Genomic DNA, 455,012 nt, shown 5'->3' on the forward strand with positions numbered 1-455,012 from the left:
TAACAAGTTACTGTTAAGTATTTGGATCTGCTGTAGTAAGTGCTGAGAGGTAACAATAGATACAATGGCAGATTTTGCAGTCCGGGTAGCCTCTGATGACTCACTTTGATAGTATAACTAAATATTATAAGGATTTCTCTCTATTACTTCATTAATGTCTTCTCCTGAACTTCACCTGCATCTTAGGAATTTCCCACTTACAATGTTGTCAGGGAGAGAGGAGATAAAACAGTGTTCTTACTCCAAAGGTAGGAAATGAAGTTCTGTAGAAAAGAAATGTCAGGTATCTTTTGTAGTATAAAATAGCTTCAACACAACTGGCTGTGAGGTCCAGCTGACTTGCTACCAAAGTGCTGCAAGTAATACATATGCTGTTCCTGTAGTTACTGACTATGCAGTTAATTTCCAGGGGTTAACCAGGAATATATCATAGAATCGTCTATATTGAGGGACCCCAAATCTTCTTAGAGAAGGTAAAACTGATGTAGCAGAAGCAAAGCTGGGAAGAGGGTGTCGGGTCTGGTGTTTCTGCCAGGTGGATTGAGAGGTGAAGATGCTTCTGGGGCAGGGTACAGACTGATCTGAGTGCATATAAGCTCTCCTAGGCTTCTGTCTTTTCCCTTCGGAGATGATAGTAGTCTGCAAGTCCTTCCGAGGCTCTGTCGTATTGGAAGTATGCAGTGAAGACATTGGGGCTTTTTCTGCCCTAGACAATTACTTGCTTTGTGCCTTACAGTCCTCAGCTGTGACTAATACTAAGTGGTGGGATATCATGAACAACTTGAAGTTTGCACAATAGGGTTATTCAAACTAATGTGTTATTGCCAATATAAACTCAAATGTATTTAATGCTATCGTAATTCCCTAGCAACCCTCCAAATTGGCTGGTAGAATCTGAAAGCCCTCTTTATTGTGCTTTTTATAAGAAACCTGGCATATTAGATTAAATAAATGGGTGTTGTGATTGTAAGCCTTTTCTAATGGAGATTAAAATCTTTATCAACTTTGCTTTCCACAGCGGACCCTTGTATAGGTCCCCATGTTGTACTCCAGTGTGTTAATGAAAATCTCTCAGATCAAAGGAAAGCCCCTGAGATGTTCACATCCTCAGGGGATTGTCAGTTTCTCCAATCTCAGACTTGTGCTTTTTCTTCATTCATTGAATTAGCTACTGTTTTTTTCTGAGGTTTTTCACTTTGGCATGCAGGATACTTAAACAGACCTCCGCTCAGAGCTTTGCATTCCAGACCTGTTGAAATCTGGCTGCTATGTGGTTGGTTTACTTTGAGGCTGTGCGCTATAGATGATTTACAGAAACACTGATTTTAGTAGTAGGGTGCTAGTCCAATAGCTATTTAATTTTTTAATGGTAGGTACTATGACAATAAGTGTGAATTCTTTTATAAGAGCATGCCATTTAAGAACTTCACAACTCAGCGTTTAGTTGCCTAAGGGTATAGAAGAACAAACTTCACTGAGTTTGCAAGAGAATACAGCAGAGAAAGGAGACAGCTAGTTCTCTACTGCTAATGTGGTGCAGATAAACCTGTCAATGCTTTCTTGAAGCCCAGCTGTCTCTTTCCCACCTAGTTCTGGTAGTGCCCCAGGTCTGCAAACAGGTTTAGTTCCTATTCAGAACTGAGCCTGGCAAAGGACTGTGGCTCTGAATGGAGGCACCCAGTTACTGCCACTAACTTTTTACTTGTTAACAAACTAACTGGAATTTCTCAAGTCTTCTTTAAATAGTGTATAATGTTTTTAAAGGAAAAGAGTAGAGGAAAAAAGTAGTTAGTGGGATGGGGAAATGACCTCACTTTTACTGTTAAATAGTTGTAATATTTACCTGATCAATACTTGTTTCAACCCAGCAACTTGTTAACTTGTAATGAATCTTGCTTTAATTGGAAGCAGTTTGTCTTTAAGAGCCAAAGCGCTCTTCTCAAAGAAACTCATGGTTTTTGACAGTCTTGGTTTCTTGTCTTAACAAGAAGTTTCTAGTTGTATGGCTATACTGAAAGCACGAACCAAAGAGCACTATAAAGATGGTGCACAAAATTTCAATTTTATTGCCCCCCAGCTGTTAAACTGACCTGTTTGACAAAGTAAAGTAGCTGATCTCTTTCCTTAATGTTGAGATTTTAATTTAATAACACAAGTTAACTTAATAGTGGAGCTTAGTCTTCCTTATTTCTGCTGGGCATTTCCTGTGACTTGAGACACGTTTCCTATGTGCTTCCAGAATGTGTTATGTTTATAGGTTCTCCATATCATGCTGTTCTCCAAGCTGTAACACGTGCGGAATAATACAGAAACAGTGGTAGCATTGGGTAATTGCAAAGATTAAATGGCCTTTTGTGGGACTCATTATATTCCTTTTGTACAAGGCAGGTTTAAGATACTGTTCTTGTTTAAGTGAACTTTGTGAGAACGACTGGTGGTGTATGTCAGAACTCACTTATGAATAAATATAAATAATTGTACACTTGTAATCTGTCATGCCTAGAAAATACCTGTGCCAAAGTTTCTAACCTGTGAAACTGCTTTAAAACCATCTTCAACTAGACTAATGGAAAGTAGCGGTGTACTAAGATGGACATACTATCTCTTTCTGTGTTAAAGCTTACGATAGGGCTTTTGTAGATAAAGGCCTACTTTTGTTTTGATGTTTGAAATACCTTTTGATCTATCTAATGAAACTGAGTCTGGTGTTCCCTTCCCATTCTATAGATGCTGGTGTTATGTGAGGTATGCATTTTAATTTCACTTGAAGACCTTGCTTTGTCTTTGTGTTTTATCACTGGGGAAAGATTCTACTTCATATTCTGCACTGCAACTTTCTCTACTGAATAGAAAAGAAAGTACATATAATCTACCAAAACAGATTTAGCATGCTAATTCTAATCCCCTTTCCCTCTGAGTGCTGATTTAATTTAGTCTGATTAGTGAATTGTACTGCTATTAAACTTCAGTTCAGTTACTTTTAATCCTGCTGGAAGGTTAGAATATGCCTAGCTGTTGTCAGTGCCCTGCAGCTGGGACAATGTAGTCAAAGTTTTAGATAAGCGATGGTTGACATAAATTCACAAGGAAAACTTCAATTATGTAGATTTCTTTAAATAGTTGAATATAACTAGTAGTTGAGCAAAAGTGCTTTGCTTGATCTTAAAAAGGCGAGTGAATAAACAAATCCATCCCTCATGACTGGTTTCCAGTACAGCAAATTTAGTAAAGATGTCAAAATTATTTGTAAATTGTACATTAAAAGTAGGTGTTGGGTAACTTACTTTCATAAATTGAGATGTTTGGAAATTTCAGAGACCCTCAGTCTCACTTCCAAAACTGATGTGTATGAGCTGGGGTCTTTAGACATTAAGTGCTCCCACTGGCTTAACTTGTCTATGTATCTTTCACCTTGATGTTGGAAATCCTTGAAAGTCATTACCAAGCTGGTTGCAAAACAGGATTTATTTGTGTAGGCATCTAAATTCAGAAAAGTGATTCTGGGAGCCAGAGCTCAGCTGTCACTTGGTCTTCAGTTAACCTTGGTAACTGGGACTTGTTAGTCTGGGGATTATAGAGGAAGGAAGGGTTAAAAAAGGTTATAATTCTGCTTTTGCACATACTGAGAAAGGATTGTAGCTTTGGAAAGGCTCGGCACATTATCACCAACTTGCATCAAAAAAAAAAACAAAGAGGATTTATAAATTGTTTCTCTGACTGGAACATGGTTCTGCCACCTCTGCTTTGAAAGCATGTTTAACACTACCCAATGCTACCACTAAATGTTTGAGTTTTCACTTCAACAAACATTTTGTTGTGTTTGGATGGAAAGGTGCAGAAAGTTGCATAAAGATGCCTCTGCAATATTGCTATGGGCTAAGAATTTATCTAGTGCATGTGGTTTCATGTATTACTCTAATCTGAGGAGGATCTTAAGTCTGTTTCCCACTTCCTTTGGGATTTCATACTCTAGCAGGCTATAAGCCGTTTTGGCTGCTTCCTGGGAACCCTTGGCTGAGCTGGAAAATGTTTCACAGTCAGGAAGCAGAGCATTAGTACACAAGAGGAGACTTGAGTCCAGGTTCCTACTCTGGTTGTTGCATATCTCAATGTTTATCAGCAAAACACATAGCCACTGTGGCAACGATGAAGTTTTAAAGGTGTGTTAGTAAGTGTTGTGTGTATGAAGACAATATTATTAACTTGGTTTTGGATTATATTATGCCAAATAATGATGTGTTGAAAACTTTGAAGCTCTTTGTTTTTGTTTTTTTTTTTTTTTTGGATTTGGTTTAGAGGAACCTCTGAGAACTTTATACCTGAATATGTAAGGCTTTAGAGGCGGGTTCTTCATTCTAAATAGATGCAATATGCTGGTTTATAAACAACAACATGCTGGTTGTTGTTGATAAACAATGTTGGGGAATGTACTGCAAGATCAGAAGGAGAATGATCATATTTATTGTTTAAAGATCCATATGAATATTAATATCAGGAAGCATACTGGTGGTTTCTCTGTCAAAAACAGACTGGTAGAGACACATTACATGCATCTCTTTAATTAAATTGTGTTGGTAATTTTATTTATTTCAGTCCTGTAAAATCTAAAATAGATGCAAGAATGCTATTCTTGTTTAAGTGATGCAATTCATAATACCCTTCTAAGATGGATTAGGTAACCTTATTTAACTCTATCCTCTAGAGGTCTTTAATAACCTTAACATATCTGTCATTCCCATCTGCTTTGATTTAAGGCTGATTATGTTAACATGCCTTAAAACTGGAAACCACCTGACCATTCAATATTGTTTTAAATGGATGCAGCTTATAGTGTTTTCAGAATATAAACACAAAGCTTGCTATTGTGAAGCTAGTTTGTTTTATTGGGCATTCCTTGCTGAGTCTACATGTAAGCTTGGAAAGCTGTTAGCCTTTTTTGAGAAGCTTTTCTTTCTTTTCCCCTCCCCCAGACCAGCTCTTGCTAACATGTCAGTGTTCTTTATAAGTGTCCATGTTCTGAACATGTCCCCTGGGAAGTAAGTGAGCCCCAGTGAAGGGTAGGGTGGGAGCAGTGAGCTCAGCAGCTGCCAAGTCAGACTTGCAAGGAGCTGGAGATCTTATGCTTCCCAACGAGTAACAGATCTGACTATGCTCTATTGTGCATGAATGCAACAAGCACATTGTAAATGCCTGATGAGGCTTCCTTGCATGGTAGTTTGGAAGAGGCAGCGCTGGTGGGGTACAAGCACATGCTGCATTATAACCCTATTGGTATCTGACCAGCACTCTGTAACGTCTATGTGCTGGAGTGTTCTCATTTCAAGGGACTGATTATTTTCACTAAAAATGAACGCTTCACTCAAAGTAGAAGAATTACAGGGATTGCCATAGTACTGATGGATTAGGTTAAACAACATATTTCAAAGAAATGCTTCTATTGTGCAAAATACCACTTTTTAAAGGGCCAATTTGCAAGTACTGGCAACTGTTCACCGTTTACTACCTTATCTCTTGAGAGACTTGAAAAAAGGCTGAAACTGATGGCTAATCACAGGGATCTCCTGTTTCTGTAGCTTCTATAACTTGGTTTTGTGTATTGCTGAGACATGGCACTTATTTCTGCTTATATGTTTAAATAAGAAATTTCTGGTGCTAAATGGCATATCTTATTGTTCATCTACATGAGTATATTTAAGCAATGGTGAAAGAGGAACTGCAGAGTAATGGCTGAGTCATTAAGCATGTCATTCTGCAGTGGATTACAGCAGATGAAAGTTCTGTGGAAATGCTTCAAATGTGACTAGTAGTAACATTGAATATGGGCATGAGGATTGTCCTGGTATTGTTGCTAAAAGTTATAATGGCCAAGCTGGTATTAGCATGTTGAATACTGTTGTTCACTTTCAGGAAACTTCAGAAGACTGATGGACTGTAGGTGAGTTTAGGCAAGGATCTTGAAGCACCTCTTCCCTTACCAATGCAGGAGACACCATAAAATTAGTGACTGCTTCATAGCCCTCCTAGGAATGTGTGTTTCTAGATCCATCTTCTTCAGATTATGCTGTTCCTGTATGGTTTCACAAATTATTTTCCTGAGTCTTGATGAAATTTCTTTAAACCTGCACCTCAGAGTGGGAATGCAGCCTCTTTGTCAGTCTACAATCTTTTTTCCATTCTTAAGTGAGCTTTATTAAGCTGTCTTTCTTTCCTATACTCCTTCAGGCACTTGTTTTCAGACCTGTAAGGAACTAATGGCATATATTTTTACTTTTGTGTTCCTGTGTCAGTTCACAAGGATCACTTTGTTGGGATAGTTTCTTATATTTAGCCTTCCTTTGTTTCCCATAGCAGATGTTTTAAGTGACTATAGCATTTTAAAATAGCTGTCTTCTGAAATGCCAATTTCCAATGCAGACACAAGCAGCTCATCAAATCTTAATTTTACTATATTGTGTGTGGGTGTTTGTTTTTTGTTTTTTTGTTTGTTTGTTTTAAGATGTGTGGCATAGCAAAGCTTTATGTTTCTCTGGATTTAAAATACCTCCTTTCCTCTAAATGCAACGCCTTGGTATCCTCATTTTGGTATATATAAAAGCTGACTATGCATCTATGCCATAAAAGATTCTGTTGCAGAAATCCTTTATTCTGAGACACACACTCAATTCAGAGGTGGAGAAGTCAATTTTCTAAAATTCTGCTTCTGTTCAAAGATGGGTAAAATTAATCCTTTTCTAGGCATAAGATACAACACCTCTGACAGTTGGCTGTTTCTGGGCAGCTTCCTTCTCAGCATGCTAGTTGCTTTGGATTGCTTTTTGAAAGACTTGTGTGCTTTATAGGATTATAAATGCCTTAGATGAGTTCCCAGACTTCACTACTGAAGCTGAACACCCAGAGGCTGGGTGTGCAAATTCTGTGTTGAGGTGTTACGTTCTAATCATCTGATTTCTTCTATCCACAGAAGTATGGGTTAAGCTGTAACGCATTTCAAATGCTCGCTTGCTTGGTAAGCTTAAACCTGGATATTGAAAAAGCTGTTGGCTTAGAGTATCTTTGTTTTGGGTGCAGATGTCCTTGAGAAATCAGTTGATACTTCAGGTGGTCATCCAACTCAGCACTTTGAAAATAAGACTGATTCAGGAGTTTAGCTTCCATCACCAAACCTGTAAATAATATTGGTCTTTATTAAATGTGCTTAAATTAATGCTTAGACTTGAGTTTTAGACTTATCTGAAGTCCTGATCCTGGAGTGTATTTCAGCCCAAGATTACTTTCTTTTGGGTTTTCACATTAAAAGAAATTGCATTTTACAGTTTTAAAAATAAATAAATAAATTGCTTAAGTACCTACAAATGAGAATATCCAGTTCTTGCAGTTTTGATTCAGTCTTTACTTCTCTCTTCTGATTCATATGAAGGCTACTGATTTACTTGCAAGTAACCTCTTACTTTTAAAACAGCTTTTCAATGGAACTAGGCAAATGTATCCATATGTTTTTGGCCAATTGTATTGTATGCCTCTTAAGGCTATCACATAAATACATTATCTCAGTTAAGATGAAGCCAAATTATTGTAAGATTTATTGTAATGTCTTGTGCATATTAGGCTTATAATCAAAACATGATTTTTATACATATTTCATGTAAATTTATTTGGATATTGAGAGCACATCCTGTAGACATGACTGCTTGCAAGTCCAACTGTTGTGGCATAGTGTGCCAAGCTGTTTTTTTGTATGAAGGTAGTGCTTAAAACTGTGCTATAAATACTTGAAAACTAGGCCCTGTGTTTCACAGCAACATACATAGGGAAGCAGAGGTTTATAGCTGTTAGCTTTTGGAAAAATAAAAAATAAATCTGAAACATACCAAGTAGTTCACAGAAGTATGTGAATAGTATTTATATAGACCTCAAGTTCTCATGCTTCAGAGAGTCGTTTCATAAAATCCTGTTTGCATTTGGCACTAGTAACTCCCCACTGGTATAACTGACAAAACAGCATTTAGATATCAAGGAGTTAATCCACAATATTAGCTTATAGAATAACTGTAGGAATACTGCACAAATGTTTGTATAACTTTCATATGTATCATTTCATACATATGAAAACCTAGGTGTATTGTGCTGACTTAGACATAATAGTCTAGGATTTAGAAGAACAAATGTGCTTTACTGTTCCCTGCAAGCATTTTGTCCCACTTGACATAAAACTATGAGGAAGCTTGCCAGTATTGGTCAGAAAATTATCTGTGTCTAGGGATTCTCAAAATATTTCTAAATTGTTGGATCACTTTCCTCAGTTGGACTGGTTAGGTAAAAGTATATTTGAGAGGAGTAGTGAGTGAATGAATGGTGTTCTTGATGAATGGTGTAGCAGTTCTTTCAGTTTTCCCATGTGAAAGTTGATGAGTCTATCCTGAGCCATAAATGATGTGCAGACATAAAATGTTGTAATCTGGTGGGGAAAAATAAAAAATGCTGCAGCTTATACTAGATTTCAAGGACTAGAACAGGGAAGAAAGTGCAATGTGCAGGGAAGAAGTGTTTAGGTTTTTTGTTTTGTTTTTTTTTTTCAATATACACCTCAATTCATTGCAACAAGAAAGGTCTAACCAATCCCCACTGAAATGGGGAGATATCACTTGAATTATTCTACAGTTATTTTAGGCGTCTGAGCTAACCAAGTAATGAGTATTTTACTGATAGTCACAATCCTTATAGTATTGCTAAGAAAAGCTAAAATAGACTAAATCCATACCATGTAATTATAGTACATTTTGTAGTTCATTTGCTCTACACTGACTGTGAATATAATCACATCTTGTAAAATTAATGGTAAATGTTTTTCTGCAGTTTCTTAATATCCAGACATTTAACTTATACATTTCCGAAGAAGACATTTTTCCTTATGCTGTGTGCAAAAATACCCAAATCAGCTTGGCAAGGGCCTTTTACCAATTGCTGTGAAGTACAGGCAGACCAGCTAAGGAGTAATGTCTGGTCTTCTCAGCCACATGGTTAGATACACCAGCGTCAGGATGATTCAGCACGATGTTTGTCCTTGTATGCGTACGTGCATAATGTAAATCCATACGTTTTATGTAGTATGCATTGGCCGTGTGCTGGCAGTGCACAGGCACTGAAGTTCTAAGCTCTTGCTCTTTCCTAATGTTGAATGTATTTCACAATAAAACGTTTATGTATTAAGTGAAGAATTTGGCCAAGAAGTTAAACCAGAACATAAATGCAATGCAATATGCTATGTATATGTACACTGATTTTTTTTACACCTGACATTTATGCAAACTTTTATATTTGGCTAGAATTTGGTAGTTTTTGTTTATAAAAACTGCTTAGATAATTGATTATAAAAAAAAATTGTTTATAAAAACTGCTTAGATAATTGATAACAGGTGCAGGAGTGCAATACTCAGTTCTATTGGTAAAGAAATGGATGTTAATCAGCTACCCTAAACTATATTAGAATCCTGTAAGAGCAAGTTAGATAACAGTTTTGACTGGAATAATGCTGTAGAAGAACATAGAGCTCATTTCTACCTCTGCCACTGACTTTTTTTTTTTTTTTTTATGTAAAACTGTCCGGAATTAAAGTCCCACAAAGGACTTTGTTATTTAAAACTAAATACCCTAATATTTCCTATAAAATCATTACGTTCAGTGCTCCGTGCTTAGTCTGCCTTCACAGTACATAAGGAAGAGTTTGGGGCTTTAATAGTATATCTAAAACTAGACAACACATTAAGCTGTCTCCTGGTGCATTTCTTAAGATGATAGTTGGGTATCTTGACTTGTGAATGAAAGCATGTTTCAAATATGCTGTTTTCCAGTCATAATACTGGAGGGCATGAGGGGAGAAATCCTTTTTGAAGGATTAATAGGAATAGTTTCCATCTAAAAACAATTTTGCAGCATCCTGCCAATATGTTAAACAAGTAATGTAATACTGATTAGTTTTTTGACCACAAATGTAGAACTATACAAAAAGCTGAACCTGTAGTGTATCAGTGGCTATCAGCACAGTGTTCAATAATGTGGTACAAACTGGATTGTGACAGTTAATGCTTTAAGCAGTTCTCATTAGCTCAGTTTAAAAAAAAAAAAAGTGGTTATTTCACTGAAAGAGTGGACAGAAATAATAATTTTTAGTCCTCTGTTAAATGAGAAAGCACATGCTGGAAAGCTGAGGCTGAAAAGAATTTGCTGCTTACAATGTATTGTGAATTGCTGGATTCAGATTACTTGAAGTAGTTATATAATGTTGCAAAGGTGTAGTGCTAATGAATACAGATTCTGGGACAGAAGATACTGTGTGCTGAAGTAAACTGATATTCTAAAGCTTCTGTTAAACTATTCCCCTGGAAAGACCTGAGCTAACTTTAGAAATGGTGGGAACTGGCTTGCTTTCAGAGTTTTGTTCTGGCCTATTCATATTTCATGAAAAGAGATGGACTGAGAGAAACTTTTACATGAAGCATAACGATTTACACAGAAGGTATGAAAATATGAATAAAAATTTGTTGAATTGAGATGACTGAAAATACACGTTTCTGAGACTGATATGCAATAAGCATATTCTAGCCTTATGTTGGCATTTCGATACAACTGGAGGACTGACCTAGTTTCATATAAGCTGACCCTGGAAAAGAAGTATTTCAACAGCATTTATGCTGTTACTAAGTTATAGTGCAGTAATATTCCTTTAAGCACAGTCTCTGTGGAGAACTCTATATCGGTTGCATGTGGAAGTCTTACATGAAGCTAATTCATATGTGAAGCTTATTCAAACAATAAGATAGGTTATAGGCTATTCATGGAGCTGGACGAGCAAGGTGTTTTTGGCCCATGGAAATAATTGCTTTTCAGATTATAATATTAGATGGTATGTAATAGCTCTGTGGTTTGTAAAGATGTTTAAGTACCTAGTGTCTAGTTCTGTCCTGTTGAAGAGTTGTACACAGAAGGTTTGGTTATATACAATAGTTCACATAGTCAGTACAGGCATTCAGACAGATGAGTCAGGAGTTCTGTATGCCACTCAACTATTAAATGAAATCAGACGCACTTCAGAAATGGTAATTTGAATATCACTTCAGTTTGTGTATTTTATTCCTAACATGTAGAAGATAAATGTGTGCAATTACTTTTTTTTTTTTTATCAACCTATTTAATGTGAAATTCTGTACCTAGTATCAAGGACCCAAATGATTTGCTTTAGATGGAGGTCTGTCTGAATAGCAGGAAGGATTTGAAGATTTGTTTCAGGCTGGACAGTATGCTGAAATGTAGTTTATGCACAGAAATGCCCACCAGAAGTCTCCATCTCTGGCTTCTGTTTCACAATGACATTTGCAGATGCTGCCTTTCCTTGCAGATCTAACAACAAATTTGTGTCTCTGTTGATCTCTGTTAGAGTTACAGAAATGGTAACTTTTCTGTCTGAAAATCTGTTCTGTTAGATAAATGCTTGTTTCTAAACTGTAACTGATCTTTTCTCTAAGCTGCCTATCAGCTGACACGTAATATTCAATCTAAAGATAAGAATGGCTGTTCGCACAGCAGACGTCACCTGAGAAGCTAAACCCACTCTGTAATGCATGGACTGACAGCAACTAGTGACGTCACCGTTCTTAAATGGAGTAGTATGAACTGGAGGTAGTAGATGACAAGGTACTTCATATGTGAATGTGATCCTATGAAGGAGTTCCAGCATGTGCTTGTCTTGCCACTATTCTGGCCTGTTGGATTTAGCTGCCTTCCTGGAACTTTAATCTCTCCACTTGAGAGAAAATCCTGTCTGCATGATACACTTAAAATGTGAGAACTGCCAGAGATCTGCAGATAACCTGCCCAACTATGTTAGGTTTCTTTGCTAATGACTCTGGAAGGAACTTGGCAGTCTCCCAAGTGTGTCAGTCTGCTTGACTTTGGCTTTCTTTTTTTTTTCAAAAAGAATATGGGGAAATGGTAAAAGATGGAAGGTACACTCATCTGCTCCAGAAGCATTCCAGACTTCAGGTCAATTTAATATATTGGCTAGGATGTGAATCAGGGAGATTTGACTCAAGCATTTTAAATACTTTTTTTAGAAGTATTTTTAAAACTTCTATTTAGCCAAAGGGCTAAATTTATGTTATTCTCAAAGGAAATTCTATTAATATTTTATATGAAGATAAAGCCAGAAGAGCAGGGAGAATCCCAGCTCTTTCTCTCTCTCCTAATGGACAGTGCAGTATTGCTGTATTTTATAGTTGTATTGGGACTCTCAAGATGGCATAACCAGAAAAGTTAACCTCAGAGCCCTAAAAGCCAGCTCCCAGGTCGCCAGATTCTCAGCTACATGTGGTTAGGAGCCTAAACTAATCTGAAGTTCCTCAATCAGCAGATGGGAGTGAAACAAGCTTTCCTGCTGGATAGAGTGGTCAGAGATTTGTTTCCCAGTTTCTAGCAGAAACTGGGCAAGTTTCTACAGGCTTCCCAGTCTGATTTGGGGGAGTTCATCAAAACCAAACTATTAACCAAACTATTACTGTCAAATACTTAAGAATCAACTTTTTCTGAGTAAGAAGTAAATTGTCTTGGAAAACTTTCAGCCATTATAGTTTCATACAACCTGTATAAACAGATATTTGAGGAAATTCTTGGGTGACACTTACTGATATTTGTATTCCTCTGAATTTGCGTAATCCTTTGTGGTAATTCTCTTTCTGAAAACCTATCCCAAATTAACTCTAGATCGGATTACTTTTAGATAATTGGTAGTTGCTCCTCTTCATGAATTAAGTCATCTTTAGCATTACAGTGGATGCTAAACAAGCATTATTCTGTTGTGTATTGTACAGCACCTGTCATAGCTGTTAAGTGTTTAGAAATTGTCCAGACCTTGGTTTCATGTTCATAACCATGTGTCAACTTCTTATTGTAATTCAGCTTACTTCCTTCAAAAATTTCAAGTCCAAAATTCTTTCAGGTTCTGACTTACTACTGTTGTTTTGATTACATATTAAAATTAGGCTAATTTCAGCACAGCAGGGTGTATCTGAAATTCAACCTTTGCTGCTTTTTGAGAAAAACATTTTCTCCCTGTGTTGTGCTAAGAAATGAATTATATTAATCATTGATGGATTAGTGCAAAATGAAGTCTACTGCAATAGATGTTGCTGCCTGCATTATCCATGAGTTCATGTAATCAAATATCTGTAAATGAAAGTAAAATATATGCTTTCATTGTAAGTTGAAAGCTACCTAACAATTCAGAGTTTATAGCGTAGAAAAGCAAGTCTGGCAATCTAAAATATTCCACTTGCTAGTGCAGGAAGTTTACTTGATCTTTTTATTTTATTTTATTTTTACCAGTGTCCACTGTATGTGTAGATGTAAGTAAATTTCTAAGACACTCAGCTAAAACTGTTTCCTTGGAAACATTCTGGGCTTGCTGTAGTACCTCAGGTTAAAATGTTTTAATTTTGTTTTAATGAAAACTTAAATTTTTAGTTAGGAAAAACTTTGGCATTAATGAGTTCCATAGTTCCGTTACTGCAGAATTGTAACCTGGTATAGAAAGTTCCTGATACAGGAACTTTCAGTACCTGAGGTTTTATGCTACAATTACTTTAAACTGAAGTATGCAGCTGAAAGGAAAAATTTGCCAGCTTCGGTTAATTCTTATATGCATGTGCACTGAACTTAGCAGCTGGTTTTATAAACAGTGGGTCAAAGTATGTTCTTGAATATGTTGACCCAGCTGTAGATTGTTACAGCTTCTGTACAAAATTGAAGAAAACAAACCTTTAACAAACAGATAATAAAAAAGGTTCCCTTAGAGCAAGATGACTAAACTACAAATGCATGCTTCTTTACAGGGTGGATCACAGCTATTAGTGTGGGTAGAAGGAATAGGCCTTGCAAAAAGAAACTGCTGCTAAAGGGCATAGATATCTCCTATGACTACCATTGCTAATTGGCTGGATTTTAATTCTGAGCAGTTAGCCTGTTGTGAAGCATATGTTAAATGTTTTTTGTTTTCAGTATACTTGAAGAATTGTTTTTCTTAATGAATGAAAAAGGCGGTTCTGCTCACTTAAGGGCAGCCATTTGGATAATGAAAGTAACTCCTAAACCAGAACTTGTTGAGGAAGCAGTTACCCCACTCTAGGACCGTTTATATAGTGACTTGTATGAAGAGCCCTTTAGAGTTTGGGGAAAAGGAAGGATGGAAGGATCACTAAGGCTAATTTAAAAATAATAATAATAATAAAAATCAGGGTAGGCACGGACTTTCATGTTGAAGGATGGCTGGTTAAAGAGATTGACTGGTGCATTTGTCCTTCCTGCATTTGAACACTGAATCAAGTGAGGGCAGACACTCATAAAATAGCTTTGTGACATGCTAGGAGGAAAAAAAGGTGATGCTATTGTTCATCCTAGATGTTTGCTGGATTTTTACAGGCATATGGGGCGGAATTTACCTTTCCTATGAAAAGATGAGCAAAATTTAAATTCCTGTTAAGGACATCTGGAGTGCTGTTTCTGTTGGGCACATTTGTAACTTAGAAGAAGTAATGTTAATCTCATGAAGAAATTGTGTGCTACTGTTCGGTAGTCAAAATTCATTTTTCCGTTCTGTAGCTGGAAGCTTCTTTAGGTTGGCTTTAATCCAGTAATGAAACTATCCAGTTACTTTATACTTTGAAATATAATTTCTTTCTAACTGGCTCAGGCTTATCACAGACATACTAATCCTGCAAAGGGATTACTTATAGAGGCATTTCACTTTTTTGAACAGCAAAAAACAGAATAAACTTGTCTTTTTCCTTTAAATCTTTCAGAGCCATTTGTAATGGTATATGTTGTGCTGTATTGTGTTGTTATTCAAGTGTTGGTAGAAAGTGGTGTTAAGAAAGCTTTTGTTTAAATATATATTTGTTCATTATTATGGTAGGAGGAAACATAAGAAATTGGCGGACAAACGGCATTGTCAGGGGTAAAAATAAAATAAATAATGAGGCAGAAACTCACAAAAGATGTTTTAAGTTAAAACAGTCAGTGAATTTGAGAATCAGTGGCACGGGGTACCAGCAATGAGAACCTCACTAATAAGCTTCACTTTTTCCCATGATCAGCTATCTGATCTTTTTTTAATTGCACGTTACATTTTAGTGAAAAATCTGAGATCCTTTAATGGATGCATACTTCAGTGTTCTCTTCTTGCTTTGTCCTTCTGCTTTCCCACTTTTGTTCATGGATCAACCTCTTATTCTATGTCTCTCTGATTTACATGTTGCCTGTCTGTTCTAGATGATGTGAGACTTTCCTAACATCTGTCTAAAGCATCAAGAAACCTTAGTGTTGACATGTTATTTATACGTATAAATTTCTGTTCTTTCTCTTTCTGTAAGAAAGCTTAAATGTGATCCTGCCCACAAGAGAGAGGTGTTGCCCTCCTCAGTGGTGAGGCCAGTACTGGAGTACTGTATCCAGTTGTGGGCTCCACACTATAAGAAAGATATAGACCTACTAGAGTAGTTGATGAAGATAAAGGATCTGGAGCATCTCTTTTATGTGGAGAGGCTGAGAGAGCTTGGACTATTTAGCCTGGGGAAGAGACTGTTGCTGATAGTGGGGAAACCTCATCACTATATAAATAACTACTGGAGGAAGTAGAAGACATTCTTCTTGATAATGCCCACTCACAGGACAAGAGGCAGTAGGTACAAGCTGGTATCTATGAAATTCCATCTGAGCACAAGGCATTCTCTTTTTTTCAATGTGAGGATGATCAAACACTGGAAAAGTTTTCCCAGAGAAGTTGTAGAATCTCCATCTCTGTAGATAGTAGACCCAAGTGGACACAGTCCTGGGCATCCTGCTCTAGCTGACCCTGCTAGAAGCAGGGTGTTGGATTAGATGAGCTCCAGAGGTTCCTTCCAATCTCCGTGATGGTGTGATTCTGTGAATACATGACAAAGATCTTCAGGATTGAAGGAAAAAGGAGGGGAACAAAACCAGAAAAGAATATAATGCATCAGAGGAATGCAAATCTAACCTATGTGATAAGCTTCAAGCTGGAGAGGAGTCTCCTGTAGTTGCTTTTGTTCAAAACCTTAGCAGTGTTAGAATATTAAAGAAAATGAGTATAGCTGATGTGTGAATAAGGGAAATACTGCAGTACCTTAGTTTGGCTGTGAATTATGTAATAACATGTGACACACATATAGCATGTAACCTTCCAGATACTGATTTTTTTTTTCTCTGAGCAGGCAACATTATTAAACATCGAGAATAACAGCTTGAAAATTTGTAACCAGAGAACATCACTACCTAAAATACCCTTAAGCATTACAGGGAAATTTCTGCCCTGACTTTGCATATTCTGTTGGAACTTTACAACATAAATATCAAAGATGATCCTTAAAACCTTACGGGATGTAATGTAATTTTTGAATTGTAATAAGAAAGCATGCTCCAGGATAATTTTTTTTTTCCAGCTCAAACAAGCTGTGGGTTTACTGGATAGAAGGATGGAATATTCAATAGTAAAAGCTCTTGTACAGGGAATGGAATTAAACAGACCTAGTTTTCTATTCCTTTTTATAATGTTACCTTGCTTTTTCTAGCTATTTTGTTACATGCAGATTTCAGGCAGTTACTTTGTGTTGCCTCCAATAAGTTTTTAAAGGCAATCACATAATTTACTTCTTTATGCACCAAAATTTAAAATGTGAGAATATAACGATTTTTTGATAATGCATTTGATACATTATGTCAGTATGTGTCTACCCAGTAGTTCTCTACCACTGTGCTTTTAGAGTAAGTTGTAATCAGTATTTACACTGTCATTCAGGAAACCAAATGCTTTTGTGTGTTTTTAGCTTAGAAAGTGCTGGCACTCATTTCTTCATGACTTAATTCTATAGGTAAGATTCTGGAGATGTATTGCATGCTGATATGACCAGTCTATAGTTTGACTTAAACTGCTAATTATTTTTTGGTTATTGATTATAGTGTGTCTTTACCCAATTAAGTTCCTTCTCCACTGAAGTTGAGCCCCTAGGGACTTGACTTTCACTCATTTTCTAAGAAAGTCTAGATTTCCCATTCTTACCACTGAGTAATTATGCAAAATTTCTCCCAGGCTGTGCTTAAAAGAATAAGCATTTCTCAGTTCCCAGAAGATGAAGTGTAACTGCCTACACACAAGTAACAGTTCCTGACTGCTGCTCCTGTGTGCATTGTGAGGCTTTTTTAACAGCTAGGGGGAAATAATGGTGTATGGAAATAGGGAGGGCCATAAGGACCCTCACGCCTTGCAGTTTGTCATCACTTACCTCTCTTAGGCTGGTATATCCTAACATATGAGATCTGATTATATTGCTTACCTGTGACAGAACTATAAATAAATATATATAAAAATATTAAAAAAGTATAAAAACTAAATCTGGTTTAATTGTGATAAGTCCCACAAGACTTTGTAAGGAAATGGAAGTATACCACATGTGAGTTATATTCCTGCTCATAATGAAATAAGATCAGATCTTCAAAAAAACTAAAAAATAGACGCGTGGATTTTTTACAGTGATCGTCTGAAGAAAGGTAGTTAGACTGAAGAATTCACTAGTACGATGTATGTTCCTGCCAGGAAAGCTGTTTCTAATTCATAAGTCCGAAGTGCTTTAGTCAGTGTGTACCTGCTTTATAAAGCCATTGACAAATATTGTTTCTGTTTGAATACAGTTGAAGCAGTTTTTTATCAAGTGATGCAGCTAGGGTTATTGCATTGATACACATGCTAGTATAGATTCTAATCAGGTTATTTTTATTACAGCAAAAAAAAAAATATAGTTCATAACAACAATCACTACTTGAAGTGCAAGCATTTTCCCATAGATGGAGGAAGTTTAGTTTTTATCGTTGTTTATTATCGGTTTGGTTAAACTGCTGTCTGCCTCTTTAAATATGGGGGCATTTCTTCTTCCCCCACATATCAAAACAGTTGTTATAATACTTGGGCACTAAATAACAGGACAGTGGTATTTGTTTTGGAAAATCAGGATTGTTTCTTGAGTGTTTAGTAGGTCCTCTTTGTTTTTTTTTTTTTCTGCATTGAACTGAGGACATCAGCTTTATTTTTGATGAGCTGGACTTGCTTGGTTGATTGCTTCTAAAAGGAAATAATGAATTGTTTTACTGTCAACAACATTTAGCCACTCATCTTTCTGTCAGGCAGGTTCTGCCCTCCTGCTTGCCTTTGTAGAATGGCTGTCCATGAAGGCTGTGCTGTACGATTACTCTTGGGATACCAGCACTTCAGGGCCTTCCAGTGTATCTGAGATCCCCTACAGCTCGTTCAGTTAGTACAGCAAATGCCAAAGTAACTTCTGTCTGTCTTCTGTCAGTGTTCCAGTAACCTAACCTGAAGAATCACAGAATTGCAAAATAATGTTAGAAAGGATCTCTGCAGGCTATCTAGTACAATACCCTTCAATTCAACAGAGGATTAGCTAAAGCAGGTTGACCAGAACTTTGCCCAGTTGGATTTTGAACATATCCAAGAATGGAGCTTCCACAGCCTCTCTGGACAGTCTCTTACAGTGCTCAATCACAGTAAAAAGTTTTCTTACATTTCAATGGAATTTCATGTGTTTCAATTTGTGCCTATTACTTATTATTCCTTCACTAGATACCACTAAGAAAGCAAGGAGAAGGGGGACTGTGCAAGATGTCTTTCAGCCTCTGTGCTTTGACTAATCATATTATCTGCAACTATATATTTGGTAGACAGTTACAGTGCATTATTTTCTGCTGACTTTCAAGATAGACTGTAAACTTAGTGTTGTAATTTTTTCAGATTATGTACTGTAGGGGAAAAAAACAGCCAAAACCAAAAAGCAAACAAAACTTACATCACCACAGGAAATCTGTGATGGACCTAGTGGACAGTAAAATAATTGTGCTGCTATATTGATGTATTTAGTGCCTGAAATCTAAACTTCTGTGGTTTTGTGCAAGTGAGAGTTTTATGTACCCAGTGACTAAGTAGAGACAATTCATATTTAGTATGTGTGAAAGTGGAAACAGTGCAATGCCTTCTGAAAAGTGCTGTCCATTTTTTGTCATTTGGACTAACAGTACAGTACTATTTCTCACATTCACTGAAGTGATCATACATAAATACACCCAAGTTTTCAAATGTGTGTGGTGGTCTCAGGATCAGGAGTAGAGAACTGGATTTGTTGCTATGCCAGTGTCTACCTGCTGTGAAACCTGGCATGCGTTTGCTTTCATTCTTGGAACTGCTGCTGTGTGAAAGCTGTGCTTCTGAGAATGGCAGGAATGTACTGCTCAGCCAGGAATGCTGATTTGCCCAGCACAGTGATACACTCCCTGGAATAGCTGCCTTTGGGTTGAAGGGATATGGGTTAAAACAGATAAGAATTTTTAGTAAGCCATCTAATATCAGTCATACAACTTGACGTCAGTTACTCACTTAAACATATTCATCGCATGAAAATGCAAAATCTCATTTTGTATAGTCAATGTAAAATTAATGCCAAGTGAAGAGAAACGGATGTGTCAAAAGGTCTGTCATGATTGTTGACTTTTGGGATCTACATAGTTTAATTTATCTGCTACAAAGTTGCTAAATATTTATCTATTTTTGCTGAATTCCCTCAACTCATCATCTTGGTTTAAGTATATTCTTGTCTTACGTAGAACATTCAGATAGCCTGATGCTACATAAGGCAAAATAGACACTAGCTCTGTTCATGAGTCACCGCTTGAGCCTAAACAAATACGGATTTTAGTGCCCTTAATATTTTTGTTGTGAAGTGTGTGTATTGGTTCTTTGAAATATGATTTGAATGGTATGTTGTCACCATGGGCTGATTATTGAAAGCTTTCATGATTACTTCACTTCTATGTGCACATTTTGGCACTGGAAACTTGCTGAGGCTTGTTTTGTAAATGTCCTTCAGAGATGAGATTAGCTCAGAAATAGCAGCAATGGTTGAGTAGAAAATGCTTCATAATTAATAAAGTTCTTGTAATGTTAGCATGATTGGAGGGGAGCCACAATGATCCACCATGACTAAGGAAAGTGCTAAATGCCTTCTATGTCAGTGTTCTGTTTTACCATGCTAACCCCTGTAAAAAGGAGTCTTGGCCATGATTTATGATTGTCACTCATTAGAGCTGCTTCTAAAAACTGTGGTCTCAGTAATCTAATTACATGAGTGGAGATAAAATTCCATGGTCAGGGCAATGTCCAGCTGAGTAAAGGCACTTCTAGTTTTTATGGTGTTTGCTGATAAAATTTATGAATGGAAAATCATAGGTAGATGCCTTTGTGATAGTTTGTACCAATGTGGCTGTATCAGTAATACTGGGAATCGTTTTACCTCAGGTCTGTCGAAGATGGACCTTTCTCATGGGAGGGCCATGCTGTTGCTTTATTTTATATTGGCAATACAGAGTTCCTGACAAGAATGAGTTTAGCTACAGACTTCAAAGTTTTCCTACTGATGTTTTCTGTTTGTTTGTTTTCACTTTGATATTAAACTATTGTAACTCAGATTCAAGACTGGATAGGTTGAAATAATCAGTGAAAGGGGTGTTTCATGTTGAAATTTCTTTGAAGATCTTTTGCTAGGCTTTCCCAAATGCATCCTGTTCCTTAAAGCACAGAAAGGTACAGTACATATAAGGGAAATATTATTTATTGGTGATGCTTGGCCAAAATATTTGGTGTGCTAGACATTGTGAATAGCAGTAGAAGCTTTGTGGTATCTCAGTTTTGAGACTGTTTCTCACCCTTAAGAGCTGCTGTACGATCGGTTGGGGGGGAGTTATGTAATTGTTATTAATTCTCTGTAATATCTTACGGTTAATTTTGTCTTCTGTCAAGATCCTTAAGGGGTGGGTGGGGGTGGGGGGGCAGTGCATAGGAACAAGAAATTAAGATGTTTTTGAGGGAAAAATTACATTCAGAGTAGAACTTCAATATTCACTTCCAAATCATTGAGTGTAGTAGCTCTCCCAAAAATAAGATGGTGACTCCTTATACAGCTGGTAAGTGATGAAAAATATAAATCCAAATTCACTCACTGATATAGTGACAAATTTAATCTGTTTTGTGATGTTTCAATCTGTCGTCTTTGCCTTAGTAATACATTCAATTTGAGTTCTTTCAGATGGACTAATTTATTCATACAGTGCAAAGCACAGTGGCATCCTCTTTCACATCTAAGATTCAGATCCAACCGTTATACAGATTGTTATGCTTGCAGTTGCTGTTGAGCTACAAGTGTTGTGAGAGCAAATTTTTTTCTGCCTCTTAAGTCAATCATTCATATACTTATACTCAGTAATACCTAGGTCAATCCCACTACTTTAAATTGTATTTCTCATTACATACCACTGAAAAAAAAAGGGGGGGGGGGGGGAATGCTTGCACTGGCTAAGGACAATGATTTTATACAGGTAAGAGCTGGGGATCACATTTGTCTTGTAGGATATTTTCTTTGATCATGCACCTGCTTGACTACACTCTAGTTTTGGATGCTGTTACTTTAAGCCATAGCAGTTTAGAAGAGAAATGTACTGGTAAAAAGTATTGAAAGTGTTCCAGAACCTCACAATATTACCTTTACAAGTATTTCTTAACTCCCACCTATGGAACATTCATATTATGAGTGTGGAATATCTAATGAATGCTTTTCAATGTACTAATAATCCAGAATTTGTTATGGAACTATAACTGTTTAAAGTACATATGTAAGGATATTTAAGAGAATTTGATTATCTGTTTGGAAAAAGGCAAACATTTCCAAGTATGTTTTAGGATTGCATCAGCTTTCAGTTATGCCACAGCTTTTTATAGCTTGACTAGTGCTAATGATTTCATTCTCTTAACATGATGATAATAATAATGGAAACCCTTGATTAACTTGAATGGCAGTTCATAATTGATACAGTGGTTAAAATTAACAGCAGTGCAAGAATTTTGCCACCCTGTTCTGTCTTATCTTACATACCAAAAAATAGAACAGGACGATAATCTGGCTTTAAAAAAAAAAAGTCATTGAAAAGTGTGATAATAAGGCTCTATGCAAGTTTTCTAGAACAAATCTGCACTTTTTACTTTACATGACAACATCAAAAAATTGTGTGGCAGATCAATACAGACAGGATGACCAAAAATACCACCGTTACTCTGAGTGCTTTCCACAGAACACATCTATTGTGGGCAAGAAAAGCACTACTGCCTTCAGGTATAGCCAAACTCCCTTCAGAGGGAGAATACTGGACAAATTCATTGGTAAAGGGAAATTTGGGAATATATACACTGAGACCATGATAACTCTTTCAAAGCAGATAAATGGCTTTAGGGATCTGAGTAGTACAATTTTGGCTGCAGCTACCATTAGTTAAGTTTGAGCTGACATAGATGAGGAAAGGTTAGCATGCTCTTACCAGTTCTTCAAGTTGACTGCTGGTCTCTCTGAAGACATCCCCCTCGGTCTGCCTCGCTATCCCTACTCCCTCAATAAAATTAAAAAATAAAAATAAAACAAGACTTTGTCAAACTGGTAAGACATCTGGCTATAATTCTGTATTTGTTGCAAGCTTTGAGATGCTTAGAATGTGAGTGTAGGAGTATAACTTTATAGACAGTTTACTAGGATGGAACCAAATTGTTAAAACAGATGAGGCTCTATGGGAAGATTTTGTTATAGCTAAGCTTCTTTTTAAATAGCTTTTCTATACTTGAATTTATTTTTGACCGTCAATTCACTACAGGAACAACCCATTAAGGAGAGCAGAAACTGTCAGTCACTCTTCAACAGCTTGTAATAACTGGGAGAGAGGATCTTGACTGCATCATCAGCTATTAAACTGTAGTCTGAGCATCCTTGCAGTGATATGCAAATCAGCATGAAATTGTGAAAGTCAGATGTGATGGTACCCTCTTAAACAAAGTGGAAGCGTTAAAGGTGAATGCAAAAAGAGTCACTGATATCTCTTGCTGAAGTGGTGCTGAGAGGAATTTTGGGAGATGCTATTGATGAACATAACAGAATTCTGAAGTAAGTGTGAAACCTGAAGGTACTAAAACTAGTACAGTGCTTTTACAGAAATTCAGAATAGGTCCTTTCGAGTTATCAAGTCAAACTCTGACTTCTCTTTGTACTGTTTTCTATACACTGATCTAGTTAGCTACCCAGTTAGGACTCCTACCTATCACTTAACCAAATGTTAGTGCTAATTCTGGCATCTCCTGTAGGTGGGAGCCCTAGCACTAGAAGAAGCTGAATTGTTTTTCTGTTCGCTTCCAAAGTATGCTCTTAGTAAGCCAGAGTCTTTCAAGAGACTATATATAAATTAAACCGATGAGTTTCATAAACGTACATATCACTTTGTCTATACACCTTCAATGAATTTTAAATCATTGACAAAGTGTGAAACTGTAACTTTTCATCTAAAAACCTGGGAGTCTGCTCATTCATTTGGAATGTACAGTATGTGATTATATAACTTGCTGGTGACATCACTGATAACCAAGCAAAAACTACAGTTCTGACTATGGCTTCTATTTTTAGTGTTCCAAGTATCAAAGATGAGACAATACATTAGGCTTAATGTTTATGGCATACTGTTATGAACATAAAACCCTAGTGTTTGTGAATATAGCACCTACTCTGCCAGACCCAGAAATAAAGTTTTGAATCTTAATTCTGGTGGCAGGAGATGTTCAAGAGAAAGTTAGCAAAGCCCTGTCCTTAAAGTGTCCTTAAAGTAGATATTCGTTAGAGATTGAGTACTTGAGAGTGACAAGTCATTTTTTATCTTCGATGATATAATGGGCACATGTTCCTCAGTATGTGACTAATAACGAATAGGTGCTTTTCTTAAACGATTAGTGTTTTAAAAGAATATTAATTTAGAGCAAGCTATGGCAGGTGATTAGAAAATTAAAAATTCTGTAACACCAGCAGTTGAAAAGCTTGAAATTTTGTTTGCCAGTCTTTAGTTTCCTTGAAAATTCCATGTTTATCACTAAGTATCATGCTACTGTCACTTAAGCTTCTAAACACGTTCCATTTGTTCAAAGACTGCTGTAACAGCTTCAGAGCCCCTTATGAGGAGGGCACACATCATCAGTCAAATTATATTCTCTTGCTGCAGAAAATCACATCTCTTTAAGTGTATGGCACCTTTGATAATTTCCAGGTGTGATATTATTCATCTTTACTGTGTTATGATGGTTAGTGGCTGTAGCACAGAAAGACCAAAAGCCAACAAAAACCTTCATAGTCTTGTAAATTGAAATGTCAGTACTTTTTTTTTTTTTTAAGAAGTTACTTTCATTAGTTTCAGCTCTCTTGAATTAGTGGAACTGAGAAGAGAATACTAGTAAGTGCACCAGCAGGATAACATAGCTTTTGTCCTCCTACAGTTGAAAAATCTTTGCCTGAAATTTGATGTGGCCAAAATACACTGTAAAACTAAAATACTCTCAAACATCTAAGAGTAAACAGCCACTGCATGTATGTAATTTATGGTAATCTTTGCTCAAAGACCTTTTTTCCTTCTACCTTTTAAGCCTTCCTTAAGGAAAAATCAAGTGGTTAATGCCAATATTTACTTCTTTAAAGAACTGAGTTGTTTTAAGCAGTGGCAGGCCATGCTGACCAAAAGAAACAAGACCAATTGAACCTTTATGGGAACTAGTTCTAGCAAATGAAGGATGTACGTGAAGAACTTACCTGTATGGGCTGATCAACTGAGGTTTTTGTTCTGGAATAAGGTGAAAGAAATAGTGCATGACTAATTCAAGTAAGATATTCAAGAACTCTAAATCCTATTAACTGGGATAAGAACCTGGTAAATGGGAACTTGTCTACTTGGGTATCTGAGGCACTGATAATGCTAATGAGTTTTTGCTTGTTTCAGAAAGCGTGTGGTATGCCTACTCTTGACATCAGACTTCTTATACCTGTTGGAGTCCTTAAGTCAATAAACTATCTGTGAATGTTTTCCAGCTATCACTAGAAGTGCTAGAAGGGCAACTAGGAGGCTAGCTGCAGCTGTCATGTTTCTGCTAGTTTCCAATTCAGCAATGCTTTTAAACATATACATTACTACCATGTAAATCTTCAGATTCTTAACACAGACACTAAAAGGCTGGCTTTTTCACTGGGATCCTGCTGCTAGAGCTTAGCGCACAGTTGTATAATTGGAGGAACATGAAGGAGTAGAGGTGGAATGGCTCTATTCACGCTCCACACATCTCATGAAGGGTCTGATGGTAGCTGTTTCTGTTCAGGAAATAAGGGGCAAAGAGCTCATATTAGGAAGTATAGTGATTTCCTTCACCTTCTTATGAGTGTCTCTGAGAGCACAGACTTTAGCTTTTTCCAACAGAATTTATCTGCAACTTAATCTGGTTGCTTGGTTCATGATCTTTTCCTGCCATTCACCTGTTTTGTGCAATAGGATATGGCTGATCTGTAGACAACAAAGCATTTTGATGTGGCTTTATCCTTAACAATTTACATGCTTCAGGGTAGAAGTGAAAAAGGCCTGATAATAGTAGTGCAATTGTGTAGATAATCCTCTGGCAAAATGCTTGCAATGGCCTCAAAGATAGTCAACTCTCTTGTAAACTTATGTTTTCAATTACAGCACAAGAAGAGATAAGTGTAAGTTCTCAGCATTCTGAAAAGAATCTCACATCAGCTTGGAACCCTACGCCAAGTCTTACTTGGAACCTGGAAACAAGCATCCCTTGAAAGGAGTAACCATCAAGAATCAATCACTGAGTAACTGCTCTGTATCAGTAATTTGATGGTAGTTGCTAATTACCCTTAACACATTTATCATGAGCAATGAAAGTTCTCATAGCTTTTCTAGATGAGGAGGGGCCACACTTGCAATACTCTTAGAGAACAAGTAATAATGGCATATGAAAACATCCATAATGCATAAGGTCTTCACCTTTCTTTTAATGCCTACATCAGATGTTATTGGTGTAACTTCTGCCACTGTCACTTTCACCTACTTCATTTAATTAGTGAAAGAATATAAAATGTAAAGCAAAATGAAAAGGGGGAAAAAAAAGAGAAATCCTGAAAATCATGGCCTTTTATTCATCATGAAAATGAGGTAATATAAGGATTGGCTGTTTAAAATTCAGCCATGGGATTACTCAGTTACTCAAGACATTCCCAAGGTTTCTTGGCACTTTGAGAATTGATTTTCTTATTATTCAGGAGATTAAATGACTAGAACTTAAGTGCTTTAGTGAAAAATATTGGAAATCAAAAAAAAAAAAAAAAGCTGTTTATCAAGGTATGTTTAAATACCTGCAGTTCAATTTTTTTTATTTCAGTAGGAGGACTTAAATTAATGATTTGATAGCAGTGCACAACTTTCAAATGATTTTTTTTCCTCAAATTTCTAACTTCTGAATAAATTCTAAAAGTGAAATAGGGAAATTTTCGGCTTAATATAGTGAACATCTATCTCCCACAGGCTCCTGAAAACCTCTTTTCTCAAAGGGGGGAAAAAAGTCATCACCATACTTTCACTGTTAAGATTCTTCTTATGCTGAGAATGATGCTTTTCATACCATTTCCCTTTCAGTGGCTTTCAATAAAAAGAGAGAAATTTTGATTCAGTGATATTTTCTTTGAGTATTTTGGGGACATGTTTACAGTCAGATAACAAACTTTAGAGTATACCTGAAATACTGGTTAAAAATAAACTCTGGTAATAACTAGCTACAAGTGAACAATAGTAAACAGGTGGCTGACATTTGTCTTTATTCAAAGTCCATGAATGATTCCACAGACAATAAATTTTTCATGCTATTTGAATTTCCCCGCATTGAAAAGACTTATACGGTTTAGAGGTGCAAAGAGAGGTCCTATGTTCTCCTTTAGCACCCTTGAATTCAGTCAGACTCTTGTAGTTAAGGATTTGCACATTGGAATGGGAATTGGGAGTGCAGCCTGCAGACAACTGTATAAATCCAAACTGGTTGTGTGTTCCTAACTGTGTTGGAACTGAATTCTATTTCAGTGTGGACTAGTATACTGAAAATGCTAGGGGAGAGAACTAGAGTATATTTTCAGAACTCCAAGTCTTTGTTTCATTTAGAAGCTTCAACATTTTGTTTTTGACCTTGGTCAATGCAAAATAAATAAATAAAAACCAGTACTTGTACAAATGATAGATTTGCCTCATCCCTGTCAATTCCACTTCACGTAAGTGTATTTCAGGGTGAAATTTCCTTTTCTTTAAACGTACAGCACACTTTACAATGGAAATACGTAAAAAATGTTTTTCCTGAAGCACTGAGTATCCCGGTAACAAATCGGTTATCAGACTTGATGCATTGAATCTCAGTTTCTGTTTTTCAGCAATAGTAATAATGTGATATGATGGCTTTCATCATTTAAAGGAGAATTTCCTGAGGCTTTGGCAAGCAAATTCCCATTTTTTCAGGTGCTGTAATTTTTAATACTACACATTCTGTTCTTTGTTTTCCACGTATTTTGACAGAGCCTTTCAGTTCTTTACCGTCTGTATGTAGTTTGTGTGCAAACCAAGGTTTATTATATCTAAATAAATAAATAAAATGCATGTAATTTAAAAAATGAAAGCTTTCTGGTTGAATTCAAAACTGAATTGGAATTTTGTGATTTAGATGCTCTTTTTTAGCTCCTCACATGTAGAGAAGATCATACTACCAAGTCACACATCAAATACTTAAATAGCAGTGTTCACTGAAGCCTTTTCAGCATTACAGATATCTAATGTTACACTATCTACTGCCTTACAATTTACCTATTTTAAAAAGACATCTGCTGTGTTGTGTTGTTGAGTGTTGCCAAGTTTGATTGCTAGCCAAGGCCTGTTTGTCCTTTAGTCACTGACAGTGTCGTGACTGCGCTCCAGAGATGTGACAGATAATCAGCTGCCTCATGCAGTTGGTAAATAGGTAACCCTGACCTTTCCTACAAATAATTATTGTCAATTATACTCCCCACCTACATCCTTTTCCCCACTGTGTGTGTGGGGGGGGGGGGGGGGAGCGGAAAACAAAAATAACCAATTTCATTTCCTTGCTTTCTTCTGGTGACATGAATAAATCTAGCAATACAGTGCAGGAATTTTCTGCCTAATTCCAGCGTGCTGGAAAATCTACTGTGGATTTTTCTTATAGGTATTCTACCATTTGCATGAATGCTAGGGTACTAAGCTCTAAAAGGAAATGGTACTAGAAAATGATTTTAGATGAGTAAAGAAGCAACTGAAGTGGTCTTGGATAGATATATTGAAATATTGAATTTCCATGTAGATTATCAGCACAACATTTAAAACGATCATCACACCAAACCACGTATTTGAAAATAGTATACTGAATTTATTGCACTTCTTAGATACTAACTGGGCAGCTCTGAACATCCCAAGAGTGTTGTTAACAACCTTCTGAAGCTTAGCTTCAGACTGATCTTCAATGAAAATTTCTTTTCAAGATACGCATGAAAATCTTTGCAATCCAGTTCTCGAGGTCTTGAGGCTAAAGGTAGAAATCTGGCATTTATCATTCTACATTCTTTTGGCCACGTCCCTTACCATGTGTGAGGGTGAGACTGGAAGGACACAGCCTTACTAAGTGGCTAAATAACTTGAAAATTGATTTTTGCCTCCAAAGTAACTTTTATACTGTTGAAGATTCTGAAATTGTACTGTGCGCTAGATGTAGCATTGTGCAGTGTAGAAATATACAGTCATTTGTTATAGAAGCCATTTATTGAGTTGGGCAGCAGTCAAATTATAAGCTTATGATGTTTCATTTCTCAGAAATGGTGATAAATGAGTGAATTACCACAGGGGAGTTAAATTTTCAGAGAGAGGGGTTCAACTGGATATTCAAACAGTTGGTGTCATTTGCCAGTCAACAACAGCAATTTGCTGTTGAAGAGACTGATTATGGCTCTGATCCAGCAGAACTAATTCCCATTTTCTCCATTGCAAGCATTTTTCCAATGTTAAATATTCTTTCTAGTATGGGTATTTTCTTCCTTTGTCTTCCCTAAGCTTAATAAGTATAAATTCTCTCCTTTGGCTGCCTGCCTTTTGTAAGAAAAGGCTAGTTATATCAAATCTCTCAGCTAGAGATAGGACAAGGAAGTGATAAAAAAGATAAATACTGTAAAACAGTTGAATTACCTTACTAAGCTTAATGCAATGGACGCTGCTTCTTGGCTACTGCAACCCGTCTTTCCTTGGGTTCACATAAACAATCTCCTTCCTTGGTCAGAATATTGTGTTGGACACCACCTTTGACAGTGAGTGGTGAGTGTGCTAGAACTGCACCAACTGCCAGTTGGTGCAGTTCATCTTGGGTTTAGCTAAAGAATTGGGAAACAGAATGTCACCTACCGGGGCGGGGGGGCACTTATTGTAATTCTTTTACTCTTTCAATCTTATTTTTAATAGGGTAGCCTCATTGGATCATACCTCCTTAACAAGGGAGACTTCTAATGAACTGTGGAAGTTCATCAGTGCAAACCTCAGATCATCCGTTGGTAGACAGTTTCTGCTTTTAATATTTAATGTGTGTGGTGCTGTCCTTTAAAATCCTCACCCTGCTTTGAAGTACTTTAGTTGCTATGGAAACAACATCAGTGATAAGAGCTTCTAAATCTCGAATACATTTGAGTTGTCTTTTCTTTCCTCTTGTGTGTGAATACAGTAGTTCTTTTCCTCCCACGTTACGCTTCATCTGCAGCTTGTTTCAGAAAGTGGTGCTGAGCAAACTCATCACTGCTACCTCAAAGTTAAATGCTAGGTTATTTTCATATCAGAGACTCTCTTACTGCCTTTCAGTTTCTGCTGATCTGAGTTTGATTCTATTTGGAAAGATCAAACATCAGTGGTTTTGTGTCAGAGGAACAAATAATATTCATTTAAAAGCAAAAAACTTCAGCAATTGTTTATTTTTATCACAGAATTGCTGAGATTGGAACTGACCTCTGGAGGTTGCCTTGTCCAAACTCACCGCTCAAGCCAGGACCACCAAGATCCAGTTGCCCAGGACCACGTCCAGGCAGCTTTTGAAGATCTCTGAGGAGGGAGACTCCACAACCCCTCTGGACAGTCTGTGCCAGTGCTCGGTCACACAGTATAAAAGTGTTTCCTGATGTCAAAATGGAACCCTGTGTTTCAGTTTCTTTTATTTCTTGTCCTGTCACTGGGTACCATTGGAAGTAGCCTGGCTCTGTTGTCTTTGCACCTTTCTGTCATGCATTCATAAGATCCGCTCCTGAGCCTTCTCTAGACTAAGCAGTCTCAGCTCTCTCAGCCTTTCCTCACAGGAGGGATGCTCCAGTCCCTTCATCATCTTCGTGGCACTTTGCACACTTTCTAGTATGTCTATGTCCCTCTTGTATCAGGGAGCCCAGAACTGGACCCAGCACTCCAGCTGTAGCCTCACTGGGGCTGAGTGGAAGGATCACCTGCCTCGACCTGCTGCCAGCACTCCTCTTACTGTTAGCCCTCTTTGCTGCACGGGCACATTACTGGCTAATACTGGCGAAGAATAAAGTGGCAATCAAGTTGTTCCTCAGAATATTTCAGGTGCCAAGTCTAATTCTAAGATTCTATGATAAATGACTTCCTCAAATGTAAGGTATTTGCAAAACCGGCAGCAGGCTATAAATAATCTTGTTATAATTTGTTACCTACTGCTTTGTAGCACCGTTAAAGACCAAAAATTAAGATAGCATTGAACATTATTGAAGGAAAAACAGGAAATGAATATTAAGTAAATTTTAAGAAGCCCAGTCCTGGCTACAGCTAGAAGGCAATTGGAATCTGGAAGTCTTGTCACAAGAAGTTGATTCACTTCCTAGGATGAAAGCCTTATTTGGCACGTGATTTGCTCAAGTTCCTTATGTGCTGTGGTACATTCTAAAGAAAATAATTAAGCTAGCAAAAAAATTGCAAACGGTTAACCTCTTAGTGTAGGTAGATGTTGCTATTGTTTGTTTAAGCACTTCTGGAATGCTTTGGCATTGTTTCCCTTCATAGAACAAGAGAAGAAATGACCTCTTCATGAAAAGAATGCTGCAGATAAGCTGATTGGTACCTTATCAACTTGGCTATTGTAGCTATGCCAGCCAGACATGTTAGTGTGACTTAGACATACCCTGCAATGGCATTTATACTTTGTCAGAGGTGTTTCAAGAATGATTTGTGACCTCATCGGGCATACGGAGGGGCTGCTAACTTCTCAGAATTGATAAAATGTAAGCTGACTTAAAAATTAGTTTATTTAAAACTTCCTGGCTTTAAAGAACTTCAGAAAATATTATTTACTAGCTTTATACCTATTTGCCACTGATAATCTTCTGAACTGTACAAGTCTTGCCGCTTTGAACAAATAACTGATCTGAAGCATCATAGATGATGGTATTTCTTTCACGTGCTTTTGAGCTTAGGTTTTGAATAGGTATTTTTCCAGGATCGCTATGTGAGAGAGCAAAATCCTACATGCAAGGTGTATGAATTTTAATCATTTAAGGACAAACTTTTAAATGTCCTCAAGTTAGCACTGAGGAGTGTCAGAGGCAGATAGGGCTAGCCCAACAAGTTTTCTATCTCTTAATAATCCAATCTAATCAGGCAAGAACTTTTTTTTTTTAAAGTTGAGAGCCACAAGTATGATTGTGTGCCTAGGAAAGTGTTTTCTATTTTTAGTCAGCTGGTTATCATCTGGCTCTCAGCATCATGCAATGTTGAAAGTATGGGGCAGGGGGAAGGGGAGTGGAAAGAGATCAGTTTGGGCTGATTTTCTTAATTTCTTCCCTGTTTTTTCTGTCAGATTTGACAAAATTAGGTTGGCTAGAAGCTTATAAAGAAACATTGATAGTTTGGGCAGTAGCACATGGGATAGAAAAACGTAAATAAAAAAAAAAAGGTATCTGAAAGAGGTTGAGGCTCCATGGTAAAAGGGATGTAGATGAGATAATGGATCTTTGTGTGTATATATATGAAATTTTAGCAACAGTTTAAATACCCCTATGTATTTCAAACTGCAAAGTGGATGACGATAACAACACAGCTGGACATTTTACCCAGCATATTTGTCTATATTCTTCCTCTATGAATTGCAATATATAAGGAACTTATTACTGAGAAGTTAATAAAATTTCCACTTTAGAATTCTAATTACCTTACTCCTATAGAAAATTTTCCCTTTATTGTCTAGTTGTCTCACACCTGTGCTTTTATACACAAGTATACTGCCAAGTCTGGTTTTCTAATGAATTGGGAAGAAAAATTCATATTAAAATTCCAAATTTCTTGTTCTAAGCTCTCAAAATTTTGGCCCTCTAAGTGAGGAAAAAAGTAAGTCAATATGCATTTTGCTGCTCAATTTGTATTACTGCTCAGACCGACATTTGGCTTCCAGAGGGAACTCACTGAGGCATGTAGTAATCTGCAGTTCAGGATAGAGACCAAAATCAATTGTGGGTGGTGCTCAAAACTGGGTGGCCTGAAATGTTCTTCAGAATTTAAATTGACTTAATATGAATTCCAGCTTAGGTCTATAAATTAACATAACTATTTAATACAACTGTCTGTACATGACGCTATTAGGACTGGAAACCTTTCAAATACAAATTGACCAGATAAACTATTAAATGTCTTGGCATACTCTAAAAGTCTAGTGCATTTCAGTGCCTACTTCTTATTTTTTGATTCTTTTTAGGTTACAGTTGATGTCTTTGTGGTATTTTGAGATATGAAAGGATAACCTTTAAGATGTTTACTCAACTGTATGGTACTTTGTTTCAAATGTTTGCTACTTTCTGTTAAAACTGGAGGTTTAAGTACTTATTTTTGGGAAAGCCTGTTTTATATCTTCGTGAGCTCAGGCTCGCCTTTTTCTCTGAAGTTGTATCCTAAAGAGCTGGAAGCAGAATGCTCATTTATATTATAGTTCCCATGAACTGATGTCTTCTCAAGATACCATAAAATTTGAGATTTTGGGGGGGATAAGTGACTTAAAGTGATGAGAAAGTAAATAGATGTTGTTATAAATGATACATTAATGAATCCAGTTGGTAACCAAGCAAATAGAGAAGGAAAATAATGAACATCTATTTCAATCTTTCATCTTTAATTTTAGCTGTTTTTTTAAGTAATCTATAACTATGTCTAGAAACAGCTAAAAAGTAGATTTTTTTTGTCAGATTCTATATTTGAGAATAGACAGTGATATCTTAACTACTTCTTTCATATGAAATTATAGCACAAAATAAAATATTGATAATGGGAGAGAAAATACTGTGGAAATTGCTCCAGAACTTCAATAGCTTTAACTGCAGTAAAACATGTAATAATACTGCAGGGATCTAGTCTTATTAGGCTAAAGCACTTTCATCTTTAATTACAAAAGGGCTTGAGGGTTTCCTTTAGAACTTTTAAATATTTGTTTTTAAGAAAATCAGAGTTACTTTTTTTCTTTCCTATCCCATTCTATGCCTGCGCTACTTGCTATGAGCACTGTGGCTCAAATGACAACTGTGTAAAAGGGATATACTTGTGATAAAACCTTCCCCTAAACACCATAAAAAATGTTTCTGAAATGCTTTTGTGATTGTTTCATTTAAATACATTCAATATTTTAAATTTTTAAATCAATTCATTACTCTGTACAGTCTACACATAATTCTGTCAGTATCTTTGCTAAATATCTGATCAAACCCACAATACAAAAATTGATCATAATCATTATTTGTGAGAACCTGAAAACACAAAGCCTACAGCTGGAGATGTGTGCTTCATGTTCAGCTGGCTGGAGGAGCTATCGTAGATATTTTCCCATTTGGATAGTCAAATATATCTAGGAACAATTACAACAATGAAGGAAATAAAGTGTTGGTTTTAATAAAGTAATTAGTTCTTAACTAGGATGTGCTCTTTTGATATTTCCTGTCCATGGATGACAAAATCCTCTATTTGTTACAGTTCATGCTTTCAAAACAATTGTAGAATGCACCAAAGTTGTTGAAGCTAAACTTACTTTTACTTATTACTTTTTTTAAAATGAAAAATATTTGTATAGAATTGATTGAAGGCCATAAGATGTTGCTTTAATGGAGGTATACAGTTATGTATTTTATGAAACTTCAGAGAGCCAGAAACTATTTTGTGAAGAAAAATAACAGGAAGGGCTAAATTACAATGGTGAATGATACATTGATGTGGTTTCTGTAGATAAGGCTGAGAATAATGCTTGTTATTTTTGTCTTAAAACCGAAGGCTATTGGTGACGTTTTGGTGCAGGACCTGTGAGTTCTTTCAGCTATGTTTTTTGATGTAAGCATCTGTCCTTCAGGTACTATAGGGAGATCAGGAAGCTCATTTAAATTGACATTTGAATAGGATTTGAGTCAAGGAGCCAACTATTTTCAGTTGTGTTCTAATGCACAGCAGACAAGTGGCTATCGTTAAGTACTTAAATACCTCACTGTAGGGTCAGTATGATTCTATACATTGCACTTGAATGTTATGGGATTAGTCTAGCAGCCACCACTTTGGCTGCATGATTCTGGACTCTTTCTAGATAGATATATCAGGGTAACCAAGCACTGGGGACCTGTCCAGTTTATCCAGTCCTTGACAGATGCACTGTGGTTCCAGTTCCCATCTGTAATACCATGATTTCAGTGGGTTGTACCAGGAAAAAAAAAAAATTGACTGCTTGTGCAAAGCATGCAACAGAATCTGTTCCTAGGACTTCTGTGGAGCTTCTAAGTAATATCAAATAGGTTGGGTTCTCACACTTTGTGTTTTAATGGCTTGCTGAATCAAAACCATAATCTGCTCTTGGATTAAGCCTCTTCCAACTTCTACTTAATTGCTTATGTCAGTGAAGACAAGGAAGGGTTGCACGTACATACATGTCATAAGTCCTATAGGTGTACCACAGACAAAAGCTCCATCACTCTTAACATGAAGTATGGCTATGTTAGAAACAGATCTAGAGCCCTGAAGATTGAATTATAACTTGCATTCTAGAGGCAGTTTCTCTAAAGTAACTTCAAGAACACTTAGGAAAGTAATGTGCTTCCACTGTGTTAAGAAAACTGTATGTAGATATACAGACACGGACAAGCATCTTCAAATCTTTTCAGGCTCTAACCTTTTGTTTAAAAACTCACTACCTCTGCTTTTCCATAAGCTAAGACTTCAGCCTGCCTGTCAATAATACTATGACTGTAACTACAGTATGTTAGTGCATTAAAGTGACGGAAACCTCACTTGTGTTTTCACTTTCTGAAGAACGTTTAGAGTCAGTGACTGTATCAGCGCATTAAGAAGAAAGGGACTGGATCTGCGGTCTGTTTCATGTTGCTTATTAACAAAAAAAAAAGTTAGTGAGCTAATCATGGTGAAATGGTATTTTTGTAATGCAGATTGGTTCTGTTTTAATACTTACTTTGTGTGTAAATAATTACTTCAGTAGTTTAATGTTTTCTAGCCAAAAGCTTCAGAATCAGGCTGCCAAACCAGCAGACTTCCTTTTCTGATCAGAAAGTACTGCTGGAGAGTAATCACGGCACAGAAAGTATGTGCTTGAGTCATGGCAGCTGAAGGTCCTTTTGTCTCATGCCAGCACAGGGTTCTTAGCACCAACTGCAGTTTGAGACATGGCTAACTTTATTTTATTTTCTTTTTAAGAAGTCTAAGAGAAAGAAATAAGAATAAATTAATATTGAAGCACCGATTTTGAATGTGTTGGAATGTTTCAGCCCTGTCATGTCAGAAATCTAAACAATTTACCTCCTTTTTCCCCAGTGAGACAAATGGTAGTCCCCTGCAGACCATTCTCCTCTTGTAATGCTTTCAGAGAGACCACTGCTCACACAAGGACACCGGTGTAAAGATACTGGGGACAGAAGTGTGTAAACCTGCCACAGCGGCCCTCAGTTCTCAGCTTGGGACTGCACTGAGACACCAGTGGGTGTCTTGGGCCCTGGTGGCAGAGCTTTGGCTTGGAGGGGTGGAGCAGCAGGGCTGGTAAACCTCATGTGGCCCTATAACCCTGTATAAGTACCACACCTCGCAAGGAAGGCCATGGTTTGTTGTGCAAAGAAAGCCCAGCCCTGTCAGCGATTAGGTAGGGGCCGAAAGAAATCTTCCTCCACTTAACACTCAATTTTTTTGCGTGTCAGGTACGGCATGCATGGACGCTGCTCCCCACTATTTCTCAAAACTTCAGGTGGAGGAGCGCTGCCTGCGTGTTGCCTCCTTCGGTGCTCGAGATGGGAGACGAGGACAGCGTATGTCCGCCAGCAGCTCTCCACGGTTCAGACCTTGCCTCCTCTCCCTGCTGGGGGCCCGCACCCGCGGCGGGGTCCCTCGGGGCAGCGGGGCCGGCGCTGCGCGGCCGGGGGCGTGCCGGGGCCGGGCGGGCGGCCGTTGCCATGGCAGCGTAAAGCCGGGGCAGCCCAGCGGGCTCCGTGCCGCCGCGCCGCAGGGCCCAGCCATTTTGCGTGCGGGGAGCGGGGCGCCGCGCAATTAGCGCCGACCTCGGCGAGGGAGGAGGAAGAGGAGGAGGAGGAGGAGAGGAGGAACGCGCGTCGCGGCTGCCATTTTGACAAGCCGGGGAGTGCCGCCGGCCGCTCGGAGGAGGCGGGATGCGGCGCGGCACCGCTGCGGACCTGCTGTCAGGCTGCCCAGCCGCGCTCCGCCCCGTAGAGGCACGGCTGCCCCGCAGCGCTCCCGCAGCCGCTCGCTAGCAGCTCCCGGGGGAGAAGCCGGAGCTCCGGGGGAAGCAGCGGGTGCCTTTCCTTGCCGCACAGCCAGCAGGTGCGTGGTGCCGGCGAGGAGCCTCCCCGCTCTGTGCAGCCGCCCTCCGAGCGAGGCTTCCAGCGGGGACCCGGCTGCTGCAGGTATCTCGGCCCCTAAAGGGCGGCTTCGGACCCGGGGGGGTTTGTGGGGTCGTGGGGGTGTCGGTAAGATTGCTTTATCCGTGCTGGTCGGTGTCTCAACGCGATGCGCCGTGCGGTTGCCGATGCAAAAGGATGCCTCCGATAGGGGATAAAGCCATATGCTCGCGTTTTCTATTAAAACGTGTTTTTTTGTTGTTGTTGTTGTTTGTTTCCCACCGTGCTTTGTGCTGTCAGGATGCCGTGGGGTATAACGCATCGTAAACTCACAAACGTATTCATAAAGCCTTAACTCAATGAGTTCTTTGTTACTAGAATTCGTGCATTGTGCTCAGCCTCAGCGTAACTAGCCTCAAATTGTCCGGCTGCTGCCGTGAGGTATGTAGGTCATAATAAAAAGCAGCTTTTTTCACCAGCCTTCAGTGTGCTGCATGCCCCAGCGCTGTGGTTGACTAGTTCGTGGTACTTGTGCTGCTAAGAGCAGTGGTATCGCAGCCAGCTCACACCTCCCTTCCGAAGATATCGCGCATACCGTGCTGCACGGAGCACAACACGCCCATTGTGTCCCTCCGTTTGGCGTTCAATAAAAGGAAGGAAACCAGCACTCCACATGGAGCACGAGCACGTTAATAGCACAAGACGGTTAAACTTTTATTGAGCAATCTCGGCAGCAGGCTTTCTACCAAAAGCTAGAACAAATAAAAACATCAAGACGAATGTAAGGCGGTGATGGAAACAGGATAAGTCGTCTGATGGGGGCTGTAGGCTAATGCTGTAGATTTTCAATGCAAAATGAGCTCCTTTGAATAGGTATTAATCGCAGCACGTCTGTTTTAGTGATGAAAGCTATAGTTAGAAGCAGGTCAATAAAACTACAATGCATCAATACAAATTTTTATATTAAATGTAGCATTTCTTGAACTTCCAAATGTATTCTGAATTACCTGATACTGAAATGCATTAAATTATTCTGACAACTGAACCAAATATGCTGATTTACTTTGCAGCTACAGAAAATGAAATGATAATTGGTTTAATTCTTAATAATTACGTGGATTTCAGTTACACTGAAATGAGCCATTTGTTTGGACAGCTGAGAAGACATTGGATGAGGAATTTGAGGTCTGGTATCTTTATAGTTAAATTAGTAACCAGTGTTCTGTAATTAGGAGCCAAATTCCAGTGTGTTATTTCTGTGTATATGTCCTGCAAAGGTATTTGGACAAGCATGGTTAGCAACCATCCCCCAAATGAGACACATTTGGAAACAGCAGTTTATAAATGGATTGCTACCATGCATTTTCTCCATTAGAAAAGCTCCATCTTCCTTGAATCATTGCAGGATTTTGTTAATGGGTGAATGCACACCCTGAGTCCTTTCTTATACCCATGTGTAGGGGTCACACAGTAAGTTGTTGAGAGAGCTGCTTTCATCTGCGTTCTATAAAGTGGAATGCGTATTTACAGTGTGGTACTACATGCATATTCATGAATGAGTCTGTAATTATGATGAAAATGATAAACAAGCCAAGCTAGCATTTCCTTTAAGGTGTTTGTAACCCTCTAACAAAGAGAGCTTTTGCTATAACAGTAAGAGCTACAGATATAGCAGTAAGCAGAATGTTGAGGATTTTACAGTTCGAGGTGGACATATCTCACTGTGAACAATTTATGTTGTTAGAAAGCATGTGAGGCAGGATTCACTATGACAAGTCAGTAAACAGTGTACACCCAGTTAGGTGCTGATAGATGCATCTTATTAGACTCTATTATTATTGAGAACAGCGTTATGCATTCTTTCCATTCTGCTGTTCTCCCTTTGTCTTTTTTCTCATATCAATTCCCAGCTTCCCTGTTTCCTTACGGTCTCTTTGGCAACATCTGATCCCTCTGAGCTATTTGTAAATCAAATTGGTGACTCTCAGTAATGGCCATGGAGGTGCTGCAATAGAATATAGTTTGGAGGAAGAATTTTAATGAGGTGGAGGTAAGAAACAGCAGCTAAGTAAAGAGTTTCTCCACTATGGGCTAATTGTACATGATGTAAGGCATGAAGGGGTAGAATCCTGTCACTGGTGTCAAAAGCAAATGGGCATAGAAGGTGGGTGTTTTTCAGCTCATAATCAGCTGAAAAGTGTTAATAAGCAGAAGGTTACCAAGAAGACCTTGAGAATAATATGACAGAAGAAAAATTGGACTATTCAGAAATGGAAAGGATGTGATCAAGTTCTGGCTGAAGTGTAGAAGTTTTTCAGGATTCAGTAGAGCCATGATGATTTCAATCCAAGAAATGATTATACATGATTTGAAAGTGTAGGTTATGCAAAGTCAGACTCTTGGTCTGCAGTGATGTACATATCACCAGCTGTCATGGTTTAACATTAGTCACTTCTTTTTGAGAGAGATGACTTTAGAAGGTGACCTTGGAGCCATGTATTGTGATCATGAACAGGTTACCAACAAAGCAAAAGCAGGCAGATCAATCTTAAAATGTAGTATCATAGTAGCAGGTGCAAATAGCAAGAACAAACAGGGTGACTAAAGAAGGTTTAATCAAGTGCTGTAACAGTTGTTTGGTATGTTTGTTTAAAATCACTAGCTTTGAGTAAACAGTGATAAGCATCAACCAACCATGCGGTTTGTGGAGCACAGTAACCCTGTGAGAGAGCTGGTGTGAGAACATTACCTACCCTCAGCCTATGGACTAGTCTCCAAAATGCAGTATGCCTACATATAAGGTCAACCTGTGAGTAAAAATACAGATAGCACGTGCCCAGAAAACACACTCAGGTACCAGATCAGGGTACATTGTATAACATTAATACCATGGAATGGCCAAATGCCACCTCTGTGTTGAAAGGATCAGGTATTGAGTATAGTACACCAATGACGAGGGTGCATCTGGAGCTGGTAAATTGCATCAGGTGTTACCTTGAAACAGTATTTCTGCTCCACCAAGTCTGTCTGCATAACATGGACATACAAGTTAACAATTCTGGATTGTTTGTAATCTTGAATTTTATAAATGTGTGGCTTGATAGTGTCCTACTACACTGATCTTTTTGTTGTCACTATTTCAGTATTGCATCAAGTGAGTTACTCATTGACAGTTTGTATTTTCTTCATATTCTGTTGGATGTAGGGCATAGCTTCCTATTAGAGATGACTACCATAATATTCAGTCCATCTTCATTTTTCTTCAAATAGTATGGATTCTTCTCATGCAAGCATTTTAACAAAAGTATTCTACTGTAACAATAAGTAAAAAAAAAAAAAAAAAGTCTCTAGGAGATGACAACACTTCTGTAATTATGAAGTTTCTTAATGGTCTTGAGCCCAGTCTAAAAAGCTAAAAAGACTTTCAAAGGCACTGATTCTATGGAAAACCTCATGTATGGGAAGGATTGTGGTGGGATAGTGGACAGAAGTAAATACTTAAAAGGCAGCATGTATCTTTGAGTAAAAGCATGCCGAATGACAACGTTCTAGATTTACTCTTGCTTTCAGTTTCTTTGAAGCATTAACTGTATTTTTGTGTTCAAACTTATTGTTCTATAACAGTGATACAGCATAGCTAATGCTGTTGTAAAGCAGGAAATTCCAAAGGCTGAGCCTTTTCTCCTATTATTGCTAGCTTCTTTCCCTAAACAGACTTAATTTTAATCTTTCTGTACTGAATAAGGATGGTGTTCTGATCCATCCACCCTTAAAAACGTCACCAGCCACCATCAAGGGGTTGAACAGGACAGATGTAGTTCTGTGTTCTTAAATAACTTAGGTAACATAATATATATGTATTTATGTGTGTGTGTGTGTATATATAAGTATATGTGTATATATATATATATATATATATATATAAACAGCTGATGCTGAGAATCCCAAGCCTCAAAGGATTGGTGGGGGAAATAAGACAGCAGGAAAAGCAATCCTTTTTCCTCCCAGTCTTTACTATAATTACATTACACAGTAAACTTTTTCATTAGCCTTTTCAGCAGATAAATAATTTGAAAGCTTTACTTTTTGTAGGGCATTTGTCTTGCATTTTATGTACAAGTATTAAAGCAGTGTACAGCTGAATTGTCTGATGGGTAAGTTAAGTTACCCCTAGTTCAGCAGTGGTTGCTGACTAGCTAGGTTTGTCCACAAGCATAGCAGTTTTTACTCTTTTGCTCCTTCAGAATCCAAAAAGACAGGCAAAGATGCGTGGAGAAAGCCCAAGGGAATCAGTAACTGCAGTTTTCATAGCTGAGAAATCAACCTTTTACAGGATTATAAAAGTGGTAAAATGCATTGTTGTCTAAGGCTGTTTTTAGGATCAACAGTTCTACTAATAGGAAATCAGTAGTTATGACTGAAGGTCAAATTAGCTGGAAAGGTCCTTGTGTTTTGTTTTGGTTTTGTTTTTTTCAAACAATTTAAAAACAGTGGGTCCTGTTCCTTACTGACATTTTTCTTTTAGGAGTGACAAGAGGTGAGTTCCTAGTTCAGCCACAGTAATACTGAACGGTAACTGTAATGCTCTTTAAGAGGCTTAGGGTTGCATGGCGTAGCCCATGATGAGAAGGTGTAGCAACTGCATCAAGAGCAGGATGTAGCAAATGTGTGTTCTTTTGAGTACATTGCAAGTCCTCGGACTTGCACTCTAGCCTGAACGTAAAGCTTTGTCACCACAGAGAACCTTGAGTGTTATGTTTAATAAAGCCATATATTTTTCAGTGGGAAAAGCATGGATAGGCACAAGTTTGCAAACCTTGCAAACCGTGCCACTTTGCAAAAAGGTGCAGATAACTACTTAAACATCGTGTCCATGGTAAGTGATAAGGGTGCAGAAGATGCAGCAGATTTTGTTTTGTCAGCATGGTGTAAATATTTGTACCTGATGTACGAATTTAAAAGATGAATAGGCTCCTATTGACAGAGGTCTGGTCAATGTTTGTCATAACATATAGTGACCTGTCTCTAGATATAGCTGTAAGTAACACCAGTAAAGGAATAGAAATAGGGATTTCTGGAACGTAATTTGTGGAAGAGAGATTAGTTCTTCAGTTTACTATGTACAGAAAAGGTGGAGTTATGGAAACAGGGTGGTCAGATTTATATTTTTACTGTAATTAATGACATGAAGTGTCAAAGTATGGTAGACTACCACAAAACCTGTAAGAGTACAAATTTCTATTCATGGCAGTTAGTGTTAAGACTACTTCTGGTCTCCTGATCGGAATAAAATTAAATATAAATAAAACATTTAATCGCTGTTGGCAGCTAATCTCATAAACTGCTTTGAATCAGACTATAGCAAGGATACACCATAGGACTGACTTCTGAAAGGCCATTGTTTCACCAAAGCTTCATTTTAGGAAATGAGAAGGGGGAGGCTGTCCATGGTGCAGGTGTCTGGATCATTTCTGATGTGTGAAAAATGCATGAACTGGGAATTGCACACATTACTACAGAGGTCTGTGTTTATAAATATAAACAGTATTTTCACTCTTACAAGTGTCCACAAGGGAAACTTAGCAATCCACAGCCACAGAACTAAGCGAACTAAGTGTAGTGTAAACATAAATAAATTGGATGTTTAAATGTTGTCTTTGTTCGTTTTATCTTAATATTAAAAATGATACACGAGTATAAAAACAGAATTATTTCCTTTTTGTAAGCATAAACGTAATCTGAAATCCAAGATGTTGGCACCAAATATTCAAGCAGGTGCAAAATGAGATTTGTAAGGTACTAAATGCCTGTTTGTCCCTGAATCTCATGTTCACTTGAGAACCTCAATTTCTCTACTCTATTATGCAGATAATGAGAACTTTTGTAGTTTGGCTGTGGCAAATAAGGATGGAATCATTGGTATGAGGTGATTAGTAATTGGTGAGAACTACAAAGAAATGGTGTTTTAGGAAGGCCGTTCAGTAAATCTCTAGCACAGAATGTTTTGCTCTCTGCAGTGAAGCAGGTGGGGTAATGGATTAGATGTCCCCAGTTTAGGCTTGATATACTGCTTTTAAACACCATGAGACTTCTGTGGAGGTTTTGAATTTCAAAAAGACTGTAGCTTTTGAGGCAATCCTCAACTGTAGTGACTGGCCTAAATGAAAGCTTCCCTTTTAACATGGAGCTCCCACTACTGACTTTGGTGCATTTTGTGCTTTAACTTTTTTTCAGGTGTTAAGCAGCTATTGTCTGTTTCACGTATCAACTCTCTATTTTCTTTTCTATTTAACATACAGTAAGGATTTTGGAGATGAGCAAGCAGTAGCATCACAAAGGGATGGTGATGGAAAATATTCGGTATGCATCACTTAATTCATATTGATTGTGTATATCACACTGCTCCTTCTAGCCAGTTATGCATTTTACACATTTTAATGAGCAACTTAAGACAGAAGCCAGCAGTTGCCAACACTATTTTTATTTAATTTTATTTCTAGTGAATTTCTAATTAACAGGGATCTCTGAGCAGTGACATTCTCCCAGATAATCAGATTCATGTTAATTGCAGTGTTTTTCTTCTGGACAAATCTGTACTTCTTAGGAATCTCAAGAAAATAATTTCAGTGTGAGCAATGCAATCAAATGGTTTGCTTTGAATAAACAAAATATAAAAGAGGCTAATCAAATGAAGTGCTACTGTGTGAGAGCTAAGCGAGGTGTTGACAGGTCTGACAGTAGAATAAAGACCAAACCAAAGGCTCTGTTTTGACATACATGCAAAACAGAGATATTGAGGCAAATTCAGTTCTCTAACAAACCTCTTTAAGGGTCGCTCTGCAGATATAGATCATGTAATCTGAGCCTTGTAAATTATCCTTCTACTTTTAAACAAATACAGGAGAGGTTTTTAATTCATTACTCGCATAGCTGTAGATTTACACTTTCCTGTGCTTTTGACAGTGGCATTTTATTCACAGATTTATGGTCTTGGGCAAAGGCCAGATTCAGGACACGTTTTATTATCAGAACTGCAAACCCTAGAAAATAGCTTGGAAATCTGCACCTGTTCTACTTAATACATACTATAGTGAAGCATTAGGAGGATGCCTTCCAGTTTAAGGCAATGGTTTTCTTAAAAGCAAAACAAAAGTAATTGTGGAGATGTGTTAAATTAATTCAGGTATGAATTTGTTTACTTCCCGTAGTATTTAGTGGTGTAATTATCTTAAATACAGTTCTTTAAAGTGTAGATCAGTTACTGTTTAGATAAAACCGCGAGTGAAGATAAATACATCAGTATGACTAAGTAACAGCTATGAACTGTACAACAGCAAGTGTTCTACTGTTTCTATGTAGACGTGTTCTACTTCCAGTTCTGGCATGCTCTCTCGGTATCATTAGCTGTCAGAAGAGAAAGGGCAGACAAATTATTTCCTAATGAACGGATAAAAAGACTGTCACCTTAGTTGCTGTCTGAAAGGAAACTACATTTAAGTAATTGTTTCTGTCAATATTAGAACATCACCATGCAAAGACGGGACTGGAGTTGAGTTCTCTTTGCACTAGGTGTTAGGCACACGAGAGGGATCACACGCGATTCCAAAGGTAAACTGAAAAACATTTATTCACAAATGTCTCTGACCACTCAACCATAATACCAGTACTTTCCTCTTTTCCTGTAGGCAGCTTAGCAGAAATTAAAATTTAGAAGGGATTTGAGGAACAAGCAAATAGTATCTTGGTAGATAAACTTGGGAAGTGTTCTTATGCTAGACGGATACTGTCTGTTACAAATGAATGGAAGAGTATGTGGGAGAATCCGAGCAGAAGTTGTACAAAGCTGTGATGAGAGCCTTGGGAGTTGCAAGAGTAGACAAGCAGAGAGAACTGTGACAGCTCTAGAAAGGGAAGAGAGGGGAGATATAGTTGTGGTGGTGGGAAGAGGAGGAGGCAGCTGTATGCCCGCTGGTGGACAATGTGTGCCCACTATTCCAGGGCAAATGAGAGCGGTGGCCTCAAAGCCAAAAGCTAGAGTGGGCTCATGGGGCACATTTTACATTGATCAGACAACATTACTGAAAAGTAGGGGCCCAGATACTGTAGTTAAATTGTGTGATGACAGAGGCCTAAACAACAGCATTCCTGATAGGGGGCAAAAAAAAAATAAATTAAATTTAAAAAAGAAAAGTCAATCTCATCAGGATAAACTATCCCATACTGTTCCAGAGAGTGAAGGGAAGCAGGTGTGAGGAAAAATGAGGTGGCTTCTTGAGAAATTCATATACTCGATTTTGGTGTGTGTTTAAAAAAATGTCATTATTAGCATTCTAGTCAAATTTCTGACTTACACACAGCATACCAGCACATGCCACAGATGTTCATGTATTTAGTGTCTATATGTACACTTTCTTAGAATTTTAATTCTTTTGCAGATTTGGAAGCAAGTTGTGATCCCCTTCTGCAGTTGAGGCCTTTATGTACAATTCAGTTTTATACCCAAATGGTTAAGTTTTGGCTGCTCACAAACACTTCAGAATGAAGCATTAGAAGTTTCAAACAGATACTTATTTGAGCCTCCCTATCGCAATGAGACTGTCTCTAGCTGTCTTCCACCAGCAATGGAATAATGCGATTCTGTGGATAGGGGTCAGGCAGCAGGAGTAACACTTCACGGGAGAAGCTGCCGCAGTGCTCTGTCCATCTGGCCACTATAAAAGAATAATACTTGATTCTCTAATTCTGAAGTCAGTTTCCCAACCCAGATATGAAAAAGCTATTTACGCTTCGAGCTATCCGCTTCTTCTGCTTTATCTGTATATTTGTTTAAGAGTCTCTTTTCTTTCCTATCCATTGTTTTTATACTTTCTGTATGTTTGTCTGTTTTCTTACTACAAAAAATGTTTCCAATACCTGGTAATAGTTTGTTTTTTATGGGAATTGTTTTGGTTGGGACAAAGTGTTTTAGAATGTTAGTGGGATATCTTCTTTGTGTTTTGCATTATATACCCGGGTATCAAGCATACAAAATGTGAATTGTTTGTTTGTTTCAGTGCACATACTTGATTTTTTAAATTACAGCTGACCAGAAGCTTGAAGATGGCCTGAGTTCATACATGACTTAAAAGAACAATTACACTGTAAGCTTTCTTATGTGTAGCCTTTTCAGAAATCTGTATAACTCTATTATCACTTTCAGTGTTATATAAATCTTAATCAGACTTCTATAGGCTTTATTTTCCACTAGGTTTAGGAACAGCTTCTCTTTAGGTTCGTTACAAGCATTTTTCAGAACTAGTAGTTGATAATGCCATGACAAAGTTGCATCTTTCATATGTAAAATCTAATGATACAGTATGAGTGTAAAATTTGTATGCTTCTTTTTTTTTTCCAAAACATTGCAATGTAATTTCTTACCCTTAAATGAGTATCTCCTACTGTAATTGCTGAAATTTTCCCACTGAAAAGGGCTTAGCATCTAACTTTTTTTAATCCCCTAACCTAAAATTCCTAGTAAAATACTGGAAAGATTCAAATAAGCTGAACAAAAATGTAGTACTTATGTCTATTTCTGTCACTTGAAACAATGATTTTTTTTTTTCTAAATGTAGGTAGGCAGTTAAGTCTTATCATTAGTTAAATCCATGCTGAAAAGATCAGCACCATCTGAATGAATCTGCCTACCTCATTTACAGTATTTATTACTGGAAATTGTTTTACACTTATATGCACAATTTTTAAAAAATTTTGGATTTCATGGTAGATGCATAATTCTGCATTCTAAAACTTAATAAACATCAGAAGCTACTCTGAAATTATGCTGTGCACTTCAGGATTGAAGCCCACAAACGCCAATCAGACTTGAAAATTGAAGTCTGTGTGGTTTTGGTGTTTTATCATGCTTTATTTTGTGCTGTCTGTATTGGAAATATGTGAAAGTTTGAAATGTCGCCATCTAAATGAAGCTAAGGGGTCACCTTTTATGAAGAGGCTGAATCAGGAAATAGAGATATCAAGTTGCCATTATCAAGGCTGTAATGTTTTGATATGTTAGCATAAGAAGATTTTGTATGCTTACTTTTTAAAGTATCAATCACATAGGTTTATAGCATAGAGGTTTTTTTACTTACTTAAGTGTTTTTTCTGTTTTTAAAAGTATAAAAATGATTTGAAGTACTTGACTGTGGGACAGTTTAGACTTTGATCGAGATTCACGTTTCTAGTTCATCCCACCAGTCTATCATTAACTGATATTGTTATAAATAACCCAAAGCTGTACAGGTACTATGTAAAACTACTATTAGTGATTTCCTACACCCATTGTACTCTGGTTTCAAAATATAGTCTTTAGGTAACCGTCAGTCGTTTATCATCTCTTTTCACCCTGCTGATCCGAATGCAAAGGCTAATAAATAAATAAAATGCTTTTCTAGTATTTTCCTTATGAGCAATTTTTTTAATTGCCATAGAAATCAAATGTGCATGAGTTTAAATTGCATGTCAAGTGGTCCATAGCAGAAAGCAAAGCAATGCATGGAGCATAACATGTTTGGAACACTACATTTGTTATAACCATACTTCTGCTGAGATGTTAAAAAATGCCTGCTTTTGATGTTTGTATATACAATGCTAATTTAACAATGTCCTTATCTCTACATTCTTTTCCAAGAGGTAAGATAGAAATCTGGAAAAATTAACTATCTTCTGTAAATTTAATAGAAAAAATTTACCTTTAAACCTCTCAAATTTATTTTTCCACATATATAAATTTTTCAAGCCATTCTAGAAGCAGAGGATAGCAAAAGTCACTGTCTTCATCCTTTAAGTACATATTTTTGCTAGTCTATTTTTACTTTTTTACTGATCTTTGTCTAAGGATTAGAATTGAGAGTTTGTTTTGACCAGGACCAAACTAACGAAAAATTAAAAAACCTTGAGGCAAAAACAGGTCTTTCAGTTTTTATAAATAATAGGTGGATGACTTTGAAAAGCAGAGGATGTTGAAGTTCTCAGGAAGTAAACAATTTCTAGGAAGGGAAATCCGCATTTCCATATGTTTGCTGTTCAAAGAGGAAATTACCTAATAAATGTACAACTTTAGGGATACAAAATGGAATAACTAGTTTAAATTATATTAGCTTTGTTTTCCGGTTCTCACATGCCTTAGGATCTGCCCAAATGAGACTGTGATGTTTTCATTTCTGTTCTTCAAGCCTTCTTCCTTATAACTTCATCTGCTGGGGATTTAGGTTTATGGTATGTGCAGAGGTGCTGCTTCCTTTACACAACGTTCAAAATACATGTAGTCATATCATGTGCTGTTTGAAAGTGTTCTCAAGAGCATTTCTCTCTGCCTTCCTCATTATTGCTGGCCTTTGTTCTGTCACCTCGGATCTCTTAAGGCCTGGTTTACATAAGGTGTGTGCACAGCAGCTCTTGAAAAGTACATGTACCCCATCAATGTGTATGAATACTGGCTACCAAAATCTGAGATAGCAAGAAAGTGTTACTTTAAATTTGTGTCTATAGACCATCTTGAATAATTTTTCTATGCAGCAAGGAAGCCTATGGTGAAAAACATGGTTGCAGTTCTGGATTTTTGTATTAATTACTGATGTTCATTACTAATCAGTGGTGAAAGTGTACTGAGGGAGGAAAATTAGGAAATTGCTTAAAAAACCCTTTAAATGTCACCCTCAAAGACTTCTGTCTTGTCATTGCTGTAGGTGCCACTTAAAAAAAGAGTCTAGCTCTGTTAGTGAAAAATTAGTAATGTCCTGCAAAGAAGCCAGCATGGAACAGCTGGCAATGCAGCTGTAACATCCTGTTTCGCCTTATACACAGCAAACATCAGCTTGTCTTTCCCCAGCTAGGAGAAGCATGAATATAGCTCAAACAAATATTTCAAATGACTAGTATGTTTGACAATTAATGGTACTATAGGGAAACCAAATAGCAAACAAAAACCGTGAAAGAGCTCTCATTTTCACTTAGCAAGAGTTGAAGCAATGCATGATAAATGACAATGTACTTAATGTGCTTCTGTTAACAAGAAGGCAAAACAAACAAAACCTCAGCACTGATTTCCAGTCATCCTCTTAATGGGCTAGGGCCAATTTGGTTATAGAGTATCCATATCCACTGGGGGATGTAGGCATTTTGCTAGAACTTCAGCTTTGGGAGCACTGGAAATTGAAGAACTTCCTTGAAGCCAAGTCCTTCTTTCAATCCAAGCTACTAGCATGAAGGACTGTCGCATCTCTGGGGAAGTTACGACCTTCAGAAATAGAGATTTGAACAGGAATGGAGCGCTTTTCTGCTTAGGAGTTCCTGTTAATCATGATATATCTTACAGAAGAGATTAACCAGGGTAGTTACCACCAAAAATAAAAAAGCATCATTTAGAAGCTTCAATCTGTCATTCCCATTCTCTAACATACTTAAATAACTTCTCTCTCACAAAGTTACAACTGTCTCTACTTATTTGGACTGTCTGGAAAGCATCAGTCTGAACAATGTAAACATAGCGTCAAGATAGTTAATCAAAAAATCAGTTGCGAGTTCTCCAGGACATGAGATTTTTTTTTCTTGTATAATTCTGAGCATAATCTATGCAATTAATAATATTAATAAAAAAGGCCACTGTAGTTTTGGTCTTTCAAGGCAGTATGAGCACGCTGCTATGCAACAACATCCAACTGTATATGCCCACTGATGGCATCGGTGTGACCAGTTACAAACAAACTTGTATATTGAGTCCTTACATTTATCTACAGGCGTGTGGGTGGGAAAGAAAACATGGGGAAGCTGCTGTCTGCATCTCTCTGGCACCAACAATTGGGTATATGCTACAGCCTGTTTTGGGGGTCACACTTAACTTCATAAAGCTGTGAGAGCCTGATGTAGAAACAGCTAATGTTTCTACAGCTAAGGTGTACATTGATACAGATGGCACTTGTGCCCTTGGTTTTGCACTCTTGTTCTTGCAGTCCTAGAGCTTTTGAACTTCTCTGCAGGAATCGCAGCTTGTGCTCATGTATATAATTTATTTATTGTCTTTATTTATTATAAATTCTCATAAATTCTGTGCTCACAAATAGCATGAAGCTATAAGGATGACGGGCCAGTTCTAACTTACTAGATGCTGAAGGGAGAGAAGCAGCTTTATTGTGATCAGAGAGCAATGGAACTAAACACTTCAGTGTGATTGCAGAAACAACTTTGTGACCATAAAGGGGGGTGGAGGGGTGCATGCCACCTTTAAAGAGATCAGTGATTCTGCTCTTGACTAAGATTCGTAACTCTGGGACTCTGCTGGAAATCTCTTACAATCTGACACGTCTAACATAGCATTTTCTTCAGGTCCTATTACTTTCGTTATTGTTTTCTGTTGGTTAAGCCTTACTGCTAAGTATGGCTACCCATCAGGCCCTCAAACTTGCCGTGCAGTCTGTCTGCTATGCAATGTGGAGATGCAGGCACCTACCTGAGGGCTGGCAGCTGGGTTGTGCTGGTCCTGCTTTTTCTTCTTTTGCGTGTTTGGAATTTGAGCTTGGTTCTGTATAAGTACATCACCTGAACAGCAGGTCATTTGGGGCTTAAATTACAGTAACGTTTCAGGGTTAAATTACAGTAAAGGACACTTCAATTAGAGCTAGGAAAAAGTAAGCAGTGGAGTGTCTATAAAGTTGGGATATCTTTCTTGCTGGTTGCCTTCTGAAAACAGGCTGATCAAATGTCTGTCAGGAATGATATGCCTGTTAATTTGCTATTATGAAGCAAATGAACAAGATGACCTAAAGCCTTTCTTAAGCCTTTGGCATGAGGGGTAATAGAAGAATTGACTCAAATTCAGCCTGCTGCTTCAGCTATTGCTCCAAGTCAGAATGGTTTGTGACTTCTCACAAGCTGGCATGGCTTAGTTTGTAAACCAGATCTGTTTTCACACCCTTCAGGAATAACCAGTCTGTCACTGCAATTCCATCAGAAAATCATTTCAGAATCAATCTATAGATACAGCTCAAGTAAAGACATACGAATGTGTAGTCTGAGGCAAAAACATATTGTCATAAGGAGAGTTCAAGTTTACTTCAAATTCTGCCAGAAAGTGGTACATAGATTGAGCAAAAACCCGCGTTAGTTCTTGGAGCTGCTGCATTGGCCGGATGGCCTTGGTGCCCTGAGGCACAGCGTGCTGAGCCAGCTCCCTGGTCAGCTGCTCGTGTGCAGTTGACTTCTCCTCCCCAAAAAAGATGGGCAAATGTTCCTTGTAGTGCACCAGATGACTTGTTTTTCCAGTGGTCCATTCAGTAATGTCATTGCCAAAGGAGTTCATGATGTCTGTGGCCTTGATAAAGATACCAATATTGGGGTAGATCTGCTTCAACAACTTGTACTGGTGAAAGCAGTAATTCTTCTACTATTCTTACTGCTTGTACTACTACTCTTCTTCTACTTCTGCTATTCTTACTGCTCCCGAGGACTGCTTGTCCTCAGGAGCAGGAGATGGCTCGGGTGTTTCAGCAGCACCTTTTCTCACCTGTAAGCAACCTGAAGCAAAAGTGAAGGCAGTGTAGCTGCAAATGGCATGAGTCTAGTGGTGGCATGTAGCTGAGCTCTTGAAATAACTACCTGCTTTGCAGTTTTAGGGATCGATAACTGTCACAATTGTGTGAAAACTTATCAACAGACTGAGAGTTGAATCTGAAGCAATTGTATGTCAGTGAGCTTTGGCTGACTTTAGCCATTTTTTTATGTTAATGTGTTGCAATTGGAAGTAGGAAACCCAAATACAAATGTTGGGTTTTGGTGAAAACCAGATACTGCCTTTGAGCAGTGTCTCTTGAAAACACCAATTCAGAAGGATATCAAACCTTACCAGTACTATCTTGTGTTCTAAACATTTAAGTGTTATCTACTTGTAGCTGGAAGCCTTTAAAGCTTTACGCAGTTGCTTATGTCTTTACCTTTTGCACACATGCGTGTTTTCATTTAAGTGGATTGTAGTAGCACAGTGGATAAGCTGACTAAAGGGACATTTATGGAAAGATGGTTCTCACCACTGTTGTTTGATTGACTTCTAATGAGAGGTTTTGTGCTGTGTTGATTTGACAAGCATCTTTCCCTTCTCCCTGGGATTCAGAGCCTGAAAGCTTCAGTTGTGGTAGGTCTGCTTTCCCTTACCCTGTATGCTATGAGTAGTAGAAAATGTTAAAATTGCTTTATTGGTAAAATTAAAGACCATTTGTAATGTAGGTCCCTTATTTTTTCTTTACAAAATTGGCAGCTTAGCAAATTATCTGAACACCATTGTGTTAATTATTGAGAAGCCTAATTCCTTGGTGGATTTAGTCATGGTAATTGGAATAGAAATTCAGTACAGAGTGCGGAGGTGTAAAGCCGGCCTGGCCATTATCTGGCTGTTTAAGAAAGAACACAATGACATTAGGCCATGTGGAGCTCTGTGGCATAACGCTTTGAAGTAAAAGGAGGGAACTGGGACTTGTGTGTCTTCTGTGAATTTCTTTTGCTTTGTGTGGACCAGCTGGCATGAGACTGTGAGGGGCAGCCATGCACAGGAGCATGTGTCACCTCATAACCTAGTGATAGCAATGCTCCGTTGAGAAGGGGTTTTGTTGCTGTCCATGGCCAACTAAGGCTTTTATTGTTCCGGTTTTAATATTGCAGGATGACTGGAGGAGAGGTTGGCATTCGGACTTTCATTTCTCCCAGATAAATTGTCTTTAAGCTAAAGAGAGTCTGGATCTTGTTATGTGAACCACACAAGGTCTCTAATTGCTCTAGGAAAGAAAGAATCATTGAATCATTTAGGTTGGAAAAGACTTTCAAGTTCATCAAGTCCAACCACAACCTGACCTATAAAGTCAATAGACTATGTCCCTTAGTGCAACTGTGCCTTAGTGCCACAGAAGAGAAACCTGGTGTTGGGACAGTGTCCTCAAAAGACTGGACTGTAGCTTGATGCTTAGTATTCTGTGTAAGCAAAGCGGGAGATATGACTGAAATCCTCCTAGAAGTTTAATGCAGATTTTCAGGATCTGTGACGGATGTTTTAATGACTATCAGCAGTATTTTGAAAGAAAGGAAGAAAGAAAGAAGTGGTAGGGTAACACTGTCTTCCACTGTTTTTATGAAAATTGAAAATATCTTGAACGTTTTGTAGATGTCTGTCCTTCAGATGCAAGGTTGATAAAATCCAAGATTGTACATGACAGTTGTGGTTTCATTAAGGTGAAATACTGGTTTGTTGGTCTAGCAGAAGAGTTATAGGGGCATGGGAATTCTACTGTTAAAAGATATATCAGTGCTTTGGCAGTTGTATATTGCTAAATGAGGTTTTTAAAGTTTGTAACGTTGGATTTGGCCTCAAAAAATTCTTTTGAGTACCAAGTTCAACAAACACAGTCATTTGAGTTTATAAGTCATAGTGAGCTTTTCAGGTTTAAGGTTCTTGCTTGTTCACATGTCTGGGGTTTAGGCTTTATAGTTGAACTGCTACCTTCCCCCCAGCAAACACAAACATGTACAGTAGTTGAACTCATTCCAAAGGCAAATGAGTCTGAAAGACGAACGACCTTGTACGAAGTTCTTGAAACAATGTACTAGTGGTGTATATTGAGAGTGAGATAAACAATAGGCTTCTGTTCTCTATTTCCTGAAAAAAAGCCTTTTTGTCTTTATTTCCCCATACATTTTTGACTGTTTACCCTTGGAACAGAGGAAGTTAGTTCTGCTAGTGAAATAATGCTCTTAGCAGGCGTATCGTTCTGCTGGTCTAGTTTGTGATAGCTGCAGTGACTATAGTGTTCTCCACTTCATTGGGAGAACAGTAATATAGTTTGCTGCCAGTTATGTGGAACTGGCATAAGTGTTGAAATTGGTTACAACAGGTGACCAAGAAGAGGCTCTAAATCTTTAGATAATATGGTTTTAATAGTTGTGGTTTTGTTGTTGTTGTTGTTGTTTTTTTTAATACACTTGAGATTTTACTTCACTTGAAGTCTCTCATTATGTTGTAATGTATTTATTTGGTGTGCAGTTAAAGCTATTTTAATTCTTAAGGGATTCTATATTATATGGTGCTGTATTAAACAACAAAAAATTGCAACCTTTTCAGTGATAAACAAAGTTGAGTCCTTAGATATTAAAAGCTAAATCTATGACATCAGTGAAATTCAGTCAGGTTTTGCCAAAGATAACCGGCAGAAGATCTGGTACTAGTCCTCTTTCCAGCTTCTGTTCAGAGAACAGGTTAATTGTCCAGAATATTGTCTTGATAAGTATCTGAGGGTGCTTTTTACTTTAATAAATTGATATATTAAATCTCCAAGAACTGTAAAAAAAAAAATTTCAAATCCATAGATGCTGATTCTATGTAAAAGCCTTTTGCATCTTCAGAAGTATCTAACCATGAAGATAGTAGGTGACACTTTGTAGCCTTGTGGAATTTCTCAGAAATACCAAGATTCCTGAAAAGCAGATTTTAAGATGCAAAGCAAACTCACTTTACTGTGATAACAGAATTGCTTATTTACAAGAGATCTTTCACAAAAATCTCTCTAGGGGTTTTGTTCTTAGATAATCTTTTCAATCATCAGTCAATATTTTTATCGTAATCATGGGGGGCAAGGAGGACAACAAGCTTAACAAATTCCAAAGATGAAAATGAGAACAGAATAAAGCTAAAGAGAGATGGCGCCTTTTAAAGAGAGCACAGATCTTTTGTTCTAGAAAAAACAGAACAGGCAGCTCTTCATGAAACGTCTGCCATTTTGCATAAACTTCAGTTGGTATTAATGAAGTGAGGGCATGATCCTTCATACTTAATCTCTTGATCCATGTCTCTCAAATGTATGAATGTTATCAGTAAAACACTTCTGTAAAAAAATATATTCAGAAGTTCTCTTCGTTTGCTGGTTCAGAGATTAGCTGATAACTCTTGACAGTGTCCTGAGTGCTTTCCAAGGATCATGAGCCAAACAATAAAAATAATAATAAAAATAAAATTCCAGGTTTACTCTTTTTGTTCTTCCTTCCCAATTTCAAAGTTTTTCTAATAAGGTATATGTGGATGAAACACTCCTATAGTAAACCTGGAGAGAAAATATTAGTAACTTCGTTATTACCTAATGATATTAGCAAGGTGGGCCATGTACCATTAATTTTTTGAAGGAGATGATGGCAAAGACTTTGGGTGAGGTGGAACACCATTCTTCTTTCTGAATGTAGAGAGCTATTTTGAGATATGCTGAGATACTGGAGAATAGAATTGTGTATACAGGAAAACTAATGTGCTAATGAAGTAATAGAAAAATAAACAAAAAAAACGTAAATTCCATGTATGGACTTCAACAAACTTTACATTTGAAAGTTTTGTGAAAGATGAACGTTCTCTAACCAGATCTTTAGTACTGGAGTTATGAAGCCATAAGGTATTGATACATGCTGTGAGTGTCACTTCTGTAGGTTGCAATTCATCTTCCATGAGGGATGTAGGTAATTTCCCACTTCTCTAAGTATCTTGAATAAAGATACTATTATCATGTGCACTGCCACAGATAAGTAGATAAGAGCAAGACTGCTTCAGTAAGCCAGTAACTTGAATTCTTTGAAACATGCATTGCTCAAATTGTCGAGTTCTTAATAAACATTAGTCTCACTATTCTTTACAAAATGTCTCTTCATAGAAAAATAGTGATCTGACGGCTGCTTAAGCACCAGACTCAAAATGGTTTATGGAAGGGACATGCATCTTTTCTCGGTGTCTGTTGTTTGTAGCCATGCTGGGAAAAAATGTAGTATTTTAATATTGTCACTATGGATTGTTGATTGAGGCAACTTTTAGTTTCCTTACGGTTAGGAAAAAGTTCCAGGTGTAGCTATGACAGTAACTTGGATGCCTACATTCTTTCTTGAAATACTGAATCCTATGTCCTGAAAAAATCCATATGTCCTGAAAGCTTGCATCAGTTTATTTTTCAATAGGTGGCCTGCCTTTTTCAATGTGTAGAGAACATATCCATACTCTTTGTGTTTCTTCTTGAGGCAGGTAACATGGAATTCACTTAGGCACATTATCATGTTACTAGAAGGTACTCCACTACTATTACAAAATCTGAGTAAGAGCATATATAGAATAATATGATAAAGTAATTAAGACATGTATAGAATAATATAACAAAGTAATTACACCTGGTTGTATGGTGTATAAATTCACCTGCATAGTTTGAAACATACACCATTTGACTTCACAAAAGAAGAATTCTTCAGCCATTGCACGTGAAGTTTCAGTGACTCAGTTGTGTTTAGGTTAGATCTAGGAACCCAGTGAAAGTCAAGATTTCCTGTATTTCTCTACGGTGGAGAAGTTAGGCAGCTTTTCTGTCTATCAGCATGTTGAACAATTTTCCCTCTCTCATCTATTATGATTCTTCTGGTTTGTCAGAACTCTGACCAGTAGTGCGTGGACATGGAGCCTGTGGGGACTTGAACCAAATGTCTACATCAGCAGTGTGTGCTGTACACTTCTTGCTCATGGTTGACTGTTCACCATCAATTAAATTGTACTACAGGGTGACACTAAAGAAATATTGTGCTTGAAATTGGTGTTGCTGATAGCCATGAAATGGGAAATATGATTATTGTCATCCTTTGAAAAGCATGAGGTAATAATCTGGATAATAGCGACAAGTCTGTTTACTAATAATGAACAGATAATTAGATTTCTTTGAGAGCCAGATGATATATATTGTATTTATGGCATCTAGTGTTTCTTGTAGATAATGATTAATTGACTTATATCTAGTATATAAAGCAAATATCAGTATATACTGAAACAGTCTTTTTGTCATGTTAAATAAATGCTAACAGGTAAATCATTCACACAAAACCAGTTGCAGAGAGCGTATGAAGAAACAAGGTGCCAGAATGGGTTACATATTAATAGTAAATCATCCTCCTGAGAAGATGCTTCAGAAAAGAAATACTGCACTCCAAGACATGTATTGCATTACTTTGGTACTGAATTGGTATTGGTAACAATGATTTTAACATTCTTCTATTTTCATATTTGCGTAGTATTAGCATTTGACATAAAAGAGTTTGGTGGCTTGGCCTGTAACCATCAGAAAAAAGCAATGTGGATAGTAAGGTTATGTAGCATCTGACACTAGTGTTTTGGTATGTACAGGTCTTGTATTTATTTAAACTGCACTGCATGTTCAACCTGTTCATTATAGCTCTCTAGCCGGCTATAATTCACACAATCATATGTTGTCTAAAATTGAAGCTGTTGGATTCCTTAAATCTCTTTGTTCATGGAGCTCAAGTTAAATATAAACTGAGCTTTTTAACTTCTGTGAATTAGTTTTGTGGTAAAATAATAGCACTAAACTAGCCATTTGGAAAAAAAAAAAACAGCAACAATGATTAATTTGACAGGTTGGTATTTAGTATTTGTGGGTTGTATTTTTTCATTGTAGCTGCTTTAACTACAACACTAAAAATGGTTGGGATCAAATGGAAGGGATTTTCTTGTGCTAATCCAAAAAGAATTTATGCTTTATTTTCACACTTGGTAGCTTTTTCATTATTCTTATAAGTGCATTATAGTTACTGACTTTTTATATGAGTCTTGAGGTACAAATATACTCAGTTTTCCTTATTTTTAGCAATGAGCATTCCTTTACCACGTGAATAGCTTACTCAGCCTGTGTTTGGCATCCTGTTTCAGGTGTCTGTATAACTTTTAAACAGTTACTGCTCAGAAATAAACTAGACATTAAGGTGACACTTCAAAAGTGTTTTCAAATGAGTCTATTTAGCTAAGTAGAACATGACTGAAAATCCAATATATATTGAAATATAACATTTTTACCACACCAGCTTGCTTTAGGTTTTGAGTAGAGAATAACTTCAAATATTCTAACTTTTCCTTGAATGAAAGTAATGAGCTTTTTGGTGATAGTGCTTTAAAAAGATCTTCCACAATCTTTTCCCATCGTCATTAATTTGTTTTGATACTTTATGTTTTCCTGTTTTGTTTTTGGTTTTTTTTTTTTTGTGATGGGAAGTTAAGCTGGTTGGTTGGGAATGCAGAAGAAGGGGACGGGGAGATCTTTGCCATGTCACTGAATGGCCCATGGTAGAAAAAAATGGAGTGCCAGCAGCTTCATGTCACTAAGTTTCCAAAATAGCACTGATGCTGAAACTGGAAACTTGGGACACAAACTAGAAACAAACCACTGGCTTCAGGCTTAGTAAACTGATTCATCTGCAGGTATATGCCAGCCAGATATGATGCACTTAAATGCAAATAGAAGTCCATCCATCTTGAATGAGCCTCTCTGTAAAGAAGGCAAAGCATCTTTAGAGATGACTACTCTCAAGGTGTATTTTTCACATTAAAAAAAAAAAAATATGCGTGGTCATTCATTTCTTGAGTTACAGGTAATAGCCTTCAAGGCCTCATCTCTGCTTTTAACAGAATTTTCCTTTGTCATCCACAAACTTGTTCCCTACTCTTTCTGTTTCTTTAAATAAAAATTTGGACAATGAACAAAGGGTTGGTGGTATGTTTGTTTGTTTGTTTGTTTTTTCCCCTATGGATTTCCTGATTCTGCTTATGTATTTGTTTATTTTGCTTGGGTTGGTAGACTGGTTCTTCATTTCTTCTGTATTGCATTTTCATTTTGATTGTAGGCAAGCCCATTGCTGCTGAAAATAGCTCAAATGTGCTTTGAACAGAAACATCTGCCAGCAGCTCAGTTTCTTTCTCTTTCTTTTGCAGACTCTTGCACGTGAGTTTGATTTCTTGAGAGAAATCTTCATAGAGGGCTAAATAAACAAGATCTACGTATACAGAAAGTCCTTACTTCCTCTGCACTAGAGACACAGCTAAACTTGCCTGTCTGGTAAGTCATATTTTTCTTAAGGGTTTGTCTTTCTTCCTGCCCTTATGACTTGCATTCTTGAGTTTTAATTAGTGTTCAGAGAAAACAACTTCTGTTTGCTAGTAGTTCTGCTACATACTATATGTATAGAATATAAGTATAGAATTATAACGACATCTACAAAAGCATTACTGTCCTGCTTTTGCAAACTTCAAAACACTGCCTTATGATTCTGTAGGACGCTTTGGGGTAAGTGGGTTTGTAATTCTTTAGCTGGTAGTTTGTTCTCAGTTTGCTATAATGAAATCATTAAATGTTTAAAGCAAAACTGGTAATTGTTCTTTCTTGAAATTACTTACCTGCTTGGATGTTCTGTATTTTGTGAATTAGCTTTGGACTCTTTATTACAATGTATATTCAGCATCAAGTCAGAGTTCAGAAAGAAACTTTGCCAGCAATTCATTCACGTCTTATAGCTTGCAGGTTTCATCTTGTGTAGATAAAATAGCTTCATGTTATTGTTGCAACAGCGTTTTTTTTTGGTAATATGCACCTATGTCATAGGATGGTAAGCATGTTTGTCAGTCATTCATTTGATAATATAATTCTGTAACAGTTCAAGATATTTGAGGCTTAGAGTTTCTTGAGTTTTTGCCTCTACTGCTTGAAATAATTTTTTTTTCCTTGATTATGGAATTTTATCAGAGTACAACCCAAACAAAAGAAAGTTGGTTTTGTAGTCTACCTTCTATTTTTATTCTTTACTGTGATTCAAGTGAAGACAATCTTCGAAGAGCAAAAAATTTTTGCTCAGTGCTGTGGATTTAAGCAGTTGGCTAGCATTAAAGGGCAGCCTGTATATATCTAGTCAATCTAATCGTGCATACTAGCCCTTTGGTTTACCACAATAATTGTGTACTTACTGCACGTCCTAGTTCTGCATAGTTCATTGGTCAGGCTTTGCTATAGCCCTAAAGTTAGTTCATTTCAAAAACATACTGAAAGCCAAGTCTTATATAAAAGCAGTTCTACATTTATTGCCAAGCAGTAGTTCTGCATTATATTTACATGGGGGGGGTGGGGGTGGGGGAGGGATATACGTCAGTGCTTTTACATAAAAATTGTTGGGGGGCGATGTTGTCCAATTGATTTACATTTTAGTAGGGGACTTTCCAGCCTAGTTTTGGACAAAAAGAGAAGAACACTGATAGTGTTACGTAGGTGTTCACCTGAAACCACAGGACTTCTGGTGCCAAGCACACTTTCTGCTTCAAATGAGACACTTCCTCTCCTTTTCCCTCTCGTTTTTAATTAACCCATACTTCTTCTGTTCTAAGATCTTCTCCGGTCCTGTCTTGCTCTCACACATGAAACTGCTTCCTGACCCTGCAGATCAATCACCCTGTCCTTGTGTTTCCTAAGCTCTTTTCACCACACTCTAGTGAACTAGTCTTACATGGATGTTTTTTCTATAAAAATAATTTATCAACCGAGACTTCTTAAGAATAATCTGAATCTTCCAAAGGAACTTAAAACACTTCAGAGGCCATAGTGTAGTTACCAACTGAGTGCATATTTGTATTAGGTGAGCAATGTAGAAATTTGATACACCTTAACAAGTCCAAAAGACATAGTTGGAGGAGAACTTACTAGAAATTAGGCTGCATAATAGACAAAATATTTAACTAATATTTTCAATTAAAAACAGTGCTTAAATTATATTAATTAAGGGCCCAAGGTTGTCTATGAATGGTCATTTTTTAATTCATGTAACTTTAAAGTTACTGTATAAGACTGCGTTTTTGTTTGGCATTTAATTTTTGACTGAGTAACAGAATTGACTTACAAGAGCTTGTAGCAGACATGCTGACACAACCCAAATTTTAGTTGAGGAACTTGGCACTAAATTCCAACTAAAGAGAGGAAGTCTCAAGAGAGTGGTGGAATTTCTTTCTTTGTGCAAGTATACCTCTGCTTTCATGGGGAGCAAACAGTAACATTTTGTGCAAGTTTCTGCTTTGGACAGTGTGTCTTTGTTCACTTCCCAAAGGTGGTGTCAAATACATTAAAAAAAAATGCAAATACAAAAGTTTATTTAATGATATGTTCCCAAGGAACCCTTTAAATCTGGAGTGGCCTAGCACTGTTATTTGTAGTTCTTTCTGTATGAAGAATAAAGGCTCGCTTGGAACAATTTAGGTTACATAAATAAATGTGCTCTCTCCTTATTGTTTTTGTAAGCTTAAATAGAGGGATGGGAGGTAAATGTATGTATAAGTTTTTTATGGTGTACTTATTTGATCAAAGAATGTCTCAGAAAATGTTTTCTTCTTGCCAGTATAAAAGTTTTCCTAACAATGCACAATTTTACTGAGCTGTTACTTTAAGAAACAGTAGATCTTGATAGCTTGTCTGTCTTGTTGATAAAGATCTTAAATTAATATACTGCTTATTCATAATGTGTAAATGTCAGTTCCACTAAGTGGTCTACATTCAGTTCATTTATTAATGACGATAGGGTTTTAGGGTATCTGATCTGCGCAGATTCTGATCCACGAACAGAATTTCAAAGTGATGTAAGTTCAAACTGCATAGATTTAATATGTAACAATGCTGGAGAAGAAGAAGGTGTTTTGAAAACTGGAGAGCAAGATTTGGTGATAGAGGAAACCACTCTGAATGAAAGGGCCATCATGCAAATGCCTCATCCTTGTATTGCCTCTGATTGGAGATACATCGATATGGATGCACTTGAGAGCATGCATGTGCTGGTGTGAAAACCAGGAGTTGTTTCTGCACTGGACTTACGCAGCCTTGTACTGTTCTGAGATGACAATAGATAACTCTGGTAAAGGTTTATGATGTGATTCTGTGTCTAATTAGTTGTTATAGAGGGGTGTGATTTTGGTGGCATCCTGGCACATTGGTTGTTTCCTGTCTGCAGAAAAAAAAAAAAAAAAACACTAATAATAATGTGGCAATTCCTCTTTATTAGCTTAGGCTGTGCTCTGACCTTTTTATAGATCTAAGTGAACTAGGAAGCAGCAGGATTCCGGATTATCACAGTAGCCTTTGCCTTATCATTATTGACCCGTGGATTGGGGAAGATGGTAAAATTAATCATTTCTTAATAATTAAATGTAGCAATAAGCATCTTGTGTCAGGGTTACTAATTTTAACTTTACTAATTTTAACTTTAACAAGCTTAACCTTTCTAAAAAATGGCCTTTTGAGATGAACAATTTTTGGATTCTGCAACCTCAAGTATCCATTTTTAATCTTAAAAAGAAAAGTAGTTGTCAGTGAAAAACAGATTTTTTTTGCATATAAACCACACAGGAGTTGTTTAATTTTCAGTTCTGCCTCAAGCTTTCAGTTTTATTTGACTAATTTGTGTTTGAGTTTGAAAAGTATTGATTTGGTAATAGTGGAGTTGCATGGTACATAGGAGAGAATATCATTGTTTGGCCACCTGTGCACTTGTACTACAAAGAGAAAACCGTGCTTATATATTGTCTGTTCCTAAGTAAGCACTTAACCGTACATCTAATAAATATGCTTTAATCTGTTTTCAGAGTGGCTCACATAAGACATTACCTGCTTATGTTTGTGTGTAAGGCTGCATTTGTCTCTGTGTATTAGTGGCTTAAGAATTAGTACGTTTCATTAGTGGCTTACGTCCCTAAATGTTTAATGCTGTTTAGAAGGCTATGTCGTCTTTATTACTGGAGGCAACTTGAGCACTTAGGCTGCTTCGACATTTGAGATTGCTAATCACTTGTTCCACAGAAAGGTTTCTTCTTCCCCATTAAAAATCATTTAGTAGAAATGCTGCTTCTTAAAAAAATAAAAATTGTACTGGAAAAAAAAATAACTAACCAGTTGTAAAGAAAACTCTTAACAAGTGTGTCTTACCTAATCTGTGCAAATTATAATAATAATTTTTTTAAAAAAGTGACAAAGGTAGTAGTGGCTCCGTCCCTGTGAAGCTGAAAGTGAAATCTGCAAGTTAGCGTACAAGAAGCCTCTGCTTTGGAAGTGCTCCATGAGGAACACATGTATAGGACTCCTGCGCTTGTATGATTCTTCTCAATAGGTCTAAGATAACAGTTCTACTGCATCCTGCAGCACCTCGCCTCTCAGTTATGCGTGGCCCTAAAACTGTGTCATTGGATCTTCTGGAAAGCAGCAGATCTCTTCTCTGCAGGTTGGAGAGTTAAAAATCAAAGGAAGTAGAAGAGAGAACAGCAGAGATAATAGGCTTCCTATCTTATTTGCTCCCTGGGAGAAAAGGAAGCAGAGGAGTCAAGAAAAAGAAGATAAGCCATGTTGCTCTTGTGAGGGGATTTACCTGAAGAACAGCTAATTTGGAGAGCTAGTTCCTCTCTGTAGATAAGTCTTTCAGTGCAGTCAAGGTGAGTTCCTATCAGTAGGAGGACTTTTTTCAATATTTTTTATAGCCTTTGATATATAGAATTAGCTAGTTGATCTTTCCATAGTGGTTGTGGAATATAGGCAGTGCGAACTCACTCTCAGAGCTCCATTGGCTCTCCAAATGGTGTAAAGTCCCATCTTGGTTTCTACTTCCCATTCGGGCCCTGCACAGAATAAAGCTTTCCAGTGTTGAAGAGGAGGCTGATTTTTTAGAATATTACAGCTCTTACCGTTTAACTCTTTAACAGCTCAAATGTGAGAGTAAAGCTTTAAGACTTTTGTTTTAAAACAAGGAGATGAAATGAGTTTGTTTAAAAAAAAAAAAAATCAAACTTAGCAATAATATGTCTGAGAATCTGAGAATCTGGAACATTCTTATGTACTCAAAGACTGCTGCCTCTGTCAGAAACTGTGGTTAAAACTGGCCTTAAATTTCTGGAAGCAGCATTAAGCTAATGTTGAAAGTTTTTGAGAAGCCTTTTTTTTTTTTTTTTTTTTAATATCTGCAGGCAGATTCCTAGAAGCCTACCTGCAGTGTAAGAACTGAATATTTAAAGCTAGATCATCACTTCATACTGATATCTCTTGGAGTAGCTAACAGTAATACGTCCACACAGAGCATTTTACAGCAATCTTTGCATGAAATGAAAGATGCTTTACTAAAATTGAGCAAGTATACCATGTAATCTACTGATCTACTGTTTGAACTGGAATTCAGTTTTTTCCTCTCAAGGATGACACTTTGATGCTTCTGGAAAAGCACTATCAGCAGAGGACCATTTTTTTTAAAAAAAAAAAAAGAAAACCAAATGTTTCCTTTATTTGCTCAAAAATGTGACTAGGTGAACATGTCTGAATTCCTAGGGAGTGTATAAATGTGCTACATATGGGCAGTACTGAATTACTTCAAACTCCAGAACTCGATGCCCTGTGAAGCTTGTGAATGCTAGTGGCAAAGGTTGCTACACACGGCTCTCTCCCCCCCCCCAGACTGGACTTCCCTCCTTTATGTAAATAGGATAAACATAAATCTACTGACTTGGAAATAATTGTGAGGCTTATTGGTCTGTAGCAGCTGACTGCATGGTGGTTTTCTAGCAAAACGGTTAAGTGACAGGCGGCAGGTCAGCATGGTGTTGATCTGTCATCCTGTGATCTTGGAAATCTTGTCCAAATGACTTACAATGCCTAGACCTCTGTAGTGAGCCATGCCAAATATTTGCTTGTAAAACCAAATGATTGATCAAGAAAAACTTGTCTTTGCAGAATGTGGTTATATACTTATATAATATACACATATATATAAGCAATAACAAATGGCTAGAACAGCAGAAATGAAACAAGAACTGACTTCTCATCAGACTTTGAACAAAACTGGTCAACTTGGCAGAAGTGCCAAAATACATTTTTGAACTAATTTTTGAAGTTTACACTTAGCAATAATATGTGCTTGACCAAAAAGTTTAGTAGAGTTGGATGACTGTTTCTAGTGGAAATCTAGGCTCCCTTGAGTAAATCTTTTACAGGCCAGCAAATACAACAGTAAGTTTGAAAGGTGTTTGAGTCAGCTGGTTGAACTGCTTCTTACAAAATGTTTATTCATTGAATAATAACTTGTCTGGCAATTATCTGGAAAACCAGAATGGCCCTGGACAAAGGTTGTTCTCATTTTTAATGCTATTGAACTGTCACAAACAGCTGCTACTATGCATTTGTAGAATACTCTTGAGTAGATGATGTAATAAATTTCTACCTGTCTGGTCAGTTATTTTAAATGTTACTCGCATGTTTTGTATAAACTCAAAATACTATCTTTAAGTTTTTGCATAAATTGCCACATTTAGAGTGAGGGAGTTTAAAAACTGATTAGAGCGTTCTACATTTTGTTTTTCTTTTGAGGTTTCTGGATTTATTTGTTTGTTTGTTTCTGCAGTCAAATATGTCTTCCTTGATCATATGCTTCTCGCCAAGCAGAAATAAGGCAAGTTTTAAAATGAGTATTTCTTTCTGCAAAGAGATAATCTTTTCCATCTTTATATGACCATTGTAATATTGGAATGAACCACTTAGTAACCTTAGAAGCCTGGATCCTCCTTAAGTAATACTTCTGATTCTGGCACAGTAGTCACTGAAAGATGTTGAAAATTTTTCTTGTACTCGTTGAGCTCTTATACTCAGTTTTTAATTTCCTCCCCCTTTCAGTTTCATACTTGCTCTTATACTTCCATTCAAATTGAATAAAGCTGCTATATCCAAGTGAGTTATGCACAGTAACAATAGGCTGTGTTCTACAATGAACAGAAGAGGAAATCTCAACAGAATGAAAACACAGCACCCTGCATTAAGTGCACGCACCTTATCTATACGTTGCTTTTTTGACAGCCTTTCTGTGTGTAAATCTTCTCTTTTCCTTTTGTAACTACAGTATCTCAAGCAGACATGTTTAATATATAGTTCTGTTTGTTGCTGTCACTATGTAATTTCATGATTGTGAATACTTTTCATGTTCCATGGAGTGTTCCACACTAATTCTTAACACGAGTGAAGTCCTTTCTAATTCCTTTCTGAAAACTCACAGCAGTAGCTGCCTTAAGTGAGGGGAAAAAAATGATTGCATGGATTAACATTTCATTAAATTCTGTAATGAGCAACTATGATTGTATCTCCTACATGCACTAAGTCAGTGGAAATGCATTGATTTTGGCATGCTTGCATACATATCCAAGTGATACAGAAATTTCCATATACCAGTATCAGTATGAAAATGGCAGAAATTATTCTTGGAAGTTTGGAATATGTAATTGTCTGTCACTGCTATAAAAGTGATGAACAAAGAAAATTGGTTTGGCACTGTTGGACAGTGCCAAGCATAATGAAGTGGTGGTGGTAGCCCTGGCACTGAGAATGCTCCAAGTCAATATATAGATTCCTAGCATAACCACACAGATCAGTGTCCTGCTTTGGGCAAGTGGACAAAAAAGTGAGCTCAAAGTTCAGTGTAAGACAATGCAGTTTAGACCCTGGTAGCTGGCTTGGCCCTTCATATATAGCTGTGCTATTAACACAAATTGTTACACACCAAACCTTGATTTTTTTCAGTCAGTTCTATGATAGCTTCTTACATTTTACTGCTGTTATTGGCTATGTGTCATTGCCTTTCACACTGATCCAGATAAAAGTCACCATGATTATTTTCTGTATAAAGCGTTTATACTTCATAGAATCATAGAATATCCCGAGTTGGAAGGGACCCATAAGGATCATCAAGTCCAACTCCTGGCACCGCACAGGTCTACCCAAAAATTCAGACCATGTGACTAAGTGCACAGTCCAATCGCTTCTTAAATTCAGACAGGCTTGGTGCAGTGACTACTTCACTGGGGAGCCTGTTCCAGTGTGCAACCACCCTCTCAGTGAAGAACCTCTTCCTGATGTCCAGCCTAAACTTTCCCAGCCTCAGCTTAACACCGTTCCCGTGGGTCCCGTCACTGCTGATAACGGAGAATAGGTCCCCTGCCTCTCCACTCCCTCTCGCGAGGAAGTTGTAGACTGCGATGAGGTCCCCCCTCAGCCTCCTCTTCTCCAGGCTGAACAGGCCCAGTGACCTCAGCCGCTCCTCATATGTCTTCCCCTCTAGGCCCTTCACCATCTTCATCGCCCTCCTCTGGACACTCTCCAACAGTTTAATGTCCTTTTTATACTGTGGTGCCCAGAACTGCACACAGAGAGGTGAGGCCGCACCAGCGCAGAGTAGAGTGGGACAATCACTTCCCTCGACCAACTAGTAATGCCATGCTTGATGCACCCCAGGATACAGTTGGCCCTCCTGGCTGCCAGGGCACACTGCTGGCTCACATTCAACTTGCTGTCAACCACAACCTCAGATCCCTCTCTGTGGGGCTGCTCTCCAGCGTCTCGTCACCCAGTCTGTACATATAGTCTGGGCGACGAGACGTTACGATACTTCAGTTACAGTAGAATAGTTCAATTCAATACAGAAGCAAGAAATGACAAAAACACATTATTTTGAACTAGAAACTAAGGGAATTACTAGCCATAGATTGCATCTTTTTAATTTTTTAAAAATACACATATTTAATTTTGACTGTAAATAATCAGTGGGGAAGCAATCAGGCCAAAATAGCATACGCATGCCTAATTTACTAGTTCCAGTCTAATCCAGGCAAGTCATGATCATAAATCGTTACCACAGCATAGCAGTTCGGTCTATATGAAGTCAGTTAAAGGCTTTAGTCCATCTGACACAAACACTTCTGTGCTGGCACAACAGTGTCTCCTGAGTTGAGACCTCGTGGTATTCGAGTCTGGCCATGGCCTCTTCTGTGTCTGGAACAAGCAAGGAATTTGAACTACTCTGTTTCTTGGTCCCTGCAGGCTAAGCACAAGGTATTTTTATCAAGTGAAGCTGGGATGTTTTTGTTTTCACTATTCATTCCATTATGTTGCATAAATTCAGTACTTTATTTTTTCTAGGCAATGTATGAACCTGAATTACATTTCAAAATCTGAGCGTTCATGTACAAGACACTGGTGTGATTGAGTAAGGCTGTATTTGCACACTGTATTTGCATGATTATGAGAGGTGTAGCTACAGTCAGAATACAGAGAATTAAGCTGATGGATGTCTCATATCTCAAGATCTGCAAGATTTAAAGACCTTTTAAACTAGGTGTCTTTGGATTTTTGTAAATAGGTTTTTGGGTTTTTATGACCATAATGAGTTGCGTGAGAATTGCATCTGATTTCTGAATTAGAGCCTAGATTTAGATATGGGTGTGGATTTAAGGGAAGAGAAAAAGTCAACAAGCTGAAACAACAACAACAAAAGATCAATTTCTCCATAAAAAATGGACTTATCTGGACACTTCAGGCTGCTCATCAAATATGTTTTTAGAATAATGTTGCCTTGACTTCTGCAATGGATATAAAACTGACAGTCAAATACAAAGTTTTTTTTGTTGTTTTTCATGCTTTCTAATGGACTCCAGAGCTTGATAACCTTTGCTGAAAATAACTTTTGACTAGTTGGAGCCATAACAAGACAGAACTATGTGAGGGCATGTGGTGAAGGCTCAGCTGCTTGGACTGTGTTTATCATTCCATGGCTATGATAGCTAGACAAACAGAGGAAATAAAAAATCAGTCATGGAGGTGAAATGTTAAACTAAAAATAATATTCCATAAATTGTGATATTTTTCCAACTGTTAATGAACTTCAGGAAAATTTCCAATAGTAAAATATCATTATTTAAATGCAGACTATATTTTCTCATCAATAGTGATGGTGCCTATTCCAGTATTGTTACTTTGGTTTTTCCCTGTGCTCATGATGAGGGCCATGGGAGGTCAAACTAGGTCTCTAGCTTTTTTCAGTCCAGGGTCAAGTCAGGGCCCTAACTTTTGCACTGATTGAGTTTATTTTTCTGAAAATGTTTGGTTTTTTTTTCTTTTTGTTTATATATGTAACTTTGTGGTGGATGTGGTATCTCATCTCTGAAGGAATTTGTTTGTCAGGTGCTTCAGAGATACTTGGCTGAAGAGAGTCAACTGCAAACTAAACTTTCAGAGCTTTCAAATGCATGATTCTGACAGTTCCAGTTTTCTATCATATTTGTGTATTATGCCATGGGTACCCTGACAGTCTGAAAAAGCTCATTACTTCATCAACAGTATCCCCTTTCATATCCTCAGATAGTTAATACTAGGCATTAAAACAGTCTTTGGGAATTTGTTGTTTTGACTAGGCAGCACACCCAAACTCCTTGCTAACTGCTAATGCTGCAACTTGAAATTAACTTCTACGTTGGACCTTATTTGCTAACTTGCTAGTGTTTCTTGTTTACCAAATTTTAGAGATTGGGAGTAGCTTTGTTGTACCAATGACACATCAAATGAAATGACACAATGATGGAAATGGACTTTAAAACTGGTACCATTTGGGACTTCATATTGCCCTTTTCATATAGAGTATAGTGTTTGTAATAGATGCTTAGACCATTCTTCTTTGGAAGTATTAGGAAGATTTTTCTCCTGTGTATAGCTGAGTAATATAGCTTGTCCCCATTCTTAACACCAGGATTTATTTAAATACCTTCATTATACCTTTGTGCCCATTTCCTAATCTTCTCCTTTTGCTGTTATATAGTACAGGGGATATTATTGAAGTCAGTGAGTAGATCAGCATAAAGGTTGTATAGCTAAGAGCAAAATTAGACCAGATACGTGTTGAACAGCACGCTAATAGCTAAAGACACTGCTAACAAACGATTCCTCCCATTTCTGCATGTTAGTTGATGCAGTTTCTTGATCTTAGCAGAATTCAACATAATCTAGAGAAGGAAAAAAGAGTTAGATTGAGGCCAGCATCTTGACTTTATGATAGGAATGTTATCAATTTAAGTATGTGCATAAATTGCCCACAGTAATTGCAGTTTTGTGATATTTCTTTTCCATGAATCATTATTATATTCAGAAACGCTTGTAGTGAACAGGGCAGATGTCTTCCCAGCTATGTTTTTGTTCCTTTTCCAAAGCGCTTGTTCATTATACATCTGTGATTGTGGTTAAAAGTAACAAAGCTGTAGAAACAATAGGAAAATCTGAGTTTCCTAACACTGGTAGAAAGATAGCATCCATGCATGCTAATTAACTTGATCTTCTTTACGTCTTACCTATACATACACTATATATTCGCATTATAACTTATGAAACAAAACACTGTCCAGTTTTGCCATTTTTATATTGAGAATACTTTTTATTTCAAAAGACTCCCAGTGATTTAGTGGGAAATGTGTAAATCTAAGAGAAGAGTGATAGAAAATAGACTGATATATTTAATCTCATTGCTACATTGTTATACCAAAGTAGGCACTTAGATCTAGCAGTGACTTGAAGGTAGGCTTTAGCTTTCTGGAATCCTTAATTTGAAAATTGGTATAACTTGAAAAAAATATTGCAGCCTAATTTCTGGAACAGTGTGAATCATAATGTTTTTATGGGGTATTGTTCCACTGCATCATTACAGCAGGTGAGCAGAAAATTATTTATCCAGATGACTCAGCTCTGCTTCAGAGGATCTTCAGTTGTAGAACCAGCCTATTACTTTGATAATGTGTAAACACCAGGTGATGGTCACATTTTTTATTATTTATTTAAAGATGTAAGCTACAGTGCACATTAGAATATCTTAAAAAATTATCAGACTATTCAGGCTGGACATGGTATCCATCAGAATATTGAAGAACACCGTCTTTCAGAATTATTCAGTTCTATATCAGTGTGAAGCATCTCATGTAGCTAGCTGGTTGTCCTTCCAAGGCCTCCTTAGCTTGGCAGCTTTTTGGAATGAAGAAGTTCTCCTGACCTAGTCAGAAAGGCGAACACTGATGGCTGACACCAACATCTCAGACAAACACTGATGTCTGAGTAGTTGCTGGCTTCAGCTGTGTCAGCACATCAGGCTAGGGATGTAGTGAACGCTCTCTGCAAATGTTCAGCTTGAATATGAAGTCCATGTGAACTGCAGGCCAACTATCCCTACGTTTTTGTAATCAATTTTAAGTCAGTATAACACTTAACTAAGTGAAAACGTATGTGCAAAAACAGGTGTTAGTTTTTGGTCTTGCTTGCAGGGTTGATTCTCGTCTGGACCAGTAGATAGGTCGAACTCACCCCACATCAAGTGATCGGTAGACCTGACACAAGGGAAGCAGAAGTGACAGAGGAAGCCTTTATCATAGGCTTTTCCTGTGATAAAGGCATGATCCTAGACTGGGTTGGATCAGATTTAGAACTGGATAATTAAAGAAGCAGAAAAAATGACTTTTTTGTTCATTACTTTCAGCATTAATATACCATAGTAGTTTCAAATCAGTAGTCTTAACCATATGTATACTACATGGAGTGTTCACTGTAAAAATCCTCAGAGATGTACAATTTAACAGAGTCTGCATCATCAGGAATGAAAATTATATTCTAGATTCTAGTGTTTTGTTTGTTTTGTTTTTGTTTTTTTGTAAACACTCCTTATCATTAACTTTTATAGCAGAAGTTCAGGGTGTTACTTCCAAATGCTAACTCTAGTCTGCTTGGGTTGTCCCCCTAGGTAGCTAATTTAACATGTGAATGAGCAGCGTTGTCAAAGGGCCAGCTGGGTTCTGATGTTTGCCTGTGGCTGCCCTCTGAAGACAGCTTTGTTGTTTTATTTCCACAGAGAAGGAACAAAGCTGGGGAAACTAGCTCTCCTCACCACAGGCGAGCCTTGAGTTACTTCCCTTTGTGCCACTGCATGGCCCATACAAACCTTCTTCTCCTTTTCCCTCAGAATGAGCAGATGATTTAAGGATTCAAAGGAATCACTGTTATGTGGTATATGTTACCATGGCTGTCGTGCAGAAATTACCATGTTGGCCTGGGCCCAAGCAACCATGTGAAGTTAATGTATGCAATATGAAACTTATTTGCACCTATACAAAATAATCTACCGGTGTGATTTACTGTCTGTTTCTTCACATCACTTAGACATCTTCAATCTGAGATGCTGGGGGCAGGGTACTGCATGAGGTGGCTCGTGGCTGGTTTGTGGATCTGCAGCTTAACGGTGGGACCTGCCTTGTCCTTCCATTCCCATGTTTGGATGACCTGGGGACCAGAGCATGTCGTGGAGGATATGCCCCAAACTTCAATATGTAGTTGCAGACAGTAATTTGGAGGCCAGGCTCTTGACTTTTCTTGAGCTATGGAGTTCCTCAGTTCCTCTCACTTGAAGTCCTTAATGACCTTCAGGTAGTCTCAGAGTGGTTTAAAAAAGAAAAACCAAAAACAAACAAAAGAGCCTGTTAGAGGATTACATTTAATTCTTTCCTGCCAGAGCAGTATCTGAATTTCTCTCTGCCCCTGCCTCGTTTCCTCCAAATTTTTCGCTCTTCAATTTGAAAAGTAAGCATTCTTAACATTAATACAGTGCTTTATCAGTTAAAGCTGGATTTGCTCCATATAACTCTGTGCAGTATTTTGAATGTAGCTTGTTTCAGGAACAAGTTTGTAACCTGATTTCATTGAAAGTTATACTGCGCCAATTAAGGTGATGAATACGGGCACTGGGATTGGAATGAGTGTCTGGGAGGACAGACAGGTGCTTCTTCAGCAGCTCTGCCAAGATGAGTCTTATTTAACTACCTTTTTTTTGTTTTAGTGGCAGATTTTTATTTTTATTTTTTCCTCTGAAGGACTGTTTAAGGAAATACAAGAACAGTTTGTTTCATGTAGGGTGCTTTTATTCCTTTGCTCTCTTCAAGTAGGATCTGTTCAGGTGCTGATGACCTCTACTGCTTGACCTACACAAACAAAATCACCAGCACAACTCCTTTCTCTGCTTCAGCACAGGCAGCACAAGAGCAGTACACAGATAAAAGTAGTCACGCGGTACAGGATTACAGAGTCGATAAAAGCATACTGAAGTAACTAGAGAATTCCCCTGATATAAACCACATCTTCCCACATTGTTAAAGTGCCCTGTTATTTCTGCTGCAACTGTAATTTGAGTGATCAAAGAGATAACTAGTGTTTAATATGAAGTGCCTTCTTTAAGCTGGTCAGGTGAACCGAGTGATCTCATGTGAAGAGGAAGGAAGAAAACCTGGTCTAGACAATAGTCATTTTACATCCCTGCACAGGAGAAATTAGTAGGCATATGGTAAGCCATGGGATATTCAGCACAGTAGATGACTGGGATGATTGTCAGCTTTCCCAACCCCCTGAGCAGAGGTAAGTATCCATTTACTCTTCCATCAAGGCAACTATATACTACCCCATATAGTAGTTAGATACAAGGCTGCTATTTAGTTGTAAATGCACTTGTTCTCATGCTGCTTCTGTAACAACATCGGTTTAGCTGGCTTTTGTATCAAATCATAAAACAGAGCTATGCAAAAGCAATCTTTGGTGCGTAATTTCTTGATAAATAGCTGAGTAATGCAATAGTAGGTTTAATCGGTTTTCTAAAATGAATCACTACTGTGTCTTTCCCTATCTTGAGGGGAAAAAATGGGTGAAATACGAAATTCAAAGGACAGATGTGCAATTGCCAGAAAAAAAAATAATGATAGCAGTATATTTGAAACCTGAATTAAATGTTACTCTCTAGCAAAAACTGGAAAATAAACAGGTTCAAGTTACTGTTCTGATAATTTTGCACTGGAGTTTTAAAAATCTATAGTCCTCCTAGAATGTGATATCCAAAGCTTTTGTGGATTTCTTGGAATCCTTTATACAAATTGGTTACATCAAAAATTACTACTCCAACTTGTTTGATAAACATGAAGGTGGCTTCATAAATGGCTTCACAAATCATCTTTAAAGAAGCATTACATTAAAAAAAATCAATTTTTTTTTTTAGATTTTTAATATGCATACTAGATTTGCTTATTCGTATTGATCACAGTGGAGTTTGCTACTGCAGACTTAAATCCTGGAGAGTTTTGAAATGCATGGTGGAACAGAATCATAGAATAATTTATGTTGGAAAAGACTTTCAAGATCACCAAATCCAATCATTAACCTAGCATTGCCAAGTCAAAACTGTGTCCCTAAGCACTACATCAACATATCTTTTGAACACCTTCAGCGATAGTGACTCAACTATTTCCCTGGGCAGCCTATTCCAATGCCTCACAACCCTTTTGGTGAAGAAATTTTCCCTAATCTCCAACATAAAATAAGTAGGAAATCTAGCATGTTATGCAGTAGGTAGAAGACACAATGAGCAATGACAGAAGAAAATACATACCTATCAGGCAAGAAAGTCAGAGACAAAAGATTCCTCCCTCAAGCTGAGTTGATAGAAGAAAATTAGAATCTAAACCACTTATGTAAAGCAACACTAACAAAAATAGGTACTTAAAATAAGTTTAATCTAACCATTCTAGGTTGTTTCATCAGGCATCTGCAGTAATTTTATTCTAATGCATTCATCTAGCAATTCTAGAAACAGCACATTTCAGCAGGATTGCCAGTATCAGTTATTTAGCAAAAGGAGGTTAAAAACTTCAAAATAAAATGCCTTTAAAAAAAAAATAAAAATGAAATATTTAAATCTTATGTATCTGAAGCTAACTTAACTTCAGATAAGGGAACAACTGGAATGTAATTTCAAGCTTTTCCTAGATATTTGAAATCTAAACACAGCTGAATTTTTCAGGTGGTACCAGGAGAGGACCAAAAAGTCATACCACAAAGGTATGATCGGTTGGAAGAAAAGGTGTCAACTGTACACAATTTGAATGGTATGGCACTGAGTCCCAAAGCTAAAAGTTCTCTCTGGTAACACCAAAGCAGCACCAGAAGTCAGAGTGCATATGATGCTTCTCTCTTGGCACGACACCACTATGGAGTGGGTGTCAGAAGAAACTGTATCTAGGCAAGCGTGAAAATCCCTTCTGTTCTGGGCCCACCAATTAGTGCCAGTTAAGATGCCAGTTCCTTTTTTGAAAGCTAGGAAATAAGCTGTGGTCAGACAAATACTTTCCAGTATTTGAAAAACTGTGAATATTTTTTAAAGCAGAGAAATGTCGGTAATGGTTCAAAATGAAAGATGGTGAACCTATCCGAGGTGCAAAATAACAGCAAACAAAGCAATAACCATGAGGTAAACCTGATGCATGACAAAATATTTTACTTGTTGCAGTATATTTGACTTTAAGGTAGCAGAGCCACCCCCAGGAATTGTACAAAGCAATATATTAACATTTATTTTGATAGAAAAGAGCTTCACACCTTGGAATTTCTTTCCCCATTTCCATCTCTGGCAAGCAGTTCCTATCTACCCAGCTTAGTTGGGCAAATGCTCCAGTGTTAATGGTAATCTTCCTACTGCTAAAGGGAAAACAAACAAACAAAAAAATAGAATCTCTGCAAAACTGGAACAAAGAATATAATTTTTAAACTAGCATGAGATTGTTTTGCTTTTAAGGTAAATGCAACCAACTTATTTGTGCAATTGAAGAAATCTTTAAAATAAAAAACCTTCCTAATTTTCTGATTAAACAGAACATAGAAAATTACAAGTGAATGCTAAAATAAACATGCGAACTCCCAAATTTCCTCATTAAAAATAATAATCTGGCAAAACAACTAACAATAGCAAGCTGTCTCTTCAATTGTAAATGTTTAAATATATAGAATGTGCTGAGGGATTATTTTATGTAGGAATACTTGGATTTCATTTCAAGCATCCCAAGGATGCCGAGGGGCTTTTGATCATCAGTTAGACTATTTTGGTAGCAGGGATGTATCTAACACAGTCTTCCAGAGTACATCATCTGCATAACTAACTTGCCCCTTTTAGAATCTCTTTTACAATCTCTTGATAGCAAATACACATCTTTTCCATGTTCACTTGTCTTTAAACAGAACTCTCAAGTTCTCAGAATTTTGCTTTTAAATCAAGCAATGCACTAAGAAAAGTCAGTGGGGGTTAAAAACCTTCTTGTTAGTCTGCAGTACCATCTCAAAGGCTGAAAAAAATCATTAGGTTCAATTAGGATCAAATATTTATTAAGCACTGGTAGATGAATTGAGTGTATTCAGTGATGAAGAAATTGTTTGTGGGTAATGTGCTGTAGTAGTAACATATGAGGCACGCATGGTTGAATAAACCCGCACAGAGATTTTGTTTTCTTGTGGAATGTTTTTCATCTAAGTAGAAATTTTATTTAATTAGTATGTCATGTTTTTGTCCTTAGATACCTGAATAAAAATTTATTTTCAGGGCTATCCTATTAAAGTGATAGCTTAAGTTGCCTAAGGATATTATATCTCTTCATACATTAAGAATCATTTGTCACCTTTAATAAGTAGAAGTATGGGGAAATTGCTAAGTGAGATGATGTTTTGCACATGGAGATCTCGTGTACTGCATCTTTAGTGTCTGATGTAGTAGTCCATGGTAACGAACAAAACAAGAAGCATCCAAGAACTCAAGCAAGAGAGTTAAATATACATTTTAGCCTACGAATAGTGTAGGCTTTATGAATTATAGTGTATTGGCTAATTTCTGTCCTTTATCATTAAGACATGCTTCTTCTTGCTTTACTGAAAGGAGTTTGCAGCAAAGAGGTTGTTGGTCTCTTCTCAAGTGACAAGCAATAGGACACGAGGAAATGGCCTCAAGTTGCACCAGGGAGGTTTAGATCGAATTTCAGGAAGAATTTCTTTGTGAAATGGATGGTCAAGCATTGAAATGGGCTGCCCAGGGAAGTGATGAAGTCCCCATCCCCAGAGGTATTTAAGAGACACATGGACATGGCACTGGGGAACATCATTTAGTGATTGGACTCAGTAAGTCAGGTTGATAGTTGGACTTGGTGATCTTGGAGGTCTTTTCCAGCCTAAATTATTCTGATTGTACTAGAAATTAGTCACTATTGTGAATAAAACCTTCTTCTATGACTTCAAAATATTACCTTGAATGTTTACAACACTGTTCTCTTCTTACTGAGGACTAGAGTTATCACTCAAGTTCAGAATAGTCTCATTTTCAAGCTACAACACTGTATTGCCTCTTTAGTAGAGACAAATAGTGTGAAGGTACAAGATGGTACAAATAAGGTAAACGGAGAAAACTTCTCAGCCAGCAGTGGACTGGACTGACTTGTCAGCTGTAATGTTCTCTAGATGTATGCTGAGGTTTTATCTTTGTTGCAAGATTTCAGAGGGAGGAATTGCGGTCTTTTTTTGTGTGTGTAGTCTTAATTCTATAAATGTGTCTCTCGATTCATAGCAGTGAACAGTGATCATAGGACAATATGACTTCTTTTAGACAAGTTTCAAAATTAGGGCCAACCTTCACCAAAAAACAAGAAGCACTGCTCAAAGTAACTTGGTTTCTGTGAAAGAATTTATCCCAAAGAAATTATCTTTGCAGACTAATGAAGATAAAATTAAGCATTGCAGCCTGTGGCACCCCTTCAAAGCTCTAATTGTAAATTGAAGGGTTGGAACTGGGTCAGCTATTTGCTAGTTATATTGTAATGGTGCTTAGTATACTACTGAAGTTGTAGAAGACATTTACTTACCCCTCTAAAATTTACGAGCAGTAGAAGGAGAATAGTGTTTGAGAGTGGCCCGATGGCCGTGTGTGCAGCATGTTAATGGCCTTTCAGTTTTAATCTCTTAGTCGTCATTAAAAAGGTAACAGAGTAATTTCATCCCTGCTAGTAAAACAATGAGTTTGAAAATTAGAGCATCCATGCATGAGATACTGAAGTGCTAGTTGTTAAATTCTTCTCTGAGTAACATCTGTGTTTGTCTTTGTCAGCAGCCTACATTGATCAGCGCTTGTGGTGGCAACAGCAGTCCTATTCAGCATGTAGCAAGTGAGAAGAGACTGCAGTTTTTCAGGTTTAATAAAGGCACTGTAATGCAAGCCCTATCTTTAGATGGAACAAATGCATACACGCCCTTAGATATCTTCTCACTGTTTAAATGCTTTGTGTGGTCTGTTTGTGGCTGCAGCCTAGCTGTCTGCATCCATATCTCACAAATGCACACAATCTGGTAACTAATTTAGCACAAGGGCAGGCGTAATATTAGCATGAGGTGATTGTAAGCAAGCCCAGACTAAAAATGTTTGACAGTGTTGTCACTGAGGGTTCTTTATGGCAATGAGGTGGACTCGAGAGAGTCCAGTGCAGGTTTTGGTGTGCTACTTTTCTTCCTGTTGAGCACAATTCCTGAGTGCTTTCCAATTAATTATATTAACTCGCTCCTAGTGCACTAAGCTAGTGACATTAAGACCTGCTCAGAACTAAACCAGGTCAGATAAGGTAACTGCTGTAGGGAAAAAAAGGGTGTGAGGAAGTTTTTGTCTCTTGAAAGAAAGGTGTTTCCAAAAAGTGTTTTGTTACAGGATAGGAATGTTTTTAAGTTTTCTACAAATATTATTCTACTTGACAAACTCTACCTGAGAAGTGCTTTGTAACTTAATAGTTCTGTTTTGAGCATCATCACTTGGGATTTTTTCTAGGAGGCAAATTAAGAAAATGCAGAAGCTGCATGACTGCTAGTCCCAGGTGTTGAGATTTGTACAAGGAAACTTTTGTATCTGGTGACAGTATTAGAATAATACAAAATAGCAGCTACTAAGAAGTTTGGCGCCTCCTCCAAGACTAGACAAGTATTTAATGAAGAAGATACTATGGATTCTTCCTACACAGAAGAGCGAAAAGTAAAGTTTCTGACACTGTAGCCTTAGGACCATAAAAATGTGAGACCTAAGGCTTCTGTAGCGCTGAAAGCAGACTTCTCAATTTTTTTCAACAAGAACGTCTTTTCCTTTAGAAATATGAGCTTTAGTATCATCAGTGCTCAACAGCTGCTGTTTAAAAACTACACACAGAGGACAGCAGCTGAACCACTAGCGCTCTATAACGAAGTGGGAATAAGCATGTCTGATGAGCATCTGAGAATGATAGCTGGAATGCAAAATTCATGATAGCTGAACTAGTGAATATAAAGACACTCATGCATAATGTTTGCAAAAACTACACTTGAGGTCACGATGAGTAGATAGCTAGCACAGAAGCATACAAACTTTTGTCGAGACATGGGATGCGTTTTCAAACATGGCCTACAATTATATGCACCGTTTCATATATATGACACTAGTTGCTTACATAATTTCTGGCATGCTGGCCGAACCATTTACAGCAGCATTTACATGTGGTTTGTCTTTGTGTATATGCAGATTTTATCACCAATTTTCACATACAATCATCCAAAAAACAATAAGGACATATATGTGCAAGGGCTTACTCATCTATGGGCTGAGTCACTGCTGTCCCAAAATTATACATGACTATTACAACCTGGGAAGGAGTTTCAGTTTCAGAAGTTTCAGTTATGAAATAAGTTATTGGACAAAATATTTAGGGTTGATGAACCATAAAGTTTTAATTATTTTTTCCTCAGTTCTTGTGTATTCCTGATAAAGCATATCAGAGGAGTGCATTGATTTAAAGCAGATTCTTCATTAATTAGGTATTGGTGATGCTTTGTACTACTCCATGTGGCTGATGAAGCACTGCATGCTACATTCAGGCCTGTAGCTGTGGCTTGGCATAAAACTATGACCTTGATGTGTTCTGAGCTGCATAGTTAACTAGTCAATAGGAAATCACTACACACTGTAATCCTGTATAATCACAGAGACATTATGTTCCCAAACACAAAGAAATAAAAGCTGAAGAGTAAAATGACTTTTCACTATTAGGATGTTCAAGTAAACTGCATGCTTCCATTTCGTACTGAATAAAATACTCTTTGTTGGGAAGTTGTGCATAAATTGAGATTATCAGCCAGTCTTCTCAGGTGGTCAATGGAGCAGATGCCATGATACACTACATATTTTAATAAGACTTGATTCTGGCAAGGTGTAATGAGGTTGACAGGTCCTTCACCTTTGTGATATAACTTACTGGTCATCTCAAAGGAGATTGCTTCACATCTGTAAAAAGAGTAACTTCTGTGTTAAGAATCAGGCCCCATACCTGTTGCAGTTCTATGCATTACTTATGATAAACAATGAACAACTCTGGAGTATTGCATTAACATTTGTTTTCTGTTTTTCATGTGAAATGGCTGACATTGAAAAGTTTTAAAATAGCTTGAAACAGTCTTTTTTTGCAGACCCGGTTTTGAGATACAAATCCTGCAAATAGTTTTGAAATAGAATATGTTGAGCTTTTTAGTATGCCTCTTGGAATGATAGAGTAATATATTGTAATGGAAATAAGTGATATGCATTAAGTGAAGTTCTTTACACTACAGCATGTTTTATAGGTGAATTAATTTTAAATTTATAGCACTCAAAAGTTACAGTACATAGGTCAAGAAAGTAAAGACAAAGGGCTTTTAAAAATTTTCCCTCTATGTACATGCCCCTATTCAATTTGTGTTGTTAGTATTGATTTGTAATCTCCCTTTCTAACTAGTAGATGACTCAAAATTAAAATCCTGAGATTAAATCTTTCTTCATTTGTTTCTTGTCTCCATCTTCAGAATTTTAGTGTGTATTTTGACCTTAGCAGGGCTGTTAGATGACATTTTGGAGTTTGTTACATAAATAGGTATTATCAGTAGGGTTTTTTTTTTTTTTGATATTGTTTTAAGTGTTGCTCATCATTGCATGCTGTGCAGAAGCTGGTCTGGGCTTTTTCTTAGTAGATGTTGGCTCAAGAGGTTATCGTGAGTTTAATCATCCCATGGCATTTGACTGCTGTCACCTGAATGGGAACCATCAAATGTTAGTGATGATGTGGAAGATGTCACATTCACTTGTTCTGTGCTGTAAAAGTGTTATTTATAACCTCAGTTAGAATTTGTAATTGTATCCAGAGATTTCCCTAATCATTTGGAGAGTCTGTTTCTTTTCTCCAATATTATGCTACATCTGTCTTTGTCTTCTGAACTAAAATATCAAGCACATTCTAATTGGCTATTCATGACCCTGAATCCTAGTCTTTCAGATGATTCTGGTGCTGGTACGCTGTCTATAGATTTATTATACTGCTTATATGCATGTTTCCCTCTGAAAATGTTTATATATATTTTTATATGCTTACAGTTACAGGGTGCATGTACATAGCTATTACTATATAGTTACCTACACTTCATTATTGCACTGAGTTGTTGAACACATACTGGTTTCATTTATGCTTTTTAAGGAGAAATGAAATGAATTCTTGCAGTTACAAATCCATGGAATCATCTGGTAGAATCTGTTTATATTCCTACATAGTGATGTTCGTGCTCTGTGCAGAGTAATACATAATTTTTCCTAGCTTCAGAAAGTCATGCAGTGCAAGAAGGTGGATGTTCTGCAGATTTCTTAGTTAATAACTCATCCAAACTTATTGCTTTGCCTTTTATTCTACAATCTCGTTAAGAATTTCGCTAGATATTAAGCATCTGCATTTTTAAGCTTAGCAAAAAAATGTAAATAAAGAGGAAAGGAGCTCTACAATTTAGCCGTGATGCATTTACATGCTTGCTGACTTCAGCGTAGAAATCCAGCCTCTCCTATATTCTACAGGGATTCCAGATGGGACAGTAAGCTTGAAACTTCTGAAATTCCTTAAGGGCCTCTGTTTAAAAAAAAAAAAAAAGTATGTGTGCAATGGAGGATTCAGATATCTGAGCAAGCAGGAAGGTGTGCTAGTTCTAGAAAAGAAAATGTATACCATCTCCTAATGGACGGTACTGTACCTCTGTTAATATTAGTGAAAGTTTTGACAAATATTTGTCTGTTTGTGTTGGCTACTCTGTTTTGAATTTTTTGTTTGTTTTTTAGCAGAAACCTTTCGGTGGTCTGTGTATTTGTTCTTTGGTTTCTCTCACAAGCATAACATCCGATATTCACAATATTCATCAGTTATAGAAAGCAGTAGCAAAAGAAGTTATAAAAAAAGCTGGGGCCATTTCCCCCCACATAGCTTTAAAAGCTGGCACACAAGGAATTGTCCAGTTCTTAAGTGTACAGACAAGTATTTGTTTTCCTTCTTAAAAATGAACAATCCTCTTGGTTTTTCTCTTACTGGAGCAGCTAGCGAAATACTTGTATTACAGAAGTACTAAATATGCAGAATGAGCTGTGTTTGTACATTGTTCCCACAAATAATTACATGCTGCATATGATGCCATCTTGTTTTCCCAAGGGCTTTGAGTTTTCCATCATCTATATTTTATGGCTTATTACATAACTCACTGGTAAATATGTGCAGGGGGCAGGGTTCTGTTCTTATAGCCATCAGTAATGTTTCCTCATCTCAGGAAAGGGATACTGCTAACATTATTTTAATTTGAAATAGAGTTAAGTGTTTACAGAGTGTGGCATCTAAATGTATAATGAGCAGTTCCTATACATAAGGCAGGAAGGAAAAAATGAGATTCTGGATAAAAGTGAGTGTATCAACAGAGTCTGGCATTTGGAATTTATCAAAGGCAGAGAACATTAAATCTTAGCAAACGATCCGAGCTCAGCCCTGAGCTCTTGTCATCTTTTCACTGATGTTGTGAGCTTCTTGGTATTGCAGGTACTTTGTGCGAAATAAAGGGGAGGGTCTGAGGAATTATTTTTTTTTTCTCAGCTCTTCTAAAGACCCAGGCACCTTCAGCCACATCCGCTGTTGTCTTTTCCTATTACCATAAATACAACCTTTAATGCACTCTATAAAGACAGAGTGAGACAGAACCACGTAAGCCAGTAGCAGAGGGGGTTGTATACAAGAGCCTTTAGGCAAAAATGTACTAATAAGAGTCTAAATAATATTCGGTATGATTTTCCTTTATTTCCTTGCATAGGTTAAATGCTTCATTTCTCAAGCTGGTAGTAGTTTGTCAGCAGAGGAGGCCTATAAACACATAAATAGCCCACAATATGTGTGATGTCTGCTTTTATAAGCCATTTGTTAGGCTGTGCCTTGTGCCAAATATTTAAAGGCATTAAAAGAAGTGATTAACTTTTTAAGACATATCACTTCTATTGCACTGGGAGGAATACTGTCATGCCCTTCTGAATTCAGAGGTGCATTAACCTTTTTTATTTATTTCTAATTGCTTCTATTTTGCAATGAATGCAAACAGGTTTTTGATAAGAACATAATTTAATCTTTACCATAAGGCACAAGCAGCAATGCAGTATCAAATGGTGACTGCCAGCTTCCTGGACTGTTGGTCTTTTTATTGAACTTGACAGCTAATTTACAAGCTTATTCCCTCACCTCATGTAATGCTACAACTTTTAATATTCTGATGGCTGAATTCTCTGACTCCTGCTGAAAATGTAAATTTAAGATAGCATCACCAGGGTTCTTTTGCGTAAGTGTATTGGGGGTCAAAGATATAAATTGACTTGCATTTAGTGCAAATAGGGGGGGAAAAAGAAAAGGAGAAGCAAAGGAAAAATAATCTTGTCATTCCCACTGGGAATTTCTGTAAGTATGACCAATCAGGTATGTAGGGAAATCTGTCTTTATAGGTTCCCACCTAATAGGGCTGCCCCTTTTCAGCCACATACCAGACAAGAAGGCTTTGGATGCCTTTACTATATAAAGATATGTTCACGTCAAGGAGTTTGACATTTTGTAAACTGAAATACTGTTTATTCTTAGAAAAGAAACAACATCTTGTGGCTAGATATGGAAAAAATACTTGGAATAGACATTTTTGGAATGAATTATAGAAAAGAAATAGCGTGTATAAAATGCTTGACAAAGCAGAAAGTATAAAAATAACCGTGAACCCGCTCTGTTGCAAAACTGCAGAGTTAAAGCTGCTTTTCCAGTTACTACACTAGCCAAAAAATTGTTTAGAGTTCTTTTAAGGTAAATGAACTGTGCTCAGTTAACTGGAAGAAGAAAATGTCTGCTTTCTAATATGGAAAATCAGTGCTGGAAATCTGTTGCACAGGAGTTTTTTGAGGCCTAAATCTAGCAGATTTCTACAGCGTATGCTTGTTTTTTTTTTAGCTTGGGAATAATTCCATCCTTATACAGAAAAGCACGTGCTTATATCCCACAGAAGACCACAAAATTTGTAAGCATATATTAAGGACTTCAAATTAGAGCCCTGACATTTTTAAATCAGAAAGGCGAGTGGCAATCTGCTGCAGTTCTGCATTGTGGTAACGCCAGTGTTATCACTTCAGGTAGCTGAATCAGAAAACTCAATTGCTTCACAGTGTGCACAGCATCTCTGTCTACTTGACACACCGTATCAAGGACTGTGACAGGAAATGCATCAACTCGGCTGTTAGAAGAAAAAATATATCAGAAGGCAGTAGTTTATCTTCACTTTGCTTTTCTCAATTTCTGAAATTCCTTGCAGATTGTCTCATGTTAGAACACTTGTGCCATGTGGAACAGTTGTTCTTATTTCACGTTAAGCCTTTTTAATCTGGCTAAGACTGATAAATAGTCAGTTCTTTGGCTGCCAGTTCTTTAGCACTTTGGGAGCAAAGTTCACCCTTTGCGACCTCCTTCTGTGTGCCCGTGCCATGTATTGTGCCCAAACAATTGGCAGCCCCAGGGGACAGCGAGGTGCCCGATGGAGGGTGGCTGAAGCCCGAGACAGTACTCTGTTGCTGTTGCTTCGGGTGCAACCTCTGCACCGCGGTATTACTGTGGTGTTGTAGCATTGTAACTTAACACAGCAGCAGGAGGTCGCATTAGTACAAAGCCTTGAAGGTACAGTGTCTGCAGTTGAGAGCCTTTGGAAATCAAAGCTTATTTTGGGACCTTTGCATCCTTCAGATAAGGCTTATGAGTTGTACAGCAGGCTCACCTGATGAAGAGAAGGAAACTTTTTTCAGGCTTTTCTATAATCCAACTCTCAAGTACGTTGTTTGTTTACCTGTACTGTTAGGGGAAGGTGGATTTCCTGTGAACACAACAGTAGTCAGAGCACCAAGATCAACTGGGGCTCCTTTGAAGGGAGATAATCTGCCCAGGTACTGTGCTGCCTGAGCCACATGCAGTGTGGACAAGGCAGGAGCAGAGTCTTGCTGCATTTCCCCTCAGCTTTCACCTCTCTTTAGCCGGTGTGTCAGAAAGCACTGCACTGCTTGGCTGGTGCTTGCTTATGGAAAATGTCTGAGGAAGTTGATTGCATGTCATGAAACAAGAAATCTGGAAATTGTTAAAATAGTTGTAAATTATTCTGTGGTTTGGTTTTTTTTGGTTTTTTTTTTGAGACAAAATCAGGTGACACTGTAGAGTAGATACTTGAGATGTAATATGTATTTAATATTAATACATATTAATATGTATTTAATATGTATTCTGTAATTCAGTATTTAATTTGTCAAGGAGAGCAAATTATAAAATCAGGATGAACATCTCAGCATGGTTACTGACCTTGCTCCTGGTGCCTTGTGGCCATGCTCAGCATTGACTTAGTTTCTTCTTTCTTTTAAGAGAAAGTAAAAATACAAAATGTCCTCCCTTCTGCATTTTAAGTCTTTATTTCTGAAATTGTGTGGGACTAGAACCTTCTAATACACCTTTCTCAAGTATGACCTGAACACTTCTTCTTAATACATGCAGCATGAAAAGATTTTAATGAAAGGGTTTAATGAATCTCATGAAACAATTGTTTACGTACCAAAAACAATTTGCACATATGCAGGCTGGCGATGTTTTTGAATAGGACCCACAGTCATTTAATTAGACACGCATGGTGTTAGTAGGCATTTGTAGTACTCACAGGACTAGTCCAAGGACAAGGGATCCCTGCTGAAAATTTTCCATTAAAAAGATAATTGCATAGCACAAGACCTTTCTAAAAGCCTGTCGATTTTTTTCTTATTTTTTTTTTTAAAAAGGTGTTGACATCTAGATCTATAAAGACTGAAAATAGGAAAGAAAAAAAGTTTCTTTCCTAGGTAGATGAACTAAGCGTGCTGTCAGTGACTGAGGAATTCTGAAAAATTCACAACAGGGCTGCTTTGCTTATAGTTTTATGACTTCCTTTGTGTTTTGATGATCCTGGTAGAATTGAATGTGTGGTATATACTAGTTGTTTATTTAACACTTTGTATTGCGATCTGACAGCCCTACATCTGGCTAGTTAATCATTACAATACATAGTAGTGTGTTATCTTTGCCAGGAGGTTCCAAATCTTTTTTTCCTTAAGATGAGGTTTCTGGGAATCTTATTTCTCTGCCAGCACCCTATTGGGCTCAGCTGTGTGAAAAATGCAATAAAATGTGAGCACAATCCTCTATGGTATTCCCCTTAACCTGAGCTCATCAGAAAACATGGCTGGTTTGTGTATTAAATGGAGCAAATGGGATCTATTTATGAAAGTAACTTAAAAAAAAAAAAAAAAAGAGAGAGAGAGAAATCATCAGTGATTGTGAAAGAATTTGCTAAGTGGATTAAAAAGTTGTCATCGTTGGGAACATCAGTGTGACTGGTAACATGAGCAAGAGTTACTAAAATTGAATAAAGTGAAGTTTGCACTTCAGGCATGATTGAAGAGCAACCAAATGGGTGATTGCTGGGGTGCTTTTACCGGGAACATTATATGGGACATACAAGAAGTATAGTGAATTTCAGAAAAGTCAGAGGGATAGATTCAGTATAGGGGATACAGGCTGCTTATGAGAAACTTGACTGTTGAAATGTTCTGTTATTCTGTCAGCATTGTGAAGAAAAATGTGCAAAGCTGTAGTTATGGAGGGTACGAGAGAGATAGGGTGCACAGGTGGAGATGTTCTCATTTAAAAGTTTATACTTTAAAATATAAACAGTTAATTTTTTTCATATATAAAACTACATGAAAACTCTTTTAGATCCTTTCTGCTGAGTGGGTAGCATACTTACTGAAATAGTGGCTTTTATTATTTAACGGGGAAAACACCACCAGCCTGAGGAGCAGCAAAGGATGTCAAAGTACATTCAGCAGAACTGTGGGAAGAAGGCTGGACTTGCTTCTCAGTGAAGAAATGAGAGGCCCCCGTGAGAGAGGCAAGGTACAGTCTGTTCCCCACAGTCTGCTGTTCCCCATAACACTGCCTTTAAAGCTGGGGCATCAGAAAGATGGTCTCTGGGCTATCTTCCTGCCACATGCACAGCCTTGCACATATATCAGTGTACGTGTGCAAGTATGAGTTTGTGATTGTTCAGGAGACCAACTCAGAAGACAGCAAAAGAAACGAGTAAAACTTTGGAGGATTGCTAATAGTCTCCTTAGGTATATTTGAGGTTGCACAATTTATTTTTTTTCTGAAATGCTATAAATGCACAGGGGCTACTATTTCAAGATGCTTAATTAGCAAAAGATGCAGATAGCCATATAACTGGATTTTAAAAGGTGCCTATGCTTCTACCTGCCATTCATGTCGATGTTCATGAGCTTTTGAAAATTCTAGACGGTACTTGAATAACTACTGAGTCATAAGAAACAGATTAATATAGGTATGTATCATACTTCTCGGAATATAGTCAACCCTTGCAAGGAACTATTTCACCAATTTCTTAGATAGCCAGACACAGATGTAAAAATTGAGATGTCAGGAAAATTTGGGAAATCTCTTTTCCCTTAGAAGAGAGAACTTCAGTCACAACAAAAGAATGTAAATGTAAAGGCAGAACATATAACAGCAGTAGGTCCTGTAAAACAGAAACAAACAAACAAAAAAATTTAGTCAGACATTGAGCAAAGTGATCACAGCTGGCATTTGGCACTTCTGGTGAGAAAAAGGGAAATAAGAGTTAAACTACCTATTTCTGTCTTCACTCCTTTCAAGTGTATGTGATGACCTGTAATGCACTTATTCTTCCTTTAATATTAAGTGCTTTAGCATATTGAAAAAATGTGATTTTTTCCCATTAAAAGCAAGCTTAATGGTCTTTTTAAAAGCTAGACAAAATTAGTTTCCTAATTAATGAGGGATTTAGATGTGTTTGCTGAAATGAAGAGAGAAGAACTTCAGGCCTGTGGTTTAGTCATATTTTGCCTTGTCTCAGGCCTTGCATCTGTACCAATTTTCTGGGGCATTTTCTTTTGGGAGTGGTGGGGTGTAGAGAGTGTGTGGTGGTTTTTTTTGTTTTTGTTTTGTTGTTGTTTGTTTTGTTTGTTTTGTTGTTGTTGTTTGGTTGGTTTGTTGTGTTTTTTTTTTTTTCTACTTATAAATTAATGAAATAGTCTGTCAAAAATCAAGGAAGCCCCTTTAATTACAAATGCCCAGTGAAAGTGTATAGTGAAAAGCTAGCTTTGACAGTTTTATATCCCTGGCTATCTGCCTTTGCGTGTTATTTGCACTGTGAGCTGTTTACATGATGTGTTAGCTTTGACAGCTAATAAATTAGCTATAGCTGTTGAACATGAGTCTCAAAAGCTATTTGTCAATATGTGAGCATGCCTAATGCATTCGTGTACCTTTATGAGGAGAACAGAAATCTGCCTGAGGTTACTCCTGGTTTGATACGTCTGTATGGCCTTTCTGTCAGAAGGCTGGAATCCTAAAACTCCTGTGATGCTCACATTGGTCACATAGGTTTGTACATGGTGGTAGAGGCAAGTAATTGTTTACTGGAAAAGACAGTCTGTAATTACAGATTTTGATTCTTTTTGCTTCATGATTTTCATCCCTATGCCTGTAGGGATTTCTGTTAGCTGGTTCAAAAACAGCTCTAAAAAATCACCACCTCACAGTAGACTTGGGATTGTGCCAAAAATGAGTTTGCTCATATTAAGATTTTGTGTCAATGTGCTATAAACAGATCCCAATACAGATTCTTGTAAATGAAGCTTGGAAGTTGTATTCTAAAGCTAAGCTACAAAAAAAGGCAATTTTCCCTTCTCTCTGCAATGTTCACTTTCACTGTAGTAATTATATGCAGTGCAGTGGTTTTGGATGCACTCAAGGGAATGTCTAAACCCATTCATCTTCCCAAGCTTGTTTATTTCAGAATGCTATTTTCTTAGTGAGATTGTAAAGGTTATAAAGGTCCAATTTATGCTCCTTACTCTTCTCATGCAGTCCTTGCTTTCTATTAAGACAACAACAACAACAAAACGTTTTTAACACTGCAGTGTTTTCCCTGGCTATGTGAGCTAATGCTATTAAAACCCGAAGCTCTGGAACTTTCTGTGTTCAGATGGGACCATCATCCTGTATTTCCTAAACACAGAGGTTGGATGCATGTTAAGAGTTAAAATATGGCTGCAGGGCCAACCTGGCATCTTTATTAGCATATTTAATTGCTAATCTCTCTAAACATAATGATTTTAAAAGACTACTCAGAGAATGTCATTTAAGTTCACTCAAAGGCTGATGAAAAGAAACTGTTTCAAAAAGTATTTCTCTCCATGTGAAGAAAGCATATTTGTGAAGATTAAAAAAGTATCTGTAAGTATGAGTGTTTGTATGGTCTGTCACCTCTGAAAATTGTAACTGTGCAAATCAATTAAATGGGGGTGGGGGAAGCAAAGAAATACCCGAGAGGAGGTACAACAGACAAGATAGTTAAGGATTATATGACCATATTATCTGACTTTCTTAGGAGAAGTAATGTGGTAGGTTAAATAATAATAAATAAATAAATAAATAATAAAATAATATCACTACAAGCAAACTGTTCTTGTCTGGAACTTCATTTGTCCTTTTATTCCATTTCCCCATTGCTATTTCTGTATTCCTCTGACATAATATTCATTTTGTTTTCATTTTTTTTCTTGGCCAATCGATTTCTTCTCTTGCATTTCCCTGCTTGCTAATTAACCTGCTCATTAGACTTTTTTTTAGCATTGTACACATTAATATTCCTGTAAAAATCAATGTGCCTCTTCATAGTCATCACATAAGTCAGTTGTCTTGCTCCATCAGGGTATCTAAATAAAGTGTATTGCCACTTCTGTTCCACCTTTTATCAATTATCTTAAAATTTTAATGAAGTTGTTAAGATAAATGTGCCGTGCCACAACACAAATGAAGTGGAGAGCTTACTGTCTAGATGGGTGCTGTGCCTATTCTTACACAGTATGAGGAACACGGCATATAACTGGATAACTTCTTCATAGCCGAAAATGAATGCTTTACCTGTTTGATATTATTCTTAGGATGAAAGACCTTTTTGAAGTATAACTGCAATTATACACTTAAAGCAGAAGTCCTTACTGATACTCATGTTGTGCATCTAAAATTTAGATAAGTGGTAAAGGTATTTCACTTTTGTACTTCAACTGGCTTAGTTCTGAAAATTTAATGATCTTAAATTCTGTTTGGACTTCATATCCTAAAAGGTGAAATAACAGTAGTAGCATATTTCACTAGAGCTACAAAGAGAATCACATTAATGAGAATAAATTAGATCATGTGGTGCTTCTGGAGGTCCCATAGTCCAGTCTCCTGCACAGAGGATGGATAATCCTGAAATGAGATAAGGTTGCACAAGACTTGGTGTGGCTGAGCTTTGACCAACCCTAAAGATGGAGGCTCTACAGCTGGGCCCACTCCAACGCTTGACTAATCTTGTGAAGCTCACTTTTCCAGGCATAGAATTCATAATCCCCTCTGTTGCAATCTGTCTGTTGCACCTTGTCCTTTCACTGACATTTCCAAGAAGAAATTTGGCTCTTGTATTCTCTGCAGCTCTGTAAGTGGTTGAAGACAGAATGCCCCGGGCATTCTTTCCCAGGCTGAACATCCACAGCTCCCTCAGCCTTTCTGCGTGTGTGCTGGGCTCCACAACCTGAGTCTGTTAGCTCAATCTCTGATGGGCTCACTTCATTTTTTCAGTATCTGTCTAATACTGGGGTGGTCAAAACTGGATGGAGTACTGCAGGTGTGGCTTCACTGGGACGTGAAATGAGGGAAGAGTGATCACTGCCCTTGACCTGGTGGTGGTGCTCTTGCTAGTTTAGTGTAGCCCCTATGCAGTTAGCCTTCACTGCTCTCAAGGCATGCAGCTTCATGTCCACCACGACTCCTGGATCCTGTTTTTCAGTGCTGCTTCCCAGACTGAACATGCTACATGGAGCTGTTCCATCCCTGGTGCAGGACTTAGTATTTGCTGAACTTCATGAGGCCAATTCCTCCAGTGTTTGGGGGTCCCTTTATTGTAACAGCTATTTCCCCCAGTCTGCTGGCCTCAATGAACCTGAAGTTGTATTTGTTACTATTGCCAAGGTGTCTAATGACCAATAAAAGACAGCTGCCCTTACTTACAATGAATATTTATTTTTGAATGAGAAGCCAAACTTATAAGAACAGTAACCTGGCTTTTTTGGCCAGAATTTAGAAAGTTCAATATAATTTCTGGCAAGCATTTTCTTCTGCTTTCTTGCAGAATATTTTGTTTCATAAATTTTACAAAGCAATAAAGGTCACGATGATTCTTTGTTCTGACTGGGAAATAAGTTCAGGTACTCTGAGGTGCAGTCCAGTACCTAAAACAATATGGTTAATTTACTCTGATATCCTTTATATATGACTTGCTTAAAGACAGCCTTAGCAGTCTAAATTAATACAGTGAAGAGTTCATTAGTATATGCTCCACGTTGTCTCTTATGGCCACTGAGAGTTAGTTCATGTTTTCAAATTACCATTTTTTTTCCCCTGGGAAGAATTTTCCTGGCTCCTCTTGCACACCTTTTAAAAAATCTCTTCAAAAGCAACGCAGAGAAAATGACTCTCATAAAACTACTGCCAGCCTGCCCCTGATATTAAATATCTCCCATGTCTGTCTGCCTGGAAACAGCTCCGGGAGCTATAAGGGTGAATGAAATATGCAGTAGGGTAGCACTGCTCAGTCAGAGGGACTCCGTGGCTGCACTGACCTCTGAACGACTTGGTAACTGCATCCAGTGGAAGCTCAAAACAATGCGTGCCTGTCCAGCTACACCCAGGTTTGTTTCCTGCTGTCATACTTCAAGGAAATCTGCTGCGTGTGTGTGACAGTGGCTTGCAAAACGTTCTACAGCAGCCAAGCAGTAGTGTCTGAAAACAGCTTGACTTATCGGTGTTAATGCCCGTCCTCTTTCTGTATGAGTCATGCAAGCAAAACTGTGAGAAACAAAATAGTTGCTAAACAGTCTCAGCCAAGAGGTGTTTGAGGGTGGCTGTTCACTATAATTTAGCTTTATCGTCACCTACTGTAGTGTTCTTGGCAAACAAAGGAAATGGTTTGATAACCTTCTAGCCAACGTGGGGATGCGTTGCAAACTCAGTCCCGTGGTGCCTAAGTTTTTATAAGGAAAGGTATCATTTTGGCAAAGGTAGGACTGCTTTTATGTGACTTTATATTTCATGCTTCTTAGAGTCCTCTAGTTTTGTAGGTGATGGGAGACTTTTTGAAAAAACATTTGTACATGTTTAGTATCATGTGTAGTATGAAAACTTTCACAGGTAAGAGGTTGAGATCGGTGATACAGGGGATTCTTAATCCTCCTATGCCTTGGGACAAAGCTTGAAAAAAACAGTGCCGTTTACTTGCATATGTGTTGATGATTATGTAATGGGCTACAAGATCAATCTTGATTATGTCGGCAAAATGTTTTTACTAGCAAAGTCCTCAAGACCTGGGTCAGATTTATAGTTATGCTGATAATAGCTAGCTCTTAAAAAGAGAGTGTTTGTATATTAGAAGTTAGAGGTGAAGTTCTTAAAATAAGTGGCTAAACTGAGGTTTTCAGAGCACAGAAGTTTACTGAGAAGAGGAATGTGGGAGTCTTGCCTGTCTGTTCCAAGTACCTACTTTTACAACAGTATTCACTGCATTCAGTTCAAAATGCCATCATTTGCTCTTTTAGAATATAATTCCTTAATTGTAGAATTATATGTTCAGAGGGAAAAAGGAGGAGGGGTAGGTTGCATTGTTTTGAGATAGCGCAAACAAAACTGTGTTTCTTTTGAAGCACGCTCTCTTTGCGTAGTGAAGTCAGGAAGCTGTTACGCACACTTGCCAATATGGAAATAGTACTTCTGGAATGGGAAAAGATTAAACCAGCAATACCAGTCTAAGAAATGTAAATGGATTTGATAATCATTAATAAGTACAATGTATTTCAACCTCATAAGCTATACTAAAAACTGAATTTGAACATGGAGAGAAAAAAAGATGACAAAACTGTGTTGTAATAGGGACTGATAGTTTTTGATACAACATTTTTGACACAGGTCTCTTGAATTTTATAATGAAGTGACACTTTGGATATTTTTGCATGAAAATGAATACTGAAGTTGTATTAAATCATTGAGGATGGTCTGGGTATGAGACTTTAAGACAAATGCCAGTCTATTATGAATGTATTTATCACAAACCAAAATCGTAAAGTATCTGAAACAACAAAACTCAGAAATTATTTTAGAGCCAGCGAACAGCCTTCATCTGCTTCACGTTGCTTCCACAAGCAAGCCTTCAAACACAGCGTTCAAAATGTCACAACGTGTCCCGTGTCTGCTTTCTGTGGACGTTTTTGTCATTGTTGTTCTGTCACCTTCCATTTGCTGTATGGTAATATAACAAAGTATGCTGTCCTCCGTTTTAATGTTGACAGGCCATAACAAATTGTGATTTACCCAAGAACATGACCTGTAGGCATGTACTTCAGTGGGTGCTCATAGATCACTTCTACAGAAGTAGTTTGTATTTGCATAGTTTCTTAAGGCTTAAGTTAGAGAACAAGAAAGCCCACGTTATGTTTTGTGTCATAAGTGGTGAGAGAAGTTCTGTAGCATGTAATTTCTACTTACGGACAGGGCTTTTTTCTCTGAAATGCTTATGAATAAATGTGCAATGGCTAAGGAGGTGGATCCTAAGCTAGGGTAAAGGGACACTGTTGACCTCAATTGAACTTCACTGGCTTATAACAAGGGAGGAAATAGCAGGAAGTATTTGCATTCTTCACTGTTTCTGAGACTGGAAGTTAGAGAAAAGAGGTGTGGCTAGGGGATGGACAGACAAAATTCTGTGAACCTTAAAGAAAATGGTTTATTTGTACGACTTTCTTATTACTAATATTATCCAAATAGGCTTTATTAATACTAATAGGCTTTTGTTAATACTAAGCACTTACTTTTCACTCAACTCATTTAAGCAGTGATTGGTTGTCATATAAATGAGATTGATACACTGCTCTTTTGCAAAACTTTTGAGGCCATCAAGTTTAAGCACTTTTTCCTTACTATTTGAGCAGAAAATGGAGGCCGTGGTGCTACATGCTTACACCAAGTGCAAGTTTTCGCCTTGGAGGAATTTAGTATGCAGCCTTTAGTTCTGTATGCTCATGGAAACAAAGAGTTGTTATACATGACTGACCAGCGTTTGTACAAGTGCAAAAATTTAGGAGAGGTTTGCCTGATAATCGCTAGAAACAGAGTGTGTGATAGCTGGCTTAATTCCATAGTTACGGGTTGTTAGGCATTGGAATAGGTTGTCCAGGGAAGTGGTTGAGTCACCATCCCTTGAGGTCTTTAAAAGACGTTTAGATTTAGAGCTTAGTGATATGGTTTAGTGGAGGACTTGTTAGTGTTAGGTCAGAGGTTGGACTAGGTGATCTTGGAGGTCTCTTCCAACCTAGATGATTCTGTGATTCTGTGTGAATTGTGATGGAGGATATAACTGAGGTACACATTTTTGTCTTTCTTGATGATTAAGAGTAATCAGTATTTGCCAGCCAGCAGTGAGGCCGTAAGAGGCAGTCGGATGCTCAATATATAATCAGAGTGCCAAGGGCAGGAGCAGATACCTGTTCTTGGAATTTGCAGCTCCAGTTCACTCAAAATTCAGAAGCATTTGCTGGTTCAGGGTTTATGCACTTGAGAAAATTCAGTGTGTTTTGGATGATGTGGCCCCAGTCAATAATTCATTGCTGATAAATTTGTAAGGCCTTATCTTCTACTCTACTTCTTGTTTATGCTGATGTCCCTCAGCTGAAATCAGTACGGAGCAATCTTGCAGTAGAGCATAGATCAAGCTTATAGCTTGCCTTAGACATTTACAGAGGGTTTATCAGTATCTAATACTGTGTCTGGTGATGGAGTGTTCTTTAATGTGACTTCTGAGAATTGCAGACTTTCTTATTGCAAGAATGAGTAAGAAATCCAAATGTCTTCAACTGGTGCTAAATAAATGCTATCATAAGCAAGGGGAAGGATTTGCTTGCATAAGGACTGTGTTTCATTAAAACATTTTATTGAACTTCACTTGGTGCCCTTAAAAAGTTTATGGATTAATGGTGACTGGTTCACTTTCTGCAAGTTCAGGATGTACAATAAATTCACTGACCCGATCACTGGAGCATTTCATGAAGCTGTCATTCTTGAGAATGCCTGCTTTTCGTTATTGTAGGTTCTAGGTAGTCTTGGCTGATGTTGCCTTCATTTACTTATTACAAGGCAGAGAACCCCCAAGTTCTTCATATTCTCTGCTGTATCTTTTCAAGGGCAACACATGTATTCTCTAGGCATGATCCGTTTGTTGAAGATATATGAATCAATTCTTCAGTCTACCAAGGGGATCTGTCCTGCAGTTGTATTTCACCTAGGGTCAAGAGAAGTTTAAAATACAAAGGAAGGAGAAGCTTACTTCTCTATCCATCTGCCATACAGATCTTACTGCTTCACGTGAATATTTATGTATTTATAAATGCAAGTAAATTTCAAAAATGCATTTATAGAATTGAATGATTGAGAAATAACAGAATTCTAAATAATGTTGCTACTAAATGCAAAGTCATAAGAAGCAGATATAGAACATATTGAAGTTACCATATTTTCATATACGTAGCCCATAGATTTTTAAAAGGTGTTTAACAATTTACTAATCTTCTCTATAAGACCCCAATTTGCAATATATTGGAAATTTTACCCAAAAGCTTTCCTTGCCCCTGCCTTTTTCCTCAAGTCATCCTCCTTACAGTCATCTCACTTTCACTTGAATTTAATATCCTATTGGATTCAGTCAATTTTTACTCTTAACACTCCTGGGAGTAAATGTGGTCATTCGTCTCTACAGATCTGTGCATTTCTCTTCTGTCTGCAGAAAATCCAACACTGGAAATTCTAAAGATGCTGCACTGTGTTGTGAGGATCACTGGGCTGCTGCTTGAGTGCCTCTGTAATGTCAGTGCTGGGGTGCACTTCAGAAAGCTGCTGCGTGACCCAGCATGCCTTCCTGTCAAAATACTCGTGTTTTTTGTTTTTGTTTTTTTTTTTCTCATGGCTAGCCTGAAAGAAGGAGTCAAACTGCCATTGCAGCGGCAGGCTACAGAATCGTGTTCAAAATTCCCTATTTACATCCAGTTGAGGGATGAAAGCAACAGAAGGGGTCATGGACCCAGCCTACAGATGTGCTGTGCACTTCACGGTTCTCTGTGTGTTGTCTGTTGACTGTTTTGTTTGTGATATGCAACTCTAATGCTGATTTTTTTGCAGATCAGAATTTATGGCTTGTTTTAGGCAACTAAACTGACAAAAAAACAACTAAAATTCATTCACTACTTGTAGTTGTAACCTGGAAAAAGTACAAAAAAAATTATTTATTTTTTGAGTCTAATTTGTTGATAGTTGTCTGATTTGTTTACAGTTAAGTTTCCATTTCTCAAGCTATTTGAAATAGCTCTACAAAGGAAAAAATACTCTAACTCATGATGCCACTTAACAACCAATGTGTTAATTAAAATCATGGAATGTGATTTACTGTAACGACCAGTTGGACACTATGGTAGCTTGTACAGACTTGTGTGAAATATGTGTTAAATTTGAGGCCTGTTTCCTTGTCATGTGGGTGTGGGTTGGCATGCAGTTGAAATCACTGGTGCTCTAAGTAGTAGTGAAATTTAATGAGCAAGTAACAGGGGCTTTTAAAATGACACATTGCAATGCACTGTATGGTAGGCGATTGTAGTTATAAACTATAATTAAGTGTGTGGGAACTGAGAACATCTGCTAAGGGAATGCTGCTTACTGTTGCCAATTTTAAAAAAAATGCTGTAAAAGTAGTGTTAAAACATCATATGCAGCATATTAATTTGAGGACATAATTTTAATAATTGTTAAGTAAACCGAGGTGTAGTTTGTGAAGGAAAACATTCTGTGTTGCTCCCTGACATTATCTATCCTCCTTGTTATTCACACTGCACTCAGCGAGGTTAAATAGCTGGTATAATAGCAAGGGATGTAACTGATCTACACATTTTCCTGAAACAGATACCATCTTGTGTGCTAGCACTCCATGAATTAGTTGAGTGACGCTTACAATGCGGAACAATGTAGCCCTGAATAGCACTTGTGGCAGGGTTAGAGCAACTGCTACTGCTGCAGGTACATCTGATAACCTTGACGTTACATTGAAGACCAGTACTAAACCCAATAAAGAGTCAGTAGAGGATTCCTGTTAGCTTCAGGACTCCTGGGGAAGTAGCCCTGGCAAAGTTTCACTAGCTTGTTTAGAAAGCAAAACAAGCAACAGCATCATGATACAATTGAAAGAAACTTGGTCTTAAGACTCAAAAATATTCAAACTTGTTTGAAACTGCATTATTAAACCTTGTGAACTGGTTGGAGTAGACTGGTAGTACCAATTATTAATGAAGTAATTCAGCGTATCCTGGTCAGAGATGTTTGGCAAGAAGTAGGGGCTGGGTTTCTACAATGTAGTTATTTTGCTCACATTAAAAATTCTGGTGACCTATAATTTAGCAAGTTTAGGATCTCATTGGCTGGAATACAGATGTAAACTTCAAGCCGGCTTTGTTAGGCATGTGACTTTTACCTCCCTTTCCAAAAACTGTGTGCCTCTGAAAGATGTGCTTGCAGATGCTCAGTAGAGATTTAGTGAAGTCAGAATATCTGGAGATCCATTCTCATTGCACATGAACAGAAAATTAGAACTGAGTATTGAATGCTTCTGAGTGCCAAGGGTAGTATAGGGAATGAGTGGGACTGTTCATGTAACTGCAACTGCAATGAATGCTAGAGCTAGCTGAAACTAAGGTGACAGTGTTTGCTGATCCTTCAGACTCCCCTATAGACCAGACTTGAAGGGGAAAAGCTGCCAGGCTTGAAGACCGAGGGAATGAGAGCACTAGACTGAGACAAATTGCTGCTGGCAGAGGAAGGGGGAGTTGGTGAGGGGTGGTGATGGGAAAATTGGCATTTAAGCAAGTTCGACACACAAAGGTAAGATTGGCTAGGAAGGAATGGCTGAGAACTCGAGCTGAAAGTTTATTGTAGTTGCCTAACTTTGTTAGCAAGCAGATGTGAAAAGGTGGAGGTTTGTCTAGTGTTTATAGAGGAGTGATTCAGGTATCTGTGGGGATCAGATAATGCAACTCCCGTGTTTCCTCTTCCTTCTTTCAGGAGGAAAAAAGACACCTAGTAGGTGTTGCAATGATCCTAAGAAAGGCTTGCATTACTGTTCTGAAGTCTTAGGGTATGAAATGCCAGAATTAAAGCTACCTTTGCTGCTTCAGTTTATCCCCTCTCTATGGATGCAGTTACTGCAATAGTTTTATATCCTATTGTTTCTGCAAAGCTGTGGCCTCATCCAGAGCACAAGCTGGATCTCCTCATGGGATGCAATAGTTTTCTGATAAACTGGACCCAAAGTATCTTCAATTCAATTACCCAAAGTTACTGAAATTGTTTTCATCTTCAGTCTGGCTTTTGCTTCAGTGAGAATACAATAGCTTTCTGAGCCAAAATTGCTGTGGTGAAACACATAGCTGTTCCAATGATCAATATTCAAGGCAAGCCTCAAGAAAAATTAACTTATAAATGAGGTTCGGGGCTCTGTGCTGATCTACCATTATTAGGTCAACCATTGCATAGCTTCTTACAAGAAGAACATCATTCTTTTTATACACAGGCAAATTTTTTTTTTTTAAAGCAATCTGAAGTTTTATGTTACACTGTTACAATTCCTAAATTACAGCTTTTTAATTGTTATGTGTATGTATAGATTGAAAGATACGGGTATATGTGTGTATGTGCAAGCATGTTCTGCGTATGTTTTTTCTCACTAGAAAATACTGAGGGTTAGTCTTGGTTCAAAAAAAAAAAGAAAGACTTACAAGTATTCCTTAGAGACAAGTCTTTTTGTTCTGCAGAATGTGTGTGGTCAGTGCAATTAAGTCCTCTTTGAGCTGAATGAAAATTCCATTTAAATATTCTGGAGGTTATTATGTCTTTGTCATGACTGATAGAATGATTTATTATTCAACCTATTGTTATTTTAGAGTCAGAACTGAGAAGAGGCAATCTTGTGTTGATAAGGGATGATCTTGTCTCTGACCTTCACTGTCTGCAATGCTGAACCAATGCACTGAGTGGTTTCTTTCTCATTTAAGAGCAGTAAGAATAGCAAGAGTGAGTGTCACATGATAATGTTTTATTCTCAAACTGGAAAATCAGATACCAGAGTAATACATTCAGATAAGGTACATATAAAAGCATGAACTGGGCAAGGCATAATAAAGTAACATTATTCATGATAAAATATTTAACTAAATAATTTAGTATTTAACCCATTAGTGTGTGTGTGTGTATATTTATATATATAGTCCTGTATTTCAGAGAACTGAGAGGGCAAAATTAATCCTTTGATTAATAAAGCCAAATTTGATAAATATAAATTTGGCACTTACAGAAATGAATGTTACTTGCAGGCAGAAAATATGAACTTTATAAAGTATAATAGATAACAAATATTTGGTTTTGTGGATAACCATTTCTGTGATAGAAACCTTATATTGTATAGTTATTACTTGGAACTGTAATAGTAATAATCTTGGGAAATACTTTCAAAATTTGTTTATACTTAAATTTTATTTCAACAGCGTAGGTAGAGTTTTGTGGTTGTCGAATTTTTGCAGTGAGTTTATTATCAATTATTTAATGCCTTCTCTTAGCAGCTGATTGGTTTTAGCAGCTACTATTTGTCCAGTGATCAAAGGAATGGGTAGGTATGGTTAATGAAACTTCAGATATTTCCTTTGTATTTGATGAACATTTAGGGGAAAAAAAGTCTTTATTTTGCTGGTTTTCTTCTTTATTATTTTCTTGACCATCACTGCAACTATCTGGAATTCATATTTTCTGGTTAAGTAATCTCTTTAGCTGATCTTTTGAAATCTCGTAACAACGTTGTTTCCTATAGGATTTTTACCGTGCCTTATTATATGTGCTATCACAGTACATAAGGACCTCTAATCAAAGACCAGCATCCCATTGTCTATAAGACGCAGAGACGAATATAAATTAGCATCCTTTCCCAAGAATTTATAATCCAAAATGAAAAAGAAACAGATGAAGGTAAAAACAAAAATGGAAAGAATCAATGGTGATTCATATTAGTAGAAGGCAGCCTCTACCCACTTGGGAAAGGCTGCATCTTAGCAGAGACTGAGATCCCATTTAGTATGTCTGTGGAAACAGCCAAGTGGAGACAGTCCCTCTCCTAAAGTGACAAACACAGGGGCAAGAGCAAGCTAAGCTCACAAATGTGAAATGCATGGTAGTGCCTTGTTATAGGGGATAATCTGCTATACCATATGGTACCTGGCCTAAAGGAGCCTTGGACCATGTAAGACTGCTTGATAGAATATCCCAGTTCTGTCCTTGAAATGTCCCTAAAAAGTTAAAATGACAGAAGAATGATTGGAATTCATAAAAATAAACTGGTCCAGTATTGATTTTTTTTATTTTTTAAGTATACAAGTAGATTTCATTGGCATGTGAAATCATATCTAATTTAGAGTGGCTGTAAGTTTAATAGTGCAACCATTTCAAGAAACCTCCTCCATAAACAGATCTCAACTTGCAGCAAATGGGAACATAGACATCCTTTGTTTTCTTGGTCTTTTGCTTAGTGGGTCATTGGACAGTTCTGAGAAGATGGGACCTTTTCCCATGAGTTGTTTTCAGCAGCAGGTTTTGATAACCATCAGTCAAGGGGCTGCCAGTCTCTCTCTTGCTGTACAGGTAGATTCCATTTCCCTTTCAAAGCCTTTTTTTTTTTCCAAGGTGCTCAGGTTTTCCAGGACACCTCAGTAACTCCTGCTTCATGATGAGAACCTGCTGTGATCCCTGAATTTCTCTAAAATGACAGAGCAGTCTACCTTTGGAATTAAAATTGCCAGTAGTGGGAATGTCTCCTAATAAAATGCATTGACAACTTAGTATAATTTCATGGTGCAATTATATGAAAGGCATGTGGAGAAGAAATGTTATATTTTTCCTCCATATTCTTAAGTGTATTCCTAGTTATTTGTAGATTCATATTTGCATGTCAGTCTTTTGTTAGCCTCTCAGATACCAGGCAATATCTCAGTCAGTTTTCTCCTGTGCTTGCTTGTTCTCTTTCCAGATGTTTCTGTCAAATACTGTAGTTTTTTTCCCAATTCAAAAATTATTTTCTTTCCTAGTGAAGACTAAGCATTTTGTATGCCTTTTCTTGTATTTTGTTTGAGCCGTGAATTTTAATGTTATGCTGTTCCTGACTTGCTCTAGGATCAGTAAAGGATGAGTTAAATAGCAGACATCTTAAGTGTGCTGGTGGGCAACAAAGAATTCAGACAGAGAAAGATGTGCATCCAATCTTTAAAAATTAATCAAACCTCTAGAACTTTTGAAATTCAGTTAGCAGCTAATTGGTTAATTACCAATTGTTAATTGGTATTAACAATTCTTAATAATGTGAGTTTAAATAGTTACAATTGCACTTGTTGGTAGTTCTTTCTTTGCTTTCTGTCTATTTATACTAGGAAGAGTTGTAGCTTTTTTGTTATTGTTGTTTTATCCAAGCAAGTTGGACTTCATTAGGTATGAAAGCAGTCAATGGTACAGTGCCTGTACCAGTGTTGCAAACAATAAAATCTTAGAATATCCCAAGTTGGAAAGGACCAATGAGGAGCATCAACTCCTGGCTCCACACAGGACCACCCAAAAAACAGACCATGTGTCTGAGAGTGTTGTCCAAACACTTCTTGAACTCTGGCAGGCTCTGTGCCATGATCACTTCCCTGGGGAGCCTGTCCCAGTGCCCGACCACCCTCTCGGTGAAGAACCTTTCCCTAACACCCAGCCTGACCCTCCCCTGTCCCAGCTCCATGCCGTTCCCTCGGGTCCTGTCGCTGTCCCGAGAGAGCAGAGCTCAGCGCCTGCCCCTCTGCTCCCCTCGTGAGGGAGCTGCAGGCCGCCATGAGGCCTCCCCTCAGCCTCCTCTGCTCTGGGCTGAACAAACCAAGGGACCTCAGCCGCTCCTCAACACGTCTTGCCCTCTAGACCCTTCACCATCTTTGTAGCCCTCCTTTGGACACTGTCTAATAGTTTTATGTCCTTCTTATATTTTGGCACCCAAAACCACACACAGTACTCAAAGTGAGGCCAGCACAGAGTAGAGGACAGTCACTTCCCTTGATCAGCTAGCAAAGCAGTGCATAAACAGTAGTAGGTACATTATTTGGTGTGTATTCTGTGGGGAAAGGAGGCAAAGATATTTTAAATGAAAAATGATGATAGTGCACCCTGGGAAAGTGGAAAATATTAGTATCAGCAAAACATACAAACAGAAGGTTGCAAAGCTGATCTGTTTTTCATGTGTTGTACATGAGTTTTTCTGTGTTTTGAGAGCACACAGTATTACTGCTGTTGAATATTTTTTTTGTGTAAACAGTGAAGTCTCTAATGGGACCACAGTTATGCTAAGGAGAGCTGAGACTCTTCAGAAGCAGCCAAACATATTAAGAGTTAATGAGACAAACAGCAGGGTATAAGGCAGTTGTTACAGCATGGAGGAAAGATAGAAGTTTATAGCATCCAAGGTACTTTGAAGCATCTAAATGCTGAGTCATTTAGTCTGAACATTAACAGAAGCTGAAGAAATCATTGTTCCAAAAGCCAGCTGTGAATCTTGATGGGTCATATTTGTGTTTAAGCTCAGTGCCACTTAACTGTTACTTGATCTTTCTGCCATTAGTCTGATAGATGTCACAGAATCACAGAATCATCTAGGTTGGAAGAGACCTCCAAGATCACCAAGTCCAACCTCTGACTAACACTAACAAGTCCTCCACTAAACCATATCACTAAGCTCAACATCTAAACATCTTTTAAAGACCTCCGGGGATGGTGACTCAACCACTTCCCTGGGCAGCCTATTCCAATGCCTAACAACCCTTTCCATAAAGAAGTTGTTCCTAATATCCAACCTAAACCTCCCCTGGCGCAACTTTAGCCCATTCCCTCTCATCCTGTCACCAGGCATGTGGGAGAATAGACCAATCCCCACCTTGCTACAGCCTCCTTTAAGGTACCTGTAGAGAGCGATAAGGTCACCCCTGAGCCTCCTCTTCTCCAGGCTGAACAAGCCCAGCTCCCTCAGCCGCTCCTCGTAAGACTTGTTCTCCAGACCCCTCACCAGCTTTGATGCCCTTCTCTGGACTCGCTCGAGCACGTCCATGTCCTTCTTGTAGCGAGGGGCCCAAAACTGAACACAGTACTTGAGGTGCGGCCTCACCAGAGCCGAGTACAGGGGGACAATCACTTCCCTAGCCCTGCTGGCCACACTGTTTCTTATACAAGCCAGGATGCTGTTGGCCTTCTTGGCCACCTGAGCACACTGCTGGCTCGTATTCAGCCGACTATCAACCAATACTCCCAGGTCCTTCTCTGCCAGGCAGCTTTCCAACCACTCATCTCCCAGCCTGTAGCTCTGCTTGGGGTTGTTGCGCCCCAGGTGCAGGACCCGGCACTTGGCCTTGCTGAGCTTCATACAGTTGGCCTCAGCCCATCGGTCCAGCCTATCCAGATCCTCCTGCAGAGCCTTCCTACCCTCGAGCAGATCGACACACGCACCTAACTTGGTGTTGTCTGCAAGCTTATTACGGGTGCACTCGATCACCTCATCCAGATCATCGATAAAGATATTAAAGAGGACTGGCCCCTGTCACTGCAGATTGAAAGGCTACCATGTGACAACTAGTTCCCTGAGCAGCAAAACTGAAGAAACCTTATGTCTTTTCAGATCAACAGTGAATATATCTGCTCTAGCTTTTGCTTCACAGCTGTGCTCCTCACCCCAAGCTAAAATATTGTGATCATTTCACATTTTACAGCTCTTTGGTTTACATCAGTGTGGGTTCACAAAGTAGACCTGGATACACACCAACAAACCTAAACTGGAAGATGGGCTCAGGGAGAGTGCCTGGCATGCTTCCAACACTGAAAGACACCCAGTCCCCAGGGCCAGACTACAGCCGATCTGAAGTCAAGCCCCTCTGTGGATGTCACCCTCCAACACCTAACCTGCTCTTTTGCCGTAGATCTTGATGCCTGCTTGCTAATGTAGACATACCCTTTGGCAATGAATCACACCAAAGCTGCTCTGGGCTCATCAGAGAGTCCATGTGGGATATTGACATGAATGTCTTCATGTCTTTGGTTCAAGTCTTCACCTTTTCAGACAACAGAAATCTACTCCTTGGTAATTTCTGAAGATTACCTGGTATTTAACAAGTCTTCCCCCCCCCCCCCCCCCCCGCCTTTTTGTGTCTGGGGTCATAAGGTATGTGCAACTATCCACACACAGCTTATAATTCCACCTTCCAGTATTATTCATTTGTATCTAATAATGCTAGGGTTTACCACTCATATGGCTTTGATAATATCTATATTCTTCATGGGAATTGCTCATAGAACATGTAAGCCTGTGATTTGGTAGAGACTCTTGGCTCTCTCAAACTTTGCCAAAATTGGCCATAAGTTTCAAATACTTAATAGAAGTACTGGTTTTGCAGTGTGATCTATTGAACTTATTCGCTGGAATATTTTCATCCTTCTAATTTTTTAAGATATATCATCTTAGTTAATTTTTCCCATTACATTGTCTTTATGAGCATGTTACAAAAAGATCAGAACTAAATCTTGTTGCTTCAGCATACTTAAGAATATCTTATGGAATCTTATAGCACTCCACACATTGGTCTAGCTCTGTTAAATAGATGTAACATTACCTTACAGCAGTTCAGGGAAGCATATTTTTAACTTTAAAAGGCAAAAACAATGGAAGAAAACAGGAAAGAATTTTTGTTTCATGAATGAACACTATTTCCACCGATTCTAGTGGGAGTGGTGTTGACTCATGGAAAAAATACATATTGGAAGGAATTATACTTAGGTGGAGATTTAGGCATGTTTAGTCATTCTTACATGTCATGTATCTAGTAGAAAGGAGCAGGAACGCATTGTGTATCATACCGTATAAACATAGAAATTAATAATATTTGAAGCATTCAAGTGACCAGTAATTAGCAAAGTCCAGAAAATGAATGATGAAAGTAAAATTTGCTAATGCTTGACATGTCTGTTAATTATGGAAGGCTAATGAATCCACATTTAACCTTCACATGATGTGTTTTAAACAGAAACATAATTCTAATGCTATCTGGAGTTTGTGTGTTTTGAGAAAAACGGAGAATTAGTTGGATAATGCCTGTTTTATTTAGATCTTCTGGGAAATAAAAATTTGAGGTGAAATTCTAAAGAATGTCTAAAAAGATTGACAGTAACGTGAATTCTGGGTACATATGTTAAGTACTGCATTTAGTAAAACTAAGGTATTTGATCATGGTGAAATAATTGGCATGTCCTAATAAGACCTCTCTTCTCTCAGTGTTTTCCATATCACTCCAAAGTGTGATCTAGAAAGTTTGTGTATTGCTAGCACTACCTAGTACCCTCTTCCACTAGGGAGAAAATTGGACAGGTTGCGTATAACAAGGTATTGAGCTAGGGGGCACAGTGAACTCCACTATGTTCTGGTAATCCAGCTGTTGAAATCTTTCCTCTGGGTATCTGTGTGTGAGCAGAACTGCTTTCTACCACCAGTCTCAAAGTACCATGTAAATTTCAGGTTGCAACAGGAATCCGTCTCTTGTATGGGCTCTGGCTCATCTGACAGGCTTGTTTGTGCATCTGCAACATTGAGATTTACCTGACAAGGGAACTGCCAAACTAACTGAGGAAATGAGGATGGGTAATGAGTTCCCGGCACTCTGTACTGAAGGTCTGTTTTGTGATGATGTCTGTGAACCCTAATGTTGAAGTTACTTTGCCTCAGCTTAGGCAAACTTAAGTACTTGACTGTACTCAAATAATCAGCAAGTTGTTCAGAAGTAAGTCATCAGCTAGTTTTGCAGCTTGGAAAATGTGACTCCCTTCAAATACTTTCATACACAGTAACAAAACAAAAAAAAAAACTGAATTAGTGTGCTAAACATTAGGAATTTACTTTGCTGCGCTAAGAGAATGTATCTGTGCTGATAAAATCTAATGAAATTTAAAGTTCTAGCATTTTTAATACATAGTCTGGCAGTCCTGTTATGATACCAGTTCTACATGTATTATTTATCACTGCTTCTTGGTATAACTAAAATCAAATAATTCTGCCAGTTAGATTAACAATTCAGATAACTAGCAGAGCTCTACTGAATTCAGTAGGGCTGCACAAATTTGGCTCAGGTAGGTTAAGGTACAATATGTTTAATGAAATCATGCATAAAGAAATAGCGTCCTTTGAATGATCTTTGGTACTCCGTAATCACCTAAAAAACTCTGATTTCTTCTAGTCAATGAGTCAACTTCCTCCCTCCCAAAATGTTCACTTGCAGATGTGCTGCACAACTACTTCAGTGACATGGTGTCCTACGGTAATCTTAAATCATTTCCAGCCTACAGAATGAATTAATTTGAACAAACACTAAGTTCCTGTAAAACAACAGCAAAGGAGGTAACCAAAGGCTGGAAACAAAAATAACCAGCACTGAAGGCTAGGAATTCACAATTTTAAAAACAGCAGTAGGTGCCTGAAGAAAAATGGAAGTCAGTAAGTAGAAAGAATTTTCTTTTTTGTCTATATATTTAAACCATGAAAATAATGGGAAAAAAATCACACCACCACAAACACAAGACTGGAATTATTAATAAAATATTCTCTAATGGCAGAGCTTTAAGCAGAACATAAGAGCAGCAGTTTGTCACCTTTCTTCCTGTTGCAATTTGAACTCTTTTTGTATTCTCTTATACTTGCAGTTAAATTTTAGAAAAATATTTTGATGTTGAAGTGTCTGAGATGTATTTTGAGATGACAGAAAGTATCAATTTAGAGCTAAGTGCAGAAGTTTTAGTTTGTTTTTAGTACACAGCTAGTCAAAAGAATACACATCTAGTAAAAATCATTCTACAAAAGGAGAAAATGTCTCAACTTCTTTCTCTACAGATCCCAATCTTATGAATATATAGGCGATTGTTCTTCTGTTCTCTGCTGCTTTACACGTGAAGAACATTTTGTGTACATCAGCTCCCTGTAACTTCCATGAGCAAACTGGAACCTAGGGAAAGTAGAAATTCAGATCAATTCAAAACCACTGTCATAGTGGAGTATTTGTAAGGGTTCTTCAGTGTCAAAGATGTTTTCCATGGGTATGTCACTTGCATTAAAAATGTGGGGTTGTCTTAGCTTATTGCATCTCTCAGCAAAAACCAAAATGTCATTGGTTGGATGTTTTTCACTTACATGCTCAAGAAACATAATAGAAAATGTCCAAGTTTATTTTGTAATTACTTTTAACCTGATGGCAATTTAAATACAACTGCTATTTTTTTCTTCCCATGCTGTATATGACCACAAAAATTGCTGTCAAGAACCTTCAGTTTAGAAACATGTAATCTTTCTTTATCTTCTCGTGGCTTTTTCTCTCTCATCAAGTATTTAGTTTATTTTCTTTGCTTTATGGAGAAACAGAGGAAAAGAAGAACACAATAATATTTTCTCCTCATCTTGCACTTATAGCATTCTCAGAGAAAAAATCTGTTAGGAAAACAGTCAAAGGCCTGGAAGGAAGTTCCAGTGTCATCAGATTTATTCCCCTTCCATCAGACAGACACATTTTTCACATATTTTTGCCTAATTCAGGCTCTTAATTTTGACCATAGCACTCCTGATAAATGCTCCAGACCTTAATGGCTGCCACGAATAGAAACTACCTTCTGATTTTCAACTTAGGTTTAAGACAAATAGTTAATAGCAGTTCTTGTGCCAACATTGTTCCTCTACTTCCTCAAGTTATGTCAACTCCCTCGATGTGTTTATAGAGTGTGATCAGCCATAGGCTTCTGTGATGGATTCCCCGGTACATGTTGCTCTTTGAACTCATGGTCATGGGAGCTAGAACCACTTGTGGGTTTCAAGATGAAATCTCATCAGTGCCTTGAATAATGATGATTGCATTTTATTTGCTAGGAGAAGTAGGTTTATGTTGCAAGTTAGATACCTACCTGATTCAGTTTTAGTGATACTGTGGACAGTTGGAATACCTTCAAGTTTTTATCCCCAATTACAACCTAGCAAACTATGAAAAAATCATAAATCCAGCTTCCATTTTCATTCTGCTGTCCTTCCACACTGCTCAGAAATCACCTGTTTTCAACTGGAATGTAACTCATGCCCTGCTAGAGTGCTTGAGAAATTTTGTTTAACTAGCTATCCCTTTCCTACCTCAGAAAGAATCTGTGCCAACACAGATCTTTTCTTCTTCCAGTCAGTTAGACCAGCTTATGATCTCCTAGTCTTTTGTCTCCCCAGATGATTAAACTGAGCTTCTGTAGTTACAGGTTTCCCTGATCCTGTACTGACTACTCCTGAATACCATGCAACCTGCCTGTCACATTCCAGTGGATCTTATTGTTGTAGTTCTCCAACTACAGCTAAAAGTCTGAAACAATTTATTTTAAAATAGAGAGAAATAATATAATCAGCTTCATTATGTTCTAGAGCTTATAGTTATGATTGTTTTAGATACAAACATATATCAGAAAAGTACTATTTAGCACTGTTATATCTTTCAATGCCATTACCAGTGGTTAAATTCTACATCACTGTCAAGTCTCCCATTTATTAGGACTCAGCCTAAGTGAACGAATTGGCATATAAAATACATTGACCTATTACAGGGAAAAAAGCAGTAATGCTGTACAGTCTTTATTATTTGGGTTAAAACCACGTGCGCGGTAGGATATATAATCCTGCTTGGTAATAAATATATGCATGGAAGGTTTGTAGATCACCTACCATGTTTAAACTATGAATAAACAATCCTTGGAGTAAAATCTCTGATTGATTTGGCTCCTTACTTGTGCACATATTTTTTCAAGTAGATTGCTGCCTGTAGCTCAAGTTGTGAAAGAACATTAATGCACATCTGACACTTCTCCTCATGCAAACCTGAAAAGCTTCTGTCCCCTTCAAATATATGGGCACTGCTGGCTACCTAAGACAACAAAAATCGATCATTTTCCAGCCAGATCTCACACAAATCTATCCTGCTGCTGATCCATCTGCACTCTGTTATGTATGCCAATTGCTCCTCTCACTGAAAGTCCTTGGGGTGAAATTCATTACAAGGGATGATAACTGTGAAATGTGCATACTGGAATTTGCTTGAAAATGAATATAAATGTCAGATCAGAAGAGCATATTTTAATCCTGCTTTTTATAGTATCTTAAGGGATAAATAATAGGTAACTTAAAACCTCTTTAAAGTCATTGGTCCATTAACGCTTTCTGGTTGGTCTCTGTCATCTTATAAAGTTACCTTTAATAACTAGGGGAACATGTTTAGTTGGTTCTAGTCAATCAAACTCACAATTTACCACAGTACTCAGCACCAAGGATACTGTAATGTAGCAGTAGGGTCTGCTTTTGTTGGGAAAGAGGGATTGTGCATATAATACATATTTTCTGTTTGAGCCTCCTTCATGCTCTGACTATATTAAGTAGAATAGGTCAAGAATATTTTCAGACACAATCCGTTTGGAAACTGCTAGCTTATTTGGAAGTGAAATGGCAATAGTCTGAATGCTCCAATTCAAAACATACCGAACAAGGTAAATTACCACCTTGCTCCTCAACTGACTTATAAAAACAATTTAAGAAAGAAGACAACCAGCATTCTGGAGTTTGCACGCTGGTTAGCTACACTGCTAGCAAGCCTGGCATTTCGAAATTGTCTACATTCCTGGGCCCAGAGCAGGACCCTGAAAGTAAGGTGCAAGCAGATAATAGCAACTACTGCTCATTTAAGCTTTCATTCCCAGAGCATGTGCTCACATTTGTTTAGTTGATGCTTGGTTGGATGGTCAGGCTCCTGCCTTACAGCCTTAGGTGCTCTAACATCTGATCAATAATTAAACCTCTAGCACTGAAGAGGTGCATCTTGTGTGAATAAACTGAGGGCGGAGAGACTTCTTTTGACTTGTCACTAACCCTTTTTATAGCTCCACATAAATGTAGAACAGAAGGGGTGACAGAACGGCTCCCTGCAGTACCCCACACTTCAGAACTTATCAGGAACAGGAGAAGCAATCACAACTAGCTGCAAGGTCTCTAGGAGAAAGCAAAGCTGGCGGTAGTGAGATTCCCACAAGTGTTTTCAGTAACCACTCACAGTGCAAAATATTGCTGAGCTGAAATAATCCTTGTGGTGTTATCAAGAAATAAGGAGTCTATGAATTTGGTGGAAAACCTACCTGAGCTAGGTGACTGAACCAGCAGTCTCTGGTTTTGCAAATCAATGCATTCCAGTAGCACTTTGTGTCTGCACGATAGTTATAGGCATTCCTTCCATTACAGCTTCTAAGAGCTGAATGCCTTAGCTGATCATTAGGCATCCTTTTGGCTGTGAAGAGTATCTCATACTTTCAGGGGAATATTTATCTCGCCTCTCTCAGGGCTATGTATTAGAGCTATCTAGAAATCCATTCACACAGAGCAATTTTCAGGAAACAAAGTAGGAACAGGAGCACAAAACAAAGCCCTTTGTTCCCTTCCCCTCATTTCTTGAGGTAAGAATCTTAAAAATTAAAAATTGTCTGAAACGATGTTAAGCAAGTTACTTGTAGAGGTATGGCTGTTAAGTTCATTGCATTCATTTGGATCGTACTGCCAGTATCAAGTATTTGAATGCTATTTTAGCTCTTTGCCAGCAGAGAATTGCAGGTAACTCTAGGTGAGCTCTGGCAGCTAGTTAAAATGCAAGGCCTTCTGTTTGCGTGAGTTAAATTTCTATTGCCTTATGTACATGCATGGGTTTCAGGTATACAGGGCTCATTTGTTCCTTAGCAAAATGAGATTAATGTGGAAATGTTAGTGATTTGTGTGCAGTCCTTTGCTGAGTGTCAGCAATGCAGCGTAAGCTGTTCAGATAGGAAAACACTTAGGAGGGCAAAGTCATAGTGCTAAAACCGAGTGTTGTGTTAAAACTTGAGTAAGAGTTGAGCACACTTTATGTAAATATATGGAAGCCACCTGCTAGAAATCATTTTGGCACTGCCGTGTTCCAAGAGATCTGTACTTGTTGGGTCTGAAAATAAATATCATGTTGCATTTCATGGCTTGTTTGCAGTACCATCAGCGGTTCAGTTCCAAGATAAAGGAGCCTTGAAAGTGTGGTGTCTCCTCTAGCAGCCTGAAAGCACTGGAGGAATTTGAGGCTTTAAGAATATTCTGTAGCTGTTACATAAGTCAATGTCAGTCAAATATGATTAATCAAAAGGAAAAAAAAAAAAAAAGAAAAGAAAAGAACAAAATAGAAGTAATTTGCCTTAATTTTTAAAAGGTCTTTCAGAAATTCTCTGGTAATTTACTGATAACTGCAGCATAAAAAGAATGTAATTAAAACTTTATTCATTGCCAGATAGCTATTTCCGTAGCATTTAAGTAGGGTTTTTCATCTTGCATCCTTTTTGTCACAAAACTGACATTGAATAATATCAGCAGAGTCCAGGTATTTTCTTCAAATACTGTAAGATGAGGTATCCCTAAACAGTAAATTTTCCAAGCAGCAGGAAATCCGGCTTCATTATGAATGCAAGGGAATATGGCAATTTATGTGTCACTTCAGAGGTACAGGTAATTCAGGGCACCTGTTGAGCTGAGCTCAAATTCTATTTTGGTATTCTGTGTTTACTTGTATTAAATATTAGTATATTGAGTTTTCCATTACAAAAAGGGTCACTCATGCATACCTTCGTACTTCCAAAGTACCCAGCTCTATTGGACTATTTTTATTTTGTAAAGCTCTATTAAATTAAAAGAATACATGGTTTTCCATTTGCTTTATCCTGAGCTTGACTTGGGAACAGCACTGAGGGAGAATGATTATTTTAGCCCTCATTTTTTCGGCCTTCAACATTTCTGCCCACTCACTGTAGTACATTAGAGTGGGCAGCACGCATGTGCCATACAGCTGGGATTGGCTAGTGCCCAGAGTGCTGTCAGTCTTACATACGGTGTTCTTTGGAAAACCCGTCTGCATCCCTCTTTATTGTTCATCCTTTTATGCTACTGCAGTGTCTTAAAGAGGCTGAATAGAGGAGTTCCTGATCCCAAGGAACATATCCTTGCAGTAGATGGAAATACTGTTTGAGTCGCTGCTGTGACTTAAACTTTGAGTCTGCATGGTGTGGCTAAACTTTAACAGTAGGTCAAAGTAGCCTGTTAATGTAGGATGTCCTGCTTCTTCTACGGTTGTAGTTGTTTTTGTCGTTGTTTTGGTGTTTGTTTGTAAGAACTGTGTAGAGTTGGGATACATAAATAAGTGATTCAGCTTTTGGACGCATTATTTTGATGCAAGTAGCTACCTTTAAAAAGCATGTTGTGCTTGGAAACCAAATATATAATGACTTGATTCACTCTCTGTTGACTCCATTGGGACTTTTGAAATGGACTCCTGGGGATGCAAAAACATGTCCCGATTCTGTGCAGAGCAATGCAGAGAGCAACATTAAGAACATCAGTGTTGTCCGTAGAGACATGTTAAATTACTAGATGAAAACAGCCATGTCTACTTCTTAGAAACCTATGGAAAAGACCTGCTAAATTTGGCTGCTTAAAAAATATTCAGCGAGACCTATGCTTTATATCTGTTTTTGCATAGAAGGCAAATAAGGCTTATAAGTAGCCTTTAAAAACACTTCCACGTTCTTGTACGGGAATCTTTTTTAATTTAAAGTTTCAAGACCAAAAATCAATCACTGTTTTTTGTGTTGTTTTGTTTTTTGTTTTTTATCCCAGAGAAAATGTTTGCAAGAGAGAAACTAAACACTTGGAAATAGAGTAGCTTATAATGGAAGCAACAGCTCATCTTTAACTTTGGAAGGGCAAGTGGTGCCAATTTAATTAAAGCCACATTAAAATAGGTCTGTCATTTGTATCACACTGATTCTCCACTCCTCTGAGAAGTCCTGCTGCCATTTTGTACCACAAATTCTTGTCTTGTGCAAATTAATAGATCATTTTATTTTCTGCAGGAAATCTGAAGACTTTTATAGCAAATCCGCCAGTGTCAAAATGAACACAGGTATGCTGCTTCTGTGAGATTTTTCTTTACTTTTATATGTTGTTTAGAAAGCAGAGAAGGTCCCAGATTTATTTAAATGTTGATGAACAAATTATATCTTAATCGGTGCTGGATTTAAATTAAACAAGGTATTTTAGTAGTATGTCTGCTTATATGCATTTCTGTTCCATATATGAAATTTCATACATCTTTCTGTATGTATGGATATATATATGGATACATAAAATATACATGCATGTTTAGCTTTCTGTGCTTAAGTTACATGTTTCAGTTTTGTATGTGTACGTTTTATGCAAAAAAAATGTTTCAAGGCATAACGGTTCTGGAAAAGTGATGCTAAAACATCACATTTTCCTAACAGCACATGGTTTAAAAATGTTTTGTTTCCATTCTCTACTGTCACTAAATCAAGGGGCGTATAAAAAACTATCCTGTATTATTAGCTGCATTTGTGCAATCAGAGGAGGATGACTACTTTGTACTTACAGGGATTTGTATTTTCTCTTAAGTTCCTTTGGTAGACATACTGACAAAATGAAATACTCCACGCTATGGGAGGTTACCTTAATGATCTGTAACATTCTAATATTTTGCTCCCAAATCATTGAAGTCGATAGATAATGCTACTGTTTTTTCTGGAAGAGGTGACAGGCCTCTAAAAAGCAGACTGGTGAAATCCTGGGCTCCCTCCCTTATATCCCCTCAGGGGGTATAAGTCACCCCCTTATACTCCGCAGGTGAACTGTCTGTTTTGCAGAATAACTGTGACACAAGGGATGTGACACCCATACTCTCCAAACCAGTTGCTTTTATCACTGACCCCAGCACTGCACCATGACAACTGCCATGATATTTCGAAATAAGCAAAATGGACTGGAGGACCTGAGCTACCAGTTTGGGTGTTTCAGCAGTGTGCTCTAAGTCCAAGGAGTTTGTATTTCCGTGCTATCATTTGCTGTTACCCGGACTGCTGTATTAGCCAGGCTCCCTGGTTTCCTATTGTCTCAATCACTGGAACTCTCTAGGACAGGCTTCTCACAAGGATGTTTTTTAGTACAAAGTTAAAACAATTTGGCTGTGGTGAAACCTACTACATTTGGGACTGTTTTAAGCACGAGAAACAAGGTTTCTTAGTTGGGATGGGATTTCTTTTAGCTGTTCTGTGTTGTTTTCCAGACCCTAACTGGGGCAATGGGACAGGAATGGCACAAAGTTTTGATAAGACTTTTAATTTACGGAAATACTATTTGAAATGTGTCCTACCCTCTTGCATTTTTGGAGAAGACTTCTTTCCTAAACGTGTCAGTCTGTATAATGAAGGTAGCACTGATATACCGCTTGCTTCTTAGACCTGTAATTTCAGAAATAACTCAGCCAAGCATCGGATGTTTGACTATGATTGCATTGTAATCATATGGGTTAAAATGATAGATGTCATTTTATAGCTTCTACTTTGAAAAACATGGCTTGTGTCAGAGATGTAAATTACCAGTTTGGGTTACTGCAGCCCTGAAGTAGGACCTTGTTCTGTCATATAAAAATTTCTCATAAGCTTGAAATTCTCAAGAGAAATAGACATGAGATTTAAGTAGCCTGTATGTCTGAATGACTTTTGTTGTGGATTGTGAGTCTTCTGATCACATAGGTGACTTGAAGACCCAAACACAACAGAAATCTTGTACAGTTTCCTAAAGATACCATGACTGTAAAATGATCTTTAAGCTACTGTGCACTTAAACAGTGAAAACATTTTTCACCTTGTGTATGAATGTGCATGTTACAAGCTGTACTAAAAGGAGGTACTGATTTTTTTTAAAGTGCATATCAGTTCTATTGGTGTATATTGCTTACTGACTGTAAAAAAAAAATAATCCAGTGAGTAGGGCGTAAAAGTGAACATCTTATACATGTCTGTTGGTGAAGTGTCACTTTACTAGGGAAGAGTGTGGCTGAGATGGAAGCCATTCTGTGCAGAGGTCTGGTCTAGTTATTTCTCTTTTTTGACTCTATGTTTTCTTGGAATATAAATGAACGCAGAGGTTCTTTTATTTTTTATTTTTTGCTGTTTCATTGCTTTATAACAGGGGTTTGTGCACAACAAAATCAGAAATTATCAGATACTATTAATTTGCCACTGTCTTGTTTTAAAATAGGATTGTGATTAATTCCTTCTACAGATAAATGCTCACTTTAGTTTGATGCCAGTAGCTGTTCAAGTGGCAAAGACTGGTGTATATGCAGCTTTAAAAAGAAAAAGTCAATCTGCTGCTTAGAGCGAGCTCCTCTAATCCAGTGTTCCCTGTGGCTGCAGACTTGGCAGTCTATCTCAGTGAACCCTGCAGAAGATATTTTTGTCTACAGAGAAAATGTTTTGAAGAGCTTTGGTTTCCATTACTCTACCATATATGGGAGGGATTTTTTAGCATTTGATGTTAATTCTGTACCACATGTTAGGAAGGAATACTCAACAGCTAAAGGCAACAAAACATATTTGCCAAAGCAAGAAAACAGGCATTAGATACAGCAGAGGTTTTGAGAAGAACCAAGGGCTCATAGTTGCTCTTGGTGTTCGAGTTCTGTCATAATTTAAAAATAGTAGTCTATTAGAATGTGTGCCTTTTTAAACCCAGACTAAGCAATCATCAACAGAGTAATAATTTAAACTATATATAGGGCTTTTCATCAACAAGTCTTCAAGTACTGCACAGATTTGGTGAGCGTCATTACCTTGGTCGGACATTTTGAGAAACTAGGACAGAAAACCTGAGTTATCGATGAAGTTCAGGTAACAGCACAGGATAAATGTGTTTATTGCTCATACTACATATACGCATGCAAAGCTGATGTTGGGGAGAAGTAATTGCATTGAGGAGTTATGAATGGATAAAAGCTAATACGCTAAAATAGATTCTTAGTGTCTATCCATAAATATTTTGGCTGCGTTTCGCACAGATAATGCTTGGTAAATGCATCTAATTTTAAAAGTTATCTGTTTCCAATAAGCAAGGCACATACAGAGCAGCCAAGAGTGAAAAAGTCTGCGGTTCTGGAAGCTCACAAATATTTTGCAATTGTTAAAATTATTAATGTAAGTCATCACATAGACTAATCTCTTACATCATCTGAAAGACAAGAATAGAAATTCTTGGGTCCCTGCAGAGTTCCTGAATAGGTTGTAAAGCCATTTTTGTAGCACCAAAGTACGTTATACAGCTTGATTGTTCAAATGTTCTCCTACAACAACTTTACTTCTTTAAATCATTATTTGTTGTAATTTAGCAGTATCAAAGAACCAAATAATAGGAGGTTCCCCTGGGTAATCAGTTAGGTTTCTGTGGTAATAGCTCATCTGCACACCCACAAAGGATCTCAGATAGACAACAGCAGGAGGGGAAGCCCAAATAATACCTTGCCAGGCTGCTCACAGCAGCATCCCAGCACTATCAAAGGCCCAGCTCCATAAGCCTAGAAGAGTACAAGGGCAGGCCAGAACCTAAATTAAGGACTTCTGAGGGACAAGCACCTTCTCTGGGCCCTTTTCAAAGCTGTTCCAGGAGAGCCTCAGCCCTGGGGTCCAGGCTTGGAGCCCATCAAGATAACGTATCAGGAGCAGCTCTCCAGATCAGCTTTGAACTAAGAGGAGGTTTGCTGCTTGGGGTTGTAGGAGTCATTATGGAAGTGCAGGGGAAAAAGCAGCTGAGGGTTGCACAAGACTTGCTATAAGATGCTTAGGGGAGAAAGTAAAGGCAGTGGAAGGGAGGAATTTAGGTGACTTGGGGAGGGACAACTCTGGGGGAAAATATAAGTGTAAGGGCTTGGAAAGGGCTGCTCAAGCATAAACAGTTTGCTGGTCAGTACGCTTGTCTGGCCATGGCCTGAGCCTGATCATTGCAGTCTGTCCTGTCTTATTAATTTCCTTCCAAAGTCATTCCAGTTGGGGGGAAGCTACGTGCATGTGTGTGTCTGGAGGTGTGCCTGCCAGCCGCTGGAGCTGGACTGCAGGGCAGAGGACCTGTGTGTCCCTGCAGCAGCCACTGGAGTGAGTGTGCAACTGAGTGTGTGACCACTAGTGTAGGTAGCTCTTGAAAAATACAAATAAAGCATCACTTGGGATAAAAGATGTGATAGTATAAAACAATTATTCGCCTGCTAGCTTGTATTAATCAAATAAAGTATGTTGTCGAAATCTGCCATGATTCAGGTAAGAACAAAACCGCAACATCAAGTCTGGAATTACTTCCGTTTTATGTCAGTGGAGAGAACAATACAAGAATAGAAAATGTGATTTTAATTACCATTGCCATGCTATGTTTATGTAAGCAAATTAAAACAAATGTGGAGATTCAATAACCATTGTCTTTGTTTCCCATGTCCAGTACCAATAATTAATTTCAGGTAATGTATTGCTTTAGACTGTTGCTGCCTGAAATCAGCTTGCCCGTTGCCTTGAGACTTGGAACTGGCAGTGATTCTTTAGAACCACTTACACTTGGGGCAGTGCCTCAGATGTTTGTCAGCATTACCAACTGCTTCATGCATGTCCCTGCTACTTGGGGGGAACACTGGAAAGAGGAAAGAAACACCAGCAGCTCACTTCGCTTGGAGACGTGGGTTAAAGATGTCTCTGTGGCTCGAATTACTGCTGTCATAGGAAATACTTTCCACTAATAGGTTGCAGGCCTCCCTTAAGCATAATTTGATAAAACTCGGTGTCGCAGGACACAGATCTAAAAAGCATTAGGGCCTCTATCATAGTTGTAGTTCATGGCCTACATGAAACTTCAGTAATACCAAATATGAAAATTAAAATATAGACAATATTGAAGAGCAGAAAAATATTCTAGTTAAGTACAATCAGGAAGGATATCTATTACCTTTTATAACTATGATGGAGTTGGAAAAGCTAAGTTGTAGGAAAGCCACCTGCTAAAAACAACAAAATGCAACTAAAAACAGAATGACAGCCCCAAGGGAGAGAGGAGCAAAGACTGAAGAAAGAAAGAAGTCGAGCAAGATCCAAAATGAAGGTTTTTTACACTGCTAGCTGTTCAAAGGGATTTCAGATTTAGATTTCAAGTTGTTCCCTCAGGATATTGTTAGGTTCCAGACATACATGTGTTTATCTTCCATTAAGAGAGAGAGGGAGGGAGGGAGGGAGGGCAGGGAGACCAAGGACGTTGCACCAAAGAAAAAAGAATGCATACCATCCTTAATAATTTTGTTTCTTGAGTTTAAAGGATCTAAAGGGCTGTACACAAGTACTTTGTCAGCTAATGAATATAGGCTTACGTTTTATGAATGGTGTCTTTCTAATGCATACAATGAAATTATTTTACAGTGCAGATTATTGATTATTACTCTGGAATGCTTAATCCTTCACCTTGATTGCTTGTTTGTTTTTTCAGTAATTAAACACAATTAAGCAGTCTTTCAGGCAACAGAACATATGTATTTCCACAGTGGATTAAGTATTAAATATTTACATTCTTTGTTTATATTATTTGAGGTTTATTGTTGTTTAAACCTTGTGAAATTCTATATATTCTGCTAATCTGTGAAACTCACAAATTTACACATACCTGAAGCAGTTCCCTAACTGCATGTTTATTTTCATGTATGTTTGGCCTATCTCACACTGTGATACGTTGCATGTACTTGCTTCTTTTGTCTGGGGCTCGTGTCTGTATTGTTTTGTGCTTCCAGATAGCGGTGGGTGTGCTCGCAAACGTGCTGCAATGTCTGTCACATTAACAGCTGTGAAGAGGGTTCAGAGTTCTCCAAACCTATTGGCCTCAGGTATAACAACTAACCGGAGGGATTCTACTTCTTAATGGCTTTCTATAGCATTACATGTTTCTGCAATATTACTCTGCAAAGAGAAGAAGGGTAACCATATTTTCTATTCCACTCACAGGTCTGTTACTAAGTTCTACAATGCTCAATGCTCTTTAAAAAGTAGTTTTCATTTTTCTTTATCAATGCTCAATAGCCATTAATGAAAAAATAAATAGGAAGACTTAGGAAGAATTAGTTATTTATAAAATTAACTTTGATACATATTTTGGGCCTCATGTCCCCCATTTTATTTGCTTTTTATAAAATAATACAGCATGAAAAGTAGATTTTGTTTATTATAACTTGCTTTAAAAGCGGCTTTCAAAAGAATCTGTATGTTGTTGCAAAATCATCATCAGAAGCCAGATAAACTTAAAAATATTAAGCCAGATAAACTTAAAAATATTTCTGATACTTTTTTTCCTAGAAATGTGTAAAACAATAAAAGCATGCTGAATGTTCAGTAGAGAGACGAGGCTGTTTCTTAGCAGTACTCCTGTCTGGTTTTGCAACATGAAATGGATATCAGCTGCCCAGGTTCACTACTGAATTAATTACTCTTAAGTACAAGTCATTAAAGAATCTTGAGTGGTGTGGACTAAATTACACCAATATGAACATGTGTGTTCACACCAAGTATCATATAGGAAGTTGAATAAAGAATGAGCCAAAAAGTAGTTGCAACATATAGTCTTTGTTTTGTATGTCTTTTATAATATAAGGGTAGTCCCCAGGAATAAGAATTCTGATGGAATTTGTGAAAGAAATCAAAAACTTGGTTGCAACTTCCTGTAGGTAAGGATGGTAGAAGGATCATTGAGATTACTGTGCATACAAAGATTCAAGAAAACATTGCATCCTTATTTCTTAGCAATCCTAATAATTTTTTATTGTTTAAGCATGTAGTACCAGCCCCTTAATGTCTCGTGTCACTGCACTTAAAACTAGTGATGGTTGCTATAATAATAGTACTATAATCCTAGTGGGTTAGGTTATTGCACATTATAAGTTATTTTTAATTTGTTTAGAGTGGTAATAATTCTAGTTTGTTCAGGGGGAGAAAAAAGCACTGATATATCTACAAGTAATCCAAGAAAACACCAGAATTTCATATCTATTGTGTGCTGGCAATATGTATGTGTCAGTTTCAGTGTTTGCTTTGAAGTGATGAAGAAAGCTTCACACATTCTGGTGTGAAGGGGGAGGAAAATCCTGACAATCTGTAGACATCTTTCTTGGTTTTGAATTAAACCTTTCCAGCTGATCTTAAAAGAATGTTATTTCTTTAGATATCTAAATTTTAGATGGTAGCAGATCATAGTATTTACTGGGGTTAAAAAAAAAGAAGGCAAATATTTATTTATTATTGGCTGTCTGAAATAGTAGTGATTAATTAACAGTAACAGCACACTGTAGACTTCTGTAGACCTTGAGCAGTAAACATTAGTATCTATGATATAGTAATATTGAGACATACTTAAGTGAAAGAAGGGAATTGTATCTATTGCAGACAGTAAAGATAAATATGTAGGTATGTAATTCTCAGTAAGTTCCCTAAGATAAAGCCTTGCTTTTTAATTAACCCAGAATTCAAAATGATTAGTTAATCAGTGACTTAAATATCTAAATACATAAATAAACTTGATGAAACAATGTGCACCAGATGTTCTGCTGTTTTTTTTTATTTTTTGGTGTGATCTTAACATGTTCACTAGATCACTGATGAAATTTAATTCAGTAGTCTTATCTGCATAGTCATGGCAACAGAACAATAAATGGAAGCAAACATATCCATCCTGGCATCACTGACTACTGAGTCACTGTCATCTTTTTGCAAACCTACCTTTTGAAATTAACCCTGTGAGCGTAGCTGCATGTTAAGACACCCCGAGTATTTATGAGCAAGGAACATGGAACTAGGTGTAGTTTTGTAACTGGAAATGTTATCATTCTTACAATTGATTATTTTATCTCTAACACACTGATATTGCTTGTTTTTTTTAGGGTCTGATTCTCAGTCTCCAGATTCAGGTAAATAAAAAACTGTTATTTATGCATCAGTGTAATACTGCACAAGTGGATGAAATATAACAATCTTCCATTTATTTGATTTCATCACTCCATACATCTACATTCTTTAAGGAAAGCACCACTGAATTTGTAATAATAACTACAGGTGGTTAAGACCTCAAATTAAGGTCTTACTTGGGAAGCAGTATTTCCTATAACACAGTGTATGTTGTCAGAAAATTAGTTGTGTGGGAGGATACAGACTGCTAATTTGCCACCTTTAGCTTCAGTGGCACTTGCTATTTCATTTTTAGTCTCTTACTCAGTATTACAAGTTCTGCCCACCCCTCTTAGCAGCCTGCTCACATAATGTGTTACTTTTCCCAGCCTCTATCTTCAATATTTTGTCTTCAAATCTGTATCTTCAATATTTTGTCTTCAAATCTGTAACTTGTTGAGATAGGATAATATCTTCCCCTATATTTGAAGAGTGTCTTGAGGGATGTTCAGCTCTGATGATAAAGACAAAACACGGTTGTTTGGAAAATTGAGGTGTTGTTCAGATTTGCAAATAAGATTGGAACAGATAATCAGGTATTGAGGTGAAATTGCCATGATAGAATAACTTCACATGGTCTGGTATGTTTTTCAAAAATCTGACACAGCTGTGAAGATCAAGAACCTAATCTGTAAAAGTATTTCAGTCAGCCTTATACAGGGTCTGAAACAACAGAATCTCAGAAGGACTCCCAGAGCTAAAATCAGTATTTATGAAAGTTGTGGGGAGCTATAAAACTGCTACCAACAGTATTGTCAGTCATGAGTTTTCAAAATTTTAAAGCTATAAAAAGTTTGCAAGTGGCAGCTTTAGCCCTATTCTTGCCACTTCCATGGTGATATCAGCAGCAATGTCAGTTGTGTAGTAGATAAATTTCCACAGTTTGCTTAATAGTTGGGTTGATATGATGATAGCAAAATATAGATCTAGTAACCACAACAAATATATATATAATAATAATTTGATTCTTTTTTTCCTCACAAAAGCCTGGAGATCTTACAATAATGGAAGTAGAGAGACACTGAATGGAGACATTAGCAGTTCATCTCTCACAGCAAAAGGTTTTAGAAGTGTGCGGCCCAACCTACAGGATAAAAAATCACCAACTCAGGTAAAACTGAACACACCATGTTTCATTCTTTGGCATTTGTGTGTGAATTGTTTTTGGGGGGGACACCATATACAGATGGGATGTTCCTATGGGAATGCTATCCTGATATCTTCCAGATAGTGTCAATACATATGGGTGATTACAAACTGTTTTGCTGTGTAGATAAAGTATACTCTGCACAAGATGCATGCCTGCAGGTTAATTACCAGAAATTTCTTTCAATGAACAAGATAGGCAGCTTTAAAAAAAAAAAAAAAAAAGTCAAACACAAATAAAAGCTTTCCAGGAGTGTTCCCAGACTTCAAAGAATACTTATTAATGTTTTACACTCTGAAAAAAATGTCAGTTATCAAGATATTGAAGGATAAAAGTTTATCAATTATAAGATGTTTCTGCCTGTTTTGCAGAACAATCCAATTAGCACTAAAAAAACACAACTTTGAAGAATATTAATCTGCCCAAAAAAGGTCAACATACTGTTGTCAATACTGTTTCTGTTACTATTTTAATTCAGTGGTTTAAGAGGCCTGTCTGTTGTAAATATGTGTGTTACCTGTGAATAATAGCTTGTCATCTAAAATCATGTAGTACATTTTGGAAATGATTTACATATCTGAACAGTTTCACATTAATAATTTTCATTGTGTAATAATTTCATGTTTTTTTTTAAGAAAATAAAGCCTATTTTGGCTCCCTTCTGAACCCAGTTTACTCAGTGAGCAAATGGAACATCTGGTTTTCTAAATACAAGCTGTACAGCTAAAGGTGGTGGGAACCTGAACAATTCAATTTTCCATTGAATTGAACAATGTTGGATGGAACCCATAGTTCTTAGGGTTTTTTTTATTTAAAGATAAAAGTAAAACTGAGTTATATCTCCTGCTAACGTTTACTTTCTTTCTGTTTCTTCTTCAATGTTATTTTGCTGTGTGTGGATGCTTTTGGCAAATAAGGCACCTCTGCCACCCCCTAGAAAAGAAAGTTTTCAAAGAGCAAGAGTGACTAATCACAAGAACGGAATTAATCTCCAGGCAGTAACAACTGAGCCAGATAAACACCTTCCCACAGATACTGGCTATTACACTAATGAGAAGTCTGTCCAGAAGATAATGTCTTCTCAAATATCTAACACAAGTGTGTCCTATGCACAAAAAATCACTAAACCACTGACCTCAATCTCCAGTGCAGGCACAAGCACAGTAGCTGGTATTAGTGCTACTCTCCACCAAGGCCAAAGACAACAGACTCAAAAGCGGAGGGTATCTACCCTTAAATTAACCCGGACACAAGACTCAGCAAGTAGCATTCATTGTAATACACAGCAACAGCTCAAGCCTGTTGAAGTGCCAATATTTTCACAAAGGCCTGTCTCACCTGCCTGTAACCCCATGCCTGAGATACACACAACATCTCTTTCCGTTCAGATAGCTCCCATCCCTGACAATAAAGCAGAGCCTGAAATCCAAGAACATCCACCTAGTATTTCTCCAGACACTTCAAAGATGTCTTCAAAGGATTTGGGACAAAAGTCTACAGTTCTTCCTTCTTCACAGGCTGCAGAATGCCATGTGGTATATTTAATTTTTCCATTTTTTTATTTTAGATCATTCATGAATCGCTTAATAACTCTGTTTAGTTATATTATCAAAGTTAGACCTTTTGTTTTCTGGGTAAAACTACCTGTCATGTGGATCAAAACAGAACTGAACAAAACGAAGTTTTTGGAAGGGTATTGCAAAAAAAAATAAAAAATTTGAACCCAGCTGAGCTGGAAAGTAGACTTCCTTGTTCCTCTGTGAGCATTTTATGGAGTGCAAATGCACAATAGGAAATTAGTGAACTGTGGGTTTAAATGATCCTTCCTAGAGAGAAAAGCATTAAAGCATTGTGCTGCCGTAGGTACTGTGGAAGGATCACATCTGGACGGAGTGTTGTTTTTTTTTTTTTCTGCAAATGCAGCTCTGGCAGTTTCCTAGGCCCACCAAAAATAATTTTCTCAGTTCTTTCAGCAAGGCTGGTCATTGCTGTCTCCTGTGATCTGCGCAATAGCCCTTTTTTTTTTTAAAAAAAAAAAAAAAGAATTGATAAAATATTTTTAAGTCAACTACATGCACATCAAGTATCACAAGGCAAGGCGCTTCTAAGTCCCTCTGTTTCTTGCAAACCCAACGTGTACTGAGATGAAAATTCTTTGTTAGCTGTACAGATCTCATCAGGGAGAAATGGGAATACCAAGTATGTAGTCTAGGAAAGAAGCCAAATGTCTTACAGAAGTGGTTCTATCTCATGTTTAAAGAGATGCTATCAAGTATCATAGTAAATAAGAATACGAACGTCACTTCTATGTGCATGTCAAATAATCTTGGTCTTTTTTAAAAGTCACCTGTGGGAGTGAGCCCAGATTTCTCTGATGCATTTTGCTGTGTACCAGAGATACTAATTATGGCAAAGATTTTGTGTGGTTTTTATCTATTATTGTTTGTTATTTTAAAGATACAAGTTTTTAAAGCATTTCTGAAACCTCCAGTAATCCCAGAGTAGGTTTGAGAAAAAAAGAAAAAAAGGAAAAAAGAAAAAAAAAGCATTAAAAAGCATTCATGAAATCTGAAGCAGAGATAAGCTTCTATGCAAAAACAGATGAACAGAATTTTACTTTATTTCTGGGTTCCTGGTAATATTCCTCTTAGAGTAGCTAGACCAGGTGGAATACTAGGGAGTGAAGGGTTATTAACGTTTTTGAGGAGCAGCTGTTGAACGTGTTCAAGATTGTTGGTTTGGTAGGTAAGAGTCGTATCAGGCTACTGGGGAACTATAGCCTATACTGAAAGACTGCCAGGGAGCAGATAGCTAGGTCTTAGAAGGGATCAGAAAAGCTTCTTAGGGACTAGAGGTGTCTGAGCCGGGTTTATTGCTGTTCTGATAGGTACTGAATCAGATCAAATCAGTCTATGAGCAATAAGACAACAACAAATACATACCTGCCAGAAAGTGAGTTCTGAATAAATTGTTATTTCTGCTCTGCATTACCTAGTTAAGATTGTTCTATTTTAAAAGTTAATTATTCTATTATATCTACTGCTGTACCAGTTTATCTGAGTTTGAAGTGCCTTCAGTTAGATCTAGGAGTTGCTATACGTCTAAGCATATCTGCCTGACACCTTTGTCTCAGTCAGGAGCATATCTGTTTATCTAGTCCTACTGAAATCAGTGGGTCTACTTTGAAGTAAACAGGGCACAACCTTGGAAACCTGAAGTCCACCGACAGCCCTGGAGCTGTCAATAGTAGTAAAACGTCTGGTTCTTTCAGAGCATCACACTCAACCACACTTTGGAAGCCAAAAGTGTCTGCATTAGCTATATTCCCTTCTTCTTCAACTCTGAGTGAAAATTTTGAACTGAACAAAGCTCTGTGAAATTATATGGCTACAGTTTGCAATGCTGCTTTTGAATTCACTCCATTAACCAAGGGAGGCACGTAAGACTTGCAATGAAATTTGTCTGTAAGATTAGAGAGAGAACTAGTGTCAAAACCATTCTATTGGAATACACATAATAATTTAGAGTATTTAGAGAAAAACAAGTTGCTTTACCCTTGAGAAGAACCAGTTCACTACCTACTGTTTTTGTCAGGTAAAGTCAGTTCAAGCAAGAGCCACAGTGAAGTCATGTCAGAAACAGTAACGAAGGCTAAGTAAGAGCTTTTCATGATAGATAGGATAAGTCCAAAAATTACAGGAGGCAGGCTTGCAAGCCTTTTAAATATGGGCATCGACTGATATCAGACAGTAGTACAGGCATAGGTGTAGTCAATACTACTTAAGCATTTGTATGTTTTATTTTCACTTAAAAATGGTTGTTCAGCCTGTTAACAATATGGTGCATTATATATGTGGAGATAAATCAGTGTCTCTCAAACAAAAGTGGTCTTACAACAGCTAACAGATATTAAGGGAAATACCTTTTTTTAACATCCAGACTAAAACTCGTAATTGCCAGAATGATCGTAAATAACTCATCTTCTAGCTACTTCTTTTTTATTTAGAATTTTAAAAGTCAAAACACATTTTGCAGTTTCTTTTTATTTTAGAATCTATTTTAGTTTCATGATGAGCTGACAAAATTCAAAACTAGCTGTAAATTGTTTGACAATTCTACACTTATTTTTCTGTATTCTCCTTGCTTTCTGTGTGTGGGAAGAACAATAAGCAATCTGTCAATTGGAGTTCTTTGAATAAAACAAGAAAATTTGAGCTGATCACAGGGATCATTAAGGAATACATGCCTTTCAGGCTGCATCCGTTTATTGTTCTTTTGCCTGCAAAATTCAGCTGACATCATCCGTGATGCTCAACATCAAAATAAATTCTAAACATTAGTATGAAGAGGTGTATCTAGCATCACGGTCGAGCCGTGGAGCCAGTGGTTTTTGCTAGGTCTGTGTTAAAATACATACAGTGAAACGAGTATAAGTCGTCATATAAGACGTTGCAAAATTCTGCATCAGATTAGGTCCCAAAGCCAAGATGCCATCAGCTACAGTTAGAAACAAAGGCTACCACTCTATGTCTGAAAAGATTTCTGAGAACTCTGATTGAAATCTTGGATCTGTTCTAGTGAATGCCAAAAACTGTGATCCACTTCTGCACTGTATCTCATGGTATTGGTAAAGTTTACAATTTCCCTCACACAGACAAATTAAGTATACTATGCATGATAGTATTTTCATTGTTGAAATAGTTTTAGATTTGCAAGCTCTACACGACTTTGCATAGCAGTTAAGTTACTCTTATATAAGCAGACCATAGTCTGTCAATTCAAAATTTTTCTTTTTTTAGGGATGCTTTTAGGCTATAGATAAGACCTACCATCAATGTTGAAAGCTGCCATAGGAACTCACAAAAGTAAATACATTCAGAAAGGCATTATAAAAACAAACAACTCTCCCTCCCTCTGCAGCTGGGTTTATATATATGGAGGGGAGTGAGGAAGATTGGCTAATCATCACTTCTTAAGAGGTAGTAAATGAGAAATGTTGTGTGTGTGCGGGTACCTATGTGCATATGGCACACGTATGTCTATATGATGTCACAAAGCGTGCAAAGACACAGCCAACTGTAAAAAAAGAGAGCCTGTATGGCCCAACAAGTTCATGCACAACAATTTTGTAATATTGTTCAATTTTTCTCATTATGTCTGTGCTCCTATTTGCACTTCATTTCAGAGCTCATCTGCTGGAACTTGAGGAGCAAGCAGAAGTGTGGTATGACTCACCAAGTGACATTTTGTAAACACTCCTACTCAGAGAAGGGTTAAACCCTTGAAAAGCATACATGAAAAGAGAAGCATTCAAGTTACTCAGTATTGTGTTTTTAGGGTGTTTTTTTTTTTTTTTGGTTTACTTACAGTCTTGAGAGATCCTGCTACTCTGTACCATGCTGCATATCTTAATCTTTTTCAACAAAGAAATTAGTATTTGTTAATATGAGACTGATGGAAGTAAATTTTATTGTCCAAGCTTCTTATAAGTAGAAGTTCTAAAGTGATGGAAGAACTCTGAGCTGCAACTTCTGAAATAAACACTTCATATTTTTATCTTCATTTAGTTCCTGCTTTTATGAGTGCTATCTTGTTCTAGATACCGCTCTCTAAAACTGAGGGTGCAAAACATTTGCCCTGGTTGCTTGAACTCCACAGATGGTGAACACTTGATTTAGTACTGGTGTCATGGATGAATCAAGGCTACTGTCTTAGAAATTTCCTTGGCCAGCCTTATAGCTGTAGACAAGTGAATCTAAGAAAATAACCTATAATTCAAAAAAATGTCTGAACAGCTTTATCTAATACAGGCATTATTGTATGGTAGGTATTGACAATGTAGTGAGTAATGTAGAAGGGAGAGGAGACCAGTTTCAATATTTTGGGGACAGACAGCAAGCAAAGAAAATCCAGCACATAATTTTCCTTTTCACATCTATATCACTAGTGCATTTTTGCACAAGGGCTGAATTGCCTTCGTACGTTGAGTTTTAGAATAATAGAGTTACTTAGTAAAAACGGCCATAGGAATGTAACTTGCAGCATCGGTTTGGACATTTTGACATCAGCTTTTATCAATAAAAATAGAGGTATTTTTACCCATTTGTACAAGCGTATGGGTTTAATTTGAATGTTAACTACTAAACTCTGCTATTTATTAACAAAATGAATTTATTCACTCTGAGTCTCCTTATCTGTGTCTTGACTGTTGAAGCAAGGCCAGTACTTTGGTGTCATGAGTAACCTTGCAGCACTCCACAAATCTTGTGTTAATATGATAGAGGACAAAACCTGTTCTCGGGTCGCCTGTCTACTTCACGTGAATTGGGTGGAAACTGTATGCTTCAGGCATGACATTTTAATATTTGGTGGAAGGTGAACATTTCTGAAGACCAGCTGAAAGCTGTGCTTAAGACTTTGAATTTGTTCCAAGACAGTGTTGATATTTATTTCTCAAGTGTTGCTCCACAGCCCAAGATAATTATGTAGTCTAATGTTTCATCATTCTAATAGATGAAATACTTGTTTGACAGTTAATCCAAATGACTTCTTATAGCATTTCTTGGGCTATGAAAATAACAAAACCTAATTTGAAGCACACTGGATGGAACTGGTATTAAAAGTTGAGGTTTTTTGAATGTATTCAACCTTGTTTTTCTCATATTTTTCGCAGTGGTGAAGAATATGGCTTACCAGTAGCCAAATGTATCTGCTATTTAGTGCTTGCCAGCACTCCATGTTGAAAAAGACCAGTTTTTTCAATGGTTTAAACAGTTTGCTTTTTTAAAAAAAAATATTGTTTTCAGCCACCTTTTCAGCCACTCTTTGCCAGAGTGATGATTACACCTATGACAGAGTTCTGGAACCAGCCAGAATACTAAAGTTTTTCCCTTCAAAGCTGAGAAACTTCATATTGGGAAACAGTACCTAGAATGGCTGCATGCCTTCTACCAATGTTGTAAGAATCATAACATTATATTTTATTTAAGAATTTGGCTTGATGAAATCAGCTATCATTTGCCAAGCACAATGTATTTAATTATTTAAGAATTCCATTTCACTTGCTCTCTGGATGCACCCTGAATATCTTTCCTTGTGTTGTCCATCCTTACTTTTCTCAAGCATGCAGGAAATCATCTCAGTTTGAAGCTAGCAAGCTTACCAGGTTTCTTGAGTCTCCAAAGTTGCCTTTTATTTTAACAATTCAGAGATCAATTTAGTTATGGTAGCTCAGTCATGCAGCTTTTCTTCTGGGGATGCTGAGAGGATATCTGGTCTCAAGAACTTCAGAGCTTCATACACATAATTGCTTTATCTCCTGGTTTGTGTCATTCACTAGAGATATTGAATTGTAACTTGGATGTTGAAATACATCATGAAGGATAGTTATGTTTTACCTTTATGTGTCTAACAGTGAGGTGAAATTACTGTTATATGTGTTGTTAAATGCATAGATCTTTAGCCCCTGATATGTTATGCTCTATGACCAGCTGTTTCACAACATTTTATGATTGCTTTTCATTATATTTTAATTTGAATATTTGAAGTTTAAGTGTTTATTTAATTTGATATTTGATGTTTCCATTGGCAAATTAGCTATCTCTAAAAATGTTATTTCTTTTTACAGTCATCCACTTGATTATTGATTTTTCTAAATAAGTAATTTATTTAAAGTTACTATATAAAAAAAGATTTTTTTTAAGGTTTAGATTTCAAACATTGCTTACTGAAATCAGATTATATCTGATAAATAAGATTTTAATTTTAAGCTGTTTGATTATGTGTGGTTTTGTTTTATTTGTTTGTTTTTACTGTTTTAACTGCAAATTTTAACAGTAGGTTTTGGCTATTTTTGTATATTCGATAGGTCCAGTAATGCCAAACAGTTCTTTCAAACCATTTGGAACAAGTGTTGGGTATCTCTTCGTATGCTGAAAATCCTTTTCTGAAATGCTTATTCATAGGAATGGTCCTGTTGACCTCACCAAGATTATTTGTGTAACTTTTAGTTGATCTCAGCAAGGATTATGGAACTGGACCCCCAGTGATCTCTCACAAGTGGCAAAAGCTGGGTTGTGTTCCAAGTCTTCTATAAGGGCTTTACAAGATATTTTCAGATTGTGGATTAAAATGCCAAAATGGCATTTTAATCTGATGGTTTGAAACATTTTTGAATGATTAGAGTTAAAGATGTCTGCATATTCCAAGCACTGGAAAAAAGCATTATCTTCAGTAACAATGTGATATTTATGAGTAAATACTGTTTGTTTGTTTTTAAGTAGTAATTGCTGCATGTGGTATCCTACTGTCCTCTCTTTTAAATAAATTCTAAATCCCAAATGTTCTTGCCCTGCAGCTATTCCAGAGCTTGTCAGCTCTGTCGAAAGTGAAACTACTAGTGCTGAAGTACTTTGATGTATTTCAGAAATTGATGGAAAGCTTGCAGCTGATGGGCAATATAGAAAAAATTGTGCGTCTGATTAACAAAGGCTGGACACCAAGATGTTTTTCATGTATCTTTAATTCAAAAACAATTTGCAGACGCTAAAAGTCAGTTTCAGGACTAGTTTAAAACTGGTGTATTGTGACCGATTTGAAATATCAAAACATAAAGCTTGTAATGTGTGAATTTTCAGAAGCACTCTTTTGAGGATATTCCTTTATGCTTTTAAGGAATGGTGCTGAAGCCAGCCAAGTAGTGTGTTTTGTTTCAGTGCTAAATCATCCCTGTCCTGTTCTCGTGTTCCCAATCATTGTTCTTCCTCGTATTTATACCAGATAGCTTAGCAATCCTTGTGTCCTCTGATGTTGAAAAGGTTGATATACTTACACCTTATCCAGTAGGCTGACAGGGTGCTTCCAGAGTGCTTGGAAATTCCAAGATCATCCAAACGTTATTATCAGTGAGGCAGTGGAGAAGAAGTATTCAATCACAAGAGGAAAAAAATCCACAATCTATTGCTTGTGGGTCATGTGCACATTCAATACTAGCATTTCCATTTAGCTTGCAGTCCTGCCCATCTGTATGTTACAGTTTCAAAATGGTACCCATCCTTTGATTTAAAAAAGGAGTAACATTTATAGAGATCAGGCTCACAGATGCCTTTTTCCTTCTACAAAAAAAAAAAGAGCATGATATTCTCTAGCCTCATATTTATGTATAAGTATAAAATAGCGTGACCCTATTAATATATGGAATATGTTGTGGAATATTCATTCCATATATTCCAATATATGGAATATTCATCCCCAAAACACTGTGGTTTCTGGCATTGCTTCCACTAGTATTTGATGCATTAATTTCTTTCATGTTTTTCTACTTTAATATAGAGTATGGTTGATTTATTTCCTAATCCATGTGAATGTGAACTTCCTAGGCCTGCTGAAAAACTTACACTTTTGTAATTCTCCTACACACAGCAAGAGGCAAAGGGAAACGTTTTTATTCATTTGGTAATCTGTTTCTTTCTTATTTTTTTTCCCTCAAATCTCAGCTTGGAAACCAGAAAGTAACTGCCCCTGTGATGGAGGTAAATGCTTCACAGACACACAGACAAACAGCAACAGAAGCTTCTCCACTGCCTCTTCCTCCTCCTGTGGTACCAGTTAACAGAGCCTCTTTCTCACCAGACAGTGGCACCTATCTAGTACCATATTCTTTGCCAGCGCTTGATGACTTTTTGCCTTCACGCTTTTATAAAACCCCAGCCCTTTCACAATTTTCATATAAATACCCATTCCTAGCTTCTGAAAGTATTATCCACAGGAACGAAACAGCCTCTGTAAGCACAGATTCTGCCATGAGTGAGTGCTCCTCCCGCACAGTGAGTGAGTCCTCCACAGCCATTCTAGATGAGCTGCAGACTTGTAGCTATGATACTACTGACTGCTCTGAAACACCTTCCCCAACCTTGAGCCAGATGTCTGCTGTGTCAGATGGCACCACCTTAACCAACACTGCTGCCACTTCACATGTAATTATCCTTCCTTTTTTCCTCCTCCATTTTGTTCAAACAGGTTGTCAGAGGGGAAAAACAATTCAGACTTGTCTGTTATCCCATTACATAGACGAGTACTCTGTTAGTTTTCTGGGTTCATAGTCTGAAAGTATGTTTTGTAACAGATGTTTAAACAAATAGTTTGCATAGCTGATTTGGTAATAGACAGGGAAGTGGTACCAAGTTGTTGCACGTATATGTGGTCAGCCAAGGTGTACTGAACATTTTGCTTAAAATAAATGAGAGTAAATTCAATAAATATCCATTCCCAATGCATTAAAAGCAAGTGGTCTGTAGCTTTTCTAGAGATATATTTAAAATACTATTAATGATTTACAGGTTTGTGGAGTTGGAGCCTCTTGGCTACCACCATTTTTTGGTTTATACTGAGGTAGAGATTTCAATAATGTAACTTGTAAATTTGTAGTAAATGTTGGCAATATTTAACACAGGTTTTTTTCCCCCAGCTATAGCCACTGACTGCATGAAACTGATTTTCTGTCCTCTAACTGACCTTTCCCCCTCTCAAGCACTGTTTCTTACAGGAGTGAACTTCATAAATAATCTTCTAGTATCCGAGTGTCCTGTTACTTTCCTCTCAGTTAACTCACGGAAAAAAACAGCATGCAATTACCTGTTTTATATGTATGTTCATTGTTCTGTACCTTAGTACACTCACGTATGGGTAGAGAGAAGGCATAGAATTTGGGTCAAATCCAGATCACTTTTCTTTTGAAATTATCTGCATGACCAAAATGAGTGAGAACAGAGCCTTCATTAGTATTGAGCAATTTATTGCTGAATTACAAAACTGAGAAATGTTCTGAGACCTTTTACTGGGTAACAACAGCATTTCAACATTGTACAAGTACTTCAGCACGCTACCATTTTCCAGCCTAAACAGAGCACTTGGTAGGCTAAAAAGAACAAACAGTGTATGTATTTTTTTCATTTCAGATATATTTTCTAAAATGTAGTTTTAGCCCAAACTTGCACATAGGAGAGTCAACGATCTGTAGTCAGTTCTGTGATTGATGTTTAAAAAACATTAACAGGCATGTAAAAGCTGGCACTCCTAACTCTTGTAACACAGCTGTGAAGCCTAAAATTTTGCAAAGTGTCAGTACTGTTAATCTGCATACTGTCCAGTAGTTGTAATCAAAGATGCCATGATCAATATAGAGTGGTATGTGTAAATAAGGCACAATCACTGCAGGGCCATCTACTAGCTATGCGAAGCATGGAACATCTATATTTTCTTCTAACCTCCTTCTAAAATAGTCAGCTAACTGTATTTGTTTTCTTTGTAAGCTAAAGAGAACAGTCCTTCCTTTCATTCCTTTTTTGGGTAGTCTCCCTGTAAAGGGATCTATTACGGTCAGGTTTGGCCGCCATTTTCTCTCTTAGATATGGCCAGGCAGGGTTGAATGTAACATGGTTCACCACTAATGGACAAGAGAATGGACGAGTCTCCCACCAAAGGACAAAAATTCCTAAACAGTCATAAGAGCCCCACAGAGAGATTAAACTGCTGGCAAGACCCACCTCTACTTTGTGCAAGAGTCTTTGTCTCCATTCCTCTGTACACAAGGGCCAAATGATTGTAAATGTATCTGTGAAATAAGAAAACGAGGGGGAAGCTGGTGGCACACATATACATCTGCTGTTAGTGGCTCTATCCCTGTATTATTTCTGTAATGATCTTCATTCTTAAAGGAGACTCTGGTTCATAGTGTAGATGAAAACCATTGAGAGAGCAATAAAAACAATATAGGATTGTGCCATCCAGCACTGTGCCTACATAAGATGGAGCCACAGTTTCAAAAACCAATTTGAGGATTTTTGTTTATTCTTGACATCCTTAGTCAAGAGAGCTTAGGAAAAAAAGATTTTACAGCTGATTCTCTGAGAAGAAACAGCATCAGTCCCAAAAGCATCTTTAAACTTCTCAAAACTATCTTTTATAGCTAACCCTCCCACCAGTCCAATAAGTATCAGATACATAAATTTAACAGTGACGACAAAATAAAATTTTGCGGGAAAGTAATTAAAAACTAAAAAATTATACTATTTGAGTTGCTGTCCTCTCTAAAACCTTTAGAACCAAACCCAGAAATGTCATATGTGGTCATTCTATGCCTACACTTAACGGTTGATGTCCATCAGCAAATTGTGTGCATCCTGTTTTCATAATACTGTGTACCACTTAGTGTAGGAGCCTTACTGTCTGACTTGGCCATTTGGTAAAGCGCATCACACAAATGTCTTATTTTTTTATTATAGAAGTTCATAGGAGTAGCTTCCTGTTCTACAAAGAACTCACACCGGTTCTTTTTTCTTCAGAGAACCAAATGCCATAGTAAATGAGTAAGAAGGTGTAAGGTTGCAGACATAGCTGCACTCTGTCTTCCCTTGAAACAAGCTCTCCCAAAAAGACAATGTGCAGAAGAGGACAACAGGTGAACCTCTGAACTAGGGTAGAGATGGTTGGCCTCACTGAAGAACCTCAGCTGAAAACATTACTTCATAGCTCTTGAAATGCTGGCCTTGAGCTGATAGAGCGCCAAGTTCTTTTGGAGAATGGTGTGAGAAAAGCCAACTTACTTTTCATTTTGATTTTTGATTTTATTAAGGGAGAAAGTATTTAAACACAAAAGTTTTGATGGAGACATCACCACAACAAAACTTTTGAACTCACTTTTAACAGGCATCCTTAACATGTCAAACCCCTGGAAGCATCTAGGAGTTCACGTGATGCTTGTATAGGAGACAATTCATTTCTCTCTCCTACCTACTGGAGGCTGAAATGTTAAAAAATTACAAATCAAATGAGCAGCCTACCAAACACAAATGTATATAAGAGGTCATGAACTATTTCATTTTCAAATGTAATAATAATATGCTATGGATTTTAATTAGACTTCTGCTATATTAAACTGGGCAGTTTGGAGCGCTCCAGATGTTCAGATTTTAAAAAAGAGTTCTGCATGAAGAGATGTTTTAGAAAGCTTCCCTCCCTTTCACTTCTCTCTCATTTTTTTCAATGTGCTTTCTCACTGTCTCTGTTTTGATCCTTGCACTGCTCCCCATAAATGTGCTACAGCCCAGGCGTGGGGGTTCTAAACCTGGGGCGAGGGAAGCAGATTGTTGTCAGAAGTACCTTTTGTGACTAACGCCCAGCTGGCTTGTGATGCTGTTTTACTGACAGTTTGCTTAGCTCTCCCATTTTATTTATTTGCTATTTGCGGTCATGGCTCGGTTTTGTTTGTAGATTTGTGTGTGTGTGTATCAGTGCCATTTATTTTTGCTGTGATAGATTAGCATAAGCATCCTGTAGTCACTCCAGCTGGCTTCCATTTTCTAAAGCTTTGGCTCCCTCACTTTTGCTACTCCTAAGGAGACTTCTCCCTTCAGTCTGCTCAGTCCCCATTAATATCAATGGGGGTGGAGCATGCGGATCGAGGGAAAGCGTCTGTTGGAGTGAGCGATATATGGCAGGCAGCCTTTGTCACACGAGGAGAGGAACTTTTATTACCATCTGCATTTTATATTGATGTCAGATCTGTGCAGACCTTGTTTGTGCAGCTCATCTTTATTGCCTCAACCCTGCTCCTTCTGTCACCTTCCCATCTTCAGCATGCTTTCACAGGCAGCACATACAAGGAGGGAAGGGGGGAGGTACAAGGCATATATATATATATGCATATATATATATATGTATACAAGGAACACTTTCAGTTCCCCACATGATGAGATTTGTATTTCAGTGAATACAGATGCAATAACGGCTAGATACCTGACAACTGGAAATTGTTGTGTGGATGACAGTCTTACATCACTCTTTGTTTGGGATGGTATTCAGAGGGCTTTGTGTGTGGTTTAATGGGATATTGTTTTGTTTCTCTCAGGCTCAGATCACAGTGAATGGGAACTCTGGCACTGCTGCCAGCCCAGTGAGTCACTTTCAAAGGCCTTTTTCCCCTTCTTCAGCTTACCCTCCACCAGCTTCTCTCAATTCCAACATTGTTATCATGCAGCATGGCAGGATGATGGGTAAGCCTTGCACAGAATGTTTGCTTTATACATTACGCAACGTATTCCAATTCATGTGGCCAAGATTGCAAACAATTGCAAAGTGCTTCACATCCATAATGAAGGTATTGTCTATTCATCTACTTTGGGAAGTAAATGCAAAAAATAATAGCATTTATTGGTAGATATAATTTTGCTCCTGAACTGGATTTACTATTAAGTTTTATTGCTTATCCTTATGTTTGTGAGAGTGACCTCTTGCCACTTTTCCGCTAGCTTTCCTGAGGAAAGAGAGCATGTATTAAAACAACTCAACCTGTACAGCCCATTTCAGGGTTTGCCCTCTTTAAGAAACCAAGGACGAACTTTGTACATTACTTCTCCCCACAAATCCCATTATCTCCAGTCGAAATACTGCCAACAAAGGGAGGGGCTCTGGGCTTTTAAACACCTAAAGCCATGTCAATTTAAAATTTGTTTATGTATTTTGTAGGACATTGTTGTGTTTGGGGGGGTGGGTTTTTGTGTTTGTTTTTGTTTGTTCGTTTAAATACTTACATTAGCCTTATAGCAGAGCTTTGCCAGTGCAATCTCGTTCTGCAAGTACAATCATTTGCTTGCTGCTATTTCTATTAGTGTTTGCATATTCAGATAAGAGTATATACATGGTCCAGGATCCTGGATGTAGTCCAGAAGTTTACTTTTTTTGTTTTGTGTGAAGGGAAATTAAATGACAGTTCTGGCTCTGAGACTTAGGGCTTAGATAGGTGCTGCTGTCCATATCTTATTACTAAGTGCCATAACTGTACATAAGGGTTTTTCCACATCCCCAAATACTAGATTCTTTGACTGCTTCCAGGTTGCTGAGCTAAAGGTGTATCAAGATTTAGAGACACCTGCAACAAGGAAAGTGTTTTCCTATGATTCGTACTCTTGTATGGTGTTGAAGTTCTGTGGTCCACAATAAGTCTGATTTATTCTCCTTGCTAATGTAAAAATCTGACTGATGGCCTCAGTTTGAGGACGACAGAGAATGAAGGATCAGGTCCCAAGTGTTTTCTAAATTTAACGTCATGCATTTTGGGAAGAAGGTCCAAGTATTCAGATGTGCCACACAGAGTTGCCCCTCACCATATATGTGTAGCGCTGGATTATTTGCAGGACTTCAAACTTGAGTAAACAGCTGAAATAGTCCTGCCAAATCCAGCTCTCTGCAGTAGGAGTGAGCAGAAATATTCAAATTAAAATCAGAGCTTTCGGTCACCAGAGCTTCATTCACTGATTTATATTAAAATCCAAATATTTTCTTGAGAATAATCAAGGGATGTTGATGTCACATGAAAGGCAATTGTAATTTTCAACAGTAGTGTTAGAATATTTATTTTTACTCTTTACATTAATTTATCTTGTGGTTGAAATGTCTTGTGGGCACTGTACCTGCTCTTGCAAAAAAAAAAAAAAACCAAAACACGGTTTGTCATAGCAACCCACTAATTTATTGAAACATACTGCTTGATGGAGTAGGGCTTTTCTTCCTGCATGTGAGAAGGAAGTCCATCATCTTCAGCAGTACAAATTGTCACATGATACACAGCAGTGAGGTGGGCTTTTTTGTTAAATAAATGACTTGCTCTAAATTTTAGAGGGAGATAGTAGTATTGGCCTTTTTTTTTTTTTTTTTTTTAAAAAAAAACAAGGATTCAGGGGAGAGGAGTAGAAATATTGCAAACCACCGTGAACCAGCAGCAGTCTGCACAGTTCACAAGTTCTGTAGGTGGATCCTAATGCTGCTCTATAGGTGCCAAGTTTCTGAGGTCCATTTCTTTGGATTATCTAAGAAGCTACTTAAACAACCAATATAACTTCAGCAGGTGAAAATTGTACGTAGGATGTTTTTTTGTGGTTTTGTTTTGTTTTGTTTTTTGTAATTATCATGCATCAAACTTTATGTTTCTAAATACATTTCGCCTAAGTCTTTATGGAGATCTGGCTGAAATGTATTATTGTGCTTACAGAACAATAATTTTCTATATTTTGCTAGATTTGGGGGAGGAGAAGTTCAGAAATTCTGTCATTAGTATAAAGGATCGATAGGAAAGGTGCAAGAGTTTATAGGAGAAAGATTCAGCTCCCACTATTTCGCAATAGATGTCGCTGGGTTTGTGTTTTTTTGCTTTTTTCCTGAGCAAGATGCAGCAAAGAAGTACATCTAGTCTAATAGCCTAATGCATAAATAAGTTTATAATTCAGCCCCAGCTAAGATGATGGTTTTATGAAGTGTTATATATGTATGTGTTTTTTAATATTATTGTCCTTCTTTGTAAAGTATACAGAAATTGGGAAGCGTGTTACAAGTGCCAAGTATGATTATTTTATCATTATACAATATTCTGTCATGTTATCTTTACAGAGTCCACAGAGACATATTCACAGCATGTTCAGAGTGTTGGCAGCAGCAGCACTACCAGTACAATACCAATCTGTAGATCCTCAGAGGAAGAAAAAAAAATTACAGTCATTAAAGCTCCACATTATGCAGGGATTGGCCCGGTAGATGAATCTGGAATCCCTACAGCAATTAGAACGGTAGGAAATTCTGGGGAATCTGTATATGAACTCATACAATGAATTGATTGTTGGTAATGGGTTTTTCACATTCTTCCAGTCTTATATAATGAGGAATACAGCACGCGTAATCAGGCAGCTCGTGAATATAATATTGTGTGCTGACGGAAAAGGAGAATGCTGATGGGAGCATAATTGGGCAACTTCATGTTTCTAGTTTAATTAGAAGTAATCAAAATTTTCTGTTTCTTTCTTCAGTTGTGTTCCTTCCCTTTTGGAGATGTGCAATAATTGTGTTGTTGTTGTTTCTAAAGTCAAGTTCATATGTACTATATTTCTGTGTAAGTGCAAGTACACATGTATATGTGTGTATATATATATATATATATAAATCTCACACTCCTGCATTTTGGGGAGCAGTGGTTGTCATTTGACAGTAGTAGTATAGTGTAGTATAGAAACAGTGTAGTATAGAAACAAATAGTTTCATGCAGATAATAATCTAAGTGACTCGTATTTTTGCAGAAGTGCAATATATGATCATAGTGCCCGTGGGTGACATAAACAAACAGTGTGGAAACCTTTTCATTGTGACTAGCCCACTTTTGATCATCTGCCACTAGTCACTGCTTGAGTGGTCCCGGGATGTCGGACTGAAGAGTTTTGTTTTCATTGTGCTGAAGCATTCTTTCCATTCTGCTGTCAGGGCAGCCTCTTCTGGCTGGTCCAGAGAGCACAGTGGCAGCTGCACTAGGTCTGTAAGGAAGTGCTTACTGGCCTTCCCAGCTGGAGAAGTGCTGTGCTAGACGGAGAAAGAGTAAGAAGAGTGGGAGCCAGGATGAAAGCAGCAGAGCCCTTGCAGGTGAAGTCTTTGTGAGGTGCAAGGATGTAGCAGCTGTTGGATATGTCTTCTCTGCCAGTACTGACTTACGGGGCTGTGGTGTAATTGCCAAGAACCAGTTCAATGGATTGAAAAATTAGGGGGAAAAGCAGGAACTGATGGAGAAAAGCAATAGGAAAAATACAGAATAAGTGGTAAGCTGGGGACAATTTTGGTAAGAACGGGGGGAAACTGGCATTTCTTGCTTTATTTTTGACATAAAAATAAGACAATCATAATCGTTTAAAAATGAATACATTTCTTTGCAGTAATGCTCTAGCTTCCTACCCCTTCTTTAAGTAAATATGTCCCTATGCTTTATACAGGATAAAGTCATTGTTTCTGTTCTTTTTTTTTTTTTTAATAGCAGATTGGTCTAATAGGGTGCATATTAGTTACATACGAATATAACAGAAATCCCCCTCAAGTGCGCTTAACAGAGTTGGCAACTTGCCAACCTATATTTAACTTTCAGATTGTATGGTCTGATACTCTAAGATTTTCTCCTGAAAATGTAATGTAATTTGAATTAGGACATTTTTCATCTGGATTAGCCTTTCATTTTTGGTTATATTTCAATTTCAAAATGTCTTGCAGCTTGTAAACTTAGCGTTACAGAACGGATTCTGATGATGAGGCATAGGATTATGCTAGCATGTCTGTGTCTGTCTGTCTCATATGCTATTTTGTGTCCTTATACAGTGGTTTTTTTTTAAGATTTAGCTGGACTTGAGGTCATTTTCAAGATATTGATTTGAGATTACATTTTAAGTATACACAAGTGTATTTGAGCCTGTTGTTACCCCAGTTATGTGAGAACAAAGGTGATACAGTTGTCAGCAAAAACTCAAATATGCTGCACCTTGACAGCTCTCAGAAGTGCAGTACTATGCAGAAGCATGCAAAAGTGCTATAACTGCACTTCCCATGAACAGGAGAAGGTAGGATATATCACTCACTCTCTGTCCAAGGTCAGGGGGAAATCCGAATAGGAATCTTCTCCCAGAAAGTTCAGACTTACACCATCTGAAGGGAGAAAGTTTTCAAATTAGTTGAGCTTATGGTTGCATGCAAAGTTCATAAATTTCTTATTTTTCCATCTCAATGAAAATGGCAATATTCTATTAAAAAAGCATTAAATGAAGATTCAGAGGTGATAGGTAACATATACATTGTGTTCTCAAATGCTATGCTACTCAAAGGGAAGCTTTTAAATAAGAATTTGAGAGTATCTGTATTCCAGATTTGGAGAGCTTTTCAGGAGTAGTGATTTTTCAAGCTGTAGTGATCTCCTGCGAGTCTCTTTTCCCTCAGAGCATGGTTAGTGACAGCTGTTCAGCCAGGGAAAGCAGTGATGTTCCCTTCGCTTTCCATTCCTGCAAAGCCTTTGCCCAAAGGTGCTGAGAGGGGAAGGGCTGCTATAAAGCTGTCCCTTCTCTCAGAACCTCCATCCCATGTCAGCATGTTACCTCCATACCGCTTTAGCTCCTGCCAGCTCTGGGAAGTGCAAACCCGAAGCCTGAAAATTCAGATCATTGTTAAGTTCTGCCACCGTGCCAAGCCCTGCCCCAAAGATGATGAAATTCCAAGGCTTTAAAAATGAAGTCTTTGAAAAAGAGAGTAAAAAGCTGTTCACTCAGAAAAGCAGTCAAATGGCAACACTAGACTTCACTACTGACAGTGTCCTATGAAAGGAAAAAACAGATTCACAGAAAGCAGTATGACTGCACTGCTTTAGACTATCCAAAATGATTGATTCATGTCTAACTATCAAAATTAATCTGTGCACTATAAAGGCCTCTGTTTAATAAAAATGAAAAAAATCAAGTCCCACCAGATTTCTTTTCTGTAGTTAGTGATGTAACATTTCAGCTAGGAAAAACAAAACACACACACAGAAATACACACAAAAAATACACACAGAAAGTCCACTGAAAATCATAAATACCCACAAATTCCTGCTTTAAATGCATACTTTCTAATGGATTATTAGAATACTGCAATGATTTTGGAGTCTCCTAGGTACCAATTGCAGATACTCGTATGTCCTCCTCATGCTATTTGGCTAATTGTTCATTCACGTATGGTGATAACGTGTTCCAGCCTTTAATTGCAACAACTATAATGTATGCAAAGCAGGATGTAATCTGAATGACTTGGTGCATTGTGAATACAGCTAGTTCCTCAAACAAATGTTAGCATGTGGGGTTAGTGAATATAGATTGAGGACGCGTATTTTAAAATTAATTTATTCTATTCCTGAACTAATCCTATCTGGTTTATAATGTAAAGTCAAATTATTGTCTGAGGCTTTAAACCCAGGGGTGAGGGATGGGGTGGAGGTGACGAGATAACAGTTCAAATGTTCAGAAAGGTGTTGGGAGATTTTCTGCTCTAGTTACATGGCAGCTTCTCTATAGCTACTCTCTGTGTGGAAGCCTCCTGTGGATTAGCAGAGGACCTGACAGATTAGGAGGGTATGGCAAAGATATATCGATGTCCCTTGACAAACAGCAGTGTCAGAGCTGTTGTATTTTTGCACTGTTTCCTATCTATTCACCTACCACTGGTTCAAGCTCTTTTGAAGACCCTTCTTGGCCCAATTCAATCAGAGAGGAATGGGATGATTATAGGTTTGTACTGTTGTGTGAAATGAGGAGCATCATGGAGGTTAACCATATCAGCATGAATTCCTTCAAAGCTGCTGGATTTGCTTGTGAACTTTTGAGCATTTATGATCTTGTAGGAGCAGAGTTCTGCTACTGTAGATGTTTAAGGGAAACAATGTTAAAATGGTCCAGATCTGCTTCTGAGAATCTTCTCATTGGCAGAAGTCAGGAATGTTTGTAGGTACAGAAGGCCTTCGTACAAAACTGTATCTCCTCCATCCCTCTCTTGCAGTCAGGTCTGGGTAAAAATCATAAAGTGCCACTTAAATTTCTTTCTTCCCCAACAGACCTCTGAGTTCCTCAGCCAACTGTTAGCTCTTCCTTTAAACATTTTTTTAAAGTCATTTAGTATCAATTTCATGAGAACTGATGTTAATTCCTCAAAATGGAGAAGATTTTCTGCCTAGTTCACCAAAGTTAACAAAACAGATTATTTATATGCAGTAACTTTAACAAGTATTTAAGGCAAAAGTGTGATTCAGTAAAGATGGCATTGAGCCAGGTGAACATACTCAGATCTGGAGGCTATTTTGTAGAGAATAATAATATGTGGATTTTCACTTTTCATAGTAAAGAGAAGTAGGCAGTGTGACTGCAGATTTGGCATCAACTAATGCAAGATCCCTCCATAAGAAGGGTCCTCATAATTATTCCTGTGCATCATCACATTCTAAGATAATTTTGTACATCTGCATTAAAATTTTTGCTTTTCTGACTACAGTGGAGCAAGTAAAAATTTAGGATCTGAGCAGAATAATACTGCAGATATGTTTGCCTTTGTGTTACCTCTTTTTCAAAAGTACTGTCATCCAAACTCAAACAAAAATACAAAATGCAAAGGAGTAAAAGATAGAACAATTAGAAACATGGTCAAAAGTTGATATCAGGAGAGTTTGGAAACTTTTAGACTGCTTAGTTTAAAATAGTAAAGACAACTACAATTTAGTGAGTGATGTTAAAAGGTATATTGTTTCTCTTTTCTCAAAATAGAATAAATGAAAATTAAGTTGCCTGGAAAGGGAAATTAAATACTGTTTGATTAAATACTGCTGATTAAATACTGCTTGTTTACAATCCAAACATTAATTCTTAAATATAGTATTGCCTTAATTCTTTTCTCATTAGTATTCCACCGTATACGTGCATCATTTAACAATTGTATTTTGAAGGTAATATAAATTGGAAATTGCCAGGAGTTAAAAAGAAGCTCTTCTTGTAGGCTTATAATTGCTGAGGTGTTTGTATTTTCCTGTATAGTGTTCTAGCGTTCATCATTGTCGAATATAGGGCACTAAGAAGATAAACTCTTGATCTGGCACGAATTCCTGTCTTCCTAAGTATTCTCCAAGATCAAAGTACAGAACTTACTCAGTCTTAAGTGCCTCCCAGAACTTGTTGCAGGGATGGGAGAGGAACAAATACACCGTCTGAAATAGATGGAATGAAAATGATTACAATGAATGGGGGACAAAGCATGATAAAACTAAACCTGTGTCCAGAATAACATTAAATATCTGATCAGATCTGTCCACATAGGTGTTCTTATTTCTTCATTATTTGAATTTAATTGTTAATTGTTAAAAACTATATTTTATTTAGACAGTTGACAGGCCAAAGGATTGGTACAAGACAATGTTCAAGCAAATCCATATGGTTCATAAGCCTGGTAAGTATGCTGTTTTCTTGGCTGTGTAGTTCTTGGTGGTATTAAAAAAAATGCACTTTTCTTCATTTTGATTAGCTGCCATATGAAAATGCAAATGTTCGCAAAGTGTGAGACAGTGAATCAAATCAAATGGTTGAATTTGATTACAGAGTTTGCTGCAGACAGAGCAATTTTCCTCTTCTAGAGACTGTATATTTACAATGGATTTATTTTATTACTAAAACTAAAAATTAAAGTGATTAAAATAGGCATGCAACCAGTGTGATTCCATGTCACCATGGAATTCAGTGAAGCAATCCTCATCTCTAGTGTCAGGGATGAGCGATTGGCCACTGTAAGTCTCCCACCACACCATCTTTCTTTTGGAGAGCTCACGTGTTAGAACAGTGCAGGCTGATTTGAGGGTACGTTTTCTGTTTGAATTGCATTTTTTTCCGTATAATTTTTTTTGGTTTGCTTTGCTTTGCTTTTTGCTGAAACGGAGTTTGGCAACATTAGTAACTTTAGAGTTAACTTCCTCTAGTGAGAGGAGCGCAGACAAAAGGTAGAGAGTAGGCTTGGGGAAGGGAGTAGAGCAGATAAACAGCTATAACTTATATGGGGCTAAACAGTAATATATAACTTGGGTGACATTACAAGAAGATACCATTTCACTAGCAAGATGGCAAAATAGCTTATGGTAAGTGTAATAGGAAAAGAGTGAATTCAGAAAACGCCTACATGAGATGAAAAAAAGAAATACAGCACTTGATATGGTACTAATCTTGTTTGAATTTGCAAAAACAAAGCTGTGTTGCTATGATAAACTGGCACATACTACATTACTGTAACATGTATATTTCTTTTTGTAGATGACGACACAGACATGTATAATACTGCCTATGCATACAGTACTGGTAGGAATTATTCCCTCACTTCAAAATAAGTCTTTTGTTAATGTCAGCAAGTAACAGGGGTAGTTAACTATTCACGCTTGCTTTTTTAATGCTTGCATAAACACTTTTTATCATCTTGTTTGATCTCAGTTGGTGTTTTTCATGCCTTTTTTCTCAAATGAAACTGAGTTTAATTTTGGTTTCATTCTTGCCACAGAAAAGTATTACAACTGTGGGCCTCTTACTGCAGATGGGGTGCACTGTAATACTCTAGTTTCTGATTACATTACAGATATTTTCACTAATGAGTATAAGCAACACAGCCTTTCGTAATAAAAAGGAAAAGAGATCTACTGTGTGAAAGTACAAATACTAATTACATATATGGGAATACAAAAAGTCTTAAAAATGCAATAATAGTGCCTTATAAAGATGCTTCTGTTTTATGAACTTGTTCATATTTGTTATAGGCACTGGTGATGATGTCATTTAGCCACAAGAAAAACATATTAATCATATAGATAAATAATTGTTAAATAATAATAAATAAATAATATTACGTATTAATTAATAATATCAATATTAACATATAATATTATTAATTATTAATAATTGAATAATAATTAATAATATTAATATTAACGTATTAATATGTTAAATAATAATAAATAATCAGAATATTATAATCGTGTGGCAAAATTATTTACTAGAACCAAAAATGGAAGTGTGAATACACCATATGTGCAAAAAAAACCATCATGCCTTGTGCAAAAATGCCATTCATAATTCTTCCATTTCAGTGTTAATGTTGCATTCAGCATGCTCTCATACTACCTCTTAGCGTAATATTGAGATCATTTGTGTGTGTGAGTTATTCAAGATCCTATTCAAGATATACAATTGCCTACCCATCCCAAACTAGCAGTAATTATTAAAACAATATAAGAACTGTGCATTTTCTGCCTCTCCTCCTCCGGCTGGACATAGAAAAACCGAGAGACAGGATGAGCCTTAGGGTTAATAACTGGTTGTCATTAACAGCTCTGATAGATACATACAGCTAATAACTCTTCTCTCCCTCCTGCCCCCTCCCCCAATTAATCATTAATTTCTTTGAACTTCACTGCATTTTCCTGTGTGTCCTGTAGCTTTATACATAAATGTATGAAAAGTATTATAATGAATTACATAGCATGTACGTATAATATATATAATATACTTTTAAAAATGCATTTACACATTTTTATAACCTTGCAACTTAATTAACTGTGGATTCTTGTAGCATTCTATGTTTTATTAAAATTCATTCTCATGCTGTGACTATTTCTGTTTTTGTTTTATGTTAGGTAGCTACAGTCCATCCTTCTCTGCTCAGGCACACCCAGCTGCAAAGACACAGACATACAGACCATTGTCTAAAAGCGCTTCTGACAGTAGCTCCGATGCCTTTAAGGTCTCGTCTCCTTTACCACCTCCACATGTGCCACCTCCAGTACCACCACATCGTCTGCGGGAAAGGATTACACCAGAAAAGTAAGTTAACAGATTTTCAAAAAGTGTTCTCGGTATGTATAGTACTCCAATTATAAGATACCATGAAGGAAAAAATAGCAGCTATAGAATGATATGAATGTAAGGGCTTTACTTAAAGGACAGTCAGGTGATGAGGGGTAATCTTCATAAGCAGTGCAGGCATCATGTATAGTGCTGCCATTTCTTCAACCTGCTGAAGAAGTGCATATTCTTACAAGTGATACCGTTTAAAAGTATTTGTCATTCTCATTGGTGGGATTGTCCTGCTTGTTGTGTTTCAGAAGAATCCATGCTCTAGCAGCTGCCTTGAATAGTTAGTCCTGAGTAGGAGAGACTGCTTAGGATATCCAGTAACAAAGCAAAAGAGTCTAAATGTTGTTTTTAATTGAAATTCAAGAAGAAGCAAAGCTTACAGGTATAGCAGTCAACCTCCATTTCTCAACAACTCAGAAGAGCTTTATGTCCCGTTTTTAATCTCTGTCTCCTTTTTGGTAGACCAAGAAGGTGTTTACAGATTAAAGGACATTTGAGATTTCTCACAGTTTTCCAGCTACACAAAAACAGATCCCAGTGTTTAGTGTCCAGTCTGGAAAAAGTTAATAACTCTGGAAATAACCATCTACCCTTCTGATATACGAAGTGCCCTGTGCACCAACTCTAGACTCTTTTGGCGTAACTGTAGATAATATCTCAGACAAAAAGTTTTTTATTTAGTGTTTGCATTCATGAGTGCTGTGCATTAATATAACATTATACTATTCTCCATTTATGTGTGTGAGTATTTATATATTTTAATATGATTTTAAATCACTGTTTGTTCCATTTGTGGCTATAAGCCCATCTTCCCTAATTACCCTCAAGCAACAAAACAGAAGTAGCCCATTTTTTCAGTTTGGACATTGTAAATATTTTTATATGTAGAATTTGAATGATGTTAAATAGTTTCAAATCATTTGCAGTTTACATAAAATACAGTAAGAAAAAAAAAAGGATACTAAGTACTAAAAATTAAGACTTATGATTATGGCTTTTTCTAAAATCTGTAGGTAGTGGCAATTCAAAAAGTAATCCAGCAGGTATGTATACTGCAGATGAAAATGAGATTGCTCGATGATTATTGATTTTGGCTCCTCCTGTTGCTGAAGACAATTTTCAAGTGGAAATGATGGGGGTTAGAGTTGGACTACCTCCCAAAGGCCAAGAGGCTTGAATTTGTTAGCAAGTCATACAGAAGCATGGATCTTGTTAGCAAAAGGCTAAAATGTAGATCTGCTTAGCTTTGATCTCTGAAGTTACATGAGTCATCATCCGGTGCTAGGCCAAATGCCTAGGTCACAAGCTGAGGACTGTTACAATTCCTTTTGTTAAGCTTGAAAATAACTGCTTCAGCACTTAATTTGGATGTTCAGCCTCTCCTTTTTAATCTCCTACTTGATAGGACAGGCAGTGAAAATCTAGGTTCTCCAGGCCAAGGGATGCCAAACATGTTAGTTATGCTTTGCCTGCTGCTGACAGCTATAGCTCATCAATCTTTTCCTGCCATTGGGAGATTCTTTTTTTAATTGCCTATGAAGTATGAGTATTTAAAATCTCACATAAGAGGCTTAGGTCCTCATGTATCGCGTTTTTCTAGCTGGGGGCCAAGATATGATCTGCATTAACAGTTGGGCTCAAAAATATATTCCATAAGGGATTATAGGCTAAACATTGTAAATGAAAGTGAATTCAGTGTGAACCAGAATTTCAGTAGCATCCTTTTTTCTTCAAAGTGATATGCAATATAACGGAACTTGATCAGAACATTTCCATTTTCCAGTTTGTTCTTAAAAAAAAAAAAAAAGTTTTCTCCTCTGAAAGTGTAGTTTTGCCTCAGTGAAAATGCACAATAAAAAGCCATGTGTAAGTTCTTCTCTTGAAAGGTAGGGCATTTTATAAATAGATGCATCTGTTTTCCAGAAATTGCACTGTAAACAAAAGCTAACCCATAGATTTCTTAAGGCATGTGACGTGCCTTATTAGGTCAGGTCACATCAAATTGGGTCACATCAGAAAGCTTGATAGAACTTAACCAGCATGTTATTTCTTATTGTAAATGCAGGAAATAACTGATGAGACTTCCTCTTTCCTTCGCCCATTCTGTGAGTTACTAGTAGATCATTTGCCCCAGAGCTACAGTTATTCCAAATACAATATGTGTAGTGACTACAAAAATGCCATGAGAAGATAGCTCTCACTGTGATAGTAACTACCAAACTACCCACCCAAAATGCGCAGGTAGCTATTAAAACAACATAGTATGTGACTGAAAAAAAATATATATATTCTTTGCATAGAACTATTAACTTGAAAACAAAATTATAATTGTAGAGATACTGGATAAAGTTCTGTCCCAAAGTTGACTCCAAATTCTTGTTCTTGTTTATCTATTCAAAGTTCCAGGGAAACAGAATATCCTATTTACAGGATATTCAAGAGCAATTCTAATACAGATTAGGACAAAGAACACCTATTAAAGTTTCACACTCTTGTAAAATAGTTCCTCATTTTTTGTTTCAGAAAATTTTGTAAGTTTTTCAGTGTGGACTTAATGTCATATTGCGTGATGACAAAAACATCTACCGTTCTTTTATCTATGTTAGTATAGTAAAAATAAATTTTGCGTAAAGGTGTAGTAAATTTGCAATTTGAGAAGGCATGCCATGGTATTTTAACACAAAATGTCAGGAAAGTTTTTAACTGGTTCACCAATTCAAAGAATAAATAATCACATAGGCTGGACATACCTAGTATTTTTCTTGCAGTACTGAATATACCTACTATAATAACTGCTATAATAACTTTACTGCTACAGTAAAGATGGGATGCTAGGCCAGACATTTCACAACTGAAATCTGGAAAAAGAAACTATGCCTAAATTCATTTGGTTTTGTGTGTATATCTCATTTACAGAGCTGTAAAGGCTATGGCTTGACAGTCAATTAACTCAGTTGTTCATAATTGTTATTTAGAAATGACTGGGATCCCCCTGACAGAAAGGTAGATACCCGCAAATTCCGTTCTGAACCAAGAAGCATTTTTGAGTATGAGCCAGGAAAGTCATCAATCCTTGAACATGAAAGACCGGTAAGAGACGTACATGAAATAGTAATATACAGTGAGAGGTTTGGTGAGAGATCATCATTTTATTATTTATCACTGATTATAACTACTCAGATGAATATTGAAAGTCCTTTCTCAAATACAATTTTGCAGCAATTTTTCATGTCTCTTTCCTGATGGGTGTCTTGAAAAAATATGAGTCTGGCTTATTTGCTAAACTTAGATCTTCTGTTTTTTCTAAGTCAAAGAACCACTGTGCAAATGTGATGGATGATGAGTAGAACTGTGAATTAATGGAAGCTGCTTCTTCTAATTGGCATGCATCTCCAGCATTCATTTTCAGTAGTAGCAGTAGCACATATGATTTCTGGTTAATTAATGCATAAGAATAAACAATTTGCATTTTCAGGATGTGACTAATTGTACCCTTAAGCAGATTTTGATCGAATATCAGTAAAGGTAGCCCAGAGAGTCTGTGAAATCTCAATTTCTGAAGGAGTTCAAGACTCACCTAGACCCAGCCCTGAGCAACCTGCTCTGATTAGACCTGCTTTCAGTAGGAGGTTGGACTAGGTGACCTCTGGAGGTTCTTTCCAGTGTTGGTTACTCCATGAGTACCAAGTGTACATGAACATGTAATTCAAAGTCTTTATTACTGCTTTCTGAATAGTGATTGCAGCTGTGGAATTGTTTTACACGCCTCTTTTACAAAGCTAAGCTTAATGCATGCAAAATGACCATTAACAGAAGTTTTCATTTGTTGAAAGACACATTCACCCAGCCTAATTTACCTTTGTGCTATCTCGATACTTTATTATTTTAGGAAAATTGTCACATATCAATGGCAGTATTTTCTTTTCTTGGGATTTTACTTTGAGGCTGTAACAGTTGAGGGAGTTTAGTTTTAAAGAAGGTTTTTAGGTAATTGATATTGGGTTAGTATTTGTGTATGTATTGCTGTATTACATGCTTGTTCACAGAATTTTTTTTTCTAATTTAAAATAAATTATTCAAATAATTCAATTCCAGAATATGTAATATGTCAACAGCATGAAACACCTGTACTAAGAACCTTTTCCACATGTTTTTGTGGTCTCTGCAGAAATATGACTTCTGTAGCGTGTTTCTGTGAAATTAAGTTCTTGCAGAACTGATTCATTTTTGAAGGAGGGAGTTGGCGTTTCTCTGTGGACTGCTAATTAATCAAACTAATTACATGGGATTTAGTATTTGTTGTCAAGCTGCACTTAAGAAATAATTATATTTAAAAAGCAGTGGCATTTGTTCTGAGCACTTTTTTGGATTGCAACAGTTGCATTATACACTGAGGTAATTTACCAGCCTTTCCAGTGCCATAGAATAACAGCAGATTCAAGTTTTTTTTATTAAAAAAAAGAAAGAAAGTACCGTAATTTTTCAAGGATAGCCTCACTTTTCTAATAAACTGTTTTTTACTAACTTTACGTGAAAAATTATATAGGAATTGCATTATTGATTAATGTGGTCATAGATACAGTTTTTCAATTTTAGTGAACTAATGAGATGACAAAAAAGTGAGCTTTGCTGACTGTTCCTGGAGCCTTTTTTTTTTTTTAGTGTGTTTATGCATTTTAATTTTGATGTTCTCAATCAAGAGGTTGGATTTTGAGCTTTGTTTGTTCCTTGTAATATTTTCATGCAGAAAAGCCTTAGTCACATTATACTTGCTGAGTTGCTTCAGTCAAGGGCAAAATCAGACTTCTGTCATCTGAAGCTTAGATCAGTAGCTGATTTAAGAAAATTGAGGAACTTAAGGAAACATCTCTCTATAGAATAAATCTGAAAAGCTGAGGAAATAATATTCAGACAGAATTAAGAGATTCTTTGTTTATGTGTGGTTCAGAGCAAAAGACTGAAAAACAAGAGTCATGGTAGAAGTTATGCTGACATTAGTGTAACTATTAACTAATTCGAAAATATGTGAAATAGAGTAAGTTATCACAGTTCTGGAATTTCTGCTGTTGATAAAGATGATGTTTAGCTTTATGTATTCATGTAATTCCTTTTGACCATGTTACAAAAAGAAAAAGATGTGGTTTCACTGATGTATTTGGTTTCCTCGTGTCCATTGAATCAGATATGGAACGTACGACTCTCAACTTATCAAAGGATGATCAGCAGAATAGGTGCCAAAAGATTTTCTTGTGTGTCTAGAAAAAGCTGATATCTGAAAACATTGTATCAGTTCCAAATTCAGAGGCAAATTCCGAATTCACAACTCTGTTAGTATTGCATGAGTTTCTTTCATTTTGATCATTTCAAAACATTTTGATTTTTGATATCTAAGAAATCTGTTCTGATTATATTAAGATGTTGTACAAAATATGGATGATAAAAATGAATATAGTTCATTAGTGTTGTAAATGTTGGACATTTATAACATCCAAGTTTAAAACTGTTACTGTATCAGTTTTAGAAAAGGGGGGGGGGGGAAGGCAGAGAGGTTCTCCAATGCCCCAGAACTTACTCTTATTTTTTTTTCTGAAATTAAATCATTTCCGTGTCTACTTTGCATTTTTGATGTAAACGATCTGAAAAAAAAAAACACGGGGGGAGATGGGACAATATTTACAACTACCTTATCTGACACTAAGCAGGGCAGATGATGTTGAAAGATCAGATTTCCCATTATTAACATAGCTATTACATTGGAAGCAGTTGTGATTAATGTGGAAGTTAGAAAATAGGAAGTATATAATAAAATGAGATTCAATATAAGATTAATATTTAGTGGGAAATTTAATTCACCAGATACTCATTCATTAGGACAAAAGAACATAAGAAATAATAAACCTAAAATAAATGAGGTAGTAATAAACTTTAAATGAATAGATCAGTTAGGAAGAGTTGGTTATCTTTGTTATAGACATAAAAAGATGAGTGAAATTTCAGGTTGTAACATCATGTTGCAGCCTTCTGTCATGAAGCAGGAAATTTATGTTTTTTCTTCTGTAAGTTGACCTTGTAGGAGTATTAGCCATCTACAAAAAGGAGGGGGCTATGGTTGGCATTTTGAGATTGTAACCAAAAGTAATGGAGTGAAATTTAGAAAATTAAAATTTATACTCAATTACATAAAAAAGTGCTCTGCAAAAATAAAAAAGTGACCTTAGCCTGTTGAATAGTCTTCCAAGCAAAGGCAGTTCCTTTTTCCCCCATTTCAATAAGTTCATAAACCATTATGATTTCTTCTAATAACATAGTACTGGTAAGGTGGTACAAAAGTTGTTCTGATGTGTCTTTCAATCTCCATTGTCTGTGATTCAATAAAATGCTCTGTTTTTTCCTTAACATCATCAGGGCCATTGATTTGTTTCCTAAAATGCATGTTTACTTCCAGTAAATAAGTAAATTGTAGTGTAATAATTTAATCTTACTCATATGAATATAAAGTTAAATATTTATTCTTTACCAGTTTCAACCTCATATATATGAAGTAACAACTTCAGATTCTACAATTTGTACATTTCTCTCTTCCTTCAATGAAGCAAGTAAGGAAAAATTTTGGTGTTGCTGTAAAGAAAGACCGAAAAATTGGGACAATCAATAGATGAATTTATTTTCATTGTGTTCTAATCAAAGCACGAAAATATGTTTGTGCTAGTCAGATAAAACTTTGGGGTTCATTTCTATTCTAGATTTTTTATATGTATGTTCAGTATACAAATTTTCTATTGAGTTTATATACAAGAGGATTTCATAATCAAAGTAAATTTTAAAATATTCCTCTTGTCAAATTGCAAAAATAGGCTGTGCTTGCACATTGATGCATCTCTAATTTTTCAACTGTAGTGGTTAATTTGAAATTTTCTTTAGGTGACAAGTTTGGTCACGTTTGACATCACAGCCTGGTTATCAGAATATGCTACTCAGTATCTGATCTCCGGTAACGCTTTCTGTGAACTAAAATATTTTTTTTTAATTGTGTTTTTAAATTGAATTACAAATTCCACATTTAGGTATGTTATAACATTACAAAATATGTCTTCTGATAAAGATATGGAGAGACTAAGTCAATCTGATAGTGGACTTGGAGCCACAACAGCTTTTTGAAAATAGTCAGAAGAAAAAGAAGAAGCTCTATGGAACTAATAAATAGTCAAAGCCGAATTAATGACAAATGTCTCAGTCCATTGTTCCAAAGAGACTTTGGTGTGGTGTTTGAATTTGCAAATGCTAAATATTAATTTGACTATGCAGACTCTATCATAAGAGCTACTTAACCCACCATTTTAAACTCACACATTTGATTATTACCTGTGAATGCCTAACTATGTATATAAAATGAAGCACAAGCAAAGCCGTATGCCAGACTGTAGATATAATTTTTAATTAACCTCAGTATTCTGTACTTGAGTATGCTGATACAGTGCTGTGTTGACCATTTGATGCACGTGGCGAAATGAAAATACTTATTGGTCTTTAAATGGTAAATTTAAAACAAGCAATGAAAATGCTACTGAAAGCTAGCTTAAGGACAAAGTATGGGAAAGTTACTTGGTTTGACTAATAAGTCATAAAAGGGAATTTACCTTCCTAATGCTTTTATCCTCTGTTCCAGCAGTTTGGGAGATACTTTGTAAGACCAAGCCCAAATCATTTTTTAAAGTCAAAATAATTTGTCATAATTTTAAAGCCAAAATAAGAGAGTTAAAATGAGTCTCTTAGTAGGAGAGAGAATCAAAAGGAGTCCTCCAGCAAAACTGAATCTGGAAGCCAAGTGAAATCAATTGCCAGTGGTAGCACAAGGAATGCAGCGTCCTCCCAGGAACTGCTAGGCAGCAGTGAAGTTATGAACTTCAGCACTCTTTCTTTTTGTTTGCTGCCCTCTGCGGTTCAAACTGTAAATAAAAGTAGGACTTGTGTGCATAGAGTTAACTTCACACACTCCCTTGTGCTCTCATTGCATTGGCACACTACCATAGGAGGAGAACTTGAATACTGAGAAACTGCATTAAAATACACTGTTTCCATTTTTTTCCTTACAAGCAGATTTTTATTTTTTATTTTTTAATTTAGCATTCAACTGCTAGCAAGAGTATTTAAAGATAAAAAGGGAGCCAGTTACCATTTCCATTTTAATCTGTTTGGCTACCAGGGTGGAAGCCCAGTGCATCTGGTGGTGTGTTCTCACTCCCTACAAGGAGGGAGGGACACCAGGCCACCAGTGTGTAGGCATGGGGCTGCTGCTCTCCAGGCAAGCATGAGGCTAATAAAATTGAGGCTGGCTGCCCAAGGAAGTAATGTCAGTAGGCCTGGATTTGTAGTGCCAACAACTCCATGATATCCTTTGCATTTCAAGGGATTTATATCTCAGTAATTTGAAATTAGTCCCATTAAGTGAACACCCATTAGTGGCTGCAGCACATTAACTGGGCTCCCATAGTGTATCTTCTGGTTCAGTTTATGTGAAATAAATTGAATTCGTGTATTCCAGGGCTCCTCTGCAATGAGAAGCATGGTGCAGTAAGACAGACAAGTAAGAGAGATTCCCATCAAAAGGGCATTACTGATATATGAAGTAAAATCCCAAAGTAGATGCACCCAATTGTTGATTTTAACATTTCTGTCCCAAGAAATTAATTCATTGGTATAATATAAAGATTAAAACATGCTATAAATGTTTCAACATACTGTAACTTAGTTAGGAGAAATCATGAAAAGCAGCTGCTTAATACTGTCTTCGCATATTATCCAGATCTAAATTGTGGATTTATATATATTTTTTTAAGGTAAGCAAAAAAATCTGATTATGCCAAGCATTACTGTAATGGGATACTGAGTAAATATAATATGAATCATAGAATCATTTAGGTTGGAAAAGACCCTTAAGATCACCAAGTCCAGCCATCGCCTAACACTACAAGCCCACCATTGCCACATCCTCTCCATCACCTCCCTGGGCATCCTGTTCCAATGCTTAACCACCCTTTCTATGAATAAATTCTTCCCGATATCTGATCTAAACCTCCCCTGTTGCAACCTGAGGCTGTTTCCTCACATTCTGTCACTTGTCACCTGAAAAAAAAAGACCAACATCCTCCTCGCTGCAGCCTCCTTTCATATGAGGTCTCCCCTCAGCCTCCTTTCCTTTAGACTAAACAGCCCCAGTTCCTTCATCCCTCAGATGAAGTATCTTCTGTATTTTTGAATCTGTTGTATTTTCATCTCTCTATAGAAGAGATTGGTGTATTCCTGAAACCATATATAATCTCGAATATGTCCAGATAGTCTCTAATATCTCCAGATATTGCGTGAACAGCTCATAGATATGTGAGCATCAAGGTAGTTCAAAATTGCTGTTGAGCATTCAATACAGCAAAGTTGGCAGCCCATTCTAGTAACGTCAAAGGCAGCAAGAAAAGTGCTGTAAGATTTTTAATTACCTGAAATGGTCAAGCACGCAGTGTTATCTCTTGCAGAAAACAGAAATAGCTGTGTGATTGCTCTAGTATATTGGTGACAGCTTGACTCGGGAGGAAAAAGTGTTACATACTTAATCACCAGAATCATTCTTTATGTAGGACCTTGTCTCCTTCTTTGAGGATTGCTTTCTAGGTCACACCATAATTAGTGTCTAAGTTCTGATAATTACACTTGTGGGGGCCTAAATTTTAAATTCAGAAATATCTTCAACAAGAGGCTTTTTTTATTCAGAGATCCTTAAGACAAGAGTTCACTGTAATTCTGCGCTGCAAGGCAGCTTACATCAGATCTTACAAAGGAACTGAAGCTGTTTAGAAAATAATTAAGGCAGCCAAGTTTGCAGTGGATTAAACATCCCATTGGGAGCTCTACTGTTTTGCACTGTCATGTTTTCATGCTACTTGAATAAATCTGTCAATTATTCTTCTGCTCATTGAAAAGCTTTCTTAATGCTGTCTTCAGTTCCTACTTAATCTCTTTGCTGTGAAAATTTTCAGATGAAAAAAAAAATATTTCACTGTGGAAAAAAAAACACACTTTATGTCAACAAGTCCATGAGAGATAAAGCATTACAAAATGCTGCTAAGGCTAAAATTATGGAATGCATATTTTTTGTTCCCTATTTTTGACCAAAGGGTTTAAAATATCCTAGTTCCATTTGATCCCCTGAAGTGGGTTTTTAATATAGTCATGCCTATCTCTGCTCAGTGCTTGCTTCAGGACTGCAAGACCCAGAATGAACATGCTTTGTGAGAAGACAAAGGAGTGAGTGAAAGCAGTAGTGCCAGAATTATGTTGTTATTGCTGATCACGTTGTCTAGCTGAAGATGACAGTCATTCAAAACATTTTCTAAACAAGGAATCTTTAGTAGCCTTAAATGCACTTAATGCAGTTGTGTTTATAGAAGTGGTCAAAGAGGCCTCTTAGCTTTATAAGAGTAATCTTAAAATGCTTAACATTTTCCAGTCATTGGAAGGAATCGCAACAAAAAGAAAAGTATTGAAGTTGCTGGTCAATGACAATTCTTGAACAAGAATATTTTCTGTCTTAAATACCATCTTCATTCTTTGGTTTTATTCCATTGTTTTCCCTGTATTTGGTTTGTGTTTGTGTGTGTGTCCTTGAAGTGACATGGCATTTCTAGCACTTTGCTCAGTGTGTGCCTTTTCCTTCCCTTTTCCTTCACAACTGCTCCAGCCCGATCACGTAAACCCAGATGACATAGATTTAGAAAACGAACCCTGGTATAAATTCTTTTCAGAACTGGAGTTTGGACGGCCGGTAAGTGAGGGCAGAATATTAATATTTAGATGTTAGGGGAAATATTTTAAAAAGGATTTACAAATTACCAAATTTATATCCCAGTAAAATTAATATGACTTTTTTTAGAAGGGTCAATAAAATCATCAAATGCATATAACTTTTTTTTTTTTTTAAGTGAAGCCTAAACCTGCCAGGGTTGTGACTTTAATAGCTTAAATACAGACTACATATTAGACAAATAGTAGTGTGTAAACGTTTAAGAACAATATAAATTCCACGTTAAACAGAACTGTTTACTAGTCTTTCTAAATCTTTTGCTTTTGGCTGGATTAGGTTTGAACAATTTTTAAAAGCATAAAACAATACTGACATGCCATGCTACATGAGGAGCTTGAGCACTTGGCCCAGGTCCTGGAGAGCGTTCTGGGAACAAGAATCTGTTCATAAGACAAAATCAGAACACACAGCTACTTCAGTGAAAGCAAAAGAGAAAGCAAACTACATACTTCCTTTTAAAATTTGTTGTCCAGTGGTCTGTAGTAATCACTGATTGCCTCTCATCTCCTTTTATCTAGCCTCTGAAGCTGGTTTGTCATTCTTCCATATAGGTAGGCAGAAACAGTCCAGATACGTTCTTCTGAAGAACAATATGTGAACAATGTTTTTGCTAGTGCTGATAACCTGAGAATATAGTGTCTCCTGTAAGATAAAGAACATTGAGAGTTCCCAGCAGAACGTCACTGTGATGCCTTACATTCTTTTGTCTCACAAGTATTAAAAACTGCTAGTATTGATTCAGTCAATCAAGCTGTAAATTTTACCGCCTAAAGTTACTAACGTTTATTAAGATGCTTAATAATTTACAAAATATTGTAACACGGTCTTCCTTCCATTCTACCCATATGTGTCACTCTTGTATCTGATGTTGTCAACACTTAGTTTCTAACTGTGTCACCTTCTCCACGTTTCATTCCTTGCTGCCATTGATTCTCCTCCATTTCATCTCTGCACTTCTGCTTATATGATGCAGCCACCTAAAAAGCTTTTGGAGTATGTTCGAGACAGTTCTTCTGGTGTTTCCAATGAGGTAAATGAATGATTCTTGTTCAGATGATTCTCTTGGAAAGAAGGGTTGGCGTGCTCACCGTTTGTGTCTGTTTGTTAAAATTTAGTTGTTTCCTCCTGATAGTTACGAGATGTTTCTAATTCACAATCATTGTATCTTTGTCTTCATATCTTTCCAGATCACTAGTGCATTTGGATGTTGATCTTATTATCCTAGGAACTGTGAGTCCTTGTCCCCAAAACTTCTCAGAGATTAACACTCAGAATTACACAACAGCCCATATGTCTCTAACTCTTGACAAATTCCCACTTCTTCAGAGTTGGGCAAGTGCGGTGCTTTCAGACATAAATACATCAGCACAATAGTATTTTGTATTAAAATATCTGATTGCAAATTGTATATGTCAAGTCAAAGCCTTTGTGGCTGAGCTATCACTTCTCCATTTAAGTATTTTTTGGTTAAGGTTGCTAATCTGGAAACACACAATTGATAATCCTGTTGTAAATTTGTAACTGAAGAATTGGCAGTCACTGTTATTGCTCTGAATAAAACACATCAAGATCAGGTAGTGGGCTGTCATTGCCCTACTCTGAGTGGGAGAGATGCAGGCTTTCATTCCTCCTCCCCTCCCCGCTGTTCTTAGAGTGGTAGGGCAAAAGTCAGTGAATCCTGTAATGATGACTTTACTTCATATGGTGGCTTTGCTTCATTCATATTCATGATTCACTCTCATCTTCCTTTGGAATCTCCAAAAATGAAATGAAAATTGTAACCTTAAATTGTTAATTGTGTTGCACCTTGCTCTGGTTTGGTGTAAGCTCATAATTTTGGAAAAACTTATGGTTGTGAAATTTAGGTGCAGTTCTCTGAGATAATAAGCTTCTAGCCTTCACCGATACTTGGGAGTACTCTATAGATCAGAGAAGACCACATAAAAGTCCTAGTATATGATTATTTGAAATATAATTTCTTTCCATCATTTATCGGCAGTCCTGGCTATCGGGGGAGGTCCCAGTTGACTGGTGGCTAGCAAATGTGACGCCCATCCATAAGAAGGGCCGCAGGGCAGACCCGGGGAACTATAGGCCTGTCAGTTTGACCTCAGTGCCAGGAAAGCTCATGGAGCAGATTATCTTGAGGGTCATCACGCGGCACTTGCAGGGCAAGCAGGCGATCAGGCCCAGTCAGCATGGGTTTATGAAAGGCAGGTCCTGCTTGACGAACCTGATCTCCTTCTATGACTAAGTGACGCGCTTGGTGGATGAGGGAAAGGCTGTGGATGTGGTTTACCTTGACCTCAGTAAGGCTTTTGACACCGTTCCCCACAACATTCTCCTCAAGAAACTGGCTGCTCGGGGCTTGGACTGGCGTACGCTTCGCTGGGTTAGAAACTGGCTGGATAGCCGGGCCCAGAGAGTTGTGGTGAATGGAGTCAAATCTGGTTGGAGGCCGGTCACTAGTGGTGTCCCCCAGGGCTCGGTACTGGGGCCGGTCCTCTTTAATATCTTTATCGATGATCTGGATGAGGGGATTGAGTGCACCCTCAGTAAGTTTGCAGATGACACCAAGCTAAGTGCGTGTGTCGATCTGCTCGAGGGCAGGAAGGCTCTGCAGGAGGATCTGGATAGGCTGGAGCGATGGGCTGAGGTCAACTGTATGAAGTTCAACAAGGCCAAGTGCCGGGTCCTGCACCTGGGGCGCAACAACCCCAAGCAGAGCTACAGGCTGGGAGATGAGTGGCTGGAAAGCTGCCTGGCCGAGAAGGACCTGGGAGTATTGGTTGATAGTCGGCTGAATATGAGCCAGCAGTGTGCCCAGGTGGCCAAGAAGGCCAACAGCATCCTGGCTTGTGTAAGAAGCAGTGTGGCCAGCAGGTCTAGAGAAGTGATTGTCCCCCTGTACTCGGCTCTGGTGAGGCCACACCTTGAGTACTGTGTTCAGTTTTGGGCCCCTCGCTACAGGAAGGACATGGACGTGCTCGAGCGAGTCCAGAGAAGGGCGACCAAGCTGGTGAGGGGTCTGGAGAACAAGTCTTACGAGGAGCGGCTGAGGGAGCTGGGCTTGTTCAGCCTGGAGAAGAGGAGGCTCAGGGGCGACCTTATCGCTCTCTACAGTTACCTTAAAGGAGGCTGTAAAGAGGTGGGGGTTGGTCTGTTCTCCCACGTGCCTGGTGACAGGACGAGGGGGAATGGGCGAAAGTTGCGACAGGGGAGTTTTAGGTTGGATGTTAGGAAGTACTTCTTTACCGAAAGGGTTATTAAGCATTGGAACGGGCTGCCCAGGGAGGTGGTGGAGTCACCATCCCTGGAGGTCTTTAAAAGACGTTTAGATGTAGAGCTTAGGGATATGGGTTAGTGGAGTACTTAGTGTTAGGTCGGAGGTTGGACTCGATGATCTTGAGGTCTCTTCCAACCTAGAAATCTGTGATACTGTGATACTGTGATAATCATGTTCAGTAAGTCTGTGTAAAATAGCTGTTAAGTAATATTGGTTTTCTCTTTGTTGAATTTATAAGGACACTTGTATTTTAGAACATTAGAACCATCATGCAAACAAAACTGTTTGCTGTTTAAAACTTTGTCTACCTTTTCTAACTTCATTTTCAGTTACCATTAAAGCCTTGATGCATGAGAACAGCTAAAACGTTGGCTTAACTATAAATATATATGATTTTTTTTTTTTTTTGTAGAACTGACTCAAAGTATTCAACAAAGTCTACATTTGGTAGTTTGGGATGTTTCTAACATTTGATTGTTTTTGTCAGGAAGCCTTTATCCACATGGGGCAGTCTTGGACGTCCTGGAAGGTGCCTACCTAGCTTTAGAGATTTGGGGGGGGTCATGAGTCAATACATGCCCAAGAGCTGATAGGGCAGCTGCTAGCAGTGCTACCTGCTCTTGGAAATAAAAAAGCAACCATATCCACTGCTTGCTTTCAACTTTCCCCTCTAAGCCATTTCAATGTGGCTCTTACTGTGGGTAGAAGGCATAAACTCCACACGGCCTATGGATAACAGTGTACATCTGTGGTAAAAATCAGTATCGTACAACAAATGTGCCTCCGTATGTGCCTTTCATAAAGAAAAAACTTCAAAGATAGAATTAGAGAAGGGGTGACAGGGCAAGTTATGTTCCTGGTGATAAGAGTATCAGAAAGGACGGAAAGGAAAAGCTGTGTAGTAGGCCAGCAGTCTATTTTGGCATGGCACACACTTCTCGCTGTCTTAGGCTGATCACTGACACGCTATTTATGGCCTGGGGAATGCTGTGGATAAAGAAGTTCTCAGTGGTTTGGTTTCAGTTGTGGGTTATGTATTGCCTTCCAAAGGAGGCAGTGGGAGCTCTACTTGCTGTGGGATTTACGTCACGGTCTGCGTAGCCGTGGAGTAGCCCTGGAGCCACTGCACATGGTGCACGCTGTCACTGCCTCAGCTGTTTGGCCAGGATCTGTGACAGATGGTATCAGTCTGGTCTCTAATGGCAGGAGTGGCACCAGCACAAGAAGGCCTGCAATGACAACTGCAGTGTTTGTACTGCCTCATGCAAAGGTTCCAGCAGGGACTACCTGTGAGCCTGAGGTCCGTCTGCTGATACCAGTGTGCAGCAGTGACTGGTCAGCAAAGCTGAGATTGATAGTGGTGGCCAGGTTTGAAATAATTCTCTGGAATTTTCCAGGGCATGCTCAAAAGATATTTTGTGGGTATGCCTTCTGCATGGGAAGCACACAGAACTGATGCCGTTGCGTCACCGTTGTGTAGCAGCGTGAGGAGAACTGGGGTTACACTACCTGTCAGTGCGAGCAGCTCTGCTACTGCTGACTTTTATGGTTTTATTGCAGACAGGCCTCATAACATTAGCTATTTTTCTTAAAATTGTTGAGGTTGGATAGTTGGACAATTGTCATAAAGCAGTTTTCAGGTTTCAAAGGACCTCAAGAGAAATCTTGAAAATTTCAAGATTTCAAAAAAATATTGAAAATATGAACTGAATGGTGAAGTCTCAGGAATAAGGACCTCTTTCAGAATTTATTTTAAAAACAAATATCATGATATTTTGTTCAGACAGAATAAGTTAACAGTAATGCACTCATCATTAGCCCCATACATATTCCAAATATAAAACATGGAAATTTCCTAAGTGCTAGGAGCAGGTTTATTGTCTGTTTGAGACTATCTGGTGATATATTCTCTCAGCACACCTCCATAACAGAAGGAGCTCCAAAGCATAGGCTTCTACTTATGCTGCCTGTGGAAAGGTGTTTTAATTCTTCACTCATTTCCTAGAGCAGATGGTATGGGTTTGTCTCACAGTACCCCTTCTCTCTAATATATAGGTCCATAGACTTTATGAGCTAAGTTACAGTACATAAAATACTTTGGAACCCATTTCTGTTCTTCACATTTTTAATCCAATCCACTAATTAGTTTTTATTTTAAGGTGTCATACCTAGGCTGTTTATTACCCAAGAGGAATACAATGGCAGATGATTTAAAAAGTATGCAAATCTTGAAATTCATGTTTTACTACAAAAATGAAACTTATAAGAAATAACTTCATTTATTTGCAGAAAAAGAGGTTGGTTTTAGCAAATTAAGAAAAATAGTATGCTGTGATAAAAGTTGACTGTATTCCACAGTATTGTGTATTCTCCCATCATGGAATAGAGCATGTGGGGAGCAGCACTGCACAGAAAGCCACCTGGGAAAGGGGTATGTCATTGTATAAGTGAGGCAAACCTTCACTGCTGGAATCACTTAACACTGGGAAAAGCTGTGTCCTTGTCAGTAATGTTGGCAGGCTTCTCCCAACCGGCCATTGCTACAAAAGACCTGCCCTGCCGAGACAGCCACTCTCCTGAGACGGCTGATGAGTACTTTCCCTTGCGAAGTATCCTTGAGAACATGGGTTACATCCCACTGCCTCAGCTTGCTCCTCTTAGCAGCAGCTTAATTCCCAGGTGGTGGGGAAGATCTCTCTTACAAAGGCTGCAAATTGCAGCTGGACATTGCTTGATGTCAGGTTAAAGTGTTGAAATGTTAAAGAATAAAAACAATCGGAATTTGTAGCAGATAGATTGCTATATATTACTACCAGCACTTATTAATGCAACTTTCTCCTTCCTGCCGTAGTGTACACACTCTGGGTTGCATGTGTGTCATCCTCTATTGTAAATGAGATGTGGATGAGTAGAGGAAATCACATCTCCTCTAATATACTGTGCCTTAAGGTTGTATTGGATGTGCTGAACATGGCTGCGTGACAAGTAGCCCTTTTCTTTAGGCTAGCACTAAAATAATTCTGGAAGCTTTTATTTCCAGCTCTGCTGGAAATCTGTGTTACAACTAGTTCTGCCACAGTGTCCTACAAGTTGGTTCAAGTATAACTGCTCAGGAGACAGCTGGAAGTATAGGAGCCTAGTGCTTCCATTTCTAGTGATCAGTTTTTGCTGCCATTTCTTTTTTTGCGGTGAGCATATTCTTTTTAGATGACTTATCAGAGGTTTGTAATATCACTTGAGGAGGGATTTTGCCTTTGTGTTTATACAGAAAGTGAATTCTGGTCCTAGCTGGAGTCTATGAACTTAAGAGTAATATAAGTATTTAACAGTGAGAATAATGGTAGTAACAAAGAGTAAGACAGAAGAAATACTAATCCACAAAGCAAAGAAATTTCTGTTTTAGAAAAAATAAACATGTTGAAACCTTATGCAGAGATCAACATGAGTTAGTTCTAGAGAACTTAGTTTCTCTGGAAAGTAGCATTAAAATCTTTGATTTGTTAACATTTTTAACTGTTTATATCTCAGCTGCCATTCTTACTAAGAGTCTGAAAGTTTTTTACCTTTTTTTTTTTAACGTGATTTAAATTAAAGTACAGTTAAAAATTAGTGGGAAAATGGGAAATGATCATAGCTCAAGTTTTAGGTAACACTTGATCCATATTGTGTCTGTTTGTGTGGTTCTCCCTGCCTCAAAGTTTAATAAATTTAATATAATCTGGAAATCAAAACTTCAGTTACTGTCCTGATGGGATCATTTGGTACGTGATACAGGTCTTAAATAACAAAGTCTACTGACAAATACCTTTGAATAACCATATTTCTGGACATTGTCATTTTAGCTCTCTCTCTGTATACGTAGTTTCAACAGTTCCCCTCACACATCATTTAAAGTCTTCAGTGTCACATGAAATCTGTTCCCAAATACTCTCAGGTGATTTCTAAAACTATACATAAGAGTCACTTAACAAATCTGGGAGAAGTCCTATTCATGAGCTTGCAATTCAAACCACCGAAGAAAAAAAAAAAAAGAATATGTAAAAGAATATATATATATATTTAAAAAAAAAAAAAAAGGCCCTAAATGCTGTTATTTACACAGTGCTTCTGTACAAATAAAAGTGTATAAAGATTTTCCTATCCAGAGAAGAAGTCTAGAAGGCTTCCATAGAGAAAAATAGTTCCCACAGCTTAAAAACCTGTATGATAGTTCATTTCCAGTCCATCGGGTTAGCTCTGAAATGACATCCAAAGAATTTAAAAGTTTGACTTTTGGACACTGCTTTGTTCTCAGGAATAAATGGCACAGTTCAGTCTAAATTCCTACCTAGTTACCTACTTAATTGTGGTATTACTGAATTCTGACCGCAGGCTTAAAATCTATGAATGATTGATTTAAAATTAGTGGTCATTAATAACTGACTTTATATTAATAATAAAATTATGGAGCAGTACTCCATTCCTTCATCCGGGATTTGTGCAGTAGCTGCTTCTCTAGCTCCATAAGCAATGACTAATGAATGGTCTGTGTTAAGAACTGTTCTGACCAGGGATACAAGGTGGTCAACAGTCGGCCAGAAAAAAACATGGGTCTTTCAGCTGGTTTTAGAAAAATGTTCTGGCTATAATTGATTGTGGGATTTTGGTGAGTAATTGTGGGGAGAGGGCAAACTCTGCAGACTTCATTTCCACATGCAGGAGTAATTTTCAGATTTTCATGTTTTCACAGCAAAATTTCATTTCAGCTGTTGTATACGTATTTTCAAAAATGGTATAGAGAAACATGAATTTAGATCATTATTTAGTTGTTCTTTAAAAGAAAAACATTACTGAAATAGAATATGAAACAATATAACGATGCTTTTTACAAACTGCCTAACTATCTTCATGAAATACTGCAATATCTGTGTGCTGGAGCACACGGCATGTTAATCATCATGCTATGTTTTTATAAGATGTCACAGAGTAACAAACATAATAAATATCATAAGCAGAAATTGTCACCCTTTTTTCAAATACAGACATATAACAGATTCATATGTTTGTTTTCACAGACTTCTTTATATCATCACTCTTCAACAGACAGAGGCCTGGACAGGCCCTCTAGGTAAGAAATACATTATATGATTTCAGTTGTCACAGATTATACAGCCACGGGTTTTCTTTGTGACCTGAAGCCAGATATTGAAGAGTCAGATTTTAGCATTCAACTTGTGAGCTCCTAACACGGAGAGGATGTTCGTATTTTGATACTGAAGTGCAGTTCTTACTTTTGATTTCCAAGGACTTACTCTTTGCATTCAGTATAAACCATACTATATTTGGGGTCTTTCCAGTGACATCACTGAGCTGTCTTCAGTCAAGTTTCTACTGAATTTCAACAACCTATCATTTAACCTTATTGCCTGCAGCACTTCCAGTGCTGTTCCCCCAGGCATTCTACCTCAGCTGTTCTCTGTCTTTGTCTCACCTTTACGCTGAGCTGCTACTCTAGTACAACAGGCAGCTCACCATTCTTTTTTTTTTTATCTATAGCTGCATTTTTTTTACCATGCCTACTTACACTGTTTTTATCTACTAAAGCAACTCCTATAATAAATTATTGAGCATCTTGGACAACTAGACTGTTTTACCTGTTTAAATCCCGGTTTGGTACAGGTATCTCAATAGCCAGATCTTCTAACCTGTCACAAAGGTTTTCTTTCATGTTTGTGATCTTATTTTACGTTGTGACTACCCTTTCCTGCCTACGTCATACCTCACACCACCTATGTTGCCAGCAAAAGACAAGATTCTCCACGCTGCCCAGGCAAAGCCTGGTGTTTCAGTGCTGAGTGATGGGCTTCTCCTAGCAGGTTGAAGTACCAGGAGGATGGGAGAGTGCCAGCCCATGGTGAACTAGGAAAAGGCAAATACCAAAAAAAAAAAAAAAAAAAAAAAAATCAATAAATGGCCTTTAATGTAAAAACACAATTTCATTTAATTTTTAAATAAAATGTTATTGCCACCAAGACAAATATGGGAACACTTTAAAAAACATTTCATTTGTTGCTGATATTTTTACAGTATTTCAAAAAAAAACTCTAAAAAACTTGGTATGTTTATTTCAAAGCCTTCACTATGAAAACAATACAACAATTTTCTACAAAACTTTAAAACAATCAGGTGAAGAAGAAATTCAGCTTTTCTCTGAAGCATGCTACAAGAGATCTGAGACCAGTGCTTCTCCCCATACATGTTTCTGATGTATTTCTTCCAGTATTGTTTAATCTATAAACAAATAATGTTATTACAAGCTTGCTTTTTAATTCCTGAATTGTGATCTCAGAGATTAGACTGCTACTAATACTGCTTATTTCTGTAGTTCTGCAAGTACTGCAAGTGACTACAGGAAAAGAAGGAAGTCAGAACCTGCTGTAAGTCATCAGAGGGCGCACAGTGACCAGAATGCAAACAGACCTAATGTGGGCCGTACAGATATGCAAGGCCCATACACCACCCTTAGAAAGCCTTTAACTAGCTCGTCTCCTTCTTCTCCGTCGAGAGCAAAAGGTAAGAGGAGAACATATTCGTTAAGAGAAAACTACTGATGATGTGTTGTGCAATACCTTGGTATTAAATGCACCTGTCCACTGTTGCTGGGTGCGCTTTGCTGGAAGATTTACTGGAGGAAGCAACGGCTTTGGGCCTTTTATCAAAGTCTAACTTGTTTATTCTTACACGTGTCATTCTAAGCTGATCAAAAGCTGGATTTGTAACAAGGGTTTTCCAGTTTCAACTGCCCCTTCTAGGAAAATGAAAATTGATTAAATAAAGAATATGATTTGTGCCATAATATATAAATCCATATAATTTTATGAAGTACACTATTCTCTTATTAGATTAATGAAATTTTAAAACTGTTTTCAGTATATAGAGAAAGCAAATCAAGACAAATAGTATTTAAGATTAAAGATGTGCTGCCATAATACTAGAACTTCCAAATCTATAGCAGATGTATTGGACATTGTCAGTTATCAGGACCTAATTTAATCAAGCAAGTATCCATAATCTGATTTTTAATTTCATGAATTCTTGAAGTATTTAGTACAGAATATACAATCTAATTAGTTTCTTTTTTTAAAGTAACTTGTAATTCCGTTGCTGTTCTCCATGTCTCTCCAGAAAAGATACTTGAATTATGTTGTTTGATTTGATTGGGGTTTTGTTAGGTTGGTTTGAGGTTTTAGGTGTTTCCTGCAGCAAGAAAAAAGGTTTCCAGTAAAATATATGCTGGAATTAATATATAGAATAATATCTATTACAAGACCTGTCCTTCTCTTCCAGTTACTATTAGTCATTTATTTGCCGTATTTTCTTAGCTATACTTTCCAATCAGCCGTAGATGTATTAGGGATTGCATAAACCTTTGTAAAAGATAATTATTACTGAAAAGAACATAGCGCTTAGGCTGCAACAGACAAATTTAAACAGTGAGGAATAATGAGTGAAGTGACAGAAAAGCAACTGTATTTTAAACCCGGTGTTATGGTAGTAATTTAAAAAGTGGGTAAACTCATCCATATGGTGCACCAGGCCAGGCAGTGTAAAGGTGGTAAACCCCACTTATCTGCATTTACCTTTTACTACACCACTAATAAGGAGCACTCACCATGACTTAAATGCTTACAGTGTTTGAGAAATCCTTCCCCTAAGAACATCTACCACAGCTACTGAATTTTTGGAAGGTGACTTAGCCGTGTCAGTCCATTCTCTCACACCTTTATGAAACTGAGCAGAATGTTAATTTTTCTTGGAATTAACCATTTTGTTAAAGAAGCAGCACATTATAAGGGGTTTGATCAGCATGGATTTTGAACTTGAGTGTTTCAGTTTCTGATCCAGATTCATATTGTGCTTATAGAAAGCAGACTGAACTGCTTGAAGCATGTCCTGAAGTGAATACTGCCACTTGACACCACCGAGAAAGTTCAGCTCAAATATAAGAGACCAGGGTTCCAAATTTGACTAATGGTGATGCTTAGGTCAGGAATGCTCAAGTAGAGATAAAAATATGTCTTAAAACTTGTTTGACATCTCAGGCTTCACTATGAAAGTCAAGCCAAGGGTTATTGTTTCTGCTACCTGCTGGTTAGGCTCAGTAAGCTGATACATCTTCATTTTCACCTGTGCAATGGTCCCTCAGCTTTCTTCTTCTGCCCTCTGTAAGCTGTATAAAATGCTACTCCCTTCAGTGCTATCATACAGGAAAAATGCTAGCCTGACAGTCTGAAAAATTTTGTCAATATTCTTTACTCATGTAGTTGCCTAATTTTCACTGACTTTCAGATTGTCTCAGGAAAACCGTTTTCAAAAATACATACTTTGAAACTTCTCTTCCCTCCTGTTCAGCACAACAGATGTAAAATTCAGCTGATTTCCTCTAGCAGTCTTGAGAAACCAAGATAAAAAGTAGTCGGAAATATTATATTCATCATCGCAATTGTCATTACATTTTAAAAGATAAAAATAACCCTACCGTTTGTCAGAAGGATTTCTGTCAGAACTAAATGAGTGTCTTTGAGGTAGTTGTCACTCAGTGACAAGTAACTGATACAAACCAAGATTCAAGCTCAGGTTTTTAACTTGTGGGCAAAGCCATGCCCAAAACAAGCACTGTACTAGATGTAGAGTATGACAAGTTTCTGGCAATAACTCATGGCAAGCTTTACAAGAAAGATAACCAGGTTTGTGAGGTGAATAGCTAGGATTTCAGCTTTCTGGAGGAAACTAGAAATGAGCAACTGTATGATCATTCATATTTGTTCAATGTGCATTCCTAGTCCCTTCATTGCTTCTTGGTATATCCCTGCTACATATGAGCAGGGGATGAGAAATTTCCTATCTGATCTTATAAAAAGATTTATCTTTTTCTTATGTTAGAAGAATATGCTGTTGCTGTGAATTCTGAACACTATTCAGCTCAAAAATTCTGAACAGCTTTCAGAATGCACAGGTGTCAAACTATTTGAAATATATTTAAGAACATAAAAGGGAGTAACTTCCTAATGCTCATCGTTCTATTCGATGTAAACTTCTTATCAAGGAAAGTTGTATTAATTTAATTTTGTCCATTTCTGACATTTCCTGTAGTTAGTATATACCTGTACGTCTTAGTTAAATTCCATGGAACAGAATTCTGTTCAAATACAATAAATAATGGTCTTCGTTCCAGAGATGTAAAACTTCAGTCTCTCTCCAAATTCAGTTTATCTCAGTTAAGGTGTACTGAGGTCTAGATTTGTGGATTGGCTTCATCTTTAAGTCCTTTTCAGCTTTTATTAGTTGATTGTTTTTTGACCTGCTTCAAAATCAGTGTTGATGCTTGGTTTCTTACATTGTTTTTTTTGGTATTGTTTGGGGGTGGGCTTAATTATTAGCTCTGCTGACCTAATTTGTAGTAACCTATGTACTTACCTAAGCTAATAGCATAGATGCATTAATTGCTGTCTCTTTTCTAGTCTGTCTAAAACTGATACTAATTTCAACTTTCTGAATCTTTTAATTTCTGGCCATGTCTCTCTTTTACCATGCTGCTCTATGGATTACAAAGGTGGGGATATTAGCAAAGTTTATCCATCCCTCCTCAGTTATTCAGTGCACAACCACAACACCTCAAATGAATTAGATTACTGTAGCACTTACAGACAACATTTAGCTGTTCCAAATGATTCGAGAAGGGCAATCAGCTATAAGAATGGCTGGCAAATGACTCGTCAAAATGCAGAAGTGTGGAGCAGCACAGAAGAAAATAATTCTCCAAAGAGAAAATCTCGTAGCTGCGATGATCTTTTAACAGATGATCGCGATAGCTTTCCTGATGCACAGGCCAAGTCCGAAAGCATGGGCTCTCTTTTATGTGAGGAGGACTCCAAAGATGTTTGCTCAATGAACTGGGCCTCCCCGTATGTTCCTGAGGGCCGTGGTGGTGGTAGGGCAAGAGTTCGTCACAGATCTGCACATGATGCCCCAGGTTTCCTAAAAATGTACAAAAAGATGCACCGCATCAATCGCAAGGACTTAATGAATTCTGAGGTGATTTGTTCTGTAAAGTCCAGAATATTGCAGTATGAAAAAGAACAGCATAAAGGTATTCTTCAAGGCTGGAGAGAGTCTTCTACTGAAGAGGTGCCCAGAGACATGGTGCCAACCAGAATATCAGAGTTTGAAAAACTAATTCAGAAATCGAAATCAATGCCAAATCTAGGTGATGAAATGTTGTCAGCCATTACACTACAGCCTCCTAAAAATGGTTTATGTACAAAGCGGCGATTTTCCATCGAGTCTCTGCTGGAGGAGGAAAATCAAGGCAGACATCCCTCTCAGGTACAACGGAGCTACAAGTCTAAAACCCTGGTGCCAATTCATATTGAAGTGACCAGTGATGAGCCACAACGGTCACATATGGATTTTTCAGACAGTGATCAAGATGGAGTGGTTTCTGACCTCAGTGACTTTATCCAGATAGAAGGTTCCTCCTTTTGTAGTGAAAGTGACTTTGATCACTTTTCGTTCACATCGTCTGAAAGCTTTTATGGATCAGGCCATCACCACCACCACCACCGGCATCTCATCAGCTCCTGCAAAGGCAGATGCCCAGCATCCTACACTCGCTTCACCACCATGCTGAAACATGAAAGGGCTAAACAAGAAACCACGGAGGATCCAAGGAGACAGGAAGCAGAATCTGGTCTCTCCAAGATAGCATTCCTAGTCAGTCCAGTGCCTTTCCGGAGGAAAAAAAGTGCAGCCCCTAAAAAACAAACTGAAAAGAAAAAATGCAAATCATCTGTATTTGAAGCACTAGATTCTGCACTTAAAGACATCTGTGACCAAATTAAAGCTGAAAAAAGGAGGGGAAGCTTGCCTGACAACAGTATATTACACAGACTTATTACTGAGCTGCTTCCAGACATTCCAGAAAGGAATTCATCTCTGACGGCTCTGAAAAAGCGTCCCATGCACCAGCCTTTTCATCCACTGCCTCAAGATGGTGCTGCTCATTGCCCGCTGTACCAGAACGATTGTGGAAGACCACCTCTTAGTGCCTCTTTTCAAGACATGGACACAGCTAACAACAACCACCAAGACAATGATAGTGCACTGTGTTTCCAAGGTGGATTAACTTTCTTCTTCTATCCTTATGCTTTACTCCCTGTGTTTCCCACCTTTTCTCATTCCGTTTTTATTTGTGTAGTCTATAAGAAGTGTTCATCCCACAAAATTCTGAATTAAGGAAGCTTGTCATCTGTACCTATGTGATGAAGATAGATAATTTGTCTATTCACAAAATGCAGTAATCTGGACAACTGGATTAGTAGTGTATTTCAAGTACTAGATTATTATTGCGATAAAACACAATGGTGTTATTAACTTAAGGTTGTTTGTTTGTTTTTTTCCCAGAAAAAAAGGTCTTACAGAAAGTGAGTAGATGCATCATAAGATGCTTGTGAAACAGAAAAACAATATGCCTTTATTATTTTTTTAAAAAATCTGCATCAAAAACATGTTGTACAGTATAATTCTTTTGCGTGTAAGTGGTAAAAATGCTGTTAATTCCACAAGTATCATAGAATGTTGATTTTGTTTTTTTCATGAAAATGCACTCATTCCACTGCTTCATACTACTTTTTGTGAATAGACCCAAAGGTCATTTTAGTAAGTTTCTGTTTCCACTGTTCAAACAATACAATTCCCAACTTCTGTGGCAGCAAAACTAGTTCTTCTCATAGAATGTTAATGTATCTGTGAAGTTTTGAGAAGTACCCTATCATCTTAGAAGGGAAATTCTCAATAATCACATCTCAAATGAAACTTCACACTGAGTATAACTTTTTTTTAAAAGTCTGTCTTTCAGTGATCTGCTTTTAAGCTACTTTCAGTTGTTCATCGCTCTGCTTCTCTTCTCAAAAAAATCATTGATCTTAAAATGTTTTAAACATTTATAGGTACAATTGCTGGTGATGACATCCTTGCAACCAAAATATTAGTAATACGGTTACCTAATTTTTCCCCCACTGTATTTAGCAGCAGCCTAAAGTCTTGGTGGCTTAGCCAACAGCTTCTGGGAGACCAGTTAGATCTCTATTCCCTAGGACTGCAGTGTAATTTATTAGATACTCTCAATTCTTATTTTACACTTGTACTGACTTAGAAATGTATAGGTTTGGTAAGAATAGATCATGTGAATGAAGTCAAAAGCAGGCAAGTATCAGTCAGCCCCCTCCACTAGCAGGCATTAGGAGACTACAATTGCTAGTAAATCTCAGAAGTCAAGAAGCAGTTCAGTTCATCCTCTGGTCTGAAATAATTCCATTTTATTTTCATTCACACTGACAACTTGCAGAGCTCTACAGAGTAGCAGATTTTGATTTTATTTTTTATTAAAATATGAAAAGATGCGTTGACCATTCTATAATACACCATCCTGTAATAAGCATTGGCAAACTGTGCTTTACAGAAAATCTGCCACATAGATTAGTAAGTAACGATCACTTCAAATAGAGTTGTTTTTACAAAATAACTAATAAGTTGGCTTGACAAGGCCAACAGTGCCCCTGGTAAAGTAGAAATGCATCTTAGATCACTTAGTGAAGAAAATTTGTTTTCCTCTTATGTCATTGAAGCATGCTTTAGTCACATTTTGTGCATGTAATTACGTGTTTATATTTTTGGCATTCAGAAAAAGCTTTTCACAACTGCTGTCATGTCTTCCATTTGGTGCAGTAGGAGTGTATCCTTTCATACAGTAAGGCATAATTTTGTTCTTCCAATCATCTGTAATACATTCTTCTGCTGTGGATCAGAGGAAAGCCTTTGCTTCGGAGTCAGTATTTTTGTTTCTTTAAAGGTCCACTTAAATCATCACATTCTTTCTATTAAGGGCGAAATAATAGATTCGGTATGTCTTCATCCCCTTAAATTAAACCAAGCAGCACCATGGTTTTGTTTATTTTACCGTAGTGTCACATAATGATGTTCTGTTTTCAGTAGACCAGGAATCTCCTGGAAACTATTCTTCTGCTTTCACTGATGTGGGACGATGTACTCCAAGGGAAAGAAGAGGAACTACAGACAAAGAGGTAGCAAAACAAGACTAAATAATGCAACAAGGTCGATACAGAAAATCAGTAAAATTTCTGAGACAAGATTTGTGTTAGTTATGACATTGTAATGATACAGACGAAAGGAACAGTTTCTCAACATCATATTATCAGATAGGACAGCATCCAACTTTTCATTAAGGAGATTGGTACTTAGAGAAAAAGAATATCAAACTTTGTAAGATAAACTGCGTCTTCAACTTATGTTTAAATGGATGTGGACATCAGTTTACTAGACAGTGGTAGGCTCTGTTAAAGTTGACTAGAGGGAATATTTGAGACAGAGGGGAATAGTAGGTATGATCAGGGAAAGGCTCTTTAGAAAAATCGGTTACACAAGAAAGTACCTCACTAGTCTCTAGACTGACACAAAAAACATCTGTATTTCACCATTATTTTTGTTTAAAAAAAGAAAAAAACCACTGCTGTTGGTGTATTATGCAAAACCACTTATCATAAGAGTGATCTCTAATTTCTATAACAGTTTTGGGGACTGTATACTGATTGCTTATATTAATGCTTTGGAAGGGGAAGTTGAAGCAGGTACACCTCTAAAGAAAGTAACACAAAGTATTACTTAAAAGTGTACATGAAAAATGAGGTATATCATTCAGTTTCTTAAGAGTATTTCAGATTCTAGAACTTGAAACATTGCCCAAGCAGGCTTCAGGGATTTTATTCAATCACAAAGGAAGTACAGCTTGTTAACATTTTCCATTGATTTTGATACAAATAAATATTGCACAAAATAACAGCAACTTGAGAGTGCTGAATCTTAACTGTTTTTGTAATTTAGCTGCTGAGAAAAAGCTGCAATATTGCTGCAATTCAGAGTGATTTCAAAGATGACTTCTTGTTACGTAATAATGGTTAAAACCAGTTTGGCGAGTGTTTTGTGTGTTCCTTTTAAAGAATTCTGGGTTTTAATATGAAAATATGTAAAGTACTTGCACTACAAGCTTTTCTTAAGATTGCTGTGATTTAAAAAGATGAAAGAAGACTGACCTCTATTTTCAATTGAATTTGTACATTTTGTATTTAATCAGCTCCACTGTTCTTTTAATATTATTCTCTTCTTTTCATTCTTTGCTTTAGTAGTTATAGCACCAGCAGCAAAAGTGAGAAAAAAAAAAAGGTGAAATTATGAAAGAGTAAAACAGGATAGGGCTTAGCTACACTTGATGAAAAGGATATCAGCTCTCATCTGAAAGACTGTTTTTAACAGCAGAGAACAATAAAATGCTTTAAACTTAGGCTATCATATTTGAAGCAGACTTGTAATGGAGAACTGTATTAGTATCAAAAAATGGGATTAGACAGGATCCCTTTAATAACTTTTTTGTTGTTGTTGGTTTATTAAAGCAAAGACCGTGCTCTATGTAGGTGCTAGTTCTGTTTTTAAAACACTGTCCCAAACACCTAATTGTTTCAGAAAAGGAAGTTGTATATTTAATTGCCTATTTTTTTGGTTGGTTGGTTGATCTTGGCCACCTTTTTAAAGATTGAAAAGTTTACCTTACAGTAGTACTACCTGAATGTATTAATCATTTTGCCTACTTTTCAGAAACTGCCAGCCAGAGCTGTATATGACTTTAAAGCTCAGACTTCTAAGTAAGTACTAGACTTTTATTCATTTAAGTATTCATAAGTCAAGAAAAGTCCCTCTAGCACTCAATGCAGCTAACTGCTCTTATAGCCAATTTCAACAGCAAAACACCATGGAAGCAGAAGACCCTGCTTTCCGTCACAGTAGCCTCTGCATTAGCAAGCTGTGTGAGAAGTTATTTTGAAATTAAAATGTCTTTTAATTATTATATTTTTTCCATTGTATTTGCTTGAACATGTGAATGGCTGTGGATCTTCAACTTTCTATAGCCTGAGTCCTGAGGGTCACCCACTGAATGCTCTTTGCTGTGAATCATAGTTAGGTGACATCAGGATACCAGACTAAAAAGTGCTGTTGTAGATAGAGTACTCTTATCAAAATTCTTTATAGTGCTTTAGCATCTTCCAATATGTCTGTCTTAACGTACCCAGTCTCTCTGCAGGATGTGAAATGTCCCGTACCAAAACAAACTACAGTGGTCCGTAAGAAAAACAAAATCAGGGAATGCTCTTCTAGGGTATGAGGGAGTCAGAGGAGAGTGCATGTATGTCATTAGCGCTGTTGCTTTGATGATTCAGGCTGTTTAAAAAACCTTTTGATATGGTGCTACATTGTCACTAGAATTGCAATAGCTGTGTCTGCAATAGCTGTAAAACTAGAATTTGAATTATCAGCACAGCAGGTAACCTCTTTGGGGGAAGGAAAAAAAAAGTACAACAAGTAATAACCAGTTCAGGATCTGAAAATGTTCATAATGATTTGAATACTTCCCTTTTTCAGTATCCAACATTAAGCATATCACACGCCCCGAGTACCTGAAATGGCGAGAACATAATCCTATGTTCATGCTACTGAAGAGTTTGCTCGTAAAAGAAAACTGTGTGGAACAGCAGCACTCCAACCTACGCTGCTGCAAAAAGGCAGTAATAGACAATGGAGACAGGATATATTCAGTAGCTTACCCTACTGATTCATAAAGAATAACAAGAATGTCTCAGATACCTGTCATAAAAGCAGCATCTAAGCAGGGGATACAAACGACATATTTGCCTGCAGACTGTATCCTAACTACTCTGCTAATAACTAATAATACTTCCTTGTATTCATGGTATACGTTAGGCCTATATAACTTACAGATAGTACCTGGTGATGATTCATAAATGTGAATCATTTCATTTTATAGGGTATAATCAACTGGTAAGTGTACCACAGCTATGACATTTTTTTCTCTAAATGTTTATCTGCTACATTCTGTTTCCGTACTGAACTGTAAAGACTGCAGAAGCTATGCAGGTAGAAGAGTTCAAATGTAAAGCTGTAAACATCTTTAAATGAATTTGTTACAGAGAGCTGTCCTTTAAGAAAGGAGATACTGTCTATATCCTCAGGAAAATTGATCAAAACTGGTATGAGGGTGATCACCATGGAAGAGTTGGAATATTCCCAATTTCTTATGTTGAGGTTTGTTCTTTGTTTTAATTCCTTGAATTATTTTGGATAATAGGTCCACAAACTACATGCAAATGCTTAAAATCTGTTGGTATTTTGTTCCTAGAAACTTTCTCCCCCAGAAAAAGCACAGCCTGCCAGGCCACCTCCCCCAGCACAAATTGGAGAGATTGGAGAAGCTATTGCCAAATATAATTTCAGTGCAGACACAAATGTGGAGTTATCACTTAGAAAGGTACAGTTGAAATCTATCTTTATCAAAATATCATTATGGTATCTACTGCTACAGAGAAATAATGTATATGTAATTACAGTGTTTTGGTGATAAATTTGCTATGCACAAAGCAATATAATAGTACAAAGCTACTGACATAATAGCTCATTGGCTTGCATTCTTTCACAGCTACCTGCAAATAGTTTAAATATTTTGTGTCTGTAAAATATAATGTGGTAGATTAGTATATGCAAACATCTAACTGGTGACCCCATTTTCTAGTTTTTATTTCAGTTAACCATTCACTGTTTTAAATAATTATTTGTTACTGTCATAAATACAATGGTAAGGTTTTTCATGCAGAAAAAAATCAAAAATACTGAAAATAGAAAACAGCAAAATTTAGAAAAAAAGGCTTAGAAATTTCTGTGCATGTACCAGTTCTTGAAAATATTTCATATTAATAATAGTCTGCTTTTCGCCTATACATATTTTGCCTCTGCACATCCTGGTGGTTGTCCTTTATTGTACGTTAGCAAAACAAGTGTTTAATTTCTGGGGTTTGTCAGACACTGAGATGATTGCTGCAGAAGAGAACTTTATTATTGGAGGTATAATATATCTAGTTATAAGTATTATATACTTTTTCCCCACTGGAAAATTCTGCCTCATTTAGTGTCTTTTTTATATGGGTTAGAGTTCACAGAAGTTATTCAGTGGTTTGGTTTTCTTTTGAAATAAGACTAAGGATACAGGTTTTTGATGCTGAACTACCACATAATCAAGTGGTAGTATCATGTAGTATCATGTGGTACAATCATAAACTACCACATACCTCACCAAAGATAATGGGTGTTTTTCCACTCCTTTGAGATTGGTAAACCTCAAAGAGATCTAAAAACAAAACAAACAAAAAAAACAATCAATCAAACAAAAGGCAGGAATAAAAACTTAGAGAACTAGGAGGTGTGGAAGGTAGTTTGATGATTTCTAATTTAAATTCACTTTCATGCTTTTTGTATTGGTCACAATCTTGACAGCCAAGCTTGAGCTTCTTTTTAAAAGTTGTAATTCCATCCCACTAAAGATAATTTTAGAGAACTCCACAAATAACTAGAGAAGCAAAATTACAGAAACCCTGAAACGAAAAACTAACGTGGAAGGATTTGTTACAAAAAGTCAGGTGGTTAAAAAGTACGTCATGTAAAATGAAAGAGGGAGTTCATGAAGTTTCTCTGCAGAGAAGAGTTTGAATAGAAAGCTGGTATTTCTCATTTCAATTCTTAGGCTCTCCAAAACTAGTAGGTGAGCCACTGCCCATCTGTCTTTTTGCACAGATACCTGCTAGTCAAGCACATTTTCTGGGAAAAGCACTTCTCTCATCTTTCCCACTAAATCATTTTGAACTTTTCACTTTCATGTGTTACAATTTTACTTGATAACAAAGCACTTGCATGGATTTCATTATTTAACTTTTATTACTTTTAGAGAAAAATGGGTGTTTAAATTAATGCAGTCATTGCTGCATTAGTTACTGTTAGGATATTAGCTAGCAGTTTGGCCAACCATTTAAACAGGTTATGCTCTGAAGAAGGAAAGTTTAAATGTTAATCTCCTGACCAAGAGTAGGAGACTACATGAGATTCCCTTTGGAGAAATGAAGAGTATTTGCAGTCCGTGACCAGCCTCCTTTTGCTGGAGTGGTAGTGGCATATATGATTATTAGAAATGGCAAGACAAATGTGAGAATGGAGAAGATTTTAAAGACTGATAGGAAATAGCACTGCAGGGAAAATAATACTATCTGTTAAAATAATATCATCTATTACAAAATCAATTTACTACTCATCTGCTGATAACTCATTTTTCTAATACGTTCCAGGGAGACAAAGTAATTCTTCTTAAGCGAGTTGATCAAAATTGGTATGAAGGTAAAATACCAGGAACCAACAGACAAGGCATCTTCCCCGTTTCCTATGTAGAAGTCATCAAAAAAAATGCCTCAAAAAGTGTTGATGACTACCCCGACCCTCCTATACCCCAAAGCTATTCTAGTGACAGAATACACCATTTAAGTTCAGCTAAGGTAAGGATTTTTTTTTCTTTGATATCACCCCTAGAGTGGGTTTAGAAGGACTTGTAAATTTTTTGTTAACGTGGTAAGATGATACATAATTTATGCATTCAGTACAATCTGTTTTCTTTCCTACATATGTAGAATTGCATAACTAGCTTGTCATTAAAGTGTTTTTATGGCAGAATGTCAGTCTTATTTCTGCCAGGAATTTTGCCTTCTTCTTTAGCTATTAAATTATTGAGAGTAGGGCCAGTCAAAATCTGGGCAGAAAAAACAAGCTGTCAAAAAAAAATTATTTAGGAGTCTCAGACAAAATTTGAGCATCAAGGAAATGTCTAGCAGACTCCTCACAAGCAAAGTGAAGATACACCCGTCATCCTAAAAGTCCACAGTCTCATAAGCATGCAAAGGGCAAATGAGGGCAGTTTGCACGGGGGACACATCTTGCCAAGAGCTTTCAGTTCTATGCCCTTCAAAGTAAAGGAGAACAGCTAATGATTGTGAACCATAACCTTCCTCCTTTTGCCTTGGAGGCTCTACAAGGAGGCTGTTGGTACAATGGCAGTTCTTTGGAGGGGTGTGACAACAGTGACAGCCTTGTGTCATCCAGGAGTGATGCAAATGTCATCACGTTGTCAATGAGCTTGGATTCAGACCTTTATAGTTGTAATTTTTCCACACCAAATGTCTGTCAGGTTCCAAGTTCTTTTCCTTCCTAGTTTATAACCACCACAAATCACATTACAAAGAAGATCCCTGTATTCCAATTTATCATTCACTTTTGATATTTCACAGACTCCTGTGCCAGGAACAAAACCTCTTTGCAGTGATAGAAACTGAGCAAGTTTCTGTATGCAAACGGTGATTAGTATTAATGTATTATCTATGATGATTCTGAGTACTAAAGATGGAATCCTTTCCAAATTTTCCTCTTTACTGTTTTGTTCATCTCTTTAGTGTGGGAAGTCAGTTTTGTGTGAAATTTATAAAGCTTTCTCGTATCCTGCTATTAACCTCTATTTGTTTCAGTTGGTTTTGCCCCATTTTCTGCTTCCATTTACTTGCATACTGGTGCTTATTTAGATGCCTCAGCTTTGAGATAAGTTACACATTTATTTACAGCTTTGGAGACAGTTACCAAAAGATGTCATTTAACTGTGTCCTCTGAAAATACTGCTCATGGCTAAGCAATATTAGTTGTTTTATGATAGTTGCTAGAACAGTTCTCTTAAGGTTCGGTTTCGTTTTGTTTTTCCCCGAGAATGTATCACAAAGGAGAACTAGCTCCTCTCTCTTCCATTCCAACAAAATTGTTGAATTAAAGTAGCATCAAATTCTGTATCCTCAGACTGAGGTATTCATAAGCTACGGCCCCTTCTCATTACAGGAATCTGAAGGTGATTCAAGAGTATGAGGCAACTTAAGTGCTACATACTACAGAGCTGTCTCTCTGTATTTGGAGATGCCTCTCTCCTCTCATCTTCTATGGAATAGGCTTGTCTCTAAAGCTTCCTGCAGCTAAAGCTGTTTTTTGTGTAACCCCTATAACCTTGTCAGTGATGCCCTTGAGCACAGGTGATGCTTCAGAGTATTTGCATTCAGGTAAAAAGTACATGCATGTTAAAACTACCCTGTAATTTCTTAACTTCATAAGTTGTTTGTATTTTCCTGTAAGCTGATAAAATGCCCAAACCTTGAAGACAAAATAGTAAAGTCAAGAGGAATGTGAAGGCTCCCAACAATTCATATTGAGTATTGTCCATAATTTTTAATTAAATAATGTTATCTCCACTGAGAATAGAAAAAAATAATTAAAGTAACTTAGTACACATACCTGAAGTGCAACACCTTAGTTTGTATAGCCTGTGACAACTCCAGAGCTACTGATGGCTGCTCCTTTTCTAAGGCTGCCGTGATCAAGCATCTTGAGTGTGCAGGTGCAGGGCATCACGTGTGCTACCCTGTATTCCACAAGTATTTGATACAGGGAGTTTACAATGACCAGATTTGACCTAGTCTTTGCAGACAAGTAGAGATACACTCGAATCTTTCATGCTACTGTTACCAGCATCGCAGCAGGAGTTACTAGGCTACTTTTTCCCCATTGTGTATTTTTACAATGGTGATAGTCACATCAGATTACAAAACTGTCCTGCCACTGCTGTTAAGTAACAGATGAGTTCTGTAGGAGAGGAGAGGGGAAATAGTCTTCTTACTAGCACAGGAAATTTTTGTAATCATCTGGTTCTAGCATCAGTCCAGAAAAAAAAAAAAGCCTCTATTGACATTCTTAAACAAACATTTTTTTCAACTGGACTCAGATGTGGCAATACCATATGAGAAGCCATCTTGTTCCTGACTACCTAGAAGGGCTTTAGCAGGCCTGAAGGAGTTCTGGAGTTTACCACAAGTGCTGATACCACTCTTCCTATGCCTTTGTTTTTTTTGGCGTGTAACTCACTTTATCACTCCTGTTGCTAGAGCAATTGCTCTAAATGTCTCTGGCCTAATGACAATAAAAATAAATAATCAATATATATCAAGAGCAAGCTTTGCTCTCCTTAACTTGGCCTAGAGCATCTATATCTTTAGCTCTAGAGCTGCCTGTAGCCACAGGAAGCTAAAAATGGCAATGTCTCCTGGACCATAGTATGATCCCTAAACCACAGGCTGGAAGCTCTTTTTCAAGAGTAAAGATGAAGGAAAGAGCTGGAATGCTGTTCATAACAGCCCAGCTATGTTTTAGCAGACTGCATTGTATCGGTCTGTAGACAGTATACTTTGGTACAGAAGATTCTATAGCAAAGGTTTGCCTAGCTTCAAAATAAAACTATTTGCCTCAAGAAAATTCCAGCAGAAGGTAAGTAAATTAACCTTTCTACTCCGTGATGTTCATTTGGCCATTTGAAATTATTTTCTAGTGTAATATTTAAAATCTAAAGTAGTCCAAATAATCTAATTATTCTGCATAATTAAAACAATGAGATCAAAATATTTTTCATTCAATTTTAACTTTGAGGATTAATAGTTACAAAAATGCATTTTCAGTATTTACTGAAGCAATGGATATCTACTGATGCTGTGTACGTATGACTCACCAGTCTCTCATTCTTACAAAAGGACGTTTCTTTTACCAGAAGGATACTTCAATCAATATTATGTAATGCTACTCAAAATATACTGCTATATACTGTGCTGTCACTATTTTAAAAGCTTTGTTGACTGCCTACATTCAGTTAGAATTGAATGTACCTTCCACAAATGTTGATGTTATTTTAAACCAGTAGGGTTACTTTTAAGGAAAACTGCATTCTGTAGCTGCTTATGCCTTAATAAAAGTATGCAATGTATTTAAGATGTTTCTTAAGCATGCACTGAGAAGTACAAATATTAATATTAGGATAATTAGAAATGACCACTGTTCTTAGAGCTTTAAAGAAATACTTTGTGACACCTGAAGTATACTTCTGACAATACTGTGCTCATTGAGGAAAATCGCATTAATTTTAATTGTATGATTTAATAAGCTGTGACAGGCTCACTAACAGAAAGCCATACATAACTTTAGCAGATCAAATGCAGGTTGCCTTCCTGAATGTAATGATCCAGATCTGTCTTGATGTTTGACATTTAAGTCCCAGGCCAGAACCTGATACAGTTTCATTTTTCAAATGTCTTTTTTGCTGTTCTGATTCATGTACTAATGATTTCAGACACCCGTGCTCACTGAAACCATACCCTATAATCCAGACGACAGCACAGACGTTTTTCTTTTCCAGTCTACTCATATCCTAACTCTCTGTCATGCTTAATTATTTATTTAAATTCCCATGCTTTTCTTATTTTTGAAGTTGCCTTCCCAAGCGCTGTCCCCACCTCCTAGATACTATTCCTCCTCTTGGTCACACAATGATCAAAAGACTCTCCAGGCTGCCACTAGCAACTCATTTGCAAGACCTGATGGCTTTTCACCTACAAGCTCGTGCATCTCACCTCCTCCACCATTTCCAGACAGTTTTCTTTGTGACTTAGAAGAACTCAGTTCTTTGGCATTAACAACAGCCCAATCCATAGCAATCTCCCCAGGTAACAGAATCCACCAAGTTAAGGATGATCATATTATTCCATACACAGAGGTCTCTCTCAGCTCTCCTACAGCTCTTCCTCAGCCCTTTCTCCTGTCTACCTCCACCTCATCTTCTGCCGGTTCCTCTCATGACATAATACATAAGCATACAAGCAACACTACCAAACCAAGAAAAGATAAAGACTTGCAAGGTATACTTGGCTCTTCGGTCATCAAAGCACCTAGAGACTTGTCAAATACTACCAGGGAAGGTGAACATGGTGGTGGTGGTCTCTGTAACATCCCTTTGCCACATAAAGGTGGCTCCGTCTCCACAGCGCTAGTTGAAACTGCTGAAAACGAAGAGATCTGTGCAGCAGATTTGTCAGTTGACCTACGGTTTCAGTCAAAGCCTCAAGAACCGGATTTCTCCAGAGGAGCACAAGACACAACAGAACTGACAAAGCTCTATATAGAGGAGGATCTGAGGCAGGACACCTTAGAATTCCCAGTAGCAAGTACAAGAGATTCCATAGTAAGCTGTGAAGGATGCACCTCACTGAATATCGATAAGGTATCTTAATTTCAGAAAAACATGGCTTCTGTGTTCAGATATCTTAGTACAATTATTCTTTGCCTTCTTTTGTATTTATGTTTTTATTCTATTGTGCACAGGCACAGTTTTATTCTATTGTGCTGAATACAAACTGTCAGTTAGGGCACAATTCCTTCTCAGAAGCAGGTGTAGACACCATCGTCAGTTCTGTGGTGTCTCAGTTCTGCTGATCCTTCCCTTTCTGTCCTTGTTAGCTCCCATCAAGTTTCCGACACAAAAACCCAGTGAGCCATCCTCCTCACTGTCCCATTATGTGCTGCCCCTTCTGAGTACAGGACCCCAGGAATGCTGGCAGCAGTATTGAGGGAAGGACATGTCTCCTGCAGAGACTCAGAGGTTTGGACCTCGCATGTGTCACTTCGCAAGCTGATATATTTATAGTAGACCCTGTTACGAGAATGTGACTAATAACAGATCAGATTATGTTTGGCAGTGAAGCAAATCCTTCTCCCTAATGCCTGCCCTGGTTCCTCTTTGGGACAGTACAACACTGAACTATCCTAAATGTGTGCTAGCCATTGAATGCCATGATTTTGCTACACAGTTTGTGTGGTTTCCAGGCAAAAATTTAGAAAAGATTTTTCTCTGTCCAGCACTTACTTCAACAGTGAGACTGTTCAGGCAGTTGCTTTGGCTAGCTCATACAAAATTGTAAAGCAAATGCTTTGGAAAAAATGTTTTCGGCCAAATGTAATACTAGTTAATTAGAAAGATATTGCAGACATGCGTTGCCCTTACTTGACCTGAACAACATGGGAGGAAACTGCAAGAATAGAGGTGAAATCCACTGCCCCAAATAGCAACCTGTTTTAATTTCTGAGGGAAGAGTTTTCTCCCAGAGTAGTAGACTGACTAATAATAAAATTAGCATCCCATTTCTGACTGTTACATGACTCAGTGGGCATTTTATGTCCTTACCAGCTGGTTGTATAGCACAATTATATTTCATTTTTCTTAAATGTTTAAGCCAGCTCTGCTTTCTATGGGAACATCAGGAGAGTCTGATCCTCCTTCCCACCTTCCTTCTAATCCACCATTTCACTCTGCCAAGGCACCAGCTTCTCATTCAACATCCCCATCTACTGCTTCCCTCTCACCTCCTCTCCTTTCTAAACTCTTACATCGGCAGGAGAAAGACTCTACAAAGTTAAAGGTAATTGCACCTCTCAAGTATGGATTGTTGCAAATCTTCACATATATTAAATAACCGCAAGGCTAACACTGGGTATGATCTTTTCCAATGCATTTTCTCCCTTACTAACATTAAATAACATAGCACGTGGAGGAGTAAGAGGTTTTTTTCAGATGAAAAACAAGATAAAACTATAACCATTATAATACAATGACATAGTGTAAGGAGATACCAGTACAGGAGAAAGCCTTCAATTCAATTTCAAGTCCATACCAGAACTTCAGTAACTCTTAATTAATTGAAAGAAACAGGATCATATCCAAGTACACGGAAACTAAGTAATACTTTGAAATTGAAAACACTTTAATCTAAAACCTAGGAGAATAGTCCCAAGTTTCACAGTAAAGCACTACTGCGTAGGGTAACATTCCAAATATCAGCTCTGTTAGCCAAGGCCTGAACAAAGATTATTCCCTCTTCAAGGCTACACTTTCTGTCAGCATTGCTGCTCTGGGGCAGAAAAATGAGTTCTGGAAAGAGTCTATGGCTAGGCAGATAAGGTCAATTCCCAGTGCAGCTTAGCCCCACAGTCAATTTCCAGTGCTGACTTCCAGAGACTGTCCTTGTGACAAGGAGAAAAAGGACACACAAAATGTTTGAGAAACTGTCCTAGGAAGAGTGACCACAAAATCCATGGCAAAAATTACATCCTTGTTGAAAAAACTACCGCATCATAGACTGCATGACAATGGAATACTCAGATATATCAGACTTCAAGAAGGCTTAAGGTTCACAAGCTGTGCTATATTTTCTGAAGCAGGGAAGAGACACAGGAATTCTTGCCAGCATATGAATTTGTCATGGGCCTTGGACATGACAAATGGTGACATTTGTAATGTCATCTCTAGGAAGGGGTAAAACACAGTACCACAGTTTGTTTCTGCCGCTTTGAATAAAGGAAGCAGAAAGGCTCTGAGGTTCCTTTTTTTTGGTGGCCCTGATACTCCTTGTCCTTGTTTGAACAAGGCACATTAACCCAGCTGAAAATAAATGGAGGGAATCTCTTTTGGGAAGATATAAAATCTGCTCCTGAGAATCTCCAAGACAACGTACTGCTGTTTATTAACTATGGTAGGACGTACACATTTCTGTCAAATATTTAGCTGATTTCCTGTGATGTTAACAAACTCAGGATTTGTCCTTGAAGTACTTTCCATCAAGTGCATAGCTGGTTTCTAAACGCAAACGTAAGGTCTGTTGTCTAATGGCAACAAATAACAACATTTGTCATTGGCATTTCCAAGATAACATTGCTGCTGCGTGCCGCTGCGTTATTCCTGCCATGACTGAGTCACTTCAGTAGGTACACTTCCAGTAACTTGTCTTACTTCAAATGCATACCTAGTGCCTGAATAATCTTTTACCTGTAATGCCTGAATGCACTGAGAGCAGCGAGCCCTTGGAAAAAAGATAAGATGCAACAATGAAAATGCCATCTACTAATAGTACCTTCCTTTGCACCTGTGGCATACGTGCCTTTGTTACCAAGGAAAGCATGTCCAGTTTGCATGTGTGAATGAAGCAGCAAACATCCCATGGTGCTTCATTCTTAAACTCTCAGTTGACACCATTTTTGTGGTTTTTCTAGGCTAATTTAAAGAGAGAGCTCTTTGTTATGGGTAAACCTGCTCGTAGCCCTGTGATGACTAAGAGATCCTGCAGCTCGCCTGTCAGAGGTCCCAGCTATTCACACAGGGTACGGTACTGGCTGCCCAGTGTGCAGTAACAGCGTTTCCATATACCAGGAGCTCAGTGTCTGGTCTTTCAGTACTTCACATTCACCCAAGTGTCTGACCACTATCAGTATGTTGTGTTTTCTCCCTGTTGTGCTTCTGTGCTATGTCTGAGAAAAGCCAACAGGTTTTTGTGTGCCAAAACTTGTAAGTCTGTTAGTGTATTGTATCTCAGCAGTACTGCATAGTATTTCCAGTGCTACAACATATAAGAGATTGAAGTTCTTTATATATAGTTTGTTCTTTTCTGATTTCTCGTTTCCAAGTATTTCTAGTTTATTAAAATTATAGTTTCCAGGAGCTAAAATTATACATCACTGCATGTGATAGAGGCTTTTGTGATGCTGAGTTCTCGTTCTTTTAGTCCATGGGCTTTTCAAGATATTTTGTCACTACTATGTTGAGTTCACTTGAAACCTTCCCTTCGCCTTTCCCTTCCTAACTGTAATATAACAGTAACATAACTGTAACGACTTGACTTTACCTTTTCTTTCTTTTTTTTTTTTTTGGGGGGGGGGGGGGGGGTCCAATTGTTTAGAGTTTGCCTATGTTTGGCACAAAAAATTGATTTGAATTATGAAAAGAACCTAAATTGAATTTGTGGGTTATGTTTTACTTTTTGTTTAGGACTAAATTATTCTCTGCATCAGTTTCTTAATGTTCGGCTCTTGAACTGTTTTCCAAGTAGTAGTCACTCCTGATCTTAGATTATCTTCTTTCCGATGGTTCCCTTTACAAAAATTCAACCTAAGATAAGCAGCTTTGTTTAATTTCTCAAAAAGTCTAGGGAAGGCCCTATTTGCAACAAGGTACAAGAGGACAGTGCTTTCTGAATCATTGAACAGAGACAATTCAATCATAAGAAGATCAGGATTCTTATAACTGGACCAGCACCATCTCAGAGAAAGTCCAACCAGGAATAATAATATCCATGAAAAAGGGATTAAGCCCTATTTTAATTTCGCATGTTACTCCAAATGAATCACGTGCAGACAGTATGTTAAGAGAACTGTATCAGTCAATATTTAGTGCATTTATGAATTTAATTCCAAAACTACAAAAGCACAAATTGTACACCTAAGTTACATGTTCAGGACTATACAGAACTATTATGGGCAAGGATACATCAATCATGAATGAAGGTCAAGTGCACCACTGGGGCCATTAACTTGACTACACACTTCTTAACATTTTTGAGATTAGGCCCTACTATTTTTACCAAGGAAATAGGATAGTGTAGTGAACTCAGGCATAGCTGAAAGACAAGTTCTAAACACGAAGAGCTACCATAGGGGGGTACATTTCACGGTATCTCTTGAACACAATTAGCCAGAATTTCCAACAGTCCCATTCTAGCCAATACCACTGTATATGGACATGAGAAAGAAATTTGGGGAAAAGCTTCCTAAAATAAGCTGAGTTACTACAGAAGAATACATTCAGATAGAGAGCTCCAAGGTCCCCTGTTCAGACATAGCATAGATGACTTCACCTTCATTTTCCAGATCCTAACTCTGCCAAACATTTCTCTGTAGCGACAACATAGACTTGAAAATCCTTACTCACATAAATCTTCTATCATCTGTTTCAAGAGTAGTTAAATATCAGAAAAACATTTTACAGTGCTGAAGCATATGCAGAAAAAGAAGATAATATTGACCTATCAAATTTCTTCTTGGCACAGTATATGTTCAACGCGTTAAGTCATTTGTGGTGTCATGACATTGACTTTTATTGTTTGCAAGAGATATTGTAACCTCACTTTTCTTGCATCTCTTGACTATCTTTGTCATTCAGCTTAGTTTGAGACCTGATGAAAGATGAGCAGAGAATAAACTCAGATTCTGATCCAAACACCAGGCAATCTGCCCAGTGGGATATTCTCTTCATGTTTGAGAATTCAGCTGTTGAAGGGGTTTTAACAGGAACTGAAATGTCTAATTTGGAATCTTTGTTGTTGTATTTTTAAGTAAAAATTATCCATCTTTCTTATATGCGAGGAGAGGTAAATGAGGGAGGAGAGAGAGTCAGAGTTTAGAATAGACTTTTTTGCCCCTTTAGAACCCGTTTCCCTCTCATTGATATGAATAAGAGTTCTGTTATCTGCCTTCCTGCATCTTTAGGCACTTTTTTTATAATTACATTTCACACACTACGAAGATAAAGTGGAAAACATTCACAATATTTTCTACATGTAAATATACAAACATGATGAAAAGAAATTAACTACTTCAATTTCATCTGGAGGTATTGGGAAGAAGAAAAAGAAATTTAATGCATTTTAACATTGAATTTATATCATCAGGCTGTGGGTTAGTTACCACACCCTTCTCCCATGGAAGACTGCATCACCTTTTTGAGCAAACTGAAGCAAGATGGACTGGAATAGTCAAACGTGGGGAAGAGAAAGCATGGAACACTAACACAAACCTCATGGCTTCAAGATCAGGTTGCAGTTTACTCAGTTCATGAAAGAAAGTGTCACAAGCTGTGTTTGATATCCACACTTCCAGAACAGACACAGTTCCTAGACCTGTACAAACTGTCAATCTCCACAGCATGACTATAGGGCATCCTCAGTCAACACTGCTCCCACCAAGTGCTCTTCAAAGCAGCTGCTCCTCTGCTGTTTCTAGCCTGAGCCAGGTTGTGATATGTGTAATTCAATGTCTCCCTAAGCAGGATGTGGTTCCCATAGGGGGTTAATATTTTTCATTTCCATTTTAGATTTATTAGATATAAATGGTGCATCACCCACCTCTAAAGGGGGAAAGATACTCCTTACATAAAGCTTCGCACTGGAAATACATATTACTACTACTACTTAAGTAAAAGTGTTAGTTGTTATTTTCACACAATTACATTTGCATTCATTCAAAAATTCCCTCTGTTCTTTGCCTCCCAACAGCCTGCATGGCTTTGTGCTGCCCCTTGAGCTAGAACAGAATTAATTAAAGTGTAGCATGTTATGCCTGCCAAGTTAGTACTCTGTGTGTGTAATGTAAATTGGAATGTTGTTTGTCTGTGGATAGTCTAAATTCTGCTATTAAATATATGAGATTTTATTTTTGCTTATCTAAAAATATACTTCACCCAAGGAATGTATAATGTTCATCAGTTGCATCTGATTTATCTAATGCTCTTTCTGTTTCACAGTGACGAGGCAGCAAGGTTCCATTCCAACTTTCTACTATACTATAAACAGATTGTTGATAAAGTTCAGTTTTGTTTTAGTTTTTATCTTGTCCTCCAAAAATCAATCTTTAAACCTGCCATGATTCTGTTGCTTGCAACATCTCTTAAGAATTTAAGGCGAGGTTGGGTATGTGGGGGGGTTGTTTTACATAAGGTAGAATATGAACTCTCAAGCAACTAACCATCATGCACCTATCCAACTATTTGGACCTTAGCTTATAAATCTTTATTACATTTCAAATCATTTCATTTCAGCCACAGCGCCCTGTGCTTGCTCATGAAAACATACACACTGGGGGGGAACCGTAAGTATACTTCTTGTCTACTAAACCAAAACCTAACTTTTAAGCAATAGCCAGCACATCTTCAAATAATTTGTTAACCTGCCAAGTACAATTATGAGGAGATTTCAGAAATGTCCAGATAACCACATGATGTAGGAAGGTAGCCAAGATGGTCCCAGAGTTGTATAATTTACATCAAAATAAGACAGACGTGTCATCTTGCAGCTCTCTATCGATTATACTTAAAAGGGATAAGAATTTTGTAGAACTGAAGTTTGACTTATTCTGTTGTTGTTCTCTCCCTTGTTACATCTCAGCAGAATTCCAGTTAAAGACTTAGCATTAATCCAACTCATCTGCTTTACTGACAACACAGATTCTTCAGAAACAGTTCTGAATGTTAATGGAGAGAAAAAATAACTTGATAATGTTATTCACAGGAACGCAGGATCATGCTTTTTGGTAGTATTTACATATGCAACTTAAAAATTAGAAACCTAGAGCTCAGGTTGTATTTTCACAATGTAAGAACCCAAGATAAAGCATGTAAGACTGTTTCAGTGCTGACTATAGAATCCAAGTTCAATGCAAGATTCTTTCGAATTATTATTTTTTTGATCCTGCTCCACTGATCATTGAAAGTAGTAGCCCTTCTTCCTCTAGCATCAGAGAGCTTTGGAAGAAGCCCTATTAGATGAATTCTCCTAAGCGTAATTAAGGCTTAGCATCTAAGAATATTTAATGGTTAAACTGAAGAAATGGCAAGAAAAAAGAGGAGGAAACAGTTATCGAACAACAAGACCACAGATAACATATAATGAAAATTGGACATTTTGCTTGCAGTCTCACTTAACCCATTTTTCTCAAGCTTTTGTTGGAATTCTTGAGCGTACTGAAGCACCTCTCTCTGTTTTGCAAACAATAATTATCTAATTAATTTTGTTCAATATAATTTTAGTAGTTCATGACTAAAGTTACTCAATCCTAAAATAACAAATAGAAATACATTTAAATTGTGAAGCAACTGTTGTCTTGAATACGTATTCTGTCAGTATTTAAATAGTAGTTTTTGTATTTAAGAAAATCCTAGATTAGCAAAGAGAGAATGAAATGACTACAAAAGGAGTTATTGAAATGGATTAGCTAAAAATGACTACAACTAGATTTCTGAAGTATGAAGAGTGCTAATTAGGAAGTTTTTGTTACTGTATTTGATTAAGTAATTGGCTTGAATCCTATTCATGACACAGTACATCTGCAATTCCTGTATCTTTGGGAGCTGTATTTAATCATTTTTGGAATATTATCATAGCTCTGCTTTCCTGGAATAGTGATAACCATGACAGAAAACAGTATTACCATTTAATTTTTGCACAGATTGTTCTTATTTGCTCTAGGCAAATTATCAAAGGTAATTGGTTAAATGACCATCCTGTTTCATTTGGTTAGTATGATTAAAGTACAAGTTCAGACTTTTCAGATACGGAGAGGGAACTGCCAGTCATGAGAAACTAAGTTAAAAATAACTTTCTTGGAACACTGCCTTTTGTTTCTCCAAATCAGCACTGTGAAAAATAAGTATGCTTTATTCAAGAAGACCATCATTACACCAAGCCTAGCACCGTACTGTATATATGATTTTCAAATGGGATTTTCAGGAACAGGATTTTTTTTACTGAATTAAGTCTCATTTAAGCCATGGGGAAAAAAAAAAAAAGAAGACACTTTTTCCATTAGCTCTGTTATCATTCAGGCATTTTCTCTAGGAACACATCAAAGAGGGAGTTACTGTGTTTTTACTGGGGAGAGGAAGAGCAGCGGTGTTCAGTTTCAGCCAGTGAACTGTTGATAAGGGGAAAAAACGGGCATCATGAGGATGTGATGCTTTGTTTCAGCACTGGGAAATAAAAACTATTTCCCTTCTATAATTCCTGCAGTCGTACCCTGCTCCTTTACATGCAGAGCCGTAGCTGTGCACAGATGGTTAGAAAAGCAGGCAGATTACAGCTCTGCGGGGCTCATGGGCTTCTGCTGCAATCTTCCCACAGGCTGTCTGGCTAAGCACCCGCAGCTCCCCCCGCTAGGAGTTTATTGCTGTTCTTTCAGTTCCAAGAAACTCAATTAAAAGCTGACGAGAAATGAAAAATAAGAAACGTCCCAGTCTCGTAGCTCTTCCCAATTATCCACCTCACATCCTTTGAACTACAGCCCCTGGCAGAGGGGAGGGTCTGAACAATGCTTTAATTTCCATCCGTGAGTCTCCCAGTTGGACTCAAGATACCCCCTCACTCTCAGAATTTTTTGTTTATTTTTAAGAACTCAAGAAGTTCCTCCATCTAGCCTTGCCCTCAACCTGTTTTTGGCTGGAGTCTTGGATACTTCACCTTCTTTCACACACGACTGCCCCTACCCATTCTTCTTCCTTTTAGCTGCCTTCTGAAGGGAGGCACTGCTCACAGATATTTTCTCCTCTACCACTTCTCCCATTGTAATCTTTTTTTTTTTTTAATTACCTGTCCAGCTTTGAGGCTGCTGTGACAGTTGGGCATTTTCAAGGCAGGCCCAGAGACCTCTGTACCCATGAGGTATATGGGCATATGCTGAACTTGCAAATGACCAGGTACCTTGGAGGTACCTGTCAGTTTGGAACCTGTTCCTTCTCATTTCACCTGCCCAGCTTGTCTCCTTTTCCATTCACTACCTCTGCGTATCGTTCAGGTGCCCTTCCCAGAATTTTTTTCTCACTTTCACTACCCTACCTCCTCTTCCTTTAGGACAGAAACCTTTTGGAAGACCATCCCCTTCAGCCCTGTAGGTAAACAGGTGACATTTTGACCTGTTCATACATCAGCATGACCAAGGAAAAAACCACAGGCTAGCAAAGGCTGTCCCGCCAGCGAGAGGGCAGCTCTAGGGAAGCCTGCCTGAAGGGAGGCCCAAATGCAGAAGCTGCTCTCAGTACTGGAGGTGTATGCTATTGCCTCAGATAAAGTAGGATATTTGCTGTAATAAGTACCTAGCCCTGATGTCCTCCACCAGGCAAAAGAAACCCTTTTCCCCTATACCCAAAGGGCGTGTTACGAGTTAACGTTTAAACCAGCTTCTTTAACAAAGGTGCAAAGAAGTCTTTCTTCTTTTTAAAATGTATCGTTTGTCCTATTTAAGGTTTCAGGCTCTGTATAACTATACTCCTAGGAACGAAGATGAGTTGGAGCTCAGAGAGGGAGATGTCATTGATGTGATGGAAAAATGTGATGATGGATGGTTTGTGGGTATGTTTTAATTTGTTTCCTTTTTCATTTACTTTTTATTCCTGAACTCTGCTGCCCTGTTTGTTTGGTGTCTCATAAACTGATTAATTTTGGTATGCAACGTAATAAACCTTGACCTGGCTTTACCAGGAGAAATCCCCACCAAAATCCTCTGAAATTAATGGGTGATTTTTCACTTGTGTACTTTGGAACTGGTGACACAAATTGACACGTGCCTCCAGTTTGTTGTACAGCACTGTTGTCACTGCCACATGACACAAAGTGAGGCGTGTATTACTTCTCTCAAATTTACAACTTGCATGAATACCACTACAGAATTGGCTGTTTGTGAGAACCAAGTATTACTGAACGAACAGATTTCATACCTAGGCCTAGACAAGGTGGCTTAATCATTGCATAAACCTTCATGCACACAGTGGCTAACTTCTTTGTCATCTTACTAGTCCTCAGCATTTCAAAAATCCAAATTATTTAATTGCAAACAATTGATGTTGTTTAAATTAAATGATTTCTGTGTATCAAGCCAAAATTTCAGCACATTGGATTTAGCACAGATTTTAATCAGGCTATTCAATCAAATATGCCCCTTTATTTGCTTTTTCCTTCCTGCAGTTATAATTTGTTAAAATTCACAACTCATAAGTGAAATTCAAAACAATGTAATTGGACTATAAAGAACAGTAGATATGTTTGTGAAATGTTAAACAAAAATTTAAAGGCCATGCTTACATAGTGATTTTCCTGTTCTTATTCCCATCTTTCATCTATTGCTTCTAATTTCAGGAACCTCAAGAAGAACTAAATTCTTTGGTACTTTCCCTGGAAACTATGTCAAGAGGCTGTGAATTTTTTTTCCTGCTTATTTATGCTGCATCTCTGCAACACATCTGCATAAAGCTGCTAGAAAACATGCTACACTGGCCTTCTGTTTTCTTGCTTGCAGTCTCAAATAGAGGCCACCCAGTTCATCCTCATCCCATCCCATCCGCCAAACCGTTCCAGCAGTATTACAGCAACGACTGCATTCTGAATAACTAAGCTTTTCTGAAGCAAGAGGAATCGGTTCAACATTTAAGTACTCCCTGCTTTAAAAAGTCTTTTCATTTGAAATGCAATAGGAAAAGCCTGATAACGGGTACACAGACGAATTGCCATGGGAGGGGTGCAGGGAGAGGGAGAAATTCATTTGAGACATTTGTGGTATGAAGCGCCATGGAAAATAAGAATTTTCAGCATGCACGTACAACAGAGGGGAAGTTGCTGTTTACAACTTTAAAAAAAAAGTTTTGAGTTTCAACGTTCTTGTTAGCTTGGCAGCATTTGTTGCTTTCACTTTGCCGTATCACAGGTTTGCCTATTGTACTGGTTTACAATGACAAATTATAATATAGATTTTTTGCCTGCACTTGTATGTTGTAACATATGCACAGTGACTGTAAAATCTCAAGCAAGTGTGGTAAAAAACGGAAGAACTGCAAGTGTTCTGAAGGTGCAATGGTATTGGATAAACCCTTTTTTACCCTATTAAAGCTATAGTGTTTTCTGTTAAAAGGTAAGAAGTGCAAGAGATGTAAAACCTCGGGAAACAGGATTTTATGAAGAGACAGTCAATGATCTAAGCATAGACAATAATAACCTGCTAATGATGTCTGACATTAAATGGTTGTAATCAAAGTGTCGTAATAGTCAGCAACATGAAATCTGAGAGGTTAGTGTTTTTATGTATCACAGGAATTTTTAAGAAGCAGAGAGTAAACAGTGTTAGTGCAAAGGATTTTTTTTTCCTCTAACATAGCCACCTAAAAATATTCACAAGTATCATGTACTGATTTATTTCACTCTATATATATATATATAAATATCTATGTTAACGAAACCTGAGTTACACATTCTTTTTTAGGGATTTAGTACAGAAAAAAAAAATCACAACTATTAAAACTGATACATTTTAGAGTTGTTTTTTTTCCTGAATGAAATAAGTATTTGAAAACACACATTTTCCATAAGCAAAGGTAAGCATAAATAGCATATGAAATTAAGTCACAGGATGATAATGACTATGTCTTTATAAAAAATAATAATAAAATAAATCAGATTTGGTTTCTTCAGCACCTTATAGATGGCAAAAGCTTCTACTGCGTTTCTCATGGGTATAGGATTGAAATTATCAAAATGTATGTAGTCTCTGTAGCATTTTGTACATATGTTTGCCTTTTTGTACAGAGCCATTTGGTTGTTGATTTAAAAGAAAAAATTTAAGTTCCTTATTTGATCTTTGCCCTCTTCACATACAGATTTCAATGCATTTTTCTTTTCTTGCTCTATTTACCATAAGCACATCTGGATAGTGCAATTCTGTAAGATAGCATTTTATGCAAAACTTTACTAATTAAAATATGGTTTACCAGCCAAATCTAAATGTACATATTTCTTTATTACTGAGAAATGTCATTAAGACAAAGGTAAAGAAACATCTTTGTGCAGCATACCTTTATTATTGCAGATTTCATGGCAAAAGCTTTATATTTCAAAGGCTTTCAATTTTAAACTAGATCTGCATGCAGCTTTGCTGTGAGATTAATACCTATCTTTGATGCCATTTATGATTGAAGACTTAAACATCTGTTGCCTGTGATATTTAAAAAGTACTGTTTCTACTCTGTATCTGATTTTAGAAAAATACAGGTTTTTCATGCCTGGCTTTCAGGTAACTGACTTTGAATTCCTACAAGCAAAAGGTCTCTGTGTTTGTTTTTTTTTTTCTTGAACAGACTTCTAATAAATTTTGCTTGGAGTAAAAAACTGTTTCCCCCCATCATTTCTCACAGTGTGTATGACATACTACTGAAGTGTTACAAAGCTCTTCAAGCTTGTGTACAAATAGTCAATTTGCCCTTGTACTGAGATTTTTTTTTCCCCACCACCAAGTGCACACAGGTTATACGTATGGGCAACTAGTATTGTGCACACTGTTCCCTGTCAGTCCACTTTAGCATCATCCCCAAAACTTTTGAACCCAAAAGCAACACTCTGGGCTTTTTGTTTTTTGACAACGTTAATCAGAGATAATTCTTCTGTTGCCAGAGCTGTCCTCCACTCTGAAGCACAAAGGTGAAATACACAACTGAAGTCCTGTGTATCTAGCAAAAGTTCCCACACCCTAAGCCTTTCCTTAAGAGCAAAACAAGAACTCTGTGCTGGTGCAGCCTCACCTCAAGTACTTTGTGCACTTTTGGGCCAGACAGTCAGAAGAACAAACTGTTAGTGTCCACAGGAGGGCTATGAAGATGGTGAAGGGCCTAGAGGGCAAGATGCATGAGGAGTGGCTGAGGTCCCTCAGTTTGTTCAGGGCAGAGCAGGCTGAAGGGAGGCCTCATGGCGGCCTGCAGCTCCCTCACGAGGGGAGCGGAGGGGCAGGCGCTGAGCTCTGTTCTCTGGGGACAGCGACAGGACCCGAGGGAACGGCATGGAGCTGGGAGAGGGGAGAGTCAGGCTGGGGGTTAGGGAAAGGTTCTGCACCCAGAGGATGGTCGGGCACCAGGCAGTGCTCACAGCACCAAGCCTGACAGAGTTCAAGAAGTGTTTGGACAATGATCTCAGACATGGTCTGATTTTTTAGGTGGTTTTATGCGGAGCCAGGAGTTGGACTCGATGACCCTTGTAGATCCCTTCCAACTTGAATATTCAATGATCCCATGAACTCCTCCGTAGTGACAGCATAGCATTAAGATTTAAGGAACATACAGGTTTGGGGGAGCATCTTACGCTTGGGACTCTGCCTGCAACACTGACCTTTCCCAAATTAACACCTCTGTTCAAACAGCAAGTATCTCTTTGCCAAAGACAAAACACACAAAGAAGTAAAGCAAGCAGGCAGCAGCCTTTCTTTCCCTGAGCAGTCACGCAGCTATTAGCGGTGCCTCAGGTAGCGCCTTGGTCCTGGTTCTCCAGCTCACACTGGCCTCCACTGCTGGCTTGTTTCCTCCCAGCTGTGCTGCACTTCTACCTCTGAAGAACGCAGCAGAACAGCAAGCTGCATCCTGACACGAATGACCTATTTCTTCAGGCCTGACATACATGGTTTTGTCTTTCCACTAGCTAGGCTGTTAAAGCACCAGCGCAGGAACTCCTCTGTCAGCACAAACATTGCCTCTGCTGGGAGTGATTTCAACCTGGACAAGGCCTAATTTAGCTAGAACTATTACCTCTGAGGTAAACATGTCCTTCCAGTGCTAGGTTAGCTTAAATCCACTGCATGTGGGGCTTCTTACAGCTCTATAAACTAATAGTGGCTTGATTATACAAGCGAATGTCATGTGGTTTGTCCTCTTCTCACTGTATGAATCACTGTGGGCTGTCACTGAAGCACCGCCTTGCACCATAGACCTGTACAAACTAAGGAGTAGCAAATCCTGTGCTTTAACAAAGTGGTTTTGTTTTTTGTTTGTTTGTTTTCCTGTAAGAGGTAGCCTAATATTAAGTAAAGGCAGGAAGCACAAGAACTGGTTGGTATAGTCACACTAATTCTTACAGACGCCCTATTCTGCACCCCTCCCCCCCCCCCAAAAAAAAAAAAGCAATGCTAAGGATTACTAAACAGTGTAAATTCACAGAAAAATTCTGAATGGTTAAGGGTTTGAGTAGTTAAGGATTGAAGTAGCATCCTCTTTGCTGATTGTAACTTAATAAGAAAGGAAGAAAAAAAGGAATAGACAAATCATTGTAATAAGAATAGCAAGTCATTGACACCAGGAAAAACAGTAGTGTTAATGTTTTAGTCAGAAAGTGTAAACTGACAAAAAATTTAAGGACAACACATGGATTGTTGCACAGCTGTGCTGCCTTACGGATACATAGGTCACGTAACGAGAGCTTCCCCAAGAAGCAACAGATTGCTTTGCCTACCCTTTAGCAAGCAGTCCGCCTGCTGTTCATCACCTCGACAGGAGGCAAAGGCCACTTCAAAACAAAACCAAACGCCGCCACAAGACACCAACAAACCAGGGAGAGCAATGCACGAGCATTTCAAGGTAATGATATACCCCAGCCCAAGCGAAGGGTCACCCCCGCAGTTTTAACATTCTGTTGCCTGTGCCAAGCAGAGCACGTCGTCGTTCTGCAATGCCTGGCATTTACTAGCTGACTTTTAACTGCTGATGAACAGAACCATGACAGGAACACAAGGTACTTCCTGTAGGTTCGAAAAAGCAATGCACGAGCTAACATGAAGCTAGAATTATGAAGTAAGCAGCTCTAGAAGGACCTCAGGTCATTGCTAAGTACATTCATCATGTAACTATAAATGCTGTAAGGGAGACCCTGGCTTTGCTCCAGTTAACAGCAAACTCCATTGAAGTCAATAGATCCTGAATTTTCCTCAAGATTGTATTGGTAATACAATTTCTATGTTAGTTTGGAAAGAAAATTGCACAAGAAAGGAGCACTGAAGCAACTGAATGTCTGGTTTGTGTTGGTTTTGTTATATCAAAAACTAGGAGTACTGGCAGAGATCAGAAACCACTTCTGTAACTGCCCCCACTACAGGGCACAGCAGACAGCAGGAACCCTTCTCTAGTATCTAACTGGCAAGTTAACCTGGAGTCAAATTTTATGTGCCTCCAAAGCTGCAACAGCATGTTTAATAATTGAATTATTGGCCCTTTCAATACATTTATACAGCATAATCCATTGTTACATCCAGTAAGTATCAATCAGATCCAAACCTGAATCCACCCATTTTACAGAGCCAGTAGTTGCCAGACTGATAGGTAGAAATTGGTGCCTCATCCACATACAGTAAACAGGGGAGATATCTAAGAAGGTCTTCTTCAGATCTACAGGTATCAAACACCATGCTATTTATTTGACTGGATGGAAAAAAAAAAAAAATCTTTTTAGTTTCATCAGCCCCAATTAGTGTGATCATTAAGTCTTCAAGTCCTAGCCAAAATTGCTCAGTAGTATTTATCATTCTCGTTATTAGTGTGAAATCACATTCCTTTGAAAATTACTAGTATTTTTTCTATTTATCTACCCAGAATATGATAACATTCACTGAAACGGAAACAGAAAACTGAATGAAATCCTGCTTACACTTCTTTGAATCAGACGCTACTTGGGCCAAAGAAAGCAATGCTGGTGACATATGGTCTCTTATTCATGTATTTTTGTCACTCCAAAACAGAAAAAGAAAAACAGAAGTTTCCAGGTTAATGTGCAGTGATAAAACCATGGAAGAGCCTGAAAAATACTGCAGGTGTGATTTTTGGTTTAATCTTGTTGGTTGTAATATTGGGCACCTCAATTCATTAGCAGCTCTGCACCCATAATTCCCAACTCGTTTCATTTGCATTGATATGAATGCCATATATACAATAAAGCACTACAGAATTGTGCCTTCTAGTATTATATTTAAATTATGCTTCTTCAAGAGTCATAGGGAAGGAGCAAAGCTCTGTAACACACTATTTAATATTACCAGAAAGTAGAAAGCATGCGTACTAAAATAGCTCTAATGCCGAGCAGCCCTTGCACAGGGACGTCACATCTAATTGCAGAGCTAGTGCATGGAAGGTTCCGCTGCAGCAGTGGCATTACATCACAAGTGACACCACAGGGGGAAGAAGAAGAAGAAAAAAAATTGTTGACTGACGACCAGAAATGCGTTGCTAGGTTTATCCTCAGAAGACATGCTCAACAATTTGTTTCTTGCTGCCAACACGAATAAACTTTGAAGCCATGATTTCATCACCCACATACATGCATAGCACAGCAATCCTCCTACATTTTCCATCCACCAGAAGAAAAAAAAAAAAAAAAGTGATCCACTTTAACAAATAACCCAGGAATAATGTCATTATTTCTGTTTCCACCAGTGAAGAATTACCACAGTTGCACGCAGTGACTCTCGATGCTTTACCCCCACCAGGACTGAGCTGAGCGTGCAGCTGAAACCAGCTCTGCAGACATGAAGCACTGGGGGCCCGAACATGTTGCTCTAGGGGGGGAAACATGGCAGCAGCAATTTGCCAGATAAACCCAGAGCATGCAATGCCCCAGCTCATGCTTCCTGGCTCCCGGTTTGGGGTTATCGCTCGCAACTGTAACGTGAAACATGTACAAATACTGCCTTGGCTCAGGACCTGCTAAAGGCTTTTCTTACACTACCACTGATTCATCTGTTATAGATAGGTGTTTTTCTACATGTAACGGGAAATACTTGAACAGGTGAGCATCAGCCCTTCCCCCCTTAAACCACAGAAAAGAACAAATTAATGCATTCAAAATGCCTAAGGTAGTAGAGGGCAACACGTACATGCCATTGGAGAGCTCTGTGCACTATTTATAGATGCTCTTCACCTGCTACCGGCAGAGCCAGCTCTGAGGTATAAGGCTCAAAGCAACACTACACACAATCTGAAGTACTGAAGTCATATCCCACCAAGACCACAGGGAAACATCTAGGACACCAAAAAAAAAAGCCACACATTTTGCTAGCCACCAACCAACCCATACCTATGTTCTGAAGCAAGCAGACTGCTAAAGACCATTTAAGTCAAAGGGAGCTCTAAAAAGAGAGAAAAGTATTAGCCTGAACCTATGTCAGCATCCAATAACAACTTCTAATCATTACAGTTTTAATTATAAAACCAATGGGTTTTAAGCTGTTAAAAAAAGGCTGACTTTCCAGTAGCACAAATCACTGATACACGGCAGCAACCTAAAGCACTGCTTACTATCCAAGACCTCCTCATTTTTTGTAACAGGCTCTTTCTTTGCTCCCTTATCATTGCATGGTCACAAACTGAGCAGTTTGAGCCAGGAATCAGCCCCCTGCAGCTGACCTATCCTTTAAGGTCTGAACCATCACTGTAATACAGATAAAATACAGATAAAAGTCACTAGATTAAGTTGTGCCACTCACAGACATATTTTAACAGGCACATACTGTACCTCAGGTAACCTGCATTTCTCAAACATCTGTGCCTTTAAGTAAGCCTTAGGAAAAAAAAAAAAAGAAAAAAAAAGAAAAAAAAAAAGAAAAAGCACCCAAAAGGGGGGTGACGAGGTGATTACCCATAGATAAAGAGCAGTACATTTGGGAAGGGGAGGCAGATGAGCAGAGAGCCCTGCCGGAAGCCCTACAGATAGGATACTTGGCCTACTTAACATAGTGTGTCCCGTCCACTTCCTTCACCACACGTACCCAGTGTCTCCACTAATGATCTTGCCCAGGAAAGCCTTAGAAAGGCAACTGTTTAAGTCAGATCAGGCTAGACAGAAAAGACAGCAAGACCAACAGGGGAAGACAAACTGCTGTAGCAACCTCAAGAGAAGACAACCCAACTCATATCCTCCAGGCTCTGCAGGCCTCCTGCTGCCTGCCTGGAAGGGCGGCCTCAGCCACTGCTCCCTCCTGTTCTAACACTCCTCCTCTTCCTATTGACCCCAAGAGGATTGCTGAAGGAAAGACAGCAAGGCATGGAAGGAGGAGACATTTTACAACTGGAAGACATGAGAAATCTGTTTTAACCCATTCAAGGGGTTACGCTCTGCCTCTTGCATCACCTAATCCAGATGTCCAAGGGCATTACCCACAGCATGCTATCATAGAGTCATCTAGGTTGGAAGAGACCTTCAGAATCATCAAGTCAAACCATTAACCTGACCAAGCATCTTGGTCATCGTTACCTAAAACCCAAAGCTTCCACAGATGGAAGATGCCTCCTGCATTAGGCCACAAAATACATGCTAACAGCTTACACAGCACATGATTAATGTTGGTTAGAAGGTGCTGAGGTAAAACATCCTGACATTGTCTCATGTGAGAAGACTTTGGCAAGTCATTTTTAAGGTCTGGAAAATGCAAAACAGAAATTGCTGAGATGCGATGGGCAGGCAAGAGGAGAATCCAACTTCCAGGGACACTTAGTGTTTTTGAATTTTCTTAACTTGGATGTTTTTTATTGGGAGGGGGGAAGGATTGTGAGGAAGAAGGGATTTACTCGCATTTCAAGGCACTTGCTCTATATACTGATTTACCTGTCTTCACGTTGTAGAGAGAGAATTTTCCTTTGAGGGTAATCCCTATAGAAAGATTACCCTCAATTTCTGTCCTGGATTTCTACACTACTAGAAAACTTTGAGAGCTAAAAGTTCTCAACTACAGTATGAATCGTAACTCCCCACGCACCGGAGTACAGCAATAGTGGATGTATAAATGCTAGTTTTAAGACTCTGTGTTTGTGTATATGCACCCGACAGTTTCCACATTAGCCATTTCAGATGCAGTAATTACTCTTCAATAAAACAGAGACATTTGTCATAGTTATGTTTCTGTTGGGTTTGCCCCCAATACGGTTAAATCTTCTCTCACAATAAAGCCATTTTTTTCAACCATTTTCTGAAAGCTGTACACTTGCTCCTAAATTCACTGAATAAAGGCAAGGAAAAAGGTACAACCAGGGCAAGGTGTGAGACACATAATTAATTAAATTCATTTGGTATTTTCTCTTGCTGTTAAGAAACTAATGGCTGTGCACAAGTTAATGGTGTCCTTTCAATGTGCAGAAAGAAACCAAGATTAAAACTAGGAAAATAGGTCATGTATAAGCTTAATTTTAGCATTAAGCCCGAGTAAGCACAGCACACGTCAGGACTGTAGGATCCAGCTTTGTGGCTAGCTACAATCTGAGGCTGCTGATCTCTGGCTCTCATCCCACCTTATACTTAAAACTGAGTGCCATATTTGTCTTCCAGCTGTTGCTGTTTATCATGACCCGGTAAACACAGCCAACTCTGCCATAGCAACTGCCGCTATAATGCTAAACCCAAGCCACAGGACGAAAGAAAAACAGATATAAAATACGGTAGTTTATGGAACGTAAGATGACAATTGATTTTTTTTTTAATGCCTGTCTCTTAGAGAAAAATATTTTGGCACTTGGACCCCCAAAGAGTTGTATTGTTGTCCTTACTTGTGAGCTCATCATTTGTTTGTGTACAAAGTCACATCTCTTGGGAGACTGCAGACATATCAAAACTGGGAGAAAATTCAGAAGAAAATCAGGAGCCCCATATAGGACAGACAGTTTTGATTCCTGCCTTGCTTCTCTCTTCCATAAAGGCACTCTGTAGCTAGCAGCAGAATTTTTCAACCTGTTATTTACCATGGAGGCCATTCTTAATGTCTGAGGTAGGATAATACTTTTAAAAAAATTATAGGGAAACAACCAAAAAAAAAAGAAATCCAATTTAAAGATCATCTAGAGGAAGGCTGTAGCTAATGAATGAAGTACAAATCGCTATCATACAGACACAGGCGTTTTCTTGTTTACCAAGAAATCGCCGTTCTTTCCTTGACACTTCAGTTCTCATATTTTTCCAGATATAAACTTTTACCAACAAAAATAAATCATAAAGAGGAAAACATACACAGGCTTGTTTCCACAGGGAGAAAACACACAAACACACTTAGACACATGCACTTGATCTTCATGGAAGATCAAGTTGGCAGGAACCTCACCACCCCAAGGTTTCTCTTATCATCCAGTAAGAACTAAAAGAAATATTTTATTAATCCCTTCAAAAAGCATTTTTTCTTAGAGAAACACTGTTACCACCTCATGCCTGAGGGATTTCTCTAGTCAACCCAAATTATACTGTAGATCTGTTCCCAGTCTTGAACCTTGCAAAATTGTCTAGAATTTTTGTCCTGTGAAGGGCTGCAGATCAGTCAGCTCCTTCTCGAGTAGCAGCACAGGTAATATCCACACAAATATTCCTCTTCCTATAATTTGCTTTTTAATCTTGTTTAGTTAAGAAGTAGATGAGGGCTAATTCTGTCGGACCTGTAGTTGCTCTTCTTTAAAGACCACGCTTTTAAAATTACAGCATATATTCCTATAAGTTAGCCTAGCAGGGACATAGCACAGCATCCTGTGCCCAATTTAGACTCTGCATACAGTAGGTCACATACCATGACTGACACTAGGATAACAATGACAAAATGCATGTCCCCAAAAAGAGGAAGATGAGAAGATGCAACACCTTAGTAAGATGTACCCAGCAGGAGCTGACTGGGTAATATCTGAAACACTGGCAGACAACAACCACTGAGGATCTACAACTAATGCCATTTCACAAACTAACAAAGTACAGATTAACATACCCTGCCCCCAAAAAGCTAACGTTCCCTCTGTCACTTCTGTTGACTGTTCCCCTGCCTTTCATCACCTTACTTCCCTCAGAAAGACAGCCACCTAGCCTTCTCTGTGTTGTCAACGCTTGGCTTGTGTCACGTAAGGCAGCATGAGACATACAGTTAGCTACCACTGGCATCCTGTTAAGTTGACTTTGGCCTACATGCAGGCACCCCTCCAGTTGTCAGCCCATGCACCCCAAAAAAACATGACCACAGCCAACACTCTGCAGTCTTTGCCCTCTCAAGATGTTTGGGGTGAAGAAACTACCCCAACTACTGCAAAAGGTCCAGACAAACAGTAATAAGGCCCCCAAAAAGCATTCCCGTCCACTTCTGCCAGGGCCACAGGCAAGGCCCCAACATCTGGCTGTTAGCGGTGTACAGGACAACTGGAAGTCAATGTGCATGCTGCCGTGTGCATGCCTCCCTGTGGCCACTACCAGAGAGGAGCCCAACTGAAGGGATTGCCACCAGCCATTAGGAACAGTCTAGTAGTAACTCACGTTTTACTCCTATGGCTTAGAAAGGACAGGAGGAATACCTCTTTGCCATCCCTTTAATGAGTATGGTAAGCTTCCCTCTGGAAAAATTAAGGAGGTCAGAGTTATCATGTAGGGGGGGAGGAAAGAAATGACATCTAAACCTCAAACAATCATAGAAATCAAGAAATGGGACTATTTTAGAAATAAAAAGTGAGTCTTTTTATTAAAGGTAGTACTGGGTCTCTTAAAAATTATGTTATGGTTCTTGTAGATACATGTCATTACACACCTAATGAAGTATTTCAACTCTTTGCCCGAATGCAACCCTATAAGAAGTACCACAAACGAGATTTCATAAATCTAACAATTTTTATGTGCTATTTGTTCAGGTTATGCTTAATGGCAAGCACATCAGATAGTTGTTTAACAGCTACTTTATGGTGTTTAAGAAAAGTTAGATATCTAAGAGTCAGTATGAAGCATACTGGACTGATCTGCTGCCCTGGCATGCAGCCCTTCTAACTTCTTTCCAGCTTTACTCTTCTGGAATGAGCTCTTTCAGTTCCTAGTGCCAAAATAGGCTTTAACTTTAACCCAAGTAAGGGATCAGCTTGCCAAATTTGAAGGTGACGTTTGATGCTAGCTATTAAAGGGAGCAGAACCACTGATGACTGAATGAGCCAAAAGGAAAAAAAACAACTCCCTTCTCACAGTCGCCCTGCAGTCCCAGTCCTTAGGATTCTCCCCCAGAACTTCTGCTGGCTGTCAGCACAGAAGGACAAACCCTGTTCCATACACAACATCCTCACAGAAAACATTCAGCTCTCATAAAAGTAATGAAGCATGAAATTGGAGAAGTGCAGTAATTAGGCATGAAAATTGAGAAGTGTTTTGCAACTTACTTTTTGGCCAGGAATCATAGTTATGATACGAGCTGATATTACATCAGGCTCACAAAGAAAGCAATAAAGGACAAGAAATTTCTTCTCAAGTCATAACAATGTCTAACCCTTGTGAGACAGACAGAGGCACGGTAGAAATACGGTGATAGAAACATTTCAGGTAATGTGGTAGCTGGAATCATAAGAACACAGATGGAAATTCAATGTGTATATGTTATTTTGCAAAACAGTTTCCAAAATGAAGCTGAGTGGTACTTCAATGCCTTAATGTGATGCAAGCATCTCATTCCATTTAAAATGTCTTTAGTTTTTTGTTCTTTTTTTTTTAAACACCAGTCAAGTTATGCTTCCAAATCCTCCTTTGCCTTTTTTAAAAAATGAAAAAAATGAAATGCAAACAAGAAAATCAGTGCATAAGTTTCAGATAAGATGAAAACAAACAAACAGAAGTCTTTAAGAATAGAAGTTTTCAATTTCTTCTTTCAAGTTGCTTAGGAGTTTATGAAATAGAGTTCTGAAATATACAACAGCAATACAAATTTACTTTCCACTTATTTGCTTGTTAATTTAGATAAGATCCTTACTCCCCACTCACTAACTAGGAAGCTTCTTGGAGAAAGTAGGCTTAAGCCTTTGCTTTCATTTTTTTGCAGTACTGTCAGAACAAATTTATTACCTTTTTAAAAAAATTAATGAGAAAGGAAATACCAAACAGTGCGTTCCTGGCTTAATGAGCCTACAGACAGAAAACTTAAGAAGGTGCTCATCAGTGGCAGCTTGCTACGCAGTACCTGAGCAGCAGAGAGATGTATCAGAGCCATGAGAGAATGATGAACAAAATCTTAAAATGAGAGGACAGTTGAGCCAAATCTCTGTTTCACAGTAACCACAAAGCTGTGGGTAAGGGAGGATCTGTAGAAATGCCCTTCTCCACCTCACGTGGGTTTCCCAGCTAACGCCTGGAAGAGGGGTACAGTACCAAAGCCCCACTCCTCCTCTCTTTGCCAGGGGTGTGAGGAAAATAACAGAGATCCTTTTTGTACCAGCTAGGAAAATGAAAGAGTATTTCTCCTTTGCCATGGAAAATGAAGGGTACTGCTAGTGTACTAGACATCCACCAACCAAAAGCTGATAACAGAAATTTCATTGAGATTCAAGCTATTAACTATCCCTGCTCCCTACGAGGCACTTAGAAATAACTCCAAACTGTACATGAACAGTTTGGGAAATCATTTAAAAATAACTAGCATTTAGTATAAGTAGATTTCCTATGTACACATGTGTTTCAAAATAGAAGTCAGGCCGCGCAGTAGGGAATTTTCTGGCCTTTCACCCCTGGAGAGCCAGTCTGAGTGCAGACTATTCCGCCTGGGTAAGGGAGTTTTTAAGCTCCACTTAGCTTCCTAGGCTGTTCCTGTCTAAACTTCACAAAAAGAGGCTCAGTTCGGTACACATTACAGACAGAGACTAAGCTCTGAGATCGGACAGGAGGTTTAGCAGACTTCTGGCTTAAAATGCAGAGCCAGAGGAGTTTGTTCATTTTTGCTTCTACCAGGGTTTATTCTGGCTCTGCAGCCTGCAACAGAGCATTCCGTGATTTTACAGAAGGATGAATCAGCATCAAACATTTGGTATTTTTTATTACCAAAGAGAAATGAAGTGTTATTTATAACTTGTTTGTCAACACACACCGTGGTGATTAGTCAGGAACAGACTTCCTTCCATTGAGGCAGGGACGCACTGGTAGAGAAAAGGGAAGCTGACACCCAATATTCTGACATGGATTTGATTGTCCAAAACTGGTGAGGTGGCATAGCATACAACAATGAGTTTGTGCATCTTGCTACTATTCTGATGCCTAATTTGTGACCCCGCTCCACGGATCTCAAAGAATTGAGTGATAGGAGTAACGTAAACACAGCTAGGATTCTTTTTTTCTGGTTCAGTAGAAATAATTAGATATGGAGTTGCGCACTTTTAGATTACATTGAATAGAAATATAACATTTGGCACAAATATCAAATGAAATGCTAATCTACAGGCAGCAAAAGTCTGCTTCAAATGTTATGGTTAGTCACACTGCAAAGCAATCAGTGAAGGCTACTCTATGCATAAATTGATGGCACAGCCACGAAATTCAGAAGACGTGTATTTGCAGGTAAGCTGTAACAGCTATGATTTTATACTATAATGAAACAAGAAGTATTAGAATAAATTGTTTTCTTACATGGAAGCTTCAACAGCACAAGAAAATAAAACTAAAAATATGTCACTACTGCGTATTTACAAAAATCCATTTTCATAGCTAGAACTATTATGAAAGCCAAAATAACGAGCAGAGTTATACCTGGGTATGTTGTTTGAAATGTGTACTGTCATTAACCTGGGAGATTCATCTTACTCGGTTTCATATGATTTCATTACAATGAACTTTTAATTTCAAGATTTGCTTATTTAAAAGCTGCTCAGTATTTTTAGCAAAGCCTGTGCCACAACAATATTCTTCTGGGTAAGGTGCTTTAAACCCAACAGAGGGGAAGAAAACAGCCTTTATTTCACTTTTAGGATATACCTCTAATAAGTGGAAAAAAGGCTTTTGCTTCAACCCAGCTCAGCTGATCATCTTGGTCCAGTGTGGAAAAAAAAACAGAAGACCTTCAGAGAGATAAAAATGTATACACGTTCTGTAAATGGGTGAAGGGTTTTCTTAAAAGCAGCCACTGAAACGGAACTAGGAAACAGCCTTACGTCACACATATCAATCAATATAATATTGCCTTTTGAGAGAGAGAGAGTTATAGGAAAAAGAGAGTGCACAGGCTTAAAGCTGAACCAGTGACACATCAATAAAACGGGATCTAGCAGTTGCCGTCTGGAACGGCAGCACCTTGGAGAGCAAGTCACTCTTCCATTAAACAAGGTAGGAAAAAAAAAAATCTTTAAGCCATAGCTCAGTCTCATCTGGGCATATAGCTTCCACTGCAGTTAAGAGCAATTACCTGCCCAGTAAAAGGTTATGTCTGCCCTCCACCTACACGTATCTATTAAGTTTAGAAGGGGTGCAAAAGCAGATCTCAGTATAGAAGAGAGCCAAGAACAAACCTGCTGGACACTTAAGCCATCTGAAGCTGTTTTCACCAACAACTGTTCCCAGATGATCAGATAACCACCCCGTAGTTACTTCACCAGCAGTCAGAACACTTAGCAGGATTTAAATGGGATTTATGAAATAATGAAAATAAAGTAAGTTTAAATATTAAGATCTAACCCAATAACTTACTATCAGGAATTTGGAAGACATCTCAAATGAACCAGTTATTATACAAGTGTCTAGTTTTTGGCACTGGAAACTGAGAGTCTGAACATGGGTTTAATTTGATACAGAAATTCTTACATTTCTTGTTCCTTTTCTGTCAATGAGGACTGCAGGATTCATTATTTGAGGTTGCCAGTACTCAAGAAAAAAGAAAGGCAAATTGCACAAGAAGGAACACTTAAAATGAGTACATCTAATATGCTATACATTCCCAGCTACGAACTGAGAGACATTATAGGATTCACTAGGAAAAGAAGGGGTGAGTGGGAAGGTACCAAACATTAGAGTGTTTTCACTCAACATCAGTATCGGAGAGGAAGGAAAAAGAAACTGAAGTACTAAATAGCGATAAATTGGAAAAGTGGATAAAGTGGAAGCAGAGCATCAGTATATTGAAGGCACATATTGAAAACTGTCAGAACATATCAGAGCATATACACTGATCACAAGCAATGAGAGGTTTTTTCAAAACTTTAAAACATACAAAATATTTTAGCCACCAAGATTGATATTTCCCTGAACTAAATACCTGCCTTGCTCTATTTCTTTAAGTGTGCATATGTTCCTTAACATAAGCTGACCTCTCTCCCAAGCTCATGGCAGCTGTCAAGCCACAAGCTCTTTCTGATATGGGTCTGTTCTCTCTCTTTTTTGTTTGTTTGGTTTTTTTTAAACAGGTACTGCCATTTCTCTTGTTCCACTCACAGGTCAAAATATTTCAAAGGCGTTTCATATTGTTAGAGCATATTCTGGACAAGAACACAATACAAACCCTCACAATGTACGCTCCTATCGACTAGCAAGACAGGAATAAAGGGCAAATACCACAGAATAAAATTCCAAGGCTAACTTTCATAGTCCTCAGGGAACAAAACAAAACAAAAAAAAAACCACCACATACTCAAGATATGAAGATAGCTTTCTAAGAAGGACTTTCACTATATAGATGTTATCAGTAGACACAGATAAGGACATTCAGCAAGTCAGAGGAGTAAGGGGTGGAAGCCAATTTTATACTGACATATACAGATAAACACATTACCCATAACATAATTATATGAAAGAATAAAATACAGATTCATGCCTATCTCGCATACTACTCTCTTGTCCATCAGACTCCCCTCTATGCAGGCTACAGGTAATAGGACAGGCAAATGCACAGAGTGAACCAAAGGAGGTAAATCCTCTGCCATACAAAACAACAGCCATAAAAAATATAATAATAATAATTAAAAAAAAAAAAAACTTTCCTCAAGTGTAGAAAACATTATATGTTACACTAAAACACATATTCTCCTCAGATTTTATTCCTTCCAAGCTCTCTCACTGACTTACTATTGACTCATTCATGGGAGAAAAAAAAAAAAAAAAAGCAGCTCTGCCTGATTAGAGCTGTAGATAGTGACCTTAGAGGTCAAACTTCAAGAGATGCTTGAGAACATTATACATGCACAATTAACTTTGGTAATAGCCCATATAAGTGGAAAACTCTAACAGCATGATAAGAAAGTGAGTGAACACAGACACCATCACTGCAAAACTCCCCCTCTCTTTTGGAGCAATATAAAAGGGGTACAGAAGTCAGAATAAAGCTGAATGAGCTGATGCAAGAAAACCAAAAAGAGCACAGAGTGTTTATTCACTAACACCAACAAGCAGCAGAAGGTGTCCGGAATTGTCTTACAAAACACTAAGATTTCTATGAAAAGCAGAGGCATCATCAACTAATACGGCATTTCTCTCCCTCAGAATGAAAAACATGCATGACACGGGTCCAGATTTTTTCAAGCCATTCGAGTTAGCCCGTGCCGTGCTCTCAAGTAACTGCAGCTGAAACACTCAGCTGAAGGGACGTTTCGGTGCAGTGAACTATTGCGTTACAAGTAAGACAAGTTGTGAAACAACAGCTCGAGAGGGAAATCTCCTTGTACTTGTTTACACAAAGCAGGATCACGCACGCAGTCAGAGCAGCATGCTGCACAGCTCAAGCGAGCACCAGCCCTATACAAGTGGGAAGAGGGCTGCCTTAAGAAGCCAGAAGCTTGCATCCTGAAGCTGGCTGACTTTCAGGCCGAGGGGGACGCTGAAGCAGCAGATGAAGCTGATGAACTTGTAAACTTTCCAGTGCTCGGGCTTTATTTGTCTGAGCCTGATACTCCCCTCTGTGGGTGGAGAAGCCGAGGGGCTGGCTGACGTCACCCGAGGAGCAGGGATAAAGCCCGGTGCCCGCAGCTGTGGGGTGACCACCAGCTCCCGCAGGGTCAGCTGCCCCGTCCAGCAGGTGCCCTGCCAGCAGCACCCACCTCCCCACACACCTACAGGAAAAAGGAGCGGGAGAGCCCCTGGACACCCGTCCACGATGCCCCAGAACGTTGTTCTCCAAGGACCAGCACCCTGGGGATTCAGGCTCTCGGGAGGAATAGACTTTAACCAACCCTTGATCATAACCAGGGTACGTACCTTTCCATTTCCTCGCTGTTTATTGCATTTTCTAGATGTTGCAGATGTTTGCCCTTTAGTTTTCCTCGATCTCAAAGTTGCAGTGGAAACTGTGAGCAGATGAGCAAGGAGTTGCTAGTTCTGAGGAGAGCTAGCTGAAAATGAAGTGTTTTTACAAGCTTTATCTGTCTTTCTAGGATTGCTTTATTGGTGTAAAAGAGATTAAGTGCATTTTCTACTCATGCCTCAAAAATTAAAATCAAGTGCCTCGGCAGCAGGAAAACTCTGGCATCGTTTCCCCGGGCAGTCAGATGAGAAAATAATCTCTGAGCCTCCTGGAGGCCAGAGCCCAGCTCTACCATTTTCACAGCCATCCTGTGCACTTGCTGAGGGAGAAGGTGCTGGGCAGCAGCTCCTCGTGTCTGCAAGCTTGTACGTCATGTGCTTTGTGCCAACTTCACAAGATTGATCTGACCCTCGTTTAACTAGAGTAAAATCTGCATGTTGCCAGGGAAGGCAACAGCACCTGTTTTTATGTGCAAAAGTTTTCGCTTCCATGAATGTTAAATCAGTGAATTATCAAAAGTTATCTAATCCTGAATATGCAGGAGAGAATTCTTCAGTGCTTTCTGCCATATGTAGTAACAGACAATTTCTATCACACACACACACCACTAAAGGGCAGCAAGAGCCTGAGCCTTCATTTTTCCCCATGGATTTTGAACTATTAATTGCAATTTATTTAAGAAACTAATTACTTGGTGAATGGAGCATGTAAAAGTCTACAGGTATCTACAGTATCTGTATGCATCTACAGATATAGATCCACCTAATGACAAGAAAGACATTATTTTGATAGTTTTCATGTTCTGAAAACTGGTATTCAACACAAAGATCAGAATTATTATTTTCCCTGTATTCTTTCTGCTTTTCAGTACCTAGCACACCAAGTGCATGTTGCATGAGCCTCCAAATCACCCATGCCCCCCCCCCCCCAACCAAGCCCTGCACTATGACTCAATATATACACTATGTCTGGTATTAAATAAACGTCAAGAGCCTTGAAGGATGGATACCACTGGTAATGCCTTGCAGTAAATATGCTTCTAAACAGGAGTCTTTAGAAAGTTTAAGCACAAACCCTTCACATATTATACCAGTAAAGATTAGTTTCATTTAAACACTTACTCCAGATGCATACAAGCATAAAAAAAATACTTATTTTAAAAGTAAGCAAAAGAGAATGGTATTACTTGACTTTATGTAACTTCCGAACAAATATTCATCAGACGTAGCACAACCTTTAGACAAACAGAAGACCAAAAAGAAACAATGAATTAAAAAAAAAAAAAAAAAAGGAAAATCTCTGGATGTTTTGGGGCCTTCATTGCCTTTTATGGGCCTCTAAAAGAAAAATAGTTTCCATTATCTCTAATGAAAAATATTTTAGCAGTGTCTGGTTTGTATTTTCCCTGTGTTTAGATTAAGTACAATGAAGTTTAAAACTGTAGTAACAAAGGACGTTACTATAAATGTAGCTTTCTAAAGAATAAATGATTTTACAATTGACTCATACCTATCAAATGCCTCACAAGACATAAGCCACTGGCTTCTAGCAAATTATCTCAATGCTCAAAAATCACATTATAAGTAGAGCTATGAAATTATATATATATATTTATATATATATATATATGAGAGAGGACATTTAAGTCTGTTTAGCTCAAGTTCAAAAAATTTAATGGTAGATTTGTTTCATATTAATGTATTTGCTATCACAGTATACATTTAGAAGAATCCTTAAGTAAGTAAGTATGCTGTAGCTCTTAAGAGCTGGTGAATGTTTTGCAGGATTCAAACACCCTGCTCTTTACAGGCTAGATTTTCCTTTCATATAAGGTATCACCAGCCCTCCATTCACATTTGGTTTAACTGCTCTGACAAGAAATATTATTAGCCATTAAAACAATGAAATCATTTTCAAATATTTTGAAAAAAATAATAGGACAGCTGTAAGTTTGGTTGGCTATGGCCCCTGTTCAACAAAAGGAAGCTTTTACCAGGACTTGTCTGAGAGACAGACAACACAAGAGATCATCTTACACCTGTCTAAAGAACAGATGTCATCTCAAAAATTCATCTGCAATTTCCCAAGCAAGGCAATTGTCTTGACTGTTTCAAGCAAATGCAAAAACCACAGATCCTGAGCACTGGGAGGGAAGGAGACCAGGAAGGGACTAAAAATAGATGCATTCAGTTAGATTCTACTAGGGTCAAAAATCAAGCAAGTAACTAGAAATCAGGAAAACTTTTAAAATCCTTGGGACTTCACATAGATGCAAAGAAATTAGGTAAGGGAAACTGATCAAAACCCCAGTCTTAATAAAACAGACTAATTTCAGTCTGTGCTGAACAGAAGACCTGGGGTTAGGTATTTAGAGGAATGCCATCCTAGACTTTAAGTAATATTGAATAGAGTTACAGAAAATTAAAACTTGTAGAGGTTGGAAGGAATGGTAATATCAACTCTATATTTAAATTCTATCTTACTATAAACATTTACAGATCACAATGGAAGTGTTTATATTAACTCAGTTTTATATTTAGCCTCTGTCTGCAGACATTCATACCTCTTCAGAAAACACAGAGCTTGAAATATTTATGAAGGTGTGTCATGACTGGTTTCATAAGTCTATTAAACAGATGATGAGAGTTTTTCTTCAAAGTAACATAACAGACATTGCCCTGCATGGGGTTAAATAGTTATTTTATCTCCAACAACGTCAGGATGATCAACACATATCCTTGTATTTATCCAAATTGGAGTTACCTAGGATACAGGAGCAACAGATGTGCCATACAGACACGTCCTGAAGAGCAAGGCTAACATTTTCAGAAAGCACCAGGAGGATCTACTTCACGAAGCAGTGAGTGGCACACAACACACACTGTGGCCATAACACGGTTCTAAGAAGTCACAACCTGCATTTCATACATCATGAATAAGTTCCTTAAGAAACGGCATCACCTGCATTACTGAGATACCCACAATATCAATATCACACCGTGATCTGGCAAGGCACAGCCTGATACCTTCCTATCAAATGCAACTCTGCAGCACTTCTTCTATTAAGAGTATTAGTCTGGCTGCGAATGCTCTGTCATGTTATGGAACTGTCCTGCAGTTTGTCATCCCGTGCACATCCACAACATGCTAGGCAAAGTCAGGAGCCATTCCAGGTTACAGGGAGAAGCATGATCACACTTCACCCGTGTATTTATTACTACCTTTATGTATGTCATCTCAGTGTGGTTTATTTAAGCTAAAAGCCGTTGAAGTTTTAAAAACAGACAGTTTTGGAGACCCCAGACTTATAATCTGAGTAACTTTCTTGATTCCTGCTCAGACTGATTACTCAGGCACCTTAACACTTTGTTCCATACATACTACACAAGTCCATTCCTCCATCCTTTTGGAGCGTGGTGGGGCTAAAACCCTCCAGTGTACCCATTTGGAAAGCTTACCTAACTTACTTGATAATAACACGCACACTGCAGTTTGTTACGGAGAAATCACAAATAAGTTTACATGCTGGAATGCACAGAGAAAAAAAAAAACAACTAAGTTCTTCAAGAAGCAGTCAGACCCACTGAACAGAGATGGACAGCTGGAAAGAGTACAGAATGACTATGGCTGATTTTTGCCCTTGTTTCAATACTAACACAGTACAATGCATACCAAAAAGAATATTTCTGTTTAATTTCTATGCTGACAGTTAGTAATGTCACCTCCACAGGCAACAAGTCTACCTAGTTTGCCATAGCTGGGGTTCTGAACATACTGGAGGCATGAGGGGGGGCTTACTTTCTTCTTCTGTTGGAAAATGGGAAACATCAGAACTGAAGAACATCTCCATAGGTTGCAAATGACCTCTGCAATAGTTATTTTAAAACAGAACTGTTGCATTTCAATTATTTTAACCATGATGTAGAAGATGATCAGAAATACCAAGAAATCAAACAAAAAAACCTTAGGGCTACGTCTCTGAACGTCACTGATGTTGGCATATTTCCCTGAGGTACGAATTGCACCACACAGATCACCTTGAAGGATCGGGGCCACTGCTACTCAGGTGCAGCAGAACTTAAAGTTCAGCACTTTAAGGAGTTCAGGATCTGGATTAGACGTGAATAAATATATGTTTTCGGTATTATGAGCATATTTATGAGGAGAGGCCATGCTAGCAGGAAACATAGTAACTACTGTAAATTGTCCTTAAACACGGTAAGACCACAAATGGTTTTGTGTGTTGCCCGGTTAATGGCAGGTCACACACCTGAGCATTAAGTAGCACAGTTGTCAAACAGTGTGCTATTCTGCTATTGCCTGAAGTTGGGAGGGAGAACTGAACTGCTTTCGTCAAGCCAATTACACAATGGCAGCTGAGACAGAAGATTCAAGGACAAGTTAAAGCAATTACACAAATTAGAGTGGAAATTATTTAACGCAGAAGCGTGAAGACAATTTTCGTCTACTTTGAAGTTATGATGAGTACAGCATTTAAGTGGTGAGCTGACAGTGGAACTACAGAGGGAACAGCAGAATTAAAAATACAGTTGTTGTTTTTTGTGAGCAATCATACAGTTGTTTACACACCCATCCCCAATGCAACAGGCAATAGGGAAGAAGCATGGCGACATTTGTTTTTCTCTCTCAGTTTTTAAGGTATGTATGCAACTTAAGTAAGCAGTCACAATTTGTTTTTCAGATTACACCTGGAAGCAAGGCTTCGGCTGCCAACCTGTGCCCTGGTGATGTTATTGTGGCTATTGATGGCCTGAGCACAGAGAACATGACACACAACGACGCGCAGGAGAGAATTAAAGCAGCGACACATCAGCTATGCTTGAGAATAGAGAGGTATGTGTGCACATCTGCTTGCTCCTGATAGAAGATACTGTCCAACTAGCTGATTAACGCAGTGTAACTATCATATAGCCTAACTAGGTAAAAGAGCTTTAAGAATTCCACAAAACCTTTAAAATTACAACCAGCTCCAGCTCACCAGCTCCAGACTAGGCCAGATTCCCCAGAGCACACCCTCAGGCACAGGAGCAGCTTCCCTCAGGCTACCCACTACCTTCACTGAGCTACAAACCGACCTCTTACTGCCTCCCCTGATGTCAGGAAATAGACAGTACTTTACATTCTTAGGAAATTAGGGGCTGGAAAGTGCCACAACAGAGCCCTTAGCTAGTTGTCTTAGCTTGTTTAGTTACTGCTCTGCTCTGACACTGCCCCAGCTCCAGGTGCTAATCATTGCCTCCAGTCCTCAAGCACAGGCAAAGCTGCTAGCATATCTTCCCAGTTATGGAAAGCAATGTCACAGCACACTTTCACAAGTAGGAACAAATAAGGGAGGACTAAAGCCTTCCTTTATGGTCACAATGTATAAACTTAAAATAAAAATAAAATAATAAAAAAAACCAAGGATTTTCCAAGCAACGTGAGAAAAAAAGAAGAAAAGAACTCTCTTACCTAAAAGGCAGGAGTCCAGAAACTTTTTGCAGTCATTTCTCTCTACTAAAGCTTCCAAGAGCAACAACCTGCATCTTCACATCTCCTAACTGAGTTTGCTCAGCCTTTAATCAGAATCACCTAGCGTACTTTCCCAGCTGCCTCCAAGAATCAGCCAGCTCAGACCAACCTGATGCCCTCCAGGAGGCACAGCACTTTGTTACAGCTGACCACAATGTGCCTTTCCAAATAAAGGAGTATTTTTCTTGGAAGGAGAATTGTCTAGTTACTAGAGCTCAGACCTTGAGTCAAAAATTCCTATGCTTAATGCCAGTATATCAATCTATTACAGATTGCGATACGCCATTTAGCAAGTATTCAAAAATATGGTAAGTGTAATTGCCCGTATGAAATATGTGCATATTTAAGAATATACTGAATATTTGGATTTATATAACAAACAGTACTACTATGTACACACAAGATCAATGTTTAAGAATAATATTACAGCACTTCAAAATCAGCTACCAAATTTCCCTTTGTCAGTGAAGACAGAATTGTAGCAGATATTTGCATGTTTGCTGTCTCTGCTTAAGCAACTGAAAGAGCCACCTGTGAAGCTTTTATTTACAATTGTATGCATACTTTGCAAACCAAGACTGCAATCCTCCTGCATTGAAAAATTAGCCCTTATGTGGATATTGTGGTCATAAAAAAAAAAAAAACAAAAAAACTGATGTTGCTGAGGTTTAGGAAAATTACTAATATATAAACTTATTTGTGAGAAATATTAACCTATCAACCACTAAGAAAAACAAAACTGTATAAAGCTTGGTCTGTCCTGGTCATAAAGGGACTAATTTGTCTTTGCATTTCATTAACTATTAAATTATTTCCCATTGTTCATAGCACTTTTTTATTTTAAAATGATAAATTTTTATACAGTTTATGTACGGTACACTATAAACTGTTAAAGTATTTTTATGTCAAAATGCTAACAAAACAGAGCAAACTACAAATTCCCACACTGCATTATCTTTTACATGGAAATATACAAATATACAGGAATTCAAGTTAATTTCTGCCTTTCTTTCTCTCTCTCTAGGAAAGAGACTAAATTATGGTCCCCACAAGTTTCAGAAGATGGCAAAGCACATCCCTTCAAGATAAATTTGGAAGCTGAACCACAGGTATGAATTCTTAAAATTTACCTAACCATTTTCATTTATCTTTTTACACTCTAAATGATCTCACTCATGGTTATTAAAATTCTTTGAACACCACTTCATCCGTTATCTGCCAGTTTAAGCTAATATGAACCATGACAGGCATTATATATCTTTTTGTATCATATATATATTATATACGTATAATCTTATCTGACTGGATATTTTAGGTTTTCAGCTGCAACTGAAACAAAATTTTACCAATTTACAATACACTCCCATTTTCTTTAAAACTGCACATATCACCATAGTTCTACTACAGAAAAAAAAAATACACTCCTTTTATTCTGATGCTGTTTAAGATGCTTTAACTCCTTTAGAGACCTCATCATGTAGGTTCAGAACTAAATATCAAATACCAAAGCAATGTGCCCATCAAGTCAGAAAAAATCTTTTTGATGGAACAGGCACATAAACAGGGAGATTTGTTAATGTTGGGTCTCTTTACCTCCATATACTTTTGTACCACACCACAGAACTGAAAGTTACTGAATTGTATAAAACCCACTCAGTGATCAATAAGCAAAACGTTCATCACTTCTGAACAGCAAAAGCAATTCCAATCCATTTAAATCCTCCTCTCTCTTCAAACTCATACCCAGTCCCTTGTGAGGAGCTGTGAGCAGAAGTACCCATGTTTTTAATAGTTAATTATCTAGCTGTTGTCTACAGCTAGTGCCTTATTCCTTTGTCATTCCTCCTTTTACTTACATGAACATTTGCTGTAGTCTCAAGAGGGAAAGAGAAAAGAGCATTCTGGTTGCAGGCCAGGATCAAAGCAAGTATGTCAAGTGTTTATTTTGTGCTGTCCCAGAAAAATAAAATAAAAAAAAAAAAAGAGCAGATTCCATTTGAACAAATTCTACATAATACATGCTTCCACCAGTTCTGTTTTCACAGTTGCACTCCCAAATATGAATATGGCATTTCAGTGTTCCAGTTCTCTCTCTTCTTTCCAAACTAAAACCTTTGTGTTAAGTGATACAGCAAAGTTCATCAGAAACAATCCACCCTCTTCAGCAGTAAGAGGCAGTGTTACAAAGGAACAAAACGGCTATTTTAAGAGCTCTTTTTTTTTTTTGTGGAGTAGCTAAGATACACATAGAAGACATAGCAGAGGAACAAAGTCACTACAAAAGCTGTACAGAAGGCCATATAGGTATGCATGACAGGACAGTAATCCAGTAATCCCTGTGCATGAAAGCTGCGTTCCTAAAAAGTGCAGTTACTTACAAATAGATCGCAAGATTTCAGTAAGTGCTATTTGGCAGCCTTCTGAAAAGCAGTCTCCACTGGGCAATTAGAAAAATAATACTTCTCCTAGATTTAAATAGTGGATCTCTCCATTTTGTGTGTACCTCTTTCCTTTATTGGAAAATCAGGAGTACTGAATATATTCAATAAATAATAAGCCTTAGAAAAGTAGCAATGCTAGTAAACAAATATGCTAAACCACTGGAGGGATGATTTACATTTTAGATTAAATTCTTCCTTCCAAGCACATTTATCACTCTGATCTATATGTGGAAAAAAATAGCCTTTTTTCCATAACTGCAGAAATTTTACACTTAATTTTAATGCATATTTAGTCTCAGCGCCAGACCCATCAGTGTGTGTGCCAGTAGTGCAAACAATTCAGCATGAAAGTTTCTTTAACCTCAGGTGACTATTTACAGCATAATTATATGCCATGTAAGTCACATTAGAGTGTGCTGCAGTCCAATGATGAATAAAAACCTTGAGGCCCAGGCAAGTCAAAAAACAATATCCAAAAGCAGTACGGTATTACTTCAAATGTAAATCCTTTCTATCCGAAAGTATTGCACATATTGGTTGGCCTGCAGAAATGGAAAATCACTGAGTTCTATAAAAAGCATTTCCACCATTTATATAATAATTAGAATTGCCCAAAAGGTCACAGATGTTATAAATGCAGACGGAATTTTTCACTCTTGCCAAGTTCGTTAAGAAAGTTTCATGAGGGGAAAGTCAATAATTTAAAATACATTGGGAGCTAACTAAATAATAATAGATTAGTTGCAATTACTATAATAACTAATAATAAGTTAAATAATTAGTTGCAAGCTAGTAACAGATAGTTATAAATGAAAGTAAAACATGCTTTAAATTGTTCACCATATCAACACGAGGCAAAAGAATGCCTACTTTCAACAGATGGAAAGTATTCTACAGATGTTTATGTGAAATCTGATAAACAATTAATGCTGTGCACAGGGCAGCTCTGGAACAAGGAACCTTTACACAGTAGAAAGCTTTTGCGTTAGGCTGAGCAGCCCCAAACAGTCATTTGGAGACTGATAAGAGGGAATTGTCAAAACACCGTGAAAACTCTCCCTGTTTTTTACTCTGGATAGAGCAAACAGAGACAATAATCCCAGCAAATAACTTCCAGCAACAGCTGCTGACTAGGAGCCAATCTTGCAAACTACATGTTCCCACATAAAAACCAACCACCTAATTTTGTTACTCTGAAGCAACCTATAGCATGATGAATAACAGGAAATAATAGACTACCTGAAGTATTACTAATACAATCCCTTCGTATTCTGTATAAAAGTAATATAAAACATAAGGTTCTCAAATAATATAATTAGGAATAGAAAATCATTGTAAGTGGCAAAGTGTACCTTATTAAAATCATTTTTTAAAAAAAAAGCTCACGTGTACCTTCCTGATGTATTTTCAATGTAAAACAATGTTATGACCTGTCATTTTTTTTCTCATTTACCTTTTTCACCTCATGTAAAATTAATTTGTTTCCATCACCATATTTCTTTAATGCTTTTATTTGGACTTTTTTTTCATTGCTTTTATCTTTGCTTTTGAACACTTTGTTAAGTGTGACTAGACCTTTGTCCATGAAAGACATATCCTAGGACATATAAATATACTATATACATAGAAAAGTATAAAAAATCCAAACAAACCAAAACCCTATTCTACAAAGTAAGCTTACAGTCTATTAATACTTATAGTCAAGTTTTGAAACCATATAATCATGCTAATGTAGTTTTGAGGATCTAGCCCATCTTATGTAACAGCACTCAGAGATGATGATTTTAGTCCCCAATACCTCCAACAGGTAAACACTTGTGTACTGTCATGGTAATTATCCTCAAGGAATGCCAACACTTGGTCCTTGCTAGATGCATTTCTGCAGACTTTTGAGGCTCTGTTCATTCTGTTGCTGATATCTATATCAATGCAAAATGCATTAGTCTTACAAAAAGGACATCAGTCAAGTAGAAAGATTTTAAGAAATGAAATACTGTAATTATAAAATATTCCTGCTTAGGAATTTCAACAACCTTCAGTTCTCGTTTAGCTTTGGAACTAAAGGAGGACTTCTCACAGATTCAATAAGATCCAATAAACACAAGAGCTGGACTATTTGCTGTATGTTCTTTCACTGACATTTTATATGAATAGATGAGGGGTTTTTTTTTTAAAAAAAGGAATTTAAGTTTAACTAACTGCAAATACCTGTTTCACAACTGTTATATTGTAAATATGCTATTACGGTGCCATGTCTTCTGTGCTGTTCGTCAACAAGAATTAAACAGGCAGTGAAATGACAATGTTCATGGTTGTTTTTGTTTGTTTTGTATCATACATGGATTTAAACCAATTTAAAACAGTTTTATATTAATATCTTTCATAAAGTAGACACGATCCTAAACAGTAGAAGCTTACTTCCATTTACTAATACATTTTGTCAACAGCAACCCAATTCTACTAGACAGAAATCAAGAACTGCAAGTAAAATCTCTGTGCTCATTTATCTGATTGCTGCTTTCAGTAATCTCTTCCAGTGCAATGCTGCTAAACATTTCCATTTAATAAAGCTGCTTTTTACTCTTTGCATCTTCTGGCTGCACGCACTATATAACCATGACTTTTCTTAAGGTTTGTTCCTAAATACATTTCTAAAAGCATTCAAATTTTTCAAATGAAAACTACAGGGCCAATTCACATTCAGGCATTCAGAATTTTTATAAATAATTCACCAAATCTTTGAACAGAGACTTGGTATTTTCTGAAAAATAAAATAAAATAAAATAAAATAAAATAAAAGGGCAATAATGTTTGGGGAATAAATAAAAACCTACAGATGTCAAAAATGTGTCCATGCTTACCTCATCTGCTCTTTTTATCTTGATTTATTCCATGGATTTCAGTATTAAAATTATATTGCATTTGTTGCTAATAAGTTGTATTTTATTTCAACTGGAAATTTTTCTAACATTCCTAAAGGAATTTAGGAATTCCTTTAGTAATAGGTAATCTAAAAAGGGCATTTCTACATTAAAAAATAATAATAATAAAAATAAAAAATAAAAACTTGGTTTAAAATTTTACTTATCAAAACAAGGAGACTGGTTTGTATCGCTTGCAAGATATGACCAAAAGACCACAATTGCACCTGAGTAATTTTAAAACTGAAGATGTTTGATGTGTCATCATTACAAAGTATGTGATAGTAAATGCAGAGCATAAACTGTACACAGTGATTAAGCCAAAAGCTCCAGTACCTAAGGTACAATTCGGAATAAATCTCATTCAGGAGTATCAGAACTTAAACTCTCTATAGTCATAAGACACAGTGTGATATCAACGTAAATACAGAAATGGTCTATTGCAGTATACGTATCTGTATAGTATTGTAGATGTATTCCTATTACTCCAATTACAACTTCTAGCACAGATTTGAACTCAAAAGTTAGGAATAAGAAAGCACTCAGCAGGTGTGAAAGTCCTGTTCTCACTTCGCGTTTCATCCTCTGCAGATTTGCTATTAGGTGGCCTAAATGTTTGGAAGTCCAAACGCTATGCAAAATACACATCTCAAAAACAAGGCCAAATCAGAGAATTGGCAGAGATATATTCTCATTGAAATATAATTTACTGAATATATATTTCTCATTAAAATACTGATGATCTGTGCTATCTTACCATTGCAGCTTCCAGTCAATATGGGGGAAAAAAAAGGCAGAAGTCAGAGATTAACACTAAAACAGAGTAATTAAGCTAACTAACTATATGTGAAACGTTTCTAAACGATGAACATAAACATTGTAAAATCTAGAGAATGATACAACAAGTTGCTATAATATTCATCCCTCCCATTTCGTCTTGTGCTACTCACCAATATGGAATACCTTCTTCTTGCCCTGAGGCAGAAAATATAGTCTCTGAATGTATATGGCTTAAGTAGCGAATAGAAAATTCATGGAAAAATATAGTGTGCTTGCACCAGTTAAGAAATAACAAAGTTGCAAAAGTAAAAAATGCAGAGATTAACAATACTGATGTTGTCAGTTTTACTCATTACTAGCTTTGGTGTGCATTGTAGCTTTGTGTATTTTGTCTGCCTATCACGTACAGGAATTCAAGCCTATTGGTACGGCTCACAACAGAAGGGCCCAGCCTTTTGTTGCAGCAGCAAATATTGATGACAAAAGACAGGTAGTGAGCTCCTCCTATAATTCTCCAATTGGGCTGTATTCATCTGGCAATATACAAGACGCGCTTCATGGACAACTGAGGAGTCTCATTCCTAACTCATCGCAAAAGTGAGTACTGGTATCTCCTTATAATAATACACGCTCATTTGTGTTATATCACTATCTGTTCTGTTTTCAATTAAAAAGTCCAGCTCTTGCTGTTTTGGCTGATAATCAGGGGTTTATTGATTATCCAAAAAACTGGTGATAATTGAAGCAATTTTTTTCCAGCACAGAAAACTATGCACTCAACTCTGTAGTAGCAGCACTGCAGGTAGCTACAATTTGCCCTCTATGTTGGGCAGCAACTCTACCTCTCATCCTTCTCTAATTGCCCGTTATTCTCAAAGTTTCTCAGCACTAAATTGATGGTCTTTTATCTACCAGGAATGTACAAATAAACACAGTTACTTCATGGTTACAACTTCAAACATTTATTACCTACTTTTTAACAAGAAATAAGTATGTATAGGCCAAAGGAAGTTATTTTAACCCTCTTGTCTTTACAGGATATCAACTACTTTGAACACAGGCATAATATTCGGCCCAAACCTTTCATACTCCCAGGCCGAAGCAGGTTATAAACTCTGAGTGCTGTGATGGATTTGCATGCATGGTGTTATTTTTTAATGGATACTCACAAACCATATTAATGGAGCATACTGAGGCATTTGAAATTAATTTACAGTGGTATATAACTTAATGCTGAAATTTAAAAACCTGAGTTGGTGGACTTGCAGATATCAGGCTTGAAATTCAAAATTTCCAAAAGAAAGTAGGTCCAGACTCTACTCTCAGTTTTACAGATACAAGTCTGAAGGAACTATATTCATGAATATGATTCAGATTACAGTGTAGCACCAGGTATTGTACACATAAATTTACAGAGCTGTGAAATTCTTCTGTCCAAGTGCAAATATATGTAACTTCTTAACTTGCTAAATAAAAGATAGCTAGTTTTTTTTAATTACCATCTAGGCTATACAGAGATTTTAAGTTTATTTTTCAGCAGACAGCTATTCAGAAGACAACCTAGTGACCTAATATAGAGCTAAAACAGAACTGTCTGATGCTAAGATCTGTAAAGCTCTAGAATGCAGAAAACATCATATATTTACATACCTTGTTTTGGTGTAATATTCCTCTATCATAACTGGGGGCAAAATACCTGGCTTACTATGATTTACTATGATTTACAATACTTACTTACTATGATTTACTATGATTTACAATATTAAATACAGAGAGGAGAAAAACAATACAAATTCTGTGGCTAAAATGCAAGGAAGTTCAAAAAAGCTTGAGTGACGCAATACAACGCTATCCTTTATCCTTTCTATCAGTGACAGATTTTACTGGTGGATTTAGTGTTCTGTATTTCATACCGAAGGTCAAACTGCCTGTATTTTAGTTATACTATTTTGAGTCTGATAAACAAGACTTAAAAAAAAAATAAATTACAATCTCATATGGATTGTCGGTTTTGTAGGATGTGTTGCTTTGGAAACATACGTGGCCTCTAACAGCAGCATTTACATGTAGACTAGACAAAAGAGATAACAAAAGAAGACAGAAAATAAAGAAGATTAAAATATAAATATATATATATATCTCAAATATATTTGCTATATATAAATAGCAAAAAAAGATAGACAAAAAAAGATAGACAAAAGCCTAGACTGGCTTTTGGACCACTAGGTACCATCTTCAGGTACCTAATCAGATTTACAGAAGCTCAACTGGGTGTGTTGGGAGCCTACTCTCCTAATTCAGAAACCTCAATTACACAATATTTTCAGTGAAAATGATGAAATAAATGGCTATTTTCCAGCTTGCCAGATAATACCAACCTGTCAGAAATGCACCAAGTCTCAGAACGTTAGCTGGGCAAGTCTGTGTGGTGTTTTAGTGTTGAATAAGTCCATATTTACAAACTGCAGAATCTCTGATGGAGAATCTTACTTCCACAAAACCCTGGCTGTCACACTGTTTGTCTCCTACTTTTTCAGCAGTTTGGCTGTAAAAATACTCTTTGTTAAATACAACAGAAAAACCCAAACCTCCACCTTGACTGTAATTATCCCTTTGGAACGGACAGCTGAGACTAAACAGGACTGACTAAAAGAGGAGCTGATTCTGGACTGTGGGATTGAGCTAACAGATTTGACATTAGCCACAATTTTGGACTGGACTTTGACAAAACTAACTGGAAATTATCTTCTTTATATATGATTATATTTTATTTATGCTTCACTTTATTCTGCTTTAACATCACTTCAGCTGCTTATAGCAAGATTTATGCTTCTTCTGTCCTTCTCTCGTTATTATCCATTTACTAACACTATCAGCACTGATAAAACTTATCTTACTGCAGAATCTAAAGGTGGTCTTATTCTTTTACACACACACAAGAATGTAATTTTATAAATTGCCCCCAGTATTAGTATTTTTGTCTGACTCACTAGGTGATAATACAGAGCTTGTACTTTTGCTTTCAGACTTGCCTACCATTCATTGAATTACCTTTCTTTTGATATGGCTTGAATTGTAGACAACGTATTTCCCTTCACAATTTCAAGAAAGTGGTCCTACACAAATTCTCCATTGAATCAAAGGGAAAATTTGGGTTTTCTCCATACACGAGTAACTACTGGGCAGAGTACTGCACTGCACAAACTGTGAAATGTAATACACTCCCTGGTTTACACAGAATCGTTCATCTTGGAAAGAGCTGACATAACCCTGATGTGCAGGTTGGAGGGAAAAGATCAAGCATTTATCATCTCTTGGCTCTGAACATCATATAAATGGTAGCCTGTGGAAAGCCTGGGTTAAGTGCTGTTACACAGCAACAGGAAAGAAGTATCCCTGAACCAAGAAAGCCTCTGAGGTGCTATGGAGAAAAGACTGAAGTATTCAAATTAGTGACATTGAAAAAGACTAATGCTTGCAATATTTTACTAATTCTTCTTAACAGACTTCATGTTGGTGTGCAGCAAGTTTACTCCAGTAATGTAGACCAACATTGATATAAAACTTCACATCCTTTTTATTTTATATAAATCACATGTAAAGTCTACTTCAGAAGGAGCAAAATTAATTCTTTGAATACATAGCCACTGTTTTTGTGAAGGACCACTTTACGTTCTACTGGAAACACTGTAATTTAGAAAAGCAAAAGTATGCCTGGCTATTTTCACATCTTTTTTTCTTTGGAATATGCAACAAATATTTAACAAATATATATATATATATATATATGTTGTTAAATACATTTTAAAAGATTAACAAATACCAAGGAAATGTAGGAAATGTTGGATTTGTTATGTGACTTTATAGTAGTCTCTTCAGCCTGAGATGGATTACAAGGTACAGGACTGGAATGGTGCATTTAGGATTCCAGTATTGCAGGTGTTTATTCTGTCACTGACATGTACAACTCACATAACTTTTGTAAGCTACCCTTTTGGAGATCTTAAAAGTTACTCACTTAGAACAATGAGTTTTAGTGAGGCTTAATTAATCCTCAAAGAAAATCTAGCATTCAAAATACAAAGTAATACTGTGTTCTGAATTATTCAATCTATTATATTTTTGTCTTTAAAGATAATGCATGCCAGAATTTTGAGGAATGCTTTATAAGTGGCATTGACGCTTTTACTTTTCAATGAATGCACATACTTTTGCTTTTCTCTACTTTCTCTACTTTGGCTTTTCTGTATTTGTTGTATTCATGCTTTTCAGTCTTGTTAACATCACCATATTCCTGTACTTTTGTCTTTCTTCTCTATAATCCGACACGCACTGCACACCTTTCTGCAATCTGGCTGTAACGTGCAATTAACACAGTGGATGCAGTACTCCTTCGGGGATTGACTGTGGCAGTGGACGCAGCACCCCCTCTTCCATTAGCACCGTCAGCTCTATCTGCCCCACCGAGCTGAAAGCGGTGGCTAAGATGGCCCCTAACGTTCCCCTGGAAATGGAGCTGCCCGGTGTCAAGATTGTACATGCTCAATTTAACACACCCATGCAGTTGTACTCAGATGACAATATCATGGAAACACTGCAAGGCCAAGTTTCTACAGCTCTGGGGGAAACACCCATCATGAGGTAATTAGAGCAGTACGTTTAATATTGTTGGATATACAAATTTAGGATATACTGACAATCCCAGGCTTTAAGAATTTACATGGTTTCTACAACAAGGTGTAAAAGGGTTAGAGAGAAACTAAGTTATTTAAAAACATTCAATATTTTCCTTAATCTATTAGTAATTTATGACTTTTTCATCTGAAGTGTTAAAAGTCTTTACAAATAACTCTTTCATAGGAAATAATCTCGTAGTTGTAGCTACTAAGTAAAAGCTGATTAAACTGTCTTTACTGTAAGCTGACTGACCACTCCAATTCAAGATTGATTCCCTCCAAAATTCACAACTATTTATTATTGTTTTAATTGTTGCTATTTAAGAATTTATTCTTATTAATCATTAATACATTATTATTATTAACTGACATTTCTTTCAACCGTTGAAATTCTAGTTATGAAGCTTAGGAGATCTTGTAGATATTCACGCTCTTTAGCTCCCACCTAGGGCAATTCATTCAGTACCACTAGCTTTTCTCCAAAAAGAGCCAGAATTGACTTTCTAGGCCTACTGATAGATCTCTGTAAAGGTCAAAAGCTGATTCATGAATTTTACCTACTACAGGAACTGAAGGGCAGGTAGGAACCTTGTGAATCTGGACAGTAATGATGAATAATAAAATGTTTTAAAGCTCTACTCATTTTTTTCAAGGTACAATTTATCATTCATATTGTTTTATCTCTACTTTTGCATAATAGTAACTTATTTTTCTGTTTCACAACAGTACTTAAGTTCATAATTTATAATATGAATGATGTAAACTAAAGCTAATTACTAATACTTTAAATAAACTATAATCTCTGGCACCGATGAGTCTTTTTCAGCACCTTGCAGAACTGGGCTGTTACTAACCGTAAAAATCATATTTGTCTAGTATTTAAGTTCACTCTAATCTGATGAAAACAAAACTGTACTTCATGAAGTCTGCTGAGTGATGTTACTCTACTGCATGAATCTTATCCTCAATCACAAAAAAAAAAAAAGGCCAACTTACTTTTTCCTTATTCTGAAATATGGATTAAGCCCAGAGTAATCAGGTTTCATGAATGCCTGTAGTGTTCCCAGTTTGAGAACTGTCTGTCTACACAGGTTTGAAATCTCTCTTTTGTTGCGAGATTCATTTTCACTAGGTATGAATTTAGAAATGTTTTCTCATACACTTGTGCCTGATTTTTGGCTTTTGTATGTAACTGTATTATCACTTGTTTGATTTTTAGGAATATTTTAGTAAAGAAGAGAGAATCAAGGGTTTAATTAGATATTTTTAAAAGTGAGCTCACTCTTTAGATTAAAAGTTTACGAGGAGAGAAAAAAATGGTATTTTATTCACTGGCTTAAAAATGGCTCAGAGAAAGCTGGTTGATTCTTGAAGATGTAAGCAATTAATATAATCAACAGTGGCCTCTAGCTGGCTGCCCAAGTGCTGCTGCTCTTACTGTGCATTTGACAGTCTAGATGTTATCCTGGGAAACAAACAAAATTGTCTAAGTCAAAAACAGTTTAATTCCTTGTGAAATTAGTGGGTTTTTTTGTTTGATTGTTTGTTTTTGCTTTTTTTTTCCAGTAGCAACTTACCTAAGGTTCAACAGAGAGTTAGAAGCCAGTTGTAACAGGAAATTTAAACTGGACATTTACACAAATATCAGTGAGATAACAGACTGCACTGAAGTGAATTTTGACCTTTCTAATTAGTCCCAGTAGCAGTTTGAAATTTACAGATGCCACACATTTGGCCTAATTCCTGACAGTGCATGCAGTCATCTGCTCTTCTTTTCAGCTACTCAAGATGTTACTTATCATGATCAATTTAAAATATTCAGCACAGTTTAAAATACCATGAAATATTCTTGGTACATTCCTTAGTTCACAGGTCATTGGAAATTCAATCATCAATTGTTGTAAGGGAGTGTAGTGATAGGACAAGGAGTAATGGCTTTAAATTAAAAGAGGAGAGATTTAGATAAGATGTTAAGAGGAAATTTTTCACTCAGAGGGCGGTGAGGCACTGGGACAGGCTGCCCGGAGAAGCTGTGGATGCCCCATCCCTGGAGGTGCTCAAGGCCAGGCTGGATGGGGCTTTGGGCAACCTGGGCTGGTGGGAGGTGTCCCTGCCCATGGCAGGGGGTTGGAACTGGCTGGTCTTTAAGGTCCTTCCAACCCAAACCATTCTGTGAATTTAAGTGTTATTTGGACAAAAATTTACCTTATATTTTTATCATAAAATTGCCATTACAAAAAAAAAGTCATGTGCCATTCTAATATAATTTACAAAATAAATTTTCCAGTCAACAGTGTTTATCTTACAATGTTCTCTACCACACAATACTTACTTCATTCTCTTTTGACACCTCCATAAATTAAATAAGTAACAATTAGCTTAGATAAATAATCACCATCTTAACTAGCTGACTGAGCCAACTTAGAAAATCAAGAATATCTTGTCTTCATGACACTCTTCCAAAGTGTTTGTTTAGGTTTTGTCTGACCCCATGTAAAGACATGAGCTGTGATTTTATCAGCATTCTTGAGGCCAGCTGCTGTGACAATGGAATTTCTGGATACTGCACCAGAGAGCATCTGCTAATACAGCAGCTGATCACTTGAATGCAACTGCTTTGAAGTTAAATGCAAGTACTGGCTTATTTCCAAATGCTGTTAAGAGCCAGGGCAGTAATTATGGAAATACTGTCATGAGTTCATAGATTTATTTTTGTATGAATTCCACAGAATTTTTTTCCAGTACATTAGATCAAGAGAGGACTATATAAAGCAGTACTACCTGGAGGAAGGAGTCCTTCAGAGATTGTAGAAATTCACTCGTCTTTACATCTGTTTCCTGAAACATATTCTATGCCTGTCAGAGCTATTGCTTCTAAGTTACGTTCATTAACTGCTTTATCTGCTCTTCCTCCCTGCGATGCAGTGACCCAGCTCCCACCGCGGTGCCTCAGTCCGACGTGTACAGGATGCTGCATGCCAACCAGGAGGAGCCCAGCCAACCTCGTCAGTCTGGCTCCTTTAAGGTGCTCCAGAATTTAGTCTCCGAGGAAGGTGGTTAATAATGACATATTCTACCTGTTCAAAGTATTTTTAAATGTTTGTGGGAAGGGGGGAATCTGAGAAGAAAATAAGAGATCAGAACTATACGAAGTTCTGACAGACCAAGTTGTTTTGAATCTGACAAATAGTACACAAGCCTACTAACATTTTTCCCCTTGCTTTTATAGCTAGCAGTGTCCCATGTGAGTAAGATGGGAATGTTAATTACATTTTTCAGAATCTCTTCTCAGAATGTTAAGACTGTTAGTGTACAAAGTTGATTAGAGCTGAATGAGGTTTTATGCAAGAGAACTTTTGGGATAACAAGAAACAAAACTCTCTCTTCCACATCCAGGAAAAGAGAAATATAAACCAACTCCCAAAATAAGTTTTACTCATCCCCTCTTAATTTTAAATAAAAACTGAAGACAACAATACCATTTACAGTCATATTTTCTTCAAATGAAGAGGTTTTGAAAATAAAAAGGAACATTAAACTAAAAGCTATAGGTTTCTTACATTTACAGTAAGCATAAGTAGTAAAATATAACCAAAAATAACCTAAAAATATTTAAATATTTATCATTTCAATTTTTATACCTAAATATTTACCAGAGAAGGAATAAATATATCTATTTTTTCTGTACATATATTATTTTGGGATTTTGGGGGTAATCTTCTTCTTGTATTTTGCTGTATTTTTATATTTGTATTATGTTATAAATCTTTCTGAATTTCTTGTATGGTTAGTTATACAAATAAGAACTAAGCTTTCAAACAATAGGTCTTGACTATGTTAAAGTGCTATGTTAAAGCCAAATCCTCCTCCTCCTATTATACCCAGGATCTGCAATCAGTGAATGAGCAGATGCCTATGAGACAGAGTACTATCCTTTTAATCAGTTGTACCTGCTTTTTGGCTATAGCATACAATATCCTTCCCAAATCCAAAGACATGGGATCTGGCCCACTAAACTTGTACAGAGAAACTTCATTATTAGTTGGCATAAGTGAACGCCTGTAAATACATCCAGAAGTGTGTATTTACAGGAAAAGTGCTTAACTGCTTCAGATGCTTTTATTTCAGCCTGTGCTTAACAGAAATGTTTTGGTTCTCAGATGGACGCCCTGTGGGTACAAGAAGTGTGAAAGCACCTGTGACAAAGATACCCACCGGCTTGCCTGGTGCCCAGAAAGTGCCACTGTGTGACAAATGTGGGAGCGGAATTCTGTAAGTTGTTTCTTTCTAGTTTTAGAAATCTCTAGGGTAAGCACATGCCCTCGAACACCATCACAAGCTAGAGGAATCCTTATCAAGTGATGGTCTCTGCCTGAGAGACAAAAAGAAAAATGCTTCTAGAAAACAGAGATATGAGCTAATGATTTGAGATTTAGGACAATATATTTTTATATGTTAGCCACTTTAAATACAGACAATTTCAGTTTTGACACTGTACTGCAAAAGTTTTAATTAAGGTGTCTCAGGGCCTTTTGCAAGTCGATCATTAACACATACTAATGAAAACAGCAGTCACCCGTGCTATGCTGTGTTAAGCTGTGAATTCTGCAGGTTGCTCAGGGGTGTAGAGCACCCCTCTCCCAGGTGAGTGGGAGTATCTGGAACACTGAGGCCTATTTTGAAACTTCAGATTTATGTTTGAATGACATCACTAACTTCAGCAAAGGACGCAGATAATGATGAGCTCAGACCGCAGTCACCAAGGAAATGTGTTTTATAAACTCATTTACCACCATTTTGATAGGTGGGACTGTACTTTCTGTGTTGTAACCAAAATAACATGATTCTTCAAACCCTGTTTTTCCAATAAACTATCGAACAGTCCACATCATCCCCTCTAATGCCTTTTATATCTCGCTTACTCAAACTCAACTTCCAATCTTAGATTGTGCAGAGCCTGGCAAAACCAGAGAAACTAAGGCCTTAAGAGAGATACCTAGAACTTGCTTCATGTCATACTGCTGTTTCTTCGCACTTTAAATTCCTATGAATTAATTGTGTGTTTGTTTTTTTTTCTTGTAATTGTTTCCATATAGAGGGACAGTGGTGAAGGCACGGGATAAATACCGGCACCCAGAATGTTTCGTGTGCTCCGACTGCAATCTTAACCTGAAACAAAAGGGCTACTTCTTCGTGGAGGGCCAGCTGTACTGTGAAGCTCATGCGCGAGCTCGCATGAGGCCACCAGAGGGATATGAAGCAGTTACTGTTTACCCAAAATGCTAGTCTTACCTTAGCACACACATACATGCATGCACACGAGAAGCCATTACCAGCTTAGAACTGCAGTACAAGTGTCAGGACTCCTGCCTGAATCCAAAGTAGCAGCTTTTAAACTGTCTCTTATGGGAATCTGAGCAAGGTGGAAGTCCCTATTAACCAGCAGTAACGTACTATACCAGTAAAATTCTGTCAAAGGATTATCTTTGAAGTTGCCAATATAACTCGGTGGAGTATGAACTAAAACAGCTGTACTGGAATAACAAAAGTGAAACAGCAGTGTTATTACAGGATCACTACAGTATACACACACATCCTGTAATCAAGACATTATTTTTAACATAAATTAAAAATCTGTGCAAGCAGCAAAAAACATTGAAAGCCTCGTTGTGTTACAGGCTGTGCGCTACCAAATAAAGAAAATTGACAGATCGTTAGAAAAGCAGCTATTTTACATGGATAGTACAAAGCAACCAGATGTTCATGTCTGCTTCAACCATCTATTATTCAAGTATCATTAATGTGTGCCAAAAAATAGATTTCGCTTACTTTGCTTTGAATTTGGGGTTATATTTACTTAATTTTCTGATGCAGCAAATGTGATGAGGAATAAATACCTATTCATACAAGAAAATGCCTAGTGTAATAAAGACCATTTAGTAAGAAGTAAAACAGTTCTATGTTGTTTCAGTGATTTACAATGAAATTGGCTTTCACATCACTTCACAGAAAATTGTTCTGAGGCATGCACACACATACATTGCTTTTTGGAAAAAAAAAATATTCTAATAGGAACTCACTGCAAATCAAGAATGAAAGTAAATTTAAAAACCTTTCTGCAGAAAATGGTACTGTTATTTGCCTCTCCATCACTTAATTTCCTTAATAGGTACAATGGAAAATATCATTATAATACGTTTATTTCTGGTAATTAAAATTTGGACATCTTTAAAAATGACTGATAATTAAAATAGGCAGGAGAAATATCTTTTATAAAAAGCCTGATGAACTTCCAAGGGGGGGGGGGGGGGGGAAAGCTGGATGAAAACAGTTTTTAAATCAACTTCTGAAACTCTTTTAAGGGTTGCATTGCTTTCAGGTAGGTGCCAGCTGCATACACACACACCTGTCTGACAAATTCAGCCTTAGCATTTTCCAAAAACATCAACACCATACATCAATTCATAGCAGAAGTGAACAACTAACGGTAAAAAAATCTTACATACTTTTCCGATTCTAAAATACATAAGAAGCTTAAAATGTAAGTGGAATACAGAATCAAAATTAGAAGCTGTATATACTTTACATTTATTTTTTAAATTGAGATGAATCACAAAGCCTGAAATGAAATGTTTGTATACTCAAAGGCTTTTCAAGGTGTCTTAAACTATTATTTCTGAATTTAAATCTTCTTAAAATGTATGTGTCCCTGCATTTAGAATTTAAGTCTGCATACCAAAAGCATATAGAGATGCACCCTTCTAAAGGTTAGTTCCTGAATTATTTTCAGGCACAAAACACAATTCTGCTCCTCACGTATCATGGAGGAGCAGAATTCATAAAGTAAACATGAAAATCATTTTGAAAGTGAGAGTGCATATAATGTGTATTTTTACAAACCTGAAATATCATTAGTGTTTTACAATAATTGCTTAATGTTCATTTATTTGTGGAGCAACTGAAAGTAAAAATAAATCACTACATACGATGAAAATTCTGTGTTTCTTTTCAACAGGTATGAAAAATGAGAAAGTGTGAGTGTCAAGGGGCTTGACAATAATAGAAGTTTGGCATTTTCAGCCACGCAGAGCAGTATGCTTTGGATTTATCAAACAGCTGGCAAGAATTAAACAATTTTTAAACGAGGCATTTGAACATATAATCTGGGCAAAATTAGTTTTCTGAATGAAATTATGTGCTTTCAAAACTGGAGACCCTCAACTGCCCTCTCTTTAACAGGGCAAACATACCAATTGAAAACATGGGGAAACTCCCAGGAATGTAGCTACAAGAAGTGTTAGGTTAAAAGAAAGTCACATAACATGACTTGATGCCAAATCTTTGGGGGAAGTTCAGTGGCATTGCATCATGGCATGCTATTTTGAGAGGTTTGAGGTCGGAGATGACTTTCATAGAGCTAGAAGGTAAGCCTATCTAATTGCAAGTACCAACCTATGTGAAAATATTTACACCAGTGTAATATAAAGGAAACAGATTTGCAATTCATACAGGCACAAGAATCTTTGATACTAATAGAGAAGAAAATTAGGAAATCACATCCTATCTTCTTTTCAGATTGGGGGAATACAGAGATTTAAAAGTGAGAGAAAGATACAGCAATTCTCTCTGCAGCGTGCTCAAGGCCACATTCTTTACCTCAGTAGGGTGTCAGGGGTTACTGGCACAAATCCTTCCTATGTAATGTGTCCAGCGAAAGAATGATCCACTTTATCTGCTGGCTTAAGAATGGCACACCCAGTAAATCATGATAGTGTAATGCTACTATGCTGCTCAGCTGTGTCCAGGCTTTTTTAGATACATATTACATGCAGAGAGAGCTATGGCATTTATTTTTAGATGGAGAGAAAGATAATAAGTGTGACTTCATATGCTTGTTATCTGAACTCTTCAAATGTTGATCAACAGGTGTGAAAAGTTTTCCTCAGCTATGCTACTACTGCATAAACAGTGGGGCTATTCTGTGAGACAGTAAAAAATTGAATTTTTTTACTGAATTTACTGAATTACTGAATTGACAGTAAAAACTTGAATTACATGAAATTGTAATTCTCCAAATGAGCAAGATAAGAATTGCATCTGAACACACACAGATTAGTTTATAGGGTGCTTTTGTATCCATTGTTCCAAGATGAATGCTTTTAGTCTCTTACGTAATGCTGAAGTGTTACCAACAATCTGAAACTTCAAAAGCTCATTAAAGTAATTAAAGAATCTATGCTTTTTCCATAACTCAATAACCCTTTCAGGTTTTCAACCACATTCCACCACTTAAAAATTGCACTAACATTTCTGGTCAGATCACAAGTGTGCTATTGAAAGTAAATCCCTCCTCATTCCCACTCACTGCATTTTGGTTCACATCGCCCACCAAAGTGCATGCACAATGATTTCCCTTATGACGAAATTCAACTAGAAGAGAATCTCTGCTAATGCACACCAACCACTAAAGGGAATGCAGTCCACACAATGATATTAGACCTAAATAAGCCCTCCCTGAACCACATATTATGGAGTTGCCATGTCCTCAGCACCAACATCTGCCCCTACTGCACCATGCTGCCTGCTAATGCAGACACATCCTGAAGCTTCCCTTGCAACTTTCATAGATAAAAAGCTTCTTAACAGAAATAAAATTACTGACTATGTTTAAAACTAGGGATAGATCCAGTCTGCAGAATTTGGGCCGGTTTGCTCAAGAACTTTCCTCAAGATGATGTGCTCCAGAATTTTGGTTCAAATTTCTATAAATCATGTAAAAGGAAATGACTGTACTCTTGGGTACAGATCTGACCTGCATGTAATATACAGGCATCTGAATCAAACTCTACTTTAGAGGGGCTTTTTCACAAGGATAAAGTTATCATTTACCTAGTGATTTCATATTTTCATGAATAAAACAGTGGTAAACAAAACATGTTTGTTGACATATACCTAGTGAATTTTCTCTTAAAGGCAGCCACATTCTGTAGTTTTGCCCTTTTGTGTTTCTTTTTTTTTAGCTCCTCACATCCAAGCAAGCTATCCAGATAGTTTCTTTTAGAAGTTAACAAGAATTTTCCATAAGCAGATTATTCCTTTTCCTTAAAATACGAAGTTTTAAAGTAAAATGCGTACTACAACTCTTCAGCACACATTCAGTTGTTCTGTGGCACCACCAAGTAGGATCCTGTCTTCACAGTGCATGCTTGGTAAGTAATACCATCTACACAACACAACACCAAAGTTCACAAAGGGGTTTGTTTCCAGATCTGGTAGAGCGCACATTTGTCTTAGCATACTGAGTGCTTTCAGTTACACTCAGCCTGCCAAATCCCTGCTCTCCCCACACCAGGGCATGATCCAAAGACTGCTAAAGGTTTTAGGACAGTCTTGAAAGATTGTATATTATATTACCCTGAAAAAAAATTCTTGATGGCACAGGCTAAGGACAGTTGTCCAAAATAAAGCTTTAAAGAAAGCTTTGCTGGCAAAATTACAGCTGTGTTGGAGTGCCAACTTCAGGAACACAGAAAACTGTAGAGACGTTAATGATTATTGTTCATTACTCAGAAGACAAAATATTTAGTAAACATAAGGAGGATTCTGAGCAAGAGGAAAAATCTCTTGCAAGCTTTTGACAGCTTTGGCTTTTCCTTTTCCAGATATCACTCAGTAACATTTTTATCCATCATATTCTGTGTAAAACGATTTTTTTTGAAAAAAAAATCTTTTTAGTATATTCCTGATTTAAGAGGTTTTTAATTATCCTGCTCATCCAGCAGCCTATAAAAAGTTAAATATTAATTAGACCACGTACACTACAGAGAAGTGGCTGGACCAATATGTTCAATGGCTAAAACAAAAAACGCAAGTAATACATGCAGGCAAACTGTTTCAGCCCATTCAAGACAAAAAAAAATAAAAATGTTTCTCTATTATGACAAAGAGCAAAGTTGTTCATGGCATCACACAAAACCTGTAGGGTGTCACTAGCAACTCCCTACATGTTGCCACAAGGCACAGTAACATTTAGTCCCTTTGCACGTAGAAACGAATCCAAGTTTCAGAGCAGCAGCTGAGCAGCAGTAGAGTTACAAGGTGCCTGTAGGTTGTGCAGATACACAAACCACAGGCATAGGTAGTTTTCATTGAGGAAGAATAATCTGAAAGAGAAGCCATGATTGCGCACATGACAATTAGTTTATCTTTCAGTCTACTTACAGGTAAAATATACTTTCCGTATCTTGACTATTCAGTTTGTGTGTAGCACTCATTCAACATACTCATTATAAATGAATGCTATCTTTTTAGTAATCATATTTCTCAGTGAAATTTCTCTAATTGGCAGTTTCATGATTATTTCCATTTCTATACTTTGCTAAGACTGGACGTGTAACACATCTACAGCTTGCACATTTAAGAAAGCTGTGAACGTGTAAAAACTAAAATAATGAAGAGCTTAACCAAGACATTTTAATATTTTTTTTTAATTAATTTCAAGAATTACATCTCTTTCTGCTGTTTTACTCTTGCAAATTCCTTTAATTTCCTTTTATTTTCAGTGCAGGAATACCACCACTTTCAAAACTACAGTCACTTATACAGAAAGCATTCCTGTTCACTGCTTTAGCTCTTGTACCTCTTTAGGTGAGCCAGTTCAAAACTATACCTAAATAGGATGTATGAAGTGAGAAGTATAATTCTTTCAAAGTGAGATTCTTCCAGCACCTACCTTATTTTATTATTTATAAGAAAAGCGTGTATTGCAAGAACACTCAAATATGGCCCAACTGTATCAGGCACTGTACAGAGAACAAATAATTGCTACCCCACGGGTTCAAATCCAGACTAAGCAGAAAAGGGGGTTACAGTATAGAAGGGGAAAAACACAACAGGAAGGATAAATTCTAAAAATGTTATTTCTTCTCATAATTCGTCCAGCCTTTTCCATTCTCACTCTAATGAGATAAGTGCCGTTATGAAGTGTGTATGAAGAGTCCTAACACCCCTGTGACAAAAAGGCTGTCCTTTGAAGGTCACAACTGAATGGAGACGGGGCTTTTGAAGACTGTTACCATAAAATAGTATCAGCCATTGCCCTGCTTTAGGCAAAGTAAGGATTGAGTAAAATATGCATTATAGTGGTAGCACCTGGACAGATGAGCTGATTCTACTGTGGCAGGTAAAGGAAAAAAGCAAAGCCTCCGAGGCATTCAGACAGCAGTGTTGCACTGGATCTCATTGCTGTTTGCCAAAAGGATTTTCATGGCAGTTAAATCTTCCAAAAACAGCCTTTCCTCCTAAATGCTGAAAGGGCTCAAACACATCTTCCCACCGTATTACAAAACAAAATATATTAATCCAAAAGTAGGACAAGCTCTTTTTTTCCCTTAATTCCAAGGTCAGGAAAAAAAAAGTCTAACCTTACATCTTAATTTACATAGCAAGAACAGAGGGTACTGGACGCACAGTAAACAATGAATTAGGGCAATACAGTAGTTACATCCATAAAATTCACCAAGTTTGGCACAGCAGTGAATAAATAATCTCCTTTTGAGTTTATGTCTTAAATGAATCTGCCCCGATACCTCAGACCTCCCTGAAAGATGCCAGTTTAAACAAATGATAGAAAATGATTTACATGTCGCCTCTCAAGTTAGAGAACCAAAGTGACATCTTCAAGTATTTAATCGAGTCTATCTCTGTGATCACCACATCAGATCCTAATGCCTTGCATACTTGAATAGTTACTGCTGTAGTGTTTTAATAAACCTGTCTAGGATGCACCTGTTCAAAGGTTCATGGAACACATCCACTCATCGTCTCACAATAATCAAGAGGTAACAGCTGTCCCTGTAGCTGATTTTAACATTTCTGTCATATTTAGGAGGACAGACACATTTAATCAGCTGTTCATGTTTAACCCAGATTTCCCTAAGAAGATTCCTGCGTCTATAAAAACTTGAGCCATACAGTCTTAAGACAGGTTGGCACTGGATATTGCAAATTAGGAGGACAGCAGTCTGTCCAAAGGTTTCTTTACCCTGCTTAGCTCAACATCTCGGATAAGAACCAGGCAAAACACTCACACAACATACAATGCTTTCCTTTCCCCTGAAGAAGAATGTTTTAACCCAATACAAACCTAGATTTTTCTAATTATTGGAGTTTTAGATGTTCACAGTTAAACGAAGAATCAAGAAGTTGGTACACAAAAGATGCTTACTTTCCGCTTGTTTGCGCAGAGACCTAAGGAATTCTTCCATCCCTTCTCTTCATCTCCTCTTGTCTAGTAAATGACTTTATAAACAAAGAAGTAACCTCACCAGAAACAATTACTCTATACACACATTTATACAATAAAGACCTTTTGAAATTGATCCTCCTCATTTATTGGAATTTGTTCTATAGCTCAGATTCTCTTCCTGAGGCCTGGAATTGGTACTCTTTGTCGAAAAGTAGTTACAATTTACTTCTTCTTTTCAATATTAGGTTTTAACTCAATATACAATTCACCTAATCACAAAGCAGAAATTATGTTCACGTGACGCGACTAATTACACACTTTCATCACACAACCCATTTTTTAACCAAACTCCTTAATGTAACATCAGGTATTGCATTCACCTGTTGTAACACTTCCCAGACTAAAAAGTCCTGGTCATCAGCCCTCAGCTCCTGGGGCAAGCAGTGGGGGATAAAGGAATTGGGCTGCACAAGCATACCAGCATCCACTAAGTCCCATTCAGAAACTAACGCCAAAAACCTCTTCTAGGGCACAAAGGGGATCTCCACCACCATACGCAAAGATTGGGACTACACAATGAGGGCTCAGCTGAGAGATTTCTGCCCTGTTCCTGCCTTGGTGGCCACAGAAGTCCTGGTCTGGCAAGGTCTCTGAAGAGTCTCTGAGCCAAGTCATGGGAGAACACAGGCAGCTGAGTGGTATTCAAGTTACCCTTGAGACACAGCATGAAGAACACTACTTCATTTCCTTATAGGTTTGCACTGTATCTTTTTCTGGCTCTTTTATGGTTTTTTGCTCTAGCACATACTGATGGGGCACTGCATTTATTTACTTCCATTAAGTGCATGCCTAGCTCTTCCCTACAATACTGCTGTTTGCATCACATCCTTTTCTCCTTATAATTTTTACTTTGCTTTATCCCTGAATATTTCATTAGATTTTGTTTTCTGATTTCTTTCCCCAAATTGCAACCCAATATATTTTTGAAGCCTAGAAAATTCCAAAATGTCATTTTTAAAGCAAACTCAAGGCTTCTCCTACCACACATTTTCCCCATTTTTTACTCTCTAATCACCATTAAAATTTGATGCTGAAGTATGTATTCCATCAGTTCTACCAAGGTAGCCCAACTGCTTTGTAAATGTCTTCATATTTTAAATGTCCTATAAAATTGATATCTTTTGAAAGTCTTGTTTGTTTGTTTTTCTTCAAAGATCACATTATTCCCCAAACTCAGTAAAACAACCTCATAACTAAGTGACTTGTCCTTACTCAGGTAGCTGCATACTCATAAACAAATTTGCAGAATCCTGACTGTTCCTTTCCTTGTTTTACTTTTCAGTGATTCCTGAATTTAATCCACTCATTGCTGCATTTCTGGTGCACTGTATTTTTACTTGCTGCTCTTGTCTCTTGCTGCTTCCTCTGTTTTTCAGTTTCTTTCCCCTCTACATCTCTTATTCAATATTTTTTTGGTGTTTTTAATGAGTCTGTTGTGTTGGAGCTCACAATCTAGGTCAGTCTTTATCTCAAAAACAGGTAACTAAAATATCATAGAAAAGAGCTCATGACAGGATGGACAGAAGGATGGAATATCCCCGTTGACTGCTAACACAGAACTGTCAAACTCTAACTAGCTAAACCAACACCTCATTTGCAGCCAAACCTAATGGCCCGCTGCTGTTTTCTCTGATTCTGTACAGTTTAACTTCCTGGGACTTCTTTCTGCACTGGAAAGTTTTCTTGTACATTGCTTAAGAAATACGAAAAGAACAGTTTGTTTATTCTGTTATTTTTCATTGTTTTTCTTGCTGGATAAATACAGAGGAATTCTCATGGGTCAATGTCTGGGTATTTGTTTATATAAAATGAAGTATACAGTGTTGTTTATTTCTAAACAAAACAAGGTATTGGTCTTGTTTAAGATAAACATGTACATCAGAATTTTATAATGTTATTGTTTCCGGGTGAAGACTTCCATACCTTCTCCACATGTGTCAAATTTGGGACCAACCATTTCTATTTCAGAAGCTTTTCTTTTCAGCTCTCAAACAGCTGACCTTGTTTATTAAACTGCAAACAGGAACTGACAGCTCCAGAAGGCTTTTGTGGTTGTCCTTACTGTTCTCACTGGCTTTTCAGGATTCCAGGAAGATCACAATGCAGATATACCAAGTACAGTCTCTAGAGCACAACACACCCTCTGATGGTGCAAATAGGCAACAGCATACCATGAAGAAACTTCCAAGTAAATGTTCTTTTTCTGGTGTAGCTTTGGTTTCGTTATTTAGTATCTTTCCTTGGTCTTTAAATGGATACTATGCCACTGGACTTATTCTCTTGCTGACTGAGACTCACACAGAGACTCCTGGTAATACTAACTTGACTTGTTGAATATAGCCCTACCTGGACCAGTGGGAGAACTCACTGATCTTAATGATTCTATCTTCATTAACAAAGATTCAATATTCTGAGAAAATACCACAATTTGGATGGCTTATACCAGAATCATGAAAGAGCTCAGCTTGAAAATTATACTTTTTTCTTGCACCACCTTCATTCTTCTCCCTCTTGCACTACTTGGCAGCAAAGCTTCTTGATATCATCTGGATTTTTTATGGCAAATAGTTTTTTTTAAAAAAAAAAAAAAACATACAAACATTTTGTAAGTTATTTTTGATAAAGCAGCCCAATGTGAGAACGTCTTACTTGATTTGCTAGCATAGCTGAAGGACAAGTTGAAATGCCTGATTCAAAAATTAAAATCATTAACTGTTAAAAAGCTATTCCCAAAACTTTAAGGACCAAGTCCTCCAGCAGTGGCTCCTAGTAAAAGGTTCTGATTCCAGTTCAGAGAATAGTACTGAATAAACACCTCTGATGACAACACTGTCAGTAATGTTAGAATAATATCAAAAAATAATAATTGGGGGAAAGATTACAGGGACAGATTTTATGTTCCAGATTATTAACATAAGCCTAAACTTATTTTTACCCTTATGATGCCATAAAAATGAGAAAAAATATATTTCTGGGTTGGAGAGTAAGTAGCTAAATATAAGATTTACATTTCTTGCTATTGTGTAATACTGCTGGACTAATTCCAGCCACTAAACTCTTCAGCTGTCCCTCAACAGGTGTAAAAGGGTTCACTAACTTTGTACTTCTGCAAAAACATGTTAGAAATATTTGGAGAGCCTGAAAACTTTGAATATTACAGCTATGCCACTCTCAAGGACTAGGAGCCACAATCCCCATGTGACTCTTTTGTCATCTATCCATAATCGTAAACTATCCTTCCAAAACAATGTTCAAATATACCATTACCAATGCATTTGTGTCAGACTGTTGGACTATATTCTTCCAAAGCTATAAGCACATATGCAAACTTCTAGCATAAAGACTGACCAACAAGCCCCTGGGGTGAATATTAAAAAATTCAGAATTTTCTTCAACATCTCCCACTGCTAAAGCTGGTTAAGAAATATATATGCTACATATTTCATCCACTTATTCTTTCCCTATTAAAAAAAATCTTGAAAGAAGTAACTACACACAATTTGAGCACAAAATAAAACAATCCGGGTTGAACTTAATCTTTCATAGACAAATTCTACCAGTTTTTATGCAATGTAGAGCTTAAAAAAATATGCTTTGCCAATTAACTGTTATACAAGCATTAACTCAAAACCCTGACATAGATGAGAGTTACAATTGAGAAAAGACTTTACCTCTCGTAGTGTTGCTTCCCAAAAGAATGTCAATTATATACGGTTTTAGTTGCTTTAGCAAAGGTTTCCCACATTTGTTAGCCTTACAGGTGCTTTATGAGAAGTAACACAGTTTAACAATCTGTGTCTAACCGTCCTGAGTCATTTAATTACAAAAACAGTCTTTTAATGACTCTACTCACATGAATACAAGTGATTCATAGTGAATGTCTGCTTTACTACCTCAAGCATGGAAAACACAATGAATATTGTTCATACATGTGTTAGGAGCTCCACTTATTTTGATAGGGAAACTTTTTATTTTTTCCTGGAAGGATAAAACTACACTCACACAATTTAAACAATGCACAACAGAATATTACTTCAAAAACGTAAAAGACAAGAACATGTATCACAAGTGTGACCATAGCAGAGCGAGGCCACCCACTTACATTGACAACCCAGGGAGGTGTCTGCAGCAAGAATTAAAAAGAAACTCCAAAACAAAACACAAGGAAGGAAGCACTGGACGCGGGGTGACATTCCCCCGAGGTCCCCCGGAGCTGATCCCCCCAGGTGCCCTGCTGCCTTCAGACGCATGAGGGCTGCCATGCCAAGCAGGCAGCCGCCATCACAGGGGCAACGGGGCAGGAACAGCGGCTGAAAACAGGCCTTCCTCTGCCCCTTGTCGGAGGCCCTGGTTGTTGGTGAAGGAAATGGCGGCCTTGCTCTGCCACCACAGAGGGGAGGCCTGAGCGGAAGCCATAGCGGCACCACAGTGGGATGGAGCACCCGGGGGGGTGGCACCATGCTGTGTCACCACACTCTCCCTGAGAACTGTGATGTCACTGCCACGACACGCCGCACTGCATCGGGACCGCAGGGGGACCAGCGGGCTGCACCAGCCTTCCTCCTCCTCCTCACATAGGAGGTGGGGGATGGTGCAGGCCAAGGCAGCCTCCAGAGGGAGGAAAAACTGTACCGCTGGGTCTCTGCACCGGAACGAAGGGCTATCCCACCTCGTCCTGGGGCCACCCCTCACACCTGACTAGCATGGTGGTGACACAAGTCCCCCAAGGTACGTGTTTTGCAATGGTTGCTTCATCTCTTTCAAAGAGGTATTCTCCCTGCTGGAGCCTTGGGCCTCTTCCTCAGAGGTTCTCCAGACACTAATTCACCTGCATGTGTTCCCATCCTGTGCCAGGGACTGCAGCAGGGCTGAGAACACCAACAGCAGAAGAAAAAAGCTCTTACACCCTTCCTCGGCCTCTGCAGGGCTAAGTTTTCTCCCTTTTCCCTTGATGTCTAGATTTGAAACAGCTCTTCCTGTGAACATCAAGCAGTGCTAACTGTAGAAATGTCTTTTTTATTTGCAGGTAATCATACAACAGGAGTAGAAGATCCAATTCACCCGCAAACAGCCCTCGAAATAAGCAGATTTGATTCTGTCTGCAGACAGGAACAGGATGACTGGATGTAAAGACAGTCTTAGCTAGCATGATTCCCATATGGTGCATTTATTTAAGTACACAGATGTGCCTGTCAGAATGCCCAAACCTCTGCTGGCAAACTGGCCTGTACCAGACTTCACCAGAGCAACAGGAGTAGCTCAGGCTAGCTACTGATCAAAGATGCCTTACTTCAAGTTCACAGGAGCTGCTAGGATGAAGTGTTAAATCTCAGTGTTCACAGAGTTATCTAATTCAAAGCTAGTCTCTTTTGTATTGGTCTTTATGTGTGAACTAGTTAATATGAACATAAATACAAATACAGTGACTGATCGATTGCTTCAGTATACTTATAAACTGTATTCAGACTGAAGACCATAGGAGCTGTCATTCTCTAACGATATTTTTTTTAACTGATGTAATTTGCTGAAGTATTTTGAAATTGACAGCATACTTTCAAACTACAATTTCCATTTGGATACTGACTAGCAAAGTAGGTTGGTTTTGCTTTTAATAGCAGTATAGTCACATAACTCAGGTACGGGATGTACAGTATTCTCTACCTGCCCCTTTTTCTCCTCTTTTATGTTGCGGAGAATTTTCTTCCAAAGCAGAATACATAGAAAACTACATGTTTTGCTCTATGCACAGGTTCATTCCTTTAGCTAAGGTTTTCACTGAGTTTCTGAATTCCTGTGACCTCATAATGATTCATTCAGAAAAACATTTTTTGATCTTTGTGAAGCATTTGCACTATTTATTTTAAAGCACTTTTAAGTCATTAGAGCTTAGCTAAGATTAGTTCTGTTAATATAGAACACCAGGGCTTCTCCCTTCACTAGGCCAAGAGACAGTCCAGCTTGCTTATGTTGTCCAACCAGTACATGTCAGTCTAAACCAAAAGATGATCTTTGGAACTGGAGTATGAATTCTAATGTAAACACATTTGGTCTCAGCAAAGACAAAGTGATGCCAGATATGACAGTGCTTTCTGTGATGTGAGCAACTGTCCAGGAAGAATGATGCTGAAATCCTTCCAGTATTGCAAATAATTTTCTAAATGGCTGTTGAATGGTAAAAGAACCATTTGATGAACTCTTGTTGACTCAGGCAGGATGAAAACAATCTTAGAACTAGAAAATGAACATGAGTTAAACTGAGAAAATAACCTAATTCATTTCAATATTTAAAAAAATAGGTAACTACCTACCAGTTTTCTGACATTTATTTTCTACATTTTAGGTTCTTCAACAACAGCTGAAATCAGTTCAGACACTTCGGCAACAGACTCTGGAGCACATTAACATGGTAAAAGAACAGAAATGCTCTTAAAATATAAACACCAATTCCTGCATTTTCAGATATGGCCTTAGGTCTTTTATATTCTTATGTACAGTAAGTATACATTTACATCATCTGTTCACTGATAAAATAATTTCACTTCAAGGTTCTTGCTCTTTCTTAGTTATAGTAGTATTTGAGGGCTTAGAAAATCTTAGAAAAACAAAGAGGAAGAACAAAACTGAGTTCAAGGGAAACAAAAAAGGAAGGATCTTTCTCTAATTTGTACTACTATAAACTCAAGGAAGCTCTGTTGTTTTCAAGGAAGTTAATTTCACCTTGTCATTGTCAGTAGACAGCAGAACCTACTCCATTGTTGTAAACTGTCATGTTTCACAGAACACTAAGCCACCCTTACAGAAGAATTCTTCTGTCATCATTTTATCTGATTCATTATATAAAAGCTAAAGATTTGACATAGGAAGGACATTTAGCTTTACACTTTGCTCGTTATACACAATTCCATATTCCTACACCCCACTTTCATCCAGTCTGTCCATCCCAGGAGAGAACTTCCTAATTAATAGCATATTTTTGGAAAGTCAAATACTTCTACATTTTTCTATAAACAATCTCAATCTCTTTCAGGTACAGTATAAAATCAGTGAGATACTAAATAAAAATATATTTGAAATGAAAACTACAGTATGTACATCAGACAAGATTTTGATGACTTGCACAGCAAGTGATGCATCTCTGGTATGTTTAACAATTTTTACTGACAAACAACTTATTCTTTAGATGGATTTTGGATTTGAGAATTACGTGGTTTTTGGAAAATAACCCAAAGGGAAATCTGGGTACAAAAAATAACAATGTTTTTTTTTTCCTGAGAAGCCACAGATACATATACTGTTCTGTCCAACCCATTATGATTACAGTTCGGTTTCTTTTCTGCACAGATAAAATGGTAGCTTGATCTTCCCCATATTCGTTTGGACTATTTACACTGGATATGGAATGCAATACAAAGCCTATAGTGTAACAGACAGAGCCAAGGAGCGAAAAGAGAGAAATGAAGAAAGGGAATAAATACTGCTCCTCTCCTACACATAAAACCTATTTCTGCCTCTATTTTGTGTAAATCCAGTTTGCCCTTCTTTCAAACTAACTGGGATGACAAATTAATCAGAAACAAGCTATAGTCTCTTTAGGTCATCCTTCCTTTGCTTGAAATATACTTAATCGATTTAAGACACTTACTCAGTATGTTATACCTGCTCCAAAGCCCAGTACTGAATTAAATAAGGCCCATGAAAACTGTTTATGTTCTTTTAAAGGGTAAATGGCATTCACGGAGATAAAATTGTACAAGTCTTGGTTGAGAAGTGCCTTGATATTAACAGCTTAGTTGTCTTATGCTTCCAGTACTGCAATGTTTCACAGTTCTTACAGTATGATAGTTTTTTGTACATTTGTTTTTAATGTTGTGGGGTAGCCTATGGAAAATCCCAAAGCGCCGTCTTCTAAGAGAAAAGTTCACCATGACCAACAACCCTGTTCTGAGGAGCATGTGGAAGCACATTCCAATCCTGTAAATGTGGTCAGTGACATAAAAAGTTCACATAGGATTTCACTGCAAAATACAGCCACTGAAAAGGCTGAACAGTCAGAAGATCTGCTTGGAAACAAAAGGTTACCTGCAATGAAGAATGAATATAAATGTGGACATTTGGTATCTGGCACTGATCTGGAGACAGAAAGGTTGAATGCTGCCCAGGAGAAGGTAATTTGGAGTAAATCTAAACTTCCTGTACCTTCTCCCAAATATGGGAAAGAATTTCATAAAACAGATGATACTAACTATACAACCAAGTTGCTGAAACAAGAATTTTGGAAGTCAGTCAGTACTGACTCAGATTCGCTAGCACAGAATACAGAAAAATCTGTCTTTTTACACAGAGAAAAATTAAATAACTTAAAAGAAGTTGCAGAAACTGTTACCTCTTTAAATGAATCACATATTACTTTAGCTCCACTTAAAGAAAATCACTTACATTTTATTAAAGAATTTTACAGAAACTCTGAAAGTGCCAATGTTTGGGGTTCTTCTCCTACAACAGTGTGCAATGAAAAAGCAGAATCTGAAAACCAAAATGTACATAAAGAATTTAAAAGTGAAGGTGACAGATTCCAGGTTAATTCTTTCTCCAAAATGGTGAAAGATAAGCTACTAATGCTTGATCACAAAAAGCAACTAGAAAAAGAGCAACTGACTGTTTTAAATCAGACACCACCGAGGCTAGGAAATCAGAAGTTGAGTGAAATCACAGTAACCTCTGAATACGATGGGAAAACTGAAGCATCGCAAAAGTCTCTGAAAAATTCTGAGCATTTGCAAAAAAGAGTACACGATCTTCAGAATGAAAATTTAGCTCTCAAGAACAAAGTCAAACCTCTTGCTGTTACCATACAGTCTTTGAAAGAAAAAATATCAAACTGTGATATACAAATTAAGCATTTAGCTAAAGAAAAGAAAAGTATGCTAAAGCAGTTGGTTAAATCACAAGAAGACAACAAGGAATGTATTAAGGAAGTAAAGAACTTATTAAGAAAATGTAAAGAACTCCAGAAACAGAAAATAATCCTTGAGGAAGAGAAGAGTCAACTCCATCATGGAAACCAACAAACAATGCAGGCACTACATGATTTTCAAATTAGGAACAAGAAATTAGAAGAAAAGATGACTACTGCTATCTGTGAAAAAGGGAAGCTCAGTGCAATGCTAGAGTGCTTGCAAAAGGAATGCTCCATGGTACACAAAACAAATAAAAAACTTGAGATAAAAATATCCCAGCTTACAGAAGAAAAGAGTTCCCTAGAGCAAGAGCTTGAAGGAAATCAGAATGAAATACAACAAATGAAGGAAAAAGAAACTGCAATGAAATCTGAACGGGAGACTCATCTTCAATTAATGCAAACACTGGCAGACAAGAAACTTAACCTTGAAACGAGCCTGCAGGAATGTTCTAATGCTAAACAGATGCTGCTGAAGGACTTTAAGAAAGTCCAGTCAGATAAAGATTATATAGAAAAGAAACTTATGACTGAACTCAGAAATGCAAAAGCAGATACTGATCTTTTGAAGTCTAACGTGACCACTGCTAACAGAGAATGCAAGAAGTTATCAACCGTAATAACAAACATCACAGAGGAAAATCAGTTACTTAAGAAAAACTACAGGAACATAGACAAGATGTTTTCAAATATGAAAATGACATTAGAAAACTGATTGAAGAACACTTAATATTAGAAAATCACCTGTGGACTATTGAAAATGAGAGAGATGTATTACAGTTTGAATTCCACCATTTGCATAAGGATTACGTTTATCTCCGAGGCCAAGCTACAGCTCTAGTCTGGGCACAAAGGACACCCAATTCCAGTTTTGGCACCATGCAAGATGACTGTTCTGAATATTCCTATGGAATTTGTAAAGAAATTCCGGATTCTCAGTATGCAGCTCTGGAATACCTTTCACAAGGTAAGAGCTTCGTTTTGCAGTAACTTATCAATTTTTTTGTTTTCTAAATTAAGTATTTTTGTTTTCTAACATCGCAGTACACAATTTGTCCTTCTCATTTGATTTTTCTGGTAAGCATATTACTAGAATTGTACGCTACATTAGGTTTCAACTAGAAAAATTGTAGCTTTGCTGTTTTTAAGTCTTAGGGCAAGTTGCTAAGGGATAAAAAGGCTTCTGAAAAAGAGATTGTGCAGAATGTATATATTCTTATACAACAAAACCTGAATGAATGAATTGCTCAAGCGCACAAAGTTTGGGAATTTTTCCATTTGACTGCAGTGAACTCTAGACAGGCGTTTAAATGATAAATCTTGGGGATTCAAGGGTCTTTGTTACTATTTTCTGGAGACACTCTGGAGTACTTTCTTCCACCTTTTAAAGAAATAAATCAATATTTTTTTTTCAGGCAATTCCTGATAATATATAACAGTCTATTGCTTCAAATAAATTGTAATAAAAATACGTTTTTTTAAAAAAAACATTTACAATTATGATGCTCAGTCATTTCCATTTTTTGTTAAGTTCTCAAAACTGTATCCTCCTTTTGATACTTGGCTGAATTTCACAGATTCACAAGAGCAAATCCTTACACAATTATAAGTAGTCTACAGAAATGTAATAAAACTGTGACAGTTTACAGGAGATGGAATTCTGTCTCTAAGATTTCAGTGTCAGAAGGGAATATTAATAACCTTTTTAGCTGAACAGTTTAGTACATGCCACATTTCAGAGCTTATTCTGCAAGAAGTCCTAAGTTTCACCTATGTTTCCATATGTTTTAGATGACATTCAATTCTGGTCTATGTTCAATTAACACAAGATACCTTTACCTTTTTATGCTAGATACTGACATAGAAAGGTTATTACTTAAAACGTGAACTTTAACATTTTCATTGTAAACGTAGTGAGAATGGTCATAGCTATAAAAGACACAAAAATTAGCCTCTTAGATACAGTCACTGCACAAATAATCTGATTTTCTCAGCCACGGGAACAGGGGGAGGAAGAAATTTCACAAAAGTATTGCATGTAATATTCTATGAAGCTAAAGTAACCTGTGTGTCATGTCTCTACAACACTATTTCTCTTTATTCTATTACATTTTTAAGGATTTTTTTTTACCTTCTTAATAAATAAATCCATAACAGTAAAACAGTTGTTGGTGTTTCCAGAACAGACTTAGAGGTAATTATTCATCTTCACTTTTCTACTAATACAACACTGTACAAGCTCAGTATCTTCAGAGATTGTTACTACATAAAAGTAATCCATTTCTTCCCATTTCTTCAATAATTCATAAATAGCAATTGTAACAACAACAACAAACAACAATTTTTTGTCTGGTTTGTAATACAGCACACTAAATGTAGAGTATGTTTTTGTAACAGTATTGATATATGTATCAGGACAGCTAAAAATACATTAAAGATCTAAGTCTACCTCTTAATGCCTTTTCCTGTAAAAACATTTTAAAATACAAAACACATATAAACATTATTTGATTTTTTTTTTAATGGAGATAGGCAAAATTATTGTTATTATTCTGCACTACACACAGATTCAATAAGGACACTAAAACATAAATACTTGGGCTGCTGAGTAGATGGTCAGGCATTTAATTGCATTTGATGCTTACAGAAACATGAAGTTGCTTCAAACTGTAACTATTAAATTGTTGTAAGAATTATTTATAAAGGTGACTGGCTATATCTATACTGTAAGGGAAGCTGTTATCATGAAAATGATTTAATATCTGATGTCCTCCCTATCCCAGATAATTGGCAATGAAATTTAAGAAAGTTCTAAATTCCACCATCATAATGAAGTGCACTACCAAGAAGCCAACTCTTATTGTATTAAAACAATTGTCACTTGTATTAAAACAGCATATTGTGGCCCTAACTAGAAACAGGCATTAGATCACTGGAACCACACATTTTCTGACAGGGAATTATCAGAAGAAGTAATTGGTCCTGTGATTACCAGATAAGGTTAGCTCACATGCACTAAAAATTTTCTCAGACTGGGTTGTCATGTTTTTTTTTGTTGTTGTTGCTGTTTTGTTTTTAAACAAAGCTCCATATATTTTAATCTCGTTTCCTCATTTCGCTAGGGAATGACAAGATTACTGAAACACAAAAGAAAAATTGAAAAGGCAGAAGGACATAAAGTAAAACTTCAGAGCAGTCTTCATCAGCTGTACTACATCAGAACAAGTTAGGAGGAAGTACAGTGCAGATCAATCTACCTAGGAATGCTGTACCTACAAAGTTTATCAATGAAGAACATGACATTTCGTCCTTATAATTTGTACAAAGAGACACTAAAGTACCTGATGCCAGCACCAGTACAATTACCTAATATGAGGTATAAAAAAGAAAGAAGGAATTCTGTTACAGGTCTTTGGATAAAGAAAACATCAACATTCTTGTATAAGTTAGTATTTTAAAATATGGTTGGGTCCTCTTGATCTCAAAGGAAGGGGTTTTACACCTTAGCAAGTGCTGGTAGACCTGGCCAACAACCATTGGTTTTATTTTTATTTTCTTTTATGGAAATGAGAGATCCAGTCTAGAAATTCTTAAAAAAATACTCATCCTGTGAACAGCAAAAAGGATACTTACAAAAAAGAATAAATGTTTTCTTCATGAAATAATTTGGATATTTATGATTTATTTGGATATTTTCTTTTTTTTTTTTTAAACAATAAAATAGCTTTGTATTTACATGAACAGATTTCTTGGACCACGTATAAAAATCTGACAAAAATTAGTAAGGTAGAGCTAAGGTGTTCATTTAGGATCACAGTTCCATCCAAGAAGAAGCTAGTTTGAAAGTTGGATCAGGTTTATTAGGATCCTTCCATACACACAAAGTGAAACTGAGCTGCTCTTGGAGAATATGGCAACACTTAGGGCTGTCAGGAAACACAGGAAGAGTGGTAAACAGATGCTGTTCAATAGAGAGGACTCCTTTTATAATAGGCTGATTGCGGGCAGGTTTCGAACAATGCCTGATATTGGTCATCTTGAGAAGGTCACCATAACTGAAGATTTTATACGACAGTTTTTACACAATGTACAGTGGAAATAAACTACAAGTTGTAATTCTAATAAAGGTAAACAATGACCTTAGTTTCACTATGGGCAACAACTGAATTATTGGGTTGATACATACACTAATACTCACTGTGAAAGATGTGCCCTTTCTTCCACCATAATATATAATGAATTTGCAACCTAAATTACTCATTAGAAAGTATGTTTTGTAAAAGTACATATCAAAAAGTCCAGTTAAGCAATAAGATGAAAAAATATTTACCCTTGGACTTACTGAATATATGACTTTAAATTATTATAGCGTTATAACCAAATATTGCATTCTCAATAATTACAAAAATATATATATATTGTATTGCCATATATACTCAAATTCCACTTTTCACATTTTTATTTGCTTTGAATGCCTATTAGCAAGCGTACTGTTAAGAGGTGACAATCTAAAAAGTATATCCTTCATTTCATCATGTTTACCTAATCAGATGTCAGGTGTGCAGTCTTGTAGTTATTTGCATTTATTGATCTGGAATGTAAATTAAGAGTGACTTATTAGCTTTTGGTAGAATATCACTGTACAAAATAGGAGAGTTTTTATAGAAATTAAAAACTGCTACACCCTTTCCTATAATTAGATTTAACGACTTTAATCCTTGTGGAGCCTAACTGGTATCAATGGAGCTCTGTGTGAGAGCAAAAATCTACGTTAGCAAATCCAATTGTAGGATTATGGTCAAAATATCAGAAAATAAGCTTTCCATGGGAAAGTACATAAACATTGTAATTTAGTGGGTAAGCAGATGATTTGAAAAATGTCTTACCAAATTTCTTAACTGTATGAGCTATAAGCTTCATACTTATAATAAATGCTGTTCACAATTCTCATTCCACTAAACCTAGGAATAATGAAGCAAAAATAAATACTGTCTTTAAAATTGTGAGGAGAGAAATAGTAGCAGAGAATTTGAAGTAGTATTTTTAATTTCTCTCTATGGAATTTCTGTTGGAGCTGTGTGTTTTGTGTCTCTTTACAAACATTTTTAATGATTCCATCATATTTGTATCCCTGAGCACATGGTGATACTTCACAATCAGCTACTCCCTTTCAATTTCAAAACCTACTTCACACGCAGCTCGTTTTTTCCAATAATAACATCTCATTTGGGAACATGAATTTTTATTCTGTTGATGAAACAACAATACAAACAATACACTGATAAGGTTCCTCAGACCAGTATACCATTCTTTTTCCCTTTCACTAGTTTAAAAACACCAGTGGGCATATGGAAGTCTGTACTTTCTTATATCAGAGTTAGTAGCTAACAGGCTTCTAGGTATACAAAGGTACTTTCAATTATTTCTTAGTTTCCATTGGTATAAAAAGTAATGTGGAGTAGTAATATGTAGCTTCTGGTTTGGCCTTATCAGCAAAAATATAAATTTCAAAATATTCCTGCAACTTAAAAAGTGTTTATGCAAATTCAGATTTTTGGTGAAATAAACTAAATAGAACAGTAATGGGTAGATAAAAGAGCAGTATTTCTTAGACTTCACATATGATATGTAAAAGAAAAATCACAAATGTGAAACAGATGTTTCACATTAAGACAGTTTTCAAAATTTTAAGCAAACATTTCTAAAATATTTCATGTTGTTCATGAAGCACGCAAAAAACAAAAAGCACATCGGTGTCTATGTTTAGCTGCTGTACATGCAACCTTAGAAATCTGCATTTGAAAGTGATTTCTCTGAATAACTCCAAAGAACACAGCCATGATTATCTGCTTGAATTACAATAAAGCCAAACACAGAAAATAAATTTATTTAAAGGTTATACCTTAGCATGATAAAAAGTAAAAATAAAGAATGTGATTATATACCTATCCATAGTATTATAATGTCTCTTCTAACATTACACAGAGACATGTTTATAGTCAGCAATCTAATCTGAGTGCCATTGTTTCCAGAGCTTCACAGGCTTAAATTAACTAGTACTACTTTTGCCAGCAGAGGGAGCCAATTTTATTCCATAAACAAGGGAAAACAAAAGCAGATTTTGTTTTTAATAGGAGCACTCCTGTCTTTTTGCATTTACTAAGTCAGGAAAAAAAATATGTATTTTTTAAGTGATAACTGTACAGCATGATTTTGAAGATCTCCAGGATATGTATAGTCTTTTACAATAACCTGAATTTACAAAAGTGTAGGAATAAATTTTGAAAGCCAGGTTCTTTACACATTTCTTATCCTTTTGTCAATAATTAATTCCTTCAATTATTTAATTAATTTAGACTATAATAAACAGTTGTGCTAATGAATTTTGGTAGACAGCATATATGAAACATGAACTTAAATTAAAGAGGCTTACCTTGTGACATTTAAAGTTATTATGCTTGTAACAGGTCTGCTTTTTGATCCAGGAGGAGGATAGAAAATCTTTCGTTCTTTACTGGTTGGGACAGCCATAAATTTTTTAATTACATAAGGATCAGCAGAATGGCTTGGATAAGGATCAAATGTGCCTCCTTTCATGCCCCCTGACTGAAGAGAAAAAAAAAAAAGAACCCTTCAAAGTGCCAATCTACAAAACAATTAAGTTAATTAACATGTTTTTCATGCAAAAGCAAGTAAGAATACTGAATAGCAGACTGTATCATATTATATAAAAAACAGAAACCAACTGCTGCCTAAATGCTGCTCCATTGTAAACTTTAAGGAAAATGTTAGTAATTATTTAGATGAATTCACAGTTTAAAATGTTCTTTGTAAGTCTGGATTTTGAGGGCAGGATCATAAAAATGTGATAGAAAAAGTAAAATTATAACTCATAAAATGAGTTATGTTGTGGAAAAAATAAAAAGAGAGAGAATTCTTATGCCACTTTTAGTTCATTAGCACACCTCAATGTCTGGTGCAGGTGTAGCGATCATTCCACACAGGTAAGACTTTGGCATTATTAGCAATATGCTTGATTGGACTGAATACAACATCGGCTTTTCCTGTAATATTATGTCCACTAATACTACAACAGTGGGAAATTTTAGTTAAAAAGCATGCAGGGGCCTTATTAACTCTTTGCAATCCACAAGTACAGCTAAAACCTACCATCTGTTGAGGCTGCATCCCATAAAAGTGCAACATTAAATGATTCAATCTAAACACTACAGCAATTTTTCCTATAAGGATTTGCATAGCAAAGAGGAACTCTGTGCACATAATTTATATATATGGGGACGGCATATACAGTGAGGAGTACGGAGAGCCAGGAGCAGGATCCCTGGCATTGTCAGCCAGAAGAGGTGCTGACTGTCTGGCAGCTGACTTTTCAGAATGCTTTGCCCTACTGAAGGATCTCAGCTGCTTCATCTGTGAGGCTGAGCACCCGACATAATTTCTCATGTGTGTGTATTCTTGCTATCTCTTTCCAAATAGTTACAATTTCACTGCTATCGTCACCTTTCTCAGATGAATCAGTATCAGTCAAATAAGTCAAGGGTGAAGGACGGAATAATTGTGAAATGATGGCTAGCAGAACATGGTATTAAATGACTGGCAATGGAACTCCAAAACAAAGAATAGAAAAGGGACTGATTAAGGGGTGTTACTGTATTAAGTATCTGGAGTCATCTAAGAGAGACAGATTTATGCACCTATATCTTAAGCCCATTTCAAACTGGAATTAAGATTTAGCCTGAAGTGAATGACATAAACTTAGTATCTCATCTCACAAAACTCTATCAAGGTGGAATGCTTTATGGAATGCAAAAGCAGCCATTTGGATTTTAAGAAATAACAACACTAAGCACCTGGAACAAATGAACTACGTTCCTCAACACTAACCCCAAGCTTCACTCCTTATGTCCTCTGAGCCCTTCCACATGCATTTATTCCCATCCATCTCCTAACTACTGAAGAATTAGAAAATTCTAAAAAAAAAAAAAGCTGATTCCAAATCTGTGTCTGCTGCTAACTCCTGAGTTATCTCCTGCAACCTAAGTTAAGTCCTGCAGACCTTCCCTGGGCAGCGGCCCTAACCTGAGATTTTCTGCTCCTTCTAGCTATCCATTCCCGTGACACTTCTAGTAATTACCTTTTATATATATATATAAAAGATATATATATAAAGACATATAAATATAAAATATATATATATAAAAGATAACTATATAGACTGGTAGTAATCAACAGGTTCAAAAATGATACGAGTGACTGACAGAGTCCAAAATAGAAGAGCATTTCATTTTGCTAGAGTAACCCATTCTTACTGTTATTTATTGCATAACCTTCCGCTTTGAATGTTTTTCATGGCATATGTAGTCATTTAAACATATGTTAACAGCACAATGCAGATTTCTAAAAGAAAAAAAGGCTTTTTAGGCTATTTGAAACTGGTTATCAGGTAGTATTGGGTCAAACAAGATTTCATTACCTTGCAAAATGAAAGCAAAAATAAACTGAGTAATATCTTTCGCACTTTTAACAGTAAGAAAGTAATAGCAAAAAGAAACATTGGTTTCTATCTTATGTACTACATGCAAAGCTTAACCAGAAATACCCAAATATTCATCCTTTGTTTCCAGTAGCTGTAAGATAAACTAACCTTTTTAGCAGGAGAACTTGGTTTAAAAGGTGGTGCAATTGGCTTCTCTGGAGGTGGTTTCTTCAGAGGTGGCAAAGGTTTGTCATTAAAATAAGGATTCACGTCAAAATAATCCTGGGGATGTAGATTGATCTTGAAAGGCCCTCCTTTAACCAAACGCTTGTGTTCTTCTCGTGCTTTCTGTAAAACAAATACTTTGAAAGAAAGAATATTGATCTTTCTTGCTGTATTTTATTCTTCTAACTGAAAAATTGAAAGCATTTAAATTCAGTCCTGGAGAATGTTCACTCTGTCTTCTCTCATTTGATCAAGGTATTTAAATACACACCATGTATGATGGAGCATACAGAGACACTGACCAGAAAGCACAACAATCACTACAAAAGTGTGGTAGAAAAATGTCAGGAAAAGCACTATTCATTAAAGACGTGTCTAACATTATTGCTATACCTGTATTTTGGGCATACATGCATATATACATATTGAAAATGCTGCTTGCATGCATCCCAGCTGCATAGCAGCTCACAGTTGTGAGCAGTTGCCACTACATTTCCCAGAATCTGAGCACCTTACTACATTGAGCTTCTCTATGAATCAGCTCTTTGCACCATGGGAGATGTCAACTTCCCAGATTCTACTTTAAAATAATACAGGTTTGACTCCGAATTTGTCTCAACTGTGGGTAACTGAATTGTTTCTTCTAATCTTGTTCTTACCCTAGGCCAAAAAAAATGTACTTCTGCTAAAATTTTTCACTTTATATAATGAAAATACATAGGAAAACTAAAATCGGTGCAAGGAAATTTAGGAGCTGTCTTAGATTTATGAACTTATATGATAAAAAGGAACAGGGTTTTGTTTTGTTTTGTTATTATAAAGCTTCTACAAAAATAAGGTCCCATTTCTGACAATGACAGAATTACGATTGTTCTTACTATATGAATTGTTTGGTCATTACTGCAATTGCGGCTTAATGTCTTCACACATAAAAACACTAAGGTCAAATCTTGAATGGTAGAACTTGTGTGGGATATTCCCAGTTGTCATGAAAAAATAATAAAGTAACTAAAACTAAATCCTTTTTTTTACAGTACGGTGATTGATTTGTTTTCCTTCCTCCACCTTGTAAATAAACATTGTGACTTTAAGTTAAAGGAAGTGTCATAGGGAACAAGAGTTCACGTAAATTCTAATAAATAAAAATGACTGATACATAATAAAGACTTTTTTTTTTACCTTTGCATTTAATTTTTCTAATTCATACCCATCTGGTTCATGTGGATATTGTTCTCCTATGGTAAGATTTGCATAACTGTAAAAAGAGAATGAATTAGTCAGATGTTCAAAATTCATGAAAGATTTAATAAATTACTCCGCAAAAAGTAGGAAGTGAAGTTACCCATATCCGGTTCCTTTTTTTTCTGGATTAGTATAAAAATTCTTTCCAGGAGGAACGTATCTTTCTCTGGCTTTCAATTGTGCACTAAAGTATGCGAATGGACCTCCTATAGTTCCATAATAGCTGCCCTTTCCACATCTAAAAATAACAAATTAACACATTAATTAGACCTTTGCAAATATTTCAGGCTTTCCATATGTAGTGTGCCAAAATGATAATGTGTAGAAAACCCAAACAAGTAACGTCTCCAGAGTTAAACATAAAACCAGGCCAGATCCACTGTGCAAGGAACTACAATTACAGGAATTCTGTGTACGGTGTTATGGACAGAAAAGAAACAAGGTGTCAGCAGAGACAAAGTTTTGAGGCATCTCAATAATATAAACAGTTATATTATTATCAATTTTGCACCAACAAGGTGAAATAATACTAGTACAGACTGATATTCACAAACAGCCAGCCAGAGAAACAGGCTAAACAGATTTGCTTGATGACAAGAGGACAGTCTTTACCACAAGTTTACAGAGAACAGTAATTTACTGTCATTATAACAACGGAGCAGCAAGCAATGTGGAGTAGTGGTCTGAAAGACTTTTTTTTTTTTTTTTTGCTGGACATGCTAAATATTAGTTATCTTTCTGCCTCGTCACAGAAGAAAATAAAAGGAGGCACAACTCATTTAGGAGAAACCCCTCTGTCTAGAAAGCTGCAGGAATTCACAGACTGGTTTTCATGACCAACCTGAAAATCAGTATTTGCTGATAAACGTACGACAAACTGATGAAATAGCTGAATGGCAATTTGGTCGCTAAGCTGCAGCTACACTGGTCACAGAACAACCCCAAACAAAGAACCCCCTGCCTCCACCATCCAAAACTGAACAGAAAAATATAAACAGGGACTACTGTATGGGATTTGTCAATTACTCCAGACAGCTCGGGTAATCTGCTTTGGCTGGCCTGTCTGTAATTATTGCGGGGAAAAAGTGAAGTGTCCTATTTAAAGAGTTCCTATTTAAACAAGCCATTAATGAATACTGACAGGATTAGGATGCCAAGGTAACATTTGCCATCTTTGCACAGAACACTAACCATTGCCTGTTCATTACCCTCCCTTTACTTTTGGGCTTCATAAACCCAAATACAGGGGAAAATGGGCAAACTGACAAAGCACAGACAACCTTTATCTTGGCATTTCCCAGCTTATAAGTGCTTTGCCTCATGTTCTTTAAATGTCTTTTTTGCAAGTAGGCTTTTTATATGCCAGTAACAAAATAATAAAGAAAGGACATAGGAAGAAAATAAAGGCCTAGGCTTCAGTCACATCTTCAGAATGTGACATCTCTGCAACCTCTGCATTTGCAGCCAACAATAAACATGGCTCCCTTGTAAAGGAAAGAGTTACAACAGTTGTTGCTATTCAGGCAGCCAAGAATAACAACATGAAGAACAGCAACAGATACAGCTCTGTTCTAGTTCCTTAGGTGAGATATGAGTCAGTTTCAGATACAAGAAAGGTACAATCACTGCATTACTTGCCTGAGGATTCCATTAAAAGAGAAGACGGTGGTTACCCTCCCAGCCTCTGCTTTGTACTTCTGTGCCAGTACAGATTCAGGAGAGGATAAAGAACCTGTCCCAAAGTTATTTCTAGAAGAACTCAAAAGTCTTACAACCCAAAAAAGAACATGAACCACTAAACACACATCAAACAAGTGCATTTGTGGAGGCGGTCGATGGAGGAGGGCACGCTGGCAGGTGTTTGTTGTAAGCAACTTGGTGGAGAAGAGCAAGACTGAACCTAGAAAGCACGTGAACAGGACTCTCGACTGACACAGATTTGAAATTAGTGCCTAGGTGTTTCTAACAGTTAAACCCCAATAAATTGTTTGCTTGCTATAAAAGTAAAGTTGAAGTAGAAAGAAAGTTTTGAACATAGGGCTTGCACATTTTCTGTCACCAGAAATACCACGTGTATGTCCGACAGAAAGCCTACACACCAGGTCTTACAGCCCTGTTAACAGCTAAAATGTTCCTGTAACATATGACAGAACATAGCTAATCCTTGCATCTCAAAATAGTTATATAGAATAGATAAGAGGTTACTTTCTAAACTTTCCAAAGGGAAAGCTGCAGAAAGATATGGCTAAATAAAACCACGAGACTGTAAGAACCAGGCCCTGTACACAGGCTGAATCCTGTCTCTCATTGCAGCAACAAGAACAGAAGATTGTACTGTCATAAACAAGTAACTAGACTCTGTTTTCTTTACATGTTAATCATAGTAGTTATAGGAAACCAATTGCATTGCTATCATTTTGTCATGCAATTAATGTTGTGCAAATAGCAAAGATGTATTTATTTGAATGTTATTCTGCATATACTCCTCAACTCTGTAACATCTTCTAATCATCCCATAGGCTAATTGGCATTTTTTTCTAGCAAAAAGATAATGCATATGAATTCACACTGTTAATAGCCCCTTTTCCTGCTGTTTTTGTAATATATATGCTATCTATATTTTGGGAGGCTCATAAATGGGAGAAAATACTGTATCTGAAAAGTTCCAACAGATTTCCTGCTAAATTAAAATGAAATATTCATTTGTTAGTTATCCACACGCTTTTCCCATATTCATCTTCATTTTCATTGAAAATGGAAAGCTAAAAGATAAGAAAATTGTACATAGCATTAGACAGATGCATGAAACAGTGGTTAAGAGCAAGCATCAAGTCCTTATCCCTACCTGCGTCCAGCCTTCCTTTATCTCCAGTTATGGGCCGCTGCTCATAAGTTCAGTACTGACTAACACTACATTGTATAAAATAACAGTATTGTATTCCCATTACAGGTTTTATAAGAAATCATCTATGAAAACTATCTTCAGTGTACAGAACAGAAAAAAGGTCAATTTAAAATATTATCATAATACTTACGGCAATTTGTCTCCATTACTGGGAAGGAAAGCTTTGCCCAAATTTTTCTTTGATTCTGCCAATCTATAGCGTCTCCTTAGCTGAACAGGGTTTGAGTAGGCTTCACCATCGAAAATCCTCAGGAACTGAGGCTCAAAATAACCTGCTTGAAGAGCTGACAATGTTTTGGAACCCCCAGGTAACATCTGTTTGTTCTTGCTCGCAGCTTCATTAAAAGGGCCTTTAAAAAAGTAAGCACTGTAAATAACCATTTGATGTTAGTGCTTCCCTTAGACTACATTAAAAAATAAGGCTTGGATCTGGGTGGGTGGGTGGCAGAAAGAATGTACTACAGAGCATTTCCTTCATATATCATACATGTATATTGTATGATTTATACCATATAATATACATTGTGTCTGAAACGTATTCACAGCACCCACTTTTAGTTTTCCAGCACCTACTTTTGCTTTACAGGCAACTGAGGGAGGTCAGTTACTCCAGACTACAGTTCAGAACTAGAGCTGATAAGTATTTGTGAGTAATACATCAGGGGTGTATCTCTCCCTCCGATTACAGACCAGGTCAACTTCCTGCTGGGTTTTGAATCCCCCGCAGCTCAATGTGGTAGAAGTGATGAGACAGCCAGGGTTTTGGCAGACACACTCACTGATAGAGCATTACAGCAAAAGCACCCGAACTGAGAAGCGAGGATTATTCTGCATTATCACTTCAAAGCAGCAACCTCTGTCACCTTACTAAGTTCAACAATTATCTTTTTCAATGTGTATTCACATTGAAGAATGAAAGGAGAATGTTCCCCAAAAAAGACGGGACGGGGAGCCTCACACTCATGAGTGAGACCAGAACAGAATAAACAAACAAACATTAAATTACAACACTAAATTAAAAATAATAACAATGTAATTGTAAATAACAGAAGACCTGCTGAAAGAGCACATAAAAAACACTGTTGTTTTACGCAAGACCAGGAAAATACTTGTAACTTGCATGAAAATAATATTTAAAAGAAATGGTAAATAAAACAATGTTAAATAAACGTTATTTTTATGAATCTATTATGCATACATATTTTTCAGTTTTACTCGATTTTTCCTTTCTTTGCTACATTCTTTCTTTCCAGCATATCAAGCCTTTCTGACCTAAGCAAAGAATATGTATGAAAAATCAGTTGCTTCTAATAAAAAAAAAAAAAAGAGAGAAAAAACAGCAATTCTGAAAGTAGTTAGACACTGGAGGGGATCTCTATTGCTCAATACTGATTAAAATTAAATGCACTTACGCATATAATGTGATACATATTTATCTCCAATGGTAACATAACCCATTTCACTGAAGAGGCCAATCCTCTCCATATCACTTTTTCCTTCCGCAGGCATGGCTGGATCTGTGTGACAGTGTACTGCACTGAAAAGGTAGAAGTATCCTTGTTTATTTGTGCTACTGCAAAAGCCTATAAGCAGTCAACACCTGTAAAAAAAAATAAGTAAAATGCAATAAGTTTTGGCTAAAAATGTTAGCAATAAATGTAATCTGAAGAAAAGTCATCTACAATGTGATTGACAGTTTTAGTGCTTAAAGGACAAACAGACTACATGGGATTTAGAGACCATTATATTGCCTTTGTTAAACAAACTTGAAACAGGAGCAACAAGAGAAATCCAAATGCATTTTTAATACAACTCTTACTGAATATACTCACTTTATAACTGTTACCTTCCAAGTGCTAAGATCAGAGGTTTTGTGGTATTAATAGCTAGCAGTGAAACACGCCAAGCAGCCTCCTTCACCTTGTGGGTCATCTCTAGCTATGGTTTTCAGGCACTTTTAATTAATGGTACAGCAGGATATCATATGGACAAGTCTGAGACAAAACACATCGGTGGAATTTTGGAAGCCCTCTAACTGCAGTCCAAGGCCTGGTCATGGTGAATATCTGCAATTCCTTCTTGATTTCTGTGCAAAGATTTATAGCAAACGTTTGTTTTTTCCTCACCGCCACCCTCATATGAGCCTGACAGCAGGAAGGGAGATGCCAAGCCCGCAGGTCTGAGGAGCTGGGGGCCTCAGCAGAGACCAGGCCAGGCACGAGGATGACGAGGGCTCTGGCTAGCAGAAACGTCAACCATGACAAGGCCGAGCAAGACCTGCCTCGAGGTGGAAGCTTATAACATGTGCTCGGTTCACCAGGAGTGGAAATTAAGATAGACAAAATCGGTTAATCGGTTAGAAAAACTGCTCCTGGAAAGTCATGAAATGTAAGAATTGATGGAAAAAAATCAACGATAAGCGGGATATTAAACAAATAGCTCAGGTATACAGCTTGAAGAAAGTTAAACCAGTAGGATGGAATAGGGATTAAATTTAACGTAGATCAAGTCTGATACCGGTATTAACCATGGGGACAAGGATAAGATGGAAGAGGTAAGCATGGAAATAACCAAGGCAGCAGAAAACTCAAGAGATTAATACCACACATTAACCCTATCTGGCATGTGGGCACCAGATGAGAAGAGGCACCAGCGCTGCGCTGCAAACGCCTATGACGACGTGGGCTATTTTTACAGGGCTGTTACAAGCCGGAGGAAGGCTGCGGAAGGACTGGGTGCACCTCGCACGGTTCACAGACCTCCCGCTGGGGCTCCAGCCGGATCGCTGAGGCCAGCTGAGGCGAAGCAGGCAGCCGGGTGAGGAGGGAACCGAGCGAGACCTCCTTGCACCCACCCCAACCTCAGCGCCCCTCCGCCCGCCTCTGTTGGCACCGGTTGCCTAGGGCAGAGCGGCCACCCCCCCCCCGTCCCCCCCCCCCCCCCCTACATTGGTACGGCCCAACGCGCATGCGGCTGCGCAGGACCGCACCACTGAAGGGGGGAGCTGGGGGGAGTCAGGCGGCCTGAGCGTTTGCCGGGTGGTCTCAGCGCGGCGCTGAGGGACGTGGTGAGGCCGGGCGGGGGACGGGGAATGGCGGAAGGGGGGGGCGCTGCCCGCGGCCTGGCATGGCCGCGGGTCGGGTCCCGTCACAGCACGGGCGGGCTGTGGGGGAGGCCTGGGTGAGCCAGGAGTTCCGCGATAAGTCTTTCCAGAAGGGCTCGGAGTAATTATTCTTACCGGTGTTTTATTCGCAGAGCAATTAACGAAGTATTTCTTTTGGGGGCTGCTAGATTAAGCGCAACTCAGCCTCTTGGGGGCTGTCGCATTTTTGTTCCTCCGTCCTGGCACGGCTGTTCTTGCAGCGGTAGGTTAAGCTTTACTAGGAATTGATCCGGACAAAAAAAAAAATTCAATTCTCAATAAAAGGCTGCTTTTAATTTTTTTAAATTGAGGCTGAGGGATGCCAGCGGGCATAAGCAGCACTGCTGTCAAATGGGAAACATCTGCCTGGGTTCTGGAGGTTACCCCCCACCACTTTATTTTCCTTTTCCCAAAATTATGACTTCCTAACCAAGGTGAATGTGAACTTAAAGATATGTTTAATTACCTTTTCACTCTAATATTCAGAGCAGTCCTTGGTTTGCTTTCACTGGAAGATGGGAAACGCATCATTTGGATTGAAACAATGATAGTCAATGACAAATGTCTTAACCAAAATATTTATAAATGGTATATTAAAAAAAGAATAGGATAAATGCTTTCATGTTAAGGTGGGAAAGGTGTTTTAAGAACTGTTTTTGTAACACCACTCATGCAATTGACATATGCCAGTGTGCTGCTTCACTGGCCTTTCGTACCCTGAGCACCCATAATAATTGCTGGTGTGCTTGCACGGTGTGGCATAATAACAGTTGGTTTTAACTTGAGAGAAGGCATGCTGAAATAGCTTATTTTCATTCCTTCTTTTTTCTCCTTAGGTAAATATGGAAGCCATGGACATACTCTTTCGAATAAGAGGAGGCTTAGATTTGGCATTTCAGCTAGCAACTACCGATGGTGTGTCTATAAGACTGTCATAGAAAAAAAAAAAAGTTATTTATACAAATACATAGGCAGGGACACCCCCCACCAGACCAGGCTGCCCAAAGCCCCATCCAGCCTGGCCTTGAGCACCTCCGGGGATGGGGCATCCACAGCTTCTCTGGGCAGCCTGTGCCAGGGCCTCACCGCCCTCTGAAGAATTTCCTCCTAACATCTAATCCAAATCTCCCCTCTTTTAGTTTAAAATCATTCCGTTCATCTCTTCGTGTTGCTCAGAAGCTGAGAGAAACAGTATGCTTTTGTTCAGGTAGATGTGAGTGTGAATGTGTGAGTGTGAAGACAGGCCTGCTGAATGAAATCTTATCTCAGTTTTTTTTACATTGTTATTTTTCTGATCATAATAGTGTTTATATTTTTATTTGATGTCAAAACATATCAAATTTCCACGTTTGTCCAGTAGCTATCACAAAAGTGAGAGAATTTTCTAAGCTAATTGTATCTTTGTTGTGTTTCAGAGGCATCAGCAAAAAAGGCATTAAGATATGTGTTCAGTGATCTTGCAAACAAGCTGTCCTCAGATGTTCTTGTGTTAAGAATTTGCCATAGTCCAGTCTATGTGTGGCCTAACAGTGGTATCAATACTGTTCCAGAGCTGACAGATGATTCTGCTTGTAAAGAGTTAAAACGATTTATACAGTGAGTAGATTAAAAATTATATAATTTTTTTAAGTGGATTAATTACATTTTATAGAAATTGCTGTTTCTGTTGACACTTCAGCCTTGATCAAGATGATGAGACCCGACGAAAGCTTGGCAAAAAAAAGGATAAAAAGCTACAAGATACGGTATGTGTCTCACCACACTAATAAATTATATCAGACAACCTATCACTTGAGTTGTTAATCTGCTCTCCCCAGCCTTATCTGTACAAATAGACATTTAAATGACTCAGAAGAATCCCTTTAAAATTATTTAGACTCTGCATAAATGCAGAGATCTATTTACAGTTGATCAATACGTACAAGTTTTAGTCTTTAACCCAATTATTTTAGTACTGAGTTTGATCTCAAACTTTTACAGTTTTCCTTTTGCCTTCTTGGTGTATGCATTGTTGGAGATGTACTAGTGGTGTCTTTATTCTCTGCAGCAGCAGATAATCAATATAGACCTCATGTTAGAGATGACATCTTCACTAGATGCTTTGGCTCCAGTCATTGAAAGGGAAAATAAAGAACACCACTACATTAATATGACTTTACCAGTTGATGTTGTTTTGTCTGTTTCTCCAGAAGAAACATGGGGAAAGTAAGTGTTATCCTGAACTTGGAATTCTTCAGTTTCTTTTTGTTTCTGTTTTTTTTTTTTTTTCCTTGAAAGTAACAAAGGAAGGCTATTGTTATCATTAATCAGTTCGATAAAATAGCATATAGTATTCTTGTACTGGAATTTGACTCTTTAAGTAATAATAGCTCCTTCAGATACTTGTTAGTTTTAACAATCTTGAAACCCAATCTTTTTGCTGTCTACAAAAAATTTAGTTTGTCAGTGTCTGATAAATTTGATAACTAAGAACCATTGCTTAAAATGCAAAACATTTATAAATATTTAGTCATATATGTAACTTTTATTTCAGCAAACATTCAGTTGTGTTTCTGATAAGGGAAAGTGCAGCTGAATTTTCAGAGAGCTGAACCACTAGGGAGTAATTTCTGTGTGTAGACATGCTTAAAGCAAGCATTCTGAGGTTTTGTCCTCTGTGGGAGTGGACTGAAGGGGGCATGGAAGTAAGAAGTTCATCAGGGCAGGTGCAAATGTGCATGTGAGTATTGTTTGACTTCAAGCTATGAGAGAAAATGAGTCACCATCACTATTCTTTTACTAAAGTATTCTCCCTTTTACTTCACAGGGTACAAAATCTCCTGGTGAAAGCAATTCACAAGCAATTAACTGATATGGAAAGATGTATCATGAAATATATGAAGGGAACGTCAATTGTGGTACCAGAACAACTTCATTTCATGTTACCAGGAAAAACTCACCTTGTAACAATCTCATATCCTACAGGTATTTCAGATGATCAGCTAGAAAGTTACAGAAAGGTAACGTTTTCCATTTAGCCAGTGTACAATGAATACTAACAGAACCTGTTTTTTTATATATATATATTTTTTTTATTATTACAGCTGAAGCAGTAAACTGAATGTATAAGATTGATTTATTGGAAGCTATTTTATAAAATATACCAGATTGCATTTTCTGTAAGGGAGCAACAGAAATTTTAGAACTACATAGGCCTGATCTAAAACAAATCCTATCTAAATCACACTTCTGGTGCAGGATTCTTTGAATTCTCCTCTTCCATTGTAGAATATCAAATTTCTTTTAGTACGTTATTGCTTCCAAGCTTTAACAAGTTGCCTGAAATGATATGGGGTTGGTTTTTTTTGTTTTTGTGTTTTGCTTTGAGGTGCTTTTGTTGTTGTTGCTTGCAGTTGACCAGCCTTAGATTTTGCTTTTGCCTTCGGGTTGGCACATCTAGAAAAAGGAATATGGATGAAGTGTGAAAATGTTCTGATGTTGCAGTCCTTTCACACTGAAAGCTCTCAATCTGGCAGGAAACATTCAGGTCATGCAGTTATATGTACTGAGAGTGGGGAAAGAATCTTTTACCTGTTTAGATGTGCAGAAGCTGTGGGGATTTTTCATTCTCTTCTGGGTGAAGCATTACTGTGTGTATAAAACATAATCTGTTCCTTGCATTTGCAGGCACCAGTTGCACGTAAGTCTTTCCTGCTCTCTCTTCTGTTCACTTTTATCTATTGATTGCCGAGTGTTTCTGTAGCTAATGTAGTTGGTTCAGTGTTGGATCACCTGTGTAAAGTCTACTACCTGTGATGTAGACATCCTAGATGATCTCATCATTCCTCTTACTCTTAACCCCTCTGAAATAAGATAATTTTATCATACTTTCACAAGACATTTTCACTCATGGTATCTTGAATGGGGCTCCAGAGACAGGCGTTCTGTAACAGGACTATGTAAAATAGCAGGCTCATCAGATGGGAGGTAGTCCCCCATGAGCTTCCTTAGAGAGGTGAGGTCTAGCAATAAGCATACATGCTGAATATTAATATATTACAGTGTGCCTAGCTACTTAGCTAAACTGTTTGTTAAAAATGGTTGTTTCTATTATTACCTACAGTGTGGTGTTCTTTTAATCCAAAATTTGAATTGTGCTTTTTATTTTCTTCTAACTTGCATGCAGGAATTACACGCCTTGTTCAACCTACCGTGTGACAGACCATACTTAAAGAGAGCAAATGCTTACCATTTTCCAGATGAACCATATAAAGATGGCTATCTCAGAAACCCCCATTTACATCTTAATTCACCTGGGACAGAGTCTGGTATGGTACGTTTAAATTGAATCACTTTAAAGAAATTTCTTTTTATTTTACTTGAGATCTGTTGTTAAGAGAAGTAATTTAATAATCAGTATAATTAATAATTTATCATTTAATAATCATCAGTATCAGTTGAGAAAGAAAGGGCACAGGAACTGATTTGGTCTTTTAAGTAAAATGGCTTCTCTGCACAAAATGGTATTGCTGTAGCTGTAGTTGTCCTGTGTCCGCTCACACCTCAAGTGCATTTTCTGGTAACATATTGTACAACATTTCAAAGGATACCTCATGTTTTTGTCACGTATTCTAAAAGTTTCTTAGAACCAGTACAAGAAAATAAAACTGTGAATGGAGATGTTGAGGAGACAAAAAGGAGTGATCGTGTGTGAATAAACATTCAATTCTTACAAAGACTTGTAACCCCCTAACTGAAAGATATGTAATAGTGCAAGTAACATAAGTAGGACTTCTCTGAAAATTGATGTGTGACCAGGTTAATTTGTATTTTCTCTTTCTGTGCAGGTTTATTTAGTACACGGTACATACAGCTATCATCACTATATGCAGGATCGCATTGATGACAGCGGTTGGGGCTGTGCTTATCGGTCTCTGCAGACTGTTTGCTCGTGGTTCAGGCACCAGGGTTACATAAATGCACCTATACCAACCCACAAGGAAATTCAACAGGTACAGAACACTTGGGCAGATTAATTCTTTTATACACATGTAATTGTTTAGAAACATTTATAGATAATTTTTAAATGACTGATACATTTTAGACTTAAAACTTGTGTGATATTTTTCTCTCTTAAATGGAACTATAGTGCTCATCAATTACTGTTTAACAAGTTCTATAATAGGAAACCCATCTCCAAATGTTTATACGCACAAATAAAATTCATTAGAATAGTTTTCTAGTATTTCCTTGTACTAACATTCTAACAGTCTTTTGTCTTCAGTGGTAGCTAGTTTAGTCTCCAGACGTTACGCATTGATGTACTGCTTTCTTTTTTGCAATTTTACCTTTGATAGTAGCAGGCTTTTTGTTTTTTGAACCTCCTTTCACTTCATTTTCTTCTGTGAATTTGAATGTGTACCTGAATATGGTCGTTTCTATTAATGGTACTGAAGAAGAAGAGTAGGTTTGGGTAGCTAATACTGCATGTCTAGCAGGAAATACTGCGGTTATCTTCAGTCTTCTAAAAATGGTGTTTTGTATCATATTTATTTACTCAACATTGCTAACCAGGTTTGGCTCACTCCATAAAATGACTTGCATCCTATCTGACAGGGATGTGAGCATTAAAATAAAAATTGCATTTCCTGATGATTTCTCAGTCTGCCCCTAAACATAAAACCATCTCAAGTCCGTACACTCCTGTAGCGTGCTGGACAGCAGCCTTTGGGAGACTTTGTGGGCTGTCTATCCTGAGCAGAAAAGGCACCTCAAGAGCTGCTTGTAACATGTAAACCTCTGAATTGGAAATAGTTTAAAATGAACCCCAACCCTTGGTGTATTTTGGTGGCCTCTTCCTTAGGGCACTCTTTTATGCATCCTTTTCTGAGATGTCTTGAGTAGGAGTCCAGTCTGTGAGGTGGTTTCTGCAGCACAGATGGTACACTTCAGTGGTAGGCAGCTCAGTGCTCAGCTTTGCAGCTTGAAGTCTGCCTGTGGATCTGGAGTCAGAATCTGTGCTTCCTGGGACTGTCCTGTGTCAGTGTCTAAGTGGCATCTCCAAAACAGAACCACAGTGAATGAATTCAATAACCATTTGTTTGCTCTCGACTGGCCAGATATAAAACACATTCCTGTCTTTATAAACCAACTTCATTCACAAAAAATGGTGGAACTGTCTACTATGTGTTGTTGAGGTTTGCTTTTCTTCTTCATGTTCATGTGACAAAGGCGCTGGTTGATGCCGGAGACAAACCTGCAGCATTTGTTGGGTCACGGCAATGGATTGGCTCTATTGAGGTACAGCTTGTTCTGAATCAACTTTTTGGAATAACATCAAAAATACTGTTTGTCAGGTAAGAATCAGTATCTTTCTAGTAGTTTAGTAATTATTAAAGATACTGAATGCCTTACAATGCAAATTACTGTTATAAAATGTGGGATAATAGGGATAATAACAGATAATTTATCTTTTAAGAGCTTGCTGTTCATAAACCCTGTATTCCTGCCTTTGGTTGTTCTGAGGTAAATGGGAGGTGCTTACAAGTTAAGGTATTGCTGAATTTCTTGTAGTCTTGGGGTCGAGTTTGCATTTTCTATAACTTGCTTAATTATGTGCAAACTGATGTGAAATAAAAAAGGGGGGGGGGTCAGCCTATTGTTCATCCATCACACAATTTTTGGAACAGCCCCACAGCCTGGCAGTCATAATGAATGGCATACACATCGACAGTAAGTTGTTGCCTCATCCACAGAGCTAACCTTTCGGCTCAGGATTGAGGCAAACTGCTGAGCAGTCTAGAAATAGTGCTCTCCGTCCTGTATTTGTGTGACATAAAACAAGGTATTTGTTTCTGTTCTGACAATCTGACACTTTTATATGCAATAAAGAACCCTATAAATACATGTAGGAGAAAAAGAATAATGTTCAGCATTTATCAGAAATAAAATTACTTCTGTCACTTGGACAGCAGTAAGCAGAATAATAAATCCCTGAACATTTTGTGATAAGTACAATAACAAAATAGAGAATGTATGCTAATATAGCCTGTATGAAAATGCTAGTCAAAATACTGCTCATGAGTTATGTTTATTTAGACTAAAGTCTACTGGGAGTATTGTAAAAGAGCATGTAACCATGGTGATAGTTATTCTTAATGGTAAGAAAATAATTAATTCCTTCAATATTTTGTCAGGCTTTATACAGCCAGTTTTAATCTCCTTGTTCCACAGCTTATATTTGCAGATGATCCACCTATTATTTATAGCAGCTGTGACTGTTAGTGAGACAGTTTTTAGTCCTGTGCGTAAGAATACAGAACACATTCATTTGTGACCTGGGTAGAATTGCTCACAGTGGTGCTACAAGGGAGCACCAGTGTTCTTCAGGATTATGAAATGCCAGCCTTGCTACCATGCTGAGAAGAGATGTCATGCAGCCTTTTTGAGCTGGTCACTAGCAGCGGAGAGCATTTTTGTCTTGCGCTTATATTCAGCTAGCACCTCTAAGTCTATGGAAATAGGGCTTCACAGCTGCACCCTTAGTACTGAATCCTTTACTGCTAATGTACCGTACCGTATCCCAGCTTTCCTGTTTTGCACTCTGCATTTAATCCATCGCTCCAGGAATTGGAAAAGTAGGCGCACAGCTTGTCTGAAACATTAACCATGGTATCCTGTCTTTGTTTCTTTATATTAAACCTATCACAGACCTATCTGTAAACCTATCACACCTATCCGTATGTATTCTCTTGCCTGGCTTCTGACACCACTTTTGGAAGTACTATCCGTCTTCTGAGGGGACTGTGAGTCTCCTTCAGAAGAATGTGAGCTCTGAATCCCAGAGTACGTGCATGTGTTGTGCGCGTACACCTTTCTCTTCCGTGTAGACTACTCTTTTGTCTGTGGCAAAGCTGAACAGGAAAGCAGAGAAAATAAATCAAGCCAAGTTCAATGTTGCTTTGACCAGATGCCTAATGGTATTTCTGATTTGATTTTTTTTAAAATCAACCTGGGTATGAGTACTGCAATTGAAGTGGAAATCTCTCTTAAGTCACATCATTATAAACACATTTATCAACACCTTATTTTTATCGTGTTCCTGATGAAGTTGTGTTACTTCAGACTTCCCCTTGCTGACAGATTTAGCCAGTCTGTTTTTAGCCTCTTGAGAGGAGCCACTGGGGTTAACTAGCTCTCCCCACTGTGGAAAACGAGCAGCAGAAACTTTATGGAACCTGGGTGACTCCAGGTGCCTTGGTGGCAGCAAGGGTTGCAGCAGATTCATTAGCCCAACCAGAATCTGTAAGTTGCATAAAGAACTTTATTCGGATTGTCACAAGGAGTTCAGTTCTTTTAACAGAAGAATTCTAAGCCACTTTCTAATCAGTTACTTATGCAGTTAATGAGTATAATGGATAATTGGAAAACCAAGCATAGTGAGGATGACAAATCTCTTCTTGTATTTCTTACCTAGCCAGGGTTCTGAACTAGCTTTGCAGGGAAGAGAGCTTGCTAATCATTTCAAGACTGAAGGAACTCCAATTATGATTGGTAAGTGCTTGAGTATCAGAGACTGCCAGTGAATGTTTGTAGCCTTCCTCTGCTGCATTTCATTTCAGTTAGTACTGATTCAGTTTACTGTACAGGTGTTTATCAAAACTCCAGATGAATTAAAAACAATGCTCTTTCCAAGGCAGCGTAGAAAACCATGCGATTTAGTCTGGCTGGTATCTCTTTCATTTGGTATTTCACCAGTCTCAAGATGAAACCTAGTAACAAAGATCAATCTGAATGGTATTTTCAAAAGCTGCTTTTAAAGTCAGAACTCAAGAGCTGACTTGTGCTTTCTAGGTGAGAGAGGTTCATGCAGTTCCCCAAAACTTCCCACCGCAGAAGAGTAGGGGTTTTCTGGCTTTGAAGAGATGAGCATCATTCCTTATCTAAATTCTTCCTAAGACCAGTATGCACGTTTAAATAATCTAAAATGTTGATATCGTTGGAAATGCCATTCATAAGAACTTAAAATTAATGAAAGTATTTCCAAGCAAGCAGTGGTTCAGAAAATGAAGAGTACTTATATTAAAGCTGAAAAGTGTATTCAAATTTTAGCAATTTGCATATTTAGCCAATCTCAGTGAATTTTTTTTTTTAACAATTTGTTTCCCTGCTATTTTAGGTGGAGGTGTTTTGGCTCACACGATATTAGGAGTGGCTTGGAATGAGATTACAGGGCAAATAAAATATTTGATTCTAGACCCACATTACACTGGAGGAGAAGATCTGCATGTTATTTTGGAAAAGGTGAGGTTAACACACGTGTATATACACACACATATAGATACATTTTGGCATTAAACAAATGATGTATAGCAAACTAGGGATCGGCCATTCTGCAGCTTCTCCGTTCCTTATGGAGGAAGTGTTGATCCCAGTTAACTTGCCTGTATGTTAGTTACTGCTGGTTTCTGAGACTGTCTTTAACAGTTGTAGCTTGAACAGCCATAAGGTGTTTAAGAATACTTTTGTCCAGGAGGACAAAAAAAAAGGGGGGGGCAGAAATCCTTTCATTCATCAAAAGTGGCAGGGGAGGATAGGAACTGAGGCAGGCTGTAAGTTGGCAGGTTTTTTTATTGGAAAAACCTAATATAATTACATCTTAGTCTTGTAGGGCTTAAGAGCTTTATTAGACTGATTTGCTGCTAAAGCATGACAAGCGGCCCACCCCCACCTTCTTAATTTAAGAGCTCAGTTTGGCTCTGAAATTTGAACTATTCCTAAAGAAGGCATTCTTCAAGACAAAAGAAGTGGAAACTGAGTGACAGTGTTTCAGAATATGAGTCTGTAGCAGCAGAAGGCAGTGGGGTATAGAAAGAAGATGCTACTGTTTAGAAACCAAGCTGGAAAGCTGGGTGAGGGGAACTGGAGAAACTCTTGTCAAGTGTTTTCCATTAATGTGTTTTCAAGGCATGTACAGAACTGTCTGAAAATTGTCCCTGCTTGTAGATACTTGAAAATAACTCATACTGCTTAGATTAAAATTAGTAAAATAAATCCAGTTGTAATAAATGAAGAAAACAGAATTCATACTAAATAATTTAAAGTGTATCTTGCTTTTTCTTGGCCAGGGTTGGTGTGGATGGAAGGGCCCAGACTTCTGGAACAAGGATGCCTACTATAACTTATGCCTACCTCAACGACCAAAAACTATTTAAATTCCCCTCTTGGGCTGGAACATGCTAAGCCAGAATACTAGCAGATATCTAGATATAACTTGTCTTGTTAGTTAGACAAATGCTTTCAGGTGATCAAAACCCAGATGAAAGAGAAATATTACTTATGTAATTTAAATCAAGATCTTTTTTTTTTAATGAAACCTCTGAAAAATAAGGGAATTACCTGCTGTGAACTGCATTTCCTACAACTGTTTATCAAGTAACTTATACTCTTTCCTTTTGGCTAAGATAACTTTGTTTATATAGCAATTTTATGCTAAAAAGCTTTACAGATTAAATGTCTGATCATTTTATTTTATGAAATTTTTTCTTGCCAAAAAAAAAAAAATGTACTCCTTCAGGTTATTGCTGATAACAGTATTTTAGAAGAGGGTCAGAAAAAAAGTGTATACTGAGTTTTGTGGACTTTGTTCTCATTTACACAGAAAAAAGGGAGAGACTAAATTATTATATGCTTATTTATTTATAGCTGTATGAATACAACTGTTTTGGGGAAAAAAAAAACAGTCTTCTGTAAGAAGTAAAAATAAACCAGCTTTTCTCCTTCTCAGAAGGAGACAATGTAACAGCACACAGCAAGTCACTCAATTGATAGTCCAGTCATGTTTTCTCAGACTTTGGATTCCCCTAAATTTGACTTCGAGGTGACAAGCCCTTTGTTTTGTCAGCTAAGAGACAGATCTGTCACATGAACACATAAATAAGCCTGTATCTAATGTCATCAAAGGACACAGTTGTGGTATGGGTAAGACTGCTATCCTGGTCAGCTACTCCATTCGTACATTGTTGAGAATAGCATCAAGAAATAAAAAAAGTCATAGGTAAAGTTTTCAGTGCCATTCCAAACACAATATCCATTTTTGACAAGACCATAACCTTAATTACATATGCAAATCAGGACTTACTGGCAGGCATCTACATCCAGCTTACCTGCATCTATCACCAAACTTATTTACTTAACTGCTAAAAGTACAAAAAAAGATTAAAATACAAATGGTAAGCCACTGGTATTACACACCATCTGACCTCCTCTTCCTGCTTGTTGATCTGCTTGTTTCCCATTCTTGTTCCTGTGCTGCTAGATCCTCGCTCAGCACACCGTGGTTGCCATTTAGTGAGGAGCCAGACTGTCCTCTCAGTTTCATAGTTTGAGTGTGCTGAATTGTTTTCAGGAACTTGGCACATTCCAGAAAGCCACAAGCCAGCGCAAGGTCTGCTGCTGTTTGCCCCCTGTTGTTGCACAAGCTGAAACACAAAATTAATAGTAACTATTCATGTGAATTGGAATATGTATTATCAGCAAACAACAATCAAGATTCATTAAGTGATAAGTTTAATCAGAAGTACAAAGAATCAACACCAAGAAGGTTTGCCAAGGATAGGGCTCTAGTGATAGCGGGTGCTGCCACTAAATGCAAAAAGGAGTAATTATTTAAAAACATATCTGTCACCAAACTATGACTGGCTTAGTGCATCAGAAAGGTATGAGTAAGATAAGTGCAGCGCTAGAATGGAAAATTATCAAGAACCTATGAGCAAGAACATTCTCTTAGTAGTTACTTCAACACGGAACTGAACAGCATATGGTCTATGTAATGTGTTCATGTGTATAGCTGTTTTTAATACTGCTTGTATGACTATAGCCATGCTGTCAGCTTTAGCTGACAGCAGCTTTTAGCAGCACCCTCAACAAGAAAGTGTACAAAACAAGTATCTTTTGAGAGCTGATACAGAAATGATTAAATGTAGCTTAACTTACTCAATTTTGGCATCACCAGCAACCAGGAGAGCAAGACATTCCAAACTCCCAGCTTTTGCTGCTTTATGAATTGGGGCTTCTCCAAGGCAATCCTAAACATATAAAACAGTTTTTTTTTTTGTTTTTTTTTTTTTTTAACATAGTGGTTGTTTGAAAGAAAGGGAATAGGATGAAGCTACTTTGTTCTCCAACATGACTGTTTTGAGTGGTATTCTGTATACCGGTTGGTTGTGAATTGAAAAGAGAGATTAAAGGAATATGGCTAGTGAAGTGTACCCAGTAATTGCCAGTAAACATTTGCTTAATATATTCTGCTAATCCAACAGAGCAGTAGGACTGCTGTCCCATGCTATACTCACGGTTTAACCTTAACTTTATAAAGATTATTTACGCAGAATACATTCTGAACACTGATTAACTGCACCTTTCAGCACTGTTCAGGGACTGACAGCTTGCTGCTACAAACTCAGAGGTATGGACCAATTAAAAGCTGCAGCTAGAGGAAAAATCCTTACGTTTAGAGGAAGTGGGGGCAAAATTTGAAAGGAAGAAAGAATACTCATTTCTGTAAAAGAAATTTTTGACAGCTGCACACAGCACAGTGTGAAAGTAACATACGCAGCAATATGAAATAGCTATAGCAGTATAGATAGGATTTCTGGTTCACACTAAAATAAAGCTGCTCTAAAATAAGCAACCCCAGATACCTCATGCAATACAGTTGTATATATATAAAACCTCTCCCAGGTTAAGAATAAGTAAATAAATAAATATAAAAGTTGAACTTACTGACGTGAGATTGGAAGTGGGAGAAGCAAACCTTGTGTATTTTTACCTGCTGGTTCAAGTCGGCTCCCGTCTGCAGCTGCCACAGCAGGAAGAAAGCCTCACCGCCCCACGCGGCCAGGTGAGCTGGGGACTGACCGAAGGCATCCGCAGGTGCGTTCACGCCGGTCCCTGCCTCAAACAGGCCGCTGAAACTGCCGGGCTGAAACGGAACACGGGTTAAGGAGCAGCACGGCGCTACTGCAAGCCGCGACCACCGCAAATCCCCCTCACGACCCATCGGACTCATCTTCCGAGAGAACAGAATTGGGAAACAGCAAGCCCGCACGGCTTTGCTGGCTTTTCCAGCCCCAGCCTCACCTCCGCGCCGTCCTCCCGCATCGCGGCCGGCTCCCGGAGCGGACCCTGGCGGCCACAGCCCCCGCCCATTGCCGGGAGCCGGCTCCGCACGGCCGCGACGGGGCGCCCATGGGAGGGGAGGCACCGCGCGGCCGGCCCCCAGCGGCCTCCCCGCGCCGCGCCCGCACGGCCCGCGGGGGGCGGCCATGGCGCCGGGGCGCCGCCACACGTCCCGCACGGAGGCTGCCGAGGGAGGGGGCCCGGCCGCCGCTCCTCGGCCCTGGTCTGCGTGAGGGGAAGGGCCGAGGTTGGAAGGGACCTCGGAAGTTCACCTAGTCCACCCTCCCTGCTAAGCAGGGTCACCTAGAGCACCTTGCACAGGATGGCATCCAGGCGGGTTTTGAATATCTTCAGAGAAGGAGACTCCACAACCTCTCTGGGCAGCCTGTCCCAGTGCTCTGTCACCCTCACAGTAAAGAAGTGCCCTGTCATATTCATCCAGAACTTCCTGTGCTTCAGTTTGTGCCCGCTGCTTCTCCTTTGGGAAAGTAATTAAATTATTTAAGTAGTGGAATGCGAACACAGATATAGTATCATTTTTTTTAAAGGTGCAGAATTCCAGGTAAATATGCAATATGTCAGCCCAATTGAAGTATTTCAGTATGTAAAGTTTTCACCTCTCCTTTCATACACCTGTATAACTACCTTTTTTTTTTTTTTTTCCCTGAACAGCTAGACAAGCAAACTAGCTAATAAACAAAACCCCTACACTCCTAACTGAGCATTGTTAGGGACAGAATACCTCCCTCCACACACATGCCAGAAATCCACAGTTGTTTTAAGAAACTTTAAGCACAAACCTCCAGCAGTCACATAAGCCCAGGCAGCCTTGGATCACCCCAGCATGTTCCCTTTTGAAGTCCTTCCCTCCCCAGCGCTAATTGCCTCAGCAGTGCACAGGTTTGAGATTCCCCACCTGAGCAATCCCATCTTTCCAGCCTAACCACCTCCATCCCACCAGCTGCAGCTCTCTTAAGACTCTTGCTGTTAATTAGTTCCTGAGCTCTGTGTCGCATTGTGCCCATCTCATTTGTGCCCACAGAACTCTCCTGCCCCCATGCCGGCAATGTCTCAAGCCACTCGCTTTGCATAGGTATTGGGCAGGTGAAATTGGAAAAACTGGTCCTAATAAATGCGTGTGAGCAGTGGGATACACCAAGCTGAGCTGTGGGACCTCACACCCACACCTGCACACTCCTACAGAAAGAAAAGCAGCAAGGCACCCAGAGCTGCCTTTCCTGAAGGGTACCTTGGCTTCCTAAAGTGCTTCCTAAATGCAGTTATTTGTCCATGCTGTCAAAAAAAAGTTTATTTTCCTGTACACTTCTTAGACTATGCCATTTAAGTAAAATGAATCAGGATGAGTTTTAGGACTTTTTTTGGTGCTTAGAGTCATTGGGGCTGTCAGAAAACATGATGTGCAGCCCGCAGGCTTAACCGCATAACTCTGCAAGCATTCCTTTTCTATTTTGACCGCGTCCTCTGCCTCTGTTGCTATAGAAGCAGATTGCATTGCCAAAAATGGAAGAATGACAATCGCTGGAAAAAAAAAAAAGGAAAAAAAAGGGGGTGGGGGGGATGTAGCGAAAGACTTTTAAAAGCGCCCTTGTGGCCTTCTGGTATTGTATATCTTTTTATAAGGGAGACAGCCAGAAGCTATCAACAGAGGTAGAAACAATCCTTTGTGTTTCAGGAGAAAACAACTTCAGTAAGTTTTCCCTCAATAATCATAAGTTTTGCAGTGGTTATGTGAGGAGAACAAAATGCATTAAAACAGTTTTGGGGAGAACAAAATGCATTAAAACAGTTTTGGTCACTGTAAGTAACAAAGCCCAATTAGCTAGATGTAATTTTCGTGGCCTATTGCCCTTTTACCTGAATTACATTCAGAGTTTCTGTTATTTTGCCTGTAATTGCTTTCCGTGAGGTATTTTAGCTGTGTTCAATTCACAACAGGACCAGCAGCTAGTAGGAACAATCTGGGCAATGCCCAAGCCCCAGCCTGCGCTAGCTGGGCACATTACTCCGTACGCTGTTCGGAACTGGCCAACAGCCAGAAATGTCCTTTTCCCTTCCTCCCGCTCCCCTCCAAAAGCTTTTTGGGCTCTGAGTCCCAGCCAGCTCGAGGCAGGTAACATGGCTACAGCCCTGGGCCACCTCCCCTCATGGCACTCCTGCTACTAGTGCCAGTCACCAGCCCAGGCCCAGGCCCAGGCCCCGCAGACAATGGTCACCATGGCGGGGCCAGGCCCGCTTCTCGCTGCCTCAGGGCAGGTGGGAGGGAGGCAGGAGGCCACCCTGAAGCTGCGTGGTGAGCCCCTGCCCCAGGCTTGCAGCGCCCTGCCCGCCCTTGAGGGGCCAGGTAAGTAAGAGAAATGGTGGTATTGTAACCCAGGTTGGATGGAAACACATCTTGTGTGAAAAGCTTCCGTTCTTCTATGTCAAACTTAGCTTTCAGTAAAGTCACAATGTCTTTACTGATCTTTATTTTCCTTTTTATAAAGCAGCACTATTTCACAGAATCACGGAATGGTTGAGGTCGGAAGGGACCTCCAGAGATCGCCTAGTCCAACCCCCCTGCTCAAGCAGGGTCACCTAGAACATGTTACACAGGATGGTGTCCAGGAGGGCTTTGAATATCTCCAGAGAAGGAGACCCCACAACCTCTCTGGGCAGCCTGTTCCAGTGCTCTGTCACCTGAACCGTAAAGTTCTTCCTCATATGGCAATGACACCTGTGGTTCAATTTATACCCATTACACCCTGTCCTGTCACTGGCCACCACTGAGAAGAGTTTGGCCCCATCCACTTTGCATTGTCCCCTCAGGTATTTATAGAGGTAGATAAAAACCTCTCAATCTCCTCTTCTCTAGGCTAAACAGGCCAAGCTTGCTTAGTCTTTCCTCATAAAACAGATGTTCCAATCCTTATTTTATCTTAGTCATTTAAAAGCATAGTGAAAAGGGGACACCACTAGCTCCAGAGCTTTAGTGTGCTTTTTGATGTTGTTCCGTCTGTTCTGTTTTGGAAAAAAAATATATATATGTTTATTTTTAAGCAGAGAACTACAGCCATGCTGCTTTATTTGCAAAAGCAGAGGAACTGTTGGCGAAGAGAATAAAAGATGGAGATCCTCTGGCATGTTTTCTAAAAGGACAGCTGTACTATGAAGAGGTTGTGATAGACATTATAAAGCTGACAACTTTCAATACAATGTCAGTGGGAAAAGAAATGCCTTAAAAAAAAAAAAAAAGCTACAAGAGATGTTTATGCCTGTTTTTCCCATTAAAATCACCAGGTGTTCTCACGAAATATGTTTTTCCTCCACTTTTCGCAAGCGTCCCAGGTAAGTAAGTGGCAGCCTGTGCTACAGCTTCCAAACTGAGTTGTTTTTTGGCCAGCTGACTGGCCAAGTACAACATACTGTGCTTTTTGTTATGGTGTCAGTGGTTGCTGACCTAGGACACAGCTCTCAATCTTCGTTCCCTACCTAGCCACCAGTTTTCATCAAACTTGCTGAAACGTTATCTGCAAGATTTCTGTCCCTGCCCATGTAGGCTAAAATTGGCCCATGTATTTGGAAGTAAATGCTCAGGGAAGAGCATCAGATTAGCTGGCAGATGAAGAAAAACTTCTACTTCTTGTGAAGCCAGATTTAAAAAAATACAAACATGACTCTAAGAGTAGGTACGTCTAAGGACCCGAATTCTTGGAATAGCTCAGATCAGAAGGATGGAAAAGGATATCGTACACGTTCCGACTCATATTCTCAAATGGGATGTGCATGGTTCAGTACTGCTAGTGGTGCCATATGTGGCACGGTGTACATCAGTCTCATGGTTAGCAGCAGGAGCAGAATTAACTTGTTCAGGGCTTCAGCTTTCTGTAACGGTTTTGTTACTGCACTGGCTGATTTCAACATGAGCAAAACTGGTCCTGTGGAGCAGCAGGCCTGTTTCTTGATGTGCTGGCCTAGATATCCAAGGTAAATATTGCTGTTCACAATAAATTTATTCTTTGAGCAGGCTTTGATTTCCATATTTAGGGATAGATGTCCGTATTACCTAAAAATGCATATTGTCATAACACTGCAATTGCCTTCCCATAGATCGAGGACTTCTGTGCTCCTAACTCCTTGTTCCCTACTGTGCTACATGTGGCTTCCCCAGGGTCTGCTCTAACAGCATCCTTGCACGTGGCAGGGCACATGCTGTGAGGAGGGATCTTAAGGCAAAGCACATATTAACTGGCTAAAAAAAAAAATTCTGCAGAGTACTTTAATTACTTTCCTCTTGAGGCTGGCATAAATTTAGATCCTCACGTATATGCATGGATTTTCATATTACAGGATACAAATGATCTTTGAGATGTTCATCTGCTTTTCATATTTAATTGAAGTTAACCAATGCATTTAAAAGCTTTACATGTAGAAGAAAAAGGCTGGGAACAGCAGATGGAAGCATTTGTAGAAACCTTATTTCTTCAGGAAATCAAGTTTACTCAAAAAAAACTAGGTAAACGTAGGATATTTTAAGTGTATTGTGGGGGCAGGATATGTGAGGTCATTACAGAAGCATGAGATGAAGACCCACTGTAGTCTGCAGGCCATCAAATCAAGCTCTCTTGAATCTAGCACAGGTTTATTCCTAACACCTGTTTCTCCTGCCCTTCTGGTACCTCTGCTGTTGCAGGTGGTGCCCTCATAAGAAAAGGGAGGCAGACAGCTGAGCCCATAAACTCCTCAAACATGGTGGTTTAGTCTTTGGGAACCCAACCCTTAGCTGAGATGTTGTGGTGGCTCTTACATCCTCAAGACCACCTAAATTAAGGTATGTCTAGCAGGACAGCGCATCTCAATTAGGCTCTTATCTACTTCAATTAAAAAGATGGCTTTTGGGGGGAGTGAAGGAAGCTTGTCAGGACACCTTTTGGTTTCAGAGATGATGTTTGTGCACTACTTTCATTTATTTGTTTATTTATATATGAAAACAATGAAACCTTATTTGGAAGTCCTCATTGCTTCCATCCTATCCAATGTTTTTGCAGTTGTTGACTTTATTTCTGTTTTCTGCCACTTCTGTTGTTGCGTTTTTTTTTCCATTAGAGAAATGCTCCAGTTTGAAAAACTGTAAGAGGGTATCTACTGGAGGGTTAAGCTGAGGTATGTACACTTTATTCTGTGTACTTCATTATTCATTCTGTCTTTCCCAGGGTTTGTACCAAGAAGCGTTAATACAATTTGAAGAAGTCAAGGATACAGATTTTCAAGCGATGTATCAGCTTGGCATAATGTATTATGATGGACTAGGCATTAATGAAGACCCCATGAGTAGCCTAGCTGTACTTCTTACTTTTCTTCTAATATTAATTTATAATTATTAAGAGCTGCTTTGTAAACTCGATCACTTAATTTAAAATAAATGGGTCATTGACTTAGAAATAGTTTCATGAGGTGCAGATACTTACAAAGCATCATAAAAGGAGGGTTCTGGACTGAAGAATTTTGAAAACCAGGTATAATAAAATAGGTTTATCTGACAAACGCTTATGAGAACTTGTGTTTTATAGTATCACTTCTAAGGATTTGATTATACTTCATGGAAGCTATTTAGCTTGTTTAAAAATTGCTATTAGTTTGTTCCTTTTTAAAAAACAGTGTAGATAAATGATAATAGAATCTATAAAAATGGAAATCAACTGCATTTCAAAGTGTAAAACATCTGTTACACAAAGGTATCTTTAAAAATACTTTATAATCTCTGAACATAAATGTTAAACAAAATTATGCTTGAAAATGTAGTGGTATGCTAGATTTCATGCAGGAACAGAAGGAAAATTAGCTAATAATATCATAAATCAATAGTAACATGTTTCTTTCAATTGTAAGTGAATAGCATCTTTTGTTAAAAAGAGGAGGAAAATTTCTGGTGTTCTGAAAGTAATGCACAAAGAAAGGTAGTAGATGAGATTAGGTTCCAAGATGTTGAAGTGTAATCTCTATGGGTGCACTGAAAACTGAGTAAAGATTTATGCTACCTATTTTATAGAATAATAGCCATTACAAAACAAAATTTGTTAGAACAGTTATCAGACACAGGTCCACTTAAACAAAAATATCAAACTTTTTAAAAAACTGCAAACATGTAGAAAGTGTTTAGGCAAATGAAATACCAGTCTAACTGGAATCCACACTATCCCCACATATTATAGAGAGAGGTTTTAGAACTGAAAAACTACCTGTCTTGCAGATGTTGGCAGATTCTCAGGTTCATTACTTCATCGTTTTCCCAGGCTGTATGTAATGATTGAAATACCTCAATTGTAGGAAAAGGGAGTGGAATACATGAAGAAAATACTCAACTCTGACTCCTCAAAAGCAAGACACTTGAAGTTTGCAGCTGCATACAATCTTGGCAGAGCTTATTATGAAGGTTGGGGTGTTAAACAGTCAACTGAAGAGGCTGAAAGGTAATGGCAGACAATTTTCCTGATGAGTTTCTGATGCTGAGCTGCTGTGTTATTGAACGAACTCTGTCCCCATTTTCTTAGGTTATGGCTTATTGCTGCAGACCATGGGAATCCAAAAGCAAGTGTAAAGGCCCAGAGTACTTTAGGAATGCTTTACTCCATGTCAGTTCTAAAAGATCTGAGGAAGGTAAAGCCCACTTATACCCTTCTGAATTTCATGTGTTCTAAGTAATTTAGGATTTCACAGAAAGATTATGGTGATATATTTGATTATGAAAACTGTTATTTAAGCACTGCTAGACATTGTTCATTTAAGCCCATGTGAACAGATGGTCTGAATTTCTCACTTTTGACTAGTTTGACACTGCTAGCTGAGATTTACTTATTTAGTGGGAGTATCAGGGAGTAGGATAGAGTGGATTACAGTTTTGTCAGCCTCGGTGCACTTCAAAAAATAAAAAAAAAAATCAAGCAGGTGTCACTGATTGACAGCTCTCACAGTAAATTAAGCAGGTTTAAGAGCCTTACAGAGAGTCTGTTTTCTTTTACGTAAAATCACTTCTTACAGACCGGTTGTTTGCTTAAAACCTTTTACATCAGTACGCAAGATAATCAATTAAAGTGAATATATCATCACATTAAAAAGTTATTTAGTTAATGTAAAACATCCATGGAAATACACAGGAAACAACTCTCTGCTTCTTGTTTAGTCCTTTTTCTGGCATTGAGAAGCATGCGGCAATGGAAATCTGGAATCACAGGGTGTGCTTGGTCTTATGTATCTGTACGGACAAGGTATACGTCAGAACACTAAGGCTGCTTTGGAGTGCCTGAGAGGAGCAGCAGAACGTGGAAACATCTATGCTCAAGGCCATCTTGTGGAATATTATTACAATAGAAAGTTCTACTCAACAGCTGCTGCAATAGCCATAAGGTGAAGTTAATTTTTTTATTATTGTATTCATATAAGACGATGGAACTTAGATTAAAGTGATTATTAAGTTTATGGTTTTGTCTCTCCAGATCAGGAGACAGTCGAGATAATGAATTGCAAGACCTCGTTTTTAAAGCGGGAATTGCAAACCACAGACAAAATTAAGACTATAATGTTCTCAATTACTCGGTGCAGATGAACTTTTCTTTCTGATCCTTTGAAGCAAAACAGACTTCAATTAGAATCCCAAGTAGGAGCCCATACTCAACCTTGCCTTTCTGTCTCCTAGTCCACAAACTCAGCTGCCTTCCCTATTCCATTTTAAACCCCCTACAAATATTCTGCTGCTGCTCTCCACAGCCCCTATCTTAGCGTGTTTTCTACCCACCATCTTCTCCCCCATCATTTCCCTGCTCTGTGGCTCAACATTTTGGTCTATTTCCTGTGTCATTTACAGCAAATGCAGGCCTTGATACTAAATGGGATCCCACAGCAAGCCCTCTGAGCAGCGTGCAGACCTAGAAGTAGCTGCTGCAAGCAGTGCCAAGCCACCACCCTTTAGCTTTGCATCAGTTGCTGCTCACGGGGATGCCTATTACGTACGCATTTTTGAGCCTGGACCACAAACTAGTCATCACCTGCGTGCAAGTGGTTTCTGGCAATTATCTGCTTGCGCAGAGGTGCTGGACCGAGCCACAGTTAAGTAAGCACTGACTGGCATTTTTAACAGGCAGCCACTTGGGGACTTGCTGCTCTATCTACATAACTCTGGAGCGGTTTGTGTATGGCAGAAATGGCAACTTCTGTGCCAGGCTGCAGTATTAAAACAGCCAGTCTGCATCAGGCTTCTCTATGTTGAACTAGGCGTGGGAGGAGAAAAGCAATGGTGGTGCCGCTTCGAGGGCTGATGAACAGCACATTTCTGTGACAAACCTCCACAGCTGGCCAGCATGTTAGAGGTTTTGTCAAGCAATCAGATTATTCTTTTGCTAGAAATACCATACAAAGAGGCTAAGAACTACTTACACGAGCAGCACACAACAGCATTCATGCTTTCTGTGGTATGCTTATGAAGGTGCTGCTGTCCGGCAATCAGATGTGTTAGAATCTGAGAGAAGCTGCCCCTGTACATGCCACGGGATAGCAGCAGCTCTGGTAATTCAGCAGTAGTTCAGCAATAAATGCTGTTTGCAATGCTCATTGCTGAAATGGGTTGTTTTCTCTCAGAATGTGCTGCTTTTCTCTCTCTTCTGCTGTGAGTAGACTGTTCTGTCTAGTCTAACTAGTCTTGCTTGGAACATGTCCCCTCCAGGCAATGCAGCAGCGCAGGTTATTCAGACAAATAAACAGGGCACTTCATTGGCTGTGACTGTGCTTGCAGAGAACAGCAATAAAATCCCACATTGCAGTTAGAACTGACCATTTTTAAGCAAAAAAATTCCACCAACATATTTGAAACAGTTCCATGCAATTGGAATTGCATTTGGCCTTGAGGCAAACTCTCACAGCAGCTCAAGCAGTTGTGTCAATCATCAGTACCTTTTCTGTTAAAAGTTTTGTCTTTATACATTCACACCTTTTACAGTTTGTTGGGTTATTCACAAACATTATATTCAAATGTACAGACATTACATGATTATGTATGGTGTACCACTGCCCAATATTTGAAGTTTAGATTAGCTACCAATATTCTTCACTGCAAAAAAAATTAATTATCCCATATGGTTTCACTTACCATTGTTATAGCATGTTCTTAAAGACAGGTGTGCTAAACTAGAAGTTGTGTCTGACTTGATTGGTATTATTTGTCTCAGTGTCCTGTTTTATATCTCTCAGAAAGGAAGGTAAAAACACTGCATCAGGAAAGATGAGAGGTAGTAGGTTACTGTCATTATATTTAAACATATTCTTGTTAAGTGTTTCTTTTTTTTGTTACTGTATTTGTTAATGGGATTGAATTAGGTGGGAGCGTATTGCAGCCAACTTGTTCAAGTGATTTAGCAGGCACTGACTTGCAGAGAGTTACTTCAGAACAATCTTTCCTAAACATTTATTTATAGGAACTAGCTATGACTTACTCTTTTCTTTTCTGTGAGTCTGTGACTATTTGACATGACAAAACCCTAAAACGATGCACAAAGAAGCATAGATTTACCTTGGTTACCTGGAAAGAATGTGAGTTTAGGGGGTCCATTTTAAGACACCAGTTGGAAAAAATCAATTTCCACTTCGAAATGCTGTACTTAATAGTGCAGTAACAATACTAGTAATTATAGCCTCATCGTTAAGACAATGTTCACGTGGTCCTTCTGGCTGCTTTACATTTTTTTAGTAAAAACAACATGCTGAAAACAAGGTGACAGCAAGCAGACAGATGTACGCAGAAGAGAGAAAATAATTGAGCTGAAGCAGTCATCAGTCGTCTTTATAAGTAGATCTTACAACATCAGGCTCTCAATGTATGTCCAAAATCCTTAGATTACCATGGTCTGCCAATATCCTGTCAAGAATCTGGGATGTTGTTATATGGAGAGCTTTGCCTTTTTTCCACATAATATATTAATTTCTATTAAATATTTTAATAGGAACAATTGGTGTGAAATACTGCCTTTTATAACTAGTATAGATGCAGTGAAAGTGACTGTAAAACTTACCTTTTTTGTATTTAGTATCACAATATTCAAGTAATCTCAACTTCAAACCAAACACTGAATAGGAGAATGCTGTTCGGCCTGCTGAATACAAGTAAATTTCAGCTCATCTTGGATAATTACATATAAATGGAAAGGAGTTATTATCAAGTCCTATGGGAATACAGTTGACTTAAACACATTATCTAACCTAATGCTGTAAATTCTACAACAGGACTACAGAAAATGACGACATAGATATGCTAGCAAAGATGACTGATTGTCTTTCAACCTACATGGCCAAAGGGGTCGCCATGGCTGCTTTCTACTTGGCTAGATGCCTCCATCTTGGCCGAGGTGTACAGCAAGACCAAGCTGCTGCTAAAAAATACTATTCTATGGTAAGCTGGCAAAGTCTCATGGACTAATTTATCACTCCTGAAATTGAGTGATGCCTTGGATTTGAGCCTTTAAACTTGCTGTTTGGTTATGTTAAAGGCTCCAACATAAATAATGTTAACAATCTGTGCAAGAAAACGAAGAGCGATAAATTTATATTGAAAACTACTAAATATAGTCTTGAAGGATATTGTCTGCCCACTTGCTTAAGTAAAACAATTCATTCTACCAAATCTAAAAAATTCTGTGGCAGTCACCACAGTGAAGAGCTTGCAAAATACATTACTTAAATGATTTGAATAATTTTATCCCTGATTGATTTGCTGTCATTCAAACTGAAAAATTGTATTTTTTTTCCTCTCTACTTCAGAATCTCTAACAATTAGTACCTTCGTTAATAGTATTTAAATCAGTCTAACTGGTTTTCATGCTTATTTTCGCATTTACATTTTTACTGGTAGCTGAGGATCTACTATTACTGGTATGCAGAGGAAAAATAAGTCACGTTTTTTAAAGTGCTAAAGTTGAAGTAAGATTTATTGCTTGGAAAAAAAATTATTAATGACCTTTAAGAAACAAACAAAAAAAAAAACACTAAATTACATTAGAGATGCCTAAAAGTACAGGCAGGGAAAAATGATTATGCCCTCTGAAGGGAATGTAGGAGCATGGATGCAGTCTTGCTAAGATTCTCTATGATCTCTGTGCATGCAGAGATCATTTGTTTCCTTAATTAAAATACTTCCAGGCCCAGCTTGGTGTGGTCCAAATAAATGGAGAATTATGCAAATGGTAAGCTATCAGCCAACAAGTTTTGTGGCTCCTTACTCGGGAAAGCCCACAGCAGAAGATACTTAGCAGAACAGGTGTTCCAGTGGAGGAATTCATGCACTTTAAATATTTTGTTTCTCTGCTGTAAAAAGTGTTGCAGAGGATAGGATGAGGAAATCAGGAACAGAATATAAGGTGGGGTGGCATGAGCACTGTAGCCAGTAGTCCTAGGTAAGACTTAAGGCATGGAGGAAGTATGTCAGGATTCCATTCCTGCATGGCTTCATGTGAGTATCATCTTTCCCGTCTTCTGTCTAGGCTACTGTTACCAACAGAACTGACCAAAATTCACAACTTTCACTCATCATTCAGTAGCAATACATTTGAGACTGACATAGATATGTCACTAACTTAGTATAAAAGGAAATTATAGCTGTTGGCTGGTGCCATGCATCTCTACAGCTACAACTCTAGAGGAGGGACAAACCAAGTAAAGAAGAAAAGTACCTGAAGGGGTAATTTTAGAACAAGTAGAAGACAAGTAGTGGGTGTGTTCAGTTTCTTTTGTGCCCAGAGAATAATGATGTTAATTTTACAATTATACTAATTTAAAATGAAAATTGGTTGCTTTTTTAAATAACTGACCAGCTGCAGTTTTGAAAGATTCAAAGAAGAGATGATGGGTGTGCCAGATGGTACTGGCATAAATAATGGAAGTGAACGAAAATGACCCAATCTGTAAGTAGATTTCTGCTTACAGTTTCTGGCTGTTCTGCCAGCACATGCCACAGCAACAAATATTACCAAAAAAAAAAAATTGAAACCAAGCCTAACACTGTAGTAGATTATGCTAATTTTAAAGAACTGAATTTTTCTGTTACCAGAAATGGGGACTTAATGCTGAATATATTGTCTTTAGTATCTTAAGAAGTAAATTATCTCTGATGTCTACAAAACTTAAAAGACCTTACCAGTGTTGTATTTGGCAATGTATAATTTTATTTTACCTATAAACCAGAACTCCCTATTCTTTGTTTTCAAAGGCATGCCTTCTGGATCCTGATGGTGCTTCTGATCTTGAACTGAGAGCTAATCTTGGGAGAATTTAGTGTTTCCTTCAGTTATGGCTGGTATAACATGTACTTCCTACAATAAACCATTTTTAATCTTCAGCAATTACAGCCTGCTCATCACTTATGGTTTGATTTTCAACTTCCTGTAAGTTATTATTTAAGCAGTTTACAGATTTCTTTTTATATTAAAAAAAGCAAAAAGCTCACACATGTAACTGAGATGTGGCAAAAGTAGACCTTTTTAAAAGGGTATTGAGGACTTAAGATACATTAAGGACATTTTACTGGGATAGATATCCTGTTTTCTTAATGTTGTACGGCTATACAGCACATAAATCAAACTGAACCAAATAATGATTGTTTACTTTTCTCCATTTTTAGTATTTAAACATTACATTTTAATATTCTGAAGAGCTTGAACCCAAACTCATCTAGATTTCGCATATGTCCCATTCAAAGATTGTGATTTCACGCTAAATGCCATTTTTAAATCTCACGTTGGTTAGGGGTGTGTTCTTTTGTTCACATGCTTTTCTAACTCATCTACATCTGCTGAAGCATCTTAACAGAATCACAGAATTGTAGGGGTTGGAAGGGACCTCAAAAGATCATTGGGTCCAACCCCCCTGCCAAAGCAGGTTCCTTAGAGCAGGCTGCCCAGGTAGGCGTCCAGACGGGCCTTGAATATCTCCAGAGAAGGAGACTCCACAACCTCCCTGGGCAACCTGTTCCAGTGCTCCGCACCCTCACCGTGAAGAAGTTCTTTCTCATGTTGGTGCGGAACTTCCTGTGCTCCATCTTATGGCCATTGCCCCTTGTCCTATCCCCACAAACCACTGAGAAGAGGTTGGCCAGATCCCTCTGTCTCCCACACCTCAGGTATTTATACACATTGATGAGATCCTCTCTGTCTTCTCCAGGCTGAACAGGCCCAGGTGTCTCAGCCTTTCCTCATAGGGAAGATGCTCCAGGCCCCGTATCATCTTTGTGGCCCTCCGCTGGACTCTTTCCAGGAGATCCCTGTCTTTTTTGTACCGAGGAGCCCAGAACTGGACACAGTACTCCACGTGAGGCCTGACCAGGGCAGAGTAGAGGGGGAGGATCACCCCCCTTGACCTGCTGGCCACACTCCTTTTAATGCATGCCAGGATCCCATTGGCCTTCTTGGCCACAAGGGCACACTGCTGGCTCATGGCCAACCTGTCGTCCACCAGGACCCCCGGGTCCTTCTCCTCAGAGCTCCTCTCCAGCAGGTCGTCCCCCAGCCTGTACTGGTACATCCGGTTGTTCCTTCCCAGGTGCAGGACTCTACACTTGCTCTTATTAAACCTCATTTGGTTTCTTCCTGCCCATCTCTCCAGCCGGTTCAGGTCTCGCTGAATGGCGGCACAACCTTCTGGTGTGCCAGCCACTCCTCCCAGCTTTGTGCCATTGGCGTACTTGCTGAGGGCAGACACTATTCCCTCGTCAAGGTCATCGATGAAGATGTTGAACAAGACCGGACCCAGCACTGACCCCTGGGGAATGCTGCTAGTCACAGGTCTCCAGCCGGACTCTGCACCACCGATCACCACCCTCTGAGCTCGGCCAGTCAGCCAGTTCTCAACCCACCTAACTGTCCACTCCTCTATCCCACACTTTCTCAGCTTTGCTATCAGGATGTCATGGGAGACAGTATCGAAAGCCTTGCTAAAGTCAAGGTAGATGACATCCACTGCTCTCCCCCCATCTACCCAGCTGGTGATGCCATCATAGAAGGCAACGAGGTTGGTTGAGCACAACTTCCCCTTGGTGAATCCATGCTGACTACTCCTCATAACCTTCTTCTCTTCCAATTGCTTGGAGATGACATCCAGAACAAGCTGTTCCAACACCTTTCCAGGGACAGAGGTGAGACTGACTGGCCTGTAGTTTCCTGGATCCTCCTTCTTGCCCTTCTTGAAGACCGGAGTGACACTGGCTATCCTCCAATCTTCAGGCACCTCTCCTGTTCTCCACGACCTTTCAAAGATGATAGAGAGCAGTTCGGCGATCACCTCTGCCAACTCCCTTAGCACACGTGGATGCATCCCATCGGGACCCATGGATTTGTGTGCATTGAGCCCACTCAGATGCTCCTGAACCACTCCCTCGTCAACCAGGGGGGAGGCCTCCATTTCCCAGACCCTTTGTCCTTCTGCCAGGGTTGAGGAGTCCTGGGGGGAGTCCTTGAAGCAAAGACTGAAGCAAAGAAAGCATTCAGTATCTCTGCCTTCTCAGCATCTCCCATTACCAGGACACCCCCCTCGTTCAGCAAGGGACCCGCATTATCCCTACTCTTCCTTTTACTGTTTACATACTTTAAAAAAAAAAAAAAAAAACCTTCTTATTATCCTCTCTTTTGCAAGCCTCATCTCTAGGTGGGCTTTAGCCTTCCTCGTCGCATCCCTGCAAGCCCTGACAACACTTCTGTACTCCTCCCAAGAGGACAGGCCCTTTTTCCACATTTCATAGACCTTCCTCTTCCTTTTGATCTTATCGATGAGCTCCTTGCTCATCCACACAGGTTTCCTGCCCCCCTTCCCTGATTTCCTACTCTTAGGGATGCACCGATCCTGAGCTTGGAAGAAGTGCTGTTTAAATGTAGCCCAGCTCCCACAAGCACTCTTGCCTTCTAGCAACCTAGCCCATGAGATACTCCCAAGCAGGTCCTGGAAGAGGTCGAAGTTGGCTCTTTGAAAGTCCAGGGTAGCAATCCTGCTACTAGCCTTACTTCTTCCACCAAGTTCCATCTTGAACTCCACCATCTAATGGTCACTGCATCCCAAGCTTCCCCCAACCCTCACATCCCTAACAAGCCCATCCCTGTTGGTAAGGACAAGGTCCAGAAGCACGCCCCGCCTCGTCGGCTCCTCCACCACCTGCGTCAGAAAATTGTCTTCAACGCATTGTAGGAACCGTTTGGACTGCGCGTGTCTGGCCAAGTTGCTTACCCAACAGATGTCTGGATAATTGAAGTCCCCCATGAGAACCAGCGCCCATGATCGTGAGGCTACTACCAGCTGCTTGTAGAAGGCCTCATCGACCTCCTCCTCCTGATCTGGTGACCTGTAGTACACCCCCCACAACAGTGTCCCCCATACCAGCCCACCCCTTAATTCTCACACACAAGCTCTCCACTTGTCCTTCACCCTCCCCCAGGTGAAGCTGGGTGCACCCTAATTGCTCCCTCACATAAAGGGCAACCCCACCCCCTCGCTTCCCCAGCCTGTCTTTCCTAAAGAGGACATAGCCCTCCATGACAGCGTTCCAGTCATGCGAGCTGTCCCACCACGTCTCTGTGATTGCAATGAGATCGTGGCCCTGCGACCGAACACAGATCTCAAGCTCATCCTGTTTATTTCCCATGCTCCACGCATTGGTATACAGGCACTTTAGGGAAGCAGCAGGCACAGTTACCCCTGGAGGGATTCAAGAAGAAGATTCCGGACGGGGTATTGGGATCATTACCTTCTCTGAGGAGCCCTCAGACAATCCTATGGGAAAACTCAGAGGTTTTTCCCTACTATCTTCAACAGTGACAACTTCCCCCAGCCCTTCTCTGTCACTTTTAGCTCCCCTCCCTTCCCCATCAAACCTAGTTTAAAGCCCTGGCAATCAGCCCAGAGAGCTTCCTTCCCAACACACTTGTGCCCCACACTTGCTGAGTTGGAGTCGGTCAGCAGCCCGCATACCCTCAAAGGACTGCCCAAGATCGAAATACCCAGATCCTTGGTCCAGACACCACCCCCTCAGCCAGTCATTTACCTGTCCCATTCTCCTCCTCCTTTCCGGGTCCCAGTCACCCAGCGGGAGGACAGAGGAGAACACTACCTGCACCCCCGATCCCTTCAACAACCTTCCCAGGGATGCAAAGTCCTTTTTAATATTCCTCATTTTTCTAGTTGCAGCTTCCCGGGATCCAACCTGAATGACAACAAGAGGATAGTAGTCCTCCGGTTTAATGAGCTGTGGCAGAGCCTCCCTCACGTCTCTGACACGTGCTCCAAGAAGACAGCACACCTCTCTGGATAGATTATCTGGGCGACAAATGGGAGCATCAGTGCCCCTCAGCAAGGAGTCTCCTATCACTAAGACTCTCTGTTCTTTTTTTGTGGCACTGATTGTGATGCAGTGCCCCATCTCGCCCCGCTCCCTATGCTCAGTACTTCCCCCAATCTTGACACGCTTCTCAGGGTTGCGTCCCGGGTTCGGACTACTGTCCAGACCCTCAACCTCTTCCTTTCCCTGCCTGAGAGCCTCAAATCTATTACCCAGGGACACCATGGGGGTTGGTGGCACCGTGGGTGTCAGGGGCAAACGTCTCTTTCTGCTTCGAGCTGAGATGAGGGTCCAGCCCCTTTCCTCTTGTGGGCGGTCAAGCCCTCTGTCCTGCATGTGGTCTGCTGGGTCAGCTGCTACCCCGTGTAGGGACTTAGGAGGGGGCTGCTGGGCATCAGCAGGGGCAGGTTGACACCTCCTATCTGTCACCCTCAGAGACTCCCAGCAGCCCCTCAGGCTGCCGATTTCTCGCTGCAGCCCAGCGACCTGCTCGAGGAGTTCCTTGAGCAGGGCACACCTGCACCCACGACAGCCCTCTCTTCCCTCGGGACCCAGGTGGGTCCCCAGATTCCAGAGCTCCCCGCAGTCTCCAGCCTGGACTGCCACTTCCCCCACTCAGGGGATCCACCTGAGTGCCCACATGAGCCCAGAAAGGCAGGTGATCCGCACGAGGTCCTCGCTAAAAAAAAAAACAAAACAAAACAAAAAAAAACATTTAACACATTTTACCCTTAGACTTCAGAGATTCAAAGTCAGAAACCAGTCTATATGACAAAAAGATTTACTGTTCAAACCATGCCAAGTTCGAATACCAGCAAATTCTACTTTTTCTTACTGATTGTCTTCAACGCACTGTAGGACACATTTTCTTACTGATGCTTTTTTTTTTTCTTCCTTCCTGCAGTTCTCTATGTCCTCTGTACTAGGCCTGTCTTCCTCTATCCTTTGTAGGACTGTGCTGTCACTTGAAATCTGTACTGTTCTGTTAAAAGAGAAGGCTAGGTATTACTAAAAACACTGATTTCACTACAGCATATAGATTTTCTGTTCCTTGAGCTACAGCCAGTCCTAACTGCAAGTACTTTACCTAAAAGCACAACTGTGCTGAATTTGAAAGAAAGTAATGAATGTCACCTACGGATTTTTGATGTTGTTTAATTATTTAGATGTGCATTAAGACCATATTTACATATCTTTACATAAATTAAAAAAACACTGAAGACATTACTTTTTCCCTCCTTTGTATAAAATAAGAGAAAGATTTGAAAGTCATTTGAAATTGGGGCATTTGAATAAAACAGCCCTGAGTAATATCAGGGAAGCTATTCAAATAGTTTAATTAAATGTCTACTTATTCATAGAAGCAGTTCATAAGCACTAATCTCTGAACTCACATTTAACACAGATGTTCTGGTAGGACGTACCAGTTTACAATACATACTTTGGACACAGACTTCAAAGTAACATAAATATTCCTTGTGAAACCAGTGCTGTCAAACTCATTCGTTAGTTGTTAGTACAGCCTAATTATCAAGTACTGAAATCCAGTTTTGTTATTTATTGCTTACAAATGCTTCAAACTACAGGAAATCTTTGGTAAAAACAAAATTGATAAAATTTTCACAATAGCTTTACATGTAATATTGCACAACAAGGCTTTTTCAATACACAAGAAAAAAGGAATGCTCAAATCCTCAGTGAGGAGATTAGAACTGTACAACATTCATTAGTTTACCACTATAAGCAAAACTTCTTTTCATAAATGTTTAAAATATTTTCTGGTTTCTTTGAGCTTATATGAACATTTATTTTCCAATCCATATTTGAAACAGAAGAGTAGTCAAATAGAACAATTTAAATAAAAATTGGCTACTATACAGCATTGTTTTGTCTACCCTACAACAGCATCAGATCTTTTCAAGTCTGTTTACTTCACAAAAAAACTCAAGAGGAAAAGAAAAACCCTAAAAATAATCATAGTCCTCAGCCCTCTATGGAAAAGAGGAAAATAAGTTTCATGTCTATTATTGGACATAGACATTTCTCTAGTGGTCCACGTGTGCAGATCCAAACCTAAGTGGCATTAAGCTGCTCTAAATGAGCTCGTAGCTCAGGACACAGTTCTGTTAGCAGCAGTTCCATCAAAACCTGAAAAACAGAGAAGACCTAAGATGAATAGATGCCAAGTTATCATTTCTTTCAACCTTCCTGACATATTCAGAACTTCACAGATAAAAGCAGCATGTAGGGATGTAGGGTCATCCTGCCTATCTTTCATGCAGCTACTTTTCATTCATCCTAAAATTAGCACGCACCCTACAGGAAAGGGGAAATGTCTTAAGGCTGAGAGAAAGCAAATGACACAGGCCACAGCTTTCAGATGGGGATTTCACACCCTGCATAAACTGCTGCTGCTCTGTCAAAGCCACATGAGCCAGCACCAGGAGGCCAGGGCTGCATCTGCTCCTGTGCTGAGGCTGTGCTACGGGACCGGCTGGCTGCTGAAGGAAACGAGCCACAGAGACTGACTGGGAGTCTTTGTGCCTGGATCCAGCCACGTATCCAGACCAGCCCCAACCAGCAGCACAGGAGTGGGACTCTGAGAGAGCCATCACGTCTGTACGCCACTCCAGGAGCTCTCCTTCCCTAGGACTCTCCAAAGTATGTAGCAAGTGTCTCATTTTTCTCAGCTATACAAAGAAGTTAGCATACATTACGATATAAAGTCAGGCCAAGTTGGACGTGGTGGACAACCTATTGTAGCCAAAAGCAATACTGTATTTTAAACAGCTTTTCGTTAATCAAGATTACTCGAATGATGAAATTAGTATATTTTTTATGACTTATTTTAGTAACAACAAGGCTACTTTCACACCAAACAATAGTCTGATAGAAATCTCTTCAAGAACACACACGGCAGGCATTAATACTGAGTAAGCAGAGCTCATCAATTAATAGTATTAGAAACTTAACAGGCTATTTTTCTGGTTACTCACGTATAGTAGATGCTTGTTAGCCTTTCTTTCTTGCAGTGCATTGAACACTTTCACTACACCGTGACGGGCGTTTTGTTGTCCGACAAGACTCTGCAGAGTATCTGCAACGAATGTTACTTCAGCTTAGTTTCGCTCATGCCAGGCACAGCATCCAACCAACATTACTGTCCACAAATACATAAGGATAGGAAACAAAAACGCTGCACCTCATGTAAGATGGTTAGAAGATGCATGACCCCATTCACCAACCTTTTAAAAACACATGTAACATAAGTAACTTAGGTCACCGATTGAAAAGATACCCTTGAAATCTCAAGATTCCCAAGTTAAATAATAGCTCATGCATCTCAGTGACAACGTCTGAAGTGTTTTAACATGATTATGTAGTGTGCCTTCTAGGCAGTTCACCTCACACAGTCAAGTCTAATCTCACACACTGTTAATCCATTCCCTTAAATACAACTTCAGCCACAAACAAGAACAGTTAAAACAGATTTAGCACTTTAATTGCCTCTCAGTCTTCACAGGAATATTTCTTGCAAGCAAGCAGATAAGAGAACTTTAAGTGAATTATTTACATTTTGGATTAAATTACAGTAGGGAATAAACAGTGATTTGGTGCTTCATCATGAATTTCAGGAGCATTCAACTATGTCCTGAAACATCTCTGCTAAAAACAAACAAAAAACCTAAGGAAGGCTATTCTAGGCAAGTATCATAACAGAGCAGATGGAGGATCGTTTACACACCAGATGACCAATATTTTGCGTGCATGCTTGCTGCAATTTTCACAGTTGAAGTTGATTAAACAAATACAAGGGTATATGAGCTACCTCAGTGAAGCTATAAAATAGCTCATTAAAATACATGTTATTCAGGTGGAGAGAAGATAAAAAGCATTCAAGCAATGTTTAAGTGCATTTCCAAGGGCTAAATGGAATAGAATATCCTTTCCTCACAGTTAGGTGCCTTTTGGTTTACACGCTCTCTGAAGAGGCAGAATGATCCAAATGACTCCCTGTCCTGTGAATGGGAAGGGATGGTGCCCTAGAAACGTGCATGCTGAGGAGGAAGCTGCTTCACTTCGTGTGGGGGAAAGGGCAGGCACAGGCAAGTACTGGAAATCCCACTCCATCTGGGGTGCTTCTGCCCAGGCCACAGGTCCCTCTAAGATTTGGTGCCCTGAAACCTCTCCTCAGAAATGCGCAGCAACACAACAATGTCAGTGTGGGTAGACCTCCTTCTTCCATTTTAAAACATTAGAGCAAGAGGTAATCGTGGTGGTGCCGCTCTCCCTGTAGGTCAAGTAGTTCCAGGCAGCAGAACCACCTACTGCTTGCTGACGGAGAGGCAGCAGAGAGAGCCTTAACTTGGGTTCTTTGAGTATTGCATACAGAGGACAGTGACACACGATCTTACATCCACCAGTGTTACCCAAGCCCACACCTTTTATGAGACAGAGACTGGAGAGGCAATGGGTAAGGCCAAAATTATGTTTATGCAAATAACTACAGTTTACAATGCTACAGGAAAAATCCAAAATGTAGCAGAACAGTATGTCGTTAACCAGTTTCCTCACTGGTATTAAATCTGTGATGAAGTGGAATGAAAGTGTTCTCACCTGGAATGTTTTCAAGTAGTTTTTGCTGTGCTCTCTGTTTTGTTTCTTGCCTTTGTTCATCGCTCTTGGCTCTTTGTGGTGGTGCTAGCTTTCCATTTGGCCAAAATGCATCTCGAAACACACCAATATAATAAACAAGCATTGGTTCACTGAACATCCAGTGTACAGTGTCTCGGATTTGCCTATAAAAAAGTGTGGAAGGAAGCACATCAGAACCGGTCTCACATTTTATCCAGATTTATGATTTTTTTTTTCCTACTAGAAGCAGTGGAAGCAATGCTTATCTTCATTATCCCAATTTACCAGAGGTGCTTTCACCAGCATCATGGCAAGTCGTAATCAGCTCCAGGTGCTCTAGGATCTAGATCTCTCCAGATAGCTGACTGAGATGCAAAGAAGTCTACATTTTAAAGTAGTCTGCAAATACATATGCGCATACAAGGATGCACAAGCATTTCAAGGATGGGCAGTGCAAAGGCTTCACTAGGGAAAAACAAAAACCTAACTGATGAACTCCAAACTAAATGTGTGCACAGAAGTTCCTGGTGGGATAAAAGCACATAAAGTTTTGATAAATGTGCTCTAACTTCATAAGCACATTAGAAGTGGGATTACAAATGGAGGTAGCAGCCTTCTCCAGTGGCTGCATGAAGCCAACTGCAGTCCTTGATGCAAGGAGCCTGAGGTACAGAGCGAGCTCCAGGCAGTACTGTTTAGCTGTGCCACAGTACAGCTGAAAGCCTTAATAAAGGTAACAGTTTAACCAACATGTAAAAGCTACACAGCAACTCACCTACTCGGATTCTGTCCTCTCTCAGGTGTCTTGCATGCTAGTTATTTGCAGTTTGTGAACAAATGAACTGATCAATTTAAAGCTCAGAAAATGTGTACTGTCAGAGACCACCACTGAGAGTCAAGTGCATGATTCTACATCACCTCTTGTCCAATTTACCACTGTATAACATACATGAAAGGTTTCATAAGCAATACTGGCATGTACAAAATTAGCCACTGAATGGATGAAGGAACAGCCTGTTCTGCTGTTATCTTCTGGGCTGTGACACCTACCTGAGTAACAGTCCCAATGCTACACCAAAGCGAAACAGTGCATTTCATCAGATTCTCAGTGGTCCTTCGCCTGTTTGTGATTTCTGTGCTACGGAAATCACAGGTTCACAGACTTTCATAAGAAAGTCATCATCATCATGAATCAAAATGTCAGTACTGATCAAAGGATCGTGGGAAGTGTGTTGTATGAATCACCAGCTCTACTGAATCAAGTTTTACCACAGGCCTTTGCAACTGACAAAGAAAGTAATATCCAAAATTTTTCTGACCAATGAAAGAGTTTTCCACATAAAAGGTATGTACAGACACACACTTACTTCATAGCCTCATCCAGACCTCACTTGGCAGATACATCTTCATGCAATACATAAAAATACATTTATGAAAGCATAGCAGTGATGAGTTAAGCTCCACATTACAAATTAATGGTTCTCATCATGTAAACATTATTTCAGTCACTTTAGAGAAATCTGCAATTGATTGGAAAAAAAATATCTAATACAGAAACCTAGTTTCAGTTCCGACAAAAACTTCATGGGACTGTAAAATAAAGCATGAACTAATGAAAGCTATTCAGAGGCAGGTCACAGGACTTGCCTCTGCAAAAGCAAAACCCTGCTTAGGGGAAAACATACTGGGTAAATAAGCAAAATGATAATCTGCATGTCTGTGTCTTCTCTAATCAACTTATTTATAAATTGAGCTGTGGAACACAAATGCAGATTATCATATACAGTGTCCAGATTATTATTACTTCAAACAATTCTGCTCAGCCTTCATTCGTAGAACAATGTTGCAGGTTTGGTTAAAGTAACAGCCACTTACTTGTTGATAGTTCTTCCAAAAGTGACTTGTACTAGTGCAATTAATGTTTTTCTGACCCACTTAAACACTAGAACAATGAAAAAAAGACAGAAAATGAAGATCATGAAGTTAGTAACATTATGGAACCTATGATTACATCACAAAAAATCTCTACGGTACATGTATCTGTTATCATCCTTCCTAAAATTTAAGTAATTGTACATGGATCTTTCTTTTTTCATGACTGTTTTCCCTGTATTATTTGCAATAGGGTTTTTTGTTTTGTTTTGTTTTTCAGATTACATAAACATATCTGCATTATGCATTTGCAGTTTACTCTGTAAGCTGTGCTGTTAAATATTTTAAATTTATTGAACAATATAACTACCCAAACCCTTTCTGTACTACAAGAAAACCCCTGAAAATTCATACCCTTTTTGTACCTACTATTACAATGTTGCATACACAGCAGCAGCATTGAAATTCTGAAAACATTTTCACTCAAATAGTACAAGCAATTAGCTTTCCATTACCAATAAAAGAAACAAATGTGAGTGCTTCCTTATAATTAGTGGTTAATCCTTCTTTCATGCTGTTTCACCATCATCAGAAGAAAAGCCTAAATTTAGAATATACATCTGTCACTTTTGGAAGGGGCTGCATTTTGTAATAGTTAGCCTGTACATAATTTTATAGGGTGTCAAGTGTGCCTACATATTCAGTAGAATGAAAAATACATTGGTTGGTTGGTTTGTTTTGTTTGTTTGTTTTTTTCTTGTATTACCATCAGTTACATAAAGAAGGAAAAAAATCTGGTAACAAAAGGTGCCACATTTACAGCACCTTTTCCATTATACAAACTGTAGAATTAAAATGCATCCATAATACACTAAAACAGACATTAAAACTGTTGCTTTGTCAGTGACACGTTGTGACAAAGCCATCTTTCCTTCCTTGTAATTCATGCATTCTAATATGCAACCAATTTACAGAAAACATGTTTTTGTACTTCCCTGTGTTTTTTGTTCCAAAATAATTTTCTTAGATGAAAAACTTAAGATTATTGAATGCATATTCTCTTCCTTACCAGTTGCATTTTTAGTTCCATGTCATATTGAAATTAAACTTTAGAATAAAAGCTCCAAAGTTAGGAACTACGGCAAAACAGCTCCTTTCCAAATTAAATTGCTATATAGATTACACTCCTGAAATAGCAGAAAAACCATGAACTACAAAGTGAGCCAGATTTCCTGGCCAACAGATTCCACTAACAAACAAGCAGGTTTGCAGCTTACTTCCTCGCAGCTCGAAGATCTCCCCGATCAGCATGAAACACGGCTCAGCAAGAGAGTCCTTTTTCCCATCCACCTCTTCTCCATAGTCTGACAGGTCACTGTCCTCTTCCATTTCTTCCTAGGAACAGAGAGACAGCATGGGATGAACCACAGCATGGGATGAACCCTTCTTCCAGCGTGGATTTATGTACTGCCGTGCCACCAGGAAGAAGCACAGCCAGCCCTCTTGGGGAAGGGCTTACGAGCCATCGACTCTGCTACTGGCAGGACCTGGCAAAGAGGAACCTCTTTAAGGAGTTTTAAAGGGGATTGTGCCTCCCACCAGACAAGAGCATTGAGAACACTGTGCTGTTGGAGTTACCACCACTGGCAGATCTTCTGCCTGCAGCCTTGTTCCAGTAAGCACCTCAAGGCTGGGTGGATCTGCCCAGATTTGCAGAGCCTGCTGCCTGTCTGCCCTGCCAACGCTGGGTAAGGGAAAGGAGGGAGAGTGGGAGCCCCGTGCTGCCAGGCAGCATGAGAGCTGCGAAGAGGAGATGGCACTCAGGCTGTCCTTGCAGTAGGATCCAACAGGATCCAACCCCAGCAGCGGAAGAGGAACTGGCTGCTCCAAAGAGGAGTACCTTTAACAAGCACCAGTCCCAGGCAGAAAAATAATATGGTGATGCTTAGTGACCTGAGCTTGAGGAACACAAAGGTACCTGTCTTTGGACTCTGACAGCCTGGGAGCTGTGCCCTCAGGAAGAAAGCAGATTATCTATCACTCCGTGTGTAAACTGATGATATTGCCAAGAACGACTTGCACCAGATGACAACTGAATAGTCTTTGGAGCTGGGCATGCAGGTGATGCTCATACTAGTTCACACAGGGAAGGGTCAGCTTTCAGCAACAAGCACTCCCGAGGTGCATGTCTGACTGCACAGATGCAGACCTCAGGAAGCTGTGCATCTCCAGCAGGAGGGAGACATTTCATAAACGCAGCTGGATCAGCAGTTTCCCAGTCTTTGGTTCAGGAATGGTCGCAATGGCATGCAGGCTAATTTCTTCAGCTCTGCTTTTCATTTGCCCTCCTTCCTTTGCCCTTCTTTCTTCCTTGATATGTCATCATCTAACATTACTTATTTTTCCCTCTCCTCTTCTGGTCCAGAAAACCTCCTTTGTGGATTTATTCTTCTAGCATTATTTTTTCTTTCTTTGCCCTACACTGAAAGTCTTTCAATCACCCCTTGCCTGTTATCTGAACCCTGCTATATAGAGACTAGCCTACAGTGCCTCAGCTGTACATCAGTTTGTCTTTCTTCTTCCTCACATCCTTCAAATCCCATCTAAAGCCCAGCATTAACTCTGGGTACACTTCCAGTCCCAGAATTTTCTCCAGGCATGGTATTGCATTGTACCATATGGATAAAATAACTCTCTGGTGTTGTATATTTCAACATTTTTCACATCCTGTACCCTTCACTGCCCATGTCACATTTGTCATTCTCTATTCTATGCTATTTCTCTTCTCAAAACCAGAAAAAATGAAAGAAAAAAAACCCTACCACACTGAAGTGCACCATAAAATTCCCCATAGACCCCGCTTTTACTGACTTCCATAGCTTGAGGAGTACCCAGCTTTTAAAGTGTTCTGTAGGCTAAGCTGTGATTTAGGGCAAGGAACAAAAAACCACATCGTACTGACAAGAAACACCACATGAGGAAGCCACAAATCAGTGCCTGTCCTGCCACACAAACACACAGATTTACTGACAATGAACAGAGTTTTCTCCAGGGACAGAGACTAGAACAAACTCCAGCCCTGCTCACCATCTTCCTCTGGCCAACAGACTTCTTGGCCCTTCATTATTTTATATATTCAAGAAATTATGTTTTATTTAATTTTCCATAATAGACATCATTCCATATTTTCATTAACCCTTTGGGCAACAGAACAGAAAACAAGCTTACTGAATTTGCAGGTGAGCTCACCGGGTGCAATTTGGTAAGTACAGATGCAAAGCAGCAATAATGCAGGAAATGAAATAATTGGAATGGGTAATAGTACAGAAAAGAAAAACAAACCCGAGGGCATGTGAAAAAGGCAGGCATGCCACCATGATCTGTAAGCAGGAATACTGTCCATACGACAGGCAGACATGTATGTGTGTTTGTGTGTATATATATATATATATATGTATACATACACACACACACACATATATATATATATATAAATGAGTTCAATACATAGGAATAGGAAAACCTAGTGGGAACAACAGCTGGTGACTAATTTTGAAACATTTCCAAGAAAAACTAGTATTATTGGATAAGTGCAGAGGAAAACCTTAAGAACTACATAAAACATAACAATAACTAGTAGAAACAGGCTGCTCAATCTAAGAAACAAAAGAATGGAAGACCAAAGGAAAGTAGTGACTCCTGATAAATGAGGTGATCCTAACCCAAACAAAAAGGCTTAATGTAAAGAAAGGGAATAGACAGCTCTGTGTTTGCTGCAGACAGGACAAGAGCTAGCAGACTAAGGGAGATTTAGGTTAGTTAGAAAGAACAATTTTATAACCATGAAGAGAGCTGAGAACTGAGACACACTGCCTTGCTCAGCCGCAGAACATCAGTCACTGGAGGTTTCAAAACATTACAGACATGCCAAGAATTTTGCTGGTACAGCTGAGCCTATTTGGAGCAGAAGGATGAATCTGATGACCTCTCTTAGGTTCCTGCTCTATTTTACTGCCCTTCAGTAAATCCCTTCTCATTTAGAAAATGCAATGAGAAGTGTGAATTCTTACACCACAGTGAATTTTCTATTCATTAACGCTTCATAAACCTGAAAACCCTCTTCTAGATAGCATAGGCTGTATTTTTCCTCTAATTCGTTTTTGGTCTTGAAAGTTAAGAAACACATTCTGAAGTTAACCCCATCCAAGGGGTTGTTTATATGCGATTTAAAATTGCTGCAATATATAATCCTGAAAACAGCACTCGAGGTAATACTGTTGCTCTAACACATTTGAAGAAAGTAAGACAAGATGTAAGAGACAAAGAAAGCTTTAAGAAAGCATGCTCTTCAATAGAGTCCAATATGGAATAAAACAGGAATTCTTTGTTACAGAGAAAACCCAACTGTAACAACTCTGTAATGCGTGATTTAACAAGTAACTGCGTTAATGATTTCAGACCAAACGATTTATAACCCTACTTTAAATGCTGTAGTAAATAACCCAAATTGCGATCACTGAGCAAGACCGAGCTGATCTAAAAACCCCCAACTGAAAGACCAGCGTGTCTGAGAAAAATTGGAGCTCGCCCCAGACTTGCTCACAATTCCCCTACCTCCATTTAATTTTATCACTATGTTTAAACTAGGACAAGCCTTTGTACCGCACAGACTCGGAGGGTCTAACAGTTTCCTATACTCCTCTATCTGTATTCTCTTCTCTCATGTTTATGTTTAGGAAGGAGGGGAGAGGAGAGCGAAGATGGATGGATGTGAAACGGGATGGACTTCATGTGCATTTGCGTAGTACCAGCATAATACAGGCTAGCAATATTAAGCTGCTAATCCTACAAGTAAGAAGAAACGCTATTAAATTAAAACCGATTAGAAGGTATGTTCTGATTCCTGCTTCCACATTCTCAGGGCCTTTTTTATTCCATTTCCTTCATTTTTCAGTTTCATTTCTGCTTCTTCGTTTCTTTCTTCTCCCTGTCTCCCTCCCTCATTACAAGTCTCCCATATTTCCTATCTCCTCCTACGCACTCAAGTAATGCAATACACATGTGGTCTGGCTTTTTGCTTGCGGATGTTTTTCCATGAAACAGAGAAACACTAATAGCTTCATGTTTCTTTGCTTGATGCTACTTCTACCTAACAGTTATTTTAGCGAACACACTCTTCCCTCTTTAGAACTGAAGTACTTCTGCCAAAAAGTAGAATGAGTGTCTCATACTCTTTATTTATTACTCTGAAATAGCATGCATACATTCACTATCTAGGTGGAAATACAGCTCAATTTTGAAAAAAATGAGAATATATAGGATATTCTTACTCCTAAGAGATGCAAGGCCAACTTTTTGTCTATTAACAGCCTAGACCTGCACAAGTTTCCCAAACTCCATTTATCCTGAAGAAGGCCCAGCCACTACAGACAGCTACACCATTTAACAAAAGAATTATTTCATATAACAAATAACTGGTAATGGAAACAGCTCCCTGAAGGTCATGTATCTGCAACATGAACCACACATGACAGAGCACCATGGATTTTTAGTCGATGAGCTATTTTAGTCACTAATCTATTCTTTCCTGAATCTTGAAAGACAAGGGGGTTTTGTTTGTTTGTTTCTACGACTTAGTATCAAATGCATCAACCTGTTTGGCCCCACGGGCTACCACCTGTCTATGCAAGCCTATACCACTTGCAGACATTCTTTGTCAAAAGCAGCTTTTCTTCAGAAGTTATCCAGAAATTATTAAAGACACACAGCTGCTCCCTGCCAAGAGAAGCTTCCTAAGAGATGATCATTTTTACATGTCTAAAACTCTCAACAATATGCATGCCCAGAGCATAAAAAGTGGGAAATTCTGCTATAACAAATAAGCAATCCCACATGGACTGCATTTCATTAATTTGTGATAGGTTACACACTTGCCTATATATATTTATCAAAGGGCAGGAAACATTTCATTAAAAAATACCTTCTGAAGTCATAAACAGCTCTCATTTCTGACTCTTTGTTCACTTACAGTAAATTAAAAATGACCTTTCAAAATGCCTTCCAATATTACCTGCCATTCAGATGTATTATAATAATGCCTCTTCTTGCTTACTTTGGCTAAGTAATCAAATCTGGGAAGATTACTTTTCTACTACTTACCTCCTGATGAGAAAACAGATCACCAGGAAGGCGTTCAAGAAATGATGAGAGTGAAAAAGATGACTTCTTTCCTTGCACATCGATAACTTTGAGGTGTTCTGGAGAAGGGCTCAAGAAGGCATAAAGTGCTTCACTTTGACAGAGTCTTTCATCAGAGAGCAATTTCTATTAAAGAAAAACAATGACAGAAACAACACATCAATTAAATATTTCTTGTTAAGGAACAAAATGTGTCAGGCCAGCCAATAAAACCAATTAAGATGTGGCTCAGAAGTAGAACAAGAAAAAAAAAGTTCATGCCTCACAGACACTTCACAGTGTGATAACTGTATTTTAAGAAGTCAGTCAGGTTTTTAATCTTACAACTTCATTTTTTTAAACACAAAGCTTCAATTTGTAAGACATTTGTTGTGAAGTATTGTACTTCAAAGTGACAGTTACAGGATTTGTTATTTACTATTTCTTAGCTAATCAAAGATCAAATTAACTTAGCACTTGAGGACTGGTTACTATCAGCCAAACTCATCTCAACTTCATGCATGTTAGACAACTTTGGCATATATAGCATCAACCCTTACATCTGAGCCATCTGCTCTGTGCTCTCTTTTTAGTCAACAGAGAGATAACATTGACTCCTGAGGCACGATTCAACTCTCCTGTTCAGACATCTGGCACACCCTAGGAGCACCCATCTGTCTGCACACAGGGACAGAAGGTTTGAGAAATTCCACCCTCCACGTCTTATGCCACGAATTCCATTCCTCAACCGTCTCACAAAAGTTCTTTTAAGGTTACGTGTCCCTGCAAAGAACGATCGTGCACGCACAGGCTGCCTCAAGCTCTCACACTAGACCAGTAATTTCAGTGGGGTTACTGCTAACCTCTATTTGCCCACAGGACAGGAGAAGCCACTCTTTAAGAATGTTTCTGGTGACAATGCACGGATCAGAAAATAAAAACAGTTCCCCTTCTGGTAGCCACCAGGCTCCTGCATGCAAGAAATGGGAAGAAGGAGCACCGGTCAAGTGAGGAGAAGCTCACAGTGTTCCTGTGCAGTTTTCTGCTGCTGGTACTAGCATTTCTATTCGTAACATGGGCAACCACTGTACAGCCATCAGGGAGCAAGGAATATAATGGCACCATCAAAAGCATGAAGCAAGACACAAGAGAGAAAGACATAAAGCTTGCCCCCTGCATTTTACGTATTTCCTAAAAGATCACAAGTGCACTTAAGAAAAAGCCATTAGATTCACAATTACTTAATTTTAACACAATTTTTTTTACAAAGTTGGAAATCCTATCAGTATAGGAACAACCAGAGCTCATACTGAAATCTACAGGCACTCAATTCCAGTTTAGCCCCATTCTCATTGTGAAAGAATCCAGATGGCCAATTACGTTACCCTGAAGGGAAGCATTCCTGGCTTCTTTACAGCAATGTTTGGTAATACCATAGTCCCTGGCAAATAGAAATGTAACTCAAGTCTAAAACGATGCCTTTCATATTGGTATCATCCAACTACTTTTTTCTTAATTGCAGCTTTTTTTAGTCTGCAGGCTCCATGTCTCCACTGAACACATGAATTACATGTGCATTGTGAATTCAAGTAGTCCATTTTAAAAAGCAGCCATACAGAATACCGGTTACCCTAAAATAAAAAGCAAACACTCTAAGTGTAATTTGTAGGTGTTACCTGAGTCTAAAGACAAATTGCTCCCAATAAGCAAAATCACACTCAGTCCTAAGAATATCTTTTGATTTTAAACTAAATAATGAAGCTGTCCACCTGAGGCTCTAGGTGACCTAAAAACAGTAATCATACAATGCATTCAGTTCAATTAAAGCATGTCTCAGCATTATTAGCCTAGTTCACAGACACCAAAGCCAAGCAGAAAGACGAGCCACTTCTCCTTTCACCCTGCTGGAGGCACAAAACCTCTTCTCTGCTTAAAGCCTCTCAAGCTGACTGACCATGCAGCGAACCCAGACTGTGTGGGACTAAGCAAGAAAACGCTCTGCTGTCATTGACCTTTCACAAAGACCTCTTTAGAGCCACTGCAGGCTGTAGCTGAGAATGGGACAGGACATGCTGTCTCTCAAATGAACCACCTGAAGTCTTAACTAGAAAGAATAGAGAGGTGAGGATGGGTTTAAAAAACAGAAACAAACAATCAATCAACAACAACAAAAAATTGCCCACCAAGACCCCCCAGAGAGAGAAAGGGCAGAGTGGCTACTCAAACACTGACTTGCAGGGAACATAAGAGAGGGATCAATCATTCACAAAAGGGAGGGTAAATAAAGACACAACAGAGCACTAGGATTCTCCAAACAGTGGCTGTAGAAGTGAGGTGTAAGGAATATAACTGTGGTCATCAAATCCTTTTGGCATAAAAGAGGTGAACCTACAGCTATGTCTTAACTTCTGGTACCCTCATTACTCCACAGTCTGTCTTCTTACCTGCAGAAAGTTATTAAGCTGGTTCTTGGACTTCTCCATGAATTTCTGGTCTACGGACTTGAAGGGCAGCTTGCTGAGGGAAGGCAACTGAACTTTCTTTAATGATGGAAAGCACTGTAGGAGAAAGGGCAGCTCACTTAATGCACATGTGCAGAAAAACAAAACAGTGGTTCTGGTTCAAAACGGAAATCAGACTTTGTATTCTCATCTGCCATCCACACCCTGCTCAGTATGCTGAAAAACACCTTCCCTTACCCACTATGGGCTTACAACTGAACCCTTTCCCCTACTCACAACACCATTATCTACCTTTTATCAGACAGGAAGGTTACAGCAGATTAAAGAGTAAATATTCTCTGTCCCAAAAAGCTGTCATTTTTAATACCTCCCTGGAAGACAGAGACAAAATCTGTTTTTTAAAGCAGGCTTTTGCATGATAGTGCAGTACATGTATTATCTGGATATCGGGTCAGTTCAGTAAAACATTCATTATTTAAGAAAAAAAAGTAAATACATTTTATGAACATCTGGCAGAGGCCAGGAATATGTGAATAGAAAATGAACTTGAAAAGGGTAAAAGTCAAAAGACTGGGCTAAACAACTTGTAATATTTTTAATGTGGTTTCCAGTGTTCTTTTTTCCTCCCCCTCCATCCACTATACTAACAATTTTTAACAATTTGCATCTTCTCCCTCCGCTGGGATTCGTACCTCGCTGAGCTTCCGGTGCAGGTTCTGAAACTCACTGAGCTTCCTGGGAACAGTCCAGTTCTTAGTTTCAGCTCCACCAACTTCTTGTAAACTCACCATGACAGAGTAACAGGGCACTTGTTCTCCATTCTCTTCTAAGACCTTGGGGGGGGGGGGGGGGGCGGAATACAGATAGGGTATATTACTCTGAAGGGAGAGAAAAGAGTGGAACATCTGTGCTGCCAGACAACTGGCTTGCAAATTCACTCATCACCATACCATGCTTGTTTCATTGAGCAGTACCCTTAGCGGACCAAACTTTAGCCAGAATGCTACATTAGTTCTGAATCAGTCCTCTGCTAGCCACTATTTTAGGCAAAGCCTTACACACATCTTTGCAATGCTGTCCATCAGCAATGAAACGTCCGTGACATGTTTTCTTCGAGCAGCTGTAGGTATTATCTCAGCTTTCAAGGTTTCTGATTGCTTACCAGTGCTTCAGCTTTCCCTTCCCGTGCACTCTCCCTGCTCCCTGTTCCTTCTGTTCGTTCCCAGTGCTCGTGCTGAGCTCGCCGCCGCAGCTGGGGCTGCCTCCGAGCTCTCACCGAGCCCCCGGAGCCCATTCTGCACGTACAGCACACGTGGTGCCCATGCCACGTCTGTTTCCAAGGGACTCACAACTTCACTGAGTCAAGCCAGAGAGCAGCCAGAGGAAGGAAGAGTGCTTAACTTCGTTGTGCAAACGGGAAAACTACGGCAAAGAAGTTAAATGTGCTACCGCATTGTTTCTTGTTTCCATATGCCACCCAGAACTTCACCTTTTTGGCCTAATGGTAATAGATTTCTGATTATTTATGTAAATGAGACTGCTATATAGATTAGTCATATTTGAGAAATGCATATAAGACATAGCTTTTTGTACAGGTTTTGTTTCTGACTAGCTCCCACATAGAAGTATCCTGCAATATCAGTCATACAGAGGAATAGGGTTTAAAAAAAGAGATCTGCATGCTGTTTTTAAAAGGCAAAATTTAAGTCTTTTTGTGAAGGTGACATCAAATAACCTACAGAAAACACAAACTGAATGCCAAACCAAAACCTCAAGTGTTTATCTTAATATACATTCAAGTAACAGAAAGGTAGTTACAGAATACCACTCTCACCGCATCTCTTTGAGGAAAGTAATCAATTTTTAAGCTTTCCTGGCTTTTTTTCTTTTTTTTTTTTTTAAGAATATCCAGCTAATAAAATTTAAAAAGAAAGAATAAACTCTAAAATGCACACAATTATGACACATTTTCTGAGAAACCTGTGGAAGTCTGACAATGCTTAATGCTACTGACAGGTACTTTGAAGAGTGCTCCATCACCACTGCAAAAGGCACGCAGTTAAAACACACCTGCGTCTTTTACAGCTGCTCAGCTGTACAAAGAGAATATTCCTACAACGCTCTCTTCCTGCATCTGCCAAGGACCACTGGGGTACTATCTGAACATCCTAGCTTTCACATCTCTCTACAGAAAAACTGCAGCGGCATCCAGACGGACCACAAAGCACCAGACTGAACTTCCCAAACCGTGCCTGGTTCCAAGCACAGCTATGTGGGAACTGCCTCTCTCTGCTTTCTCTACCAGACTGCTGCAAAAGGAGATGCTGCAATAGAAGCCTCCAGAAGGTGGGTCAGAGCAGCGGGGCTGTCCTGGGCTCTCCATCACCCTTTCTGCCCCTGAGCTAGACTGGACTTGTGTTCGTAGGTGAAAACAAACGTCTCCTGGCAGCTGTTTTTGAGAACTGGGAGATCAGTGCTGAAAACGCTGGTTTGAGTCATGCAGATTATTCCCTGTTACAGATTTGTCCACAAGGCAGGGACTTGCACGTGTGTAGGATAATCTGAATTCTAACCAAAGGATATTCATCCTTCTGGAATTGTATTCTCAGCATGGGGGGAATTAGTACTCTGTTTCCACATTAGTTTCTGTGTACAAAACCATTTGCATTCTAATTACTAGATGGAGACACAAGTTCAGTCAAGTGTCGTTATGTAAAAATCTAGAAGTTCTCATGACCTCCTTAAGAAAGCAAAATTTGTGACCAACTTCAGTACTTGTGTGCTTGTTTTTCAGAATTAGTGAGTCGAGTGGAAAATACAGAAAAATAAGGTGATGGGGGTCTTCTAAAGAAGAGATCTAGTCTTTTGCTACAACAGGCACCATCTCATACAACTGCTACGATGAATGAAGTCAAAGTCAAGAAGCAAGTTGCTTTTCCATCCCTATATTAAAGACACCCTCACCTCGGTCACTGGAAGCTTCCTTCCAATCTCCAATCTCTCCTTTACTGCTTGTTCCAACAAGTCTTCGCCACCCCCAAGGCTACCCTGTTGATGCACTTTTAAAAATAGTCCTATTCCCCCGAGTCTTTCTTCTGCTACACTAAGCAAATGAGAGGACTTTCACTTCTCATAGAAGTTCCTCATTCATTACATTACCATGAACTCCCTGTTTGTGCTCTGGTCACTAACGAAAGCAATGAATGACAACAGGTCTCAAGACTGCCCCTAATATGGTGCACTGTATTTTAGAGGGCTCTGTGCACATCCAGTAACACATCTGACTTTTTCATCCCTCCAGTTATTTTTCTGTTGTTTGTAAGTAGAAGCTAGAAAAGCATACTAAGGAAATGAGATTTAGTGCTTTTGGGGTTTGCTTTAAAGTTCTTTGAATTTGGCTTTGCAATTTTGAAGGTTTTCTGATGGGCTCATCCCTGATCATCCCACAGCACTAGTAAAGACTCTCAGAATTAGATCTTAAGATAAAATTTCCGAAAGTCTCATCCTCAGCCCTTTCTCAGTCCCTTTTCTCAGCTTCCGTGCAAACCTTTCAGGTTACTCACTGATACCTATGGATAGAATCAGCCCTCAAGAGTACCCAGAGTGGCTTCAGGCTATTGGGTTTTATTTCATTAATTTATTTTTTGCATTCACAGCAACTCCAGAGCCTCAAGACAATGTAAACATTCATTATTTCAGGATTTACCATCTACCAGAGTGCCATAGATGCCTCGTCCACAAAGACACAAAGTCCTGAAGTGGACAGAGATAGACAGGAACAAGGACGTTAACACACAGCCTCCTCCACAAGGAGGTCAACTCCTCTTACTAGGGCCACGTGGAGCGTGCTCACAGCAACAAGCTTTCAAAGAAATATTGCAAAAATAAATAAAGAATAAATATTAAATCTTTCCAGGAGAAGCTATAGCTATTAGCTGCAGTAGGGAAAATTTAAACTTTACATTAGCAAAAGGTATAAAACCAGCAGAGTAACGAGCTGCCAAGGAAAGCTGTTGAATCACCTGTAAGAAACACTAAGGCTGGTCCAGCCATCCGCCAGGAGTGATTAACCATGAACAAAAATCAGGCCTCTCCTTACACCAGTCAACAAGCCCATGACTCACTGCAAATGTGCTCAGTCTGAGCAGCTCTCCAAAATTGCCCCCCCAAGCTGTGCAGCAGTAAAATAAAGGCTGCTAGACTGATGCCTGCAGCCCCTTTTAAGCACGCAGACCTCAAAGAAGATGTATCCAGCACACCGTTGTTTTCCTCAATTCACAGGAAGCCAGCTTTCCTAACTCCCACTCAGCATACACACCCAAAATTCTGATGTACTTAAATAAATAAGACAAGCTATTTTTTCACCTTGTTCAAATCTATTAACTCCATTCTTTAAGAACTCAATAGATTTAAAATAAAATACAAAAGTTATTCTCTGAAACAGTCTTCTTCAGACAGGGAAGACAGAAGGTCTGCTAAAATATGAAACAATATGAAAGTCCAAAACCCCTAAAGGGAAGTAAAGCACATTAGTTTACATAGTTGTCAGTTTTATACCCGCTCGTACGGGAGATGTGACTCAGACAGAGTCTAATTCCAGGGGACATGCAGAACGAAGGGGACCTTCACGGGGACCTTATCACAGGTCCCCTTCATTCTGCATGTTTCTGTAGTCTTTTTTTCAACCACTATCAAACAGCCAAAACACCAAGTCTCCAAATTTGTTTGTTGTTTTTTTCTTTTTTGTTTTTTTTTTTTTATTCAGAAACGTCAGTTACCACACAACTCTTATGGGTTACACTATTCATATCATTTTTATTTATTTCTTTTTTCAAATATTGCATTTTTATGACTCAAAGCTTTAAAGACTGCAAGATTCACCTGAGAGAGAACACAGGCTAAGGGGGGACACATACATTTTTCCAAGCCATAAGTAATTCTAGATTTTTGTGCATTATCCATTAACTGCATTAGTAAATCAGTTTAAAAGGTTGATGACAGGCTATTATACTTTTCAGCTCCAATTCTACAGCAACATTTACTTTTACTAAGCTTCTCTGCAAAGAACGCAGGGCCACCAAATTTCTCTCTCTCAAATCACAGACCAACATGCTGGGATTAGCAAGAGCGTATTTTGCAGATAGGAGGACAATGTCACCTACTCATGTTCCTGAAATCATCAACTGTGGCCAGAACATTCCCAAGCAATTAATTAACATGGAAAAGCACAACATTAATATTTTCTCCAGCCTACCCTTTGAAGCACAGAGCTGCAAACAGCACAATTAATACAAACCTACATTTAATTATCTAATCCAGTACTTCTTGTAAAATACAGTTAAGGCACTAACTCATTATAATTTTCTCCCAGTTTCTCTCACATTTAGCAGAACCACATATTCATTTAGCAATAAAGGAGATACTGGGCAGTTCTGGATTGGGACCCTTAACAGAAAGCTGCTGTTCCACAGTTTTGCTGCATATGATGCTGCTGTTTTTTAAAACACAGCTTTAAAAGTTGCATAGAACACTTAATTTAAGAGCTTCACTGTTCTCAACAGCATTAAAACAAACCCATAAACTCACACAATGAGAATGTAGTTTTTAAAATAGTACATTGCCTTTTCAACCTGTTGAATTTCTTCATTTACAGTCAGTGAGTTTTGAGGCATACCGAAGAGACAACTGTGCTCAAGCATGACAGCATGGTAATATAACATGAGGCAGTTCTGACGAAAAATAATGCCCTTAAGATAGCAAATTACCCAATGCCAAAACCTGCTCGTGTATATACAGGTATTTTTACAACTTCATTACAACAGAGTCTGAGCACTGGGAACATCTGTATATGTATCATAGTACTCACTTGGGAAAGAAAGGTGGAGCTCAAAGTGGTTATTTCTCCCCCCCCCCAAGTAAATATGAAGTATACACAAAGGTATTAGGAAAGTATATACAGGTTTTTATTCTTCTCTTGAGCAAGTTTGAACTGACCCAGAAGACAAAACAAAACAACAAAAAAAAAAACGTACCTCGCCTGAGATTATGAAGGCTTTCCACATGCCAAGATTCTCACACCACCAGTCTGTTCTTGCAATGTGCAGCTGAAGGTCATTGTGCTCTCTCTCCATCAGAGTGATTTCATCCTTCAGCTTAGAAACAATCTGCAGAGGAAAATTCATCAATTACCATTGGTAAGAAAAAGCTTGTGTAACATGTCTAGTTATATCTCTGAGAACACTATTCAGAAAGAATAGACAGTACAAAAGACAGGAGAGAGAAACATTCACATGGAAAAGAAAATCATAACTGAGAAAATCTATGATATCTTCTGTAGACTTGGGAAATACATTAATCTCAAAGGTCAACCCCAATACTAAAATGAAAAGCAAGTTAGAAAGACAAGATTCTATTACGCTATAAGGATTAAAGAGGTACTTCAGATACAATTATATATTACACAATTTACATACTATACATTTTGTATAAACTTGAAATTGCAATTATTGCAACACCAATTACCAGAGGCATCCTCCTTACCATTTTTCCCATTTCAGATATACATGATGCGATGAAAGAACCTGAGAATAGATTTCGTTGCCAGTAACTTAGCTATGGTAACAACTACCCAAGAAGCTACCTCTTAGTTCATTTTCGGTTGGGAAGTGGAGAATTTATTCTTGTGGAAACTACACATTGAAGAAGAGATGTTCTAATCAAGACGGCTCACAGCCATAATCTCACAAAGGAGAAATAATGCATCTTAAAACATCAGCAAAAAATAAGTAACCATGCCTACTAGCAGGAGACAGTACAACAAGAAAAGGTGGAAATATACATATAAAATGTAACATTAGAGATGCAGCAGCAGAAGCTGACAATTTAAAAAAAAAAATACAATATACCACGCACCAATTTTATGAGACTTAGCTGTAAAACTTGTAGCACAAGTGGTACATCCTGGCAAAAGATTTTACAGAGCTATAGTAACTTTCTCAGAATTTTTCTCTTGTAAGATGAAAGATTGTCTACAGAGCAGCTATATGACAACCTTCCAGCATATAGCTAACCTTCAGGATACAATAAACTATCAGAATACAGATTGCTTTGTGGTCACCTTGAAAGATCTCCTATAAGCGTCATCCAGGAACAATTGAAAAACACAGAACTTGTAAGGCCCCATCATAAGTAAACAGCTGCTATCCTTACAAAACAAATACTAAAACTTTATAGCACTACTGGTTCAATTTTATTATTCTGTTTCAAAGATATATATTTTTTCAAAGACAAAAATATTTTAGAAGCAAAAAAAAAAGCGGGAAAATACTACTTTAAAAGAGGTACAATCCCTTCTCCCCAAGGGTACTGAAAGAACATAGTTATTTCTCAAGAACGGAAAGGGAGCATGTAATGCAAATGTAAAAAATAAATAAGGATTTAATTATATACTATGTCTTATATCAAAGAAAATATTTTAAAACTGTAATGCTACAGAAATAAATGGCATGGCCTAACTCATGCATACACAGTAACACCTGCTTTTGTTTAGCACTTATTTTGTAGTTCTTACTGGCTTAGTAATTCTTAGTAATTCTTTACAGTTTAGTAATTCTTTTTGCCTGTGTTACAAATTTTAACTTAAACTCTAGCTGGCTATACAAGCTTCTCTTGCAGTTTCTTACAGTGAGTTTTATATTCACCACTGGAAATAGAAAAGACCTACCAAGTTAACAAAAAAAATGCCTCTACCTCTGTCAGGAATTCTGTGGAAATTGGAGGGATTTTAGTTCAAAGCCGTCCTGTTTCATTTCACTAACTGTGTCATCCAGTTTATTCTGTAAACAAGGTTTTGCAGGCAGTAGGAAGCACTCTGGGTGGGGAATGTTAAGCTTTGCCTTGCTACTGGGGATAAGATTGAACCCTAGAAAAAACACTGCCCATGCACATTTACAGTGGATGAGATGAGACTGCACTCATGGACTAGAGGGGGACAACCCCTGTGCTTCAGGCATGAGATACACACACACCCAGAGGAAGTGGCACCTCAGTCACACATCTCCAAAAATCAGGTTATCTTGAATGGCAGCAGGCCCTGTACAGAAGAGATGCTGCCTAAGACTGCCTGTCATCTTCCACGTCATCCTCCTTGCTCTTTATGTTCCACAGAAAGAGCTGAAAGTAAGACTTCTCCCTACAGAGCGTTTTCTTTTAAATCTAACAGTATCCCACATGCAACTCAAATGAGCAGTTTTCTTCCTGACTGGCTGGCATCTGAGCTGAATGTGGTGCTACAAGCCCCTTACAGACCTGCACGTTTTGCATGGGCCTCACAGCAAAGGCATTTCAAAAAGAGAAAATGAACAACCAAGAACAGCTTAAGATATTTTTTTTTAAGTAATACAAAATGGGCATGACATTCCCCTTCATATGGCTTACAACTGTGATTTTTTTTTAATTCTTTTTTAACCTTCATATGACCAAGAAACAAATTTTTACCTGCCATGTCCAGAATTGAAAAATAAAGTTCCTGTGACAAGATATTCTCAAACTGTTGACTCAAAAACTCATCTGAAAGCTCTACAGGTAAATGCTACTGTGGTAAAACAGGCATAAAAAAATGGGACACATCTGTGCCCTTGCCACTCGGGAAGAAAATTCCAGCTGAGGCCACACAGCCAGCAGAGCAGCTGTGAACAGGACACCCCAGAAGAGCTGAGGACACATTTCCAGTTGTCTGTTGAAACCTCTGGCAGACGGAAAATGTGGAAGGGACAGAGGGAGTGAAGCTGGCCAGGGTGGTCTTGCACGCTACTGTCCACAGTAGCTCACAACACCTGCAAAGCTTGGCCCAGTTCTCACAACACTTGAAAAACATCTGAACAATGGTCCTGTAATATCATCCTGGGTAACAAGTTGGCCTAAGCGAAATGTAAATCCCCTGCTTCTGCCTGAATGTGTTCTTAAATTGTTTAACTGTTGCATTCTGTAAAGGGAGAAGAAAAAATTTTTTATTTTTTTTTATGTTCCAAGCCCAAAGAACCAGAGTTTCACATCCCTCAGAATTTCTAGTCCAAAGAAAGTATGTCCTGCAGCTTTCTTCTGGCTCCTTAAAAGGAAATCAGTCACTATAACACGTCTTATTTTTTTCCCCTTTATTTAAGGGAGCCAATCACCTATTTGGAATTATGATACTGTGCTGTGCTACTTCAAAGCCAGCAGAGGGAGCAGAACCAGCACATCCCTAAACTGCAGTACTGCAGATGCGGCAGGGACACAGAATCAGCTGCCGTGAAGAGTTATACAGATATAGGTGGGTAGAGATGTAAGGAAGAAATTCTATTTGCTACTGACAGAGCAGCAAGACTATGGGAGAGAGGTCGTTATGCTATGACAAACAAAACAATATAAATCATATTTGTAGTTTTATTCACAGTAACTTTAAAAAAATGGAAAAAAATCAGTGAACTCCAAGCTCTGATTTCACTTTTGGTAACAGGCTGATTGAAACATGCGTCAGACCTGTCCAGGAAGAGCCTGAGATGATTGCATATTACATAAATAAACAGATAATATTAAACAAACAAAAAAAAAGACTGAAGACACCAAAGGTACTTACCTTTTTGTCGGGTTTTGGTGAATTACATATGGAATTTAGAGCCTGTTTCTTATACTCGAGCTTGTCATTTAGCTGACGAAGCTTATTTGCAGCATAACTGGCCTGTTCATTAATTCTCGTGCTGCATTCTTCAGTAGTTTCTTCACAACCGTGGCTCTAAGAATAGAGAATGGGAGTGACTGCATCATTAATGTGAAAAAGGAGGAATTTATTGTTTGCTCCGTATCTCCATATGCATGTGTAAAAACATTTATTCCTGATAAACACACAAGCGTAATGGCACATCACTATAATAAATTCTAATAGATATTCCAGCCATTAGATCCTATATGAAATATGAGTTGTAAAAAACAAAAAAACAAAAAGAGAAGTCTCATCATTTATACTGCAGTTCCACATAATTCTTTCCAACTGTGTAAAATGACCTTCAAGCGAAGGCTTTAATATAAATGAGAGTACGAATCAAAGTTTATCTTAAAAGCAACAACAGCTTAGTAATCATAATCAATATTCAGAGCTAAATAGAAAAGCAAACACTTAGCTCTGAGCTGAAAGATAACAAGACAAGGGGAAAAAAAATAAAACCAGAGTTCTAACAAACAGTCCTGCCTCCTACAAACCTTCACAAAACAGATTTATCAGGCTGCAGAACAATCTAAACCATATCCTTTCTCTTCATAAACAGATTTTACTGCTGTTTTTAGAAATGCTAATAAAAAAATGTGTCAAAAGCACATATGCTTTACTCTAAGCTCATAAATCATTTTCTCATATTCATTCAGAAACCAACAGCTTTTTCTATCTTGTGTACTGCAGGCATGCAAAAAAAAAAAAAAAGAGAAAGGTGTGAAGTTCTGTGCCTTCCTCTTTAACACCTTTTGACATTTGTGTTAACCTCTCCTGTCTTACTGCAGTTCCTCAAAGAGGAACGAAGAACTCGAGATCCATCAAACAGCACTGTGATGTAACCACTGTCAGCAATACCGTCTTCCATGATCTTTGAGGTTTGCTTGTGACCAAATCTATCTTAATTTATAAGTGGGATGAATCTAATCTTATGAACAAGGGACGGAGTTCTATGTTGTTTAATGATATTTCCACTAAATAAGTTTTATCTTTAGTTAACATAGAGGTAACAGAAAGAAATCTCATTCTGCAAGTTCTCCGAGTATCTCCTCAGTCCGAGGGTAACATGGTAACATAATGCAGAAATCGGGAGTTCTGTGCTAAGGAATCCGTGCCCTTTTCCAGCTCAGAGTCTGCCTGCTGTGTGGTTGAGCAAGTATTAGCTGCATGCCCTGTCCTTCCTCCTGTCTATTCTGCATGGACTGTAAACTCCTTAGGTCAGAGACTGCTTTCCAAGCATGTGTACAGAGCTTAGCTCAGCTCACAAAAGCTTGTTGTTGTCTCCTGGCACTGCAATAATACAAATAATAAATATTAGCAACACTGGACGTCACTCATAACTCCACTGAACACAAGCACAACGTAAACACACTTGCTGGGAAGCACAGGGGTCAAAAAGAATCCGAGATGCTGGTTTCAACACTGAAGAGTTAACAGCCTGGTCACACCAAGTTTGGTTCTAATAACTGAAGGGCTGCATTTAATTACAAAGCAGTAAGGCTCTGCTCCCAGGGGCAAGCTGCATGATTTCTGTCATTAATGTTTCAGCAAAAGCACTGCTGAATCCCTAGGTTTATCGTGAAATGCCAGGACTACAGGATAGCAAGTTACTGCTATTAAAATTATCAAATTTACCAAATAAAAGATCACCATTCTCAAATCTGAGATTGTAATGGATGGAGTTAGTTCCACCTGCCCGCCCCAGCAGCAACACCTCCCATTTCCATTAGGGCTCCAGAACGCAGACTCGGGATGTATTTTTTTAGCCATCTGATGCACACAGCACCATTGAAGGAAACGAGCCTGGTGGTTGCAAAGTACTACTTGCCTCTGTATTTCTGTGTCTAGATGTGACCTTTTAAAGGGGTTTTGTCCACGCCACAAAAAAGCAATGACAGATTAGAAGGTAGAAGAGTGAGCTTGTTCTACCTGCGGCAGAACCAGCAGAGCCTGCCCTTGCCTGGATCCCTACCTTCTGATTTCATTTTCTTACTTTTAATCAGGGCTCCCTCCAGGAGGGCACTAAATTGTTTTTTTTACCTATACTGCTATAACAATGAAATTTATGGAAATTTAACACACACGATGCCCATAATGCCCCAGGAAGTGCGGACTTAGACCACCAAAACCCAAACCAAAATGAAAACAACCAGTATTTGCTAACTGTATGCAACTCCCTCCTGACACACGACGTTTCTCAGCTACGGTTTCCTATACATGGGTAAAAAAAAAAAAAAAAAGAGGCTATTACCTAGCAGAGTATTTTGAGACACATTTAAAAGCCCACTGGAAGCTTCAGAAGGAAGGCTTTGATATAATTTATTTTCACCTCAAAGACCCTGAAGCCTGGCGCAGAGCCATTAGGATTACTCTTAGTAGAGAGAGATGCTCTAACAGTATATGCAACTTCATGCTCAATTTGTGATTAAAAAAATGCAGAAAAACCTTAACCATACACGCCAAAATGGCAATATTTTAGTCTTTAAGGTTTCACCACAAATGCAGCCTTCAAATCCGACGCACATTTAACCTAACACCAAGAGGAAGCACAGATGATGCTGATGTCAAAAATCTAATTTTTCAGCAGCTATAGTAAACGTTACCTGACAGAAGACTGTCAGGCAGTCCTAAAGCATCGTGTCAGTTTTTCTTGGAGAATGGTTATTACTGTTAGGCTGAACAAAATACAAGAAAAGAATAAAAAGTACAGAGCTCAGTATTTAAAAAGTTCTGGGCAAAAAGAGCAACAGTGTTTTTCTGCAAGTCTCAGTGACTGGAAACAAAAGGAAGGGAAATTTTTGAAGTCCCTACCACCCCCAAAACACAGCTGGGTCAGCAATAAGAAAAGAAAACATGTCTTGAATCTTTTATCAAGGAAAGGAACAGAGGGAGAAACGAACAACGAAAAACTGAGGAAACTCTGAAAATCTGTATGGGAAGCGATTTATTTACAATAGCTCATCTTTGAAGATTTGCTGACATGAGAACTACAGAGACTATAGTAGCTCATCTAAAGAAACTGAAGTCATATTTAAAGAGTAAGTATGAAAAGCCTCAGGTTTTGAAATAATTGTTTGTAAATGCTTAGGTTGACAGAAATCCTCTGGATTCTGCTCCCATTTTTTTCATTTAGATTCAGGCTTAGACAAACTCATATACTTCACCATGTTCTGAGCAAGTCCACGTGTAAAATGAAGACATTAATGCTGATCTGAAGTGGCAGCCTGACTGAAAGATGTTTGCTAGTCTGAGAGATGCCCTTGTCAAACTGTTCTAGGATAAAAGTAACAAGTTCCCCCAACCTGACTGATTTAGAGAACCCACTGGAAATACCTGCCCCAAGGGAGTGACCACTGGGTTATTGCTTATGACATTTTGAATGCTCTGTTTTAGTATTTCCAGTTCCAGTGTCATTTTAATCAGTTTAAGCTTCCAAGATAGCCTATTAATTTATTTCATAAATTAATAAAAAGCACTAAGATTCTATTTTTTGCATTACTTTTTCTCCCTTTTTTTTGCAATTTCTATTACCTATTCAGTACCTAGGACATGGAAGGTGGACAGGAACAGAGAGTGTCCAAGACAAATCCACCTAACCAGTGAGATTTCCTTCAATTGAAACGTAATTGAGTTTGTATGAGGTATGTTGCGTTCTCTGATACTTAGAAGCAAAATGAAACATAAGGAAGACAAAAGGCTTAGAAACCTGAAATTATATTTTTAACTAATTTGAAGTTTAAGTAGTCAGCCATTTTGTACCATTTTGTTTCAAATGGACTGTGAACATAGCAGGTTTACCTGACAAAACTATAAAAGTGATGGTATTTATAAATACGTTAGAAATAAAATAAAAAGAATCCCAAAGATCAAGGACAGGAGATGCTTCTACACACTTCATGCAGGATCATCTTCAGATCATAAGAAGCAGTGAAAGAAACTGTCCATGTGACTCACCGCTTCATCTTTGTCCTCAGGAGTTAGTTGCAAAGAACTTCTTTCTTCTTCCTTCCTGATCAATCTCTCATATAAATCGCTCACAATGAATGAGGGGTAGTATCTGTCCTTTAGAGTTTCGTAAACATCTGCCTGAATTCTGTAGAATACTTCAATGCCTTTATTACCCACAAGACTTTGCTGTATTTCTTTATAAAGTGATTTTTCCACAGGTATTTCTCTGCTTTCCACAAAAAAATTCTGATAAATGTCACTGACCAGTTGAGGTATTTCAGCCTACAAAGCAAGGAGAGAGAGGAGGGAGAAGAGAGTAAGAAATAATGTTAAAAATACTAGGATGGCTCAGGATGCAGGTGCATAATTTGAAGGATGATCAAGTTAATTTCATGCCTAGATGTATAAGCACACATCTGTGAACCTCTCGCTGAGATCAAGCACTCTGCCTGTGCACCTATGCAAAGCAGTCAATTTCACAACACTGATACTTGTTAAGTGAAGAAACAGCTGTGGTCTAAAATTATCAAAGCTTCCACACCCATTGATTTTAGAATTATGTTCCAAATGCATGTATTTAAAAAAAAAAAAAAAAGTGCTGAAGTGAGACTCTGGTCACTGTTTTAAGTTCAGATTGTAGAGTTCAGCTGCATCAGCTCTCCTGTCTTCTGCTGGATAGAATCAACTCTCCCAATTTATATGTGACTAATTAGTTTTGGAGAGGGAAGGAAACAAAAAAAAAAAGGAAGAGAGGAAAGTACACCAGAGAGACATTTACCAGAACAGGAGGCCAGGTATTTCCACTGAGCACAGAACAGCACACAAGGTTGAACTTTTCATTACCAAACAGGAAAGAGAGGAAGTAATGCAGCACAGCCCATGATCATCTCTCTAAATTATCATCTCTAAACTGACCCAAATTAAAGAAGTTTTAGCTACTCCCTTAGTATAGTAGAATGTGCTTGCTCGCCTTTTATTTATTTATTTTAAAATCAAAGCTGCTTCTACAGCAGAGGACAACGCTTAAGTTCCACAGTGCAACGTAATTAAGGTATGATGGAGACTTCCTAAAGCAATGGGAAATCTTGAATAAAGGCATTATAAATATTCTTCTGAAAATGAGCAGAGGATTCATAGCTGAAAGGTCATAAAAATGCTTTATAGCATCTTTTCTAATCACGAGCAGTTTGCAAATCAAAACTAATTTATACAACTCTCTTCACGGTGCCTGCCAAACCCATTTTATGAACACTTTCTGAGTTGGTTGTTAGTCATTTCCACAGATCCTATTAACGGTTCACTACTCATGCTCTACAATTTGCTGCTTTGGTTACAGGATGTTATTTGTGTTTTCTAGCTGACTAGAATCTTTTTTAATAGGAGAGTAATGAAATGACAGTGAATTAAAAAAATAACATACTTAATACTGAAATTCACATTTCACTTTAGTGTGAATCCTGGGAGTTTTCCAAAAAAACCGTTCCCAGTGCTAACAAATAGCAAGTCCTCTACATACTTGCTCTGCACCATTGCTCCTGGATAATTCTTGCAATGATATTTCCTATCCCTGTTTCAGGGTTCTCATTCCTACTTTATTTGAGCACAAATTACAAGGTAGTGTTTTTTCTTCCCTTTAGCAGCAGAGTAACTTAGCTATTTGTACCAAAATTGAGCTGGGAGAATTTTTAATTGCCATATCCCCAAACGTTACGAAGCTTTAAAAAAACTAACAAATCAAAGCCACCTAAATTGCTCAGTACCCATCCCATGGTATTGCTATTTTACAAACAAGCAGTTAATGTCCAAGCCACGTGGACTTGCAAATTTTCCCACCTTGTTAGCACTCTTTAGGCACTCCACAGACTCCCAAAGACCAATCAAAGCCATCTTGTCCATCCTTTCCATATAGATTCGAAAGTGCTCTCGGTATGAAGGGTTGGCCAAAATTTCTTCAAACTGAAGAATCTGAAGAAAAGAAAAACAAGTATAAAACCCAGGAAAATACCCAACTGGCACTGAACAGCAACTCTTCACCATTGCTGCACATTAGGGTAACTAAGGCAATGAAACTAAGTTTCCCAGGTGAACTTCCCAAGAACTTGAAGTCTTCCCGTTAGCTGCCCACAGGTTTCGGCTGTACACACACACAAAACAACCCAGAAAAAGACAACTGATGTGGTTTAATCATCTTCTGCTCTGAAAGATTTACATTCTTTCTTTGCTACTTACAGTTCACAGTATCAATTCTGTGGATTTGGGGAAAGGCAAATGTAAGCCACCACCCTTTAATTTTAAGGAAGAACAATGAGAATTCTTCCCAGAAGTAAAGAGTCAACTCTCCAGTTTTCATGCCTAAAAGCAACACCTGTCTCAATCCAATGGGAGGTCTGTACATGCAACAATTCGGTCTTTCCAGTTTCAAAGTGAAATTCTTAGGCAAGTCTGTCTTCTTCAGGAGGCCCAGAATAATCCCAAAATGCCTTTTCCTCACATCATTATATGAACAATACTTAATTACTCACAGACACTAAATCTGAAATTAATTTTGAAACTCAATGCTTCATTTTCAACTCACTTGGCTTCTCTGTATTTGCTATTTGACATGGAATCTCACGTGGACATATCATAAGCATCAGAAAAACATTTCTTCCAGGATGTTCTTTTGAATTTCGAAAACTCCTTTCAAATGCGCAGATGTATTGACCACAGACCCCAGTTTCTCACTGGATGTGTAAAACATCTATATTCATCAACATTATTTCGAAGTCACATTAAAATATATAACATAAAATATGTAACAGACACAGCGCAGTCCAAGCAGCTCCTCTGATTTCTTGGCTAAAGCATCACATGAGACTGGTCAGCTTCTGCACCACACATCCCCTGCAACATGAACCTTTTTCAGACAAAACTATGTTCTTTTTTCCAAGACCAAAGGCCTTGTTCAATCTTGCGTTAGAATTCATACAAGTTTATATTTATAAAATAAATAATTGATGTTTCCAACAGATTCAAACTACTCTGAGTAATTCCTTCATATTACTCTTACCAGTACTTACCATCCCCTATGTACATGCCATCTGTACTTTTTACCAGCAATTATTTAACATTTTATTCTAAAATAAAAACCAGACCGCTCAAATGTCTATCCCCTATGTCTAATTAATTTTTTTTCCTATGTTGTCAGGACAACATTTTTAACCTACCTGAATGGTCACATTGCATAAAGTAATGCTTTAGATCGACCAGAATGTACATTTAAAGTATTTTGCTTCCAGGGTTAAAAAAAAAAAAAAAAAAAAAAAAGTGTCAACTTGACAGTTATGCTTATTATTTCAGCACGGCATCCTGGTGCACTGAGACTCAGCATCTGATCCAGCCTAATAAATGAGATGATAATGTCTTCTCTCAACTTCTGTTGAGAGCTTGTGTTAAAGCACAGCATTACTCCTTGACATAACACATCCATTCAGAGGACAGTAAAGGAGTTCTTGCAATTGCTTTGCCTACTACAGTCAGGAATTATTTTAATCCCCTTGTCTCCAAACATAAAGCAAGGTATAACTCCTTGCCTTTACCTCTCCAGCTTCTTCCCATCTCTTACAGGGAAAATCTCTTTACCTGATGTGTCCACAGAGCACCATGCATCCCAGAAACACATGGACTAAATTCAACTGCACAGACCTTCTACAATTAGAAAAGTGTTGTTTCTTTAAAAAAATAAAAAAAATAAAAAGTGAGTTTTCAGAATTTACGAGATAAATGCATCTACCCTGCTACCAGATATGGTTCAACATTTTCTTTCCAAAAGGTATGCCTACATTGCAAAGGTCTAAGGTGACAGTTAAAGTCATTCATGAAATGAAATTGCCAAAAACGTAACATCCAACATTCCCATGAGGCAGAGGAGCCAAGCTGAAAGAGGGCCAATCTATGTTTTGCTTGATTCAAACGAACAGCAGCACCAGCAGTTTCCATGCCACAGGCCATACAGCTTTGAGGTGTATCTCAATTACAGTTTGTTACCCTGGCAGCTAGGGTATTAGATGGCCAGCTCCATTCAACGGAGTGACGACAGAAATTGAGAAGCATCTGTCAGAGATACAGACAGGAAAAAGGACAGGCTCTGATATGCTGCATAGGGCTCCTCTTCCTGAGATGAAAACGATGAGGGTTTAAGTCGAGCAGAAAAGGAAATGAAACCCAGATTTCCCACGCCCAAACAAATGCTGTAGCCAATAAAACCTTAGATTAAGAAACCATTATCCCTTTCTCTTCCTCTACTATTCTTGTGAATCCAGGCCTTTTCTTTCTTTGATGGAAACTCCTGAAAACAAAGCATTTCGCCAGCAAAGTGAACAGATCTTCCCATGTTGAACTAAATGAATATTTTTCGCATCTCATAGGCACCAACCAACAGACATCTCTTTCTTTGTAAAGAAAAGCAGGTCCTTAAACTCTGGGGCTAATGAATCTTAGCTTCTTGTGACTTTCCATTTTACAACTAAGACATTTTGGTCCCAAACAAATAAATTCCAAGAGAGATTAAGACATAAATAACTTCTCTAACGTGGGTCTTCCAATAGCTAATAACGCAATTCAGGCCATGTATCAACATAACTCTGTGGAAAAGCCATGCATTGTCCTAAGCTTAACATCTGAGACCCAAACCACTGATTCAAATTTAAGAAAAATCGTTTGCTGAAGTCAAGCTGCACAGGAGGGAATCGCATACACATTCACGTGCCCAATTACTGACACAAGTCATTTTTTTAATAAGCCAAGCTAAAGAAGGCTCTTTAAAAACTGTAGCCAGCTATTTCTGGCTGAAACAGCTCCTCCAAATTTTGAGCAGCGTTTAAATAAATTCTGTTTGTCTCAGTTGAAAAGCTCATTTTCATCTTCAAAGTTCCTCAGTGGTAGTCACGTGCCATTCCTCCTCTGCATCCTTCACCATACCAGTACCATCTGGACTTGGCTTGCTCTGAGCTTAAGAGCTATTCAGGTACATGAATAAAACGAACATCTGTCCTTCAGAGTTCACTCCTTGCACATCCTCCCTGAACAACACTGAGACAGCTTTGCTGAAACTAGGCTTACTGTCATAACAGAGAATGTCAGTCTGTGAAAAAGAGGAATATAGAGATGGCAATTCAAAGACTAGTCTGTGGTTTAGCTGCTTTTGCTGTACATCATCACTCTCTATACTTCGCTCTACAATTACCTTAAAGGAGGCTTAAAGTGATGGCACACGCCATTGCTTTTTGAGTGAGAGGTCACCGTGGTCTCTATACCTACATCATCCTTGGTATCCCCACAGAGGCTGCCAGCAAGGAGGACAGTTAACAACCAACCCCTCTCAAAGGTAACTGTGGGTAAGTGCTGGGCAGGGAGCAAGGCAAGCGCAGCCATCCCTCCCCTACCCCAGGGCTCACTGCACAGGCACCCCATGGTATTGAAAGTGCTGGCACCTAACAGTGCTCTTACTCAATCTTCTGCATAGTTACCTTGCAAACTATTTTAACAAAACATAAAAAATACACAGAAGAGCATTTGTACATCTTTTTCCTGCAGATATGAAACCTCACAAACTCTTTTTAGGCTCTTGTTTGATTTAAGGCTAGACCACTCTGTAATTACCAAAAAGGTTACAAACGTTGGACTATGAACCTTATTAAGACATCAGTGATAACAAAGACAAAAGACTTGTTCAGGTTTGAAGCTGTAAGATGTCATAAGGTGCATACAATCCAGGAAGGATTCTGTGGGATAGTCTTCCTTCTCTGATTTAAAGATCAAGATTCTGTGCTACTCTGTTATCCTCAGTGAGTGATTTTATGACTCAGTATCATCATGGATTAGAGTACAAAGCATTAAGCTATGTTGGCACACGCACGTGCATTAGGGCATGTGTGCACCCTCAAATCTAATAGCCAGTTAGCAGATACAATCTTAGAATTATCAGCCTCAACAGCAACCCTTCGAGTCCTCTTAAGTCAAGAGCAGCTTCTGCGTTGGTGGAAAAACAGCAGCTTTACAGCAGCCACATCCATTCCCTGCTCCAACAGCAAAGTAACTAACATGCCACAGCTGGTGCAAGGCTTTGCCAAGTACTTGGAAGGGGTTAGAAACGTATTTTCCAGCAGGCGTTTTGACCAGCATCCCCAACAAAGCAAACAGAACAATTTTGTTCCTGGACCTTTAAAGTACAGAGACCTGGTCTTGGCAACTCCCTGAAGTCTTTCACTGGCTGGACAGTCACAACACCTCTCTGGAGACAAACATAAAACAACTATTTAATTTGGAAGGGCTTGTTTATGCACCAGTTATGGCACAGATGCAGTGTACCGTATTCCTGTGCAACAGACCAAGTTCCCATTCACTACAACCACATTTGCATATGAGTAACTCTAACAGCTGATAACTGCTCCACAGAGTCAGATCAGAGGAATTCTGCTTCACATCACAGTGAAAATCTGATCAGTCACCAGTTAAGTCGGCATCTATCCAAGGACTGTGGTGGAAGCAGGCTCTTCTGCAGGAGTCTCAGCCTAGTCCTTGACGGCAGAGTGAAGAACACAGACTGCCTCTGCCTCAAAAAGCTTTCAGATGATTTCTGGGTGGAATTTTCCTCGCTATTTCACAGCTAGTCAAGGATCAGATCGCTCAGAGCTCCTTTTACCACTGATGGTTCATAGAATGGCTACACTAAGGAGATACTGCAGCTCCACACATTGAGCATCACAGATGCTGTTATTTGGATGTTGTACAGAACGCAACAGACCAAACAAATCATTTGCTAAATGAATGCAGACAAGAAGAACTCGATTAAGTTACTGCAGTACTGTGCAGGTACAGTTTCCAAGAAAAAGAACTAAAACTGCACTGACCAGGAGCAGATTAGAAGAGATGATTTATATTTTACACTAATTAAAACTGCATTTTTTCTGGAAGCAAATCTGACACCCGGGGCAGAGTATAAATCAGTATCAGAGCTAATGACAGAAATCAGATTCAGATGGTAACTGGTTTTGGTTTGGTTTGGTTTTTTTTTTTTGGTTTTAAACATTTGGTTATAATTTACACATTACGGATAACGTGGTAATTGAAACATGCAAAATCTATACAATCCCAAGACTTTTATATATTTATCGAAAACCAACACTGTTTTTCAATCACCTTCTGCTGTAAAAGGAATAAAAAAATATTTCAGATCACATCTTTTTTGTTTCTTTAATCTGTAACAGAAGAACACTGACAGCTCCAAATAATCCATCTCCAAATTTAAGACCATAATGAGAACATGCATTAAAGACTTACTTACCAGCAATGCTATTACTGCCCTGCAACCACAAGGGGAAGCTTTCTGTAGGATGCAGAAATGCAACCAAAACACACGGCTAAGGCCACTAGTCCAGTTGTCCTTTGCTCAACTAGTACCAAAAATTCCCCAAAGTTACTAATGTATTCAAGCTTCTGTACTACGCTTACATAAAATAATAATCCAAAACCACTATCAGTAAATGCCTGTTTCTGACCTATTTCATACATGTTAAAGAAATGCAAACTTCCAGTTTCTGCTACACAAGCTGGCTATTCTGCAGGTTAAGCACTGGCCGAACAGCAAGCTGGCACACCCCGACTCTAAGGAGCGGTGATGGGCCTCCAGCAGCAGCATACCCACATTAGCTTATCTACTCAAGCCTTTCCCCTTTTGCTGTGAAAAGCCGAAGTATTTGATCAATGCTGTCCACGTAGAAGGGGCCGGCATCCAAAGTAGCACTGGCAGCCTTGAAGAGCTCAGACAGCAGCTGCTGGAAAACAGGCAGTGGATGGGAAGAAATGACATTGGAGAAAGCTTCCCTTCCACAGCCAAGCCCTGGGCTTTCCTCTGTGCTCAGAGAAGATCATTGTGGCCTCTGTCTCTAATCCAGCCACCTTGAGCCTCTTTCCTCGTCCCACAGAGTTGGGAATAACAGAACAAAGAAGCAAATTCCCTATTTACTACTTTGGGAGGTTCTAGGGTTTCTTTATAGAAACACATCCAAACCTTAGAAGCAGAGCAGCACTAGATCCCATCATTTCCACCACCAGTACAGTAAACGCCCCTACCCAATGCAGCTTTATTACCTGACCCTGAACAATCGTTTGTCACCATATATCTACCCTGGAAAGTACGTAGTATCTCAGCAGGCACTGAAAGGTGTCTACACAGTAGCATAAGTGGCCCATGCATTTCTGCCACGCGCTTCTCTCTGTCCTTTTCTCATTGGCACTACTGGCGACATCCAACTTCAGGAAACAGATCCAGGCTGCCTCGGCACAACCTATGACATGCCATCTGAGGTCATGCTTTAAGGACAAATGAAAGGGGGAGGGAGCAGGGAAATGGCTCTCTTTCAGGTCATACAACTAAAAGAACATAAATATTGAGAAATACAAGAAAAAGTACAGAGATGTGTGCCACTATGTTACAATTATTATAAGGACGTAACAAAACTAAAAGATCCCTACATGAATGTCCTGGTTTCAGTTAGGACAGAGTTAATTTTCCTCATAGTAGCTGGTAGGGTGCTATGGTTTGGATTAGGATGAGAAGAGCGCTGATAACATGCTGATGTTTTAATTGTTGCAGAGCAGTGTTTACACCAGGCCAAGGACTTTTCGGCTTCTCGCTCTGTCCTGCCAGTGAGCAGGCTGGGGGTGCAGCAGGAGCTGGGAGGGGACAGACCCAGGACAGCTGACCCAAACTGGCCAAAGGGGTATTCCATACCATCTGACGTCATGCTAAACAATATATAGGGGTGGCTAGCCGGGGTGGGGGGCCGGCTGCTCGGGGATAGGCTGGGCATCGGTCAGCGGGTGGTGAGCAATTGCATTGTGCATCACTTGTTTCTTACACATTATTATTATTAATACTATTATCATTATCACTATTATTATTATTGTTATTATTATATTCCTGTCTTAATAAACTGTTTTTATCTCAACTCACAGGCTTCACTTTCCCGTTTCTCTCCCCCATCCCAGAGAGGGAGGGGGGAGGGTGAGCGAACGGCTGTGTGGTGTTTAGCTGCCAGCCGGGTTAAACCACAACAATGAAGAAATAACTTCTTTTTGTTCTACCTATACGAAAAAGATAAAATCTTCTAATTGGAATATACAAATTGCTGTGCTTTGCCCAAAGGGGACAGAGTAAATTACACAAGGAAGCAACTAAACAAAGTTTAGCAAGGACAATTAGCCATGATTTTATTTTTGTAGCTGCTGACTAATATCACAGCAGTTACATTTTTTTCAATCCCAGAGTAGAGTGATGTGGAAAATCAGCATTCGGTCAACAGCTCTAACAGAGCTGTTCTGCAGCAACTGCCCTTAATTTTGCCAGTTGCCTTCCAGAAGTAAGTGTTTGCTTTTGAGTAACTCAGTATTACAAAACCTACAGGTATTTCCTACAGTAAATATAACAAAGAAACATTGCACATATGTTGGTAATCTTTTTAGAAAGAAAGTTGCTACCCTGACCTTATCAACTCCCTGTATGCAATATGCCTGCAAAATTACACACACTTATAAGCCACCCGATCCTTTGTGAAGTTCCACATTTAGCAATATTCCATCCTGAACCATCAGTAGTCTTCCCAGGCACTGCAGTGTTTATTTCCCAAGATAAATAAAATATGCAGCAATTAATTTACATTTGACTCCTGGGGGAAAGGAGAATTAATGACGGTGGGGTTAATATGAACTAACATGTTTACAATGACCTTCAGACAACGTAAGTGTTATTCAATTCATACCTTCTGACTCTGAGGGGCACCACCTTCATCAGAAACGCCATCTTCCTGCTGATCATAAGCAGGCCCTCCCAGGAGCCTTATTCTCTTCTCACACTGCTTCTTTGCCACTGTCAGCTGATTAATATACCTTTTCACGTTGCGAGCTCTCAGTAGGTCAGCCTTCATTGCTGCAGTTTCTTTTCCTTTTGAATCTGAGAATACAGCAAACCAAAGACCATCTTTTGTAACACAAAAACATCTTCTTACCAATGCCTCTGTGACCTGCCTGATCACAGCATTTGTCATTCAGGAATCAACTGTGCGCATGAGTACAGATGCTGTAAAGTTTGTGTTTGAAACAATGATTATTTTGAAATATTCTCCTATGATACCTCAAGCGCTTATATAAAACAGTTCAGGAAAAAATCCGTATTCAAATATCCATTGAATGCTGATCCCCCTCCAGCTCTCTTGCCATAGCTTGTTAAAAGACACAGATCTAAAATTTACTACAGGTCATAACTGCATTAGGATGTTACCTGCAGCCATAGTGTATAGCTACTCATGGAGCTGATAGTTTACGTACCTTACTGAACGTAACATTGACTACCTAGAGTCATGAGAGACTGGACTCAATCCGCTCCAGGCCAGCATTTCATATTCCCATGCACCTCATATGTAAATCCGAATTTCTTGAGCTTGGTGCGAACAGTACAACAATCAGTCTCTCCCTCAGGTAACATTTACTGAAGCCCAATCAAAATAGTGAGATGGCTAAGAAAAATCTTATCATGCCACAGCAAGACTAAACGATAATGTTAAGTAGTAAAGTACATGAGAAAGACAGACAGCTGAATAAGACTTGGTAATAAAAGGTATGATGATTGTATATTCTACATTCCAGCTTCTTTAGTTAATCAGTAGGGCCTTAAAAAAAATAAAGGAGTAGATAAAGCAGATAAAATCTTACTGTGTTGAAATCATGCCTGTTTTATACCTGCAGGGTGAAATTGATTCATGTTTCTACACTAATTTTATTATACTTTTGTTCGATGAAAAAAATCCCGCTTTTGCAGACTGCAACTAGAGCTCTATAGCAAAGTATGTGGCTTGTACTCAGTTCAAGATTAATTGACTGCTCAGAGATAAATGATAGAGATCTATTCTACGTTTTAAAACACCAAACACTAGTAAAACAATGGGGATGAAAACAGCATTCCATTTCCAGAACGCTTGCTAGAAAGGAACAACCGTGCAGCTAGGTTTGTGAATGCATGCACAGCAAAAGAAAATCTCTTCGGTATGACTTCAAACAGGTATTTGAAATACATTTCTAATACACTGAGGTATCTTTCAACATTCTTTCCAACCTTTTATTTTCCCCTCAAAGCCACATATAAATACTGCATGTGACTTGAATTTTTTTCACTCATATACTGAAGGACAACTCAAAGTATACGGAGCTTCCTGAATGTAACAGGAACATAGATATTCTCCCAAAATCTTTTACCGTATTTTTAATCTTACTTTATTCGCTGCATGTATTCATGTATGTAGGTATGGAAGTTTCCTGATTCAAGGATTGTTAGTGTTTTATTGGGTAAGTATCATTTGCATCTGAGCTGCCATGTAATAGTGAACTACAGAGATAATATTCACTGAAGCAAAAGATAAAATGAGTTTACCGTGAAAAAAATAAGCCATCTGTTTTCCTGGCATGTTATCTCCACAGGGAAGTCAATAGAGCATTTAATTTAGTGTTTCAGTTCCCTGACCAGAGGTACCAGTATTACTGAGAGAAAAGGAAAGGAGAACAACAAAATGCAGGGAAAGACCGTAAGTACAAAATAGCTCTCCCCCTCAATTTAAAATATTGAGGATTAATACAAATACATGAACAGCAGTTTAAAGCGGAAGATTAAGACCAAACATTTCCCCTCCTGTACCTGACTCCAAGATGGTTTCTATAAGTTCACAGTTCTCAGAATAGGTTAAATTCTTTGGGCTCAAAATACATTCATACAGACAAGTGTGGATCTGACACCAGAACACTTTGCCCAGATCTGTCTCACCTCTCCTTTCAGCTATGATGCCCATAGGGTACACCCACACACTCTCATCTCCTCTGTCTTAGCTGGGCTAATACATCTTGCTCCCTTATTCCTCTGAAGCCGTAGCTATTACTCCGCAGAACTGACTGATTCTTGGGGCTTGAAAACCCACACTTTCCAAAGGTTTGGAGTTGTAAATAAATAAATAAATAAACAAACAGACATGCAAAAGTCATCATGTCTACTTCACTTTAAGTCTTATCATCCTGTGATTGCAGAAGGTGTCCAGGAGATTAATGAGCCCTACGTCCCAGTTGCTTCCTGTGATTAATTACTTTCTTAGCAAAGATCCTTCCTAAACATCTTTACACCCATAAAGAGCCACTCCACGTCAGAAACACTTGGGGCAGAGAGATGAAGATCGCTCTGCCAACCTGTTCCTGCGCCAGGAACAAAGGGGACTGCCTGGTCACCACAAAAGCCTGGCAGTGAAGTCCCTTCGCAAATAAAAACCAGGAGGCTCATGAGTGGCATTCCTGCAAATACTGTGCTAACGTGCTGCAGAACAAGAGAGACGGACTGGATGCACAATGAACATTGAACATGACTTCCCTGTTCCACAGTAGGAAAATAAGCTAGCAGAAATCAGGAGGAGCATTTTCATGTAAGCTGGGGAAGGCCAGGAACACCATTGCTCGTCTTTTGAGGTTTTTGAAAATTCTCTGATTTTCACATCTAAACTGTTGTGGTTTTTGTTTTTTTGTTGTTAATTTTTCATATTAAGCCCTACCAAAAGGCATTTTAAGCTATAAAGCCAACTTTATTTTTAATGTATTCTTTCCTGATCCCATCACCAAAGTACTGAAATACAAACACAAACCTTTTTGCCATTTCTGAGAATCAGTATATAAGCTGTTCTCTACGTTCATGTACCATTGCATAAGCCAAATAAAAACAGAATGTTACAGAAGAGGCTTGCATTTACTTGCATACCCTTCAGTAGGCACCAACAAAGGAAAAAGAGGAACAGCTACATGCTACTAAGACAGACACTGTTCCATCACTGTGCAAAGATAGGAAATGCATTCTCTGAACGCATTTTTTTTTAGCCACACTTTACAGCTTTTGGATATTTTTTTCCCTTAAAAACAAACAAACAAAAAACCCGCTCATCAGCAGCAAAACAAGACAGAGGCTTCTTTGGCACTCCCTCCACAAGTTACATACGCTTTTTCCAGCAACAGCTAATGGGAGACTTGATCCCCAAAGGAGCTAAAGGCTCTTTCAATAACGTCCTCCAAAATAATTCCCCTTATCAGGGGAAACTTTGACAAGATATGCGGTGCCAAGGGCCTTCAAAACCCCGAAGGCTAATGTGCAGCCCTCCCAAGGGCATCAAAACAAAGTTACTACCAAGAGCACAACGCCAAACTCCGCTTATCCACAGCTACCCAGCCAATTTGCTGATCGCAGCCATTGTCCCTTTCGGTCTGGCAACCACTTCTGCAACATATGCAGACACCACAATTCAGATCAGCATTCTTCTGTTGGGTCCTGCAAGAAGTTACATCCAGTCATGTCCTAGCTACAACTCTCAAAGGAGCTCAGGTCCAGGCCGTTTTTCACTATTTCACTGAGGGCCTTGCTTTCAGAAGCACAACCTGCAAGGAACAAGAAGCAAGGTTTGCATTCTTCCTCCCTGTATAATTCAGCTGACACTGGAAAATATTAAAAATACAAATGGTCCAAAGTTCAGTTGGAGGGGACCTTCAAAGATCACCGAGTCCAACTGCCTGACCACTTCACGACTAACCAAAAGTTAAAGCACTGTAAGGACATTGTCCAAAAGTCTCTTGAACAAACATGCGCGGGGCATCAATCACCTTGCTATGAAGCCTGTTCCGGTGTCTGACCACCCTAATAGTAAATAAATTCTTCCTAGTCTATTCATATCCAGTCTGAACCTCCCCTGGCACAGCTTTGTGCCATTCCCATACATCCTAGATCCCTGTGACATCTCAAATATCTCAAGCTCTCGGTGCTAGCACTGTTTTTGGTTGTTTGTTCAGTTGTGGGTTTGTTTGTTTGGTTTTTTTCCTCCAAAGGTTCCACAGCTCCTTGGGAAAAAAAAAGAAAAAAAAAAAGTGCTGCAAATATCTGCAGACAGATTCAGAGCTCTTTATCAAATCCATCACATCAAGTCACGTAAACACTGCTCACCAGTGCAAACAAATACTGGTCACATCACCTCAGTTACAGAAGCGTGTGATTAGCTCAACCACAGGACAGAACTGCAGCCAAGAAAGAACTCATATTCAGATAAAAGTACCTTGAGTTACTAATCAAGCATCACCCCAATTCAAGTCCCATTCCCTTTGGTACACCATCTCTAGTCTTCAATATGACAGTGTTTTGACTTTCCACACTTAAGCCGTCCATGATAATAAAAGACGGTTTAAGTCAGCTACTGAAAGTTGTGCTACACCCCAAATGTTTCAGGCAACAGATCCAGGAGAAAATCCTTAAAGAGAGATTATAGACAATTCAGGCAGTGATCATTAGAAAGGCACAGTGCAACACCTCCTTCCCCATCAGTCACAGCTGCACAGCTGAGCAAAACAAAAAATAAAGGGGCAGTACGACAAATTTGAGTGTGGGAGTAAGCATGGGTACTATACAATAAAATAACACTGACCACAAATAGCTTCTGTCTGTGTTCCCCTTGGTCACTTCTGTCTGACTAGTCAGCCTTCTTCCCTCCCTCTTTCAGTGATGGTCATCTCTCCAAATCAATTGCAGAAAAGAGGCATTGCCATCACTAGCTCACATGAAGGATCTCAGGAGGAGAAAGAGGAAGCTCCTCTATGTAACTGACTTGAAAACCACAAATCAAATGAGTCTCCAACAATCAGTCACTGCAACCTTCACCTTCATCCACAACGGTGACAGAATCAAAGAATGGCTGAGGTTGGAAAGGACCTCTGGAGGTAATCTGGTCTCCTGGAGCTCCTTGCCCAGGACCACGTCCAGGTGGCTGTTGAAGATCTCCAAGGAGGGAGACTCCACAGCCTCTCCGGGCAACCTGTGCCAGGACTCGGTCACCTGCACAGTACAGAAATGCTTTCTGATATTTAGATAGAACCTCTTGTGTTCCACTCTGTTGGAACCATTACCTCTTGTCCTGTCACTGGGCACCACTGAACAGAGCCTGTCTCCACCTTCATTGCATTGTCCCTTCAAGTATTTACACCTCTTATACACGTTGATGAGATCCCTCCCTCCTGAGTGATCTCTTCTCCAGGCTGAGCAGTCCCAGCTCTCTGAGCCTCTCCTCACACAGAGGTGCCCCAGTCCCTCGATCATCTTGTAGCCCTCCACCGGACTCCTTCCAGTAAGTTTAGGTCTCTCTTGTTCGTGGGGGCCCAGAACTGGACAAAGTTACTCTAGGTGCAGCCTCACCAGTGCTGAGTAGAGGATTTGCTCCACATGTACATGCAAGCACAACCGCAGCTCTTTCAACACTGCCAACACGCTATGTAAAAATAATTGTGTATGCATGTTTATTCCTGTGTGGAGGATGGGGTGGTGGGAAGTCATCTAGGTTTGTCATAATTAAGTTGGATGGCACCTGTAATGAACTGGAATGCAGAAGTATCCACTTTACTTCATTCTAAATTATCACCTTGACAAACCCACACATCAAAACCCACTCAACGAAGTCAGTTTGGAATCCAAGTTTCTAAAAGAAAAGTCCCTTTCTACAGCTGAACATTGAAGCATCTTTCAGAGCTACAGTACACAAAAAGTCGACCCCCAGACAGTTCTGTTTCTGTACAAGTCTTGAGCTCCACTTATAGCAGCAAATATCTAGATGTATAGTGGGAATGATCAGCAGGAGAAATCTACTGTAACACAGCAGATCTCTTCCTACAGAAATGGCTGCTTATTCAACCTGTCTCACAATCCCTGCTTGAAAAGGAACAATTTTCTCAACAGGAATGTCCTGTGGTCAATTACAGTGTGGTGCCTAAAAAACAGTTCTATCCCATCATCCAAGGATGGTTTCTGGTCATGCTGTTACATAAAAGGTGGAGGGCAAAGAAAAGTAGACGGTCAGTCAAATAACTCCATTCAGTGTTGGAAACAGTCTGGTGTGACGTTTGCTTGGTTTTACCCTAAGACAAGTACATGCCTTTAAGAGGTTTTGTCTGTTTTCTGTTTTTGTTTTGTTATTGTTACTGTTTTAAAGAGCATCTAGCGAAAAGGGGTCCCTGTAGGATCCTGTAATACAGCATCAGTGAGAGAAGAAACAAAGATCCGTCTGCTGAACATTAGAACTAGTGTAACTACACTACAACAAACATCAAACTATTGCAGGAACTTATTTTTGTGGTTAATTCATGATTGTTATTGAAGCTTTTTCTTTTGAAAAATTAAGAACTAGTCTACCTTTCAGAAGCTCAAGCCCTCTCCTACTCACGGCACAATTGCCTACAGATTGATCCTCTTAAAAAAACAGCTTTACTAGAATACGGTAAAAGAATTTTCAGATAAGCATTTGTAGTCTTTCATAATATTAAAGATGCAGATTTTGCTAAAAAAAATCCTAAAATTTAGCTCAAATTTGATTTGGTACTTCCAAGAGATCAATCCTTATCAAAAGACAAGGTGAAGAGAGGGTTGAGTTTTTGTTTTTCAGAAAGATGTACAAAGCTATTATTCTTCCAACCAGAGCACAGTCTGACTGTACAAAAGAGCACAGTCCAAAAATATCAATAGGAAGAAACAAGGATGAGTGAAAAGCAAGCCTCCTCCTCCAGTCACTGCTGGAATGACCCTGACAATTTTAGAAGAGGGTATGTAGAAGGTCAGTTAGGAGAAATAAAGCAGATGCCTGTATGCTAAAAGATTCAGCAGTTTTGGGCAAGTGTAAATGAGGGAGGTAGCGTAGTGCCAGCATGCAAGATAACAGCTTCTATTTACAGTGGCCTGCTCAACTCCAAAAATAAACTGTCAACACCTCTGTAAACATCAATGCTACACATGGTTTCTTATCATTCGGCTTTAGCAATGACCAAAAGCAATTCTCATGGACAGAGAAGTTATGTTATCCGTCCACAACAGGCATCATAGTCATAACCTCTCAAATTATTTTGTCTCAACCTTTTAAGACATTTGACTCTCTCAGGGAGTCAAATGCAAAACTTACTGCTTAAAACGAATCAGATGCTTTTGTACGTTTTCCTTTGCTCTTCTAGGCTCACATGCCAGAAGATTCAAGAGATAGAAATCTGAAAAGAAAAAAGACCCTATAACATGCCATTTTTCACTAGAAGGTTTAATACAATGATGTTCAGAAGTACTCTAAAGGACTTTTTGCTCATATTAGAGGGCTTTAACAGCTAGATATTTTGACAATAGGTGGCACCAACATTAGTTAAATTAAGAACCTTGTCCCTGCTGAGGGAAAAACATTCCTCTCAAACACCTCTGGGCAGTAATACTAAATGAATTCTTTGATATCACTGGATAAAACCATAAAAAAGTCAGGCAACTGTAGCTCATATGAGAAGTCACCATAGTCTGTAACCCAGTCCTCAGGCTACTCACCCTTAAATAATAAACACCTGATCTTTTTTATAAACTAAAGTATTTTTGGTCATTTTCAAGAGACTTAACTATGTCTCCTCACTCAACATCATGGGTACACACTACTTCTCAGGCATACTTGCTAGTCATGCACTTGCGCAGCATCGACTTTATTTAGATAGTAGGCAAGCACTCACTGCTGCAGGGTATTGGCCGCTCATGCTACGTTACCTGCTTCACATAGTTGTTGCTGTACCTTTTCCTATTAAAAGCACTGCCCCAGGAAAGCCCCATGCCTCAAACTGATGGCAGTCAAGACAATGTTTGTGTACATATTATGCTATACTCGCTCTACTCTTGCACTCTGACATAGGATAGCAGGCTGGGCAGAGTGTTGGCCAGGCCAGGTTCAGCTGTTCCAGGTCAATACCCAGGCACTCAAAACAAAGCCACACTCTCACAATACATCTTGCCATCAGCAAATGGGAATAGATAGTAAGACTGTCTATCACCAGGATGGAATCAAAGCCAAGAGATGTCCATGACACAAAAAGCTGATTTACTAGTAGGAAAGGGAAGATGCTCATACACTGACCACTCACACTTACACACTTACAGATATTCAGCAGGTATCGAGGGAACAGATTTAAAAAAAAAAAAAAAGGGAACAAATGGGACTGTGCAAACACATTTTGCATAAAGCTTCTGTTTAGTTACTCACCATGAAACCTAGCTGTTGCAGGGTAGTGGTATGATGTGGCATTAAGAAAGGCAAATATAAAATGGTGACATTATTTATGTGGTGGTGTGTTCTAGAAACGTTCAAACATCTTTTGTAATCTGCACAGAGCTGTGCTAGCTCTGGGTGTGTGTTTTTATTTTCAAGGAAGGCAGCACAGCTTTTTTTCCTTAAACTTTTCTTCCTAAAATTCAGATTCATTATCACATTAGGAAAATTTTCCTACCTCCTTCAAGAAAAAACAAGACACAAAAACCCTCCAGGATTAGATTTTAGCCTGCTACGGTTTGATGGTTCCTCTTAAAGTTTACTGTACACAAACCGAGACTAAAAATTTTGGTAGATGAAAGCCCTAGTGGAGAAACTGAAAGATGAGAAATCTGCCTTAAACGCGTGTGAATTATAATAGGACTGTATTATAGGGCAGTGCTGAACATAATGTTCAACATACATCAAACAAAACACGTCACTACTTTCTTCAGGCACACTATTTATAGAAAGGTTCTTTTGGAAGGGACCTTCAAAGACCATTGAGTCCAACTGCCTGACCACTTCAGGGCTAACCAAAAGTTAAAGAATATTATTAAGGGCATTATTCACATGCCTCTTGAGCACTGACAAGGCATGGAGCATCAACCACCTCACTAGGAAGCTTGTTCCAGTGTTTAACCACCCCCACAGTAAAGAAATTTTTCCTAATATCTAATATAGTCTAATATCCAGTGTTGAATTATCATTAGGTGTTTAATAAATGAAATGACTAACCTCTATAGCCCCACTAGCTAAAACAGCCAGCAGCAGTCATCTATCATCAGCTGAGCTCTTAAATCACACACAAGTTTGCCACAGGACTAAACTAATAATGCAAGTCAATACCCAAACACAAAACTTCAGTGCGTCAGCTAGTGAAATTTTACCTGTATTAAAAAAGAAAAAATCCAAAAGAAAATTCAAGAGGCCATAAAAATGCAGAATCATCTTCACCACAGAATAAGTGAAACTAGGTCTACTTTGGCAGAATAAATAGCACTAGCCTTTTCATATCCATTCTGAAGAGTCAGGCACTTGTAGCTTCAGAAAAACCTCTTCTGTTCACAGTTTAGAACAGTGGATAGTTGAGTGGATAAACTCCAGTTAGACAGAGAAGAGCATCAGTAATTAATTGTAGGAACCTAAACTGCCTAAAAATATTCCCTAAATCAATTCTTGTCACAACAAAGACTAATGATAGCACAAATGGCAATATAGGCTTAGCAAGATTGATTGCTTTTGTTAACTCTACTCAGTTAACTTCCCTGTTTCATTTTATTATGTTATGAAGCCAACTTTCCATTAAATTAACTTTCATCTAAAAAAGTCAGTATTTCTCTTTCTGTAAGATATACTTGAGCAAAAACTGTTTACTTTTACCTCAGTTTGGCAAACCAATATATCCTAAAGGAACGTACATCTAGTTCTATTTTAGGATGTAAAAGAAACGTGTATCAGCGTTGACAAACCCTGTACTTTCAGAAATTTAAGCACAAAATAAAGTACCAAACTCTTCAGACTGAAAATTAGTGTGCCCCCCCCCCATAAGGGGTGCTTATTTTCTCTGTTTCAGCATTTTTTTATTACACCTGAATCACTTTTAAAAGTGCGACACAAAGAACTAAAAGCAAGACCTTTTAGATTTGTTTATAAGCAAATCAATTTATATTGTCCATTGCTTTTTACAATGGTTTTGTATACCTTAAATGTATCTGTCCAAGCAAAAATTTGGTTTGATACTTTTGCCATCAATATAATCTGTTGAAAACATAACACAGTTCCAATAGATTGTGAGAAATATATCACAAAAATGAGTATATAAACTAAATGTAAGTACAAATGTAAAATGCAAGTGCATGTGTATTTCAAAAGGCAGCAGTTGCCAAAACACTGCAGAAGGATTTAAGAGCACTCTGTGTTACAACACAAAAACATAATACAACGAAGAGTCAAAATAAAGTCTGACTGACAATTATGCTGCATCATTCCTCATCCTGTGTTTTGAAAGGAGAATAGACAGACTTCAGAAAATGGACTGTATTAAAAAGAAAGAGGAAACGAGATTCTTAGCATAAGAATTTGCAGTGCCAGAAATCCAAGATGCAGCATGTTCTGAAAATAAAAGCATCAGACATGACCTTTCGACTCAATCCATCATCTTAGCTGAAGATAGTGGTGGGAGGGGTGGGGGAAAAATACTTACACCACAGGAGTGTGAAGAAGAATCAGACAAATGAAACAGAATTGAAATACTAAAAGCATAGCATTCTTCAAATCTGTCTCAAAATCCCCCACAAACTGATTGCATATATATTTCTGGAGTTCAAATAGATTTCCAAAACGAAAACAACAGATGTGACCAGTACCAAAATGGATTCTTACCTTTCTGCCTCTTCACTTGGGGAAAATTGCTGATTGTGGTTGCCTGAACTATTTCCACTACAATCTGATACCTAGTTTTAAAAACAGTAGGGGATAAGGGCACAGAAGGAGGAGAGAAGAAAAAAAAAACATGGTGTTAATATTTTATTTATTTATTTATTTATTTTAAAAATGTGTTCTTCATACAGCATACTTAAGAATCCATAAAATACAAAACACCTCATCTGGAAACTGAGCCATTTCGCAGTACATATGCAGTCCGAGAAGCAGTGCACATAGAGAGTAGAGCAGGGAAAAAGCTTGTCTTGAAACAAAAGGAAAACTTCTAGCTAATAATAATAGTGCCCCCTTCTCTTAACTGCTGCCACACTATAGCTAATAGCCTGCAGTGAACACAACGTGAAGTCATGCTCCTTAACACAAGAAGTAAATATAAATTTCCTGTAGGAAACTAGGATGGGAGTTCAATTCAAGACCAACGAGCTGTCTGTTAAGGTTCCACTTACTGCATGCAATAAAAACATGGTGCAAAATCTGACTTTGGGCCTGCCGGACTGCTACCCCCTCTCCCTGCAGGTTTGCTCTGAATATCTAGCTGCTACTTACCCCATGGTGCTGGGTGAGTAAACAGCTTTGGAATTTTTAAATGTCATGTATTAATTTTACTTTCAAAAAGTGAGCAGTATATGACAAACTCGACCAGTCACAGGCCCACGTGCACATTACTGCTAACTTCCCACTCTGATCTCTTCCCTTTGTTGTCTTGTTCGTTTCTTTCCCTCATATCTTAAGTAAAAGATGACGTGCTACACCGGAGATAATGGTCTCTTACCATGAATGGTATAGTGTGACCTTTGGCTGCTATACTAATAAATAACTGAAAAAAATATATAATGCTGCAATTTAAAGCAGAATGAAAACTATCTACCAGTTACTTCCTTATTGCTATTTACTCTCTGTGATGTTAACTCATCAAGTCTCATCTCCAGTCTTCTTCTGATAGACTAAGTGAATTTGTTTCATACCCCTCATGCAGAATTCATCTTTTCTTCCTCATTTGTAGCAGCCTTCCAATTTATCCAGGCTAACTTAAATCTGAGGGGAAATGAAGGTGAAATTTCACCGTACAACTCTCTGCTCTTGAAAGAAATAGGGACAACAATTTGTGGAAACTTGATAAAAAAAGGAATTAAACTCTGCCTCACTTCATGACAACGATGAAGTTAAACATTAGAAGGGGGGGATTTGAATGAAGTTCGTAGATAACCATACAGCATTCCCTTGTCTTTGGTTTTTGTATTTTCCAATTGAATACAAATTTTCAAAAAGCAAAGGTACGAATGAAAAAAAATTACAAAACAGCTCCTCAAAAAACTCAGCAAATGATTTTTTATGAAAACAAACAACAGCTCTCTAAATGTTCCTTACAAGAATAGAAGGGATGTTACCACAAATAGAGAAAAATTCTGATAAGGGTTTAAATTACCAAAATTTAGAGGCCCAGTAAAGACACTAAAGAGCTGTGAATTCAAAATGGTCTCCAAATTAATGATAAATAGTTATTGTATCACTTAAATTTAAGTTCTAAAAATAAAATCCACGCAAGCAATGCAGAAAATCAACGCAGTATTTCTTCAAGGCAATGCTTCTAACCAAGGAGAGAAAATAAGATTCAGAAAATCCTGGTACCATTACCAGCTATTTAGGGCAAGCCATTTGCAAGGCAGAAAGCTGGCACACGTGTTTACAAGGAGATCCACCACAGACAGCCTCCCACTCCTTTCTGATCTCCTGGCCACAAAACCCTTCACTCATAGGTTTCTAGTGATCCAGCTGAGAATTCTTCCCTATACCAATAACAAATACCTGGTTCTGATCACAAGAAGATTAGCAAAACTCTGCTAATGAAATCAGCCTGAAAAGATGCCTGGTGGGACTCCTGTGCTGTAACGTCACCTGCACATATTAGAGGGCACCCAGGAACTTGAGCTCACAGACTGTTTGATTCAACAACACATTTTATGTTTATTTTACTAAATAGGCAGTAATTAAATCCATCTTTAAAGATAAAGCATGGCAGGGATGTTTGAAAGAAATGTTGAGTTTCCCAGCAACTGTAGAGCCTTGGGATAAATTTCCTCAAGGCTAAGCCTACACAGAAAATTGTTTCTACTTAAATCTGTTCTTTATCAAGATGTTACGTGGCAACATTAGGAGTAATAGAAAGAGGCTGAACATTCATAAATGCCATGTACCAGCTTAGAACAGGTGCTGAAAAATGATTTTCAAATAAAACTAGGAAAGAGAATATTTGATAAATAGAGTAGCATTACCCAGAATAGACAGGTTTCCCAGTTAGATACTAAGTACAATGTGCCAGTAATTTATTTATTGTAGGAAGAGAACTGGAAGCATCCTTCCCATTCCCATTACTCCAACAGAATCTAACCATGTTCCTCTGTGTTAAATGCACTATACCTTATTTAGTTGCTCTTAAATGCATGATTTAATTCTTAAGTTGCCCTGTATGGAGTCAGGAGTTGGACTTGGAGATCTTTGCGGGTCCCTTTCAATATTCAGTTATTAAGCAATTCTCTTTAATTCCTTCTTTATAGATTTTTCCTGTGCTTTATTGTTGTGAATTACAAGCTGACATTAATTTGTTCATATAAAATACCATTTCTTTTGTTCATCAATATAGAGACCACTGTTTGGCTTCCTTGGCATCAATCTGCAAACTTTCACTGTTACATCACAAAAGCTTTGTGAAATACACTACCTAACTTTGAGATGCCTGCAGGTTGACCCATCTCCAAGTGCTCCCATAGTGCTGGAGAGCAAACAGAACAGGAGCTCCTCCTCCTTGCAGAGGAACACTCCTTAACTGATTCCATAGGGACTGGCTCTATACAGCAGAGGAAGAGCACAGCCCCAAAAATCAAAAACTTTTTTTCCCTTTGAAACGAACAGATTTTTTTTTAAATATTCCATTTAATCAACATTAATCTAATGATCGACATTACACTGGTTGTAGAAGAACACATCTTAAGACAATAGTAGTTGGACTCCACGGACTAGAAAGCAAAAGCCTAAGTGCAGCCAAAACCACGCTATTTCATAAAGCAAATTTTCTACCTCATATTAGGGAGCACAGTTTAAGGTGACCTATCAGCTAAAAAGAGAGCACATTGAACACTAATGTGCCTGAACAACAACAACAGAAGAGCTGGGTTTCTTTTGAAACAAGCAGATCCATTAGTGTGATTATGCTAATAAATATGATGTCAATTAGGTTTTAGACAGAGTCTAATAGAGACTAATTTCTGCTCTCAGTAAAGGCACACTGGCCCAGAGTAAAGAGCAAATTTTACAGCAGATAAGCAATAAGTAGCCAAGCAACAAAATCATTTCACCAACACCTAAGTGCATTTTCCTGTCTCAGAAATGCAAGTGGTTTCAGAATCAAGGAAAAGAAGAGAAAGAAGTTATTTATGCAGCCCACATAGTCCATCCTGGTACACCGTCACTTGGCCTGACCAAGCTGAGTCTAATAAAAGGTCTGGGTCACAACAGATGGCCCAAAGCTCACCAAATGGAATTGATGTGCTTGTGTCTTTCAGATGCTGCTGCAGCCATTTAGGAGGAAAGCTGATTTGTGGCAGCAATTGAAGGGAGTCAGGGAAGAAGAAAAATATCAGTTCTGGTTAGTGGCAACAGATTAGGACCAACACTCTGAAAACGGGTTCAGCAGTCCTCTAAAGCTTTGATGTGCTCAACAGAACCAAGTCAACACAGAAATTCTGCCAGAATAGCATCCCTGCTGCCTGTTTCCACTCACTTGTTCTTTATCCTCTTGCATCAGAAATCACAGGAGAAACAGCTCACCCATAAAGATAAGGCAAGCATAAACATCATCTTGTACTTGGGCAAGCAGGCTCAAGACACACGTGGGTATCCTACGTCACGATGGAAGTTGGAAGAAAATTAGCTGTTGACTTTTGTGAGGGGGAGGGAAAGCTAGCAGGAAAGTGAGCAGGTACTGTTTGTTCTAGGAAACAGCAAAATGAAACAGGTTTGTGATAAGTAGGAGTAGGCTTTCTTTAGGTCTTTAAGCAATTCTTCAAACTTCATTGACATGTTTAAAAAGGGTGCAATTGGGAAACACCTCCCTGCAACAGCCCAGGAAAACCTCTAAGTCAGTGGTAAAGTGTGCTGGAACTCAAACCTTTCTTTCCGCATCACAGAATCACAGCAGACAGCTCTGAATGACCAGTGTCCCTAGTGTCACTACGGTTCAGACAACAGACCTCTACAGTCCCCAGCCATGCTTCATGGAGGAGATACCACACGGTAGTGGAAATGCAACATATTATTTCATCTAACTTCACTGAGACAAGCTGCCAAAAAAGGCCTGGTATGCCTTTCAACAATACAGCGATCTCCGGTATACCACCCACCATCAACTAAGTGGAATTAAAAAATAAAAAATAAAAAAATAAAAATTTCTACCACCAAACTGAGAAGCCAACTATATTACAGATTTTAATGAATACTGTGCCCTATCATCCTTACTGTCTCCACTTCACCAAAAGAAAAAGAAAACTAAATTTGAATTTAAAAAGAAAAAACACAGTTCATTCTCAGTAACAGGCTGGCAAAAAAGCATGTTTAGTTTTAAATAAGCTACAGAGAAGCATCAAATACCTCAGTTGTTTCAGGAACTCAACATCGGAGTTGCTGTTAATGAGCTTGATGAACTCCTCATAAGAAGGAGCATATGTGTAGTCTTTCTTCTGATGTTCATTCATCTGTTCTCTGTACTCCAGCTGGCTTAGTAGCATTTGGTTGATATAATCCGGATCACTCAGCAGTTCCACCACTGGTTTCAGTACTGGAGAGGAAAAATATTTTAAAACAAAATCCTTATGTTGAAGAATAACTGCCTTCCTTTGAGAGAATATCGCAGATAAAAGGCAAAAATAAATACAAAAAATGATTTTAAAAAATCTCAAACCGGTCTTCTGGACTACATAGTACATTTGAGACTGCGCATACCTTTCTTCTTGATAAAACTGTTCGTGCTATTACACAAATTGATGTACATTGACAAAGCTGAGCTCCATTTGGGAAATTTCAAGTCTTTGTATTCTTTCTGCTCTGTGCCTTGGACATTATGACATTACAGCCTTTACAAATGAAAATTAAAAGTGAACTGAACCGCACAATATACTTGAGACTTCATAACTTCTGAATTTGACTTCAATTACATAAAAAATTATTTGTGTATTTATAATCTGATTAAAGAGTATCTGATAAGAAAGCAAAATAGAAAATCCTCAATTAAAAAAACAGTGGATAAATCAATGACTAAGAAAATCTGGTATCATGATTCAATTATAATCACATCCTTAAACCTATGGATTCTGTGTGTCTGAATAAAGCAGAACAGGTCAGAATTATTCATATAATCAATAAAAATAGTGCCACTGAAGACAGCAAAAGGGTTCCCCTGTGACAAAAATAAAAGAAATGAATGGACAAAATTGGGTTTTATCCTGAAAGGTGTTAAACAGCCTGACATCAAGTCAGTACAAACAAGTAAGCATATGCTTACTTTTGAAAACAGTGTCTTACTGATCATCATAATAAATTAAATTTCAGAATTTATAAACATAGTATCAAGACATACATAAAGATGTCTATAATTACTAATACTGTACAGGTGCAAACGGTTAATCATCTCTGATCTTTGCTCTACCTTTTGTTGCAAGGATTTCTGCAAGGACTATGCGCAAGCTGACAGACTGGATATCCTTTGAGGGTAGGAGACAATACACCAGAATTTGAGAACATTTTTGCAGGAATCTTACTTCTTCATCAGAGCTCCTCAAGCACGGGTGCAGCAAAAAAGGTCTCGGTGGATCTTCCTGCCTAAGAAAATTAAAATAAAAAATAGAAAAGAAAAGAGAGAGAGGGAGAAAGAGAGAGAACTTACATAGCACTTGTGTTATGACCAGTCATTATTTCTGAAAACATACAAAATATGCAAAATCCATTATCCAGTTAAAAAAAAACAGTAAAGAAGCACTTTAAACCATGTGCATTTTTTCAAATTCGATTTAAATATATATATATAAAGACACATTTCCAAATTCTTTTGTCCTGTCTGTGTTTTCACCCACCAAAATAGAAATACAGTATTTTAAAACTGTATCAAATAGAAAAAAGAAAAAAAAAAAAAACAATTGGAGAGAAATTAAAGTTTCTCTGAATTAAAAAAGAAAAATAATTTGTTCCTTCACTGATCTTACTATGAAATCTTGTTTAGTTTCTCAAAAAAATGACTGGACAATCTCAAAAAGCAAATACATTCTTGTACAGCAAACTAATTATAGATTTGAACAGAGTATTTGGGATCACTTCTAGTTTGAGAAACAGGTCTAGCTGCTAGATAATGAAAGTACAATCTTTCCTTTGTTACTGGCAAAATGTAAATACACGTTTGACTTAGCTTTCCTAAAACACCAATTTTCAACCTGGCACCTGCAGACTGCATCAAATTGCTCTGTGCAAGATACCTTGATAGTAACAGACTTGGTATTATCATCCATCTACAGTGTAAATGAGAAACTAAGTAAGAAGATCAACAACAACAAAAAAACACCACACAGATTTAGAAAGACTGTGCTATCAGGTTGGCAAATAAAGGAAGAAGTGACTCCCAAAGAGCAAAGACAGAGCCAAACAAGTCACCTCAGTAGGTCTGCAAATGAGAACTGAGCACTTTATTAACAGTGTTAGTGGAGTGTATAAAGTGTGTAAATCGAAAGCATGAAGCTGCAGGGGATCAGTGGGTGTGTGCAGCCCAACTTTTGGGGCAATACCCTTGTGGGCAGCATGCTCACCTGAAAGGGGTGAGAGGCCTTAAAGAGATTTTAGGCACTGCTCACTGAGATGGGACTAAACCTGCATCTCCCAAGTCCCAGCAGTCGCCCCTGCCAAATCACAGATTTCCCACTTGTTTGAACCTGAGCACCTCAGGCACACAGAGATTACAGAGCCGTTCAGAGAAAGGACAGGAAAACTTGTCTCAAGTTGAGTCCTTTGATCAGCAGCTTCAGGCTGGAATATACACCTCTTGTACTAATAACCACCGTGGATTTAAAAAATAATAATAATAATAAGCAGGGAACAAGCCTGGGAACAGAATCAGTTTTCCTCCATCATCTTGAGTGCCTCAGAGTCAGGGTCCATCTTGCCAGCCTTCAGTGGAGGCAGATCCTGACCTTTTTGGCTAATTAACGCGTCAGCTTCAAGAAGGGGCTGGAGACAACTCTCAGCCAGAACCCTTAGCCTGCTGGGGAAGGCATTCATGAGCATGCACTTGCTCACCAACAAGCAAGCTGGATACTGGATACTGTGGATGGAGGAAAACCAAGATTCCTTGTTGCTTTCACTTTGTACATCGTGAAAGAAGCAGGCTCCTAACTTTTATATAGAGCACATCAGGCCTGGAGTCAGTATAGTGTGCTACAGTATTGTAACGTATCATGCTGATATACTCCTCCTTCTGCCACTTGAGGGGCAAATAAACACACACACACAAGCACATCATGGTAGGTGCATTTTGGGAAGATGGCACGAAGCCTTCCAGCGCTAACAGCCGGGGGTGGCCACACCATGGCTGCAGCACAAAGCACGACAGCACAGTGTGCACTGCTCACAGGCTCCTCACGAACAGCCCTTCTGATCACAGCTCAGCTCTGGAAGAAACAGGGAGCAAACCTCTCCTGCCTTGATTTTGAGTCAGTACCAACCAGTCCATCTCCTCCCAGCTGCCAATGGTTTTCAGGACTTTTCAGAGCATGGCGGCCTGGATGTGCCACGGGAATTCCTTACTGGAGGTCACTCAGTACCTTTTCTTTTACTCAAGAAAGGCTCTAGAAGCAGAGCTGGTGCTCTAGCAGTTCCTTCACGGCCACATGCCTGACATACTCCAACCCCAGACTTGTGGTTTAGCAGCAAGGTGACCATGCCAGGGGGTACAGGATGGCAGACACGTCGTCACCTGAGAGGTGCCAGGGCAGTTCCCAAAGACAGCCAGGACTGGTCTTCAGCAGAAGGCCCTGAGGTATTATGAAGGCTCAGGCCTTTCATGTCTCACCCCAGCACCTCTTCCTATTATCTGTGATGTCTGCTTCCTTCCCACTACTGCAGGTTGCCGTCCTGACTGTTACCCACAGAGCTCCTCAGAGCTGATTGCCTGTGTGTGTGGAAAAATGACCAAAAATTGCATGGACTCAAAGGAGAAGTTTCCAGTTAGACACCACTACATGGCCAGTGGCGCGAGGCAGCACTGCACAATGGTTTTTGCTAGTTGGCAAAGGAGGGAGCAAATATGGTAGAAGAATATCAGTATTGTAATAATAGTTGTAATTCTGCTCCAATAATGCAAGCCATTTGTTTCAAGATGACCAACATCAGTTTTTAAACTCATTTTCAGGAGAACACGAATATTAAAATGACATTTGGTTTTGATTTCACTGAAGCCTTTTATTGAATCCCAAATCAAATGGTTTTATTTTCAAAGGTGGATAATGGAGAGCGCTTCAATTGTTGCAAGACAAATTTCAAAAACAAGTCCCTAGTAGCAGCTTGGATGTACATACTTTGTTTGCTCTTCTGAGGAGCAGCGTATGAAGATGAATGTGTAGTTTTCATTATTATCCAGCACAGGTGGTAGGGCTGATTTAGCTCCAGAAGCTGTTTATCTTGTTCTGGTAGGATCTCTTCCCTCTAGCAGCTGAATACCTGGCTATCTTCCTCAGTGCATTTCCATTCCTCTCACATCCTCCAGATACATCCTACAGCCTTCTCTCCACCGCATCAAACACCCCGCCTCACATGCTCTCCCTAAAGGCATTCATTATCCAAAATCAGACACGTCCCAGGCAGACTGGCAGACAGAAAGTCTGGGCCATTTACGTACAGCCACCTCTTACTGGGAAGCGAAGGCTTCATCTTCTGGACAGGTCAGTCCACCTAGAGTCGGCCACTTCGAAATTCCGCCAGAAGCTCAAGCTAAATGCCAGAGAACAGGTTTCATACACAAAGCATCAGCTGGCTGGCAGCAGACTAACTTTCAACAACCCATTCCTGGCTAGTAACAGCAGTGATACAGAGTCAGAACTGAAAGCAAATGTTGACTTTTTTTTTTTCTTCTTCTTTCTCCTAGAAACGCACACAGACTTTCCTTTCTGGACAGCTTTACCTGATTTGTGGGACATGGTGCACAGTTATTAGATCAAGATTTACTTCAGCATCTCTCTAAACCCAACCACACACAGCACAAATCTCCTGAGGAATGATGGTCTGTTTGGGACTGCAGACACCCTGGGGCACTGACTGCACCTGTGCTATCAGGCATGCAAGAGAAGGGCTTCCTCATACTCTGCCTCCCTGTTGTACACGTTTATTCCCAGTCCACGAGCAATACATACCGCTTGGCTGAGTTGGACCTACGCCAGCACTCTTCTGGTACAGTCAACAGAACAAAAACAGAAAATTGAACAGAATAAACAAGCAGAATGGCAAATATTTGGTTCTTGTCCTTCTAATTTGTTTAATGCATTCCTGCCTAAGGGAATAAGGGGGGAAGGGGAGTTGCACACATTGCAGCTGTAAGAATAGTTTCTTTTTTTTCTGCAGTTATCTCCATCACCTAACAGGACATAAATCTCTGGAAGAGGGGCTCTTTCAGTTGTTTTCCTAGCCAAACTGTAATTAAAATATCATCTAAAAAGCAAAAGGGGATGAACAGAATCCCATCAGATTTTTAAAGGATGCCAGCCAGAGGGACCTTGAGAGGTGGGCCTGTGCAAACCTCATGAAGTTCAGCAAGGCCAAGTGCAAGGTCCTGCCTGCACCTGGGTCGGGGCAATCCCAAGCACAAATACAGGCTGGGTGGAGAAGGGATTGAGAGCAACCCTGAGGAGAAGGACCTGGGGGAGCTGGTTGATGAGAAGATCAACAAGAGCCAGCAATGTGCGTTTGCAGCCCAGAAAGTCAACCACATCCTGGGCTGCATGAAAAGCAGTGTGGTCAGCAGGGCGAAGGAAGTGATTCTGCCCCTCTGCTCTGCTCTAATGAGAACCCACCTAGAGCCCTGCGTTCAGCTCTGGGCGCCCAACACAAGGACATGGACCTGTTGGAGCAAGTCCAGAGGAGGGGCACGAGGATGATCAGGGGGCTGGAGCACCTCACCTGAGGGAGCTGGGGTTGTTCAGCCTGGAGAAGAGAAGGCTCCAGGAACACCTTATGGTGGCCTTCCAGCGCCTACAAGGGGGCTACAGAAATGATGTGGAGGGACTCTTGGTCAGGGGGTGTAATGACAAGACAAGGGGGAATGGCTTTAAACTGAAAGAGGGGAGACCTAGATTAGATGTTAGCAGGAAATTCTTCACTCAGAGGTTGGTGAGGTCCTGGCACAGGCTGCCCAGAGAAGCTGTGGATGCCCCATCCCTGGAGGTGCTCAAGGCCAGGCTGGATGGGGCTTTGGGCAGCCTGGGCTGGTGGGAGGTGTCCCTGCCCATGGCAGCGGGGTGGGACTGGGTGGGCTTTAAGGTCCCCTCCAACCTAAACCATGCTATGATTTTTGATAAAAGAATAGAGAAACAAAGTCTTCACAGAACTCAACTCTAAATAAGCCTTGCATATCAGTGGCAAACAGTTGTAGCAATAAATCGTAATGTTGCTGTTGGGGCAAAAGAAATAAAGGGGACTGGAAGACTGAAAGCGTGAGGGAAAGTTTGGGGAGAGACAAAACAGCTACAAAATAAACTAAAACAGTGGTAAAACAGACAACAGTCAGGCTTAGATCCTCCTTTTTATTTATACAGAAAGTATTATACTTCTATTTGCTTCCATATAAACTTTGATCAGCTTGTAGGGAAAACATGCTGTGCAATAACAAAAGGGTCTGCCCAGAAAGCAGCATCCCTCAGCACTTGGGCTCCCCCCTCACACCTACCTACAAGGTAACAGGGCTGTGAGCAACCATGTAAGCAAGTATTACTGGCACTGCTGCTGTCTGTCCCCGAGCAGCAGCTAGGACGTCCTGACCACACGCTCTTAATGCTTGATATAAAATCTGCATCTTCAGCTCTGGGGGAATGTTACCAAGAACACAGGAAGGTAGTGTTTGTTTTTGCAGTAACCAACAGGGACAGCAGCAGCTAACACAAAGCAGTGCCCTACATCTCTCCAGCACCAATAAAGTTATCAAGCACTATTAAATAACTCAAGCAGAAATACAGGTATTATTTCTCATCCTGTCCAGTTTTGAACACGCGTTATTAGGATTACGTGCTTGGACTTTCCAAACAAACAGACTCTTGGCAATTGCAGAAAACCGTCAACCAAAAACGAGCACGGCTATTTACGGAGAGAGCTTTGAAAGCCCAGCCAATTATCCACAAATTCCGAGCACAACTGCGTGCAGTGAACTAATACAAATGAGGCACTGGAGCAAACAGTTTCAGAAGCAGCGTGATACCAGGTTTGTAAACCAGGCCTATTTCATCTGCTTTAGGCAATAGAAAAAGAAAGCCAAGTGGCAACTGCACTCGTGTCCTCCTGAACGATCGAGACTGAAGTCACGGGGATGTATTTCAGAGCACTGAGATGCAGGGAACTTCAGTGATTTTAAAACAGACAGAACTCAGGCTTTGCACAGCACGCTTACAGATCACCCCTCTTCACTCCCCCATGAGCTACAAAGCCAGCGTTAACCTCACAAATTTCTTGCCAGTGATTTTCATTTTACCAACTCTTCAATCATGCTCCAAATTTTTAACACTATCCAAGGCTGTTTCACAGCTTCAGAAAGCAAATGTATTTCCTTCAGCTGCCCCCAAACCCATGGAAGATCAGGAAATCATTTGTGCATACAGGGCCATAGGCAGGGCCTGTTCCACGCAGTGCACTCCTTTGGTCCCAAACCAACACTTGGAGCAACTCTCCCCTGCTCTGCAATTGCTTCATGCAGTTACCGAATGCGTACCCATCTGAATTGCCCTCAGCACCAAGACTTTGCCCCTTGCTGTTGCAAACCTCTAAGTTTATCCAGCACTTCAAAAAAGAAAGCAGAAAAGCAGGTATTCCTGAAGACGAGCAGTTACGACATTACCAGCGTTATAGGAATCTGTCATAACTTCCTTTCCATGCTTGCAGTTTTATCAACACAGGGATCTCATGGAAATTTCTAAAAAATTTCTAGGGTTTGCTCTAGATACCCATGTTTTTAGTCAGAACCATCTGGTAACTGAGTGATAAAAACTGATCACAGTTGGGAGCATTCAAAAGACCTCTGGTGTTTGTGGTCGGGTCACAAGCTCGTCATGCAAAGCACTGTCTTTATTTTTACACAGTCACAACATGACTGCATGGAAGAGCTCAAAAATGATTCGTCAAAGAGATTTAAAAAATTAAAAACCAACCCCAAAGGTAGCATAGCATTTACAATGCCCATGCAACTCATGGACTCAGTAGATTTGGAGTACTACTGCTCCATGGACAAGAAACTCCTCAAGAAGTCCACTGGATTCAAAGACGGGCATGACCAAGAACTTAATCACAAGCAAGATAAATCTGTCTGTCTGCTTTGGAAACAGGAAGCAAGCAAGCAAGCAAATAAATAGCATCCAGGACAAAAAGTCCCTAAAACATTAGCAACAAATCTACAGGAAATTATGTAAGGGTCCTTTCTCATAAAGAAATATATATTAAAAAAAAAATCACAAAATGTTCCCTCTGGCCTTGCCATTGCTTTGATTAGGCTTTTAAGAGAGAGCCTTGCAGTTACATTTAAGTCTCAATCAGTGCAATTGTGAGCTGAAGTGTACATGCAACTGGCTCTGACTCTCATCAGCACATCAACACTCATCACTCACGTTCATTAAAACGATTCTGAGAACTACCAGAAGCACATGTAGCCCGCACCTCTTCACCTGTGTCACCCTCAGATCTCTAACCTTCTTGACACTGCAGCACAATTACAGTTGCTTGATCTGCTTGAACTTTCTCAGGAATAAAAGGAACCAATTCAAACCTTCACAAGCCAGTATCATTAACACACCTGAAAAAACTACCTGCTAAAAAAAAAAAACCAAAAAACTCCAAAACCAAACTACACCAAACCCAAAAAGCATAGCAAAAATCCATCAAAGCCAAACTCCTAATTTCCACAGCCATTTTTATCCAGGTCAGTACATTTTATAAAACCCTTCATCTAGCATATACTGTCTCAATAACCATAGCATTTATACGTGTCACAGCTACCTTCCTCCACAGAAAAGCAGTTGACATGTAATGTTGGTGACAGGCCCAGAGATCCCACAAATGTCTTGCAAACTGCAGTCTGACCATACCAGCAGCAGGAGGTCCTCATGCTTGGTGTGGTACCTCAGTGATACTCAGCTGTAAACAGGAAATCCAAACTTCCCACACTGGAGCTGGAAGGCAATGGCGAGCTTTAGACCTAGTGCTACCCAGGAGCTAACTTGAACAGTGTGCCCAGAGCCCGGCTTTTTCTGACTGTTTTGTTCTCAGCACCTTCAAACTGCTGCTCTCACTGCAACCAGCCTCTACGCGTTCATAGTAATCCTCTTGACACTCATTTTCAGAGGCTGTGATAAGCAGTTCTTGGTATTCCTAGTTTGTGGGTGGAAGATGGAATTATAAAAGAGAAACTAGAACTGGGGGAGGTGTTTAGTAGCTTGGATGCATCGTGACAATTTAGATGCACGTATAGGATTAACCAAGTTATATCTCGAGTGCTTAAACTCCCTCTGCACCTACCTGCTCTTGATCTTTTTGTTGTGGCAGCACCTTTTTTCCTTTTACTAAATACCAACTCATACTGTATGTAATCAATGCAACAAGCACAAGGATACAACAATTTATATCCTATATGTGCAAAGGCATTTATGTGGCCCAATGAAGTAATGCTACCAACAGGGTGAGAAGAGACAGAACAGATGACAGGAATATTGTCAAGATGGGCACAATGTCAACTTAAAACCTCAAAATTACTTGTCAATACTGACCACTCAAACAGCAATTTCTCCACAACATTTTCCCTCTCACCCTTCCCAAGAGCTCAGAGCCCTCCAACACGGTTTCTGAATGTGCAGCAGAAGTAGCCTGCAGCTCCCAAGGAATCCATTTTGCCAAGTCACGACTTAGGCTGTGACTCCAGGCACAAGCACACGCACACTGCTGAGCATCCCTCAGACAGCACGGTGCAGCCAACTTGCCAGGAGCAGCCTGCCACACTACATACCCGTATCTGCAGAACCTGATTCCTCCTTAGCCTTTGGGATCAAGGTGCCCCAGCTGTAGGCTAAAGACAAACAGACAACACTCCCAGCCAAATGACGTAGGAAAATCAGTGTCACTGTGACCGCCTCCCACTGAGCTCTGCTCAAAAAGCACTGCTTGTCAGTGGGTTCGACAACAGGCCCACATTAACAGCTTCTGCATTTCATTTGCCTACAAATCTAGAGCAGGCAGATCTCAATTTGCCTACACTGCAGTTTAGAGACCACCAGCCCAGGGTGTTATTTAGCAAACGTTAATAGATCTGTAGCCCACAACAGGTGTGAGGGAACTTCCTCTTCTTCCATGTGGACAGATTCAAAAACATTATTTGTTGGTTATTTTCTTTACTAGGTCCCTAAGCTACTGAATGCGTGGCTCACCAGGAGGAGCTGCTGCCTCTTGCTTTCGACAAACATTACAAGTTACCAGAGCAAGAATACATTGCCAGGATCAGGTAATTCTAACCCCACGGTAAGGATACTGGCACCACAGACAATGCTGCACCACCTATCAGTGCAGAAACCTGCAGCATTAAACACCACCCTACTCAGCTCACAGTCCATCACTGACTAAATATTCACATATATTCAACTTATGCTTTGCGTGAAGTGGCCAAGGAAATACACTTGCACAAGACATTAAGAAACAGAGGGCCAAAAGCTGCTATAAAGCAAGAATCGCCAAATACAACCCTCTCTGCAACGACAGGACGATATCCTGCAGGATGGACTAGGCTAATCCTGTTATAACCTCACTCCTGATTCAGCACAACAAAGAACTATCATTTCTCACAGCAAATCCAAGGCTGATTTTTTTCCTCTCCTATCTCAAGTCAGAAACTACTTAACAATGGACATGGGAAAGTATCAATTTTCATTTCTACACTGAGCTAATGTCAGGAATCAAATGGTTTCCTATCTAAAAAATTCTGAATTGCCACAAATTTTGTAACTCAATAGTGACAGGATCCTTTGCAGCCCCAGCTGGACCTCATGATAACCCTCAATGATGCATGCAGGATGAAAAAGCTGGAGCTATCTTGTCTACCATTTTCATGGTTCTGTGTCATCCCAGGCAGTCTTGCCCACAGCCAGAGGAGCATCTCTGCCCTGATTTCACTTTGTGTCTAGCAGGAAAGAGTTTCCTTTAAAGAAAGTGAAGGGACAGAATGAAAGAAAAGGGAAACAGACCTAACGCTGCCAGGCTTCTCCCTCCTGATTCCCTGCCTCCCACCAGCCAGCACGGAGCGGCCTCTTCTCCTCATGCTCTCCCTCATTCAAGTACACGTTTTTCCTTATCTGTTACCCTCTGCTGGCCATTTACTTTGAGCTATTTGTTATCAAATGGAGCCTTGCAATAGCTGAGATAAGCCAGAGGGAAAGCAGGAGCGAGGTGAGGACAGTAGCCTCCTATTCTGAAGGGTTGCAGCCTATTTCATCCCATCAGACATCCTGATCTGCCAGATATCACAGGCTTCAGTCAGAGGAAACAGAGAAGGGATTTCTACGGCTGAAGCGAACCAAGTGACAAAACACACGAGCTTTGCAATGAAGAAACTGACACCTCTGTCCTCCTGGGGACAGATGGTTTCTTTCCCTGACTTTATTGTGGTCATCTGTTGTCATATAGGTGGAAAACAAAGTGCTTTAGGCAGCACCTTCTCCAGGGCTGGAAAAGGTATTTAAAACTTTGTAAGCCACCCAAGAACAGGCAAAATGCCCTTTGCTGCCACACTGCACTATAAATCTGGCAGAGGAAAAAAGACACAGTGTTCTGTCAGGCACTACAACAGCACAGATAGCCGGCTCTAATTACAGTCTCTGTGCCACTATATTCATCATCCCAAACTAACTAGATTCATTATTACAGACACTGAGAGGGAAACAGGAATTCCAATTTAAATCTGCTGCTGTTTTTAAAACGTTGACAGAAATCAGAAGATAAGCGAGGCTAATGACATCTCTTGCGCTCCCTACCTTAGAAAGGAGAATTTTCTGTTTGAGCTGTCATAATATATAAGCAAAGGTTTTCCAAGAGACTCCAGCTTGGAGTTTCCAAGCCAAAATCGACACTTGGTAGTTCTCAGCCTATGACTTAAGCTGCCAGCAGGTTCTAGCACAGCAAACACAATTAATTTAGTACCAAACTCAAATTATTCTGAGTACCACATTCTCTTGAAGGCCAAAAAGAAAACTGTATCAGAGTCTCTGGCACACCTTCGGGTTTATGAAACACATGCTCAGATCACCTGGAAGTACCAATTCAATCTGTACCAGGTGCGAGCACACGGCCACATTTCTGCTGACTTCGCCACAGGACATGGGGCAGTATTTCAGCTGGACAACTCCTATAAAGCTTCTTGAACTTTTTGAACAACCTTGGACAAGCAGCACGAGGACGTGCTAGCATTTTAGACTTTGCACCGTGCAGCTGGTAGGACTGCTGGTCTGCTGTCAGGCACCTTAAAACCAAATTTTCCTCCTTGGGAATTCTCAACCTTGCACAACGAGAAAAATGATGAGTCCAATTTCAACCTAGACGAATCTGAAGTTATGGCCGTGGGGCATTTTTTTGACCCACTATCATACTATTTAATTCTCATTACCATGCTAATGCAGTCTGACTTATCCGGCAATGACTAAGGTGCATTTACCCTTCCAAAGAGAAAAAGTTAATTGGAAAACACCCAGGAGATTTTCTTCATTTTAGCTCTACGCAGTGGAAATAACAATCCAGCAAGATCTAGTGGAGGTGGTCATTATTCTCAGCGGACAAAGAATCTCATCAAGAATGAGCATTAACAATATCTAGTAATTCTGCAATTGTGTATTCTGTGTCCCCAGCTCCAAACAGGTGAGCATTCACACTTCAAACCAGCAAACAAACCAACCAACCATCCTCATCCTTTAAATTTTCTAATCATACCTTTCCCCAAAGCAAGTATTTTACTGTGACAAAGGTCAAGTGCAAGCACAATGCTTAAAAATCAGAGAGCACCATCAAGAGCTTTACCAGACCACAAGATTTCTACCATATACTAGATCTAAAACAAAATAGTATCTGGAATTCAGGTAATGCATTGCTATTGGGACAATACTGTGATGACACAATGTTACTGTAACATGCCTACATATTAATTTCTTCTTTTCTTGAAGGCAACCATTCTTTAGTTTCCATTGCTTTATTTCCTACAGATTAGGTTACATAAAGCTGGCAGCTACCACAAATACGCTGACTCTGTCTTCTGCTCCAGAACAGAAGGACGTGCAAATGGCACCGCAGAGACTAGTCGCTGACCAAAACCAGTTGATCTTTTCTCTCCAGATTGTTAAAAATATGTGAATCTAACTATATGCAGAACAGTGTCATAGTATAAAATGTACAGTATAAAACCAAACAACCAGAGCACACTTCTGTTAGGATAACTGCAGTTAAGTGCAGATATAAGCTCAAATTCCATGCGCCACTCATTTGGATCAGTGAACTGCATAGGCGTAAGAGCTCCCACATGCAATTACAATTGGGGTGCGACAGTATTTAGGAGGCAGCTGACCTTTTTAAGTGGGCAAAGAGGAAATTCACGGAATTAACAAGGTAACCTAAAAAGAGAAAGAAAATCCAGCCAACAATTTTTCACCAGGAAAAAATCTAGTTACTGCAGGACAGACCGCTTACAGAAACCATGAAGCTTTCCCTCCTGGGGCTAGCAGAAATGGAAAACTGAATGGAATTAATCCTCATGCTATTTTGGGAAAGGTGCAAATAACTACATTATCGTTTGTTGACTGCTCTGACAGTGCCTCTCCTTTCCCTTGCAGGTTCGCACTACTGGCAGGAACTGCTCAGACAGCCTGCCTCCTACTGCGAGCAAAGAATTCAAAGATGAAATGGAAATAGCAGTGAATCTCAACCATTAAAAAAGAAGGACAAACATTTCCTTCCACAGGTCCTATAGGTGCCTTGAAGCCCACTAGCTCTCTAAAACTGTTAATAAACATGAACTGTTTTATCAGTTGCCTACAAAAATGTTACGTTCCTCATTGCTTTGATATCACACAACTAAAAGCAAAGAGACGAGCAGAAAATTCCAATGAAACACAGTTCTGCTTTTACCTGGCATTGGCTCCTTTAAGGTCACGGAAGTGTGTGAGTAAAGCTTTCACTACATCATTGCAGACAACTTTAACTACATCAATGTGACTCAGCCTCTGTCGCAGCTGCTTGGCAATCTCCCAGAAGTCTTCAGACAGCAGCTGGTACAGCTGCCCTTCATCTCTGCTGAGTGGCCCATACCAGGACAGGATGTAATCTCTGTAGCTGTAGTCAAACACTGAAAGGAGAAACAAAACAATCAATAGCAAGAACTGTGAAAGGGGAAGGCACACCAGGATAGACACTGAGCCCTCCACCCATCTCCTCAGTAATAAGATGGGTAACAGGTTTCATACCTTCTCCTTTAGGCTTTAAATTCTCCCCAGTGCCAGGTTGGCAAAGCTACAGAAATCGGCACCTCCCAGGTTACTGGAGGTCACTTTGCAAAGCAAAGCCTGTAAGTGGATTTGCTCGGTCAGCCAGGTTACAAGCGACACACTAACCCCAAACTAGGCTCTGTGTCTCAGTAGCGGATTTGGTTATACGAACTGTCACATAATCTGGCTGTATCTAGGCTGCTGCAGACTGAAACCAACCTTCTTCAGACACAAACTCAGTCTCCACTCCAAAGTCACTGTTAAGAGAGGAGGTGGTAAGATTTTGTATCTCAATAGACATACCTAACACTACAGAAAGGACGTTATAGGATTGGTAGAGCTAGAGATGGAAGAGAAGAAGTAGATTAGAAAGACAACATGAATTTCAAAGCTGAGGTGATATTCCAAACTGTAGCTACAAGCAAGAGGATTGCTGTAATGGCGCGGTCCATGACAACACCTTCTTCTACTAGTTTTTCTTTCTGACAACACTTGTGTGTCTCCAGTTTTACTGATGCATTACTAGCAGATGTTCCTGGAGTTCTGGGAGGGAGCAGGAAGCCTTAAGGAAGCGTGCACAAGCCACATTTAGCATAGCCAGCAAGGTGGGAATGAAGCTGGGGAGGAGGGGGGCAGTGAATGGGATGCAAATCAACTTGGAATTAACAGAGGGGTAACTGGACAGGAAGGGAGGGGGAAAAAAAATAAAGAATAAAAAGTCGCATGCCTGATAATCTGAGCAGGTGGTTCCTTACCAGACATCCTGATTTCAGAGTTTTTTGTTTTTTTAAATGTCAAAAGTACACCTACTTTGTCACTGTAAGCCTATGGTTTAAAAAATCATGTGATTCCACTATTTTTTAGCTTTCACTTCGATTGAAATTATTTTTTTGGCAGTCTAGTAAACTATAAAAAGCTCCCTGGCACTATGACAATGAATTAGTAACATAGTAATAGCATAACAACTTACGCTGAATACTTCCGCCTCCCTGAAATACTAGGAGGCTTCATCCTACATCACTTCAACAAAAACATTTCAAAAGAAAAGATTAAATTTTCTGAAGCATTTGACTAGAAACCCTTATCAATCAATTCTGCAGGTTTAAGAAACTGACTCACTTCACTGAGATGGAATACGTTAAGTCATTTACTAAGTCAATTCAAGGCTTTCAAATGAATTATTCAGAAAAACATTTCACTAAATAAACACATAAATAAGTAAATAGAGGTTCTGAAGTTTTCTTTTTGATAGATGTGAGAAAAAATACAGTCATATTGCAAGATGATAATTTCAAACTTTAATACAGACCCAACTTCTTTACTTTTCTAAAACAGAAGTTATATTTCATTGAAATCTGCCCTGCCACCAACAAATACCATGAAGTGATTATAACAGTTACAAAAGGCAGTGGTCTTCTGCTGATCTGATAAGCTTCTGATAAGCTGAGGAATAACCCCTCAATACACCTAAGAGCTATTAGGAACAGCATTTTGAAAACTGAGGGTTATTCTTTATCTCAAGTGTCCCATGACAACGCACATTTTAAGCATCTATTTTTCCCACAGCTGTCCCCCTGTCCTTCTGCAACCACCTTTTTCTAATGGCTTTGCCTCAGTTGCAGCATTTGAAGAGCGATGGAAGGCTATCACAGTACACATTCTCTTCTCACCTACCCTGAAAAAGACCTGTGTTCTTGAAGGCAATCAAAAGACACTGCCTTTCGGTACTTGTGATTATCACCCCTGGCTGACAGTGACTTAGTTTTTCAGATTCTCTTACAGACACCCTTGCACTCATTTTAGAGTGAAGCAGCATACTTTTTCACCATCCCTTGGCTAAGACAACGAGTCATGGTATAGAGGAGTGGTGGCTCCTTACCTGTATTGGGCAGACCTCTACAGAACAAGAGAAAACTTGTATCTCTATCCCTCAGGCTATATTCTCTTTCAGAACACACGCCTATTCCACCTGAGCCTTAGTTTATAACTGTACTTTCAGGCAGCTCCTCTCCAGAATGAACTCTGTTGCTCATTCTCTCCATAATCACAATTACGTACAACTTTAAGTCTCTCTGCTCTGGGACAGCACATCAGAATATGCAACAATGCTAATTAGTAAGGAATTACGAGAGCCCAACTCTTGCAAATTTGTTATGCTCCCTGTTGAAATACCTGAAGCAAGAGCTATCACAATTGGAAGACCGCTGCTCAGGCAAAGCAAGGTGATGGTCTGGCTCTTTAGGTGCATGAACATTAAAGATCCATGAGATCTAGTACTGATATTAAGCTAAAGGCAAAATGTCTCCGATTATTACCAAAAAATAAGCTGTGCAAGTATGAAATACTTCACTTGGGTTTCTGTCAGTTACCCACTTTGAACACTTTAAATGGATTTCCCCATTCTAAACCCTATTTTCTGCACCCTACCTTTTATAACTCTCTTCCTCTATACCTTTTCTATGGTTTGCTTGCCATCCGTGAGCTTTGTTACCCTTCCTGAATCACTACCGTTTAAGTGTCTTGCTTTCTATAAAACCTGGGGTACTTTAAAGCCTAGAATATACGTCCAAATGAGCACTGAGACAGCTTTTAGCATTTTTTATTTATTTTAAAACCAGATACCAACAAGGCAAAGTATTAAAACAACCAGCCACAGCCACTAACAGCACCCTGTCCTGGCATAGGACCCTGCCTCATCCACGTGTGTCATCCTGGCCATGATGTGCTGTGGCTGCCTCAGGTGCCTGCCTAGCGATGCAGCTAGTGTCTCTTTCAGCTCTCTGCAGAAACACAGAAAAATCCAAGAGCACAGCTTGCTTTCTTCAAAGGAAAAACCTGCCCATCAGCCTGTTGTCATTGTTTCTCCATCACGCACTGAAGCTTTGAAAACAACTGGTCAGAAGACAAGAAAGGACTGACAGGATAAGAATAACACACTTTAGGGCAGTCTCTTACCCCAGCTAACTCAGCTGCTATAGACAAATTTCTTCAGATGTGGTGACAGCAATGAGTCTGGTGCAAAACTGTAGAAATTTCTACAGAGTTTTCTAAATTAGTTATTAGATCTGAGTCCCCAGTTGTTATAATCTGATTAAAAAACAATCCTGCATCAGTGTGAACATGGGCCTCCTCCATGGCTCTCTTAAAGACTGCCAGGAGTGCTGGGACATGCAGCCAGAAGTTTTGTGGACGGGTTAGTGAGGACACCCCTCCAGACTCTTCCTTCCATCTCTAACCCCACACAGGTAGGAACTGCTAACCCTTCTTCTGCATTCATTTAATGTTCAGTGGCACCGCAAGAAGCAGTGAACCAGACTAGCTTCAAATCTGCAATATGCAGAGCTCCACACTAGGCAGCTCTTACACTGCTAAGATTCACTACCCAGCTTTATGGGAGAGAAAAAAAAAAAGAAAAAACACACACACACGCGTGGGAATTTGAATAATAAGGCCTAAACACCTACCCATTTTCTCAAAAGGCAGACCTGAAACGTTGTCCCTACGCAAAAACATAGAGACTTCTGCTTTGCAAAGAAAAAATAAGTATCCTTTCCTGAAAGCACTGGATAGAATTGTTACACTACATCAATTTCAAAACTCTTCTGTGACTGTATTAGCAACAGAAAGGAAGGTACAGCTACAACACTTGCCTGAGCACTTGCTTGCAACGGCAAGTATCGCTGGTAGTAAAATGGAAGTACAACATTAAGGCGAATTCTGTTAGGATCCTGCATCAGCAAACCACCACCAAACAGCCAGCTATAATGCTGTGTTGCTACCACACCAGATTTAAGATACATGATGTGGTTATCATAAGATAGACCTGAAGAAAATAAAAATTTAGCAGATGAAAGACAATATGCTCTCATAACTACCTGGCAAAGAGCTGTTCTATACAACTTGTTACAGCTACTACTTTTGTCCACTGCCCAAATCCAGTTCAGTCAAAAAAAGCCCCATCTTCACCCTCAAAGAACAAGATAAAATATTACAGCCACTCTACTGAAATCCCTGAAAAATCACTAATAAATAATCTGCATATGTGCAACTCTGTCATTTCCAAGATAGTGATTTTTAAATCTAAAGGTATAAAGGCCATTATTCACCTGATGTATTTTAGATTTTATTATGTTTTAGCTATACAACACAAATCAAGATGATGAAGTTTCATACTTAACATGATCTTCATTTATTGAAGTTGCCCGTGCTCACTAAACCTTTATTTAGACCTGGCTCCTAGAGGCTGGCAAAAAACTGTGTGAACCTGCCCCAGTCACTGGCAATAATGATGTTGACATCTGAGTTCTGTTGGTCAATTTTGTGCTTGGAAAAATATTGGTATTTCTGGGAGTTCAGTCACATTTTATGACATTATTCAGCCTCAATAAAACTCACTTTTTTTTATAGCCTAGATGTTATTATTGCTCCTACGCAAAAAAGACCATGCCTGTACAGTTTCCCATTTCACATCGTGTTATTTTTATCAACTTTTTCTTGACATTTGCTTAATAATTACTATGAATGTGTAGGGGAAAAAAAAAAGGAAAATTCCAAATATACAAACAACAGAGAAAAAATAAATGTGTTATAAATATCCAGGAGACACATTAAAAAGTATCAGACTAATTTCTGTTCAAATGATTTTGCCCGTGTAGTCTCTGCCAAGAGAGTTCTTAGATCCAAGTGTTTGAATCCCAGTAGCAGAGAGAACATGAATTCAAATTAGGCCTCGGTCAGATTTTGGACCCAAACAACCGATTTTTGAGAGCTGTGGAAAAAGACACAGCTTTTCAACTAGCGCCACAGAAGGTATTGCATTTTTTTTTCCTTAAATGTCAATGTGTGGGTCTTAAACTGGAATGTTTTCCCTTTTGTAAATGGAAACCTTACTCTGATATTCTTCTAAAGGGTCAACAAGAATGCAGATGGGCGAGTTCTGATCCACGGGTATAAACTTATGAAATTTCCAAAATATTTTTAAACAAGGCAGCCTCAACACAGGAGTTAAGGAAGCTAAGCAGCTACAGAGTAAGAGACAGTTCCCTGGCACAGAAATATTTTCAGGGGTATGAAACAAAGGGAATGAATAAATAAGCAGTTTTCATAGTAGAAGAATTTCAGAAGTGGAGTTCTGCTGGAATTTGTTCTATGATCCATACTGTTTTACTTACAAATAATCCAGAAAAGCAGGTAAATAATACGAAGACCAATTTTCCAGATACTATTAAGGTAATGAAGATGAATATTGGCTGTGAAGAACATTAGAAGACCACAGAATATCAAACAATTAAAAATGGAAGATTAAAATTTAGTTCCTGGGAGTCCGGCTACACTCATGGCACAGAAACCTACTGATGGCTAGGGCCCTCAGCCTCGACAGCGTGCTGCACAAGAGTAGCTGGGTCTGACTGAGCACGACTGCTGCTGAGAGAGGCATTCCTGAGCTGCCAAATGACACGGGATGAAAACATGACGTTACCAGGTAAGGAACAGTAAGTGTTAAAAGAAAAGGCTAAGAGTATTTCTAAAACTGGCTTATCTTTTCTTTGTGTAAGAAATGAAGGGTGAACAAGAATCAAATTCACCTGTCAATAAAAAGCATGAAAAATCGTGGAAAAACACATTTTGATGTTAATCACCCAAGCACTGCTGGCTAAAAAAAGGACTCACCATTTTAAAACTGAAAGTTTGTTTTCCTTGTTGAATACAGCAGAAAGAAAATCTTTGTATAGCATTACACTTGTTCCAATTTTGCATGCTTAGATTTCATGAAACATCACACGGTAGCAGGGATAGTAGACAGCTTTCCCTCACCTTTTATCTGCAGCTTATGCAAGGATGCTACAACTAAGAGCAAAGAAGCACTCTGAAGCACTGTCCTTTTACGTTACTTGCTTGTCTATAGGAGATAGGAGTGAAGTTGAGAACCCAGCTGTAAACAGATGTAAACACAAGTTCCTTTTTGGTGGAGTAAGTGACTGCCATCGTTGAATGACAATTCCAGACACTGTTACACTGGCTTCAGCAAGAGAAGCTATTCAAGATGAAGGCGATTATTGTCTGCTGGTTAGTATCACAGGAAAACTATCTAAGCACTACAAAAAGTTTATTAAAATAACACCAATGACTGAAATGGAAACAATAACAACTCCTTCAATTAAAACTAAGGATAGCCAATGATGTCTATCCTTCCAACTAACTTAACAGCCCATGAGAACAAAGAAAATGCAATATAGCACAAGACAGCTTGTCAAGAGAGAGGTGTCACAGAACCTTGGAAAACTGTGCAATAATGTGGTGTCACTCTAACGAGAGAGAAAAGCGCATGCAGATTGGCTGTAACATCAGCAAAAATGTGGCAGGAGAGCAGAAGTCAACAGGTAACTCTGGAGGGATGCAAGACAGTTAACAACTAACAGTAAACTGACTGTTTAAAATAGCTGAAGAAGTCAGAACTAATCAAAAGGCTGTCTCTTCGTAACCGGCAACAGCAAGTCTGAAATTAAGTGATACTGGCTCCTCTGAAAACGTTATCCTTGCATCTCTAAGGTAATGTAAATAAAAGCAAAATCCGATTTAAAAATACATTGCAAAACCCCATTCACTCTGACAACATCTCAAAACCTCATGTGGCATCTGGGAATCTGAACTTAGGAATCTGAACTGTTCCAAGCTTGAAAATACGGAACTGAAAAGTCTACTCGATGGATCAGACTTTTTAAAACATTTTATTGAATTGAACATTAGACCTGGAGAGCAAGAAGTTGGCAAAAATTCCTAGGGTTCACAAATACTTTAATACTCATCACTGTGAGATTGACTGACATTAGCATATGACACTAATGAAACAGAAATAAATGTAGGATATGGTTTTTTATTTTTATATCACTAGTTGTGGGGTTTTTTTGTTTGTTTTTTAACTACAAGCTTGTTAAAAAAGGGTGTTAATAGTATTAAAATAATTACGTATTTCAGAACTGTCACAGGGCAAGGAATGTATCCTGTCTGTTTTCAGAGAGACTGACTGCTTTAGTATAATAAAAAAGTAAAATGTTTCTTTTTTTGAATTCATTTAGTACCTCAAATGTGAGCTGACTTAAACGCTTTGGGGGAAAAAATGCTTGCTTGAATCTACTTGTGGTAGAGTGAGAAGTCTCATCCTTGTTAAACTGCATAACAGAGAACAAGCTGGTTTTATTAGTCATTTAACCAGGCCTGGAAGAAGTACAACCAATCTGACAAGTTTGCTCTCCAAAATTCAGAGCGTGAATGGAAGGTAAAAGCTGTTCTGAAAAGAAATAGCAGTTAAGTAAGTTGTCACAACAGTAGCGTCTCAGCTCTGAAAAATGAATCACGAGTATATTGTTAACTTACTTGCAGCCTGACTGAGTAAGGATGGACTTATGAACCCAATTGAACAACCTAATGAATAAATAACCTCAGATGACAGCAGCTGCCATGTTGTCAAAAATGCAGAAGCTGTTTCTCTTCTATGCAAGCAGCAGGAGGAAAGTGTAACAAAATGCTTTCCCCCCCCCCAGTGACCCACAGTGCCTCTGGTCTCTCCCCAAACAGCCCCTCTACCTCTGATTCTGCGCTGATAATTTGAAGGCTTCTTTTCAAATTCCACTGTGGGTTATCCAAACGTACATTAAGCATGGGACAATACAGCAAATAACTTGTCTGTGCTTCTTTCTTAATGCAATGTTTAGACCTTACATCCATTTCATGTCATTGGGAATCCAATAATCTGACAGATTCCAGGTGGAAATGTTGCTGCTAACAAATGATATTTTATAACAGTTCACCTTCACTGAAACATGAAATAGTAAGTAACCTGTTCCAATTTTATGTTTTAGCTACATATCTTGATAACAGTTGTTCGTAAAAATAACTTTAGTAACATCACACATTCTAAGAAGTTTTCTAAGACAACCAAACCAGCTTGTTTAAAACAGAGTAACTGTAAAATACAAGCTTAGGATGCAGAAAAGGTAACAAAAAAACTTTCCTGCAAAGAAATCTCAAAAAAACAAAAGAAAGATGAAATATTTACAAAACACCCAAGTTGCACAAAATTTTAGAAATATATTTTTAAAACTACAGGATGCAAATGGATATGCATGTTCTTCTCTTAATATACAAGCTTTTTCCCCACAAATCCTCTCTAAGTTCCAACCTAGCAAAACATTTACAGTAACAAATTAAAAAAAAAAACTTGCTTCAAACTCATCTTCAACTTTATTGTAGAACTTCAGGTTCCACAATATTTTATAGTCAGGAGTCAGTTGAAAAACATGTGTGGAAATAGCAGTTCTTTCTTAAAAAAAATATAAAACTATTTTGAATTTATATGACCCATAGTTCCCATTTCACAACCTAAAGCCAAGGATTGCACTGGTGATCCACAGATTTCATATACCATAGCAGCCAGAAGTACAGATGATATTTCAGATTGTTTTCATGACAAGAATTTGACTAAATGGGAAGACTGATTACAAGTGTCTAGATTTTATCAGTTCAGAGATACCTGATCGAATCTTTGAAACGTTAGGTTTTTTGTTTTATGTATAAAGGACTCAATTTTCACATAATTTCCACATATTTCTGTGAAAACCAGAAGCTAAAATAACAAGATGTCAGCTAAACTGCAAAAACAACATCATGTTACCTACTGCATCGGATCTCTTGGCAAGACCAAGACTTGATTTTATTTATTTATCAAGGAATAAGAATCCAGGGTCACATTCTAAAATCCTGGCATATTCTGCAGCCATAGTTTGGTAAGAGCACAAGAGAGATACAGGATCTAATGCTCCTTTGTGCAAGTTAGGACTCACCTTCTTTCAGTGCTTTATCCATGTTGTGAGAAATGACTACTCTCCTTGACGGAACTGAATCATGGCAGCTCCCAGGCCAATTACTCTGAAATTCAAAGAGAACATTCATAAGAAGAAGGAATAAATCAAGAACGACAAAAACAGAACTGGAATTCAAGGTGGTAAGAGTGTATTATTTTTATTTTTAATATAGATATTGGCACTCCAAATGATTAAAACACATGAGTGTCAGTTTTCTATACATACACCATACATTGTACACTAAGCACACACGGATGCCCGTTGTTGGGTATTGCACATTCTACAACTTGACGGATCATCTTAAGGTTGCTTTGTTTGTAGAAGGGAACTGCATCCATTTGAAACTCAATGCAACTGAGCACAGGACATGCATTTAATAGAACAACTGAAAATCCTACACTCGGTACTTTCACACCTTTGGAAGATGTCAGAGAGAGACGTCAATAGCAGATAAATGTTTACAGCCTACTGCCATCATGGGCTTTCATTTAGCCTCATAAACCACTTTTAAAATAAAATTGAAGCCATTAGCTCTCTTAGAATAATTTTAATTCACATTCTTTTGGGCTTCTTCCTTCAAAAACATGTCTGGCCACTGCATTTTACGCTGATGTACAATACAAACATTTGTCTGTATTGAAGCATTAGTGTCCAAACAGGTGGGTGGACGAAGAAACATTTTTCAGGGTGTAGATAGAATTCTGTGATTCATGCTGTCCCTATATAGAAAGGGGTATAATTAACGTCAGAAATAGAAATTTGTCCCTGCCACCACTCAGCTTATTTCACTCCTCTTGATGGGAATTCAAACTCAGAGATGTAACTAACTAAAATTGGTGGTGGCAGACAACTGGGGAAGGGGAGTTAAGAGGCAGCTGTCCGGCTACACCAATTCACTTCTTTATGTAAGAAGAAAAAAAGAGCACAGCTCCACTGTGAGGAGATGGCACTTCCAAAGTGACCAATGACTCCAACATACACCAAGCAGAGAAAAAGGAAGCAGTATCAACTTCAAGGAGGGGTTAAGTAAAAACACCCTTTACTGTTTTTAAAGGTATGATGCCATTATTTCAGCTGATTTGCAGTTTACTACTCAGTGTATTTTGGTGTAATGTTCTCCTTCTACAGCAGATGGATGCACGCAGTCCAGTATAAAACACATCTAATGAGGCATAGGTGAAGGGGTCTCAGCACAACGACAAAATGAAGCCGTTCAGAGATTCTCGCACCTAACACACACCATTTCCACAGACACTTTCCAGGCTGCCAGAGTCCTCCTTTCACCCACAGTTAATTTCTTCCAGCATCTGGGTGAGCCAAAAAACACCCTCTAGGCTTCTTCCAGTCACTGCTGCTGTCTCATAGCCATTTTTCTCCCCTCTTGACAAGAGTACCAATGGCAAGAGCAGCAAGACTTCAGCATGCCTCCACTCGCAGCCCTTCTTACCCCTCCTTAACTACTGTTTCAATGCTAAAAACTGTTTAAAATGAAGAGAGGACCATCCAATTAATGAACCACCAGATTTCCATGGCCCCCTTTTACCTGAACATGGTGCTGGTACTAAAAGCTTAAGCCGTACCCACCTAAATGGTCCCCAAAAGTATTTTTATGTTTGGAAAGAACAATCAAGAGTAGCGTTTGTAAGACTCCAGCACACCACATCTGACTGCTTATTTTATCGTGCTTCCTCCACGCCAAGCTGATTTACTGCTAGTCATACAAGTGCTTCAGGATTTTTCTCCTTTATTTGCAGCATGATGTAAGATGATTGATAACCACACAAATTTAAAAGAGAAGGGAGAGACTCGCAGATACATTAAACATCCCTAATACATTCTGGGGGGTAAAGGAAAGAAAAAGGAAAAGAAAAAAGGATTCAGAGAGCTCCGCTGAGCAAAGTTGCTCAGGTCTTTCCGTAAAGCTAGCTCCTAAGCATGAGGCCACAACCCAGACTGAAGCTAAATGCTGAGCATACTCAATCTTCTCTAATACTTATGCTAGCTTTGGGTACACTACAGGATTAACCTTTCTGCTAACCTGAGCCCTAACTGCACAGAGGTCAGCAACCTCAAACCCCCAACTTAGACATCAACACTCCCCATTTGTGCACAGCTTGCAGTAAGTGTTTTTTCCAGCCTGCAGCATCAGTAAGTACACTCTTGAGGCACTGGGCAGATTACTCACTTCAAAACTAGTTTCAAAACTCCAACTGAGATAAGAAAATTATAAATGCTGAACTCTACTTTTGCCTCCTTACCAGCCTCTCAATTCCGGACTTCTCTACAGCAGAGAAAGAACACAAAACAAACGTTTTAAGAGGGGCTCCACAATTGTAACTAGCTCATTCCACAACGCAACAGCACGAAGCAATATACACAATTCCACAAGGCAAGCTTCCTACATCACTTGATTTTTTTTAACATTTCAGTCTTGAACACTCAGGTCGAGAACAAAACATGACCATTGCCTCAGTATTTAGCAGGCAGCACTTCACTGAGATACAAACTCAAGTTTCAGTTTGCTAGAATATTTCATTGGCAGTGCTCTCTGAAGTTGGTACATTTGATTTCTAAAAGGCACTATTTATTTTAAACGAGAAGCTGCTAACAGCATTGTTTAAAATGAGAAAGTTCAAGACAAATGATTAAAAAGAATTTTAAAGGTAAGAAGCAAACATGACCATTAGCAGTGGTGATTTTGCAGTTACACAAATGTAACTACCGAAGAGAAAAAAAAAAAAAAAAGATGCACAGCATATTGGCTTTTCTGAGAAATTTTCCATACCATTCCAGGCATTGCATACAATGACATGAACAGTCAGAGAAAATTACAGAGCAAGAAAGAAACCTATCTTTGACTTTGTTTAAAAGCAAATTTTCAAGGACAGGTAAGAATCTAACATATCAATAAACTCAAGCATTTAAACGTGCTGAAGTGAGGTTAGTTGCGTTTGTTCAGGCTTAAGAAGAAATAGTTAAAGGGAGACCTACTGCTGTCTTCAACCACCAGATGAGGGTAAAGAGAAGGAGCCACACTTTTTTGCAGCTGTATGGGACAAGGGGCAAAGGACAGAGGCTGTGACACGGGAAATTCCAATCAAATATAAGGTAAAATTACTTTAATCACAAGGCTGGTCAAATACCAGAACAGCAGGCCTGGAAGACCGTGGAGCCTCCATCCTTGGAGATATTCAAAACTGAAAAGGACAAGGCACTGAGCAACCTTTTCTAGTTGGACCCACTTCGAGGAGGAGGTTGGATTAGGTGACTTCCTGAGGTTCCTTCCAACCTGGATTATTCTATGATTCAGGATGATCCGTCAGATCTGTGAACTTAATTTCATGCCTGAGAATGGACCAGATCTTAAGTTGCCTTTTCTAAAACAGCCGATCGAACCTGTTTTTTCTTTCAGTCATATCAACTTGCATTTAGCAAAATCTATTAAAACTTAATAGCTTAGCACTGTTTTTGAAAATGTCTGTGTCTGTGAGAATAAAGATGAATCAGCTAAATAAACAGGCACCCTGAGTTGGACAACATATGGCAACAGCCACCTTAAAAACAGCAGTGACAGCCTGCTAACATGGGTGTACAGCACCTGTGATAACAGAAGGATTTCAGAAAATTCACATTCCAAACTCAGCTTTATCAACTGAGAGAATGAAAAATCCAGCAGATTTCACTGGAAGGTTTTCTTCCCACCTGCCTCAAGTCAGATGGGAGAATGCATGCAGATGTCTCATCTCACAGAGAACAGGTTCAGTTAGAAAGCCTCGACTTGGATGTTTTCACATTTTTCTTCATGCCACTCATCTACAAGAAAACAGTGCTACGTTTCATGAAACAGTTGGCATAACCCTTACTGAACCAAACGTGTTCATAAATGGATTTAACTTAGTCCAAAGCTCTAGCCTAGCTGTTCTTAAAACCCAGTATGTTCCCACTACTCCTGACTTGTAAGACTGAAGCCCAGTTTTGGTTACTGAGGTTACTGACAAAGAGGAATGAGAGAAACCAGCCTGAAATTTATTTAAGATTTGACAAAATGACTTACAAGTGGGGGGAACACATTTGGAAAGAAGGCGCAAAGAATGAAGTTGCTAACAAGTAGGGACGTCTGCTTCCTGGAACAGTTTAAGTTTTCCCTGAACTTGCCTTTGTTTATGGCCTGGAGAAAGAAAAAAAAAAGGATGTGTGTATTTCCTGGAGACTTCTGAATAATACTCATTGTTCGATACTTTTGAGAATGATTTAAGATGCAGACAACAAAAGTTTGAAAGGCCCAGGAAAAGAAAAAAAAAAAAAGACTGGCATTGAACTTAACACAAATTTTCAGGCTCAATCTCCTACAGAAGCAAAAATAAAGTTAATGTCATTTATAGGTTTAAAACAATTTAGGTAACTTAAAATTAGCTTCAAAAGGAAAAATAATAATTAAGAAGGTATTTCAACAAATACACTATATAAATGGTTATTCTGAGAGAAGACAGAAACACCTGGCACTATCGATAAATCAACCCGCAACACTCAGTCATCAAATGCAATCCTTAAACCACGACAGACAGACACACGGCACAGGCAAGCCACACACTTCCTTACTCTGCCATGGAATTAAAGCCAGAAGCAGAGAAAAATTAACAATTATTTCTATTACATTAAATCAATTACAACAAAACTAAAACAGCGCTCAGGCCACACAATATAAACGCATGCTGCACATGTTTAACCTGTGCTCTATGAGGCAAAGACTACATCTAGTGCAGCAGACAAGAACTCTCCAATTACTTACTCATCACTGCTTGCTCCATCCCCTGCTACCCTATTAACTTTCTTCTTCTCTTTGTATAGCATACATCAACATCAGACTGGACTTCTATGATAGAGAGTTACAGCTTCAGATAATACTTTACTTAATTCTCCGTCAATTCAGCTTTAAGTGAGCCTGACAGATGTTTCCTTACAGTAGTAAATACTACTTCAGTCACGATGCAACACTCTGCCTCCCTTATGTTCCTGGAAAAGAGAAGATCACACACAGACCATTTCCCATCATCTCACTATTCATTCTTCTGTGATATAAATGAAAACAGTCCTATCTTCCAGGATGCAGAGGTTTCGGTGATTACCTGACCCAAAGAGGAATGTTTTACCTGCACCTTCGTTTTAATGCCAGATTCAGGAAAAATCCACATTCAGTGATGGAACAAGCCTTTAGGACAATAAAACATTGTCACAGAAGTCCCCATAAGTGGCCAAAACTTAAGAGCAAAACATTTCTAAAATTGGAGAGCTACTAAACAGAATCAACCAAGAGTAATTGAATATGTCAGGAGCTGAATTTTAGAGAAACACTCAGAACCGTTGGCAATCACAGGAAACTAAAAGCAGGACATTAGAATCACTGCACTTTTTGCTGAAAACAAAACAAAAGCCAGCAACATTTTTTTATTTTCTGTTACTGCTGCGAGGCAAACCAGGTGGCTCATTCTCTATAGAGAGTATCATTCATTTAATCTGCATTTATAATGCAGCACCTGAATCTAATAAAGAACTCCTTGTTGTTTGCATTACTTAAATGCAGTTGATAAACCAACCACGTTACTTAGAGACTTTGCTTTGAATCAGAGTCAAAATACTGCAAAGAAAACTCTGTCCTGCCAGTTTTTTTTGGTGAAGTCACGACTCACACTGGAAATGTGGGAAAACGTGTTCTCCTTCCCACTGCCACAGTTAATGTGACTCTTCATAGAAGTCAAAGCCATCTCCCCCCTACAACTACACAAACTGACAGCAGTGCAGGGAACAAGCTTGAATTAAAAAAGGTGGCATGTAACAAGTCCCTTCCAGAGCAATCTTTGGTGTTAGCACATCTGCTCATACTTGAGAGGTGAAAATCTCCTTTGGGACTTACACATTTTAACTAAAGTGCTGTTGGTTTGCCATGCCTTTCTGCTGTCTTGCATCTTGCTGTCCTCCTCTGCCACAAATCATCTGGTCCTAGAACGGCTCCTGAACAGTGCTGAAAAATACCTAATAATGTAGCGTACAATTTCAGTGTCATTTGATTTTTACTGTTTAAGTATGAATAGGAACTATTTGCCAATATTATTAATTCCTGCAGGTATGTGAACGAAGAATTAAAATTATGATTTGACTATACATCACTCTTCCATTCTCTTTCAAGTAAAAGTATTAAAAGGATACAGGGAAAAAACAAGCTTTGTGGGGAATCTAGAACACTGCCCAGCTATACCTTGGGATCAGAGCTCTCACATAGAGATAGACTACGTTGAAAATGCACTTCATCGTGAGAATATAAATTGCATACCTTTCTTTGCAGTTCTCAGCAGGTTTCAGATGCCCTTACTGAGATACCCAATTTTAACAGAAGTCTTCACCTTTCAAGTCTCAAAGGGGAAAAACACCATTTAGGACAAAGCAAAGCTTCGTATTTGGAAGGATGGGTTTCACTAGAAGCAAATTCAAGCACGATAAAGAAAGGAATACACATTGCTAAGTCCAGACTTACAGTATTGCCCTTCCTCACCTGCATTATCCACTGGCACGAACAGATTCATGAAATTCAACAGCACTAAACCCGCACTGTAAGTACCTGTAGAATAGAGAACTTAACAAAAAACTCTGATTTTTCAGCACAGCATAAAGAGCTCAATCCAAGTCCCTTTGAAGTCGATTGAGTACTCCCACTCACTTTCCAAGAGCTGAGCCTGACTCCCACTAGAGTAAATATTTATCACCATATGCTTTTTTTTCCCTCATGTTAACCCCAGTATGAAAATCATTCAAAGAATGATAAATGAGCATATCTGCCTCGAGCTCACATACGTATAACAAATGCAAAAGAAGATTCTATCTGTAAGACACCCCCCCTCCCAAAAAAAAAAAAAAAAGCATTACACCAACATAGGGTTCTTTCCTACTCTTGAAGGACGAAAGATGCGATAAGGTTCAAGGAATCCTAGCTTCACTGTCTCCCTGCTACCAGCTCCCAGAAGAGACAATAAACATCATAAGGCTCCATGAAAATGGGAAAGTAACAACTGAATGATAATAAGAAGGCAGAAGAAGAATAGGATGTATAATAAAAAGATTAACCTACTTTTTTTTTTTAAATAAACGTACAACAGATACTTGCAAATAAAAATCTCAGTGGATGGCCTACTTTTCTATATGCTGCTTATCCAGACATTATTATTTTCTCCACCTACATGTTGCTGAAGCACCAATCAGGAAAATTGCTAAACATACACAAAATGATGTTCAGAAGAAGTACTTCAAGGAGCTTGGGAGACTTTAAGCCATTTTGTGTCAAAAAAATATGTATGTATATATATATAAATCAGACCTGTACACTGAAGGCATGAGAAACCCAAGCAAGACGCCTGGAACTATAGCTTCTGAAAAGGGTAAAATACCTCACTCCTTTTTAGACAATCCCTTCCTTTCATACAGGGAGATTAAATTTTGATAACAGCGCAGGGAGGGAAGAAAGAAAAGTTTTTAACTGGATCGGGGGAGAGTAAATAAACAATCCCAGAAGGAAGGCTGGAGTTGGTAGTGCTGCTTTGGCAGAGACTTTCAAACACAAGATTTCAATTCTGCTCTGAAATAACCAACACACACCGCAGAGCTCCAACAAATCCAAACACCACGTACTAGACCATGCAAAACAAGAGCAGGCATGCACTACCTATACAGACGAATCCAATGGATGGACACAGGCAGAGAAAAACAAAGAGAAACAGGCGGTAGCAGACCACAAAAACAACGTTCACAGAGGGCACAGTAATTGAAACGACTGCATTTGTCTCTGGACATTTCTACTTTCACTCCTGTTCAGTGGGCTCATGCACTGTGTTCTTCACAAAGGAAGGGGAGCGGGGAGAAGAGTTATAAATTCACTTTATTTTTTTTTCCTTCAACGCTGGGCTTCCCAAATTAAACTGATTTTTCACTGTTTGTCCATTTCGCAAATCTGCAAGGCTGCTCCTCATTGCAGCAGTGGGGAGATTTCAGTTATTAAGTTTATGGAAAGGTTCTTTGCAGTACATATACAATTTGTTCTCTTAAAAGTGACTTAATACACACAAAGATGTTCAGCTAAGGATGCCAGCACATAAATGTCACTGGAACCATAACACTACTGCTTAAACATGCAAATCTACAAATCTGAAGAGATTTATTAATGATGCATTTTTCTCTTCTGTTTTAAGGCAGCTGAATGGTAAAATGCAAAAACAAACAGTCCCTTACTAACCAGGACTCCTTAGGAACCTAATGCACATTGCTACAACAAAAACCAGCAGAACCATCCTTTGCTGTGCTCACTTAACACTACACACAGGACAGGTACCTTCTGCCTATCATTTGCTGACTTTCTGCATAACATCTTCTAATTTTCTTCTTCTCCCGTTCATTTGCCTCCTAATCTCCTACCCTGAGGCCAAAACCAGTATAACATGCACCCACTGCCACAACTGGATTGTAAACACCCCTCTGCAAGCTGTACTATTCGCTGAAGTCACCAACCCCCAGCCAAACCATCCTGTCTACTGACAGCAACGTTCTGCCAGCTTCCCTTAAACACAGGCCTGGAAAAACGTACTCACAAACACAGTCTCCTTCCCTCCACCAGTCAAAGGATGAAGAAATAAAGCACGGCTGCAGTTCGTTAGCTGAGCTGATTGGCAAGATGGAAAGATGGCCAACTACACCAGCGAGCGATGTCTAACAGGTTCTCTGCCCTGTCAGCACCCTGTGCTTTCTGCAAGTTCGGCTGCATCAGCTGCAGCCCTACACAAGCGACAGCACAAGTTATGTACCTGCTGCTGACAAGAACAAGGCATGTACCAGGCATAACGAGACGCAGCTAGCCTGTACGTCGAGGTGGCGCAAACCATGCCCCATTTTTCTTCCCAAAGTGCTCTCAGATACCTCGTGTGACACCGTCAAAGCGAAACAGCACTTGGGCGGTGCTGTCTGCTGCCGAGCACTTCACCTGCTAACACCCCGCTGAGGTCCACGGCTCACGGGTGAGCAGACGGGGACACCGTACTGGAGCCCCCGCTGCGATGGCAAACACCACATCCCTGTGACCGGTGTGCGGAGCACAGGGCGAGCAGGTCCTCGTTTCCGGCAGCAGTTTTCCAAGCCTGGTTTAGGAATAGCTCTGGAGAGACTGGAGTGGATGGGAACAAAGTTATTTTGCCTAGCTCTTCTACCTGGACTCCCAAACCCTTGTGCCATCAGCACCGCTCGGAAGAGAGTGAAAAACACTGCTAACAGCCAGCTACGAAGAGGTCGTGAGAACGAATCGGTACCGCCTAGAAGTACGGAAAACGGGTTTATCTTTGCACAGAGGTCCGAGCCGCTCCGAGAGCGCCCTGGCACTGCCCCAAGGGCATTCCCGCGGCGCTGCCCAACGCCACCAGGCTTCGGGGTCCCCCCTCGCGCACCCCCGCTGACGGCACTCCGCCAGCAGCAGCCGCGAGGAGCGGAGCCCCCTCGGAGCGGAGCCCCCTCGGGGCCGGGTCCCGCCCCGGCTCCGCGCCCAACTTCTCCCCGAGGCTCGGGGGGGTCCCGGGGCGCCACTTACCGCCGGCAGCCGCGGGCGGGGAGCGGCGGGGAAGCCCGGCGGGGGCAGGCGGCGGCGGCAGAGCAGGCCGAGCAGGGCGCCCAGCGCGGCGGCGGCGGCGGCGCAGCCCGCGTAGAGGGCGAGGCGGAGCAGCGGCAGGGCCAGGCAGAGCGGCCCGCAGCCCCCCGCCTCCTGCCGGCCCAGGTAGGCGACGGACACGGCCAGCAGCGCCAGCCCCGCCGCCAGCACGAAGCGGGACGCGCCGGGGTCCCCGTCCTCTTCGTCTTCAGCCGCCTCCTCCTCCTCCTCGCCGCTGCGGCTGCTGTGCGAGCACGGAGGGGGGGCGGCGGCGGCGACCCCCGGCGCCTCGGGCTGCCCGGCCGTGCCGCTAGCGCTGTCGGCAGCGGGGAACATGCTGCTCGGGGCGCCGCGGGCACGCAGCGCATCTCCCGCTAGCCGCCGCAGCCCCCCGCCAAGGCGGCCGCTGCCGGGGCCCCTCTCCTTCTCCTCCGCCTCCTCCTCCGCCTCCCCTTCGGCCTCCGCCGCCCGCCGCCGCCACTGGCACCGCTGCGGCCGCCGGGGGAGCCGGAGCTCATGCCCGGCGGCGGCGCGGCACGGCTCGGCTCGGCTCTCGGCACGGCTCGGCCGCTTCCTGGCGGGCGCCCCCGCCGCGCCTCCCGGCGGCCGGCAGGGGGAGGAGGCGGAGGCGGGGCCGGGAGGGAGGGAGGGAGGCCGGCCGGCCGGGAGGCCCCACAGAGGCCGGGAGGAGGTGTACGACACCCAGAGCCCCTCTTCAGCCGTCCTCGCGTCGGCACCTGCCCCTAAATAACTGGATTTCGGACGTAAAACAGTGGTGGAATAGTGAAATGGGACGTTAGCGATCCCGCTGAACGGCCCCTCTGCCCCAAGGGAGGCCCGCCGCCACACTCCTTCTGGTGATCTGCGACTGCTCGTAGCACAGCACCTGGTCCAAAAAACTCCTCGCGTGGCAAAAGCCTTGCCATATTCGTGCCGTGCTGCGCACACACATTTACTTTGCTATAGGCAGGGTGCGCTTACAGCTCCTGTTGACTCGTAGTAGCCACCAGCCACAGCCAGAGCACGAGGCCTGGGGCTCTTTACAGCAGGAGCAAACTGCAAGGCCTTCAGGAAGCCAACTCCACAAGAGTGAACACAAGCACGTACTCATGGGCTTTGTTTTGAGGGGAGACATCTCGCTAAAGTTAAGTGCTGTAGAAGTGTTTAGAAGTATTGAGACTTCTGCAAAATGCTTTTGGTTTCAGACTGTCACTATTTCGATGGGCTTGGTGTGTCAAAGAGCCCTGAATTGTCTTTTAAACAACTGGTGTTGGTGCTGAGGTTGGAGACACTTATTTATTCACATTCAGTAGTTACTTCTATGAGATTAATGATAAAATTCGTATGAAAAAAGGGGTGAACGCCAAAGCCCTAATCTTGTGAATGCTTAGGTTTCTGTATAATCTCAAGAGCACAAGCAACCATTTTAAAACTAAGCTCTGAACTTTCCAGTGCTTCTGAGATATTGAGCAAGTCAAGGCCAAGAGCTGGAATATTTAGTTATGGCCCTAACATTGCACTCCAGAGATGGTTTAGGGCTCAGTTTATGGCACAGAACTGTAATGGAAACATGGACAATACACAGTATTTTCTAAGCTAGTTCTAACCTAACCCACAGGACAGCCTGACTTGTGTATCAGATTGTTTGTCTCCATATATACATGCCTTTTCCTTTTAGAGTTTTGCACAGAAATCTATTTCCTCTCAAAATAGTGAAGTAGTTTTGTAGCAATTTCAGCTCCCATTTCAGTCAGTGACCAAAAGAGGCTCTGCTCCTTAAGCTGATCCTTTACGGTAGCTTAAATATAGTTTTATTGTACAGTTTATTCTATTTAGTGGATATTAAATTGCACAAAGCTCATTTAAGGACTAGCTCAGACCATCCAGGGTGTCCAAAAGTGATTACTTGAGTAATGTGTCTAATGTGATTAAAGGTGAAAATCATCATATACAGAAAGTGAAAACACTACTGCAATGACAGTGCCAAAGCATCCCGATGCTGCACCAAAGGGCTTGAGGTACAAGGTTCTTTCAACATCTCTGGTCATTATGACCAACAGAGAGATTCTTGCAGAGTCCAAGAGCTTTTGGAGAAGGCCCAACATGCCAGAAGGTTTCCTGTAATGTTATTTTACTCTCATCAGGTAGAAAACAAAAAGCAGAGATCCAACTCCCAGCACACACTTAATTCCTCAGAGTTCAGAAAATATGAGGCTCTGGACTGAGTTCAACATCTATTCTGGGATCTCAAGAAAGAGCCACACAAGAAACAAGACAGACTGTGGAGAGGCCTTCTACAGCAAATGCATTCAGGAAACTGCCTGGGCCTCTGTCAAAACTACTTAGGGGAATTAAATTTTTAAATTAACCTGAAGCAGAGCTTGTAATGCTGTTAGTTCTGTGTAAACAGAGATTATTTTCTCATCAGAGTATTAATTCTCAGAAGTGGAGAGGAAGATAAAAAAATAAACCTAACTACAGTGAAGGTTTAGTCCTGCAGTGCTTACGCACAAAACCAGTTCTTGTCTGAATGAGTAATCCTACCAATTTTAGTTAGGATTTACACATCATACCCTGAATTAGATATATCAAAATCAGTTCAAGTGTATATCCATAGAGCTAGAGGGAGCTTTGATTGTTTTTCTTTTAGTTTTTAATAAGATTCTATGACTTTCCAACCTGACATACAATTCCTAATATTTTAGATGATGTCCTAGCTCCACGCAAATCAGTGGCAATTTTCAAGTTCAGTTCAGTGTTATTTGAATTCCCCCTTTTGTACTTTATAAAATACATTTCTATACAATACAAAAAGGACTTCAGAAGTGATTTTTTTTGGACTGGGGATTACGTTATTATCTTTCTATAACTATTGCATCCATCATGGAATTAGTTTGTGAGATAAGCTATTCAAACTCTACCTTTTTCAAGCATTACAGCAAATATATTTCCTACAAAGAGAAGACTTTATCTCATTTTAAAACAGAAATTATGTCTGATTTGGGTGAAGAGTCAGCATCTTCGCTTTTCTCCTTTGAGCAAAGAGTATAATTAGCTTGTCTATAACATATCCTACACCAAGCCCCAGTGTTCTGAACTCAGTTTTGCATCTGTCCTTAAAGTGACAGTCTTGCAACTTTTGCCTTCACAGTACTGCAAACTTGTAACTTTTATAAATTTGCACCTTCAAAATGTTTAGACAAGCTTAATGCTATAGCAAAGGCTTTCTTTCATTTGCTTAGTCTTTTGTGGGCCTTTCTGGTTCAAATCATGTTGCTGTAGAGGTTGGCAATTTACTACTATCACGTACTACCTTTCTTATAAGCTCCATTCCTCCCTTACTGAAAATGAGTTGAATTGCTCTCATATGAATAGTACTTTTTATTTTGTTGCCTGAATTTCTGCAGAATATGTAAGTTAGGCTGAGTACTTTACAAATATTAACTGATTTATTCTCATTATACCTTTTTACGAGTGGTATATTTTGCAAATAGGAACCTGATGCACAGGAAAAACAAAGGGCAAAAGTACCTACTTAACGTGCAATGTGAGATAACAGAGAATTTTTGGAATGCTTAGTGTTTTGTAGCACATGGTGTTTTCCAAATACAGCTCCCATTGATTTCAACTGCAGTTGTGATTATTCAACATTTCAACAGTGAGCTGAGCAAGGTTCATGAAAAATGAGAATGAAATACATCATGAAATATGAAAAGTTAATTCAAGTGAGTTGAAGAACCTCCATTAAACACTGTAGCAGTAGTAATAGAATCTGGTTAACACAGAGGAGTTCAGTTATGTTATCGGGAGATTTTCTTTCTTTACTTGTAGTATTCTGCCACGTTCCCTATATGTATTTTAAAATGTGTGTTTGCATATATGCGCACATACATACACATACTCTGTGTCTATATTCATGTGCCAAATTAAATAGGGCCGTATACACAACAATTGTCTTGGCTGCACAGCCTGATTCAACTCAAAATTCAATATGCTCAGCAAAAAAAACATGATCATGTCATTAAATCTCTTTCATAATGAATAATGGGACCATTTTTTGTTTGTTTTGTTTTGAATCTTTCTTTTCACAGTTCTTTCCTACTTTCTTAAAAAGTCATATTGCTGCTATTAAAGGCATGCCAAGGTCTGCTATTTCAACTGCCCTCCCTCAAAAGAGCTGGAATCTTTCCCACCCTTACACAGGTCACTACCACTTACAGTGGCAGATCATTAGTGGTAGTTGCCACCCACCTAATCAGTGCCAGAAGTAACGAAACTCTGCCTGAAGGCTTCATCCATTTATCTTCAGTAATTACTGTGAGATTCAAGGATGTGGAGATCTGGGTGAATCTTGAGGGATGGACGTGTTCTGGTAGAAACAGGTACTTCCATATGCTCCACAAATCTGTCTCCTTTAACATGGAAGACCATCACCTTAATGTGAGACCTCATCACCTCAATCAGGAGCACCATCACCTCAGCATGGGGACCGTCACCTCAACCCGAGCCGCCACCACCACCTCAGCATGTGGCAGCATCGCCTCCACGTGGAGCCCCATCACCTCAACCCGAGGCACCATCACCTGAAGCTGGGACCCTGTTGCCTCACCACGGGGCCCCCTCACCTCAACCTGAGGCCCCATTTCCTCAAGCTGGGTTACCATCACCTTAACTTGTGGCGCCATCACCTTAACTTCGGGTGCCGCCCTCTCAGTGTGGGCGTTATCCCCTCGGCACGGGCGCCATCACCTCAGCGTGGGCACCATCCCCTCATCGAGCACCCCAACTGGCTCCCCAGCTCCCGAATGGCTGAGGAAGGAGGGAAGGGAACCGAGACCCCTCCCGGCACTCGTCTCCCTTCCCGCCCCCCTCAAGCACCGCCTCTCCCCGCCCGGCGACGCGAGGGGGCCGGCCCGGGCGGCGTAGGAGGTGCTCATCGAGACGGCGGCCGCAGCATCTCTGCGTCGTTCCCCTCTTCCCCTCCTCTCTCTCCGCCCGTCCGTGTGAGTATCCGCCCCGGCTCCTGCGCGGTTACCACAACGAAGCCGGGGGGAGGCGGCGGTTGTTCGCCCAGGGCTGCCGGCCCGCTGTGGCGGCGGCCGGGCCTCCGGGGTCCCTGCCGGGGGGCGCCGCTGCCTCCTCGCCGAGGAAGGTGCCCGGAGAGCGGGTGTGCAGCGGGAGCGGGCCTCTGGCGTTTCCCTTCCCCCGCCTCTGGTCAGTTTTGCCCTCAAATGCCAGCTCAAACAAGGTGGGAAGCGCGTTTCTTTATTGCTGTTATTTATTTTTTTTTTTTTATTAGGGGCTTTGCTGTCTTACTACTTCGGTTGCCGCCTGAGTGACACGTATGTAGGTGTCCCTCGAGTGCGTGGTGCGTGCTATATTGGGAGGGCTTCTGCTGGTGCTGAGCTGCCAGGGTTTAGTCATGCCGTCCTGAAACGCGTTTCGTGCCGTGTTGCTGTGTGGTGCCTGCCCTCCTTGCTCCTCGGGGAGGTTGGGGAAGAGGATTTCCTTCTGAGGTACTGCACAGCACTGGCCCTTCCCGGTGGAGTTACTGCATCATGCGCACCATCCTCAGAGTTACCAGGCTGTGAGGGGTGCACAGGGGAAGCCCGACCAGAATTTGGTGAAGTGTTGTACAAAACGTGTCCATGAAGTGACCAATGGTTGGGTTTATTTGGTAGGAACTAAGTCAACCGAAGTAATTGCTGTAAACAGCTCGCCTCGTGCGTGGTAGATCATTGCAAGTTGCATCTTTGCTGTTTCCTCAGGACAATGGTATTGTAGCTCCTCCTGGCCTTCCCAGGGCTGTATTCTTCCATGTTGGGTCCCAAGATGGGACCCAAGTAGTTTGGAAGAATAACTAGCCACCAAACGTCTTGGGCCCGTATGGATTTGTGCGGAAACCACAAAAGAGGTAACTGTAAATCCTGGGCCTTCCCTGCCTATCATTTCTGTGGCCCCTGCAGTAAAGCAGAGTAACTGAAACCCTTCCAAAGTGTCTCAGCGAGGTGGTGCAACAAGCAGCAATGTGTGTCATGCTTGTGAAGCCCTGTTTGCTCTGGAGTTTTCACAACATACTAAGAAAGTCAACACTTTAAAATATGTTATATCCTAAGACATACTAAACTACAGCTTAAACTATCTTTAATGCCTTGCTGAAGTGTTTCCAATGTTGTTCTCTTGAATCCAATTTTTTAAAAGCTGGTTTTTGTTACAGTATGCAGAGGCTTACATTTGTCCCTTCATATTATAAAACATATAAGAAGTATTTAGTGTTTGCATTTGGACATCTATATATTTATAAATTCTGTGGTTAAAGTTTGCAACATTCATGGAAACATGGCAGGCAAAAAAGCTGCAGGTTGGAATGATTATAACAGAAATAGCAGTACAAAATTTTTGTTGGAGCTCTGCATTTGCCTGTTATGAGGTGTTCAATATAGAGCATCAAGTGTGTTTTGTGCATTATTGCTTCTGTGGAAAAGATAGTTAAACTCTTCCTCCTGAACAGGAAGCTTCTTGGTAGCAACTAGTCACTGGAGTTGTCAATGGAGGGAGAAAAAAGTTGCACAGAAAGTGAAATTCTTTAGAGAAACTGTTTGAAGACTAAAATGAAGTCATCGTTACTAGAAAATTAATCACCAGATGTTAGTTGAAGAACGGGTTCATAAAATAATCAGTCTTCAAATCTTAGGACTCATTTTTTTGGAATGCTTTGAGCTCTTTCGATGCTTTTTCTTAGTCGTCTTGTTGTGCTTGCATTGTTCCTTTGTATTTTCTCAGCCTAGATATTTCTTGTAATGGTGTGAAATGGAGAGTACAGAAAAGGAGACAATAAGGAATTTGGGGACATACTCTTCCTTTTGGGGTGGGCTTAGAGCTTTTTATGACCTAGTGGGTTTTTTTACTTGTTTTTGTGCTTTCCCATGGTTAAAAGGGTATTCAGAGGATCCTGTGTTTCTGCCTAGGACTTACAAGGGTTCAGATGGTCATCAGGACTGCACAGTTGGTTGAGGCTTTGAAACTGAAGTTGGCCGATCTCCCTAGAGACTTGACCCAGCAGTACGTATAAGTACTTCTTCAAGGAGGATTTCAAAAGTTGCAGTAATATCTCCTCAGATTTATGGGAAATGGGCAGGCTGTTATGATAACAGGTGTACCCTCAGTGCTTCCACCAGAGCTGCTCTTTAAAGCTTTTTAATTCTTTGCTTTCCTGGTCTCATGCTCAACCAAGACTGGTGATAGTAAAGGTCTAAAACAAGCCCTATCTTTCTTGACAGAGGTGGTGTGGTGGTGATTTGGTGGTGGGTATTTGGCAATCTTGAAGTGTTTTATTTTAATAATGTAATATAGAGAATCCCAGGAAGCCCACCCATATCATGATGAATTTAAAAGACAGCCCTACGTTCCAGTATTTTACCTGTTTTGCCATAGTAAGGCTTCTCATCTGAAGAAATGAACAAGTCATAAAAATAAAATGCAAGAGAGGATCTCGAGAGGCCTTTACCTCATTTGCCCTGCACACACTCTGAGGCAAAGTGCATATACTTGGACCGAGTGGTAGTTGTTTAAGCTGTTCTTTGTGTATTGATTTAGAGACTGTACTGATGTACTTCCCCCTGCTCACCTGTACCAGTCAGCGCTTCTTCCTCGTGGATAGAAACATCCTCACTGAAAATACATGAATTACATCTCATCTTCAGCAGCTGTGGAGAATGTTGTCAGCATCTCTTTAAATGTGTGCGTATTTCCCCAGTTGTGATAACAGGTGTTTTTAGCAGATGTTTTGTGCATTGTGGGTATAAAACTTGCATTTAATTGATCCGTGTGGAAACACATCTATGCCAAGTGTTCAGGGAAGTGCTGATGACATGGCTGTTTGCGTAGCTAGGTCACCAAGCATATTAAATCTGTAACATAGGAGCACGAGCAGGCTTCTGGTATTCTGGAGTACGTTGTGACTTACCAATTGCTGAACTCTGTCGTTAGTTTGTAAAAGGTGTTTCTTCCTTTTGGTCCCGTCATCTGCTTTTGGGACCAGCACAGAGGGCAAGTCCAGAAAATGCTGAGTTAAATGGCATGTGCATGATACGGATGGTCAGCGTGTGGATGAAAGTGTCCTGACCTCTATTTGGGCTTTACTTTTGAGCTCTGGCTTCCCAGCCGTGGCAGGTGAGCATCTGTATATTGCGTTTTTGGCACGTATCTCTACTGTTTGCAGTGAAGGAGGCAGGAGCACAGAACAGACACAGGTGGTTTGTTACAAGGTGGGGATGACGGGGCAGTTACTGCACAAATATTGGTGAAAATTTTTCCTTGTGTTTGAGTGGTATGCTTGCAGCTAAAGGAAGGCATGCACAGAGAGTCCCTAGGCTGGTGCACCAGGGTGATGTCTCATGTAACCCCGGCCTTTTTGAGGTGGATTTGCTCAAGTTTTGCATTAAAGGAGGAGTTGTTCTCTGTTATCTTGCAAGCGGTGGACCCTTCCAGGTAGGGGGAGCAGTGTATGGCATTCCGCCCACAGGTGTGGGTGGCATCACTTCTCCATGTTCACAAGCAGGGCCAGAAGCTGCTGGTGTTTTTATCAGACAGCATATGATTCTTTGTTGTTTATTTTTATTCTAAGCTGCTTCTGTTCCCTCTGGGTTTGGAGGGTTTGCTGACGATTTTCCTGGGTTTCTCAACAGTAAGCAGCAGCAATGGCCTTGTTACACAGGCATCATCGCAGCCATCATTTAAGCTCAGTAGTCTCCAGCCCAGGCTTTCCTCTCACGAGAATGAGGTTTATTAAGGAGCAAAACTAAACTAACCGCTTGCCACAACATTTGCTAGGATGCACTAAAGAAAAAAATCTCTGTGCTTGTTTCCTCAGCAAGCACGTCCTTGTGGCTAGAGCTGGTGTCTTTCCTTTGCAATCCTGAGCCTCCTTTGGCCTCTAGGAGAGCTCAGGAGAGATCTTTCCACCAGGAACTGCGGCCACCTCACTCATCTGCACTCCTTTTGTTTGATGGGAACATAACCAAGCGACCTTTGCTGGAGAAATGAATTACAGAATGAAGAACATGTAGCGGCAGGGAGAGTGTGTGAGTGAAGTCCTGAAGCTACAGGTCCACATCCCTCAATAAATTTTGGCTTTTCATAGTAGGGGAATGGCTTTTTTTGATCAAGTGGAACTATTTTTTTTTCTTCTCCTTCTTGTACATTAACTTCAAGGCCTTTGCCCTGTGGTCATCCAGGGCTCTGTGGTGGTCATGTGCTCTCATTTGCTCTAACAGATGATGGCAATTGACTCTGTTCCAGGAGCTTCTAGTGCCCACTTGCTGAACTGAATCCTTGCTTGGAGTAGGCAGGAGACTCAAGACTTTCTGCTGGGATCCTTTTAAAGGATTCAAAGTACTGTGGAGCACCTCCAGTGGGCCTGCCTCTGTTTGTAGACAGTCAGAATGGTCTTCTGAGGGCTGACCTGACATAGGTTTGAGAGTTAATAGACTGTATTTTACAGCCTGCAGAGAAAATGCTTTTTCCTTCGAGTATACAGCAGAGAAAACCAGGGCAAGGAGGAGAAAAAAAAAAGAGGAAAAGGGGCAGCAGTGGCAAAATTTTCAGTGGGGAATTCCCTCGTGTGAAATAGTTTCCTGAGAGAGATTCTTCCTCCTTTGCATGCTGCGTTGCTCTTGGTAGCAAAAATGAAACCTTGAATTAAAGAGGAGGTAAATAGGGCTGGGTGTGCACAGCGAGGCACATGGCTGCAGGCAGCTGCACTGGTTCATCTCAAACACTGGTGATTGTATCTGAGAACAAACTAAGTTTTAGTTCAGTCTGTTTTACATGTTTTAAGACTTATAATTTCCTGTTTTCTTTCTTATAAGCTAAACAAGCCCTCGTAAGTTGTACTTTTCCAGTCGTCTTAGAAATTTTGTTGCACCTTCCTAGATGCTTTCAAATTTGCTCACTTCTTGTTTGTGTCAGCCAAAAATGAAGGAGGAAGGGCAGGAAAAAGAGGGGAAGGGCCAGCTTTGAATTAGCATGCTTTTACATTGTAACTTGTTTACAGATTGTCATTCTGCTAATGGTAGTTCGAGGACGTGGTTAGCGTTTTCACCCTCTCCAGGTACATCACAGAATTAGGCAGTCAGCATTAATGAGGGGTTAGGATCCTTGACAGTGGGGCAACAATTAGAGCCGGAGGATTTGGGAACATCCTAACCAACATCTGCCACTGGCAGTATAAAACTTTAATTAAGACACTTTAACCTTCCAGCACCTTAGCTTCAAACACTTTATTTTTATGTCTGAGATTGGGAGGGTGGGTCTCTGTTCTGAAGAGCTGGAAATTTCCAGCTGAAAGGGGGGTGTCTGTGGAAGAAGCAGTGATTGTGCAGGCTGGGAGAAGCTCTCTGGGTTTGTTAGTTCTTTCCAGATCAAGTACCAATATTACTTACAAAGGAAAATTGATAACCTTCAACCAGAAGGTGTCTTCTTATTGCTTCTGATAGAGGGTTTCATGACAGGAAGCCACAGAGAACATACATCTTTTGAAAATAAATAAAGTGGTCATTAGAGCTAACAGTTAATGAGAAGTGTTTGATCCTGATGACAGTTTCTTGGGATTTCAGAATTTCACTTGTTGGTTCTGTATTTTAATAAGTGTTCCCTTAGCAGAACTCTGTACTTCTCACAGAAATAAAATGACATTATACGCTGTATAGAAAGGGCTGTGTGTGCACAGTTTGTTTATTAAATTAGACGTGGTTCATCAGCAAAATTGCTTACTCTGTATTGCTGCTGCTTGGCAGATTCCTGCTCCCTTAAAGACCTTCTGGCTGCGTGAGGGGAATAGGAACAAAAAATACCATCTCTTCATCTGTTTCCTCTCATTTGTTTTTTAACAGAAACTACAGAATTAATTAAAGTTTAGTTTGTGAATGATCAAGAGTGTCACTGAGAGAAAGGGACCAATGTAGCGCATCTTTTTCCCATTAAGAAGAAGGCTGGAGTAGTTACGGGGCTGTGCCAGAACGTGGAAGGAGCGTTTGGCACTGAACTGACTGCTGCTCCTCAGGCACAGTAAGGCTGATAAACTGCATTTCTTCTGGTAACGGCCGTCGTTGTCCATTAATCAGTTCTGGCTCAGGCTTTGTGGAAAACTGATAGTTCAGCTATTTGTAAGTCACGCGGAGTGGGGAGACGTGTCCCTTGGCTGGTGCTGGAGGTGGGCAGGGGTTTATGGGCTCCTTGCTGTTTCCTGTCACATTTTGTCACCTATTCTCTGTCCTTTTGCCACCATCTTGAGTTAAATCCCTTCTTCACTTAAGAGGTTGTGTTCAGCAAAGAAACATCTGAGAAGTCTCGGTGCAACCACTTAGTATCTCATCACCTGTAATATAATCCCAGTTTAGTTACATTTTCTGAACTGGGCAGCATTACAGAAGCAAACAGTAGGTTACACAACAGTTTTGTATTTCAACCTGTACTAGTGAGTCTGCATCCATCCCCAAACCTGGTGTTGCCTTAGCTGTGTACGTACTCCTGTACATACAACAGTGCTAACCGTAGGTCTCATCTATGTGCTTGAGACAAGTGAAATATGCCACATGCCCACTTTTACCAATCAGTCATAATTAAACAATCACGTTACTGTCTTCTGATTCTTCTTCTGTGATGTACGTTTTCATATATTCACATACATTATCCTTTTAGGAAGCTGCTCCAGGAGGCCTTGCAGGAATTTGTGTGGCAGTTGGGCATTGCAGGCTGTGCAACCTTCCCTGAAGCCAGGGATCGCAGTGAGTGACGTGCATTGGAAAAGTTTCCAAATTCCATGTAGCGTTTCAAGTTAGGGGTTCCCAAGTGTTTTATTCCTTTTGTTCTGATGTTCTGAGAGGGGTTAGGTGCCTAAAGAGTTTCTCTTAGGCCACCAAAGTTGACCTTTGCTTGCTTTTTTTCATAGTGTTTTCAGGTTTGTACAACATCTAACCTTATTAAATCTCTTCATTTCTTTGTCTTCATGGATTTTAAAACCACAGGAGATTCCGTACCTTCTACTTCTATACTGTCCTTTTTGTACTTAGGGTGCATATTTCAAATCCCTGAAGCAGAGTAGTATTTGAGAAGTGGCAAGATAACTGAATGACAGTGACCTTTGAAAATCTTGTATTTTGAAATAATTTTAAGTAGAGGCTTTCTTGGGAATAGTCTTGCACTTTCAAAGAAAGCTTAGGAATTCCTTTTTCACCCTTGTTTGCCATGGCAACAAATTGTATGGGTTTAAGGGAGAGCACCTCTTGAAATATTCTCGTTCTCCTGCCTTGCATAGTTGCTTCTACTGTCTTTGTTCTTGGTTTCCTTGAGTCTGAAGAATTTGATGGATTTATTAATTGCATTTAAAATATATATATATATAACCTGTGACAAATAGTAGGAGAAAAGCACTTCTAGCTAGCTGGGAACAGCGGTCTATGTTACTGACTATTTCTGTTTTGGTTGTATTTTCTTTTTAGTTCTGTATATATCCCAATAACGAGTGGAAACTGTCATATCCCCCCTACTACATGCACGATTTTCATAGGATCTAACACCGTGTATTTCTGGAAGAAGTATGACACGACAGGAGCAGATCTGTAGAGCGTACCAGCGCTGAGGACCTGATACCTGTGCTATATGCATTCATTGTCCTTTTGTTAGGACGAGCTGTTATCCGGTGCCACGGAGTGACCGGTAACTACTGGTCTGAGTGCGCTAGGTTAGTGCCTGGAGCACACGTTAGAGGTTAGTTTCATCTGAAACGAATCAGGTTTGCTTACTGTGCTACACAGCGCATTGTAGAGGAAGAACTGCCAAGAAAAGCAGGCTCCTGACCCAAACTAAAAGATTAACGCTGACACACCCCACATCTATTACAGTTTAACCTAGGGAGCCATGGATCTTTGATGTAAGTTGAAATAGCACCTCCTTTTCGTTCTGAAAGTCCACACTTTAGACCGCTGTGTCAGCCAAGGTGAGGACCACCACACAGAACCAAGGTTTCTAAAACAAAACCCAAAGCAATAATACAAAGAGGTTCTAGCTTAAAGGGACAAAACCCAGACACTTCAATTACATGCTTGTTGTAGTTAAGGCACTGTAGCCATCAAAAATGTTTGGATTTCCTTGGGGATGAAAGTCTTGAGGTCATCATGGTTTTTGTTCCCGTGAAATAATGCTTACTGGCCTAATAGAAATAGGTGAGCCATGTGCAATAAAGTAGAACTAAATTGCATTGTAAAACTCAACTATGGAGTTGTCCCTAGCTATGTAACATAATTAACTGCAGAATTATAAATTACTAGAGCTAAGAGAATAAAGATCAAAACTATTATACTGAAAGTGTGCTTGCATCTTTTCTTATGCTAACCTTTGGAAACCTTTTCTGATGGTTGCAGGAGACACTTGGTGTTTCAGTATGGACCGCTTTGAAGATGTATCAGATGGTGAAGTGGATCATGCTTTCTTTGACAGTGATTTTGAGGAAGAGAAAAAGAAAAGCGAAGAAAATGGTGAATGTATAGAGAAAGGAAGTAGAAAGGAAGTGATTCTTTCAGACCCTGACTTGATTGCTAATTCAAAGGATGCAAACTGTTGTGAGGAGGAAAGCAAAGAGAAGCAGGAAGATTTGCAGAAGGATCAGTCCGTAGAAAGCAACACAGACCACCCAGGGGATGCTTCATCTTTGTCACTTTCTCCAGCTTCAGAGAATGCAGGTACATCTGGAACAATATCTGCAGCAAGTAGGGGAACACCAGAAAATGTTCTGGCTGGAATCCCCAAAATAGTTAAAGAAGGTGAAGAAGACTATTATACAGATGAAGAAGACAGTAGTGACGATGGCAAAAAACAGAAGGTTAGACCAAAGTCTGCTAAGCAGTCTAACAATGCAAAAAAGACTAGCAAAAAATATACTAATATCAGTTCCTCTTCCTCCTCTTCTTCCTCCTCTTCCTCCTCATCTTCATCCTCGAGCTCAGATACGGATTGCTCTGATACAGATTCTGATAGCTGTTTATCGGATTCATCACATTCTTCCTCAAAGAGGAACGCTTGTAGCGTGGCTCTTCTGTCTCCAAAACAAAAATTCATGTCAGCAATAAAACAAACAGAAGGGAAACCAAAGCTTGGTGATTACTTGGAAGAGTCTGAAGACACGGTGACCGATGTAACACCTCTGTCAACTCCAGACATCAGTCCTATCCAGTCTTTTGAACTTGCAGCTTCAAATGATAAGAAATTAAAAATAAAAAGACAAGAAAATGTGAGCCAAGAACTATATGGTAATTTTGAAGAATTTAAGTACAACATAATTTTTAAAAACTGAGGCTGGGAAATCCAATCTTATAAGTTTTTTGTTTGTTTTTTTTTTTTTTCCCCCCCCTCAGATTCTGAGTTTGATCGCAGATATAGTCGAAAAGTCTTGCATGATGCCATGGACCTGAACCAGCTTTTGAAAGGTGACTCTTACTTTTTTTTTTTTAAATAAGTGTGACATTTGTATGTTGTTGAGAGTAATACAGAACTGAGTTCTAATAGAAGGGAAGGGTTGGGTTTTGCCAGATGTATTGTTAAAATGTTTAAAATTAAGCTGTGTTGAACTCTTTGAATTCTTATGTATGTATATAGTATTGATTGTACAGTGGAAAGAAGAAGCATGTAGGAGCCCGTGTAGATGTGTATACATAGAAATAAGACGTACAGTAAATTCCCAGGTAAGATTTGATTTATTAACAAATGGAATACTAAAACTGTACGTGCATTTTAAGAAATCATGGCTTACTAGGCAATGTCACAATTTATTATCTAAATTAAAACGCTAACCTTCCTGATAAAATGCTGGATTCTCAACCTTCAAAGTTGAAAGGTAGTCCAAAACCACATCACGTAATAGAGAATTCACATATTTAATCACGTATTTAAACTTCTAGTATCTTTTTTGATAGCAAAACAGAATTATTTGATTTTTTTATGAAATGTCAGCCTTCTGAAATACTATAAAGGTGAGTAAAGATATTTGAAAGAAAGAAATAACAGATGATCTTTACTAAAAACTTGTGTGGTTACTTCTTGCCAAAAGAGTTATTACATGTTAAAAATGGAGTCTGAGGGAGAGAACTTTGTATCTCTTTTGCTGCATTCATCCCAAACCTTTGTTGTATGGGGTGAAAAAGCACTGGGTAATTTCATATGCGTGTTTTAAGGTCTACATGATGATTTCGGTCTTGTTTTCATGGCCCAAGTTCTTAGTAGTAAGCCCTCTAGAATAAAAGAGACTCAGCTCAAGAAATCTGCTGATCTCAAGTGAGGTAAGAATTTTATAGTCTGTCTGGTGCATTTTGACACTAGTTGCTATATTATGATAGATCTGGCATGATGAAAGCTACTTGTCATTTTTCTTTACCTCGTACCTCGGTAGACTGAGCCTATAGTGAGGAAGGTTTCAAAATATGTTGTATGCATCATCTAACTTTCCTATGAATAGAGATGAGGATTTCACTTACATGGAAATTCTGATTGTAAGAAGAACAAAGCTGGCCATCAAGAAAGGTAGAGCTGATTCTGGACTCTGACAGTCCTTGTGCTGCAGCAACTCCTTCCTGTTAGAAAAGGCTTCAACTACTTGTCAAAATGTGATGTTAGAAGAGGTGTTGCTAGGCAATTGAAATGATGTCCTGCATCTTTGCTTCTTGATAACAAGAAGCTATTTAATGACTGGCGATTGTGGAAGGATTCATCACGTCCCTAAAACAAATGGGTATTATAGCTCAGAATAAACATTCTCAGAGACGAACTTGTTTGAAGGAGGGAGGTTTTCTCCCCAAACTGAAAACCAGTTCTAAATAACAATAATAAAGATTGAGTAATGAGAAGCAGAATTCATAGTCTGGCAGTTAATGTTGCCGATTAACATGCATATTACTCCCAAGTGCCTCTCCAAGTTGGCAAGCACAACATAGCTTAATTACTTTGGGTATTTTGAAGTTTAAATGGGGCAGGATTGTTAATGGTGGAAAGTAACTAGTCTGGGAAAATAGGAGCTAATCTCATTCTGAGTTAGTGCTTCCAGGTTTTTCTGTTCTTTTTTGTGTGTGTGTGAATCACTTTCCCCCACTCCTTCCTCCTGACAACCTGCATGAAATGTCTGTGCCTATCCAGTTCTGATAAACATGACTTACTGTTCTCACTTGAAGAACAGTTCTGAATGCATGAATCAGTGTTTAAATGATCTTCAGGATGTCTCAGATTTTGCTTTAAAGTATAAAATTTTTCCACTAATCAATACTGATGGAACAGTTTAATTTTTTTTGTCAAATGTAGCTGGGTCTAAGGACTTATAGCAGTTTTGTGAGTCTGATTTCTCAAGGTCCCCAGAAATTTGCAGAATTTCAGTGTCATCTGTTACTGTGATGTTTCTAGGAGATATGCAGCAATTAATTCTTATATAAATCTATACATTGGTGGTGTAAACACTTGGGAAGACCTGAATCTCTTGTATTAGAAAATAATCATAAGAACAAAGAAAGGGTAGAAATCTATTAAAGGCTCATGATGTTCAAACAGCAAGTTTTGGTCTAGAGCAGCAGTCTGGTTACTAAGCAGAGAGGTAGTTCATGCATCTTAAAATATAATTCATTAAGTATTAAGAAGAAAATTTGCACCTAAATTAGAAATGAGCTACTATAGCTTTTCTTCTGTCTTATACACCCTTGATACATATTTGTGCTCTTATTACAAACTATTCCATTTTTATAAGCGTTCAGAAAAAATCCATATTTAGACTAAAAAAAACCTATGCCCTTCTGTCTCCTAAAGCTATGTTTGTTCATGATAGGCATCAAAATTTAAGTTATGCTATTCTGAATAATTTGAAGTCTCACAGATAACATAATTTTAGTTTTAATTCACGTGTTCTGCGTGCAGCATATTGCTATTTGAATGCTTTTAGTTGGGAATTACCATGCAGCTCTATCACTAATACTTTAGAAATATTTTTGGTGATAAGAAGTGTGAATGAGAAACTGATAAACACGAGTGACAATACTTGGTCGCTACATCTAAAAGTTGTCTGTGTGTGTGTGTGTGCTGTTACTGAGGTGAGCATTTCCAAGTACTGCAGCTTGCAGCGAGGCCTCGGTTCACCCCATGGAAAATAACTGAACCAGTTTTAGTCAAAATGGCAGAAACTTACTTGGTAACTGTAGCTGAGAGTGAACTGAAGATTATGCTTGATAACTGGAGAGAAGCAGGTTCTGCATGTTGCCAGAGACAAATAAAGCAATGAACGTAGTCCCTACATTTGTTATGCTGGAATCAAGCTCTGTTCCACAGGAAAGGAAGCAGTGAGATGAAACACGCAGTTCTTGGAACCTCCTGGTTGTGCGGCTGCATTGCTGTGGCTTTGCAGGAGGCTGATGAAGGCAGGGCATGGGAACAGAATATTCTTGAGAGCAGATGCAACATGAGGAAAGACAGATAAGGAAGAAGTCGTAGAGCCCAGGTATCTGTAAGCTGCTGTGTCAAGATACAGTGTGCACAGCAACTTTCCCCACGCCATTTCTGTTGTGTGGAGCCCACAGTCTGCAGCAGGAGGAGTCTCAGTAGAAACTGCATGTGTGGTGAAAAGAGGTTGTGCAGAGCAGACAGACAAACCTGGAACGTATTGCATCGATCGCTGTAGTTTGTTTCCAAATCAGTCCTGCAGCTGTGTGATGCTCAGCGCAGAGCAGCTTGGAGGTGGGGTGGGAGGGAGAGCCCCTCTGCAGCTCCCTCCGTGCCTCAGTCGTACTGAACCCTGTGACTGCAGAGACAGGAGTATTAAAACCAGCCTGGGTCATGGTGCAACCTAGGCCCAACTGGGTCATGTTATTCAGGTTACTGGACTTTATGATTTGCTTATTAATTATCTCTGCATTGTGCATAAAGATTATTGGGTTTATCCATGATACTGCTTTAGTAGTTATGAATCCCTGAAGGGTTTAATTGCTTGTTTAGTTGGTTTTTTTCCTGCTTGTGAAAATTACTTGCCATTTGGGTAGTATGCCTATTTAAAATGTATATGAATGCTAAATGTCATCAGTGATGCTTGAATTGTCTTTGTCTAAAAATGACAATGCTTAGGAGGCTGATGTTATTGCTTTACCATGCTAAGACTGATACCGTGTAGCTGATCACTGCTGTTATGGTACATGCCATATCACGTATGTGTGATGTATAGGAATTACTGTAGCATTGGAGCTGCGGGGCCACACTGTGCTGGAATTTAAATATCTTACCAATGTGGCCACGCACTATTTCAGTTATTCAGTGTTAATAAGGTTTGTCTTTCTACAGACTTCTCACTCTTCCCCCCCATCTGTGTGGAAAACATGTAGGTGTGATTATGATTTTTGAAGTAGAAATGTAGTTCTTTGGTTGTTTCCTGGTTTTACATAGATTTTTTTTATATATACACTATTCTTTTAGAGATATTTTAGAAAATTAGAATAAGAACTGACTTGGCAATATTCAGCACCCATAATAATAAATGTGAGTTGTCATCTTCTTTTTTGTACTTGTGTGCAGTCTGAACACAAGGAGGGAATGAAATATGCCAATGTAAAGAAATAGTATCCAAAATTTGTTTTTGGAAGTGTTTACTTAAAGCTGCTTGTTAGAAAGATGGGAATAGAAATCTTGAGATTTTTCTGGTGCTGTTTTGCTTGATTCTATGTCAATGATCCAATATCCCGACTTATTTTAAGGAATTTAGGTTTTCATAGAATGGCTTGGGTTGGGAGGGACCTTAAAGCCCACCCAGTACCTAACCCCTGCCATGTGCAGGGACACCTCCCACCAGACCAGGTTGCCCAAAGCCCCATCCAGCCTGGCCTTGAGTACCTCCAGGGATGGGGCATCCACAGCTTCTCTGGGCAGCCTGTGCCAGGGCCTCACCACCCTCTAAGGGAAGAATTTCTTCCTAATGTCTAGTCTAAATCTCCCCTCTTTTAGTTTAAGACCATTCCCACTTGTCCTATCATCGTCTACCCAAGTAAAGAGCTCTTCTCCATACTTTTTATACGGCCCCTTTAAGTATGGAGAGACCGTTATGCAGATGAAGAGATGTGTTAGGCACAGATTGTGAATTAAGCACCCCTCCATTTTCATTTCATTGTGCCACAGACTTACTCTCTGGCTTCAGACAAGTCTTTTGGTTTCTGGACTTCAGAATTCAGAGTGGTTTGGCAAAAATGCTGTATATATCTTTATCTGAATTTACACGGGGTATGAATGCAGTTGTAATGGGATTGTGCAAGGTATTTAAAGTACTAAAGATTTAGTACTTTGTGTTTTCTTCTCTGTAAAATGGGGTTGATACCTGCTTATTTTACAGAAGTGTCTGTGAGAATTAGTTTGTAAATCCATGGTATTAGCTATTATTAACCTGAGGAGGTGGTGTGATAGGGTAAGTAGGACGTTGGGCCACAGACTGAAGACTGAATTCTATCCTTGAAGCTCTCACTGACCTATATGCTCTCTGATGAATCATTTTGCTTTTTCTGTGCCTGAGATTTTCTATTGTGGGAAAAAAAATTATAGATCACTTGGTGAAAAGCACTGTGATGTAAATATCATTACTATGAAAGTAAAAGCCCTGTGTTTCTGAATAAGGCTATTGTAGAAAATTAAATAGCAGCTTCAACTGAACATGTAGCAATTGCTTTAACTTCTTGGCTATAATTTGTGAAATTTGTCTGCACCTCTATGGTGTTTGTTCTCTTTCTTATGACATCAAGAATAAATAGCAGCCCTATTTAAGCATACATTGGTAAATAGGAATGTTTTTACTTGAAAATCGTATTTTCCTTTTCTTCCAAAAGCATTAAACCAGGAATTCTCCAAAATCATTTTTAAAAATTCTGTAGCATGAAGTAATGGATAATCAACGAAATATTTGCACAGAAGTACTACAGGGGAATAGATTCAGACTGAACCTATTAGACATCTCTGAGGAACTGTGATTTAATCCTTTCATATCTTTCAGATTTGTCACAGATATGGTAGTGGACCAGTATAAAACAAAACACCAGGAAAACTCAAAAGTGTAAGCACTGAAGCAATTAAATGCATTTTCCTGCTGGGATTGCAAGAGAGTGAATGATGCACAATTTTAATTTTAGCCTTAATGCCATTAGGAGAGCTGTATCATCCTGTCCTAATGCATTTGACTTGCTAATTATCATTTGTATTTCGTGTAAGGTTTGGTGGTCTTTAGTCTGCAAGGTCGTTTCAATGCTCACAAATTGAAAGCAATAAACAGCTTGTTTATCGCTTTAAAGAAAGTCAGGTGTCTCTCCATGGAAACCAGCTTTCATAGAAATCCCATGAATACCAGAGAAATTTCTTTTATGGCTTTTCAGCAGATGAGAAGTAGCACTGTGCAAGTCTTTATGCAAATGCTGCTACTTGTTTACTCCTCTCCCCCAAATTATTGGTTTATGGTCCAGATAACCATGAAGTGGTCAGTAGGGATTTAGACAAATTACTTATTACTCATTGGTAGAGTATGAAGATATGGATAAATCATATTTAATTGTTCCAAGACTTGAGGAGAAGGACAAATTGCAAATGCTCCGGAACCTTAAATTATAACCCGAAGCTTTAGTTTTGCCTCACGTTATCATTGGCCACTGCAAAAACAGTCAAACACTTATGTGTTGTGATTAAACAGCAGCACAGATATGTTGTTGACTAAATCAACAAGAAGGTTGCACCTGGTGATCTTTCAAGGCCCTTTCCAACCCAGGCTGTTCAATGATTCTAAATTGCTCAAATAACTTTTGAAGCACAAATACTTGGGTTAACACTAACTGTACCTGAAATACTTAATAGCATTTAAAATAAATGCATTTACCTCTTATGTGGGATCTTGACTCTTGTTGTTGTTTGTTGATGGTGAATTCTCCCTGTTCTTGTAGGCTTTTGTTGGCTTCACTTAGGCTTCTGCTGCCATTCCTGTGGAAGCATGGCTTTTGTTGCCATGAAAATTGAAGCACATTCAATGCATATTGGACATCAGTTCCTGATATAAATAATATAATTTTGTGTCATAGTAAGTGAGCAGGGAATAGGAACATCTGACACTGTAAGCAGTGTCTTATAATAGTGCGGGCTGGTCAGGTTTTCAGCCAGGTGGCTTGAGAAGTAAACTATTGCTGATGATGATGATTACGAGTTACAGGGTCAGAAACCTCACTGCAGGCACAGTTGAGTACTTCTGCCAAAAGTGATAGACTGGGACTCTGGTTGACCATGGAAATAACGTCACCACTGCTTCAGGAAAACCTACAGAAACTTGAGCTCGCTGCTTTGTTTGATTGCTCCTGTGGCTGATTTGCCTATAGTTTAAGGAGCAGTGATTTTATGAATGTCCCTTGCATTCTCCTTGTTTTGATAGGCAGAGGCACTTACTCCATATTTGTGATCGTCTTTCAGAAAGTTACGCAGTATGCATTCTGTTGCTAATCTTCTTTTTCACTATTTTTTTAATAAACTTTTAAACTTTCCTGTCACAGGGTTCCTGAGGAGAACAGTGTTGCAGTTACTGTGACTTAAAAAAGGATACAGAGGAGCTTCCATCAGTTAGCGGTTGTTTTGAAGTGGTATTTGAGGCTTAAATTCTTTGTTAACAGAGCTTAACTCAGTAAAACACAATTCTGATTTGTTAATTCTGCAGCTCAAAGAACAACAGAACAACAACTCTTCATGTGTTGTCCGATCCAATGACTCGGTGAATTGCAGCACTGTTGCTGCAGAGAGCTGCCTGCAAAATTTCAAAGGCAGTTCTTCTTTAGGCCGTGCAGAAGGTTAGCTATAAAAAGATCTGTTGAGGAACTGAAGCAAGTAGTGAGGAACTAGAGACTTTCAGATTAATCCTTTCTCCCTAGCCCCTTGAGGAAAACTTGCTGCTGTACTTATTGTATCCGGTCTGAAATTCGGTGCAAAATTCATGAGTCATCTAAACTCTTGATAAGTTGCTGTGTTATAGTGATTGGGTTTGGGCAGTTGTCTGCTGAGGCTTCAATGAGTAACTTCGCAGCAGAGTTCTTGTGGTGCTCTTAATACTTTTCCTGTAATGTGGTTTTTTTTTTTCCAATTTGTGGTTTATTTAATTCTATCATTGTTAGCAAGCATTTAACCTCAGGACTAGACAGAAAGCTGTTGGCAGCAGTGAGGTCAGTTTCTACACTTACTTAGTAAATGTAAATAATGTGTACAGTTCATACCTGTTTATTAGGACTGTACACTCTCCACCAACGTATACCTAGTTGCCTTATGGAGAATTTAAGCAATCATGTACCGGTGAACACACAAATCCAGTATTTCTAAATAAAAATGTTCTAATTCAAAATGCCATTACTTTAAATGGAGTTTGACTAGTTCACACCTTTCACAGAACTTGGAATTTGCGCAGATAGCTATTTAGAAACTTAAATGTCTTGTGTAAGAGACTGCATCAACAATAACATTGGGGCAAAAAGCAGGGTCAAGACAACAGTTGAACAGCTGTTCTTTGCTACAACCTGATTGCCACTCTTGCATGTGACATGGTCTCGTTCAATCTATGAAATGCAATGGACGTAAGGCAAAAGATGACATTGTGTCTTTTATAGCTTTGTAATAAAATTATCAGTTATGTAACTTGGCTACATGTGATACGTAATAAATGTCGTCTTCAGGTGGTTGTACAAGTCACTGTCTACCAACTGTGTACTGCAGTGCTAGTTTTGCATGTTCCCATAAGGATATATTTCTTTTTTTTACACTGAGAAGTGTACCGCTGCTTGATGTTACCCTGTGAATTGTGTGGTGCTAGTTATTTTCTGTGCATTTCTTCTCGTCTCTTGTAGGTTTATCCAGATATGAGTCCTATCCCAGGTTTGTCTCCCCAAACGGATTTGATAGCTGTACTAATTTTCCCTTAAGAATAACTTACTAAATTATAAAGATGTTTATTGGCATTTATACTTCATTAATCTGTTGGTTGTTACACTTGATCTGCACTATTTTGCATTGTGTTCTGGATTTGAGGTGACTTGCACCTTCTCTTGACAAACTAATAAAATGGTACTTGCTAACGTGAACAGCCTTGCAGTTACGGTGCCCTAGGGATAGTTCTGGCATATACCAGCTAGCATACTGATGGTACAAAGTTACTAATTTCCAGAGGAATTCCAAAACTCATGAACTACTTGGCTTTTGATTTCTGGATACTGTTACTAACTCTTTTTTAAAAAGTGGCAATATTTGCTGCATCAGTTCTGCAATACAATCAGCTCAGATACTGCAGTAACATTTTTTTTCCGTTTTCTTCCAAAGAAAGAATGCTCATTGTTCTCTGAAGCTTGTAAGCTATTAATGGCTGCCTCAAAGTCCCTCACCCCAAAATTGCTGACATGGAAGTGTTTCCTGAGGAAATATTGTCATGTGTTTTTCTTCTTTCTGCTTTGCTCAGAGCTTCTGCTTTGCATGTGTTGGGCTTGTAGGGGTAAAGTCAGGGGAATCTTCTGGAGGCACTGGAGTGGTGTGGGGAGTGGTTTGAGTAAGGCTTAGGAATAGGTCAATAGCTAAGCTCTAGTGAAACTATGATTAAACATAACTACCTCTGGCTGAGAATGAAGCTTGCCAGTTATTACCTTATCTTGTGAAAGCACAAGTCTGTTTTGCTGTGTATTTTTAGGCATGCATTCTTTGCTTTTTGTCTTGAAACCCCATGAACTGGGTTAATATCTGTTTTAAATTGCCAAACGCTAGTTATTTCTTCTGCTACATATGCTCATTTATTTCTCTCCATCCATTAAACTTATTTTTTGTCTTTCTCTTTGCGATTCCTGTACCAGCATGATGTAGCATCACTTCAGGAGCAAACGAACAACAAAATCACTTCCAGAAATGCTTTTTGTGCCTCTGAGTTTTGCTTCCTCAATGTCAGTTTCCTATGTTAAATACCATTTCTGTTCTGCTCCTCATCTGAGATAGATATCTATCTTTGGAATAAAGTGTAAATCGCTTTCCATGTGCAAACATCTAAATATTCATTTATGGTATAATTCTTGGATCTGTGAGTTATTTCTAGTCCTGGCTTTCTGAAGCTGTGTTTGCTATTGACTGGAAAACTTATGTTTGTGTTGGTACCACAGCTGATTCCACTGTTAGGATGATTATGTGCAATGTTACTACAGTGCTGTGTAACAGTAGCCCCATTAGCATATATGTATATATGCATGTGTATATATAATTGCCTATTCTGATTGCTGGTGCCATAGGAACTACAATAAATATTTGAGGATGGAAGTTTGAGCATATTGTGTCAATGCAGAAATAGTGCAAGCATACTGGTGATGGTAGAGGCCGGGGCGATCGCAGTGAAAGGGTATCAGGAGTACTGACCATATAGAAAAAAGGACAATGCACATTTAAGCTGATTTACATTCTTATTCCTAAATAACAAATATATTTATCACAAACACAGAATGTGTGTATATTTCTAGTGCTCTTGCAGCAAGTTCAGTTGCTCGTTGTATCCATTCAATTCCTCTGAATTACTTGCTCTACGTGGGGAGAAGGGGGTTGCTAGTGAAAAGGAAGTAGTTGAACTTTAAAGCCAAAATTAGACTTGTTTTTTTTTTTTTGTGGTGAAACTTGTGTAAAATTAATGTATTGAGGACAACAGAGCATCCCTGAAAAATCCTGAAATGCATAAATGTGGAATTCAAATGGAAGGAGGGAAAATGTGCCAGGGTTTTTCAGGCCTGTAAATAAATCCTAATAATAGAACACAAGTTTGTTTCTTAAATCTATTTTACTTTTTGCCATTTTAAAGCTTTTCTACAGTTGGAGAAGAAGGAACAACAAAAAATAACCATTGATCAGCCACCTAGAGGAACAAGGAAAAATTATTCTTTTACAAATGAAGAAGTTAGACAGATCGATCGGGAAAACCAAAGGCTGTTAAAAGAACTGTCCAGACAGTCTGCAAAACCAAGGAGCAGGAGTACCACGCTGAAAAAGTCGACTCTACCACCTCCTAAATTGTACCACAGCGCCCTCAACAGGCAAAAGGAGCAGCAAAGGATTGAAAGAGAAAACCTGGTGAGTTCTAAGAACTGCTTTGGATCGGTAAATTGAGGACTGTTTATTGTCAGATATATCATTGCTAAATACTTACAAAGCTGATTACGCAGCACTTGTAGCTTTACTGCAGTAAGTCTGCAGTGAGTTCTCATTACCATGCTGTTTGCGTAATTGTTCAGATGCTTTTTTTCCAGATGAAAATAGATTTTTCTTTATTTGAGTTTGCTCTACTTTAGTGTAATTCAATTTAAGGGGAATTTTTGTTTATGCACTCATAATTTTGGGTAGCAGTCTAATTCTATTCATCCTACTCCATGCATCGTAATTACTAGTCAAGAACAGGCTTGCAAAAAATAAAGCAATCAATATGATAGCATCAAACCCATTATATTTGAAACACGGAGGATACCATGTAGATGTCAGTTTTGGTTTTCAATCATTTTACAGCTATCCATCATTTTTAATATTTTTAGTGCTCAGCTTTTCACATTATTTGAATGTATGTGGCAATCACAATAACTTATTTTAGTGAAAACCAGAAATTCAGACTAATTTATAAGGATATTAGCAGAGCTGACAAATAATACTGTTTTTAATAAGATTTTAAGTGGTTGCATTGTATTACAGGTAATGACATTTTCATACCATCTAGTTGTTCATTAATGTCTTGGAAGAGGAGATAAAATGTAGTTAAAGAAAACAATTTTTTAAAAAAAACTTTTCACTTTTTTTTAAAAGTTAAGGAAAATTTATAGTGGAAGTCATGTCTTTGCTCTTTCTCTTTTACTAGGTTGCAATTTCCTTTTATACAAATACAGTTTTCAATGTGGAGGATGTCTAGTTCACTTCAGAAAAATCCATTACATTTTAGTTTTTCCATCTTAGATATCCAGGTAGTTAAAACTTTCAAAGTGGGAAACTATAGATTACAGGTGACCAAAAGAACTTCACACACTGAAGGAATTTGGCACAAATGTGTATTACAGATATATGATATTTCTCATTGTGGGGAAGGGAGGATATGTTTTTAGGCTTCAGTGGTTTTGAGGTGGTAGGAGGGCTTTCCTCATGCATTGTAGATGGTTATTCTTTGTTTGTTGGAAGTGCTGGAAGCAGGACTTGCTCTTCCATATGGACCCTGATCATCAGAGTGTATTCTTAGGCTGTGGAGAGGAAGTGCTGCGTCAGCCACATACCACCTGGAAGTAATATGCAATATTGATTCGATAGTTGCTTTGATATTAAAGCACATAGTATTTTATAATACACTTCTCTTTACTCAAAGCCACACATTTACTTTGTTTTGAAATATTGCAACACTTTATCCAATAATGTATTGCCTTTACAACTTCTGGATCAAAAATCCAGCGCAGGTAAATACTGCTAGTCATTTCACATCTTGCTAGTTTGGTATTCTAGAGATCAGTGGTGGTTGCTTGTAGTCCAAGAAATAACATCTTTCGGTTACTTACTCATTTATGCTTTTGTTGTTAAGCATTTACTGCAGGGACGTGAGTGCAAATGTTTAACTTCAAAATAATTCCTTAGAATTTAGGTTAAAATGTCGGGCTATTTTAAACTATAAAAACATTTGGTCTATTCATGCCACCAACCTCAGGATGATGTATTTTCTTTTTTGAAGAGTGATTCACTAACACATCTTAATGTTTCACTTAACACTACTTCAACATTTGAGCAATTCTGTTTGAACACACAAAAATTTAAATTACATGTGCACCTGGAGCAGCGCAGTTGTAACATACTGTTTATTTTATCCCCTTTGTGGATTACACTTTTTATAACTTCTTTTCCTGTTGTTAATACCTTGTCTAGGTAAAACTGTCCCTTGTTCCACTAAAACACCTGCGGAGCAATGCCTTTATTTACTGTTAGCAGAAAGGCAGCTTGATCTCTGGTGTAGGCATTTGGCATCGAGGCTGATGCAGGGAAAGCAATTCAAATATTAGGAAGTCAGAGAAATCAAAGCAGTTTGCTCTCTAGCTTTGTGAGAGGGGTCAGGGAGGTATAGGGAACATACAGTGCTCCCACAGACTCTGCTAGAAACAGCTATGAAGGAATAAAAAGATGCATCGCTCTGAAGAACAGCAGTTCTAAGTCAACGATTTAGCTATTTACGGGAACACACAGTTAGCAAGAGATCTGTTAAAATGAATATCACGGTTTTGTACTTGCTGCTTGTGCCTGTGCTCTTTCATAAGCGGAACCTGCTTTTGGTCGTTTATCTGAGCTAGCACGACCAGAGTGCGGCTCTTGCCAGTAGAGGACGCTGCTGACTGAGAAAACATCCTACTGCCGTGCCTGAAGGTACTCCTAGCCTTGTCTCCTCTGCACTGGAAAGGAACCTACGCGCGACACACACGTGTCCGTATTGCTACACGTTAATCACGATTTCTGCCAGTATAAATAAAATACTGAGCTTCATAGGCTGGGAACTACGCGTTATTTGAACTTCAGTGGTTTATCGTGTGGTGCAAAATCTGTACTGGTGTATAAAGGTAGGTGCTTGGAGGCCTTTAAATACAGATTTGCAGCCACTGCACCATTTCTCCATCACTTCATCTAAACTTAGAAGTAATTAAGGTCTAATGGTTGGCTTTTTTGATTGTTTTGTTTGCTTTATTAATCGTCTGACTAGGATGTAGGTGTGTTAGATGACTGAAGTGAGCTGAGCTGCTGTGTTCAGCCCAAGTTCCTAGGGGACAAGTGACCTTTGAAGCTTACACTTGAAGTTTAGTGGAAAAGACGGTGCACGTGTAGTGCAATTCTGCAATCATAGTACTAATGCTATAGGCTTTTTGTGAACAAAACTGTTACGGTCTGCTGATTCCTTACCTAGCTTTAAGATTCCTGACCACTGCTGTGATAATTATAATAAAGACTCACTAATTGCCAGGTTGAAGGAAGGTTTTTGGTTATTTAGCACGCTACTCAATTTTGTGTTTTTTCCTTTTTTTGTACTCTTAGCTTACTTTCTTTGTATGGATGCCAACCGCAGACAAGCATGCTAGTTGTTCAGTTAAAAAGACTTTTCTCTAGATTGAAGTACCTGATGGATAATGATGTTTAGAGTTTGTGAGGTGAGAGCTAATTAATTCAACTGGAGAGTTGAAGAATATTGCAAATCCTTGTGCAAAGAAGAAAAAGCTGTCCCTGAACGCACTGTTATCTCCTTCACCCTCCCCCACCTGGACTCTGCAAAGGGACAGTGTGGTCACTAATATGAGTGACATTAGAGGAGGCATAATATAAATAAATTTGAACAGCTGTCAAGGCACACTAGTCAGCTGGTTAGGATTCAAAGGAGGTGAAACTGAAGCCTTCACACATTTAAAAAGCAAAGTAAAACAAGAAAAAGTGGCATATTTTACCTTTTCTCTGGACTCAGTTTAGGAGTGCTGTGTTTTTCTCTTCAAAAAGCTGTAGAAAAGTATATACTGAGTTTCTTTCCGTTTTCTTTTTTCTTTTCCTGACAGCATTAGAATTAGATCTAGTGTACTACTGCTATGCCCAGAGCTGAACTAAGAGCATTTATCTTAGCCTCCCATATAGCAGCTATCTTTTAGTATGGTGTCAGGTTCCTTTGTTCCCCAATTGTTGGTAATGGTACATTTCCTTCTGTCACTGACAATATGTATTTTAATGTCTTTACGGATACTAGTCTGTGTCCAGATGCCTAGATTTACAAAGAATTATCCTCTTCCTGGAAGATAATCGTGCAGGAATGCTTTATGGGATTGTACCTTTTAAAAATTATTATTCTGCTTTTATTGTAAACTCAGTATCATAATAAGAGAAGATGATGGAGGTAAATAGAAGCTTTGGGAGGCTTTTTGCCAAGCTGAAAATCATCAATGATATTATATCATTTTGCATGGGAATAGGGAATACAGTAGTGAAAATTGTTGACTTGCTGAATGCTAACGTAATCTTGTTGAGCTTGAACCAGGAGCTCTGAGCAGCTGCAATGTAATTAAGAGCAGCTAATGGCATCCCTGCAATATATGTGCCTGTTAGTCATTTTTCTCCTTAATCCAGGTGTTCAGAAACAAGACATGTTCCTGATCAGATTTGTCATGTGACTTGATTCTTTGCTTTTTAAGGCCAATGACAAAATTTCTGTTGCTTTAGTGGTGCGGGATTAAGGCCACAGAGATTAAGCACTTCAGAACAAAGCAAGTGCCAGTATTCTGCAATCCATTTCTCAAAATGGTGTTTTAAGGAGAACGTAATGAAGGAATTAGCAGATTTAAATGGGTAATTGAAAACAAATCTTATTTGTTCAATGTACTTGTACAAGGCAGTTCCTCAGTTAAAGACCACAAGGCTTGCTAGTAAAAATACAGGAATTGGATTAGATCTGGTTTATGGATCTTGTAGGTCAGGGCTGCCATGGCAGTGTGTCGATGAGTTCTTTGCTGTATGCAGCAGGCCCTTCTCCAAGCTACAAAAATTACAACCGCAAATAGTGTTTAAATGAACATGCGCTTGGTACAATACTCAGCAGAGGGTAGGGGTACCACAGGAGCTGTTCTCTAGTTCCCTTTTCTTAGAATAGGGAGGGAACCACTTTAAGCACCACATAAGATGTATCTGCTCTTTTAATATCTAAGGATTGTGTGAAATCCAGTCTTAACCTGTTCAGAAGGTAATGTTTTAGTACTGAGAGTGGTCTGCTTTTTGCTTTAGTAATCAGGACTGAATGCTTGTCAAAATATAGGCGTAAAAGTGAAAGCAGAGAATTGTATTTAAACTGGGGTTAAATAGGCATATGCAAATGTATGTGTTCAGAATCAAGCTTGAAATTACTACAATATCAAGGTATGCAAATTCTGTGAGGCTGTTACAGCTGGAGTGCAGACTTGAAACATGCTTGACCTTCACAGGAAAAAGAATGTTGCTTCTACAATTCAGTTTACCCATTTGCAAATGAGCTGAACATTTTGAGAGCTTCGATTTCTAACACAATAAACAATCTTTGCAAGTCTATATGCATGTAGGTATATTAGGAGATGGTGATAACTTGTGTGTAAAATGTGGGATGTAACGTTTAGAGACAAGTCTACCATTTTGTGTTCTGTAATTGGCTTCGGTGAAGAGCTATTTCTAGCTGAAGTTCTTCCTTTGACTTTTGCTTACTTAGGTATTTCCACTTGACGGTGAACTGGCTGGCACTTGATGCAAGCACTTGTGACATATTACGTCCGAGCCAAAATGGCTTGTCCTTTCTCTCTCGCACACTGCAGGTTTCCAGTCCCCATGCATAAACTACCAAGAGTTTGCAGATTCCTATTACAATTAGACGATGACAACTGACATCTTGTGAATACTATACCATTTACCAAGTCATTTTCTGTGTCTTTTTTTGTTCTTCTAAAGCAAACAAACAAAAGCGCGCACAAAAAAAGGAACTATCAACAGCAAAGAACCTAAACAGGACCTGGGGGCAGATGAAGAGGGGGGGAAAAATCATTTTGTACAAAGTGCAGTTTAATGGTTAGACAGATTCTTGATGTCTACCACATAAGTATGCATCTAAACAATACATCCTTAATTAGCAGAGGTATTTTTAGTAGTTTGGAGGTTGGTGTAATTGCAGTTTGCATTGTTTCTCATTGATAAGATGCATGTCATAACCCTGATGATGGTTGTGTCACTGCCAAATGTTTGTAGGCCATCAATTCAAATTAAGTTAGCAGAGGGAATTTATAGATCTATGAAAAACAAGCACTGGAGGCTGGATGTATTACAGATGTGAGGTGGTTGATTGGAAGCTGTATGTAGCAGAGTCCTTCTGAATTTTTGCCACCACAAAGTTCTTTTCTTTAGAAAAATTATGGAAAATTCTTAAATCAGTGCATCCTGTTTCAAGAGTAAGTAGTTAGGAAGTATGAGAAACTGTGTATCTTATAAATACTATGTAAGTAACTGTTCTGATATGATGTTTGCTGCACGAGTGCCAGGGTTAACTTCAACAGGAGGAAATGACGTCTGTAACAATTTCAACTATAACCTCATAAAAGTACATTATGGATAAAAGATGTACATAAAATCCAAAATCAATAATATCTAATTGTGCTTTTCTTTTTACAATTACTTTCACAGGACTGAGGTCGGTAGTTCTCTCTGGGGAACTGTTCTAAATATGCTTGCAAAGCAAAAATCAAAATAAAACAAACTTCTCATCCTCCCCAAAACTTACCCCTCTATTCTTCTAGAGTTAGACATAGAGTAGGAATAGAAGAGCTCATCTTGTCTTCTGCCGCCTTCACCAAATAGATGTCATTTCAAGTTACCATAATGTGCAGTGTACTATGGGGTACCAAAGATGTACTCAACACAAATGATGATATGTAATGGACACTGTCTTTTTATTGCAATGAGAAGAGTCTTCTATGTGAGCAGAATAGCATGTGCTGGTCACCAGTGGAGTTGTTCGTGTTGAGAAACGCTAAAAATCGTTGGGTTTATTTTTTTCAGTTAAAATCGAAATAGCAGTCTCTGAATGTTTGTTTTGTAGCTTCTTGTTCATTCTTTTTCTTGATGATGCTATTCTTTGATATTAAGGCTTTTCTGAAGAGACTGGAAGCAGTGAAACCAACAGCTGGTATGAGACGTTCTGAGCAATTGATGGACTATCAGCGCCAGATGAGTTATCTAAGTTCTTCACCATCTGTAAAAAGAGGAAAGTCTCCTTTCAGCCAGCTTAGCCCTTCTAGTAAGTACTCTGAAGTTGCAGATTCTAGCATTTCTTTACAGGTGTTTCTCTCATTCATAATTCAGAATTATGAGGCATTTATTATTAAGAAAAGCAAATAAGTGTTTTTCTGATACAGAGGTCATTAAATTGATATTGTTAATTATACCAAAAATACGGTGACTGTGTGAATTGTTTATTTACCATTCTAAATTTCTAATAAATCACCTTGCTAATAATCTTTGCCAAGAAGGTGAAAAAAATCACCGTTGTAAAAAATAGTAATAATAATAAATAAATTTCAATTTGCCAGTGCTTTTTATTGAAAGGACAAAGCAAAAAAAAAAGGTTCAAATTCTTATTTAGAAAATGTAAATCTACTGATAGTAGCTTTGCTTCTCTTAGAAATTGTGTGTGTAGTATTTGGAAGTAGGTCATGTTTCCTCATGGATCCATCCCTATGTCAGGTTAAAGAACCACTGCACTATGGCATGTGCTTGAATTTTTTGTTCTGACTATTTACAAACAACTCACAATGTTGGTTTTGGATTCAACTTAGTGAGTGAGTGTTTTGTTTTTCTGGAAACTGTGGTAGTGATTTTTACAGTAATAATACACCATGAAGTTTTCTGATATACCCAGCATAAGCGTTCTTACTCTTTTTTTTTTTTCCTTGTGTGTGTTAACAGGAGGCACTTCAAGAGCATCCACTGTACCAAGTACAATGAGCCAGAAGACTGAAAAAAACACTTCTGACCCATCTGGTGGGGCATTACAGAGACCTAAGCCCACTAATGTTCGTGCTGCTTGGTTATAAGCGCGTGCTATGCCTCACATTCTGAGATGTTCCTCAGATTTCTATTTTTAGTGCTTTTGTAAATTCTATGTGCAAAAATATTCTCTGCATTGTTTAGTGATTAAAAATGCATTGTATATGATATAATTTCATATAAAATTGTTTTATGCAAACACTTTCACTTCAGTCAGTGTTTCCTGCAAGAGGAAGTATTTATGAAAGAGAGGTATTTAAACATACAGTAGAAATCATTAATTATTATTTTATTGTCCAATTATAAGTGGAATTTGTATCCGTGATGTGGAAGGACAGAATTGCTACACTATAGGACTTAATTCCTAGATTGTCGCTTTTCATCCTGGCTTTAGGTAAGTCTTCTGAACTTTTAGGTCATGTTCATATGACTGAAAGAATCTTCCTCTTACAGCAGCATAACGGGATGAAAAGCGGATTGTATATTCCTGCATGGTTAATTAGAATACCGAGGCTGCAGAAGGTGTTGTTCTCCTGTGGTTGCAGATCACTCAAGGTGATGACCGTTTGTTTTGTACTCAAGACTGTGTCTCTTCCAGAGAATTTTAGAAGTTGTATTGGGACCTTTGCGTAGGAAAGAAGCATCTGATGATATTTGAACACCACTGGGTAACAGAGACTGAAGTTTGAAATGAAAAACAGTTTCAGAGTGACTCTTAGAGTCAGTTTTAGATACTTCTCAAGCTAGAGAACAGTAAGCAAAGGAAATATTTCATGGCCCTTCTTTTGCAGACCCTTGCCCTTCTCAGTGGGGAGATAAAAGCTTGAGCTGCAGGAAGCTTCAACATCTGCTTTTGAAAGCAACTGTTAATCACCATTTGAAAAAAAAATGTTGAAAACAAAAAATCTTATGCTTCTTAACCTATTTTTAATGTTATGCACATACCAAATATTTGTAGTAGCGTCAGGCTTCCTTATCAAACATCCATGTATAAGGGGAACAAAGTTTAATGCTGTTGGCAAGTAGTACATAATAGGCTTTATTTCTATACATGAAGGCAAACTTTTAGTGAGCTTATTTTGTAGGACTGTAGTCTTATAAAGAGCATAAATTATGATGCCAGTGTCCATGGATATTGTTGGAACCCTGCTTGCTTACCCAGCATCTTCCCAGGAGAGATGCAGGAAATCTTTGTGTTATATATAAGGAAAAAAGCTGTATTCAATAATGCCAGGTCTTGGCCTTACAAAAAAAAAAAATAATAATAATTTGTCACTCTTTGCTCATGCTTGCATGAGAGCTTCAGCTTTCAGTTATTCTGCATTGTAATAGGCTTTTCGCTTGGTCCTGTATGACAGTTTGGCAGAGCTTCTGCACCTGGTGATCTGCAGATCAAATTTAGCTGTTTGACAATATATGAAGTCTTAATTTTAAGCAGCATTGTGGCAAACAGATTTTATTACAATTATTATTCATTGATAGGGACTGTAAGGCATTTTTTTGCATAGTGCTGCTGTATTTATTTGTACTCTTGTGCTAATTAAAATTATTCATTATTTAAAGATTTTTGTCCTTGAATGTGAATAACAGAGTTTAAATACTTCTGAATGTTCATATAATAATTCTCTTCTGTAAAAGAATTCACAAAACAGATTACTTCTAATCGCTGCTTCTTATCTTATTTAACTTTGGTATGAAATACTGTCAATTTTATATGTCATTTTTGTAAACCATAAGAAATAAAATATTTAACATGAAGTGTTTGTCAATGCAGTGACTTCTTGAAGAATTTGACGTTTGATACTAAATTGCAAAGGATGTCACTGGAGCAATGCTTCCTACTACCTGTAGTCAGGGAAAATGCAAAGAATCATTTTATTCATTGATACATTTTTCTTGTTAGTGACTGGTGCAGTGGGGTGGTTTTTGCTTTAAATAAGCCATATTGACAGTCTTCATTAAATTAGATAATTTCATCAAGATTTTTATGGCAACAAATTCTACTTCTGGTAGACTTATTTCTGTGTTTGTTTTTTTCCTGTAAGTTGTCACTTTGTTTTTTTCTGCCTTTTTTTCCCCCTCCAGAAGATTTCTTCAAACAAAATGCAAACTGTTTCTCTTCCTACTTAAAGCAAGCCACCACGCTGAGTTGACATAGTTTCAGATGGAGACCAATTTCCTTGCTGAAGTGACAAGGTACTCATTTTGAGTGACAACACTGGAGCATTGATTTCACTGCAGTGAGAAATGGACTGTGGTGCCTCTGTTACGTTTCTGTTCTGGAGGTGTCTATGCTTCATTGTGGGCTGCCTTTCTTCCAGGAACTGGGTTCTGCTGTGTAGCCCTTCTGCAGCACCGAAGGCCTTAATGAAGGTCCTAGCTGAGATTGGCTATATGAGAAGAACAGGGAGCGATGATGTATTCCTGCATGGATAGCTGAAATAGGAAGGGCGTTTTCCCAAGCAGACTGCTGAATCCTTTAGAATTCTATTTTAATTCCAGTGAATCCAAGAGATTTGAGCTAAACTGGTAGAATCACACAAGGCCATTTCTCATACAGAGTTTACGGGCTTTCCTCTGTGCCACAGCCTGTCTTCTAGTAGACTGTTTGTAGGCTTTACTGAAGAACCTGAGGCATCTCTGCTATTATCCCCTCACTCAGATGAGCATTTGTCTCACTGTCCCAAATCAAATGGCTAGCTACCTTTTATGTCATCTCCTATGGCGTATGCAGACTTAGCACTGGACTGTGTTTTCCTGATTGTCAACTACTGAGTTTCAGGATAAACCCCTGTAAAAAGCCTTGAGACTTCTCCTTTTAACAGATCGCTGGTAACACTTTAATCTGAGTGTTTTTCCTTGTTCTCACTGGTCAATAGACAAAAATAGCCTCCTGCCTGCCCAATCTGGGCAGCTCATTCAGTCACCTGGCAGATGAGAGCTTCTGCTTTTCTCTGGAGCCTAGTCTGCACATCAGTGTGGTAGAGATCAAGGCAGTGAGGTCACTTATATCAACCCTTCTAGAACCTGCATCATATGCAGGTGATGACGGGTATTTCCACTGTGATATATCAGCAAGCCAGATGGTGAGGGGTATAAAAGGGAAATGGTTTATTTTCTTATTCTTACGCAGGGAAATGGATTATTTTGTGGATCTGGTATGCTGCACCTGATGCTCAATCTGTAGTGTCTGCCTGCTCAAAGTCTTGAGCAAAATAGCGGATAAAGCATGTCACTTGCATGTCACTTCCACCTGGTGAGTGAGAAGTCCAGAGCTGTCTTCCAGGACTGAGACTGTTTGAGGTCAGCTTCATGTTTCATTATACCAGCAAGGATTGCTGATGTTCGTGATGCGGTTCTGGTTTGTCTTCAGGATACGTGGTTCTAATCCCTTGGTCAGGTAAGCTTCTATACACCTCCTGGTAACTTTCCACCTGGCCAAAATGAGACAGCATTTGCCAACAGTGATCCTTGCAGCTGTGTCACTTCTTGTTCTAGGACCACTTGTGTTATTCACCTAAAATGCCATTCTTTATTATGTTGCAAGCTCTGATGTATGGAAAATCGTTGATCGTTGTTCTCTCCACTGTGTTAAGTGGTGAGAGCTTGAGGCAAAAAAAAAAAAGTCTCAGTTCTCCCCACAGTGCCTCTTAAAACTAGAGTATGCTATTGAGAGAGTTTTCTTGTTTAAAAGGTCAGAAAGGTCAGACAGGGCTGAGATTTCCCCACCTGGGGCACGAGCAGGAAAATGTGCTTTGATGCTTCTCTCCCTTGTATCCTAGGTTGGTTAGTGAGGCTCTGTCTGAGATTATCCTGGTAAAAGTAACTGGCATCCCAGCACATTATTTTCTGGTTTTTGAATTACTTTGCAGGTTGTATGGAGTTTTTTCTTCCTTCTGCTCTGCCCCTCAGCATGCCTTAAACTCTTCTGTTTGTTCTTTGTTTTTAAGAACTGAGGGCTGCTCCTTCCATAACAAATGTAGGGCAGAGAGTAGAGGTCTTCACCTTCGGAAAGGTAGGGAAGAGTCTATCTGTGGTCGTAAATTCTTCCCTTCGCTCTCTGCAGTCCCACTCTCTGTGCTCTTCAGTGATGCTTATCCTTCAGAGCCAGCCTGAAGGTCCTACCTTGTTCTCATCCAAAAGATGCGTGTCTCGGTTCCCTCCCCAGGTAGCACGCTTTCTGGACTGAGGAGTACCGTATATGTCAGATGGCAGGTGGGCTTTGTCTTCCCGTATTACGAGAGTATATTAGCAGGCTATTCAGGACAGGCTTCCCTGTGTTCAAGTGTGAGATACAAGGGAAACAAGGGAATAGTGATTCTGATGGTGACTTTACAGTGCACCTGTCTGTGAGGTGCAAATGGATCGAGGCAGGGGTATTGTCTGTGGCCCAGGCTCATTTGACTGTAGTAGTAAAAAGACTCTGCAAAATAATCAACTTGCCTGCCAGCTTTACAGAGCTGGTGCCTGGATTTTTAGTTTAAACTTTCAGCGAGTGTTAAGCCAAGTGCCATGCACATACATCGGTGCTGCTCTCAGGGGAATGGCTATTTAATTGACAGTTTTGAGCTCGTACATGAAGTATCTTAGTGGAAAGTACTGCCTGTGATCTGCCACAGCCTGTGTATATGCATAAGCATGTAAGCAGAAATAAGGAGCTTTTTGCCTGTGTTTTCATAATGTATTATTTTACCTACTGTCTCTTCCCCCAGTGCGATTTTCCTGTATCGGTGTTCCTCGCTTTCCTTTTTAATAGCTTTCACTTTCCCTTTGTTTATGCCATTTGATTTTTTCCGGAATATTCCAGAATATATATTTTTTCAATCATTATTTTATTTAGACCCATCTGAAATTTCTTTTGCTTCCTCTTAATTCTTTCGTTAGTCATTCACGCATAAAATTGCCCCCAAAATGTGGTACCTTTTTATATTACAGTTTGACATTGCTTTTGGTATTGTTGTAGCCAACTAGGATCGTCTCTAAAACATCCAAAAGCCATAAGCAACCTTGTCAGTGAGGTAAATGAGAAATGAATGGCTACAGTGTGTTTGCAGGCTTTCTCATAAGGAACCATTAGGAATGTGTGGAGGAAGGAGAAAAGGAAGAGAAAGGGCAGAAGCAAGCAGGTAAAGGTCTCTAAGACTACTGCAGTAAGCACCTGGATTTTCTTCACAATCATATGGTTCAATAGGTTGCAACCCTGGTTATTTACTACCAGGAAGAAAACATACCACATATCTAAAGAAGCGTTTAGATGTTGACCATGAGAGAAGGGAGAAGAAAAGACTAAACCAGATTTAAAGAGGCACTGATCCTCATAGGAGGAAAAGAAAGGAAAAAAAGAGAACAGAGCAGAAGCCTACAAGTTCAAGGAAGAAGTTGTCTCCCTACGTCGAAAACTGTGATTTAAGCAAAGAAGCTGAAATACATCAGACCTCATCCAACATGCACACTTCCTTTGTGTGAGCAATCAAAAGTGATTGCTACCTGTTTAGGTAATTCAAAAATCAAAACTAATCTACAATTGTTGGACCAGTTGTTTCTATTCTTCATGTGGATAGATGTTGCCTCCGTATAATATTTAGTATCTCATTCCTGCTTTCAGGTAGAGCAGAGGTGCTGTTCTGAAGCTACAGCAAACACACTTAAACCATCACACTAAGTAACAGAGCTGGGACTACCTGCATCTGACAAGAAATTAATTTCAAATAGAGGAAAGGGAAAATTGGATGCCAAAGCACAGAACCTGGAACTAATCAAAGATATGAATCCTGTAGCATTCCATTTTCTTCTACTTACAAAACTCATCTGACTAGTCAATTATGACTCTTCATAGAGTATCCCTGCGGTGGTCCTATGATAGTAATGTCCAATATTAACCAAGGTAGAGTGCACAAATACATTTTGGGAGGACTTGTTCCCTTTAAACTCTAAAGTCAGCTATTTTCACAGTAAGGGATAATATTCTTTGCATTATGTTGCTTTTGCATATTGAATTGCTCCAGCTTTCACGCGCACAAGCAATGCTTGTATAGCAAGAATACCATTAGATACCATGAGATGCTCAAGGAAAGGCAGCTTACAGCAGTTATGGTACCTGCAGGAACATCCCACTTCATGCTGTGATAACACCTTCACTAGAACAGTACTGCTCAGTCATCACTGCTCAGTCATCAGTTCTACTAGTAACTGCATGGCCTTTTACCTTCCACTAGGTCTAGTGTGATTCCAACATTGTTTCCACCTTTTTTCCCTCCCCTAGGGTACTGTGATAGACACTCCAGAACCTTGTCAAAAAAACCACCTCGGGATACCTCACTTTTGCACATGAAGTAAAAGATGTAGCTGAAATAAACTATTTAACTGAAAGACTATGCAAGTGTTAAGTCTTACTGCTTAAGTCTTACTGCTTTTCTGAGGTGGATACATAGACTACATATAAACAAATGTTAACTGAATCACTGAGCTAGCAACAACTCACTTGCCTTCCTTTGCCCCATTAGACAGCCTGTTCTTCATTGGATTCACAACAATCCAGCATCTGAAGTTTAAAAACTCTGTATGGGGCATGTTCTGATCTCCCTGGTAATTAATATCTCAAGTTGTTAACTAAACTGTTAGTGAAATAATTTGGAAGTACTCCATTATAGAACACTTTTTTGAGTAAAAAAAAAAGCATCAATGACTTGACTATGAACCAAGAACAATTCATCTACATTGCCCTCTCTTAAAGTATCAAAGCAGCTAAGGCCAGCTGGTAGTTTAATCTATGTGACAAGTGGCTGCAGCATCCTCAAGCTTAACTTCCTTAGAATGGTTAGTGGTAATTCTAATAGCAAACCTACCTACTTAAAGCTCTGTTGGAAAACTTCCAAGAAAGTTGGCCAGTACCAAGCAATCATTACTAGTGTGCTGATTAGCACACCACCTTAAAGAACATGGTTGCAGTGTGTTCAGTGTACTGAAAACAACAGGAAGAGTTCATGAATATATTAATTTATTTCATGAGTTCAGTTTTAGTTCAATTGAACATCAGAGTAGACAACTTTTTGCTTTGTGAAGATATAGGGCATTTTTGACACAGTATTTCCACCTTCTACAAAGTATGTTTTAAAAAACATCATTATGGTCTCGACCATATAACTTGTCAGTGAAGAAGCTGGAGTTATAAACTCACAGACTAGTGTTTTAATATAGCTTATATTTCCAGAAATTCTTTATACTTAATATCAGATCAAAAATACAGCTTCAAAAGAAAACATTTTATTCCATGTCATACATGTCATAGTGCTGTTGGGTAGCTAGAGACATTACTTAGTAAACTAGGTATTTCTGAAGATCTCATTAAGAGTTCACATTATTAGATTTTAAGCTAGGTGTAGAACACCAAAGTCTTGTGCATAGACAAAGTGCATTACCCGGAATTTGGAGGGGTATTAAATATATACACAGGTTCCAATACAAATGTTAAGAGAAATTTTCGTACAAAATGCAACTGTGCTGTAGTGGACAAATTTTAAATAAATGCCTCCTCATCTCAAACAGATATCCTATTCATAACTTTCATTCTCAGTTTCCCTAGGAAATATTTTGTTGTCCATTACATCACAACAATTTTTAAAAAAGTTGATTGAGAACAATTGAACTAATTATGATGTTATGTTTTAGACATATTTCTTGATTTCATCATAAAGTACTAATACAAAAGCTCCGCCCATGCCTCTCAACACATTCGACCAGGCACCTTTGAAGAACGCTTTCGATCCTTCATCTTTAGCTATCTTCTTCCAACAATCAATTGTGCCCTTGTACATAATATCAGCTGTGGAAACAAACAAATGTCAGAAGGCAGAGTCCATTTCAACTTCCCTATATTTTTAAAATAAAGAAATAAGTAAAGCATAACCAAGAATTTGAAATTAAGTGCTTAGTTTAGGAACCATCATTTTAATTTGCCACAGGAAAATCAAAACAAATCAACTCTCAACCTCTTAAATGAATACCATAGAAATAACCCACAATGCCCTTCCTTTTTTTAATTAGGATTTCTATAAAAGGGTCATTGGTTTTCCGTAACAATATAACCCACACCTCCCATTACATCCCAATGAAGTGACACTTTCCAGTGCCAGACCACCACAGGAGCAGACTTATTCTTACCTCCCTTTCGGCCAGACTGCATCATCATCCTACGTCGCACGGTATCAAAAGGGTACGAAACCAGCCCTGCTACTGCCGTGACAGTCTGGGCAATCATCCAGCTCACTACGATATGCACATTCTTTGGGTCAGGCAACATACCTGTCATCAGGAACAAACGATGAGAGTCAACACAGAGGGAAAGGTCGGTGGGAAAGAGGACTGTGGAAGGAACCATCACCCACCAACCCCAGGAGTTGCTCAACCTAAACAACAGGAACATGCCTACAACTTCTCCCTTTGTCCATATTTGACCATGAACAGGTGCAATGAGTGAAATGAGCTTATATGATTGTTGGATTTTGTGATATAGAGCCTACTTCGTGCTCCTGACCTCTCTTGGAGAACCTCTCCTTGTGTCATGAAGTACAAGGAGCAACAAGCCATCTGTACAAGCCTTAAGAAAACAGAAGGAAGAAGAGAGAAACTATAAGGTGTCTGGAAACACACTGCAAACCCATGGCTTCTGCTCAGAGCAGCAAGTTGAGGAAAGCAGAAATGCATTTCAGAAACACCTGCGCTTATTCCAGCAATAGCAACCTGAACTGGTACTAAGCCAAGCCCTGCTTGTCCTCACAGGGCAGCGTGCCCTCGTGGGCCTTTATTTGTCGGATCTTCCCTCGTGTTCACCGATCCATCCACTTCTTACCCTTGGCCGTGTCATAAACCCCAAAATAGGCTGCTCTGTAGATGATGATGCCCTGGACAGACACACTGAATCCTTGGTACAGGCCCTTCAAGCCATCGGACTTGAAGATCTTGACAATGCAGTCGCCCAGCCCCGTGAACTCCCTCTCGCTCGCTCCTTTGCCCACATCAGCCGCCAGCCGGGTCCGGGCGAAATCCAGCGGGTAGACGAAGCAGAGGGAGGTGGCACCCGCGGCGCCCCCGGACGCCAGGTTCCCAGCGAAGTAGCGCCAGAACTGCTTGTGCCTGTCCACTCCCCCCAGGAAGATCTGCTTGTACTTGTCCTTGAAGGCGAAGTTGAGGGCCTGGGTGGGGAAGTAGCGGATGACGTTGGCCAGGTTGCCCCTCCAGAAGGAGATGATGCCTTGCTCCTTGGGGATGCGGACGATGCAGTCGATGATGCCCTTGTACTGCTTCTCCGCCGTGATCTGTTTGCTGGCGTGCTGGACCTGGACGGAGGAAGAGGAGGAGGAGGGGAGGGAGGGCAGAGAGAAGGACACAGCACCGGTCACCCCGCGCCACGGCCGGCCCAAGGGCAGCGACACCGCCGCCTGGCCCGGCTCCCGCTGCCCCGGGCAGCTCCCGCGTAACCGGAGCCGGCCGAGCACCTGCCCTTATTTAGACACGCCGGGACAAGCCGAGCCGGGACGAGCCGAGCCGGGACGAGCCGTGCTGTGCCGGCACCCACCTGCATGGCCACACCGCCGGGACCCCCCCCTTCCACCACCACCGCCGCCGCCACCCCCAAGGGCAGCCGGCGCCCCCCGAGCCCGCTCACCTGCAGCAGCAGCTTCACCCTCTCGATGGGGGCGACGGCCGTCTTGGAGATGGCGGCAGCGACCCCCCCGGCCAAAAAGTCCTTGAGGAAGCTGAGCGCTTGGTCACCCATCTCGGCAGCCGGTCCGTCACCCCCCGCCCGGAGACAGCCCGCGAGGCGCCCACCTCCCCGCCCGGCCGGCCAAATGGCCCGCGGCCCCGCGCCGCCCCCCTTATAGCCCGCGGCCTCTCGCGATAGGAGGAGGTGTCCCCCCGGGGCGCGCCCATTGGCCGCGACCCCCCGGCGGCCAACCCCCGCCGGGGGGCGCGAGGCGGCGCCGCCATGTTCCCCCCCTCGGCGCGGCGAGGGCCGGCGGGCTCGGGACGTTTAAAGGGCAAATTAAAGTTATCTGGTGGCTGCCCGGGACGCGGCGCCAGAGCATGTGCCTGCAGTATTAATAGCTCCGGGAGGCACCGCAGGGGCCGGGGGGCCTGGCAGGGACACCGCAGTTAACCGTTTCGCAGAAGCAGGACGCAACCAGCTCGGTGGATAAAGTCAATTTGAAGAAGCAAAAGCGCTTTGAGCGTTGACTTCGTGTGGGGGTTCACACCTCCCTCTTGTCACGTCCTCCCACAGAGGTGGCCCATGGGCTGCACAGACCCCTCAGAAGGCGGCATGGTGCTGTGCGGGTGCTCAGACACATCAGGAGCCAGAAACTGGAGTGTCCTCCCTGAGGTGAGGACATGGACAGCTCCTTTCTATTCAATACCCTTCATCAGCCTGCCGGCCTCGAGGTCTTTCAATATCCCTGCGTGCCCCAGGGCCCGGCTTTCCCATAGAGGGGACAGCGTGCCCTCCTGCATCATGCCCTCGTTTCAGCCTGGCAAGGTCAGAGCTGCCACAGGAGCCGCAGCCGGTCACCTCCAGAGCGCGGAGGGAAGGGACTCCAGGAGGCACGTGCCCTGCAATGCTCGAGTTGCTTGGCTCATGCCAGTTGGGAAAGATCAGTAAAGGCTGTAGTGAAACCCTGCCTTCATTCAACACCCAGCACACAGTGAAGTGCACCGGTCCCAAATGAATATTACATGCCTTCCTCGTTACTTTCCAGGCTTCTCCTGTGTTCTTTCTAGCTGGCACCCCTAAGAGCTTGTAGTTCCCTGTTGGGTGACTTCGTTGCATGGAATACTTACATAAAAGCCTTACATACACAAAATACTTACATGCAAATTGTACTGATGAGTTTGCCCTAAAAAGGCATTTGGATGTCTTGTAGGACAATGTTTTGCTGAGGAATGCTGGGGGCAATAAGGTCAGCTTTAATCTGGTAATATAGTATCAATAATGGAAATAGGATTCATCTTAATGTAGGTGCTAAAAGATCGGCCATTCCACGAACAGACATTCCCTTCAGGACAGCAAATCTCTTCTTGCTGACGTGTATGTTAGCACGAGTCAGTAAGGCTGTAAATTTGATCCGCAGGCTCTCTTGCCCTCTGCTGCTCTTGGGTCTGTTGAGGTAGAGGTCTTTTCTCATGAACCTCAACTCTGGGAAACCGACAACAGCTGTAACATCCCAGAGTACCCTTTGCACCTTAGCTACCAAGAGCAGATGGAGTCCTTTTCCTGCTTCTAAGAAATGGAAAGAGAGGTCGCCTCAAGAGACCTTTTTCTCGATCAAGGACTGAAAGCGGGTACGAGCAGGAAGCCTAAAATTAGAGTGTGAGTTGAGGGGTTTATTGTTTAACATATGTAGCTACCTGCTGCTCTTGACCTTCCCTTTTTCTTCCTCGTACTTCACTCACCAAATCTAGCGTCTCCTTTTCACAGGAAAGTAAATATCCCTTTAACATCTCAGGGTTTCTGCTGCGGGTTTCATGCAGCCCCACGGGATGGCAGTGCTCACAGCTGCTGCCTGGCTGTCTGTCCTGCTGAGGTCTCCTCAGTGTGTGCAGCCAGGTGTGTGCCAGTGCCCTGCTGGCAGCAGGGTGACAGTGGGTGACAGCAGCGTGGTACTGGGGAGGATATGGAGGGAGGATCTGGAGCAAGACTACACAGGAGGGAAGGTGTTTTACCCGCTTCTCCTCAACATTAACATAATTCCAGTTGGTTTTTGAAGTTCTTGTTATACATCACCATCCCATTCCACGGAAGCTCTTTAGTTTGATATATATTTCTGTAGCAGTGATGCTCTTGACCCACAGCTGCACAGCAATGCACTGAAAGTGAATAGTCACTTTTTCTGCTTCTGGTCTCCTTTCCCAGAACCCCGATGCCTAGTTTCAAGGGGCACTCAGCTCTTAAGCTGTGTTATCAGTGTTAAAAGCAGGGCTAGACCAGGGCATGTGCCTGCTGCTCTGCCTGGTTTCTTTCATTTGTTTTTTGTTCCAAAATTCCTGTTTTGGATCTTCCCCATGTATGACAATCAATCTTTTTTATACTACCTCTGGTAGGAAATCAAATGTGCTCTGTAAAGGACTTTTCGCTAACAACACCAGCACCACCAAGCAAGGATAAGGATTTCTACTATCTGGAAATGTCAAATGTCATAAAAAAAAATAAATAAATAAATGAAAGGAGCTTGTTTTTTCATGGAATTAGTTGGTGTTTAGTGCTCTGATATTTTTACCCTTTTTCCATAGAGTAATGGTTAAGTGGCTGAGTTTGTGGATGCTCTGTGCTGCTGACAGCATAAAGACACTGGAATTTGTTCCTAAAATTTTGAGCTAAAAATAGTAACCCAGATCTACATTTTCAAAAGAGATTAGTGACTGCATTGTGCTTTGATGTGTGAACAGCCAGCTCGAAACACTACAGGAGATCAACTTTCACTAAATATTGTGTGCCCTTCTTTAGTTGTATTGCTGAAACACTAGGAACCCTAGCTCTGAGGCTAGGCCAGACCCAAAATAAAAAAGCGTTTTCTCAGAAGTCAGCAGTCTCGGTCTGACAGCAGACACAAGAGGGAGCACAAGGAAGCTGTAAAACCACGCTGACCCCCAGCGCAGGCAGCGGTGTGTGGACAGTTTGTTGGCAAGGTCCCAAGAAGGTGGCTCTGTTTTGTTTTGTTTTGTTTTGTTTTGTTTTGTTTTCAGGAAAGATTTGTGGTGTTCCCGTAAACTCTCTGTGTAAAAGAGTCGTTTATGTTTGTGGTCAGTTCCTCCTAATTAAGAGGAAAAGCATGGGAGAAAGCACACGAGTGACAGTTTGAAAATGCATAATGAAGACTAATTTTGTGGTCTGACTGGTCCAGTCTGATATGTGAAACTCTAGGAAGATATTCCGGTCAGAGATCGATACTCAATGATAGGCTTAGAGAGTGATCCATGGTGACGATGAATGAAGGCAGCAGGAAGGATGGAGAACGGGAAAAGATTAAAATCTCTTGGTTTTATTCACACTGAGGAGGTGCCTCATAGACTCCTCAGGTTTTCAGGCAGAGATCAGAGAAGATCGCGTTGAAACAGAAAAGTTTCATCTGAATTATCACAGTAGGAATAATAGCTCAGTTCATGCTCCAGGAGGAGATGAAAATTAAAAATATACAGGGAAGAGGCACAAAACAATATCAGATGTCCTCGGAGACAGTGGAAGCAGCAGACGCAGCAAGTTGTCTTAAAATAGAGATTTTACAAGAGAGTAAGACAGCCCAAAGAGGCCAAATGGGAATGAGAGCTGAGGAAAAATAACAGAGCATTAAAAGTGGTGAAAAGCAGCCAGGTCTTCAGTTACACTGGAAAAGTAGAAGAAAAAGTGAGGAGGATGGCACAACTGGAAGGGGAGACATTTAGATGTTCTTGGAGGAAGCAAACCTGATCATGGGCTGGCCAGGAAAATGAAGCAGAAGGCAGACTGAGGTATGTGCATGACAACCTGACTTCATACTTCAGGACACAGGAACGGAGAGCAAAAAGCAGAGAGAATCTACAGTCAGATCTGTGCTGGAGAAGAAAGATGGGGCGGAAGGAAGAGGACTGAGATTATATGACGTCATATCAAGCTGATGAAATGAAAATCATATAAAAAAAAAAAACACAAATGAGAGGACATGAGAAAATACATAGCAGGCAAGGAATGAGGTCAGGGAAGGATGGGGCAACAGAGATTTGAAACAGCAATGGCTGCTGCTAACCACATCGATGGGATGGCCCTCTCAGGGAGTGGGACACCGAGTGATGAGTGCAGAGTAAATGATCAGGCCAGGGCAAGGAAAAATGGGGGTGTCTGCTATATGGTGTCGGCAAGGACATCAGCATGGAACCTGAAGCTTCATGAGGATGTGTGAGAAGTTGTGAGGAAGGCAAGAGAGGCAGCTGAAATTGCAAAGGAAAGCTTATAAAGAGTTGCAGAGTGGCCAGCTGACAGTTCTTCGGAGGGGAGATGAGCGGAGGTATTGCTCAAAAGAAGACAAAAGAGTGATGAGGATGGTGGGGAAGTTGGACTGGGAGCACCCCAAGCGTGAGAGTGAGGGATGGATTGGGAAATGGAAGTCCTTGTAGGAGACTGGAGCTGCAGAGGAAGAGCTGGGGTGGTATCCAGGATGTGTGGACAATGAAATGTAAGGGGCCTGTAAGAAATATTTAAAGTGTGTCTTCTAGCAGCAGCAAGGAAAGAGAAGGAAGGGGAGTGCAATGGCCAGGACAGAGCAAGAAGGCAAGGAGGGCTGGCTGAGCAATGCTAAGGGCTGGAGAGAGTGGGGCTGGAGAGACGGACATGCAGCAAATGTCACTAAAGGTAAAAAGGCAGAGTAAGAGGTAAGGTTCAGATCTGGGCCTCAGGAAGGGTCGTTTAAGAAACAAGGAGCAGCTGAAGGAAGAAAAGGAACATAGAAGTCAGTGTTTACTCTGAAATTAATTTCACCTGTATGACTGTATAATAAAATATGTGATATGTTGTAGACAAGGAGCATAACAATATTGCTTAGATTCAGAATGTAGGTAATTTTTCCCTAGAGGTCTCAACGTACCTTGAAAACAAAAATTGTGTTTCATGTTACAGGTATGCGTTACAGTAAATAATTAATGGATGCTGTCATAAACATTTACAATACTTTAGAAAATCTATTCCTTGTTTGATCTGTAATGCATTCGTGCTACAAAGAAAATAGTACATATTCCAGATTATGGTAAACTCATTCATCAGAGGCATTGTGGACAGTTTCTATGTCATATGGATATAAGCAAGTTAACAATTTGTTAGACTTCATACTTGTTGATTTACTATTTATTAACTCTTTTTGTTTGGTAAGTATATATTTTGATATGAATAATTACTTCCTATCCTTGGACTACATTTGGGAAGAAAAGGCAAGGGAAACCAAAGTGACTTGCTCAAGGTCACTCTGTCAGCAAGTGGCAGAGTGAGGCATGAATGCAGGTTTCCTTATTTTGCCAGATTTCTTCTGTAAATGCTGTTTGTGTGTTGTTTTGTCTTTTTTTTTTACCCCTACCGTATTTTATTTTATTTTATTTTATTTTATTTTATTTTAAAGGCTCAGGATAACCCGCTGAAGTTGGAACTGAGCCTGAAGCAGAGGGAGTTTTGTCAGCAGTAGGATCAGCTTGCTGTCACAGTGTGTAACACAGCTTAAAGCTGAAGTGGATGAAGTAGGAGTCTGCTCAAATGCGTGTAAGTAGGTAGATGGGGAAATGCACATCCTGAAATCTGGTTTTGTATTTAAATAACCACTGTAACAAGGGTAACTTTGAACTGTAGTTTCCAATTTAATTATTTTTGCTTTATAAATTCTGCCTTCTGTCCGGTTTGCTGTGTAAAGGTTTGTGATGCTCTCAGTCAAACAGAAGAGGTTAGCTGGCATAAATTTGTCCAATTCAGTTACCTGCTAACGTCCTACACAAGTATTACTAAAACTGTGCAGTGTTACACACACTACCTCATTGTTGTTCAGAGTTAAAAAATAAATAGTTAACAATTTTCTTGCTGACACTAATTTTATTTTCAGATATTGGTAGGGCACACTGAAAAGATTTCTGACAGCAATATATTTTTAACTGAATCACAGTTTTGTGCTGTCAGATAACCTGCATTACAATAGCAAAATAAGGTAATCATATTTTTGTATTACAAGAACAATTACAAGCATTAAGTGTAGATGTCACTGTTAAACATATTTACAACAGCTATTACCACAGCAATTTTAATAGGAATTGGAGTTTATTTTCAATTAAGCAATGAATAAACAAATAATATTGCTCAGTGACTTCTTCTCACTTTATGTACTGGATAATCGTTCACAAATACATTATTATTATAACTCAAATAACATTAATTATGTATGCCAGACACATTTTTTATAATAAAATGTAGTATTAATCTCACTGTACTTTGCAAGAATATGACAAATTAAGGTCAGCTCCACACCACACATCGTTAAAAATGTAACTATGTGCAAGGATATGGAAAAAGCACACCCCTGATTTACAGAACTACACATGCATCTCTCGGTCTATAGTACAGAGAAGTAACTTGTACAGACAAAGGAGTGAGTTCTTTTCCTGATACAGGCTATTTCATTTGAGGAGGTACTTTGATTATGCTAGTAAAAAGTATGTTGAGGGACTTGGTTAATAGAGAGGTTAGCCTGATCAGATATGTCAGATATGCCTGATCATGTAACAGTTTACCATATTTGCTCCCACACTTGTGCTATCCCTGTGAATGGAATACCCCCACATTGAAGCAAGAGATAGTAGTTGTTAAGAATAGATATGTATAATGTCTGCAACCTAATTTCAGGTTGTGTTAGAAAGGAAGGAGTATGGCCATTGTTCCAGCAAATACGGTATTCTGATTTAACTGATCAAAACTAGAACATTGAAAGTGTCTATAGGCATAGTTAGCTTCCAAGAAGTCATTTCAGTAGAAGACTGGAAATAAATTAGAATTTTACCTTAAGCACTGTCTGTTGAAGTTATTGGAATATATGATTACTGTTGGAGAAAAGCCTATTTCTCTGCAAAACAAGGCTTCATTCATTTTCTGTCTATATCATACATATTACATCTGACATAGAATCACTATCAGCTTAATAAAAGGAAGTAAGTGAGGTTGGCAATTTAATGGTTGTATCACTCTGTAGTTTGATTAGGCCAGTGGGAGTAATGGCTTAGTGACAGCTGAGGTTGATAAAATGGGACAGTGAGATAAAGGGCATAGATTTCTTTTAAAATACAGGCAGAGGCACACCAGTAGCAGCTTTCCCTTTTTTTATTTTTATTTTTATTTATTTATTTATTCCCACCTGCTGGAATCCTTGGTTATACCAGGCAGTTTTCTTCATGAACTGTTTGAAGCAGATACCCAAGGCTTGTTTAAAACAGCAAATGGTGTTTGATCTGTTTATGGGGTATTTTACTGCTTCAGAACTCGCTCTAGAAAGCATGCAGTTCCAGAAATTCCTTCGGATTTGAATTTGCCAAGCTGAGATGGTGTACCAGATATGAGAGGGAAGAAATGATGGGGATGGAAGCAGAAGTCAGGAAATAATTAGATTATGTGCTATGTTACCTCAGTGTGACAAAAACATAATCTGTATTTCAGTCATTCTTAGGGCAGTACTGTTTTTAGGGATATGTCTAGGGTCGGAGCACAGGAGAAGCACTACCTGTCCCGAATTCAAAGGGAAAAGAGACCTTTTAGTACTTTTTTTAATAAGTTATAAGGAAGAAAGGAGGATACTCTATTAATATACATTCATAAATGTTGGCATATTGCTTGAAATTAATATATCTAGCAGATACAGTTGTATTATAAGGAAGTATGAATGAATATATTGCTGTAAAAGGGTCTTAAACAGAGCACTCTTCACTTCCTCTCTTTCTCCTCCACGTCTAAAACACCCTCATTTCCAGTGACTAGCAGGGATCTCACTGACACAGCTTAGGGGAAAACTAACCTAAAGCTGTGCACTTTCTCCTACTGGGCACTGCTCAGCAGGGGAGGTTGTTCTCAGGTTTGACCAGTAGTAAAGGGGATGGCAGGAGGTCTCCTACAGCAGAGGGTGAGAAGCACGCATTTACATAGGCTCCTCTTCCCTGCCACCTCTCCGCTCTCCAGCAAGCGTGGGTTTATTTTAGCATTGGCCTTCTGAAGCGGGATTATTTTTCCCCTGAATAGGTCGGGCTGGGACAGCACCCAGGATCCATGGCCTTCCATAGCTGGGGCGACTCGGGAAGCCAGAGATACCTACTAAGTAGACAGGGCCTCTAAGTGCTGGGCCCGTGCCCAGTGTCAGAGGAGTATCCTGGAATAACCTTCCTGATAAACAGCAAAGCCAGCCCTATGGAAGGGGCTTTTAACCCGAACCAGGTTATAGTACTGCCCTCTGCTGATAGAATTCCAGAAAAATTGAAAAAGGCAATGTTAAAATTCCACAAAATATTAACAAAATGTGATTAGGGAAGCTTCAGCATGTGAATACGTGAATTATTTCATCTTCTCATTTCACGGAGTGCTTCAGCCAGTTGGAACGTGCCCACATCTCTTCACTAGCACTTAAATTTGTAGCAACAGAATATGGCTAATAATTTTATTCTTTTTTTAGCAGGCAGAGTTTTCACAGCTTTGCAAAGCAACTTGTGCCCCAGAAATCATACTGTCTGGCATGCTGTTTATATTTTAATGTGCACAAGAGATGCAGAGGAAGAAATTTCAGTAAGTCAGGTTTTTGTAACTGACATTTTTCTTATTATTACATAAAATCGTTGAATTCCTTACTTACTAGCACTTGAGATGAAGTTGTGTAGAAAGCTACAGTCTTCCAAGATGATTCTTGTTTGAGTAACGGGTGCACAGAGGTGCCTGGGACTTTTTTCCCATAGCTAATCTGTGAATCATTGTGGAAGCAAAACGGAAGTAATGTGATATTTCCATCAGAACTGGAGGGAAATGCCATCAAGGGGCATTTTCTAGTCCTAATGTCATGCAACCTTGCCAGACTTGGAGCATGGGTAGCCCTGAACCCTTGCACAACTGCAGATAAGCTGCCAGGGGGCAGCTTTTAAGAGCTGTGCTTGAGGCTCTGTTCTGGCATGTAACAGCTGCATCTAGGCTGATTTCAGGACCCTGTTGAAATAAATGGGCTTGTGGTATATGATTCTGGGAGACCACTGCTTCACTTCCCAAAATATGTTATAATATTAAACCTTGATTCTCATCTTAGTGTTTGTCTCAGTCATGCTGTCTGGGAATTTCTGATTTAGCTAAAGAAGCTCGATTCTCAGTATGGCTTAAGGAGCACAACTGATGGCTCCCTTTCAAAGAAAAAAGAAACTTCTCAATTTCTGACCAGTACCTGAAAATATAAAATTGTAAAAAAATATAAAATTGTTGTATTCTGCATTCTGTCTGTGATAGTAATAACTGTAAATAAAGTCAGAACTGATCAATAACCCTGTGACTTTACTCCAAATAAATAAATTAATTAATTAATTAATTAATTAAAAGTAACTCTAATCATTAATCCTGTCTGCAATTTAACAACTTGCTGTACAGGGTGCAGATGTTTGTGGTGACCTGTTTATGCAACCAGGTCATGAATGTTAAAATAAGTCAAACTTTCTATCAAAATATGTGTGAGCTAATCAATGATTTTTTGAAGTGTGATTTCACTTTGGGAAGTGTCTTTAACAGGGTAGCTGTGAGGTTCTTCATTGGCTTCCCCTGCCTTCAGGAGCTAGTATTTTAATTTCTGGTAAATCTTTTTTTACTTTCAGGACTGCAACTTCAAATGGCTTTTCCAGATGAGGCATTTTGGTATTGTGTTACAAACAATAATCAAGCCGTAACTCTGGGCCGGTCTGGGAAAAGATACTGAACCAACAGGTGTTCCTGTTTAACTTTCCTTTCCACTTTGTTACCTTCATTTCCCAGGTGCCCAAGGCAGAAGAGAGGAAAGAGACTATACCATTGGCTGGCTGGGATGCTGATCTGCACAAACTATATTTGCACCTCAGCCAGGATGGCAGGAGGACCAGGTTGACGAGAACAATGGTCATGATTGCCACATAGGCCAGGTCTTCCCTTTCCTTTATCCCCTTTCCCTTTCTTTTTTTATTTGTTTTTGTTTTCTTACTGTGAGTTGCACTACTGACCTGCATCCATCTTCAGTCCCTTACAGGAACAGACAAACCACAGGCAGAGTGATCAATGGAGAAATATTCAGTCCCTATCTATTACCTTTACACTCCTCCTGCAACATGAAGCTGACAGATAACTGGATTAAAGAGCCAGGTGGAAATATTCCTCGTGGAAGAGAATCCTTGACAACTTAGAAAACTTGGCATCTGGCTAACCATCAGCTGGTGGGTGTCTGGCTTTCTCCATTCACTGCTTAATTCTGCCCAAGTCACAAGAAACACCAGCCACTGGGTCCCAGAATGCTGCCTGCTCTGCTTGCAGAATGCTGCCACTGCCCTGCAGCTGGGGTTTAGCATGGCTAGAAAACATTTGTGTGGATATCATATGATATATTTATTGCTGATCTTCTGATCTGGAGACGGGGGGCTTTCTCAGTGCAATAGTCTTTATTCTGGAGGAGTTCTAGTCATAGGGGACTGGTTCAGAAGTAAATGTTTAGTTTGAAACATGTCAGTGAAGCATCCTAAATGATTCACTGCTGTACTGGGTTGTATGAGATCTCTGATATGTTGTTTATTTAAAGTGGTATTTTTGTAAGCTCCATTAAGTCTTCTGCCATTCTTGTGCAGTGCAGAGTATTCTGTGGGCTGGAGCTGTATAATGGGAGGGAGAAGGGAGATAATTTTCCACTTACCATGTAGGGTAGGCAACATATTTGAAATGGAGTTAGACTCTTTCTCCAAGTGATGGTATCTCTGGTTAAAATAGGTCAATCCTTTTACTAACCTAGGGCTCATTTGCTTTCAAGGTGTATGAAATTGTGATTTCTTAGTGTTATTTTGTCTTCTAATTTTTCTCAGAAAAAATGACAGGTTGAAGAGAGGTGATTAGTCAGCAAGAGTTTCAGGCGGCAACGGAGTGCAGGTAAGAATGATTTTCGTTATTCAGAACCATCTACAAGTGGGAACACAGAATTTTAACTTCCTAGCAATGTTTCCTCAAGCACCCTTTTGCACAGTGCCTGCAGCTGAATTCATTCAAGTCACACATGTTGTGTTTCTGTATAAGGGAAACTATGTGAAGTAACAAGATGATTTAAAGGGCAGGGAAATAATGAATTTTCTAGTTGATTTTTCATTTTCAAACTGCAGCTGGATAATGCTCTACCACCTTCCCACCCCCAGTATGTCCAACATACTGATTGTTCTGAAGACTACAAACCTGACAAGTTTTTCATTATTCTTAGAATGACTATTCTTGTGTGTCCTGGTCAGTCATGTTAGAGTTTCTTATCCTTCATCCAGAACAGTTAGGTGAGGCACTACTTATTATGTGGTATCTGTAGCTTCAAATTTTATAGGTCACTAAGTGTCCTATATCTTTAAGGGGAATATTGCACAACTGCTTGGATTTATTCCCATTTCAGTCAGAATAGTGACAGAGAGCAGTTCACCTCTGCTACTAAATAAGCATCATCTTGGTTCTCACCAATAGCTATAATTCATGAAGTGTTAGGTGGATGGTTGAACTTGATGCTCTCTTAAAGGTCTTTTCCAGCCTTAACAATTCTATGATTCTATAATCCCTGCTTCTCTCTACCTCATTTTTCTTTTGGGCATTCTTAAAGAGACCCATTCTCTCCTGACAGCAGATCAAAGTATTTGTATAAATGTAGGCTCTAAGACAGCCTCTTCTTGCAGATAACTAGTGATAGGACTAGAGGGAATGGCCTCAAGTTGTGCCAGGAGAGATTTAGGTTGGAAATTAGGAGACATTTCTTCTCAGAAAGAGTAGTCAGGCATTGGAATGGGTTGCCCAGGGAAGTGGTGAAGTCACCATCCCTGGAGATGTTCAAGGAAAGGTTGGACCTGGCACTTAAGGACATGGTTTAGTGGGTGACATTGGTAGTAGGGTGATGGTTGGACCAGATGATCTTGAAGGTCTTTTCCAACCTTAATGATTCTATGATTCTAATGATCAATACGTGATCTCCATGAAGAAGCAGATGACTTGATGCGTTACCACCCAAAAACACCTCTGGGTTCTGGATTGCTTTCTCAGCTGTCAGCTCATTCAGCCTAAAGACAGGTGAGTGCTCACTAATTTTCATCTCGTCTTTGTGATCTAGAGAAATATTCTGAGGGAGAAAAAAAGTTTTTACCATCTTTGAAGCCACCGACACTGAATACAATGCTCCTTTTCAGAAGTGAAAAGATCTGGTGGAAAGCTACGTCTATGTGTTTGAGTCCCAACAGGCGTAGCATAACTATTCTCTTAACTGCCCAGTCAGGAACAGCAGCATAAGACAAAGCAACACAGTAACAACACTGAGTTACAGCTTCACCTTGTCTTGTAGGTGCAATTTCAGCACCTTGTTTCATTATCAACAGAGCAAAAGACTGAACTGTCAGCTCTGAAATGTTGGTGAATATCTGCTATAAAAATCTAACTGAACAGGTGGGGTCGAGGGTTGATCCCAGCCAGCAGCTGAGCACCCACACAGCCACTCACGCCCCACTAGGTGAGATGGGAGAGAATACAAAGAGCATAAGCAAGAAAACTTGTGGGTTGAGATAAAGACAGTTTTATAAGTGAAGGATGGAGAAAAAATACAAAGTGGTGCAAAAGCAATCGCTCACCACCTCCCACAAGCAGACTGATGCCTAGCCAGTCTCCAAGCAATAGCTCCAGTGACTACCTGGGGAAACACTGCACCCCACCCCCAGGTTTTATTGCTGAGCGTGACATTTTATGGTATGGAATATCCCTTTGGCCAGTTTGGGTCAGCTGTCCTGGCTGTGCCTTTCTTCCCTCCTCCCAGATTCTTGCCCCCCAAGTCTACTTGCTGTAGGGGGCGGTGAGTAAGAAAAAAGAAAAAGCCTTGATGCTGTACAAGCACTGTTCAGCAATAACCAAAAAACTGGTGTGTTATCAGTGTTTTAGTCACAGATCCAAAACGTAGTTGCATATGGGCTGCTATGAAGACGGTTGACTCTGTTTCAATCAGACCCAGTACAACAAAGCTGCTTGACATTAATGTATAGTGGATCAGAAACTGAGGGTACAGTTTCATAGCTGGCATAAAGATCTTGGTGTCTCAATGGCAGCTCTCAGTTCCTTCTCCTTTCCAGTCACATGTTTCCCACCTCCTCTCAAGTCAGCACTAGCAGTCATGCAGCGCTGCAAAACATGAGTTTTCAGCACGTCCTCAACAGTGAGTTGAAGCTGTTACGTAGGCATGAGCATGAGAATATCTGGCTGGGGCCAAGGAAAATGACAGAAGTGACCTTTCTGGAATAGAGGTGTCAGTTTGTGACATAGCTGGGTGTGACATAGTTATACTGTGGTTGTACTTCAGCATTCTTATATACCCCTCATTAATCTCTTTCACCTCCACTTACTTCCTTCTGAATGACTACTATCAGCATGTGGTCTGTAACTCCTACTTTAGCTTTAGAGCAACTAGGTTGAGAAAACTGTATGTGGAAGAAAAGTATGCAATGGTTTGGTTCTCTGAAGCTATGATTCATGAATCTCTCTTTGACACTTAACTAGAAAAAGGACTTCATATTTAATGTATGCTACAGAACTGCATGTAAAAGTTGATCCTGTATTTCAATGTAATATGAGTAGGGGAGATTCATTTTTCACTTTGCATTTTTCTTTAGTCCCTATCTACATAGGTCTTGAGAATGTGATTTGTAGTGTACAATATTTTGCAACTTTTTTTGTAATTATTTCTGAAGCATGTAAATGAGGAAGTGGAAAGGTTTCCAGCGGAGGTTTGCCTTCTGAAAAAATGAAATGGTATTTTTGGAATATCGTTGCCACTAGATGGCAGGGCACACTTTAGATAAAGGAACATCAAACAAGCTGTATTCAGCACTAATTTACTCTCAGTCTGGCAAATCTGTCATTAAGATTATCGAAAGTATGGCTGGAGTGAATAGAGGGTGGAGTGGTGGATAGAGCTGTAATTATGTTATGACCCTTTGACAGCACTGGCGTGCAGTTTTAAATTTTCACTAGTACAATAGATATCTTAATTGAATTCCACAAAGCTTGACATAATAAGATAATAAAGACAAGCTGTGCTTTAACTGCAATTAAACTGCAAGCGAGTGTTGGTGAATTTGTTAAAGAAATCTCTGCCTCTTGTACACATGCCACACTTGCTGTGCCAAGTTCTGAAGTAGTCAGGCAGTCCTTGAAGTTAATTGCAGAGGAGACTGGCTCAAGTGATGTCCTTGGAATCTGGCTTAAAATAGTTTGGCCTGGCAGTTTGCTGCAGGTGGCAGATCCAGGTAGCATCTAAAAGAGTTTAAGCTTCTGATTATCACCCTTTCACATCAGTTTTGTCTTATTGTAACCCTATTAAGTTCAACTGAATGAAACTTTTGTAACGATGCTGAGAAGCAGGATGCTTGTTTCAGCTGCAGTTGTTATAGTCCTCTGTGTACTGAGATGACAAAGTTATGTCTGTTTACTGATCCAAAATATGTAGGTCCATCTGGACAAAATGGGTGTAATACCCCTCTATTCTCACATGGAACATTACACATTGGCAAGTGGAAATGACTACGCTAAGATCAGGTCTATATCACTGAGCCTGTGAGCTAATGAGAGTCTAAGATAAAAGATGTACCAAACTGGATGCATTGTGATGGCCCTTGTAGCATTACACTTCTGTATGAACACATCCAGAAAACTTCGTAGGGATGTTCTCAAAATGTTGCACTTTTATATTTATAGCTGATAGCAAGTAATGTGTTGGCTCATTTAAAAATCACAGAATCCCAGAATGGTTTGGGTTGGAAGAGACCTTAAAGCCCACCCAGTCCCACCCCCCTGCCATGGGCAGGGACACCTCCCACCAGACCAGGTTGCCCAAAGCCCCATCCAGCCTGGCCTTGAGCACCTCCAGGGATGGGGCATCCACAGCTTCTCTGGGCAGCCTGTGCCAGTGTCTCACCACCCTCTAGTAAAGAATTTCTTACAAATATCTAATCTAAATCTCCCCTCTTTCAGTTTAAAGCCATTACCCCTTGTCCTATCACTCCACTCCCTGACCAAGAGTCCCTCCCCAGCTTTCCTGTAGGCCCTCGTTAGGTACTGGGAGGCTGCTATAAGGTGTCCCCAGAGCCTTCTCTTCTCCAGGCTGAACAACCCCAACTCCCTCAGCCTGTCCTCACAGGAGAGGTGCTCCAGCCCTCTGAGCATCCTTGTACCCCTCCTCTGGACCCACTCCAACAGGTCCATGTCCTTGTGTTGGGCACCCAGAGCTGAACGCAGGGCTCCAGGTGGGGCCTCATGAGAGCGGAGCAGAGGGGGATAATCCCCTCCCTTGCCCTCCTGCTCACACTTCTTCTGATGCAGCCCAGGATGTGGTTGACTTTCTGGGCTGCAAGCACACATTGCTGGCTCTTGTTGATCTTCTCATCAACCAGCTCCCCCAGGTCCTTCTCCTCAGGGCTGCTCTCAATCCCTTCTCCACCCAGCCTGTGTTTGTGCTTGGGATTGACCTGACCCAGGTGCAGGACCTTGCACTTGGCCTTGTTGAATCTGATGAGGTTTGCACAGGCCCACCTCTCAAGCCTGTCAAGGTCCCTCTGGATGGCTTCCCTTTCCTCCAGCATGTATGATGAGTTAAGATTGAATTTATTTGCTCTTTTTTAGTTTATTTTTTATTTTTCTGGAATAGTTTTTATACTTAATTACAAAAAAAAAAGATTAAAAATCCATTAAAATTTTTCAAAACTTGTTTATAAAAGGAATGTGGTTGAAATTATTGGAAGTGTAAGTTCGATGGAACAAATACTTTGTGAGCTTCTAAGAGGGGCAATGTTCAATAAATTACCTTATATAAAAGAGTTTTTGGAATAGGGTATGATGGGACACTTTATGGATTTTGTTACCACATTTTGAGAAGCAACTTACTTGCAGTATTTACCGCTGGCTAAGCTTTGTAGCAAATAACACTGCTTAATCCAGTTGGATCATGACACAGATCCTTGGACTTTAATAATGAAATACAAGAAAATTGTGCCCAGCATTGCCAACACTAAGTTTGGGAATGATATAAGTTTGTTTTCAGCTGGTGAGGGCATCTGCTTGCCTAGTCTGTTATGCTAGGATATAGTTGCCTGCATTGCACGTGCTGTGCCTCATATGCTTCTTGGTTTATACTTAGCTCTCTTATCTGCTTTACTCACCTGCATGTAAAGGCAGATTTTAGAGCAGAGTGATCAGATCTGAACTGGACTTTAACATGTATTTTTCCAGGGTATCAGACATGAGGTATCTTGTGCTTCAGCAGAAGGTCCTGTATTTTTAGCATCCCTGTGGGCACGAGGGAGCAGCTGCAGTGTACAGATCCCAGCTGTGAGGAGAGCAAGCAGCCCTGGGCAGGGCTGGCAGAACTGCAGCAGGCTCACTGCTTCTTGCTGAGAGAACTTGGTAAAACTGCCCAATGAAAATGAATTGAGGAGCTACAGCTTTAGACCATGTAATGTAAAACTTCTGGTTTGTGCTAGCAAAACTAACTCCAAGTTAGTTATGACATTTTTTAAGCTTTTTTTTTTTTTTCCAGGGAAAACACCCTATGTGAATGGAAAGCTATTCTTTCTACATCATTACTTTTTTTTTTCATTTTTTCGTTTTGTAATAAAGGTTCTCTTTTTCTACCTGCACTATCAGAATGGCTTCCTTTTGCTGTGTTTGGTTCTAACTTCAGAAATCTGTCCTAACATCTTCAGCTGTTGTTCAGGGTTGGGAAACAGTAGATCCTATATACTCCAGGTACCAAACACTGCAGTTCTTGCATTGGGAAACTGCTTCTGAAATACGTCCTTTTCAGCAAGGAATAATCTTTTATTGTCTCTGGTAGTTTCTTGCCCGGCCTGGAGTTTTCGCCAATGTCTTATAGGTGTGGCAGTGTTCCTAGGATCAGTCAAAGCAGTTCACACCCTCCATTGCAGGCAATGTCGACAGTCCTGATGAAGAGCTGGGGTTTGCATCATCCTCCTTCACAGGTCTTACAAAGGTGATGGCTGGCTGCTGTCAGAGCAGTACTAAGGAGATGGAGCTGAGGCTTTGTGTTTCCCATAATAAATGTACCATTTCCAGTGTGAGTCATCTATTGGCATTTGGTCAACTGACTGACCTCTTGGGGCAGGTGCTATAGAAGCCCACTAGCTGAGAAATGCTTGCAGCAGCAGATCCTTACAGTGTTATTGCAGGTATCTGTTTTAACATGGAAGGACATCTAATAGTCAAACATATTTTATTTTTTTCCCATTTTCATTTGCTCCCAGTTCCTGGCCTTTCTACTACCTGTTCAGCAGCAAGGGAGACTGCTGCTGTGGAATACAGACAGGTGGTGACAGCTTGCGGCATTTTAACCACTACTTTGTTTAGACATCCTCTGAGTGGGACTGTCACAGTACTACAAAAAACATATGCTAGCATTGAAATAGCTTTGCCTGATGCACAGAGTTGACATCTGAGAGATCCCTTTAGTAAGGGCAGAAAGATATTGGACTAAAGGGGTAGTTTAAGAGGCATGGCATGAGAGCTTATGAGATCTGGTTTCATTTCCTAGTGTTGTGGGACTGGACAATCTGTCCCGTCTGCAGCAGGCAGAAGTCAATGACTGTAAAATCCATGAATTTGTGAAGGACATAGGTACTCGGGGATAACAAAAGGTCATGTAACCATCTAGGCATACTGAACGTTCTGATTTCCATATCTAAGGAGTGGAGTCAACATCATCTTAGATACAGAAGGGAAGGATACACAGTTCCAAAAAGTAGTGGACAAAAACCACGTTGTGTTGTTAGCTCTTTGATAACATGCATTTTTGACACAGTAAAGGCTCAGTATATATGACACAGATCTGGTAGTCTTCAATTTACCCCAAAACACTGTGGTGTGTGCAAGCCCCCTCCCCAGATTCTGCTGGGTACTTAGCTGAATGTTAGACCTCTTTTCTGTAGGGAAACAAAAGGGAGACAGGCACATGTGGTGCTACCTTTCCTTTTCGTGCTGCTGTTACAGAGTGAATTTTTCTTGCTTTGATTATGTTTAAATAGTACAAATTACAAGAGACTTCGGGGCCAAATTTTAGAAAGCGATTAGCTGCCTTGCTGCCATTGGATGGAGGCCAGGCTCTGAACAGCCTCTCGTGTGAGCCAGTGTCCATGGCAGTCTGTCACCTACCAGCAGGGTCTGAATGGCAGGGGATAAAAAGAGCCAGAAGAACTTGGTAGGGTTGTCCAGGTACTGGGTTAAGCCCTGTCTTGCTGCCTGTGCATCTTTCTAGTTGACACTTTACTGGTTCAGCATTCTAAACTTAGTTTTTACCTGTTAGGTTGCTTCTTCAAAAAAGCTGCCTGCCAGGTGTAGACCGGTGATGTACGTCTGCTGACTACCCTGGGAGTGATGAAGGGATCAAAGGGCCAAGGAGGCACCAACACTGCAGGTGTGGTTACACAGGCACCTGTAGAGTTTGTGCCATGAGGGGTGGAAAAAGGGAAGGTTTTCTGGAGAGAACTGGAAACTGTGATTTATGCCAATAAAACAGTATTTTAGACTCTTTTTGAAGTTGGTTGTTAAATTCCCTTTTCATAATTATTTAAGTACTCACCCAGATTTTGTTGTTGTTGTTGCTTACTTAAAAAATGCTAAAAGAGAGAATCCTTCTGATTCCTTTGCTGCCTCTTTGATTCATTAATGTTGCTATCACAGGTAAGATACCTGGTGATTGCTAATAAAATGCACAAAATTTGCTGAGGAGGAGCCACGTTTTATAAGCAAATGCAGCATGTAGTGAATTTGTGCTCTGCCTGCCAGCAGAAACCAGTTTCCACAATTAGCTCCACATTTTCCACACAAATGTTTGCACATAGGAGCTGTACGGCCGTGTACCTCACAACTGCCTGCTATTTCTCAGCAATTGCATATACCTCTGCCTGCCCTTGTTCCCTGGACAGATCTGAGGTCACACTGCTGGAATAATCCCCTTAGTTTATCCTTCTGGCCATATTGTGCCCTGTTTGAAAATTCCTCCCACTTACTTCTCTGTACAATCAGATCACTATATACATCTCTTGCTTCAAGTGCCCAGCACAGTTTTAGGCTTGCTTATCCCTCTGACCTGGTCTACTATCTTGTTTGTCTTGCCATTTCTGCTCCTGCAGCATGCCAGTCTTGACACTAGTAAGTTCTTCCTCTCTGCTTGCTCTCTGTGCTTCTTTCCAATTGCCTTTGTGCAGAGATTGTGCTGTTTGCATCTTTTCTCTCTTCTGCTAATGACTTCTTAAAAACTTGCTGTTACCTTGGCACCCAGGAGTGGTGTCTTTATAGGTGATTAAAAGACTCTTCAATAACTCTCTGAAGAAGTTGCTGAATTTCCCAATGTGCCTAATCTTCCTCTCTGTCCCTTTGATTTAAGATAGGAGATGCCTTTATCTGAGGATCTTGGAGATGTTAAACATATGATAAAATGGAAATAACAATTTCCCAATCTGCATGTGCAAATGTAGGTACTGGTACGACAAACCACATGTGGCTTTTTGCAGGTGCTCCCTTTGCCAGGGTTCTGGGCTTCTTGCCAAAGCATTTTCTCTCAACCTCACTGTTAACCAGTCCCTTGCGTTTTGCATCAGCTTCTGTCTAAATAGGCTTAGCCCTCCAGTTAATAGATATCTTTTTCTCAAGTCCTGCCCATTGCACCTGCCTTTGAAAATGTGCCCTGGAGAACTCAGTGATTCATGTGTTGTGTGCTGTTGCTGTTTGATTAAATCATTGCTTAGTTTCAGGTGGCTGCATTTGCGTGCTGGAGCACTTGATCCTCCTGTTTACTGCCTTTGTATATCTTGGATATGTTTGTAAAGCTTCAGGGGAAGTTCAGAATGAAAAGTATAATATCAGTGTTTGGGGTAACAAACGGTATAGGCCATACACACTCTTCATTCAATGCTTTTTCTGTTTCCACATCAGTGAGCACAAAGGATGTAATGTAGTCACAGCATGTTTCCAGAAATCCTGAGATCAGTAATGTAAAATAGGTCTTTGGAATTTTAATAATGGAGGAAATGTCAGTATGCAAAGTTGGTGCAGCGTTGTTCCTCCCTTCCCCCATTTTACTCCCTTAGATCACTCTGTATTTTCTGACTTTGCAGATACGACACAAGGTGGAGATGAGGTACCCTTCAGAATCCTGCATTGATTCCCTCTGTTCCAATAGGACTCACCACCCCACAAAATAAATGTACACAGGCGTACTTTAGACCAGACCTTCAGGATCAGCTCCCATCTCCCTGTATATGTCTGGGGAGCTTGGGGTGCTTCAACATTGAAATGACTTTGACATGTCCTAAGAGGGACTGTGGCACCCAGAGATCACCGGGTTCTTTCCAGACAGCTGCTTTTCCCCAGCCAGGTTCAGGAAGGAGTTGTGTGCAACCAACAACGCTACAGTCAAAACAGTCTGAAGGGCGTTTAGTACTACCAGAGATGAAAAGTGAAGCGTTCAAGAAAGTGTGATTCTGACCCACCCTCCTGATTGAAATGACATTATTTATTTAGCTCATTAAATGGTACTAGTATTTTTCTCATAAAATACATTTGTACACGGTCAGGTATATGCCTGATGTTTATGCAGTGCTTCCATGCGTATAAAGTCCCTCTTGGCAGTAGGCTGTTGAATAGCTTTCTTGAGCAATGAACTTAGCCAAACCTTTTTTTTCCAGCAGCCTCTACACATATCTTGATATGGGGACCAGGTTGAGACATTCCTAAGGAAGAAATGACATGAAATGCTCAATGCAGTAGCCACAGTGGCATGGTTCATTCCATGTTAGTGAACTGCCTATCTGCCTCATGCTACCAGCCAACAACAAGTTGTCAGCCTCTCCAGATGAAGTGAAGTAAGCAGTTATTCAGAGCTATACTGAATCTATAGAGTTGAGAAATATCCTCAGTAACAAGTCATGATAAGGTTGGGTTCAGTACCAAGAAAATCCTTACATATTTTCCTATTTTTTTTTTTAATTTGGTTACCAAAAGTAGTGAAGATTTTTCTCCCTCCTTTTACATTGACAATCTTCTTGGTCAAACAAAGAAAGAAAGAAAGAAACAAACAAAAATCATATATATATATTTTTTTTTTCCATACAAACACATACATGGAAGAATCAGAGCATGCACCTTTTGCTGTGGAGACAGAAAAATAACATAAGCCAGAGCCCAGAGAGAAGTCTTCCTAATCAGTGACTAAAAGGTTATTTATTTGCAGCTAAAGGTGCTGGAGTGATCTGTGCATGAATTTCTGTCTGCCTCTGGGATTTACAAAAACTCTTGTACCAAGGCAAATGATATGGCTAGAAGTGGGGCCTCCCTTCAGTAGTTTTACTCTATGAGAGGACCAAATGGATAAGATCAATTTCTTAGATTATTTTATTGTTCTTTAGATCACAGCAATTCTTTGTCTTTAACGGCTTAAAAAAGCTTAATTTTGCTTTTTGAACAAATAGTTGTTTTGCTACTCTCCTGCCTATCTGAAGATAGTCATGTAGAATATTAAAAAAAAAAACAAAACAAAAAAAAAACACTTTCTTTCCCCCAGATACATGTATTTGCTATGAAAACACATAAATGTTGTATTAAGTGGTGTTCTTTTTCTTCCTCGGATCTCATGTGTTATTTTATGTAGCACCTTTATGTGTGATTATGCACAGAGACGTGATATAATAATAAAGAGTAATAAATCTATCTGTTTTAGTTGCAGATCTGCAAGTTGGCCAGTTTACCCAGCTTTGGTTCTCAGCAGAGTACCAAGCTGCTCGTGCCTTACATACAGCCTTTAATCCTTTCTGGGATGAGGTCCTCTGATGCTGACGATGGAGACAAGGATTTGGAGATAGCAACAAACAAAAAGGAGACTTCATTTCATTGATCATGTGAGTGAACGGATTTTGTCCATTGATCACGTATACAAATAGGTAATCTTCAAATGACCTGTGCAATGTTGTTTAACCCCCGCTGTTGTTTAACAGTTATGGATTCCTGAGAATTTGTTCTTACTGAAACTCCCCAGCCAAGTTAGGTTTTCTATTCTTCGTGGAGAAAAAATGCTGCATGTTTACTTTGTTTATGTGTGTTTTACATGTAATGGCAGAACACAAGCTTCTGTAAATGCACGTGTCTAAATGAGAGGTGAATGTAGATAAGCAAAGTTGAAAGGCAGTAAAATAAGTACTGTCAGCTGAGGGCAAACGCAAAAGCAGCTGTATCTGCCCTCCTCAGCAAACTTCCTAAGACATAAAGCAGGGTAAATGAGCCATTTGCCATGCTCCAAACCTGGGAGTCAGAAATCTCAAGCGAGCTGCTGTGCAGTTAAGGACACATGGCACTCTAACAGAACTTTTTCTTGAGTTACGTAAAATGGGAAAGCATGATGATGAAACCAAAGCAACAAACAAATACTACCTTTTGTGTACCCTTTCGCCGCCTTGCTGAGAAGAAAATATATCCCACCAAAAGTGAGCTGAGTTTTATCAGCTTTGCAAAATGATGAATGAATGCCTTGTTCTTTATTATTGCTTAAGTCATTCCTGTTTATGCCAGTATCTCAAGGATTATGTTTTGATTGTTCTGGAGAGGTGAAAACACTTTCTTGCTGATGAATAAACACCGCCACTTTTAAATATTTGTATGCAAAATGTCTTTAATGCTATTATGAAATGCTTTCCAAAAGCACTAAGAAGCTGTTTCCCCGAAAAGACAGTTTTTCTCTACATTTTCTTTCATGCTAAACAGTCCAAATGAAAAGCCTTTCAGAGTTAACTAGTTTAAGCAATACCAGTGTTTTAGTGTAATGAATAACTTTTTATAGAGGACAATTGCACACAGTTCAATATGCTAGTATTTCTATTTCTGTGCCTCACCAATGCCAGGACTCTAGGGTAGAATTTCTTTCTTTGAGAATGCTGAGGCGATCAAAACCCTGATTAACCTCTGATATTCACGTGGTGCTCTTGATCTGGAGGACCTAAGCAGTAACAAAGAGTTAATGGCAGCCATATGCTCGGGGTATTGTGGGTACTGTTGACCCAAATGTGAACTCCGCCAGCCAGTGCTGCTAACTGCTGTTTGTTTCAGGTTCGGTGTGGAGATTACTGATGAAGAGTTTGAGCTGCTACTTGACAGAATCCCCCTTGATGAAGATGGAAATGTCACATACCCCCGGTTCATGGCCAGGTTTGATTCCTGGTATGCAGCATATGCATTTTATTCCTTATTTAGGAATAGAATTATTTTTAAGCTAAGAAGCTCACGTAACATTTCCAAACTGATTCTCATTTCTTAAATGTGCTCCTTTATGACATATTTCTTGCATGCAGTATGCTGATTACATTTAAAATTAGCTGATGTTATTGGTATATACTGTTTATAACCTAGTTTCTTTTTAAATGTTTTGCATGTTTTAGAAGACTTCAAAGGTATGTAGCATACCTCCATGGCTTTCTGTAGTCTGGGAAATATGAAAGACTTCTAAATAAAAGCTAATTATTTAAAAAATAATTTTAAAAGATATTAAATGTACTTAATACTGCTCTAATAACTTGAAGCATTTACAGACCCTGTATGTAATTTGAAATACTTCTGAAATGGTAATATTGGTTAATAGAAGCTCTACTCAGCCTCCAAGGCCCAGATATGCATTAGAGTTTAATTAAAATAAAGGAGCACTGGGCTAGATAGAGGTAGTTTATCACTTTCTGGAAATGAGGACTCTGTCCCTCAGACTGTCCTGCCAATAGCAGCATAGAAACCAGTGAGGTTTTTGAGGTGAGTGCAAGTCTCTTGTAAAATCTGGGACTAGAGAAATCCATTCCACCCATGAGTTATGGGGAAATAAATTCCAACACTTGCATGCACACATACATTTTAGGCTGCTTAAAGGGAATGTGAATGTTGCTTAGCAGGCAAGGGTATATCTAGTTTGCATACAGACTTGAAGGGTAGATAGAAGTTTGAGTTCGCTGAACTGAAACCACATGGGGTAGTTCCTGCACTTCAGGTAACAATCCAATTAAATATTGCAAAGGTAATACCACTGCTTCTATCTTCCTATTCCATTAATTGCTTTTCTACTTTCAATCTCCTCCTCTGTCCTTGTCTTCTTGCTTCAGGAAGCTTTGGGGTTAAATTCAATCGTCCACATGTTTAAACATAGGGCTGTCAGATATGACACAGGATTCATGAGATGAATATGCCCTTCTGGAATGGTGTCCCATAGGCAATCTCCAAGAGTGTCACAAATGACCTCTGAATGTCTTTGGGTGGGCTCCTGTTTCTCGCATACTTTTACTGCCAAGGCCTCCTCTCCAGTTCTTTCTTTTATAGTCCTCTGATTGGGTTGCAGCTATCTTGGATTTAGTTGTGCTTGAATTTCTGTGAAGTGTCAGCTCCAGGAATATGCCCGGTTCTTCTGTGGTAAGGATGTAAATAGGGGACATAAAGATCATCTAGCAAACCTGACCAACCTTTGAGAAACCAAAAGCTTCAGAAATAAAAGATACAGAGAGGTACAACACTGCGCCGCCTTCTTCCTCTCACTGTGCATTCTGCTGCAGTAACTATCCTCCATGCTTCCTGCCTTTCTCACACACACATTACTTCAGGTCCCATGTCAAAGTACATTCTGAAATGAAGAGAAGCTGATGTCACTAAAAGATGCATCTTAGCAGGAGTGTCTTATCTTTATGCATCAATTTGTAGGTTAAGATGTACCTGGAGACCACATTTATTTCAGTTTCTAATACCTATTTTCTTGGGTTTGCTTGCAGTTAAAGCAACATATTTTCCCCCCAAATGAGCTGCGTTTAGCACAGGATGTACTTACTGTCCGTCACTTGTCTTGAAGTATATCTGTAAGAATATGCACAGATACACATAACCCTTTAGGAGACCTATCACTGAGCCCGTGTTTCAATAGTAAGAAGCTGTGCTATGTAATACTCTTTAAACTGCCAGGAAGACCTCGGGAATTTTCTCTGGTAGTTAACATGCAGGCTCGTGTCTGACATTCTTTTGGACTGGGGGCAAAACAGAACACCATGATTTGTAGAGACATGTGGGAAGCCTAATTTGTACTAACCTAGCTCTGCCAACTTCAGGCGCTTTGCAATGCTGGGTGAGTTGGGAGCACGCACTGTGTGACATCTACCAGAGAACCACAGAACCAAAGACAACATCCAGGGCTTTGCTGCTGAGTTTCTAAAGTCAGTTAAAACACTTGGCCCAGCTACATTAAACAGTGAAGGAAGGAATCTACAGTAATCGGCAGGTTAAAGATGCCTGTTATAAGTGGGAGTGCACTGGGTAGAGACCCTGGATGGGTAGCATACATTTGCCATGGAAAGTGCAAAAAAAAACTCATGGGGTTATGAAGGCTCTTTTTCCCCAGGTCAGCCAGGGACCTGCAGACATGCCCAGCCTCATATCTTCCCACAAAAAAATGATGGGACCTGAGAAGCTGAGCTGCCATCTGTTGCCATCTCTTGCCAGATCTCTTACAAAGAGATCTCCACTTTTCAGAACCTCCACAGATCTGAATGGTTGACTGCACAAGTTGAGTTTTGTATGGGCCAAGTCTTGTATAACTTCTGTACTATCAGATGCCACCAAAAATAGAATTAGGTTACACATATGGCCACCAGCAACATCGAGGCTTCTTTACCAGAAGACCCCCAGGCATACCAACATTGTCAGGCCCAAAGGTAGATGATATATGTGAAAAAGAGGATGAATGTTATAAGAAGGAGTGGTCTGTCTTGTTGCAGGTGAAAGAACTGTTAGATTAGAAACCCAGAATAAGATTGGTGTGAGGAGACAACTAGAGAGAATAAAACATGATTGTGCAGTGATGAAGTGCTTTCTCTGCAGACAATTTTTGAACTTATCAGTCCCTTTTCCAAGTCATCCTTCAGCATGCCCTAAATCTAGCAATTTCAAAGATGATTATCATGCGTACACTTGTTGCTTAGAAATAATTACTATTTATACAGAAATCATTATACCTTCCGTGGCACAATTCCATATTTGAAAATGATCCAAGCAAATAATTATATATGCTTATTGGCAATATTGTTGCTCAAGTTGAGTGGGAGACAGCGCATAAGCCCCACAGCATAACTTAGGTAATAGGTCTGTATTTCCTTCATGGTGAGAACGGGGAACTGGTTTCACTTTCATCACCCACCCTCCACAATGTCTTTTCACCTATAAAACCGAAAGTTGCTTGCAAGTTTTGTCCCAGATTCTCTCCTGTATATAGTAGGTTGGCCCGAGCCAGCAGCCAAACACTCACCTAGCTGCTCGCTCACTCCTGCCCCTCAGCTGATGCGGGGAGAAAATAGGAGGAACAGGAAGGGCAAAGTTTGTGCGCTGAGCTACAGAGAGACCACTTATATATTCCCATTGTAGAACTGGCTTGGCTTGGGGAAAAGTAAGTTAATTTATTGCCAATTGGTATACATATATAAATATTTAACTACTGATTTGGGAATTGGGAAGCAAAAAGAGAAACGTATCAACATAAAACTCATAGGGAAAGCACCTTTCTTCCCCTCTTTCCCAGAACCAACTTCACTCCTTCACTCCAGACTCCTCTCCTTGTTACTGCTGTTGGTTACTCTCAGTCCCTTCAGCAAGGAAAGAAGTGGAGCAGCATGAAGTCTGGAGGGGTTACAGTCAAGACGTAGTGGTTTCTAGATGCAGTTCCTTCCATTTCTCTCTTCCTGTGCTCTGGCATGGACCCTCCATAGGCTGCATTCCCTTTGGTGGGGGTGTCTGTTTTGGAGGGCAGGAGGGAAGCAATGTATCTGCAATAGATGAGTTGCTTTGTATCTCCGGTAGCTCTGAGACAGTGCAAATGCCTTCTTCCTTCTTTAGACAGCTGCTGCTTAAGAGGCTCAGAGGACCTGACCAGAGACAGCCGCCATGCACTGCTGCAGAGAGCTATCCTTGCAACTATGCCCATCTACATACTGGGAGAAGGCTTCTTCTCGAGGCACCTTTGGCATCTAGTTTGCCAGGGGAGAAATTAAGAAGCCACTCTTAGGATAACTTAAGACAACATCTACATCACACAGTTTGTGTGAGTTTTAGCATGCCCTGGAGTCACACTTTCAGCATATCTTCGGGGGGCTGGACCCGATGATCTCTTGAGGTCCCTTCCAACCCCTACAATTCTGTGATTCTGTGATTCTCCATATCAAGGATAAGTTTGGTTAATGTGGTTCCTCTCTGGGTCTTCTCATTGAAAGCACAGTATGCGGGAAAGAGATGCCTTCATTGGCCTATGTGCACTGAATGGACACACAACCCAACTTCAGTACACTGCCAGGCCAGGAGTCCAGAGCTGCTCCTGGGTCTCTCAGTTTAGTCAGAGCTTCAGAGTGTTTCTTGCTTCTAGGGACCTTTCTTGCGTGTTTTCTCTTAGGGCAGGAAAAAGCTTGCTGCTTCATTCTTTTCACAGAATCATAGAATCACTAAGGTTGGAAAAGACCTCCAAGATCATCTGGTCCAAGCATCGCCCTACTGCCAATGTCACCCACTAAACCATGTCCCTAAGCACCAGGTCATACCTGTTCATCTTCAAATAACTTCTGTGAAACAGGAAGTTAAAAGAAGCACTTAGGAAAATCTAAGATAGATCATTAAAATTGCAATGAAGATGTTTCATTTACTGAAATAACATTTTAATTGGGCATTCAGTTTTCTAAAATTTAAATGTATTATTTATCTTCGAATAAGGTGTCATTTTGCTTGGAAAAGAACATTCTAAAAGATCCAAGTTTGGTTTATGAATGGCTGTGCATTGGCTGGTGATGGCTTCCCCTTTCACACAGCCATCCATTTATTTCATCCCTCCCTCGTTATCCAGTCAGGTAGGCCTGGTACAAGCCATAAAGATACAGTGAGCCCCAGGAGACTCAGCAACTGAACAGTGTGTTTGTTTCCCATCTCATAGGTATTAACGAGAGAAGAAAATTTGCACAAAAAAGCAAAAGATAGTTTATGAGCCTGAAGGAATATAATCAATAAGGATTATGTGGAAACCTTTGTCCTTAATCGTGGATGGACTGTACGGAGGTTTAGTGAAGAACGGTAAAATATATCTTCCTTTGTTATAATGGCATTTCATACCAGCAGGAATGGTAAGTGGATTAATAAAGACACAAGTAATTAAGAATCTGCTATACATATATAAGAAATAAGTGAGACAAAATTTATAAGGTAATAGTTTATACATTAACATATATGCGCAATTTGTATATTGGAACATTAGAAAAGAATTAACTTGTGCTCAAAGTTGGTTTTGTTTTCTCCAACTGCATTGGTTGACCTAATCCAAGATACCCATAAACCATGCCACTGTTACCATAATGCTGCAATACACGTGCATCTGATACTAATCGTGCACCCTGTAGACTTAATTAGCCATGCTATAGCAGTGTTTACTGCTCATAGACTCCAGGAGGAGGAAGCTACCCCAGAAAGCAAATATATCAGTAGCTAGCTTACTGTGGGGGTGACAGAGCACAGGAACAGGTTGCCCAGAGAGGCTGTGGAGTCTCCTCTGAAGATATTCAAAACCCCCCTGGATGTGATCCTCTGCAATATGCTCTAGGTGACCTGCTTCTTGGCAGGGGGGTTGGACTGGATGATCTCCAGAGGTTCCTTCCAACCTCAGCCGTTCTGTGATTCTTGGCTCCTACTACCCAATCTGCAAACTGTTAACTGCAGTGATAGCAGGCTGCTTGCGTGCATGAGATGGAAGGGAGATGTTACGGCAGAATCAAGGCACTGGTTGCAGTGTTCCTGCCTCTGACTTCTTTTCCCATACAGTATATTCATAGGGGTATAGCCTGTGGTTTGGGTTTCTTGATTTACATTTAAAAATGATGCTTCTGATTTGTTGCTGATTCCTTCAGTATTCGAAGGAAGATTATGCTGTGTTCATTCCTCGTACAGTATGTGCAGTGATAAATTACGTACACCAATTATGTAGGATAAGTTTTGAGAAGTGCTCAGCATTGACCCTGATGACAGTAAAAACTGTGGTTAAACCCCTCCCAGCTGTTATCTTTTCAAATCAAGCAGCTAAATAAGAAATTCTTTTGAAAATCCTAAGTAATTTGCCTTGGCTTTTTTTTTTTTTTAATTCACGTACTATAAAAAGAGGAAATCAGAGTGCTAAAATACCATGTGAGCTATTCCCAGCTGATTGCTTCATTAGTCACTCTGACATCAAGTCTCTCTGGTGAAAAGCAGGAGCCGGATAGCTCTGCAGAATAGGATTTTTTTGCCTTGCAGATGAGCTTTTTAACGGTTGTATGATGTTGTTTTGATGATGCTGATTGAGAAGTTATAGCGTCACCCATAGACCCCAGTGATTTAGGCATGGTTCAAACATACAAGGGAATTCTAATCTGTACTCCAGAGCATAGACATGTTAGCTAAGCCTTGGTAGTTTGCTGTATCGTTTGTCAAGTTCCATTGGTAGCTACAGCCTGTGCTAGATTTCAGAGACTGTTTGTGACAACAGGCAGGAATGATGAAGGATGAAGGATGAATGTCAGCTTTCAATGTCCTACCTGAGAAGAAGCTAAGCGAGAGGTCAGCTACAAGTTAAAACGCTCCCATCCTTCCAAAACCTCATGTGTTCTTGAATCTCTTACCCTCTAAAAATCACTCTCTTTTCTCCATTGTCTCCCCAAATCCAAACGAAATGTAGGAGGTGAGTGTTCTGGTCTTCAGATTGCCAATCATCACACATAGGTTTCTCTTTCCTGCCCAGCTGTCAGGCACGACCCCCTGCTGCCATACCCAGTGGGTTGCTTTTTCCTTCTGCACTCTTGGCTGGGCTCGTAGGTCAGACAGCTACAATACAGCTTCGTTTTCTTTTTTGGTTTTCTAGCTTTAGGGTTCTTTTTTCCCCTCATTGCCTGCCAACAGGCTTGGAAAAATAAATACTGTAATCAAAGTGTTAAGCTGGAAAAGGAAGAAAAAATGAAATAGTCCTTTTCAGATATGATTTAAATGCTGCAAAATTTTGATAGCGCAGAAAAAGTCTGGCAGAAAGCCAGACAGCAAGGAGGCTCTCATACTCAAAGGAGACAGAGCTAGAGGGAGAAAGAGAGGAAAATGCCTGCTGATGTGGAGAACAGAGAGGTAGGCAGAAAGACTAGGTGAGTGAGAAGGGTCAGAGCTACACTGTGTTACAGTCCAAGAAGAGTTCCTATTAGAACCTGAAAGCTGAGACATTTGAGGATGAAGCTGGTATGCTTTGCTCTCAGTCTGAACAGCAGCTCACTCAGTTAGCTCACACATGCCACATCCAGGTCCATCCCTAAACTGCACAAGACTTTCCATCAGCGTGAGAAGTGCAGCCAAGCAGTATGTGCTCATCTAGGCTGTATTTGTCAGGAAATGGAGATTTATCCCCAAGAGATGGCTTTAAGTATACCACACAGAGTCTGATGGCTAATTTACTACATGCTGCAAAAAGCTGTGCACATCCTTGTGAATATCAGATCTTGCAGTCTTGCTGCTCTTTGGTTAAGTAACTGTAGTGACCTGTATTAGTGACCTGTATTAGTGACCTGTAGGTTGAAGAGTAACAGCAGAGATCAAAGAAGTACCACAGGACAGGAAACCATAAATAAAAAAAAATCAGTATCACATGCTGGTATCTTTTCTTTCTTTTTGTATTTTTGTTTGCTTGGTTGGCTGGTTGGTTGTTGTG

At 39.0% G+C, this 455,012-nt stretch overlaps 11 protein-coding genes across 58 annotated transcripts; 7 read left to right on the top strand and 4 right to left on the bottom strand.

Moving 5' to 3' along the window:
• Positions 1 to 36,297: 36,297 nt before the first annotated feature.
• SORBS2 (sorbin and SH3 domain containing 2) lies at positions 36,298 to 196,303 on the top strand. Of its 9 annotated transcripts, XM_083836399.1 has the most exons (26): positions 61,362 to 73,063; positions 113,167 to 113,216; positions 118,920 to 119,012; positions 121,056 to 121,082; positions 122,106 to 122,230; positions 123,184 to 123,801; positions 131,761 to 132,240; positions 136,173 to 136,317; positions 138,707 to 138,882; positions 144,010 to 144,076; positions 144,928 to 144,972; positions 146,298 to 146,484; positions 149,493 to 149,607; positions 157,247 to 157,330; positions 158,343 to 158,399; positions 165,710 to 165,762; positions 167,020 to 167,207; positions 170,248 to 171,810; positions 173,685 to 173,776; positions 175,362 to 175,408; positions 176,750 to 176,864; positions 176,959 to 177,087; positions 178,949 to 179,152; positions 190,201 to 190,250; positions 193,395 to 193,501; positions 194,285 to 196,303. In XM_083836399.1, exons 1-26 carry the CDS (start codon positions 72,990 to 72,992, stop codon positions 194,344 to 194,346), a joined length of 4,953 nt encoding a protein of 1,650 aa, XP_083692525.1. In that variant the 5' UTR covers positions 61,362 to 72,989; the 3' UTR covers positions 194,347 to 196,303. The 9 variants fall into 9 exon arrangements, with proteins under 9 accessions (XP_083692528.1, XP_083692531.1, XP_083692530.1 ...); XM_083836400.1 differs by lacking the exons at positions 61,362 to 73,063; positions 113,167 to 113,216; positions 118,920 to 119,012; ... (4 more) ...; positions 136,173 to 136,317; positions 138,707 to 138,882 and adding an exon at positions 138,898 to 139,723; XM_083836402.1 differs by lacking the exons at positions 61,362 to 73,063; positions 157,247 to 157,330; positions 158,343 to 158,399; ... (6 more) ...; positions 193,395 to 193,501; positions 194,285 to 196,303 and adding exons at positions 36,298 to 36,998; positions 58,741 to 58,864 and having other exon boundaries at positions 170,248 to 172,854.
• On the bottom strand, positions 172,995 to 265,295 carry CFAP96 (cilia and flagella associated protein 96). 14 transcript variants are annotated; one of them, XR_014583717.1, is made up of 10 exons: positions 264,239 to 264,350; positions 263,805 to 263,929; positions 262,523 to 262,742; positions 259,588 to 259,725; positions 259,425 to 259,500; positions 258,189 to 258,368; positions 255,957 to 256,129; positions 254,066 to 254,114; positions 173,653 to 173,762; positions 172,995 to 173,569 (listed from the first exon to the last, which is right to left on the bottom strand). XR_014583717.1 is itself a non-coding variant. In XM_083834313.1 (9 exons), exons 2-8 carry the CDS (start codon positions 263,899 to 263,901, stop codon positions 254,066 to 254,068), a joined length of 933 nt encoding a protein of 310 aa, XP_083690439.1. In that variant the 5' UTR covers positions 263,902 to 263,992; positions 265,152 to 265,295; the 3' UTR covers positions 172,995 to 173,762. The 14 variants fall into 14 exon arrangements, 13 of the variants coding, with proteins under 13 accessions (XP_083690439.1, XP_083690432.1, XP_083690431.1 ...); XM_083834313.1 differs by lacking the exon at positions 264,239 to 264,350 and adding an exon at positions 265,152 to 265,295 and having other exon boundaries at positions 172,995 to 173,762; positions 263,805 to 263,992; XM_083834306.1 differs by lacking the exon at positions 264,239 to 264,350 and adding an exon at positions 265,152 to 265,283 and having other exon boundaries at positions 172,995 to 173,762.
• On the top strand, positions 179,166 to 184,930 carry LOC310898802 (uncharacterized protein). The gene has a single exon (XM_083834325.1). The coding sequence runs from the start codon at positions 182,974 to 182,976 to the stop codon at positions 183,790 to 183,792; it is 819 nt and encodes a 272-aa protein (XP_083690451.1). The 5' UTR covers positions 179,166 to 182,973; the 3' UTR covers positions 183,793 to 184,930.
• On the top strand, positions 211,048 to 235,254 carry PDLIM3 (PDZ and LIM domain 3). 2 transcript variants are annotated; one of them, XM_083834299.1, is made up of 8 exons: positions 211,048 to 211,856; positions 216,613 to 216,764; positions 218,467 to 218,551; positions 224,622 to 224,689; positions 227,962 to 228,225; positions 231,186 to 231,313; positions 232,421 to 232,532; positions 233,357 to 235,254. In XM_083834299.1, the coding sequence occupies exons 1-8, from the start codon at positions 211,764 to 211,766 to the stop codon at positions 233,544 to 233,546; spliced, it is 1,092 nt and encodes a 363-aa protein (XP_083690425.1). In that variant the 5' UTR covers positions 211,048 to 211,763; the 3' UTR covers positions 233,547 to 235,254. The 2 variants fall into 2 exon arrangements, with proteins under 2 accessions (XP_083690425.1, XP_083690426.1); XM_083834300.1 differs by lacking the exons at positions 224,622 to 224,689; positions 227,962 to 228,225 and adding an exon at positions 223,994 to 224,181 and having other exon boundaries at positions 211,292 to 211,856.
• Positions 246,807 to 250,238, top strand: CCDC110 (coiled-coil domain containing 110; the record flags this gene model as incomplete). The annotated part of the gene is made up of 1 exon (XM_083834266.1): positions 246,807 to 250,238. The coding sequence occupies exon 1, from the start codon at positions 248,448 to 248,450 to the stop codon at positions 250,236 to 250,238; it is 1,791 nt and encodes a 596-aa protein (XP_083690392.1). The 5' UTR covers positions 246,807 to 248,447.
• Positions 265,080 to 276,336, top strand: UFSP2 (UFM1 specific peptidase 2). Of its 7 annotated transcripts, none has more exons than XM_083834294.1 (13): positions 265,080 to 265,209; positions 265,648 to 265,757; positions 266,371 to 266,449; positions 266,950 to 267,130; positions 267,213 to 267,279; positions 267,582 to 267,739; positions 268,341 to 268,533; positions 269,700 to 269,846; positions 270,361 to 270,525; positions 271,745 to 271,869; positions 273,990 to 274,066; positions 274,692 to 274,816; positions 275,641 to 276,336. In XM_083834294.1, the coding sequence occupies exons 3-13, from the start codon at positions 266,377 to 266,379 to the stop codon at positions 275,725 to 275,727; spliced, it is 1,398 nt and encodes a 465-aa protein (XP_083690420.1). In that variant the 5' UTR covers positions 265,080 to 265,209; positions 265,648 to 265,757; positions 266,371 to 266,376; the 3' UTR covers positions 275,728 to 276,336. The 7 variants fall into 7 exon arrangements, with proteins under 7 accessions (XP_083690420.1, XP_083690423.1, XP_083690424.1 ...); XM_083834293.1 differs by lacking the exon at positions 265,080 to 265,209 and adding an exon at positions 265,325 to 265,459; XM_083834296.1 differs by lacking the exon at positions 265,080 to 265,209 and adding an exon at positions 265,325 to 265,459 and having other exon boundaries at positions 267,585 to 267,739.
• ANKRD37 (ankyrin repeat domain 37) lies at positions 276,196 to 284,978 on the bottom strand. 4 transcript variants are annotated; one of them, XM_083834330.1, is made up of 5 exons: positions 284,929 to 284,978; positions 279,005 to 279,170; positions 278,343 to 278,495; positions 277,508 to 277,599; positions 276,196 to 276,993 (listed from the first exon to the last, which is right to left on the bottom strand). In XM_083834330.1, the coding sequence occupies exons 1-5, from the start codon at positions 284,961 to 284,963 to the stop codon at positions 276,759 to 276,761; spliced, it is 681 nt and encodes a 226-aa protein (XP_083690456.1). In that variant the 5' UTR covers positions 284,964 to 284,978; the 3' UTR covers positions 276,196 to 276,758. The 4 variants fall into 4 exon arrangements, with proteins under 4 accessions (XP_083690456.1, XP_083690457.1, XP_083690458.1 ...); XM_083834331.1 differs by lacking the exon at positions 284,929 to 284,978 and adding an exon at positions 279,609 to 279,637; XM_083834332.1 differs by lacking the exon at positions 284,929 to 284,978 and adding an exon at positions 279,493 to 279,629.
• Positions 283,948 to 291,070, top strand: LRP2BP (LRP2 binding protein). Its single transcript, XM_083834334.1, is given in 7 exon segments — positions 283,948 to 284,031; positions 285,017 to 285,159; positions 285,241 to 285,346; positions 285,870 to 285,884; positions 285,888 to 286,093; positions 288,959 to 289,124; positions 290,937 to 291,070. Coding segments are annotated over 7 exon segments (771 nt in total). The 5' UTR covers positions 283,948 to 283,962; the 3' UTR covers positions 291,003 to 291,070.
• Positions 291,071 to 296,185: 5,115 nt separating this feature from the next.
• Positions 296,186 to 386,564, bottom strand: SNX25 (sorting nexin 25). 4 transcript variants are annotated; one of them, XM_083834241.1, is made up of 20 exons: positions 376,951 to 381,721; positions 376,216 to 376,329; positions 372,141 to 372,225; positions 362,945 to 363,161; positions 350,211 to 350,383; positions 349,157 to 349,343; positions 344,453 to 344,523; positions 333,683 to 333,873; positions 325,716 to 325,847; positions 323,889 to 324,164; positions 319,809 to 319,964; positions 316,225 to 316,356; positions 310,885 to 311,025; positions 310,175 to 310,288; positions 307,713 to 307,877; positions 302,831 to 302,948; positions 301,557 to 301,623; positions 299,664 to 299,845; positions 298,043 to 298,143; positions 296,186 to 297,194 (listed from the first exon to the last, which is right to left on the bottom strand). In XM_083834241.1, exons 3-20 carry the CDS (start codon positions 372,160 to 372,162, stop codon positions 297,120 to 297,122), a joined length of 2,520 nt encoding a protein of 839 aa, XP_083690367.1. In that variant the 5' UTR covers positions 372,163 to 372,225; positions 376,216 to 376,329; positions 376,951 to 381,721; the 3' UTR covers positions 296,186 to 297,119. The 4 variants fall into 4 exon arrangements, with proteins under 4 accessions (XP_083690367.1, XP_083690368.1, XP_083690365.1 ...); XM_083834242.1 differs by lacking the exons at positions 376,216 to 376,329; positions 376,951 to 381,721 and adding an exon at positions 386,086 to 386,564; XM_083834239.1 differs by lacking the exons at positions 376,216 to 376,329; positions 376,951 to 381,721 and adding an exon at positions 381,778 to 382,438.
• A 16-nt stretch (positions 386,565 to 386,580) lies between these two features.
• CFAP97 (cilia and flagella associated protein 97) lies at positions 386,581 to 416,214 on the top strand. 14 transcript variants are annotated; one of them, XM_083834273.1, is made up of 10 exons: positions 386,963 to 387,082; positions 387,603 to 387,748; positions 388,803 to 388,896; positions 389,431 to 389,574; positions 393,535 to 393,620; positions 395,256 to 396,140; positions 396,246 to 396,317; positions 406,721 to 406,989; positions 413,557 to 413,707; positions 414,376 to 416,214. In XM_083834273.1, exons 4-10 carry the CDS (start codon positions 389,516 to 389,518, stop codon positions 414,501 to 414,503), a joined length of 1,650 nt encoding a protein of 549 aa, XP_083690399.1. In that variant the 5' UTR covers positions 386,963 to 387,082; positions 387,603 to 387,748; positions 388,803 to 388,896; positions 389,431 to 389,515; the 3' UTR covers positions 414,504 to 416,214. The 14 variants fall into 14 exon arrangements, with proteins under 14 accessions (XP_083690406.1, XP_083690401.1, XP_083690404.1 ...); XM_083834280.1 differs by lacking the exons at positions 386,963 to 387,082; positions 387,603 to 387,748 and adding an exon at positions 386,581 to 386,837; XM_083834279.1 differs by lacking the exon at positions 387,603 to 387,748 and having other exon boundaries at positions 386,945 to 387,082.
• Positions 416,215 to 421,436: 5,222 nt separating this feature from the next.
• On the bottom strand, positions 421,437 to 424,335 carry SLC25A4 (solute carrier family 25 member 4). The gene is made up of 4 exons (XM_083834324.1): positions 424,121 to 424,335; positions 423,305 to 423,791; positions 422,617 to 422,757; positions 421,437 to 422,278 (listed from the first exon to the last, which is right to left on the bottom strand). The coding sequence occupies exons 1-4, from the start codon at positions 424,229 to 424,231 to the stop codon at positions 422,121 to 422,123; spliced, it is 897 nt and encodes a 298-aa protein (XP_083690450.1). The 5' UTR covers positions 424,232 to 424,335; the 3' UTR covers positions 421,437 to 422,120.
• Between the last annotated feature and the right edge of the window lie 30,677 nt (positions 424,336 to 455,012).

Source organism: Anser anser (genome assembly GCF_964211835.1).
Source record: "Anser anser genome assembly, chromosome: 4".
Classification (NCBI taxonomy): Eukaryota; Metazoa; Chordata; class Aves; order Anseriformes; family Anatidae; genus Anser; species Anser anser.

Excerpts from the sequence above, each read along its gene's own strand:
- SORBS2 (XM_083836399.1), top strand. The coding sequence starts at position 72,990 with ATGGTAAGCCATGGGATATTCAGCACAGTAGATGACTGGGATGATTGT. Across the intron at positions 122,231-123,183 it reads ATAAAAAATCACCAACTCAG|GCACCTCTGCCACCCCCTAG; the intron begins GTAAAACTGAAC and ends TTGGCAAATAAG. Across the intron at positions 175,409-176,749 it reads TTTAAAGCTCAGACTTCTAA|AGAGCTGTCCTTTAAGAAAG; the intron begins GTAAGTACTAGA and ends AATTTGTTACAG.
- LOC310898802 (XM_083834325.1), top strand. The coding sequence starts at position 182,974 with ATGCTTTTCTTATTTTTGAAGTTGCCTTCCCAAGCGCTGTCCCCACCT.
- PDLIM3 (XM_083834299.1), top strand. The coding sequence starts at position 211,764 with ATGCCCCAGAACGTTGTTCTCCAAGGACCAGCACCCTGGGGATTCAGG. Across the intron at positions 211,857-216,612 it reads AACCCTTGATCATAACCAGG|ATTACACCTGGAAGCAAGGC; the intron begins GTACGTACCTTT and ends TTTGTTTTTCAG. Across the intron at positions 218,552-224,621 it reads ATTTGGAAGCTGAACCACAG|GATATCAACTACTTTGAACA; the intron begins GTATGAATTCTT and ends TTGTCTTTACAG.
- CFAP96 (XM_083834301.1), bottom strand. The coding sequence starts at position 264,324 with ATGACCCACAAGGTGAAGGAGGCTGCTTGGCGTGTTTCACTGCTAGCT. Across the intron at positions 258,369-259,424 it reads TAGAAAAATTAAATGCAAAG|AAAGCACGAGAAGAACACAA; the intron begins GTAAAAAAAAAA and ends TTTGTTTTACAG. Across the intron at positions 254,115-255,956 it reads ATAACTTTAAATGTCACAAG|ATCAATAAATGCAAATAACT; the intron begins GTAAGCCTCTTT and ends TTTACATTCCAG.
- UFSP2 (XM_083834294.1), top strand. The coding sequence starts at position 266,377 with ATGGAAGCCATGGACATACTCTTTCGAATAAGAGGAGGCTTAGATTTG. Across the intron at positions 266,450-266,949 it reads TCAGCTAGCAACTACCGATG|AGGCATCAGCAAAAAAGGCA; the intron begins GTGTGTCTATAA and ends GTTGTGTTTCAG. Across the intron at positions 267,280-267,581 it reads ATAAAAAGCTACAAGATACG|CAGCAGATAATCAATATAGA; the intron begins GTATGTGTCTCA and ends TATTCTCTGCAG.
- ANKRD37 (XM_083834330.1), bottom strand. The coding sequence starts at position 284,963 with ATGAACCTGAGAATCTGCCAACATCTGCAAGACAG. Across the intron at positions 279,171-284,928 it reads TGCCAACATCTGCAAGACAG|GAGAAGCAGCGGGCACAAAC; the intron begins GTAGTTTTTCAG and ends ACTTTCCCAAAG. Across the intron at positions 278,496-279,004 it reads TGGATGCCATCCTGTGCAAG|CCCGGCAGTTTCAGCGGCCT; the intron begins GTGCTCTAGGTG and ends GTTCCGTTTCAG.
- SNX25 (XM_083834239.1), bottom strand. The coding sequence starts at position 382,170 with ATGTTCCCCGCTGCCGACAGCGCTAGCGGCACGGCCGGGCAGCCCGAG. Across the intron at positions 316,357-319,808 it reads CACCAAAACCCGACAAAAAG|ATTGTTTCTAAGCTGAAGGA; the intron begins GTAAGTACCTTT and ends TTTCCTCTGCAG. Across the intron at positions 311,026-316,224 it reads CCTTCATAATCTCAGGCGAG|GTCTTAGAAGAGAATGGAGA; the intron begins GTACGTTTTTTT and ends CCCCCCCCCAAG.
- CFAP97 (XM_083834280.1), top strand. The coding sequence starts at position 389,516 with ATGAATTACATCTCATCTTCAGCAGCTGTGGAGAATGTTGTCAGCATC. Across the intron at positions 406,990-413,556 it reads GGATTGAAAGAGAAAACCTG|GCTTTTCTGAAGAGACTGGA; the intron begins GTGAGTTCTAAG and ends TTTGATATTAAG. Across the intron at positions 413,708-414,375 it reads CAGCCAGCTTAGCCCTTCTA|GAGGCACTTCAAGAGCATCC; the intron begins GTAAGTACTCTG and ends GTGTGTTAACAG.
- SLC25A4 (XM_083834324.1), bottom strand. The coding sequence starts at position 424,231 with ATGGGTGACCAAGCGCTCAGCTTCCTCAAGGACTTTTTGGCCGGGGGG. Across the intron at positions 423,792-424,120 it reads GGGTGAAGCTGCTGCTGCAG|GTCCAGCACGCCAGCAAACA; the intron begins GTGAGCGGGCTC and ends TCCTCCGTCCAG. Across the intron at positions 422,758-423,304 it reads GGTTTATGACACGGCCAAGG|GTATGTTGCCTGACCCAAAG; the intron begins GTAAGAAGTGGA and ends TCCTGATGACAG.